Genomic DNA, 518266 nt, shown 5'->3' with positions numbered 1-518266 from the left:
AATCACTGCCTTCAGAACAACACCCAGGTGCATTCCAAGGGATAATTTTCTCCCAGGACCATGCAACATAGATATAAAGGTGACACACATTGGTTTTGCCACCTTCTGTTCAATGCAGCCTTCCATCACTACCCCAGGCAGGCTCTGCACCCTCAAGACCCTTGGCCACATCCCAGGGCAGATAAAACACACCCTTTGCTTCATGCTGTAAAAATACCACGGTGAAAAGCTGCGGTTCAGCCCTCACATTACTTCAGCTTCTTTGAACTGGAAAAAGCAGACCAAATAATTATTGCTTTTGAGGGTCACAGGACAATCACACTCAATCCACAGGACTCCCGCCCCCAGGTGCAGCACAGGGAGAAAGCAGCTGCCCACGCTAGGGGACGGCTGTCTGGGCGGCGGGACGGAGAGCTGGCAGTGCAGCACGGCATGGGAATGGTCCTCGCCCTGTCCCCTTCCACAGCATGGGCACAGCCGAGGAACGAGGGCAGAGGTCTGCCTCAGGACTTCCCATTTACCTCCTTTTCTGGAGAGACGGCTACCAAAGCAGAGGCCACCAGCAGCTCCACAGATTAGTGTTGTTCTTTGGGCTACCAGTCACTCAGTTACACTGGTAAATGTTAAAGGCAGTCAGGTGAAGTATGATTTGTGATCTAGTTAGTTTGATGTGCACCGGGATGATTGTGAAACGGAATTTGGTCCCACCTTTGACGAGGGTGCAAGGCATACCACAGTGAAAGGGCAAGCAGCACAAGCAGATGCAAAATCAAACTGATTCACCATTAACGTGCAATGGCAGGCAACAGCTGTCAGAGGTTTCAGGCCAGGAATCAGACCCAAATGCAGCTTTTAAATGTATAGAGATACCACTAAAACCTTGACGTGTTTAGAAGTATAATCCTGTTTAATGTAACTCCACAACAGTCTATGAACAGTGTAAAACTGTAAAGGAAGATTGAAAGTAACCTTTGACACTCCTGACATAAGTCAAGAATTATAGTGTGAATCTGATATGAGAAAATCAAAGGAAAGACAAGTCCTAACATAGCCAGTTTTTAAAGGAAAACATCTTTTGGTACGCATGTGTGTATGTTCTATTTACTCGTATTTTTTCACAAGGTTTTCTGTGTAAAAAGAATCCAAGAATCGTGTTGCTGGGAAACTAAAATAATGGTGTAATCTTCTGAGAAAGTGTGAAACGTAGAATTAACACCACTGAATTGAATTTAATAACACTTTACAATATCAGACCTAGCCTTAAATCAATACTTAATTTTCTCAGTCATCTTACAGATTAGTTGTAGCCATTATATCTCCAGGGAATGACAACCACCCTGTGGAGGGTCAGCCTACTCCAGCATTATTTTGCAGGATCTTCTAGCAGACAGATCTCAAAATACTCTTTAAGAGTGTATAACCTCAGCTTCCAAAAATACTTTTTTTGTATATTCTGGAGATATTCCTCACATTCTTTAGTAAACACTACAGCTGGTTTTACCCACTTATGACATATTACACCTATTATTTCTAAACCTAAGCTAAACATAACCCACTTTTGGAAGGCAACAAAAATAATAATCACCAATGTGACTGCATAAAAATAAGTTTCTACAACCACTGCTTTCCCAGAAAGATAATTTCAAATGGAAGTCAGAGCTGCATTTTAGATTACTCGGAGCAAAGTTCTGCTGCCTGTAGTTCTTCCGTATTGTATTTCAATGAAGTTGTTACTTGGAAGTATCTCACAACCACAATCAAAATGGAATCAAGAAATAGGGTGCACCATAAGACACACCCTTGCCTTGAAAAAAATTGTTTGTGAAAAGGCTTTGTAATGGCAGTATTGATGCCACTCCTTGGATTATATTCTCCTGCTGCAGCATGCAGGTGTGGCAGAGAGCAGCATCGCATACCAGGGGATCAGCAGATCACACCAGTATCATCACCAGAATCTCATGCCAGGTTGCTGCCAGACCTGGGACCCACCAACTAACCGTACCAAATATATAGGGTCCTTGAGCTAAGAAGTGTGGTAGCTTGATGCTACAGCTCAGCTCCCTGCTACTGCACAAGCATCCATCATGTCGCTTGGTACCAGAGTCTGTTCGGGCTGTGGCCCACTGCGCAAGTCTTCCCTGTCGGGTTCCCACACATTTAAGAAAATTGTGCCAGTACAAAATGTGCCGGTGCTAAATGCACTCAAATGGACATAAGCTTGGCCAAGCTGAGCCCTGCAGCATATGCAATTAAGCAACTTGATGCTGGGAGTGGAATTTGCACTGCCTACAGCCCTTTCTGAATCTGAGCATAGCTGTTTCTTTTTCAGAGATTCATAGATTTGCTAAATTATTCTTGCATTGGCAAACACAAGCAAACACTTGAGCAGAATAAATGCTTGGTGCTGTAAGGAGCAATGATTTCATTCAGTAAATAACATTGCAAACTGATGGAAGTAAGAATATAGAATTGGGTTACATGATGGCAGAAGATAAATTTTGTAGTTTTGCCTTTGCTGGTAGGGTGACTTTGTACATGGAGCTAACCCACAGTTTAGTGTATTCTGTAAAAGAAAAGGTGAGAAAGCCAGCTAGGAAGTTAACACCTGCCATACAGGTTTAGCCAACAGCAACCAGCCAGCAGCAAATTCTTACAAGATACTTAAGTGACCATGTCAGACAAGGATCTTTCCCTTTTTATATTACCCTTGATTTCTAGTTGTCAGTGATTTATTAACTGCCTGATAGAGATCTTTTAAGTCTAAACTTAATATCTACCGACAGATATATATGGTCCATGAACACAAAAGTCAGGGTTATAATAGAATGCTACAGGGATCATTGATGGGCTTTGCATACAGAGATTGCACTGTACCCACTGGTCTACCTGCAATTGCTGGACAGGGAGTTTAGTTCCTTATTTGCATGAGCTATAAAATTACCCTTAAAAAAATAATTCTAAATTGTTGACATAAAAAGATTTTGGTCCTCCATCAGTTTGGCAAGAAAAGGAAGAGACAAATAACAAAAGAGCAGATGGTAGAGGAGATAAACCAACATGTTATATGCAACAGTGAAGGAAGATGGGAATCTTGTAGGAACAAAACATGCTTTGTTTGCTTAAAAATGCTAGGCAAAGGAGTTCAGTACAGAGAATCTTTAGTTCAGTACATGAGACAATGTGAGCTTCCAGAACTCAGGAATAAGGGGACATTTTTCTGGGTTTCTTTCTATTACAGAAAATAGTAAAAAACGATCTGTAGAGCTTACTGCCTTTGACTGCAAGAAATGATTTAAATTACTCATGCTACATTTACTTTTTATATCCAATGTTTAGCAAGCAATCTTTGAGTAACCCTGAGAGTAGCTGGTGATATTGCCATAACAGAGTGCAAAATCTGGGAGAGTTCCTACAGCCTCAGGAGGCAGATACCGGTCCTGGAAAGAATTATGGATAATGTGTGTAAGTGTGCATGGGAGAGTTTTGAAGACTGAGACAAAGGATATTATGTGTAAGTGTTCACATTCAGGTAAGTCTGGGAGGAGGGTTGTGCCTCTTTCATATGCCTGGAAGGTTATATCTAAAGTCACTTTAATATTGGCAACAGTATAGCCTCAGTGGAACACAGTCTTCACTTACTGAATTTAAATATTGTAGCTGAGGGATTTTTCTTAAATATTTGTTGTTTGTTTAACCAAAGCACTATTTATTGGTGGAATTTAGTGGGGATTTAGTGCCTTTAAGAAATTGCTTTTTTCCCCAGCTATACTGTGCTGTATCATGTGTGAAGTAAAGGACTAAACTGCACAGCTTCAATCTCAAATGTTTAAACATTTAAAAGAAACTTAAAATCACTCAGCCTCACTATGGTCCTGTTCTTAAGAGTCAAGACACAAACTGTGCAAACGATACTTGAGTAAAAGGGGGATAACGATGGATGTAGATGCCAGTGAGGTTTGCAGAGTTCTCACACTGACATTTGGAAAGGAATCAACATACATTTTGCAGTGCCTGGGACTACTGGTTGACAGTAGTAACCTTAGGTCAAAAAGAACTGAGATTATATCCTGTTGTGCAATCAAAGAAAAAATTACTTTCTAGTGTGGTTTAATTATGTCTGAATTTTTAGATAATTCCTCTTTTATTTGTCTTCTTTACATTTTTAAGCCTAGAAACAAATAGCACTGCAGAGGAGAGGCAATTTCACAGCCCTCTACTTATGACATTAAATTGTTCTAAGCCAATATTCTTCCTAGGTAATAGGCGCTAAAAGTAGATTTATTATTTGAAAACATACTGCAAACTGCTTGAATAAAGGATAGCCAAAATCCATCTGTTCTACAGCAAGATATGACTGGAAGCATGCCAGCCTTCTCCAAGACTCTGAGGAAGGCTGATCATTGTAGTTAATACATGACCTCAGCACCATCAGAATACATAAGAAATACATTACTTTAACACAAGGAATTTTATCATGCTTTCATGCCCATATTAAATAATGAGATAGGCAAACTAAGCAGAGAAACTGGGAAAGAGCGTCTAAGTGCCCGTTTCTTTCAAACAGTACACCAAGCCCAAAATCATAAGGCTGTGCCAATCCAAACACAGAAAAGTACCAGAATGTTTCTCAGAGAAATAGGGCCAGCACAAACCACAGCTTCTCAGTTCAACATTTGGACTGGAATGGAAGTTCTCCGATATCTTTGAAAACCGATACTTGACTCTCTGCTTTGAACAGCCAAAGCAATGTACACAAACACAACATCCACCTGGACATTTTCATCTTGAAAGGTCCTAATCATATTACTCGTTCTGACTCTGCTGCTTTTGGTATTAGCTGAACACATTTGTGTTAGTCTTTCCATAGTGGAAATTAACAACTCAAGAGCCTGATTATAATAATAACTTGAGGGCACCTTTTGTTTATAAGGTAATATGTATAATCTGGACTAATAGATTCTGTGGCTGAAGGCCAAGGACTTTATTAGCCCAGGATATGGTTATTACAGGTTATTATACTCAATGTTTAATTAAATACTGAAATCTTGAAAAACAGAAGTAGGAGAAAAATTTCTTTCTTCCTTTACCCTCCTTCAGCCATGTCCTTTAGCCTCCTGATGTACTTCTTTTTATACCATGTCCATTTTACACTACCTTCTGATCTTTTGTGTGCAGTTTCCTTTTATTTCCACAGATTTTTGTGACAACTGAGTAAGGAGTTTAGATTGTATCTTTCAAAGTGAAAAACACTTTGAAAACTCAAAGCTCTGCAGTTTTTTAACAGAATGTGTAGATACTAAGAGGCAATTGAGGTACTTGCATATTCACAGTAAAATACTGTAGAAAAATCCTTATGTGATTAGAACTCGAGCATGGAGAGAGGTAGGTTTGTTGCTGACGCTAGGTGACATAAATCACCTAGTGCCAGTCCTTGCCAGTGAAGATATAGGACACTTCATAGAACTAGGTCTGACTGCATGCCAGATTTTAGGAGGCAGTCATTAGATTAGATGAATCCCGTCTCTGCTAAGAGTTCTTTCCTGGACTCCATTTTCTTGAGCTGTAACAAATATAGTCTCAAATTCTCCCACAATATACAGTAAATGAAGTGCAGGTGACTCAGCTGAGTGTGTTTAGCAGAACTGACAAGGGGGTGGATGCATTGGAAGCTGCTTAGGGAAGTGTTATCAAGTTTGAGAGAGCAACAGGGAATTTTAGGTGGGTATATATGAAGCAACATTGAGTGCACATGGATGATGAAGCTGATCAAAATGTTGACAGTCAGTTGGTAATTGTCCTCCTGATGAAGTTAGCAGAAGTGTCCTTTCATTTGCTATAAGGTCACAAGCAGCACCAAAGGATCAAGACAGAGGTTCCAGGAACATAGTGGGAGGCAATGTTAACCGATGGCACCAAGACGCCGTCAGAGATGGCTCTGTCACGATTATGCTTATCTGGGGTATTTGAGAAATAAAAATCTGGCACCAAAACCCATTTAGATCTGTAGTCCCTGTTCTTCCTCCACAGGCTGGAGCGCCAGTATTTCCACAGGAATAAGAAAGCGAGTTCCTGTCCTCCCCTGCCAGTGCTTCAGTAAGCTTTCCAAGCTGAACAATATTTTTGTATCCCTGTGACCCTTTGAGCGCATGCTGTTATCCAGCTCAAGTCTCTGGCAGCCACAGAGGTTTAATATCTGGCAAGATAATAATTTGTTGTCAACAAAATCAGTAATTTATGAAAGGAAGAGCTGCTTCATAAATGCCACGGGAAACTTTGTCTTAATAGCAGTTGTCTAAATACCAAATAATTTCCAAGTTTGAGATGATTTACTTTCTGAAATGGCACATGAAGAAGCAGTTGCAAAGTAAGGCAGGAAGTGAATTGTGGCTTACCTGCAGGGACCCACACTCTGAACTCACTCACCATGATCTGAGAGAAACCGTTCAAACACAACTCCAGTACTCGGGTAATACCTCACGGACTGGAATCTGAGCTACTATGAATAATGGCAACAGAACCTCAAAACCGATGTGAATGTCACCTTATGAAATTGTGAAGGCATGCACCGTGCACCACCACAACATTTGTGTAGCCATACTCCAGAAGATATAAGGAAAGTCTGAAGGAGCAAGTGGCAAACATGATGCAGGTTGTCAATAATGCCAAAACAAGGAAAGAATTGGAAATTAAGTTTTAGATCGATTCTAAAGAAGAGGTTAAGCAGAGAGACAAGAGAGATGGAGATGGACTTTGCAAATGAGGGTGCTGTCACAAAAACCTTGGATAAGCAACAGCTCTGAAAGCAGGGAAGATGAAGCTTGAAGTTTGGAAGTGAGTGTGAATTGAAGTAAAAGAAAATTCTCACATTCAAATTGATCATTAAAAGGAAAATTTCTACCAGCTAGAAACTTCTATAATCTATCTAAGGTGGAGACTCTTCAATGTTATTACAATTCCACTGAAGATCTGGCCCCTAGCCAAGCCAGTCTGTAGGTAGGGTCGATTTTCCTTTTCTCATTGCTTTCCCCGTTTCACTCGCAGTATAACTATAGCCAGATTTATTCTGCACGTCTTCCCCACTTTCAGATGACTGAAAGGCTCTCTGCAGCTAACGTTACTCACTCTACACATACACTTTGACAGGTGAGCTGTAAAGTAAAACTATCTTGGCAGAAATCTTCCCAGTTATCCACAGATGTCACACGTGTGAGCGAGCCTGTGCTTTTATATTGTTTCCTTTCTGTTTGAGCAAGGTGCTTTATTCTGAACACAGCAGTTTCCTTTCCATCTGACCCAGATTCACCCACACCGAGACCTGCAGCATGCACAATATCCTACTAAAATACAGGGGCGATATGAGTGCAGTCACTGTTTTTTTGTCCACCCATCACTCCAACCCTAATAGTTTCCTGCTTCTCATTTTCCCTCTGGGTTTTCTACTCCTCCAAAGCGCTGCTACTCGACCTGTGACACTAACAGTGAAGAGCTGGCTCTGCTCAGCAATCTGCACGCTCCCCAGGACACTTGAAGTGAGGCAGCCAAACCTCCATCAGGGAGCACGGGCTGTAAGGTAAAAGACAGTTGCCAAGACACTGGGATGACTTCTGGTTTTTTGTTTCAACATACGCATGTATTTCAAAGTCTACTCTCTGGGTATTTTACCCACATGGGCAAGTATTCATGCAAAAAGAGACTATCAATTCTATTGTTCATAAATTCTACTTGAGTGATTCTCAGAACTCAAGCTGAGGGCCAGCTCATGTGACTGGCAAACAAAGACATTTAACTTCTGGCAGCAGAGCAGTTATTTTTCTACAAAATCAATAATTTATAGGGGAAAGAGGCTGTGTAAAACTAAGAGTGAAAGAAAAACAGTAAAATCTCTAAAATACAAGTGCAGGAAATAAATCACTCTTTCTTTTCCTATACTGGAAATTTAATTCAAATATTCTTACATCCAATAGTCAGCTTAATGGAAATAAACCACCAAGATTATAATTCTCCGTAGCATGCAAGTACTGAGGTCTTATCCAATTGCCTCAGCAAACAGTTGTTCTGAAGGGGCAAAGAAGTAAGTGAATAAGGAAGTTTTAAGATTGAATTATACTTTAGGGCCAAGTGATATGATCTGTATTTTCCTTGCCCTTAGCTGACCCTGTCAGTACCTCCATAGGAGACCTGATTTATTCACCATGATCCTATTGGTTGGGTCAAACAACGTTCCCATTTGAAGATCACAGATAAGAGCAGAGTGGCTTGGTTTCAGGAAAAAAAGCAAGGTGTCAGGAAATGAGTACTGATGCCTGAGCTTCTGCTTGGAAAGCTCAAGCCCGTGGTGACCTCACGGACAGCTGGGAGCCCAGATCTCACAAGGGCACTGCAAACCTTTTCCCCATCCTACCTTTCACCGGAACAATGTAGCAGAAGCTCTGTGTGTGAAAACTCGCCCGGCTTCTTCCCTCTTTGAAAAGTCTTTTCTTCATATAAACAACAATCCAGCACAGAGCTATTAATGCTGGCAATTTGATTTTCAGTTTTGTGTTCTGTTTGAAATGGCATTGTCCAACATAATATGAAATAAAATAACATGAAACATGAGCAATTTAGCAAAACTGCTGGCACAGAAAATACTGGCACTTAGTAAACTAATGACCCAGATTTCAGAAGGCAAAGATCTGAACAATTGCCTCCAGGAGGATCCATGGAGGGAAGGGAAGGTAGATAGTCAATGGCAGATACTTGGCCTATGCCTCATGCCATCCCAGGTGTCAGCATAAAAGAAATAGGGAGGATACAAGTTACAGGAAAAGCTATGGTAACCCTACACTATGTTTGCCCGAGATGGAACTTCTTGACTCTTGTTTTCTCCTCAAGCTGCCTTAAAATGACAGGCAATGGCCAGAATATTGTATAAAGGTGAAGGTAGTGCATGTCATATCTTACTTGAGCTTAGCATCCTTTTTCACAAGATGCTGTGCTCTAACTTGTCAAGTACGGAACAGATACAGCCACATGAGCCAAAACCTATTCTCTTATATCACCGGCTATGCTGCCAGATGGCAGTGCTTCACAGAAACACAATGTTAGCTTTTACAGCATCCTGAGCAGGTAAAGCATTGCCTCCAAAGGGTGAGACTCACACCCAAATATTTGTATGCACTTAGACATGTTGATACAAGCTAGCTTCAAGCTGTGCGTTAAGACCAAAATGAAGAGATACCCATCAATTTCAGAGGAACCATTGTTGTGAATATAGTGAACAGGTTTCTTTTTGTCTGAGGTAAGTGTCTTCTGTTTGCAGTAAGATACCTACCATGCAACTGGTGGGCTAGGCACTAAACAGTATAAAAAGAAAGGCACGCAAAAGCTCCTGGTTCAAAGAGAAAAAGAAAAGGATGAAAGGTACACAGAGACTCATGGTCTTGATCGTGGCCTATGTTCTGGCTCCGATGATGTGGATGTAGAAGAGTGCTATCAAACATCTGCCTCTATTCCTGCAAGTGGAAATTATTGCTTGGTGATGCAGCTTTTGTCCACCAGTTCTGTCCAGGTCTCACTCATGCACTGCAATGAAGGGTAGTCTGGCAGTGAGGCATGCAATATAAGGAAAGGATTGTGGCCAAAGCAATCTGTGCTGTAGCCTGGGCTGCAAAAAAGACTGAGTGATTACTTGTAATGTTTAGCATGGTTTCAGCTTGTGCTAATGCTGCACAGACTCCTGACAGCGCCAAAACCTCACAGGTGCAAAAATAGTAGTACAAGGTTGTCCTCACCTTCTTTTAGCAAAACTTGGAATCAAAACTAAAACAGAAAAGAGAGGGACATGCTATGTACAGTGCCCAGGTGATGACTGGCCCCATTTTGATACAGCAGTGTTTAAATAGCCTTTTATTTGTAACGAAGTATGTAAAGCTCATCCCAATTATTCATTAGACAGGCCACTAATTCTGTTTCTCTGTTCCCCTTAAAGTCACCTGATGCCAGTGATTAAATTACATATAGCAGAAGGAGAGTTCCTAAGTTACCTAGCAAATGTCAGCATATGAGGTAGATTTTCAGCAGTGGACAAAGTATCATTACCTTACAGTTAATGCAGTTTTATAGGAGTATGCTTCATTTGTCATATCCAAAAATACAAAAACTGCAGCTGCATGAGTCAACATAAATATTCAAACTGTTAATGCATTAACACAAGTGACAGTACCAGATTGCAAAGCTTAGCATAAATGGTGTAGAGTGTTGCTTCTTCAAGCAATCAAAACCCTTGCATAATATTACAGTGCAGCTGGCTAGTAGCTCATGCCATGTAATTTAAGTCTCCTTAATCTTATCCATCTAAGAACTTGGAAGCAGTCTCTAATGAAATATCACTTTGGTCCCAACAGTATCCTGAATAAGTTCTTTCTTAGGTTTTCCCTGTTCCCAGACATATTCATGACAAAGTAATGGCTTCTGTACATTATTGTATGCATTTTCACTTTTACCATGTAATGTAAAAAGTGAATGTTATTCCATGCCCTTGTGCAGCTGTGCAGTGTATATTTTAGAAGGGCAAACAATGGATGGTGTGTGAATATTCACACCAGCAAATTAATAGCTTACATGTTCAGAGCAGTGCAAAAGAAAAGGACAATACAAGTTTCTCCGTTACAGCGATGAAACAATACTGGTACACATGGCTTGTTGTGAGAGGTGATACTGTCCCAGAAACAACCTTATTACCTGTCACATTGAGCTCCAGAACCATAAAACTCTCATCTCCCCTTGTAATTTCTGACATGCTCAATAGCCCTGGTAATTGAACTACACTCCTAGGACTTCTTTAGCATGCTGAGATACCTTACCAGCTAACTACTGGCAATTAAAATCTGTAATGTGAATAGAAAAAACATGAATTAATCAGCAGTATATTAGATAAGTTACAAATAACAAAACTAGTGCTTTGGAGCAGAAGCCAAAATTTCAATAGGAAATGTGCCATATAAGGTACCCTAAAAAACAGGGTGTAAGGAACATTCTTAAAACTGGACTCTGGTATGTGTTCCCATACATAAAATAAATCATGTGCATCTTCATAGCATTCAGATGTGAAAAAAACTGCCTAGAGCTATGAGAGCAGCTGAATGCTTCATTCTGTGAAGAATTAGTATTTTCAGCAGCAGTAACCAGCATTTTATGGAGATCAGATAAATCATTGCAATAAATATGAGCTACAGAAAAACAGACAGTATGTTTTCTCTAATTTATTCATTCATCTACTCATAATATATACTGATGCATTTATGTTAAGACATATAGAACACTGAAAGAACCAGACAGGTGTCTGGGGCTGTAGAGCTTTTGTTTTGTTTTGACTATTAAATTTTAACAATAGATACAAGATTAAATTATTCGGTTCCATTTACAAAAATATAATATGAAAACATTCTGTTCTGGAATGAAACATAAATGGTAAATTAATTGCTTCACCAAGCCATTGTGTAGCCTCTTTGAAAAAAATGTTGAAGACATACTATTCACAGAATACCCTGGAGATCAATATGTTATGCTTAAGCAGTAATGAATTTTATGCTGGCCACTGCATTACCAGTCAGTTAAGTATTTTCTTAGTTAGACCCTTGAGAATTCAGCAAGTAATTAATGAGCATGAAAGATGAGAAGATTCATTATGGATAATATGCATTTTTCCAAGATATGTCATTATCCAGATTTGTCATAAAGCAGCATCTATTATATTAAAAACTTAAGCACTAAGGACTATAGGCTTAGGAATTAAATCTACAGAGGGACTGGAACACTGAAATATTAAATGCTGCAATACCCACATTTCACAAGCCCATGACAGTCTTGAGGTAGTCTGCCTATGCCCAGGCACTTTTCAGAGGAGCTCTAATAGAAGAGCAAGCTGCCTAAAAACAAGAAACAAACAGGATTAGACATGGAAATCCAAATTAGTTACAAGAGGTGCTGAAGAGGATAATGGACCTTAGCATCCTCAGCAATACTCTAAATATAAATTAGAGCGAGGGCTTGGATTCAGTTCTGCACACATTTTATAAACTGGAGCAGCTACAACAGAAGAAAACAGATCCTGTCTTTACAGCCACACAGGGTATGACCTTGAGCAGAAACTCAGTCTATCCATATTTACTTAATGCTAGCCTCCACCCACCCCACCTACCCTTGTGAAAATGTTATTTGATCATGTCAGGCAGACAAGATAGCTGGCACTCTTCCTACAGGTGCCCCAATGTGACATCCCCCAGTTCAGGCTACTTACATGGGAAATGGGAACACCAGGTAGCAGGAAGACAAGGACACATCACAACCTTCTATTTCTCCCCCTCCCTCTTTCTTTCCCTCCTTTGAAATAAGCTACTCTGATTTTATAACTTGGGAACGTAAGAGGCATGCTTATTGGTTACATGATGCTGTCATTCTTACATTTTATACTGTCTTGGTACACTTACCACACACAAAAACACCACTTATATTGGTTTGAAAGGAAAAAGAACGCTTTCGTGCACTATAAGTGATTAAACAAAACAAAACAAAAAAAAAAAAAAACCCAAAAAAAAAAACCAAACAAAAAAAAACCCTGAAAAAACAAGAGAAGAAAGTAAAACTTTATAGGTAGCTGCTGCTTTCTTAAAATCAGCCTACCTTTTCAGGGGGTTGAAGTGATAATAACCCACAAAATACTATTCATTTGGAAGGTAATGCCTCCCATACATACAAAGCTACATAAAAGCATACTTGGTAGAGCAAGTAAAAGTCAGGGAAATGACCCTTGGAGAATTACATTCATTGCTTCCTCCACTGCTGTCATGCTGACTCTTGAAAATCTGGACCATCGTTCAACCTACGAGTTCTGCTGTGCTGTTTCATAGAGAACCCCTGGGTTCGGTGAGAGCTGAGCTGCTTTTAGCCAAGTACACAGAGCAGTTCACAAGGAAAGATTAATCTCTGAGCTGCTTGCCTCCTTTTTGATCCTTTTGATGAAAGCTATACAATAAAGGTGATGCTTTGTAAAAACAGTTCCTAAGAAATCAGCTCAGTCTAGAAAACTCATTCATGTTGCGCTTCAGTTACAACAAAGAAACACTGGCATGGAGCTAATAATAGTCAGCTTCACAGAAGCACCCTGATAGTCTGACTTGAAATGGTGAAGATCATGAGCCCCTTTCTCTAGAGACATGAAAAGATATTCCCATGAAAATCAAGGTACTGATTTGAAGAAATCTCTATAATCAATTCGGACATTGCACATCCAGTTGATGACCCAGGCACATACTTCCAAAGATCAGTAACAACCACCAAGTATTTAGGAAATGCATGGCAGGCACCTCACTTGGTTGCTCATGATTCTCTGGATATATTCACAAGCTGTTATATTGACGGGCAGTACACTGTCTTCCCAGAAGTGCTCTACTGAGACAATAGCTTTTGTTCCTACAGGCAGCACCACTGCTGGAAAATGGACCTGGACAAAGGCTTCCATAAATGAGGATGAGAGGATTAGTCCTAAAGCCACCCTTCTGAGAAGGGCAGTCAGGGAGCAGCAGTGCAGGTGGGGGCTGATTGGAGGTTGCAGCCAGGTGAGGGTTGGTTTCTTCTCACAGACAACAAGAAATAGGACAAGAGGAAACAGTTGTTCCAAGGAAGGTTTAGACTGGATAGTAGGAAAAATTTTTTCACCGAAAAGGTAGTGAAATATTGGAACAGGCTGCCCAGGGAGGTGGTGGAATCACCATGCCTGGAAGTGTTCAAAAAACATATAGATGTTGTGCTTAGAGGCATGGTTTGGGTGGTGGGCTTGGCAGTCCTGGGTTAACAGTTGGACTTGATGATCTTGAAGGTCTTTTCCAAACTAAATGATTCTATGATCCTACGACCTTGTCAAAACCACAATAGCTGATCTATGTTACAGCCTTAGGTTTGACCCACAAACCCCTGTTTGACCCATAAACCTCTGTCAGGGCACCTACATAGAAGAGAGGCCACACAGACTTGAGGCTTTTCACCACTATCTACTTTTTCAAATGTATTTCATTATTTCCATTCTGGCAAGTCACATTAATAAACCCATAGTTTGGATTTGCTTACAATCTTTTTGATCAATAACTGTATTCAATGTGGGCATTCATTGCCAGCCAGAGATGGGATAGATTAGAAGAGAATGTAAGTGCCTCTAATAAATTGCCTTGAAAACAGGAGTAATCTTGCGAACAGCATTAGGAAACCATTTTCTTCTGTTTCCAGAGAATGTCCCTGTGTTATATGTCAAAAAGGGAAAAAATGTGTAACAGTGCAAAGCCATACACTTAAACTATAATTTTATTAAAAGAAATTACAAGAGTGCATAAGATGTAGGCCACAAAAGGAGATTAGAAAAAGTGATTTGTGAAAAATTAATGCTTTTCATCATCCTGTAGCTACATGAAGTAATATATTTCAATTGACTGGATCTGAGAACATAGATTTCTCCTCTTTTCCTACTCCCCTTTTAACTGCAGGGTTAGCCTTCTTTTATGAGGCCAACGATGGCAGGGTACCACCACAGCTATGAAGGAAATACCTTACCATACATGTACTGTGAGTAGGCTTCAGCCACTGCTAGGGGGCTAAATCATACCAGAATGAAAGGGAGAGGACAGAAAACTACTCCTGTATTCCAGGTTATACAATGAGAATTCTCACCCACAAGATTTGTATAAGCACCACAGGGGCCATTGTGAGCACACAGGAAACCTAAAATAAACCAAAATTAAAGCATAGCAAGTCACAGGTTCCTTAAGGATAGAAGAATCCAAGAATACAAGATAAAAAACACTCTTGTATTTTTTTGTGAGGGATTATTCTACCAACCAAAACTAACAACTACCCTTCTTCAAAATCAATAAGTGGAGAGACAAGTAAATGAATATATTTTAAGCCAGTTGGGCATTAAGCATATGGGCAAGGGGGTCTGTATCATGAGCAAGCCTGAACCTCTGATCCATGGCAAGGATCATGATTTCTGTGTGGAAAGTGGAGACAGTGAATGTTCTAACTCCTGGCAAGTGCAATTTTATCGAGTAAAACATTGAAATAAATGTTGTTATATTCAGTTGTCCCTAAGCTTTTTCTTTTAGGAGTTACAGAAGAAGGATGTTTCCTGATTAATAGAATGTAAAAAGTCAGTAATTAAATATTTAAGTAGATTTACATTGAATTTGTCACTTTCAGGTTTCAGCATCAGCCAGCCACTGACATACAAGAAGCATTCACCTTTCTGAGCTACCATTTCAAACACTTTTGTGCACCAGATTACAGACGGCTCATAATTTTAAGACCTTCTTTATCATCATAAGTTGTCATTTTCTCATAATTCTCATAAACACTTCTTTTATTAGTGATAGTAAGGTACTGTAGAAAACATTAAAGGAGATGTCAAGGATATTTACAGTACTGTGAATGTGGAAACTGGAAGGGAGATGGGGGACATCTACAGTGGTAGGCACAGGAACTTGCAAAGATGCGTATGCTTCCTGTGGAAAGGATGAAGGGTGCAAATCTATACCAAAGACCCCATCTTTCCATTGTTCAGCTACTCATTGGACAACTTCATCTGTAACCAGCAAAGACAGATTTAAAAGTTTGCTCAGAGGTTGTCTGCTATCCATTAGCTGATGAAAATGTAACATTAGTGCTCTCTTTGTATCTATTTTACTTTAAATTAAGCTATCATCTGGTATCAATTTTTATATAGGAAGGATTAATTTGACATTAAGGAACTACACTAATTCCATGTTTACATTCCCAGCTGCACCACTGATGTTCTGTATCCTGTGAACAGATAGCCCAAGTTTCACTAGTTTGGAATTGTTTTGAATTTCACCTTTTCCTAGTGTAGACAGAGAAAAAAAAGTGTTAGCTTAAAATGATATATAACTGATGAGATCCAATAGGATTAAATCATCTAGCTTACCCTACATGCAAACAACAGCATAGTTAAGGTTGAAGTTACATTACGTTAGGCCCATATTAGCCAAGCCCAATCCAGGTCAAACTCACTCGAAATTATGCCTTGTGCAGATACTTTCAAAGCCCAAGAATAATGCTCGACCAATCTGTGTGTGTTTTGAAAAAGCAAAGCAAAGCATTTTGAGAAAATTCCAAGCATTATTTTTTAATTTCCCTCACTGGAGTCAGAAGAAGTGAAAAAAACACCTAAGGTAACAACAAAATTTTCATTGAACCCAAACAAGGCATTTTCCCTACCTGTGCTTTTTGGCACTTACACCAGGCTGGGTAGAGGGAGCTCTGCTAAGCTTCTGAGCTTTCAATGTGGTAGCAGGTGACATCACGGTCCCTGTGAGCTCTTCCCACCATGAAGAGGGGACAGCGGAGCAATTTAGTTCTAGACCAGGCCTGTGCTGGAGGATCAAGCTAGCATAACCTTCCCTTGGCCACATACTTCTACATACACATGTGTGTTTGTGTGTCTGAGCATGCGCATGCTTGCACATAGATCCACAGATATATATCATACACACACACATACTTGCACATACATGAGCACATACATGAGTGCTTTAGCCTTATTTGCAGCCACGAGCATGTCAGAACAACACAGTGCCAGGAAACAGTGATATCTGAGAACAAAGTCCTATCTACTACTGATAGACGCAGCAGTAGATTATCTCGCACGAGTTTCCATGGTAAACTACATTAATGAAAAATGCCTCATTCCTGAATTGCATCACAAGAGAGCAATTGTAATGGAAGTAACAATGAGATATGTAGGTGATAATATTCTTCCTCCTTAATGTAGCAGAATGGGAGGAACATATCCCTGTGGTGCAGTAAATGCCAATAGGTGTAGCCAAAGTGTTTATTGTTCTGAAGCCCTCAGGAAATTTGGGTGAAAACTAAAGCCAATTTTTCTATTGGATCATTCAGTGAAATGAATGTTCATTATAACACAGAGAAATGAAACAATGCAAGGCTATTTTAAATTTAAATATATTTTAGCAAGTAGAGCAAGGACTGCCACATTATTCTCTCGGTAGGGTGTGAGTTGCTGTATCAGTTAGCATCTGTTCTTTGCAATTCCTCGACTCAGAATGCAATGATTTAGTAAATACGCAAAAAGCTGTACTACTGCAAATTATCATTTTTCCTGAGGTGTTTGTTTCTGGTTCGCATACAGTAGATGGCACTGGTGGAATAAGAAGTTATGATACGTGGCAACTTGAAGAAGCTCTACAGCCTCCAGCATGTTCAGTCAGGTTTGGAATGTCCACAAGGATGGAGACCCCACAGCCTGCCTGGGCAACCTGTCCCTGTGTTTGACCAGCCTTACAGGAAATTAGTGTTTTCATACATTTAAATGGAATTTGCTCTATTTCAGTTTGCGTCCGTTGTCTCTTGTCTTGTCACTGGACCCCACAGAAAAGAGCTTGGGTCCCTCTTCTTTGCACCCTCCCCTCAAGTATTTATACATGTTGATAAGATCTCCCTTGAACCTCCTCCTCCTCTACAGGCTGAACAGTCCCAGCTCTCTCAGCTTCCTCTCACATGTCAGATTCTCCAACCCCATAACCAACTTTGAGGCCTTTTGCTGAACTAACTGCAGTCTGTCCGTATGTGTCCTCTACTGAGAAGCCCAGAACTGGACCCAGCACTCCAGGTGCTGCCTAGAGAGGAAGGAGTACCTCCTTTGATATCCTAGTAATGCTTTTCCTAACATAACCCAGGGGGCTTTTGGCTCTCTTTGCTGCAAGACCATGTCGTTTGTCAGGACCTGAGAGTCCTTTTCTGCAAAGAACTTGGCATTTGCCTTTGTTGAACTTCATGAAATTCCTGTTGGACCATTTCTCCAGCCTGTTGAGGTCCCTCTGAATGGCAGCACAACCATCAGACCTAATAACCAATGCTTCAAGTCTTTTATCATCTGCAAATCTGCTGAAGCTGCACTCTGTCCCACCACCCAGGCTATTAATGAAGATGTTAAACACTGTTGGCCCCAGTATTAATGGTGGTACACTGCTGGCCTCGAGGCAGACACAGTGTTGCTAATCACAACACTTGGAAATCGGTATTTAAGCCAGGTTTCAGGCCACTGAACTATTATTGTTCGTTTATCTAGCCTGTATTTCATCATTTTGTCTACAAGGGTGTTACAGAAGACAGGCTTGAAAGCCTTGCTAAAGTAAAAATTAACAACATCCACTACTCTCTCCTTGTCTAGCGAGCCATCAGCTCATCATAGAAGGCTATCAGGTTTATGATGTAAGATTTCCCCTTCATAAATCCATGCTATCTACTCCTAGTCACTTTCTTGTCCTTAACATGGTAGGAAATGTTTTCCAGGATTCATTGCTCCCAACACTTTCCCAGGGATTGAGGTGAGGCCATCCAGCCTGCAGTTCCCCAGATTCTCTTTCTGAATCCAGAAAATTCTTCCTTCCTGAAGGTAGAAGTGACATTTGCTTCCTTCCAGTCCTCAGGAACCTAGAGGAAACCCAGAGAAGGAACCTCAGGAACTCCACCATCCCACAAGCACTGCAGCTAAAGCAACCCCTAATCTTCATATCCCCAAGCAATTCCTCCTTGTTTGTGAATATCAGATCCAGCAGCACATCCCACTGATGTCTGCTCCATGATCACCTGTGTTAGGAAGCTGTCATCAATGCACTTCAGAAACCTGGATCGCTCAGGCCCTGCTGTGTCACCCTCCCAGAAGATATCAGGGTGTTTAAAGTCCCCAGTGAGAATCCAGGCTTGTGAACATGAGGCTTATTCCAGCTGTCTGAAGAAAGCCTCACCACTACTTCTTCCTGATCTATTACAGACATCATCAGCCATGTTGGTCTGCCTACTAATCCTGACCCATAACCTCCCATCTGGCTCACCATCCATTCCAAGGCAGAGCTCCACGCACTCCTGCTGCTCTCTCACATGAAGGGCATCTCCCCTTCCTTGCCATCCTGGCCTTTCCTTTCTGAAGAGCCTCCATCCATCTGTTGCATCCACTGCATCTGGTCACGTGAGCTATCCCACCACATCTCCACCATCCCAATGAGGTCATCACACTGCAACTGCACACAGTCCTCTAATACTTCTTCTTTGTTCCCCATATCACTTGCATTTAGTGTATGGGCACCTGGTCCTGCTGATTTCCCCAGGAAAAGTGTGAGAGGCTGCCCCTTCCCTCTGGTGATGTTTTGGAGAGGCTGTCAGACATCCCTGCAGGGAGGTCTCACCTGGGGCTGACCCCCTCCACCAGGCAGCTACTTATAAACTGGGGCTGGGCCCTGCCCGAGCTACAGCCCCTGCTGCATCACAGCCATGCCCCTGCCTGGCCCCAGGCACTACCAGTCCAGACCTGGACCCAGACCCGGACCCTGACCTGTGGGTTGCCTTCCTGGATTTACCTTGCACCTGCCCCATCTTGGCAGCCCCTCAGGCTGCTCCACAGCCTTGGGTGGTGGGACTAGTCCCAACCAGGGAGACCTTGACCTGCTGGCCCCATGGAAAGCCCCTCTCAGCTTCCAGGTCCTCAGCACCCATGGAACCACTGGTCCACAAGACACCCACACAGACCAAAGAACTGATTTTTATAAACATATGATGGGCAAAATAAATCACAACTTTCTTCTGAATTAATGCAGACACCCCCCCCTCCCCACTTAGGTGCAACATCTCAGAATGAAAACAAAGCATGTTTCTTTGGTTTTAACATTTTTTTCTCATTTCACAATGCATGAAGCACAAAATATTTAGTGAAGGAGCATTTGGATATTTTTAGACTACTGAGAGATTTCTGGGGCACTGATACAGTTCAAAGTGATCATAACTGGAAGAAACGTGATAGGTATTTTAGAAGAAACCTGCTATGGCAGCTTCAGAAAGGCTGTGGCTTGTCAGGTAAGCGTTGACATTTATTTTGCTGCCATTGTCCTGATAATGACTGCCCCTGGTGAAATGCTACAAAGACAAGGTTACAAAAATCAAGGAAAAACCCTTTGACTAAAGTTCAAACTGACTGCTAAGTAAAAAAGTATGTCCAATGCCCTCTCAAGGCTGTATTAAGGAGGGACATGAAGTCATTTAAGGTACTGAGACAGAAGAAAGAGCATGGATGGTGAATCTACTTTTGCATCACTCTGAAGCTAGAAGACCACCTTTGGTGTTAACGCCAAATCTCAAATTTTATTTAATTTTATTTATTCAACTTTTATTGAACAGTTGGGGTTTTTTTCATTTACGAGACAAGGTAAATCCCTAGAGCTGTTACATAAGGTTAGCTGCTGCCTGGAAACTTCTGCAGTACTCACCCTGGGTATTAAAACCTAAGTTTTCCAACTTTTATTAGCACTTTAAATATTACAGCCCAACCGATTTGTTTTTATTCCAGTTTTAGGTTTAATAGTGGTGTTAAAAAAGTGAAGCCAAATGGAACCTTTTACTTCCAAGTACACTTTAAAAGCATTTTGATAGAAGATCTTAAACAAATTACAACTTTCTATTCTGACACGGCACGCATGAATAAAAGAACAGAACCAGAGTGATTTCCTAGCTACATGGATAAAACACGGTTGTGATTCTTAAGTGTTCTTAAGAGTAAGAAGTTATCTAGGAGGGAGAGGGCACTCTTCTGCAGCAGAGAACAACAGGTAATTCTTATATGTACAATAAGACTTCAAGGGTTTTTTTCCATGCATTATACATGCACCACACTAGCTTGGAATAATTTCCATTCAGCTTTTGCGCAGTATGCACAACTGACAGGTCTGGGAAATCATTCCTAGGTCTTTATTCTCTGCCGGACTTTGGGACTGCACACGCTCATCTTTCACTTCACTGATGTCACCGTGTTGAATGAAGAAGCGGGCAACCTATTGGCTTTCCCAATACTCTGGTGCCAAGTAACACATGTATTGTTTCCCCAAACACTGTTTTGGCAGTTATTTAGTGAACATCTGCTGCCCACAGCCAGGAACAACCTATCTTCCCCTGCAACTGATGATAGCAGCAGGCAGCTTGTGTCTTCACCTTCTTCTGGAAGTTCAGCTCCCTCTGTCAGCTTGAGGTCCACAGCTTAATGCAGTGAAGAGCAACTACCACAGAAAAGGTGAGAGCAGAGCAGTTGTGGTCAGTGTAGCAGTATAAAATGAAAAATGATGTTTCACTGACCTTCTCCAATGCTTCAGTCCATTCTCCTGCAGAGAGTCCAAATTTTCAGAATTCATGTGAATAGCAGGTATTGCAAAAGGCCTGATCGGAGTAACAATGTTAAAATTTTTACCTACACCTTGCTGAAAAACTGATGAGTGGTGAGAGGGAAAGAAAATGGCAAACAACAGTGGAGAAGAAAAAGAAATTTAACTGGACTTCCATTGTAACATAACACAAAAGGCACCTTGCTTCTCTGAACTCTGGTGTAACAATGTCAGGAGTGGTGTGGAGTTAAAAAGAAGAAGAAAATGTCATTAAATATAATCTATTTCTGTTCTTGCAGGGATAGCTGGCCCCCATCCAAGGCATTCACACAGAGCTACAGAACCCCCTCCTCCTCCAAACCAAAACACACAGTAGGGTTGTTTGGTGTTACAGATGAGAAGTGAGCAAAAGAGCTTGAGGTATTCTAAATTCTTCTCCAAAATATATACCCAGCAGGGATGAGTATGAATCACCAGCCAGAAAGACACATAAATTATCATCCTCCCTGTGCTGGTTTTGTTACACTTGCCTTTAAATTTGTTGAAGGATTGGTTTGGTTTCTTTTGGTTTGGTTTGTTTGTTTTGTGTTTTGTTTGTTTTGTTTTGTTTTGTTTTGTTTTGTTTTGTTTTGTTTTGTTTTGTTTTGTTTTGTTTTGTTTTGTTTTGTTTTGTTTTGTTTTGTTTTGTTTTGTTTTGTTTTGTTTTGTTTTGTTTTGTTTTGTTTTGTTTTGTTTTGTTTTGTTTTGTTTTAAATACCAGAGCCCATGTTTTCTGTATGCTCACTTCCTGGGTTACATTCAGTTTTCAGAATTTTCTGAAATACAAGTCATACAAAAGAAATCATTCTTTGTTCGCTCTCGTAAAACATCATACAACAAAATCATTGCCCCTACTGCCTGCAGGTGACTGATTGAAAAAATGAGGTCTGACACTGAAAAGATTATGACAAAAAATAGGGCACTAAAATGTTCTGCTTAAGAAAACAGAGTCTGATGTGGAAAAGGGAAAGGTTAGCTTCCTCCCAATTAACTTTTGGGGCACAGAACTGTAGCTCATCAATTTGAAGCTGATGCTTCATGTTAACAATTTGTAAATTAAAGTAGGATTCATCTCTTCTGAGAAGCAGGAATGAGAGTTTTACAAAGGAGAGTTTTACATTCAGGTGTCTGCACTTCTTCCTCTGTACCGTGTACGCCAGGACGGGATGCCATGGTGGAGTAGTACGGAGTATTCACCATCTGCTGTTGGCCGAACTCTCACCAGGGCTAAGTTTCTAGTTACTAGATCCCTGCGTTTCAAAAGTGCTGGGGCTTCCTGACAGCTCATTTGTCTTAAGCAATGAGATATTCAGCACTCCATCACCTAGAAATTATCCACAGAATTTAAGAGTGAGCTCAAAAATGCTGAGTCAGGTGCCTGCAGTCTATACAAAAGGCATATGGGATATGTGAGCTTTGCAACAGCCGATCTACTGAGTGGACCAGCAGCAACATCTAAACTGTACTATGAGCAATGCCAAGTGAGAGGAATGGTGTATTTTGCAGAACTTAGGTTTTGAATGCAGGTATATGGTCAGCTGTGAAATGGATTCTGAGATGAAAAACACCGTTTGCACTAAAATACCTGTTACATCCATGCAGACTTGTAATGTCTTACCTATAAAATGTACATCTCAGTGAGATAGCTAGGCTCCATTTATACTTAAAGGAGAGAAATAAGCACTCCCAGAAAGATTAATTTGTCTCTTTTAGGTATCTATCTTGAGATGAAACAAGTCACAAATGACATTCTCGGCATAGAGATAGTTTCTAAACAGCTATTCAGATACAGAATTCTGTATACATAGACTCATAGAATAGTTTGGGTTGGAACGGAGCCTCAAAGGTCATCAAGTCCAACCCCCCTGCAATGGGCAGGGGCATCTTCAACTACATCAGTTGGCTCAGAGCCCCCTTCAACGTGACTTTGAATGTTTCCAGGGATGGGGCATCTACCACCTCTCTGGGCAACATTTCAACAGATTACTTTCATTGCCATTGGCTTGTCAGCTTGAAAAGATGGCCACGAAACAATTTGCCTGACTTCAGGAACAGGTTAATTATTAGAACATTTACCAGATCAATAGGACGCTTGAATTTTATTTTACCCACAGCAACAAGGGTTCAGGTTTCTAACTGCCTATTGGCAGAAGGGAACCTTAACCCCTCATCTCTTAGTACAGGTGGGACAGCAAGTAACAGGGAGTAACCCAAGCAGCAATACCACTGACCTGGAATCACAGTCACCTGAGTTCCTGTCAGCACTTCCCTGAGTGAAGCAGTCATGATTAAAAAAGAGCAAAATAAACTTAAAGCCAGATCTAGGTGTTCTGTTTCCTTGGCAAAAAACAGTGCTGGCAAGCAAGAGACTCCTAGGATAGTCTTTTGGCCTCACTGACTTGTGCGTTCTTTGCCACCCCTGCAGAATGAAGAGTGCCTTTCTCATAACCAGATGGTTAAGTTCTGCATTTTTTGGGCTGCATCTCTCTCAGGCATGCAAGCAACTCTGTCGTTGACCATAAAATAGGCTTGTCTGTTCTGCTTCTATCTGATGATTTTGAAATACAGCAATACTGACTGTTAATTTGTTAGGTATAACTAGAAAATGCTTAGAAAGACTGCAGTCTTCAGGGACCTTAGACTGTAACTCCCAGAGAAGCCCAGGCAGGCAATAAGTTCCCAAATGTTCAGTTCAGCCACAGTAGCAGTACTCTTAACTATGCAGAATAGAAAAACTTCAGGCATATAATTCATTTTCAGTAGAAAACTGGAAGATCTATTGCTTTTTTAGGCACAGGGAGGATTTAACACTTTTTTGTTTGTAATTTTTCTATTAAAATTAGACATCTATTTTCTTTCAAAATACACTTTAGGCACCTAGGTAATATTTTCAGATTTTTCACTTACTGCAATATTTGTACTTTGTTATATTAAATTTTATCTCATTACCATTGTTCTATTCTCAAGGTTATCTGATTTTTCCTGTATGACATCCTAGACCTGTATTGACAGTGAGACCCAGTTTCATATCAGATATTGTTAGTTCAATCCTACTTTTCATGCCAAAATCATTAAAGGAAATACTAAGATCCACTCCAAGTCTGATTCATGAATAATGCTTCTAGTAGCTCCCTTCAACCCATTACATCTCTTTTTTCAACATTGCCCATTGACAACTTTTTAAACAGCTCCCTAACTATCTTCAGGTTTGTACCTCCATCATATTAATGAACACCTTCCTACAGGCATAATTTCAGGATGCTTTACTCATAAATTAGTCTCATAATTGGGATCCCATAAATGGGATTACTCCCATTCAACTTCAGATGTCTTTAGGGTGGTCATCTACAGCTCAGCTAGTCACCCCTGGCTTACTTTACAGTCAATGGAGAGAAGTAAGCACTAGTAGGTGTGATTCAAGTGACTTATTTTAGACATTTCCTTTAGGATAGGATGAATCATAGCTAAAAGGGATTTTTAATTTTTTTTTGGCAATGCTAAAAAGGGAGCATGGGGTGACTGGTTTAGAAATAAAAGTCTCCAGAGCAGACACGTGCATTTAGTCAGATGAATCCCATCATTCGTTACCAAACAAATTAGATCTTCCATTTACCTCTGCTTCATGAAATCTGTTATCCAAAAAATGAATAAATTTATTTTGATATAAACTTCCCTTGGAAAAACTTACTGAATTTTATACCATTTTAATTTACCTTTATGTCACAAATTATTCTTTCCATCATAATTTTATCTTGCATACTGTTGATGTTACACTAGTAGGTCTATTGTTGCTCAATGCTTTCACCCTGAATAAATCAACCTCGTGTTTTGCTTCTATCTGAAAAGCAGTTATTTCCATTTTCTGTCTATTCATTATAGTCTATTTTATTAATTTTTATTTATTATTATGTGCTTATTTATACACAATTATATATTATATAACACTGATCTTCTTGTCTTTATACTTATGTTTTACATTTTCTAGTAAAGTGCTGGATATTCTAAAAGTTAAGCCCAACCAATGCCAGAAGTTTGGAACATGAGAGATTCATTACTGAATATCTTTTGAAAGTATGCACTGTTCATATGTAACTCCTCCATTGTGTGCCTTTAGAATCAAAATTCAAATAATTAGTAAAGGTAATAAATGCAGTAAATCATTTATTTTACGTTCAGTGAATCACAACAGTTATCAAAATCTGTGAACATGAAAGGGGGAGAACGTAAAATTACTCAGTAACCCATGACCCCAGAGCAGTAAGCAATCTCCACTACCTGACTCCTCTTTAATGTGAAACCCCTTTGCAAACAGATGCACTAGAAAATGATCTCTCTGATGCTTAGTAAATTAATTTCAAATTGACTTTGTTAATACCAAATAGGTATCTTTATTAACAACACATATTATGAATGTGTAAATATCCCTAGATTGCCAGATTTATCAAAAATAATAAAGTGCAAACATTTAGCATAAGATTAAAATCTTTAATAGACTATAGTAGGGTGGGTTTTTTCCTACTCTGAACAGTCAAGAATCATGCATAATGTAATAGCATATTTTGCAGCTGGTAACAGCAGGCCAGATTGCCAGAGATATTTTAAATGTGTTTTTATTAACAAGAGAAATAGGCCTTTCAACTGATCTGAAGCAATTTCTGAGAGAAAAGCTGAAGAGACTATCATTACAAAATGTAATGGTAAATGGCGAATCCTGGCAGACAATGTCCTAGGAAACTGTTTTCCACTGTACTTGATCCATATTTACTGAGGGCCTGATCCAAAGCTCATTTGAAAGTCAGTTGAATAGCTCCTGCTGAAGCCAATGGATTTTGGATCAGTGTTGGAGTGCAAAACTCGGGTAGTTGAAATTATCCACAGGGGTTTGGACTTGAGATGAAAAGTAAATGATGTTCAAGATGTAACTGGTGTTAAAATGAGAGATGAGACTGAACTGCAAATTTTGATATGATGTGGAGTTCTTTTGGATTTCTTTCCCCATTCAACCACCCTCAATGGCCCTCAAGGCTTTGGATTTGTGGTTTGATTCAGAAGCATTAAAGAAATAGGTGGCAGCTATGAAGTGCAGCGTCTGGAGGCTTCTGTAGACCCACCAATAAATCTTAATTGATATATCAGACCCTACTATATTAAATACTATGGGTTAATAATATAAGTAGCACTTTAATAATACATACATAAAAAATTTATACAGGAAATCAGATGACCAGAAAACATTGGTAGTGAGAACATTCACACTTAAGAAATGTGTCAGAGCTTCCTATGAGCAAAAACACAGAAGCCAGTCCATTCACAAGTGTGCTTTTTAACATTTGGCTGATGTAAGAGTGAGACAGTTTAGTATTATCAGTAGATTCAGTCATCTACATTATATAAAAGATCATAATTTAGTATTGATAATATCTTATTATATATATTACGTTGATTTTATATCAGGGTTAAAACAATAAAAGAAGAATTATGCTTTGCAGCAGCACTTCTTTGCTATTCCATCAGTGCTCATGCTGATGATGATGCTGTAGGTTTCTACCTACAGACTCTCCCAAGCCCTTCTTTAAAGCTTTTATCTGTAAACTTAGGCAAATTAGGTAAGATTTCTCCACAATAGTTTAACTACCTAATAATGATACGCTGGGTAAAATGTACACTTTTAATTCAAACTTTTATTCTCTCCTCATTTGTTTTTCTCACTTTTTATTGTTGTCATAATTACTGTTAATGCATTTCATAGTATTGAAGATATGCATTTTTAATGTTTTAATTGTATTGTTTTAATTTTAATATGCTTATTTTATCGTGTATTTAAGATTTTAAGTAAAAATAAAAAATCTGTTACACTGAGAGCCTTTTGTCAGGGGCTGGCTCCTGAAATCTCTGTGGAAGGATCTCATCCCTGAGAACTGATAAGTATTTTTTAAGACAGACTTTTTTATATTAGGATTCAGCTTCTATTAATGCAAATCTCTAAAATAAATCTGGGGATCTAGGGATGTCTGTTTTTCTTCCTGTTGACTATAAAGAAGCCCAGAACAAGTAGCTCAGATGTAGATAAAGAGCTATGTGTGTTCAGTCACATGAACCCCACTTCAAGTGACATAAATTTGCCAGTGTCTGTTGTCTGATGGTCTTCTCAGAAGGGTGTCATGGTTTAACCCTGGCCAGTAATTTAGTGCCACGCAGCCACTCGCACACTCCCCCCTCACCCAGAGGGATGGGGAGGAGAATCAGAAAGCAATGTAAAACTTGAGGGCTGAGATAACAATGTAATAGTTGAAATAAAAGTGAAAGAACACTAATAGTAATAACAATAACCATTATAATGAAAAGGAGGGAGAAGGGAAGGGAATGAAATCCAAAGGGAAGAGAGGAAAGAAAAAAATTGATGCACAATACAGATGCTCACCACCCGCTGACTGGTGCCCAGCCAGTCCCTGAGCAACGATCGGCAGCCCTGGCCAACCACCCCAGGTTTATGTACGGAGCATGCCGTCCCATGGTATGGCATACCTCTTTGGCTAGTTCAGGTCAGCTGTCCTGGCTGTGTCCCCTCCCAGTGTCCCGTGCCCCTCCAGCCCTCTCGCTGGCAGGGCTGAGAAACTGAACAGTCCTTGACTTGGTACAAACATCACCCAGCAACAGCTAAAACCATCAGTGTCCTGGCAGCATTGTTCTCACATCAAAGCCAAACCACATCATTTCACCAGCTACTAAGAAGAAAATTAACCCTATCCCAGCTGAAACCAGGACAGTCTTTCTACTTGAATTGTGGGCTAGGAAAAACATTACTAGGGCTTTGAACATAAGATGTTCCAGACAAGCAACCTTCAGAGCCTTTTATTTGCTTGCTCTGTTTATCACTGGTGATTTAAAAACTATACAAAGAAAAATATGATTTTTTTAAAAAAATCAGACTTCGTTTTTTCTGGGTAAGCTTGGTGCTATAAGGCTTGAAAAAAGATAGGGGCACTCTGTTAGCAACTACCTTGTGTAACAAAGGAAAGAAATCATTACACGGACAGACCATAGCAGACTGAATTTACATGGCAGCTATTGTGTAATGTTGGAAGGGTTTTCTACTAGAAAGAGCCATACGGCAAAGCTGGGGTAAATACAGAGATTCTACATTAGTGAGAAGATCAGGATGCGCAATGATATGGGGGATGAGGCATAATCCAGATTAAAGATGCAGCTCGCTACAAGCTGCATCTATTGAAGAAGATGGGACAGTGTGCGACCCAGCATCCTATAATGGGATAAGTGGTGAAATCACACTCAGCTCCACTTGTGCCAAAATATGTTGCGTGAATGGTAGGAGGGTAGTATCCAGCTTTCTATTAGTCACTCACTGGAGCGATGGGGACTGAGACTGCGTGGTCTAGTCAGGTATATTAAGCAGAGTCAGAAAAATCCTCCCCTCTTTGTTACATAGTCTCCCATTGCTCTTTCTGTCTCAAACATGCTCCCCTTCTTTCAAATTAAACTCACTTATTTAATTAATCATTTGATAGTGAGAACGTACCACTCTCAGACAGTATGCTTTTCCACATTTCTTGGACAGATGAGGAAATTTTACATGTCTACATACACCTAGAAGTTTACTGTGGTCATTTCTATTGAATAAAAACCTGGGAGCCCTCAACAAACATTTTCTTTAGAGTTAAGGCAAGGTACTTTCAGGTACAATATATTTCCTTGTGTTCATTCACTATACATTTTATCCTTCATATAGACTACAGCAAAAGAAGTCTTCTACCAATGCACATCCTTTTCCTGAAACAACGTGAGACTGACTTTGCTTATATTCAGCCTCTGTCAGTGGTTGCAGCAGCCAATACTTACCAAATGCAATAGCAGATACTCTGCCTCCTGGGCAGCTTTTGTAGGCTGTTTTGTTATTTATGATCCACATACCATGCTGGGGGTACTGCTGTTCTATTTACAACTGCAAGCAAAATTCTGCTGTTAAATTCTGCTGATCCCTCAGCACTTCTGTAGCTGCGTTCACAAACAGGCAATCAAATCCGTCAGCAATGTATACAAACTAGCCCTTTGCAGCAGATACATGTGTCGGGTATGTGGAACACCAGAATCCTTTTGTGTAGCTGTCTTTGTTTTTATAACAGGGCATGCAGATGGTAAAGGTGCCTTCAGTGTTCAGCATTACCTTTTCAGAAGTCAGCTACAGATCATCTCCTGCTTACCACTTCCCTTAATATCACCACCCCTTTGGCAACAAATAAGGAACATTGTGTTCTAGATATGCTGTACATAATGCCTTCTAGCAACGAGTTCATTTGGATCCACTGCTGACAGTTTTGACTGTATATCTGTGAGGGCCCTCACCTGCCACTCCTGAAGGCAACTAATGAGATGCAGCACAGGTCAGTGAGAGGGAAGACACAGGCAGGCAATTCAGCTGCTGCACAGCTTTCCTTTGGTATTCTAACTCACCAGGATAACACAGCTGCCACTGGGAAATTTTTTGTTGCAGGAGTATCTCAACTGTAGCACTTTGTACCGTTTAGCACCACCCTGCACCCCACAACTATTCCTTTTCTTGCTTCTCTATAGCACGGCTAACTGGGCAAGTCTATTATCCTTGACCACTTTCCCACTATTCAGCAGCTCTCACGATGACATATGGGGGAGAATCTGGTGGCAGGTTAATCAGATTCTGCTGCTAAAAAGGTAATGCATACACTGCTGTAAATACGATTTTACCTAACTATGCTCCTTGTCACCATCTAGTGGGTGGCTGGACGTTTTGTTTATCCCTATAAATTACTAGGTTATCTTTTGGGAGAAGCCCCAGAAATACCTTGCATACGTGCCATACTTAAAGGTACTTGTCAAAAATAGCTTCATGGCTAGCTGGTTCAATAATGTATATAGTTGTCACATGTTTCCATCATAAGTATACTGCTAAAAGTCAAATATGATAAGCCTTTGCTCTGTATTTAGTCTATCAAAGCTGTCTTTGAAAACCTCAGCCCATGGGAATGGATGCACTGTTTCAGATTGAACAGGATTTGCCTCAACTTTGCGTTTTGCTTTTATAACAAAAAAAAATTAAATATAGACCAAACATGTGTATATGTATATGTATATGTATATGTATATGTATATGTATATGTATATGTATATACAAAGAGAAACCAAGTCACGATGCTTTACTCAAATCTGACTTCAGTCAAAACTGTTCTCTGGCTTTTCATACATTTGTGCAAAAGTTCCCCCTACAGCCCTTCTGGACTTCTACTAAAGCTGAACAAGTCAGAATTAAAAATGGATGCAGTCTTATGAATACACTTGTGTAACAGACATTGCATTCTGACAGCCACAAAACAATGTAAAAATGCCGAAGTCACAAAACCTGCAGTGTACTATATGAATACAACAGAAAAGAACAGCAGTATGGCCAATGCTCAAAAATAACAATGAAATTATCAGGAGGTGGTTAAAAAGCTGCTCTTATTCCCCTCCAAGCAGGTTTCCACAGAAGATGTTTTAAGCAGTTCATTACAGTCACTCACTCATATATATTTATATATATATATAAAAAGTATATATGGGTATATGTGTGTGCATGTCTGTGTATAAATATGTCTATGCACATACATATATTTACATACACTTAATCTGCTATCACCTGCTTTACCTATTTGGTACCTTATTCTGCTGTAAATTACACTCCTGAAGTACTGTCCTCCTCTGATAAGCTATGCCTTCTCCCTTTCTTCTCAGCCTTATGAAAGCAGTACAGGAAGGGATTACTCGGTTCATGTCATACATTAATACAGGTCTATACCAATAAAATAACTTTTTTTTTTTTTTTAGCTTTATTTTTATGTATATAATCTTTGCTGATGGGATTTTGCTGAACTGGCACAGGGCTGAACTCAGAACAATAAACCCAATGCAGAAAACAGCAAGCTGAATTCAGAAACAGGAACATTGTTTTCACTATCAATTGCTTTTTCCTTCCTGTAGTCCTGAAAAAAAAAAAAAAAAACAAACCAAAACCCCAAGAGGTGCTTTCATACAACCCTTCCAGCAGGGAATTTATGAAAAAAAAAAGGTAATTGTCACCCTGCTATATGGCACACTCAAATCAGAGAGGTAATTAACTTTAGGGGATACAAGAATGATGGTAAATCTGTGTTTAAATGGTATTTTAAAATACTACTTAAATCTCCCAAATTTGAGTGTGGATTCCTTATCTATCCTTATCATATTGATAAGGACTTTCTCCAGTATTCCAATTGACTTTAATAGTCTTTCTCCAGTAAGTACATACCATCACCAGCCTAAGTGGCACTTGGGGACTTCCTATGAGAAACCTTTTCTTGCTAAAATATGACCTAATTATTATTAGTAACACACACTGTCAAACAATACTGAATGAATTTGCAGTGATTAGGCTTTCACATGTTTAAAAAACAATAATATATAATTCAATATAATTCACTACAGTTTTTAGTAGGCAAAACAAGGTCTCCTACTTCCAAAACCCAAGAATCATCAACAACAAAGATGAAGCTGGTGTACACATCTAAAGCAGGCAATTTTGACACTCTAAATCTCCCCTGAACCAAAACTTGTGTAAAGTGACAGTGATGCACCCTTGGGAAGACCCTAGAATGCCTAAACAAAACACATATGTGTTTACAAGATCTAGATTTACCTGCAGAAAGCAGCTCCTCAACTAACTGTTTTTGTAACAAACTGTTACTGTTGCTTCTGTGTTTAAAGATGTAGAAAATAGCTGGTAACAATTATATTCATATGGGTTTATGTGTTTCCTTTGCTGCTTGTAAGAAAAGTAGGTATAAGAACTATTCAAGGACAGTTTATATGGTAGTTTGTTTATTTGGGTAATTAAATTATCTAGGCCAAATGTTTTAAAATCTTAGTTTCAGGGAAGACAACAACTGGGTCTTGATAATTCCACTAATTCTATAAAATGCAAATACTTTTGCATAAATAAAACAATTAAATGGCTTGCACACTGAACTTACTCCAGGTTGGCCTGTTTTCACTGAAAATTTTAGCATAAAAATTAGTGATGTGTTGGTGGAAATGTTAAGCTTTGCCAAATGTCCACCCAAGCACTTAGTCCTGTTTTCTGTCAGGCTGAAGGTGAGAGCTGGCCCTTTCAAGGAATGGGTTTACACAGAAAGCAACTTATCTAGCATCAGCATATTTGGGATGAGGGCTGTTCTAAAATAAGCCATCCCACGATTTAAATACAGTAAGGAAACAAGAAAAAGGAGTGATGTTATTACTACCAGTGATATAATGCCACAGGCATGACAACATGCAGAAAAGTGCCTTTCTGTGAGAAACGTACCTTTTGAATTAGACAATTCAAATTGTCATTGGCTTAATTTGAGATCTCAACATACCTTCAAGAGCAAAACAAACCAAAACAAAGGTGATAATAGAAGTGGATGGCCTAGAGGTGTATTTGCATGGGATTCAGAAAATTAGTTCTGGTTTTGTGGTGGGAATTCATGGTAGCCTAATACGGTTAATCTCGTTAGTCTCTACTTGTAGCCAGTGGAGCCACATAGGGGAATTTAGAGCAAAAGCCATTGGGAAAACCTCCTCCCTTCCCCACATGTTCATTTTTCTTTCCTCATTAGACAATCAAGACTGTAAGTAGGAAAGGGTAATGCTGCACTGATAAAAATCAAGCTGAAACTAAGGAGTTTATTGCTCATCTCCCAGCTTTAAGAGAGATGCAATGATGTGTGAAGGTAGTGCACATGAATGTTGCCAGCAGCTTCACTGCTCAAGAAGCTGAAATCAGTTTTCCAAAACTATTGAGCATGCAACAGCATTGGAAACCACTGGTATAACTATATCAGTATGTTTTGATCCCATACAATCCTAACAAATACTTTTCTACTATTCAGAAGCCTGCAGCCTTTTCAAAAGGATTTTAGAAATTCTTTCTCAAAACTGTTAGATTTTTTTATTTCCAAGATGGATAAATACTTAAAAAAAATCTTATCATGTATGAACCAGCTTTAGGCTAGTACTTCAAGGATTTGATACAGATTATGATCAGAACAGTCTCCATAACATGATGTGGTAAACCTAACCATAAAATAATGGTTCCTGAAGGAATTGTAAAATCAATGGCAAGAGCACAAGTGAGTTGCACACCAAAAAAAATAATTTTGTTATTATTGCAGTCAACAGCTATTAATTTTTTGCCAGATATTTAAGGGACCACAACTGCACAGAAGTGTATGTTTAAAAATTCATGTTATAGAACTTTCTGGGGCAATATAATTGGAATTATTGCCTCCTATAATTATTGCCTTGGGTCTTAATTTTTTTCTCTTTATCTTCTACTTTTTCCCTTCTCTCTCATTCTGCTAAACAGAGAAGATATAACTCTTACTCATGTTTCAGTATACCATTTGTTGACTACTGCCCGGTATTTCAGCCAACGTGATTTGCTAATAAAACACACAAAGAAAGTAATGTATTTTAAAATACATTTTCAGAATATGGAGTTCCAGTATCAGTTCTTGTGAAATCCAGAATTTAAGAGTAGTAATAGAGCTAAACTTGTTTTATCATTTTGAATCAAATGGGTTTTATGGTCTTATATTAGGCTCCTCATCTGCATTTATTTCTGTTGTTAGTGACACCATGACAGTCTTGTAGAAAGAAAAAACTTCTCCTTTTGGACTAATTTGCTCCTTGATAAATGTTTGATCATTAAAGCTACACAAGGATATTTTCTGACATCTCTTTATAGTATTGCACCAAGACATAACTTAGCCAAGTGAGTATAGGACTGCATCCTTCCGACACACCAGACTGTTGACATTTGAGGTAGGGACATGGCATTACCAAGGCCTGATGCTATGAAACACGGCAAACTTGCTCAGAGACAGCTGATATCTCACAAAAATGTTTCCAAACTAATTGCATTTGGGAAAGGACGCTTTAGAAGATAATGTGAATGTCTGTAGATACTAGCTGGGGCTACAGCTCTGCCCAGTTCCAATCTTCCTCACAGAAATGTTGATCCGCTTTTGTAGAACTACACACACTAAAGTTAACACACACAGGAGCACTTGGCACTTTTCAGAACTGGGTCCTCAAGTGGATACTGGAAAAACATATAAATGCTCCAAATGCATGTGGGTTGTGAAGGGTTCTTTAAAAGCCGACAACGTCTTTATTAAAAATAACGAGTGCCTGGACTATGTTAGATCATTTCCTAGCGTGCAGGTCACTGCATCTGTGGAAGAATTTCTTGAAGTTGCTAACTCACTTGGAAGGGAATAAATACAAAAGTAAGAAACAAGAGTGGAAATGTCCTATGTCCTTCCACCAAGATACAGTCAAGAAATCTCTTATGTCTTTGCATTCTGCCTGAAGATTTCTACAGAAAGTTCAGAGACAAACTTGCTGAAAGCATCCCTCAGGGAGTGGGACTGAAGTGCATTGTTAATATTTTTACTTCCAGTTTGCAGACTGGACCCGTTTCTTCTTCTTTTTGTCTTTTTTTTTTTTTTTACATTAATTAACCTTTTTTTTTTTTTGTGATGTGTTGAGAAGATAAGTGAGGAAAAAAGGCAGTAAGATCTCCCTATCTTTCTTTTTCTTTCTCTGTTTCTCTGTTTCTCTGTTTCTCTGTTTCTCTGTTTCTCTGTTTCTCTGTTTCTCTGTTTTTCTCTCTGTTTCTCTGTTTCTTTCTTTCTCTTTCTCAGTAAATCAAACTGAAGAATTGCAAAAGATGCTTACTATTAGGCAGGCCTTGATTTGTGATGCACTGAGCCATCTATCTTGTGCTATGGTTACAAGAACAATCTGCTACCAGTAAGCCAACATATGATCCTGTGGGGCATCAAGTCTTTTGCAGTCACTGCCTGCATACACGTTGCTACTCTGAGATACCCTGGGGTAGATGCAAGCAAGTTTACCCTTCAGTGAAGTTATTCTTCCTTTATTATCCTGTTGCAGAATCTATCACAGTCCAACAATTCCACAATTGATTTGCTGGCAGCCAAGCCCTAGGGCTTGGAATGTAAATAAGACTCCAAATGAAAGTGATGTGCACTGCAGCAGCTGACACTGAGTGCAGGTACTTCATCAATTGACCTGATTTCTGGAAAATCCACTTGCAACCTTGAAACTAGCTTGCAATTACAATCTTTGCAATAATATATTAGTCTCCATGGTAATGAGAAGTGCCTTCCTAACTTATTTAGAAAAAAAAAAAAGTGAGGAGATGACAATATCTCTGAGAAAATGAAATTTTCAGTATCATTTCACAGTTGGACAGCTTCCTGCAGACTTGTCAACAGATTAGCAGCATTCTGCCCATTTTATACATGGAAAACTGAGTAATTAATAGCCCTCAGGCCTTTCTTGCAAGAAGGATATTTAATGAGCTCTGTAGCAGTATCAGAACAGAAGAGCACACAAATAGTTTGCCTGTGTCCATGCAAAATAACACCACCAATGGAAGGATGGCCCTGCCTTACTCCTTACAAGAGCTGTTAAATGTTATTAAATAAATGCTGCTCTACCTGTTTAAATGTTGCAAAATTGTGGGGCATGAATGATCTCTTTGGGGCAGGAATTCTGTCCTTCCTGGTTTTGTATAGTATCTATCACAATGCGAGTCTGACCCATATGGCCTAGCTTACCAGGGGGAAAAAATTAATTAGGGCTAGTAGACAACAGAAGAATAAGAAAATGTGACATGCTCTGTACAAAGCCAGGTGCTCAACAGATAAAATACTATGCAGACCAACTTATTAATAAGGGGCTAGTTTAAAAAAAACATGAATAGGGTTCTAAAGCTGGTTATGACATCTTTCTGAACAATTTCCTCACAGGAAACATTCAAAATAATGGACAAAAATCTTCAAGGCCAGGAATGACTGAACTGAAGTCAGGGTGGGGATACAGAAAAGAACCAACGTTTTTCTCCCTAGTTAGAGAGCCAGAGAGAGCCACAGAATTCAGACTACGGCAGCCTGTCCAGGGATGTCCTATCAACTCTGGTTTCCAGGGGACAAAAAGCCTTCCAGAAGATGCACAGTTAGCTAAAAACTCAGTCTTGATTCTCCTGAGATGGAGCTCTCTTGGATGGGCAGGAGAAAGAGAAGGCAGTTTGTGTCCTATGAAAATGTTGAGGCTTTACCTTTCATCTGTCAGCTCAGCAAAAGTTTTTCCAGACGCTCACAATTCCTCATAGGAAGGGAAATGTCAAATTACAACCAGTTCTGTTGGGTTCTGCTTCTTGTTCTTGCCATTGAATTGCTGTGCAATCATAGGTAAGTGACTTTATCTCATTAGTCCTCAGGTTTTCCACCTCTGAAGTGAGATGCTTTCCTTTGCCAAGCACTCTAGATTAAAAAAAAAGATAAACTACTCCTTCTTAAATTTCTTACACAGCCATAATTACCCCTGAGCAAGAAAAGAAAGAAAAGTACTATTTACAAATCACAGCTGGAAATTACCTAAGAGCAGCCACTCCAACAACACCCCACAGTAACTCATACGTCTTAAATTTCTCAGTGCTTTCTTAGGTAGACACTAAAATGGAAGCATCACTGTACGATCTCATGCTTACAGCCAAACCTGTCTATGAAACAAAATTATTTTAGTAAGGGTAACAGTTTAATTTCACAAATACCAGTAACAAGAATAGTTTACAATTATTTCTGCATTTTATGGCAGTGTTACTGTCTGATGTCCTGGTCTGCAGTTTGGTTTTGTCTAATGTCTGCCTGTTGGATCGTGCTGCTCACCAGCTTTGCCTCAAATGCTGATGCAGTTCCAAGATCTTTCAAAACAGATTTTGATTTGTGAGTTATAAACTGAGTTCATATGAATCATGCACTGTTATCTTCTCTCTTTTTTTCATGATGTTATAGTGTTTCATTGTATGTATTTCCCCAGAGTTCTCTTATTACTTTTAGGCTTAGCTTCAAAGACCCTTTTTTTCCCTCTGACTTTTTAAGTATAGGTCTTGGTCATGGAGTTCTTTACATGTAGATGAACTTTCAGGATTCCATGGAACCCATTGTTAGATAAGTAGGTCTGTGAAAATGGAATGAAAGACAAGGTTAGACACGCAGCTGAAGAGCTAAAAATAGCTGGAGAGGGAACCTTTACACAGAAAAAGGTACAGGCCCCAATCCATTGTTTCTTGTACCTCACAACATCATTGTATATTACTCACTACAAAATGACATCATCTGACTGACTTACCATATTCAGCACTTACATTTCACTTAGGCAAATGACAAAGTGAGTGCAGAACAAAGGACCAATACATAATACAAGGAAAGGAAATAATTGTTCTGGTTCTCTGACCACAGTTGCAAATGCTTTTCAAGAGAAGCTACTTTAGCTGTTGTTGTTTTTTCCAGTAGATTATAATTTCCCTAATCTTCTAATGTATTGCCCAATACAATTTTTTATAGCGTGCAATAAAGTTCCAATCAATTTAACCCTAAGACAGACACAGCAGTCTTTAAAAGTGCCTATTGATATTTATACGCATATGCATGTCATAGATAAAAGACTATTAACTGGAGGACAAAAGTAATGAATTACAAATTGATTCTGACAGCAGAGATGCTTGTACAGCCTTTTGATTAGGACAATACAATTTTTAAATGTAAAACTTGGAAATATTCTTAAATTGTATAATGTTAGCACATGCAATCATTCTGATTACATCTCCAGCCTTTTCCTCATAAATAATTGCAATAATTTTAGCAAGGAAATTTGAGTACCTTTGAAAATTATTTAAGGGTTCCACTTTTCATGTAAAATTTCTTTTTTATCTTCTGCTTCTTTGTGTCAAACACAGATAGTTATTTTCATTTCAGTATCTGGTAAAGAAAGGGCAGAAGGAAAAAACTTATCAGAGTTCAGTGAAAACTTTGTATTTTCTCTAAAATAACAAAAACTAGGCAGATGCACAGAATGAAGTACTTCAGGCTTCATGCTGAACTTTTAATGAGTTGGCATAACTATGTTGGTACTCTCCCTGAAAGGCTTAGTTTGATTATTGATAGACAGTGCTTTATTTTTCCTATGAAAGCTAAGGTATATCTTGCATTATGTTTAAAGCACCGTAGTGAAGAGCGGGGATGAGGATTCTTATGGTTCAGAGAACAACAGAATAGCAGATTCTTTGTTATTCACAAGTGTCTGGCCTGATACAATGTTTTCACTTTATATTGACAAGAACACGTTTCATAACCGCCTGTATAGCAGAGCATAGTTCTCACCTTCAGAATTAACCACTACTTTAAAAAGATACTTCTTGGCTACCTATTTGAGGGAAGTACATACTTTAACGTAATTTAAGACTGAGCCATAATCCTTGAAATCTACTCTAAATCTTGCATGGATTCTTCAACGGATCTGCTCATTCTCAATGAGTGAGTAAGGATATGTCTACAGCAGCATGTCTACAGTAGAATGGCTGAAAGATCTAACGCTTGACTGGAAGCCTTGATTTTAAAGAAAAATAAAGTTTTGGGGTCTGCCTGTCAATGCTTTTCTAATAACCTATGTCCCCCTTAATCCAGAGTTGTCAAAGTACAGGGGCCTCAAGGATGTTCAGTTCCTGCATGTTTCATAAAAATCATAATGGCTGCTGAAATCACAGCAACCCTGCAGACACTCCCATGGAGAGATCCAGCTGTCACTAATTCTGTGTGGTGGCTGGCTGGCGGAGAAGTCTGGGCAGGCTGCTCACCAGGGAACACACTTATAGCTCTGGTCTGTCATAGAATAAAGTGAATCTGGAACAGGTGGCAAGCCGAAAAGCTAAGTGAGGAATATAAAGGGATCTTAATGAAGATTAGTTATGTGGGTGATGAGGGGAACTGCAGTTATTCAAGCAAGAAGGTGCAGGAATATGAAACACAGAAAAAATGGAAAACAAGGCTTCATTCTTTCCAGTCCTCTTGCAACAATCTTGTTTAACTTCTGTTTCATTTTTATTTTGTGTTTATGACTTATGGTCAATCCAGGCTAAAATTGCAACAGGCGTATGAGTTTGCCTGTGTCTAGATACATATATGTGTACATATACACGCACACACTTGCCTAGAGAAAGAGACCATCAAAGTCCAATTAACAATAGGAGTGCAAATATGTGTACTATATATGCAAATATTTGTATATATAATGTGTATGCAAACCCCAACCATGCAACAGGTAGTGACCAGCTGATTACCTACAGTTATGAGCAGTTGTGCTCCATGGCCACACCCACATTTATGATGGCAAAATCCAGGCCATGGGGAAGATGCAGCTGTTTCAAAAACAACTATGGTGAAGACTGTCAGTCTTTTTAAGCTTCTGAAGCATTTTGGTTGAATCCCTCATTACCACAGTACCCAACATTTTATTCTCTTGTCTGCAAAGTCACTGCAATACTCACAAGTGCTGATCCCTTGAAATACGTCTTTTGCATACTCCTTTCTTACAAAAGAAAGATTGGCCTTTGTGCAGATCTGCAATGTCAGGCTGCTAAAAATAAGGATGCAATAGCCACTTAGGTAGATCAATTTAGCATGCTGAGAAAACTCAGAGCAAGGAGATACTCACTTCATACACATACCCTCCCAGAAATTGCAGATTTAAAAAAAAAAAATAGTGTATTTAGGAACTGTTTTAAATTGAATGGCTATAATAACCCTCTGAAGAAGCAGACTGGAGATAAATTATGCAACTGTAGCTGATTTGAATCAGATTTTGAGGGAACTAGGGAACTCTCCAGAACAGGTATTTGCTCTGCAGTTCTTCACATTAATTAAAACAGAACAGAAGGTCATCGTAAAAGCTGCTATATTACAAAAAGCAAGATAGTAAAACTTTAAGAAATAGGGTTATTTAAAAATGGAAAATAATGGTAAGGAGGAGCTTTTGTATACGTTGCCTAGTTCACAAGGAAATGTTAATCAGTATTGTTGTATTGACATAAGTGGTGATGAGGTGATTTATACCACCTGTGCATCTGGCTCTGTGGAGATATATATATATAAATTTGACCAGAACTGATGATATCAGCAGACTTACACTGAACAAATAAAATTCCAGTTATAAAGCATAGATCAAGGATGTGCAGCTATATAAGAGATGTGAGCAAAGGAACTGCTAAGACGAGGATCTGACGTGAATGGGCCATTAGTAGGAATAAATACCTCAGCAAATGTGGTAAAGTCAAACCCTCTACAGAACAAAACGCAGCACAGAAATGTGAAAGTGATTTAACTAGTGTAGGTCTGGCAGTTGTCATAGTCTGATGAGGCAAATCTCACCTTGATTCACAGAATCTTATGTATATTTACATATGCTTAAATTAAAATAAATTCTTACATATGTGGAAATTTAAGCATGAACAGAAATTTCATTTACTTCATTGCAATTTATAGAAGATTAAGTACATGACAGACTGCCTTTCCTAAGGATTTTCCTCTTCTAAACTGGGCCTCCTTCTTCTCAGTTGGAGCCCTTCCATTAGTAAACACAAATTATTTAAAATGTCTATAAATTATCATGATCTCAGGAAGACTGTTGGATTTGGAAAGACTGGAAGGATAGCTGACAAGAATTTGACTTGATAATAGTTATTGGAGGGGTGTAAGTTGAAACAGTCAGGAAATGGAGCAGTCATTGAGTACTTACTCATCATCAACTAATGTGGCAAACCAGCCATTTTTAGAAAGCGATATAAATCTCAGTGCTTTGGATTTTAGGAGTAGAAACCTAGAAAGCATGATGTTATAGATTATCTCACATTTTATTTTGCATTTATAAGGCAAAATGACCAAAAGGCCATAAAGACATCTCTCACCCCAACCATTTTATGATTGTAAACAATAACATACAAAGCTTACTGATTATACCCAGCTACATCACTAAGCTGGGGACAAGGCCAGAATGGGCGAGATCACTTTATTGGTTTGCAGGTCACGGTCTTTGTGTATTTATTTTAATTCCTTTAACAAAGGGGTCAGTGACCAGTGTTTGTGACCGATGAACAAAGCTTTGCATGCTCAGTGACAGCAGATAGCTGGCTTTCCACTGCTTCCCCATCCCAGAAGCATCTCAGACGCTTTGTGGTAGCTGTTAAAACAAGGGTGAGTTACAGACTACCACCTTAAAAGCAGGAGTTTCATATATACTTGAATAATATACTAGCCTGGAAATTGTGCTGTTTCAGCTGCCACCCCACAAGCAGCTTAGCTGGCCACGCTGTGGCGGCAGATGTTTCAAAGCAAGTGTCAAGTAGACAACAGTGGGTGTCCCCCACCAAAGCCTTCCCAAAGCAGCATTTCTACTTGAGAGTTAAAAGCCCCAAGGCAGCTATAAACCCACCTTGTTAACATGACACTTGATAATGCAAACATCTCAAACATCCCACTCCAAATGATATGTGTCCGCCTGGCTCACGGCCAGGATTTCTCATCCCATTTCAGTATATTAAGATGTTATTGTTTCTAGGGAAGCTTCTGCTGAACATTTGGTGGTGTAGTTCGGCATTTAATCACACTTTCTTACCATGACAAGAAATGCACAAATAAAGTGATAATAATAAATATATTCATATGTAAAAACATTAAAAATAAAAATAAATAAATAAAACCCCCAAGCCTTCTCATTGCTGCCTTGTCACGCCTGTCCTGCGGGGAGCATCCCGCGACAAGCCCGGCAGGACCGGGTCTCAGCCGGACCGGCAGGGCCCCGCCGGGAGCAGGGTCCGGCGGCGGCGGGCTCGAGGCGGCAGGCGGCGCCCCCCGCCCGGCGACGCCCCGCGCCCCCGGCTCTGTAGCCCGTTTTCGGGGGCGGGGGGGTTCGCTTCGCGTGAGACCGTCGCGGCGGGGACCTCGCCCCGGAGGAACGGGCGAGGGGCGCAGGGCACGGCCAGGCGCGCTGCCCACACCCGCCAGGCTGCGCGGGGCCAGGCTCACCGGCTGGTAACGGTCACGCTAACGGCCGCGGGGGCGCGCCCCGGCCGCCGCCCCACCACCACCCGGCCCCCGCCAGGTGCGCGGGACAACGACACGCACACGGGGGCAGCGGCGGCCGGCGGGCGGGCGGGCGCGCTCTGGGAACCCGGCGCAGGTGGCGAGCGGCGCGCGCAGCCCGCCCCCCGGGGGAGCCCGCCCGACCGCCGCCGCCGCCTTTGTGCCGGGCGCGCGGAGTTTCGGGCGGAGGGGAAACGGCCCGCACCGGCCGCGCCGCCAGCGCAAGTGACCGCCTCGCTCCGCTCCCTCGGCCCGGCCTGCCGCGCGTCAGCGCCGCCACCGCCCAATGGGCGCACGGAGCCGCTCCGGAGGGGCGGGGCGAAGGGGGGGCGGGGCGGCGAGGCAGCCAATGGGCTCTGAGGATGTTTCCCGGAGGCGAAGCCGCCGCGGCCCCTCCCCCGCCGGCCGCTCCGGCTGGTGCCGCGCCGGGCGGGAGAGTTTCGCACCCGGGTGGGAGATGCCGCGCGGGCTCCTTCTCCTCGCAGGTAAGGCCGGGGGTGCGGGGGGCCCGTCCTCGCCCCGCTTGCTGGCGGCAACGCTGGCGGAGTCGGCCAGGACGGCGCAGGGGGGGCGGGGGCGGCGGCGGGGCTGAGGGCCGGGGCGGGACAGCTCCGCGGCGGGGCCGCCGCTAGGACAAAAGGGGAGCGGCGAGTGGGGCAGGGCTGCCGCGGAGCTCCCGGCGCGGCTCGCCCGCCCGCCCTCCAGCCTTGCCCTGCCTGCCCGCCCGCCGCCTTCCCGGGCGGGCTCCTTCCCCGGGACTGCTCGCCGGGCGCCCGGGACGCCCTCAAGTTTGCGGGGCTCGGCGCACGGCCGCGGTGACCCTCGGTGCGAGCCTCCTCGCCGCGTCGGCTCTCTCCGGCGGGACAAGCGGCGCCGGAGCCGGGCCCCCGCCCCGCCGCGGTGGGTCGGTGCCGGGGAGCTGTCCGCCCGGCCGGCGGCTGGGGCTCGCCTTTTCCCGGGGAGGGCGGCGGGGCTGGCCGCCGTGGCGGAGGCGCCCGCCCTGTCTCCCCGCCCGCCCTCCTGCCGCCGCTGGGCAGCCGCGTGTGAGCCGGCCGGCAGCGGGGGAGCCCTTGGGCGGGGGGTTGCGGTCACCCGCTGGGGCTCAGACCGCCTCGGTGAAAGAGTCGTCCCGGTAAGGGAGCCCCCGGGCCGGCCGCCGCTTCGGCACCGCAGGGAGCGCGCTGGCAGCAGATGTGCAGCAGATAAATAGAGCAAGCGTAATGGGAGAAACTTTCAGGGCAAAATGAATTTTGAGTAGATTAAATGTTTTATTTCGGTAGTGGGCATTGGTGCTGTATCTGCGCTGCTACGAGCAATGCAATACGTTTCGCTCTGGTTAATAGCCTTGCTTTTAGTCTTTGTTTTCGACAAACTAAGAGCACAAGGGTGAATTACTCGGAGAAAAGGTTTTGCTCTTAAAGTGGCTGCTCTGCTTTGCTCTGCTGAGGAGCTCCGTTCTCTCTCGGTTTGCGTGGGTCCGTATTAGTGACTTTACCCGAATTTGGGGGCGCTGCTCTATAGTCCCCAAAGCGAGAAGGGGCACTGGTGTGGCAGGGGTACGGCCTGCCCGTGTGCATGTGTGTGCAGAGGCTGGGACTGCCCCGAGACTGGGGTTTAGCATTGCAGGCAAAAGCTACAAAGCAGTTGCCTTAGCAGCTCTAATGGTTGAGTCTGTTCGAGAAGCCAAATGACTGGAGATTTTTCTTAGATGGTATGAAGATGTTAAATGCAATGTTCTCAGGGGTGCAACAGTTGACTTTAAAAAAGCCAGTAAGTAAGAAGAACGTGTGAAGCAGGGCTACTGTATGTGCCTATAACATTCCTGGGGTTTACAGGTAAAAACTTTGTATTCAGCCCTGCTTTTTACGGTGACCTTTCCCCCCCCCCCAGCCACTTATAATAAGCACTTGATAATAAGACCAGTCACAATACTGTCGGAGCGCCGGAGAAGCAGGGGCAGGATAGCTGTCCAGGCGGAGGGCTGGCTTTGGAGCATCAGAAGAGACCCTTCCCAGCAGAGGTGGCTCACGGGTAAACCTCCAGCCTTCCTGCCTCCACACTGATGTATCGCTCAGTGCTGTTGAGTTGCGTGGTCTTTTTCATCTACCTCAACTACCTCATAAGCCCTTGAATGCAGCGGTGGAATTTAGCCTATACTGTACACACTGTGCAGTGTGATCTAGTGAATGCTACTTTGTTTTTAATAGCATGCGTCTCATTGTCGTCTCATTGTTTGAATTGCTGAGATTTAGGGCCTAGTCCATTAACTGCTATCTGTATGCATCTACCTGTGATATTTGTAAGAATTCCCTGTATGGGCTACGTGTAAGACTGGGTCCTTTAATTTGGTTAATAGAAGAGAGTTGAGCTCTTTTTGCAATTGATGATGTTTGGTTTTCACACTCGGAAGGAAATTATGGTGCTTATCATTCTCTTAAGAACTTCATAAAGTCCCCATTATGCCCTGTTTTTTATACTCTGAAAGAACAGTAAGAAACAGAAAAACAGTGATTCGCTCAAGGTTTTAGAATTTACTTGTGCCAAAGCTTTAAGTCAGAATCTAAGAATTTCTTGGCTTTATCGCTGTGTTCCAACTGTGAGAAACTGTGCCTTTCTGCCACATTTGAAATACAAAATTATGTTTAGATATCTTCCAGTAATTACAAAATGCACCGAGAGAAAAAACGTTAGGTTGCATGAAACTTCATTCTCCGCTCCCAACCCAACTCTCTGTTTTAAAATTCTTTTTTAGTGAAATGCAACTATAACTGTCCATTTGTATGTATTTCTTTCAGATTTGCAACCAACATAATGCTGAAGGTCTCAACTTGGAACAAGCATTTCACAGAATGGCACAAACAGAATCTAATCTGGACCATGACGTATCATGGTTCCTTCTTCCATCATACTGGGCTAAAATGGTTGTGGCATTAATTTCCTTCCTCTGTTTTGCTAACAGCTATGATGGAGATTTTGTCTTTGATGATTCTGAAGCCATCATCAACAATAAGGTTTGTCTCTCTTCTTTTCCCCCGTACCCTTTGACATAAATGGTCATAGGAAAAGAAGTAATGATAACAGTTGCTCTAAGTAGGCCCAAAATATTCATCCTAGTAAAGAGCTTCCTTTTCTAATATGCCTTTTTTTGAACTTCATTTTTCAGTTTTGTTTTGTTGGGTTTTTTAAAAGTAAGCTTTATTTAAGGTTGACAAACAAGCTGTGTGGCAGTGCTCTATTAAATAGCTAGAAGCATAAGTATGATTAACAAAATCTTATTCCTAAAGCTATTTCAATAACATCAGTTCTAATACACAAACTAAAGAGTGAACAAATTAAACAGCCTTTTTTGTTTTTCCCCACAGAATGTGTCCACTTTCATTCTTTTGCAAGTGAGATGCTTTGCTTAACAAGTGTTGATGTCCGGTCAAGGGGAAGGGAGCTCTTTTTGCCATACCAAATGGACTTTGTCTAAGAAAGCATTATCTAGGGTTGCTGCACATGTGGATATGATATTTAGTAATGCTTATTCACAGGGTACCTGTACATCAAGACTGGCTATAGATCTAATTTTATGCTCATTTCGAAGTCAGTGAGAGTATGCAGTAGACTTTTCTAATACCCATTGATGTTAATAGGAGATTTTTTCATTATCTTCTCCGGGTGACAGATGAATAAGCCCAATGAATAAACTTTGGTTGCAAGATACCTAATGCATCACTAAGTGATTGTAGGGCGCAGGCGGTCTCCAGTTGTGGTTTATAGAATAGAATTGTTAGAGGAGCAAGGAAAGCTTCTTTTTCCAATGCTCCTTCACCACTTAAAGTTCCTGTGACAACTGTTTTTTTTAAATAGAGGCAGTGTGTTTGTGTGCTCTATTATAAATCTGGGCACATGTGCAATGAAAAATCCTTGAAATGTTTAGATATTAACATGTGACTTAAACCTCTAGCTGAGATTCCTTTGACTTTGAAGAGTTGAGTGTCTTCAATTGCTGAGACACTTGATCGAATCACATGTAGCAGTTAGTGAGGTGGGTGGGTCTTGGTGTTACAGCTCTTACACTGTTCTGGAAGGTACTTCTAAATGTTCGGAAAGAGAAGCACGGGGTAAAAAGAATCACTATCATCTGTTGATTCTGTTTCCTGAAGCCATGGGGTTACAAGGAGGGTAATCTGGAGATTCACACCACTAGGACGCAATTCACACGTTTTTTTGCTTTGCACAAGACTCTAGAGGCAAGTTATTGCATTGTGCCTTTTAGAATCCTACAGAATTATTGTTTCCTTAGACAAATTTGTATTATGCTTGTGTCAGTTATCATACCTTAAGTTATAAATATATGGGGGGGAAATACATCTGCCAAACTGGAAATAAATCTCAACGCTTCTAAGAGGATACTGTAGGCAAATGAAGAACCTGCAGTGCCTTTTGTTTTAGTTTTAAGAAGCATTATATTTCAGATTACACAGCTTCTGGCAATGTTTCGTTCTGCAAAGTTTTATTTGCGGCACAGTTATAATATTTTCATTTCCTGAAAGAGTGAACAAAGACTGATGTTTAAACAAGGCATGTTGTTTTGTTCACGTGCAGTTTCCACACTTGTAATCTTTCTCCATTTCTTCCAGTCTTTACTTTCAAAATGTTTCAATTTATCTATGCAACACAACAACCTGCACCAGGATTATAGCTGTTGGCAATGCTGAGAAGTTCAACCAACTGCTTAAACTGATTAATTCATACCTAGTCTGTATGTTTGAAAAACTGATGCTTGTTCTATTTTTCACATCAAAATCCTCTTATTATTCCCTGTAAATTAATTTAGATTTTTGTGACAGTATCATTTTTACATGTGTTATGAATATTTGGAAATGCAAAATCCACAAGAAAAATGCAGAGACAGTGAGTTTACCAGTTTAATGGGGAGGGAGAGCATCTAGCAAAGGCACAGTTTGTTAAACAAAGTACAGCATATTTTATTCCTATTCCATAGGAGAGACAGCAGGTAAAGTAATTTTGTAGATTTACTGAGCATTACTATACCAGTTTTTTCTTGAGTACCACACAGTAACATTTTTGTTAATTTACTAGCTTCCACTACCACCCCAATCTTTATTTTATTTCAGTGAAAGTTATATTGTTAGTTGACCCCATGCCTACCGTATCATGGACCATTCTGCTGTTAGATTTTACTGGCTTCTAAGACTGTTTTCCAGATGCTTTCCTATCATTTTAACTGGTGCACAACAGTGACTTTTTATTTACTAGCTTGGCAAGACAAACAGTTGGATTAGAAGGAGCTTCAGACACAGTGTGTCCGTTCCATAAGCTTTTATATAGAAAAACTGACCTTTCTTCAAGTATTGAAGTCTGCTGTCTGTAAGCTGCTGCTAATCAAATATTTAGACATTCTTTGATATCTACTTTTAGTTCTTAAAGAGAAAATCATACATAACTTTTAAACAGCTGTGTCTATTAGAGAAAACCATTCCTATTTTAGGGTAAGTCCACTGAGTGGGAAAATTAATATAAGAAACTTTTTCTCACAGAACTTGGATACAGGAGCAAAATACGTGACTGGAGATTTTTAGGTCATGTGGAAGTGTAATCTAATCACTAAGTAATTCCATGTATTCAGCTTTTCCTGCATTCTTCCTGTGGAAGACAAAAGAAGACTGATTCTAGCGGAAAGGGAATCTAGCCTTGCACATCTCAAATATATTTCCCATCTCAAGTTATTGAAGACCATCTGTAACATAGAAGACATACTTTTAAGATTTTAATACTAAAAAAACTCTCTTTCATAGTCCCTTTCTTTGGCAAATGTACATAAGGAGCAGTGCTGTTGGTTGGAAAAACAGTCTGAGGGCCACAACGCCCACTAACAGCTGTCCCCTGCAGAGTACAAAGACTTCAGTAGATGTTGGTGTACAGCCCAGTCCCAACTTGCCCCTGGAAAAGCAGGCTATATTGATTTAGTGGGCAGCTGGTTGAGTGCGTTCCTGCTCTGAGAGTCAAATTATGACTTCTAGGGTTTGTGCATACCAGTGAGGAATGGAACAGGAATTTAGGTGCCTCAGGCCAAAATTGCAGTCCTGGCAGAGGAAAGAAATACCGCTTAGCAGTAGAAACATCTGTGAGCAAGTAAAGAAATTTTGCACCTTGATAATTCTTAAGCCCAAATAGGATCCCCTGTGAGTCTTGGTTTTTAAGATTTTCCCTGAGAAAGCCTTAATTGACAGCTGCAGTAGAGGACTTTTCAAAGACTACAGTGTTAGCTCTGTTGTCTTTTCTTCGTATTGATTAGTAACCTATTAGAGAATGATTCACTTCATCTGACAGTATGCTAGGGGTTGTAGCCTACTTCCCCTTTTGTTGGTGTTTGGGGTTTTTTTAACTGGTTGTTTAATACAGGAAAAATTTGATCAAGTGATAGAAATAAATCTCCTCCTGGATTTTCGGATGGATGAAAGTCAGAATGTGTGAAGAGAGAAGCAAGAAAAATTGAGTTACTTTAAATTCAGTTTAGCAGCAGTCAGTCAGTATGACCCAGACATTTGGCTGTACCTTGGGACTAGCGGTGGTATGTGTTTTCTCTTGTCTTGTTGGCAGGCCAAAAATGCTAGCTAAGGATGAGATGGAAGGCACTGGAGACCACAGGAGGTGGTAGAAGCAAGTGAGATGGTAGCAGCATTTGAGAGGAACTGGAGTTAGTGAACCAAGGGTATTGTAATGTGGGAATCTTGTAGGTAGATGGAGATGTAGGAGCAATAAGACTTAGGACAACAAGCTTTGTAAGCCCTTTCATGGGTTTAGCAACTTGGTTTGTCTGCTTACTTGTGTTTGTATTGGCTTGTTAATCTGCTTTGGTTTGCTGGTCTCTTGAACAATTTCAGGGGAGAGGGTGGGGGTAGAGTAACTTGTGGTTGTTTGCAAGTGTAATACCAGCACTTGCATGAAAGCTGTGCATTTGCTAGTACAATTTTGTTCTGAGGTTTTGTCTTAAGTGTATTTAACCTGCACATTTGTTATAGCATAAATTGGTATTTAATTGCCGCAGGGAAACAGGGAGAGGAGGCGCAGGTAGAAGATGAATATGTCAGTATGGGCTTCCCAGCTTGTCCTCACAGAAGACTAAAGTAGATGCTGCCAAGATCCTTTTTTCTTCTCCAAAGTGAATGTTTTCCATTCGATAGTCTAGGCTATTTGGATTTTTTCATTATCAGCATGGCTTTAAGATACAAGGAAAGAATAGACTCTTCCTTTGCAGTGTTTTGGTGGGTTTTTTTCAAATCCCCTACTCCACCCCAAATTAAAATAATTCATTCCTTTTCTGTTTTCTGCTGTTAATCTTTTAGAGCAGTATATGGAGATTTTGGTTCTTGGTTTCATGTATGAAGAATTTTTTTTAAAAATGTATTTGAATAGCATCCTGTGCAAAGTAAGGTTTCAAAATGAGCTGTCTGTTGTTTTCTATCTTCAGTCTCCTTGCTTTCATTAGTAATTGTGCTACTGACACTGGTAGAAAAATAGCTATTTATGGCACTTTGTAGTTGCCCTCCTTTGCGAGATAACCTAGACCTAAAATCAAAGGCTTTTAACAAAAGTATGAGGTGAAGGATTTTATTATGTGTTTCATACCTCAGCTATTGACCAGATTATCAACTGATATGAATACACATAGCTCTACTAAATTTCATGTAGTTATGCCTAGTTACAGAATCCAAGCATCTTGGCCTTTATGATGATAGGCAGCTAAGATGTGACCTTCATTGCAAACTTGTGTATCTTGTCAAATGTTGGTAATGAGCCAACAAAAACACCTGCTATGTCCATGTTAGCATGAGCCTGTATTAGTTGAACTTGTTTGTGTTTTAACTGCTTTGAACAAAACAGAAATGTTAAGAATCTGGTAATTTATGATGTTTCCTTTCAGGACCTCAGGGCAGAAACCCCACTTGGTGACCTGTGGCATCATGACTTTTGGGGTAGCAAACTCAGCAGCAATACCAGTCATAAGTCATATCGACCACTAACTGTCCTAACTTTCAGGTGAGACTTGTCTTTTTGTTTGAGGTCTGATGTTTTTTTAACATATATTGGCTCAATTGATTATAGGGAGGAGGCAACAGAAAAGGGGAGAGACAAAGCATCTGTAGGTAGTTGGATACCTTTCATTAATATCGTTTTCCTGTTCACTACCTTAATCTCAAATTGAGTTTTAATTTTCAAACTGTTTCTTTCCCAAAGTATACATTATTTTGATAATCTGTATATCAGTTCATCTTATGCTTTTATATATACCTTGGTACTAGGAGCAGTATGGTTCAGTATGTAGGTCACATCACCAAAGGACTAGGAGGTGTATGTTCCTTTCACTTAGCCATGCTGCTACTTATACTGGTACTGTAGTTTCTGTTCTCTGCTTTCCTGGTGACCTGTCAAATAATATTTTTTTTATAAATAGCATCAAGCTACTGTGGCCTTTTGCTGCTAGGTCACTGAATAGTCTTCCCACCTCTTTCCCCTGATATTCTAACTTCCAAGTAAGTGTTTGTGTCTGAGAATCCTAATGAGAGAGATGTCTGCCTGTATATATAAACTTGCTGGTTTCCTCATATAACTAAAAGTTTATGAGAATTCTGTAGTTGCTTAGCTTGTGTTTTTTGCACAAAGATTTGAGCAAGCAGTACGCCATGTAGAAATCTGGCACATTGATGCAGACAATCTTTGACTCAGTCTTAAGCTTATTTTCCTCATGCAACTCAGTGTTGTAGATGGGGGGCCCTGGCAGTGGTTCTACAGTTGTGTCCGGTCTAAGCTGGGGACTAAGTGATTGTGGAAGTACTCCCCTCTTAGTCCTCGTATTCAAGCAAAGCCACTGACTCTTGAGTGCAGTGTCAGTGTTTTAAGTACTTGGCACCGTGGGTTTCAGTCTGTTGGGTGTTCTTCACATTTTCATCAGGGAAAATATGCAACTTAACAGAAGGTATAAGAGTCTTAAACCTATTAAAACTTTCAGTGCATTACACAGCACATGCTTTTCTTTCTTTTCAAGGTCTCTGTTTTATATTCCATCTCTAGTAAGTTAACATCCTGGTTAGTGTAAAGAGCAAACCGGGATACAGTCTTACTATATGTGAAAATATAGATGAGCATGTGGAGATGGTCCATAAAATACTATTTTCACAAGTAAGAAACCGGTTTTCTTAATTTCCCTAATCTCCAACTTTTATGTCTACCATATTTATGAGAGGCTGGAGTTTTGTGATAGATTTCACTTAAGCCAAATGCAGACTGACCAAATGAACTATATAAAACCCCCTATCTAAATAAAGTTTCTGTCTGTCTCACCTACTGATAAAAGTATACATATAATAACAAGATGTTTCTCCCTTTTCTTATCCCTCTCCATTTTACTGTGGAGTTCCTGTCATGAATAGGGTTTAGACTGAGTTCTGACTCATACGTCCTCCTGGTTCTACAACTTGCATGCAGCCTCTCTCTAACCAGTCTCACAAATTAGTTACTAAGATGTGCTAACTGACTACTTGCTGGGTTGATACTGATTGTACTCAGATGGTTTCCACATCATCAGTCCAAATGCTAGGATGTGTTTGTCAGTGGAAATCATGCTCTCAGTGCATATTAATTTCCTTACTGTGTGGATTTAAATAAAACAATTTCATCAGGTTGTTTTTGGACATAGTTTCTCTTAAGCCCAAGGGTATCCCCCCAGCAGGCTGGGTTGTTTATTCACAAGACACTCCTGCATTGCAAACACTGAATTTATGTTGCTGCTGAAAAGCCAGTTTAAGTAACCATAGGTATGATTAACATAATAGTGTCAACATATGTCTTTGGAGAGGATAGATATTATGCCAAATATGGTACCCCATCTGAATTCCTTTGAGTAAAGATCAGGACATTGTTTCTAGCTGACTGTGGTGGCTAAGTGGTAATTACCACGTGTGCTGGGGTTGCTGGTATTTTTCAGCCCCTTTTTTGTCTGTGTGTTTCTAGTATGATCTTGCTGTGGGGTTATTTAGGTTTTCTGTTTGCGTGGCTCTAACACTAGGAATTACATCAATGGTTAATGTTTTTATTTCTATATAGAATTAATTACCTTTTTGCTGGAGGCTTCTACCCAGTTGGTTTCCATGTCATCAATATAATACTGCATTGTACTATCTCAGTGTTGATGGTTGATGTGTTTTCAATATTATTGGGTGGACTGCAATTCAGTAATAAAGGAAGAAGGCTAAACCTGGCTCCAAAGACATCTCTTCTAGCTGCTTTGCTGTTTGCTGTACATCCAGTGCACACCGAATGTGTAAGTACTAAATAATTAGCTCCAACAATTTATATCTTAGAGGTTCTTGACCATCTTGACTAATTAATTCTGACATAGTGTTATACTCTACACATTGCTTTTATATATTATTAACGCTTCTCTTGGCACATGAGAACAATCAAATATTATGGTTAGTACATCCAAAAGCTTGTAATTCCACAGGGCTGGACCTTATTAGGGAAGATAAATTAAATCATTTAAGTACAATAACTAAAGAAGGATAGCCCTAAACTACAGAGTTTTCCTAATTACTGGATTAAGAATTCATTACTAGAAACATTAGCTCATGTGCAGCCAAGGAGAATGGAAGATAAACTGAATACAAATGCATAACCACTGTTCATTTCCACTTGCTTTGATTAAAAAAAAAAAAGAGAGAAAGAGAGATAGAAAATTGGAGTTAAGGGCGTTATGTGAACTCTGTATGACTGTATTAGAATACTGCATGAAGTTTTGAATTCATGCTGCAAGGAGGATGCTGGGAAAAATGGAGGGAGCTCAGAAGAGCCATGAAAATGATTAAAGGACTGGAAATCATCCTGTGTCATGAGAGATCAAACTCCGTGGGTTTATATTTTTAATATGAAGGAGAAGATTAAAGGATTTTTTTATCACAGTCTGTAATTATGTACATGGGGAACACAAATTTGATAATAGTAGCCCCTTTAAGAGTGCAGACAAAAGCATAACACTGGCTGGAAGTTGAAGCTGTAAAGATGCAGAACAGAAACATGGCACATGCACAGCAACCAATTACAATACTTGACCAAAGATCAAAGTCTTTGTGTGGAAATTCTAGTGAAGAAGAGATGGTTTTCTCAAAAACCTCTTTTGTACTCATAGCTAAGAAAATCTTATGGCCTTATACCAGTGGGCTTGCTGGATATGGTCCCTGATTGCTTGATCTTGTAATAATGGATAAATTAAATAATCAGAATGCAGGATTTTTTTTTGTTTGGTTGGTTGGGGGTTTTTTTTTTCAGTTTGGAAGGACCAAGCTCCTGAAAAAGTACTAACTTGAACTTCAAACTTTGTGCTATTAGTCAACATTGAATCTTCAGTGCACCTCTTTCTATATGTGGCACTGATTTTTTCATTTATTCACAATATGCTATGGTTTTGGCTTTTTTCTTTTGCTTTGCACATCATTGATGGGGAAGAAGTTATGAAAATACTTGCCTCTCAGCTGGCTGGGGACCCTGTATGTATTGGAAACCTAGAAATGGTGCAAAGTTATGCATTGGTGATTTGGCACCTTTTTGGCAGTGTGGCTAAAACATCCTGCCGATCATTCTCTGGTATTTGCTCACCTGCAGAATAATTTCTTTGTGAGAATGTGTTGTGCTGATGTCAGGAGGGCCCCTTGTATTTTTTCTCCCAAAACCAATTCTAGACACCAGAGTGAAGTAAAACAAGTCTTCAGTGCTTTTGATGTTCTGCCATTTAAAGAGAAATCTACCTTGAGCCTTATCTTTGCAATAGACCTACTACTGATTCCTTTATCAATATCCATAATTTTATTCTTCATTGCATTTGACTCTAAAAATATATTTAAATCAGCAGGTAAATGTTAACAAGACCGTGGTCCCCTAAAATAAATTACAAGTGATGGGGTTTGCTTGCATATGCAAGGTTTGAAGACTTTGCTTTGGCGAAACATTGGAAGAAGAGAAAAAAAGTATCATGCCTATTTACCATGTCTCTTCTAAGATCTAGGAGGGAACAAAGGCCTCTAATCATTTACGCAGTGAATCAGAAATATTGCTGCATTGAAGCAGTCAGGATACTGCTATGGTTCTAGCATAAGTGTGTGTCATGCAGCATCTCCTCAAAAAGCATTCTTCATGATTTTAAATCTGTGAGTTTTAAGTATCATGATATCCTGGTTTTGAAATGAGATGACATGTTTTGACATAAAATTGTGAAGAGTCTGTCTGTTGCTGCTTTGGATTTTGGTATATACAGCGCAAAACAAACTGTCGTGTACAACAGCCCTTGAAAAGTTTAATGCTTTCAGTACCAATGTAAAAAAAAAAAAAAAGATCTGTCATTATAATTTTTTTTCCCTACAAGTAAACACTTTTGTGGTATAGTTCGTTCTGTCTAAAAAATGCTTATTCTTCGTAACATTTGAGTGATGAAATACTAAATGAAACATGGACATTAGAATATACGTTATACTAATTTAAAACATTTTTTTACTTCGTTACCAGAGACTATAGGCCTGATTTTGCATTTAAGATGGCATTGTATTGTTGGAGTCATCTGAGGCCGTATGTGTGTTGTTAGCCCCTTAATCTCTTTGTTGTAACAAGTTGGCATTTATTTTCAAAATTGTCATTTCACCTTTATTTTTATCTCATTAGCTGAGAGCAGTTCCTGAAACAGAATGATGCTTCATTATTTTCACCTTTCAAAGCACTCCAGAGCTATTGAGTTAATTCTCATAATTCCTCAATATGATAGAAGAAGAAGCAGGGAAGTTAATGCATGGCTTTGGATAAATCAAGAAGTCTTTTCTGAACTGAATTTAGGAGTCCAACAGTTTCTGCTTTTATGGTGCTCAAGTGAAGCTGAGGGCAAAGTGGGAGAGACATTTCCAGTGGATTCAGTCCTACTGTCATGCTTGTCTTTTTCTCTATGACATTATGTAGAAATAGTTGTTCTGTCATGTCAGACTGACAGAAAAAAAATGCCCTTTTCCTAAGAGAGCATTAGCAGGTGCCTTTAAACAAAATGAAGATACAATTTATCTTTTTACTTTCCTCTTTCCATTCTACTCACAAAATGGGACTACTGGCATACTCTACAAGAACCAAAGTTTCTGCTTTTGTTCCTGAAACATCACCTCAAAAAGTGGATTAACCCCCACCCCCACCCACACCACCCCCGGTAGCTGTTCTGTCCTTCTTTGGAAAGGCCTCTCTGTACACCTTCTCCTGGAAACATGGAACCCAATATTCCGGGAAGTAGAGCTGAACTGAAAAGTAAGGGGTCTTTCCATGATCCTTGCTCTCTGGGACCTCACTAGAACATATGCCCAGCATTAGGGCCTGTACAGTCCTCTGCCAACACCCTGTGTCATGATTCCCACAAAAAAATCATGGTGTGCCCTGATGCTTATGTAATTGGGGAATTAAGATCCAAAAATACATCATGCCGTGTCTCAGCAAGTTATTGTAAATACAGTTTAAGGGCTTGAACCAAAGCTTGTTGGTGGCTGTGAGAATGCTCTTGATTTAAATAGGTTGGCTTAGATTGGAATACAGAAGTCCCAGAACGTGTTTATCATTTTCTTTTGCGTTAGTGCAGCTTCTGTTACAAGATGAGTTTGGAGGTAGTTTGAATGCAGTCCATTAGTATAGCACAAAAAACTGCCAGAGGAGGGATTTTATTTTTTTCTTCCTGATTCTGCAGGCTGGAAGCTATTTTCCCTGAGCATTCAGACTGCAATTTAAAGGCTAGCTTGTCTTCTGAAAGTGAACAGTTTTGATTTTGCATTTCAGCAGATCTACTGGTTTTGTTGGTGTTCAGGATGTTTGCTAAAAGTTCTACTGAAAGGCAACCTGATCCAAAAACCAGATGGAATTGGGCCTAGTCTACATTTTATTCAGTGAGGTCCTTCTTCATTACTTACTCAGTTTTTAATAAATTAAAGCCATATAATTTACCTAGCTAATACTAAGCAGTACCCAACCAAAATTAGGATGTGGCTTAGAAAACTCAGTATACCTAATGCAGTAAACCAGGTGTAAAAAAAAGAAGAAAAAAAAAACCTGATACAGTGATATTCTTTTCTACATTTCACTTTGTATATGTGTGTGTACCTTTATCTCAGGTTTCCTATTAATAAAATCTAGTAATCTGAAACTTTTCTTTTTTTTTAAGGTTGCTGGGATTGTTGGCAGAGCAGACCTACTGTGTGCCCTGTTCTTTTTGTTGTCATTCCTTGGCTACTGTAAAGCATTTAGAGAAAGTAAGCATTCTGTTTGCACCTTTGATTTTATATTGTATTTTCTGCATTCATATATTTCAGTGAAGTACAGCAAAACTATAAATGTCAGCTTGATGTGGTTTGAATTTGTTAATGCTTATACCCTCGTAAAATATTTAAAATAAACCAACTCAACCACACCAGACCTGCTTTTATTTATTGTTAGAAGAGCTGGAAGGGTTGCTGTCCCTAATTCCCGTTAAACACTAAGAATTTATTTTAAGTAAAGTCTGTTTTGTAATAGGCTTAATTGTTAAATGTTTTATTGTTTAGAAGCATAAGGAGATATTTTAGTAAGTGTTTCAGAAAGGAATCAAACCTCTATGTTCCTAAATATTTTAGTACACTTTATGCCATTATGTTGGGGTGGCTTAAATGGGAAAAAACTTTAGGAACATTACTTGTATTTTTAACGAATATTTAAGAATTATTCATATAAGTAAGCCCTCTAAGTTCCTGCAATATGCAAGTGCTGGCATATACGTGCTAAATATAGTGTTACTCCTAGAGGTTTTTTTAAGACAGCTGTATTTAACAGGAACAATTCTCTTCTAGATATTTTTTCAAGTGAACTTTCAGATCTGTTGTATTATTTGATCAGAATGCAGGTTGGCAGTTCAAATACAGCTGTGGAGAAATTATCTAGGGGCTCTGTTCAGTAAACACTCAAGAATACATGAATTCATGACTATGAAGAATTATACAGGACATGCAATCTGGTACCTGAATGTGCCCCATCACAGGAAATACAGGAATCGTTTGGTGAGCCCATGAGGAGCTGTATTTTGAAAAGCTTGTATAATGTCAGTTCAATAGACATGGCCTGTAGTGTTTAAGCAGAATTGGCAGTGTATTACAGAGGTACCTGAGCTGGCTTTAGGTGCTCCAGTTTAACAACATAGTCCCATGACTATCATAGAATTTAGTGTAGTCTGATGGGGGTAAATTAGTCCACAGTGAGCTCTAAGATGGTGTGAATAGCTCCTGCTAATTGAGTTTAGATTGTTTACAACTATTTTCTACAGCTGTGTATTTCTACAGCTGATACCATAAGTTTATACCATAAGTGAACTTCACCACTTCAAATGGTATTTATTGTGATTCCTGTTCACTTCTGATATTTTTTTTTCTCCCCTTTGAGTAGGTTTCTTTTGTTTCAACTGGATTAATAATTTCTTGATGAAAATTTGCCTTGGGGTTTTGCTTGCTCTTTTATTCTTTTCTCACCTATTTTACTGGGTACAGTTGTGCTTTGATGTTTCTTCTGTTGGTGCTAGAGCAAATCAGACAATTCAAAATATTGGCTATGTACTTTCCAGTTTGTTGGTACAGGTAAACCTATATGGCAGGGGTAATAATCTTTGCTTGAAGAACTCAAGAGCCAAATTCTTGATAGGATGACCTTTGGATGACCATTGGAGACTTTTATGGAGGACTGTGTCGTTATTTTGTTATGGAGGACGTATCAGGGATGATTAACAAAAGTGACATCTGCCGTGGTTAGGGATATTCTGATTGCTCGTGTCAGTTTGATAGCTTTTAGAAGTCAGTGTCATTTTAATAGTATTCTTGTACTGAAATTCTTGTCATTGATACAGAAGAAAGTGTTGTGAAGACAAGATACTGAGCAGCACTTAGTATTTTTTATTGGACGTTACATCGTAATAGGATCAGAGCTATGTGTCTTAAGCAGATTTGCCCAGGAAAACTACAGTCTACATGCACAGCTGTAGACTTTGTCTTTCAGATCAGTTTTCAGTGTTTGGTGTCATCTTCACTGCCTGCTTTTCCCTCAGTGACTTCTTAAAGAAACTTAGACTTTATTTGTACTCAGGATTTTGTATCCAAGTTACATACCTGTATCTCTCCCAACAGTTTCCTCATTTTGGGTAGCTTGGTGACAATTTCAGGTTCTTGCACATCCTATCTGGCATGTCCTAAGCAAGAGAATGAAAAGTAACTTCCAGCACTGTGGGGAGCACTAAGTTCTTTAGCAGATCTTGCATGGAGCCTGAAGGGAGGAGCCCAAGCTTCAGAGTATTTCTTTCCTGTGAACCTTACATGATTTGCTGCAGACTGATGAGCAATGTGCCAAAAACCTAGACGTTTCAGATCGGAATGGTTCTAGTCTGAAAACTGATGTTGAAATGCCTGGGTGAGATTCACTGCTCATCTTGGATGTGCCTTGCTGTGAAAATCATTCATTTTTAAATAGAAAGAATAGAATAGACTTACAGTTGGAAGGGATGTACAACAATCAAGTCCAACTGCCTGACCAACCTGGGGCTGATCAGAAGTTAAAGCATGTTATTAAGGGCATTGTCCAAATGCCTCTTAAACACAGACAGGCTTGGGGCATCAGCTACCTCTCTAGGAAGCTTGTTCAAATGTTTGACCACCCTCACAGTAAAGAAACTCTTCCCCTGATGCTCAGCCTGAACCTCCTCTGATGCAGCTCTGAACTATTCCCACACTGTCCAATCAGTGGATATCATGGAGAAGAGATCAGCACCTCCCTCTCTACTTCCCCTCCTCAGGAAGTTCTCTCTATAGAGCAATGAGGTTCCCCTTGAGCCTGCTTTTCTTCAAACTAGATAAGCCTATGAGGTCCTTAGCTGCTTCTCACAAGACATTCCTTCTAGCCCTTTCACCAGCTTTGTTGCCCTCCTCTGGATGCATTGAGGGACCTTAAGATCTATCTTAAATTGCGGGGCCCAGAGCTGTGGTGCACAGTACTTCAGGTGAGGCTGTGCCAGTGCTGAATACAGCCAGATAATCGTGTCTTTTGACCGGCTGGTTATGCTGTGTTTGATGCACACCAGGTTGCAGTTTGCCCTCTTGGCTGCCAGGGCAGACTGCTGACCCATACTGAGCCTGCTGCCGACCAGCACCCCCAGGTCCCTTTCTGCAGGGCTGATCTCCAGCCACTCCTTTCCCAGTTTATATTTGTGCCCAGCATTACTCCATCCTAGGTGCAGAATCCAGCATTTTGACTTGTTAAATTCCATCCCACAAATCATAGTCCAATGCTCCAATCTATCTAGATCCCTCTGCAAGGCCTCCTGTCCCTCAAGAGAGTCAATAGCACCTCCCAGTTTGGTATCATCAGCACACTTGCTAATGGTGCATTCAACTTCGGCTTTCAGATTGCTGATAAATATATTGAACAGAACTGTCCCTAGAATTGAACCCTGAGCAACACTGCTGGTGGCTGGGTGCCAGCCAGATGTAGCCCCATTCAGTACAACCCTTTGAAGCTCTGCCCTTCAGAGCCAGACTTCATCCAGTGCACTGTGAACATGCTTATCCCACAGCTGGACAACTTGTCCAGAAGGATGCTATGAGGGGAAAATACCAAAAGCCTTACTAAAATCCAGAAAAACTACATCCATCACCTTCCCTTCATCCACTACGTGGGAGACGTTGTAGAAGGATATCAAATCAGTTAAATAGGACTTCCCCTTGTGAACCCATGTTGACTGTGGCTGATGACTGCGTTATTCTTTAAATGCCTTTCAACAGCACTCAGAATAATCTTCTCAATAATTTTTCCAGGAACTGAGGTTAGACTAACAGGTCTGTAGTTCCCTGGGTATTCTCTCATGCCCTTTTTGTAGACTGGAATAACATTCCTCCCCAGACTCCTAAGACCTGTGGTAGATGATTGAGAGGGTTCCTGCCGTGACATCTGCTAGCTCCTTCAGTACTCTGGGGTGAATCCCAGATTGTCTCCACCACCAGTATCCCTACAAATGTGATCCCCAGCCTCATAAGCCAGCTATTTCACATTGTGTCCATTATGTTGTGGTATTCTCAGGCTTTACTGGCTGAACCTTCAGGAATTTTCCCTACTTTGTCACCTTAAGCATCTGCCTTGGTCACGCAAGTTAAAAGCCTTTTATCTCTGCTCCTTCTGTGTAGTCACTCAAAAGAGAGACTCCTTTTGATGGCCAGTGAGAGGAATAGCTTATCTTAGGCACTTGCAGTCATCTTGTAGAGGTACCGAAAGCTCTCATTTGTGTAGAAGCTTAGGAAGACTAGGCTTATAACTTAAGGTTCATTTCCATTGTCACTTCAATTGGGCAGAAGTGCAGGTAACTGCTAAAGTGGAGCAATCTAGCTGCCTTTTATCATAGAGCTAATTAGGTTGGAAGGAAACCCTGGAGGTCATCTCTAGTCCAGCAGCTTAAAACAGAGCTAAATTCATAAATAAGATTGCTTCGGACCTTAGCCAGGTGAGCTGCAAAAATCAAGGGTGGTGGGGTAGTTACACGTGACCAGTTTGCCTCCGCCTCTTTTCCTATGTTGTGCTCTTCAGCCTCCTAACCATCTCAGTGGTTCTTTACTGGACTTCCGGGTTGTTGGTGTGTTTCTTGTGTTGGACACCACACTGAACACAGTACAGTTGATGTAGCCTCATAAGAACAACCACTTTCACTGACCTGCTGGTTATGCTGTAGCTATTACAGCCCAGCGTGCATTTCACCTTCTTCATTGCTGCACAGGCACGCTACGGACTCACCTTCAACTTATCAGCTGGGAACCCCAGATCCTTTCCTGCAGAGCTGCTACCTAGGCAATCCCCAGCCTGGACTGTTGCATGGTGCTTTGATTTTCAAGAGGCTTCTGTCAACCCATTTCTCCAGCCTGTCGTGGTTCCCGCAAATAGCTGTCCTGTTCTCCACATCTCTAGCTGAACCCCTCCAACCACCACAAACACTTTCTGCCTTGCTGTAATTTTTTCCTTTGGGAGGGAAGGTTGGCCCAAGCTGGAGCTGTTTGAACATTAGTGTCTGTATAGGAAAGGGTAGTGTCTATTGGAAAGGGCAGCTACAAAGAGAATGGAGGCTCTCTCTCACAAGGAGCCACATGGAGAAGACAAGGGGCAATGGGTACAAGTTGCACTGGGAGAGATTTCAGCTTGATATAATAATTTGTTTACATAGAGAACAATCAATCACTGGAACAACCTCTCCAGAGACATGGCAGAGTCCTCATCACTGGAGGTTTTCAAGATGCAATTGGACAGGGTGCTAGTTAATTTCATCTAGATGCCCTTTCCCACAAAATGTTGGACCAGATGATCTTTGGAGGCCCCTTCTAGAGTGGGCTGTTCTGTATTTGTGTGAAAGGCTTTAGGAAAAGGTAACCAATATGGGGAAGTGGTCATAGTAGAGCATGACTTTTCAGTGGTTTTGTTGTATTAAAGTAAATACGAAGTTTTACCCTTGGGTGCCTCCATTTCGATGGTATGAATTTCCTTCCCTTGTGAACAGTTCTTCTAGCCATTCACAAATAATAAGATAAATAAGGAATAAAGACCTTTTTATCCGAGTGTAGCTGAGTTTGATTCTGCACAGATTAAGGGAGTCAGACAGCAAAAATGTAGTCCCAAATCTAAGCTGATCTCACTCTCTATATAGGTAAAGAATAAGTGTTTAAAAAAAATGCATATATAGTTTAAAGAACAGACTTAAACTATGTCTCCTAAGCAGCAAAGAAAAAATACCCTTTCTGGGTCAGACCAAGATGTTGATTTGTCTTTGTGGAATAGTCTTTGTTAGAAAGAGAAGAAAACAAAAAAAAAACCCTCTGTGCATTCCATTGCATCAAGCTTATGTTTCTAATCAAATATAGCTGCTTTACGATAATCCTACAGAAAAGTGGGATCTACTAGTCTGCATTAACATCCCATTTCCTTTTGTCCTGCTACATTTTTTTTATGTCTAAGGCAAGCATGACCCTAAACCCTAGGTCAACAGCATGTATCCTTGTTTCTGGATTTGGCTGTCACGTGTATATAGCACTTAAGTCACTGACTTTTTACAAGCAGCAGGAGAGCTGTCATAGGTGGATTTTTTAAAAAATTGTTATTAATAGATGCATGGTAGCATGACTCTTTTGGAGTACTTAAAAGAGTACAACTGTAAGGCCTCGGGATTTGTGGGCTGCATTTGTATTGTCTTTTGAATATAATTACCAAAACGTGTTTGGTGCTTGTTTGCTTTTACTGATGAACTTTGAGTGAGCATCAGGGTACAATGAACATTGAAAAGACTGAGTTGATGCGACCGATATAGTTGTGTCCTCAGTAACATATACTGTTTTGTTACCAGCAGCATCCTAGTGCTACTATCGGGATAGATAGATTATCCAAGTCTTTCTTAAAGAACCTGACTATTCTTACAATGCAAAGTGAAATTTGTGCACAGCCGAGTTCCAGAAATCTGTTTGTGTTTCACTAGCATAGATATAGTTATTGAACTGTCATTTTTGGCCTTCTCTAAAGGAGTCAAAAGTCATAGAAGAGAGACTGCTTAGTGCTTGTCTTCAGCTGGTGTCTAAGTGAATGAATGTAAGAAATTTTTTTGCTTGGGAATAAGGACTCATAAAATGTCTGAGGAGTATTTGGAGGTACTGCCAGAAAAGTATATGTAATACTGAAAATAATCAGAACAGAAAATTATCAGTGTCAGAATGGAGGAAAAAAAACCCAACAAACCACAAAGGAAAATAATGGGGTTTTTTTAAAGCTCAAGATAATACTGCAGGTTGTTTGCCTGACGTGGTTTATTTGTGGTTTTGGGTAGACAGTTTCTTTTAGCCAGAATCTGTAGCATTAATTTTATTTTTTTTTTAAAGTATAAGCACTTAACACACTATGTGGGCTATAATTGTGTCTTACTGAAGTTCTGCAGTTCCAGTTCTTTTCCCCAATAGACAGGTTTTGATGTTACCATTTTTGATAGGATAACATTTATATTTGCAAGGAACTAATCTGTTGTTCTCATTCTGTCCTGCTGTTTTAAAACACAGCTGTGGGGACAAATCCACTGCATAGGCTTTGGAGACAGCAAGAGCTGACAACTCTTTAGGTATGTTCTGAAGGGAATCGTGGGTTATTAACTTTGTTGAATTTTAATGCAGCTTCTCTGGGAATTCATAAGGCAATTTAAAACTGCTGTAGTATTCATTTTGCCTTCCTTTGTCTTCAACTTTGACAGTGATCCAGTTGCATGTATTTGCCATCTGCATTGGTGATCTCACAGTGATACAAAACGAGGAGTTCAAGATTTGTTTTGTGTGAATAATATTGACCTGGCTATTAAATAGGGGATCAACTGTTTGCTCATATGCTATGACTTCTAAAAATTACTTTGTTCTGGTTGTGTGTTTCTGTTTTGTTCTGTTCTGTGTAGTTGCCTGTTAATCATCTACTAGTTCATCACTAATTTGATAAAGCATGTGAAGTAGACTGTAGTGATGTAGTTTTGGGAATACTGGAGGCTTGTATTGTGGAGGTTTTCGTACAAATTGAAAATGTCCCCTGTGTGAAAGAGATCGTTGTTAAGATACGGGGAATTTGTTAGCTATTTTGCAATTGGTCAAGAGGTATTTACTATTATTAATCATATGGGCCCTGTTTTTTCAGCTGTGTGCCCTACTGTTCATATTTGAACATACTGGGAGGGAATAGTTGTCTGTGGAGAAACTAACAATTTTTTATTATTTTTTTTTTAGAACTAGTGCTACCTTTTTGCTTGGGGATGGTGTAATTCTGGGATAGATGATACCTTCACTGTAGCCTATAGGTACTATATGTAATGAGTTTGAGATACTTGGATATGTTAAGGAACGGCACTTGCTTTTGTGGTTCCATTATTAAGTGAAACACTAGCTTGAGCTACAGTAGTATGTACATTTGGAGACACACAAGGAGATGTCAGGCTTAAGTTAATTCTGACAGTGGATTCTTATGTGATCTTTTAAGACTAGGTAATTCTTCCCACTTTGCATAGCAATTCACAAGCAGGGAAATCTTAGAGCTTGGTTAGATGAGTTTTGCAGTAGTTTAGTTGGAAGGTACCATCCCCACAGACAAGGCACATGAGTGGAATATATGAGCATTTCTGACCTGTTTCAGTTAAAAATTAAATCTTCCTGCAGAAGCTCAACATAACTTTGCTTCAACTTTCAAAGGAGTAGGTGCTTCCACAGAATCAATTACTGGTTTTCACCTGAAGATGGTGACTTCTGAAATTGCTCCAAGCTGTCACCTGGCTGAGCCCTAAGTTGCTCAATTAGTTTTGAAGAAAGAGAAGCCAAATATGTAATTGTCTGAATTGGTAACAATTGTTTGGGATATTGTTAGTTTGACTGTAAAGTAAGACTAAGCTTAGTACTCTAAACAGAGTATTTTCTTCATATCCTTAACTTCTAAGGAATTTGTTTTCATTGAATTGTGGGTTTAGGACATGGCAAAATAAGGTCTCTCGAAACAGGATTAGTGTTTAGGAAGACAGAGTTGACGTGTATCACCAATGTGCTGCTCATAAATTTAGGATCAGTCAATTGCATGCTTTGTGTATGCATCCTAGCTCTAGGGATGCTTATACTTGAGTCTAGCAGTCTAAATGGAGGAGCCCTCAAGGCTTGATCATGGTTTATATAGGTATTTCATTGAATCCTCTCAGCTTTCAGACTTAATGTAGTCCTAAAGAGGGACCATCTGAGCAATGCTTTTTGGTTTTGTATAGAAACACTACACATTTCTAGCTTAAAAAAAAACACACCAACCCCCCCCCAAAAAAAAACCCAACCCAAACACAAAAACACTCAAGTACTCCATTTCTTTGGCATGCTTACAATTTTGTCCATCTGTTAGTGGCACAATGCCCACTCACAATATGGTGTACCAGTTTCAACCAGGCACAGGTGCCAGCAGAAGATTGGTTTCATTTTCTGACACAAGATTTTTCTAGTGGAAGGTAGAGCCATATTAGGGGAATGTGCTTTGCTAGACTAATTACTTCTGTTGGCGTGTGTGTACTTCATGGTAATAGTTAGCACTTATGCAGTGCTTTACATTTTCAAATCACTGTTACTAAAAAAAGAAAAAAAAAAAAAGATTGAAGGTATTGCTGAATGATTATCTACTTTTCCAGCCTACTTTACTGAGATTTCTGCAGCTGGGAAGGGGGGGGGGGGGGGGGGTGGGCGGCATGTTGTGCATATTTACCCAGGAACAAGCACAAGATAAAATGTTTCTTAATTGCAATTCTTTCTCTTTGAAGTTTAATATCTGATGAATGTTTGTAACATTACAACTCTCTCTATATGATTGTATTGACCTTTGGAGGCTGCAAAAGAAAACAAAGGAGAGATCCAGGTTTTCAGGAGGAGATCTTGATCGCAGGATTACAGAATGGTTGAGGTTGGAAGGGGTCATGAGGTCACCTGAGCCGACCTGCTCAGGCAGGATCACCTTGAGCCAGTTGTCCTGATGATTTTTGAGTTTCTTCAAGAATGGGAGGCTTCACAACCCCTCTGGGCAACCTGTGCCAGTGCTTAGTCACCCTCTCAGTAAAAGTGTGTCCTCATGTTCAGACAGCACCTCCTGTGTTTCAGTTTGTGCCCATTTTCTGTGGTCCTGTCACTGGGCACCTCTGAGCAGAGCCTGGCTCTGTCTTCTTTGCAACCTCCCTGCAGGTATTTATGTACATTGATGAGATTCCCCTTGAGCCTTCTCTATTCCAGGCTACAGAGTCCCAGCTCTCTCAGCCTTTCCTCGCAGAGGGATGCTCCAGCCCCTTTATCATCTTACTAGCCCTTCATTGGACTCACTCCAGTATGTCCATGGCTCTCATGTACTGGGGAGCCCAGAACTGGACACAGTAGTCCGGGTGTGGCCTCATCAGTGCAGAAGAGAGGAGAAGAATCCTGTCTCTTGGCCTGCTGGCAATATTTTGTCTAATGCAGCCCAGGATACCATTAGTCCTCTTTCCTGCAGGGACACATTGCTGGCTGACATTCAACTTGGTGTCCACCAGGACCCTCAGGTGCTTTTCCACCAAGCTGCTTTACAGCTGGATAGCTTCCAGCATGGGCTGTGCCTGGGGCTGTTCCTCTCCAGGTGCAGGATTTTGCAGTTCTCCTTGTTGAACTCGATGAGGTTCCTACCAACCTGTATTTCCAGCCTGTTTAGGTCCCTCTGGATGGCATGATGACCCTCTGGCATATCAGCCACTCCTCCCAGTTTGGTGTCATCTGCATCTGTCACCGTTGCCGAGGGTACACTCTGCCTTATCATCCAGATCAATAATGATGTTGTTGAACAGGATTGGACCCAGTATTGACCCCTAGGGTACACTGGTAGTTACTGGCCTCCAATTAGGCTTTGTGCCACTGATGACCGTCCTCTGGGCCTTGCCATTCAGCCAGTTTTCAAACCACCTCACTGTCTGCATGTCCAGTCTGTACATCAAGACCTTCTTTATGAGGATCTTATGGGAGACTGTGTCAAAGGCCTTACAAAAGTCCAGGCCTTTGACACCATCTCCCATAAGATCTTTATTACTTCTCTTTTGCTGGGTGCTTTTCCTGTCTTTGAGAGTCCATACTTAAGCTTGGCTACACTTGACATGTTGAGACATTCCTGGTGTATGAGACTTGGGATGTTCAAAAGAAGATAAACCTATTTCTGCACAATTTTGAATGTGTACTTACTGAATGGCATTGAATTATCACGTGTTTTTCACTAGACCATTTATCCAGTTTGTCAACGGAAATCTGACTTCTCCTTAGTATGCTTCATCGCTGTTGCCTGGCAGCACCTTTAGACTTAATCAGCATACTCCTTATTGCATCATCCAAATTTTTTAAATGATCTATTAGAGCCAGGTGAAGGAAAGGCCCAATCCAGAATGCATCTAATTTTTCACAATGAGCTAGACTCTTAGTGTACTTTTTCTAGCTGTTATTTATACCCTTTCTAGAATAACTTCTTGCGGCCCATATTTTTTCTGGGGTATTTCACACTGTCCCCAATGGTATTCTCAAGCCCTTGTGACCTCAAGGTATAGGATGTTTACAGGTTTTCTTTCATTGGGAAGGCCCTTTTTTTTCTGTCCAAGTCAGAAATTATACTTAGTTTTATAAAAATGGCTAAAATATGTCTTTGGCAAACAATTAATCATATCTTTTTATGTTTTAGAGGACCACCTAGAAAATATTTTGGCTAAGTGTTTTTTTTCTGAGTAATTTTGACCAGTCACCTTAGCTTTGTTTCTTTAGCTTACCTTTTCATATCTTTTTTCCTCTTGAACAGTAGGCATGTAAGCATTGTTTTATTTCAAGCTTCTGGATTCTCAGGGTTTCTTCGTGATTCCTCAGAGGTGACAGTTGAGATTACTCTGGGTTGTATAGGACCTGTTGGAGTAAATTTAACCAATTGTTGCAACTTAAAACAAATTGCCTTCTCTATAAATACTGTGTCTTGTAGTTCACTATTTTTGCTTTTGTTCTTGCTCCCTTTCTGCTAGTCGTATCCTTCCTATCTGACTGCAGCTGACCCCTGTGAAAAAATGAAGCAAAAAGTCATAGAACGCTTTGGTTTTCTTGGCATTGTCCATTTTCTTTCCCATGGAGTATTGGAATAACTCCTTCCTTGCTGCTCTTCTTACTAATATATCTATGGAATTGTGGGGTTTGTTCTTTACATACATTACCTTTTCTTATTTTGTGGTGTGACCTTTCTGAGTTTTCCTCTATGAGCGCTGCTGTTATACTTGTCCTTGATAATTTGACCTAGTTCCTTTTTTCCTATTACTCTTACATTTTGCATCACTAAAGCATTTGTGAATCACCATCTGGTCTCTTACTACATATACTTCCCACTCATCCGTGTTAAGATAGTTTGTATTTGTGTAATGAATACTGCTTCTCTGAGAAGTGCTTAGTTATCCTGAATTCTTTCCACCAGAGTTTCGTTCTGGGAAGAAATTTCTCGGTAGAAGAATGTATACTTCAGTAAACTCAATGAAGTCCATTGGCTTTGTTTACTGTTCTTCCTTTTACTAAGAATGACCAGTTGTCATTTTGTGAGTGTGATCAATTGCCTTCCATCTTCGCATTCTCTCAGCTAGTTTATTTCTACATTAAAAAAAAAAAAAAACCAACAACAAAAGAAACACAACCCCCAAAAAAATAAAGTCCCAACACTGAATTTCAAGTACTGGTTGAACAGTCTTGTATTGTAGAGTCTGAAAAGTTAAAGACCTCCTTCAAGAAGATGTATTTAGGACAGATTCCCTTTATTCTTAGTAGTACTCTTAGAACAAATTTTGAAGCTACTTCCTCCATGAATTTCAGCCCCCAGTTGTTCTGTATAATTGGTGTGAGCCGGAGTTTCCCCATTGCATTTTATTTTTTATTTTCTTATAGTTGCAATGTTTCTTTAGTTTAGTCATCATGTATTCTGTATTTCCATGTTTTGTTTTGGTGGTGTTGAGATGTGTGACTTCTTTCCTTCATAAGGCTTTCTTTTAATTTTATAACATCTGCACCTCTGATGTTAAGTCTTACCTCACCTGTGGGGACATAATTTGGAGTGGAAGGAGAAGGAACAAATGCCTGCCAAGTATTGCAGTGATGAATCTCACATCTTACTGCTCATTCTGCTGAAGCTTTAAGTCTTAGGGAAGAAAAGAGTACTAGAAACAACCTCAAAACCTGTTCTTTCACATATTTTTATGAAAACTTCTCTCTGCCACAAAAGAAGTAGTCTGCTTCAAAATGAGAAAGGAGGCAATGTCAGCAGGTCCTTTTCACACTTCTGGTCATGGTTCGTATCTGGCCCAGCAACATCTAAGACTGTGTACTAGTTTCCCTTTATAATCAGTGGAGACAGTGAGCTACTTCTGAAAGGTGGACAACTGCATTTAATTAGGAACTTAATCCCTACAGGTGTCCCCATCTCTCAACCAGTTAGAAAGGAAGCCTAGTATACCAGCCTGGGTGTAGATGCCTACTTCTGGTGACATTTGCCTTAATTCTGTCATTTACCCTTTCCATAGGCTGTTATTGTAGTTCTGTTAAGTACTAAGGGTCAGACCTGTATTAGCAGTAGGGAAGAACTGCTCTAGAGATCAAGGCATGTAGGAAAGGGATTCAGTCAATGGATGTAGAGTTCAACTTTGTTTTTTCACATACCAAGTCAAAGATTGATTTTTGTGATGCCTGTAGAGCCCATGTTGCTTGAATCAAGAAACTGCCTCTGAATGAGCAGAGTGCTTTCCTCTATTTCCTGCACCTGTGGAGTAGAGGTTGTGACACATATGTTTTTATGTGAAGTACCCATGTACTGTGTGTGATAATACTTTGGCTGAAGTAGGGCTTATTGTTATATTAATCTCAGAAATGCCTGCTTGTAGTACCCAAAATCAGCTACATGGTGCAGGCTTTAAAGACTTTTTTTGAGTACAAGCTGCAGTTATTCTTGATCTCTTAACCCCAGAGTTCCTCACCCTGCTGTAAAACTGCTTCCTGAGTGCAAGAACTAACTGCTTCTCTGCTCAGATGCTAAAATTTTTGAGCTCCATGGCATTCCATTGCAGTGCTAATGAAATGACATGAGGTACTTGCTAAATGCAGCAGCCCTGGAGAAGCAGCTCATTGTGCCTTTGTAGATTTGACTACAGTTAAAACAGTTTGCGTGTGTGACACTTCATGTGCAACCGTTAGAAAGAATTTCTTGTTCGTACAGTAGCTTCGAAGAGTGGACAGTCATGGTAGAGCTTTAGCTAAGGATGATAAATGTGTCTAAATATTGGGAATTAACCTTTGCAGTTGATGAATTGTGGAAACGATGTGAAGCTTCTGCCGTTCTAATTAATCTGGCTAAAATGTCTAGCAAATAGGGAAATTTCTAATGTCTCTGAGAATAGACAATGTCTGCAATAAAGGGACAAATGCCAGCGTATTGCAGGAAGTGCCCTTTGCTTTTTAAGTCTTGTATCCAGATCTTGACTGATAGAAAAGATTGTGATATGAAATGCTGTATATTTTTTAAATTCTAAATTTAATTTATATTTCTAACTTTACCCTTAAATATATAAACCTAATGTAATGGCATGGTTTATTTTGACAGATAAGGAAGGACATCATTTTTCTATATTCTGGGTGCTGGTGAGTGTAATCCTAGGGGCAATAGCCATGCTGTGCAAAGAACAAGGAATTACAATACTGGTAAGAATCCTCCTATTGACTGAATTTTGACCTTAGCATCTGTCAGGAGCAGTTGTAAAGCTTACAAAGACAAATCTTCTTCACAGCTAATTGCATGCACACCTTTTTATTCTGTTCAGAAAAGCTGATAAAAAGCAGTGTTCTACTAGATCTCCCTTGATTGTATCCCTGCAGCTCTGTTGGAATTCTTCATTTTATCTTTTGTAAACAGGTTGCTTGTATCTGTTAATTTTTTTGCAAAATTTAGAAGATTTATAGTGTTAGTTTTGATGCATATCATGTTCATTGGCCTTGTTTTGAATGTTAGTGGTCAAGACAGCAGGCCTACAAACCTCTTTATGAACAAAGTTATAACTGGAGGAGAGCATTTTTAAAATCTCCACCCTCAGGTGTAATCAGAAGTAGGGCCATTGTTTATGTATTTCTAATACCGAGTCTTTTCCTTCTGTCCCTTATTTAAAGATTTGTTTATGCAAACAGATTTAGTTACTGTTCACGTTCATTGTGCTCTTGCTTTTTATTACTTCAGTGAAGACATTCTGTTATCGGTGACCAAATCAGCCACCTGAAATGCTGCATCTGTGATTTTTACCTGTTATATAGCGATATATCTTTATAAATAAATCTGATCCATAGTTTTAACTGACATAGATAAAGCAACAGAATCAGAAGAATTCTTTACAGCAGGGACCCTCTTGTTCTGGCTAGGAAAAAAAGGGAGGAGAAATTACCGAAAACTTCTTGCTTTAGGATGTTGGTTTTGGGTAGATGTTTGTGGAGTGATACAGTTTTCAAATATGTCTGTAAGGAAAACAAAAGGAATTCTCTTTTAAAATATGGTGTATTTCCTTTAGTGGTATGAAGTAATTATTGGAGATAGCAGACACAGAATTGTTATCGGATCTGTGTTTTTTATTTGTTTGCTCTTGCATTGCTAGGACAATATTTATTGTTGTGCTGAGGGACATGGGTCAGAGGGATGAAGGAATAAACCACACATTAAAAAAATTGCTTGTAGGCTGAATGTAATTTTCAGCAGGATTCTTGCCTTCCTATGTCCATGCGAGTGAGCCAAAAGACTTTTAACTGCTAGGATGCTTTTCTATGTGGAGCCACTCCACCCTTTAACGTATTTTCTGTCTCCTTCCTTTGACTGTTAGAAGGAGACTTGTGGCTTCCCAGTGTACTCTGCCTCACCTGGAAATATTTTTACTGTCTTTTTTCCATTTAGTCTTTAGAACACTGAGGTAATTTCCAAAGTTAGTAGGATATAGGCTAAATATTCAAGGATTGTCATGGTTGGTGATTGCTGAAACATTGAAGGGATTTTGCTGGTCACCTCGATGGAATTACCCTGGACACATTTTGGTTGCTTGCTTGTGGGTAGTACATGCAAGTGTAGTCCTGAAAAGCACTGAATATGCTCTAATTTTATGTGTAGTGGCTGATGTCACTTTGCTTCCCTCCCCACCCCGCCCCAGCAACTTCCACTGTGTATATTGACGTAATTACAAAAAAAGCAAGCTTGATACCTCTGTTAATTATCTCTGAGCTTTTGTTACAACAATTTATGTACTTTAAAAATACTGTTTCTGGAATCTGACTGTCAAAAGATACTATGCTGCACAGCAAAAAATAAGTAGAAGGCTTAAAAAAACTCCAGTTTACTGACAGAAGCCTTCCCTTTTGACCACAGTACTTAAGCTGCAGAACATGTGGAAAAGAAGACAGAGCAGAATAGTGTTGTGACCATGCATATGGGGTCTAGCTTGCTCGTACATGGTATTTCCCGAAGAGTTATTCCATGTAGCAGGAGAACCCCCATTACAGTAACATGACATTCTACTCATCTGAGCTTAGGTTTTCAATTTACCATTCTGCCATCATTACTACCAACATATCTCTCTAGGTGTACAATAACTCATGGTACAAGTAGAATTTAAGAGGTATGTAAAAAAAAAAATAATTGTGGTTAGCTGCTCCATCTCATGCTTTTATTTTTCTATTGGTTGTTTAGGGTTTAAATGCAGTGTTTGATGCACTGGTGATCAACAAACTAAATGTTTTGGAACTTATTCAGAAGTTACTACACAAGGACAAGTCATTGGAGGTGAGTCCTCAGAGGTTTTGTTCATTCTGGCCATTCAGACAGTCATGTACTAAAAGACAAAGATACAACTTCTGACAGTTTTGTTGTTGTTGAGAATTTAAAAAAATCAGTCAGTCTAGTTAAGGCAATGTGCTGTGACATTTTTACAGCAACATGAATAGTAATGGGATGGCATTAGAATTGCATTGGATAGTGAAATCCATTCCACGGTTCTCTCAACAGTATGTTAAAAATGTGGTGTGGAAGAGCTGACTGCTTGATGCAACAAGTTCTCCAGGATCAGTAGCTTTACAACTGAAATAGTTGTTTAACACAGTTTGGTCAGAGTTAAGCAGTGATAGTTGCTAAGGACTGAATTTCTAACTTTTGTGTGTATCATTTTATCTAGTACTGGCTCAAGTGGAATGTGGCAACTAGTATTTGCACTGGCAAGCAAGTCACAGAAACAGTCAGCCTCAGGTGAATGATTGATAGCAGCCAAATAAATTAACAGCGTGCTGGAACATCACTACTGTTCAGCAGCTAAATCATTTGCCTTTCCTATCCAAGGTTCAGCAAGGCAAAGAAATAGTCATTGTACTTTGCATCGATCAGTGGTTTCACTGCAGAGAAGTCTTGCTCATGTTTCTGAGTAGCACAAGTCCTATGGGGCTTTTAAATTCCTTTGCAGAGTGAAGTGAGGATCTTCAGGGTGAAACTGGTGAAAGTGGAATCTCTAGAACTGAGACAGTAGATTTGACCATGAACTGTTGAAGGGTGCAGGAGTATTTCAGGCAGCAGATAGAAATGCTGGAGAATTTTGTGGTATAATGAGGGTAATGTCAACTAGCGTTGAAGGAGTCTAGAGCTGTAGGGGACTGAAGCAGAGCCAGTTCAAAATTAAAGTGATGAAAATAAAAGGTAATAAGGAGGACCCTGGTGTCAGTGGTGAGTCAGCCTCACATCAGTGTATGGCAAGATCATGGAATGGATCCTCCTGGAAGTTATGTCAAAACATATGAAAGATAGGGAGGTGATTAGAGGCAGCCAATGTGGCTTCACCAAGGGCATATCATGCCTGACTAATTAGTGGCCTTCTATGATGGAGTAACTGCATCAGTGTACAAGAAAAAAGGTGCTGATACCATCTGCCTGGATTTCTGTAAGGTCTTTGATATGGTCCCCCATGACATTTCTGCTGCTAAAATGGAGAGATGTGGTTTTGACTGATGGACTGTTAGATGGATAAGGAAAATTGGCTGAATGTCCACATGCAAAGAACCCAAAGAATGTCCAAGTGGAAACTGTAATGAGTGGTGTCCTCAAGGGTCCATACTCGGACCACTACTTAATTTCTTCATCAATTACATAGGTAATAGAATTGAGTGCGCCCTCAGCAAGTTTGCACATTACACTGAGGAATGATGCAGTTCAGGGAAGGGATGCCATTCAGAGGGACCTTGGCAGGCTTGAGAAGTGGGCCCATGTGAACCTCATGAAGTTCAACAAGGCCAAGTGCAAGGTCCTGCACCTGGGTTGGGGCAGTCCCCAGTATCGATGCAGATTGTGGGATGAATGGATTGAGAGCAACGAGCAACCCTGCAGAGAAGAATTTGGGGATACTGGTAAATGAAAAATTGGCTATGAGCCTGCAACATGTGCTTGCAGTCCAGAAAGCCAACCATATCCTAGGCTGCATAAAAAGAAATGTGGCCAGCAGGTCAAGGGAGGTGATTCTGCTCCTCTGCTCTGCCCTTGTGAGACCCCACCCTGGAATACTGCATCCAGCTCTGATGGAAGTCATCGACCTGTTGGAGCAGGTCCAGAGGAGGGTGACAAAATGGTCAGAGGGCTGGAGCACCTCTCCTATGAAGAGAGGCTGAGAGAGTTGGGGTTTTCAACTTGGAGAAGAGAAGGCTCTGTGGAGACCTTATTGTGACCTTTCAATATATATAAAAGGGGCTTATAAGCAAGATGGAGAAAGAGTTTTTACCAGGGCCTATAGTGACAGGAAAGGAGCAGTGGTTTTAAACTGAAAGAGGGAAGATTTAGGTTGGATAGAATAGAACATTTTCAGTTGGAAGGGATGTATAACAATCACTTTGTTGAGCTGCCAGTTCAGGGCTGACCAGAAGCTAAAGCATATTATTAAAGGCATTTTCCGAATGTCTCTTAAATATTGACAGGCTTGGGGCATTGACCGCTTTTCTAGAAAGCCTGTTCTGGTGTTCGACCAGCAGTAAATTCTTTACAATGAGGGTGGTGACACACTGGAACAGGTTGCCCAGAAAAGTTGTGGATGCCCCATTACTGGAAATGTTCAAGGCCAGGTTGGACAGGGCTTTGAGCAACCTGATCTAGTGAAAGATGTCCTTGTCAATGGCAGGGGTGGTAGGACTAAGTGGTGTTTAAAAGTCCCTTCTAATCCAAAGTGTGCTATGATTCTGTGAAATGTGTCAGAGTCAAGTATTTATTGAGGATTACTCTTTAAGCATGAAGAACTCAGTGTTACGTTTCTGTTTTGTAACTTTTGAACAGCTCTGTCTGGGAGAAGAAAACATCAGATGTGCTGCCTTCTTTTATTAGAAGTAATTAATTTTAGCTCCTGCCATGTACAAAAATCTGTTCTGCTCTTTTCGTGGAAGTGTATCTAAGAATTTTTTGGTTTGTTTTGTTGAAAGACAGATCTTAAATTCTCTTACTTGCAGATTTTTTTCTTCTCGATTGAGACAGATTTCAGTCAGCTAAATCAAAGATGATATGATAAATAACACTTCTTACACTTCTAAAATTTTGCCTACTAAGAGATTTTGTGGTGATTTGTGAAATCTGGCCTTTAAGAAGCTGCATGTACTGTGAAATGAAATGAAGCCTGGGATATGAGAGGTTTTGTGTAGTTAATCTCTCATTAAGGCAGTTATAAATTGTCATTATATGGTTTTCCTTCACAGAACAATTCTATTCCAAAAACATTTTTTAGGAATGGTTTTCCTACAGTCCTCATTTGGTTACCGAGATGTGTAAGTTGGAAGTAACCATTGGAACACAACTTGTATAAAACCATTTGCAACTTACATAAAATCAACATTACAAACTTCTTTATCTTTAAGCATTCAGCTAAATATTTTATGATGACTTTGTCAACTACAATATTAAAACCCCATCTGAATATTGCTTTTAAACTTAACTTTTCATCATTTTAAAGAATAAATATCTTCAGCCAGGGCACTGTTGGATGTCTTTGTGCAAGCCTACTTTTTTTTTTTTTGTATTCAGAAATAACTAATATTGATCTCCTAAGTAATTATGGTGGTGCTTGCTAATCAGCATATTGCAATAATAGATAATAATAATCAGTGTGCCAGCTCCCATGGAGGACATAGAACTGATCATCTATAACTGTCAGGTGTTTTTTTAAAGGTAATAGAAGCCTATCACTCTAAGGGAGGAAGGTAGGAATAAAGGAAAGCTAATACTGGAGATCATATATGACTATTTTTACGATCCAGTTAACTTTGCCATGTAAAAATTTGTAGTGTACTGACACTTTAATCTTCGGATGTGTAGAATGGAAAAGTGGCCCAAATCATCTCTCATTTCAGGGAAACTCTCACCTTCCATCTTCTGCTTCTCTAATGACTTGTTGAGGCTGCATAGAATAATTTCAGCCATCAGGTTTCAGAGCTCTATGGCAGCCCTGCAGCACTGTAATACAGGGGGTCTGAGAGAAGTTGGATCCTTCGTTTCCTATCTGAGTCACCATTTGCGAGCTGGGTAGGGTGTTGGAAGCTTGGCTTTGCATCTCAAAACTGTGACAGAGATATCGTTACAGTTACTTGATGATTCTGTTTCCATTCTGTAGTGGTGAAGCTTGAAAGAATCCCTATAGTGTACCGTGGTTTACAATGTTTTTGTAGATCTTGGGTAATTTTAGCCTTACCGAAGTGATTTCAGTGCCTGTCTGTCATTAGCTTTTTAATCACGTTAACAATTGTGAAAATTTCAATTTGGTTTCTAATTCTTCCCATTTTCTAATTCTGCAGTTTTCTTGTTATATGCATGTAATTTTACTTCTGAAGAGACCCAAGTGGACAGAAACCTTCCATGATGAGCAGTCAACTGTATATAGCTATTTAAAACAAAGTTCACAAAGTAACCGTCCTCCATTTTAAGAAGAAAAGATAGATCAGTTTAATATGCCGTATACTAAAGGCTATATTCTGCTCAAATTCCCTAGCAGAAATTGGTGAAATTACATCAGCTATAGAGTTACTGAGGATTTATAGAAGAGAGGCTTCTTGAATAAAAAAAGTTTTCTTTTCTGATTGAGAAGCAAATGCAAATGTTTGCAAAAAAATATTTTGCAATTAGTCAATGAAAGCATAGTAAAGTTTGAGAACTTTCTAGTAACTGTAAAAATAATAAAAAACTGTAATAAAAAATGCACAGGAATAACCTCTTCTTTCTGAAGTGGTGGTGAAAAGAATGTGAATGCAGTGGGGAAGAGAACAAAATAATGGGGTTTATATAAGGGTTTTTTCTTCTTTTTCTGTAGAATGCTGGGCTGTTAAGAAAGGGACTGCTTTTCAGGATAACTCTTCTGATGTCTGGCGGGGCCAGTATACTTTATATACGCTGGAGGATTATGGGCACAGGACCACCGGCTTTCACTGAAGTAGACAACCCAGCTTCATTTGCAGACAGTCTGTTTGTGAGAGTAAGTTATGAAGTTGCTTTTTTCTGGCCAGCTCAGAACATTTGTCTTTGTCATCAAATTGAATTTTCTTTTCTGTGCTTCAAAGAAACAATAAAGTGGGCAGTCTTTATGTTTCAAGATGAGTCACCCTCACTTGTGCTGCTGTGATGGTTTTCTGCAACTTTTTAAAATAGTGTATCATGTATATTCTTTGCATTCAATTTAGCATACACTGCACACATTGAAGTACATTTCTGTTTACTCGCTATTTTTTCCATGCAAGCAAGGATTTAGCTTTTGCTAATTTTCATTCCTTTTCCATGTACTATGCTTGACTTTTCATCTATTCTTTTGCATTTGAGGAAAATAACAAAGTCCTGGTCTGGTGCATTTGGAGTATGTCTTGGCTTTATATCTCTGACTGCATTAAGGCTCTTTCTGGGGATGGAGAATGAAGGGGAAAGACAGTGGGTACTGTCTTTTGACATTTTCACCTATTGTAGGAGATTATTCTTTTTACGTGTATATTGGTTGGACAGCACAGAATTGCATTTCCCTGTTCTGAATAGAAGAGCCACCTAGCTATGTTTTAAAAAAATAATTTCACAGCTGTAAAATAAATGGATATGTAACTAGTTGTGGTCTAACAGTATTTAAGGCCTCTTTGTTGTATAAGATATATTTTGTGAGAGGGAAATGGTAGCAGAGAGAAGAACTGAAGTTGTTCGTGTGTCCCTGTCCCTCCCCCCTTAAGTTTAGTATCAAATAAATGTTTGTTTTCTTTTTGACTGACAGGCTGTAAACTATAATTACTACTATTCGTTGAATGCATGGTTGCTGTTGTGTCCCTGGTGGCTGTGTTTTGATTGGTCAATGGGCTGCATACCCCTCATTAAATCTGTCAGCGACTGGAGGATAATTGCACTAGCAGCACTTTGGTTCTGCCTAATTGGTCTGATATGCCAAGCTCTGTGCTCAGAAGACAGCCATAAGAGAAGGTAAGAGACAGTGATGAATTTTAAATGCCTGGCCAACTTGAGTACAGTATTATTTTGTTAAATCCACTACTGGTAATTTTAACAATTCAGTGGAAACCAGTGTCTAGCAAATGTGGTTCAAATAAATATTTATAGCTGTCATTACCATTTTATCCCAATTTGGGCCCATCACTGTACACTGACTAGTGGGAAACAGAGTTGGAGGAGGAGGTATGGATGGCTGCTTTATTTTTCTCCTGAAATGGCATTTTGAGATCCTTAACACTGTAGGTGGTAAAGAGTAATATGATCTCAGAACAGAGTAGAAAATTATGTATGTTGTTGTCCCTACTTCTTAGAAGTCATCATCTTCTTTAATCTTCTCCTGATAGTGAATGAGAGATGTGCCTGGAAAGGAGGTAGAAATGCTGGCCATGGCCATACAATTAAAAGTAAAATGCTGACCGATAGTATCTACTGAGGAAACAACTTATACTTTACCCAAAGGAACTAAAAAATGTATTGTAAACTATTCTGTCTCTCTAAGGGCTTTTGTTTAAGTTTTCAGGTTCTGTTCCCTTGGATTTTTTGTAGAATTAATTTCTCAGTTCTTTCAATTTTTTCAGCAGCTCAGTCACAGAATCATAGAATGCTTTGGGTTGGAAGGGACCTTAAAGACCATCTAGTTCCAACACCCCCTGCCATGGGCAGGGACACCTTCCACTAGATCAGATTGCTCAGAGCCCCATCCAACCTGGCCTTCACTTCACATCCAACACTTCCAGGGATGGGGCATCCACACCTCCTCTGGGCAACCTGTTCCAGTGTCTGATCACCCTCACAGTAAAGAATTTCTTCCTAATATCTAATCTAAATCAACCCTCTTTCAGTTTAAAGCCATTACCCCTTGTCCTGTCACTAGCTGCCCTTCTAAAAAGTCCCTCCCGAGCTTGTCTGTAGGTCCTCTGTAGGTACTGGAAGGTGCTATAAGGTCTCTCTGGAGCCTTCTCTTCTCCAGGCTGAACAACCCCAACTTTCTCAGTCTTCACAGAAGAGGTGCTCCAGCCCTCTGATCATTTTTGCAGGTCCTACTCTGGACTCACTCCAGCAGGTCCATGTCCTTCTTATGTTGGGGGCCCCAGAGCTGAAAGCAAGTGGGGTCTCACAGGAGCAGAGGGGGTGAAGCACCTCTCTGGACCTGCTGGCCACGCTGCTTTTGATGCAGCCGAGGATACGGTTGGCTTTCTGGGCTGCAAGCACACATTGCTGGCTCATGTTGAGCTTCTCATCCACCAGCAGCCCCAAGTCCTCCTCAGGGCTGCTTTCAATCCATTCTCTGCCCAGCCTGTATTTGTGCTTGGGATTGCCCTTGACCCACGTGCAGGACCTTGCACTTGGCCTTGTTGAACAACATGAGGTTTGCATGGGCCCACCTCTCAAACCTGTCAAGGTCCCTCTGATGGCATCCCTTCCCTCCAGCACGACGACTGTGCCACACAGCTTGGTGTTGTCACAACCTTGCCAAGGGTGCGCTCAATCCCAGTGTCCGTGTCACCAACAAAGATGTTAAACAGCACTGGTCCCAATACTGACCCCTGAGGAATGCCGCTCTCACTGGTCTCCACTTGGACATCAAGCTTCTGACCACAATTCTTGAGTGCAACCTCCTGCCAGTTCCTTATCCACTGAGTGGTCCATCCATTAAACCCATGTCTTTCCAGTTTAGAGACAAGGATGTCATGCAGAACTGTGTCAAATGCTTTGCACAAGTCCAGGTAGATGATGTCAGTTATTCTGCCCTTATCCACCAATGCTGTAACCCTGTCCTAGAAGGCCACCAAATTTGTCAGGTACAATTTGCCCTTAGTGAAGCCATGTTGGCTGTCACCAATCACCTCCTTATTTTCCATGTGCCCTAGCATAGTTTCCAGGAGGATCTGCTCCATGATCTTGCTGGGCACAGGGGTGAGTGACTGTCCTGTAGTTCCCTAAGTCTTCCTTTTTCCCCTTTTTAAAAATGGGCGTTATGTTTCCCCTTTTCCTTGGCCTTTGTAACAAAAACCTGACACAGACCTGGGGTTCTTAATGCCTTATGTCAGCTCTGTAAAAGTAAAGTACGTGGTCTCAGTTGTCTAAGCTCTGTATAGTCCATAAAGTTATCTGCTGAGGATTACTCATCCTAACATAGATACCTAAAAAAAGGAAGACAAACTGTCCTTGAGAAGTGCCTTTCTCTGCTGATTGTAGAAAGTGTGTAGATTACTAACTTTCAAGTGGTTAACCACAAAGGATCCTGCTATTGGTGTATTTGTTAGGAAAGAAAACACTCTCTTAGTAGGATATGTACCTAAGTTTCTTCTTTAACAGTGACCTACATTTTCCCCCTGTTACTGTCTTACTGGTTCCAAAAATAGACAGGTAGCTTTTTACCATTACTTTTTCTGCCAGTGTATTTTAAATAGGAATTATGTAATTAATGTGTAATGAGGCTGTTTTCTGGCCTGGAAGCATGAACATTGTTTTTCTGGAAATTATAGCTAGGATTTTGAAAGTCCCTGATGGAATGCAGTGTCAAAACCACTGAAATTTAAGCTGATTTTGTTACTAGCTCTCAAAGGCTGCTTTTGAATGCCCTGTTCCATACACACATCCTTATACAATGTTTAAATGAAGTTTATATGTTAAGTGGAAAAGATACTTTTGTTAAGATTTGTGGTTAATTTGAGAATCTGTTTCTTGTTTGCAGAATTCTTACACTGGGACTTGGATTTCTTATTATCCCTTTTCTTCCTGCAAGTAATCTGTTCTTCCGAGTAGGATTTGTTATTGCAGAGAGAGTCATCTACCTCCCCAGTATTGGATATTGTATTCTGTTTACATATGGATTTAGTCTCTTGAGTAAGCAAGCCAAGAAAAAGGTACCATCAAAACAATCAGTAACGTTGATGGTGAAGTGCTTCAATTGAATGGTTTGTTTCTTAACTTGGCTCTCTTTCCTTAAGAAAATTCTCACTGTGGCAGTACTTGGAATCTTGTTGATAAATGTTATGCGCTGTGCGCTCCGCAGCAGTCAGTGGAGGTCAGAAGAACAGCTTTTTAGGAGTGCACTGTCTGTGTGCCCTCTGAATGCAAAAGTAAGTCACTTGTGGACTTTTTTCTTTTCTTTTCTTTTTTTTTTTTTTTAAGTGTTTTGAAATGTGAGATGCAGAAGGTGTTATGCATAGTTAATACATTGTGGTACAATGTTATTCACAGTATTGCTTGGTGAAAGAATATGGCATTGACATGTCAGACACCTAAATTAGAGTGGTAGCATAGTTAAAATACCAGACAGTGCAAATTACAATATTGTAATTCAGAACTTGGAGGGTGGGAGTGGAGTGGGGAGGGAGGAGGAGGAATACACTTCAGTAAAGGCATCCAGTCAAATTGGAAGTACAGCTAATAAAATCTACTAAAACAATTGTGCATATAATTGCAAGTTATTACAATAAAATACAAAAAAATAAAGTAAGTTGTAGGAATGTGTTCACCTGAATAATGCCTGTGTGATATTTTCAGAATCCTTTTTGTGTACCTTCCAGTGATATATATAGCTAACACAGCTAAGGGGCAAAGCAGCATATCCATCAGGGTAAAATCTTTGCTCCCGCTTCCGCTCTTTTACAGCGGCTGAATGGGCTAGAGTATTCAGACATGGGCACTAAGGAAAACTGCAATATTCCCTCCAAAGTCTTAGTGAAGGAACAAGTGAGAGGGTGGGACTGGACAGGATGTTTCACCGAGCTGAACACCAGTGTTTGGCATAGTAGACTGAATCCAGCCTGCTAATAGAGGTGACCTCCGCAGCAGCCCTTTGATAGCTGAGACTGTGATCTATTGGAGCATACCACAGAGCTCTGATGTTGTCTGAATTTTACAAGAGATTCTCTTTGAAGAGCCTAGGAACAGGAAGGTGCAGCTTGTCAATGAAAATACATTGATGTTTTAAAAGAGTAGGTTTCTGTAATCTAAAGTGGTATCTAGATAATACAGATCAAGACAGATTTTAAAAAGCAACCTGTGAATGCTCAACTTTCTTTGCAAAGAGAATTATATGCTTTGTATTCCAGTAGATACTAATATGCAGCAGTGAGCTGTAAAAAACATTTATGGCCAGTATTTACAACATGATGGTGTCTTTCAATAATCTTGGATTTCAGTACATAGAAAAAGAGCTGTTGTATTTTGTGGCAGTGGTAAGCAACCATCTTCTTTTTAATGATGACCTCAGTATATCTTGTTTTCTGGATGACAAGTGCATACTATAAATGGAGCAAATGCAATCTGTTTCTTTGTGTGTAACTCCATCCATCTGCCATGGTAAGAGTGCTTTAGACAGATCCACACTCTTTGCCTGTGCTCTAAGCTCCTTGGACTCAAGCCATGTCTGCCTGGGAAGCTGTGTGGCTGTGTTCGCACAGTGCTGTGCTTGAGCCGATAAGCTGTGTGCAAGCTACTGAACTAATGCAGCTGGTTCAAAGCCAATGAGTGTACAGGGAAAATGAGCTTGTGTTTGTCAACATTGGGCCATGTAGACATGCCTGAGCTGTATTGCTGCTAGTGACAGCTTGTGCAAATGGAAAGTGCGGTGATGTGAACAGGGAGGGTTTTGTAGGCTCGCATTCCAATTTTGCTGAAGGAGTAACTTTGAAGTCACAATAGTAGGGATCTTTTCTAGGCAACAGCATTAGAGAGTCCATGTATAAGAGCCAGTCTTTTTTTTTTTTTTTTTTTTTTCTTTATGGACTCAGCTATATTTACTCAATTTGTCACAAGGTAAATGTAAGAATTGGAACTAGGTTCTGTTCTGATCTTCTGTTGTTGTCTTGAAATCGCAGGCTTCCTTTAAAAATTACTCCACAGGACTTTATTTCAGTGGCCCATTTATTTCAGTGGGAGGTTGATGCAGACCAAAAGATAAAATGCAGATAATAACTTTTTCCTGTTGTTTTTGGAACATCTTTAATATGTGTAATGTGATCATGCTTTACTTCCCTTATGTAGCAGCATTCCAGAATCTCCAGTTGTCTCCCAAATAGCAACAAAAGCTGCAGCTCCTCATTCAGGTTTTGTGGTACAGGTCTCTTCAATTCCAAATTGTCTGTATGTGAGCAGCGTACAGTAAACTTACCTTAATGCTAAGTAACAAGTAGTTACAGCACTGCCATCTCTAATTTCAGGACTCATTTTCTTTAAACATCTCTTTAGATGGAGGTGTGGAAACTGCATTAAATCAGATTGTCTGGTGGCATACTAGTGAATCTGCCCCCTTGAGTGACGGATGCATCTAGCTCAAGAGGATGAAATTTAGGATCAGCTTTGATAAACATTGCCTAGTGATTTTAAAACTTATAGGAAATGAGCAGGTACTATAATGAAGTTATAAAAATTTTTACTTTAGAAAAAAAGGTTTATAATACAGATTTTTAAATATTTTAAATATTTTTGAAATTATTTTAAAAGTTATTTATTGTAAATATTTTAAATATATATGTTATATGGTTTGGTTTTTTAGTTTTTTTAAGGAGCAAGAGAGAAGCATGTTACAGATCTTGGTTAAACATGTCCAGGAATATGTCACACATTTGAACTTGCATGGTCCTGCAGTTAGGTTGGTTTCAAAGGTTGTTAGGCTGAAACAGTATACATTTTGATTACATTTGGCAGTATTTTTCTTAGCTGAACAGAAGGTCCATGTGTATTGATTCTATTTCCTCTTACCACCTTTTTTCATACCGTATAGACTTAATTCCTGGAGCTCATTAGTGACATACACTAGTATGAGTTAGAACCAGGCCTGTGGTGTTTCTACTAAGGCAAATTTTGTGAACAATTATAGAGACTGTTTTCTGCTGATATGTTGATTATATGTTACAGGTAGTTTATGAATGTGGAATATTTCAGTGCTGCTGGCTTAAAAGGCTCACTGGATCCAATTTTGTGTCTTTACATTTGACGTTATGTTGCAAGTATATCCTGGAGTGCTTTGTTGAAGTGCTGAAATATCTAATTACAGGCTATGATAAAAGCATAACTACTCTTTCACCGTATCAGACTGCTGGCTTTGGTTTATTCCTTAGCTTCAGACATCTAAATCTGAGCAAGTCATCTGGGCTACTTTTATAACTGGGGAGGAGAAGCTGTCCCTTTTAGCACATGGTTCATCATCACCTTGGACTAAATGACTGACATAGGCCAGAAGGACTGCACCCTAGATCTGTATGTTTCCTTCCACTGATGATAAAAGGAAGTCCTGACAACTAGAGCAGATGTGGATACATAAGGTTGTGTGAGATTTTGCCTTTGCCCTACGGCTGTTCACAATTTCTTGACATTGCTGTATCGCTTTTCACCTTCTGAGGTCATTATGCATTGTTTCTTTTAATTTTAAAGATTATTCCCAAAAATGCTCATTTGACTGCCTTTTTTTGCTGTTTGAAGTGTTGGCACTGTTGGAAGTGCCAGGTTTTCTTGGCTTTTAGCAAAGCCGTGTCAGTTTTTAAGAATCCAGAGATGCCCTGTGTTTCTGGATGACTTCCTCTGATTATCTAAATAAAATTTGCAATTGCATTGTTAAATACATGGGAAATAGCCACCATTTTTCTTTTCCTAGATTTGAAATAAATTAAATGATTGTAAATCACTAACATTCTGTATGTAATCTCTGTGGTCTCCTTGCTACTGGCTTTTCTCTAAAGGATAGAAAAGAACCCGTTTCAGTAGCAACTTTTCTGCAATGATAAGTAAGGAAGTTGCAGTACGACAAAATGTGTTACTAATCAGTCTGCCTTGACATACATACTAAGGGTAGTAACTTTGTACTTGATCCTTTGACAAACTTGTAATAATTACAGTTTGCCTAAAGACAAGCTATGCTAATACTGAAAATGTACAACAGTTTGTGAGATTACCTTTCATACTTTCTTAAAAGGTCTTGTAAAACCTCTTTGTAACAGAACAAGATTTAGTGCTTTTTAAGGATTTATGAAGCTGATCTAGAGAGCATTTCCATTAGATATTAAGACATTTTTTTTCTGTGCTATATATTAAAAGGGGAATTTACCTTTTTACCTACCAAATTCTTCTGCAGAATTTACCTTAAGTACTGTGGCCTGTGTTTATAGAGGCTATCTGCAGTGTTTTCCCACACGGATACCATTTTAGATGTCAATTTTTTTGTATACAAGCATAGTCATGAAGAAGAACCTTTAGACAACATTAGCTGCACAAACAAAATGTGAAGATTATTTTAAAAACAGAATTTCAGTAGTAGAAAAAATTGTTTGAAATAAGCTGGCATTGAACAGAAGCATCTGCACATTTCTGTAGAAATTTTGACATCTGTGCTTTGCTTCCATCCTTCTCAGCAAATGTTAATATTTGCTGAAAGGGTGATTATAAGCAGCTAGAAGAGACAATAAAATAGTTTATAATAGTAGTGCTCCTGCTGAGGGCGTTTACCTCCTAAAAGATGATACTACATTTCAGTTTCTTCCTACGTTGATTTGAAGAAGATTAAAAAAACCAACCACCAAACTAAAAAATCAGTTTGACAGTAATTTTGCTTTTTTACAGGAAAATATTTTTTTTCCTCTCTTGCTCATTTAAATGTACCTATACATTTAAGCACTTAAGAGTTTAAGCACTATGTATGTCTAACATAGAATAATATACAGGGCTTTTGCTCTTTTACACTGGTTTCTTAGGCCAATTGAGGTGTTGCAAACAGACAAACGCATAGAGCCAATTCTTTGGCTAGGCTATGGTGCCATGCTTATGTTAACTTTAAACAGCACATGTCTGGTAAGATCAACTAGGTTCCACCCTAGGGTATTTTTACCTAATTGCCTTGATTTTGGAGAATACTGTGTTGCTATGCGTCCCTGAGAAATAGCTCCTTTTAGAGCTATTACTGTAAATTACCTGGTTAGGGTTGATAAAGGAGCATGTGGGCATAATGGAATACATAACTCTAGTTGATATATATCTTCAGTCATTTAATAATGAAATGCCGTGTCTGCTCTTAAATGTTTGATTAGGAAAGGAAAATCTTCCCTCCATACTATATTTGTGGTAGGCTGAGGAGTTCTTTTGGTACATTTGTTTTAGTTTTTCTTCTCTTCCCTTCTTCTCTGTCACCACCATATTCAGAGGAACTAAAGCTACAATTTCACTTGAAGGGAAGTTAGGAAACCTACATGTAACAAGGAGCTCTTCATTTTCCGGGGGTATTATAGAGAAACGTAGTTTCCTTTCATGAGAAGCTTTATCTGAGGACAGAAAAAATACACCATCAAAAATGCTAATAGTTTATTTAAATGATTTTGCTATTGGTTTTAATAGACTATAGTACATATTTTTAGTTCACAAGATGGACAGGTAAACTTAATATTTTATTTAATGTTTTGACTTAAGAGAATTGATAATCTATCAGATTTCTGCAGTCTGCACAATTCTGTTACATGAGAAAAATATTCTTGCTGCTGTTGCTTTTGAGATAGAAATGGATATGAAGAAGATACATGTTTTAAAAAACTGAGAAAAATAGAAAGTGAAATGCAGACTGTTTCCTAACATAAGACTGCTGATGTTAAACACTGAATGGTTGGTGTATACCAAGTCTTTTCTCATATGTTCTGTCCCTAGTCTTTTAATTTTTCAGTAATGCTTATGACTTTTGTAAAACATAAAAATAAAAAAGACTTTTGTAAAGCTTCTTGAAAGAAATTGAATCAGTTGAAATGTAATCTTGTTTGCTGATATTGAAGTGTGAAGTCAGGTATTTTGAGGGCTAATATGTGTTATTGAGTGAAATCTTTTCTTATTTCTTCTGTTTTGCCACAATTTATCTTTTGTCTGGAAAAACAGCAAAGTTTAGTAACCTCATTTCCTCAGAATAAATTTTGAGTCTGTAAAGTTCAGCATATATAATTAGAGCAATCCAGTTTGGTAAGAACTTTATTATAGTGTGCTGAAAATTTTCTGGAAGAGATATATAAATAAATTCAGTCCTAAGAAACATTTTACTGTAATGATTCCTGAGAAAACAATGCTATTCTGCCTTTTTCTTTCCTTATTTTTTTTCCCCACAGTCACTTAGGAATGGCTATGTCTTGATATAAATGTATCATTCCATTGCTTTGTTGGCATGGGCCTTGTCATATTTTTATGAATGTACAATGGAAGTGCCTGGATATTTTTTTTTCTTGGAAGCTGTGCTAGAAGTGCTTTTATGGGATGCTGAAATTGTGTGCTATTTTATGTCTTACAGTTTGAGGAGCTGCTTCTGTGTATGCTTAGTAAGCTTTGCTCTCTGTAAAACCAGTAACCAGTGAAACTACTTTTTCACTCATTCTAGAAAGCACGGAAAATGTTCTCAACTTTATTTGTGGATGGTATGTTACTGCATAGTCACAATCATATAGAGATAGAATCCAACGATTAAATACCCTAACAGTTGAGTTCGAACAAAATTATGTGTGCTGGATCAATAGGTCTTGGGTATTCTGCCAATTAATTTGATGGATATATAAGATAAAATCCTTTTTTGACTGTAGGAGGTGAATTAGAGTTATCTAAATGAATTACAAACCTATCTTTTTGTACTTTAATCAGAAGTAATTCCTGCATAGTGTTTTTTGAAATTATTTGAATTAGATTTTCAAAGTATGGAAGAAATTACAATGTGTGTTTGTTTTAGATGAAGTATATATAATTTGTTTTCAAATAGTGAGGTCATCTAAATAATGAGTTCTGATCTAGTTGCTGAGAAATCTATTTTCAGGAGTCTGTACTCACAGTACTTTTCTGTTTTTTCTGACATCGTCTTCTGAGATTTGTCTTAAAGTAGCATTTGAGATGTCTTCCAACTCAGATGTCATGAAGTGTATTTATTCCTATCTAGTCCTTGCCTAAGTTCAGATAATGCATTTTCTTCCCTGTAGCCATATGTGAAAACTCTAGACCCATCCTTCATTCTCCCATTTTTAACAGGCAAGGACTCCAACATTTTGCTATGCACATTATTTCTATTTTAGAAATGTTCTTTTATGTATTTTTATCCCAAGACAATAATAGTATGTGTGTGATACTTTTTTGTTTGTTTTCGAAATTTGGAGCTTAGTTTTCCTGTTTCTTCTAGTATATGCTATAGTGAAAGCAAAGTTTAATCAACACTTACATTGCTGTAGTGTTTCTTCTGCTATGGTGGATTTGATTTGAGTCAGACTTTCTCTTATATATCTAACACATAAATGAAATGAAGAACAGGAGGTCTCCATATTAAAAAGTCTTGTGGAAGGTGTGGTGGGCTCATTTGTAAAATCAAGAAGTGATTCTTGATTTTTAAGATATTTAAGAATCTTTCTTAAATAGCTGAAACAGGTAATCTGATTTATTAATTTATTCCTCATATTTTGTCTTGCTGTCTTCATTGTATATGTTGTCCAGTCTTAAGTACCCACCAACAACAAAAGCCAGCATTGAATGATGCAAGTGGGGACTGTTTCTATTTGGAGTAAGAATTTTTAGCAACTTGGCTCCACAAAATATCTGACTGTATAGCAGCTGGTAGAATGTTCATCTGTGTTTTCAGGTGCACTACAATGTTGGCAAAAACCTGGCTGACAAAGGAAATCAAAGTGCTGCAATCAAATACTACAGAGAAGCTGTAAGGTATTTGGAATTTTACTGCTTTAATGATCTATGCTAAAATTGCTTTCATGTTTAACATGAAGAAAATGCTTAGGTCTTCATTTTCATGATCTGCAGCATTGCAAGAGCTAGCGATTTGCATAGTAATACATGTCCTATACATAATAATAATCTCTTAAAATTTAAATTTTAGGTTGAATCCTAAATATGTACATGCCATGAACAACCTTGGAAATATTCTGAAAGAAAGAAATGAGCTTCAAGAAGCAGAGGAGTTGCTGTCTTTGGCTGTACAAATACAGTATGTTTAGAACAATGCTAATCAGTGTTTTGCAACAACTGAGCAGAAATTATGCAATAGGATCTTGTGTTCCAAATGGTCAGTTGTCCTCTCTCATGTTTTTTTTTTCCCAATTTGCCCAGGCCTGATTTTGCTGCTGCGTGGATGAATCTAGGAATAGTACAGAACAGTTTAAGAAGGTTTGAAGAAGCAGAGCAAAGCTACTGGACAGCAATTAAACACAGGAAAAAATATCCAGATTGTTACTACAATTTAGGGCGGTTGGTAAGTGCTTTTGAATAAATTATAGACATGACAGGAATCTGTGTGTGTATGTATATATATAAATTCTGCTATCCTGTTAAATGTTGATAGTTATTCCAGTTTGCTTGGTTTGTAGTTCAGGGTGATTTCATATTTTTGGTAGCTTTTCCTATTGCTTTCGCATTATACTTGTTTCCATACAACCTTTGGTAGTCCTACTTTTTCATTTGAAGAGGTATAAACAAAAATATATTGTGGTCTTTTTTGTTCAAGAGAGATTAATAATTTCGCAATATCAGACTGTTTTGCAATCATTGCTATGCTGTTAGGTAGTATAACTATGCCAAAAAACCTCCATTTAGATTTTGCAAATATTTATATAAAGTAATTATTTATTCTTTTGTGTAGATTTCTAAATTGTATGCTGATTTTCCTCCTTATCCTATTGGTACATGCATATTTGAAAACAAGTCTGGCTTTCAGAGAAAAGCAGGGTAAAAATAGTATATAGCACTCTATCCTCCATACTACCATAGTACTCTTTTTACATTTCTTATTTTTGTCTATAAAAACAAGTTATGCTAGAAAGATATGAGACATTAACAACTCTTTGGTGTCTTTAGTGCATGATAGGAAAGTAAAGCAAATCAGAGTGAAATTACTGGGGTTTTCTTCCTTTTTAGTATGCAGATTTGAATCGCCATATAGATGCATTGAATGCATGGAGGAATGCCACAGTTCTGAAACCAGAGCATAGTTTGGCTTGGAACAATATGATTATATTGCTTGATAACACAGGTATAAGCCTATTTGAATGTTTTAATGAATAATTCAGTGTCTAGCAAAACTGAAAGCTTTATCTTTATTTACCTAAAAGGACTTCTGCCTCTTCTTTGGCTACCCAGAATCTCTCTATAAATATACAAATCCCTTCTGATTCAGTGGTTTTAAAGCATCACTTGAAATCCAGCCCATAAATTGATTTTCTGATCCTTATTTGAAATGCTATCGTTGTGCAAGCATGTTTCTACTGAAGTTTGTATAGACCAAACTTCAGAAGTTTTGAATCTTTGCTTTGTTGCTCTTCTGAAGTTCTTACCTGTTGAAAACAAAATGGAGGTTTCCTGTTGTCTTATTCTGTGGGATTTGACATGTGTGTGTGAGAGAGATACCTGGTTTTCTTTAGAAATACATGTAGTCAGCTATTTATACAATATTCGTGCTTGCAGCATGAAAAGTATCTAATAAGACTGTGTTAAAAGATGTCTTCTCTTTTTCCACTGCATGGGCTCCCAGGCAATCTAGCTCAAGCAGAAGCAGTTGGAAGAGAGGCCCTGGAATTGATACCTAATGATCATTCACTTATGTTTTCATTGGCAAATGTACTGGGGAAATCGCAAAAATATAAGGTAGGTAACTAGAGCTTTCTGAGTGCTGGGTTTTGGGTTTGTTTGGTGGGTTTTTTTCCTTTTTAAGCTCTACGTAAATGTTTCATAGAAAGTGGTTGAGGAGGTCATCGTGGACTATGACTTGGATAATCAGGTTTCAATGCCCATTTCTGTCCCAGTATTGCTGTGTGATTCTGGCCTAAGTTCATCCCACCTTATTTTAGATGCCTGCATTATGAATGTTGCTGCCCTAAACGATGTCAGTGGTCAGTGGAGAGGAATAGGCTCTTAAGCACACTAGAGGGCAGTTAGGGTCTTGTATTGCTTCCCTGCCGGTAGAGAGAGCCTGCTCTGATTTAGACGCTTTGGTTCAGGAACTAAAATTAGATGTGAGATGCTAGTCCTTGTGCTTTCGGTATGTAAAGGCAGCAAGATTTACCATTACCCAATATGAATTGTAGCCTCTTTGCTTCTGACACTGTCTAGAATAGATATATATAGATTTTGCTAACCCCAGACTGAGGATGAGGTACTTGGGTAATCTCAGAATACTTTGAGTAAAAGTCCATGCGTCGAGCAATGTATTGAACTTCCTCTTGGATGCAGTGGACCAGCCTGCGAGTGGTACCTCAGCATTACCTACTTATATTTACAAGTAGTAGTGGTAAATCTAATGGAACTGATGAGAATGAGCTCTTTTCAAAAAGGAATTGTATGAGCTGTTAGAGAATAAATCATACACAGTTAATATATTTAGTTGTTTTAATTGACTCTATAGTCACTGATTTATGTATGTGATGGGGACAAATTAATGATCAAGGAAGTTTTTCATATTCCTCAGAAAAACATTTACTGAACTCTGGCTTTCGGGGGTTTTATGGCTTTCTGAGTAGTGATGTTAGCAGCACCGAAGGAACATCCTCAGTATACACCAAGTAAGAAGATTTCATGAGGTGAAACTTCTCAGAATAGACACATTTTTCCACAGGTTACTATGTCCACTTAAATTGCTACAGTCATATTCAGCTGCGCAGTCATGACCTTGTCCACATGTGAAGCCAGGGCCTGTGACAACCCAGCACTTGCTTTTATTTGTGTTAATGATGCTATTAGATGCTCCATTACTGTTTCTGTAGACTGGATGTAGACCTTTTTCTCTATATGCTCTATTTCTTTTCTCTCTCTGCCTAAGACTGTTATAAAATATATGTTTTAGATTAGTTTAATAAAGTTCCAGAAGGATACAAATTTATATCCAGAACATATAAGGGATGAGATTATAGAGGAGGTAATTGCTAGCATTATTTTGGTGAGTCATGACTGTGAAAGAGTAGAGAATTGTATAGTTATTCATCAAGAGCAGAATGCAGCATGACAGAATAAAGAGCATTTATAAGGAAATAAGTAGGAAAAATAAGTTGAAAACAAGCTATGAAACTTCTCCAGGTGTAGGAGAAACAAGTCTGTCTTGGTGGATTTAAAAAATAAAAAGGAGGTAGTGATTTTGATTGCTAGCTCTGAAAGGTCATTTTGCTGCAGGGGAATGTGTTGGAGACAAAGTAGAAATGATAGTAGAGGAAAGTGAAGCTTTCAAGTCAGCATCCTGAAAAAAGCAGAAGGAGCAGTGGAGCCCGCAGAAGAAAGCAGGGAGCCAGTGAGTGTTTTAATAGTTCAGTATGGAGTAGTAGGTTTGCACAGAGCAAAAGGACTGAACTAGTCACTTGAAACTGATGGGTTATAACAGGGAGAGCAAATTAAGGGAACTGGAAAGTGGACTTACTTAGAAAAGGTTATGATCTCAGCAACTGTATTTTGCATCACCTGGAAAGAGGAGATACAGAGTTTTTTAAATGGGAGAATGCTAAAAGACTTATAAAAAGCACGGGAAAGTCAGATTTCTTGTCTGCCCCCATGCCATGTAAAAACATAGAAATGGATGGCGCTCTAAGGATTTTTATTGAGTGTTTGGGATGGGGAGAAGGAGGGGGAGGGTAAAGACTGTCAAGGTGATGGAGGTAATATTCAGAGGGCTGCCTGGCTGTATCTGATGTGTTGTATAACCTCAGGCATTTCATTTATTAGGTTACGTGTTATGTGTCTGTATAAAAGTTGTTACTGTATTGGCTCAGTTGCCATAAAGTAAGATTTGTCCTGGGTTTTTTGTTATCTCTTGAAAGCATGTAGTAATCAGAGTCGAAAAGGTTTTACTATGTTAAGAGAGATTTCCTTCCAATAAGCACACAGTATTCTTCAGTTTCAAATGCACTTTGATTTTCAGCAGAAGATGGTTTTGCTAAGTGACTGAAAAAAACCCTAACCCTTTATTTCTGTTTGTATCTACTCATGAATTATTTATTGTTCCAGAAACAAAAGCACATAAAGGATGGGTTGTTTTGGTGGGGTTGTTTTGTTTTTTAATTAACATCTGTTATACCAAGTTAGAGTTTTCCTTTAAATTCTTGTTCTTGTCACAATGGATGAAGAACCAAGCTATCCTTAGTTCTTTGAAAATGTATGCTGTATTTTTGTTATGTATACATCCATGCTTTTTCTGTAAAAAGTACAATAAATTGAAACCATTCAGCATTTTTTATATTTGAAATAAAGCCAGACTACAGTTTTGTGCTGTTGGCCTTGGCAGCAGATGGAATGCAGTGTGCTTACCCAAAGCCTTCGCTATATGTAGTGTGCAAGTTTCTTGGCAAGACTTAAAGATTTGGCAAGATACAGCAATTTGAAATATCACTGCTGTACTGGAATGTATATTTACTCCATATATCTGTAGTAATATGAATATGATGCACCTCAAATAGCCTTTAATCAGCCAGTATGTTTCTACTAGCTGCTGAGCAAAGTAGTGGCAATAAAAGTGTTTTCAGCATGTAGTTGAAGATCCATGGTAATGGCAGCCAACTGTGAGAATCTATTTCATTAAATTTTCTGGGAATGCATTGCACATATTGTCCCATCATGCTTCAGTTAAAGGGTGAGTCTATACATTTAGGTATTTTTTTCCTTTATGTAGGTGGCAACTTTTAGGCATAAGACTGAATTAATTGGACAACACATCATTCACTTTGCTGTTAACCTGCCCAGTGAAGAAAGCAGATATTTACTTACTAGATCAAAATACTAAAATTTGCAGGGGGAAAAACACAACTTTGTAGGACTTCTGATAACTACATGCTTTCAAGTGCCAATCCACTGTTATTTTTAGGCTTGGATGGTGGCATGAAATGAGGAGGTTATCTTGCAACACCACTAGGCTTGCCAAATGTTTGAGTCTCAGTGTGTTTCTTAGGTGACTGAGTTATAATCATATTATAATTTTGACTGGAAAGGACATCTAGAGGTCATCTAGTCCAACCTTTGACCCAAACAGGGCAATCACCAGCTGAATCTTGAACATCTGTATGGATGGAGATTCTAAATCCTCTCTGGACAGTCTTCCAGTGCTTGACCCACCCTTATGGTAAAAAAAAAAAAAAAAAAGTTTCCTTTTATCTAATTGGAATTTCTCATATGCCAGCTTGCATCCATTGTGACTCATCCCATCTCACAGACTTGTGAGAAGGGTCTGTCTCCATCTTCTCTGTATCATCTGATCAAGTAGTTGTAGATAGCAATAAGGTCTACCCTTCATCATCTTTTGAAGACTGAAGAGATCCAGTTCTTTCAGCCGCTTTGTGTGCATCTTGTGCTCTAGCCCCTAACCATCTTGGTGGCTGTCAGCTGGACTCACTAAAGTATGTTCATGTCTGTCTTGTAATGGAGGGCCCCAACAAAAACACATACTCCAGACGTGGTCTCACAAGTGCTAACAGAGGAGAAAGATTACTTCCCTGGACCTGCTGGCTGTACTGCTACTTAATACAGCCCAAGATGTGGTTGGTTATCCTTGCTGTGAGGGTGTGCTGGTGGGTTTTATTCAGTTTGCTGTCTTACCAGGCCCACCAGATCCATTTCTATAGAGCTGTTCCCTAGACAGTTGCCTCCCAGCCTTTACTTTTGTGTGGGGTTATCCTATCCCAGATACAGGACTTTGCATTTACTCCTGTAGAATTTCGTGAGATTCCTGCAGTCCAGTCCTGTTCAACATCTTCATTACTGATCTGGGTGATGGGGAAGAGTGTACCCTCAGCCAGTTTGCAGATGACACAGAACTGAGAGGAGTGGCTGATATACCAGCGGGTCATGATGCCATCCAGAGGGACCTAAACAGGTTGAGGAAATGGGTTGGTAGGAAACTCATGCAGTTCAACAAGGGGAAGTGCAAAGCCTTGCAGCTGGAGGGGAACAACCCCAGGACAGTATATGCTGGGAGCCACCCAGCTGGAGAGGAGCTTGGCAGAAAAGTACTTGAGTATCATGGTGAATACCAGAATCATTGAACATGAACCAGCAATGTGTCCTTGCAGCAAAGAAGGCTAACGGTATCCTGGGTTGTGTTAGGAGTGTTACCAGCAGGTTGAAGGAGGTGATCCTCTCTGCTGGTGAGTCCTCACCTGGAGTCCTGTGTCCAGTTCCCAGAGAGCCATGGACATACTGGGAAGAACCCAGCAAAGGGCCACAAAGATGATGAAGGGACTAGAGCATATTTCCTATGGGGAAAGGTTGAGCCTGGAGCAGAGAAGTCTCAGGGAGAAGATCGTATATAAACACCTGAAGGGGGATGCAAAGAGGATGGAGCCAGGCACTTTTCAGTGGTGCTGAGTGACAGGACAAGAAGCAATGGACCAAAACCAAAACAAGGGATGTTCCCTCTGTTCATCATGAAACAGGTTTTTATTGTGACTGTGACCAAACACACTGGCACAGGTTGCCCAGAGATAATGCGGAGTCTCCATCCTTGGAGATGCTTCCTGGACATGGCCCTGGGCAGCTGTACCTGCTTGAGCGGGGAGGCTGGGCCAGATGACCTCCAGACGTCCATTCCATCCTCAACCATTCTGTGATTCCTGCTAGTCCGTTTCTCTGTCCAGTCCAGGTCCCTCTGAATAGCAACTCTCCCCTCTAGTATATTGACCACTCCCTTCTCTTAGGTGCTATCAGTAAAGTTTTTGAAAGTGCAGTTGGTCCCACCATCCAAAACATTAATGAAGACACTGAATATTATGGGTTTCAGAGAGACCACTGTATCCAGGAACTTAGTAGTCTGGGTATGAGAATACTGGACCTGCTGCCTATGCCAGTGAAAAGCAATGCTAAAATTTGCACTATGGACTCATATACTCCCTGAATTTCCAGACATCTTGTTCCCTTCTTCACTCCTATCCAAGTATCAGCAAAAGTATTTGTTGAGAACCCTAGGGTTTGTAATTTCCTTGACCTGAGAAGATGAAGCTAATGCTTTGAAAGGAGCATGTAGTTTGGGTTCGAATTTGGACATACCAGGAAGCTCTTAAGTAACTCAAAGTTGAGTGACTCAATCTTGACATCAGAAATTTCTTGTCTGCCTGAGGGACCTTTACAGAGACTTACTTCATGCTTCACATAAGAAGATGGTGGAACCAAAAATCTAGCTGACAGGTTTTCTTTTTCAGTAGAGCCCGTGTTGTGTTTTGTGGATGTAAGTAATAAAAGCTTAGTACAAAGGAAAGGCCTTTTCCCCAGGTTATTGTTCTCACGTACCTCAGACAGCAAGTATGTGCATTCAGACGGAAACCTTGCCACATGGAGGTAGTTTTATCTTCAGGTCATTTGCATTGAAACTGAATAGGCAACTTTCCCTAAAACATAGCACAGCATAGAAATCTATATAAAATTCACTCTCTAAAATACCTAAACTTGCATTCAAGTGAGGAAATATGCTTCCTTTGGATTGGAGGGGTGTATCTTCTTAAACTTCTGCAGGAAATATGCTCTGAAACAAAGGTATCTATATTAGTAGCTAGTTTGGGAAAATCAAAATGTTTGCATTAAGAGGATAAATTTAGCTGTGAATTGTTCTCTGAATATTTGGTGAGAGAGCTCAGGTTTTCTAAGTCCTCAGATATCAACAGTCCTAAGAATAAACACCACAAGTTTGAGTATGGAAAAGAAAATTTTTTAAGTAACAGGCACGCAGCTACTCTTCATTGACAACCATGTCAAAAGATCTGTTTGGAAGGGGTGTACTGGAATGCCCCTATTTTAAATGATTAAAGTTGTTTTAAAGGGAAGGGTGCCTAAAAGCAGTTTGCTCAGACACTGAATTATATTATCTTTACCTTGGTTGAATAAGTCAGGAAAACTTCAGTAGCTAATGTTTGAAAATATTGTAACTAAGAATATAAAACAAACCCAAAACCAAACCAAACTGCTTTGCAAACTTCACTAGCGCTTAATAGCGCTCTGCTAAAATATCAGCTTGTGAAAGCATGGCACGCACTTGTACCATTATTACTGTTTTCTGGAGGCTGTAGCCACCTGAGCTACGGGATCACGCAGGCCCAGAATATATGCATAGTGGTATCATATAGATATGGCATAGTTCAGGAGGGGGTTTAATTACAATCTTGGGTAAATTTTGCATTATTTTATATACTGCAAGAGTAGACTGTCCTGTTGACTTGTTCTTCTAAATTATTCAGGAATCTGAAGCTTTGTTCCTCAAGGCAATTAAAGCCAATCCAAATGCTGCCAGTTATCATGGTAATTTGGGTAAGAGCCTTCCTAACTCTTATCAGCTGTGTTGTTTGTTTGCTTCATATTCATTGTGTTTAAAAAGAAAAAGCAATCTTGAGCTTTCTTCCTGCTGGGCAGATTTCTATTTTACTTCCTAGAAAAACTGCCAGCCAGAAGAACAGGGCACTAAACCAGAAAAGCTGTCACACGATATGACAGATCAAGAGGGCTGCACAATCCAGCCCAGAGGTAGCCGCACTTCAGTGTCTGCAAATTGGTTCATTTATGCTATGCTTGTAACCCACAATGAGCTCACCAGATAAGAGCTGCCATTTATGGCTGCAATGTAATTCATTCCTTCATCATTCCCATGCCAGTTCTGCTCCCAGGCTTTGCTCCTGCATTTGGCAACAGAACAAGCAGCTACTGTGTCACTAGCCAGCCAGAGACCCTCACTGGAAACAAATGCTTTAATGTTGTTTTCCAAGTGATTGGCAAGATTGCACTTTATTCAATGATGTTGCTAATGTATTTCCTCACTGATGTTCCAGCTGTGCTTTATCATCGCTGGGGGAATCTTGACTTGGCAAAGAAGCACTATGAAGTCTCTCTGAAGCTTGATCCTATGGCACCTGGGACCAAGGAAAACTACAACCTGTTAAGAAGAAAACTGGAGCAATTGCAAAAGAAAAGCGGTGCCTGATGTTTCTTTTCAGGTTGTCCGTGCATGCTGTTTATGATTAATGTTACATGGGTACTTTTGACCATGTGAAGGATTCAGTCATTATTTCTCAAAAACAATAACACCACCAGCACCATACACTTGAATGCCCAATTATGCCCTCCTCCAGATCCTAACATTTCAGCGGAGGGATCATGTTATTTTATTCTTGAACTGCTTTTAAAGCCCCTTAGAACATTTTTATAGGTATATGAAAGCAATGCAGATGGAATTTCATAGATTTCACTTGTAATTTGATATCTTAATTTGACTTTTTAGTAGCAGGATGAATATCAGAAGGCAGTTTTATTTCTGAAAGTGATTCTTTAAAAAGTGTAATTTCCTGTTTAAATCCTGATCTTTTCAAGTATGAAGAATATCTGTCCATTTCAGTTTTATTACTGCCTTCTATTGCCGGTCCTGCAGAGCCAGTGGAAGGGTGGATTCTCTCCAGCTTTTGAGTTATGCCCTTGTTCTTGCTTCTGGCTCTACCCTGTGAAGTATCAGATTTGTACAGGAGTGAATGAGGACAAAGATTTGACCGTAAATATTTGTCAGCCCGTGTACTGCTGAGGTATGCTTGAGCAAAGAAAATACTCTCAGGTTAAGATGACAAGCAACAAAGGGAAAAGAAGTGTGACGCAGCAGTGGAGTCAGCTAGAGTTTCTGTTCTTGCAGGCAGCCTCATTTAGCGCAAACAGCTTGGGCACCAGTTCAGAATTGCTTTAGCTCCTGCAGGTCGGTGGTCTGAGTACAGTGTAGCAGCTACAGCAGCTAATTCCTGTGTTCTCAGGCATTTCAGTGCTTTCTGGTTTAAGGACATGATACCTTTCAGCCTCTATATTGCTGGTGAATAAGGAGAGAATTTCTGTGAAAAAGTTAACTGGGCAGAGGACCTGACCTTGGCTGTTGATGTATTAACTGGAAGGAACTCAGCTTCACCTTTGTCTCCCCTGGCTCATGTGTTTGCTGAAGCGGCAGTTAAATAAGCATAGCTGTTAATGCATAAACTGATTAGGTTGATATGGGATGATCAGAGTGGGTATACGTTGATACAATGTTACTTTTGAAAATGTGTTATGCTTTAATACATGTTTAAACTCTGGTTGTCCAGAGCTGTTTGTCTTGTGCTAGTATTTACATTCTTTCTTCAGGAGCTAGTCATATGTCTATTTATTTGTGGTGGGTTTTGTTTGGGTTTTTTTTAAGGTTGGAAGATTGCTGTTGGATGTTTACCTTTCTTTTCATATGCCTTTATTCTTTCCAGCCATGTCCTTCAGGAAGAAATTGATCAGTGCAGTATTTGTAGCTTTCCTAATTTGTCCAATGATTATTGTATAGGAGATTGTGTAATGTTCTGCATATACAACTCATATCAGTGTGGAACCATTTAAAGTGTTGGGGGAATGCCTGCCATAGGACAGGATGTTGCATGACCTTGCCATCTGACCATCATGTAACCATTCTACATATATCCTATGTTTTGAACCTACAATAGGATACTTTTACATTATAAATTTGCGTGGAAATGACAGTTGTTTCAAGAACCAAGTGTATCTACAGAGCACGCTGCAATACTGCAAAGCTACCAAAGCATCCTCTGACAAAGCTAGTTTAGGTACTACAAGTAGTGCGGCTACTTTAATGTAATATTCTTGTCAAACTAACTGTAAATATAGCTATTAAGAGTGTGGTAGTGTGGTGCTGTCCACAGGTTTGTCTTTGAATGAATTAATATGCCTACATTACATTGTATGTTGCCGTACTGATTTTAGTTGATGTACCAGAGACAGGTATTTGTGCTGTTGCAGTGCTCCTCTCCTGCAAGTATAGCCTGTTTTTCACCAGGACTCATTAATTCATATAGAGTACTAGGTTGATGCAGTTGTTTCCATTTCTTCTGTTTTTTCAGAACTTAGTTTCTGAATATATTTGCGGGATATAAACATGCTCTTTGATAAGTATCTGTACTGATCCAGCAGAACGCTGCACCAGTATGGCTAGTCATCTTCTAATAACCAGCATAGTTTAGTCTGTAGCAACTTTGCTACCTGAAACTTCCTGAAATAGATACACCCTTCAGTACAAAGAGCAGATTTTTGCAGCTTTCCATACATAGCCTAGTATTCATCAGATATAGAGAACACTTAGCTACTTCAGTTGTGAGGTGTTAAGAGTTGGAATCTGGCTGGATGAGCTAATTTATAGCAGAATATAAATGTGTCTAATATAATCAGGTCTTTTCTGTATATTTGGAATATGACATACTGAGTTTAAATTATTATTTTCATCATAAAGTTCACATGTATAGTTTTCCCTGTTGCTTGCCATATTAGCTTTACAAAAACCCAGTAGATCAATATTACATATGGGGTATGAATTCTCTCTAGGTCATTGTAAACCAAAGTTGTTGTAGGAATTTCTGTGTGGAAGTCAGTTTGTCTTTCTACTCAAGAGTCTTAGATGGAAGAGATATGCCAACAAATTGGATGTTTTGTTGGTATTTAAAAATGGTGTTTACTCTTCAAAACAGACAACATGATTTATTCTTGATTAGTTGTCTGGCTACCTGTATGTATTTTTCTGAGGGTTTGTTTTGTATCATTTTCAGTGCTATAGAAATTCAATGTGATTACTTATGTGATGGTTATAACAAGGATACACTTAGGTCTGAGTGTAATGTTGAGGCAGAATTAGGTTCAAAAGAAGCAAAAAACAAAACTGATATTTAATAAAAAAATCCTTGAGGCTTTCAAGAATGCTAAATATTTTTTTTTACTTTATTTTCAGAAACATTTTGAGAGTGCAAATAGTACAGTGTGTTTTATTAAAATTGTTATAATGTTAACATGCTGTTTGCTTTTTCATACCTCATAACTGACTCCTGGAATAGTACAGAACACACAACCTGGAAGAGACAAAGGTGAAAAAAAAGTGGGTTTGTATGTAGCTGTTGTTACATTGTCTGTTTTTCCACCATTTTTTCCCCACTTTACCTTTCCACCATTATTCCACCATAATTACAGAAGATTAAAGTTTCCTTCTTACCAGCTGGCCTGCTTGATTCTCTAGTGAAACTGAGGAAACCTGGATACCTTTTTTTTTTTTTTTTTCTTCAAAGATTGCTTGTTCAAATACAGTTCTGAGGAGAGAAATACAGAATGATGCAGTGCACAGAATGGAGTCTGAAAAATATTCACAATGACTTCTATGGATGGCAATCTTTCTTCACCAAAAAACTTCCAGCGGAGTTCCCTAATTGCGTGTTTCTCTTGTGTTTAGACCAATACCATGTACATTAAGTTTTCTGTTATTTAATTTCATACTTGGGATTTAAACTTTGAAGATATGGGTTGTGCGTTTGTTTATGGACACTCAGAAATAAAAATCTTTAGTACTTTTGAATAGTTTGTTAAAAATATTGGGCCTATTCACTGCGAACTTGTTTCCTTCATATTTGAGATACCTGCATCTGAGCTATGCATCCTAGTTTCTTTGTATAGTCACTAGGGAAGAAAACAGGTAATCTGAAACATGACTCATGTACTAAAGAAAGCATCTTTAGGATGTAAGGTATCATATACTTGAAGCAGGTACTCCTTTTAATTAACTTCAAAGGATAACTAAGATGATCAGCTCATATATATGAAGAAAATCTCACTACTGCTTTCAGCTTAAGTAATCTGGTCCCATACACCTCCAGCATTCTCGTACATTATTTGCTCCGAGAACATTAAAAGACTAGCATTGAAGCAAATTGGCAGGAACTTGCCTTGAGAGTCACAGAGTTATAGTAGCTGGATGAGGGAATGGGATGAGACAAATTAAGAGAGCTTTGGTTTCTGCAGACAGTTAAATTTATGTGACTGATAAAGTATCCAAATGTCAAATCTACCTATGGAAACAGAAAATTCAGGTCCAGTTCGATTCATTGTTAGCTTGTCTAGGATGGCAATAAATAGTAACAGCTTTTTATTGAATTGACTTCTCGTGTCCTCCACTTTATTTTAAAAGCAATCCAAAGCAACTGTAAATTTGCAAAGGTGAGATTTTTTTTTCTTAAAGTCGCTATTTAAAGCTGTAGCTGTTATAACGTTAAATGTGATAGCGTATCCCATTTTATACAGTGAGATTTTTTAGTTTAAATATCTTAATATTTATTTGCTGGTTCCTGCTTGTTCCACATTCCATGTGAGCATAGGTACATTTACAAACCTATCATTACATGTAGATTCCCACATGATTCTTGACTTGGCCCTTTCACTGAACAATGCTTACTTCCACAGCTCTTGATACGACTCTACCAAATGTGTTTATGAGGGTATGATTAACTCAAAAAGACTAAAATTTGCTAGAAATAAAAGGGAGATCACGTGGTTGAATTTCTGCAACATAAATGCCAAAACTTGTGTCATGCACCACCATAAGCAGCAGGTACCACTGGGCACTTTAGGCAGTGTCCTGGGCTCCATCATAATGTGAAGTGGTTGTACATAGGTGTAATAGAAACACAGAAACTTGGACCCTGTGCTATAAGGAAAAAGGACCGTATATTGCAGCTCCAAAGAAGAGCCATGTGCATTGTGGCATGGGTGTTCGGTGTATGTCAGGTACATGTCAAGTGGTTCAGGGCTTTTAAAATTAAGTATTTTTGTTAGAAAATCCCTGCAGATATTGAAATTGGTAGTTTGCGATTGCTGTTGAACTTTTTTAATGTAGTGTTAATCATTTAGATTGCCATGGGTACGTTCCAATTAATTTCAGCTGAGCAAGAAGTAAATACATTTGTAATGGAGCGATGTAATAAATCTGCATTTTGCTATTGTTTTGCATAGATTTTAATTGTGATAATGCTTATTTTTGTAGTATGTTTTTATTTTGGGGGTCTGCTGGAAGCTAGGAAGAAAATCCAATGGGTGTGGTAGCCTGGTACTGTGATATACAGGAGGACATTCTTACCCTTAGAGTAACAGTTCAAAATCTTGATTCTGCACGAGTGTATTGATGTGGAATCCGTATGTCTAAAAAAAACCCAAAGTGATGGAATACCTGATTAATTCAACCTCTAAAACAAAATACGGAAGAAAGAAGAAAAGCAGGAGATGCTGCCTCAAACTGAGCAATCTTAACCCTGCTTTACAGGAGAATTATTGAACGCTAATTGTGTAGGAAAGGGAATAGTCTGTAACATGAGCACAGCCCGGCTTTCAGCGGACCGACTCGTGACGGAGGGGCTGGCGTCGAGGCACGGAGCAGAGCACAAGGGTGTCTTGACTCCGGTTCCTCCTACCGGTGTATCCATTTCCTTACAGCGATCCCGCTGCGCGGAGTCCCAGCGCTTTGCTAAAAGCAGCACCTCAGCTGGGAAGTGGGAACCTGCCTGAGAAGGGGGAAAGAGGCGGCCGCTTGGCACGCTGCCGGCTGTAAACCCTCGGCACCCGCCTCGGCCTACAGCCGAAACCCCTCCGCAGAGCGGCCGGTGGCGTTTATACACGATGGTTTGTAACAGCACTCGAACCGCCAGGTTGTGCGGCCCGAGGCTGCGCTGCTTGCTGGGCGCCCGGCACGGCCCCGACCGCAGGCCCCGACCGCAGGCCCCGCGCTGCGGCTGTGCCTTTTGCTGCCGCTGCCGGTGTTCTGGGGGCGGCCCTTCCCGGGCAGCGCGGCCGCCGCACCGCCTGCAGCCGCTGCTGCCGCGGGCCGCCCAGCTCCGCGCCCAGTCGCCGCCCCGCCGCACGGCGCTGCCGCCCTCTCGCACCCGGGACAGCTCGGGCCAACAACCCCGGCTCACCCCCGCCGGCCCCGGCCCACGGGGGAGGGAGGGAGGGCGGGCAGGCCCCGCCCCGCCCCGCGCCGGCCCCGCGCCGGCCCCGCCCCGCCGCCTACTCCCCAGAGAGGCGCCCCAGGACGGGCAGAAGGAGGCGGCTGCCGGCGGGAGCGGGGGCGCGGAGGCACCGAGACACCCGGCAGCGCTGGCGAGTGAGTGTCGCGACCGGCCGCGGGGCACGCGGGCTAGGGCGGGGCGGGGCAGAGCGGAGCGGAGCGGGCCGGCCCCGCCCCTCCCCTCGCCGCCACGTGACGCGGTGGCCCCGCGCGGTTCGAGCGGCCGGTCCGCCTCCGTGCGCGTGTCCCGGCCCGTTCCCCCCCCCCCGCTTCCGGTAGCGCCGCCGCGGAGCCTCCTGGTGGCCGGGGAGCCGCGGGCGGCGGCGCGTCCCCGCGGCGGCCGCTGGGCCCAGGCGCTGCCCGGCCGCTGCCAGCGGCGGCGAATGAGCCCTGCCGGCTCTGCGGCGGGAGGAGGGGGCCTGCCGGCAGCGGCGGAGGGCGCCGCGCAGCGCTGGCCCTGTGAGAGCTGCGAGCGGCTCGGCGCCCTCCGCCGCCGGCTGGGGGCTGCCCCGCTGGGCCCTGCGCGGTCCTGCCCGCCGCGGGGGCCCGGGTTCCGGCGGCGTGTCCGGGGCTGCTCGGTTGCGGCCAGGCGCCGGCCTCGGTAACAGGACGTGTCCCGGGGCCGCCGTCCCTACCTCCGCGCCCGGGGCCGTACTGGCGGGCCGAGGCGGGGGACCCTGGCGCGGTGCTCAGGTGTGCTTGGCGTGTTGGGACACGAGTGTTCGCCGCTCTTTTTATCGTCAGGGCTTTACCTTGCAAGGGTTGGTGTGGGCTGGAGAAACAAGTGACCAGAGGACAGAAAGCAAACGCTCCGGGTATCACGGACGGAGAGAAGCGTGGGCAGTTAATGCTTCCAAGATAATGCCTCGGAGCATTTTTCTTTGCCTGCGTTGCTTGGACTGCATAGGGGTTTTTTTATCTTTTTTTTTTTTTTTATCCTCCTAAGGGTTTAGTTCCACTGTATTTTCATTTCTTGCTTTTTCAGGGTCCCCTTCCATTTTAGACTTATGTAAACCTTTTGCTTTTGACATAAGGTTCGTTTATCTGTTAACTCCAGACAATTAATTTCCTCATTTTTTGCTTCAGGGCTTTTTAATTTGCTACCTCTGTAATTTTTGCCATGCTTTAAAAATACCGAGGTGGGAACTTATGTAGAGCTTAATGTACAGAGGCACAAATATAAATATCACCACGACCACCTTGTTTCATGTAGAATAGCGGAGAATGGACTTGTTTTATATACTCTCTAGTTTAAGCAAGCAGTCAACCTGGAAAAGCAATTTCTTGGTAATTAAAATTGTTCATTGCGTGACATAGGCCATTAAGAGAAGCTTTAAATTTCGCATGTCAGAATGAAAAATGGGCATATTTCCATCTTGCTTCTCACTTCCCCCTGAGAAAAGCCTTATATACACATTCTCTGTTTTAAAAGTGTATATATCCTCAGGTAGCACTCATCTGCTGCCCTTGTTTCATCGTAGCTGTCAAAGTCATGTGGAAACTAACACGTCTTGTTACCAAAGTGTATTACAGCATTCTGCTGCCATCGGGAAATAAAAGCTAAACAGAAGAGATGTCTCTGTTACTGTCTCAAAACCTGAATTGTCAAGGCTGTTACACGTCTAAAAAAGTGGCCTTCCCATACATTGCTAATGTTTAAAATCCGCACCATATTGCTGACAAATACTACCTGCTTAATACATGTGTCGTACTTCTTTTTGCTTGGGTTCTTGCAGCCTGTTTGCTCCTACTTTCCAAATTACTGTGCTGTACTGCATCAGCTTTGCAAGTTTCTTTGAGCTTGTTTATGAGTTTGTTTTGAGACCATTGGAATATTGAGCAAAGCTTTGCTCAGTCGCTGAAGAGAGTGTCATGTTGCTGATAATCTGTCATGTCATCTGCTCCTTAAATTTTTTCTTCCGGCAACTTCTTTATATGTGTGATCAGAGGGGTTTTGCTGATCATTTTCTCATATCAATTCGGGGTCGAAACATTGCTTTGAATGCTTTATTTACTGCACTGTCTGCTTTTTATCCTTTAGAAAGGATCATCATGTCAGTTCATGCTTTCCTTTAGGTAATTTTGATGTGGAAAGCTAGGTGCCTCCAAAGAATACAGAGCAGAAACCAGGCACAGGCCATCCTACTGTCTCTCCCACCCACTGTTACAGTGAGCACAGCCTCTTCGCTTGAAAAAGTGTTGTCTAGTGTTGGCTTTAGCCCTGTTCTGAGGGGTAGGCAGGGCTAGGTGACCTTCAAAGGTCCCTTCCAACCAACGCTTCTCCAACTGTCTGTATGTTTTCGTAACTCCCAACGGTAACCCAACTACCTACTTCAAAAGAAATTTCCTTTAGAAAATTACTTTCATCTGACTGCTGGTGGAACCACGATTTTTGCCTGTTCTGTTCGTATGGTTGCATTTGTTTTTCTTGGGGAGCTTTGGGGAACTGAAGTTACATGACTGCCTGATATACGTTTTGAATTTGTGAATGTAGGTACAGCAGGCACAAAGGTGCAGTCATGAAGGTATTGTGAAGTGAAATAAGCAAATAATAAATTCCAGGGGTATGCTGTGGCATTTGCCTTCTGCTAGGAGCTCTGGTACACTCATACTCTGATGGATTAGCCAAATTATTTTTCTGTGTACTCATAAGCAGCATTAATAGTTACATTCATAGCAAAAAATACTCTATTCCTGTTAAGTCTTGCAGTATGCTTCTCATGCTTTAAAAGCATAGGCTCTTTGAACTTGAACCTGGCCAAATAATTTTCATAGCTCTGTTGATTAAAGTAGAACTGAATGTGAAACTTGCATGACATTTTAAGGGTCATGAACTGTTTAAGCAGAGAACACATGCCATGATAAGATGCATTTTTATATGAACTGATGTTATCTTTTTTTTCCCCGTCTTTAAAGATATTTTTTTGCTGCTTTCTGACAGAGGCTGAGTACTACATAGATAATTTAATACGAGACAGGGGAAAAGTGTGGATGTAGTCATGTCATTGAGTTTGCAAATTAATACCTTTTTCACTGTCTCTCTAAAGTGTATGCTTAACACCTCTTTTCTTCAAAATGGAACTGTTCAAGCAGTAGTAAATCACTGTTCTTAAATCAAAATCTGTAGCTGTTTAGAATTTTCTGCTCTTTTTCACTCCAAAAGTTTAATTACATTTTACAGACCATGTCAGATACAGTTCTTTTCCTCACTTCCAAAAACCAATTAATGCTAAAGAAGGACAGACTATACCAGGATAATATAACACTCTATTGATTTACCATTACAGTGTTTTTCAAGAATGCCCTTTACATTAAGATTTTCGGCCGTTGTGATTTCTTCAGGTGTGTCAGCTATTTGCTCTTAACATCTTGAGAAAACATAATGAATATCACTTTAACTCCTGATTTCTCTGTATTACAAGAGACCTTTTTTTTTCTTTGGAATTTCCCACATAACCACCTCTCTGCAGTGTTTTTGACTAAATGCTCATGTTCTTCACTAACAGCCAGAGTTAACATCATATTGCTGACATTCTGACAGAAGTTCTTGGCCATAGAATTGTTTTTTCTCATCCCTTCTCTGAAGCGTTGCCTTTTGCCAGTGCTGTGTGTTGCCGCTGTAACTGTGAGGGAGATCATGCCACCTGTGCTAGGCTTCAGTTGTGTGAGAGTGGCTGTATTAGCACATATTTAAATTGCAGTATTGTCCTATCAAATAATACCAGAGTATTTACAAGTCTGTTTTTCTTCTATCCCTCCACTCATTTTGTCTAGTCTGATACGGTCCCACAACTTTTATCACAGTAGAACTCAAGCTGGAAGGGACCTCGGGAGTCTCTAGTCCAACCTCCTTATTGAACAGAGGGTCACCTGTGTGGGCAGAGCAGGCTGCTGAGGGCTTTATCTGGTGTGTCTTGAAAACCTTCAGGGGCAACACCTACACAACCCCTCTGGGCAGCTTGCTTTAATATTTGCATCATGAACACCCTTTTCCTTGACTCAGGTCGAGGCCTCTCCTATTTTGGTTTATACCTCTCATTTCTCCAGCTCCCACGTGCACCGCTATGAAGAGCCTAGCTGCATTTTCTGGATAACTTCCTCATAGGTATGGGAAGGCTGCTATTAGGTCACCCCAAAGCCACCTCCTCTCAAGTCGAACCGGCCCAGTTTACTGAGCTGCTTTTGACAGAGCAGGTGCTCCTGCCCTGCGACCATCTGAACTCACTGCAGTTTATCAGGATCTTCCTTGTACTGTGGGGCCCAAAGCTGGATGCAGGATTGTAGGTGTGGTCCAATGAGCGTCAAATAAAAGGCAACCCTCGCTTCCCTCCATCTGCTGGTTGTGCTCCCGTTAGCACAGCGCAGGGTGCTCACCACCTTTGCTGCTTGCTTTTTTCAGCAAGGTGCATTCGTGAGCCTTAAGGAAAGGGTTAGTAGGGTAAGTCGTTGAGATGTCGGAGGAAACATGGATTGCACCAGTATAATCTTCACTGCCGTACTGCACTTTTTGCTGAGTCTTGGCTCTCCAACAGCAGCGAGGGTTGTAGCTTTCTGTTAGTGAGGAAGGAGACACAGATGTTAATTTCTCATCACAGGTCTAAAACTCTGTTACTTCTGTTTTCCACAAGTCTCAGGAATACTTGTTGGCTTTCTGTTGCTTTCTGGTAACAGTATCATGGACAGGTTGAAAAGCGTTTTGGAATGGTAACCTAAGAGACTTCTCCAAAATATTTTTTGTGGCTGATATGGACTTAATCTTCCATAGTTTTTCTCTTGTATCTCTCCATATCCTGGGTATCAACCTGTACCTCTGCTGCTGCCTTCTGCATCACGGGGACTAAAAGTTGCCTACATATCTAATGAAATATGTCATTTAATATGTTTTTGTCTTCTGGTAGGCAGACCAGTTTGTGTACAGGACTTTGAATAATTAAGGTTTTAGTGTTTCTACTGACACAGTACTGATCGGAGTTGAGGGCTTCTACCTCACCACGGCCCCCCTTTTTCATCTACTACTTCAGGTGACAGACTTGCATTTGAAATGTGAGTTTCACGTATAGCTGGTGGCGAGAGATTCAGCTCGCATTTCTTTACATCAACTGCTGAAGCCTGAACGACCATCCTAGATTCCAAACTTTAGGAAATTAAAGTTAAATGAGGTGAAAGCTACCCTCTGGCTCCTAAGAAGCTATTAATAGCATTCTTTCTGGATTCTTTTACATTAAACACAAGTCTGTGTTGTTTAATTGCGTATTAAACAGGCTACAGTATGGATACTGAATTTTAGCACTAAAACCAGTACATGATTTTAATTATGTCTATGTATTCTATCCACTGCTAGTTCTGTAAATAACAGTTTTCTTGTTGCTTGGATCTCAGAATGTGTGAATTTCTCTAGAAATCAAAGGTAACATGTTAGATTATTTCCCATTGGGGAATATCCCACAGTCCACATATACAGTAATACAGAAAGCTAGAAGGAAAATAGAAATAAACCAATTTTCTTCAAAACATTGCTGAGAAAAATGATATTGGAAGTGAGACTGTAAGGAGTGAGTGAGAAGTAAGGGTCTCATCTTGGTTTTGTGTTGGAAGAATGGTGATTGTGGTGGTTTTGGATGACGTTTAGACCTAGTGATGAACAAGGGATTCCTGTTAGTTATGAGAGTAAGACCATGACAGAATTACATTAGCTAATAACTTCATTAGAAGAAATTATTAGTTGTTTTGGTGTAGCAGGAGGTGGTAGGTTGATAGGCCAAAGTACATAAAGGACTCCACTTGGAGCTGTAATCCACTTAACTAGTGGAGGTGTTTTTTTATTTTTTAACTGTTCTAATTCTTTTTTTTAGCTTTGTCTTTTTAAAGTTATTTTAAGTAATTGCATGACCCACAATTCACTGTGGATGCTGGAATAAAACATTTCAGATGCTGATAGCACTTAGTGTGTGCTTCACAATTGAAGGGAAGCGTTCAAGGCTGTTTAATCATTGTTGTAACATCTGTAGTTGCAATTCCTAAACTAGAAGTTACAAAATAACTGGTATCGCAGGAAAGCAAACTTGCAGGCTCAAAAAAGAGGTTTGCAATTCCAGAAGTGCAATTGGAAGAAGTTGCCCAGTAAAGTAACTGGTTCTGTGTCGATATCTTTACAGGTGTCCAGTGAAGGGATATTGGCCCCTTATTTGTGATCTCCCTGACTTTAGCTTGGAAGATCCAGTGTAGTTGCTCTTCCCCATGCAGTCCATCTCCGAGCTGCTAGGATCCAGCCTTCTATTTGTCCTCCCGAGTAACTCCTGCCCCTCTTTTGTGATGACGTTTTTCTGGCTTCTGTTTTTTATTTATTTTCCTGTGCTCAAGGGCTTACAGGGCTGTACCCTGGCAATATGTGGAATGAATGCCAAACTGTGCTCTCTTGTACGGATTTACCCAACCCGGCTCACCTGGACTGAGAAGAAGTTGTTCTGCAGCGGGACAACAGGTTCTTGTCAGTGTTTCAGTCTGGGGAAAAATGGGTATCCTTCATAGGTTTTGTGAAAAGCTTGTGGAAAAGGAAGAGAAATATTAGTAGGCTAGAGAAGGAGATTAGTAACATAAGCATCCATAGTAACAAACTGAGGAGAAAATTACTGGATTCGATTTTTTTATTATTGAAATTGAATCTAATCTCACAATAGGACGTGATCAGATATGACCTTCTATCAGAATATGTGGGTGGAAAAATTGGGAGCAACTGAAGAAGAGCTTTAAGCAATAGCAGTTGGAAACAGGTGATCAGATAAAGGATGAAGAACAAAAATATTACTTGCCATGATTGTCGGCTGGGGTGTGATGGTCTTGGATTTATAGGGAGGAGGAGAAGGAGGATACAGGCATTAGGTTCCCTTATGCTCCTGACTGCATGCCTGCACAGGTGCTCAAGGAAGATTGTGATTTGAAGAACAACTTAAGCCTAAACTTATTGTGGGCAAAGGAATAACTCTAAGGAGGATGCAACAAGCCTACAGAGGTTAGAAAAGTGAAGGGAAAAGATTACTAGAGATTACTAGGTGGAAAATTAATCTTGGAGTTAACGTCAACGTTTAAGTATGTTCAAGAGTGTATATCAATTCCTATTGATTTTCTTTGGGGCTATATTTTAGTGAAACCATCAAAACTTAGATTTTTCTGTAGAATAAGTGAGAATCTGAGCTCAGTGTTGCGTAGTATTTTCACTGAAAGGGGACGGAGTACAGCACATGTATGGAGTGTGGCAACGTATACTTTGAAGCAGTGCTTTAAAACTACATCACTTAGCGCAGCGCTGAGTGCTGCTTTGTCTTGTGTTGCCTGTGAGATGTGGAGGTACTGTTTGGTAAGTATTACGTTGGGATGTGGGCACAGGAGAATAAATTAAATTTAGATGGGATTGTGCAGGACTGAGCCTGCGCTATATTAGGAAAACATATAAATAACTGAGAAACTATATGAATGAGAGAAATGTTTCGATGCAATTTATGGAGTGGGGGCCCAGGCTTAATTTTGCCTTGGCTGAAAATTGCATAGGGAATAAATCCCAGCAGGACACTTACCATACACATACACGTTTCACACATCAAACCACTAACCTGCTGCAAGGCTGCAGTGCTTGCTGTGATGTAGTTCAAATATACTGACTATGAAAACTTTGAGGATATGAATCCAGCCAAATCTTAGCAAAGCTTTCTGAAGCTCGTTTCAAACATGAAAAGCAATACAAAGTTATACACTTAGGAACTTTATCTGGTTGGGAAGAGTGTGTTTGGGGAAGGTGATACAAAGGGGTCAGAAGGAAGAATCTTTGCCTTCTGCCAGCTCTGCAGTAGAAACCTGCTCTCTTAACTGTTTTCTCTAACAGGAGTCAAATTTAAGAGAGAATGAGCATAAAAGAAAATCAACATTTAAGAAATTGACATTATATTTTAGGTTAATGATTTCTTTCCTTTGATTAAACTGCCCTAAGGCAGTGGGCCTTATTTCCTGATGGTGGTTCCAGACATAATAAATTTCTCAGTAATGTGGTTATTCATGTAGTTATGTGAATCTTCAGGAAACCTGCTTAACAGAAACAAAACATCCTAGAGAAGCAAACAGGTGAGCAGAGAGAGAAAAGTTGTGTTTTTTCATCTTTCTATATGAGGCTTCTTAATGAGATATACTGGCAGGCTATTTTTTCCTCTCCCTTCTATTCTTGTTTATATTTACCTTTGTGTACCTTGTCAAAATATCAAGGAATTTAGGTCAAATTATATCTGGATCCATCTGCTCATCTAATCTGTTCTTTTAGTGCTAGTAGTTACTATAGCTTTTAATTAAGTATACCTAATGACAGTTTACTACATTAATGGGTGGCATCAAGTATCTTTGATTTTGTACACAATGAATTTACTAACCCAGGGAAGGTTGTTTTTTTCCCTAATTTCTGTATATCAAAACAATTATTCAATCTCTTTAATTTGTCAAATTGTAGTCATATTCTTATCTGTAAGTCCCATTAAATTGTTGCTTTAGGTGGAAACTCAACTAAGATCTATAATTCAGCAGCCTTTAGCAGAGGTTTATTGTTATCACAATCATGTTATGAATATAGGAAATGTGTATTCATTGACATGATCAATTGCAGTTTTGAATCTTGTTAATTATAGTTATTCTTTTGATAGAAGAACATTGTGCTGTAAATTTTATGACAGGCAAAAAATGGTCCACAATTGACCTTTCAGTTTTAGGTTCATCAAATATGTTTTAATTTTTATTGGGTTTTGTGGTTGACCATCAATGTTGATGTAACCTGATTGTAAGTGTGGTCTGCAGAGTGGTGCAGCAGACATGTGACCTGATAGGTATGATACTAGAAGGAAGGAGGAGGTGATACTGCCTTTAGGCTAATTTGTCTTTCATGACCTTGCCAAATCAGGTAATTTGGTTTCACATCAGACAAGTAAAAAATGAACCTGTTGGACTAATTTTTGAGATTATATATGGGATAGATTATTTCTTTGACATTCCCCCCCACCCCTCTCCATTTCTCTGTGCTGGCCCATGAGGCCCGGTCAGCCCACCTACATTATCAGCTGGATTTTTACTTTAGGTAGTAGTGATGCTTTGGGAGTGTGTTTAGGGAAAAGTGTTAGGAAATATTTTCAGTGACAGTGGAGCAGACAGCCTTAAGATTAATTAATTATCCAATTAGTTATCAATTAATTAAAATACTGTTAGCCTTAATTATTGTCTCTTAGCAGGAATAAATTCCCTAAGTAATCTTATACTTTTATGATCTGTAAAAACTCCACAGTGTTAACCACATGCACAAATTTAGTGTTTACTTAGACCGCTCTTCTCGGATCCCAGCTCTGATTATTTCTGTGTTGTGGGCAGAGTTGCTGCAGATGTAACCTTTGTCTGAGGTACCATGACATAATCACTTAACTATCTTTCCAAGAAACATGTATTAGCTTACATTGTTCTTTTTGATAAACCTATGGCATTGCTCTGGATTATACCTGTATGCGTGTATGTGTAACGATTGACCTGTGAAGCTCTGGTGAGATCACATGCGCTGAAAACAGTCTGTGAGCAAATGCGTGTGCAAGATTGTTTCCTGTATGTCTAGAAAAATAGCAATATAACTTGCCTAAAGTTGCAACATTGACAGCTTGAAGGAAAACTGTGTGAGAGTATAGATTTTCAGTTATTCTGTATCAAAGTGATTTATCTTACCAGTTTGCTATCAATAGAACAAATAAAGCATATGTCTATAAATAAAATGTAATTTATATTCTAAAAATCTGTAATAAATAGCAATGATTTCAGAACTACTTGGGATTAAAATGTCTTATATCTGTGATCTGAAGACAGTGTTTGAGAAGAAAAATAGACAAAGCCAAGAGGCTTGTTTTATGGATTCAGATTTATAGCTGCCTTTACATACAGTACACAAACCAGGATGGCTATCTTAGAAACCCTGAAGGGCACAAGTGTGTGTAGCTTTCTACCTAAGAAGCAGAAGCTTCAGCAAGGGAATGGTAGCAGTGAGCTGTGCAGCTATTCTTGAGGCGGTGGCGGTACAGTCCTAGGTTGTTCCCGCACTTGCTTTCTTTCAGTGCTTTTATCGGCCGAAGATGTACAGCTGGCCTGGCACTGCTCTGCCTTTTAGACAGACATGCCTTGTGTGTGTCAGATACAGCCAAAGCCAGTGTCAGGGCTAACAGCTGTCTTGGACTGTGCCATCTCCTAGAAAGCAGAAAGATTCATGCCTTCTGTCCCAGGGGCTCTTACCCACTTCTCTTAGGAGCATTTGGTCTTGTTTGGCCTTTTGAAGCTGGATCACCATGCAGAAAGCAATGCAAGACTCATTGTGTCAGAGCGTGTTCAGTGTAGTGCCTCAGGATTATATCCCTGAGTGTATCTGGGGGCAGCTGTCTGGAGTGGGAGTGGGTTGGAATCCAACGTTTCATTCTGTCTTTTCAGGGTTATTGATCTTTGGGGAAATAGACCTCAAAAATCAATAACTGCATAACGTACCATCTATAAACATGCAGGGAGTGGGATCTAGAAATCTTCTTGAGTTAGTGGGAGTCTAATGACTGGACCACAGAATCAGTTCATCACAGTCTCCATGAGTCTAGCGCTCCTTTCCATGCATAGCGTATGAACCAATAAAGAGCCTTTTATTTTTACTTTTTAAAGAAGAGCTGCGATTGTTTCATGCAGTTCCTTGGCAAAAGGCGAGTTTGGCAGTAGTACTGATACTTCTGATAGAGGTTTGACTGACTTGCAGTTGAGGATAGTCAGTAATAAAGGACTCCCAGCCTTCCTGGATGGTCTAGGTTCTTCCTAGGCACTGTGCTTACCTTTCCTAGTGTCTGTCTTTGGAATTTAAGCTTGTTGGGCCTTCTGTCCTGGTAGATGTAGAAATGAGCTTACAGTCTCTATTTTTCTGTTACAATATGATTTCATGTACTTAAAGGCACGGCCCTGTTTTCTCTAAAATAAGTGAATACAGTACAGTCTCTCTGTTCTTCCCTCCCCTCCCTCCCTCTATAGGCTGTGGTTTCCTGACCGGTGATTGTCCCCTCTCTGCTCAGCTGACCAGATTTCTCTAGAAGTGTGGTGCTCAAAGCTGGATATACTACTCAGTTTGTGACCAGAACAGAGCAGGAGATGATGTTCACATGTCGTACCATGCAGTAGTTTGTACATAAACATTTGGATATTTTTTTCCAACAGTACCTCGTTGTTGACTCATGTTGAGTTCATGATTGCTGTGACTGCCAAATCTCATTCTGCAGAACTGCTGCTATGTTAATCTTTCCCCAGATTTTGTTTATATAGTTGATTATTCCTGGCTAATCTTAGAACTCTGCACTGGCTGTACTTGAACAGCTGCTGCAGAGCAGAGGTTGTGCAGGGGCTTGCAACTGTCTCGTTAGCCTTGTCCACAGCCTTTTGCATTGTGATACTACCTGCATCTTTTGCATCTTTTGAGTATTTTCATTACCAGCATTTCCCTGCTACTGGAATGAATATAACAAATTTTGTACATATATCCAGTTTGAGATGAGCCTCTGGTAAATATTAAATAGTCTTTCTAAACAGTCTTTTACCTACATACCAACAGTTCTTGTTAAATCATGGTTTTCTAGCTTGCTTGTGGGAATACGAGCAACAATGTCAAAAGTTCTACCAAGATCAAGGTAACTAGTATAGATCAAGATAAATGATTGCTTTTCAGCACCTGCACATCTTGTCAGAAACGACTTCTGTGTGTATTCTAAATACTAGGTTTTATTACTATAAGGTCTGCATCCCTTCTTTCTTCCACAGCAACTGACATTGGAAAAGGTGCTCAACCTCTTCCACAGAGCGCAGGTCGGGCAGGAGATGTCAGGCTGCTCTGCTGAGCAGCTCTAGACAAACCTTTTTGACCTCTGTTTTACTTTACTAGTTGTACTTCTGCTCCTGTTCATGTGCAGTTTAAGCACATTCTGATTCAGTGACCACTGAATGCTTCTATCTTTTGGGAGAAAATGGGAGAAAGACCATTTAATAACTGTTGTGTGGGGTTTTTTTTATTTTTACCTTTTAAAAAGGGATGAGGAGCTAGGGAGTCCTAAAATAATTGACACTTTGTTTTACAGAAAACTTCTGGCATTTGTTTTAATTTTTTTGTTGTTTGTTTTTGTTGTTGTTGTTCTGAAATGCTGAAGAAGGTGGAGAGAATAAGTGGTGGTGTTATACTACATAAATCATGCATGTAAAACCTGTCTAACTGTTAGCCCACCAGTCTTAGGCAGTTTCTTTTAAAAATTATTTGTTTATGTTAACATCTGTTTAAATCAAGCAATTAGGAGAAGAGCTACTTTTTATTAATGACTCAGCATCCCTCTTCTCAGGCTTCAGCTTTCTTTCTGTTTTCTATTACTTTTTTTTTTTTTCTTTATATGGGGTTATGTTACTTGATAGCAGTATTCAAGGTTGTGTTGCTTGCCTGTATTCCTTTTAGGTGATTTTATCTTCTGTCATCAAAAAGCTGCCCCCACAAATCAGTTGAGACATAGTAAGTGCCTTGCTGGAGCACACTCCTCCAAACATTAGCTACGGATCCTAGGCATGTGTTCACCTGAAAATAATTCCTGTATCAGTCTTAGCCTTTCTGTCCCAGCTTTAAAATCCACAATGGTTTCACTAAAACCTGAAAACTCATACCAATGGAAGTCCCTATATCTTACTGAAAAAATACTGAAAGACAATACGACTTTTGGAAAGTCTGCTGTGGAAAACTCAAGCATAATTAGTGGAAGGAAAGTGTCAGTCTGAATGTGTTTTTACGAAATGAATTACAGATATCTTGACCACATCTTCCTCTGTTTTCTGATACAGAATTTTCTTCCAAAATTGAGACTTCAGAATCTTTTGATTCTGAAGTATTGCATTCATTTGTTATAATACAGTATTCTCAATCTTTGTTGCATAACAAGCTCATGAGTCTTCTTTCAAAAGTTAGGATTCTTTCACTAATTTATTTGAAAAGCTGTATTAAAAAAAAAACAAACAACAACAACAAAAAACCAAAGCACAACTTAAATCTTATACCAGTTGATCTAACTGCCTGCTGTAATTCAGTTTGAGTTTTGAAGTAAACATCAAAAGCTGAGAAAGCTTTCATTCTCTTATGCCCATTATCTAAAGTTTAAAGCAAGTATATACAAGTACTTTCTCATTACTTTAATGAAATACAGGGTCACCAATTCTGACTGCATTTTCCATGAATTGATCAATTTTTTTATTGGCTTAGTCTTGCTGATAGAGTGGAAAGAAGGAGAGACAGACAATAATTAAATCTTCTTTGATATTCAACTTTTTATTTAGTGTCTTGGAGCTCCAAACAATAGTCAATCAAAATCACTGCCCTCTGTATATTCTTGGTGGAACCGTCATAATAACAAACTAATACAGCCCTAGACTGGACTGAAAAGCAGTGATTAGGCAGTACAAAAATTGATTGCAATTAGCTAAATTCTGATGTAGCGGAAGTCACCAGTGAAAGCCTTTTTGCAAAACAGGTATAGGATCTAGCTTGCTCAAAATACAGAGATACAGCAGAGTTTTCACTTTGATTCAGGCCTTTTTTGACCTTGACTGAGGGATGAAGGCTTTTAGACACCTTGAGTTTCATATTTAAAATGACCTGTCATGGTCAGTTAGCTGATAATGTATCAATTAACCACAAATTGTCTGTGTGCATTGCTTCCCATAATTGTCTATAGTTTCACTTCTTTTGAAGTATTACTGCCCTAAAATCAAAGCACCTGCATATACAATTGCTGAGCATTTTAGAAATATACGGCGTTATTCTGGTGACACCAGGTGTTGAAAGTAAAAAATGTAATGCATTATGTATTCAGAAGCATGCCTTTATTAATTGGTAGTTGTTGTGTTGTAAACAGTGAACTAGTGAAGGCTTGTAGTTTGATAATTTGAGTTACTTACTTTAAAAGAAATGTTCACTTGCTGAAAATCAGAAGTGATTTGTTCATTACCTGTCTTTTTAAGCCATATCAAAAAGCCAAATTAAATGCTTTTACAGTTTCTTTTCTTTCTGTGTCTTAAGTAATGCACTGTTTCTTGATTTACATCTAGTGTAACTCTGATTATATTATTTGATTTTTCTTTAGTTGTTTAGCATTACTGAAGAATGCAGAAGTAAAATTAACTGAGATTTCCAAATGTCCCTAGATACTTTTTGTCAAATCTGAGTGAAACAGGTTTCGGAATAATAACATATTCCTGTATTTGGGGACTGGCAGTTACCAGGGACCAGGGACTGTTGTACTGCATGATGGGGGGGGGGGGGGGAGGGAGGCGGCAGTGATGTTGGGAAGGCAGTGATAGATCTCAGTTTTCCATTGCAAAATGTATTTGATGCGATGGTGTACATCTGTTCACACAGTACTACTTTAAACTCACAGACCGTAGCTGCTGTGAGCCAAGACCTTTCAGTGGAAGCAGTCTGTCTTTAAAGCGTGGTACTGACTTCTCCGTGATATTTAGTGAGGGCTCTTCTCTTTAGTTGTGGCATAAAAATAAATTATAAGTGGTGGTTATAAATTTACTTTAAATTAGGAGGAAAGTTGCTAAACAAGAACAGCAGTTGGGGTTATATTATATATCAGTTTGTGCTGAGAGGAGGAATGTGTTGAAAATGTCTGTTGATCCCAGTGGAAGAAGAAACTTTTCACTTAGGATAGAGAAGTCTTAGAACTTGCTCTTCCTGTCCTACTCATCCTGTTCATTGACACTGAAATTGGAAAAAGTAAAGCATAAGGAAGTGAACTGGAGGATACTTTACATAGTACTGGGTATTTGGGACCTGTCTGGAAAGATGGGATCCCAATAAAGCAGAGAAATAAAATAAAGCCCGTTGCAGCAGGTATGTATTGTTTTCTCATTTCAGAGCAAACCCTGGAGAAGGGCGAATGTAGTGTTTCCATTGTCACTTCTCATGACCCACGGTACAGGCAGCAGATACTAGTTTGGCAGTAACCCTGTTCCCGCTGAGATCGGTGCGTCCCCTTTGGTCTGCTCTTACTACTAATGTAGCCACTCTAGCCATGCTCTTTTCTCATAATTCTGTCTCATGTTTGAGGTGTGGGAGGAGGTGGTTGTGGGGAGATACTGAAGCTAGTTGGCAGATATGCTGATTTATACTTTATTTCTGTTTGGTTTCTGCTCCAGTCCCAAACTGACTGCTTAAGCTCTAGCTTGAGGCATTCAGAACACTCTTTACTGCGATACCGCCTTGTCTTCCCTCTGTGCCTCTTCTCCCAGCACAAAGTCTAGATTGCTGGGTAGGTGTAGTTGAATACTCTCCTAGATATCTGAATGCCTTAAAGTATGTGAGTTTGCTCTGATGTGCACCCAAAGTAACTTGGAAGACTTATGTCCCTAGAATGCTGGTTTTATCAAAAAAGGACATGCTTGTTCAGCTACTCTATATGCTGTCATGATGCGGGAACATATTGCAGATGGAAACCACCTGGTTTGTAGAAGTAAAATCCTTCACAAGTTTACCTGGTGCTGGAATATAGGAAACTTTTAGGCACATAGGACCACCTTCAAATCATTAAATACAGACATCTGTAGCTGCAGAAAAAACGTAATAGGTGCTTGCCCCAAGATAATGCAATTAACACAATTGTAAAATACACAGCCTGTATTTGCCTGTATTTGTATTCCTTCTCTTTATTTTTAACCCTATAAAATAGTGATCAAGGAAATGAACAACTTTCCCATCTGTGCCCTTGTTGAACCTCTTCTTGATTCATTCTGAGTACAGATGAGGTCACATTCTTGTGATTTTTCTAAACAAGATTTGACTGATACCCTTTGTCATGTCTCCAGTGTTTCCTTGAAATACTTGTTCCAGTTGCGCTACCCTCTTACAACCATGTCATCTTGGTGGCTTTCACAGGTGTCTCTTGTAGCTGACAAGGACGATGTCCTGTGCTGGTATTTACTTCCAACATTCATGTGCTCATTCATGTGAGAAGAGGGAAATCTCTGAATGGGAATGGTTGGAAAACAAGCATGTGAATTTCTGAGGACTGCAAAATAAGCATGATTCTTCTTGAGTATTATTTTCTCCTGGCTTACAGCTTGGTTTCATTCACTCTTCATACTGTGATCACTCAAAATATACAAGAGTGTTTCCTTTTATGACAAGGTCAACCATCTAGTTGACCAAGGGAAGCCAGTAGATGTAGTGGGTTTAGATTTTTAGCAAAGCTTTTTATACTTTCTCTCACAACATCCTTCTGGATAAACTGTCCAGCACACAGCTAGACAAGCCCACAATACTTTGGGTGAGCAATTGGCTGATGGGTCAGGCTTAAAGACTTATAGTAAACAGGGTTACATGAGGCTGGTGGCCAGTCACCAGCGGGGTTCCCCAGGGCTCAGATTCAGGGACAGTGCTCTTTGATGTTTCTATAAATGAGCTGGACACAGGAATCAAATGTACGTTGTTTGCCAATAAGACTAAACCAGGAGGAGCTGTGGACTCCCACGAGGGTAGAGGCAGGCCTTACTGAGAGATCTGGATAGACTGGAGAGCTGGTCAGTCACCAACCCTATGTAATTCAACAAGAGCAAGTGCTGGATTCTCCACCTGGGACAGGGTAATCCTGGTTATACCTACAAACTGGGGGATGAGAGGCTGGAGAGCAGCCCTGCAGGAGATATGGGGGTCTGGGTTGGCGGCAAGTTGAACATGAGTCAACAGTGTGCCCCGGCAGCCAAAAGGGCCAACCCTGTCCTGGGGTGCATCAAGGACAGCATCGCTGGCTGGTCGCGGGAGGTGACTGTCCCACTCTGCACCGCACTGGTTCTGTGTGCACTTTTGGGTGCTTCAATATAAGAAGGACATCAAACTATTAGAGTGATTCCAGAGGAGGGCAGCCAAGATGGTGAGCAGCAGCAAGGGCAAAGCTTGCAAGGAGCAGCTGACGTCACTTGGCTTGTTCAGCTTCGAAAAGGCTGAGGGGTGACCTCATTGCAGTCTACAGCTTTCTCAAGGTGGGCAGCAGAGAGGGAGGTGCCGATCTCTCTCTGGTGACCAGCGACAGGACATGAGGAAACGGAATGAAGCTCTGTCAGGGGAAGTTCAGGTTGGAGATTAGGAAAAGGTTCTTCCCTGAGAGGGTGGTGGGTCAGTCACTGGAACAGGCTGCCCAGGGAAGTGGTCATGGCACCAAGCCTGTCAGAGTTCAAGGATCATCTGGACAACCTCTTAGTCATATGGTTTAGTGTTAGGCAGTCCTGTGAGGAGCAGGGAGCTGGACTCCATGATCCTTATGGGTCCCTTCCAGCTTGAGATATTCTGTGGCTCCTTCTTAGCCTTCAATGATGAGTCCCCGGAAGTTCTTGTGATGGTCCCTAAGCGTAAGTTTCTGCACTTTGTATCATTAAAAGCCATCTTATTTCAATTACATAATTCATAGGCCATCTAATATGTCTGTAGCATGAACCAGTCCTCCTCAGGATGCATCACGCACAGATGAGGTAGGCACTCAACTGCTTGCTGTAGCAGACCACTAATAAATAAAAGAACATTGATTCCTGAGGAATATGACCAATAGCTTCTGTCTGTGCTAATTTTTCCTTATTTTAATACAGTCTGTTATGATCTTCCCTTAACTAACTGCTGATTCATATACAGTTCTTCCCTATGGCTTGGTCTGGAGATATTAAATAAAGTATTTTATTTAATTTTATTAAATTGACTACAAGTCCATTGTGTTATACTTGGAGAAGGAAGTCATTTTAATTATACTGGTCTGGCTTCTTTGCGTTCAGAACCGCATTGCATGTTATTCCCCTTCTCATTTACTTCCAGTACTTGATAAAGAAAGAACAGAATCAAGTTAGTAACAGACATTCCTTCTCAAAGGTCACTGAAAAGAGGTGCACAGCATGTATAAAGCTATTTTCATTTATGTGAATATTTTATTTGTAAATAATTCTGTCTCATACAAATGTCTATATAATTCAGATGAGTATTATGTAACATTTTCCTATTACAGCCAGACCTCCGGTTTAAGATGCCTCTCAGTAAGGCTTCCTTCCAGGCATCATGGACACTGCCAAGGTGGCCTTCAGTTAGATTAAATTCTATGTGCTATCATAAAACTAAAGTACCTTCTTCTGCAATTGCCAATGTATATCTAATTAGAGATATGGAATTATTTCCGTCAGTATTTCTTGTGGCTCCAGGAGAAGATTTAAGGGCTTATGTAGCTGGTTTTCCTCATTCTTCAGTAAATACAGACCTGTGATAACTTTTGCATCAGACTACAGAACCTGTTTCTGCATCAGAGACCAAACTACTCCTTACCTGAAAGTAAGCGTTTCATTCAACACATCCTTATAGGACACGCACAAACAAATTGGGAATTTCTTGTCTTCTTGCTTATCTCTGACTCTACCAGCCAGGGAGGATATTTGAGATTCTGGTCAGTACGTTTTCTGGATCTGAAAGCAATTACTCTGGTGCCTTGCTGAGTGCCATTTCAGGCTTTTTTGGGTGCTCCCAGAATATGCATTTGTTTCTCCTGTGTAGAAAAATAGTAAATACATTTACTGATCTGCTTTGAGATAAGGATGCTTTCCCAGCTGACGAAGGAGGAGGTATGTTTCAGATTTCATTGCAGGACTTTGCAAGTCTTTCTTGGACAACAAAATTCAAGACCAGGACAGTTGAAATAACTCATTATTTTTCTTTTTATGATAATCTGTGGCTTTATCTTTTCTGTAGTAAACTTGGTACTAGTTTCTAAACAGAAGTGGTATGCCTTGGTGTGAGAGAAGTACTTATGTACATCTGTTCATGGTTCTTTGTAGTTTTGTTTTGGTGTTCTGTTTTGGTTTGTATTTTCTTACCTTTTATTATATTAGAAAATGGTGCCAAGATTTGTTCCTGAGATGTGGATTGGGGTTTTATTTTTTACTTATATTGAGCTGCAAGCTGAAATTTACTTTAAAAGAAGTCTTTTTATTAAATAAAACTACATGCATCGACTATCAAAGAAAGACTTGCATATACATTTAATTAATTAGGCAAATAAAATAACTGCAGTTAGTGAATTAGAATAGAATGAAATCAGACAATCATTTAAGTTGGAAAAGACCTTCAAGACTGGAGTCCAGCCATTAATCCAGGACTGCAAAGTTCACCACTAAACCGTGTCCCAAAGTGCCACATGTATATGTCTTTGAAATACCTCCAGGGCTGGTGACTCAACCACCTCCCTGGGCAGCCTGTTGAGCTGATTTTGTTACTGGTGTGTCACATGTTAAATATTATGCTTTTCCACAAATTTGATTCATAGACTGAAAAGACGGTACAAGCCTCCCTTCTTTCTTTTTTTTTTTTTTTTAAATAAAGGGGAGGGGGGAATCCCCCAAAACCCCATAGTATGTTTCTTAGCTTTAAAAAAACTTGACCTGAATAAATTAAATAAAGTGGAAGAAGAATATTTCTGTGTATCACAGAAAGATCTGCTGAAATTTTTTCATCTTTTCACATTTTCCACTGTTTGTGTAACGGCTGTCTCCAGACCAGAGCTTCAGAGCTGTAGCTGTAAACCAGTGATTCTGCAATTCTCCTTTATTGTTATATGAATACTGCACTTTTCCTTTTGTGCACCCTTAGTAACCTCAGCTGTGGTCCTCCAAGTGTCAGGGAGGGGCCTCTCCTTCTTCCAATGCTACCTAGTGGCATGCATGCACATAAAAAAGCATTAATGTTAGTATATAGTCTATGGGTATAGGTATACCTTATGCTCCACTACCCCTTACAAACCTCAGAAGAGCAAACATGCTTAGCCATTACCCTGCACCATCTTTACCCTTTCTGGGTGAATATTTAAAATACCATTTGTGTTTAAATCTGGTGGTTCTTCCAATACAGCTGGCTTTAACCTTTCTCTCTCTTTTTCTGTGGCCCCTAACACTTTACAAGCAAAGCATGACTCGGTGTAAAAAAATCCTTGTGTGTATATACCTGGATGCTGCAAATGCGTATGAATTACCTTTCCTTGGCCCTTAAAAGCAGCCTGTAGTTTCCCAGGGAATCACAGGCTGAAAAAAACCAGTCTGTTGAGGTTTCCTGGCACTTTATTTCTGCCACATTGGTCAGACGTTTGTGTTTCAGTAGCTGGTCCACACTGGAGTAGGTAGGTGGTTTCTGGAGGAAATATGCTGTTCCCAGATTTACACCTGGACTTTTGGTTTGGCTTGTTTAGCAAGCAGATTTTGTTCCCTGAACACCTGCACTTTTGTTTGGGTTTTAGCGAGGTTTGAGGAGCATCACGTTCCAGCGACCCCTCTGCACGGTGCTCCAAGGCTCTGGCTCCTCAGCTCATCCCAGTGAGCCATCCAGCTGTTGCTGGCAGAGCCACTGGCCGGAGCAGCCTCCCGCTATGTGTCCAGCTGCCGTCTCACCCAGCCGGCCACACTTCGAGGCCTGAGAGGCAGCACGGGGTGCAGGGGGCCTGCCGAGTCCCGCCTGGGCAGAGCGCGTCTCGCCAGCAGCCCTGTGCTGTGGCACCTCCGTGCCACTGGAGCAAAGGCACAAGAAAGATGGCCTCTGGAGCCACAGGCTCCTGCCGGCCCGAGGCTGCCATGGCTGAATGATGGGGTTTTATTTAACATCTCCTTTCCAGGCTCAGTCGCACTCCCGAGGGATGAGGGGACGGTGCTGTGCCATGACCTGGGCACGTCTCCTCTCCTCACAGAGCATCATTGTGCAGCCGCTCCCCCATTTCCCTTGTGGAAAGGCACCTCGCGATCTCGCCCAAGACCCCATCTTTTCTCTTTTCCCCTTCTCTCTCTCACCATCTTTTCTGTGTAGAAAAATACATTCCCATGCTTAGGTACTCAAAGTGTTTGCCGTGTTTCGCAGGCCCTGGGATGCTCTTCTTGGTCCAAAACAGTGAACTGACCGCTCCGGGTATTGGCATGTAAATCAGTGTGCTGACCTCGCGGGGAACCCATCCAAGCTGCAGGCTGTGTCCTGAGTTTCAGGATGTAGGCGGTTTGAAACCCTGGGCTATGCTCTGCATGTCAATGATGGAAACCACTTCAAATTCACGGTAGCATCCGAAACGGTACCAGGAACAGGGCTGGCATAGCAAGGATGCCCAATCAAAAGTTTTCTTCTACTTTTTTCTTGTAACAGCAATCTGGCATTTAAAGTTAATGCTCCGGTTTGGGGTTGTTTTGGTTTTTTTCCTTTTGTGTAGATGTAACAGTTTAAGCATCTATGCTGAAGATGCAAGGATAAGACATTTCTATATATGTCATTTAAATGAATTGTCAGGTACTTGAAATAGCAGCACAAGGACATACCATGCTGAGTGGGATTTTGAGAAGCCATCTAGTCTGCTACCTTTCCCGAAGGCAAGATTAACTGTAGCATCCATGATAGTTTGGACAAATATCTGTTTTCCAAGGGCTCCAGTTTTCAAGGCTTCAATACTGTTGGATTTTCAGTAAATACTTCTCACTCTGGTTGCCACTCAAGAATAAGATGGTTGAGTTATCACTGTATTCTTCTGAAACATTAGTCCATTCCTCAATAGCTCAAAAGGCATTGGGGAAAAGGAGTATGAACAAAACAGGAGACATGCCTCATATCCCTGTATAAATCTGTGGTTTATCCATTCTCAAATATTTCAGTTCTGGTTTCCCTATCTCAAAAAAGAACCTGAAAAGTTAGAGGAAGAGGTGGCAAAGATGATTGCAAGAAAGAAGCAGTGTCCATTCTGTTAAATACACATGGACTTGTCAGCTGAAAAAGTATCTGGTGGTGCTGAAGCAGTGCACAGAGAGCCCTGACTCAGAGAAGGAGCTGTCAGATGAAGCGAGCAGGTGGCAGGGAAAAAAACCCAAAGCAGTTTGTGTCTCCTGCACCCATGAGGAGGTGAGGCGAGGGGCTGCTGCTGCCCTTCCTCACTGTCCACGAAAGCAGCCATGCCAGCTCGCAGGAGGAAGGGGCCTTTATGCACCACAGCACTTGTCGCCTCTGGCTTAGGAAGGGTCTGGAGCCAAGTCTGGAAGTGCATCACTGTTGCCTTGTCCTGGCCTTGCACTCTTGCTAAGGTGTCCTCTGTTGATCACCCTTGGACAGGGGACACTGGGCTTTCAAGCCTTTTTATGGTGACTTACTGTGGCTGTTCTCATGCCCTGTCTGTTCTGATGATTAGAAAGCTGTTTCTACCCATGTTAATTATTCCATGCAGAAATTTTGGCCAGCTGTGTATTCACGTATGTGAAGAACCACTTGTCTCTTTTATAAAACCTCTACCTATATTTGTAGGTGATTATGCCCCATCTCATCAGCTCCTGTTTGAGCTCCTGCTTGGTCAGTCTGTGCCCCAAAAAAACAGTCTTGGACTCAGTGCTCTGCCCTGAGCGCTTTCTAACTAGTTTTGTAGTCCACAGGTTTCTGAAGTGTGGTAGCAAGACCTTGATAGAATATTCTGAGGCTCATACAATATTCCTTAATATTAGGACAAAACAGTCAATACTTAATAATTCTGATATAATATTCTCTTGGGGGGACAACTGGGGTTTTTTTTGCCCCCAATTCAATTTGTCCACATCCACTGACTTTCAGTTTTCTTCATCCTCCTTTTCTTATCCTCCTTTTCTTGTCCTCCTATTGTGCTGGCAATCCTCTCCTGTCTCTGCACTGTCCAGAAATTTAGTCTGTTAATCTAACGGTGATGTTATTCACAACTGTTTCTGCATTGCATCCTCAGCATCTTTTTGCATGTGATGGTTTTATCTGATTGTCACTTGGGAGGTCTTTGTAGCTCCTTCTAACAGTCACTTCTGGAATTAAATTCTTTCTGGTAGTAGGGAAAATCAATCTAATGAAGTTTCTCTATGCAATAGAATTGATAGTGATTTGAAATGGTTTCAGACAGACAAAAGGCAAATGTTTGCTGCGATGTCGAGTGGGTACGAGGCACGTGAGCAGCACTGTGATTGATGCTTGTCCAGAGGGGAGGGCATCCTCGTGCTGCCTCCTGGCAGATACTCCAAGATACCTCCAAGATACTCCAGCTTAAGTGCAAGCATATTTGTTTGTTTGGGGGTGTAGACTATCCGAGGTGAAATGAAAAGTGTCTGCAAAGTAGGTTAAATGGCATTTCAGGTAGTGCCCGGTAGCGTCCAGTGTGGCACTGGTTACTTCTAATACTTTTGTTTGTTTTCACAAACCAGCACCTCTCAGTTTCTGAGCAGCCGACCGCTGCGAGGAGACCGTAACCTCTTGATTTCAAAGGAGCCATCGTTTCACTGGTGCCTCTGTGGTTAATGTAAGAAAGGTGTCTTGCCATAAACTTTTTCCGAGGTATTCAGCAAGGTTGGAAAGGGGTCGGCCCAGGCAGGAAGCCCTTGTCTCTGGTATAAAGAAAATAGCAAGCAACAAAATGAAAGCATCAAAGGACCAACAGGATGCGGTCCCAGGAGTCCTCTCTGGCATGTTAGTCCTTCTTGAAAGTTAGCATTGAGTGAAGAGTGACCTTAAAACTCACTTCATTCAAACAGACTGGGCTCAAGTTTAAAGTTCAAGGCATTTTGTTTTTTCACCTGTTTCCTACAGTTTCTTGAAACTTCTGAAGAATTAATGTGTAACTATATCTGGTCACTGAGCCAACGCAGAGAATTTTTCTCAAGGGAAAACAATGTTACTGTATGGAGGGAGAGAAATGGATACTTTGAGCTGGGAAAATAAGTTTCAACAAAATAAAATCCAAAACCACTGCTACCATGACCGCAAACAGCCCTGGAGCCAGCATAACGCACACCCTATTTCTTGCTTTATTTTCAAAAGAAACTGGTAGGATCCTGTAATTGTCTGAATTGTGGTGAAAGGATTTTTTTTGTTGAGGCTGCTGCTACTTGGGAAGCGAGGTCGTGTTTTGGGCACAACCTGGAAGCAAAGATCCTGGCTGCAGCAGTTCAGCTTCGTCTGTTGGTGTGTTGAATGAGCCAGCGGCTGGCCCCGTGGCCACCCAGCCCTCTCTCACCACGCTGGAGCTGTTGGGTCTTGAGAGGGAAAACTAAAGCCCTGACCCGAAACTCTGTCGGTAGGCGAGGGCAGCCATGGATACGGTGATGCAGCCCTGGCCACCGGGGCTGCTGGCCCGTGCCAGTTAAAAGCCACTTTTATTTAGGGAAAATCAATCTAATGAAGTTTCTCTATGCAATAGAATTGCTAGCGATTTGAAATGGTTTCAGACAAGACAAAAGGCAAATCTTCTTTGCATCACCAACAGCACCTTCTGCCTGTGTGATCCTGAAATAGTTATTTTATTTCCCAATCGTTGCATCTCGCATAATGAAGCAACTAGTAATTGATCCCACGAGCAGTTCGGCAGGTCATCTTTCATAGCTAAAAGAAATAGTTTGAAAAGATGACATACCGATTTCACTCGCATTTCCCCATGCCATTAAATTTTAATGATTGTGGCATGAATATTTCATGAAAGTACCTTCTGAATGGCTTTATTTTGGCCTGGCAGCTAATACTCTCAGTATAGAGTCAGGGTGGGGGGAGGTTGGTTGGTTTGTGGTGAGTTTTCTTTTCCTCTTAGGTGGTTTAGTGTAAGTAAGAAGTGTCAAACTGGATTAATGAGAAAAAGCAACTTCTTGTTGGTGATTCAGCGAAGGGATGCCACTTACTACTTTTTTCAGCTGTGGTGGAAGTCTGTGAAATGACCCTCAAATAAAATTCTGCTCTTTACTCTCCTGCCACAAGGTGGCTAAAAATGTTTTGAAAGCCCAGGCTATGTGAGTGCTAGAAATTATGCTAATATATCTAACAGCCTTTCTGCAACGCAAAACACACTGCACAGGAGACCAGCGTTATTGCACAGGGGATTTTATGTCTTATTTATATGGAGCGATGTTCAGAAAATAGTATTGCCAAGTTTATTTCAGTCATGCCTCAGACAGGGTCCTCTGGGCTTGGCTTTGTGGTTTTGGGTTTTTTTTTTCAGTAGAAGAAGTCATTGCACCCAGCCCATCCCATGTGAGCGCCAGGGTGGCTGTGGTCCACAGCGGTGAGACGGGGACCACCTGCCCACCAAGCCACAGCTCTGCACAAACTGTGGCTGAAACTTTGGCTTCCCACTCCACCTCCATTTGTACTGCTTGCTGAATCCATCTACTCAAATGCTAAATCAGAAACTTCTCCAAACCTGGATTAGCAAGGTCTTGTGGCGGTGCTGAATTTTCTAAGCCCTGCACTGGGATGATGGGTGCGTTTCTTTACGGCAGAAACGTTTCCGAATAGCCGGCTGCTGCACCATCAGAAACACGTATTTCATTTTCACCGCTTTCAGGAGTGGTAACGCTCTTCCATGCAAACTTTTTGGAAGCTTATCTCCAGCTGTACAGTAGGGACAGAGCTTTTGTTTCATGGAAATGAAGCGTATCTTTTTCTTACAGATGCACCACTCGCTATTGAGCTTTTTATGTGCATTTTAGGTTTCTCTTTTTATTTTTTAACTTATTAACTCTGACAAGTAACCTCTTGGTTGTGAACAATTTAATTCACAATTCATTTTTCTGATTCAAAGTGAACATGAGTGGCCTAATCCCCTAATGGGAATTAATTGCATGTTTCAGTGCTTAACTCTGATCCTTTCTCAATCCCCACTGGGACAAGTTTCTTCCTGAAGGATCTGTGTTTGTTATTCAAAACACAGTCTGAAAGGTAATGATTTTTCTTATAAAAGGGAGTCAGACCGACTGAATATTAATGTTCTTTTTATTGTGAGGGAACGAGCTGCATCCAAAAAAACTCAGTTATGTCATTGAAGGATAAATTACACTGAAGTATATCTGGTAAAATACGGGGTGGGGGGGAAGCAGCACGGTCTTTTTTCCATAAGTGAAAGCAGTTTGCCAGTAAATGAAGGAAAACCGTTACAGAGAAAAACTGTTCACTTCACCAAGGGGGAAACTGCTTTGCTACTGAGTATTTTAAATTATGATGCTCTTGGCCAGCAATGTTACCCTTTTGGATAACTGACCTGATCTAACGGTTGACTAAAATAAGAGTAAATAGCAGAAAATAGATTGTTTCTACTTCCATTCTGTTTTTAAAGATTTTTTCAAACTTGAAATACACTGTTTAATGATCCTCTTTCCAAAAGGAGCTGCATGTGCCCCTCTGTGTTGGGTGCCTAGCCCAGCCAGAGGCTGTGGGTGAGGCAGGCTCTGCCCAGCCAGTGATGGAGGGCAAAACGTGGGAAACCATCAAACAGTGCAACAACTGCTTCTGCCCTGCAGAAACTATGGGGGATAAGTGGTACAGCGTGAAAAATAACCCAGGAACTATGAAGGTACCTTTTTTCCCCCCTACCTATCAGTAAAGGCAGCCTTTTATCCCATTTAAACTAACTTTGAGTGTTTTATGCTCACAGATAAAACAAACGGTCGTTCATGGGGTCTGTTTTTAAGAGGGAGCTAGCTAGCCCATGTTCAGAGGGGCTACTTCAGGTGGCTTAGCCCTTTGGGGTATGTATCTGTTGGGGGGAGGGGAGGCGCATGGTGTCACCTGCTATTTCTGCGTTTTGTTGGGGCTGAAACACCGCATCTCCCCTCCCACCCACCCCGAGGTAAATAAATGGAAATAACGTGTACAGCTCCCTCTGACAGGAGGGATGTCTGTGAAGACATTACCAGCTCTGCGAATGAGGTGTGTCACCTAAGGGTTATCAGTGAGGGGAGCCGTCCTCACTCCCCTCCCCTGAAGGAGCAGGGCAAATTTGTCCTTGCGCTGGCAATGGCACCTTTCAGAAAGCACCCGCTCACATGGGGTGTGGGTGCCGCAATTTGTTCTTCGGCTTTTGTCAGTCAGCAAGCGGGCCCTGGGCACTGGGGTTACCGAAAATGCTTCAGTGTGTCTGTGAGATGACTCGACGCCAGGTTAAACTTGCCCAGCAGCCGCTCTGGCATGCCTCGTTTTGCTTATAAGGTCTGGTGTGAAAGCCTTTTCATCCCTCTGTGTGACAGACGGGTCCTCTGTGCGTCTCGGTGATGTCCCAGTTTGGACGTTGCTAGCTTGCTGCAGCTCCCAGCATTGTGCCGCTTGCTTTCCTTTTCCCTTTTTTTATTAAGACTGTGACCATGCTGGGGTTACAATTTGAAAAAATACTATCAAATGCATGCAACTGCAATGCAACACGACCTGAAGTTGGAACATATTCATTTGCTTTTGGATAATTCCTGCCACTGTGCTTTATTTTACCATGAAACAAGAAGACACTTGATCTTCCAAATTGCAACTGGGCTCTTCTGTTACTGAACACAGTGTTGTTCTCAAATATTGAACGCTGCAGTGATGAAGGGAGATCCCGGACAGAAGAGGGAGGGAAGCAGGTGATTGCCCAGGGGTGCTGAACTGTACCCCAAGGCAACAGTGAGGGGTGTCCCAGGTAGTTTGTCACCAAGTCCATCAGTTCAGGCTTTAAAAAACAACCACACACACCAACGAGGGAGAACAACCAAGCTGTGGCTTCACTCCTGCGTTTTAATAACCAGGCTTGACCTGGGCTAGTCAAACCATAAATGTGATGCGGCAGCATAGCAAAGTTTGCATAGCTGAACTGAACCATAGTGCTTTTTTTGTTGTTGGGGTTTTTTTCCTCCCCCATAAAGGATGTGCTAAGTGGAGTTTGTTACCATCGCAGGGATGAGATCCCTGGGTGGCTTTTGGAGTGCTGCTGAGCACACCACCACAGCCTTGCAGCACGGCTCCCATAGCAGGGAGAGAGAAAATGAAGAAAAGATTGATTTAGAGCTTTTCCCAGAGGCTCAGGGACGCATTGGCTGAGGTTGGGGATTCCTTAGAGAAACCATGGGATGCAATCTGATTACAGCAAAGAACTGTAAGGCTGACTTTCTCCTGGTGTTTATTTTTCACCGTTACCGACTTTGACTGAAAAGTTTCAAGAGACCCTTGAATTTGGTGTGATACTTAAATGTGGTGTAGGACTACAAGACCACCTCTTCACGTGCCCGAACAGTCTGGAGTGTACGGCACATCTTGGCATGGTTGCATTGGCCAAAGCATCCACGTGTGTAACGTATGCCTTTGTCTTTCAGCTGCTTTTGCAGGTACGATGGCTCGTGTCTTTGTCTATGGCACGCTTAAGAAAGGCCAGCCCAACTACAAGTACATGATCAACACGGCCAAGGGACTAGCAAAATTCCAAGGAAGGGGCCGCACAGTGGAGAAGTACCCGCTGGTGATTGCAGGAAAGTACAACATTCCTTACATGCTGAACATCCCGGGGACAGGACACCGTGTTGCTGGGGAGATTTACTCGGTTGACGACCAGATGCTGCAGTTCCTGGATGAGTTTGAAGGCTGCCCAGACATGTACCAGCGCACCCTGATGCAAATCGAGGTGGTGGAGTGGGAAGGGAAGGGCGGCGTGGGTGAGGCGCAGGCGTCTGCCGAGGGCATCGTGGAATGCTTCGTGTACAGCACGACAACATACCCGCCTGAGTGGGTCAGCCTCCCCTACCATGACAGTTACGACTCCTCGGGGAAACACGGCCTCTCCTATGTCCTACGCGAAAGCCGGGATTAGAAATGGGAGGTAACGTAGCCCAGCTGAAGACATAGTACTAAGCATGTGTTGATCGGTAACCCTTCCAGGAAAGCTGTAATACCTTTTTATTAAAATGCAGGATCTCTTGTAACCTTCCCAACCCAGGAGCCTTGGCGCTAGTGTTGAAGTCTTGTAGGCTCAGAGATGGGGACTGCCCCCCGGCTAGTCAGCACCCTCCTCACCCCCGCTAACCTGCTGCGAGTAACTGGGTTTGCATGAGGCATAAAATAACTGTATCTGTGCACATCAGTTTTGGGGTCTAATTGTTTTCTCAATCCCCGCCTTCACCTCACTGTGTGACCGAGGTCAGTGACAGGCAGTGGAAGAGACTAATTTTTATTTTTTTTTTTTCATGAATTGACAAATTTTCTTGTGTAGTTCTCCAAGGTGGGTGGAATAATGATGACACTATTGCACTAATAGCTGAAAGTGATTAAAGAAAAATCATGTCTGCAAACAAAGTAAAGCACAACTCGTGTGTAATACTGACTTGTAATGGTGTTTAGTAGGTTACTGAATGTAAGCAGGGAGAGGTGACCATATAGATACTGTGCGCTTCGAGACAAATATGAAATTGCTGGAGAAACAGAGAAAATTTAAAGACTATTCTTACTCTGTATTGAAATGTTTTTCTGAACTGGAAAGGAGCATTTTTAAAACATGTTTAGTTTTATAAGGTACTGTGAAGAAATATTAAAAGAGTATAAGGGAATTTACATTCAAAACTGTATTTTTAATATAGCATTCTAAGCACTTTAGGTACCACTTCAGTTCACTGAGTGCCTGTAGGAGTTGGTGGGGTGTTGGGTTGGGGGTGGTGTTGGGGACCAGGAAAAGTAAATGTGATTTCAGCTGCCCACCACGCTACAGCGGATGCAGCTGTTGCGAACACTTACTATCAAGGCGACTTTTTGTCTTTTTGTCAAGCACTTTAATGCAGAACTTGCAACCATATGCAAACTGGATTTCGGGGGGGGGGGGGGGGTATGGAGATTTTATATACATTATAAAAAATATCCAAAGGATCTCTGTTGTGAGTATTGCAACATTTAAACTGGAGGGGGAAAAAAAGATGGAAAGAAGACTATTGTTCCCCTGACCCAACCAACTGTGCTGGTTTCTGTACAATCTGGGAAAATTGTGGCTTTCGTTGTTATGCTCCTGTGCCTTATCTTTTTTCTTCATCTGCAGTGTTTGGTATATATAGATGATTGTACAGTATACAAAATTGCCAAAGGGATGCAAGCAGGAAATGTATGCCAAGCAGTGAGCCACAAAGTACAATTAACTGTACTAGGGCTACCACTAAGAACAATACTGTACTTCTGCTCCACTGCCAGAAGCCCTGTGATGGCCAGAGGAGACCCAGGGTAGGGAATCAGCCCAAGCATCCAGGGTAAGGAATCAGCCTAAACTTTATCAGTAGTAAGCACTGCTGAATCTCATTTAGAAGAACAGACAAAAAGCTTGTGTTGCTGCAGTAAGCACATGAAGTAGTTTTTAAGTAGAATGCTTGTGGCTCTTTACAGTACTTGTTTTTTGTTTAGGGCAACCTGCAGAAGCTGAACTGTGCTCCTTTTGGAAGGGACAAAATGGGATTAAGGAAATTTATAGGAAGATCTGCAGGGTGCCTGCCTCAGTTTCTCCAGCTGCAAAAGCATTACTTTTCCTGGAGGGCAGGTACTACCCTAACATTCTCCTGACTCATCTTGATGGGTTTTGTAAACTAATTAACAAAGCAGATCCCTGTATTACATTATTCCCCCTTGGCCACACAATGCAGTTGGCAGCATCTCAGTAACATGAAAAATGCCTCTTTAACCATCAGTCTCAAGCAGAACGGTGAAGCTTTGTTCTGGTTGAACATGAGTCACCAGCCCTGTCACAGGCTGTTTTCAACCTTCACCTTCCAGTAAAGGGTCCAGGCGCCTCTGGCCAGAGGGTTTATTTTTCTGGGAAGTAGCATGACTGCACACCCTAGGCAAGAAAATGAGAGCAGGCCCCCTCCTGTCTGGGGCAGCAGTCAAGGCACAGCAGGAATGGTATGTAAAAAACCAGCTGTGGGAGGTGAGACCAAAGGCAGGAGTAGCCCCGTGTCCTGGCCCAGCAGTGGGCAGCAGCGGAGACCAAGGCAAGAGCACAGGGGCAGAGATGATGCTCACAGTGCGTAGGAGCTGCAGAGGCATCACTGCGTCCAGGCAGCCGACTTACCAAGCTAGATCAATTAATGGAAGAAAAAGCCTCTTTTAACCACACGCTAATATTCTAAACCCAGTAAACTTCTGCTATGTACACAATCCTGTGGCATGGAGTTCCTGAGTGAGAAGGAAAAAAAAAAAAAAAAAAAAAAAACAAAAACATCTTCTTACTGTTCTGACCAAGTCACCAGCCCTCTCACTTCTGTTCAAGTCTCTTAAATCTTCCTTCTCTCCAGGCCCTCTCTGGTTTCCCATACTGGAAATGCAGCTTTTCCAGCAGGATATAGTCTTGTACTATGAACAGTCGTAGTTCTTCAGAGTCTTTAGTAAGAGCTTCTGCACAACAGAAGATCAGCACTTGGTCTCCCTTTCCTCTAAGAGTTCAGGAGCAGATCTGGCCCGAGGGACAGCAAGTGCCTCTAGCAATACCTTGGGGCTGCTAAAGGGATTCGAGGACAGCGCCAGCTCCTTCCATAAAGACTTGTATCTAGTAATCAATAGAAAAGATAAAGGGGGGAAATTTGAGTATGGAATTTGAACAGAAGAAGAACATTCCCTTACAACTGTAAATGAAGATACGTGGGGGAAAATCTGCACTAGAAAAATACAACATCTAACCTGTAATGTAAATCTAGTCTGTACAAAGACTTCAAAATATTACAATAAATCTGATCAGAATTTAAGCCATTGGCAGTATTTGCTCAGTGCTTACACTGAGTGCAGAGAAGCTGCTCAGTTCACTCAGTGGTTAATTTTTCACCCTTACCAACCATTCTGTACGGTTTGGCTGGGGCCTCAAACCAGTGATACTACCGCGAAGACAAAGTGGATTTGGGCTTTTGTTGCGATTTCTTTTTTTAAAAAAGAGGCTTTTCCTGTTTAAAAGCAGAAATGGTATTTTATTGATTTTATTTGATCCTTAAAAATCAAAGAATTACAAAGGTTATGTACAAGTATTTCTGGAAGTAAAAATCTGGGATCTGTTGCCAAGGTTTAACATCTGTGTTTGCTGTCTTAACCAGATATAATAAATATGCCTGTATAAAATCTTATGCAGAGGACTGTCCATTTTCTGTGTTGAATTGCCTTAATCTTACTTTACAGATGAAAATAATAAAGGCTTAGCTAAATCAGTGGTGCAGAGGCAACCTTTCATTCCAGTTCCACCAGCAGATCTCCTTCTCCAACAGTATCACCAGCTTTGCAGTGCACAGCTTTCACCTACGGTCCAAAAGCAGAAATAATTTCAAACCTTCCTCAATAGCATAGTTAAGTAAATGGTTCGATTGACATTGCTTATGTAGAGTGTCACGTCTACACACACAGGGTAAATGGCCACTATGCAACATTATGTGGTGGTCCACAGGGATCACAGATGCATCTCTGTTGGAAGGGCCTCGAGAGGCTGACAGCCCGACCTCCAGCATTCAGACTCTAGCTAGCTGAGTTTTGAGTATCTCTGAGAATGGAGGCTCCAGCGCTGCTCCAGTGCTTGACCAAATCACGTCCAACTCCATCAACACGTTTAGGTACCTACCACTAGCTGGTTTTCTTATGACTTAGGTGCTTGAAGACCTGAACATCAGATGGAGATGGCACTTTTAAAAAGCACCTTTCTTCCACATGTTTGCACTGCTGTTCATTTACCACTGAAGTTTCAAATCTTCTAGAGGACAGCCTGACTCTTTGAACACTCACATTTGGATGTTTCAATGAAATATTTCAGTACTTCTCGCATTACAGATTTAAGTATAACTGAATTTTAGGACTGCAGCCATGAAGTGGGTTTCCCTCAATCCCCAGACAGCTGAGACACACTGATTCAAATCTGAGTTGGGATTCTTTAACATAACTGAATTTGGAAAAGGGCTACCACTGTCAAATAAATGCAGCTACATCTGTAGATGAATTATATACTCACGTGCAGATTCCTGAATTTTAAAACACAAACATTTTGTAGTAGCGCCCTCATTTCCTCTATAAAAGGCTGTAACATGTCTGAATACCCTTTCAGCACATGGAGCTGCAGAAAATACTTGAAGGTGTATAGTACAGTTTGCTTGCAATATTAATTCAGAGCTCATGCCGACATGCCCAAATCCTTGCTCAAAACCTGGTTCAGCAGTTAGCTCAGTTTAGTCATCAAACGTTACTTTGGGCTCCTAAAGGAAACCTGCAGCACACCTGAAATGCCGGGCTACTACAGCTACATGACTGCCCACATGCAAGTTTGACAGTCCAAAGCCACGTGAGCTATAAGCGGATCTGGTTCTGTAGCACAGGCATGTTCACGGCATTGCTCAAGAAACGAAGCTGAACGCTGTACCTGGGCAAAGACACCAACAGACGTACAAAAAAGGGCTTTATTTCTAAATCAATACCTAGGCAGCCTACCCGATTCCCAAGTGTCAATCTTTCAAGAGGTGAAAGCAGTGTGAAAAATACCTTTTTCTTTTTCTACAAAGGCAAGGTTCAGCAAACATTGTAGCTGACTAGTGTTTCAAACTCCCTAGTGATTCCTGACCCGCAGCGGGGCCAGCTCCCATTCTGACCCAGGCGCAGCTGCCCTGCCGCAGACGGGAGGCACACCAGTTCCTCCCCACCCTTCCCTCGGTTTTTAACCACCTGCAGCTGCGGTAAACTCAAAGTAGATAAAAAAAAGCCACTTTTTTCACAATTACAAAAACAGGAAGATGGGGTTTGATGCAAAAAAGGAATTCAGCCGGGATGGAAACGGGAACATCTTCCAGCTGAAGACAAACGATCTGAGTTTCAAAGCATCAAAACGTGGACGAACAGCCCGTGCCAAACATCCCATTCCTGTGGAGGGGCCAAGTTATTTTAGCACTCAGAGCCATGACTTTGCACTGCAGAACAGAGTGAATTCTCTTTAGCAGCCTCCTTTCTACACAGCCCAAAACTTCTTTGCTTTTTCAAGTCCTTAAAATCCTAAAGAACCAAATAATTTGCTTAATATTAAAACGAGACGCCAAAGGGACACTGCAAGGTGCACATCAGGCCCACTGAATGGCCCGTGCACCATTCACATCCCACTTTGAAGGATTAATCAAGCAAACGTGGGGTTTACATGGCATCTGTACAGAGCAAGTGGGAGATATTTATTATCAGGAGAAGTACAAGCAGGATTTTATGGAACAGGCCCATGGGTTGCAGCACACCTTGGTGGGAAAAGGAAGGTTAAAGTAAAAAAATAAAAGGGGGTGGGTGGGAGAAGGAACGGCACTTTGATTACAAATACTAGTTAAAAACAGCAGATGCAAAGAGCAGCAATAAGGGGTTAAACAAAAGACGCAAAGATGAAAAACTAAATGCTGGGAAAAATTAATCAAATGAGAAAATGAATTATAGAGGAATTAATGCATGAAACAAAATAATAAAGTGGCAATGTTAGAGCAACAGGAGAAGGTATGTTCTTCCTCTCTCTGCAATTTTTTTTCCCTCGAGACCCAGTTTTGCACTAGATGCACTGGAAGAGGCAAGCCCTGGGTCCCAGCCTCAGTGACGATTTTAGTGCAGTGCCAAATAAGCCTTTCTTGTAAACACACAAACAGTCCTTGGCATCAAGACCCATCTTGAGATCTCAGCAAATCTTGCCAGTGGCTGACATCGTCCCTGCTGGAGAGTCAGGCTCCTTGCTGCCTCCCTCTGGGCTAAGGGATCCTGCATTGGGGTTTGTTTTGTTATTTTTAATAGCAAAATGGCAGTGCATCAGGGCGAGCAGCGGGGCTTGTCCCCAGGCAGAGAAGGGCTAAGACAGGCTAGAAGACATGAGAACAGGAATACATCATCCAGATCCAGACTCTGCTCTCCCTTTGAAAAGAATGGATCAGGGGCCACGTCTAGGTGATGGTTTCAGGCTGTGAATTATAATCTGGCACAGAGATTCACTGAGGTCATGACTTGGGGGCTGACAGTCCCCAGCCCAGATGGAGTTAAGGCATACCCTTGCCATATAAGCTTAACCAGTTCCCCAGCCAGAGCATAGGTTCTGGTACATCCTGCACTGCAGCAGAGTCCCAGCTCGGGGACTGCAACAGTGATCCCTCAGAAGCAAGGGACCACAATGCACAGCCTTGCAAAGCTCAACACATTCGCAGATCTATGCAATACAAAACATATAATGTGTAATATAAAATGTGTATAAATATATGTATGTGTAACAGCCACAATAATTTAAAAATTGCTTTTTATCTTCCCACAAAGACACTTTCTATGCCTTGTTCTGAGCGGGTTTTTAATGTCAAATTATTTGCCCTTAATGAATTAATTGGCAAAGAGATCTTTCTTCTTCAGTTGCTCTCTGGAAAGATGGCATTTGGAGAAACAATGTGCAACACCTTTCAATTCAGCTTGGCATTGTAACATCTCAGAAAACAAATTATTTAGGAGAAAAAGAGTTATATGAATTTCTGAAGCCAGTAAAACTATTTCCTGCTGTGCTATCTAAGGCTCGGAACTACTTAACAGCATTCACAGCAGATGCAAATGTTAAAAATTAAAGACACCTCACTTTGAAAGACTTAAAACAATCAGAATTAATTCCTTAACAACCAGAATCCTCCCTTTTTCCTTTTTAAACTCTATCCTATTTGACAAGTTGCATATGGTTTTAAGTGACCCAAGGTAGCTTACCTTGCCTGTTTTAGCAGCAGTCATACTGTTCTGCATTTTCATTGCTTCAATTACACAAATCTCTTGACCTTCTGAAACCTGGTAAAATTCAAGCAGTACGAAATGAGGATAGAGGATTTGAAATGCTCTAAGTGTGTATGAGTCTTCTGGAAAATAAACGGATTATTTCATTAAATGCTATAAAGACTGTCAACGCACAAGTCGAATCAGCCAGCTACACAACCACAATACAAGCCACAACCGCAAATCACAGTTGCTTTCGACAAAACTGGCAGCAAAATAGGAGGAAAGGAACTGCCTGCTTAAAACAGTCACCCCAGACAAGCCTGAAAGGCTCTTCCCCCATCCCATCCATTCAGCTCCAACTTCCACAGTTCACATTTCACATCCACCACAGTTCAACATCAATTAAATCCAGAGCAAAATTTAATTTGTGCCGTTTTGGCCGGGGAGCCTTTGCTTTGCTTCCCTGGCACAGATCCCATGGATACTAATCCTAATCCAGAAGCCAAAAGTTTCTTGGCACGTATCCAGGGGAGGACAGGCTGGAAGCTCCAGCCATACCCATCAGGCTAACATGGAGCAGAAAGTCACACCGCTGCACATGGCAGCACCCGGATGGTGGCTGATGGCTTCCGTCTGAGGGAAGGGAGCACGCCCGCGAGGAACCACCACCTCCCATCCACAGGGGAGGCATCGCGGGGGCAAAACCATAATTTTCACTGCAGCTGACAGCTCTTAAAAAGGAAACGTTCAAGTTTCCTCTTTCTGCTTGTTTGCACTCTGCTAACAGGCATGCGCAAGCTCAAGGTCACCAGTAACTCACTGGGCTGCTCTGCCGGGCTCCCTCTGCCTCCCAGTCAGACTCTCCCTCCAACGCCTTGGACCACGCTGCGCAGTGGAAACGGCCACTCAAGGCTTTACAGCGGCTGGGGGGCTGCCTGTACAACACCCACAGGATTCAGAATTCATCCCTCGCGTAACCCAGCCATCAGCCAGCCATCCCTCCGAGACGATATGCGCTGGAGAGGGAAGGGTGCCGGGCCCTAGGTGCCAGTATTTAGGACTCGTGCAGGTCCACCCCCTTTGGGATACCTGGCTTTGAGTGCCTACTGCAAGTCTTTTCATCAGGTTATTTTGCAGATGTATTCTGCCGTTCACTCATTATCCCAGCAAATTTGGGATGCTTTCACTCCGATGTCAAAGCTTCATTAAAGAGAATAATTTGTGACCTGCAGAGATCTGGTTTATGTGTTTGTTACATGGGCCAGCCCCTTCAAAATGTGTTTGTTTCTATACATACAGATACACACATAGATGTATTTCTCTAAATATATGTAAAATGAATAATGCATATTTAAGAACAACTGCATAGCACTTTGGAGGAATATATTGTCTAACAGACAGATGTGAAGCCAGAGATCAAACGCACATTGCATGAGGTACACTCTGAAAATTTAAATAAAGCTTTTCTTCTAAAGCATGCACCAGCAATGACTGAAAAACGTTGATGTCTACCTATGGATTCTGAGCAAAACAGAAGAAAAGCCATTATGTTAAAAGGTGCTCAAACCCCCTCTCTCCAACAGACTGCCAACAGCAATACGACGGGCTTTTGGGGTATAATAAGGGAAGCATTGGCTATGGGAACACGGTGCACTAAGCGGATACAGAGAATAACCAACACCCAACACCTCACCTGCAGAAATTGCACCCTGAGCTTCAGGCAAGCATTTAAGTCATTAGCAGTGTCAAATTCAGTGAATAGTATCCAAAACTTGCTCTTTGTCCCCAGTTTTTTCCCCTCTATTCCCTTTCCCCATCTTTTGTCTCCTTCCTTCCACACCTGCTCTCTGCCTGTAGCCTTGTCCCAGCAGCTCTCTTTCCTTCCCTGCTTGTTTTCTTCTTCTCCCTGTCTCACCACTCACTTTTCCCTCCATCTGCTCTGAACTTCCCAGACGTTTCTGAGGTTAAGAGTAAGCTATGAATATCTGCTTCTATTTATAACAAAACAAACCACACAAAAAACCAAAAAAAAGGGCAAGAATGATTGCTGGAGAGGATTTTTTATAGTGTATTTCAGAAACAGATTTCCCAACCTTAGGTTAAACTCAGCTATCAGAACACTAAGAACATGGGCCACTAAAGATTGCTGAAGACTGACAGGCTAAGGAGTGCAGATCTGAACCAGGTGGCCTAATTTCAAGGGCACAAGAAACTCTTCTCTTGAGCCACAGCGCAATTCAACTGCAACATGGCTTCATCAGTTGGATGGAATGCAAATTAAGCAGTTAGGAATTATCTAAACAGAGTTCTGGAAATACATCCACTGGAAAAGTGCAGAATTGTCTCTGCAGACCTGAAGTACAGTGCTCAAATGCCAGCAACTATTAGTAGTTGTGGGATGGAAACGTCCATGAATCTGAATTTCTCCTCTGTTTCTCCCCTTTATCAAAAATAAAAGTCTTTGTGTTTTATGTAACACCTGCTGGATTAATGACAAAGGAAGAGGTGTCCGGGAAGGACATAACCCTCCCAACCCATGAAATACATAGACAAAGTGTCCAGCTAACATCTAGTCTTACTAATTTGTGAGGAAGGAGGCACTTTCAGCAGGTACCATGTGTGAAAATGCTGTGTCAGTACTTATGATGATGTGCAATTTGTTGAAAATTACCTTGGTGAAAGTGTCGCTTAAGCACAGAAGTTTAATTACTGTTCTTATGTTAAACCTTTACAGCTCCACTCATTGTGTTGCAAAGCGACAAATCCTAAAATTAGGCACTTGTATCTCTCTTTTCTCTTTTTCAGTCTTTTGGGCATTGTCCAATTTCTTTCATTCCATAATTACACATATCCTTTTGCCTGTTATTTAGCTGGCAAATGAAAACTGCAGTGATGTGTACAAGTCCTTGCTTTCTAACTTATTTAAGGATTTATCTGGACCATTCTTAACCTTGCATTTTCATCGTATAATTTCTTTCTTTCAGTGGATGGTTTACCACCATCTTTACATTTCAATTTAGAGAGGTCTCAGTGATGACCCCGATCTGTCAAAACAGGCAAATAAAATCAAACAAAAAATCTGATTGATTGGAACCAAGTAAAATAAAAGGGCTTCTTTTTGACTGGAACCAAGTAAAATAAAAGGACTCCTTTTAAATAAATAAAAAAAGAAATAAAACTAAGGTATCTTTCTCACAGAGTTATGCTACAGACATGTATGCTACCTTTACATTGCTTGGAATATCAAAATAAATGAGTGATTAACTGTTAGACCCGCAGTCTGTATTTTGGTAGTTTATTTCTGCATGGCACAGTTTGAAGCAGGTCTTCAGTTTTGTTCTCCGCAGACTGGAAAGGAGAAAGATTTAAAAAAAAAAAAAAGAAAGAAAGAAAGAAGAAAAAAAGAAGGGAGAAAATAATCACTGAAGAGGAGGGCACTGAACATCTCGATGTTGCTAAGAGTTCCGATGTGAATTTGGGAACGGTCAACAGCACTGTGTGACTAACCGGGGACTGCGCAGTGGTTGTTTTCTCCGCTGGCTGAAAGGTTACACACAGGACAGGGAACTGTCTCTAGTCATTTCCATTCCAAGCAGCTCACGACACGGGGTGGAAGTAGAGTTCGAGAAGCAGCAACCCCGCGCCGTTTTCATTGCAGCTACAGGAGGAACACAAAGCCTAACTGCGCTTCCAGATAGGTCTCTTTAAAACTCAGAAACACAAAAAGACAGCGCGCACCCGAGGGCATGGCTGCCATGGGATCTTTGTGAATATGGTACACTTTCCTCAGACTTTTGTGCATCATCTGATAAAGCCTTAACGATTGTGACAGGACGTCTTCAATGTTAGGCTTACAAAATGGTCACAAGCCCCACAAGTCTTTCTGATAAACCCAATCGGCACTGATGTATTTCCCCGCTCTCTGTCTAATTGGTGTAAAGTTTGCAGATCTGAATCCCCTATCTTTTATCCAGCTTGCTGCGTCCTCTCCTTTGACATGAGGTCAGGGTTCACATTCGCATCCGATTATCGAAGTGGCACTCATTAACCGGCAGCCTGCCTTGCACCAAAATGAGTTCGCTGGAAGGGGAACTCGGCCCATTTACTCAGCAGATTTCAGCATTTTAAGGAGGCCTGAATGTCACACAGTATTGCTACGTTTTGAGGAGTTTCAGACATCTCCAGCTGATGATTAATTGTGAGTGATGGGAAATAAAATCCAGTAAAGCCAGCTGCTTGCCATGGTCGGCAAAATTACTATAATGGATATAGGCTGCCAATTTTCCAGTTTTACTGGCAAGTCTTCCAAGTGTAATTAAGGGAAGTTATAAATGATATGGAAATCTATCAAGTCCCATTTATTTTCAGAGGACTCTTTCCCCTGAGACTTTTATCTTCAAGCTTATAGTTTGCTTTGTTGTGCTAATGATTTAAACCACTTCTTATTTCTGATTAAAGCCCCCAATATCCTTCATAAGAAGTTAGATCCACTTTATTCGGAAGGATTTAAAGAAACAGAAACCTCTTTAAAGTTGTGTTTGTTAACTGTGCTGAGCTCTCACTTCCTCTGTGGAGGCATAACAGACTGTCCTCCATCTTAGGCTCCTCGCTACCATCTGGATTTCTGCTTCCCAGAAATTCTGGGGATTGGGAAAGATCTGGTGAGGGGGGAAGAGAGGGGGGGAAAAAGGGAATTAAAAAAAGTAACATTAAAAAAATCCACAAACAACAAAACCTCCATTTCCCTCCAAATCCTAAATACTCCAAAAACAAAAGATCATAGGTGCTGCCTTAGACGCTAGGCACTTAGCACAGGGTGGTGTTGCTCACTAATGTTGTTTGATTTGGAATAAAAGCATGAAAATGATGTGCAAAGGCCTAAAATTGGAGATGTAAAGGATGACTGCACAGTATTCCATTTCTCAATTTCATCCTTCAGAGCCACAAAATGGGGGTGATACAGTTACTGGATGAGATTTACAGTAACAGCTGTGGTCTTCCCACACAAGGGAGGACCTTCTAATGGGCTAAGGTCTGTTTTGAACAGACGGGGAGTAGCAAAACAAGGTTCTCTATTAAGGGTGTGCAGTAATATTCCTGATAAAGAAAATGAGTAGTGGTAGTCAGATTGTTTTAAAAGACCTAAATCTCCTTTCACTGTTAAAAAAAAAAAAAAATTTTTAAAAAAAAGAGAGGAAAAAAAAAAGCTATTTTAGAAAGCGCTAACTGCTAAACAAAAGACATGTAAATGTAAGGGTTTGGATTTTTCTTTATCTCCTCCCTACAAACTGTAAAGAATGCATAGGAACCAGTGCCAGGGGCATATGGCTTTCTCCTGTGCTGAACATTCATACAAAAGACAGGTTCATCAGTCATTGGAGTATCTGGATAAAAAATTAGCTCCTGATGGATGGTATTTAGAGCTTACCTGCTGCTAGTACATTACCAGAGAAACACAGGTTTTGAAACCCACATGACATTAGAAACTGCAGACCATGAAATACCCCACGTGCAAGCGCACTCATAATGTACGCCAGGTTATACTAAATAAGAAATAAGCTATTTAAACCCTCTGCCTAAAATTGGGCCCGCTGCAAGGAACCCTGGGTCAGCCCTACACAGGCCAATTAATGCACAGCATCTGCTGTATAGAAGCCGTGCATGAAGCACTTCCGAATGATTTCAGCAATTAAAAGAAAACTGTTTCCTGCCTGTTCTGACAGCAACTGTTTCAATGCAAGAGTGAGCACCAAATCATTGTGTGCAGCTGAAAAAATTAAGTCTTTTTTTTTTTTTTTTTTTTTTTTTAATCTTGTGAAAAGGGGGTGGGAGGGATGAAGATTTCTTATGGAATCGGATCGTTCTTTTGTTGTCCGACATTCTGTGTTTTTCTGCCAAATTAGACAGAAGGCTCCGAGGGTTTACGGGGCCCTCTACAGTATCACCTTCTGGTGCACTGTGGCTCCCTAAAAAGATGGATCAATATCAACCCTGCTGATTTGCCTACAAAAGTGAAAATCCCTCAATTACATTTTTAAGACCATTATATTTAGAACACAGGTGCTCTGATGCATAACAGTTTTAAGGCTCTTGGAGCTGAAGGGAATAAAAAAACAATGACGGCCCCAAGCACAAACGATCTCAGATTTGGTTAAAAGTGAAGTGAGAATTGGATTTTATTGATGTCTCCTTTCTCAGCTTTGGGAAGACACCAGTAAATATCCTCGCAATTTCCACTATGCTGCGACTTGTGTCCCTGTTGAGCCTTGTAAGTAAGAAGGGACAGTGCAAGACGGTGCTATATGAAATCCAGTTATCCTCTCTTGTCACCTTCTGCAAAATAATTACAAACATTCATCTTCTGTAAAACCACTGAACAGTGAATTAAGTGTGCATTCACTATCTAAAACCCTTATGAAGATCCTGGGATTTTTGTTTGTTTATTTGTTGTTTAAACTTAGTCCATGCTGCTATCATTCCCTTCCCAGATTTTTTTCTTTCTGACTTGTTGGCAATCTGGCAGTGAGCATTCAACAGGAAAACAAATCAAGAGGAATTGGATCAGCAGCAATTGAAATTCCTTGACATTGTCCATTACCATGTAAAATAATTAGTGTAGGTTTTCCCTTCTTTCTAAATTAACTTTGAAACCGGAGCTACAGAGCTGCAAATATAATTAGCAGCAATTAATAGTACTTGACAAATCATTATTAAACTTCTTTTGCCACACTCCTTTAATGAATGAACCTGAAGATCACACATCCCAAATTTTGTGACCTCTGACTAACCAAAGGTCAGCGATGTCCCCCTGACAGCAATCACCACTGGTCATTGCACTCCCACTTATCCAAAACACACTTCCCCAACTGCTTCCCAGATCTCAGCGTGCTGGGGAAGTGATACACAGGCAGAGCACTTCTGGGGGCGACTCTTGTGCTACTCAGCCCCAGACAAGGCTTAGTTTCCATCACACCAATCTGTATCAGTCAACTTTTTCAGTAACAGCTAAAAAGTTGCTTATCATTTGAAAAGGCAAAGCGCGTGCACACACACACACAAAAAAAACCCAAACACAAACCCAAACTATTAATTCTTTTCAAAGGATGGTAGCATTTTTCCCCTAGGAGGAAACTCTGATAATATTGACTATTTGTACCTCATCATCGGAGTAAGATTTCATTCTTAATTACACCATACTAGAACACAAATCTTAAGACTGTGCAATTGTGTAAAAAAAAAAATAGAAGAAAAATCTATTCAAGTCAAATAAAAAAATTACAAAAATATGTTGTGAGTAGCTACTATAGTTAAGGGCTTTTTTAATGTAACCACAATTATTACTTGAAGCCTCGTGTTGTAAGAATGGTGAAATATTCAAATGCTTTTGCTCTTCAAATTTCACAACTGTGAAAACATTTTCATTTCCTGTTTACCAATAATTTCCCCCCCCAACAAAAATACACCCCAAAAAAATATTTTATACACAGAAACATAAAAACTGCATGAGGCTCGTGACCACATCTGGGCAAGTTTACAAACTCCCTTTAACTGAAAAATACAGTTTCTGTTTGCTCTGAGATTGCTATAGAACAGGAGGGAGGAAAGGAGGTAAAGGGAAAGAAAAAGGAAAAACAACAATAGAAGAAAAAAAATGTTCACACACAAGAAAAAAATATTTAAGAATATCTTACTAAATTATTGATACCATATTCGTCTAAATAAAAAGTGAAACTGTTCCTTAAGCAAATACATTTTTAATATTTTCTTGATTGTTATTTCTCTGTTACAAATTCCAACTAGTGTAAGGATGAGTGTAAGAAAAATTATTTAACTGCTTTTAGATTTTGCGGTCTGAATGGCAAATATGACTTAAAACAACACACAACTGGCTGACAGCAACAGGTATCTTTATAACTCCACCTTTTCTTTCACAAGAATGAACAATGCACTAAGAAACAGGATTTCGGAAGCTGTTTGGGTTTGGTTTTTTAGTAGTGAGCATTTCAGCAGTAGAGGTCAAGCAAGACATATGTTTTCCCATAGCAAGAACTTTCTAAGACTCGTGAAATGGAAAATTGTGGAGAATTTTTTTATTTTTTTTTTAACTACTCTTCTAAAGAATAACAAGAGAAATTGAAGTAACGTGGATGCAACTGACCTGGAAGAGGAATGCAGTTTCAAAGAACTGGAATGCAGCTTAAAACATCTTCCTCGGTTGTTTTTAAAACATGGAATCACTGACAGTAATGTGTTTTGTAAGTTATACAACTAAGAAAACAGCCTTTGAGTTACCAATTTTGAAATTCCTGCGAGATAATTAGCATATATATTAAACAGCTGACATCTTGGTAGAAAAAAAACATTCTATGCAGTATCAATACCCATAGCTACACTAGCATCAATTCGAAATCATAAAAAATTTTGATCTGAGAAAAGTCCATTTAAAGAGAGGCTAGAATAATGATAACTTCCAAACCCTGGGGTAATCGTTCAATTACTGGAAAGAAGAGAGGAAATTTAGAAACTTAGGTCAAATTAACTAACTGCCCTTTTCTTTTGGCCATAGTCCTACAAAGATTCTATAACACTGGGGTGTTTACCCAGAGGTGTTTTACATTTACATATTTATGGCTGGGGGAATCATTAAAGTGATTTAGCCCACCAGCACTGGTGTTAGCTTACTGACCGATTCTTGGATTAATAATGCCACCTGTTCTACCTAATTTAATTAAAAAAGAAAAACAACCAATAGAAATATACAGCTAAAAGAAAAACATATTTGCACTTCTGACAAACAGAAAACTGAAAAAGCAAAACCTTTATTCATAGGTGAAAATATAGCAAAGGCTCCGAGGCAATCAGGACAGTTAGTCTTTTTTTGTTGGAAGCGTTCAGACTACCGAAGTGGGAATCAGCTGTGGGAGCACTTTGGGTGGCTTGCTTTAAAGGGGGCATGACAACACTGCTTTACCCCTTCAACTATTAGGATCTTGGGCTTTCCTTGCTCTTGCAACTCAAATGCACGGAACCTTACATGCACAAAAACCAAGCCAAGCAACTCAAGGCAAAAAGAAATACTTGCAAGTGACTGCCTGTTTCCTGCCCTCTAAGTAAAGCAGTGAATTTGTGCAGCTTTAGCAGTTTTTATGGTGCTGTGGTAGTTGTGGTGAGATTAAAACCAAGTGCAGTGCCGCCTCCACACTCTGGCATAAAAATACTGCTGTGTGCTAGCAGGGCAGCTTGTGCTGCCATCGGTGTCAGCAGAAACAGAATGACTCCCTTGCCTGGACTCAAAGCCCAGTGGTTTCTCTGGTGCCCCATGGTGCCAAGGGCCAAAAAGTAACTCTCCCCAAACCAAATTTCATCCTAATGCACACACTCATCGTTAACAATTTACTTAGAAAATAAACGTGCAAACACCCTCACCTTTCCTATATAATGTGACTGCGTTATCGTGAGGAACATCAGCTAAATTTAAATCTTCTTTCCCTAAGTAATATTAGCCTTCTTTCCAGCCAGCCAGATTTCAAATTGTTTTGTTGTTTATGTTGCTTTCAGCTTCTGAGTGCCTCCATTGTGTTTCCAGGAATAACTGAGTGACAACTAATTACAGTCTTCTGATCACATGAAGGAAAATAAAGAAAGTAGCTAAAAAAATTTGCAGCATTGCAAGTCCTGCTTCTCTCTACATGACAAACAGCACTTCCCCACTGTTATTAAACCTATAGAACATCTTCGAGACAAAGTAAATTTCTTGTATATGCAGTATCTTGTGGTAAAAATTAATTGAAAACTGCTTATCAGACCAGCTGGATAGAGGATGCTCACGCAATCTTCTATGGGGCTTCATCAGACCGAAGTATTTTTCAGCAACAGCAGCCAAATGAGAACACCATGCTTTAAGGAAAAACAATGACACATCGAGTGGAGAAAACTAACGCAAAGATCAGCATTGCCTTCTCATTTGGCTAAGGACACAGAGAGGGACTAACAAACACCATATGCTTTACCTGACCGGGTGTGATGCCCTTTAGCTGAACCACAGGCAATAAACATGAGTTTGCAAGTGTGGCCATTCAGACAAAGATGAGATGTCTCTCTCTAGGAGTTTCTCCACCGTTTGTAAAGTTACACCTGAAGGAGGGGTATGGCAGCCCAGCTCCCCCTGCTACTGCCCGCTCCAAGAGCATCTCTCTGTGAGCTCAGCGCTCTTGCAGGGGCTGTGCTGCGTTAATGTTGTTTAGCATAGACCACAGGTTAGGAGAAAACAATCTCAGAGTAGCTAATAACCAGGCAGCTTTATTGCTGGCAGCAGCAGCAACACCTGAGTAGAAGGATGGACAACTACCTCACATTCACCCATTTTTCAGCTGTGCTGTTTCCACACACCGTGCAAATCTGAGGTGCCAAACCCAGTTGCGAACACAGAACAGGAGCTACATAAATTCCCATTTCTCCAGCATGCTAAAGAAATCGGAGTTTTCCCAAGCAGTGCAACAAAAAGAGCTGTATTTATCAGGGAGCTACAATTCCCTGCCCATCACGCCTTGAACAGCTGTAGCGAGTGAGCTGGTTACTGACGGACAGCCAAGACATGTAATCTGAATCACACCATCCCACTGCTTATTCAGTGCCGATAGCTGATGCTACCCTCATCTCCCATCCTGCCCTGCTTTTTTTTAACGTTTTGACACTAGTCCTGAAAAGGAAGGATTTAAGTTAAACCCTTTTCAATAACGCAAATGTGTTTTCGCAATTAAAGCCACACAATTAGCATTGACAAGCTCAGGTCAGCAGAACGTAGATTATGCCGTTCAAATGCTCTGCCACTCAGTGCCTCCAGCAAAAAGCTGCAGGAGAGAAGTGTGTGTGTGTGTGGGGGGAAATCTCCACACATTATTTAACAACTTATGCTCTGATGCACTGCACCACTTGTGGATTTGTGGAGGGAGGTTCATTTATTTATTTACTTAAAATCCCTTTGGCTCTGGCCTCCTTCTTCACTGGTTCTGTTCCTTCAAGACAAGAACTGTTCTTCAGGGCAAGAAAAGGCTGGTAATATTTTACAAAATTAACTTGTCAAAAAAATCTTAAATAAATTTTAAAAAGCTCAAGATTCTTGCCTTAAAAATGGTTCCCTTCATTCTTTGCAAAAAATAAAGTATTTGCTTAAGACCTCCCTCACATAGCTACTCGTACTGCCTAGACACAGAAATCACAGATTTCTCTGTCCAAACAATGACATAGTGATTAATTTTAATTGACTACTGCTGGTTTTAAAGGTATAAACAGTGTGTGTGTGCATGTATAGATCACAAAACCAGAAAACTAAGTGTAGAAGCTAAAAGAATTTCTCTCTTGCTCTTTTTTATTCAGCTGCACTTAGTTCTATTTTCTTAGAAATGTCTTTATTTCATTAATCCAAACATTTGCACCTACAGATCTTTAATACTAACATGATGACTCCCTCCTCTCTGTAAGCAGAAAAAAACATATATTCTAAAACCAAAAGTGGCATCATAGCAAGATATAAGCAAACAAATGACTTTACCAGCACGACTGATGACCATCACACTAGGTGCAGTGCTAATTTTGGACTTGAGATCTCGATCCCATTTCCACATCATCTCTTAAGAAAATCTAGGTTTCACTGCCATAGATTACAGAGACTGTGACTAAAGCTTGCTGTTTATATCTAAGTGCCACATACGTGTTTATGGCATCATTTAACTGACAACAGTACTTTTATCTGCACAATCTGATTCAAATATTCCTGTGTCCGCAATGTATGATACAATGTGGTAGAATTTCATACAAAGCTGAGTTCAAGTAGGTGTTTATATGTAACTCTAAACACTGTATTTACATTCGCTTCCAGCTCAATGTGAGGTAAGAAGCACTGGAAAACCCCGGGACAGCCACAGCATGTTTTGTTGCCCTTCTGTATGGCAAGTTTATTCCTTCTGCAGGACAAAAGGATTGCCGTAAGAAGCTGGGAATCCCCAGCATAGAATTCCCAATTCAGGAAATTCATGTGTCTTGCAAAATGCTAACACAAGGACTCTTAAAAAAAAAAAACAACAGCGGGTGGGGGGTGGGTGCGTGCAGGGGTGCAGAGAAAGTTAAATATCTTCTGTCCCTTGTGTTTAGTAATATTTTCATAGTTTCAGGGCAGAAAATCAACAATCCCCTCCCACTAGCACTAACAGCATATATATACTTACATATATTTACATGCACATATAAGCACATACAACACAATTTTTTTCCCCGGCCAAGGCATTTGTGAAACAAAACCAAGCTATTTGTAGAGTTTCAGCTGTGGACTTGTACCCAGTTGAAAATTTTCCCTTTAAAGCCAGTTTAATTTGAATTGTTGTTCTTATTAGCTTTTGTAACTCAAATGAAAAGCAGCACACATCCTTCAGCATACTTTATTCTACAGGTGACGTAAAAAACCCAAACTGTGACCTGTAGTTTCAGTTGCACCAAGGAGAAATCTGTGTGGAATATATAATGAAAATGCAGATATATAGATCACATTTCTTACCGTATCCCCAGGCTTGACAGAAACTGCCACCACTGCTCCAGGCATGGGAGATCTCAAAATGCTGGAGGTGTCCTCTGCTGCTTTCTCTGGCATGTACTTGCTCAGCTCTGCAGCAACCTTCGTCAGTATTTGTAATTTGTACTAAAGAATAGGAAGAGGAATGTTTTAGAAAACTGCACCTTGGTGAATTCCATTCCATAACCTGCAATATTTTATGGCATGTTTTTATATACTACTTCTGTTATCTGTTCTTCACAGGAGTGTCTAACAAATCACTGTTTGAAATCTTTTTTCAGAGTTTTATTTTCAGGATGTAGAAAGAAAAATATGCGACCCCAATCCGCAGCAATGATTGCGTGAAAGGAAAGAATCAAGTACAGTAAAGAAGTGCCACGTTCATTTAACAATTGGGGCTAAAGAGGGGAGATACAAATTTAAAAACCAGAAATACCTTTATGCTTATTGCACGTTATGCACATGGATAAGGAAAATTGAGGGCTTCATTTCCAGTGCTGTGCTGAATTGGAAATTGACCTTTTGGGAAAGTCTGCCAGATTTTCAATGACACGATTGGTTTTAAACATTATGTTTACTTTTTAAACATTTTTTATTATGTATTCAACATCTGAAGTCAATAACTTGCTTAGATTTTGCGATTAAAACATATTAACCCATTTCAATTCCAGTTTTTCATGCGCAGACGCAATGATGGAGCGTTGTGGTTGTATTGGACACACTTTATCTGTAATAAAAACGGTTCAGCAGCTGTTATCTACCTTGAGAAAAAAGAATGTTTTCTCTAGTTGTATAGCAATTAGAAATGGAAGAGAATATGATGACTCTCAAGCGTCTGCGAGCACCGCTTTGAACAAAACCTTTCGGAAAACATGTATGAGCATTCACTAATCGCAGCTGCGGGCTTTCGGTTTTCAAAAACTTGTGATCACTGACAAATAATTCATTGCACCGACACAGATGGCCTTCACCTTCGTCCCAGTGCACTTGACAATGAATGCAAAAAGCCAGTAGATGGCAGCCGGTCTCTGCGTGAAACTCCTGCCTCACCCAGGCCAACTGTGTGAAGACCAGCACCGCACTTCATCAATAATTTAAACAAAGGTTTTAATAATCAGCATTGGAGGAACGGCATTTACAATTCAAATGTGTATTTTGCTGATGTAAAGTTCAACACCTTGCTTCGAACAGTATGTTTTCCTCCAAAACAATTAGCTATTGTTTTATTAACAATTAAATGTCTTTACTTTTCATTTTTACACAGACAGAAAAAATCCGATATCCTTATGGTGAAGGTAAAGGGGGACTCTACCTTCTGCTTCTGTAGAGAGCAGAGCAAGGTACTTAGAAATACATGCAAAAGGCGATTAACTCTGCAATGACATCTTTAAAAAGCAGCTTTCAAAGCCAAATTAAAACAACGCAACAGAGGATTATCATCCTCCATAAATGGCGTTTGGACACGCCGGGTTACGTGCAACGAACAGTGCAGCCATTCAGTTAGAAATACCTGCTTCTAACCAGAAATACAAGCAAATGGTTACACGAACCAAACCCCTGCCACTGCCACCCCAGTAAATGTAATAAAATGCCACAACCAATGTTCCCTGAAGCTGTAAGGGGAACCCAAAGCTTTGAGAACCCATTCCCAGACACATGCCTTGGTTACAACCGATATGGCACAGGGAAACCTGCACCATTTTGTATGCAAAAAGCTGCTCTAACTCCAAGCCTCCTGCAGGCATCATCATGACAATTAAGGCTGTGGCACACACATCTCCAACCCAAAATACAGCGAGTTCTCTCCCTGCACAAGCAACTACATTCAATGCAGCGTGCCCCTTGCAGTTTCTTTTTCTAAAAGTAAAGTGTGTGTGTGTGCGCGCACGCATATGCGTGCACGTATGCACAATTGCATGTATGCTGTAAGGAGAGGGGAGGCGATGCCTATAGGAGATTTGATGACATAAGTTGCAAACAGAATTGCAGCAGTGTGACAAGTCAAATAATAACATCTTATGCATGTTTCTTTACTCTTGAGTGTCTGTTTTGCAATCAAGACATACAAGTGTCTGCCAGTTTCTGAAGGATATGATCCTTAAGTGAAATTACTGTGCAAATAAAAGCTTTTTACTCCTATTAAAATTCATCTGAGTCATAAGTGGCAAGGCAAAAAAGCTTGTAGAGTGTATTCTGCTGTCAATCTAATAAACATTCTGTGCAGAGGGACTATTTATCAAAGATAAATTGTACTTAAAAGTCCTTCATTAAATCTATGGGGGGGAATATAATTACACCAAATTGCACAGTTTCAGTATCCATGGTTAGTGTCTTCTTTGTACTCAGAGTTTGAAAATAAAAAAAAAAAAAACCAAAAAAAAGGAAGAACACAGAAATAAGTTAGATTTGTGGACTGTATTGTTGCCTCTTGCAAGAGACTATTTTGACATGATTTCAAAGGATTAGGTTTAGATGCCATTTCATTTTTTAAGCCACATGTAACACTTCTGAGCTGCCCAATTTCAAAATTGAAGTGAAAGCTAGACCTTCTGCATCCATCTAGGCTGCAATATTTCGCAGGGACTGAAACACAGAATTCCCTAAGCACTCCACAACATACAGCAGTGGGGGAAAAAAAGATGTTCCTCTGTATGCTGCACTTTAAAGCTCAGTTCTCCACACCAAGTTAAAATATCCCTAGCAAACATTGTTTTTACTATCTTTATAATTTTGGTATCTTTTAGATTCCTTTCTCTGCAGGACTCCTGCTTTGCTTGGAGTGAGATGTAAGAGTCAGTACTCTCAAAGCTTTAAAACGCTGGTCTTTGTTATTGATGAACTGTTCCTTTTCCTTTTGTATTTGTTTATTGTTCTTTAGTCTGTTTGGGGGATAAGCAAGTTACTGTAATCAAAAAGTAAAAAATATCAACAGTAAACTTCTGGGGAAAGGCCTTTTTTGGCACAGTTGGTTCACAAATGACCTTTTCAGAATATAAAAAGACAAAGTTGCAAAGAAAGGTTCCATCTTTAAGATTACCTTTGATGTATTTCTGCTGCTGGCTGGACCCCACTAAATACCCACAGAAATGTCCCTTTGTAAGGCTGTTTCTTGTCTCTTGGGGATGAGCTGGGTGTATGTGTGTGTGTGCGCGCGCACAGGGGGGCTGTTCACCTAACCCAGGTGCAGCCAAAGCCTCAACACCCTCTGGAAGACTACCTCAAACAACACCTGCCAGTGCTGCTGCTGCAATGAAGACAATTCAGAATACCCTGTATTTTTTCATTACATGATTAACACAGCTGCTACGCCTTTGATTTAGTGAGGACAATGCTGAACATACAAAGCAGAAGTTTCCATGTGCAGACAAGGTTCAGGTTTTCTTCCTTTATCCTCAGGAGGAGGAGATGGGAGAAAGAAGGGGTGTAAATTGGGGTAGGCTGTAAAGTTTGGGTTAGGAATAGGGACCAGAAGGTTTCCACCGGCCTAAACCAGAAGAAACATCTGTTGGAGTCATAAATAGATTGCGGGTGGACTCTCAGAGCAAGGAAACCTGCTAGCCATCAGATCTGCACTGATGAGTAGTTGTCACCAGCCACTGCTCCACGCTGCAGGGTTTCAAAGCCTAATTCTGCCAGCCAACGTCAAGTCAATAAAGAGGTACCCAAAAGGAGCTGTACAGCTTTTGATGGCACAGAAAACAGGTGTTTCTTTTCCACAAGACGGTTGGAGTCCACAATTAGTTGACAAAAACTATAGCAGGGAAAAGTGATGGTACTGAATATTTTTCTAAGGGTAACAATATCCAGTCCTGCCTCCCCACCAAATGAACTGGATGTTTATGTAATGCAAAACTACTTCTTACAACCAAATCTCCATGACAAAAAAGAAGAAAACAAAAAGGTGTAATAATAGCAGTGCAATGGAGTAATGGGGGGAAAAGAAAGCAAACACAGTGAAAATTATACCTTGGGTTTTGTAGATATATACTGTACTGATTCCCCAAGTCAGCAGACTGGCTGCTACAAAAAAGGCGGCCAGGGCACATCTGACCCCATCTTTGTTTAAAAACAAATTCTGTAGTTTGCACAGATGTGGTTCTCTTTCCGTGTACAACAGAATATTGTAAACTTTCAGTAAAACGCTCAAAACTGCACTCTGTTACATCTCACATTAGTTTATTAAATATGATCTTCCCTGTACACCTGAAACGTCTCCAGAAGCTGTAAATGTTCCAACTCCACTGGAGATTTTATAGACCAATCACTACCCATATGTTACTTATGGCAGTGTTTGGACTGCTGACCAGATGTGGATTTTCAGTATGCTTTACCTAAATGTTCAGCCATTTTTTTCAAACGTCTGTCATTCTTCTGGTCAGAAGGGTGAAAATCTCATGTTGCTCAGATTTCAGTAGAGAAACTGTCTACTGTGCATCTTCAGCATTTTCACTAACCTTGCAGTCTCATTTTTGGTATCAGTGAAATTTATTAACTGTGATCACATCATTTCCTTTCAACATTCCTAATCTGCACCCTGCCTCAAGTCACTTAGCTGTTGTCACCTGCGGTTTGACGTCATACATTCACAAGGAGTATGTTATTCGGTATTCATTCAAAGCAAGACTAAGCAACGTTCCAATGCTGAACACAACGAGCATGCTGCCTTTTTTGTTAACCGATGTACGTTTAACATCGGGACCATACCCTTGCTTAGATTACCACAGCATCGAAACAGGAAAGCGATATACTCATTCCATATTACTCGAAGGTGCCAGGCACCACCTTCTTTCAGAGTCAAGGATTTCTCATTCAACAAGATGATAAATGACAGTTTGCAAATCACAGAGGCTTTTTTCCAAGCTCCGAGTTCTAGAGCTAATTTACTTCCAAGGGTGGTAGTGAGGACTGGCATTAACACCTGCACAAAATAACAGCACTTTCGGTCTAATGGAGGAGCAAACACTCAACACGCTAACAGAGACGGTTAAAAAACCCCAACAAATAAACAGAACAGAACAGCCACAAAAATCATGAGCCTTCAGTAGCAGCCAAAGGGAAAGACAAAAGAGAGGCGCCTCACCACCACGGATACACGCTCCAGCAGCAGAAACTTAATTAGAATTGTAATTCAGCCACATTTCCCACTTCCCATTCCTTGTGTGATACATAATTAACACTCCAGAGAAACCTAACAAGGGTTAAAGCCATGCAAAAACATATTCCCTCCACTTCAGACTAAGGCTGAACAGGCAGAATCAAAAACGTACAGGCTGAAAGCTTGGAGATGTCCTTCTCTTGGAGCTAGCATGCAGCCGAGCAAGGTGAAATGAGCAGGGAGCAGGGAGGGAGCCGTGCGAGCAGAGGAGCCTGCCACAGCTGCAGTCGCTGGAGCAGCCTGTTAGCATAATGCTTTGACAACTCCATCAGCGCAGTCTCAAGGTAGCTGTCAATCAGGATGCATCATTTAATACAACAGCACACTAAGGATTTTCTCCTACAACCCACATGACAGCGTATCTACAGCTCTATTTATATCCGTGCCCAGTTGTGTTTACAACGCTGTTGTAATTAGAAAAGATGCAACAGGCAGCAATATTATTCAGATTTCCATTTTGCCATGCTGCCATGTAAAGTGCGATCTTGCTTCACAGAGTCATGCTAAATGACAAAAGCGCTATTTTCTTCAGTCTCAGTGCTCAGACAGCACTTCATTTGCAGCTATCTATAATTAGATTAATGGTGTAGTGCCGTACAAAGCAGGCCCACTTCACATCAGATAGCATATGAATTAGGACAAACACTTATTCCAATTCCAGGCAGAGAAAGCAGTGACTGGGGTATTTAGCATACCCTTTATGGTGGAATGAGATGTTAATTGTGTACCATTACCTCTAAACTGCTTGCTTGTTGTATAAATCACTGTGCTAATTGATGCAGAGATAGAAACGTAGCCACAGGCAAGAAAGCAACGGAATGAGAGCTGAAGATGGTGGATAAAGGATTATCAAGTAAAACCATATGGAGATGAGATTCCTTTGAAACCTGCCCACAAGCAGTACTACCATGAACTACAGGGGGAAAAGTGCAGCACTGCACTGACGCTTTAGAAAAAAGATGTATTTTACATCACAGTTTCAGAACAGAATCTTAGTAGCGAAACCAAGACCAGCAGAAAACTGAAGAATACACGTGGGTAATGATCCTCCACACACACTTCCAAAAGACAAGTAGTAGCAGGCTAAGCATGCCCTGGGAGTAGGCATCGTGCTGCCCGGATTTTGGGAGCCTGAGTTAATAAGTAACGCTCGTAAACTATCCAAAGCAGATGTTCCCCTGACCCATCTGCAGACTAGAAATGCAAGCTCTTTAAAACAGAAAACGTGTCTGTGCTAAAAAAACAAACAAACAAACAACAAGACATTCAAGTGGCTACTGATAAATTAAATATCCCCAAATAAGGAGGAAAAAGGGAAGCAGCTTTACACACCTGTAGTAACAACTACAGATGTTCTATAGCCCATGCATATACAGAGACAAGAAAACCCGTGAAAAACCTCCCTCCACAAACGGTGCAAGCAGGAGTGGAGAATCTCTCAGAAGTAACAAGTAGCTGTGCCAGCACCAGGACTAACCAAGCCTGCTTTCTCACTGATGGGGTTTCTAGTTGTTTGTCATCTCTAGAACAGCCTCACAGTCTCGGGGGCATTTGTAACTGCACCCCGCAGTGTAGATTCCCTCACCTTAAATAAACTGTGAGTTTGACCAAACACTCTGCCCACACTCCCTACCACACGGAGTTCCTCCTCCAACCAGACACCTTCTATTCACAAAATGGGTTGGACAAAAAGCTTTTAGGAGCATTCCCCCTCTGCTACATTTGGCTGAAGTCAATCGAGTCAAAGTTACTGAGAAGCCAGGGGACAAACACAGAAGGAACCTCCGGCGTGCCTGCCTCAGCCTTGGTGTCCTGTCCCAGCATTAGAAAAGGAAGAGGTGCTAGAAAACCACCTTGAGCACCACATTCAAGGACAAGCCAGCTGGGTGACATGCTCACCTTCCAGCCATGCCCCTCTCCCTACAGACACTACAAATCTGTTTGGCATAACTTACTCTGCAGAAGAGCGGCTCTAGTGATACATACTGGAGCCAATGTCACTGCAACTCTAATCATCTCCTCTCTGCCCCCAAATTAATATATAAACTTTTTTTAAAAACTTCTTGTTCAGAAAACTCGGCTAAATTTGTACACTGCTAAGACTTAGCTTCATACTTTGATCACTAACAAAATGCCAAAACGAAAGGCTAGCAACTAAAATACTACTCAACATCCTGTTCTAAGAAAATAGATGTCCCTCACTCACAACAGGATACTTAAGAGCAAATGCTGACTTTCAGTCAGGAGCCCTAAGATCTTTTAGCACAGTGAAATAAACTTCCAAAAAATACAAGGTATCTTCCCCTCGAGTGTCCAATTCCCCTTACTCTTCAGTGTTTGATACCGCCTTAGCTTAAAAGAGCAAAGAGAATGCATTATAGCTACTAGGTATCTCACTGTCCTAAGGTTCATTAGAAAGAGTGAGATGCTGAATTTTCCAACCTTTTTTAAATTTTCTCGTGGAACTAATCGTTTTTCCTACTAATGGCAGCTAATTATTACTGGGGTGGGTGGGTTAAAGTGCTGCAGTAGTGGTTATCAGCCTCAGTTCCCAAAGAAATATACATAAATACATATGTATATGTCTATCCATGTATACAAGGGGGGCTTAGGGGTGGACAGTTACCCATTCCAAACAAGCAGTACTAATGTACAAATTACTGCTTGCTACAAAATCAAGTGAATAGCAGAAGACAATCACATATTGGTTGACGAAGTGCTTCAATTACCTTGAGAGGAACCTTTAAATTATTTCCAACACAATACTCCAAACAGGAGCCAGCAGAGAGATGTTACAGACAGCATTCACTGTTTTGAAATGACAGTAGAGTTCAACAGCTAGATTTTGGTCACCAGGCATACAAAGCCTGTGAATTATCCTCCTTTATCACTGAAGCTTACAGAGTTATATCTGGCCAACCAAAGGGACCTATGAAATAGAAACAAATGGCAGTAGAAAAAAACCCCTGTGCTGACGACTTTGAAATAACACCTCCCAAGTGTGCAGCTAGTTGACATAAATGGAAACGCATTGAGGAAAAGAGCTGTGAAGCTGTGTAACAGTCCTGCTCCTAATCATTAATCACTTTTTTTAGACCATTTAAACTAGCCCATTAGAGCCTGCAGCAAAACGCCAACACTCCCATCACTTGCATGTCAGCAGTGCTGGTGTTAACAGGAGAAAATATATGGTTTCTATGACTGTGCCCCAGTTCTACAGCATTTGCTACCTTTAATTGAAAAAGGCAGTTAAACACAAGGTAAATCATTCAGTTAGCTAAGCTGTTTAATAACACATAATTGATAATGTCAATATGTTACAGTGACATAATGCATCACTTTCATCACTCTCATGCTTCAAATATGGTCAGCTTATGCTTCAAACATTTACTTTATATCTGCCATTTAATGAAAAAGTCAGGAGAACCGCCTTGCGTACCACATGTAGAATATACGTATGACGCACACTTACTGCCTCAACTCATCTGTGGGTTAGATAGAAACAGGTTCCTGCCACAACACTTGCAACTTTGTGAAAATGGCTTAGTTATGTCATTAGCAACTTGCTTTTTTGTTTCAAAACACCAGAATCTCCTACTGAAATAACATATATTTCTCTGATAAATACTGTTGAAGAAATACATGAAAAAATCTGCAGAAGAAAAAGCAACTACTTGTTTTCTGAAATGTGCCCCACCCCTGCAGGCTTTTGCTTATTTTTTCACATGTAACCAGGCCAAACGTAGCCATCAGGACTCGTCGTTAGTATAGGGTAAATCACATGCCTAAGTGTTTACAAAATCAAACCCCCTAAATATGGAATATGATCTGGAATAGGAAAAAACGTATCTAATCAGCTACGTACAAACAGCATGGTCAAACATAACTAACCCCATTATACAATACAGTGGGTTTTAACACATAGTAATAATAAAAAACCTCAAAATACTTTACTTCTACAAGAATTTTAAATGGGCAAGAACACCCGAACTGCTTATTATATAACAATGAAAACGTAACCACTGACAAGATCCATGTAATTCTCTCTTCATCATGTAGCAGAGAACAAGCAGATGGCTGCAAAATGGGACAGGTTTTTGGTTTTGTTTTTTTAAAAAAATACATTCCCCCTCAAAAAAAATCCCACAAACAAACAAAACAAAAACCCACAAAAAACAACCCCCCCCCAAAAAAAAAAAGGTGCAATCAACTTTCAGTGACCACTGTTATAAGATGCATGCAGGAAAAGAAAGTGATGGAGCAGACCCAGTGGCAGCAGGCAAGACAAAGTGTGTTGCCACTTGGAACCTCCATTACCTACATCTAACGAATATTTGTTTGCCCTGAGATTTCAATTGTATCACAGACAAAACGGCTAGGAAGGCTCAGTATTCTGAAAACTAAAATATGCTGCCTCATTAGTAGCCGCTTGCCCTCCTGTTCTTATAACTGGAAAGCAGCTGTAGGTAGTGGTAATGATATCACTACGACCAAGACTTTGAACATCTTTCAGGGAGAAGTTTGGTTCAACTGTCCTGGAGTTCCCTGTCTGAGAAAAGTTACGCAGATGTCCAACTAATAAAGTTTGCAATGAACTGCACTAGCCACAGGTGACTACCAGGTTGTTTGTATGTCTTGCTAAGTAAGGTAACTTGTGAGAGTAATGGATTCTCACAACCATAGAAAAGCAAGTATATTGATAATGAACTGCACAGGGCTCGCAAAAGCAACCTGTAGAGTTTGGTTTGACTAGAGACCAAGGAAACTACTTGTAAAAGGGAAAAGCCAAAAATGACATGTAGAACTATAGTACCAATTATATAGCACCCCAACACCTGCAGGACACTTACTGCTTTTTCAGCCTGGTTCATTTTGGTTAACTACAAATTCCAAGTTATTCAGTAAGTTCAGTAAGAAAGTACTTCTTGAAAAGCACTGTCTCATTTGGGGCAAAACACATCCGCCTCCGGAAAAAAAAAACAACAACCCACAACTACTGAGTACAATTGATTTACAGAAATGTCAAGCAAATGCCACTTAATTTCTAGACATCAATGTTTTTCCCGCTCTGGGTGGCCAGGGAATAACAAATGTTTGACTCCTCTTCCCTTCAAGCTCAGCACTACTTTTGGCACTCAAACGGATGAAAAAGCAGAACACAGAAGCCTTCCATTCACTGAGAGGCTACCTGCAACCACACAGAACGTTTAGCTAGGTCTTATTTTCCACTGACTGTGAAAATGGTTTTAGTCTGCATGTTTCATAGGGAGAAAATTGCAGAGCAAACTGCATTCTTTCACAGCTTACAAAGTTTTCTAATGGTTGGGCAAGCACTGGTTAGAGCTTGATCTGTTAATTTGCCTTGGAGTGCTTCCAAATACTACTTGGTAAGCCACAGCATCTTTCTGTTTTGTTTTGTACAGCAGGTAGCACAATGACATCTACCACCAGAGAAAAATGTGCATAGGAATCCAAGGCCTTTTTACAGAGATTTGATTTAGTTTATAAAGCTCTCTGGATTGAAATATGGATTTAGGGAAGTTAACATATGAAGCCCCTTGAACCTGGGCAAGTCCAGATGCGTTTGTAAGGCCATTGCAAACTCAAAATTCAAAGCAGGAGCCTAGCTGGTCATGAGGAGAAGCTGTGAGAAAGGAGTGACTACGTGTCTGAGAACTCAAGCCACCTAAGATGGTGCACCTCTGCATAAACTGTGTGATAATATCTTCCCTATGTCTTTCTGCTAGCCACTCTGCTCTCACACCACAGCAATTACACAGACTGGCAACTGATTCAGGGGGTTTAGTAGCACTACTGTTCAGGTTAGAGATAGAGAGGCTTTAAATCCTGTCTCTGATTTTGTCCTAGGCTTGTCTCTGCCAGCGGTCCCACTGATTTCATTAAGTTCATGTTCTCACCCAAGATAATTTAGTGAGAACTTTCAATTCAATAAGAACTAAGCGAAGTACCGCACTGCACGTTAGTATGGACATACCTGCCTGGAAAAAAAATTGTTTGTTAGAAAAATGAATCCCTCATCCTTACTGTCTTCTTCAGGTGAAAAACTACTAAATAATACTAGGGAAGTTGTGTTCTACTTCTTCATTCTTCAGTTTAAGGAAACTTAATTTTTATTTCAGGTGCAATAAAATTAACAAAAAAGACTGATGGAAAGATTATGAAAATCCACAAAAACTCAGTAACTTCTATGATATGTAATAAAACAGTTTTTAATTATGTTTCTTAATTATTCTGGATACTAAATCATCATGAAAGCCTCAGCAATAGTGCAGCTACAGCACCAGCATTATATCTGCTTCCTACCATTAACTTCCCAGGGATCATTTCATGGCATTAGGATGGATATCTACATTAGCAATACATACACATTCTGTAACCTTTGTAATTCAGAAATACATGCTGTTGCATCTATGACTACTAACAGCATTATTCACATACAACTTAAGGTGCTCTTTTACGTTACAGATGACTGCTTTTATAATCTGAACCTTACACGGCAATCTTTCCTAATATCTAAGGTCTAGATCCAACAGAAGACTTACATACCCAAAGCAGGACATTTAAGCAGAAATGCAGTACCTAAATCCAACATGGCAATACAACCCCCTGATCATCTGTCACTTAACACTGAAGGTACTTATATTCTATCCTCCTCCCTGGTTCAAAATACATGTTTAGAGTTCTGCTACTGCAGCTCTTCAGAGCCAAGTAATACAGCTACTTCCTTCGACAAGTCCAGATGTGACCCAGAAGTCAGTAAAGCAGGTCCAGCTCTGCTCCAGGGAAGACCGTTTCTATATTTTTTTTCAACTGACATTGCATATCACACAAAATATTGCTGAGCAGACAGAAAAAAACCAACAGAAAATCTGAGATCAAATGGATAGTAAAAAATGAAAAAAAAAACCTCTGAGAGACTAGCCTCTTATTTTCAGCTTTAAGCATTCATGTAGACAAACACATCACTTACGCGTGCTGATGAATTGGAGCAGCTATCTCAAAAACAGGCTTATATTTATAAATATTTCACTCACACAGATACAAAGTTAATAATTGCCAAATACATGTCAGACAATTCATAACTGAGCTGTCTTAGCCCAAAGCCGTTAACACTCACCTAAGAGGCTCAGGTAAGAAGTGAGTCATTTACCAGTGAACAGCAACATCATTCAGTGGATTTGGGACTGGAAATGAAGTGATGAACATTACCGTATGCAATTACACTTGACAGGGCAGCAGAATGCAATCACCCAAAGAAACATTGGACTAGAGCACCTAGGTTAACAACTCATAACCACCACCCCCAAAGTTATTAGTGTGTAAGCTTTGGCCACTACTTCTTAATTGATTTAATCTCTGTCCTCAGGGCAATATTTTGAAGTTGCTAGTTAAAGTGATTTAGTATTTTTTTCTTTTATTAGACTAAGATTTTGTGAGGCATTCAGAGCACGGAGTATATTGATCTCTGCATTTTCATCTCTGCTCCTGACTCAATTTTTGACATAACAATTAAAGAATCACATGAAACTGTGATCAAGTTTCAGACAATCCTAATGAAAACAGGGGAGAAAGAAAGCTAGGAATATTTCTTTAAATGCAAATGAAACTCAAAGACTTTGAGTAAAAAAGGACTTTGAATAAATATTTTATCAGTCCTACTCTTCACTTCACTGAATAATCATTTTTTTATGCCCTGGGAAATATACTTGCAATTGCCATTATATGAATTCTTTTAGAGATGCATTTTATACATCTGTTCTATCTTATTATGTATCTAAATTATGTTTATTTCTTACACCAGCATTCTTCTGAGTGTAACACAACAGAATGACTGCTTAGACAACCTACAGTAGGTCTGGGCTATTACACTTGCAGCTACTACTCGTTTAGGCCCAAGAGCTATTTTCCAGGGCCACCAGTTTAATTTCTCTGCTGGTTTAAAAAGAAAGTGAAATGCAACTTGCAGTGCACTCATTTCAGTCACTAGTGAACTTGGTTGTATTTCTTTAACCGTGGGTTCCTTGCTTCAGAAAAACAAACTCACTATTCACAAGAAAGCTGAACTCATCTGTTGTTAATCACACAGTGAATTTCTCTACCCCAGGAGATGACCAGGAGTGATCCACTGGCCGCAAGGTGAAAACCAGTCAACTGGAAAGAATATTAGCAGTAACAGTGTAAGACAGCCATAGTTGCATATCTATCTGCAACATACCAGTTAGTCACACTTGGCATAAATAGCAACCTGAGGGAGTCCGTGTGTCGATAATCATGTAAGCCTGGTGCAGGAACAGGAGAAGAAACTAGGAACAACAAAGAATGCTGCTGAGAAATACAAACTCCTGAACATAGCTGTGTAAAGTAAAATAAGGACGAAGAGAAGGAAAGGGTTGTAAGACTGGAAATACCTAGTACTGATTTTACCCATCACAATACTCTCACTACTCCGTATAATGTTAGGAAGAAACATGCAAGTTTATCCTGATGCTTTAAAGACTCCCAGTTTGTATGTCAAATTTGCAAAGAAATAGAACCAAGATCGTTTCACAGTGGGGCAAGATCAAAGTTGAACAGATCAGTCTTATTATTTACAAATAAAATTTTTAAGTGCATTGCAAAAAAAAATTATTTTTTTTCTTTTTCTTTTTTTAAATTAAACATATTCAGCGTAGCTGGAATTTGGCTGACAAGGCAATTCTGCTCTGGGTGCTGAATTCAAGAGGACGTTCATCAGTAGATAACTAAAACTGCATCACACATGACCATGCAGGACAGATACACTGAAAGGACAACCAAGACGCAGCTCCACACTCCATACTTCAAAATGGACGCAGTGTTTTAAATATTTACAAATTTGAGTACAGGGTGCTCAAAGAAGACCGCTCCTGCTGTGTAAGGCAGGTTGCTATGCAGTCAGGAGTGGAAAAAGGGGACAAGGAAGGAACAAAACTGGTTCTGTGGCTTAAAGGCTAAGGAACTCAACCCCGGGGGAGGAGAAAACTGCCTTCTGGTCCCTGCTCCTGGAGGTACCTGGCTGCCTAGTCTGACACAGGGAAACAGTTCCGAAAATAGGGACCTGAATCTGTTTCCCCAGAAGAACGGCTCGAGCACTAGGTTTCTCCCTCTACCACCGCAAGACTTGGCAATTTCAATATACTGTAATTTAATTTAATTCTGTCATTTGGAAGTCAGCACAGAACCTCTATCTCCAGCCTTCTAGGCAAGTGCTCTCAGCAGCAAGGGGCGCTGCAGAAAGCGAGCATCTCTACCTTCTACCACTATGAACTTTGATGAATGTGGCCACAGCTGCCAGGCTTTGGGTTGAACTCAACACTGCCCACCCATGCTAGATGTTTTTTGGAGACTATTCTCTCAGGAGACCTGAGATGAGTTTAAGTACTTTGTTTCAGCAGCGCAGTTAGGATAAGTGAACATTCGATATTTAGTTGCCCACAGCAGGTTGCTGAGAAGATGCAGGTACCTTTGGTTAGACAGCTGTGAAACCTGTTTTAGGTGCCCTGAGGACACTTAGCAGGTTACTGGATCTTAAGCTTCCTGGATCACTTTCTTTGACTCAGACACCTAAATTGCACTTGAATCTTGTTGTAGGTGCCAAAATAGCCACTTGAAACCCTCTGGACCTTTAAGCTTGATGCCTAAAGACATCTGAATATATGATATTGAAGCACTGCTGTCAAAAAGAAGTATATATAGTCATACCGATGTTTATGTCAATTTCTGTAACATTGATTAGTGATACTTACTCATCTACCTTTGTTTCATTATGGATTACTTTCTACAGGCAAATTTTACTCAAGATAAAACTATATCCACCAATTGCAGTCATATTACTCACATCCTCTGCCTCCTTTTCAAATACAGACTCCTGGTTTTATTCCCTCAGCTCTTTTGACCTCACTTCACTTTCCAAAAGTGTTGAATTCTAGATAGCTGTTCAACCAGCTACAATTTGGTTGCAAGTTATTTGATCTTAAACATTTAAATTGACACAAAGGTCACAGGGCACTGGCAGAATTCTCAGTGTCTCCTGCTCTATTCATAACGTACATGATAATCAATAACTTATTTTCTCATATACTAAGACTTCAAGACTAATTCTACAGTGTTTGGGGCATATGATCAATGACTAAATCTCAGTTGCACGGTTGCCTGTAACCCAAAAAGGGTTCTGTGTTTCACAGTTTCATTGCTTTACCGGCTGCTGTTTAACAACCTTACTGTAATACAGTTCATTAGCATTATAATGGGGAACAGATGCAAGAGCAATTGCAAGGCTATCTCCCTGGCTTACTCCTGTTTGTGGTAGTTGTGTTTACTGCACTTGTCCTTCCTTGCTACTTTTTCACAGAGCAAATAGCTTGAAAGATCATCAAGCAAAAAGGTATAACGCAACTCCCTTCTCCCATTCCTGATTATTTGCTTATTTTGGAAGGTAAGAAGTTTTGACAGCAGAGTACATCCATCAGAATAATATTTGAAGCTTCAGATTCTGCTGACCTATAACATCACCAAGGACCTGGTTTGCTGCGGTCAGTGAAGACTATAGTTCTGCTTACAGAGTGTCAGAGGATTTGGTACCAATCGGGATCCTACTTTAAGATCGATTACAGGCATTGGATTTTTCTTCCTTCCTTAATACAAAACAAAACCAAAATGTGTTTACTGCTATTATGAAGGAGTAACCTTGCTAAAGCTTGCAGCTGTAACTTGCCTCATGATATCATATTATTACATGACCTTCACTGTTTATATAGTCAATAGAACATAATTAAATGACTTCATAGAATCAAATTAATTTCTCCTATGCTGTATTCATTTTGAAATAGAATCAATATTATTTACCCTACCTGACAATAATGCCCCGTGCTTCACATAAGATTGATTCAATACCAGCAGGTAGTTATCAATGAATGCACTTTGCTTTGGTAAATGAACACAATCAATACTCAGAAATGTGAGTTTTCTGGCATGACTGAATTGTAACTGAAGTGAAAGCTGAGTTTTGTTTAGGTCTTTTTACTACTTCTGTTAGGTTTCATATAAGGAGAACCTGAAATTCATAGTCAGCACCAGTACAGTAACCATCTGAAAAATTACCAGGCAGCACCACTGCACATTGAACATCATTATGCCCTGACAAGGTTATACCGCACGAGACAGCATACAGAGAAAGAGAAAACTCAAGAAGAAGTATCAGAGGTTCTCAGCATCTCTTGACAAACATGATTGCCTGAGCTCTTAATCATCATGAGTATCATGTGAAAGATAACCGTATTGTGAAGGGCACATTGCACGAATTTCAATTTGTTCTTTTTGAAAGAGAACAAGAAAAGTTATAGTTCTTGGAAGGATATCCCAAGACCTCATTTTCCATTTAAAAAATAAAAGGTATTAATGTAGTATCAATTAATATAAGCTAAGAATCATTTTAAACTTATATTACATACACTGAAAGCTAATGTCAATGAGATTAACATAAGTCCTCTGTTAACTGCAAAATTAACTAAAATTAGGGACTTCAGCAAAGTAATTTCATTTATGGCAATTTTAAAGTAAAATGTGTGAAAAGAAGATTTTAGAAGTTATTAAAGATATGGCTGTCTGTGACCACTCCCTTTAAGCAGAAGCTGGTATTCTGGTTGTTCTTTTTCCCTCATAAAATGTGCCCTTGAATCCTCACAACTCTTCAACTTTTTAATCTTTTTAAGGCTGTCCTCATTCTTCCTAGAGTAACTTAACCTAGCTTGCACTATTTCTGAAGTCACACTGCAGCAGTCACTTTTCACGCTACCAAGGTACCGCTCCTTCTTCCTAGCAAGTTCCTCAACCTTTACACATACCAAGCAATCCTGCTTTTACTTTATAGAAAATTCTAGGAAGTACACTGAAGAAAAGCACTTCCATAGCACACTTGATCTCATGTTTTAATACCGATTTAGTATTCAGATATTCTTTGTGTTAAGAGCCAAGATAACAAAAGCAGAATACTTTAGAATAACATTGGCACATTTTTATATATTTACAGAGAAAGGGGTGAATGGAGATTTTAAACATAAACAGTCTTTATAAAACTGAAGGTTTGCCAGTGGGGCAGCGAGGCAATTTAACACGTAGCGGTCAACAACCACCACCAAGGAATACTTTTTCTTTTCTCTGCTGCTTTTTCTTTTTGTTTCTATTCCTCCCAGCCTCATTTACCCAATGTTTGACTATTTAATTTGAAATACCAGTTATTAACTGGCTTTATACTTCCACTAACTCATTTAACATTCACATCAACAGAGTTACATACAGAGAAAAACAAATGAAGCTTCTCTATCACATGCAGAACCTTACTACCTGAACACATCAAAGTACAATCATCATCTGATTCATTTATGTTTTCACTGAACTGTCCTTTTTATCATGCAAGTTTGATTTTCATAAACAGTATTCATATATATGAATATAAATCTACACTGTGTATATACAAATTATACATATTTACATGTGTGCATATACGTATTTACCTAAGTAGATACACATGTAAGAATTTAGTTTTGTTTTGAGGTTTATAAAACCTTTTCTCTTACAGTTGTAACAGCTCTTCCCTGTGCAAGAAAGTATTTAGGGGGAGTTAAGCAGAGGGGGGTTTATTGTGATCAGCAACATGAAACATGGAACAAAACAAGGTTTTCTCTTTTCTCATACATTTTGAAAGGCATCCTAATGGAAGTTTTGTTCTTCAGATACGGTATTAGTATGTCACACATTAAAGAGAAAAGCTCTGTTGGTAATGCTCCTGGTAAATTCTAGCCTCTAACAGAAACTTCCTGTACCATCTCACCCAGCCCTCAGGGTAAGGTTCAGGTACCATTGCCATTTTGGATGTTTTAAGGTGTCCTACCTGGCTTCTGCGTACTGCTCTAGAAGACTAATGGGCATCCGTATGTCCTGCATTATAGCTGTCAGCTATCTTGGGTACAGGACACACATGAAAGTCAGAACGAGGAAATTCAACCCCTTTACAGACCAAGCAGAAAAGCACATGGAAGAGCATCACCCCTGGAAGTATCTGATTATCTCTACTGACCAAGTAATCTCAGATCGCAATGTCTCATTTTTGGCCACTTCCATCAGGGCAGGTGAAAGTCAGCCTGCTGTTCTTTCAATTCTGAAAAATGTCATCCCTTATTCAGGGAAAATTAGCAAAAGAGACACAGGACAGAAAAACATAACTACACTCTCCTTTAAAAGGAAACACAGCTTTGTAGTTTTTTTTACACTGTGATAATGGGAACAACCTCTTCATAAAGACCCTTATGTTACAAAAGCAAAAATGAGGCAAGTCACTGTTTCATAAATTTGCTGGTGGATGGTCAGGAGGGAGTTTCATGGCTTTTCTCCATGGAAGCTGAGTTTGCTTAAGACAAAAAACTTCTGCATTTTCTACAGGCAGTTTATCTAAAGGAAGACATTATCAGACCTGGAGATGTGGAAAGGACTGTGGGGCTGGCAGATAAGGACTCATCAACAAGGTATATCCACCAGCGACCTTGAGTAAGTAAAAGCATGTAGGAGTGGGGCTGGAGTTTGGCAGAATGTAAGCACATGCACAGTCAAGGAGAACAGGGCTGAAAGGGCCCATGGTGATAACAAGGCATAATTTTCCTCAAGCTCCTTGGCAGTCCTGGTCACCACCACAGCATATGTCTTTTTCTGTCAAACAACTGCTTGGAAATGCAGAGGATTTGTCTGAGTGGCATGGTAGCATAAATACACAAGTGGCCATATACTATTTCTGATTCGAGCCATACATCATTTACGGACTGCTCAACATGGAATTCCAAACAGGCACGTTTAATCATTTTAATTTCCAGTTATTTTACCCACTTTACTAATTACCATTACAGCACTGATTAGTTTGTAATAGTTATTCATTAGCTGTAAGTTGAACAAGAGCTGATTTGAGATAATTGCTTCCTTGACACGTTGTGGGGACTAAGTATTTCATAGTCATCAGATAATGAATGACAAAATGCACAGTCAAGCAGGCTCAAAGAATCAGTGGTGAAGCTTTAAAATATTCTCAGAATCACCTCTACTTTTCTGCATCTGGATTACCTGGTAAAACCAGCTTTCCTCCACCCAGAGTAAACAATCTTACTGTAGATCACACACTATGGAATAGAAAACCAGACTTTGAGACAGCTCAGTATTATGTCTTACGTACTCTGTCTTGGAGGAAGACTGCATTTTGCCTACCTGAGGCCCTCATGATAGGTGACTGCAGTATCTGGTTTCTGGAAAACTTGTTTGTCATTGCACTTGGCCTTCTCCTCTTTATCCCATCGATCCTCAGTGACAAAAACATCTTCCTCACAGAGAAAATAACTTCTGAGGAGAATGCTGCTTGTTTCATTGACTTGGAGTTGTCATGGCTGGAAATACGGGATATTTCACAGGGAAGACATTGAAATCAGGGCCAGAGGATGCGTCTAAAACATCCCTTAGGCATCTTCCTCATCCCCCTCAGCCCATTTACATGTTTGGTTTTCTCTTGCCATTTTGTTGGAGGCTGCATTTTGGATCTCATCTTGAGGAAGCATTGATCATTGATATCCTTACTACCTACTATTTAACTGGAAAGCAAGTGCAGGACGCAACAAGAGATATGGCCTTAAGAGAGGGGATATTGATTCTTTTTTCCACTGAGGAGAAATTTGTTATCTGTGGGATATTCTTTTATCCACCTGTGGAAACCCATGGAAATTTCTGACTTTGATGTGGCCACGTAAACAGGCTATGTAGTCCTCTGACTCATCCCAATATTTCTCCAGTCAGAGAAAGTTGCTCTAATGCTTATGTCCCAGACCTTAAGCACCAGATGTGATGTCAGGAAAATGGATTACTGGAGAGGAATGAGTTAAACTCTGTTAAAACTGTCCTGTGTTCAATCACCTCAGAGCATGGGCAAAGTGAAGGTAGCTCCAGCAGAATTTCCTTGCTTTCACCGCTCAGCTCTCTTCAAAGCCCTGTCACTCACTGTTTTAGCTGCAATGGACTACAAATTGAAAACCGGAGCTTTGCAATTCTGTTCCACGTTCTGATCCTTACCTTAGGGATTGAATGGTTTTGTTTTCAGATCCAGACTGTGCCCCCAACAATGGGAACTCACAGTGAGGCTTAAAAGGGTAACAGCAACACAACACTACTCCCTCAAATGATTCGAAACGACCCAGAATTAAAATCAATGGAAGAAAACAACACAGTAGCCTAGTTGACATGCCCAAAACTAGAAAACCTAAGTTGTAAGTATTTGGGAAACACCCAAGCCTTTTCCTTTAAGCCTTGAGTCATTTCTTTACTCAATGGAACACAAATACAAAGCATAACATTCAGCAGAAACAATACAGAAATACCAACATGGATACAGAACAGGTCAGAAAAACTTCAAACAGGAATGGGTTTGGTTATAGCTAATCATGACACTGAGGACAGATCAAATGACCTCCCAATATAACTTGTGCTCTATGAAACTCTAACAATGCTTGAAGAAAAAAAAAAGTAAGCGGTGGGGGAAGATTGAAGCGAAGAATTTACTTCAGATGCCTTTCTTAGCAACTTCTATTTTTACATGATCTGATCTGTTGCCTTTGCTCATCACCCAAAATAATACAGACACCCCTCCTCCCCTCCCAAAGTCACCCCCTCAAGTTCCACAATGAGTTCCATTGATTTTCGAGACATATTGTCAACTACCTAATAATTTAACTGGTGGCACAGCTCTTCTGGTTGAAGCTTCAGCTTCCCAAACAAAAGCTAACCACCTGAGACCACAGAGGACAGGATATGAGCTACTTATAGCAACACTGGACCAGTGAACAAGAATAGCAGGAAAGCTGCTTATTTTATTTTTTTTTTCTCCAGCAAAGGCCTTTGAAGTAAACTATTTATTAAACATTATAATACTCGAAACAAAAATCTTTGAAGGCAGGTTATCCTCCTCTGCACCATGTCCCGTTGTGAATGAATTGCTTCCTTTTCCTTTTCGGATTTTTTTCACTTGTGAAACTGACACTCAGATTGTTCTCTTAAGCTACTTGGGTGAGCCTTCGGCGAGAGGAATAATCCATCCATCAACAAAGGGATCATTAAACATATTTATAACTCAAACTACTTCAATATCATTGCACTGTAAGCAGCCACCCTGTTCATCAGCCAGTGTTATATAAATACAATAAATAAGTTCCTTGTGCACAGAAAAATAGTATCAATTAATAAGTAATGATGCAGCCACATAATTTGAAACAGAAACAAGCTAACAGCGAGACTTAATTTTTCACTTTTTTAATTAAAAAAAAAGGTAAATTCTCCCCACTAATCCTGCTACCAATGAGTACACATCAGTTTTCTTTGTTCTTCTGATTAAAACATTTGTCTCTCTCCCTCTCTGTCACTAAAAGAACTAGTTTTTCTCTATAGTATCACCAAGATCATTGTGAGTTTCAAATCCAGACTTACAGAATTGCCTTTTCAAATACAGATATTTCAGCTGCAGAGACAGACCTGCCACACATTATACTGCATTTGCATCTTTGAAAATCTGGCAGTGATGTGCAGTCAAGAAGGGGATTGCTCTGAAACAATCGCTCAGAACCATCTGAGCCTGAGAAATTCTCTGGCCAAAGCCTGGGAAATAATCAGAAGTGAACTGAAACTCCCACTGGGCCACCATGCATGCCTGCATAGTAAAGATGTCACTGGCAAGCTACAGACAAATTCATGTAAAAAAAAGTCTTAATAATCCTCCATTGAGAGAAGTAACTCATTCCAAGTGAGACAGTGGAGAAACCTTAACTAGCAATATCCTGTTTTCTGAAAGATGGAAGAATTTGCAGCTTCCATCAATTTGCATGAAAGTAATAGCGATCTACCATCTCTGAAAATCTAATCACAAAAATACAACTCAGAGTTCAAGGCACTCGCCACCGAGTAAGCACATTTTCTCCATTTCTTCTGCCTTCTGCTTTCAGGTGCAACCTGGCAAGCGTACGAGTGATGATCAAAGAATTTTGAATCGTTTTCTTCCCCATCTCTGAAACATTGTCCATCTGACAACGTATTTCCATTATGCATCATATTTTTGCATTTCACCTTCCACAAACACCTACAAGCAACTTTTAAAACATGTATAAGGAATCTGGGTGTATTTTTTAACCAAAGCAAAGCTCTCTTTGCACAAAAAAGCCTTCAATAAAATGCTTTCTTTGGTATGGAAGTATTCTAGATGCCTCCCACTTGAAGTCTGTCACTGCTAACTAGCCTTTATTTATCTGTGCTAATAGACCTATTAGATTTATACTAGTGAGCAAGTGACTCATTCTGTATTCCCACCACACTAAGCTGAAATTCAGTAGACTTGAACTCAACTCTATGGTACTGACTCATGTTGATGCCCTCCATCAACATGCCTGTAGCTGTGTTACTGCCTCTACTGTAAGGACACAGTGCCAAGAATATCTGTAAAATCGGTACCAGTGGCAATCACTGAAGTTCTGGAGATTCTTCTCTGGTGGAAAAAAACAAAGTGTAAGCTCATAATTTGCAGGAGATTTTACAGGCTTTCTATGGAATTGAAGTGCAGAAACGGCTCTGCAAATAAAATTATCAATGAAGAAAGTTTCCTTGGGCATTCATAATTCTGTTACTTGTGAAACCTATTCACATGCAAATTTACTGGGAGAAGCAGTACATAAACTAGAGGCTATGTCTTATTCTCCTCTAATTGAGCTCACTCAAATAGGTTTTGAGTAGGGAACAAAAACTCTAATGAATATAGCTAAATGAGGGATCAAGATAAAAATGTCTATACAGACCTCAGCTTAGAAAAGCATGTCAGTATTTTAAGTGCTCCTTAAGTCACATTTTAAATGTTTTCAAGGATAAGGACACCCGGAATCATATACTTCTTTCCTAAGGGCCTTAAATGTGTCAAGCAGCCTAAAGGTCTACCAGCTCTCAGGTGTAGTTGATAATGTGGAGCCATATCTCTGAATGGACAACTTCAGTGGTTCCATTCCCAAATCTTTTAATAAGCCTACTAAGTTATTTGGAAAAATTGCTCATTTATTTTGAGCAACCTCAGGAACAGCTGTAAGATTAAAACTCTTCAGCACTTCAGCACCTCTGTCCAACTGTTTGCTTCAAAATTCAGTAAGACTACAAGTCAAATGGAGGAGGAGGTGGTTGTAGGCTCTGGCTTCCCCAAGACTTTTCCTGTCTGAAGATTCTTCAGCAGTTTGCCTTCACACCTCCAAGCAGAACTGTATCCGATTCATGAGTTGCCCTGTAACATGCCCCATTTCTTCCAACTGTTTAAATCTGAGCCTAAATTTCAGAGTCAACTCACCTTCTGGCAATACAGGCACAAAATTAACAAGGAACTTGCGGTGAGAAATTAAGGAATTAATGAAAGTTTTCCATGATTTCTCTAAGATCAATTAAGTTTCACAACAAATTACCTAAATTTTGTATTTGCATAGCAGATTTCAATATGTTTTTGATTTATAATGCTGCATTAATTTTTACAACCTTTTTTGTGTTTCCATTTTTGTTATAGAGTAAATAAACATTTTTCGGCTATTACTTTAAAAAACGCTTTTCCAGCCATGCATTGAGCTGCCAAAGAGCTGCAGTTTACTTAGCTCACATACCGCATTCCTCAGCACTGCACATTCTGCACTTCAACACCACAAACAGTGGTATGTGTCCTCACGTGTCAAAACTTTAAATCAAGCTATGCCCAACTTTCCAACTTGTTTGCAATCCTCACTGCATCAGCTGCAAAGCCACTGCATGTTCAATAACAGTGACCTGGAATTGCACTGGGGAGGAGGCAGGCATTCAGGGAAAATCAGAGGGCAAACTGGGGACAAGGCATCATTAATTTGCAATTAATAAAGTAGCTGCTGAGACGAAGATTCATTCATACTTTTAGCATTATTGGTTAGGTCAATTAAAGAACCTCTCCTAGTAATACAACCAGAATCTGGGCCTTAATATAGATGCACCTTTGCAAAACCCTTTCATGTGTATGAAAAAGAGCTTTGAAATAAAGGCAAAACCAGCTCATTACATCATTTTCAGACACCATTTATATCAGCTAGTACCATCTCCAAGATTCATAACTGCATGATTTTATTAATTCTCATAAAGCTTGATTTTGCATTCAGGCAGTCAACATGATTTTAAGTGCCAATTTCTCAACCTAAAAGTCAGCAAAATATAAAATAACACCAGCAGAATATTAAAATCTCCCACAGAGATAAATAGAAATATGAAGGTTCAGACAGAGCCAAATAGATTAGTGCTCACTTTCTACTCATTATATGCTTTCAGCTAGCACAGTACAGTTTTATAATTTGATGGAAAAAAATATATACTTTTTAGCTATTTTCCAGCCTGACTCTCTAAGGCTGCTCCTCCCTTTAAAAATGGCATAGTATTATTACCTCTAAAATAAAACTATGATTACACGACAAGCTCAGTTCAATGATGTCCACATTGCTGGGATATTTACTTTCTTGGGAGGGAACACCAAAACCCTGGGGGTGGGGGGTGGGGGGGGGTGGGAAGGGAAAATTGTTCTTTGACATCCTCCTTACTTCAGAATTTATTTGTAAGTTCAGAATGGAGTCAAATGTCAAATGTCGTATCAGCAATTAAACTTTGACTTCTACTAGAGCAATACTAACGCAGAGCGAGCCCCAGAGCAGCACTGCCCAGCCCCGCGCTTTGGGGTTAGCTCCGGTGCTAAACAGCACGTTGCGGACCGACACAGGAAATCCCTCTCCTGTTCCTTGGGTTGAACTGAAGGGCTGGCATAAAGAAAATGTCCAGAGTATTAACAGCAACAAAAACTACAGGCTCAGAGCCAGATTTCAAAAGCATTTAGGTGCCTAACTTGCATTAGTTTTAGTGGGACTAAGTTGCCTCTGAAAATCTGGCCTTCGGTCTTCACTTTTCTTAAGCCACTCCAGATCCTGCGGCTCTGTCAGGATGTAGAAGCAATTACATTTCACAACTTTGAATTCAACAATATATTTTGGAAATCATTCAAAGCAAAATGCTTTTTTAACATGAAGTTTCCTTGTCCAATAAAATACACTGGAATTTTATATACTTGAGGCCAGAAGCCGGCAGTATGAGGAAGCCACTGTCATCCAAATAAACTCTGCTTTCTTCCTTTAGGTGAGAGAAGTGTTTAATGGATACCAATGCTTTGACATATACTTTATGAAGAGTAAAACATACAATTTTAGCTTTACTGAACACCAATGTAATTGCTCCTGAACAAAACCATCGCCTAAAGAATGCTAATCCCAAAAGAAATAATGTAGCTGTTACAGTGCATATAAAAATCAGAAATTAACATTTGAGGTGTCCATTCCCATACTACTCCAGAATGAACTCAGCCAAACAAATACCAGCTTGGCTTGTAAAGGAATCCCGTGTAATGAAACACATTCGAAAATGAGAAAAACAAATCCTCATTTTGATATAGAAGGCAGATGTGCACACACTTGAGCTAACAAAATCCATCTGAGAATATTTTAATAAAAATAAACACAGGTAGCTGTAATATCTAAACACAGGTAGCTGTAACATCTGTTAATGCCAGGCCATTTCATGAGATGACGCTCACACTCCACCAACAGATCACGCCATGCCAGCTCTTCAGAGCAGAAACTGCAAGCCCCCTTCTCACCCATGCCCACGTCTAGTCTGTCCCTTGAACTGGTTCCAGCTCCCCAGCAAAGTACACGGACGGAGCCTGTAGAAAGGTCTCAGACAAGACTTATCCCCCTTCCCCACTGAAGCTGCAGCAGGTAACAGGCAAAGAATGTAGGTGCTGCCTTCCAGCGCCCCCCCCCCCCAACACCATCAGCTGGTCTAACAAGAGATGCTGGTTTTCCTTGTGGAAGTTGCCTCTCTAGTTTATAACCATCAGTTGTTTTCCTTTCAGCACGTCTAGCTTTTAATATCTAGTAATATTATACCAAGAAAACACATTAATACGTACATTAGCTCTTTAAACACTCCTTTTTGCCCCAGTGGAAAAGGGCCTGTGGACTAGCACGTTAACCTCCTCCATGGTACAACACACACTGCCCTCTCACAGGGAAGAGCAGGAACCTTGTTTCAAGAGCACACTGCTCCCTCCTTGACTACATGAGGCAGTATCCCTTCTCTTCCCCAGTGGAGTTTCTTCCTCACTGGCCTCTCAGACCTCCTTGTAGCTGGCTCACACACTTCTGAAAACCACTCCTTAAGAGACTGACCCACCTCCCTCTAAGCACCTGCTTGAGTAATTTCAGGAAATTTGTTCCTGACTCAAGCTAATCCTTCCTGGCTAGTCATCTTCCCTTTCCTTCACAACTCACTATTATCCTTTAATTGTTGATTTGATCCTTCATGTCCCAAGTCCTCAGGGCTCCTTCCCCACTCCTCTGTGGGACTGGTTCAGCAGGAATCCCTGAGATGGTTAACACCTGGCCAGCCCCATGTCAGTTTATGAGGAAACCTCATTTCAAGTAGAAATTGAAGGCAGCAGTTTTGGCTTTACCCACACAACCAATACATGTTTCATCATTAATTTCAATGCTCTTATCACACACAGTTGGGTTAACTGAAGGCAACAATGATTACATTCCCCCAACCTGTACAAAAATACAAACCGTCTTTAAAGCAAATACTAGCAATGTACAAAGGAAACACTCGAGATGTTTTCACAGATCGTTTTACAACCTGTACTTGCAAGGTAAAGTACCTGCTACTGGCCAAATGTACAAAGAGGCCATCCAGCATATTAAAAAGAATAGTTTAAGCCATCATTTGGCTCAATTCACAACACATTCCAAGAACCCCATAAACAAAGACATGTGCAATGTTAACTTTCTCTTTTATGCTGACAGCTTTTTTCTCCTGCATAATGACCTTCCTGCACAGTGTGTGTTACCATAAAAAGAAACAGAGCCCAGTAAAATTAGAGGAACTGCTTAATATCAAAACGTTTTATCTGAGGAAGACACCACTGCCAGTGTAAATATAAAAAGCACAAGAATTAAAAACTATTTGTTTTGCTGTCTCTTCTTTAAGTTTAGGTTGTTCAAACAAACCTAGCTTGAGTTTTCAGTTACTCTGCACTAGACGGTCCTCCCAAAGGCTGAAACGGTACTCCAGAGAATGTGAACTTGGCTCCAATTTCAGACAATTTTCATCTTCTTTTTTTGACAAAGAGAAAATTATTTGAATGCTTTGTCTGTAGCCAAGAATTTGGATATGAAAGACACACCAGTAAACAAAGTCACCAAAATGGGCCACCACTACACAGACTCTAGTGCATGCTTGTTTTTTAAAAAAAATTCTCCAGCCCAAAGTACACACTTTTATTTCACAAGCAGAATGTTAATGTGAAATTTTAGTTAGAGATTATCTCTCTCATCTAAGTACAAAAGAAAAGCTACATGCCTTTTTGATAGATGGAGCCTAAGTTTGCTATTTCGTTCATACAAAGAAAAGTAAAGAGGAGGATAATACAGGAACCTCACTTAGTCGGCTTGGTCAAATCCTACACCAAACAGAATTACTTTTTTACAGTTTTATTTGAACTACTACGGGGAGCAAATAACCCCAATTCATAGCATTCATCTTTCTATCATCATTCCCAGAATGAGAACTGAAACTTTTAAAAAGTCATTGCTTTGTACCAAACTCACACTAGCTTCCACCATGGCAACTATCCCACAACACTCAGGCAAAGCTAATCATAGTTCCCTAGGTTTATTATCTTTTATATCAGGGAGGCGTTCAAAAGCATTATGGCTGCCTGGCAGCAGATACTGTCCTCACCCAAAAGGGTTTTTATTTTCTGCAAATAAAAATTCATTTCTAAATGAGGTTAAAATTCATTTCTGAAAATCAGAGAACACACCAGTCAAAAGCTCACACCAGCTCCGGCATGGAGCTTCTTGCTCCACAAAGTGGCATATACAAGAACTGAGCGATAGCTCGGCGATGCCAGGGAGACCTCACTGAACATGCCAGTAAAGTCTCCCTAAGCCAGGCAGAAACCCAAGGGAAGGAAATGAGAGTGATTATATACAGCTGAGCAAGCACAGTACAGAGACTCCTAAATCAGTGATACGGTGTTCGCTGCTGGTGTTCTGTGGCAAAAATGTTTACCATCTGTGTTACTCTCTCTTTGTTATGGACACTAATGGAGCATTCAAACATAAAAGCATGGGGGTGGGGAACAAAAACACGATTAAGCCAAAGTACTTTAAAATCACTTTTAGATGTATGTGTACATATATATATAAGGAAATCCCAAAACTAAATGAAAAAATGGTTCGAAACCAAAACAGAGCAGTTTCAGGCTTAGCTCAGGAGAGCTGCACAGAGCTGGGTTACTCTGCCCTGAAGGTCTAGTTCTGAGCTATCAGGCACAGACAAATCTTTTAGGAACTGAGAAGCAGCTCTAGTCTGGACACAAGAGAGGAATGTACACTGCAATAGCTGCTAGGCCTTTCAGCCCCATCCTTACACTGAACATGCCTGTGACAGCGAGGTTCCTAGGAAGCAGCTGTGTTGGTACAAAGCTCTCTGGCAGGGGAACTTCTCTGCTGCTCATCTGCTACTGAGAAACCACAATGGCCTGAAGAGTATGACAGTCTGTAGTGAAGCTGAAAACTAACATACAACATCCAATTTGCCGTCTGTGCATAAAACCAAGCATCTCACTTGTGTTAGACATCTCACACTCTATACATTAATATAGGTGGAAATCACAGCCTCCAGCCTGACTTCCATTTCAGACTCTTTTTACTCTGCTTATCCAAATTTATGCAAGGGAAAGGAGTTCCAAGGACCTGGTATCTCCATGAGTTGTTGCTTCACTACATCTTCTCACAGGCCCTTCCTCCCTCACTACCCAGAATGACACTGCAGGGCACTGATGGTGACAGGAGTCCACCCTGCTTCCTTCAAGCCCAAGGAAGACAGCTTGGCTCAGACTCTCCTACTTCCACTCAACACAACTAGCTATCAGGGCACCTATTCTCCAACCCCAGCACATCCAAATTCTTTGGCAGCCAGTGCCCAGTTTCAGCAGACTTGTCAGTAATTTGAGGCTAAGTACTCAATTCAGCACATGCACACAGCGCAGCCTCACAGCAATGCAAGATCACCTGTCAGTGAGAATAATGCTTTTTCAGATTAGATGTTTCAGTTAAGTTGTTACATCTCTCATGCTGTTGATGCCAGTTCAAACATAATTCCAGCAGAGCAGGAGTGGACTTTATGAACCACAAACCACAAGCCAGGAAGAAGAAAATAAAAGGTGGAATAGCAGTTTGTTTTCTCTACAGCTGGAGGGGCCTCCCAGCAGTCTCACAATTGCTAAAAGTGGTTTTGGAACCAATTGATGCCACCTGCAACGTACCAAAACTGAAACACCACACTGGTTTGAAAAAATGCTTTGAGAGCTGGCACAAAGTTGGAGGAGCTTCCCCAGAGGAGACAGACACCTGAAAAGAATACAAACTGCATCATTCTCAGGCTCAGAATTCACCACTGCTAACGCACAGTCCCAGCAGACGAACCACTGCGGGTGGATCATTCAGTGATGTGCTTGTAAAAACTCCCTCCTGAATTCCAAGGAACTCATTACTTTTGGTTCCTATGCCTCTCAACAAGTGCTCTAGGATTAGAGGTAAAAGTAAAGGCAGAAGAGTAAAAGACACTGTTTGCCACAAGTAGAGCTTCTGGAGCACAGCAAATAACAATGTAGGGAAACCTGCATGGAAATGAGCCAGCTATCATAACCTTAGTAATAAAGGAAAGCTCCATAACTAAAATAGCCAGGAACAAACCACGGACCCTTCAGATCATGGAGGGAAATAATCAAGACAGCTTTGATACCATTGTTCTACTACTTACCTGCTCAGTGAACCCTCATATTACTGAGGCATGCATCTAAGATTCTCCAAGTCTCATACTTTTTCTCCCTCTAATAATCTATTTACCATCTCAAAGAAAAGTGGTGAACTTACTCACATCTACAAAACCCATGCATTTACTTTTTAACATTTAACAGTAACACAGTTATGAAGTGTTTACTGGGCTGGTATGGGGGGTGGGGAAGTCCGCTGTTTCATATACAGATTCTGTTTGCTTGAAACTTTGTCTCTAATATTCTGTTCCCTGCACACCCTACAAATGTTTCTATTAAAAACTTTATTCCTTCAGGACAACAATGGCAGACTGCTTGAAAGTTCAATTCACCTCTGGCGATAATCTCTTCTTACCCTTCTCTACAGCTGGCATCATTGCCTTCTAGATGGGTTTTGACAGGTTAAGAGAGGCATCAACCCGCCAGAACTCTCTTGGTCTTCAAACCTCTAAACCACCACCAGTGCATTCTGCTACACACCTGTGTCTCCACCGCAAGCATCCAGCCTTTTTCGGATTAGAAATGGAGCTTCTGACCTCTCCTCAACTGGATACTTCTCAGTGCAGTCATACAAGCTCTGATAAAGAAGGATTATTCCCTTTTACACTCAGTATCACCACACACCTGGAATTGCTTGTACTGATCTTCTACATCTATATTACTTCTGTGTCGGTGCCCTGTAAAGCCTTCAGGGACACCCAAGACTTTGCAAAATCACTGAACACACTGTTGAGATGTGGAGTTTGTAGAGATATTAAAAAACCAACTGGACGCAGACCTGACCAGCCTGCTCTAATTCAACCTGCTTTGAAGGGGGTGGGGGGGGTGGGGGTTGGGGGCATTGCTTCCAACCTCAAATACTCTGAGTGTCTTCTCTGGCCTCTCCCAGAGTGCAAGCATGTTTGTACAGTTCTTCACATGCAAGATTGCATTTTTATTTGGCTATTTAAAATAAATTAGGAAACAGTAATGTTCTAGGGTTTCATCTTGTCTGTAGCGTGGTAAGAAATATTTTTAGGGTGGAAAAACTCACTGCCTCTCTTGCCTTTTGGGATGGTTCCTAACATCTCGAAAGTATCTTCTGCTTTTCAGGAAATTAGTACAGTTTGTGCCTCATAAAAGCCACCATTTGACGCCATAAGCAGGGATATTCCCCTTACATGTACATACTCTTTTTTTTCCTAAGTTAGCGTGTCAAAAACAGGCTGTGGGAGAGATGCCTTTCAGAATGTAGCTGTGATCTTCTTGATGCAGTGTCCAGATCTGGCTTAGGTACAGCAACCACATTGGGTTGTTCCGATTGCTGACTATTTGTTAAACGTTAACAGTGGGCTTGGAACTTACAAGGCTAAGGGAGGCTTCCCTGCAGCTCTTTTATAACTAAAAGATAAACCTAGGGATTAAAAACCAAAATAACACAAAACCCTCACAAAAAAACAAGGAACGCCCAAAGACTTGTAACAGAATACTAATGTAAGTATTTTAAAACTCAAACATCTTTGTTTTTCCTCATACGAAGACTGACATCAAAGAAAGCAGCGAGAGTTGGTTCTGAGGGCATGTAAGGAGAAATTGCCCTGGAGCAGGGAGGAGGAGGACATAGCAGTGGAAACACAGGACATCACCACAGCTTTCCCACCCACAGGGCTTTTCAGCCTCAATGGAATATTCCCATGCCACGCTCAGCGCTGCTGTGTCATATACGCTGAAGCACTCTGGCACAGGGGCAGTTTGTTTTCACTGTCCTTACAATAGTGCGGGCCTTTCCTTTTCATCTGCATTTCCCTGACCTCCCTTTTCTCCCTCCCTCCCCCCCAATCAAACAATTATCATCAGATGCAGGAAGAACCTTGTTGTGGTTCTGCTGCTCGTAACACAATTTGCTATGCAAATACTTCCTGTGCACCCTGCCAACATGGCACCTCTCCAGAACATAAGACTGGTGTTTGGGAGATGGTCACACAAGCATGATACTTCCTACTACAACTGCTCTGCCCTTCACCTTCCTTCGCCTTATGATGGGCAAGGGCTATAAATACCCAATGGCATGAATGAAATGAAGATGGAGGCTGCCTGTTTGTACCAGTACGAGTGTTTGTGGCAGCGTGCACTGCTGTCCTTCATATAAACAGGGATATACGAGACATTTGTTAAAATATCGTTAACATAATTTTCAGCGTACTTTACATACAAGAGAATTTATGTGAAACTTAAGTTTCATAAAAAATGAAACAAACTGTTTCTGCACGGTAAATTTTCCTGTTATTTGCATAGAACCTCCAATGAACACTGGAAAACATTTGCAGAGCTTCAAAATATCAACTGAAGGCTAATACTAGCTTTTACAAGCAATGACTGAAGTGGGCCCAGATACTGTTAAGATACACAATAGGGACAAAGGAAAACCTTTTGTCTTACAAGAGTCGCTGGTGTTCCCTGTCTGTAATACTTATATGGTAACTCCAGTAGGTGTATGACTTGCTGATGCATAGCCATTTTTCTGTAGTTTATTCTTATCCTCATGCTTCTCCTAAATGCTACTTACAGAAAAACATGAAAGTTAGTGTCAGATTAATAGTAATACCTCTCTTCTCAACCCATGTATCTTTCTAGCAAAAAAACAAGTATACCTAAAAAAAACATACAGAGGAAATGCACAAGAGAAGCAATTTGAGAGAAGACAGAGAAGATGAATATACCAGAAAAGTCAAAGAAAGGATGACTAGGAAGAAGAAATGAAAAATCAGGAAAAAAGCTTTAATGTTGCACACAACACAGTAATATAAGGCTTTGGTGATGAAGACAGGGGGACTGAACTTCAAGTATAACGCAATAAATTCTGTCAAGAGACAACACAGAAGCAGACCATTTTAAAGACAGCATGGTTGAACACTTATTCTGGAGTCCATGAAAGGCATCCAGGAAGACGAACTGAAACGAGTTTTGGTTGAGACACAAATGCACAGGCCAGGTTTTCTGTTGTGGGAACAAAAAAGTATGGAATGCAGGTAAAAGCCAACTGAGCGTGTGATGACAGCACTTGGAGCCCCACGCTGGCTTCCTACCTGCTTCAAAGCACTGCGCAGTGTGTGAAGTTTGACCTCTGACATGGTCCGAGAGTTAGCCTTTCCCTCAATGATGGTCCTAGCAGCAGAAATACTTTAGCTCATAGACACCCAAAATGCAATAAAATAGAAAAGTCAAAAATTTAGAACTATTTCATCGGTTTGTGAATTTAATTATATATCCTACTGTTTACTCATCTTTTGTCACATATTCCAGTGCTTTAACAACAGGAAAACCAAATTCACTAAGGTAATTTACAGGAATCTCTTTATTTGAACTTAGGATATAACCCACAGTAATTATGAGCAGTGTGTGGCAATATTTTCACTATTTAGGACAGGAAGTGAAAAATACCAAACACATCTAAAATTGCATTAGGGATTTGTGCAGACAGAAGGTAATTACACAAAGTGGACTTTGGCCAAGACTCTCAGTACGTGAAGCAATCTCAGAACCTTGTGGAAATTACCATGGGATCTTTAATGACAAGTGGGCTAAATGTTTGTTTAAATCACCCTAAAGAAGATGCCTTCTCTAACAGCACATTGCCCCTTTGCTACACGGACTGACAGCACCATCATACTCCAAAATTAGATGGCATGTCCAACACTACAGCACACAAGTGGAAAACCAAGCAAACAAACAAACAAACAAATACCCCAAAGCACAGTCATTTGAAAAACAGACCAGGAACAGACATCTCAAGTGTTTCGCATACACGGAATTACTTGCTTCCCCCTCCAATTTATTTCAGATTAGTAAGAGATCCCTTATTTTAGGTCAGTGCTATGACAATGGAAGTATGCCAACATAACCTTCATTTTCTTAATTAGCATTTAACAAGAAGTTTGTCCTCTTCTAGAAATATTTCCTTCCATAAGGAAGAATAACCTTCAACAGAAGACAAAACTAAGCCAAGGAGAGGAGAAAAATGAAATTGAAGCTCCCAATATATTTACATGCCTTTAAAATTTATTTATTTACATACCCTTAGAATGTAAATATAATAGATCTGAGTAAAAAAATTACTTCATCTCCCAGAAGCAAGCACAGCACTGTATCTGTATTCATAACCACTCCGGGGAAAAGCAACCACAAAGAAAGTCCCTCTTTTACACACGCTTCTTACCATGGACCATGTGCTCATGTAACTCATTGTTTATCTAGTCTGGAAACAAAAATGCCATGAAAAAGCAATCACAAGGCAGATGGCTGGTTTCATTAATCTGACCCTATTTCTTCCAAGTAAATCTAGTCTACAATAGTGATGCCCCAAATAATCCACCATTCCTATAATACTTAGATTTGCATATTTAGGTTAGAAATGCCCAGCATCACTGGATTAAGATTTTCCCCAGTAAAACAATGCTTTGTCATAAACTCTTACTCCAGAGACCATGCTGATCCTTAAACCAGACGTGTCCACATACTGAAACCCTGAGTGGAAGCACGCTCACAAAACATTCTTACCAGAGCTCACCTCTATAGTTGAAATGCTTTTGGAAGTTTCCTTTTGCTCTACTTAAACCCGACTGTAAAGACTGACAAACGCAAAGATAGCCGCCCCCATGATAACAGATGACAAGATGCAGCACAAGCTTCATCTCTTGCTAATTAAACGAATCAATTAAGACACTATTGTTGCAACTGTGTAACTGCTGTTCTATAGTGGCAATAACAACCCCACGGGGAGGTCTTTTACTACATTAAAATGCTGTCCTCCACAACTCCATTTGATATTATTAGAAACAGTTATTTGCGTCTTGCTGTCATATTAGTAGCAAAGGCAAATTATGGAAATATGCAGACCAGAATGGTCCCAGTATGAGATCAGGTTTGGTTTTCAGCCTCCAAGGGAACAATTGCTGAAATTCCAAAGTTCCCTAAAGTTCTTTAATGGAACTGATAAATCTATCAGCACAGCATCCATTTAGATTCTAGGTAAGGGTCACATATTTGCATACTTTCCTGCTAAGCTGATACAATTCAACTAGATAAATTATCATATTAAGTTTACCCTCCTGAGTTAAACTGATGGAGTTCAAAATTGTTTTCGATGGTTGTCATTAATCGCTGTTACATCCTAAATGCTCACTTTGAAATCTAATTGTGCTGGTGTACCAAGGGTCATATTAATAGTATTTTTAATGTTAAATCTTTGTAAAACATGTTTATTTTACTGATATTACCACTGAAGCCTATAAGACTAATGAGAAACGAAGTATATTTATTATCAATAAAAACTTCATTTAAAATTTACATTCAGAGACTTAAATTAGCTTTACTAACTTCATCATGATTTTGTTTCATTAAGATTCCTCGTTAAGCTTCAAAGCCATATAAATTAATACCTTCTAAACAGTTCTTGGGTATATGCCAAAGTTGCAGCCATCAAAAAGTTGTTTAAAAACATGGGCTACACATATGTTTATTACTTGGCAGTAGACATCATCCTCAGAAGAAAACACTAGATCTTCACTATGAGGTAACAGTCTTGATACAGTTAAAAAAAACCAAACAATACTTCTCTGGCCAAACAAAGCAACTAATAATTATTTCAGCATTGGTAAATCTCAGTCTACCAAAGGACATCACTTGAGTTACATCTGGGTAACCTGTCCACCTGTGTTCCAAGAAGCAACAGGCTAACCAACCAAGTTCAGTCCTTGTCCTCAAAGCATTACTGAGCTCAGTAAGAAACTTATCAAATGAAGTATGGAAACTCAGAAATCCTTCTTTTTCCATTTGCTTATTTCCAAGGGATAATAGGCATAATTTATTATAAGCAAAGACATTACAGATAACACATGCACTACAGAATCCACCAACATTAAGGACATTCACGGGAATTCTGACCTACTTAAAATGTTAGCACACATTTTTTCTCTAGAAATTAAAACTTTCGTTGAAAACAGAAGACAAGGCCAAGATTAAAGTTAACATAAAAAGCAAAACATTAGAATCTAAATGTAATAGCCCATTTCCAGTCTGATTTTGTAAGGAAAACAAGGCTTGCAATCCAAATTTCTGCTTCTCAATCCTCATCCCCAACTCATTCCATCTAATTATCCCATTTGCACCCACATACACTATTTTAACATGCTGATCAACTTCAACCAAATTTGAAGAAAAGGTATTAAGTCCAACTACCTATAAGTATTGTAAGAAACCATAACTATGTTTCAACAAATCTTCTGAAGAGCACTGGCTGTGTTAAGGAAGCAGGAGACCTAAGTCTGTACTCCAGCTGAGGGAAATTTGGCAGCAGCCAGTTGGCCAGCCAGCATGTTCACAGTGGCCATCCAACAAGCACATACACACCTTCAGCTTCACCCTGACACCGCCATCTCTCACTCAAGCAGGTCTCAGGTGAAGACTACAAGAAGTTCTGTGGGAACTTGTGGCACTTCTGGTTTCTTTTAAGTCACAGAAGGAAAATGCAGAAGAAACTCCAAGGAGTTTCTTATTTCTCTCCCCAAAGGAATCCTGAGCAAGATTTCCAAAATAATATAAGTGATTTTAGGACATGACTTTTGGTAACACCGGTATTTCTGAATCTCTCAGGTGCTTTTGAGTTTGCCCCCAATGGGCAGCTTTGATATATTCACTATACTTTCTGCTTTAAAACATACAAATATATAACAGAATTGAAATGAGAATGGCATGTGTAGCTGTGTGACTACACCTGATCATTCACATCATGTCAAATGGAACAGTTTTCCCTGACAAGTCCTAATAATGGGCGTATCAATACTTTCACATGAAATCCTTGTGGCATGAATCTGCCACTTTCTGTGGAATACCACAGCAGTTGTAGCCAGTCTCAGGATTCTCACTGCCCATGTTCAAAATGAATTTGCAGAAATTAGTGCTTCTAGAACCAAATGCACGTTTTTCCTAGAGACATCTTCAGCATTACTGAAATGCCACTGACAACAGCTCTACTACTAGAAGCACTGCGGTTCACAGCCCTTCTGAAAGTCCGTGAAAAGAAAAAAAATCTATACAACAGTAGAATTCCCTTTAGATCAGCAGGGACCCTAATCTTAAGGCTTGTGAAAAGGAAGAGTAAAAAAAAAAACATTTTAAAAAAGACATTAGCTTGCAAAATAAACACCTACTGGACTGTATTTATTTTCTTGTGGTTAATACTCTACATATTCCAATAAACACAACCTTTGTAACCTCTGCAGGTTTCAACCCATGTTTGAAACTTCTGCATAAATCTTCAGTATCTAGTTTCAGAAGTGTCACATAGAGAAAGAAAAGCAGAAAGGAAGAAAACTTGTTACGAAGTGCAATGATTTTAAGGGTGAAAGAAGCAGGTCATTAAACATTTGTCATTGTGAGCTAAATCAGACTCATACAGTCAAAGCTTCCATCTTTACTGCTGTTTAATCGGTCTCTGCAAGAATGCAGGGAGAAAGAAAAAGGAGGAGGAAGCTGTCTGGAAGCTGACGAGGTTATATACAGACTGTAAAGTTCCAGGACTATTTGTAAGCCTCAGTAATGGGACAACAAGTTGAAAGTTTGCTGCTGAAGCAAAAGCAGACAAGTCATGGCAGGAGGGAACGGAAAGGGGAATCAGCAGTGAGAAGTAAAGTTAGTACACTGACCTGTAGCTCTTAGGATTACCTTAGGTACATAAATGATGAATATGCAGTAAGCCAGGAAGCAAAGATTTAGAGGAATGCTTCTACGTAAAGCTCTCAATTTCTGACCAGCTTGTCAGAAAAACATACGTAACTAATAACCTTGATGGCATATGAAACATCCTTTTGCCAACCTATCTGGAAGTAGCTAAAGAATAATTAAGAAGTCATTAATATTGAGTGATGACCACTGTACTAGAACATATGCCAACTATGCTAACAGGCATGGCCAGGGCTTGATTAGAGATTAGTTTTCCTAAACCCACCATTCTCAACCTGCAGACCTGGTTGAGGCAGTAGGTCTCCAAGCTATTTTAAATGGGTCTGCAAGAAGGCTGAAGAACAGTAAGAGTAGCATTAACAGGCTAATAGTAATTGTGAGAGAACAGCAGCCTCCTCAGCAAAACTTCAAAAGTTTTTTTGTAAATCACGGGTGACAAAATGCACTCCATCAGGGATGAATGAGACTGAAGCAACGGAAAAACCTCCAGTGAGAAGGCTGAACCAAGCAAATGGTGCTAGGAAACTCAGAAGCACCTAAAGATAGCTTGATTCTTAGGCCAGAGCAATTCCGCTCTCTTCCACATGGGTTCCTATATTGTGTTCACCACTGAGAAACACTGTCAAGTGATACACTGAGCAACATGACCAACATCTGTCACATATATATTCTTTCATCCTCCCCCAGAGGAAAGAAGCAACTGTTATTATCTCTGCTCTGATGTTAGAGAACAGAAGCTCAAAGAAATGGCACAAATGATGAGCAGAGGATAGTCCCCACTGCAGCTGGAGACTCTTCGCAGTCTGGGACTGTCTCTTTTGAGGGAAGTGTTCCACTGGGCCAGCAGAACATCGCTGTCAAGCATGGCCTGCAGCCCAAAGCTGACAATGACACTATGGACATGATGAAGCCAGGCCACTCACTATCCGAGCATACAGACATTTCTTTGTTTGAAATTTTACAGAGGCCATTAAACACAGCCTAGAATAAGTTTAATGCTTCCATAACAATCTGTAGTCCTCTATAGACTTGCAGCTTTCTTAGCATTAAAGGCTGCCTGCCCAGACATCTTTAATTGCTGAAGTCCAGCTGACAGAGGCATGAGTAACCAGCAAATGACTGGGGCCAGCAGTGGGTCAGCGAAAAACATTCCTCTCACATAAAAGAGCAGAAGGTGGAACAAAGAGACAAGAGACACGAGAGAAACTGGAGGTGAACTAGAAAGAGAGGAGTAAAGGGTGGACTTTGGTCCTCTGAAAAGACTACTCAAACATACAGGCTCCTGAACTGCAGAGGCTGAAGCAGCAGCTCCAAGTCTAGATCTTACTATTTGTATGTAAATCTAAATCTGTACGTTTTTATTTCATACAGATCTTTAGGTTGAGAGAACAAGTCCTGTGAGGAGCATCTGAGGGAAGTGGGGTTGTTGAGCCTGGAGAAAGGGAGGCTCAGAGCAGACCTTATCGCTCTCTACAACTACCTGTTGTAAGATGGGGGTCTGTCTCTTCTCCCAGGTAGCAAGTGACAGGACAGACAAGAGGAAACAGCCTCAAGTTGCACCAGGGGAGGTTTAGACTGGGTATGAGGAAACATTTCTTTCCCTGAAAGACTTATCAAGTCCTGGAACAGGCTGCCCAGGGAGCTGAGTCCCCATCCCTGGAGGTATTTAAGAGACATGCAGACATGGCACTTAGGGACACAGTTTAGTGGTGGACTTGGCAATGCTGGGTTAAGGGTTGGACTCAATGATCTTAAATGTCTTTTCCAACACAGAATTGTTTATGTTTGTTGCAAATCTACTTCTGTGAGCTACCTACACACATGAGACAACCCATAAAGGACTGCCTGTCTCCTTGCCTCCTGGCACTCTTGGTTTTGGAGATTAATTTGAAGGATGTGCTATCTTGTTTCCTTTTTCTTTGTACAATATACAGCCCAGTAAGATTGTGCCTTGGTGTTACAGTAATGCTGTTAATAAATACACTTTGAATAATTCTAGTGTAAAGTGGCAAAATAGCAGGACTCCATCAGCACATTATATCTAGTCATGTTCATCAAAGAGGAAAAATTAGTAAAAACTCATGTAAAATCTCAATTAATGCCATGATCTATAATCTGTTCTGAAATAATCAGGACCCAAAATGTTATTCCAAGAAAATTAAACTAAATCAGTGTAGCTTCCTATTCAACAACTATTTCTTACTGCTAGAAGTTGGTTGCTCCTCAAGCAGAAACATCCTTGTACATCCTCCAATAGCATGAGTCCTGTATCAGATCTAAGACTCATAACTCTCTAAAAAAAAAAATAATGCAGAAAACAAGCTATCCAATGCCACTAGAATTCAAAGAAAAATGCTCAAGTAGCAAATAATTTCTACTCATGATCACAAACAAACAAAAATATGATTACAGATCCACACAGACCCCCCAAATGATGCTAACAGTGTTCACCCAAAGCTATGATTTCACTGGGGAAAGCAACACGAATTTTCCTGTTCTCCTCTAAAATAACAGAAATATGCTGCTACACAGAAGCATTTGTCCTACTGTCTACACGTTTACCATCTGTTATGCAGCAGAATTCATATCAAACTGTTGTCTTTCTGCTGTAATGTAGTTTTCTCTGTCCTTCACCTAGCTAACTGGGACAGCAAGGATGTTTCTGATAGAGAAGCATACCTTTCAGTTCTCCTCGGTGTCATCTGGCTTCCTGAAACAGGGGCTTGTGATCTATCAAAAACCAGCAGCAGAATTGTTTCTACCATCCAATGTCAAAAAATCCAGTATCTTTTATTGAAGCTGATGCCTTCCTGACAAGCCAGGGAGCTGTGCGCTCCCGATCGGCTGGTTCTAAAAATATGTGCTGGTGGAGAGGTCAGCAGTGCCTACATGCAGTAGCACTGCCCTGCCTGCCACCACTGAAGTGACAGCAACATTTGCCCCTGTCCAAAGTAACAGAGAATGCTCAAAGCTATCCCTAACATTTTCTACTATGAAAAAAAGAGCAAAGCAATAACTTCACAAGCTGATTATTACACTCATAACAATACATTATAATAATAATGAGCAATCAAGAGCTTCTTGCTGCTAAATATTCCTTTTGAACACTTACTATTTTGACCACACTTCTGTGTTAGCAAAGGTTTAGTAAGAGATACGCAACGGTGAACCCAACATACGTTTCTAAGAATTCCATTAAGATTATGTTCTTTTCTTTGAACATTTACATTTGTGAACATGTACACATACGCACACAGGTACACACATACAGACTCTGTATCTACACGTGTAGGCAATTTGTAGGGGGCATTATTGTAAAGAAAACCCATCCTTCCCCCCCCCCCGCCCCCCATTATCCAGGCTGAGTGTATTAAACTGAAATCAGAAGAGTACAAGGATGTTAAAGGAGCGAACACCAAATTAAGTAAAGGGACTTAGGGGAAAGGAGGGGACAGTAGGCTAGAGGGACTGATAGGAGCACAGGTACAGGCTCTGGCTTGGATTCTGCGAACAAACTGGTATCAGAGCAAACCCTGGGAAGCAGACTTCATTACTGCTTCTCTACCCTGCTCACTGAAATGCTCTCTCTGGGTTTCGTCAGCAAGACATGTGCATAATTTATATTAAATAAAAAATCATGGGCAGAGTACTACAGTCTTTTCTGTTTAGCCCTCTTGAGAATTTCAGTTGCAATCACATACCTGATTTCCCAAAGTAACTAAGATCCAATAAATACACATAAGGTACTTAGTAAAAGTTTCTTCATCAATTTTTTAAAGCTAAAAGCACATCAATACTGTACACTCTGTTGCGTTGCACAAGGCCCAGCACAAGAGTTCTAGTATGAGTGAGACTCCAGAGCACTTCTAACATATGAACATGAAATGTTTTCTCATCTAACCTAAAAACAAATTAAATTTTTAATGTCACCAAATACACAATCACAATTTTCTCTGCTACAGCACCCACTTACAGATCAATTAAAATCTTCTCAGTATTATCAAGTTGTATTTCTGTTAGCATCTTATCTACTTGGAGTAATTATTTTCTTCTCACACAGTCTATAAGATCAGTCAGCTAGCAGTAATCTCGCATATGCAGGATGCAACTCCAGAGCTGAAGCATTGTTACAATTCCAATAGTGTAGAACACAACTTTTATGTTATGTCTTATTTGTAACTGCCACTCTGCTTGACACTGATTAAGACAAATAAAGGTATATGCGCATATAGATATGTATTTATAGAAACAAAAAATCTTAGGGGCACTTTTCATCTCTGAAAAACAACATGCAAGTCTACAGGTATTCTTGTTCACTGTTACCATGTTATAACCTTGCAAAAATGGCTTCCTAGCACTTGTAGACGAACTAATCACAAGTAGAATAAAAGCATTATCATATGCAATCTTAATCTAGCTTTGTTCAACACATACAGTGCACAGAGATGTTATGACTAAATTCTGAAGGGAATGTTTCATTCCTAGGCTTTTCACTGTTAATGTCACTACAGGGAAGCCTGTTGGCAGCAACCAGAACAACTTACTTTAAAGGATACTGCAATTTTATTTCATTTTCACAACTATTTTTAGGTGCATAAGGAACACGGAAAAATTCAATGATTGCATTTTAATCATGCAAATCATGGAACTGGAAGCTGTGTCCATCACATATGTTTATAAGCATCCATCACCTAACACAAAACTTTGGGTTCTATATTATACGTGACTGCTCCAGATAATAGCAGGTGAAAAAAAAAATCTGTTTTATTGAGTAAATTCTGTCTAATGGTATAAAATCTGATTAGGATTTTAGGCATACTTCAGCAAAAAAAATCTGGGAGAAAAACAGAGTTACCACATTTCGTTAGAATGAGAAAAGGACAGAAGACTTTCCATTACTAAATAGTTTTTTCCTAAGACCAACCCATCTGTGGGATGTGAGGACACATGGTATGGTGAAGCAACAGAGATGAGAAGGTTGAGGGGGTGGGGAAGAGTGGGTTTGATTCTGATGTGGATCAAACCTGAGTATGTTGCAATAAGCTTACAAGGCTACACTCAGTTACTCTTAAATCCCTTGTAAATGAAACAAAAGCAAACTTGACTCAATTGAAATGTGGAATGCAGGTACTGTGCACCATGCCTTGGAAGTCAGCTTCAGAAATTTGCCCAAATCCACCTGTTAAGCTCAGAATATTTACACAGAATGTGAACCTTCACATATACAAGCATAAATGTACTGCCGGCGTAATTTACCTATTTTCTGTTTACATTATATTCTTCTACCAACATAACTCTTGACAATAGTTATACATACTTACCACTGTGCCTAGAAACTGAATGCTTGTATCTCCAGAGGCATTCCGAGAAAGCCGCTGAAAAAAAAAACAGATGTAAAACAGATTAGAAGCTTCTCCAGAATTTGAAACCATTCCATTTTCTGTGTCACAACACTGTAAAATAATCAAAACTAATTGAGTACACAAATCTATACATGAAACAGAATAAAACCATTTCCTTCAACAGTTTCCGTACTAGAAAGCTAATTCATGCTTCAGCACATATTTTGGTTCTGTTTCAGTGAATAAAATTTATTTTTGAAGAACAATGAAAACAAGTATGTCCAAGTACAACACGGAACAACCTTGGGCTTGCAGAAAGATGAATGTCATGAATAATGAGACTTCTGCCATCTCTAAATGTCTATGATTCTGCATTCCTGTTACTCTCATTTAGTATTATCTTCATTCTCTCCTAATGAGACACATTTTAATCTCTTTTTAAAATGCAAACCTCCAGTGATGCTACTTTGAAAACAGAGGGAAAAAATGACCTTATGAAATGTCTGGTCACCTACTGTGGTTCAGGAGTTGATTGAAGTTATTAAACAGTCTTCAAATATTACCTTGTCAGTAAGCCACAATACAATGCAAAAGAAAATATATTATTGATGTAACACAGTATTATCCATAACCTAAATATGCAAAATGCATAAAGTATTCTTTTTTCACACTGAAGGAGGCAGCGATACACAAGAAGAGGTTTTTCTTCCTTTTTTTTTTTTTCCTGCTGTTAAATTGTAGTACATACAGACCCAAAATCAGGGCTCTACTCACAGGACGCAGCATACTTACACAATGCCAGGTGTACATATGAGCACAGAAGCACAGACTTGAGGTGTTTATCAATTGCAAAGAGCTGTGAAGAGATCTTCAGCATTTTTAAAGACAACGAATCCTAGGAACAGGGCTGCAAATCATCTTGAGAGATCTTCTAGTCTAGTACCCTTGGCAGAATCAACACACACCTGTGTCACTCCCAAACAACGTGTATCTAACCCAATTTTTAAAATCTTTCAAATGCAGAGATTTCACAGTCTCCCTAAGCAATTCACCCCAGTGTTCAGCATCCTTATCATTTGGAAGTTTTTTTCCTAATATCTGACTAAAACAACCCTTACTGCAACTGCGGCACATTAATTCTCCTCTTTTTCCATCACAGACAGGAAACACCGATTACTCCCTTTCTTTTTAAAGCTACCTGCAGGTATGTGAAAAGCCATTATCACAGTTCCCTTTAGTCATCTTCTCTAGACTAAGTGAAAAAGTGCTACACAACAATAGCTAGCTATCCCCCAAAACAATTTTAATAGCAATAAATTAAATCCTGGTCTTTTTTCAATAACGGTGCATGTTCCTCTGCTACACTTTATGAAGTAATAATTACTACAGCCCAAACATGCTTATTTTTTGACTTAACAGGTCACACACTGACACTGCAATCTGTACAATCATATGAAAACAAAGGATGATGTGCCAAAGCCTGACATATTTCAACAATAATGATTAATGAAATGGAAAATAAGGGAAAAAAAATTCATACAAAACCTGACGTTTACTTTTATAAAGGAAACAGGAATATACACTTTTCCCACAGTCTAGGATAAACACAATCAGGTTTTGGAAAACCACAAAGAAGAACAAAGTACCGGCTGCCTACAATGAATGAACCACATGCCAAAACAAACAAGTCCCAACCACTTGATAAGCTGTCAGAAAATGGCAAGCCGAAAAAAATTAAAGGATTTAATTTCTTTTTTTCCTGGAATGCCCTCCACCCTCGTTAGAGTTCTGTCACTTATTGTGCTACCCTTTTGTCCGCTTTCAAGGGTCACTAGAGACCTTTTCATGTCCTAATAAAAATTCCATTTTTTTGGCTAATCTTCCCGTCACACAGAAAAACACAACTTAAAAAACAAAACAACAACAACAAAAAAAAAGAAGACGAAGAAGAAGAAGAAAATAGAGCCCTTTTGTCATTTTCTTTAAAGGCTTTCAAAGTAAAGCCAGGTATCTTGACAACTTGACTTATTTTTCACAACTGAAAACAAAATCATTAAAGTATTTCCTCACACACAGTCTCTTTACTCACAACTAAATAAGACGGCATAGCAATAACCAAGCCCTTTCAAAAATAATTTAATAACCAATTTAATAAAGCCCAATATATCTATATGTGTGTATATCAAGAAGACAGCTTCTAAAGCCATAGTCTCAAGCCAAGACAAAGATAGAAGCAGCCTTTTTCCTGTTCTGACGCTGTTGAAGTACACTGGTACCACAGTATAGTAAATCCTCACTGCTACTGTTTGCTGTGTCCAAAATACAAAGCATTACATTCAGTTGTTCATAGCATTAAGAATCAGTATAAGCACTAAAATCAATCTCTTGAATTAACAGTCAGTAAGGGTCGGGGGTGTGGGAATAATAACGGGGAAGGTGAGGAAAACAGTTAACAAATAGAAAATAAATTTCCCTTCTGGGTATATTTAAAAAAAAAAAAAAAAAACAAAAAAAAAACCAACCAAGAAAGAAAGGTAGAGAAATTCTCCAAGTCACAAAACATATGTTACATCAAGACCAAAAAGAGAACTGCCAGGCTTTTGAGAACCATGTTACAAAAGAATCAGCACATTATCATAATTAATGTTTCAAATTACAGTTGTAAATAAATTTCAGCTGTTAGATGTGATTAGATTTTTTGAAGCATATTGAAAGGAGTTATTTCTGTTCCACTGGTGGGCTTGTGTTTCTGGGATTTGTAAATGTAATTGATGTTTTCAAGAAAATGAAAGGACATGGTTAACAATTATTCTTTTATTTTCCACCTCTTTAGAAAAAGGACCAGTCTCCAGTTTCTCTTGTAAAGTTAGATATTTACATATTCTATACCTCATAATAGATGGTTTCATATTGCATGTGATAGCAGGAAAATAATCAAATATAGAGGTAACAAAAGAGAATAGCTAATTATATGCAGTCATTGTTGTCCTAATAAATTGCAAATTATTTACTAGGAGGTTTACACCAAAAAGCAAGGGAAGTCTACCATTTAAACAAAGACAAAACATCACTGTATGTTTACCTGCCAGAACAGTAAAATTACATTGTTGGCATCAATTATGTCATCTTAGATATAACCGATGCTCTTCTGGTTGATTCAACTGACACAGCTTCAGAGTAACTTAATTAGTGTAATATTAGTTAAAAGTATAATTTTTTTCCTTATGAGAAAGTAACAAGCTAAATCAATTTGGGGGGAAAAATATCACAACTTAAAAAATCCATCTGCAGTCTCAAAGCTGTCAAATGGGTGTGAGTGTTACATAAATATTATATGTATTTTTACACACACAGGTTACAGTATGCTATACTGCATATGCTATGTATATACAAACAAAATGCTTATGCACACATATAAAAATAGACGTGTATACAATCATACAAAATGCGTTCGGTTTTCCTCCTCTATCTTAAGCACATGCTATACCACAGTCATTTCACAAATAACTGTTTTAATCTGCAAATCCCAGTAAATTACCAGAGGTTAGTGTGATATGACTTTAAATTCTTCTGCTTTGCCATAGAAAATTATTTCCACTTAGTTGAGTATCAAAGATCTATTCATCGTAAGATGCAGTAGGGTTACAATCAGCTTTGCATTAAGCTTGCAGTGGATGAGCACTTGCAGATAAAAACGATAACAACCCTTACATGAACAAGGATAAAGCAGCTCAGCCAAACATAAAATATATATTACTGAAAGAGATTCTAAACCAACATTATTAGACAACAACAAGATCTCAGAGTATTTTCCACAAATCTTCTGGTATCTTGGGCTCCCCAAGCTACTGGAGGGGAGCAGCTGCAGGGAGGGAGTGACACCAAAACAAAGAGACTCCAACAGACCAAAAGCAATTTTTTTGCTTTGCTTACAAATAAAAAAGGTAATGTGTCAAGTCAAAATGAATACAAACTGGCAAAGGAAATCATATTTATCTTCAACTACTACATAACGCCTTTATTTGTTGAAAGTAAAGCTGGAGACCATTTGTTACAGAAAATGTACAGGTTGTCATTTGGCAAATGTTTTTTGCAACTTTTTCAAGCCATGGCATGACTGCATTAACAGTCAGACAACAAGTATCAGACTATACAGAACAACAAAACAAACAAAAAAAAAGGTCAGAAAACCTATACAGACAAAATTTTGAGTGAAACACTGCAGTTTCCCAGCATGGTGCTGTTTTTCAGAATGCAGTTCTTGCAACTCCTATAACTTCATTTCAACTGGTCGCTACCAGAAATTCTAAACATCTTATGCCACAAACTTCAAACAGAACACTATCCACTTTGGGGCCAATATTTATAAATTCCTGAAAATCCAACCTAGCAAAATACAGGCCAGAATCATCCCCAGACAGATCTAATTAAAAAACAAATTACTCTTACGATAGGGCAAGTCAGGGGAAAAGACCACAGTGACTTAACTTGTAAAGGTATAGCAGATTCATCTGCTAGTACCTCATCTGTAAGATTTTGTGTACATGAAGTAGGTTGGACATCTGGAAAGTTCCATCACCCACCCATGTCACTTCCATCTTTGGAGTCCCATGGTTGGGTCAGAGAGGAGAAGAAAACTGCAGAAGTAGCTGTGAAACCATGAAGTCATCTTCTTGTCAAAATATGAGGATTGGTTTGGCTTTATCAGTCTCCTTTTCCTTCTCCTCCTAGAACCTTTGCAGAAAGCAGAACTTCATTTCAGCCCTCCCTCTCCACTATGCAAAAACCCAGACTAGGGACGTAATCCCAGACTCGCAATGTGATCGAGCTTTCTCACATATCAGAGACTGTCTGCACCACACTATATTGTCAGACTGCTGCTGCCTCACAAGCCTTTCCACTTAGGGGTTCACTCTGCTTTTGTCACAGTTTAGCATTCTCCACTGGTGGTGCCATCGTTTCCTCTCCTTAGCGCAATAAACTACAGATGGAAACTCAGTCCGATTTTGTATGGTGCTCTACCCTTAGCCATTGTAAGTTTTAGATCGCGCTTTATAGTAAATGAAGCCTCAGTTCGCTGTTCTTCCTCATGTCTACATTTTCCAGGTTCTTAGGTTTCCAGGTCCAAGGACAGCAATCCACCCAGCGGCAAAGGAGATGATCAAGCCCTGCTGTGTATGAAGCATTTTGACATGTGAAAGATGTCCAAGCCTGATGTAAATGGGACTGCATGAAGCAGTCTTTCCCTTTAAAAGGAATGCTGCCAGGATGCTGAGGAACCGGCCTCCCGAGCACCTGTTGCAAGCTGCATCAGTCCCTTTCCAGGGACTAAATGGTATCCATTCCCAAACAGTACAAATACAGATGTTAAACACAGTGTGAATGGCTTACAGGGCATCAATCCACACAGATAATGGTGCAGGTGCAGTTTCTAAGGGGCTGAGGCACCACATTATTACTTTTAAAAGAACCATTCTCTTAATGCCCGGGATTCAATTTCAGTAGATGGCTTAGGAATTTCTGCTCTCCCAATAACAGAATAATGGAAACACAGATCCTTCCCAATATTTCTTTAGGTGATACCCAAAGTTAATGTCACTTGTTGCTTCTTTTTGCCAAGCTTTAGACATGCAAACATTTAATATTAATACTACTGCAGTATTGCTATTACATATACATAGAGCACCTTCCAAGCATGTCCATGTGCTCCTTTAACCCTCTGAGGCAGGTAGCTGTTACAAAGCCGTGTATGAGAAGCTTTAAAACAAACAAACAAAACAAAAACACCACCCAAAAAACCAACCCACAGGAAAGACTGTTTATTTGGTGTTGGTAAAGAATGAATCTAAAGGACGTTTACTTCAGCCCAACATTTCCAGCTATTTACAATTACTTACAATAATAAAGAATTTAGATCTCCCTGTGAACTTCTAAATTTTGGCTGTTCTTATATTAAAATCACAAAATTACTAAAACTTTTAGAAAATTCACCCTTGTTTTGACATACCGTAATACATTTTGCTCTTACAGGGGGACAGTGTGCAGGCAATACACTGCCATGTGATTCCAGATCTGGTAACGTTTGTGACTGCCCTGAGACAGAGCCTTTGCAGGATCCACAGCCCTTTCTCGCTCTTTGATGCCCCTCCTCTTCCTTCCTCTTTGCTCTCTGAATGTGTTACCGCGTTCAAGAGAACTATTCCTTGTCTTTCAAGGCTTAGATATCATAAAACTACCATGTCTGTCAACAACTGAATACAATGCTTTGGTCTTTGGACACATACAGAACCCTTATAGTTATTCATCCTGAATATTGTCTGTCATTAAAATTTATAGCCCCTTTGGAAAAAAATATGGCATGAGATACTGTGACAACTAACATTATTTGATTAACCCCTTGAACAACGCAGGATATAACTAATCCCATAAGGTTAAAGAAAGGGAGAAGTTTGTCATTTGTAGATAGAGCTTTATTGTGGAAGACCTCTCTGAAAAGTAGACAATAAATTCCAGAGGGGCTGATTTGGCATAGCAGCTGATCACTCATTTCCTTCCTGGATGAAAAAAAAAATATTTCATTTTCATGAAAGAATTGACAGGGGTGGTAGTATGTGCTTTCTGCTTCTGCTGCTTAATTAAGGAAGAAAAAAAAAAAAAAGCAGTGCTCTGTAATTTTATGATCTTTTATTTCCTTTAATTTTCCCCTTCCCTTCACACATTCTCCATTTGAACCATGGACAACGGTGTGGAGTCAGCCTTCAATTAAAACGATTTCGCACACATCTGCAGACTGCCCATGAGATTCAGGTACTTCCTATTTAAAGTAGACATTAATAGAAATACTCTGGTATGACAGTAAAGGATAGCCAATAATTTTGAAGGTTTCATGACTCAGGGACTGGCCATACTGCTGTTGTATAGGCTACAAGTATATTCAGGGTTCATTTTAAAAAGCAGTAAGTTTAACAATTTTGGCAAACACCCATGATGGTGAATCCATGAAAGTAGTATTTGTTTTAATATGCATCATTGGCAATTACAGCAAGCAGCACCAAAAGGGCCAGTTTTTACACAGCTTCCCTCTCCCTACAACTTTGGGAAATAAAGGAAGTCGCAGTCCTACCTTAAGTCACCCATGATCAAACGATGAAACCTAAGTGGTACAATTACTAGTTTTCTTGTACAGGAACTTTCACAAACTCAACAAGTTGAATTATCTAATAATTAGCTAAAGCAGATCACCCAGGTCTTTCCAAGTACACCTAGGAGATACGCACTGAATCATGCATGCTGGCTGATGCATGATGCCCACCCCAGCCGTTACCAGCCAGAAGTAATAATTCAATATGAACATCAGCTCTGTGCTTGGTTTTGGTTAAAACAGAGGAAATAAGTATTAGAAATTAGTAATGAGAACAGATAAACAGCGAACACTATGAAGTTATGGTAGAAATCTAGGTTTTGTCTGTACTCTTAACACTGAGCACAGTTCTGGTCCCCACAGCTCAGAAAGGAGATAACAGAAATGGGAGATGTTCAGAGAGGAAGACGTAAAGACACCCTGCAAGGAACAACTCTGCAGCACTGAAAAGCGGTAACTGAGTGAGGATGAGGATACAAGCAGCATGGACACAGTGTGTAGACATGAACTGCTTGTCTCTTCCAACACAGGGACTAAGAGGAATTCAAATGAAGCTGAAGGACACTGCCATAGCAATTATTGGGCAATACTAAGGCTGCAATAACCAACTTGCCAAAATCCATCATTCGCTTTGTGCAACTGCAGGGAAAGAAGTAACAGCAATAACAGTGCCCTGACCGAAACATATTAATACTTTCCAAATAATTTTAAAAGCTGTAAACACAGCAAGGCATACTACATGTGCCACAGGCTTTTGTATTTGTCTTGTACATGGATATTTGAGAGCTTGTTTGCACTTGTCTCAAATGCTGAGTGTCAACTGAGGTGATAAAGAGCAATTTCTCTGTATCATATCCACTGATCATTTTTGGAGTTTCAAGGCCAAAGTCCATTTTCTCAGATGACTGTGGCTGGATGAGCAAAAAAGAAAACATGAGCAGCCTGTGTTTCTGTACTGCTAAGTAAAGACGGGCCACGGACTGATGCCAAAGCCAAATGGCAATAACTACCTCAGTCCCACTGCTTAGGTCTATACAGCATGGCATAAACCTGTACCAGATTTTTCTAGGTCAGCCATAACTGGAACAGGCTGAAACAAAGCCAGGGAGTAAGCTACCAATTAATCAATATGGACACCAGGAATCTTACACTCCGGCTTTTCTTTACCCAACAGTATAGCTAGCTATTCAGATGTAGTATACCCAAATGCCTGCCCTATTTGCAAATCATTGTGTGCCCCTCTTCTAGAAACAACCTAGCAAAAATAATCCTGAAATCACGGGTAAATGACAACAGCAGAGTGTGTGCAGTAATTGCACAGTGCTAAAGAATGGACTGTCAAGCAGTCTTCACGTATATTTGCTCACTAAAGCTCCCCAAAATAATTTTCAGGGTTTAAGAAAATGAGTGTGATGAAGTAATGGTACTTTAGACCTGAAACCTATACAATGTATCATTATCACAGATTACACCCGAGTTCTCAAAACAGCAAAAATAAATAAATAAATAAATATAGCTAATTTTTCTTAAAAAATTACATGTGTGTGTGAAAAAAAGTCTCCACAGAGTTGAAGGAAATGAATACTTGGCCATAGGCTTTGTTCTGTCAGACATTTCCCAGGAACAAAGGCTTCATAACCTACAACATTTTCATTTTATGAAACAACCAAAATAATAATCAAAAGAAATATTGTATCAGAGAAGCACTTAAATTTGTCATATTGCAGGATGTAGAATATATTCCTCCTGCTGCAATTGTTGATGCAATAAATAAATGGAAAAAAAAAAGTGATGCCATCACTGAAATCCCTGTAACACTGTAAGCAGAAAAAATTCCACTGATGAATTTTCATCTATTTTGTTCACAAAAAACCTTGAAGCTTGACACAGTAGATGTCAGCTTTACAGGAGCATGATTTTGTTTAGTAATTCCATTACTCTCTTAAATTACATATTGTTGTGACCGATAAAGACTTTTTTTACTGCAGAGTTTGGGATGTCCAGCAGTCACAGAACAGTTGGGCTGGAAGGGACCTCTGGAAATCAAGTAGCCATAATCACTGTTCAAAGCAAAGCTAATGTCAAAGTAATATTGAGCTGCTCAGGACCTTGTCCAATTGAGTTCTATGTCCTACAGAGCTTCAGTTCACCACAGATCAATCCTCTGAAAGTCAGGAAATACAAAGAGAAGGCATCACCAATGCCACCGTAAAATTGCTTTGCTGAAGCTGCCAAAACCCACAAAGAGTTTTCCAGGCTCCAGGCAGAATGTCTATGCTATCTTCAGAGCGTGGAAGGTTTCCTTACAGCAAGCTAGCAGCACTGTGAGACCAGCGTGGGCTGACAATATGTCAGTGGAAAGGCTGGGTATATATGATATGAGAAAGAGGTACAAAAGCGTTGGCAAAAGATGGTAACAAATAATTCCACCTAAATCATTCTATGATTCTGGCTTTGGATCCTTTTGCTATAGGGAACTGTCTGCAAGTAAATGGTATGTAAGGATGGATTGAGTGTTTGATGATGGGATCAATGAAAGCGGAGCATTTAAGAGCACTATGGAGTTGTAAAATTTGTCTGTGTGGTGTTGCTGTGGAGCAGCCTCAGAATTTGAATGGTCGGTGGTGTGGTTGTAGAGAACTTGCCCAAACACAAGTAGTGCCAAAGCAAAGAGAGTTTGAGGATCTCCTACATGCTTTTTTTTTTTTTTTTTTTCCCTTGGGCAACCTTATGTCTCTGCAGATATCTGATCTTCCTGCACAGCGTCCCAGTAGCGGGTACCTACTCAGAACCTGACTGTAGTAAGGACAGACTTGCAGTTAGGTTCAAGTCCTTCTGCTGGACTTCGTGGATTCATCAATCTATCCTGAGGTCCCCTTAGATTCTGATTTACATAAGGGAATAGAAGATGATGTTCAGCCCTACGGAAAAGGCAGCTTATTCCTCTCTTCTCTCCTTCCACCTGTTCCCCAGTTTATATGCACAGGGCGAGAGAAGAGGTCATAGATGATGAGTTCTGCAGGCACAGGCTCACTGAAATCCAGCTTACTTGTATATGGGAGCAGAGACAGAGGGATAAAAATGCCCTCATTGGCCTAAAATATGCCTGCTGCCTTTCCCCCAGCTGTTGTTACTTTCCAGGATACCATTCTGAACTACCATTCCCCCTCCCAGTTTCCACTGGAGTTCTTATGGCTCTTTTCTGCAACTCAATCAGCCTCCTCTTTTCCAGTCACTCTTCACAAGAATCATTAAGCACCTCATTTATTTGTTTATTTTTACTATAAATATGGCCAGAAAGGCTGTACCATACTCAAATAATGTTTTATATATAAACGTATTTTAAATGTGTTTTCAATTATTAACAGCTAATCCCTTCAAATCTGAATCCTCAGGAAGACATATTGTAACCAAATACCTATAGTTACTTCTCTGATTTTCAGCCAAGGCAGAGCCCAAATTCACAGTAGTTAGGTATAAGTCAGATTCTGAGCCACTAACGTCTTTGGAAGCAGGTAGGGAAAACCATTTTGGCAACATATTTCTGCACACAAAAATCAATGTGCTTGGTGAACAAAATCCTACGCTTCACTGCATTGAATTCAGCTTCCCCAAATGATAGGCAGCATCTAGTTACAAGTGGAGAAAATGCTGAGAAACTGGGATTAGCCAAAACTACTACAAACAACAACCCGTGACGAAATCTGTGTACTTCAAGAAATGCTATGGGGTCTGCCCACACCCTCATCCCTGGAGACTGTATCTCAGAAGTCTCTTGCTCATATGATCCCAAGTTTTCATCACTTCATCACCTTGCACAGCACAGAGATTTCAGAGCCCCCGTGCTGCGGCGGTGCGGACCTGCAGTATACCCCAGGGTTCTGGTCTCTCTATCATCTGGGGACCTGGCCAGGCACTCCGCAGCGCCCATCTGCTGCACACAGATGGGCTTCCTTGCCAAGGAAACAAAAGCGGGAGGGAGGGGGCTGCCACACATCCTAGCTGTGCCCTGATATGCCCTAGACAGACTGTGACCAGGGCACATACCTCTCCTCAGGTGGTCAGATGTATTCCCAGGTCCCGTACTCTAGAAATAGTCCTAGAAAACCTGTTTTTTAAACTCATAGGCCCTTCTTAACTCTGTGGCAGGGCTGGTGCTCTGCTTTGCTCTAATACACGTTGAGCCTTTAGCAGAGGAGTGGAAATATAGGAGAATGCTTAATTACTTATTTTTAAATGTGCGACAGATATGCAACAATTTGAATGTCTAGACTATAATTTACATAAATGTATTTTAAGCCAAAACATTTTAAAATTATTTATTTCCTGCTTCTATGCTTAAGTGCTTTGCTGGATTGGGGCCAGACTGCAAGATCGAGCTGAAGGTGCATAAATCAAACCTTCAAAGAAATATAATGTTCACAAAGACTGTATTTGGTTGAGCAAATTTAGAAGAATGAAACCAACTATGAAGAGAAACTAGATTGGCTGAAAATTAATAAAGCACAGCTGGAATTATTCAATTCATCCATATTTGTTGCTTAAATGGCTCTAGGGCTGAGTCTTGCTGAAAGAAGATACTTCAAGACTCAGGGGTCAATTGCTTTTGGAGACAAATTGACCTACAGGAATACACTTGTCTAATTTGGTTCTTGCAGTGGGGCAAGTCTACAGAAATATATAACCAAAAAACCAATTTAGATTCCAGTGAGCGGATATCAGAGATCAAGTTTAAGGTTCCCATAAATTTACATCTATACACTAAAAGATTAATAACTTTTAAGCTGAGTTTCTTTGCTAAAAGTAAAGACTTATGGATAAAATCTGAGAAAGAAACAACATACGTGCTTATTCCACATTCTGTTAGATAGATGCCACGCAGGCAGCTCATTGCTGTGGCTAGCCCTGCAGTATTTCATACAGTCTGGTCATACTCAGGGAGTGCAAGTAACTATTGCTGGCTCAGCTCCTAGAAGAAAGCATGCTCAGATCACAATCATTAATTTTGAAACTAATTTTATGTGCCAGCTCAAATATTGCACTTTTAGTTAAATGATCTTACTACTGTTAAGTTATACTCTGAGATCTGTATCCATCCATACAGTTACTAGTTTGCAACGAGGCCTTCTGAATAGTTATCCATTCTAAATAGAATGCTTTTCTCCTAAATGGATTTTATATATTCATACATCAGTATTGTTTCCTATTCAAAATTAGGAATGTACTTTATAAAACAGTACCAAAATGGACCAGTATTAAAATATAAAAACAAACTTTAAAATAGAAAATTATTTTAAGATATACACAAGTCCTGAAGCTGGCATTAGCCTTCCAAGAAATCTAGAAAACTTAAGCCCAGAATTTACTAGGGCACGTAATGAAAATTTCACTCTTAGTCAACACTAACCTTGAAAGAGACAGTATTTTTTATCTTAAAGTTGCAATCTTTTAACTTCAAAGCAAAAATAGTATTTCCAGTTAGGTAATTTACTGGGAGTGAAAATGAAAAAATAGATTCACATATTTCACTGTAAATTGTCAGAAATTTTATCACTGTATCACTGATAAATGTATAGGAGATAGATAATGTTTTATGTAGGAAAACACTTTCAGTAACTCCAGAAGTTTTGATTATTTTTTGTTTCTTTTCACCCTGCCTTTCACTATTACTAGGATCAATGGATGTTTAAAAATAAATGATTTTTCAGCAAATATATAGATCCTGACTGGCATTACCTTCAGAAAATTTACAAGGTAGTTAAAGGCACACCTGATTGATTGGAGCTGGTTTCAAACACCTTAGCAGTCAGAAGGAAAGAACATACAACTACATTAATCTTTTTAGTCTTCTTTTCTTAGAGCCACACAAGTTTAGGACATTTTCTACATTTTTCTTCTCAAATCATGGAACTAATAATTTTTCATAAAAGTATATTTAAAAAGTGTTACATGGGAGGTTCACTGTCCTGTGACTTTCAAGCTGCAAAGGCCCAAAAGCGGAAAAAACACAGGATCCAAACACAAGGAAGAGAATAATTTTACTGCAGGACCCCATGTGGGTTTTGGTTGGTTTTTGTTTGTTTGGGTTTTGTTGTAGACTGTTTGGGGTCTTTTACAGTAAGCCATTTTTTATTTCTTAAGTGATTAAGAAACTCTATCTCCTCACAGCCATTAAAAAAAGAGATCCCAGAAAGCGGGGTAAGTTTCTGTCTAAAATAAGCAACTTCTCTTTAAAAGAAAGATATTCAAAACCCTAGATAAGTAACTTTGAGACAAGTTCACTCTACTGAAGCAAGTGCTGGATGCATTCAAAGAAGAAAGATTATACTATTCGCACATCGTCACATAGGTTTTATGATGCAGCAAGTTCAGACGCCATGTATCTGTATTATTTATATACCCAAAGGCTTCTGGTAATCTCAGCTCCACAAACGAAGCACCAGTGAGTTTACCTGTATAGTCCTCTGAGTGCCATCAATGGTGACAGACAACAAGGGTGAAGCCAGGTTCCACTCGCTGGTCACATTTAGTTTCATCCCATCAACTTCCACCTGTTGTGACACCAAACAAGGCTGTTACTATGAAGACAGACAGAAAACTGATCTCAAGTTCATTACTGCATACAAAGCAGCAACCATTTTAAAACAGATGGCTCCCAAACAACCTGTCATGTTTACTGCTTCTGCCATAAAAGACAGGGTCCAACAACAGAGTCTTCCAGCTATCTCTGGGGAGAGGTGAAGGACCTGTGAACAGCTGCCTCTGAGTAGCAAGGTTTCAAGTGATTTCCAGCAAGTAACAAACAGCCATCCAACTTTTAAACCTATCTGGACATGCTACATTTACTGCAATTAGACAAGTAATGCATATAAATTCCAGTGACACCTTGCAACCCACACAACAGGGCTTGCATATAATATTCTCTCCAAGGACCAAGGAAGAACTTTTCCTATGCTTCTAATGAAGGGGTTTTGCATTGTTATCTTAATTAATATGAGGCAGTAATAAATTCTTCAGTGTTTTGCCTCAAAGTCCAGAAAAACTTCACAAATTCTGTCATGTTTTCTTCCAATATACGGCTGATCAGAGGAATACAATTTCTGACTTGAATGCCAATGTTTATCCAAGAAAGATTTTTTTCAAAAAAAATCATCCCATGATGTTTATACAAAAATGTTTCTAGGTGAAGAGCAAAAATTCTGAGTTCTTAAGAAAGTATAGATCAGAGTAGCTGTAATGACACTTCTGTCATTCTTCTATTGTATGATACTGTTTAAAAGCACACATCATGCATTCAACACTAAGAGCCTCAGATAAAGAGCTGGATTATGAAAAAAAATTACTATACATGGACTAATATAATTAATGACTGATATTTGTGGCATGTTTTGAACGCTCATGATGCTATCCAGGGTTGGTGAATATGGTGTCAGTTATATATTTTACTATAAACAGAAGAAAAATAATGGTTGGCTGATTTCCTTCCTCTCTCAAAATCTCCAAAATATTTTTGATCAGTAAATTACAGGTAATATTGATAATGACACAAATATTGCATACATTCTCAGTAAAGGAAAATTACTGCATTTAAAATAAAAGCTGAACCCAGATTTCACAAAATAAAACTTATAAAGCCTATTCTTTTAGATCTCAGACCCAATCATTATTCCACCTTATCATGAGAACAGGCAACTGTAACTTAAAAGAAACCCGTAACAGAGAAGTGCAGACAAGCAACTGTATAATTTGATAATTTTATTTCAGAATTTTCTTAAGAAAAAAAATCTCTGGCTTAAAAAAACTCTGATTTTATAGACTTCAGTTTCAAACACAAAATCTGTCTTAGTGATGCAATCTACTCAATTTCAACAGGCTTTAACTAGAAATAAAGTTACACATAAAGAACATGAAGAAAAACAAGTCATTTATAATATTTCACCAACAGGCCAGATTAGCCGGCATGCTTTAGGTACTTTACACTGCTCCAGTGATGCAAACCAGCCACAAACCTGGCTTGAGTTAGACCAGACCTGCAGGTGGTTTGCATTGCCAGAGCACTGCAAAGCAGCTGGAACATGCTGGTGAACCTAGCTCGCTCTCAGCAAACCTGATTCAGCAAATACAGTCTTTATTGAGAACAGCAGAAACATCTGGAAAAGACTTTCCAAATGGAGAAAAAGCAAATCTGGTGCCATGTCTCAACCCTCTTTGATTACCAACTGAACTTTGATAAGGCAATTATTTAAAATGTTGTCTGTCATTATCACTATAACCAAAGAAAGACTGTCTGCGCTGGAACCTGCATCTGAAAACATTTACCATGTTTCTCCAGGGAACGAGAGCAGACAGTGTGAAAGCATACCAGACTACTGGCCACCAAAAAAACTTCAACCGTACATGTTTGTTGCACTGCAGGATTTACACACAGCCTTGCAGAAAACCTTAGCTGAGACCTATAGTCCTAGGTGAAGGGTGTTCCAGTGGCAACATGCAAGTCAATACCTCCACAACAAACTCAATTTAATCATTAGCTCTTTTGTCACTGTACAGATGAACAAAAGAAAACCAAGTGTGTCACAGCAGTAAATGACCTGTTCAGGTCCCTCACAAGGGTCTACACAAGTCTAGCCATCATTGAGTCCAGATTACGTTGGTATCAAAAAATTTCTGGTGGAAACCACCCTGAAAGAAGAGATGCAAGCAGTCATATGGTAGGTCTAAACAAACCGTGGCACTCTAGGAACACTATGGCTACTTATGTGCAGTAGAAAAACCTGCAGACAATATATTGCCTCTATTATGTTCTCCCCGTTCAAGAAAGAATAAAGGGCCAGGGAAGGGGGGAAGTGTTATTGGAACTAATGTGTACCCCCATAAACTGCAGCAGTCTTCTCACAGAATGGCGCTACAGGCTCTTAACTGCTTTCACCTGGGGCTCACCATAGTGTGTGCAACTGGGGAAGATGATGTGAAGCCAAGAGGATCACAAGGGAGTTGTCCGTCTTTGCTCCAACAAGTAGGATGACAAAGCCAGGAGGTCAAGCCATCAGAGAAAATGAACAGGGACGGAGGGTAACATTTATCATGTAATGAGCATGTTACTTTCACTACAAACGAGAGGAAAGTCGGGGGTAGTGGGGTGGAAAACACCAACAGAAGAACCCAACAACAGATAGGAGTTGAAATTAAACTGATGCTTTACCTAATGGCGCAAATTTTCCTTCTGCAGCTTGGCAGCCAACAGCTGTGCAAGGTTAGATGATGGAGGTAGGGGAATAGATAAGATATTCTAAGAACTTGTCAGAAGTCTGCATTTGCCCTCATTCTTCCTCTAGTAATTGATATGATAACAGAACCTAACAAATGCTGCAACAAAACCAGGGTCTTTTTGCTTTAGTCTTGGGGGGGAAAGGGGGTGCAGAGACAGACACAGGGATGACTAATGAAGAGTTGCATTGATAATTTCCTGTTTTATTTCGTTTCTGTGCTCATAAGACACCATAAACAAATCATCACTCAACAGATACCAAAACTTGAACTGTAGGGGGGATATTCCCATCAAATCATTCATGCAGCGGGTCACACTGTGCTTTACACCACAGCTATCTAGTCTAGCTTTAGCCACAACTACTCAGTTCCAAGCGTATGCACGTGTGTGTATGTGTGCATATGCATGTTGTGTGGGGGGGATTACTCTATAGCAGCTATGGTGGTTTGAACCATTGCTACACTACATGAATGTGGATGGTGAATTTTATTTTATTTTAAACAGGATTGTCTGTCCCTGTGTAAGGGCATAAAAGATAAAAGCAGCCACGGTCCTCTTTACCGTTATTTCCAATTCAAAAGCTATTGTAAATGAGGTCTCAGAAAGAAGAATGACAAGTCCAAGACACGATGCTAGAAAAAGGTCAACAGCTTACTCTACTGTCACAACTTTGCAGACTTTAGCTGGCATGCACCTGAACTACACAAGTAGCAGCCCCTTCACCTCTTGTGGACTGAGTTCCTGATGTTCAGCATGATAGGTACCAGCTAACCAATAGTGCACAGAGCTGCAAAGCATAATCTGCATTCAGTTCCTTTAGAGAACATCATTTGGCATTCTATATGCATGTCAGGCAATTAAAGAAGGCAGCACAAGCCTGAGTGTTATAGCCCTGTTAATTTACTAATGCAGAGTCTCGCATACATCTGGCACATGTCACTTTTTTTCTCTTGGAAATGAAGGTGGTTTTCCAGGAGACTGGAGGGCAGCCCAAGCATTTGTTTTCTGCCTGATGCTTCAAAACATTATGCCTGAGGTTCCTCATGCCAGCCTCGAGTCTGACTAACTTAAGTCTGCTGACTTAAGCCCACGTTTCTAATTTTGCCTCCCAGCACAGTGTTTAACTGGACTTCAACTTGATGCTTTGGGTTTAACTCCTGGCCTGGGGTCCTGACCCTAACTACTGGGTTAGGCCACCCCTACCCTGATTCCTTACACCCCTTAACTCCACCTCTTGCTACAGCAGAAGTAATGGCATTCTCTACTCAATCACATCAACCAAATGAAAAATCTTTCTCTGCAGATCTGCCTTGCTGAAATCCTTCTCTGATCAAGACAGTTGTACATGAAGATGTTACCTTTCAGGAAAACAGACATTACTGTTCACAGAAGATTTACAAATATTCAGTGTCATAGACTCAATCCCTTCAACTGGCTGTAAATCTAAGGCACATCCACCAGGCAGCAAGGACTCTACAAACCGACACCTTAAAATCATCCTGCAAGGAAGGAACAATGGTAGTAAGCATCACTGTTGTAAACATGAGGTAGTATACATGTTTGAGGACTTTTCTCAAGCCTACACAGAGTAAAGATGTCCTCTTCTCTAGGAAAAGTAACTGTCTCTGGCAGAAGCCTCTTCATCTCCATCACTGCTAAACAACACCACCCATGCCAAAATAGCAAGGAGATTCTTTTCATTTTTATGACTCAGATAAAGGATAGGTACTCCTTCTTGTGCAGAAGAGGGGGCAGGCAGAGGACTCATAGCATGGTGTGGCAATAGAAGGTTCAGCTGCAGGCAGGAGTATTCGGTAACGGTTAAGGCTGCAATTATCTCAGACTAAGCCAAATCGAGCCAAAGTGGCTTTTGGTTTCCAATTTGCACAAAATTCCTGAAATTCTCATTTAATCTACTGTCCAGCTAATAGAAAAGCATGCAGAATGGAAAAGGCAAGTGAAAGCTATCTTTTGCCAAAGCTATCATCCCTTACCTTTTGCAAACCCACATATCCCTAGGAATGTGAGCAAAGTCTTATGGGGCTAATGAGTCTAAGGCTTCCTTTAGAAGCATGATGCACAAAACCCCAGGCATTTTGTAAAACGTTTTGCCAGTCCTCAACATAAAAAACTCTCTCCCAGTCAGCAGGAGAGCTCAAACACTACCTTGCATCTCTCTGCATATTCCCAAAGTTAATAACCACAACACACTTCCTTATCATGGAAACTACCAGCCACCTGGAGGCTGTAAGGACTTCTGGTCCTTTTGCAGAGTTGTCCTGACAATTATTTGATCTTCCTATACAATCTTCTCTAACTCCCTCAACATTGTCTTCAAGTACCTTGAATAAAAAGGAAGTCATTTCTGCCACATTAGGAAATACTATCAAACAGTACTTCGCATGTGGTCATTCATAAATGCAAAGAAACCCATAAAGATTTCCCATGTGGGCAGTTCTTATTAATTAAGCTCCTTCTTGTATGTGCTTTTTCTCCTCTTCTTTGGACTATATTTGCCGGTGACCCAGGGTCCGATTACCCATAAAGTGTTCGACGTTTTTCAGGGTCGTTTCCTGGAAGAGGTGACAAAGCGTACTCTTGTCAAGTTTACAGATGGCACACAAGTGGGCCAAACAGTTCACATGCACTAAGTCAGGTCTGACCTAGACAGGCAGGAGGAAGGTGCTCATGGAAACTTTGTGACATTCAAGACTAATCATTAAGTCCAGCATGTGGGAAGGAAAAGCCCATTGAAATGATACAGGCTGGGACCTGACCAGCTGGGGAGCAGCTCTGGGGAGAAGGACTTGGTGATGTGGGCAGACGTCAGCTGGACATGAATGAGTCATCAGCACACCCTGGCAGCAAAGGCAGCTAACAGTGCCCTGCGCTCTGTTAACTCTGCCAACAGAGGGAAGTGATTTGACCCCTTTACCCAAAACTCAGACCACATCCAAATAACTGTGTCCACAAGAAAGATACTGAATTTGGTTACACCAAATTCCCATTAGCCCATTCCTCTTGCCTGTCTAGGTCCCACTGGGTGGCAGCATTGCCCTTGACTGTACTGAGCAGTTTCCCCAGTTCTACATCTTCCATAAATTTTATGACTGTGCGCTCCCATTGCCTCCTCCAGGTCACTGATAAGGTTGTTGAACAGGACTGGTCACAATACAGACCCTTGGTGATCTCCAAGTAAAGTACAACCCATTAACCATGACCCACTGAGCCTAACCACTCAGCTGGCTTTTTATCCATCTGGTTGTACAAGATGGTGCCAAAAGACTTGCTAAAGTCAAGGTAAATGACATTCACTGCTCTCTCCTAGTCCACAAATCCTGTCAATTTATCACGGAAGGCTCTCAGCTGATCAGCCCTCAGTAAATTAATGCTGACTGTTCCCTATTCACCTTCTTTATGTGCCCAGAAACGTGATCCAAGAGAACGCACTTTATGAACTTCCCAGGGATTGGAGCGAGGCTGACACAGGCTGTAGTTCCATGTGGTTTGCTTTTGGTCTTTTCTGAAGACTGGCGCAACATTTGCTTTTCTCCAGTAATGAGGGACCTCCCTCAACCTTCATGACCTTTCAAAGGTATAGAGTGCAGACTTACTACCGCATCAGTCAGCTCTCTCAGTACTCTTGGATGGAGTCTGTCTGGTCCCACAGCTTCCCATGCATTAAACTCTCCCAATTGCTGACTTGATCTGCATCGGCCTCCTCCCTGAACTCTTTCACTAATAACAGAGGCCTAGGAGACCTTGCTGCTGAAGACTGAAGCAAAGATGTCATTAGGTGTCTCAGGTTTATCTGTGCCTGCTGTTATCAAATCACTCGTAATACCTTTGTTGATGCAGCATTTCCCTTTTTCAGCTTTTTATTACTAGGACAGTGGTAGAAGTTGATCTTGTTGCTCCTAACATTCCTTACTACTATAAGCTTTGGCTTTCCTAACACTACCCCTCCATGCCCAGACAATTTTTCTTAATTCCTCTTTTGTATCCTGTCCCTGTTCCCGCCTCTCATATGCTGCCTTTTTGCACTGGAGCTCTGCCATTACACCTGTTCTTAACAAGGCTGTTTTCCTGATAAAGGTGCTTAATTTCCTGAGTATTCCTGCACTTAGAGGATGCTGTCCTTAAAGACCTGCCAGAATTTCTGAGCAGTTTTGCTCTTTAGAGCTGTCTCCCATGGAGCTCTCCCTACTTGCTAAATAAACAAAGAATAAGCTCAAGTCCACGAGCCTGAAGTCCAGGGTCTGTACCATGCTAATCATGTTCCTCACTCCCTTCAGGATCCTCAACGCCAATCATTTATTTCATGGTTGCCACAGCCAAAGCTGTTATTATCATGTCTTCAACCAGTTCTTCCTTGACAGTGAATAGCAGATCCAGCTGTGTCAATACCAATTCACTATCCAGTACCAGTATCAACCAGTTATTCCAAACACTCTTCAGAATTCTTCTTCCTTGCATCCCACCATGTTGCACTTCCAGAAGATGTCAGGGCCCCTTATGAGGACCACATTCTGTGACACAGATTCCCTCCAGTTGTTGAAAGAAGTCTTAGTCTGCTGCCTCACCTAGATCAGGTGGTCTGTAACGTGCTGTCACCATGCTATTTTTTTTTTTTTTTTAATTAAGTCAGTAGCCTTCACCTGCCAAGTGATTTCACAGTCTGGACACTTGACTTTCAGCTTCTCTGTATGCACAGAACGACTTGCTTTCCCAAAACTCATGGCAAATCTAGAAACATAGATGGTCTTTTCCTCACTCTAGTGAAGGATACTTCTGGCCCCCAAGCACAGACATATCTCTGCTCCTTAAGCTCTGCCCAGTCATATTTACACACTACATACATACTTGCTGGTGCTGGTCCTTGTGCTAGCTGTGGTGCATACACACACTAGCATGTATCTGAAAGCACTGATAGGATTCACACCTACATCAGTGACATGCACTAGTCACTTTGCCGCCACCGCCACCCTGGCCTGCATGCAACACTGCCACTAAAACCCTCATTATACACGCACAGGTCATACAGGCTTTTCCAGGGAAATCCACACTGACACCACTTTCAAGATGACTGGGCTCTTCTCTATGAAATTGTGCTTTCTTCTGAGAATGCCACATGACCAAAGTTGGTAGATGTTGGTAAGTCCTTTAGCACACTAAAATGTCTTAAAAGTTTTGCTTATGACTATTAGCAATGGTCTAAAAACTTGCAGAATTAGCTGTCAAAAAAGTGCATGAAAAAGCAAATAAGACAGAGAGACCCTGTGGCCAACAGTGCAGCGTACTGACAAACTCATAAAAATGTCACAAAGAGAAGTTCCTCTAAGCCTGAAATGGTGGCTTTCAAATAAAAACTGAATTCACCAATGCTTATATGACAGCAATTTCTTTGACTCAGATTAACCAGTTGGCTTAGCTTGCATTTTCACCTTGTAGTTATTGACAATATAGTCACATCAGATTAACAGATTGACCTTTTTTCTTCTTTTCTTCAAGTGACCGTAAGGTTAGCTTTTTGGACTTTTGAAGTGGTTGGCCAGATGCTTTCAAAAGGAAGTTAAAGTATGTGAGTCTCAATCTCATTAAAAAGGCCTCTTTTTTTTTTTTTTTAAACAAACTTTCCTTTTGTTCATATCAGCACTTTTTTAAAAGACCCCAAGAGAGAGTTCCAGTCTATAGATCACTTGTCCTGAAGAAAGCTCTGTTAACTATTTATAGATCATGTCCTTTTGTACCACACTAGATCAAGCAATTTATTCAGTGCATGACTGCAGGAGAGAAATTCATTTGCTCTAAGTATCATCAAGGCAGCCTTTTACGTGCTACGAACAAGACCAGAAGATCTGAATTGCTGGGCTCTTACTTCAAATGGACATTTTGACATTGTGTGGGGTGCCATCATTCCTTTCAAGTTTTCAAAGTATTAAGCACATTCATAGAATGGGCAGTCCTTAATCACAAGAAAAGCAAATAGCCCATAACCACTAGAATAAAGCAAACACGTGCACACATTCAAATTATCTCTCTTTCCTTTAAAGCAGCTCTTATAGATGCAAATTACCATTAGCTGCTTTGGTATATCTCACTTTAGAAATGGGAGCATGCCAGCCTATCGACCAAGGAAAGGAGCATACAAGCTGAGGAGCCAACACCTGTTAACAAGAGAATCAAAACAAAACAAGAGAAGTGATGGCCTCTATCACCTCTAATCAGCAAGGGCTGTCTCTGAGCATCCGTCAGGGAAGTGATCATCTCTGGAAAACCATAGACAGGCTGTACCCAACAAAAACACTCCACTGTGGCAAATGCTTTAGTTTACTACTACAGTTTTCTTTGTGTCCTTGTTACTAAGATGACATTTCCTATTTGTAACCTGAGCCCACTAAAGTTAAAAATTAAAAATACAGCAAAAAAAATAAATCAGCTATTAAAAATCATCAACATTTCCTGGCAACAGCTTCAGACACAAAAAGCACAGCTAGTCTGAGGAATACAGGTTTCTACTGTTATAGGATCAGTGTGGAAAAGAAGAAAGAACATGCCTTGCTTCCCTTTTCCAGTTGCTCTACTGAGACAAACACCCTAGCTCTGCCTAGCTAAATACATTCCAGCCTGGCTGGTATTGCTTCTAGATGGCTGGAAAACAGTGCAGGTGGTTCAAACAGGATTGCTAATACCACATGCAGACAAGGCACTTGCAAAATTGCATTACACTCCAACTTTCCTTGGCCAGTAGGATAATGTGTTGGGGATAGTCTTATTTTCTGTCTTGAAAAGGGGTCTAGCATACTGACCCATGACAGATTCTGGGTCATTGAGAGCATTATGCTGGGAGTTAAAAATACATTAGGAAAATAAAGAGTGATAAGGTAGACACTGCTGGTTTAGCAGCTTTTCAGTCATGATTCATACCTGAATACTGAAATCACTAAGCAAGCCTGATTCCTAAATGACTTTCAGCTGCAGTTTCCATTCTTTCACTTCAGAGGCACACAGGGATCCCAAGCCCTATCCCAACTTGGCAGTATAAATTCTCAAAGAGTAGAATGACATTATAATACCAAAGTGCCACTGCAAAACATGACAAACTCGTATTACCATTTTAGATACAGAACATTTGGAATATATTTATTTATTTATGAAAGCATTCATCTAATGCATATATTCATTTAGTGAAAGTTATGGGATAAGGATACACAAGCTAAGAACAGGTTACTTTTTAAAATAGAGACCCCGTTATCACCAGAAGCTGGATCTCAAGCTTAGAGTCAAGAATTAATGAATTCCTGCCTTGGCTGCCAATGTGCTGCTGACAAGTCAATCAAAACACTCAAGTCTCTAATTTTTGTTTTATTAATTGGGAGAGAGGGGTGGGAATTTATGTTGGCTATCAAGGAACTCCCAGTACCACTACCTAGATATCTATTTGGAAAAATATCATCAAAAATATAAGTTAGGAAGATTATCTTTAAAAAAAACAAACAAACAGGAAGAACAACATATGCACACATATCCCTAACATGAACACAAAAATAATTAGTTCCTACTGGTCTCCTTTCTATCTCCTTTCTAAACTGAGAATTATGCCTTAGGTAGACATCCATGTCCAGTCTAAACAAAGCATACCACAGCAATCTGAAATCATGAGGACCATATCCATAAACTGAAAAGTATTTTATTTCATACACCATTTACAACTTGATACAGAGATCCAACAGAATCAGCAGGCTCCAAAATAACTAATGAGAAAGAAAAGCATCACTTTGTTACATTTGGAAGTTGTACTCTACCTCTGCCTAGCTAATGGTGGGTAGATGTTTGCACCGGACAGAGTTTGCAATTGATTTCAATTACTTTTTCCATTGCACTACTACGGCAGCAAGGCTATCTTCTCTTCAAATTAGTAAACAGCTAGAATAAGCAACAGCTAAAAGAAAAAAAAGAAAAAAGTGTCTTTGATTTGACATTGTGTAGTGACAAGAAGAAAGTACAGTGGGCAACTGGGTATGGATTTCATCCAGCAGTTCCAACCTGCTGCTCTCAGCTGTCACAACAGGATATAGGTCAGCACAAGTCCTTCAGAGATCTCCAGCCCAAGGTTATTCACCACTTACACTAAAAGCTTTACATGCAAAATATGTGATGTTGTGATCTTCCCCAAACTGCCCCGGATGCTTCAGGACAGTAAGTGTATCACGGAATCAAACCTGATTCTTTTTAAAGCCAAATCTATTTTGATATAATCTGCGATCCAATATAAGTCTTTCAATCAAATAGCTAAAGGGAACACTTCTGCATGCTTTATCAATCCACTGGATTAAGGAAAATACTAAAAGGGCAGCTAGATCAGCTATATCCCAAGTACAAGAAAAATTGTGGTTGTAGGAGATCTTTTCTTTCTTACAACCAGAAGATAAAAAAGCTACTTTCATTTCTGAAATAAAAATAAGCATTAAGGAAGAGGAGACTAGATGCAATAAAAAATACCTGAAAACCCATTCCCATTGTTTGATTAGTTTCCAATTTAAATGACTTCAAAATCAAAGCAAGTGTTTTCACTGATGACTTTCCAGAAGCTGCTCAGAAATAACAGCATCATCAGATGCTTACCCAATCCCTTCTGTCATTCCCTGCTCCCCCAACCACACACTTGAATCGTCTCCCTTGGGCATGTTTGACCAGCACCAAAACAACAATACTCATTTTTTTACCAAAACACACCAGCCACCTTACACGGGAAAAGAAAGAACTGTAAGGAATTACCAGGAGTAATAGTAGGCATATTCCCTCTTTAGAAACCCCTCCAATAGCTTTTAAAATAAGCCCAGGAAAGGGAGTAAGAATGTCACCACTCCAGAGATGTCAATGGCAAACGGAAAAGGGAAGAACACTGGCCAGTGCACAAGGGATAAGGATGCAAAGCCGACACAGCAGGGAAAAGATATTGCGAACTTATACAAAGGAGGAAATGCTGAAAAGTTTTGAAGTGTTTCCATAAGCAGAACAAATCAAGTCATGTAGCAATGTCAGAAAGATGTTTACATCCAACGCTATTTACCTTAGCAGTTAATGGGACTGCATTGTTTATGTTAATAAACTGATTACCGTGAATTCACTCAAAAAGCATAAAAGTACTGCTTGTGAATAGACACTTCTTTGAATTCAGTATTTCCTCATGGTTCCAGCTACTTACATTTAAATAGGTGACAGTGGCTTGCTACTGACTTTTACCAGGATAAACACAAATTCACCGTGCTAATAGAACCAGTTAAATAAGAAACAATATTCCCTTCAAAAACACCATATAAATTAAATTTGAGTTCTTTTTTATGTTTTGGGTTGAACAATCTTAATTACATTTTTAACACATAAAAGTTGATATGGAAACTGTTCCACAAGTCGTTTGGAACATTCAGTTTTCCTATCTACGTAAGTGTAGGGGAAAAAGTGAAGTGCACACCCTGAAATAATTTGGCATTACAGACAGATTACCTACATCCTTTAGCATTAAACAAAGAGAATTTCCTCAACAGAGAAACCTCATGATATGATAACAATAGTGTAACTACAAAATTGTAGTCAGCACCTGCTAAACAATCTCTTTATTTTAATCACTTATAAATATTCAGACTTCCGGAAAATCGAAAATATGCATGTTTGTAACAGTTGTCAGCAAGAACAGATTAAGTTTTACACTGTCCTAAGTAAAACATGCAACGACCACATATGGAGCTGCATATTTACAACACTGAAATTCTGGATATATGGATTAGATATCAGATACTAGATTAGAAGAGAACACACAGAGAATACTACGCTGTCATGAGATCTGCCTCTCAGGCAGCAATGGATGGGGCATCCAGACACTGCAGTTTCTATTGCCTTTGCCAGTTTACATACTGCTGGGAATGCATAGACTTCTTTTTGAAGTTTTTTCACAAAAGGCTTACCTTTTATAGAATTGTACTGTGATGCTATCTCTAAACACATTTGGGGATCTTTCAGAAATTCCATTAATACTTCTTAACCTAATTTTTCTATCACTTTTTTCTAAAAACTTAGAAGACAAGACAGAATCTTTCAGTCTAACAGTCATCATTTCATATTCTCCAATGTAGTCACAAAACATCAGTGAAACTACAAAGATGAGAAAATGCAGGAAGATTACCTGTGGATCATAATGCTTCTATATTCAAAGCCCTAGCAGTTCCCAAGATAGTAACATTTTCCTACCTTTCCCTAACACTTTTAAAAAAGGGCCCAATTCCTGAGCCCAGTAAATGCAGAAAACATCTGTCCTGGTTTTGGCTGGGATAGAGTTAATTTTCTTCCTAGTAGCTGGTACAGTGCTGTGTTTTGGATTTAATGTAAGAATAAGGCTGACAACACACTGCTGTTTTAGTTGCTGCTAAGTCGTGCTTACCCTAAGTCAAGGACTTCTACATTTTCCCATGCCCTGCCAGTGAGGAGGTGCACAAGGAGCCGGGAAGGAGCAGAGCCAGGACAGCTGGCCCAAGCTAGCCAAAGGGATATTCTGTACTGCAGAACATCATGCTCAGTGTATAAACCGGGGGGAGTTGGCCAGGAGGGGCCATCAGTCAGCAGGTGGTGAGCAATTGTACTGTGCATCACTTGTTTTTCTCGGGTTTTATTCCTCTCTCTGTTATCTCCCTTTTCATTACTATTATTATTGTTGTTGCTGTTGTTATTATTATTTTACTTTATTTCAGTTGTTAAACTGTTCTTATCTCAACTCATGGGTTTTACCTTTTCCCAATTCTTCTCTCCATCCCACTGGGGGGGGGCGGTAAACAAGTGAGCAGCTCTGTGATACTTATTTGCTGGCTGGGATTAAACTACAACATCCTACATAGCACACAGGGACCCTCATACACTCATATCAGGATTCCACTATCCCAGTCATTTAAAATGGTCACCACATCAGAACACAGAGATGCTCCAGGCAGGGATCAAAGAAGAGGAAAATCTCCATAAGAGAATTTCCTTGTTCTCTTAAGAGACAGGAGAAGAGCTCAATGCAAGGAATGCAATGCCTCTGAACTAATTCTGCTCCCATTTTCATGAGGCCATCCCTGCCCTTAAAGCAATAAGCCAGTTCAAATCTTTCCACTAATTACTACCGTTACATGCATACAGTGTAGAAACAGTTAGAATTTATCTCCGGTGACATGATATGGAGGAGCAATCAGCTGATCTTCCTAATTTCTTTTAAGAAGTGTGAAATTCACTCTCACCAAGAAGCAAGATTTAATTTTGACATTGTAACAGCAAGTCGTAGTTGGAAGCATCAGAGACACTGGAAGGTACAAGACAAAAGATCACATTTTGCTCTGTACAAGCTTTAATTCAAAAAATAAGAGAAAATATAACCGCACAAGGCATTCTTTGGAGAACAAGGACTTTCAGCAGGCTGCACCTAAAATTCAAAGAATCAGTGTCACTCGTGGGAAATTTAGGAGAATGACAATGAAACAAAGCAAAGCCAAAACAAAAATGTTAAGACTTTCCTGATATTTTAAAAACGCTTAAAAGAGAGGTTCTATGCAAGTATATAAACTGGAAATGTAATACAGTACTAGCGCCAAAGCAGGCAAAGTGAAAAATGAAGAAGTACACAGAAACCGCTTAAAAGGTGAACATTTTCCAAAAAATTCCAAAAGCAAGTCAGACACATTGGGGGGGGGGGGGGGGGGGGAACCAGTACAGTTAAAAGAAGACTAAAAATGAATTTGGGATACAATAACAAGCCCAAACAGCTAATGTAACCCCAGGTCAAATAGGCAAGGGACATGGTATCAGGGCAGGGAAATCAGTCCCTGTCTGTATAGGGTCCCTACCTAGAAAACAGCATTAATAAAGCTAACTTTGCACATTAGAAGTCAAACATAATACAAGTGGTAGGGAGAGGACTACAAAGAGCCTGGTTACAATCACGTATCCATCATTCAAGGCTTCATTATTCAAAAGGTGGTGACAAATCGAGCAACGAGGACTGAAGGAGGGCTTGAAGATGCTCTTTTGAAGGACAGCAAGAAGTTGAACGGGTCAGTGTTCCAACTGTTGGTGACAGACCTACATAACACCACACCACACCACTTGCTTCCCTCTTGACACCACCATGTCCAATGCTTTGACTTACAGATAGACTTTGGCAAACCGAGGACAGGCAGGAATAACAATAACAATAAAATCTTCTACAGGTCTAATCATCATAGCTCTTGACTGGTGTGAGTAATAGGATAGAATTAAGGAGGAAAAATTAGGATGAGTCAGGAAGAATCTTTTAAGCCAATGAACAAGAAACTTCCCTTGGGAACTAATGCCACCTCCATCCCACTGGTCAGGGCTTCCCCTACTAGCTGTGGGATAAAGACAAGGAAAAGGTAGGACTGTCCCTTCAGATTTTCTTCTGCTGTCTTTCCCAAGCACAAGGATACAGATATTTTGCAGTACTACTGCACTGTGAGGGACTGAGACAATCCCAAGATCTGAGAGCCAGGGTTTGGGGCTCCTTTACCCTCTGCATGAGGTGGGATACAGCAAAGGACAGCCAAGAAACACTGCAATGCCCCAGGGTCCCGATTTTTCCCAAAATACTCCTTGTAACAGAGCTGTGCATCAGCCTTATGCATGATTTTGGAAGACAGGCTTTCCTTAATCCTAAGACATTAACAACAGCATTTAGCATGCTGAAAAACAGATATAATTTTGCCCTATCAAGAATTTCAGTTTATCCTGTATTTTCGGCACTCTCAGAGTAAGCTGCAGAACTTCCCATTGCATGTTATCAGCTGTACCAAGTAATGAGCTCTGTCTGTAAACACGCCTTTAAGCAAGCTAGTTAACCTAGTGTTGTATGTACAAAGGGTCAGCAGATGTGAATGGAAGATTTGGCTGGCTTCAAATATTTAAATAGAATTGTTATTGGGAGCTAAACAATGTGAAATGATGCTAGCATGGTATTCTAACCTCCAAAAGAATCCAATAAGCTTTTGTGAATGCAATTGATGGAACAGCACATGATACTACAAGAGCTATTAGGAAGCTACTTCTTGGAAATGAATAATAGTACAAATCACAGACAAGCCCTAGTTTCATACGGCCATTAAATATACGTCATTTTCAACTTGCCACTACTTACACCTCCCGTAACAATTATTCTCAATTTCTTTTCATCTGTCCCATAAAAAATGATTGCTTCTGCTTTACTTAATCCTCCACTTACATCAACCCTATTGTTCGTTTCCTTCCCTTTCATCTTCTCCACATTAATTCCCCACATCGCTTTTGATCTAGCTTTCTGTTTCCTTTTTCCCCCTACAGATTCTTCCTGATGAAGAATTTACAGCCATAATGTTCATCTGACGTGCATGGTGATATTTTATTGATTTGCTACTCTATTAGTTCTGTATAAAGTATATCATTATACAAAAGACAATATGGGTTGCCTATGCCTATATCTTGGATCTTAAAAATCAGTGTAACCTAACTCAAAAAATGCTCCGTTTTATTGGTAAATATTCATATTTAATTATAATTGGAGAGCATATGCAAGGAGCAGCCAGAGAAAACAAACATTTCCTCCTCACAGTCCAAAGAATCACTCTTTGCCATAGTGGCAAGCCAAGTAAACAGAATAATTGCAATTTTCACTGCTGCTAAATAAGAAATAGAAAACCTCTTCAGGAACTGTTCTGTGTGGCTGTAATAAATGCCCACAGAAACAGGCTAACCTACATTATTCATCCCCCTGCAGGAAGGGTAGTCCTTTTAGAACTGGAAAGACTGCAAGAACTGGAGCAGCTGATTTTAGCTGATATAAACCAGAAGTTATATTTTACATAGATGCTATATTTAATTTTTAAGGGGGGGAAAAAAAGGTATTTAGTTCGGGCAATTCTTAAAATTTTATGCTGAGCAAGTACAAGTTTTACACTCATAAATCAACAGCAATTACCCAAGTACATGAACTCTGCAAAAGGGATTCTAATTACCATACTACACTATACTTAATGAAGATAATATAACCTAAGCTAAATCTTGTGTTTACTCAGTTGTGTCAAAACCGGCCACTGGATAAAATCTCTAAGCAGTCCCAGAAGTAGCAGCCAGGGCTGAGGCTCCCCCTCTTCCAGCCTCACAGCTAGCCTGCAACTATGTTCCTCCGCAGGCATTCAGTCTCTGGCCTCGTGAATCTTGTATTCCTCACTGCACCAGTAAAGCATCAACAAAAGAAGGGCTTTAATTGCTCCCCACTACATGAGACCGGCAGAAGGGAGAGTGGCTGCCAGCTCTCACGCTGAACTCAATGCTGGTAGTGTTTGTTTGTCCACAGGTGGCAGTGCCAGTGTATGACCTTCAAAGGAGGCAGGTGCAGAAACATCCAGTCCATCCTGTGTCAGCAGCAATAGGTAGGAAAGGGATGCCAACGCTTCAGCCCAGGCACGACACTGGAAACTCCAGGCACATGGAAGCAGCAACCCTCTACACAATTTTACTGCCAAAAAAAAAAAAAAAAAAAAAAAAAAGGCACCTCTGAAGTCTTTCAGATACGTTAAAGGTTAATCCTGGATTTTTGATGAAGGCACCCCAGGAATTAAAGATCAACGTACCATCTGCATACAACACTGAGTTCTTTTACAGACCTAGCCTGGTTCTTCGGTACGCACAGCGAATCATTTGTCACACATCATCACACACTCACCCAAGATTAAGGCAATACTGGACAAGTTTAGAGGATTAAGCTTAACCGTCCTCCCTCTGCCCTGACTACTGGCTGGGGACAGTCAAACACTCTTTAAGGAAAACTGAAAAATACATCACTAAGGGAAAACGATCAAAAATACAGGGTTTAGGTCTCCTCACCTTTTCTTTTACCTGCTAGGGTTATTTTCATGAAAACTGAGTGTTTGTGCTTGGCCATACCCATCACCTCTCCTAATCCACAAATTAAGCTCTCCCCATAACATGAACGCTTCGTGTCTGCCTGTACAAGACAGTGACTTGGCAAGGGCACCACTTGGTATGATAAACACTGGCCACAGGACAGCTGTTGCCTAACCTCTGGCTCAGTGTTTTGCAGGCATCCTAACAGAAAAGCTTTGGCGAAGGGCTGGAGAAGCAGAAAAGGGTAACTTTGTAATAGGTAAGCTGAAATGATGTCTGTTGTCTTTCTAGTCAATAGATGGTAGAATGGAAAACTTAAGGATCTCTGAGCTTGCTGATTTATATTAAGAAACAATAACTAACAGTAAAAATCCTTCAGCACAGACAACTAAAGTTGCCTATTTTTTTCTACTCTTCAGGAAACAAAACTTTTCTGCCTACCTATCGACACCAAGTTCCAAAGCCACCACACTCATTACAGCCAGCTATGAAGGCTGACACACATACACACCTTGACAGCTCACAGGCGAAGTATCTGGGAAAGGTCAAAATACCTAGCACAATCAACAAGACCAGCTGCCACAGCCCAAAACGTGTAATGAAACACTAGAATTCTAACACTGAATTTTTAGAACTACAAAATGATGATACAATAAAGCAAAACAGATATATTTTATGTATTGATTTTCTCATCAGTCTTGAAAAAAATTTTGGCACGTTCCTGAATAATAATTCTATGAAAACTGAATTCAGACAGGCTCATTCTGTGACGACACAGCCCATGAGATACAGCACCCATCATTTGGGTTTACTGTTAACTCCCGTTCTCTACAATGAATGATCTCCACTTTTTCCACAGAGACAGTTTAAAACCTGAGAGTTTTTAAGTTGAGAAAGCCCTCTATTTTGCATTACAGCACCTATTGACTACAAAAATAATCCAAGACTTGTTAATATATATACAAAATGTAATTACCTGGCTATGCATTGATCTTCACTGTGGGGAGTTTCCTTGTTATAACCACAACAAAGGTGGCGTCTAATGAGAGTAATGCCAAGTAGGACTGGGGAAAATTAATATGCAGAATTCTATGATTAAGGGAAAAAAACCTCTCAAAATCCCTGGAGCTTGATGAACTTTCTACCCACAAAGCTGCCAGTTACTGTATTATGTTTACAGGTCTTCTGTTTGTTAATAATTGCAACATTTCATCATTCTACAGCTTTGCACATCTCTTTATAGAAATCTAGTATTTTCCTGCCCATGAAGTGGGGACTGCTCAGGTTGAATGAGCCTTGATGCCATTAAGCGTGAGGCCCTAGGCACTGATATTTTCTGATAAAATAATTTCAGCCACCTCACAATGGAAACTTTTCATACATTTTTGCTCTGCACAGCCAGATAACGTAAAACAAAGAGGGATCTCCCTCTTCAAATTCTCTAATTCTTTCAGGGTATCAAGCCATTGCACTACTTGCTACTTCAAAAAAAACCCACTCCACATTACAGATACACTAGTATTACATTTCATATCAAACATGTGCCAAGTTTTTCTCCTTCACACATTTTCTTTCCAGACAAAACACAGCAGAACTGCCTTATAAATGATAAAAACTGAACATACAGCACATTTCAGTACAGATATACATTCTGTTATCTGTACTCTTGCTGAAGGTATTAGCTCAGTTAATAAAGCTCAAACTTGCAAAATCCTCCTTATCATTGTGTTGTATAGAAAGGAACCTTATGTCTTCAGAAGCAGAGTAATACTGAATAAAGCAAGTCAACTAGACAGAAAATAGAGGTCTGAAGTACTTTACTCACCTAGTTAACCTAGTTGTGAATATGAGAATGCCAAGATGCAGCTTTATCAATTGGAATCCTGGTTTAAATACTTTATCTGTTGCTATGACTTTGACATGTGAGGAAATAGGGACTATTTGGAATTATTCCATCTTTTTATGTAATTCCAAACTCTGTACATCAAATGACACACCTATTTATTGATGCTTTTTTTCTTGAGGTGCATCTTGCTTTGTTATAGCCATAAAAATGAAATTGTTTTATTAATTTTGTTCATTGTAGGACCCGCACAGTCAAACACAGCTGAACTGAGACTTGCATTAACAAGCATCTGCTGGGACATAAGCTATAGTAGGTTAGTTCCACTTCAAGTTTAGGCAGTCACAAAACCATAGTAGTAGTTATAGGAGAAAGTACTTGCGGCTCTTACGAGTTGTTGCCAGAATTACAGGGATAGCAAAAGACAGTGCCCCTACCATCAAAGAGTAAATTTTTATTCCATTTCCCAGATTCCTATTAGAAATAAAATAGATTTATTTTGACAGCAAATGCTTTAACAGTAACTTTCACAGTTACAATACCACTTGCAGCAGAGGAGTCTGCCAGCCTTCTATACCCCTGGAAAAAAAAAAGAACTCGCATCATGCTTCCAAAGGCTTAAGATTTTCCTGAATGTGGTCACAACACTGTTCCAGTCCCCTTAATCCAGCCTCTCAGTGCCGGGTCCATTTGCATGGGAGATCTGCCTGCTTCTGGTGCAAACAGTTCATAGACAAAGCTTTCTCTCTACAAGCAGGTACCATCTGTCCTATCTTGAAATGACATAGGTGATGCTGCTGTGTTGTCTATCACACTAGGAACATACTATTCCTCGAAAAAAGGTTTCTGACACTCGATAGTGACAGTGTGGTTGGTCTCCTTCAACCCAAACCAGGTAAAGCTCCCTTTCTAACGTGGAATGAACCAAGCTCTCTGCATATGGTTGCCTGCTGACAGGCTCCCTAACATAAAGGCCTGGCAGCTCTTGTTAGACGTTCACTATGGTTTCAGCCCTAGATGACAAAAAGAATTACCAATAAACTCACTGCTAAGAAAGCTAGAAGAGGAAAAGGAGGAGTCTTCAACTCTAAGTATTCTGACAGAACCCATTTCTTCCTGTTCCCAGGACTCAATCCAGACCAGAGAAGGGGGTGCTGAGTGCACTGTGCTCTTTGCATTTATACATGCAGAGTGACGTATGGATGCTGACGTTAGGTAGACAGATGCCAGCAGACAGCCACCAGCCACCAAAAAGAGCTCCTTCAGTGATCAGGACAGATCTCACCTTTGGCACAGAGCCAGCAAAGTACACTACCTACAAGAAATTTAAAATATTATAATGGACTTTCTTTTCATTGTCGCTCAGGAATGTGGCAAGAACTGGAAAAAGATAGTAACTCAGGCATGCTTTAACTAAGGTAGGCATTGTATATACTTTTTTATATGCATTTGTACAGTTCCTACAAGACCTTACATGTTGAAGTACATTGAGAAAAAAACAGTTTCTTCCTGTGGAGCATGCATACAACATAATGCAGACAATTTAACAGAACCATAATATTACCCTTAAATTTACAGAAACAAAAACCTCAAGACCAGAATGATTAAAAAAAAAGTGTGTCTTATCTCTAGTGTCGCAAAAACACTTCTTTTAAAGACAGACATACTCCAACCACCACTATTAGTCCAAGAAATATTTCTTAGCTTTGGACGCACGCAATCGAAATGGAGATTATCCCTACTATTTTAAACACAGATGTCTTACACTGGAACAAGGAGAAAAAGTCCTAGTTTTCCACAACAAAGTGTGCTAATGGGTAAGGTTTCCACATAAGTTAAAGGACAGCATGCAACTCAGGGCAGAATTCCTACAGCACTGAAGCTCAAGGTTATCCAAACCCAAGAGATTGTTTATACAAAACATATTTCCTTAGAAAGGCCAAGAGGTGAAACCAGGGAAAGAAGAAAGAAAAGAATGCAAAAAATTACAGTTGTCCCTGACTGAGGGATTTAAGATACCATGAAACAGTAGTAATGCCATGCTTTTTCAATAACACACTAAAATATGATTAAATAGGATGCATACATTTATAGAAGTGTGCATGTAAACACATATACCAAAAAATTAATGATAAAAATACAAGTGTGAATATCCATGTAGAAATCATACAAGAAGCATCAGTGTACAACAGAGGCACAAACAAAATGATCCTTGCCATTCCTTTCTTGAAAATCACATATCTTTATCATCAGCAAAAAATTTAATGAGTTAACATTCAAAAGAAGACAGTTCCATCATGTCCTAATGATCACCACATAAGGAAACCATTTGTTAAGAGAGTCCTTGTACACACAACACATTACACTCCTTCAAATCAAACAGGGCAAACCAAGATGGCTACTTGCATAGGTAAAGACCCCCACGAGTGTGCACCATAAAGCCAAATTCAAAGCTATATGTAGAACTCCCCTTGTGTGTGTTTACTTTAGCAGAAAAAAACGAATACCCTCTTTGTAAATAAGTTATATGAAACGCATCATAATAGATAGGGCTTAACTCTGTATTTACAATGTCCTTAAACTTGGGAATAAGGGTGCATTAATGAAGATAAAATTTCTAAATTAATAGTTTCTAAAAGGAAGCACACACCAGTTAAATGAGTGTGTCTGGTTTTTTGCTCAAGCCAAACAAATATTTAAAGCCTTTTGTGGAAGAGGATAACAGACTAATACATGGTATTGGCATTACGGGAATTATTCAAAGTATAAAGGGCAGTGTGGAAAAAAATACCAAGATACCTGTTGGGGAAGATGACAAACAGCATTAAAGGCTGGCAAACTCAGCTGGAGATAAAGGGTAACTTACAGGTGAAAGGCTCAGACATCTCTTTTTCTTCCCCATGTTAATTAATCTTCTACGTGCTTTGCACAGATTAGGTTTTAATGCCATTACTTCACAAGAAAAAAGATTTAGCATAGTAAGATACACTCAGAGATTAACCCAAGTCATGAAGCTGTATCTAAATCTTATTGTTTCCAAAGTTACCCGTGCTTTTTATTTACTCTTCAGACATTTCCCTAGGGATAAGACCAAATTGCAAAATCTGCATTAAGCTTTCTTCAGTACTGGCACCAATGACAGGCACCATTGATACAGGTTCAGAGCTGGACCACTACATTCCACTTCAAATGCAACACAGATTAGTGCTGTTCTAACACCAAAAAAAAAGAAAAAAAAAAAGAAAAAAAACAGCAACAAAACAATAGTTTAATTGAAAAATCTAACAAACTACATCATGGGGATTAAAACAATTTTTATTTAATATTTTAAAGAGATAATTAGGCCTAAAAGAGAGAAAATACAACATTATCAGATTTTGAAGAAATAATACAACATGTCAGACTATGTTGTTGTTAATTCTGATCCAGAGAAGATGAATAATACATGCTTTAAAATTCTAATTTTAAGTCCTGAAATATGCTGGTAATTAGGAAGGCATACAACAGAGATGAAATATAACCTAGAAGGCCAAATGAGAATTTATACTCTGAAGTCATTTCATCTGTTAATCACTCCAGCTAACTGTATCAGAAGTAAACTTGCTAAAATGATAAAGTAATGCAGACCATTAAAAAATTCTAGCTGAAGAGTAAAAAAAAAAATTAAAAAAACCCCACAGCACATATCCACAGAAAGATCTAGGCAGACCTAGTAAAGCAGATTAATAGTTCCAAATGACTGAAAAATGCCAGAGATGTGTATAACATTGAACATACTCCCTACTGCCATTTTCAAAACAATTTCCCACCTATTCTGGACCACTATATTACTAACAGTGAACTTTCTGGGACACACCCTTCCCTATTGAAACAGCCTCTGTAGGGAACGTGAATTGTTCAAAAGATTCCAAAGATCCCACTCCGTAGCACTCCTACGAGCACCATCTTAAGGCCATCTAGCACTTCACTTGTTTCAAGCACATTTTTACAAAGAAAAGCCACACGTTGTGAATTGTGATTTATGACATAAATTACAGTAAAACAAGTAATGAGTATCTCTACTCCGCAGGGTCAACCTGAGCAACTTTAAATCACCTTTGGTTCAATTTGAATTGCAGATGTAGCCCACAACTGGCCAATATGTTTTATTTGATCTCACCATAGACTTTGGCAGGGTAGACTGGCAGATTGATTGCGGCTGACAATGACCATCCCTTGGCCCTTTTCCTCTCCATTCCTACTAACTCACCTATTTCAGAAAGTTTTCTTGTGCCAAGGCCAGGAAACATCCATTAGCTGTGTAAGGCAGAGGGTCTATTTCTCTTTTATCTTAAGAGTTGCTGCTTGTCTTGTTCAAGGGCATCCCAGTCTGGCTAGTTTTGTTCTCTGTATGTTTAACTGTTAAACAAAAGGAGGCCCAGGCTCTCAGTTTCCTCAGATTTGGATATACTATCTATCTCTGTCCTTCTCGTCATTCATCGCTGTTATCTTTAAACAACAAAACTGATCTTCATTCTTGCTTATTGCCTGTTACGTGTTGAAGGCCAGGTTGGATGGGGCTTTGAGCACCCTGGTCTAGTGGAAGGTGTCCCTGCCCATGGCAGGGGGTTGGACTAGATGATCTTTAAAGGTCCTTTCGGACCCAAACCATTCTGTGCTCCTATTATGCTGATTGGCCATCAGCTCAGCTTTTCTTTGAGAGTTTAGATGATAAAATGAATATAAAAGATCCTAAATTACTCAAAAATATGTTCAGTATAAATTAACAATATTCAAAGTTCACCATCATCAAAATAAAGATGCCAGTTTAACCATATGTACTCTTCATTAAACTACTTCCCTCCTCCCCTATCAGCTAGGAGAAAATAAATTAAAACAGGATAAACTGTGCATGCAGACTAGTCTGTTAGCGTCAAACAGCTGGGCTGCTCCAGCAGTGACAAAGAGGTCACTGTGTGAAAATACACAGCGATTACAGCAATAAAGGAAACAGCTGATAGAGGTTAGATGGTGGAAACAAGAGGGCAGCCACAACAGAAAGACAAGTTTGGAATGAAGACAGAAGGAGCACAGGCGGAGCAGACGAAGAGCCTGCCAAACGGCACAGGTCTGGGACACAGACCTACAGGATGAGGGGGAAGGGAAGAGCCTTAGCTGTCCGATGACTCCTGTCATCGCTTTGTATTTTCAGTTTCTTAGAACTCAGATGAACTCTATTTAGGCTGAACAGTCCTTTAGAAGTGATTTTAGAAAGGTGAAATTTCAGAGAGAAATATGCAGCCATTTCTGACACAGAACAAGAATACATTTTTGGTCACATTACTAAATTCTATTGACTTTTCTATGAAAGGCTGCAACATCTCCTTTATGATTTGGAACAGAGGCCTGAAAATCTGCCTGGGAAGTACAACTGTTGGAATGCACCTCTACCATCCTCCTGCAAACTGCATAACTTTGGACGAGTTCTATGCATTTCAAAAAACAAATCCTATCTATATCTGCAGATCACCACACTTCACAGCCACATTTCTAGAAGACACTTCTTGTATTTAACATGTACCAGCCTAGGGCTGGACACTGCTTCCCCTGAAATTGTGGGTTTGGATTTCAGAATACCTGGTCAACTACAAACCTAGTAAGACTGCCATCTCTGTGGTTTCAATGCTTACTCCTGCTAGAGCTGAGTACCAAAGGAACAAGCAGCAGTATAAACAACCCACAAGCAAGAAAAAATGGATGCTGAGGGCCCCATGACTGGACAAAGCAGGCTGGAACAAAAATTGGAAGTATCAGTGAAGGAGGTGCAGAAAAAATAGACAGGAAAATATGGAGCAAGAAATGTGGGGCACTCAATGAGCAAGAATACTAAAAATGAAGAAATCTGAAGTAACAAACACATGAAACCTAATTCAATGGTTGGATGGAAGCGACAGAAGCATGCACTGATTGTGCAAGGAAGAAGGGGCTAGAAGCACAGGGTGAAGGCAAAGAGTACCAGACAAATAGTAAGGTAGAAGAAACAGGACAAGCAAAAACAATGCTGAGGCTCTGGGAGATAAAAATGGAAATGAGTACCAATGCATGGATGAAAGCCTGGAGGCCTGTGGAGAAGGGCACAGCTACATGGGAGAAAGCCCTGCAGAAGAGAACAAGATTGATTGCCAAATGATGTGGAAGTCCAAAGGGGAGAGTCAGACTGGCCGGACAATGAGCATGGACCAGGCAAGAAGACTGAGGGGTGGAAACTAGGACTAGCCACAAGAATGAAACCAGAACAAAAAGACAAGCTGAGAAGAGGGAGGACTTGGAAAATGACACGTTAGTAGCAGTGAGCAGAAAGAAGCAAACACACAGAAGGTACAACCTTTGAATGCTTGACCACCCTTTAGAAGTGGAGTCTGGAATAAAACTCAAATTTCTGACCTTTACTGTTCATTGCTATTACAGTGCTGCACAGAAAATGGCAATCTTACCAGCAATTACACTCTCAGCTCACTGCAGAGGTCCATGCAATGACCTTAACGTATACAACCCAGCTAACAAATCATCAGAGTATCAGCATTACATTACAAAGCAAATGGCGGGGGTGGAGGGGGGGAACAGAACTATTACATAAAAATACAGGGAGTTCTCTCTCTCTCTCTCTTTCACATACACACGGAGTTCCTAAATTCAGACACAACTTTATGTGACTGTGAACATCAAACTGATGAAATTTGAGATATGAAGCACTACCTGGCTTCATCTCCTTTGTATATGGATTTTCAACAGATTCAAATACTGTTGACACATTACTGAACAATATTCAGCAAAAAAACTAGTCTCCAAATTGTTCGGGTAGGCTTACTGCATGCCACTCAAGTATTAGCCCACAGAGAAGAGTATTGTCATCTTCATCACACTTTTCATGTCTCCCTTAGCACATAGTATCCCACTCTTCTCACGTTAAACATCCCTTTATTTTCACCACATTCTCTTCATCTCACACCATTTACTAGAGGTGAGAGACACCAACAGATTACAGTTTTTAAAGACCATACTAAATAGATAATGCACATGACACCTGATACTGCAGAGTGCTTTGTAACTTTAAATATTCTGACAGCAGTGATCTCCCCAGCAGCTATAAGTATTCAGCATTTCCACGACTGATTCTAGTGCAAAGTTTGAGGCCCAGAAAATGAAGACCTTGCAGAACTGGCTGCATATGGGAAATATAGTTCCAAAGATTTGGCAAAGCACCTCTGAAAGGCTTGGGCAGAGGCAGGGATAGAAGTCAGAACACAGCCCCATTTAACCACAAGACTGACCCTTCTCTTCCTGCCCTCCCCTAGTGCACTGCCTCTCTTTACATTCCCATAACAAATGAAGCAAATGTTTGTAGACAACAGTCCCCATCGGTGCATAAACTAGGGGAAACACCCAGAGCTGGCATATATAGCACACTGAACAGCAAAGGGATTCTGCATTCAGTCACAGATACGCTAATGCATACCTGACCTCTGGCATTCCTTAAATCTAGGTGATTTTGGAACTGCAACAACCACCTTTGAAATAAAGACTGGTGCATATAATATTACTTGAAATAATTCTAGAATTATGGAGCTATAGGTCTATTTTGGATTCCAGTTGATTTCAATTTATTGTATGTCCTTGAGATCCGTAGATTTTCTCTGGAAAATGAAATAAAGTATTGGCAGCAGCTTATGACTATTTAAATGAGGTTCCTTTTTTATTCTTTATATGAGCCACAGAAAGTGATGCAGTTCATTGTTAATAATTTAAAATCATTTCCCTCCTGCATTCAGAGTAACCTTGTTCTCTTTCTTAACCCTTTCAATAAGAGCACCTTTAGCCTGAACTCAAAAGGAAAAAGAGGTTAACAAAAATGCACTATTTGCGAGTCCCTCCTCTAAATCCCTACCAGACACTCACCTTCTGAACCCACTGACTGGTCAGTGTTTTAATTTTAATATTAAATTAAATCAATATTAAAATACATTTTAATTTAATATTAACCAAACACATTAAAATCCCTTTAAGTTTTGGGAAGCTGCACGGAGAACAAAAGAATTGCCCCCATTCAGCTCTTGGATGGACACGGACAATTTGGTTGTCACCCGGCAGCTGGGCTGGCCAACCTGAATGTGAGCGACCGCACAGCAGACCCAGACCTACTTTCTGGCAGGACAAACTGGGAACATGAAGCTGCCTGTGGACAAGCAGAGGATTTAAGAAAGGAGGACGACATAGTGAGAAGCAAATGGAGGAAATGACTGGGTGGGGCTAAGGGCAGAAGTATGGCAGTTAAGATTTCCCTAGCAGTTTACTGGACTTACTGATGTGGACAAGTAACAGGGACTGAAGAGACAACCCTGCAGAAAAGCCAGTTCTGCTAACGCCAGGCTGCTCCCAAGCCCACCACATCACTCTCTGTGTCTCAGGTGCCATCTGAGGCAGCCGGACTGGACTGCCCGCCCTTTGACAGGGAAGAGGAGAGGTGAATGGCAGCACCAGAGGCAAAACCAGCTCAGCTGCATTGCTGAGAAGCAGAGAAGCAAAGCCAGTACCATCAGCCTCTTTCTGCAAACTAACCCCCCTCAGTCCAAAGGACACCACGGCCTCAAAGCAGCCAGTGGGGAACAGACAAGAGGCGCAGCAGCTGTCCCCTTCCTTCCACTCATTTTCCTTAAGCATCAACCATAGCACTATCGGAATATCATTCGCTGAATATTTTACACTGATCAGTCAGACATTATCATTACAGCTTTTGTGACACTCTTCGTAGAGGTGTTACAACATGGCACAATGCAGTGTCACATGGAGTTGCCCGTGCCAGCTCTAAACAAGTTAGTTCAACTGGGAGCAGTACAGCTGCATGAACGAGCACTGCCCAAACGAGGCTGGTCAGCGCAGGTTCCTTTGTGCTGTACTGAACTGTGCCACATAAACATAGCCTAAATGGGGAACAGTACAGAGCACAATGTCTCCTCAGTGACTACTGTATATAAATAATAAATAGGACTGCTACCCACTGATGACACTGATGATTGTACCTCTAATCTTAATTTTCATCCTCCCACACCCGAGGTTCCCTGGTTTTATTAGAACATGCTGCTTGAATTGAAATCTTCGTTACAATGAGCTTAATAGCCAGACGTACAGCTGTCCCGCTAGTCTCCTATAGCAAGATCTATTCCACAGATCTCCGACTTCTACCAATAGCCAACATTGATACTGAATGAACTCTCACGAACAAAGCTATGTTTTCTTAATAATAACAGTTGTATAAACATAAGGTCTTCTCAGTTAAAGGGAAACCAACATCAAAAAGCAGTAAAACATGGAACCCTAAACCCTTCTTTCTTTGAAGAAACACGTTTGAAGCGAGGTGTTTCTAGTTATGGGTGAATGAAATGAGAATTCAGCTGCAACAAACGGACATCCAGTCCGTATGAAAGACTAATTAGATCCATCTGAGAAGCTGTGTCTAAAACTGCTTCACATATTTCAAAGGAAAGCTCTTCTAGTCTATCTTTTGAGAAGACTACATCAAAACATTTAGTCACAGCTGACGCACATCTATCCACTACAGCAGTATTATTTTTCATAAGCCATAAAAGCTACATTAAAGTAATGTTAATAGTCTGGCTTACTTAAAAATTAAATTAAAGGGGAGAAAAAAGCAGCATAGACATTTAGAGCTAAGAAAGCAACTCAAAGCAGCAACGACCTTATAGTTCCCCCCTCTATGCCAAAGCATCATGAGATCCCAAAGTAGAATGTCATACTGAATATTAAATGTGCTGAGAGTTGCTCAAGAGAACAGAATTAATGATGAAACACCATCCAGGAGCTGCAGAGTTAACTATGGCTTTTTGTAGTAATAAGGTAGGCTCTTAACATTACATTAGTATGTTTTAAAATGTAACTATTGCTACTGCTAAACCAGCAGGAGGAGCTCACAACATTTTTTAATCTATTCATTCCACAAAATTTGGGGAGGGGGCTTGGGAAGTTGGCGGGGGGTTTTGAGGGCAGGGAGGAGTTGGTTGGGCTTTTTATTTCCAGTTTTGTTGGATGCAAAAATCAATGGTAAAGAAAGGCATCCAAGTGATGCTCATGTAAGCATTGTTTTTAAAAACTAGAAAATAATTATAGGAACACTGTGGTGCAGGATCTGAAGTGTTGAACACCCATACCCCAAGGAGTTTGCAGTCTTACACTGAAAGACCACAGGAGGACTGGAAGGGTGGCAGGATGCATTAAATGCTGTTATGCCAGAAACAAGACTTTTTGAAGAAAGAAGATGGTATATTATTGCTCTGTATCATTACAGGTATTTAATTTATATTTCAGTTTTTTGTTCACTGGAATTCCTGGAATCATTGAATCATGACCCATGGCAGAACATAGCGTCCCTTTTCATACCACAGGAATTCATCCTATGAAGCCACATGTGTGGGGAATTCTTCATTAGGTAATTTAGAATTAACCATTGTAAAAATCTAGCTCCTTCTCTGCCTTCTAAGGAACTATGCTTTAAAACAATGAAGAGAAGTAGATTCTAAAATAAAATAAAAACTGACCATGCTTGCTTTTAAAATACTTCACATTTTAGCATTTCAGACCTTTTACTGTATTTTCTTTTTAAACATTCCTTGTAGGCCACATACCAGTGCCAGACCATATGTTACCGTGGGTTTTGTAGCAGAACTACAAATCTCCAAAAACAACTATAACCAAGCTATTACACTGGCCCGACACAGAGGGGAGAGCATACTTAAAACTACACAATTAATTCATTACTTTTCACGTTATTTTTACCTCTCAACCTTGTAGGTATTTTCTTTACATGCTCATAGAATACTGTGTGAATAAACTAATCCAAGATACCCACACCAACCATCTCTCTTTACAAAGCAAATACACACCTATTGTACCAGTCCCTTGCACATAATTACTGCTAAACCTGTATGGCATTTAAAAAAATAAAACAACACAGAATTCAGACACACTCTGCTTCTCTTTTTTTGCTTAGTACACAAGCACACCTAAGGTAAGTACATACAAATTTTGTATGAGTATACTTAATATTTACCTAAGTATGTCTACCTCTGTCTCATCTAACATCCTAGCATCTAAATTCTCTGACAGACTCAATGCAGCAGAGTGGAAATGCATACCAGGAACACTGAGTTCATGACAAGATACCGAGGCCAAGGCCACTTTCATTTAAAAAACACGATGTCAGCAGCCACAGAAACGTAGCAATTAAAGCACTTGCCCAGAGTCAGAACACAAGGATCAATGCTCTCCTCAGACTGAAGGATTCAAGCGCAGAGTGCTTGCCTCCCAGGAGAAACTGTTCCCATCCCATCAGCATATGATGGGGCATCCTCTACCCTTCCAGTAAATCTGCCACTGCACAGAAAGGAGCGCAGGATCAATAAAGCCACAGAGTCAGTCAACAAGTAGGAGCACTACTATAGCCTACCGATAACAGCCTTGCTTTGCAAGGGTGGAAATCGTGGCTCTGCTCTCAGCACAGGGCTAGCTTATGCATACCACGTTAAAATGCCATTATACGAATACATCTAAGTCTTACAAACAGAAGATATTCTGGATTTGAACCTGAATTTAAAAAGTAGGTACACAACCTCTAAAATGATAGATTCCATAGTATGTGACCTATAGAACTTGCTAATGAAGAGTTTTATTTGCACAACTGCACATGTACTGCAATGAAGAATTTATGTACTACTCTGCAAGCAAAACATAAACCGCCTGGAAAAAGGCAGGAAAAGTTTTGTGCTTACAGCTGTCAGGATTATCTAATTGAGCTGCCCCCTCCACTTGTGCCTTTACACTGGCACTGGCACTTCATTCAAACTAATACAGGGCATTGTAATAACAGAGTATTTTATTCCATACATATAACAATATAACATATCTAACTTTCTGATCTATAACATCATATATTTAGAACTCGACTAATCAGAAAAATCTTAATTTACTGCTTCTAGGGATATACATTCATTTGTATCTTTACTGGCTACTGCTCTTATTAATTCCTACAGGTACGTGCTTTTCATCCCTATTAATACAGCCCTCATATTTCTTTTATATGACCAGTTAGTTATATATTGTTATGTGCCTGAAGCATACTAGAAATGTAAAATACTAGTAATAATAATTCTGGTATTTTACTGGTTCTCTTAACACATTTAGTAATTTTATACTGATACGGCTGGGCAATGTTACCTTTCTACTACATGGACTACTGGAAAGACAAAACTTAATATGCATTGAATTATGGTCCCACTCCATTCACATTTGTGTTCAAGGAATTAAATGTGGACTAAGTTTGCTTACAGAAGCTTTCTGTGTCATTGCTCTGATTTTATATTATACTATACCTTTTTACAGTTGATGCTTTTTATACTTCAGCTGCATCTAGTTTGATTTTTCAGTGATATTTCTTCTTAGGCATTCTATTCTTCCCCCAGAGAATTAAAAAAACAAAGACAATATTTCCTAAAGTAATTTTAAATCAACTTAGCCCTCAGTCATAAAATTTACAGCAAATGAATACAGAAGAATTCTCCTAATTAAATGTTTATTACATTTTAATTTGAAGTCAAAGCTTAATCATAACTAGATATACATGATTCACTAACTAAATTAAAGCATACAGATATCTTACCTACTCCATGCTGATGATACAGGATGTATTCAAATAACGGTGACAGTAATGCCTTAGATTTGTATTTTTTTACTCTTTTATGTACTATACAATAGGTTTTCTCTTGCAAATATTAAGAGGGTACATAGGCCAATTTTCCACCTACATAGATAGCTAACAAATTCTTCACATCTCATGAAAAAGACAGGTGGGGAAAAAAACCATTGTTTTTTTCCTAAAAATTATTAAAAACATTCATTAATCAATTTCTCATTGGGCTGAACAAGCTTCACTATTTTTTCACACAGATTTCATGCCTGTAATGTATTTACCTGCTCTTAAATTTGAATTTAGGAAGTGGTCCAACATTTTGTGATAAATGGTAGCCCATTCTAGTAGCAATCTGAAAAACGTAATTAAGCTTTCTCTACTCTTCTTATTCAGCATTTGACCTATACAGGTCCCACTGGAAATATATCAAATTTCCAGTTGCTCAAAGTAACTTCTGAACTATTTCACCTTATGCTTTTTTAAAAAAATAAACAACTTTCATTCACCACAACTTCAATGGTAAGAAGCTACTTTATAACTGAAAACATCTGGAAATTCTTTGTCAACTGAACAGATGAGAAGATGAGGCTAAGTGGTCTGGGAAAGTATGCATCTACTACATAGATGAACCACCCTAACAGAAAGTGCAGAGAAATCATGCAAATCTGCTGTAAAGAATACTCAAGACAGAGGATTCCTACACTATAGCAAAGAATCAGAAAATGGATTATGCCAAAAGGTTTTGAAGAATGCAGTTTATTACATAAAATACAGCTACAAATTCTTGCTCAACTAAAATTAGGTCCTCAGTCTCCACATAGAGCAACAAATTTCAAACAAAGAGAAACATGACTGTACCTCCTAAAATGTAATTACTTACTGTTGGTATTCATCAGTTGAGCCTTTGCATTCTATCACTCCTTTTGGCAAAGCCAAGGTGTAAAAAAAAAATCAAGATGGCCCATCCCTTTTCTACCACCTCCTCCACCACAAAGATATTAATACAAACTGTTCTTTAGTTTGCTATTTCAAGTGACATTCATAGCAGAAAAATAAAACTGAAGAGTATTGAAGGAAGTGAGGAGGGTAGGTTATAGCACTGAAAAGATTGCACTACAGTCACATAATCACTTACCTTTATTTCCTTTGTTGATTGAAAATTATACAGTGGTGGACCCAATAAACTGAACTTTATTATTGGATACGTGGTCCAATGTATTTATGTTCTCCCTTGCTTAGGCCACTTAAATTCTTTGCTATTATTTTTATTATACATTTTAAGTGTATTACCTACATGAAATCCATCACCATTGGAGAAGTCAGTTCATGGCTGTCCATGACACGAAACTTCTACACACACCAGTGGCTAAGGGGCTGCTCACATGCTCGCAGTGCGGCTGGATAGGGCAGCTCCCACCCAGTATACTGTTCCATTAGCAAAGTAACTCCACACTGGCTGTGAGCTGCCAGGCAAGGAAGTCTGCAAACAGGCAACAAAGCCACCATCACATGGATCCAGAGCATCCTTGGTGGCTGACATTTGGCTATGAAGGTTCAATTTCACACAGTGCAGGGAAACCACACAGCTACCAGGTTTTCTCAATATATGTAGGTTCCCGTTTGCTTTTGTCTCTCCCACCCTTTGGTACTCTACAGAACATTCAAGCTTTGTAAACAAAGATCAGGCTGTAACCTTCATCAGCAAAACTGGATCAAGTCTCTGTATCAACGAAATCATAAAAACAAACAAATTTTATGGACTAGCAATAGAAAATGGCATGATGAAAAAGATTCCTGTCTGATATTGAACTAAACAAAAGATTCCAGAGTTTGGTGGTGGGATGCTTCTGGGATGTTTGCTGCTGTTTTACATTAGTCTCATGTAACAGAGGGTATTCTTCCTTCAAATTCTATTTTAGCAGCCATATTGATTGTAAGATCTTTAACTCCACTGATGAGAAGAAAAATTTTAAGCGCAAGAAAAACACTAATCAAAGCCCAGAACCTGACTATCTGTCCTCCAAAGAACTAAATGGATATATATGACAAGCAGTTAGCTTAAATATTCTTCTAATAATTAATATATAGGTCAAAGAACAAAAAGAAGAATAAATGACACTTACATGAATTTAGTTGGCAAATTCTTGGTACACGAGCAAGCAGATCTCACCAAAATTGCTACATTTTAATTCTCAAGTCAGATCATTAGATCCTTTTAATTGTGAAAGTGTCTGCTTTTATGTTGATAGGGTATCACCAGAAACTACTGTCTGATACTGAAAATTCTATAGTACACTAATTTTATAGAAACTTCAGTATTAACATATATGTTGCTGGCTTCAGAATAACAGCAGAGCTACTCTATTTTAAAAGAAGTAGTATCAAATTATGATTTAACAGAAGTTTTTAACCTCCACTGGACACAAGAAAACTAGTATTTTTGTTTGCACTGCTTCAGGCAAACAGTCTTGCTCGCACTTGACCACATCTTTTAAGTCCTTCAGTTTGGGGAAACAAGGCCTCTTGCATCAAGGACCTCTGTTACAAATGAAGTGGTTAAAACCAGATGGTTACAGAACTAAAAATCCTGAAAAACAGAGAACAGCAAAGAGCAGTTAACACTGCACAATTCATTAAGATTCTCATGATAAACGAAGAAAACCACAGATGACCCCTAGACCAAGATGCTGACGAATGATCTGCTCACAAACAGCGGGAACCATGGAGAAGCCTGCTGCTCTCACTCCCTGCACAGAGAGCAAAAGCACTGCACACTGTGAGGTGGTGAGGTTTCGGCTGGCGAGAGTATAAGAGTTAAGGAAAAAAGAAAGGAGTCACTGTTGGAAGAGTCCCAGTGGTAAACAAAGTAAATCAGGATGCAAACACTGCTGCTGCAATGCACAGTTTGCAGCAGGAGTAAACTTCTGAAGGGGAATGTGAAGGTGGCCCTCCCACTGGGCTATCTAACTGCACCACAGATTCAGCTATCTTTGTCACAAGCCACAAGGGGACACAACCCACAAAGTCAGAAGCCCATGTCACACCCACTTAATAACAAAAAGTAAATGCAGAGGTTCAAAAAGTGAGGCTTGTGTTTCTGGCAGCAAAGTTAATAAAGAAAGCTTTGAAATTCCCCATTTTTTTTCTGTTATACCTCCTGATCAGAAACAAAGATTTCTCATTCTTGGTCTTTGGCTTTTCTTCTTTGAAGTTTCAAGGCTATTGTTTTTCCATTGTACATCTTTCAATAATAATCCAGAAGAATTTTAACTGTGCTGTATTTACTATATTCTCTTGTCTGCAATATAATCACAGGAGAACCCCAGCAAAAATAAAATTATTAATAAAGAATAACATGTCCTAGGCTACTTATCCAGTAACAATGAAAAATAGGTTCAACTCTGAACAACCCTGGTATTCAAAAAGAGTTACCTACTTTTTTACAAATCCAAGCTCAGGAGTTAATCCTAATACACTATGCCTCAATGTTTAAGTGAGATAGACCTCTGGGCACAGTGAAATCCACGTACTGGGATTTATTTCACCAGCTAAGGAATTTCCAGATGCCAATAAATAAGGTATTATCTCTCCCCGTGTATACAGGCTTGGTTAGGGTAGAATCAGAACGCAACAGTTGCTGTCACCAATCCCTCTGACCCAACCTTTAGGGCACACAGCCTGTCCTACCCAGCACCACTACTTCCTCCCTATTGCCTACACACCTCTTCACCCATGACGCTGGGGGTGCTCCTGCCTCCTTACCTAGCAGCAGAAGGTAACAGCAGTAGCATACTGCAGGGACACAAGGACATGAGCAGGAACCTCCTCATTTGTTATTTTTTGAATAACAAACCGAAGGACTGGAAATCAGTCCATATATACCTCGTTAAACTGGGCTTACAGCCCTGTAACGTTCATACTGCTGCAAGACATCAGAACTGTTTAGCAGTTCCATTTAAACTGAGAGATGGGTTTGGACTGTGCTATAGGTGAGAATGATTTTCTGTGTGTTAAAATGGTAAATCAGCACCAACGGCATTACATGTTCAGCATCCTTTCTCAGAGTCCGTACCACCTGGAGAAACACAGTGCAGTTTACAACTCAGCTGTTCAGCTGTAAATGGAATCTAGGACTGACTCTCATATGGGCTTGTATGTTTAGTTACCTTCACAATCAACAGAGACAACAGCATAAAAGGAGGCTTAGGCCTCTTCTGTCTGTAAACTTTCCTCAGTTTGATTTAAAGATGTATCTTCACTGAATTATGTAAGTAAATATAAGCAAGAGTTTAGGTAACTAAACCAAACTGAAGTAATTCTCTCAAAAAATACACGTCCACAGATGCATGCCTGTGTAATTAGTTGTGCTAAACAGAACTCCTAGTTCAAGGAGGTTCAGCTATGGGAATTAGATTTCAGAGCTCACAGCAGAAAGGGCCTACGCAACGCTCAGAGACACCAGCAGCCACCCTTTACCTTTCTCACAGCAGCAGGCAGCTCCATGCTGACCGCTGTTACACAGCAAGGTTGCAATAAAAAGGTGGAAAGGCTGGGGGCAATGACTACTCTGGGGAAGGTCTATCTCTGTCACACAAACCAGTGCCAATCCAATGCTAAATTGGGCTGAAATCTGGCAGAGATGTTTTTTGTTTGAGCAGTAGGTTGTATCCAAGTTCACAGGATGCCTGTTAGGGCCTGAAATAAATTTAATTCAGTAAAAAGCTGCATGCAGACATGGCCTTCGCTCCTGAAGTGCCATTCCACAAGCAGGGTGAGTGTCACTGCCATGGAGCAACACTATGTATTAGGCACTGAGTAAATAGTTGCTCAAGACCTCCTGGAATTCTTTCTAAAAGAAACGCTACAACTAAAATGACCACCTTCTTTCAGAGTTAAAGTAGTACGCTAGCAGGAGAAAATTTTTAAAGGTGCTGACCACAACAATTCATCTCCATATCCTTTTTACAGTGCACCTATGATCCACATAGAACAGAAAGTATCCCTGCTCTCTATTCATATTCTCACATTCATCATGAGTATATGTAAAATAAAGAGTGACAGAGGTAAAGGTTAGGCATCTTGCCCCACCTAGGCCAACAAAAAGATTTTTTACAAAAGGCTAGGTTTTCATTACCTCAGTTCACAGAAGTGAAAACAATCACCAAAAAAGACATGAAAATCATGTCCTTACACTGAAATTTCAGCAGAGCAAAGCAAAAGTGAATCAGTGAGACAACACTGTCTTCACTGTGTGAAATATTAATTTAGATGTCCTTTTTCAAAGAAATCTCTTTAAATGCAACATAAGTGGGAACATTATGACTATAAAAAATGTCATGGAGAAGATGTTGCAGAAGTTTCTTCAATAAAGACACATAAGAAGAGTAAACAGCTGTCCAAAGTAAACCAGAGGACTTCTGAGATTCCTCATAGTCCTGGCTTTTCAAATGATTCTAAGAAAAACTGGCCTTTTGGAAAATATTTGCCTATGAGTCAACAGGTTCTATGCAAGTCAACTGTCTATTTAAAAGAAAAAAAAAAAAAAAATCTCAGTTTGGTTGTGGAACTACCATTAACAGACTTTAAAAGTAGCTCTTTCTATAAATCAATTCAACCAGCTTGCATCTTGGCATTATTCTGCTGAACAGCTGAACTACTGAACACAGCATTACTATTCTTCTACTGTCATGGTCTGTCTGCCTTTCAAGTTGACAACATTAAGTGCTTAAGTAATTATCTTAGTATATTTGTAAAAACAATAGTTTACACACACTCATCTGAAGTGACCTAGGCACATCTTGAAACATTAGTGTTTTACTATGACTACGCACAGTTTTACTGCTGAGGTGCTGAATAATTCCACTGCAATACAATTACACAATCCACTTGCTTGATTCTTTGATCTGTTTGGGTTTTTTGTAATCACTAACTACACATAACATCAAGGTAATGTAATTTTTGTTGACATTGCGCTTATTTTCTTGCTCTCATATCTACAAGGCAGCATAAGACCTTACTTCTAAACAAGACACTAAACAGGGTTGTTAATTAGAAAATGATTTCATAAACAAGTAGATACAAAAACGTTCCACAGGCACAAACAGAGAAAAATCTTTGCAAGCTAGCACTACTTAATTAACACAGAGAGTCCTGTTTTGTAATTTACAGCAATGCCTGCTAAAGACAAAACAAGCATCTATGTTGGATCACTGAACACATAGAAAATTTTAGTAGGTGTCAAGGGGAATATACATTGACTCAATACATCAAATTTCTAAGAAAAAAACAACAGAACTTACAGAAAATGATGAGCCATCCTTAGAAACTGCAACCAGGTAAATTCCATCTCCTAGACGCACAGAAAGCTCCCAGGTACTTCTCTTTGATTTAGCAACAGGAATTCTAAAAAAGAAACAGACAGAAGAAGAATTTTTAACAGAGATTTCATGCTTCTCCTATTTTAACCAGAAGCACTTCCCTCACCGGATGGTCAAGAGGTACACAAAATACCATTAAACTATACACACAGTTGGGAAGCATAATTGAAAAAAATACTAAATACATTTTTCTGTCAAATCTCATATAAGGAGAAAATACACTCTCTTTCTAGATTTGCCTTGACACACCAGGTACACTGATAAAGTTATAGGAGGCTCCTGAATACAGCCAGAGCTTGCTGCAGAATTAGCTCAAACAGGATGAAAAGCAGATGAGAAAGCAGGTTGGCACGAGAATAGCAACAGTGATAGCTGGGGCAGTCTTTTTCAGGGCAAAATATAATCACTATTTCTTTCATCTCATTCTCTGTAAACCTTAATTAAAGACCAATTACAGACAAAAGATTCAGCCAAATAAGGAAGAGAAGTAATGTTATAATTAATACACATTTTAAAGAGTATCTCATCCACAGAGCCCTTAAACTGAAAAAATAATGATACATCATCACAACCCACATGTAGGTTTATACCTATTCCTGCAGCATTTTCTAGCTCCACTAGTTACCAGGTAATACAAGAAACCTGAATCTTTTCAACTTTAGCTTAAAGAAGCACACCTGGCAGCAAAGGAGTAAGAGCTGAGTCTCCATTCTTGGAAGTTCAGAGTGAAACAAGTAAACAAACAATTTTTGGCTATTTAAATGTATACTCTGTTTCAGTTCCCGCATCCTGACTTCTCAAGTCTCTTCCACTTTGTTCTAACAACTAGTGTCCAAAGGTATGCTACAACTGTTTTGATGAGTGGTGGCCACATATTAGCATCAGCAAGCACCAAGTAGCCTAAAGAGAAAGTACGAAGGTGAAGTTTAAGCTCCATTAAAACAAAGACACTTTATTTTGGTAGAGCTTTTCTCCCACACCAACTCCTACAGGTGTTTAGATTCTCTGTCAGAAATCCACAGAGATAAGTTCATCATCTTTAGGTATCTTCTTAAGGATAATTTCTGCTACACTGTTCATCTGTTGTACGTTATAGAGCTTACTACACCATTTTACTGCAGCCTTCAGAGCCTTAAAACTTGGAAACACGTCTTTCTGTGTTATGCCATGAGTATCCTCCTGAGGGTTCAGGTGCCCAGTGAAGAACATCTCCCCAAAGGAAGTGCTCAGGTTCCCTGTGGAATCAACAGGCAGAACAGAGGCCACAGGAGAAATTAGCTGCCTAAGCCAAGGTTAACACACTAACTTGCTAACAATTTTGACAATTATTTTAAGAAGGTTGGGGTTTTAGACAGCTGAAATCTAAGCAAGTAAAAGTTCAGGTACCTAATCAGCAAGGCGTTTCCAAAAATTGTGCCTTGCAACAAGCCTGAAAAAGGGAAATGGAAACACTAAATTTATTAGCTAGAGAAGTAGATGCATACTTATCATTAGTTACTTCTGGATCCAAGCCAAGTAAGGCCTACACCAGATTTCACCAAACATCTTGGCTCACCTCATAACTATTGTTATGCACAAAGTTCATGAAAACATATTGAAAATAACCTGTTCCCATACTAACGATGCCAAGTGTCACCTTTCACATTTAATACACAGTGACAATTGTCAAAACAACAAATCTGAGGAAATATCTATGGCTTATTGGGCTCAATGACATTTCTCAGCACCTCGCCTTGAAATTTCTGTATGTCACCAAAACATTTAGACTGGCTGATAGGAAATGCGACAGACAGGGGAGTTCCTGAAGAGGAGGAACAGGAAATTCCTGCACAGGTAGCAGGCAGCAAGCAGAGAGATGTTTTCATTGCACTTCCTGGTACCGGCGCACCAGTCAGGAGGAACGTGGCAGGGTCTGGCTAAACACTCCTTGGCACTCCACTGCAATAACCAACAGGATTTAGCAGTTTATAGCAACTTCGTATTTCTCGTGTAAGAGGTAAGATCTCATCTCAAACACAGCTTAGTAGATCCACTTCACTGGTGGCATGAGATTCCCTCTAACCTTGCTGGCACAGCTCTGCTTCATATTGCATTTGACTGGAAGTGACCTCATGAATCCGGCTGCTGGCCATCAAAGGAAAGACAGTCTTGTTCTCCAGCAGGGATTATTTTTGTTCAGTCCTGTCTTGCTGAGCTTTGTCAAGTGTATCTCCAAACAGGATGCATGCCTCTTGAAAGGCATGACTATGATCACTGCTTTGCCTGGGTTTCAAACAGCCACACAGGCATATAATTCCTCTTTCTGCAACACTGGTGGTCAGAAGGGCAAGATCCAGAGCTGCATCTAATACCAAGTACATAGCAACTTGTACTTCCCCCCTGGAATTGCTAAATGCATTTGTACAGTGACATTTTTCAGCCTTGCTAATCAAATGCCTGTGGCTTTGTAACTGTAACCTACTGTTACACGAAGACAGATATGGACATTAGCTCATGAAAATCAAATTTCTTTCAAATAATTTATCTTGCAGTAGACTCCATTTTCATGGGACTCAGAGGGTTGGTTGTAGGGTTTTTACGTACTAGTAAAGATCACAAAGTCCAAAAGTAAGGATCAAAGTCCAAGCTTCTTGGCTATGGAAAGGAAGTTGCTCAAGTCTGTGAACTACTTTAGAAATGCAAACGTTTCTATCAGGCTAAGAAAGGGGCTTTTTGGAGGTGGTGGGGTTTTTTTTGTTTGGGTTTGGTTGTTGTTTTTTTTTTTGTGGGTGTTTTGGATTTTTTTTAAATGCCTGAGAAGTCTCAGTGCATGGGAAATAATCTCTCTGCTCTTGGCCAAGGTTGCTTCCTTAGCTGAGAATACTTCTAAGTCCTCCAAAGGGAAAACATCTGGACTTCTGAATATATTTTCCACTAGAGTTCACGGAAAACCTCCCAAACTTCTGGCTATTTTAAAAAACGTGTAACTTTTAAAAATTCTACATACTGGGCTGAAATCTGACATACTCTATTTACAGAGAAAAAAAAATAATGAAAGAAAAAATAATGTCATTTTTACCATCAGAAAAGACACAAAAAACTTCAGGCACTTCCCCTCCAACCCTAGATTAGAATCCACACAATATGTCTTTCACAGGGTTCAACATGCCCTCGCTTTCTTCTCCCAGTTTTGGCAAATGAAATGTCAAAAAAATTACTTTATTTACATATAAAGATCACTGGCTGCAGGAAGAGACACAAGTTTAGCAGCGAGACAAGCACCATGTGAATGGGATGCAGGGCCACAGGGAGCTGTATGCTGTTGTCCCTTGCCAGGAGTACCACACACAAAGAGGAGAGAGCAAAGGCAGCAACACTGTGGCCACAGTGACAGGAGGCAGGTGAAGAAGCATGTTATGAAACCCCCTGTACAGAAACGGGCAGTTCTGAACCTCTGTACCCTATACTGCCTTCTAAAGGGTACTATCACGAGCAATAGGGGCACAAACAGTATGGTCATAGCCTGGCTCTAAGTCATAACGGCATTACTCAAAAAGCACTGAACTTACAAAACAGTGTAAACTGCGTGAGAGAGAAACAGCGGTGTCTGCCTGCTTGGTTATTTATTTTTAACCTCTGTCACTGTTTAAGTACAGATGATGCCACCGTCCCATAATTTATTTCATACATTGCACAGTGTATTATGTCCCGTTTATCCCCAACTGCCATGAGAGAGAGAGGGGGAGATACTCTATAATAATGCAGCAATTATAGCCCCTGCTTTCTTTGCAAGTTTTCAGTGAGGAAACCAGACCGCTGCTAAGAATTTTAGATTGACACACACTTACTGGGCTCACGGAAAACAGACACTAATTAAACTATTATCTATTCTAGTCAAAAACAAATAATGAAAGAAAACAGACGTTCACAAAAGCAAGTCAAGTAATAACTCTGCCCCAGCCCATCCATTTTGACTGTCATCAACCAATGAGATAGAAGGAACTCAATAAAACTACAATTTTCTGCAGTTTCTGGCAAATAAACTCCCCTCTCCTGATTACTGTTGATGATGTAATGAGCTATGATAAATGTCACCAGCTCCTAAAGGGTCAGGAAATTGAGTATAGATTTTTTTTAGTTCCAATTCAAAATGTGAGTTCTAATCTGGGGGGAAAAAAAACTTTAAAACTCTCTTCACTTCTCATATTTTTGCTGCATAATACTTTACGTAAACACAGAGAAATCCCAAACTATCGTAACAAATTCTCCCATTAAGAAAGATTATAAGTGTTTGAAAACCACATTATATGACACTCCATGAAGCTGTTTTTCAATTGTGCAATTACCTATTCAGCAGTTAAATAAAAGTGAAATATTGACTTAAAACAATGTTAATGGTCAAAGAATCATTAAGAAATCCTTCATCATAACTTTCACCGCAGGTGGCCTGTAAAATGATCAAGAATAATGTGCTGGATTCTGTAGCCACCAAGGTCAGTTTCTGCATACAAATCTTTGCAGGGGGAGAAAAAAAGACCTTCAGAAAGTGGGCCATTCATCTGAACCAAGTTCAGAGAATTTCCAGCACTGTGAAAAGATATGTTATGCAAGCACATAGATGTATTCAGTGGGGGTAGACTGAACCAGCTACATGGAGACTACAAAGGAGCCCTCCCATGGCTCATGAATAAGTCGAGGAAATGATCAGAAAAAAATGGAGAGATGTTTAGACAGATGGCCCACTTAAAATGCCTGGGACAGGGCATAAGCAATTTTAATGAAACTTTAGATCTACCATATAAATTGTTTCTTATTTTCTCTGCCCTCCCCCCAAAAAAACTCAAGAAAGGCAAATAGAAATTTAACAACTCAAACAAGAGCCTATCTTATGATGTAAAAAAAGGAAAAGGGGAAGTAAATCTCACGCTTTTGAGCATTATTGGTTTAATAAGTTCATATACAAAGAAATATCCTTCACAGAACCTTCAACTATCAGATGAATATAAAAGCAGGGGATGGATAGATTAAAAGAATTCTAAACAGAAGTGTACTGCCAAACAAAACAAAAATCTAAGCTTTACTATCTGAGTACTTTCAGCACTTTCCAACATAAAAGTTCATCGTTGCACAGAAAAGATAAAAGCAGCACTTTCACAGGATTATTTTAAGAACTAAAAATTATGTGAAAGGAACCTAAGAATCTGGGAATATTTTATTCAGCAATTTGAAGTATTTTCTACATCTATTCACACACATTTTCTACATATATTCAGATTAATCCATCTACCTATATTACATACACTTTAACATAAAAATGGGGTTTCCTTTTTTCTGCTTTATCTGTGCATACGTATACATATACCCTTTTCACCTAGAGTATGAAAATATACCATCATTAGAGTAAATTATAGTTCTGCATATGTCATACAAAATTATAACCACTACTAGCCTGTGTGCCAGCTGATCAGACAAAGGGTGAAATAATTACTCACGGGTTATGTCAAAATGGGTTTACATTACATTTTCTTACATATTAAATTTAGATCAATAAAAAATATGCATATTTATAGCCATGCACTCTATCTGAATAGTGACCACAGGAAAAAAAATCAGTTACATAGAAAGTAAACTACAAAATAAAAAGCACCGTTTTAAAAGGATGCTACAGAGTGCACTGTGCTTTGATTCAAAACAGTGTACATCTGGGTGCTTCCTTTTCCTCTAACAGAAGCCTTTTGGGCGATTTGCATTGACCTAAGGGCCTGCAATCAAGTGCCCAATAAAAACCTCCAGTGCCTTAATAAGGGAACCCCAGATCAAGGCAAAATACTGAAACAGTTAAAACTAGATCTTATAAATCTAGGGTGAATTTAGCTACACAGATCTAAGTGTGTATGGCTCAACCCCTTTGATCTTCATTTAACCAGTAAGTAACCCTGCAGACAACCTGAGCTCACCCTGGCTCATCCTTTTCTACTCCTAAGTGTGCAGCAGTTGGGTCCTGCAAGAGGTCACTGTAACCGGACTGCTTCCCAGCTAGCTCCCTCGGCAGCCTGGCAGGGGGCGGGAACTAGGGGCTCCTCTGCCAAAGCTGTCTCCATCACCTGAAAAAGAAAATGTGTGCTCAGAGCACGCAGGCAAACATCAACAATTCTATGCTGCTCAAAAAAATCTTTTATGGCTTTTTTAGCTTTAAGCGTACCAGGCAAAGGAAGCAAGATTACTGCTATTGCCTATATTGCTGTAACAAGTTCATGCTTGCAGCATGTACATATCCAAAGAATGAAAGTTCTGGGTTATCAGGTCTCCCTCAGCCAGTGAGGGTTCACATTATCTCCCACCTCTCAAGAGAAAGAGCCAGGGCCCAGGCATTAGGGGAGTCATCATCCTACCCTGTTGATGGCAGGAAGGAATGAGAGATTCATGGAGACTCAGAAAATGCAGCTTTGCAGCCTGATGATGCATCCTCTGAGACAAAGAATTTTGGCAGTTGGTCCCATGCCAGGAAATTTCTACGCACTTTGCATTTAACAAACTGGACGAAACACAAGGCAATCCTGGGAGCATGTTAAGTCCAGCCCAAGACCTCTCAATTTCAGGGGAGGGTCAGACTGCCCAGCCCTTCAGCAGGTGCCAGCATACCTTGAAAATTACAAATAAATAAATCTAAAACATGATATCTGAAACTCATTTCCCCTCCTATGACATGCCAGGGTCTACTTCAGCATTTGGTTTCTCTTGGAAAAAGGAAACAGCACAAGCAGTAATGCTGGATAAAAAGAGATGCTGCTCCTTGTCTCATTGCAAGCACTTGTGAGATGCAAAGCAAGGAAGATTCAAATCATGTGTTCAAAAGCACAGAGAAAAGACATTTATTTTCCATGTAATGTACAAGCCTGTGCTTCCAATCTGTTGTTTCAAACCATCTTTCCTATATCAGCAAAACTATTTACCAAAGAAAGAACTACTTGCAAGAAGGCATTTTAAATCAGATCAGTCAACAGTATTAACTTGCATGTGCTGAAATTGTTATAGAAAGAAAAATCTGAAAATCTGTTTGTCATAAAAAAAATTCTGGCCTATTTCTCTTCTATTAAAGTTTTTAATTTTACTACTTTGTGTCTCTCTAACACCCTCTATTTTCAATAAGAGTTTACTTTGGGCAGTTGGAAAAGCTCGCAATAATAACACGCTCCACAAAAGGAAAATGACAAACTCCATTTCCTGTACAAACTTTCCTGCATTTTCTCGAACATTTTCTCTTCTTGTGCCGATATTTAGGAATAGTCTCACAATAATTATCTCACTGTCTTTTAATGATTAAAGAGCTTCAGAACAATTCACTGGGATGCAGTAGAGAGGACTACAGCTCTTCTATCAGCATCATCCAGCAGCAGTTATATCCTTCCATATAACATGACTGTATTGGGATGTAGCTGCTTGTTGGGCAGCCTGCTTCCTGTACCTCCATTCAAACAATGGCTGTGCCCAGTACTAATGTGCTATTTTTCACTGTGCATTAAGTTTAGAATATTACACATTTCCTGTGCATGGTAAAAATAGGCAGCAAGGAATCTCTAAACTGCTAATATGAAAATGGAGGTGAAATTATTGAAAGATTACCTACTGATAAGTTTGATACATTAATAGTCATCCAGTTTTACAACTACACATCAGACGCTTTTCCACACTCTATTTTTTGAAATATAGAGGAAAACTCCATGTTAGGCTTGCTGTAGTCATCCCAGGAGTGAAACACCCCTGACTTGTAGCCTACTAATCTCGAACTAAATTGCCACTGACCACTGCAAACCTGAGTTGAAAATACATTTGCTGCTTTAATCCATCACCCCTTTTGTCAGAATTTAGAATTTCAGTTATTCACCCACTTTTTCAGCAGTTCTGGAGAGTATCTCAGAAGTGATCAGGACAATGTACAGTGGGTGTGAGAACATCAGTGTTCTAGTTCAGATTGGGAGTAGTTCTCAAAGCAAATTATCCCAATTGTCTGCGCTTACACACTGCTTTGGATCACAGTGCAGAACAGTCTCGGGACACAGGAACCAGGTTCTTGTCTGATGCAAGGAAGACAGAAGCCAGGTTCCAGAACTGCACCCAACATACTTCAGCTACAAATGCACATTCAGTTCACAGGACTGGACTAGAACTAATCATAAGTCAAATACATACAGCCAGAGTAACAGCTCCTCATCATCAACTAGAAATTCACTTGTACTGGTACACACACTAATGACAGCTAGATTAAATATTGAAGAATCCTTTATTCACATAAAGGTATTTCAATGTTAATGACAATTTCTGCAATTGCACTCCCTCAATACCATAAGCTCAGTATTTAGTTTAGATATTGTGCCATAGTTTAAAAGGTAAACAAAAACTTGATACTTAAATTCAGGCTCAAGCCCCCTTATTTATTTGCCCCAGTGAAAAAGAGTTATGTTAAAAAGTGCTTAGCAACTGCCAGCTCCTCACAGCTGAAAGCAATAAGAACACAGCACAGTGCAGCACATGTGAAAAATCATTCTGCCAATTTTGACGAGAAAATACATACTTTAGAACCAGAGTTAAAACTTCCATGTTGAAAAAAAATCTTGGCCTGACATTCCAGTGCTGCCTCTGTCCTGTTATATAGTATCATCTGTTTGAACACATCCCCAATTCTCCAACTATCAGTAATTTACAAGGTTAATCCCCAAAAAACAAATTAACCCATCTCTTATTCAGAGATAAATATCTGCACCCATAGACTGTCATACCCACCATTAAAGGCAATAGTAACATCTTACTGAAACACAACACCTCTTTAAAGAATAAAGTTTGTAAGACCAAATACAGTGAAACCTGTCAGCACCTGCCCAACTTACTAAATGCAGCACCAGCTCAGGAGTGAGAGACAACTACTACAGTCAAGGAAAAAGAAAGACATCAGAATAAAGCCGCCTCTGAGGAAATATGGCAACAGCACTGCAAGTAAGAACAGCAGCCTTCAAGGCACACAGTGCAAAACACACAGTGTGCAAACTAGGGAAACATTATACACTATATTAAGCTTAGAACAACAACAAAAAAAACCACCGATCAACAAAATGTATTAGAGTCAAACTGAAAATCCCTTCTTATAGAACATCACCTCCAAATATCTTTTTGATGTTACTGTTAAAAACTATGTATTGAATGCTATCTTTCCTGTGTTTAAGGTTTAGGTGAGAGACCTAAATGAAACTATTATCACAGTTCCGTTTTGATCTGTCAGCCTCCTCAGAACCAACCAGATTATATTGCCAGAAGTATGGAATTTCCACCAGTCGGTAGTACCAATGATTTGACTTGGTCTCTCTGAAGCCTGTTAACATATGCAATATCCCAAAGGTTGTTAACTTCAAACTGAAGTCTACTCATTTTTTTGTGCATGTTGGAAAACACAATGCTTGTACCAGATTTCAGCAGCATTCCAGAGTATTTTAAGAGCTCACCCATTACACAGAACTTGCCACCTCCTGCAAACTTGTTGCAACAGAACCAAAAGAGTATATCCAAGAGCTTAACCATCTCATGCCAATGAGATTACTTTTGTAATACAGCTGTACTGATCATATCTGTTCTGATTTCTCCTCTATGAGACTTAATTCAGGTAACACATAGAATGCACAGTGCACAGTCCCAGAAAAGGTTGGTCAGATTTTCCCTTACTAGCCATCCTATGTGCCATAGTGTAAGAAACAGAAACTGACCAAGAGCAGTGATTGATTTGCAACAATATGTTTTTCTAGACAGTGACTAGCTTTTCAAAGAGATGCTTCTTTACCGCATACACAAGAACTAGTGCTGAGTGACAGCACTAATATCAATGATGTATCCACCAAACCACAGACAAATGTGATTAGAGCATTAGGCTAGAGGTGCTCAAGCCAGTTTCCAACAGGCAATGTGACAGCTACTTCCTCTCCCTAACATATAAAAAATGTGGCATGTTTCACAGACTCTAAAGCTTTGCTCTCAATTTCTTCTGCACTAGCTTCCTACAGAAAAAAATCAATGCCACTAATTCTGTTAAGTTAAAGAGAGAAAAAAATATCAGATGAGAAAAACCCCAAGAGTTCATTAAAAACATAAAACATGCATATCTTCAAAAAGTACTAGTTTTCCATGTCTGGACAATTATAGCAAATAGCAGAGCTCCAGTGACTCACTGCCTTCAACAGTTCTTCTACTGCACTTTCAACTTAGATCCAGAGTTTGCACCACTGAGCTTTCACCACCTGGTATTAACCATCTTCTCCCTTTATAATAATGGAAAGAGAAAGGTGCCTCTCCACAACGAGTTAGACCTCAGATAGGCTGAATCACCTTTAGGTGACGCTTACCTGTATTTTTTACATTACTTAGGCACTATGAATCTGGGCCACGGAAACCCAGGCTCAAATTGTTATTTAACAAAGTCACGAGTATTCAAAAGATAAATCTCTACTGCCCTCCATATATTTTCATCCTTTTAATAGGACCCTGTCATTGTTCATATTACGGTCTCAAAAGTAAAAGAGAAGAAAGCCAGTAAGAAAAAAAATTGTGTGCCGTTTTCCTACTTAGCTGAAGTTATATGCATCAGATGTGAATGAATTTCAGAATAAATTATCAGTTAAACTAGGGTTGATTGTGAAGGACAAAAAAATTGGTAACAACTAGGGCCTCATCTCGGTATTAATAGAAGAGACTTTAGCCCACTAAGCTTTCTGCTGACTAAAGCTGAAGTAGAGAAGCCAGGCTGTGTAGGTGGGATGGACCCAAGGAGTGGCAGTAACACAACTGCACATGAAGTTTCACACAAAGTGGATTCTACTTAGATTTCCTTCTGCTTATTTTGGAAGAACCATGATCAATATACCATGGGGACATAAAAATGGCCATACTAGGTGGCCCAAATACCCATCTACTCCAATATTTAATGATCAACAGTACATAGTTAAATAAGGTATGAAAATAGTACAAGAATGCAGTCACACTTCTACAACGTACTTAACTAGAAAATCTTTCTCCTTCCTTGCCTTTCACCAAGACAATTAGCACTAATCAAGGTAGTTCAATAATTCACAAGGCAAAGAAATAAATTTCCTAAATTCAAAACATTTTTCACACATAATATATATAAATAACATGACCCATTTAGAATATATATAATACACACCTTTGTATAATATAGGAACATTGTTATATGCTATAGAAAACACATTTTCTTAAACGTGAGATCTTACACATCCAATTATTAATGAATATGATGGCACATTGTTTAAAAATACAGTACTGTTTCTTAGCAAGCTAATATGTAAAACTGTATTTTTCTGTGAATGTTCATATTCTATAAACAACTATGAGTAAACAATTTGTCTGTGGTCAAAAGGATGTTCAAAAAGACTATTTTTTCTGATACAGAAAAAACAGACACATTTTGAACAGAAAATGTAAAAGTAAAGCTGTTGCACAAACATGACATGGCATACATTACTGGTTTTGATCCAGTGTCTGCAACTATACCCACCGGTATCTCCTGAAAATTTACATAGAAAACTATCAATAAACAGTAAAGAAACAAACCAAATAGCAAGGGAAGAGCCAAAGTATTTTCAAAATACACCTTCAGAAGTAGTGTACGGCAGCTGAGAGAGGATACCTTCAGAAGATGTTCAGAAACGGTTCTCACAACTTCGCCTTCAACCCCAACCCTTCCTTTGTGCTCTCCTGCTGAGAGAACTCACACACAACAGCCATGTTTTCTCTAAGCCAAACGTCTCCTCCATATCCAACATAATTTCCCTAAAATGCAAATGACTGCAGGCCCTTCTGGGCCTTCCTGTGTGAGACGAGCTGGCCTTGTTTCTGAAGAGTTGTGCTCCCTTTACAGGCTGTGCACACAAGCATCTCTCACGGCAATCCAACTTTTCTGAAGTGTGAAACAGCAAAATGCTATGAGCTCTCACTAACCCTTACTTCAGGGAAGACACATACAGATGACTGAAAGCTGAGGAAGTTTAAGAGAGTTGTGGAATGGTGATGTAATACCCAGTGTAAGGTGCCTGAAGCTTTAGTAGCCATACGACTAGCACAACTTTGGAAATCACTGGAATGGAGATTCACTCAAGTCACTCAGAACAGTTCACTTAATAGGTGTTACAACTTGTGAAAACGAAGCCTGTAGTAGAGACAGACACGCAATGTCCAAGATCAAAGAGTGGAAAAATCACAACTAATAGAGGAATAAAGTGGACTTAATATTAATAAACATCTTAAAATGACTGTGATTTGCCTGAGGATAAGAGTAACGAGAAAAAAGGATTTGCTGCAGCAGGGTGTGGGGAAAACGTAGGAATTAGATGAGAAGTGCTCTCACTAGTTCAAGGAAGTGAACATAGAAAAGCTGTTGGTTTATGGCATCTCCCTTATCTAAGCACATTAAGGGCTGGGTGCAGCCAGATGAGGACCTGCTTTAAATTTCAGTGCTTTGCAGAAGAATGGGCAGCAGGGCCTGGAGAAAATCACTACTATGTGACCAAGGCATCACCACCCATGGCAGAGAGAGGAGCCTCAGAAATATGTACCACAACACTGGGGTAAAGACAAAAGCATAAAGCCTGAGAAGGATAAAATTTAACAAATACGCCAGATTTTTCTGAAGTGCTTTTTAAATCTAGAACGCAATAGGCAAATAAATTCTTTTTATCATCACACTACTACCTACAGCAAGACCAATTTTACAAAGCACCACCGAGAGACAGGATAAGGACCTGTCATCATCTCCTTTCTAAGTCAACAGGTAAACATCCCTGCTTTCAAAAGAACGGGTCCTGCGCTGTTCTTTCCTGCCCAGTCTTTCTCACACTACAGGCTTTGAAGATACATGTTAAAGGGAAGCCACAGCCAAAACAAACTCCAAGCACCACATCTAATTACACAGAGAAGTAAACCACTAAAGAATGGTCTGTGGAAGATATTAAAGATTCGTCCATAATCACAAAAGGAACAGTCATATGAGTGTTCTCAACACAGATTCAGGGGAAAATATCCAGGCCTTTAAATACTTACTATGAGCCAACACAAAACAGGATATTTTTTATTTAAGGCGCTATCTATCCCAAGTATGCTCTCTGAAATACGATGACATACCCATGCAGTTTTAAGATTCAGAACACCAGGTTACAAAGACAAAAACATAGAGCATCTAAGGTGGAAGAAAGAGCGATACCTCAAATGTAAATCACTGATTTTGAGTTGTGCAAATCTCAGCCATGAGATTCAACTCCCAGATAGTGAAGCAGCACAATTACCAGTGTAACCTCTCAAATACTTCTCCCATTAGAATCACACAAATCTGCATTGTCACAAAGCAACAAAAAGGCTTGTGTTCTTACATATAAAGAAATGGAAAATACTGCGCTTTTTATTATCACTTGTTAATGCACATACCAGGAATATCTGAACAAGAAAGTGAATAAAGAGCTCTCCAAGACTTCTGAGACAAAGACTCATTTTTCTTGTGAAAATGTTTCTTCAATATTTTCAATTAAACACACACACACTCTCTAAAACTAAGCAGAAGTGACCTGCCTCTCTAAAAGTTGAAAAGAAAGAAGTCTTAGCTCAATCTTGTATGTTTACACTTTCAATCTTATCCTTAAACAAGACTGAATTGAGCATAACCGCACTGAATGTTAGCTTCTATACTGGCATATCAAATGTCAAGCCACAGCTCTTTTATTTAAAATGTGTTAGATAAAAAGGTAATATGCTCTCTGTAAGAGTTCCCTTGAGGTTAGAAGAACCAATAAATTAACTGTTACCATATGTTTGGCTCCTTTTGCAAAATTCAGTAACAAAACACTGCCAAACCTCTTTTGGCAGGTAATAATATTTGGTAGCTTATAGTACAACTAGGGGAAAAAAGGAAAGTGGACAGAAAGCTTGGAAATTAATAGAAGAAACTGCACGTCTATCCTTGTATAGTTAGTTATATGCTGTTGAAAGAACATTCTAACAAAGTCAACTGTATGGGTCTGATCTATAATAAGCAGCCATCTCCCCAAAAAGAGCTATATCAAATGCAAACTCAAACACTTCAGCTAGTACAGTAATGCAATGCAAACACTCTGTATTTGTTTTTTTTAAAACAATGCTACAAATATATGACGTATTTTGCAAATAAGAAACTGTAAAATTAGTATTCCTATGTGTTAAAATGTGTATTATTAGTGCTTTTATTACAGTGGGTTTATTTCAGTGTAAGTAAGTAAAGTCTGGGCTTATTTGCAATGCCATCTTCTTGAGTTTCACTCATGTTAAAATAAATTTTGCACTCCCCCCCCCCCCTCCTTTTATAGCTACATAATAGACTAGAAAATGACAGATAAAACCCCGTAATTATAATCATAGACGTAGGATATGAAAATCTGGGTGTTTTAAGGACATCTCCTACAGACTTTTTAAATTCCACCTAAACAAATGGGGACAAACCTAGCTGGTCCTATTCCTTTACCAAACCAAGCAGGACTTGCTCTGTAAGGTCACAGTTGAAAGACATCAACACTTTTTCATATATGGAGATGTCCATTTCATTTAATTTTTGTAATCACTTATGATAACATACTCTAAATTCATTATTATTCTTATTTCCAATAAAATGAGTATAGCCTGCTTTTCATGCCATGACGATTTGCATGTACAGAAAACACAGACACTTCAAAATTCTGTATTTCTTTAATCAACTGCATCATCCCAATAAATTCTAATTCTGGTGTATATAAATCACTTGCTATTCAGCTTACAGTTCCACACACATATCTGGCAAGCAGTTTGAAGCAGGTTGACATCTAAAGGCAAGACATTTCCGTTCTTAAAGTCATGTTATTGGATGGTTAATCCTATATTTGCATTTATTTGATTACAAGCACTTACAGGTAAAAGTAGTCCTGAAGTGTAGGTCTAAAAATTGTAATATAAGCTTCTGGAAGGTTTTGCCAGAAGAAAAATATTTTTGCCATTCTATGCATGCTTGCCTCTTTCAGCCATTTGGGATTTTTATTAATAATCTTCTCATTACTGTATTCATCTTCTGATTTCTTAGTTTTTTATTTTAAGTAAGGCAATTTCTGTGAAGTCTTGACACTGAAATCAGACTTCATTACTCTGCAAAATATATTCACAGTTCAAAGTATTTAAGAGGGTTAAACAAAATGCAAACATTTAATGCAACATTAAGCATGTGAAATAAAATCTTGATTGCCTAAAGAAAGCATGCTATGCTGTTACCCTGGTGACAGGTTAAAAAAGGATTGTGAGCTGAATGGCTGTATGATATGAAATTAAAATGTTTCACATTGAACAATCCAAAATGAATTGGGAAAGGTTAGAGCAGAGGAGAGAGAAATCAATTCTCCAATGGCAATGGTGAATGGAAGTGAAGTCTGAATAGGATTTGCCAGTGGGGTGCAACAGCTGCCAAATATCCTGCAGCCAAAGAATTACAATAATACTGATGAAGTGTGCAAGAGCTTTTGGAATCATTGCAGGGAACAGAGAAATACTCCTACAATAATGAGGCCATTCTGTGTCCCATCCCACTTTTGCAGTTGAATCAAAGGAAAAAAGAAACGGTTGAAAATTGTAATACTCGATAACAAAGGTATAAATGAATTATCTATCCCTTCAATCAATATCTTATATTTAACTACAGCCTTTGTGAACCATGAATGAAGCGAGCATGCTAAAGAATGGACAAATCAAGACACATACATGTAAAAGTATGCAGACAATATCGAATGAAAGACTTTTTCTTCCCATATATTTTGTTGACAACATTTCTACTGCAACAGCATCCAGAATAAGCTATACACTACATAAACAAACAGTAGGACACAATCAGTGCCTCAAGGAACTTCACAAGGCAAGGTGCTGACATTCATGCTTATCATTTTTATGTTAGTAATCCTAGGAAAGAAACATCAATAAAACTTCTCACATGAATGCAGTTACACCTGCATTTACTGAGCTTAGCGTCCCACAAAGTAAAGAAAAAACTTTGCCCTTCCATAAAAATCTCCAACACAACTTCATTTCTGCCCTTCAAAACTCCAAATAAATATACAGATGGAGAGGAAAACCTATGCTAAAAATAGCTGTAAAATGATGAGGGAGCATGTGGCGATTAGCACACACCTTGTTAGTTCTATGGTTTCATGCGCACACTTTTTACACACAAGGCAAATATTAAAGAACAGGTTTAGGAGGTGTAAACCTGCATGAGAGGAAAGAATTGTTGGGCTCAAAGGGATCAAAGTAAAGGAAAGAAAAAGAGGTCATGTGGTAAAGAGGGGATCTTGCAGAAGAAGAGGTTGGAAGCAAAGCATGGATGAGAAAAGGGCCAGGAATATGGCAACACAACAGAAAATACATATGTATACTACATAAATACAAGTTTCAATATTTAGTGAAAAGTAGCCACAGAAGCTATAAAGCTCCTACAGCAGCTGCTGTTTTCCCAGCAGACATGGTGAAAATAAAAAATAAACAGAGACTTAGCCAGACCCATTTACTTTGGCGAATGGCTTTCCCACCAGCAATCACCTCAGCAAGATGCATACTGGTGCTTTGGGGACCTTCCCAAGAGATGTGCAGCATGGTTCAAACTTTTTATTATCTTTTTTTAATCATATTTTTATCATATTTATGATTTCAAAATTGTTATCAATTCTAAAGACTGAGGAAGCATGGATTCCTGAGTGCTCAGGACCCCTTTATCCCTACAATTGACATAGGGATAACAGGCTATGAAAATTTCCCATATAAACTGTTCTGTTTCTGTAATTATGTTCATGAATCATATGGAACAATGGCTCTGCTTTCAAACAACTATATAAATACTTTATATTACTTAAGTTATTAATTCTGATTCTATTAATTTAACCCAATCAAAGAACAAATAGGACACATACATTCTGTAGAAACAGTCATAAATTCTACTTTGAAGTGTCTCATTTCAACTTTTGTACTTTATATAAAAGTTCATTTCTGCTGTCCAAATCTACCCGTTTCATATATTTGCATCTACTTGTTTGTGTCTAGCACATACAATCCTCTTTCCATGATAAGTAACTGAGCAATCTCAGTTATCTGGTATTATTTACCCTTCTAAAGGCAGCTAAAATATTATATAGGGCAGCTGGTTTAGCAGTGATTAAAACAAGGTTACAAAAAAAATTTAAATAATTATATATGACAGGTCAAAAGAACAACATTAAGTAACACCTAAAGACATGAGACTGTTGTTACAATCAGGAGAGCCCATTATAAACAAGGGTATCACACAAAAAAAGGGAGAACAAAGTCTTAGTACCTGGCTAGACTATGGGGCGGGGGAGGGGAGGGGAAGAAAAAGCCCCCCACACACAGTGGAATAATGGTCTGAAGCTGCAGTAGTTACATAAACATATGGAGGCCTTTCAAAGGCATAACAGTAAATCATGAAAAGAATGCTTGACTTGTTGACCAGGGGACCAGAACAGTAAGGATAAGACAGTGTTATTTTCATGAGCTAAGGATGACTGCATAACTCCAAAGCGAGGGAATGAAGAAAGCTGCAAGTGGGCTGGACTAAGTCATCCTTACCAAATGAAAACAAAGTATTTTATCTTTATATCACACTAGAGGGTATTTGTAGGGTAAGGCAAAGTATAAATATTTAGCTGTACCGGCAATAACTGTTCATGTTATTACTGCAGTTCGGGGGCAGGGGAGGAATCACATCATGCAATTGATGTAATTCCGCAGTGCCGGTGACTGTGCTGCCAGTAAGAACTTTCCCCCTTTCCAAGAGGCCAGTTCAGATGACTCCAGTGATTTTTCCTGACATCATCTTCCTTCTTTTTGAAATTAATGTAACATAACCTTATTTTGTGCTGCTCCAGCAGTGCAGGAGAGCCAGAAAGCTCTCCTATAGGGCAGCTGACCGTTTCGTCCATATGGGGAAGCCCTAGGCTGACAAATAGCTGGCTCTGTCCCAGGCTCCAGCAGGGTAATAGGTGTAGTTTATGTGAAAGCAAGCATGCCTGAGAGGTGTGGGACTCCACTGCTCTCCGAGCAGCTCCCTTACTGCCCTAATAATGCCAAGGCAAGGCAAAGCAGGCATCTGAACCATCATTACCAAGTGTACCGCAGGATCTACATCAATAGATCAGTACTAAATCAATCTAGACATGTACCTACAATACTTCAATAAATAAAAAGCTAAATATACCCATTTCTGTTCTTGTGGTTCACCGGTCGTGTTATGTTCACTGCACTGGACCCCAGGATTTTCAGAATTTTAAAACACAGAAAGCCTAGCTATTCCAGAACTTGACAAAAACTCACTTGTATTTTATCTGTAATTTCTCACTATACACTTACCCTTCCTGTGAAACCATTATTTTATTCTTATAAAGCATCATCCATTTTAGGTCTCAAAATACTTCATAATATTGATAAATAAACATTTACAAAACCTCAATAACGCATTGAAGTGTTAAGGCCATTTTGTCTCTTTGTAAACTGAAGCCCAATCTAACAGACTTCTCTGAAGTCCCACAAGAATAGTCAGGAGTTTAACTCAAGACTCCCTAATCCCGGTCGACTTTATTAAATACACAAGCAAGAAAAACCTTCAGGTTTTTTGTTAGCAATATAAAACATCTTCCAATGTGTTACCATCTTTATGCATGTAGTATCAGGTAATATGGGCATACAGCCTCACCGGTTTTTTCCAAGTCATAAACGATGAAAGGGTAAAACCCATAGAAAAATTAGGAAAATACCCTTTGCAGCCAACACAAGCAATGCATAGGAAGTGCTGTAGGCAATTGGGTTTAGAAGTATAAACATCACATTAGTAGACCCATGAGATAGCATGATGTAGCCACACCTGGAGAGTCACTCTCCTATTCCCCTCCCAACCCACTAATGAAAACAAGTCTGAAGCCAAAATGTGAAGATTCAACTGTACAACATCATTTTTGGTCTCAAAGGCTAACTACATCAAACAGATGTAAAGTAAGCTGGATTCACTTCAGCCAAAATATGTTTCCACTTGAAACAAGATCGAGTTCTGTCTAGGAGACCTTGGGATTTTACTAGGTGCTGTAAATCTGTTCAGCAGCTGTGGGTGGCACCAGTTTCACAATAAACTGGACTATGGAATAAGTAGGAAAAGTCCTAGGTAAAATAACTGAAAGCTGAACAATGAAACAATCATCAATCATTCATGGCTCTTTCCTGTAGGAAACGTGCCCCTATTATCTGGATATCACAGTGAAATATTCACATTAGTAACTGGCTCACAAAATACCAGGCATTTTCATTAGCTAATCATCTTTCCAAAAAAACAAGCAAAAATAACCCCCCACAAAAAACAAACCACCCCACTCCCCAAGAAAACTGGTTAAACAGCAAACCATAAAATAAAATTTAAAAATGACAGAAAATGCTCTAAATATTCAATTGCATCACAAAAGTAAATGTCTATATTCCTGTAACTCTGAGCATGTACACGTCTCCAGCAGCTGTTCTAGCTAATGGTTAGCAAATTAATCCTAGGAGACTGTTGGTGAGGGCAGGGGCACACAGCAACATAGACAGTGGAAACTCACCTGTGGGTGCTCCACCCAAATCATAATACAATTTATTCTAACACAGGAAAGGCAAACTGGCCTTCGGCTTGTGGCCTGTATTAACCTCAACGCCACAGAAACTACTACAACAAAGAACTCCACTACAGGGGTCGTGTCTAATTGAATCTAGCTGAAGAAAGTTGGGTGTTTGATCCTAATGAGGCAATAGCTCACTGATCATCAGCGCGTGTTCCAGCAAGAACCTTACAGTTGATAATTCGGTCACCCAGAGGGTTGGAAAGTATGTGTTTTCCAGTCACACCCCTGCAAATACCATGAACCGTAGAGGAGAACCCCCATCGTGAAGGTGCTACTAGTCTGATCTGTGGCACAGAGCTAATGCCCACTCTTTGCATCCCTTTTACGAGCCATCCTCTGCTCAACTCTTCCTCTTTGCTACACGTTCCCACTCTTGTACCTCTTTCAGAATAATTTCACTTGTCATGAGTACTTCACCTGCCTCTGTCAGAATAATCTAAAATAAAGTATTATTAAACTGTTTCAACACCAATATGGGTCATTTTAGAAGAACCAGAGTAGAAACCACAAAATCACCCCCTGGCATACCTGGGGGAGGAAGAGGAAAGGCAGAGACCAAGGGAGGAGCAGGCTGGGACCGATTCCTTAATCTCACTCAGCTGCATTTCCTCTAATTACAGTCTCAGTAGCCCTGATAGTGAAAGGTGGAGCTTCTGTGAAGACTTCCAAGCATGGTTCTTTCTTTCTATCTATCTGACTAGAAGAATAACAATCCGGACCTTGGGCTGAATAAATCACGGGGAAAAAAGGGAACCCAAAATACCCCTGCTGTTGTGAAAAGAATGCATATTATAAATATGGCTCCCAAATGGGAAAAGAAAACAAACCAAAACCAAAGTATATAAGTCAAGTTCAGCAGAAAACTATCTATTTCACAGCTGTGACAAGTTTAGAAGAAATAATGCATGATTTCAAAATACTATTCAGTGCAATTCCTTACACAAAAACTGTTTTCAGTGCATGCAAAAGAAAAAAATGCTGTCAACATAAATCGTGCCAGAGAGCTGAAATTTTGAAAATTATGATCAACATGTCAACATACTTTTCCAAACCATTAGGAGAATGTTATGGATCAACTTTGGAGCATACAGTCTGTCTAACCTGCTTACATCCTCCAACATGGATTTAAAATTCACACAGACTCCAAACGCCCAATTCTGCCACAGTGAACTGCATCCAAGATCACAACTGGCCTTTTTGATTTGCTGCCAGTAGCACAGGTTCCTACTCTGCACTTTTTGTTTACTAATATTTTTCAAACAGACTGCAGCCATACCAATAAAGATATGCTTTCTATGGCCACAGTCCTGCTCCCTAAAACGTACCCATGACATGGAACACCTTCAAAAACAAGTCAGAGGCTGTCTGGATAAATCAAGGACATGCTGTGAAGGATCCTTGATGGGACTGCAGTAACTTCCATGCTCCACGGTCCTCAGTCTCCTCTAGAGGGAGTCCACTAACTGCTCTCAGGAATGGAGAACACTGTCCAGGAGACTGCACAACCCTTTGACCTCATTCTGCCTTTCTTTGACTTTTCCTCTGAAGAAGCTGCATGATTTTGCAGAAAGGGTATCATTATCGGGTTTGGTTTTCTTCAGAAGTTACTCACCAGTAAGACTTTCTGCATTATCTTGTCCTTACTTGGCCTCAAACACACAGCTTTACTATCACAAAAACAAGTAGATTTAACAATGTATGTGGATTGAAACCACGACCTATTCAACATGAACCACACTCAGCCACCACTTGGAGAAAATTTTAAGGCTCAACTTCTGAAGGATTCATTCCAGAGCTGCATATGCCTCAGCAGACAGAAAAGACCATCCTTTGAAAGCTGAGCTCAACATAAGTACACCCCATCATGGCAAGAGAAAGTGATCTTCCCTGTACTGAGAAGATTTGTTAGCTTCACTGAAATCTGGTCTGAATCAGAAAAATCAGACCTTACTCTAGTCTTACAAACTTCATGTGGTCAGACTCTGCTGCCTTCTCTGCTCAGAGTGGAGGGATGTATGTGAGGGAATTGGGCTAGGACTCCAAAAATAAGCTAGCTTTTTTCAAAGCAGGGGTGTATTTGTTTCCCTAAAGCAGCACAAAGAGACATGAATGCCCATGTTTGATTGCTCAATGCAACGCTTCGTTTACATATCTGGTATCTCAGTTAAAGTAGTTATATGTATCTTTTCTATTAAGATACACAGACACCTAGTATTGAAAGAAAATAGTTGCAATAGAAAGAAAACATTAAAACATCCTTCAAAAATTGGATTCCTTTTCTCTCTAGCAAGTAAGAACGTTTCACAGGTCAGAGGAAAAAAAAATAAATCAAATTAGAGCAGGGAAAGGAACAGCACTTTCAAGAATCACTACTTAAATCAACAATTCCTATCCTTACTCTAAGTACAAAGTAATCCATTACTTCTCAATAGCAGTACCAGACTACTTAACTTCCTACACTAGCCAGTAAAAACTACAATCAAGGCTCCTCCTCACTTCCCCTCATTCATCTTTTATTTAGAGAACAGTGGCCTTCAAGTGTCTGTTCTTCTCCTTATGCCATTTGCTATAGAGGATATAACTCATGGAAGGAAATAAAAAGGTGCTTTACTTTCCCCTATAGGTGCATAAGGCAAGAAATGACCTAGCCCTACATATGCTATGGATCACAAAGCCGTTATGCTTGCCCTAAGTGTCTCTTTTTTTCTTTTTTACTTTTTTTTTAACACCATATGGTACTATTTATCTTCACGGGTACAAATAAAAATAAAGATTTCTTGAAACCACATTTGATTTATTCCTAACCACTGTAAAATCAGTAATAGAATACACTGTCAAACCACTGGCATGGAATGTGAATAATGTCTATCCTGCATTCTGAATTCCCTCTCACACACACACACACGCACGCAACAACATTAAAGAATGTGAGGCAAGAAGAAAGAGACATGTTGAAGTTATGATTCACTGTATGCAACTACTGCAAACACCAACTACCCAAGCAAGTTTCACAAATTCAGTTGTTCTAATACAAGGTCTCAAGGCATTGACAGTGATGGGCCAGAGGACAACAAAAGCTAGAAATATCCTAGAGGAAAAAACCACATTGTTCCAAAAAATAGTGATTTAATATTTCAACACAAGCTACTGCAATGGCTGGCCAATTAACAGTACTACCGAGGTTACTAGCAGCTATGATCCCAAAAGAATGAGGGAGTAGGGAACAAAAGCACCAAAAACCCCACACTTAAACCAAGGTGTTGGCTCTTCCAGCATTTACCATCAGAAAGTCTTTTCAGAATTAGACCCTAAACTACTAAGGTTCTTCATCAAGGTAGCAAATTATTCATGAATCCACAATATTTTAAAGCTTTGTAGCTGAATATTCATATTATCCCAAAGTGCTTAGATCACTTCAAATGGGCACATGGGAAATTTGTGATGCTCAATTTGTGGTTAGTTACTAATGCAGCAACATTTTGCATTAATGAAACTCCTGATGCGCATTAATTACTGTACTGGCTCGTAACACATTTTTGTGCCTGTTAGTTTGCTAATATGTAGAATAAAAGTAATCACATATGACTTGTGTGAGTAGGGAAATGTAAGCCACAGCTCATTTGCATTTAGAAAAAAGACTATATTAAGAAGCCATGCAGTTTCTCACCAGTGTCTCTTGTGCATGAGAAGATGCCATTAACAAAATGCATCAGCACATCTAAGTTCCTAGAAATGAACTTACCTTTGAGTTCCTAGAAATTGCTGTGATCTCAGTTGTTCAGCCACGTACAAAGATGCTGCTGTTGCCAGTAGTTCTCTTCTTTCAAGATCTGTCAAGTTGTGTCCTAGTTTTCAGAAATTAGTTTAAAAAAAAAAAGTTAAGATAACACAGACCACACAGACAAAAAGTAACAACTACCCACACTGCTCAGTCTTTATACATGAAGCCCACATTTTTTTCGCTCTAAACTAAGAGGAGGCTTAGCATAGCAGACGCTCTGTGTTTCAGAGTTTAAATCACATGTTTTCATACAGATTAGCCCTACTGCTAACACTGGTACCTCTGTTAAAAACAATTAGACAACTAAAAAAACCCCAAACTGAACGATGCTGCAGCATCTTGTTTTTGTTACAGAAATGTCATTGGTTGACATACTGTGTCTCATGCTGGTAAGGAATCCATCTGTACATTAGAACTTACTCAAAATATACAGCATTCTTCCTCAGTACTTTACCTTGCAAAGGCTACAGATCTTCCAAACAAAAGAGATAACGCAACAGTATAAACACCAGAAATAAACAGGGATAAAACTACGCGTCAACCCTGGGTCATTTAGTGCCATTTGTATAAGCATTAGTTTGCAACTAACGGAGTCAAAGTCATTTTTGGCGCTTCATAAGCAGAAAATGGCTCGAAGTGGCCTACAGTCTGAATGCAGGCAAGTTAATAAAGGTTTGGACAAAAAGGTACGCAAACCAAGGTGGTTGGAAATAGTTTTTCTCCCGTCTGGCCTTGCTCCTGAAAGTGAAGGTTAACGAGGAATTAAATTGTCCACTCAGCAGGCTAAAAGACAGAGCACAGTGACAGAACTTTGCCCTCCTCATCTTTAGGTTAGAAACTGCACAACACAGATTTGGTATGAAAAGCTGGCAAATAGGTGGCCAAGACTGGTGTCACCAGAGAAGCAGAACAGTCAAAACTGATGTGAGAGGGAGCACTAAAGGACAAGTAAAGTACTCTGTCCATAAGGCAGGGGCAGGAAGTTAAAGTTGATGTAGAAGAGGACAAGACATGCAAAGCTGAATTGTCATGGAGAAGAAGAGGCAAACTTTACCCTCAGGAGCGAGATTTTGCACCAATGAAATCAAGAGTGTTTCAAAAGTACAGAGAGGAGTGTAGCAGAACACATAATATTAAAAAAAAGATAAAGGTTAAGATTGAAAGACTTAGCTAAACTCAGTTACAACACAGCTCTCAAGAAGTGCTTTATGTGTATGTATCACAGCAAATACCACCATCTATGGCAAGTACAGATTTCACATGAAGGGATGGGGAAAGAGAGGGGGAAGGGGTTCAGAAAGCTGTATCTCCCTGAGCAACTCTGCCCAGGGGGGCACTCCAGTCCTGCAGCAGAGAAACAGTCAACGCAGCTCCCTTCCACATCTCCACTCTCCCATCAATGCCACCATACTGCATGTAATGCCAATTCACATTCCCCGGTACTGGTCACTAGCAAGCAACAATTTCTATCAGTAGCATAAAATAAGACTAATACAATCCTCAAGAAAACCCAGAATGGAGGCCTCTGAAAAGGACTGCAGCACACTTTACAGTAACAAGTGCACAATTTCAAAACAGGACATGTTCTGCACAGGACACACCATTCCACTGGGAATATTAAATATGGATAGGTAAAGAGGCTGCTTAGAGTCCACCTCAGCAATGCAATCAAGCCACAGTGATGGAAACACAAGCATTAGCTGGAAAGCTAACAGTACAAAGGAGCTGTCACAGGCCACAAAATGTAAATTTAAAAATAACAAAAGCCAGAAAATCTGCATCAATCCATTTTTAATTTAGTCCACATCAATGTATTCTGGCTAAAGATTACTGCAACTTCCTTTGCTCGGTGTTTATTCATCTGCCTTGAAATGGAAACTGTCTTCACTCTTAACAAATTAATGTAGAAATACAAATGTTGAGAGGTTGAGGAACTGACCTGAGAAAGAAACTCAATCTTTCCTTTGCCAGTTAGTAGAAAAACTGATTGACAAGCCAAAGTCAAAAAATGCTGAACTTTTGTACTATTTGTGTATACAGGCACACATATGTGTACATATAAGCCTTACATAATTATACAATGTAATAACATCAACTATCTGGCTCTGAAATGTGCCAATTTTCCAATTGTTTACACACAGTGAAGAAGCTCTGAGATCATTTTTCCAAAGTGCTGTATCTAAAACTTATGATTTGTTTACATATCTCAACTAAAGATACATCAGGAATCTATCCTAAAACCTTTGCTTTTCAGTCACCCTGCCTAACACCCATGACAAGTCCATGTGACCAAAACTGCATGTTTCCACCTGCTCCAACGCACACTGGTAATATCAACTCATATAAAGGAACAAAGTAAACCCAGGAAGATCCCAATATGAAGGTTTTATTGCACGACCTTCATCTTGGATGAAATCAATAACTGCTTTTGCGCTTGCTGTGCTGCGAAAACTATTTTCTCCCTGTATCTTCAATAAAAATCAAACTCCAAATAGTGAACAAAGGTCAATAATTTGAAACAGGTTAACAACTGATCAACAGTTACATTCACCACTTTACTATCACAAACATGAAAAAAAAATTATCTGCTTCCCCTATTCATCACTATTTGTATTAGTTGTAGCACAGATGTGGCAAGCAGAAAACGAGTCATGACTGCAGTATCCAGTGTGAGATTTCTGGGAGATAATATAAACTGTTAACAAGAACATACCAAAATTAGGTTTTGGTCATTGGCAATAAAGATACAATAGTACCAACAGAACGTCCTTAGCATAACTTTGGAGGCATACATGGGAAACTTGATTAAAGGCTGCTTCCTAAGGATGGCAGTTTACCTTTATTACCCAAGACAGGCTGCTGTCCGTACTGCCTCAGTTCCCTGAACTCCAGTCCAGTCTCCCTTGCCTTTTGGTCTTGCTCTGCTGCTGTGCTCAGCAGAATTTTAAACAATTTTGCAGTTAAACTTTCAATTACATTACTTTATTTGGAAATACACAAATGTTCCAGATAGTGATACCTTTGTTTCACTCCAAGTATTACTTTACTTTAGAAGCTACCCTTCGGGATTTCAATTGGGTGTCTTGAGGTATAAGTTAATATTCACAATCAATAAAGATTTAACAATGCAGCCTTTCACATTCACCATGCAGAAGATCAATCTTAAAAGTAACAAAGCTACCTCTGGTGCATTTATCCAAGCGCTGCCATGACAGGGTGTAAAATAAGTGTAGCAAAGGTTCCCCAGCTTCCAACATGGGAAGTTCTGCCATTGCTCTTTCCTACACTCATCACTGCAGACTCCTGGGCTACACAGAGATTTTGTCTCCACCATAAAATGTGGAGCTGGTGGCTTCCAAATCTCTCTGCATAACCAGGGATACACTTCTGCATTACCACTATCATCACTGAGCTGAATTATATAAGGTGAACATAAAACAGGATTAAATGCTATAAAATTAAGTCACAAGTAAAGGAGTGGAAGCACTGTTGTTCATATTATTTAAAACTAGATCGCACGCATCTATTACTACTAAATGACAGAACCCTGGTTGGAAGGAAGGCAAGGAAAAAGCGTTTTCTCTCATTTCCCTATGTTATGATTGCTTAAATCAATATTATCCCTGTATCCCCCAAGCTGAGTCAAAAAGGTTCATGCAATTACTTTACATAACCACCTTCAAATTAAATTACATAAAAGGTCATTTTTCCCATAACAGTCTCATTTGCATTTTGTCCTAGAAATGTGTTTCCTACTATCAATTACAGGAGGGAAAAAAAAAAAATCAAAATCAAACAAGCCCTGGTTATGTACCCTGGTCTGTTACTTAATAGTTGAAAAGTGACTGTTTTCTGATTGGGAAGAATAAATATTAAAGGAAAAATGGGTAAGAGACAGTGCAATGCGTAATTCAGATCCATATCAACACAGGCATTGTTTATATCATTCCTAGGTTCTGTTCCGGCTCAAATTTTTCCCCAATGGATTTTTAAGTTGACCATTAGAAATGGCATGTACACCAAGTAGACAGAAAACAAAGCTGGATGCTATTAAAGAGTTTAATTTCTTCTGAAGTCCAGCTGGGCTTTGTTCCATCCATGGTAAAAAAACCAGACAATATTGTCTGCACCTGCAATCTCAAACCATTCAGAATAGTGAAGAAGTATGTCTCTCAGAGAGCTTGCAATCACTTACAGGATGGATGCTACCTCTACTATTTTGAATTATAAAGAGATTAGTGACAGACAAGAAATGTTTCTTAGCTTCACCTGTCAGAAAGAAGAAAATCAAACAAGCTGTTAATTCAATTTTTATAATCCAGTAGCTTCATAAAATTAAAACAAAAATTAGATTCCAGTGTGCAGAAGATGAACGGAATCAACACCAATCATCCCCTCCTTTCTAACAGTAACACAGTCAGGAAAAGCTGCATTGCCCCCTCCAGCAAATAACAGAAGTCTCCAGACATATATTTAAGTCATCTCTACAGTCCCAATGTGTTTTCATTCATAACAGAACCATGGAATGACTGAGGTTGAAGGGACCCTGGGAGGTCTTCAGTTTATTCACTGTGCCCCCACTCCCCACCAGGCAACCCCAACATCAAATTCAGACTGGGTTGCTCAAGGGCTTGTGCAGTCAGATCTTGAAAATCTCCATTTTATGACCACCGCCTCTTGGCTCTGCTGCTGTGCAACTCACTGAAGAGCCTAGCCTCATCTTCTTGGGAACCCTCCCGAGAGGTACGAGAAGGCTGCCATTAGGGCCACCCTAAAGCCTTCTTGTTTCCAGGCTAAACAAGCCTGGTTGTCCCAGCCTCTCCTCACAGGTCCTCTGTTCAAATCCCACCGCCATCCTGGTGGCTCTTCGCTAGACTTACTCAAGTTTATTGACATCCTTCTTACATGCGTAAGGGGGTTAAAACAGAGCACAGTATTCCAGAGGTGGTTTATTAAGTGTTAAGCAGAGTAATCATTTCCTCCAGCCCATATAATTATGACAAACACAACGTATCCAAGAGCCTTCACTTCACACACAGCCTTTGGAACCAATACACAATTGCATGAGAGGTGCTTCCTCTTTCTTTCTTTCTGTATTAGAAATCAGTTAACATAAAGGTTTGTCCATCAGAACTGCTGCTCTTCCTCTCCCCCCAAATGAGGTAAACATCCTAGAAGAGAAGTGAATTATTTTTCCCCCTGTGTTTTGGTACGACTTTCGCAATAATCTCTTGGAAAACGCCCCATTTCTCTTTGCGCAGGATGCCTCTCCCAAAGAGGCTGCCCAAGCATTTGAGACATCATTTAATAAACAGGAAGAGTGGACCATTTAAAAAAGGTCTCGATACTGAAACAGTTATCCAGGAAAAGACTGGCTGTGAAACCGACTGAACCACAAAGAATGCTCCAACGAACAGGATACTAACCCAAGGATCCTCAAGTTTAATTTGTTCTTTGTTCAAACACTCCTCTTGGATCTTTGCGAAAAAAGAGATACTTTCTGTGCCTATAAAATAGGGATAATAGATAATATATTGCTTTCTCACCAGTCAGGTTAGGAAGTACAGAAGCATATGGAAGCTGTAGGAGAACAGCTCATCTGGCAATACTCTATCTAGTAGTACGGACTACTCCTGCAAGTTTGGTAAACATTTTTATTCCGTGAGCAAAGTGCTTGGAGCCCACTCTAAGACAGAAGTATCTGTGCCACCTGACCTAATCAGTGTTGCTGCACTTACCCTCAGATCCACACACCTCCCAAAACATGCATGTGTGCTCAGAGCAATAACCCACTCCAGCTGACCCACTGCCAACAGTCATTCTAGTCATCCATCCCTCATATAGACAACAGAGGGGTACGACAGCAGCTGTCTTCCCACACCAATCATATGCAGAGCAAGGTTAATCTCAACACAGCAATATTTTAAAATAACTTGCAATACACAAACTGGTTTTGTTAATGAATGCTTATTTAAAGAAGTGAAGAAAAAGACTTAAAGCCCAATCATGGAAATTACTAAACATTCCCATTCCAGATGTAATTTGAAGTGGGCATCACAGGTTAATGGAAAAGCTGCCAAGGTATTTCTAATAATTAATTTTTTCTTAGCTTATAGTAAAAGCCTTCTAATAAAGGACTTATGAAACCCTTGAATATGAGACTGGAAAACAAAGCATTGCTTATTTTATTCTTCTTAAGAAGGCTAAACTTAACATTTATATTTGAAGAAAAATGCACATAAGAAATGGGTCAGTACTTCATGCAGTCACCAGAAAGAACACAGCCAACATTCATTACTTAATCATCAGTGTAGACCAACAGTGCCAATTGTGTAGTTTACAAAAGAAACATACCAGATTGTGCTCAAGCACTAACATAGCACCTATCTTCATTGAATTTTTTTTTTATTTCTTAAGTTTTCCAAATTTAAAACATTGTTGGTATGGATTCCTACTGTTAAGGGCACATACTTCTAGGTGTTTCCAAAGACACTTTGGCTACACGTTCCTCTTAAATTTTCAGATTATCCCAGACCTTTTTTTACAGCTACATGTCTTTTATAAATAACATTAAGATATATGAAGCTGCTTAATGTTCAAATTCTCCTAGCAAAGTATACCCCAGGTTATTTAGTTGAAAAAGTAGAGGACTTAAATTGCGTAAGTTAATTTGCCTTTGTTTCTCCTGCTGAGCTTCTACCCATCATTTGCCTACCACCCTTGTTCGCCTTCAGTAGTTCCCATTTGAGTCTGTATTTGCAGAAATATTTTTCAGTTTAAAAAACTACCCTCTGATTCAACTCACTGACTTTTTTTTAAGCCAGAAGGTTCTGATCCAGTGCAAACTACATCATTAAAAGGGCTCTCAATTACTTCAGTGAGCTTTGAATCAGTATTCATGAATAAGTATTCTTGACCTGAAATACAAACGCTTTGCAATAATGATATCTGCATGTTTTTATCATTAAGAAGGCTACTGTATGCTTGTATTTGATACATGGAAGAAGACTACTACTTTTCATCCAGCAGGAACAAAGTCTAGTCATTTCACATGCCATTCATTAGTTTCTATGATGAACTGTGACAATGTCTCTTCTTCTGTCTTCTGGTGTCTAGAGTAAAAGCTCATCTTTAAGAATGTGTTAATACAATATTACTCTTTACCTCAGACTGGGACACTAATCAGCCATTTATATGTGTGTATGTGCACACAAATATGTGCATATACTGTTCAAGTCAGATAGCCCAAAACAAATTTCCTGTTATCCTGCAATTTGCTGACCAGCAATTAGTTAACTGATTACATACAGGTTAACATTGCCATACAAAATATTAAAACAAGAATAAAAGAACAAAAGATGAGGGTGCCTTTCCATAGTCAAAAATACAAAGCAAAAAGCAAGGGGTCTCCTGAGTCAGTAAAACTGATCCCAGCTTCTTACAAGTGACCAAGGGACCCAACAGACACATTATCACCAATAAGGGCAGAATGGTTTATGTTTTTGTTGTTCCCAATTGTGTCAGGTGTGGCTGCCTTTTCACCACATGGTATAAACCTATCTAATATCTTACATCCTCACCTTTCTCCCCCATTCCCAGCCACTCACTTTTCACATCTGCTGAAGTTCACCAGATTCCTTCACGAACTATGTCGACCTAAGGACTCTCAAAAAAACTACCCCAACAAAAGCAGTAACAATAAAAAATGCAGGTTTATAGTGGCTTATGGAATTGAATCCACTCAGGAAAGGGCCTAAAAAGTCCCAGAATCATCAAAGAGACAGGACATGGGATTCTGTATTAAAGTGCCAAAAAAGGGAGACAGACCAGCTAATCAGCAGCACTGATCTTTCATGGCAGATCAGAGTACCCTCAAGTCTATGCTGGATGAAAGCCAGCTGAGTTACCTGAAGATTAGTTAAGTACACCTTAGCAAAGACAACAAAGGAACATCTGAGCTTCAACCATCACAAGCTTACTGCCACCCAAGGTGACTAATTCCTGTTGCTGTGGTCTCAGTCAGGAGCCAATAACAAGATGGATGCAGTAATACCACATGTAAGACTGTATCACATAGAGTTGCCAATTACATCATGACAAAGTAGTTCTGGTGCAAAGAATATTCATCCACAAGCTCACACGCTGAGTCCTGAGGTAATAAAAATCTGTTCTGCTCCTTAATGGGACTAGAATTTGGCATGGTGCCAAGCATGTCCAGTGACTGCCAGTCTGTCAGTGTTGTCTTCAAAGTGGGATGATTGTGCCACATTGGACTAATGATGAATGGGGGAGAAAGGAATCTCCATAAAGGACACACGAATGATGAGCTATAAGCATTGTTTGGGTTTTGGTTGGTTGTTTTTTGGGGTTCTTTTTAAATAAGAAAGAAGTTCTGCCTGATGAATGCCAGCTGAGGTGTGAGGCCCGTATGGAAGGACAGAGTCAAGAAAGCATCTGCAGCAGTTCAGCTGAGAGAGGAGACAACCTTTTAAAATTTGATCCTTGTGAAAGGAAATCAATCTACTTGTTTACTTACATTTCTCTACCTACTGTTATGCATTTTAAAAACTGAGTTGTTCAGGACGTTGTAAAGAAACATTTACACTTGTGTTTATGTTAACCTAGTGTACGAGTTAATAATTTCAAGGTGATGCCCATTACTGTGTGTAATGAGCATTAAAGACCAGGTTCCTGAAATCATGTGATAAAATGCCAGATCCTCCAGATAATGCTACAGAATACAAAGGGTCCCAAAAGATGCTGCACAAACTCACTGGAGAAACAACAGTGTTGAGTAAAGAGAAACCCTATCCTCAGTTAACAGTAGAAGTACTGTCTGTAATAAAAGACAAGAGCGTGGTAGAGCTGAATTGATGTTTATTTTATGTATCACCTACAAATTTTTTTTCTTGTCTTTGGATGTACTGCCTTTACTATTTTGTCACTAGGAGTAAGCATTTCACCTTCTTGAAAGTAAAGACAGTAACTGTTTCAATTATATTATACATTATTTTAAAATTTTAATTGCACGCATGTACAGATACATTTGAGGGGGGGGGAAAGTAAAGACTGATTGGGGAACATGTCAGCCTATAAATATAAAGGAATAATCATCAGAAAAACCACCACTCAAGAAAAAAAAGAAATATTCCCAAATGGAACAAACCTTTAAAACCATCAGGATAGATTTCGGGAAGGAATTTAGTGCTGATGTCTCCTTGAACAAAACGTGGATGGATGATCACTTCTCGCAGTAAAGAAATATTGTGAGCCACACCTGAAAACAAAAATATCAATACAAAATCAGGTAAACATATTAATCACACATTACAGTAGGAAACAACTTACAAAAATATAAGCTCTTATGTTTGTGAAATAAATACCTGTTTACAACTTAGAGACCACAATACTGATGCAATCAATGCAGATTTACCAGTTTTGTTCCACTCCTGCCTCAAGGTACCCTCCTTAAACACTTGGTTAAGAAGTAAACATTCCAAATTTTCTCCTCATCAAGACTAATTCAAACACCTAGTTAAGTCAATGACAGCAACCACTACCAAAAGACTTTTGGTTTAGTCCCAGCAGACAGGCAAGACCAGAGGCATCTCCTTGAAATGACAGATTAGTCATGACTGCATGTATCGGCTCAATTCCAATGAACCCTGCTCTACCTTGTCAACCTGCCACCTCATATACACACACTCATGGGGAAGATATGCGCCATGTTAATCCCCAATCACAACAATCAATGAGAGTAAAAAGTTTTATCACTTACATAAAAGTTTATAACTTTTAATCATTTTTAAGTCATAACAGACTCCTGTAAAACTTACAAAACAAAGAAATCTATTCCTTGCTCTGTAAGTACCTTTATCCAACTATGCCTGGCCAATTCTTTTACCAAATGCCCTGTTCACCCTTTAGCACCACTCCATGACTCTGCTAGGCATATAGCCACCCCACCCTAATTTATTTCTTTAATTAAAAATTAATTATCATAGACCCCTTATAGCCACCTTCGTCATCTAATTTCTTTGAATATTATACTTTTTTAAAAAAATTTCTTCATCTCCTTTCATTCCACTTCTCAGCCTGTCTCCTCTCTTTCTTTCTTTCTTTTGTATTTTTCCTTCCCTTCTTTTCACCTTTTTGTACCAAAGAAAGACACTTCTAACAAACATAATCTAAAGCTACACAGCAAAAAAGATGCTGCCACTGTCAGTCCAGTAATTGCACACAAAACAGTAAGTCATCGACCCCTTCCTCATAGATGAGTAAAAGATTAATTTGTTTTCTCAGAGAGGAAAGGAATAAACCATATCCCATTTCCAGCACAGGCTGGAAAAAACATAATCAGGAGTTGGTGTCAGCACAAGATATGTAGTCAGGATAGTTAACACTGGAAAAAAGATTGCCTAGGAAGATATTCTGGAGTCAGTGAAAAGAAGTTTAAAAACCAGTGGAAGAAACATCTATCAGAACGCAGATATAGTTGGTATACCTTAGTACAGACAGTGGGACTAGATGACTTTTTTTATATCCTTCAAGCTTTATTTTTTCTTTGAATTTAACTGGGCTGTGTAACTAAGTCAGTAACTTCATGCCAAACCGAACTTTGCCAGAAGTAGTTGCAGTTTAGCACTGAATACGATGGTCATTAAAACTTATTGCACTGAAACAGTAAATACAAAGAAGTCTTTATAGGAGGTAGGAGAGGAAAGGACAGGTTAAAAAATCCCTGAGGAAAAAAAAGCCCAGACAATTTAAATTATCTTCTGGTTACTGCACTCCAAACAATTTCCAAAGAGAATGTACTTTCTCTTTTGAGAATACCACACAGGTCATTTCTGAAAAGGAAAGCTTAAAATTATGCAGGTAAGAGAAAAACGTCATCTTTATCTCAACTCCATTCTCAATTTTGGAAAGAGATTGTAAAAGAAAATTTGAAGAGCCACAACAGTTCAAACCCAACATGACTACAAACAATATAACTCATAAATATTAGTATTTCTTAGAAGAAGCTAAAATAGACATGCAATTTAGAAGCATAAACTGTAAAGTGCTGGCTGCAGCTGTCGCATCCATTCCAGGTATGGATAAATGAGGACGCTACTACAGGAAAGAGGTTATCCAACCTCAGCTGTGCAGTGTGCACATTCTCACCCTTCAGGAAATACAAAGTAATTCACATTCTTTCCTCCCAGTGTCAGAGGAACAGGCAATTCCAGATCACATTGCATTTGCCAGGTCACATGAACTCTGGTGTTGGATATGCACCATGAAGTATAAAATGCAGAACACATCACAAACCAGTTTATCTTGTAAAAGTTTGATTGTGTACCCATATCTCTTGTAAAGCACAAGATTCTGAAATTCAACTTTAGATATGTTTACTTACAAATTATTATGATTAATACAGTGATGACATGACTCAAAGTTATTTGCACATTTTTTTCTAATACCTCTAGTTTAACATGAATAAGAGTTCATTGGAAACTCAGGTCTCTCAACTGTAAATTAAGCTATTCAGATTTTTTTCCTCTATCAAGATCTCAAAGACACTAGCAGTACAGCAACTGCAAATTGCTTTAGCTACAGAACAAGATTCTTTTGCGCTCCTACTTTCTGTTTTTCCAGTTCAGAAGCATGAATAACATTCTTGTTATTTTATATGCAGACCAGTTCAAACAGTTTCAAAGCTTTTTTCCCCCTACAGTCTGCTGCTGGTGTGAATTTTCAAGCTCTCTGTGTGGCCGTCACTGAAACCACTTTCAACACATGGAGTGAGAGTCAGGCTCAGCCTCACTGAATCATGAAGTCATAGCTTTAAAGAGTAGTTCATGAGCCATTAAGTAGCACATTACACAACCAGTTCAGTGATGACAAGATAAAAATTTGACCGTTTGATTAAAAGAGGACTGTCCTACTTGCTGTCTGTGACCTAGATAGTCATTCATGGACTCTGATTTCATAAACGTTGAATGAAACTCACATTTCATCTCCACTAAACAAAAAATTTTTCAAAAGATCTTACGCTAAATTACTGTAACTTGGAGACAAAGTCTTTCTTTGGCTGCTACAAAATCCCCCCCAAATTTTCCCATTTGAACAGTAAGTTGAAACATCACAGAGATTTTTTTAATCTATTAAGTACAGCTTCAGGAATATAATCAGAAGACAAAGAGGAGCTCTTCAATGCTCCCCGACTTTGAAACCGGGATTTAAACACACTACAATGTGTAACCAGATCATCTCATGTTTTTCTTTCCTAAACTGCCATAAGAACCCTGGTGAGATGATGGCTGATGACAGATGACAGAGCTTGGTGTCTCAACTGACTGCTCCAAAAGACGTGAAATCAAAAAAATACCATGAGTATCTTGATTATTTCCAACTCATGTGCATCAAAAAAATCAGAGGTTTCTGCAATGTTTTAAGCTACACAATTCCTTTAACAAGTTCAATAGAACAGACAAGCCTAGGCGTTTGGGAAGCAATATAACATACATACTTCACATATGCTACTTAACAATTTAATACACAAGTTTCCCTTTAAAGTATCATAAAAGGCTATCTTTATCAGGCCCCATAGACATTATGTGAGCAATGACTGCATGGCTGATCTACTTCTCAAAACTGATTTGATACCTTTAGTGATGTTCCAAATCATGTGGCTTTAAAAAAAAAGTACCAGTGTCTAGAAGTTTTAGATTTGCAATTTAGCATGACCTCTGTCAAAGTTCATAAGGTCTCCATCTGTGTGCGAGTAACTGCCAGGCTGCAGAAATATGGACCCCTAGAGCAGCTTGCTCCTGACTACCTGCTGCTTCCAAAACACTGGCCAGACATTAGCCCCACACTCTCACAGGATCAAACAGAGGCTAACAGGCAGTGCTTATTTCATGCGAAGTTAGACACTAAACTGAAGTATATTGTATTTATGTTGCAGTGGTTTTCAGGGAATTTTTCTTTTTCTTGACCAGGTCTGCAGTCTGCCAGGAACAATATCACATTTGTTAACCTGACAAGCCATGACATTTCCAACAAACAAACAAAATCCTACACTATATCAATTTGTTTCCCCTCCAGAAAACAAAATTTCACTTCAGCATCATTTTTTTACACTGGTAAGACTGATGCAGAACTACAGTTACAGCTATAGGCTTCTTTTCTCTAAGTCAAAATATAATAAAAAATAATCAATGTTCCTTGTATCTCTGTTTATTTCACTTGGCTGTATCCTTCACACAATATTACATCAGTAGAAGCTCAATTTGAGATGTACTACTTGTATTTAAATTTTGACACGCTATTTTCCAGAATATATTTGTAAGAGAGAGGAGCGGCACTTAACTTCTGGAGATCTAATGAAATTCAAAGAATTATATATTTGTATGTTTTATATATAACACACACATATTCCTGAGGTTCAATTAATTTTCCAGTTAAATTGTAGTTATTGCCTAATGAGTACACGAGAACACTAATCACAATGTTCATCATAGCTGATTAGTAACCACTATTTGAAGAAGCCCTCATTAAAAAAAATAAATACAATTATAATCAGAAGAAATTATTCCCCATACTGCCTGTCTCTTTATCTTGCCTCCTTACTCTTAAACTGTTTCCCAAGAAACCACAAAGAAGAAAAAGACAACAAAATTAATTTTATAGAAAACAAAATTTTTATAGCAGGTTTCTGAACAGGATATTACACCACATTTCTACTCACTGAAAATCAGAAATTGGAACGCCGAGGCAAAAAACCATAGGCAATGTTTTCACTATAAATATTTATTGACACTAAACATATTCAGTGTTGATTGGCCTTTTTACAGTATTAAGCTTCTGTCATCTTGACGTCTGCAAACACAAATCTGCATTTATCCATGTAAAGTTAATTGGAGTCCTACATGCCTCTCTGTAGATAAGCAGCTGAATAGACTTAACTTGCTGACAATTTCAAATTGTGCTGAGTGGAAGAGAAAGAACTTTATCTGCATACTTACTGATTGCAAAAACAACGTGTGGAGTACAGTACTAGAGGTTGCTCTTTTTTTAAAAGACAGCAAAGCTAAATTATCACCAATCAATTTAAATGCTGAATAAGAATAAATGCTATGAGGTTTAGGAGGCATCCCAGTTGACTTCTCTAACCAAAAATTAAAAAACATTATTAACCAAGCTCTGCACTGAGCATTATGAAGCACTGATTATGTTACTCTCCACTTAAAACAAGAACATTATCACAGGTTTGCACAGAAAATTCAAAGCCCGTGATTACTGCCCAGCTAGCCTCCATGTCTGCAATTCCAAAAGTTGTCATAATATCCCCTAAAATCCTCCACATTCAACTGTCAAAACTGTCTTTCAAAACTTGTGTTTTGCTTTAATTCACTTCAGAGCAGGCTATCTGCACACAAAGTCCCATCCCAAAAGCGAGAAAGGCTTTTTTAGCTTTGTAATTTCAATACACAAACATTCACATAAAGTTCTCACACAGGATCAGCACATCACTGACCCTCAGAGCTGAACATGTATTTCAATTAAAACATTAATTCTTTCAGATATTGAAGTCTGTAGCTCACAGAAGTCATAGACCAGGATAAAGTGGGAAAAGAAGGGGGAGAGGAAAGCAGATAATACATGCTGATATGCTACTGTAAAAAACATTAGCTCAAACTGAAACTAAGTTTTGTACTGCATGCACTCCTGAACCTTTTAATAAGATTTAAGCAGTCCATTATTTATGGTGCTAGCAAACACGTATGACTGAATGAGTAGAATAATTGGAAGCAGAAGTTAAGCAACCATTGTCAGGAAGATGTGGAAAAAATGGAGGGCCATCCCGCCATCACCCTCTCCTCAGCCACCCCTTTACACTGAAGAAGGGCAACAGAACACCAGGACAACATCATAGATAAGGGCTAGGAGTAACAGCATTTCTCTTTCAATGCCTCCTCAGCCTGGCACACTGCATTTCTTGTAGTTTTTCACTGCCACAACTCTCTTTTTCTTAATAAAAAAATAAAAAATAAAAAAACAAACAAAACTCCTCTGACAAACAAAGGACTTTATTTTGTTTCCCTTCTCCTGCACCAATAATATCGCCTCCCTCTTTTACCTGATCAGCCAGTACTCCAGTTGCCCTTCCCTCTTTCTCCTTCATAGCGCAGTAGCCTATAGCCCTTCCTAAACTACACCCCACATAACTTCCCACTGACAAGCTGCCATTCCCACTGCCTCCCCTGGGACTAACTTAAGGAAAAAAGGAGAGGAGAAACAGGAGTAGAATCATCCTTCACACCAGCATCTATGGTCTAAGCTGATGTTACCAAGCATCCTGCAATGGTCCCTTCTAGTGGTTTTGAATTAAGTCTGTTGCTTTGCCTCCTCCAATTTCCATTTCCACACTGACACACTTGGGAACCTGCTGGTCGCTGTTGCAAAGGTTCCAAGAACACAAAGACTCTTGCAGAACTCCCAGCCCGTTACCCATGCTAGGCAAAGGGGAGAATCCGCAGTTCAGTTGTCCAACCTGTTGCAGCACTTTTTTAAAGCACAACCAGGAAAAAAAAAACCCTGTTTCCTTCTTTTTTAAGAACAGACACTATATGCTTTTTTTTTTCCAGGAAAACTGGTTTACACACTAATACTGGTTTGTTTGCAATACCAATGAATGCACGTGCATATCTGTATGGGATCACAATACAGGAGAGTATAAAACCTACAAGTATCACTGCCATTGAGCAGTATCTTTTAAGTTAAAAGACAAAATAATTCAGCAATTGTTTGGATTTAATTCAAGTTTATTGTAACAACCTTTGTACCTGAAAATTAATGTCTTTGAAACATGATAAAATACTAAAATTAAAGAGGGTTTTTTGTTGGGTGCTTTTTAGTGTGTTTATAGTCACAAAAACTCAAGACTACAGTTTCTGCTGCCACTGTTCTGGCAGGTCTCCATTCATATCAGAGCGTTAACTTCCATATTCCCATTCCCCTCAAATATTCACCACAGCTATTTACCACTTTTCCATTTTCTATTCTATACTTGCTCTTTCACCCCATGCTGGAAGATTCCTTCCGACAGCTGGTGGCCCTCTTATTTCCCCCTTGTTTCTAGTCCTCCTTGCTCTATCTGCTGCTTACTCTTTCCTCATATGCTCCTTTTTCCATTTTTCTTTCTCCCAAATGGTCTAATGTTCCTCTACCCCTGCGACAAGCAGAATCTCAACAGAGAACAGCTGACTTTACACAAAGACTATTAACTTCATGTTACTGGTTTATATTTAAATCAGCTGGGAATATAAAAAGCTAACAGATATCAAAGGAAAGATTACAGATGCACTCAAGGATATGAGCTACCTGCCCAATCAGACCTCTGCTGAACTGATAATCGGTTCTACTTGCCGCATAAATAATGTCCATTTATTTTACTTAAATTGGTAAAGAGAATTTTCATACATAAACTTTCGAGAACTTCACACTGAGTTTTATATAGGCCTTTAAATGAACAGATTATCCAGCCTCATAAATTACATGACAAACATGTGCTAAAATCTTAGAAAAACTGAGAAGAGGGAAATCACACCACACTATGTTTACACATACAGTAGACTCATTGGAAGGTATTCTTTCAATACACTATTTCTGTTGTTCAAATTAAACAGAAAAAATAAACCCTTAAATTTCTGAAAAGTGGCATAAAACAAATGAAAGATGAACCACTAATGACAATACATGTTCACAGAAAACAATTCATGCCTCATCCCAATAAGCAACAGTGCCTCTACACGACTGACATCTTCAACTTTCCAGTATTCACAAATTCTCCAGTAACTACTGGATAGTACTGAAAGTATATCTGCTTGAGACAAATCTGGGTTAGATCCTGACCTTTAATCACCCCCAAACCTGTAATGAAAGACCCAGAGATAAAAATGTTACTGAATTAGATCCTTCCTTATTCAGAAGCCTCAGCTGAGATTTTGAGTTCAGACCAGTTCTCAATGGAGAAGTCTGCTCCTATCAGAGTAATTTAGACTGTGAAGGACCACAAGAGATCATTTAATCCAATGCACCACTCAAAGAAGTGCTATCCTAGACTTTCACCTTCTCCCACTAACAATGGACATATTACACAGGAAATAAGATGCAGATTACATTCCCACAACTACAATGAATGTATCTTAAGTTAGTCATGTTGTTAGCATCTACCAAGCAGATTGCAGAATTTTTTATTTCAGTGTGTGCAAGAGGTCAGCCTGTAAAAAAACAGTAAGGTAACAGGCCTTTTCAGAACACAGCATTGTTGCAAATATCACAATTTGATTTATTCAGCATTTATAATCAAGATACTGCTATTACAGTCACTATATGATGCAGTCTTGGTTGCTTAAAATATGATTTACTCAAGTTTTGCCTAAGTCTGCTTTATTTGATTTTTTTTTTAAATTTAATTCATTTAATTTCCTTCGTGATGTTGTCAGGCAGATTCAACTGGGAAGGACAGCTGAATCATGGATTCAAGGCCAGGTATTATTTAGTCCTAGAAAACAAGTCAGTAAAGACTGTAGTCTGGGGACTTGTTCCCTGTAAGCGGAATGGAGCTAAAAGGGAATGGGGTAATTCCTGGATATCCTAAAGCCACTGCAGTAGAAACGGAACGTCTGCTCATACAGCAAGTAGACAAGGAGCAGCAGAAAAAGTATTTGCACTTCTGACTGTCAGCATGCCTCAGCCCAGACTGGACGAGTCACCTCCTGGAGGGTGAGTGTGCCCCTTCAGCCCCTGGATTCTCTGCTGGGACTGCCATGAATGACATTATATGGTGGCATTTGTTTCCAAGAGGACATCTGTCTTCTACGAACTAGATATAGACCACTGATTTCATGCAGGTCAGCAAGCAACCATCAAAATATTAGTGACTGAAAGTCCTTACCAACTTCTACTTGCTTTGAACTGGTGACACAGAAGTGATGGGAAAGACTCCATCTTCCATTAGCAGTCCCAAAGCTACCCATTAGATGGTCCTCGACCTGTTACCCAGTCACCCCATCCCATTCCCTCCCTATGTGACTGAATGAGCATTTTTATTTACAGAAATGTTGCAATTCTTGGGAGTTTAAATTTAATTTCTCACAGTGTATATTACCAGTACAATTCACACTGACTTCAGCCAGTATTGCTTAGCCAAAATGCTTTGTAGCTTAGAAAAGACTTGCTACTTACAGGAAAAAACCCACCATCTCAAACACAAAGCAAACATAAAAGCTGCTTCCATTGGGGGTGGGGGAGGCTGTGTTCAGGAAGAGGAATACGGAGTGCACTATTCGGGGAGACTGTGATCTCTAAAGAGTTATGTAGAGGCTCTCTGTTCAAATATAAAACCAAGTAACTTCAAAACTACGTAAAAAAATATTCTGTGTCTTCTACTACTAACAACTATGGAGAAGACTTCACATGAGGCACTTCTGCATATGATCAAGGTGGTTTACTGTTGTTTTACATAGCAGCCAACATTTTAAAGGGAAAGTATACACAATCATTTTAGAAATAAATGCATGCAATTGCTTTTACTGTTCTGATGTTTTATTATTTTTGTCCATTTAAATACAAATATATTACTACTCCATCACCTGTTAAGCCTACTTGAACTTAGAGACAACTGCTCTGAACAAGGAGATAATGCACGTCAGTGCAGTCCAGATCATTACAGACAGGGCAGTTTGTAGAAACTGTTTCTACAGTTTCTACAAACTGCCCTATCAAGAATCATTCACACTAGGCAAGAGAAGAGATATTTTAATGTCCATGAGTTCTATTTTAAATAAACCCTGAGAAGAAAATACCATTTTTTTTAAAACCACACAGAAATCCTGTTGGTTTTCAAATGGAACCACTGGCTATCACAACTGAATATGTGTTCTGGAAATTCATCTACTTTTGAAACTTGTGGTAAATTAAAATTTGTCCTTTGTAATACTTCAAAAAACAAACAAAAAAAATGCACTGCCTCCTGTAGTTCATATATTACCTCTCTCATTGTTTTTAATAAAGAGATTTTTCACAGGTAGAAATACTACAGAGATTTCAGGTATGAACACTTAAAGGTATACATGCATACTAATAAAAGACTGTAAAAACCACGAAGAATGCAAATTAGTGTTTTTCAGATATAAGGTGTCATATCCTTTGCAGGTCTTTATGTGTCTGTGGAACTGTTATTAGGTACATATGCATCTGTGTACAACACCTAAGAACAATCAGGTTCCACTCCACATTGTAGCACAGAGCAAAAGACGATGTCCAACACAATTCCAATATTCTCATTAAATATAATTCTTCTAACATAATTTGCTGTTAATTCAACTGACTGAATCCAGAGCCTGCCTCCATTCAAAACAACAACAAAACCCATCAACAAATTCCATCTCACATCAGTCTAGCTACAGCGGTATACATTTTTCTCTCATAAATTTACTCAGCTGTTATACAGCAGGGGTTTACATCAGCACATTGTACTGAAATTGTCTAATGGCTCAAGTTGCACCAGCATAAATCCACTTTAAAGTTAGTGGTTCATTTACAATGGCAAATCCTACCACCTATCTAGCTACACTCTGGTAGAGGGATGCTTGTTCTCCCTTAGACAGATAAATCTCTGAGTCTGACACAGCATCTGTAGTATTCAGCAGACAGCATTAAAGCTAAACCAAGTTTTACAGAAACACTCTTGATTGTCTACTGTATGAGTTCTCTCCTGCTCCTCCTCCCAGCCATTCAGGGGAGGAATTAAATAAGCGTTCCAAGTCTTCCTCCCATCTGAAACCATGGGACAACCTGTCCAGCAACCAAAACAAGGAACAAAGACAGCAAATCTTTCAACAGTTGCTTTCCCACCTATTCTGGTTCTTCAAGTGTATTACCTCGTAATGAAAAAAAAAAACCTCTACCAAAGACTCACACAGTTAAGGGGTAAAACAAAGATTTTTGCCACATTACAGTTCCCTTCTCTAATCGCCTCCATGAAAACAATGGATAAGAAATCCAATTTTCCCCCCTTCTATCCTGAGTTGTCCTTCCTATTTTTCATAAGACACAGAGGAAATATAAACATTTCTCCCACACAAACCATGACTTCCCTCTCTAAAACTTAAAAGGAGTTAAAGTGGTCATGACTGATTCACCCCTGCTGTTTGGAAAGGCTGAAAAGACTGCTTCTCCTAGGCAGTCGGTTAGCAAAAGCTGAAACACATTCTGATCATTAGCCTACATCTGTATTTGCCTCACACCTAAACAATTACCTTGAAAGAAAGAAAAAAAATACGTATACAATCAAATACTGCATCGTGATGTTATCTAACCACAATCAATGTACTAAACTGCTATAAAATGGCAAGTACTTTAAATTTTTTACAGTGCAGTGGCTTTTTTTTCCCCTCTACAACATAATAAACAAATTAAATGCTACCATTCTGTGAAAACTCTTTATGAGTTTAAGGAAATTATTTAAATATTTATTCTCATAACATTCAAGCAAAAACAACCGAGAAAAAAATGAAGCCTCTTTAGATTTGATGTATCTTCTCAGCTTAATTAACACAAGTTTTTCCTGTTTTAATTTGCACTTAAGAAGCAGGAACTTTACTCAATTTGCTAATTACTACATTTTCAAGCTGTTTTCTTGAAATAGATGGCAGTCTATCACACTGGGAACCCAAATTTCTGTAGTTACCTCGAATTACGTAATTGTCCAAAGCCTCTTCCATTCTTTTCAGTGCTTCAGCTCTATTAGAGCCATAGGTAATAAGCTGAAAAAGAAAAAAAAAAAGGTATTTAAGTCACATACAAATGAGATAATATTTGTCTTTAGGATTTAAATTAGCATTTTAAATTAAAATGGTTTGTAGAACTTCTGCAGTCACAAAAGTATTTCCCACACATTTCTGTATCTGTGCTTGAGGCTGTCTGAAAACTAAGATCTCTTAACCCATTCAATGAAAGAATGGCCAATCACTTTTCCTTCATAAAATTTAAAGCATCTAAACAAGCTTTCTCTTCTTCTTTAGGTACGCAGAAAATTACAGGAGAGGGTAGGTATCTCCCGACTCCTAATGCCCAACCAACTTTTAAGATCTGTGTGAATTTTTTTCGACAACTGAACTCTGACTGTAATGTCATATTTTAATTTTACCGTATGTTACTGATGAATAAGAACTAATACTAAGAGACATTATCAACAGTTTCTTCCATTGCTTCTTTTTAGAAGATAGAATTATTGAAATTTTTGTTCTGGCTAGGTTACATTAAAAAGAGATAAACTGACAGCACCTAAGTCTGAAAGTAACGGCTACTGTTTAAATCAGAATCCTTTTAATAATCAGAAATGGCAGGACAACTAATTACCAATTAATTTTTGTTTAGAAGTGACACTGAATTTCCTCTATTCCACATCTTCCTTCACTTTTTTCATATTCCTTTGAGGCATGTTATGCCTAGCACCTTTAAAACACTGATTTGCCAATCCTTTAATGTACTTTCCCTCCTTTAGGAGATCATGTATAGAATTAGTGTTTCATACCTTTAGAATACTGGAGGTGGGGGCGGGGGGGGGGGGGGGGGGGTAAGAATAAATCATTAACTCACTTTTGAGATCATAGGATCATAATAAATGCTAATATCACTTCCTTGTTGTATGCCACTGTCAACACGTACCTTTAAAAAATAAGAAGTAAAAATAATTATACATTGGAAAGAAAAAAAAACAACTTTCAACATGAGGATCAAATCTACCCCACAGGCTTAAAACTAACACCCATGAAGCTTATTGCGTATACTTTTTCCCCTTGAAGATTTGTTTTCAGAGAAGCTGGGAGGCGTGAAGGGGAGCTTGCTTTTTCCCCCACCAGGAAAAACACTTGCAAGTTATCCTCTCCTTTAAAAGAAGCACGACTGCAATCTTCATTTGATAGTCAAAATTCTTTTGTTCTCCTAGAATGCACAGCAAACACATGAGATTTGATCTAACAATTCAGGTTGTTACACACTCTAAACTTCAACTCCGAACATACTCTATTCATATTTAGTCCCTGTAATAAAATACAGTTGTAATTATTTTTCTGACTGATCCCTGCCATGAAGGATGCCCCTTATAATCACATCCTTTCTGAATCTATATGTAATCACATCCCCCATGTTCTCCTACAGCCCTTCCGAGGGTTCCAGTAGGAATACAAGTAGGGAGCATTCAGCATGAACTTTGGAGCTCTGCTTATCAGCTCCATAGGAATACTGATCCTGTGGTTTTCATGTCTGTAACATTTTCCTTCTCTGCCTCACCCTCTCAACTGTAAAACATTTCTTTTTTCTGTTGCTGCTGTTCCCCTGAGGCTTTAATGTTTACACAGCTTTTTCCATGGCTTTGCTTTGTAAGGACACAGCCCCAATTAAAGCTCTGATTCTGCAATATTCAAGGAAAAAAATAACACAAGTTCAAAAATTTCTTTTGAAGAGGCTGATTGCTGTTAACCAGCCAACAAGTTAGTTAGTATATTGCTGATTCTTGTTTTCATCTCTCAGTTTGATTTCATCACTGTAGCAATGAGGTTAGCCATATAAAACTTTTCAAATGAGCAATTTCTGGGGAATAAATATTTATTAAATTGCTGCTTTTGAACACTGGAATCTGAAATATTTTTTAAAAACTAATCAAAATAACTCAAGAGTGATAAACGCATTCTGGGGATCATAAGGATGGAGGGCTCTAATCAAAGCTCTTGAAGCAGCAGGGCTCTGATATACTGCATTGAAAAGGGGGTGAGAAAGAGGGTCCTGGAATCTCACTTAAATCTTCACCTGTGGGAAGGAACCTTTGTAATAAACAGCAGCTCATCTGTCTGCAGCAAGGCAGGAAAAGGTCAACGCAACGGCTGTTAGGCCTTTAATATTTTAATTTAGGCAATTATCAAGGGACCACATGTAGAACCTCTTGTCTACAGAATCCACATGAGGGCATGATGATGACTTTATTATCCAAATGACATAAAAAGATACCCTAGCAGCTGTACTCACTTTCTTCAGTAAGAAACACTGACTAGTTTTTATGACATTGTATTATTTTTATTTTTAAAAAAAGTACTTATTCACGTATTTGTATTTATGTATTTACACTTACATATTTATGCATCATCATTTCTTCTATATTTTTCTTTGTATAGCATATTTATTCATATATGAAGGCAGTAGCACCCTCTGTAGCATTTTTATCACATCTTATCCCAATGTGCTTTACCCATGCTTAACTAGGCCCCCCACTACCCATAGCAGGCACATGTAACATTAGCTACTGATGAAAAGGTAGCTCAGACATGTCATGATTACAGAAAAAACACACAGCGTATTTCCCAGCTCCACTTTCTTGTAACTGCTAAACCATCTTTTCTCCCAGGATGTCTATGCTTAAAGTCCCATTCAAATGAAGAAGAATTAATCTAGCTGCTCAGTCCCAGATAAATCCCTTGCCCATGATACTTTTTGTAATGCTCAAAAAAAATGCATATATGAAGACGTGAAGTATGACATACATACACGACATGCAGCTGAGTTGTACTGTGACTTTTGTCTCCGAAGTAGCACTTATAAAGGGATTACTTACAGGTGTTCAAGGGTACTACGCGTACATGCGCATGTAAGTATTTATACATGTACATCATATTTTGACAAAGAAAAAAAATATGCTAAGTGCATAATTCATACCCCAGTAATTAGGTTATAGTTGGACCTTAAAGTTAATGTAAGGCTTCTGAGGCTACAGCTACATGCTCTGCCTGCTCTATGTTTCTGTTCGTATACAACACATATACATACCACTATATAATTTACATTTTTTTCCTTAGTACAACATCCTAAAAAATGAAAAAGCTACAGTAAGAATTTGAAATTCTTCAATAACTGCATAATTTCCTTTTTAAAAACAAAATCTGAAGCCGCTGTAGAAGTTTAATTTTCATAAAATAAACTCAAGATGACTAAAAAACTGACAGCAGAGAAGAAATACATTTACCATCTTCAATTCTCCCTGTGGTGCTTATATTTTCAGAGCCTAGTAACGGTAGGTGATTTTATAAACTATATGGTGTGACAGAACTTAATAAATATTGGATGAAAAAGAAACCCTAATTCAACAGACACTCACTATAATGTGCTCAACTTGATAAACAATAGCAATACTTACTAGACCTCCAGCATTTACTTCTGCTTAACATATTTCCTTTCTTTTATTTGTTATTTAGAATACCAAAGACAAGCTAGGTTCAAGATCCCACCATACCCTACAGCTCGTTGGTATTACAGCCACACCACTTCCATTGCTGGCGGCTGTACTATCATTATGTGTTATTACACTAGGACAACAGTAAACTGAAAGATAAAAAATTGCTTAAGTGGGGGCAGGACGAAAGCACAATCTATTTCCCAGTCCTGCAATGAACTATCAACGCATCAAATTCCACTCACCAACACATACAGGTCCTAGTATTTCTCCGTTCTTTGCTATATCAGAGTCCAAGAGTCTTCTGTTTCTGGTATGATCAGCAGTCTGGTCTTTTAATGACTCTGACTGGCAAAGAACAATGCTGGAGCTCTTCAGATATGGCAGCACATTTACTATCTTGTGTAAGAGCATCGAACATGAACGCTCTATCACAATATGGGGTTTTGTGGGTACCTATCTTAAGCTCCATTATCAAAGTTGAAAAAAAATTGGTATTTACAAGTAGCATGTACCAAGGAAATTACAGGCTACATGACACAAAAATAGCCAGTATATTCCAATCTATGGGTCAGCGAAAACCCTCACATGGCCATGCATACCAGCTCCACCAGCTTGAATGGCTGGCACATGGGCATGGGTATACAATCGTAGCTAACCTGAAACACAGAAGAAATGGATCAAAAATGCATTTGGCATTTGCCCATAAGATTAACTCACTGTGGCACACTACAAGCCTCCACTAACTCTTTAAGCCAACTTGTTGACAATTCTAAAATCTAAAATGCAGAAAACAAGCACTGTGGCACAACGGGCCTGTAATGCTGAACTTTTTTAGTCATTATTAATTTTGTTCTTAGCTGCGTGACATTCTCAGGAGGGAAATTAGTTTCACAGTGGCAGAAAATATGTATTAAGACACCAAACCATGAGTGTCTACATAAAAATAGAACAGCTATTTTTAATACAACAATAGAAGTAAACAGAAAGAGAAAAGCCTAGACAGTCCGTATGAGCTCCTCAAGCCGTTGCTCTGAAGCCTCCAGCGTAATTAAAATTTCTTTCTTTGGTACCACGATGGACCATGTGAAGCAATCAGGCATCTCCCACCCTTCATTTTCAATTCACCTCTCCCCCTAAGCACAACTCCCAGCCCTCCCTGTCTACCTGACAAGTGACAGCCCAATCTGATTAAATGCTTGCAAGGGAGGGGACTCATGGGCCTCCATGACAGGCCAAAAGTGATCACCATGGAGATACATAATTACAGCTGTCAACGCGTCTACTGTCCTGCTGGCATCAATTTGATTGCTCCCAGCAATAATGATAGACAAAGCTTAGTGTGCACTCTCCTGCACCCAATCACTTTATCTATTCCGTGGTCCATTTAGCTGACATGCAACATTCACACAAGCAAATAACAGCAGTAAGCAGAACATTTAAGGCATTTTAATTGTTTTTTCTTTGTATGGATGGCTCACAAGCGCAAATGTTATTACATAAAACTCCTGCTGCAGCATTAATTGAAGAAAGATTTGGTGGGACAAAGACTGTAGGGGGTATAGTTTGTCCATTATCACTTGTACTTTCAACAGGTCTCACGTTTGGAAAATTGCAAATTGCAAAAACTTGCAAGGGCAAAATGTTTGACATCCTGTTAGCTATTACAACATGGTGAAAACTTCTAACAACCACTGGAGTATTCATTATAAATTCTTATTAAATATACTCTTTGTTGCATTTAAAAAAAAAAGTTTAGATACATCCAATGATACCTTTCTCCCTCATCTCTTTAAGATCACATAATGCCTTTTAGATCTTCACAGTTTTTTTCTGCTTTCAGGCTTTGAACACAGCATGAAGCCTTGAAGACCAGAAAGGGTCAGGTCCCTTTAGAAAATACACGGGCAAAAACAATTTAAGAAGCAAAATAAATCATATATCCAATAACATCTCCACATTTAAGATTCCTCCTGTAATCTTTCACGATTTTCCGTGCAAGCAATCAGACTGAATAATCATATTCACAGATAGTACAAGTCTCATCATTCCACTGACACAGTGTCATGTATATGTGCACTTATAACTTAGACTACCTTGATTTTACAGAAAGGCAGTGTCGTTGTTCTTTACACATCGCAGAAAACACTGATAAACAGCCGTTTCATATAGCTCAACTGTATCCTGAAACGTTGTAACAAATTTCCTCTTTAAAATCTACAAAGCTAAACCGAAAGCACCGGCAGGTTCTCACTGGTGTCCCCAGTTCTCCATGCTTAAAGCACTGACTTAAAATTTCACTGTCCTTTCTAATCACCATGGTATTTTTACTAAAGCTGTGTTTGAAAAACTTAAGCTGAAAGTTACTTAATGTAATAAAGTGTTTCAACATATAATGGTTTTCCTGTTATACCAAACCTGAACATTTTTAAACAGTTTGGAACTGTACATTTTTAAGCAGGTTTTCAGGTTGCATAAATAAGTAGTGCCATGTCCTGTGCCTCCCACCCCCAGCAAAAAGTTGGAAAAAAGGTCTAATTTACAAAGCTGCTGAGTACTTACAGACTCTGTCTATAAAAGAGACACTCAGCAGCTATGAAAACCAGAACGAAGTCACTTACACTTGGCACATGCAATGGTTCCTGATACTGAGACAGTTTACCAATGGATGGCAAGCCAAAAGATTTGTAGGGATCCTGAAAAAAATTTGAGAAAACATGAGAAAGCATTAAGCTTTTACAGACATGAAGAAGATACTATTTAAAATCTTGAAGTTTAACAGAAACCACTGCTGGAATGACTTTGTTTTTTTCCCCACAATTACTGGTGTTGAAGTACATTTCTTCATCCACATAACCCTGACAAATCCAAATAAAAAAACTGGAAGCACGTAAATTCTCTTGCATTGCAGTCAAAAAGCAATAAAGAAGTGCTCTGCACACAGCTACAGTATACCACCAAAACATATAAAGATGAGATTTTTATTTGCTACATTGTGCCTTGGAAGAAGGATGGGAAAGTATTCAGAAGAGTGGAGCTCAGAAGAAAGCATAAGGAAAAAAAAATCAGAGATAAAAAGGTCAGCTAGAAATTAAATTATCTTAAGAAATCAAACTGACTTGTACCTTTGGAAATCTCCCCCATAATGCAATACCAACACAAACTTAATAGGACAGCAAATAATATATGGCCTACAGAATAATCAAATTCATGGCATAGTAGTTGGATCCATTACTTACTTACAAATGTGAGGGAATCCAAGTTGAACAACATCAAAATAAAACAAAAACAAACCAAAAGCCCAATCATCTGTTACCACAGGGTAAAGCATACTCATATTCAGAATAGCTTCCATGCCAATCACAGGGCAAATATTCTTTATCGAAATAGTTCATATAACTTGTGATCAGTAGAGCAAGAGCACAAGATTATGTGCTGTCACGAGAAAGAAAAAAACAGTATAAAGATGCCATGGGTCACAAAAGCCACAATAGTTAAGTGAGGAAAAAAACATCAAGGTTCTGAATTATTTTGGAAGAGCACAGTTACCTGAAACGTTCCCAAACCAAAATTAAGAAAGCTAGGTGTCGTTTTCTTCATTAATAAATCTTGGTTATTCACGTATCAAAAATGACAGCAATAAGACATTACCTTGAAATGTCTTAAACACGCTTGAAAATGGGTTTTATATTTTAGGAAGCTTTTTTAAGGTGAGCTAGGGAGTCATACCATAATTATAAAGTTCTTGTCCTGGAACGCACTTTTGAAATTTTGTCCTATAAACTGTAGTTTCAGAAGACCTATAACTTGCTTTCTCAACAACCTTTTAAAATATTTTAGTACAACAATTCTGTAAGCTATTGCCTTTCAATTGTCTTTAAGTCGAGTACACAAGTTAAGAAACCTGGAAACTCTAGTTAACTGTAGCAAGTTAACTCTAGCACTGCATCATTAAACGTGAACAGAACATACAGCAAATCTCCTCAAAAAAAAACCCTTAGTTATCTCTTTTACCATTTTTAATTTTGATTTTTGGAGAAAAGCTAAGTTGAAATACATGCTTTATTTTCAATTAAAAAATAAAAATTCTACAAGAGCTCTACATTAACCGTTTGTGTTATATACTCCAAATTTTGACTTTCATATGATATTCCTTGACTTCCCCTTGGCATCTATCCACACCTGGGTATTACTACTCCACAACTCAACCACCTGCCCTCCTCCCCGTTACCACTCATTTACCTCAGCATAAACTCGACATTCAACTGCCCAGCCGTTGATGGGAATATCAGCCTGTTTGTGCCTGAGAGGGTAACCCTTAGCAACACGGATCATTTCTTGGACTAAGTCCAGGCCAGTAATGCATTCTGTGACGGGATGTTCAACCTGCAAGGTCAAGAACTGTCAGTCAGTAGGTAACAAAAACAACCCAAAAAAAAAATCCCTCTCCATAAACAAACACAGATAAACAAGAACTTAGACCAGCCAAAGAGCACACAAAGAATACATTCCCATCTTGGTCTTTTTCCCAAAAAAAATTTGCTACTTGACAAACTCCAGCAACCACCTTATTTGCAGGGAAACCCCAAAACAAACAAAAAAATTAGCAGATTGCAATAACTAGGAGCAGCGTAGAAAAGGAAAACTATAGAGAACAGCTAAGAGGGTTTATGATTTTGCAGGGTGGTGGGGTTTTTTAATTTATTTTACAAATTCAAATACATCTGGTGACGACGAGTTCATTCTTCTTTGTTCAGAAGCTTTTCCCGTTCAATTTTGTTTTGAAAAGACTCACACTGTAGCCATAAATATATTTTAACTGAAAATCTCCAAGTAGCTGATAATCAACCCATTCTGCTACACTTAACATGGCACGTACAGGAGCTGCTTACAATTTTCCATAGAACTACCCTACCCTAAATCTCACCCATTCGCCTGCTTTCACTAACCTGTCCTGACAAGCAACCAGATTAGCGTAATCTTGCATCAGCGCAGTGTAGCAGAAATGAGCAGATGGATCCTTCAATTTTTCACCCCCCCTCCAGACTTATCTGTTTAGTGCTTAGCATGCACAATAGCTGGGCTGGACCAGCAGAGTCACTCTGCGCTCTCAGCAAATTGCTGCTAACGGCTTTGGATGATGCTGCCATGGGAATACCCGTCGTTCACACTAAGCCGGCATGTGCGTACAAGCATGCACACATGTGCGCGCATATGCACATACACACGCACTTTTTCCTTGAAATGGGGATATAAATGGACACCTTTATTAACTTTAAAAAGCCTTTAACTAGACATAGTACAGTAAGAAAACACCCAAAGATAGGAGGGCGCACCATACAGATCGAGTAAAAGAGAGGAACCCTAAAAGCATGTTCTTCACACAGAGACAGCTGTAAGACTTTCCCAACAGAAGTTATGACAGAACTGCCATTTTTATTATAAAATGTTTGGCTTCCAAGGGCCAAAATACTTTAAGAAAATGCACTTCACACTGATTTCTTCTACCATGAAATGTCATATTATGTACTTCCGTGACACAGGAACTGGTCAATGACCAAATCACTTGCCTTTCTTCCTTCAAGTACACTAGTATTACACAAAACATTTAGTCATTATAATTATCTTGTGGCTTATCAGAACAAGAAGATGCTTTGGGCTTTAAGAAAAAAAGCTTTGCAAAAATAAACAGATGGTGTCCATAATTAGCCCTGTGTGTGCTGTGAGTTTGTTTAGAGTTTCAACAACATTTTAAGACGTTTTGACATAATTTTAATGACAAATCATCACTGAAACAAGCACCTATTCTTTGAAGGATAAAAGTGACACTGAAATGGGAATCTGATTATACAGTTTAAGGATGTACCTTTGGGATTCAATCTTGATTCTACCCAACACATGATATTCTCCAGCATGTCAAGCTTAATAACAGTATTTTGAGATTCTATGAAACATCTCAGCATCTATCCTGCAGTGTTAAATAGAAGCAATTCAATTTCTATTAAGACTTGGAAGTTTCTCTATTAAAATTTAGGGAGTTTTAATAAAGTTACTTATCAAACATTCATTATTTGGACAGCATAACTTATTCTCTTATTTCAGAATTTAAGTTTTAAAAAATTAACTCTTTAGAACACATTTGGAATTCTAACATTCCAGATAATTAAAATAAAGTATTTGGGGGGTTTTTGTTGTTTTTTGTTTTGTTTTTTTTTTTTTTTACAAAGATATTTGCATTATTTAGTTATACAGTCATTTTTCTTGGATAGCAATTGGCATTCCAGATTCAATAGCTTCATTGTTGTTTTCAGCTTTATTGTTGATGATCAAAATAAGACAGAATGTTTCTGGAAAGAAAAATATTTTTGTTGTTTGGTTCTTATGACTCACAAACATTTATTTAATCCATTCTTCAATACAGATCTTTGACTTGGTCAATATTTTCTTCTGTTTCTTCAAAATACTCCCTTTGTGTCTGGCACACAAAACAGCATTCAGAAAATATGACAAGGAAATTTTTTTGAGGGTTTTTTTTGGGGTGGGGAGAAGTTATTCTGCTTTCTGTTAGGACTGTGCTTCAACTAGTGCTGTTCAGGCATAATGTAGACAGTCCCAATCATATTGCTAATTTTGGGGTACCAAATACATTTAAAATGCATTTTAGTATACACTAAGACCATCGGATGACCAAAATGGGGTAGAAAAGAAAAGAATTTTAACCTTGAAATCCTAGTTCGCTTACCTGTAACTTAAACCTTTCAGTGAAGTGCACAGCTCAAACTGCACTTGTTTTAGCATTTGCAGTTTTCTTTAGGCAAGATGAGAGCTGGAGTGGTTCAGTATTTTTAGCGTTATACAGAATGTGCTTCAAGCATACAGTACAAAAGGACACTAACAAAGCAGTAATGCTATATCCTGGTTCAACAAGCACCCTGCAAGGAGGTTTTGGATGTGCAAGAATCCACCCACTGAGAGATACATGCAGGTTCTGAAATTAAAGCTCTAATCTTTTACAAAGCAAAGGATGAGGGTAAGAGAAGTGAAGAAATTAGACCCCTCTTCTCCCTCACATCCCAGAAAAAGAAAACACAGACATCATCATTCCCTACTTACGAAAGCTCTACAATAACTGCCTTGGCTATTTGACTAAGGTAATTGTTGTACCTATTTTTAAATCACTATTAAAACCTAGGCTTTAAATACTTTTCCCCTTTTACTTTTCAGCCTTCTACTTCAGGCATCGGTCTTATTTTGCCTGCCTGTTGTATTTTCTTCTATTAATTTTAGGCTTTACTTGCCATTTTATGGACAATAAGTCAAGGACTGAATTTTTCAAGAGATGAATGTGAGCATGCTCACAAACGGAGCTGAATCACATCCAATTTATCAACTCTTAGCTTTGGGCCATGCTCCGTTTTGTAGTTACTTGATCGAAGATCTTGTCAGTGAGGCCCCAGTCAACACTGTAAGAGCCAATGGTGGTATGGTTATACGATAGTTGGTAAATTCACACATTATCACTATTCTTAACACAATGGACAAAACCAGACATGTCTGCAGCAAGCGATCTACAGATCATAGCTACATCAAGGCAACTCTACCTTATTCTCAACAGGACAAGCAGAAAAATTGATCAGTGATAACACTCAACTACTTAGCTGCCCAAAGTATCATGTTTACTACCAGTTTCTTTACTTACACCAAGTCTGGTGATCAACAATTTATAACAAGTCATCATTTCAATACACTTAAATATGGTACATACCTCCTTCAAAAGTCTTACTCCTTGCTTTCTGTGGTACACACGCGCCTTTCTCTAAAAAATGCCACTTGTATTTGTGCTTTCAAGCCCACAAAGTCATACCTATTATGGCCAGCAATATCCATATAGGGTGAAAGGAAAGTGTTTCCCCTTCATACTGGATCTGCTCTTCAGACATCTCTCACAGCAATCACATTCCCCGTGAGCATTGTAAGTGTTTTTGCTTCCCTAACCTCTTCCAGTTTATACAGCAAGAGACACTAGTGGCAAAGCCTATAAGAAGATAACAATGTCCCAGTTTATAGATGGTGAATCAGTACAAGAGAGCTAGGGGAACCTGCAAGAATCACAGTCCAGTTAGCATCTATCCCCAGAACAGTACAGAGAGGCTGCTAATTCTCCTCCTGTTTTCTGACTGTTGGTAGTCTTAAAGCTTTATCATACTGGGGTTCATCCACAGCTACGAAAAGAGCCATGCAGTTTTTATGAACAGTTGGAGCTAAGAGTTAAATTAGCAATGACTGCTCCCCTTATATTCAGGGGAATAATTTCATGGCACATTTTTCTCAAGACCATCAAGGTACCCACATCTAATAGCAAACACTTCTAGATACTCTCACGGATTGCTCTCTTGCCTCTGTGTGCACAAGGCATCAAGTTACTCACACACCAGTTGGAGCATTCAAGCAGACCACAGCAGCCAAAAAAATCTAAATTTCAGTAGACCTAAAACTACAGCCTATGTCACTGCTACTACTGTAAGTCCCTAGTTGGTGCCATATGCTCCTTTACATTCAGATAAATAATCTCAAAACTAACTTTCAACATACACCTCAGTTTCCAGGAAACATGATTCACCTGGAATCCCACAGGCTCTTCTGCCACAGCCAAATCCAGTATCAACTGACCCAAACCCACCAGCTTATGGACGCTTCTCAACCACCTGTATTTCAGTAAGCCTGGTTTCTATTTCAGAGAACTGAACAGCAACAGAGGTGCACACATGTTCTGCTCCTCGGGCATGCCAGCTTCCTGACTACTATGAGCAGGAGCACTTCCTCTGGGGTCACATCTTCTTTCTACAAAATAGTTCACATATGTATGGGCTTTGGGAGCACATACTAAAAAACAGCTTTTCAGAAAGGCTGCTAGAGAACAGACCACGGTTGGATTAGTGTACAGCATGACCGGAAAGCACACAGGAATACGTAACAGGCAATCTCCCATGCTGTCTTTTTGTATAGACATAGTATATTTTCTGATTTATTGGTTTGTGATCAAAGAACTACGTGCAACCAGAACTACAAAAACTTCCATCAACTAAGTTGCTCGGGTAAACTTCTTTTATTGTTTCCTAAGTAAGATGTTGCACAAGTAAAAACTAATGCACAGACACTTGGTACCAACTAGTTTTTAACCATAGTATATAATAACTTAGAAAAAATAATCTACTTCCTCATATGAAGTTATCTTCCAACAATCATTGATTCAGTTCTCAATTTTTCTTTGCAAGGACTTGTTTCTGTATTGTACTGGACAGACACAGGTAAGAAATCACTTACACAGCCTAGGAATACTGAATCTGGTGTGTTTTAAACAAACAGCACACACTTGATATAAACAAATTAGCTTACAATCTCAGCATAACTTTTTCAAATAACATCCTGCACTTTAAAAAATCTCACAAATAAGTAATTCTACAATATTTCCTTTCTGCTATGTACTTCATGTAAGAAAATAAAGAAACCTGCACCAACAAAACCTACACTTTCTTTCCTAAAGATGCAATTCCTGCTTTCACTATATACAGCAGCTCTATTTGAGCTCTCTCAGAGTACTTTGTTCAAGGTGGCTCTGGTCACACCACAGCCATTCTTGGGTTTGCTTTTACATCAAATTCACCAAAGGAAAGGAACTAATGTACCCTTCAAGGAATGATCTTTTGTTTCTCTGTTTATTAAAAACGGAGGGGAGCCTCCTTTTTCTCTACTTTTTGCATAGTATCTTATGCTAGCTATGTGGCAATGTTGCCTCTCAGATATCACTCCATGTCCTAGCAGCACTGTTAATAGCATCTTTCAGATTCAATGACTTACACAAACAATGTCTTCTCTTCTGTCAACAACAATTAGCAATGCTTTTCTGTAGTTCTTTTGGGAAGCCCGAAAAGCAGACAACCAGTAGCTACATAATGGAAGTTGCATTAGGAGGCAAGAATGTGGCAAAAATCTGGTTAACTGTTGTCGGCTGACCCTCTTGTGTGAAGAAGTGTTGTTTGGCAGCAAAATCACCTTTTCTTTCGGTTCTAAAAATGGCCATGAACAGCTGGTATAAACTGTGTGCAGAATGGATTCTGGTGGGCTTAGGGGATTGGTAATGGGATAAGAGACCTTTCACCTTTAGGTCAGTAGTTCAGATTCAGTCCAGGTTAGCAGCAATTGAAAGTCTTTACCATCTGACACTGTTCGTTAGCCTGTTTAAAATGACTGAAGCAAAGTGTCACAGTAAAACAAGATTCCAGTATTAAGAAATATGAAGAGTCTCGGCAAACAGCAGAAAACAGTCACTTGAGACTTCACTTTGAAACCTCACCATTCAGACTTTGTAGAAATCTACTCCTCTGACTCCTGACAGCCCCTTTCACTGCTCCCATATTCCTGCCCATCTATTACAATTCATCCTCCAGGCAGCTACACAACACAGAGACAGCAAAACTACTGCTTGCCATCCCATGGGTCTGCTATGGATACCAAAGTCACCGCCTCTGTGTGATTTTAGCTGGCAGTACAGACTCAGCTCATCACTTCGCTATTTGTATTTTGCTGCTACTGTTTATATAGTGCAGCTGCAATATTTTCCAACACTTCCCTCCTTCACTGAGCAAACACGTAGCAGGTGCTGCCTAATCATGTGCAACAGAATACAGATACCATTAAGTGACTGTTAGAACCAGCACTTTATAAGCAGTGGAGCTCTAAACAATCACCAACAGGATTTCTACATCTAGACATTTCCCAGTCATGCTTTTTATACCTTCATGAGTGGACAAACTGATGAAAAGGGAGGTATAAAGAAACATGTAACGATACTTCCTCTGGCTTTTACACTAGGCACAGCCGGTTTTGTACAAATTCAACGTTCTGGAATATATCACTTTCCAGAGGTCAGTAAAATCTCATGAAAAGAATGAAAGCAATGAACAAAAATCTTAACACTGGCTGATATTTTATGGTGTATGGAAGCCTATTTACATTCACCTTATGCCTTAGAATCAAGTTACTTTAAAAGAACTAAAATACTCTCACTCCAATTAACTGTAAAATAAAATCATACAGAAACACCATTTGTTTTCAATAAATCTCTTACAAATGCATCAACAGAGTATTCTACAAAATCAACCTTTACCCTCAAAAAGTTCTGACAACAATATTCAAACTGTCACATGAGGAGAAAAACACACTGCTACTCAAACTACTGTATTTCTCAACTCCACTGTGCTGAATACAGTCTGTACAAACAATTTTTTAAATTGGATTACTCTAAGCAAATTTGGTCACATTTTAAGGAAGGCAGCGCTTATTTGTTATTTAAATTGCAGAACTCATGAGGGAGGCAGAAGGTTGGGAATAGACCTGAGACAAACACACAAACTGTATTCAGGGTAAGTGCTCTCTCCACACCGCTCATTCTACTTCTCTCAGTTCTTCTCAAGCCAACAAGGGATGCTTCTCATTTCAAGGGACTCAAAACTTCTAGAATGTGATATTTTCCCTTTGCTGTCACTAATTGATTCACATGTAAAGAGCTTAGCCACACCATACCCATATATTAACAGACAGTCTTTATTTACAGACCATACACACTCTTCCTATAAAGTCAAAGAGGAATGTTTCTGATCTGCCAATGCAAAGCTGAAGAGACACTTCTGGTGAAAGTCAGAATTTCTGATGGCAGTGCAATAATGAGATTCTGACACAATTTGGAAGTTAGAAAAGGCCATTAATCTAAGGGGTCAAAAACTTCTTATTTATTTCAAAGCTCTTGTTTGGATATTTTGGACTACGGCTGCCCTTGATTAGGCTGGTGACAACTAGGTAACACAAAGCACACTGCAGCATGAGCAGCTATAAAGAATCAGATATTCAACATCTGGTCTGTCTCAACAATCTTAACAGTGCTGTCTGCCTGAAAACCACTCCAAAAAGTGCCCCAAACAACAATGTACAGAAGTTCTCCTGTAGCTGCTAGGGCAGACATCTCTACATTTTCTTGCGGAAAGTAAGAGTAAATAGTTTTGCTATGCAATTACCCAGTCTCATGTCTCATACTTACCACCTAGCCCCTGAAAGATGTCAGAAAAGGAGATACAACAAAGAGGATATTAACAACAGCAAAGATCAAATCATTCTAGCTGAATTACTTGCAAGGAGTGAAAACATCTGCAACAGATTTGTGTGGCATACAAGAGACACAATGGAGCTGATTCACCAACATTTTTTTGCTTTCCAATCTCATACTGTATTGCAGCAACACTTAACACAAACATCAAATAAAATACAAACTTCCTGTAAGGTGCTATTTATACTTTTTAACAGAAAAGGTATATTCCCAAAGAGTTGCCCAAAAAGACAGCCTTCCTCAAAATGTGACCAAATAATACAACTCTCGATTACTGCAAAATAATTTACAAAACACACAGGAAGATACCCGATAGATACACCAAAGGGAAGGAGGGGAGAAATCAGCAGGCAGTGCAAATTATTTGACATGCTTTAGTTTGGTTTACACAAGTATATTCTGAAGTCTGTATCTAAAATGTAAATGTATGTATGCAGAAAAGGTACAGTGATCTATTAGAGATGGCTGAAACGTTAAAACTGACACAGGAAATTGTGCAATTTAGTAGACAAATTCTGATGATGCTGACAGGTAGCTGTGTCTATAACGCACACTGACAAAGACCTTAGGAGCGCCACTTACAGATCAGATGCCCATTATCTGGGAAAGTTCTTCCAACTGTGGAGCATTCAGCAGAAACAGGGCGAGTAAACCTATTAGTCACTGTTCACAGTTAGGAGATGTAAAAGGAAAAAAGGCTGAAACAATACAGGGACATCTGGAGACTCTCCTGGTTGTGAAGTTAAATGTGGACAAGCTTCATTTGAGTTTCTATGTTTGGCTCTTAATAAAAGGGAGCAAGCACGAGATGTTAGTTGCATAACTGTTAGCTGAACAGAAAGTAAAGCTTGAGACCTGGGAGAAGTGACAGATCAGATGGGTAAGTCTGGGGAAGAATCAGAGAAAATTACTACTCTCCAGCCTCAAGCTGAAATACTAATTAGAGACAATACACAGTCAGGCTAGAAGAATCAAAGAATATCTAAACAAGTATTCTTAATTTAAGATTAGTAAATTTAAGAGTTGGAAAGAATGAGTCTGCTATTATAGGGGATTGTCAAACTGCTTAAGTTACATTTCAAAAGGAGTCTTGAAAGTCCTTAAAGATGGAATTGTGAAAGTTTTCTTACCGAGTATGTGGAAACCTGTACAATTAAGCAAGTTTGAGGTTTGGGACTTTAAACACCACTAGGAATCGCAGGGAGAAGGCACCACAAAACAGCAAAGATCCCATCTTAAAAACAAATTACAAAAAGGACTCCAAGGATACTCTATCACGAATTTCATTTAGAAATTGATGGGCAATAATATACTACAGCAAGGAAATGTTTTTGAACTTCTGGTGGGTTATGCAGAAAACTATAAATTAATTTTCTTCTGTGTACACAAGAACATGGAGAGTCATTAAAAAAATGTTCTCTCAAAACCAACAAAACTGGGAAAAATGTAAAGAACATGACCAAAGAGACATAAATTCTTCGTATGTTTTAATGAACTATACATTGCCATTAACCACCACCCTCTCTAACAGAATCCAAGGTAGACCAGATTGTGCCTAACAAACTCCTGGCAAAAGGATGTGAACTGTAACTGTCGCAACTAATTCCAAAAACACTGCCGCCCTGGCAAGGCAAGGAAAATTTTACCAGCAGTCTTCCCCTGATGCAGAGAAAGACTGCAACATCCCCAAATCCTCTCTCTCTTCTTTATCTAAAGCATAAATTTACCCAGCTCTTTATATGAAGTCATGCAAAGATGTCAGAATTATGAGGATCTCTTTATACTTTTATCATTCCTATATGTAAGAGCAGCAGGCAGGACACATCCCTAACAAAATGTAGCTAGAATAGAATGAGAAGCTCATCACTCTGATGCTTGATTACACACTTCAGCCTTTCTGGCATTATTTAACAAAGTGAGAAAAGGAGGATAAAGACAGTGGAATTTACTTGCTTACAAGTTGAACTTTTTTCCCTGCCTTCAAAGATTAAATACAGACTTCAGGTTATGTGCCTGCTTTCTTAGATTATGACCAGAAATGCACTATAACAGTCAAATAAGAAGAAGAGGGAGTTTTCCATAAAACACTGTTTGGTCATTCATTTGCGGGGTACATTATAACATCTACTACTGACTACAATGGTTGCTACAAAGATCCTACATGGTGTCAGCACACTTTTTACACAGTTGCATTCTAGTCACAATTTCAATCATAAGCAGGTTGCTAGTGTTTTTATTTGTGATATACACACAAAGTTTTAATCACCCTCCTAGAGAAACTCAGTAAGCAATCATCAAAGTATAAAAAAAACCAAAAAAGAAACTTCAGGGACCAGTGAGGAAAAGCATCAGAGCACAGTGGCTACCCACTTACTGTGAACTCACAGTGGCACTTAACAGTGACCTCTATTGCAAGGTCTTTAGGTCAAGTGTAACAAAGAGCAAAAGCTCCGAACGCTTACTTGAGTGCTGTGCAAGGGCTCACTGCTGCAAAGCCTTGTATACGCAGGCTTATTTAAGTGAGTAGATCTTTTCAGTTCAGTGGGAAGTGCTCACATGCATCAAGTTAGTTATGTTTAAGTCTTCGCAGGAGCAGACCCCCAAGTATGGAAGGAGGTTATGTTTTGTTTTTTTAAATAACACTTTTCTGAATCTGAAGGGCTGTTTTTCTTACCTGAAGTCTAGTATTCATTTCCAAGAAGTAGAAATTCTTACTGGAGTCCACAAGGAATTCTACTGTTCCAGCAGAGGAGTATTTTACTGCTTTGGCAAGAGCTACTGCTTGCTCTCCCATCGCTCTTCGAGTTTCAGGGTCTAAAAAAGTGCTACAATACAGAAACAATGCCTTTCTTTAATTAAATAATAATAACAATTCCATCATCTCATCTTCTGCTTAAACTACAACCAAAAGCAGACAGAATCATTACTCAAGTTATGAAAATATGTCAAGACTGTCAGATGTATGCCTTTACATTTATACTACCTCTGAACAGATATGCTTCAGGATTTGCAATTACTGCTAAAGTACAGGAAATTCAGGATAAATAACAGTATTCTCTAAAATATAACATAATAGAACACAACCTTTTTAGAACACTGACATCTATAACAATGCAAGTTAAATGAAAATACATAAAAATCCATGATATTTTAGAAGTCTTATCTATTTGCAAAAAAACAGTAACTAAAAAAATCCATCCAATGAAAATATGAAAGCCAAAATACAAGACAGGAGATCCAAGAGAAATTTGTTTTCTCACTCTGAAATAGAACAGTGTGGCCATTTCATTGATATTCTATGCAATAAAGAAGCTTTGGAAATTAATGAAGTATTTACTCAGGCTTCTTACATGAATAAGAGTACAATGAGGAAAATCTGAGCATTCATAATATTCAACTAACACAGCATTGACACTATCAATACTTAAACCTTCATATCCTATATTTCCTCTCTCAGCTTTACTTGTAAAGCTGGACAGTAGTTATCCGTGTTTGTTAATTGCAATTCATTCCTTTCCACAAATCCTGAACACACTCAAGGGCACGCAAAGAGCAGCTCAGCTACCACCTTGGGAGCCACTGTGAACACTACCCAAATGCAAAGCCGCCTCATTCTAGGAGAGCAACATGACACTTCTGCTGGTCTAGGAAGACTCAGGAAGGTACATATTCTGCTTGTTACTCTATTCTGTACCACAAATTCAGATTTAGATTAACCTATACAAATTGTTAATTCAGAGCTAGAGAAATTTCTGTGGCTTTCCACCAAAGCTGTGAAACTCTTTGCCCCTCACCCTGATACACTGACCTTCAGTGAAAGACAACATGAAGCTGCTGTTCTTATATAAGCTTACAAATACACTTATTATATTTCTGTGGTGACTTACATTAGGCACATAACTCAGCCAGCGTTTTAAAAATACTTTTGTAAGGGAATGAGAAGTCACTCCCACCTTACCTCTAAGCTACTAACATACCAAGTGTTACGTATTTCTTGAGGTTTCTTCCAACAGCGGGCCCTAAATCTGCAAAGGAGCAGTCAGGAGCCTCCACGTATCTGAAGTATCCCCCTCAAAGTCAGTTAAAGCTCCATCTGGAGCCTAGGACTGCGCTTGGTACAGAAGCCAGTGATGGGTCAGGACCCACCTCTCAGTAGTCTACTGTGGTGTTTTTCACTGAGACTTGAACTCACAGAACAGCTAGAGGCTTTTGCCACAACAAGCCATATTTGAAATGACACAAAAAGTGAGGAAATATCAAGGCAAACCAGGAGACAACGGAATCCTTTTCTTCATGGGAAAAGTGCTACTTAGCACCTCTGTCCTTCCCCTACATCAGGCCGAATCCGATAGATCGTAGCCCAGGCATTTTCAGAATTCAGAAAAAAATTTCTTTCTTTCTTGGCAAGCAATGGGATCAACAGGAAAAGGAAGTCAAGTGTGATCCCAAGAAAGCTATCAGATCCTACACCAAGTCAAAGGAAAAAACAAGAGTCACACAAAACTGTACTGTACCCATTAAAAATAGGCACTGGTAATTGTAAAAGAGTTTAATAATATTTCTTATTTTGATTCAATAAGAGGATAATACATTACACAAAATCAACAGTTTATAATTCAATTCAGGTTTTCTGCAGGGCTTTGATCATGAAAGGTTAATGAGTGGCTTATGAGGAACAGAATCTTTTCAATATCAGCTTCATACTGTATTTCTAGAATAACCATTATTACTTCTCATACAGATGAAAGACAGTTACTCCCCTTTATTACAGTGGTGTCTTCCCTATGTTTGTTAAATGTAGGTCTGAGATCTCTCTGTTCCCCGCCTGCTGTAGCCAAATTATGGAACACAGGTGCCACATTGCTAAATTTGATCTCTGCCACGCGGTTAAGCTTTATGCTCTAAAATGACTGCATCATCCCTGCAATCAGCTAGGTTAATTAACCAAAGTTTTCCTGCTCCCTTCTGCTGCTTTACCTTTCATATACATTGTTTCTCCCTTTTTTAACAATGTACCTTTTACAACTGAAATAACTTTTCACCAATCTAATTAGGCATCACTTGAAAACACAGCATTTCAAACCTCAATTGTAGTATTTTTCTCACACATACACCTATTTTTCTTTCAACCTAATCACTCCTATGGCAGCATGAAGGATACAAAGTAAAAAGGATTCACAAGATAAAAGCGCCAAAAAGAAGAAATAAGATCAGACCTGACATTTCACTCATAACACCTTTGTCATGCTATCATAAAGTTGATCAAAGACAATACAATGGGTTTGTGCCATTGTTTCTACAGCCAAAGAGATGAACCACATGGGCAAGATGTTGTCTGTCTACTTCTAGTTCATCCAGTAATGTCTCCCAAAATATCTCCATCACTTTCACTCGTCAATAAGGTTGATATTTTGAAAAGTATAAACAGTTGCACCATCAGTAGAAATTTACTGCTCAGCTTAGACAAAAAAGAAAAAAGTCAGTAACATTTACCCTTCCTCTGAAGGTACCACTATACTGGGAGAGAATAGCATCTTCATTTTCTAAATGTCAGAGTCTGCTTACCTGCTCTTAGGAAATAGTTAGGCATACTGTTTGTTTAAAAAAAGTTACTTAGCTACAAAAAATATTCTCCTTTGAGGTCATGTACTACCACACCACAGGCGTAAATATGTTAAAGTATTTGTGAACACAGTTTTGCCCCCACATTGAAAGTGCACCCAACTATGAATCATGTAAAGAGTCACAAACAGAACAGGTTCGCTGTTTCTCCTAATCCCAAATCCTTCAAGGATTCCTAGACAAACTGATGAGAGACGTGGAGTCTGATATACAGACTTGCAGCACAACTCTAAGGAGAATTTGTACAGAGTCTAGTTCAATAACATACCTTTCTGCTAAGTTCTTGTCTACATACATTCACTCAAATTGTTGGTGGCTTCACATAGCAACTTAGCAGTTAATCTAGAATATGATCTTGAAGTTCTTGGCATCATATTGAGATCTTTCAGAGAGAATTTAATGCTTGGTGAAAGTGAAAGAATTTGCTCTGTGTGCACCTTCCAGGTACAGAAACATTCCTGAGAGAAGCTAACAACGGAGTATGCAAAAAAGGTCACAAAAAGAGTTTGTTTCACTTGCATTCTGATGCAGTCACGATAACATAGCCTCCCTCTAAAATCTCCTGCTTCTTAAGATCTTTCTGTCACAGGCAGAAACATAAACATTTTTGTCTTTTGAACTGAAACTGAAAGAACGTCTTTCTTAAAAAGACACCGCAAACTAACATCTAGGATAGATAAGGCAATCTCAACTCCGAATGTATGCAGCTAGAAAGAAAAAAAAAACAACCGAACAAAAAAAATTATTTCCTGCCTGAGGTTAAACTCAAGGAAGTTTTGGGAAATTGTTATGAGACTGTCCTCAGAATCATCTTATTCTGAAAATATTGGATACTAAGGTTTAACACAAAGGACATGGAATCACTGGAGAAATGTAGAGACAGAAAAGCAGAATAAGCAGACAGCTAGTAAGTTCTAAAGACTTGGTCATTGTGGATGCCAATAGGGATCTTGCATGTTAGTACACAGTAGAATACAATGGTAGGGCACTGTTCCATCATTACATGTCCAGGAAAGGCCTGAAGATGTAGAGAGAAGGTTTAACACCCAGTATGCTGAAGGCCAGCATTTTGAGATATGATAGCTAGAGACCGCACCTCAAATACTGTGTTCAGTTTGGGGCCACTCACTTCAAGAGGGATGTAGAGGTGCTGGAGTGTGTCCAGAGAAGGGCAACGGAGCTGGTGAAGAGTCTAGAGAACAAGTCTTATGAAGAGAAGCTGAAGCAACTGGGGTTGTTTAACCTGGAGAGGAGGTGGCTCAGGGGAGACCTTTTTTCTACAGCTACTTGAAAGAAGGCTGTAGTGAGGTGGGTGTCAGCCTCTTCTCCCAAGTAACAAGTGACAGGACAAGAGGAAACGGCCTCAAGTTGTGCCAGGGCAAGGTTTAGACTGGATATTAGGAAAAGTGTCTTCACTGAAAGGGTGGTAAAGCATTGGAACAGGCTGCCCAGGGAGCTGGTGGTATCACCATCCCTGGAGGCGTTTAAAAAACTCGCAGATGTGGTGCTTAGGGACATGGTTTAGTGGTGGACTTGGCAGTCATTGGTTAACAGCTGGACTTAATGATTTTATAAGGGTCTTTTCCAACCTAAATGGTTCAGTGATTCTAAATAGTATGCCATGGAGTATCAAATGCATAATCTCTGACTGCTACAGCAAAGGATAGTCCTGGATGATCACAGTGAGTGGAAAGGCCTCTGCATGGTACTTCTCCTAACAACATTCCAAAACCTTAACTCTGGGCATCAAATAGTACAGATAACCATGTGCCTCTGAACAGCTGGACATTCCTTCAACCAAGTGGTGAGGCAAAAGTTAAGGTGCTTTAAAAAGCTTCTAACAGGTTCTGAAATGGTTTGATAGGACACCTGCTCTCACCAAAGTGAAGTTTAAGCACTCCTTTGAGCTCTGGTTATTGAATAAGAAGTCAGCTAAGACTCTTGTATATTTACTTTCCATCGATCCATTTACTTGAGATTGATCCTAAAGGATCAATGGATTTGCTGATAAGCCTATGGGCCTTGTTTCCCCACATGGGGAAGAATCCCTTATTAATCACTCCAGCAGACAAGAAAATACCAACACACCCTCATGCATTTTTTCTTGCCAAAGTACCCTGTCTGGAAACAACGGTCTCTGAAATCAAATAGACGAGAGTTTGGGCAGAGGAGAAACAGTAACTACACTAAGGAACAACAACAAACTATTAAATGTTACTCATCTGTTTAAATTTCAGCCTCTGTGATGAAATAAGAAGCCAACAGCATCTTCCAAGAAGGTATGAAGCTAGAAGCAAAGAAAATCACTGTAAATCAAGTTGTGTGTAACACTAACTTTGCCCAGCACTAACTAAAAAACTGGTGATGATCAGATGTGTCTTATTGTCTGTGCTTCCTAGAACAGAGTAGGACAAATGACTATGTGAAAATGGTATAAGCAAAGTTTGTTGGTCTCCTGTTTGAAACTGGGGGATTGACCACTGCAAACACCAGGGCTCCGTTGAATACTGTAACCTCATCAGGGTGTGAACTCAAGAGCTTTCCTCAAAAGACAGGTGGGGTTTTTTTTTTTTACTCGTCTGAACTTTCCTAGGAAAACTGGAGATTCAAATATGAAATGATCCCATAATGATAAGCTCAACAGCTGCAGACTTAGCTTTAAGAAAATCATAGAGATTATTCTCAAAGCCAGAAGGCCCTCAAAAACATCATACTCTTAAACTAGATACTTAGGAAAACACCATCATTGGAAAAGAGTAAATCGGAAGAGGCCAGAGTCAAAAGCCCTAAATTGTACAGAAGACAAATAAACATTTTAGCCCATAGCATCCCTATCTCCTAGACTTCATGAAAGACAAAAAAAAAAAAAAAAAGCGCTTTAACCTGTCTCAGAGCTCTTAATGGCCGCAATGGCAGCTACCATTTAAAATAGGAGGGGGGAAAAAAAGGACAGTATATTCCCTCCTCCCAGCTGTACAAGAAAAGATGTTTCCATGAGTCATTAATCAATGAGACTAACTGAAAAGGCATTCCCAGCAAGGGCTAACTTCAGGCTTTAGGGTCTCTACAGCGTCCCACAGAAGTTAGTGCCCTGCTTATCTGCAAGTCTTGTAAGCCTTTGTAAACAAATATTCTGCAGCCAACCACAAGTGGCTGTACAGCAGATAAGGCTTCCAAAGCTGTCAATAAAAGTCTGGCAGAGACCAAAACATTCAACAACAAGAAGGAAGAAGAGCTTCCACGTCAGATTTTGGAAAGCATTGACCTGCCCACACTTTTGTAGAGTTACAGGTGAGGATGATAAAACTTAACGGCAACTCCAACAGAGAATCCCAAGAAAGTTAAAACAGTGGCAGGCAGCGCCTTATAAGTACTCCTACGGGCAAAAGACTCTCCTCTCTTTAGTGCTTGGGTATATGTATATGCACATGTACGTTATATTGGGACCTGAAGTATTCACATTTCACAAACAAAAATATAGTAAGATCTTCAGGCATAAGGCTTCCAAGAAGTCCACAACCACTACCAGGGAAGGAACAAGAGCTATTTAAGCATTCATTAGTGGGTTTGTATCCTTATTTTTAAACTTTGGGGTTTAGTTTAAAATCTAGGTCACTAACAGTGCCAGTCCCACAATTACCATCCAACATTAACTTGTATGTTGCCTCTACATAACCATCATTTGAATGATGTGCTTTTTCCTTACATTCTAAATTGTTGCATCACATACTGTGCTATAAAATAATGGCAAACCTATCCCAGCTGGTGAACACATTACACTGGGAATTCCCATGGGTAGTGATATACCTCTGTCTGGTCTTCCGAAATTAGAACTTCCTTCTGCCCTTTTTTTCTACACAGTCTCTGATGAATGCCACAACAGAAAATACAGCAAGACCATTCTTTGCACAGCAGTAATGTATTTCATCTGTGTTTGGAATCAGTGGGATTAAGATCTTTTAGTACTTTTGAGTTACTGGACACCTACATCTATAGTTCACTACCATGAATGGTACTAAAAGTAGCACAAAGTATTTAGTACTTCATGTTCCATTTCAAAAAGAAATAAACAGTATTACGTGGCCCTCTCGCAATTACTATACCACAGTCAAATACCTGCCTCTGTGGTAAAATGAATACTTATTCCATGTTTTACTCTTAAATCTAAAAGTTGAACAGCAAAGAAAAGGAAAAATATCTGAAGATATATTAAGAAAGCCATCTCATATACCACATATTAGATTGGTAAGATCTATATCCATTTTATAGAAGATGATGACAAAAGTTTAAACAAAACACCTGTTCCCTTCTTACAGCAAGACATCATGAAGCAAGATTAAAACACCCTCAAATACAACATCAAAGCTGCATTACAGTCAAATGACTATAACTTAAACATTTATTTTCTTTGTGGCTCTTAATAGAATAAAATTTGCTCGCATTTGTACAATAAAATCTGCAGCCTTCCAAACATGCTTTCAATAACTATGAAGCTGCATCAAGAGTCTAGTGTACATACCTCGGTGCCTCCTCCACAACCTTCTGGTTTCTTCTTTGAATGGAGCACTCTCTCTCATTCAACCACAAGGCGTTACCATGTTTATCTGCCAAAACCTGAAACAGTAATGTGCTGCTGTTAACAAACCAGATGCATGCATATGGCCTTTTGGCATTAAACTATTAGATAGCATTCAGTTAGTTTAATTTAAAAATATTTTTTTCCAATCTAGAAATAAAGGTTGGGGGGAAATGATAGTGTAGAAAATTAATTGTGTATGAAATACTAATTACATGTTCCTTCAAATTCTGAAGATTATTTTAAAGCCTCTATACAGAATCCATATATGGAAAAAAACCCACTCATTTCAAAGTCCATGAGAAGCTCCCAAAAGTTCAAAAATCAGAAATCAAGACAGAAATAAGATTAAAATACATTTTTAGCATTTGTAAATGGTATTGCATAATGAAATTACTCAGAAGCATATTGTTAAGCAATATCTTGTGTCAACAGAGGAGAGAAAAATCTCAAAAGCATGACAAATTTTGCTCCTGAATTATACACAAGGGCTTTCAGAAACAATAGCTAATAAAGCTTTCTTAGTAGGCAAACCACAGCTGCAAAAAATCTTCAGAAACTCTGAGATCTTTTATTAAGGAGAACATAATCTGCTACTTCCTCAGTACCTTCAATGGAAATTAAAGCAGTAGTTTCAAGGAATTTCTTTAAAATTTGGTGTTATCTATCTACAGTCCTTGGCCGCATCTTCTGTTCATGGGAGAGTTAAGCATACAGTCAAGTATCCAGATCCAACTACCTAAATTACACACTGGAGAAAACACAAGTTCAACATAACAGAACTCTTACTTGATTCTACAACTTCAAACCGGAAGGAAAAGAAAGAAAAGGAACTCTATCTCAAAACTGACTGTACAGTGCAGCCACTTCCAATATCGGGATACTGGATTTGAGGATTCAAGTAGATTTCTTCCAATTTTACGATGATATACCCTACACTTACCCTTGGAGCATTTTCTTTCATTGCAGACCACACCTGCTCTCTTTCTTACTTATAAAATTTTCCCTCTAATCCATTTTTTTCCATCTATCTTCCTACTCTGACCTGTGGGAGCCTGTGCCAATATTCATGCTTCATTCTTTAATAGTGCAGTTCTATACTGAAAACCAACAAGATAAAAGAGGAGATAATCTTCCTCAAACTGCGTGAACTCAACCATATCTACTTACATTTCTGACAACAAACTGTATTATTTATCATTACTTTTAGCACCACAGAGCAAGTATGGCACTAAGTGAGATGAATTCCTGCATCTATGTTGCTGATGTGTGAATAATCCGGGCAGATGTGACTGAAAACCAGGCACTGAACTCACGAAGACAACTCATGCACTGTGCAGCATCAGATCCTGAGTGCTCCATACTCTGTAGGATCGGACATACCTTTTCTCCAGAAATTCTGTTGTGGTCCCATAAGTTTATGGAGCTTTCTAGGGAAAAAAATCCTATTTGGAGAGTTCTACAAGATCAATGATTTTGTCATTTCCTAAACCAGAACCCTATTCCTTGCCTATGGGGAAGTTTAGCAGCAGCAGCACCACCAGGGTACTTCAGGGCACTCCAGTCAACTGCTGCATTCTGTAACAGGTGACTCAATACAAAGCAAAAACACAGCAGCATCTAAAGCAACTTCCTACCAGAGCCCTAATTCATCCACTCTAGAACTGAACATCACAAAGCTCTACAAAAACACATTTAGAAGAGACAAAGATTTTTGGATTGGATTTTTTTTGTCCTTTTTTTATTATTAAAAGAACACCTCTAGGGCATACCATGGTACTCAGCGGAAAAAAATCACTGTCCCATAAGCAGAACAATTCCTTATGAGCACTTCTGTTTCACTGTTAGAATGCCTACAGCTTATCACAAAATTCAGCCTCACCAAAATAAACAAACCAAAAAGTCCTAGAATGTTTCAATAAAAATGAGTTCCTGTGCTTTTCTTCTTTCCCTCTGTATTTTCCTGAAGTGGATAGTAAAATATTTTGCAAACCAACTAGTAAATATTTTCTTTAATTTCAGAACATTTCTTGTATCCTACTTAATTTCTTCAACATGGATCTTAAATGTTCTTCTGTTATCAGTTAATATAGCTCAAAAAGAGACATGCATGAATATTTACTACAAAAATGTAATTACGAATAGAATACGCCAAACCACATCTAGTGTTAGGCTTTTACTTTCATTTTGGGTCCACTGTTTTCATTATGAAGTACCTTCTTTAGTTTCTGATAAAACAATTATATTTCAAAAGACATTTTTAAAATGTTGAAATCATCACCTTTGAGGTAACCTGAGATGTCAGTACACATCTCACCAAAAGCACGTCACAGCTACAGCTCATTTTCTAAATATTCCTAAAAGAAAATGTCCTGTTTTGTGGGATTAGATGATTATGACATTAGTATACGCTATGTATATCTATATGTCAAAATAATTAAATAGAATGTATCACAACCTCCCCTACATGATTCACCTAAACTCTATTTCCAGTTGTAGGATAGCTATTTAACAAGTAGTAGTTAGACATTCCATGTACTCTTACTTTAAATTCAGATCCTTTATATCAGATATTTCAGGAGAACAAGACTTCAAATCAGTTCAAGTATGAAGTCTATTTGGACTCTATTTTCCTGTCAATTGTTTTAGTCTTTTCTCATGTTTTACAAAGTGATTGTTTTATAGCTAGACACAGGAAACCCCTTACTTAACAATTTTAAGTACCAACACTTTGGAGCTATATGAGAATGTTAAAAAAAAGTTCTATTTAAAAATTACTGCTAAATTAATAAATATTTGGCATCTGGTCTCAAATTGTTTGTATATTTAGCAGTTTGAAAATGAACCAAGGTCAACATTCTAAAGCTGATTAGAACATGAAGTTAAAATGCTATGCTATGATATTGTTAAAACGTACCATCAAAGTGTTTGTGTAAGGAAAACAACATTCATTGTACACTTATTATAAATAAAACTATAAATTATTAATAGCAAAGCTATTTTGTTTAATCTAGGTAAGATTATTTGACTGCTCTTAAATACAGTGATGCGTAATTTTTTTGAGGTAACCTTTGTGAAACCTAAAAGGAATCAAGGTAATGCAAAATCTGTCCCCTACTCATGAAAGCATAGAGGAATCAATCTCATCTAACTTTAGCCATCAAAGAGTAAGTAGGAACCTGCTGAAGCTCCCAAATCTATAAGCACTGAAAGAAACAGATCTTTAAATTGTACCAAATTGCATATTTTTTTTAAAAAAAAGGGGAAAAAAGACATAGGTAAGCAAAAATTGTTAGCTATTGAAAGGGAATATAGGAAGATGGTCCAGCAACCTGAGCTCTTTCGTAACCTAAGATCAATGCTGAAACTAAACGTTCACTATATGTCTTTCCATGACCCTTTAGAAGAGAACAGGTTGGGGGTTAAATTTCATTTTTACAGACTGTTCCTTCATTTCACTATTTCTTCTTCATTTCTGCCCCTCTACTCCACTCTTGTAGAGACCCCACCTGGAGTACCTGTGTCCAGCTCTGGAGTCCTCAGTACAAGACAGACATGGACATGCTGGAGCTGGTCCAGAGGAGGCCACAAAGATGATCAGAGGGCTTGAAAACCTCTCCTATGAGGACAGGCTGAGAGAGTTGAGGTTGTTCAGCCTGGGGAAGGCTCTGGGGAGACCTTATTGCAGCCTTCCACTACTTAAAGGGGGCTTACAAGAAAGATGGGGATAGACTTTCTATCAGGGCCTGTCGTGGTAAGACAAGGGGTAATAGTTTTAAAATACTAGAGGGTAGATTTAGACTAGATATAAGGAAGACATTTTTTATGATGAGTGTGGTGAAACACTGGAACAGGTTGCTCAGGGAGGTCATAGATGCCCCATCCCTGGAAACATTCAAGGTCAGGTTGGATGGGCCTCTGAGCAACCTGATCTAGTTACTGCCACAACTTAGAGTTTATCTTTTGGACAAAAATACATGAAATTTCTGTTGAGGAAACAGATAAACTCCATACAGATTTCTTATCAGGACAGATTATTTCAAGGCTATTGAGAAACCCAATTTAGTTACCCACATAAGATCAAAGACAACACAAATTTTAAAATCATAGTTTTGTTAAAGAGTCTGTCTCAAACAAGTGTTGTTTTACATTAGCACATACGGCTTAACACTAGATCCAATAAAAGATATAAATGGTCGCAATCCAGAAGTTAAGAAAAATATACCTGATTTTGAACTACAAACTGCCCAAAATGGGACACAAATCCTCCTGACTTTCCAGGGAACATCAGATACTTGAGCACAGAATCCCAAGTACTAACAAACCCACCCAGACCTTGCAAGAAGAGTCTTAAGCACAGCAGTGCTTTAACTCCTACATCCTCTGCTGCACCCCAGCACCGCAATCAGGATCCAGAGTTCAAGCTCCAGTCCTCAGGACAGATGCCTACAACTTTTTTTTTTCCTCCCCAACGAATTGAGCACAGTTCATTGTCTTCCTGCTAAAGAAAGGCTAGAGACTAAAAACAGGAAGGCTGTATTGTGCATGATAGCCATGTACTTTCAGCAATGGCCCAAGACACAGGAAAACACAAGACTTTAGGCCTTTTTTAGCAAAGTGTTTAAAACATTTTGAGCTTTGATTAATTTACGAGTTCAAACCTTACTAAAAAATAAATGACCAATAATTAATAGTAGTAGTAATAAAAACACCACCACAAACCTGGATTTCTATGTGACGAGGGTTATCAATGAACTTTTCTATCAGTAAGCGATCATCACCAAAACTTGAAGCAGCTTCTTGAGATGAAAATCTAAAACCTTCCCTTAAATAATGAAAACAAAAAGAATAATTTGTATTTTACAAGTTAAGTTCTAAAGTATCCAAGCAGAAAAAACACTTATTCCAGTCCTCTAGCAGACTTCAATCAACACAATCCAAAACCCAAATTTTACCGCTTGCATTTGATTCTTTAATGAGTACCCCTTCTTTCATTTTTTCTTACAAAGACCAAAAAAACCCAAACAAACCCATTCTCAAAGCACAGAGAATTTCAGTGTGTTTAAAAAGTCTGGGCATTTACAACAATTATTCATACGGATTTTCTTTGTTAACGTTTTCTTCTGCCAAAGTAATGAAGTAATAGAGTTTTAAAAACCAGTAATTACAAAGTAGTTGTTACACAGAAGTAAAGGTGAACCTATTATTTAAGGTACACAGCTCTCTTAATACTTAAGAATAGCAGAGATTAGTTGCACGTTATTTAGGTGAAAGAACTGCAGATATAATATTGCAGAACTTGTAAATTCAATCACTAAACACACAACCTGAAGATTCAACACTTCACTTTACAGAGTGTGCCAGTTGTATTACTAGTTTTTTCCTGCACTGGAGCGTTACATTCGAATATTCTGTATACTTCCCTCTTTTTTTCTCTTTTATGTATGTAATTACTCAAACAAATAAGGGCTGTAAGATACTATATTATTAACTTTCTCATTGCAGGAAGATTACTCCTATAGGGCATAACTGCTGACAACCAACTTCATGTACAGCTTTCTCAAGGTGAAATGCACCGTGATGCAAGTATACCCAAAGGCCCCACAGAAGTTTTCTACAAGGTCTTTAACTGGAATATGAGTCTCATTTATGTTGTTACATATGAAAAGTCTGGGGTAAATTTCTGTGGGATTGACTACTGTAATGCAGAGGCCCTGATAATTGTGCCCAGAAAAACAACTACATCATAGGTGAGTTGAAGTTTCTGTGCTTTCCATCTCTTTAATCTAGTTTAATTCCACAAACAAAACCCAGACAATAGAACCATGAGGTAAATAAATTTACAATATAGAAACATGTATATTTAAAGGTATTTCTTCACCTTCTTTCAAGGTTGTTAAATAATATACATTACAATTTTGATATATTATACTCAATACACAATCTTTCCTAAATTCATATTTAACCTCAATATATTGAATTATTAATAAAAAGAGATTTGTGATTCTGTATGCTACCTGATCTATCCAAAAAAACCGAAGTGAGGTAACAAATAGCCAGACACAGTATTTCTTACTGAAGCAGATTTAGAGTGACTTTAACTCCTATATCAAAGGCTTTGTTTCCTTTTGTAACCATTCTGTCAAGACAGTTTTATGCACAACTGACTTTTTCCTTCACTGAAGTATGTGCTAATTAGAAATCTAAACTGCAATATTTGTTAAAAAAAAGTCAGGTGCCTAATTATCTAATCCATACACCTGTAAATCTTTTTAAATTATATTTAACAGGAATGACTCAGTCAAGTATTCTGACCTTGTCTGCATCTTACAAACCTGTGCAGTTGCATCTGTTCAGAGATTAGAAATTACCGTAAGTATATGCTTCACCTTCGTTGAAGAGATCATACTAAGTAAATGGAGATGGATCTGAGTCTCTATGAATATTTACAAAAAAAAAAAAAAGTTGCTTAGGCTAGAAGATAATTTGTATTTGGAGTATTATCCTTTCACCAAGCAAGAGCCATACAGACCCTCACGGCAAGGGAGACGTTTCCCACACAACTGTACTGATGTGTGACCAAGTTCAAAACTTTCCTGCCCACGCTAACCCCAGAAGGGACGCGCAGGGATACTTGGGTCAGGGAAACATGAGCTTACTGCCCCTGTCTAGGCCCGGGTACGGTCTACCATACAAGCAACATGCTGCCTGCAGCCTAATCAAGCCGTGACGTTTGACAAGACTCAATCATTCAGGCTGATGTACCTCACCTATAAGACCATCACTAATACCCTCTACATTACGACTCAAAGCAAATAGGCACTCTGGTCAAAAGATTCCTGAGCAGAGGCTCTGCAACAGACCCAAACTCCAAACACTAACCACCTACTAACGCTGCCACCTCCACAGCCTTCCAGTGCCAGCCACCTGCAGTGGACCAAGGGGCAAGGAGCAAGCAAACAGCAACAGCTAAGAGGGGCTTTGACAGGAGATACTTTTGTTAGTTTCTCATAAGGAGGAGTTGGTGGTAGAGGTAGTTTTAACAGCAGGGTAGGGGTGAGGTGGGGGTGTTGGCATTTTGGTTGCAAGCTATTTATTTGTTCAGGCAAGATTTTCTGTTGAAGTTTTTTCTTAGGTTCTCAGTAACTTTTAGTGGCAGTTTTCAGGTTTTTTCCTATATGCGCATTTGCTGCTTTTAGTTGCTTCCTTTAGCTTCTGCTAGCTGTTTCCCAACTCATAGATCGGTAAGACTGGTTCATGATGAAAAGGGGCCCATAGCTGCCTGCTGCAAGGATGACTCATGCCACCAAGGTCAGTCACCTGGAGTCATACACCACCACAGAGCCAGTAGGCTGATAACAGTATGGCACCATGAAGTACTTATGGTGTCTCCACAGCCCCAGCTGCAGGAGTACGCATCACACGTCAGATGTCTCTACCCAGGCTGGGCTCGGAGCTGGGGGCTGAAAGGCTTAGTTCCGTGCCCATGCCTAAGGCAGGCAGAGAACACCACTGCCTCTCCTCAAGGACAGGGTGAGTGGGTCATGCTGGTAAAAGCTGCACACTAGTCAAAGCCTAGAGGCATTGGGGGAGGGAGATAAAAAAAAACCAAGAGGTCCACCTGAAGCAGTTTTTCATGATGGCATGTGGCTAAGGAAACAAACGGGCTGGAGCCTGCATGCAGACACAGAACTGCAACATCCTTAGAATAGCTGCAGGGTGGGACAGGTCACACAACTGCAATGCTGCAAAGAATGGCTTTAAACCAAGCAGCAGGATAAGTTTGCCCTTTTTATGAAAGGGCACCTCGAATATATAGATGTCGTCTTGGGAAAGGGCAAGAGGGTAAGAACTGGAAGGTCTGCAACAAGGAAGAGGCCAGCCAGTATAGGTAATACTACAGCACAATTTTGTTAACAGTTCATCTGCTCAAGCTGACAAAGTGGACAAATTCTTCTTCAAGCAACACAAAGTTTTCAAGACCTCGAGTGTTACATGGTTTGGGGTTTGGGGGGCTGTGGGTTGCTTGGGAGGGGAAAGGGTGGGTTTTTTGGTTTGTTAGTGGTTGGTGAGGGAGGTGTTTGGGAGGGGTGGTCTTTTGCTTGGTGGTTTGGGTTTATTTGTTCCTTTTTTTTTTTTTTTTAACAGAAACTGACCTCCCTGATATCTCTTGGAAAAAAAAAATACAAAAAAACCACAAGCAAGCTGGGAGGTTTCTGATGGATGCTGGGGAGAACTTCTCAACACAGACATTAGATGGGCTGAAGAGGAGGAATTACCAGTAGCAGAAGAGGATGGAATCAAGGATCTCTTGAGAAATTGACCCATATAAGTCACTGAGACCAGATGGGATGCTATGAGAGGTAGCTTGTGTCATTGTGAGACTGCTCTGTCATCTTCAAAAGGCTTTGGAGGTCAGGAGAGATTCCTGATGACTAGAGGAAGACAAATACTGCATCCAAGTTCGAGAAAAGCATGAAAGAATCAGAAGAACTACAAGCTGGTCAGCCTCTCTTTGACTCTGGGGAAGAGTCATAGAGCAAGATCTCCTGAAAGCTATTCCTAGACACATGAGAAAGTGACTGAGATCAGACTGAATTTAACAACAGTACCACGCTTGACCAGTCTGCTTGTCTTCTATTACTACACCTATGAAATACAGGACAACAGTAGATATCATCTCACTCAACTTCAGCAAGAACTTAATGGCCTCCTACAGCGTCATTGCTTCCAAGGTAGAACATTACAGTCTACATAAGTGCACAACCAGATGAGTCAAAAACTGGCTAGATCATGGGGCTCAAAGTTAGCAGCACATCCTCTACCTGGAATCCAAAACAAAGGAATCCCTCCAGGAAACAACTATTCTGGAACCAGTTTAACCTCTTTATCATTGACCTGAAACATACTGCCAGCAGCCTGTGGACCACGCTAAACAGGGTCATCAATATACTCGAGAGACAAGGGTGCATTTAGAGAGACCTAGACAGTTTGGAGGAATGGAGTCACAAGCATCTTATAAATTTCCACAAGAACAGAAGCAGAGTCCTGTACCTAGCACTGACTAACTCTCTGCCCCGCATCAGTACAGGCTGTGGAACTTATTTTTAAGATTAATTGGAGGTCCTGGTGGATAACAGGCTGCAATGCAACTGTGATGACAGTAATGAAGGCTAATTGGATAGTGGGCTGTATCAACTGCAGCACAGCCAGCAGACCAAGAGCAGCAATTATTCTTTACTCAGCACCTCTTATACCATATTTGAAATATTACACCCAGTTTTGGACTCCTAGTACTAAACATGTTGACAAGCTCAAGTAAGATGGTCAGAGCGAACCTGAAAGACAACAAGGGCTCTAGTGGACATTTAATAGCAGCCTTCCAGTACTTAAAAAGGAGTTTACTAACCAAATGAAGCCAAGCCCTTCGCTGCAGTGCACAGCAGAAAAACAGAGACAGTGGCCATAAATTGAAGTGGGGAGTTTCTAACTGGATGTAAGCAATAGAAAATGACTGGAAAGAACTGAGAACCAGGGCAGGCTGTTCAGAAAGGCAGTAGAATCTCACTGCAAGACACACCTGGGCAAAGCTCTAAGCAACCACCTTCAAACTGAGTGCTGATCCTATTCAGAGAACGAAGGTGGATGAGCTGATGTCCTTAGGTGCCTTCAAACATGCATGATTCTATAAGTGGAAGAACAGGATGTCTTGAAAGGCTCCCCTCTCTCCCTACACTATGTTTAGTCACACTGAAGTGTAAGTCATATAAAAGCATTTACTGATCTTGTCACAAGCTTTCTTGTGGTTGTCTGAAGTAAGATAGCCCATGCCAACTTTCTGCCTCCAGCTCTGAGATCACCATTGCTGCTTGAATTCAAACCACCACCTTCTTCAAAGGCAGCCAGATACTATCAAAAGACTGCAGTCATTTGTAATATTTCAGTTTTCCAGTATCAGAAAACAGTAAAAGGAAATAGTCTTTTCTTGTTAAGGCCAGAATTAGAAAGGCTATCTAATTAAAAACAGATGTCTGATAACCATTAGTACAGTAGAATCCCTCTAAAACCATGCCTGATAAGTTACGTAAGCAATACATACTTAAATGTTGTTTGATTTTACACACAAAACCAGTATCGTTTGCTTCAGCTTGACTCCAAATTTACAAAAACTAGAATTGCCTAGTCACAGCATTTTACATATTTTTACACATGTAGCTGGCATGGAAATCAGTGTTTAAAAAAACAACAACAAAAAATAGACCATTTTTAGGAAACACTGCTCTTCACTCATCCAATTCACTCCTTCCCCTTACCTGAACACTTCTACAGCACATACCTGTGCACAACAGACCAAGGATGCCAGACCCATACACACCCATTTTTGCAGAGTAGTCTGACAGACCAAATGCATTGCTTTGGGAAAGTAACAAAATTTAATGTACAGGCTTGTAATAGGGAATGCTGTTTAGTTTTTTAAAATATTGTCCTCTCATATTGCACACTTCATATTTTCTTTGCCTTGGGAGGTTGGGGATTCAGAAATGGTTTGCTACTAATTATTCCACTGCTCATTCCTGCAGAGCCATTAGAAGATTACAACATCAGGGAAAAAAAATACTTCAACAGATGTTTATGAAAGAAGGTGGCAAACTGCACAAAATAATTGCAGACTACAAAAGCAAATTTTCTAGTAGTTCTCCCACATATCCTGTTGTACCATTCCAATGAACAGCAACAGCTGTGGAACAGTGGAAATAGACAGTGTTGTACCATAGGACCACCGAAGAAAAATTATAAGAGGTTCTTGGAATTTGAGAGCAGATGTTTGACTTGAGTTTGTAAAATTGGCATAAGCATCAAGAAAGAATTGAAGTAACTAGACAATTTATGTTTTCCTGTGATTACAAGTTAAAAGGCAAAAACTTTCATCTTTCTAAATATCTGTTGCTGGAAGCTGCCTTGTTGAAAGTTTTGCAAATAGATACTTACCAAGATGCAAAACTTCCATCTCTAGGAAAAGTTACAGAAGTTGAGACAACTGGGTGTGTGCAGAGCTAGCACAAAGCTCCAAATTTCTCAAAAGGGAATTGTTAGAAGATAATTCAGTACAAATTTCCAACTTACAGGTTATCACATTTGAGCTGAAGCTATTAACTAGATAAACCAATTTCTATCTGCATATCCATAGTATTTAAAACAAGGGCCAGTAATTCTAGTATGATGACCTCTGATGCAGAATCTATATGCCAGCATCTGTGTGCAAAGATTCATCACAATTTCTGCAGAATTTTTTTAATCCATTCTTTGGAGAAGATAGGGTCCTCAAGTGAATTCCTTCTCAGAGCTGCCAGCAGACCATTTGAAGCCAGGAAGCCTAAAGACTTAGTAACAAGTACAATTGGTATAAGCATACTGAAACCAAGAGAGCCTTCAGTTTCTTCGCAATCGAAGAAGGAATGATACAGAATGTTTGCAGATACTCGGATACCTACCCTAGTCATGTTTTGTCCTACTTCATCGTGAACTTCATGTTGCCTATATTTGGAAAGCACTTTCAGACCAGGCTCTCTGGGATGCAGGCACAGAGGCTCTTCATATACAGACCAGAGCCGGGATGATCAACTACAGACAGAAGTACCTCCACACACATAATAGCAGCAGAACTTTCCCAGACTGTGAAGAATCTACAAACCCGAATTCAATGTAAACCACTCTCCAGAAACCTGCACTTTGTTTTTAACATAATTTCAAGTGGATATCTATTACATGAAGAAAGTGCATCCTAAATTCTACTTATCCAAACCAAGACAACTGACATGGGATTACATTAGAGCAAAGCTAGTGTTATTTTAATTTCAGATATGGGGTAGTGGCTTGAACTGTACACAGAATTCCACACTACAACTTGACCGTTGTCTCCAGCTGGCAGCTGATCACAAGTGGTGTTCCCCAGTATTGAGGCCAGTTCTGGTTTAATACCTTTATCGATGATCTGGACGAGAAGATTGAGTGCACCCTCACAAAGTTTGCAGATGACACCAAGTTGGGGGGGAGTGTTGATCTGCTTGAGGGCAGGAAGGCTCTGCAGAGGGACCTGGACAGGCTGGACCCAACGGGCTGAGGCTGACTGTATGAGGTTCAATCAGGAGAAGTGCTGGGTCTTGCATTTGGGTCACAACAACCCCACGCAGCACTGCAGGCCTGGGGAAGAGCAGCTGGAAAGCTGCCTGGTGGGAAAGGACCTCAGGGTGCTGGCTGGCTGAACATGAGCCAGCAGCATGCCCAGATGGCTAAGATGGCCAACAGCATCCTGGCTTGCATTGCCAGCAGGACAAGGGAAGCAACTGTCCCCCAATATTCGGCACTGGTGAGTCTGCACCTCAAACACTGGTTCAGTTTTGGGCCACTCACTCCAAGAGGGACGTAGAGGTGCTGGAGCGTGTCCAGAGAAGGGCAATGAAGCTGGTGAAGGCTCTGGAGAACACGTCTTATGAACAGAAGCTGAGGCAACTGGGGTGGTTTAGTCTGGTGAGGAGGCTCAGGGGATCTTATTGCTCTCTACAACTACCTGAAGGAGTCTGTGGACAGATCTCCTCTCACAGGTGACAAGACAAGAAAAAACAGCCTCAAGTTGCACCAGGGAAGGTTTAGATTGGGTATTAGAAAAAAAACCTTTACTGAAAGGATGGTCATATATTGGAACAGGCTGCCCAGGGAGTTGGTGGTATCACCATCCCTGGAGGTATTTAAAAAATGTATAAATGTGGTGCTTAGGGACATGGTTTAGTGGTGGACTTGGCAGACCTGGGTTAATGGTTGGACTTGATGATCTTAAACATCTTTTCCAACCTAAATGATTCTATGATTCTATGAAGTTTGGAAAAAAGCAACAGAAGTGAGAGTTAGGAGGGATTCGTACCTGAAGAAATGCAACAGCAGCCCTACCCAGATAAAGAGGTAGGGGACAACACAGCAACCTTCCAGAGTTAAATGCACATGAAGAGCTATTTCAAGGAAGAAAACAATTCTAACAATGGTAAAACTATTCTAGTATTTCCAGTTCAAAATACTAGCTGAAAGTCACAGAAAACTTAGCTATAGATAGAATAATATCATAAATATTTAGAGAATCTAAGAAAATCTTCATCATTGGGGATATTTAAGAGATGTGAAAGGTGAAGCACCAGTAAGTTACCATAGTGATTAATTCTGTAATTGTAGCAATTAAGTAACTCAGATAGGTCTTTTCCATTTCCAGTGGCTACCTCCATGTCACACCACACAATAATGTAAGCCTGCTTTTAATATTATACATAGTCAGTTGAGACAAGAAAGATTTTCAACTACCCTGAAAATTGAAAAGTATGTTTCAAACAATATTAGTTTATAGACAGGGTTGGTTTTTTTCATATGGCATTTGGAATTAATCCCACATGACAAAGCCAAAGCAAGTTTACAAAGCAAAATATTATCAGCAATTCTTCACACTCACCTTGCATCTGTGAACCCTGAAATGGAAAAGGCCATTCACATATCAGCTTTTCAGAGCTGCCAATAGCTGAAAATTAGTTTATCTTTAAGATTACATGGATTTGATGCAGCCAGACAACAGATGAGGTCAACAACTTTTCATGTTAACTACATGTGAACTATCAGATAAGTTTTGTCAGCAACAAATTGAATCACCTTCAAAACACTCAGTTGGATGTTCTTCTTCAGACCCATTAAAAAGAATACTTAGCTCCATAATGCAATTAATGGACATGTACAACAAATACTTCACAACCTCACAGAATTTCTTCAAGACAGACTATGAGAGAAACCCAAATGCAATACTTCACGTGCAAACACAAAATAAATCAGTTTCTATCTCCTGTTCTCTTAATCTCACCTTCACCTTCCTGCAAGTTATTTTGCCTTAGTTGTTGCTTACCTGTAAATGTTAAAATAAGCTTTCCTCCTTGATATAAGATCAGTAACTAGTGTTGATCTGTGACTCAGTCTAGGTGTTCTTTCTCTTAGCACCTTTTAGATACTGCTCTACAAAATTACACCGTAAAGACAAGGCTTGCATAACTAACCAAAAGGATTATTATAAGGCCACCACTGGCAAATAAGGAGCTGAACAGCACTTCAAGGGCTTTCCACAAACAAGGCAAGCATCTCTAATATTATTAAATATCACTGGGTCTAAGTAATATCACTAAATTAATTCTGTATGCAAATATACAAAAAAAAGAGAACATCCCTAGCTAGTTTCTGTTGATATCAATCAGCTCTATCAGGTGACTCTCTAAACAGCAACCACAATTTTTCTCCAAAACGAATTTGCAATCATGATTTTTAGATCCGGTTTTCAATTTTTAAACAGTTACTTTAATTGAGCTCCTTTGCTCTTTCCCGAGCAAAGCATTAAATTAATGCCTTCCTTTCAAGTCCAACAGATGCAACTGCTGCCTGAACAAGATCAAGGCAGTAATTTTGGATTCTAAAGCAGTAGGAACAAAGCATCCTTGTAAGAAAGCAGGTTATTCTAGATCTTCATTCTAATGTACAAAACCTTATTTTCCTATTGAGATTTGAATATAAATGGGCTACAGTTAGCAAGGTACAAAAAAAACCCACCATGTTTTCTTTAAATCTAAAATTTAACTGCTAGCTATTCATTGTTCTTTTTTCGAGTTTTTAGTTTCTGAGAAACAAAAATTTAACAAGGAACACAAAAATATGACAAGGGAATCTTGCAGGTGACTAAAACTAATGAAAATCTGAGTTGTACTTTGAGTTGATTCCAGCATATGTGCTGCTCTCTCCATGTGGAAAAGAAAACATTTAGAAGGTTATCTGATTTTGGATCAAATAGGCTTTTGTTACAAGTCTTTGAAAAATCCCAAAACACATTTTTCTGTAACATCAGCGGCATGAGGGGTTGAAACGAGACTCCTCACTGCCAGGATATTAGCAGAGAATGGACTGTAAAACTTCAAGTCAGTAAGAAAGCATTGTGGAGTGTTAGGGATTCAGAGAACCATTAAAAGACATGAAAATGCCTGCATCCTTAAACAAACACTGTTTCAAACCCACAAAAGCACAATAGTTTGCTGAGACAAGTATTTTAAACACAGAAGTATGAAATTTATTAGAGTACATTCTGGAAGCACCGTATGTGTTTCCACACATGAATAATCAGTCTCATCAACTCTAACAGAACTAATGGCATGCATGAATGTTTGAGAATCCGGGCCAATAAATATTCTACCACAGACAATTAATAAATCAACATTCTGAAAGGCATACAGCAACATTTTATTTACAGTCTATCATTGGACTAAAGGCAGTTGCAAGTGTTATTTTTTTTTTACTCAAATTAATGGACCATGTTCTGTAAGGTTTATGCAAAAATTATTTTTACAGAGAGACATGCAAACTCCCAAAGTATACTGCTCACTATACGAGAGGAAGAAAACCAAATAATATCCAGTTTCTCTGTCTAACATTTCGTATCTGCTCAACTGTCAGTTCACAGCGGCTTAATGGGACTTTGGTAACTGCAGCATTCATCAAGGCAAGCTTTTGGACAGCATCTCACCTGGTCTCTTCATCATCCCAAGCGATTCTCATGCCTTTCCCACCACCACCTGCTGAGGCCTTGATCATGACAGGGTAGCCTAACAGCGGGGAACAATTAGACAGAAGTTCAAACTTTGTTCAGTTGGTCAGAGGAACATGACAACTGACCACATGTCCAATAATGCCAGTAGACAATAACTTCGTTTATTAAAACACTTTGTTTGGAGGGAGAGGAGAGGATTTGTCTTTTCAGGACTTAGCTGTCAGTGCAGTGATTTCTGAAGCCAAGAAAGGTTGTCTTCTTCATTTCATTTATAACAAAAAAAAGCACTGAATTAATTATTCCCAAGTAGCGAAGTGATTTATGAATAAAGGCATTTGACCTTTTTAAGCTCACAATTCTTTAGGAACAAAATTTTATTTCTTTGTTACTGCTGAAATAAGCTATGTTGTGATAATTTTTTGAAACCAATTACTACCAAAAATAAGCATGAGATCTTCAAAAACTATTAGTCAAGAGATTTAGTAAGAAAACCTGTATCTTACCAACATTTCCGGTGTAGTACACTTTAAATAACAGAGCACTTCAAGAGCTGTGCTACTTAAGTTATTGTATAATATTAAGTATCACAGAAAACAATTATTACACTTTTTTTTTAAACAATAAAAAAGGTTTTTCCCCAAACTGACAAGTAGTAAGAAAAAATGAGCAGCGTAAATCTGGCAGCATTGTGCATAAGCGGTAATATTTTACTTTCAGAACAAGATACCTTAATGTGACTATAAGTCAGGACCTTAGTTTTCTGAAAGCTAAAGGACAGTAAAGCAGTATGCAGTTAAAAGCAGGTTTAGTAATGATTGTTTACCTTGCAGTACAATATTTTAATTCAAAGCACCTTCCTAAATAATTTCTTAATCATATCATTGAACTTTGCTTTTCTCCAGCATATATATACAGAAGATTGAAAATTAAAGATCTGATTAGAAAGTTTTTGATGTTTCTGGGATAGAAAAAAAATTCAAGCCTTTTGCCTCCAGTATGCTTAATGAAAATCATAATATTAAGCCAAATATCACACCAGCTGGTAGTTGGGGGGGGGGGGGGCGGGGAGCGGGAGCGGGCCGGGGAAGAGTCCATCAGTCCTTGCAGACTGACGATACATTCTACAGACTGCTTTTATCTGGGGACAGAAAGTGACATTTGAATATGGTTCCCAGCAGAAATGGTCAAGCCTGCTATTATATGTGTAACTAACATTTACAGTTTCTTTCTGGAATGTAAATCTGCTCTTGCTCTGTTAAGCGATAGCGATACAGTACACCCACCTCCCCCTCCAAAGCCATTTAACTGAAAGGAGGTTCAGAAGAAGATAATTAAAACCAGCAAGATCTGGAAAATCTTTTACTTAAAAAGACTGAAGCAGACACACACACATCAGAGAAAAAAGAAAGAAAAAAAAAGAAAAAGAAAAGAAAAAAAGGGAAGGTGACATGACACAAGCATAAAAAACAAGAGTAGTGTTGATTGGAAGACAGGAAAACAGCAAAAATCAATAAAATAGTTTCCAACATCACATGTTATTAGACTATGAAACCTCATGCTACAGAGCACTCACGTGACGGAAAGCTAATAGATAAGCACATGTAGAGCACAAATCAAGATCCTCCAGGCAAGGATGACCAAAAGGCTATAAATCCTCATGCTTTAGAGTCGAAAGTAATCTCTAGTTACTAGGTATAAGAATAAGACCAACAGAGCCATGCAAATAAGCTTGCTAGACTGTCTCTTATGTTTTCCTACGAAATATCTGATGCTGCCCACAGAGAGCTATGCGATGAGCCACAGTGTAACAATGGGTTCAATCCAGAACTATAGTAAGTATTTGCAAGGCCTCGACAATCCCAGAAATAAAGACATGTGCAGAATAACTCTAGATCGCATGCAGCAAACAGTCAAGTTCAACTCATTTTCATGAAATGCAGTATATGCAGTTAGCTATACAAGTAGAATGTATCTATGCTGTAGCTGTTTTTCCAGATCCCTGGCAACTGCCAGGCTCCTACACAAGTCACTGCCTATCTTGAAATAAAGCAAAAAGCATATTCTGTATGATTTTTATACAAGAAATGAGATTTATCCAGGTAACACTAGCAAACTTACACCTCTGGCAGCACTATCATCAGCTGGAGACTCTCTCCAACTCAAGAGGATGCAAGTCTGAAATTCTGAAATAAACATTGTTTTAAGCCTTATTATGGCAAGCTCACTATGGCAATTTCCATCACCTAATCTATCTTATTCAGTGCTACATGTACTTCAACAAAAATCATCATCAATTTTGCTAACAATTTCAGTCTAATATCAGTCTGTTGAATGGCTTGCTGATTTTAAATCTGTAAACAGTCTAGTCCTAATTTACTGTTCTTTCAACAGCAAAATAGGCATGTTGGCAGTGAGGCTTGGTGAGTCTTTACATGCTACAGATACATGGTTTACTGATGTCACTCACCAAGTGTAGGACCACTTTGCTTTCCTCCCCAGCCCACCTTTAATATATACTGATTACATGTCGACCACACTTGTATGCAAGGCAGTTAGAGATTCCAGAGAGCCATTTATAGTTAAAAATAAAAATTAAAAATAATAGTTTTAAAAAAATCCAAAGTAAAGCCTGTTTTTAAAAGATACATACAGCTTTCTAGGTTGACAAAGAAAAATTCTTTGCAACGGACCTCTACAAGTTAGGACAATGATCAGCCTGAAAATAAGGGCACTTGAACTTTTGTTCAAATATGCCTTTACATTCTACTTGCTCTCTGGGGCACTGAGCTAAGCTAAACAGCAGTTCTTTGGCCAGTACCAAAGAATGATGTGTGCTAGCACAAGAAAGGCTTTGTAGAATCTAAGTTTTGCATACATATTGGGTACAGGATGCTGGGATCAGTAAGTGTTACTTACCATTCTCCTAACCACTTTTGCACTATTCAGCAGCAATCAAAATTGCTGCAGTATGCACACATGGATTGGTTAGATTAGTTGTGGGAAGGGAGAGGTATGCGAACAATTTCTAGTAGCATTTATAAGGACCCATGACAACAGCAATTAAGAGTATCACAAAGCATGTGTATTTTTGAGTAGGTGTTAGGTTTTTGATCCTTCCCTCAAATTTTACACCAACTTACATGAAATTAAAATTGCATGTAAGAATAAAAACTACTCTTGTTCTATAGTTTTGAATTCTTGTAACGCCTCTGAAGGAGAGATTGGAAAAGATTTTCAAAGACAAAAACGTAAAAAGCTGTCAAATTTGAAGATCATCAGGCATACTTTTGCTGTTAAATAGGTACTATAAGGTCAGGACTACTTTGTTTCCAGAGCAGTTACTATGCTGAGAAACTGAATGGTAAAAGGAATAAACAAATTCTGGTGTCCCACAGCTGTTAGTCCCAACCCTTTGCCACCATGGTTTTAGATGTCACTTAACCATTTTTACGAAGTTGCAGGTAGTAGACCACCAAATGCATTGTGCAGGAACAGTTTAAGCAATATCATATGTGGCAATACCAGACTCTTTTCAATATCCATTATTGAAAATCTAGTACTAACTACACCCATGTCAAACGAAACATGACAAAAACATGTTTTGCGCCTCTTCAGTTTTGTATAGACTTTCGTTTAGTTTAACTGCCTGCACTTCACAGTTGTTCAATCCTTTCAAACTGAAAAGTACAACCTTCTGGAGTTTCATCCGCTTCAGAAATCAAGCAGCCAGCATGTACAACATACAAATAGACTTAGAAGTAGCAGGGAGAAAGAGCCAATGTGATTAAGCACTACAGAAAGTATCACAAGAGAAGAACTGCCCACACAGATCAATAGAGAAGAGAAACTATATAGGAAGGAGCCTATACAGCAACTTGTGCTTGAACTTCGTCCAGTTCCTGATTTAGCCTAATACCTCTGTCATATTCTGTCTTGACAACTTGGGAGACCATATCTTCAAATGAGAGGCAAAAGGTAGGGTTTACTCCCATACTTAAATTTGTATTCACAAGTAATAGTCACTGGAACAGTTTAAGGCGGTGTCTCAACCCTGAAGTGCCACACTTCACTACTACTGGATCTTTGGCCAGAACGTAGCAGGGAGAAGGCAGGAGAAAATGCACACAGCAAGAGAATATTACACAACATTTTAGAGTTTTACTGGCTGATCCACAATGAAATTCAGTTTTAATAATTACTTAAGCATCCTTGGAAGACTGAGGCTCTGCATAAGTGAAATTAAAAATAATCTGAAAGTATTTGATTGCATATCAAGTGCCTTATATATAAAGACAAAAGCATTATATACATAAGAGACTTCAATTTCATCTTATTTTAGATCCTTTGAAATTACAGATCATTGGATTTTATTCTGATCAGTAGTCAGGATCAGACAGAAGTTTAACCAAACTAATCAACTGGTCAAAATGTGTGGGGAAAAAAGCTAAAAAGGACATTTTTCTTTCACTACATGGCATTATAGTACAAACCTTTGTTGTATCAAAATGGTTTAAGAATTTACTATGTAGATAAAGCACCAACCAGCTGTCTGTAATTGACTTTAATATCTACACATTTAAGACTGCCTGGATATAATGACCTCCAAAGTGCTACTGATATCAAAGATGGCAACCAGTCAACAGAACACCAGAAGACCTCAGAAGAAACTTAAGCCTTTAAAATTTATCTTTGCTATCTAGGAAGCCACTGAATGCCTTCTGACTTACCTTAATCAAAAATTAATCAAAAATATTTTAAAATACTTGCAGGAACTCTTCAAAAAACAAGAGCAAGAAAGATTATTGAAATGAAACTGAACAGAAATAAAGTCATAATGCTATGTCTTTTTTTAAGGACAAAACCCGATTTTATTTATAGTTCTCCTCTGAACGTCCCAGTTTGGTTGATAACCTCTTCCTTTTGTTTCTGCTCCCAAGACAGTAATCACTTAGTTTCCCAACAGGAACATAAAGGCAGACCCACAGAAATACTGACTTCAATTGTGTCAGCCTAAAAAGCCAGCCAAGCTTACACTGAGGGTTTTCAGGGCAGTTAACCAGTGCAGGGTAAAAACTCCAACTTAAACCTGAAGTGGAAAGATATTACAGTGATGAAAAGTCATCTGCAGTAGTGCAAGTCCCAATTTCTATTTGGCACATAAGGCACAGCTGTAGCTTTTGACACAGGTAAAATGTATTTGTAGCTCAATCAGTAACAGAAGCTTCAAATGCAGATATAGCCTTTGAATTATGTAACCATGATGAACCTGAATAGCATCTCATAGTTACTGTCTCTTAAAAGGAAGAAAAAAAAACCACACAAAACCCACCACTAAGAAAAATCTATTACTGTCTTAATGAAATTCTTCTAGAAAGCAGTTAAGAAATGTGGAATTTCAAGCATATGGTTTAATATTTTCCTTAATATTAAGCTTTAGTAAATAAAAGCCAAAACTCATTAAACACATACTAAACTTAACCTTCACTAAGATGTGTCCCAGCCAGTTTGCTGATTGTTCTTTTCACCATTCTGTAAGATACTCAGAAGCTGAATAGTGACTTTATTCCAGAAAGCACAGGCTGGTGCTCTGGATGATATTCAAACTAACTGCAGTCCACATCACCCTAGTATCACTGCTGTCAGCCTCTATATAAAAAGAAATGTACCATGCCTAACTTCTGACTATCATGTTCAATTGCAGATATACTTTGAAATAACTCCTTTAGTGAGCTACTTATTATTGCATATTACATGCGTTCCACAAATTGTGGCTGCACTTGTTCTGTAAAGTCCAGTTTGCAAAGCTAAAATGTGATGATTTAAGACACAGGGCATTAACGCCTAGATTCTTCCAGCCCTATAAGCAACAGGGAACTTAAAAACTATTAAAACGTTATTTGTTCTATAGGGATTACTTATTACACATTCAATTTAGTCAACCATGTCTGCTGAGAGGCACACAAATCCCACCATAGCTAATTTAAGAACTTACCAATTTCCCTTGCAATTCTGACAGCTTCATCTGCATCCTGTAAAAGCAGGAAATGAGACCCAACGTTAATCCCATCAGCCATTGCACTATGTCCTGAGGGCAGTCATATATTGCACTACTGTCTCCTCTGATTCATTTAATGTTTGATTTTACAACCTTCTGACCCTTTTCAGCCAGAGGAATGTAAAATTAATACCATAAGTGGAATGTAAATTCTACCTCATCATTAGTATACTGAGAAACTCAAAGCAATGAGGAATCAGCTGACAGGAAACACAACCAGGATCGCAAGATGATTTTCTGCAGTTGTAGGAATTTAATGCTAGAATTTAGAAGTTTACAATCAATAATGGACCATAAATCAGATCGTTAAAGTTTGTCCACTGCCAGCTTGTTTCTGTCCTCACAGGTATTTCTTGTGTTTTCTGGTTGTTGTCAGTAGGGGGAGTTGATTCTCTATTGTTTGGAAGTGATTCAGGTTCAGAAAAAAATCTTGCAGAACTTCTTTAAAGACAAATGGGGTTTGTCTACTGAAAAAAAGAACACAAGTATTTCACTTCTGTAAGTTTTTACATCTAAAGACAGAATAAACCCTAAACGCATCATTGTAAGCTGTATCTGAAATTAGAAGATTCACGTAATTGTTTCCATTTAAGAGTCCGCGCAGTATGACAATTAGAAAAATCCTTTTATTGATGCCACATATTGCTTCAGCTGACACACTACTATAGCCTGGTACAGAAAAAAGTACCAAGAAACCCAGAGAATAAAAACCAAAATACTGGAATTCCACACTTTTTAATAACCAAATTGCTTCTCCTGCAGTAGTTAATTCTGATTATCTTCTACTGATAGCCATTAGAAAGCAAAAGGGCTAAATTGCAGTGGAGCAGGTTAAGTTTGAAAATTCCATCCAAATTTGCTAATATTTATACTATTCCATGACATGCGTTAAAGAATTTGTATGGAAGGCAGTAATGTCTGGAAATCACCAGCTGCTAAGTGTGTCTGAAACTATGGGGGCTGACTTATGAACATTAAAATGAAACCTGATCTTTTTAAAGCTTTCAAGACAATCCATTTTAAAAGCACCCAGGTCAGAACCTAAAAAAAAAAAAAAAAAAAACACAAAAAAAAAAAACACCACACATAAGAAATGTTCATACCTGGTTCATTTATGTCCGATAATAAAACAAAATCCTCTTTAAAAGTCTTCAGTACCTAGTAACAGCCCCATGAAGAATAAGGGGGCTGGCAGGGGAAGTTGTCAGAAAATTTAATTTCCTTTCATTAGCTAGTCTGCTCCACAAATCGGTGCTTGTTAAGTTCAAAGCAGTCCTGAAAGCAACATCAGTTTTAAGTCTTTTTACTCCAGTCACATCTGTTAATGAGATTTTTCCAAATAACAATTGTTTTTAAGTCAAGAGATAAATCTAGAAACCCCTCCTCCAAAAAAAAAAAAAAAAAAAAGAAAAATCAGGGTTTACTGTTTTATTACACCTTGCTGCTTTCCATGACCCTGCACCCTCCAAATTTTAGCTTAAAGGGATAAAATGCATGAAAAGGGTCATTTAAGAATGTTAGTGGTTTCCACACATTGAGTTTGAAGGTTCTTTGTTCCTGCCTGTGACAGTTATGCGAGAATACTTCCCCTTAATAGCCTCTCTGTCAGGAAGTGTTAAACCTGCCAAATGCAGACAATTAGAGCCTCTTGAACAAAATGCAGGAAGAGTGATGACTGATGAAGAGCCACGATTATAGTCGAGAAGGAAACTTTTACATTTCTTTTCTCTTGCAAATTTACTCATATATTTGCAAAACAGAATTAAGAGGGGGGAAGAAAACAGGGAAAATTTTTTTTTTACTTAGTTACCTGCAAACAAGTGGCTAACTGATACGCTGCAGTCCACAGGAAGACAAGCTGCAAATCATTAGAGGGGAACTTTTCACTGCCACTGTATTTTTATACCTACATACTACAACAACTTTAAGTAATAAGCGGCATCATATCAGCAGCACTAATTGTCTCAATTCTGGCTTGAGCAGACTGAAGTCATCTGCCCAGCACAGTTATCAATTTACACTGTTTCAACATCTGCTTCTTTTACAGTTCTGATACATAAGAACCCAAAGTTACGATTAAAAAAAAAAAAAAAAAAACCTACGCGTAGGTTCTTATCCTACAGTGAAGAATAATATATCCTACAATAAAGAACTTATCCTACAGTTCTTTATCCCTCAGTGAGCATTTCTGAAATAGAAAACAAAAATGTGCTGTGCTTTTTAAAAAACTAATAAACAAAAATTAATAAGCAACAGACACACTGAAATCTCTTCTAAGTCTTTTGATCTTTTCCCCTTAAGAAAGTATGTTTTAGTATTATGCATTTCACCTGCAAATTACAGAAATATAGCTGCAGTTTGAGTACTCAAAAAGTTAGGACAGTTATTTTAGATTTGTGGTGCAAACAGCTTATGGTAGATACACAACATTTGCCATGGGGAGGACAAAAAAACTGAATGCTATGACACTGCATAACACACAAGTCCAATGTGTGCACAACCACACCGGTACTAAAAGCATTTTGAATCATTTAAAAGCAAAAGTCCTCACTGATTTACTGCTGTTTCCTCCAAAAAACACATTAGCTACACTACCGTTTTCCCAAATTAAACTGGAGACTGTAAAGAAATATATGATTTTAGCACCACCTTTTATTGTACAAATAAAAGCGTTCAAGTAATGGTACAAGTTTATAAAAATCGTAAGAGTTATAGCATTATGTCATAGCGTTTTCATAAAAATACTCATTTAGCATAAGCATGTCTAACCTCCTAATTTCATGGTCATGCCTCTTCGCCAGGTACCAGCAGGTGGAGACAAAAAAGTAAAACTAATCTAATGTAGAGGAATGCCAGGACAAAGTGTTTAAAAGAATCCTAGAGCTTTAAAACATTGTCTTAATTATGAAGAACTTCATAATAGTTTTCATGGCCGAGGGTGTTGGGGTTAGAGAACCTCCTGTTCACGTCTAGTCTCCAACAACTTCTCCAGCAATACAGTGGTCATTTAATACTGATGTCAATACCCCAAACGCAAGAGTACAGCCAAAACAGATACCTGAAACTTAACCGTAAATTCACAGCCTAGCTGAAAACCTTCAACACGTCTACTGACATCAGTGAAACTTAGTAGACACCCAGAGATGTTTATCTTCTGGGTCTACATCCAGCTGTGTTCTACTACCCATAAAACCAAACTGGCTGCAGGTGGTGAAATTATGTAAAAAAAAAAAATATTTTTTCCCTTGCCATTTTTTTGCCACTTTTTCACCATGGCACCTCCTTATACTCATCCTCCACTTTCTTCTTGTCACTAATTCCTCTTTACTCATTTGCAGACATCTCAGCTCTAACTTTAGCCATTACTTACACAGATCAACACTAATTCTTTTTATTAAGACTACTCGTCACTCACTCTCTCTCCCAATCAGATTTTAGGAAACTAATTGTAGTTACAGATTTTGAAATTAACTACCTTTGAATGCTTTTGTTGGCTCTCTAGCTGACAGCACCAGACTCAGGTTCCTTAGATGTGTAGGCTGGATAACCCTTGCCCCAGCCAACTGAGAAACTGAACCAGGGATGAGAATTACTATTCGTCCAACTACCCTCTCCACATCTTTCCATTCTCAGTTTCATATTTGATACAGCGTTTGCCTATATGAGAACAGTTAGTTGTGTCTACCGTGCCAAGTATCCTCCCATTCAATCCTTCCAGGTCCTTAAGTATACTGTTGAAGGGCTTGCTTCTCTTAGATTTCTAATTTAATTTCTACTCACTGGGAATTCTTCCGCATGCAACTTCTCCAAAATGTTGTTACAAAAGCTTAGCAACTCCAGCGCCTACTATATGTTAAGTGCTAAGCAACATAAGTAAGAGGGGGAAAACACCCTTTATTCATGAAGGGCCTACATATCTGCAGCACTATTTAGCAAGTGCTGGACAAAGACAACCCTTCAAGAACAAAGATTTTCATTGCAGTCCCCAGTTGAATAACAAAGCACTAGAAGTTGTTACTCTATGTTCACTTTAACTATTCATCCACAAAGAATACATGTAACTGATCTTTCTTAACTTCTGGCATTGTCAGTGGCATGAATGCAGCTTCCTTCCAGTTTTATTAGACTCCACTATAAAGATGAAGCCACCTCTATAATCAACTCAAGTATCAAGCATACCCTTAACTGCTTCCTAAGACCTTTAAAAATTTTGTTTCTCAAGAAAAAGAGCCCTCAAAAGACTTTGAAAGCTTCATAACTCTTGTGACCAAAGCAGGTCTCTCAAAGAATGGCAGAAATCCTATACAGTCTCCAACTCCTTGTGTGTTCTCTTCTGATTGCACCTGGTATCACACATCTTTGCCCTTCTCATCTTGGTATGAATTGTCAAAATACTACATCAAGCTCTAACAAAAGATCAGGCATACTGTATGACCTAATTACTCGAGTATTCATCCAAGCAAAAGACATTATCACAGAAAGATCAAAGGACAAATACAAGCACACATTTAGATCCATAGCAAGGACGAGAACATCAATTATCAGAAGTTTTATTTCCTAGAACTTGTAACTACAGCACTGGTTAACCCAAAATTTTCATCTTCCCTTTCTGATCGAAACTGCAACACTGGCAATGTCTGTAGACTCTCCTTTTTCTTATTTGGTGGGTACACTGCTGGGTTTTTTTTAATCTCTTGCTCTTTTTCATCAACACACTTCAAATAATCAGAACTAGTGCAAGGCTGAGGTATTTGAAATTGATACAATATGGACACTTCAGGATTAAGCAACTACTGCATAGCTCCTTTCAACAGCTGAGGATTGGAGTTGTCAACTCAATCCTACATTCCAGTTCACTTGATGTTAAAACTATCGTCGCATATAGCCAACCGGCAACCAGAACACTCATGTTCTTTCACTTTGTGTCAGGAACTTCAGATAGTTGTCAAACACTAGTGCAACTAAAGGTCTCAGAAGCAAGTGCATGCAGGTAAGTAGCTCAGTTTCACTGGTTATATGGCTATCTGTTCATTAACCACTATCCTACTTCGCCAGGTTTGTTTCTTTATATTAGCAGAGTAACAGATCCTTACATAAATTTTAACTTGAAACTCTGATAAACCCAGCATCTGGAGTATTTGATTCTGCATTAGAAAAAGTTTTATGGGTTTTAGATGATTAATTCAAAGTTATCTCCTAATTAGATGTTCTTCTAGAACTTATTTTCAGGATTTCTAGAATAATATACAGAATATCAGACAGAACAGAGGATCTTATGCACAACAGCTTGGCTGCTGTGAAATCTTATGAGCACTAAAGGACCACATACACAAGGACTGCTAAAACATGCAACATAAACCTGAAAGAATGCTGCGCTCAACTTATCACTGCCAGACTTCACTATTGCCACAAATGCCAGCCTAACACTCTTACAGAGCCCTCCAGAAAAGAAACAAGTCTTTGCACTTTACCTGTTGCAGCATATCCCACTGCCAGATATTACACACAACAGGCATTTCCATCACAAGTACTGAAGAATTATCTCGTGTGTTTGGACCTCAGCTAGTTCATTATTTAATCGTTCTCTCTCACTAGCCAAGTTCTCAAGGCATCCTCATCAGAACAGGTAATTTTGTGGAGACTTAGCCCCTCTGCACTCTATTCATCTTTCTCATTTAGTTAAGTTTGGGTTTTTTCCTTCTAACAGAGCTTAAAATCCAACTTGGCTGACACAATGCTGAACACCATTGCCCTGGTATATGTTGCTCCTTAGAACACTGTCTGCATTCCACCAATATATTCAGTTGTTCCCAACTATCTTGATGTTTCCTATTTCATCATGTAAATAAGATATATGATGATCAAGCCAGTATCAACTGTCATAAATAAAACCTGAAAAGCTTTCCCTTTATGTTTAAATGTTTAAAGCTACATTACACTGCTGTTGAAACAAACTTTTTTTCATGCATCTTGAAGTTTTACTCAAATTTCACTTGAAAAAATCTAACTTGACATGTCAAACAAAAAATTTGAACACAGGAGGTCAACATTTTGTAATACACCAAATTTTTAGGTGTATACAATGAAGGTTTTAAAGGAAAAAAGCTTATTTACCTACGTTAACACAGACTATATATGAAGACACACAGGAAAGCTTGTAAAAGCCCAATACTTAATCACTACCACAGAAAATAAATCAAAACCAAAACATACTTTATTTTACCTTACAAAATATAAAGGAACAACCAAAATATTTTTAGAAAACTCTTGGAAATTGGTCCTTCTAAAACCCCATGAAGAACAGTAGCTGTAGATTCAGATAAAGAGTCGCCAGCTTCCCCACATCCTCACCCCAAGTTCTGCAACACATGGAAACCTACACCAACATCCATAAAATGGAAATTTCATCACTATTAACTTAGGGTTGTTGAGATCTTGGCAAACAAGAAGTAATCACCTGAGAAATGTAAAGACGTGTAGTGGAGTCACACCTGATTTTTAACACATTTACCTGCCTTCACATTAAATTTAAAGCAACGCTTTTAGGAACTCCATAGAATTAGTCCTTAATACACCATTTATTATGAAGGACTTTAGCTTCTCCAAAGGTCTCTTGCTAGTAAAAATCTGTACCCCATTTTTAATTACATCTTATTGAAAAACATGTTGAAATTATAATTACATTCTGCATCAGACCTTCAATAGGTGTACTTTGATTCAGACACTGTTCTTACAGTGGGCAGACAATAATTAAATGATTTCTCACCTTGACTACTCCATCAAAGCCAGGGATTGTGTTGACCTTCGCATTCTTGGCTAACAATTTGCTTTCAATCTTGTCTCCCATAGCCTGAATAGCATGTGTGTCAGGTCCAATGAAGGTGACACCTTCTGATGCCTGCAAAGAAAATTAAGTTATAACTTTAAGAGACTAAATTAAAAATCAGCTTTACACAGGTATTGCTATTAATTTTTTTTCTCTTTTTGAGCCAATTAATGAAATGCTTAGAAGACACTGATCTGTTTATGTAACAACCTAGCAATATATAAGCAGCATTTCAGCCAGTTCATTAAAAATGTGTATGACCTTGTGAAACTATGTATACACACAGATTCAAAGCCCCTATAATTAGCATTTGTATAAATCAAAGCCAGGCCAAAGAAAAATAGCTGAAAGTGGAAGTACTCCAGCTTGAAAGTTAGAAATATCCCTTGAGAAAACAGAGGCTAGTTAACTCACCATTGAAATAGCTGCAAGTGATTTACAAAGATATGCTTGCTAAACTGTAATGCAGTTGAAAATTCTATTATGCATTCCTAAAACCAAACCCTGATGAAACATCAAAATTAAAAAGTGCAGTCTCTTACTCAATGAACTTAAAGATCTTGAAAATAAGGCAATAAGTAAAATAATGTTTCCCCAATTCTTTCAGGCAACTCTCTTTTCCAATACTAATGTGGAAATAGGTTAACATAAAATACTTTAATACTTCAACTTTAATACTTTAATATGTAGGTAGAACACTGATTTGCATTTTTCCTCCTCCTGTTTCTCTATGCCAGCAATAGACTTCAGTGATCAACTACACAGACATTTTTTCCAAACCTCTCCAGGGTCAGCACTACACTGAGCTGCTAAAGGCAGTTCTATCAGAACTGTTTCACTGGAAGTTACTGATGTATCAATGAGTACATGCATGTTTCAGGCAACTTAACATCTTTTGTACCATAGGAAAAACACGTCATAAGAATAAGCACACTAGCCTTGCACAATTTTTCCAACTGTTTCATTGGTGGAAGATTTTTTGGCCCAATTCTAAGACTCTTGTAAAATGCTTAAAAAAAACTTGTTTCCAGCCAATGGGCAGTTAATATCAACAGTAACACAATGGCAAACATTCTATTTCTTGTATCAGAAGTTGTGTCTTAATATCTTGTCTTTCTGACATACACTTGTGCTACATATGTTAAGGTTACAGATCTAGTCACTTAACAATAAAAAGTAATTTGCTGAAGCTTTGTGTGTTTCTGAGATGGTAGTGCATGACCACAGAACAGACATAGGAAAAATATGTTGAAGTTGAGGAACAATGTACTCCTATTCACAGTCTTGTAAGGGCTGAGAGCTTCCAGCATGCTTGGGAGTCACCGTTCTTACTGTCTGCAGCTTCCTAGCAGGAAGAGTGTCATAGCAGAAGCTCTGCATAGACAACTTCCTATCATGCCAGCTAACAGGAATCAGGTAAGTATTACAGACACACTAGAAAGCTCAGTGCAAAGACACCCAAACAAAACACAGAGCCATCAGTTCAGCTAGATCAAAGGCTTGTTAGCTTCAACTCACAACAAACCATCTGGGTTTTTATCTCAGCCCACTTCTCTACTACAGTAGGCTTATTAGCTCAGCAACTCAGTAATACTGATTTGATGAACAGCTGTCTACAAACACAAAGTTGGGAAGACTGCAATAGGAGGGAGGAGGGGATAGGAAGACCAACACAGGGGTGCAGATCTATTAATATTATAGTGTCAAATAATCTGGATGCTAAAGGAATTCATTATTTTTTAGAAGGAAAACCACAGTAACAATGTTTTGAGCTGACACTTTCAGAAACAACAGCAGATTACAACCTGAAACCTGGTATTTCATTTCCTCCTAACACGAGAGATTTAAATAGGTGCCTGCATACAACTGGAGGTAGGGCAGAGTTTCCTGCTGTCTTCAGACTGTATTCCAATCTCAAAAAGCTTCGTGGAAATGGTTCACTTACATACTTGACAATTGGAGATTACACTGTCCCTGTGGACCCTGTGGTGTGGAAACACCATGTTTCTACAGTTTCAGCCATAACATTGCCATCTGCACCCTGATCAATACTACTTCAAAACCTCACCACATGCTGCTTCCTCTCCCCACTCTCTTCTCAAAGTCTACCATCAAAACAATGCAATCCCCAGAGGTCAAGAGAGCAGGTCCAAAACTTTTGCTGCCCTGACAGACCATCCAATACTTCCAGCTTGCAATTTATCTCCAACGCTCTGCTCTCACATTATTTCTTTTCCTCCTCTGACTTTCTTCTGTCAGAAAATAAGAAAACTTTCATTTGAACTGGAGGTTACAGGTGAGGATGGGAATTACATTCATGGCATCAGCAAGCATCTGCCTTTCCAGTGAAAGGCATGTAGGGGACATCTTGCTTGACCTACTGTCTCCTCTCACTGACTTGTGGTATGGACTTTCAAAGTGCCCGGTTCACTCCCTGCTCCTGTCCAAACAGGTAGTTAGGTAAGAAGGGAACAGCACCATTCAGGAGAGATTCATGAACCACCTGAGAAGGAACACTCCAGGTCATTTCAAGAAACTAATCTGCTGCATCCAGTATACTTGATACATGAATCTTACAGAGCTGCAATATTCCATGTGGGTACAAGCAATACTACTTCTTAAAAATTAACTACTAGATGTGCAGCAGATTCAAATTAATGCAAATATCACATGGTGCAACCTACATCTTTGTCTTTTTTCCATGTATATTTTTAATGTCCAGAATTTGCAAACTGCACTTGTCTACCCATGTACCTCTTGGCTTTAACTGCTCTGAATCTTTGTATCTCACACAGAACTGCTCTTTAATTGTGAACAAACAGCAGCTTATTACCACCAGCTATTCCCCTATACAGTTAGTCAGCTAGGGTAGTCGCCACATTTAGTAATTTCCCAGCAACAAAATGTGAAACAAAATAGTTTAACTCCATCCATGTGATATCACACAATTCCTGAAACCATATAACTCGGCATGTTGCAACATCCATAAATCAAAAATAAGGTAGCAAACCAAGGGAGATCTATTGGTTTCCAGTTTCCAGTATGTCAAATCATCTCTTGCACAAAAAAGGCGTGTATTCTCTGACATGACTTGCAACTAACTTTGTCTAAGCTTACAAAAAAGACTGTCAGCTTAAGGCACTACCAAACAAACTCTTGCAAGTTTTGCCACAATAATTTAAGAACCCATCACTCAAAGATGTTTGCTCAAGACCTCTGCCAAAGTTTCTCAACTCATCACCAGAAAAGTGCCCCAGCTTCTCCATTGACAATACTCACATGTAATGTACTAAATGACCTGTTCAAACTCTACTGCCTGACACTAAAAACAGACCACAAGAAAGAAAGTAGCAATAACATCTTCGGCTCCCACAAAGACTTATCAGCACTCACCCATTAGCATCCTTACTTTATATAACACACAGAAGTGGTGAAACTGTGACAGAGTAACTTCCCGTGCCTGATGACAGTCCACACAGATTTGCCAGCATAGCAGCAAGCACTAGAACCTCTACTATACAGACACAAGCTTACACACTCCATTTCAAACAAGTTCTTCCAAAAGTTCTCTTACTGCTCCACACATTCAGCAGCTGCTCCAGCCTTGAAGACTAATTATCTGGCTGAAGGAAACATATCATGCTTCACCATAAACATGCACCAGCATTTTCTTTAGAAACATACCTGTGTATTCACTGCTCTACTTTGCATATGCAAAGGCACAAACAATACTGAATATTTTATAAAAAAACAATGTCAGAATATATTCTATGCCAAGAAAGTTAGTTCTTTCTTTGTCTAAGTAGTAGATATTGAAGAGTTTTTCTCAACAGCCCTGTTTTTGAAAGCAGCAATAAATTGGTTTAATTTTAGTACTGTAAGAATCACAAGCAGGTAATTCCCCTTGGTTTTGTTTTGGTTTTTGGTGGTTTTTTTTTTAAGCCAGACTAAAACCTTATTCTACCCTCAGGGAATAGAGGACCCCAAATATAGCAAAAACTAAACAACACTGAAGTAGGACAAGCAAAGATAAGATTTGGAAAATTCGTCTGGGAAGTCTGTGGTTGAGCTTTACATGTCTTGTCAACCATGTCTGACTGCTCTGGGAACAGAGTGGGCCCAAACAGACCTATGCTAGTGTTGAATTGCCATACTCCCAAAGTTTGGAAAGGACCCGTCTATCTGACAAACTCTTATGGACCTGAGGTAGCTGAAGAGACTGATCCTAGAAGAGGAGATTCTTTTGCATCTCTTCCTGGAAATTATGAATGCAGAGATTCACAATTACCGTGTTACACAGTCAGTAGTAGATTCAGCCTCAGTGACAGCATAAGCAGGACTGAAGACAGAAAGCATGACAGAGGGAAAACTGCATAATGAAGTTTTATACACGCTAGCTCCTTTGGCAACATATACTCTTCTGTGGGCTTATGAATATGTGGCAAACAAGCCAACTCACTGCCAGGCTTCCCAGAGCATGCAGGAAATGACTGAGCAGTTCCAACCCAGCTTTAGACAAAACAAGTGATACTAAAACTTTTCCTCTGTCTTTTACACATTAGTACTGTACAATTTAACACACTTTTTTGTGTCCTCGCTTAAGCCAAGGTATTTGAATCTGCACGTAACACCAGCTTAACAGAAGCAGCTCCAACCAACAAGGAGATACACCATGTACAAAAACACAGCTATCAAGAATCTTGTATTTTCTCTTTCCAGATCATTCCGTCAGGGCATTCTTCCACTCACAGCATGCTGATGTGGCAAAACACACTCCAAGTGCCCAGCTGCTTCCAGGTGCAAAAGCCCCTATAATTACCTTACCACACAGAAGCAACAGCAATAATGCAGGCTTTGTGCTCCTTCAGTCCCTGGTACCCAAAATGGCTAGTTGCAGGAAAACGTTTCCCATCTCCGAAGAAGAAATGGCTGAGAAGGATGGAGAGATTTCAGGAGCAATTGTGGCTGCTCTACCTTATTGAAAATAAACTTCCCTATGTAAACAAAGAGCTGGTTTTAAACAAGCTGATGAAGTTTACAGAAGAACCCAAATGATCTGTTGCATACAGACATTGAATCATATGTTCTCAAACTCAAGACTTAAATATGACGTCTTCAAGATTACCCAAACTCAGGGTGCTACTTATTGGAAGACAGTAACAGTAATTTACTCAGGACAAAAGAGCTTAACTCCAGCACCACTGACTGGGTAGGCTTAGAGCCTGCAGTGTTATTAAGTGACCAGAGAAGTACCTGAGCCAACCTAGTTGCTTTTCCCCCGTTCTCTCTTCTTCCTCTCCTGCACATCCCTTTCCACAGTTTTATTTCCCTCCTTTCTCTAAGGCAGGCTCTGGCACTCCTCAGTTGACCTAGCTGACCAACATGGCAGATGATAGCCTACGGGGTATTTGTGAGTGTTTTCCATTGCTTTCATGAATTAAAACTAGCTAGACAGAGAATCTTAATGGGCACTGAAGGAAGGACCACATAAGTTGCTGAATCACACAACTGGGAACAAGAACCTTCTTTTGGGTGAAGGAATATCCTCAAACTCTCAGGTGTGCAGCGGGCAGGGGGTCTGCAAGCTGCCATATCAGCCTGCTTTCGTGTTCGAGTCTGCATTTCTGTTTTAAGGTTTGTTTTAAAAGAAAGCATGTTGTTGCTTTTCTGAGGAGCTCTGTTTGAACCACAGAATAGTTGAAGTTTGAAGGATCAAAGCCATTGCTTGAACCAGCTCTCCGACATGTGCTGTCAAGTAGTGGAACAACTCAGAGGCAGAAGAGAAGCAGAAGCAAGATTCTGTTTGCAGTGAGATAACAGCAAAATCAGCATGTGTGGCTAACAACTTGCCACACTTAAGAACTTATTGGTGAATGAGGTTATGAAGGAAGGTCCACAGATAAGAACTCCAGTAGAAACTGTTACAGGTCTGGTTTTCCAAGGGTTTTTGTCCCAACCCTCAAGTTTTCTTTACAGGAAAATCTGGAAAAGGTTTCCAGGAAATACTTACATGCAGTTGACGAATTCATTCACCACTGTACTGGGGAATGTCTGCCTTAATTTTTCTGCCCTCTTGACACAGAGGCAGTCAAAGAGGCAGATCCAATGGGGAAGGGAAGGGGCAGAAGTAGACTGGTAATCACAAACAGTATCAGAGTTCCAGAAAAATTGGAATCTTCCACAAATAAGGTCTCTCATCTACAGCCCACAAGAAAGAAATAGACCTGTACATGCAGCTGTCTGCAGACACACACAAAGCAGAGCAGATAATCAGTACAGCTCAAGGATGACTGGAATAGCTAGCTGAGCTAAAAAGTCTCCAAGTCACATGATCTAAATGCAGGACTGACAAGCAGAGCTGGCAGCAAAAGCAAGGTCTAACTGGGGTTTGAACAACCTAGAAAATAACCAAGCAGAACCGAAAAAAATCCAGCTGAAGTGGCCAGATGAAATATCCAAAAGCAAACGAGATTCAGGAGTCCTACCAGAAAAAATACCAGGCACACTGACATCTGTTGAAAGAGGTGGGGACGTAACATCACCTCACAATACAGGAACTGTCCATTCAACACTGGGAAGAAATCCCCCCAGGAAATACACTCTAAGAATGTATTATAAGAAGCATCCACTCAACCTAGGACATACCGAACTGGTAAAACATTCTACAACAGAATGTGGTAGATATTCTGCTAGATGCACAGAAACAACTTACCACTTCAAACAATTGGGCCCTGTTGCTGCTATTCTGAAAAGTCAGAATAAAGAACATACAGAGGAGCAGCCAATGATCTGCCCAGGCATCAACCAGTAAATTTGGTACTAACAAATAGAGAAGTTCATTCTGTGCAGACTTATTTTAAAGCTGGAAAAGGCTTAAAACAGCAACATGCCTAGGCATTGTCATGTTACACCAAAGGTAGTAACTCTCCAGCAGTTCAGCAAATAAGAGTTCTTCCAGTCTTGTTTAGAATGAAATAAGCAGAACTTTTGAAGCCAAAAGAATACACACACATTTATATACACACACAAGAGAAAAAAGACAACACTTAGAAGTACAGTAGCATCCTTCATTAGAACAAGTATTTTAAAAAAATGACCCATGCTGAAGAAAAGCAAACTACAGCCTTCTGTACAGGCTTACAACAGAACAGCACAGCATCTCTTAAGTGAATACCATATGCGGTATAAGCAGATGGATAAATATGCTAGAGGGAGAAGGGTTGTAGCATCTACTTTAACTACACCTGTCTTTGGCTACTGTAGTTGTTTCTGGAAATCTGGCTTTTGTTTTGTGTGAGGGTTTGGGAAAGATTGGGTTACAATCACCTTGAGTTGCATAAGCAGCAGGCAGGTAGACTGTGATAACAACTAGCCTCGGATGTAAAAGGTTAATTGGCAACTGGAAAAGTGACAGAGCCAGATGCAACTTGCTAGAGGAAAGAGGCAGTGGTGCAGAACTGTGCTGCCCAGCCTGCCAAACCTCATCGCTTGTTCCAAGTTCAACTTTGAAATAAAAACTTACTGTTACTTGGCTCCAAAACACACTGTGCTTCAGAGGCCAGACCCACCAAATGAGCTATGTCACCACCTGTGACACTATACTGTGCCATTTTAAATATCTGTACCCTGTGTCTCAAATATACTATAAGAGAAACTGATACATTGGAAGTGCTTCTTTAGAAAAAAGAAAAGCTAGCAGAATAAAAAAAGCCTTACCTGAAACTGAACACAGCTGCAAGAAGTTTGTCTCACTTCTTAAAACAATTTAAAGAACACTAAAGCATTTTCACAACCATTACCTTAAGTAAGAAAAAAGATGACTGCTGGGCAGCAATACCACAAAAAAGAGAAAACTAGAATACACTTAATTTACCCGGAAATAAACCAACACAGATGCCTGTTTCTATGTTAAACCTTTGGCATGGGGAGGGAGATGTGTTAACAAACTCCTTTTAAGCCATTATTCTAAGAAATATTACCCAATTATTTAATCCTGGTGTGAACCTGTTCACGCTGATCTCCAAAGTATAGTTTAAACTATGCAGAGCCATGAAAATACATTAACCAGATACCAGTGTGACTGGACACTTCTGAAGGACCAAATAAAAGCAGGCCTTATACAGGCCCCAAATATGCCTTCCTTAATAGGAAGGAATACTAAAAGAATGCAGGAACAGCATATATCTATGTATCAGAGAGAGAGAGAGGCATATTGATGTATATTCAAATATTGGAGGTGGGAAGAGAGAAATCGATCTGTAAGAGGACTCTGCAGTTCAGCTTAAACAAAAGGCACAGTTGCTGACCCAGTATAAACACAATCTAAGGCTATTTAACTCCACTGTCCCAAAAACGCATGCACCTCAGAAAAGGTGTGTGACCTCCTGCATAACCAGAGAGTAGTCAGAATAAATTAGATGGTCAGCATCACCTTAAGCACAAATGCTGCACAGCAAATAACTTTTAAATAAACTTTTGTTTTATTGAATGAAGTCATCTCCCCCTTAATTCCACAGAAGTGATAAGTTTACAAAGTCAAAACTTTAAGAATCAGGCTAATCTGTAGGCATCCTCCTGAACAAGACAGAAGCTGTGAACTCATACTATAATAGATTATATGTACAAAGGGTAAGTGTGCTTTCATTGATTTAGTTCTGCATTTTAAAATAAAAAAGCCTCATTAACCAAACATTTCATAGTGTATATTACACTTCTAAGTGGGGGGAGGAATGCTATTCAGCCTCCAGGTCATATCTTTGCAAGTGAAAAGAAGCACAGAAACAGCTTTTTCCAAGGACTTAAAGCTACAAGACACTGTGAGAAGAACAAGTACCACCTCTGGGGAACTATTCTTACAAGTTTTCACTTTAGATCTGATCACCAAGCTGAAGTTCTACTTGATAATTTCACTTTGAAACAGTTTAAAGCCTTATATGGTCTATATATTATTTTACATCTTTGTCCAAAAGCCAAATGCAATATTGAGTTATGCAAGTTTTCAGCATTTCTCAAATACAAACTAAACTTGAACATACAGTTTGTATGACATGCCACTGTCGACGATGAATTGCTTCATCACCTGTAAAACATTCACACGCACACACCACCCAACACACAGGAACTTAGCCCTGATGTGTTGCAAAAAGTTGAGTATTATAAGTAGTAACAAATAGCCAGAAAATTTAGGGAGAAATAAACCAAACTCAAGAATTTTCCCTGGATGGTTTCCATATTGTTTTTCTTCACTTCATGGCATTGAAACCACCCTTGATTTTTACATGATAAAAGAAATCTGTGGAACTAATCCTAGAAACCTCTTTCTGTTTCCTTGCTTAACACCTCCAGGCGACAGAAAAGACAAAATGCTTCATTTGCATCCTTAAACATTAGAAACTGCGAATGAGCCTTTTCAGCTGCAAATGTTATTGCATCTACATTTCCAGAAGAGAAAGAAGGTTAAACAGCCTACTCAGGTTTATGTTAACTCATCTCTTTTTAGCACCAAGAGCAGCACAAAGAGCAGAGAATGTGGAAGCTTAACAGCCCAACCTCTTTCTTCATTACGTTCAATTAGATCCTGGAAATGGATATAGCTGCTGATTACACGAAGATAAAGAGACAAAATCAGGTATGCACAAAGGAAATGGCAAACACTAACAAGTATAATCTTAGACTTCTCAATCATCTAGCCTCACAAAGACCATTTCATTTTTCATGCAACACAAAAAAGTTCTATTGGTTGCATGACCACACAAGATTTTGCCTGGTGTACAAAGCAGCATTTGTTTAATCATTAATACAAACTCTTAAGTCTAAAATGTAATGTGCCAGTGTTGCACAAAGTCATCTTGAACATTAGGAAGGTAAGAAAGATTTCTTGCTTGATGTGCTACGTAGTACTCCATCTTACCAACTGAAGAATAAATTTGAACCACAGTCAAAGAGCCAAACAACACTATTAAGCTACTTTATTTCAGAATACAATTAAGTACAACTTATTCTTCAAGAGTATTCCATCTCCTAACTGACAACATTTTTTTTGAAATTAGGATTCAACCTACATAGCATTTTTAATTTGTTTGGAGTAGAAAAAAGCACTCACTTGCAATTACTGTGCTGAATTCAGTAGAGAAAGTTAGCAGCACTTTATTTTCTAAGCCATTTGGCTTTCAGTCTGGAAAAAGTCTTCAGCTTGGTGGAGAACACTCAATGAGACATTTAACACAAAATATACATCACTCTAAATGAAAACCAGACGCTCATCGAGAAAAAGCAGGACAGATCGATGAGAGGGAGCAACACGGGAAGCATCCTTCTAGCCAAACCAATACCCCACATACCAAGGACCCGAATTCATGACATACAAAATTTTCCATATCAAACAAAGTTTGGTAGGGAAGACAAAGGGAATAACATAAACAGTTCAAAAACCTGAATGTTAGAGCAGATTAAGAAAAGGCATGGGCACAAGACTTTTTTTTTTTTTTTTAATACAGCCATACTATTTCTCCTGTCCTGAAGATTCTACAAAGCTCAGCAAAGGAATATAGAACACAAAGCATTTAGCCTGATTTGTAAGTGCACCTGCAATGCCTCAGCTTGTGGTTGTTGTTTGGGGTTTTTTTTTGGGGGGGGGGGGTGGGGGTGGCGGAGATGAGACATAAGAATACATTTAGAAGTGAACAAGTAATGAAAAATTAGCACTGCGTTATTAAGACACATTGAGCTTGCAGCCAAAGGATATTACTTGTATGACTGCAAAAAAAACTTAATAATAAATCAGAACTTGGAGAGAAAAAATTCACACTCTGGGGGAAAGAAAAAAAAAAAAAGTCTGGTATTTTTCCAGACATTCTATAATGCTTTCAGAGTTAGGTGACCATCATTATATTAATGCTGCACATTCAGAGACCAAATTAAAACTTAAGGTGACTGCCCAAGCTCATGCCACCCTGAATTTACTGACATTTTAAACATCAGTACCCCTGGTTTGGATAGCCAGGGAAGCTAAGTGACCCTAGAATCATCTTCCTAATAGCCACTCTGCATACTGAGAAACAGAGTTGAGCAAAGCACACAACTACATTGAAAAGGGTCATTTCTCAAACACTGTAACAAAGAAAAAAGGCATTGAAGAAGCAATGCCCTTCATAAAAACAAGACTGTTAAGCCCACTGCCCTGACCAAATTCTAACATGGGTAGCTCCATTCTACCCACCCACAGCTAGCTCCCTTTTCTTAGCTGGCTGATGTAGTTTTAGGATCCTCCCTGTCCTCACATAAAGGCTACTAATTTACTTCCTGCCAAATAGCTGCCATCGATAATATCAGGACAAGGTGGTGTTTCTTCAGTAGATTTAGCCATCCTCAAACATCCGATAAGCAAGACCTTCAGAGTTTATAAAGATGCCAAAAACTATACTACAACATGCAGAGCAGACCAGCAAGTTCACTTCTGAAAACTGGAAGCATCTGCATCTTGTTAGTAAACGAGAGTTACTTTCCCGACAAGAAGAGAGCCATTAAACAGCACTAGATTTAATTTCTGACATTCAAAAAACAACATCATATGAGAAATAGGCATATTTATTCATAAATAAATATAAACCTGTTGATCACATTAATAAACATTAGTGAAGAGCTAAACAAGCAGTAAATCAATCATATTAGCAACAAAAAAGTGCATGTGCACACACCTGTTTGTTGGGTCTGGTTTGCCGTTTAGTTCGTTGCCCCCGCTCCGCCAACCAGGTTTCATTCACTGAACCAACACGCTGTCCTCTACCAAAGCCAGCGTATACTAACCCTGCAGCTACTAAAAACAACCATACAAGTAAATGAAGGACAGGACTAGGGCAAAAATTCCTCAAGATTAAAGCCATTATAAAACGCCAAGCACAGGATGCTATTCCATAGGTCATAGTAACCTGTCACAGACTAGTGACCCCAAAGTACAGTACCTCCACCCCAGGTCTCAATTACTCCTGCCTCTCACACTGCAAACAGCATCCATGTAGCTGTGCAGCCATCAGTTCGGGAACCATATCAGCTAAAAGCAGCTGAAGGGGCAAGGGGTGCTTAGAGGATTTTGAGGGACAGTCCCTAAAAGAGACAGTAACAGCAGTAAAAACTGTCAACAAATACACTGTCACCAGACATAAAATGGGGTACACAGATGAAAAGCATTCAGAAAAAGGTACAGGCGGGACTGAACAAGGCAAGATGACTGAAAATTACATTTGTGGTTGGAGATACCCGTGGCAGAGAGTCCCTAACAGGCAAGAAGCCAGGGTTACAGAGGTACTGCCATGGCAATGGTGATGACTGACACATGAGGTGGCTGCAACCTATAACTGCAAGGGATACTGGGAAAAAGTGGTCCAGCACAGGAATGTGTAGCCCAGAGAGGCTGTGGAGTCTCCATCCTTGGAGATATTCCAGAACCAACTAGATATGGCCCTAAGCAACCAGTTGCAGTTGATCCTGGTTTGAGAGAGGGACTAGGTCTCTGGAGATCACTTTCAAACTCATATACTCTATAACCCTAAGTGAAGAACATCCTGAAGATTACTATCTCTCGCAAAGTGAGAAGTGTTACAGCAACCAACAGTATAGAGAACTTGGCACAACCCTTGTTAAAAAACAAGACCAGACCCTCTTAGACTGTCTGAGATAAAGGGATATGGATCTTCCTACCGAATCTCACAACATTTGTTTCTTTAAGAGAAAGCAACGCCTTTGCCATACTGATATTTCTTCTTTACTGGTGGTGCTGCTGTCTCTAGCCATGTATTTCTACATCTGTACTAAAGTATGCTGCTCCTTTAGTTTTGCAGACAAAAGCAATATCTGTTAGATCAATGGAATTATTGTTTTAAAACAAAAGAAATCCCATCCAAAGGTTCCCATCTCCAAAACACAAGCTCATCCGATTGTATTAGGAAGCCACCACAGGATACAGCACACTGCTGGGAAGACACAGCTGGGGGCAAGCAGGGACAAGAGGGAATTCCCTACACCAGCACTGGTATGGAAGCACTTGGGAGAAGCAACTACAGTCTGAGGGAGGGAGGATGGTAAAGTAGAATCCCTGTGATGCCCTCCCATCAGTTCAGCGAGTACTAGTACATATGGGATAACATCATCAGACAACACAGCCAGCCATAGTAAGAGATACCTATTCACAGAATTCTGTTAAGCACTACTGTCATCACCTGCACCATTTATTTGTAAAAGGATACATGTAGTATTACTAATAGAAGATGTTCTTATTTAAACCTTACACACAGTTCCTTGGAGAAAACTGTGGACTAATTACCCTGTAATAAAAGATAACTAGCTCTCACAGCTGCCCACTGAGAGAAGTCCAATATGCTGCATTTAAGTAAATGAAAAATGGATTTGATTTTTTTTCCCCTTTGGAAAGTGTTCTAAGAAAATTCGAGGGTTTTCTGTATGTTCCAACAGTCAACATACACAGGCTCTCCCTCCACTTACCTGAAGTTTACATTAGGTATTACGGGCAGAGATGTGTGTGATTGTGTTGTCCTCTTAAATGTGGATGTTCGCATACAATTTAGAAAAAAAGGCTCAGGTACTTTTGTAGGCAAACTTAACAGAAAAAATTACTCCAAATTTTAATAACTTTTAAGTAACGAGACTTGTATATACAAATTAGCCCTGTTCTTAATCTCACATATTCTCGCACAGATCAAGCAAGCAGATTTGGTCCTTTGCCTTCAGTTTAATAATAAAAACAAAGAACTACATATGATCATAAACACCACTACATATTATGAAAGTTTCAAACTATTTTAAAAGTATGCGTAAACTATACTTCTTGGCTAGAATGAGTGAAATTGGGCATATTTAAAACTATTGAACAAAATGTGACGTACTAGTGGTATAACAACACTCAATGCTACAGTTTTGGACTAACAACTTCTTACTATTTCAGTGTCATAAATAAAACAAGTCAATAATATGTATCAATATGTAGTACTAGAGAATTTACAGACACTTACAATGAAGCAATCCATAAAATCCCCTTGTGGCCCAGCACCCTGTGAACCACAACCATTCTGAGCTCAAGATAAGGTACCGTGACAAAAGTATCTATCAGGTATCCCTTAATACCACCACCCCTGGATCTGAAAGGTAAGTTTTGTCTAGTGGTTATGGGTGGAACAGCTTTTTGGAACATACACAACCAAGTTCCTCTCTTCCAACAGATGGGCCCAAGAGTTGGACAGTCTTCACTCCTGCTGTAAAGTAATTAAACAAACAAATCTGGATCCTGTAAATAAGCATGTGTTTGAAATTAAGCATGCTTAAACAGTTGCAGGATAAGGACCTAAAATCTTTCTGAAAAGTTGACATCTTTCTTTTAAAAGGTCCCCACAGAAACGAGGATGGCAAGGGGGGACAGAAACTTGCATAAGCAGACACTAGTCAACTATCCAATTTTATTTCCCACCCCCCCAACCCTCCCCCCCCTTGCAAACTCAATGAGTCAGGAGTACTTAAGATGGTAGATAAAACCACAGTACTAAAATAGCAAAAGTTTTGCTGGGTATTTCAGTGAAGTTATGTGAAAATGGTGACATGCAAAAAATTCCAGAAGTCCAACCTCTAATTTATCTGCTGGGATAGAATTACTTTGAAATTTTTAGCAAACAGGATTTTCACTTGTGAATTGAATGTTGAAAAATATGCACGACTAGATGATATTCCTCAAAGCTACAGAAAAAAAAATCCTTAAAACTAAAGCCAGAACATACTCTGAGAGAACAGCAGTGAAAAAGCAACCACAGGTATATACAAAAGGCTACATTTACAGAAAGTGGCTTTGTAACTTTATCCGGAGCAACAAATACATAAACAAAGTTTCTTATCCTGCTTTTTTCACACCCATCAACATTGTATAGGACTTCTGTAATGGACACATCCCAGACTGAAACAAATTGCTTTAAACATACCTTTTCAGAATCTGCCACCCTGCTCACCACCTACCTCCTGCACCCAAGAAGGGAGGCAACGAGGCAAGGAGAAACTACATCAGTAACTGAGAACTGCATCCCAGTGCACACGCACAGAGGATGCCAGAGCAACAACTCTAACCCCAACATGCTGTAACTCCTGAAAGCCCAATTTTACAGCCTCAAAGTCCCTTCAACATCCTTGTGGTCACCTGCTAACAACCACTTGCAGCAAGAGGTTTGTTCTGATGGGCTCAGCCAAAGAGGGAATGAATAGGGAATTTAATTGCCAATGGCTAGAAGTGTTGTACCACAATGACTAAGTTGATCTAGTGCATATTTTGCCACAAAAGAGTGGGGTCCTGATCTCCAGGCTTTTAATTTTTCACACCTAGTCCATTGAATTTTTCTGGTGCTAGCATTAACTTCTCTTTCTGGATTACTTTTAAGCTTGCTCTAGATGACTACATAAATAGTTGTTCCAGCACAAGGGAGACAGCAGGAATACATGGCCAGGGCCAACATCTCCTTGCAACAGCATAATAACTAGCTTATAAAGATTAAGCAACTGCACCTTTGCACAAATATCCACAAGACGGAAGACAGTATTATGGCTCCCATTCCTTGCTTTGCAGGAGCAACGCAGGTATCACTGCCAGCATGAGCTATAGTAGGACTTGAAACATTCACAGCCAGGAGGAAGAAAGGCTAGAACAGAAAGGAATTTACCATGCAAGCTCTGTATCATCCTCCTAAAAAGTAACTGGTTCCATCACTGAAGCATCTAGAACTATTAACGTTTCCTGTTAATCACTTTGTAAAAGAAAGATCTTTTCTCAGTTCCCAAACATGGATGCCTTTCATCTTGTGAAAGGTGGGAGGGACCGGCTCCAAATTAAAGATTCTGACAAGCTTCAGAGCTGTTGCTGAAAAACACTTCTGCATCCGCAGAACTCTTACCCCAAGCCTCTTCCTCAGGCTGTACCTGAACCTTCACTGAAACATGACATACAAAAAAGGCTCAAACAGGTGCAAAGCAAGCACGATATTGTAAGTGTAAAGGATTAGCTTTGCGAAGTTTTAAAACAAGTAAGAATTACCACTTCTATGTGAAATACTTTGTTATTTTAAATATGGTGCCACAATGCGCTCTCTACGTTATCCTAATACAGTATTTCATTAACTGCTCAGAGGCAAGTTAAATTCACTCCTTTCCCCATGCCAAAATTTCAGTCTGTGTATATTTTTAAACAAAAAACACATTCTGAAGAGCATATTTATTAGCTTCTTTGTATAAAACTGATGTTTGTCTAGCCAACAAATTATAAATTGAAAAATAAAAAATCAAAATTAAATGAGTACAAGACAATGGGAGATACTAGCTATGCAAAGAAATGAGCTAATTGACAGAAGACACTCACATACAAAAAACAGCTTATGAATTAGAGCTGGTGTGTAAAATGGGCTTTTTGGGGAACAATGAACAAAGATCCTGGCTCCTAAGATTTTCAGTACAGGGAAGAAATACAAAAATAAGGAACTCATTAACTCATGTCTGGAATAAATCATGTTTTTCACTCTGAATATAAATACATTTCAAAAGAATTCAAAAATATTATGTATAGGATGGGGAAGTTCCAAAAACACAGAAACCAAGACCAATACTGTCACTCTTTCCCAGGCAACTAATTTTAAGAACTACAGTCCAGACACCCAGTCCCTAATCCTGTAGGTTTTTATAAATTAATATCAGGAGCTTATCATTTAAGAAAACAAGTAAAAGCTACATGAAGTAGTCCCTTAAGGTTATAATGCACCGTAAATATTTAAAGGTAGAAAATTTTTAGCCTTTGCTGCTCACACTTCAAACAAGGTTTCTGCTGAAAAATCACTATAAATGAAGTGCACAAGACTCTTCCCATTGGAGAAGCTTTACAGGTAACTCAGGAAAGAGGGACAAATGCCCGTACTTTTGAATACTGCTTTACCCAGCCACAAGGACTGCTTGCATTTCTCCATTTTCAAGAGAGTGGTGGGGGCTGAGATTTTTTTGTGGGTACAGGGATCAAGGTTTCCCCATTTACAGCCCCAGGCTTTTCTTCCCTGTTTATTTTTAGCTCACTCCTTTTTGTTTTCCTTCAGATGCTAACAGAATTGGACGAAGCCAAAAAAGGCACACTACACATGTGTATATGACATCTAGCACAATGGGGATCTGGTGAGCATAATTAGGTTCTTTGGTTTCCACTCTAACACAGATGAAGTCAACAACAGACATTAGTGATACTGTAATATAACTACATTTACTGTACTTTGCAATCTCCACTACTACACACTTAAATAAAAAATGTAGTGTCATTTAAGTGTTAAATGCGATTGATGTTACAATCTAGTTGCTTTCAAGCAAATTTTTGTTCAGCTTCAGGACTACATTTTCAAGGCTATTTATTCTTCAACATTACATCAGAAAACATAGCAGTATTTGTGCAAAAAGCAAATCTCTTAATTGCTGGTGTATGAATGGTTCATGTAAGGGTTCTTGCTGGTCACAAAATCAGAACTAAATTCACTCTACAGATCTCAAGATCCTCTTCCAATATATTGTATTTCAACCAGTTTATTAAAGCATACATATTTAAGGTGTTTTACACTTTTACTGGCTTATGATGATGCTCACATTGGTCCATTTATCACACCTTTCCATGAACAGGCTGGATAGATTGCTGAAAGGCCAGCTTCTGTTTTACTCACTCATATGGAGCTCCAATTTCACAATAAATCTGGAACTCATTATTTTAATCTCTGAATAAAGATTAATTTCACAATGCTTAATATATTAAACAGTCTTCTCTTAGTCTGAATACATATACCATTTGTACATATTATGACACACCTTTGTAATCCATATAGGAGTATACAGAACCCCTCACATACTTTACATTTTACTTTACTTTCACATAATAGCCAGTGTAATTTTTCAAAAAGGCATGGATAATTAAGACCCTTAACTATTTTACAGAAACAACACTATTATCCAGCAAATGCCAGCTGCCTTAGTAATGGGAAGTTACAGTATATAAACAGCTCAGAGTTGTTGGTTTTTTAAGTCACCATGACACATTTGAGCAGTTTTGAAAACCCCTGGAAGATCAGACTGGATCCTTGTTTTAAGATAGTGTCTCCATTATTGGCTATTACAATGCAGACAATGCAGCTAAACGCTAAATTCCTTTAATGCAATTCAAAAAAGCAATAAGACATACAAACTGCTTGATGCCTAACAACATTTCCTTTCCTGCCTAAAGAAAATAATCTCAGTTATTTTCCATGTTGTTTTTTTTTTTTTTTAAAAAAAAAAAAAACAACACCACACTCAAAAGTTGACCTTTAAGTCATCATCCAGAGCTTTGTGACAATTTTAAGACTCAAGTTCAGGTTTTGGTAGTTTGCAATTGTACAGCATACCTGATTAATCTCAGTTTTGGCACAATTACCTTAAAGTTACTATATTAAAATGACACCTGTAGTTTTGACCGTAATCTTCAATGTGGTCCAATGTGCACATAAAACTTCAGGCTGTAAGACAGTAACAAAGGACAAACTCCAGCTATCTTCTCATTTATGGAAATACAAGATCAAAACACTTATAATCAAATAGGAGAGTACAGGCAATCAAAAGTTAAATTTAAACTCTTAATAGTAACCATTTTACTTCACTAATTTTAATAATGGGATCCAACTATCACAGGAACACAGGCTACAAAGTTTTATCTGTCTGTGCTGAAATCTAATCATTATCCAGCTTTTTCGTTTGCCAAGTTCCATCTCCATTTCAACTCCTCTAACTTATCCCTGTAGTAGCCTTTCTGTCCAAATATTTTAGGAAGGTTTGCGATTCCTAGAACTGAATCCCATCATCGAATTTTATTGTACTCTGAGCAAGACAAAACATGTAACACTAGAAATTCCTTAAAAGGGAATAGTATTTTATCATTCAAAAAGACAGTTTTCTTTCACTGCTTTTTAGAGGCAGTTGCAATGACTGCATTTTTATAGTATTGTGTATCAAGACTGATGTGCCATTACATGACACTGAGAATACCTGGCACTACAAACATTTCATTCATGGAGTCACACATTCAGTAGGAAACCATTCCTGCACTGAATGATAATGCAGACTTCACAGAAATTATCTGCACTGGAATCTTAAAATACAGACAATAAGGGGGGGGGGGGGGGGGGGCAGGGCTGGATGTTTTGGGTTTGGGGGATTTTTTCCTATTCTGTTCTTCTGCTGCTCTTTACCTGGTTTTAAATCTTGGCCTCACATTTCCTAGACTCCAGTTCTGTGGAACATCAACTGTGAAAACTGATTTGTGCATTTTCCCTAAATCACAGAGCAGTCAAAAACCATGGCGGGGGGGGGCACGGGACGGACTGGAACACAACACAAAAAACCCACAGCCAGACTCACGGGGGAAGAGGGAAAGATAACAATTGGGTTTAACTGCAAAAGGAATCATGCCTGGTGTTGAAGTCATCATGAACAATACTTTCACCACAGAAATGTGGCAGAACACTGAATGGTTCAAAGTGGCATAGACTTCAGTTCACCTATAAACACACTGCAGATACTTTATCCTTGCTACTTCAATTTTAGGCTGTAATGGAAAATGCAAATTGTAAATTCGAAGAAAAATAGTTCTGTAGTTTTCTGGCACTTGAAGCTAAAACAATAGCATGAATTATATGCTTAATATAATCAAAACTTAATAAGTAAATATGTAGTTAACGTCACTTCCATGGATACAATGTACGTACTCAATTCTTTAAGTTGCCCCTTATGGATTTTTTTATGCTGTGAGGCATGCAGCATGTCAGATGTTTATCTTTTTTTTTTTCCCCCCCAAACAAAAGCAAATGTTTTAGTATTATTTTTACATTTCAAGAACACATACCCCACTTAATACATTTAAGTTACATTTGAGAGGAAAAGCACTCACAAAAGCAACATGCAAATCATCAGAAGTAAGCAAAGCAAAAACACTCTAGGAAACCAAATACAAATTTATTTTCAAGAGAATCTTTAGCTTCTTGCCGTAGGAGCTGTTTGAACCTCCCATCCCTTTAATTGTGGAGGCTACTTAAGAAATTCTGTGTCAGTCAGGACCAACACTGAAATACAACTATAGTAGTCCACTTTCAAAATTCTTGAAAACCCATTTAAGGATATCGGTAGGGGGTAAATTAAAGCTGTAAGCATTAGGAAGCTAATAATTTGAAAAATGTACAGGGGCAATGAACCCTGAAGTTATCAAGCCCTGAAATGACTAGAAAAGTGTTTTGTATAGTTGGAAGTATCTAAACACAAAAAGGCTCTTGTAAAAAAAAAAAAAGTACAACTATAATCTACCGCACAACCTAACATAATATTAACATCTGAAGTATAACAGAATCTTGTAGATAAATTTGTTATCATACACACTTTCTGGCATAGGCATAGCACAGAGGCAAAGCTAGCCTACAGTGGAGAGGCAGAGCTAGCCTATATGACAGCAGAATTTAAGAGTGCCCCTTACTCATTCTTTGTAAATGCTGTTACTTGAATACACTTCTGTCAAATTCTAAATCTCATTAGACTCAGTCTTCCACTCCAAGTATTCCTCACACAAGAATCTCTAAGCATCTGCAAAAAGCTAGAACTTTCAGTAAAGAATTAAGAGAAAGAATAGCCACAACACTGTTTAAATTGTTATTTAAAATGAGGTGACAGGAGTTTCACATAGAAGCTGGAGGACTTGAATCAACAACTATGAAATCAGAATGGAAGCCATGTTGTATCACACTAAATATGTTCTATCATAAATAATTTCTTAATTCTCACGAAAAAGTCACCCATATTTCAGTTCATAAGCCACTGAAAGCCTCAATTTGCACAATCTTCTAGGAAATTTTGGAGAGTCTAGCTGTCAGGTGATATGAAAACTCATTAGAACCAGAGCATGCCCCACCCACTGGACACAGGATCCAAACAGGACTATCTGAAATTACTCCTTGCAGTTGGAAATAACTGAAAATAAGGCCACTTATCTTCTGACCTCCCTATGCTTTCTAGATGAAAAAGCCAAGACGTTTTTGAACACGGAAAGAAAAGAAAGGAGGACAGCATGCAAGGAAATAGCAGGAGCTGAGCTGAGCAGGAGGGAAGCGAGAGCAGCAAGGTGTTTTGAGAACTGCATTATAATACATAAAATTGACAAATATGCTACAGATGAACAAAGTCTGACAGCTAAATTAAATATACATGTGCCCAATGCAAGGTCTGAATATTGTCTGAAGCCAAATGCTGAAGAGTGAACACAAAGAAATACTGAGCCTTTAAGCAAGGCAAGAGTCCCACTGAATCAAGCAACTACCTAATGCAAAACTGTGTCAATGCACGCGCGCATGTGCACACGAGAAACCCAAATGAAAGGAGTCTTCATTTGGGCATTTTGATCTTTTGGGTAACCTGCTTTTAAAAAGCCCAATGTTATTTTAGCACGGTGGCTTTGAATTTAACACCCTAAGATTAAGCACAGCTTGCCAGCAAGACACCTTGCCAAAAAATCTAATCAGGGAACTTACTCTTTATACGTTCCAGCCAGAGCAAATTAAACTGATCTTCTCTGGGTGGGACAGGTGGAAGCACCACTCTGCAGCACACCTGCTGCCTGCCTTTGAAAAGCACATCTACACACTGGATTCATGAGAGCCCTTCTGTGCTAAGAAGCATGTTCTACATACACAACATACATGCATTTTCAGCTTTTGTAGATGTAAAAGGTCACACAGTATTCAGGTAGCCCACTACAAGTCTTTAAAAAAAAAAAAAAAAAACAACAGCCATTTACCAAAAAAGGTTACAGTTGTATAATATGGCTGCTACAGGAATTATTTATCTGGATTATTACAATAGAATTAATGAATAAAAGTAAAAGTCTTACAAAATTCAGGTGTTTTAGTTGGGTACCATCTTAAAGTGTTCTTTCTGCAAAGAACAGTAAAAATATACACAGAAAATAAGAGACTGCAGTATCCCTTACTGATGTTACTCTCTGGCTTCCTAAAAGATGCAGAAACTGATGGATGCGTACTTATTGTCCTCTCAGACTAAAAATTTTTTAATCAAGTTTGGGGACACAGAAGTTATGTCTGAAGTACCACATATGTCACAACACCTATTACTTAAATTGAGCAACTTGAGAAGTATCCTTTGAACATTGCAGTATGGGCTGCATGTGTGTTGAATTTTCTAGACGCCTGCTACCAAAAATCTCCTTGAAGACAGATATGGTTATGGACTACACCAATTTGGCTGACACAAGTCTGCCTCTCGCTCCATAAAAAGCCAATTCAAAGTTTAGACTAAAACAAACAAAACCCTCCCCAGAAAACCCAAAACAACCAACCTGTAGGAATATCCTTCACATTTTGAGGACAGATCCTGTACCAAAGATCAAAGAATCATTATCCTACTCAAAGTTAGCTTTGGTACAGTAACAGCTTTGCCCTAGCATTCACAGTTATAAACCATTTGTACCAGATCACACACAGGTAGCTACAAGCCACAACTCTTGCTCAATCAAGAAAAGGATCAAAGCACCAAAAAGCCACAAGATCCAGAAACCAAACAGTTCACCTGCCTTTTAAGAACTGCACAGCCCTGCACAGAAGTACATACAGTAGACAGTGCCTTAGAGTACAACTTAATCTTTCTTAAATGACAAGGGCAGCAGCATGCACAATAGCCACCATTTGTTTAGTCAGCCATCACGAAGCACATTCAGCCAGGCAGCAGGAGGTCAGAGCTAGAGGACCTATTCAGTAGAGGCTAAGCCCCCATCCCAGAAGCCTGCCCCTCCATAAATCTGCAAGAGGAAATCTTAACTGAAAGCACTCTTCACCCCTTCCCTTTTTGATCAATTCAGAACCACAGTCCAACACTAAGACATGAAGCTACAAATACTTTATGCAGCTGCAACTGAAAAAAAGAAACCAAAACCATTCTAAGTTTAAAGTGTAAAATGTTCTCCCCGCTCCTGTGGAAGCTCCACTCAGACACCTTCTTGACTGTTGGGGGGGGGGTTTTACTAGCTCAATGTCTTTTCCATGCTTAGCTGTGATTAACTCCAGCTTTTTGAAAGAGTAAAGAACATTAAAGTGTCCTAACCACAAGGCAAAGTATCTGACAGATGTTTATTAAAAAAAAAAAAAGCATAATTTTCCCCAGTTATTTTATTATGAGCCATCAAAAATGTCTTGGCTCATAATCAAAAAAAGCCTTTCCAGCAACATCTATAGATACGTTGGTACCTGTTAGCTCATAAACTACTATTTGTTGTCTAGTCACAGTCTCAGTCAACTGAGGTTCTGAATTACTACTTCAGATTCCTTCAACGTGTTAGCACAGCGCTAAAGGCAACGCTCTTCCCAGACAACCCAAGTAGCTATTTTGCAGATTAACAATAGGAATTCCAAATTTGACCAAGGCAGCTATGAAAATATTTCCAGCGTGTGAAAAATATTCAAATGACTACTTTCTGCAAACATTCTCATTTAAATATATGCACCTAATGTTCAGATAGGCTAATAAAAGGGTTCACAAGTTCCTACACAATGAACTGGCAGGTTTTATTCACAAGAACGTTCTGGAATATCTTTTGCTGGTTTTCCCCCATTCTAAATGTTTAATGCATTCCCCATCCCCAAACTGTATAATAAGTAGCTTGAATATAAACAGTGTTCACAATACCTTACAGAGAGAGTGGGAAAGAGTAAGCACCAGTGCTCTTTTGCTAGAGTTCTGAAGAACACGTCAGTATGATCCTAACGGGCATCGGGAATAAAAATGCTTAGTTGTCCGTGTACATATGTAAATTTAGCAATACCTATCCTTTCGGACAGAAAATATATGCAGGACTCTCTACAAAGGGAAGTATAATTTCACAGTATACGTTTCCACATAGTGCTCTGAAAATAGTTAGAGCAGCTTGAAAAAAATAGCAAGAATATCACTCCACCACAAATACATTTAGTTAATTGTTTGGGTTTATTACCAAACTATGGTGTTGCCACATGAAAGCATCAGTTTCCCCAAAAAAGTTAGTAACCTTTGTCTTGCATCTTAATTGCCAACCACAATGCTACTTCATCCCAACACACATCTATTTGCCATTACAGCGGTGAACAATACACATCTTCGAGCTAAGACAAGTCAGTATCAGATGAAGCAGAAGAAAGAAAAAAGGGCAAGAGCAAATATTTACAGAGATCCCCATCATCATCATAATCTGATACCAGGAAACTGTACAGCCCATTAAGATCATTTGCTTCTAGGACTCCTTGCACGAGTATTACTCTCCTGTGCCATCTCTCAAAAAGTAAGCTGGTTGGGATGTCTATCTAAGGTACCACATTCTCATATTAGGAGAAGGCCTGCCATGAGAAGAATTTTGAGGAGAGTGACTGTAAAGGCAGTTACAGATAGAGAGGAGTTTGATGGTAAAACCTACCTGAAGTAACCTTTCTAGACATCATCTTTGCATTTCCCTGCTACTCCATGCATTACTAATCAGTGACCCACTAGAAACTTCGGCACCCATTGAAAAGCCTGGCAGGGTATTTGGCTTTCAATTCTTCTACTCAGTTTATTCCCAACACAAGTATATTCATCAGCTTAGAAACAACTCTTGAACAAGGGCAGCCACTCAGCAATGAAATGTAAATTACTGACGTGTGCTAAAACCTGGACTTGCCACTGCTAATGAGCACATTAAAGGAAAAAAGCTCACTAGATATTACTGCAAACTTTTCACTTAACCCTGTGTGTACCGAAAGCCATAATTTAGTATCAATTAAAGAACTGACCTCTGAACAGTGAGTTCAGCAGGTATATGCTTTCTACACAATTCTGATGTAAAAATTATGAAGCTGGACAAATGTGTGAAATGTCCAATCAGGAATGCATGCACATTGATAGTAACCCCATTTTTAATTTAAGTTTCATGAAACTGGCCAAGAGGTGACATTAAACAGTTATCAAGTGAAATTAAACAGTTTAAATACTGCAAAACTTTACTTAATTCTGACATGCCTGAATATAGCTTGTCTTGCATCCCTTACAGCTTCCGCTGCTTCTGTAACTGGTGGATCTATGCAACAGTAAAAAATAAAACTGAACTTCTCCCATGTTTCAATGCACTTTCAATAACCAATCGTATCTGGCATATGACAGTGGCTTCAACACGCAGAAGCAGCTGGAACAGTTCAGAGACCACAGAAAAGCTAGACTACAACCTCCTGCCCAAGAAGTGATTTTCAAACAAGTGAATCCTGTGGTATGCTGAACAAACAAGTATATTAAGTCTTGTTGCTGTAGCAACTATTCAGAATATCTGACCACTTTACAGCAGCAATAAAACATACTGCAGACATATTAAATACCTACAGAACAGTTTTGAACAAGACAGATACAACAATATAAAAGGAACTGAACAGCAGCATAAGATAAAATCTAAGTTTATAGAACTGTAAGATCAAGTTCTGATAATTCAACATGATCTTAAGTACTAACTTCAAGAAAATACTTCCTGAAGATTACAGTCACATACCATGAAAAACAAAGCCGCCCCAAAAAATTCTGACCAATCCAGGATAATAGGTCATCTTTAGAAACATGTTCATCAAAAGCCTTTCAGCTAACGTGGAAATCACTCACAGGCCTTTGAAAGAGCTGCCAGTCATGATCCTCCCTTCATGAAGCTCTTTCACAGTCTCAGTAGATCCATTAGAGGTCAAGTATCAGAATCTGATCTAAAAGTGTCAGAAAGTAGGAGACATTACCCTCCTAAAACTCAAACACAAAAAGCCAACTAAAGAAGGGTGTGAATTAGGAATGAAGACTCAACAGACCATCTTCATTCTTAGAGAGTCACTAAAACAGAGGAACACAAAAACACAGAGCATCACTTATTGCAACAGATAAGTGTCTTCAAGCTAAACAAAATTCTACAAATAAATTGAGAAAGTTTTCCTCTTACCTCAAAAGTAATTACCTCCTAGCCTTAGGATGAAAGGCTTGCATGTTCATATCCCTCCTCGTGTAACACACCACTATCAGTAACAAAAGCCCTTATGTATGAAAATACAGTATGCTGTAAGAAGCCATCTTTGCTGGCTAGTAGTGTAACTTCAGTAAACAGATTTTGGTTCATAACTTCCTGCATTTAGTTTTCAACTACAGAAGGGAACAGAAGATTAAACAGTAAGAACTGTGGGAGAGAAAATGGTTCTATCACAAACATCCTTGTTTCAATAGATTTCAGCTCTGTAGTGGTACACACACAAAAAAAAATAATCCACTCAATCACTAAACTGCATCCATCTTTAAAGCCAGAATTAATTTCCTTGATGTGCATATTTTAGGAAGAATATATAGAAACCCTTAAGTGTCCAATCTGCAATGTGAAACTGCTGAACACAAATCATCTATCACTATAAAATGTATTATTTCTTAAAATGTAGGCAGAAAAAAAAAGTGATTATTGAGGAAGCATTGTTGTTGTTGAATTCTGAGCTGAATCTTCACACCTGCCTTGCCACAAAAGTATATTAAAATCCACAGGACAACAGAAGTTCTTATTTCAAAGACTTCGCACCTCTTAACTGTTCAAGTCTAATCCAACTCCACTGGTATCAATGGGCCATTTAAAACTGATTTGGAAACAGAGAAGGACATCACATTTTCAAGGTTACCACGCTAGCTTACAAACAGGACAAACTAACAAATCACCTTTGCTCAGAATGGACAGAGTTCACCATAACCAGACAAGCTTGTCTGCATCACTGCAAATCAATAGTAGAATAAAACCACAGAAAGTTAAAGGAAACAGTGTTACCTATATAAAAATTATAGAGCATTACACTCACAAGCTTTCTGCTATTGCAATGAGGAAAAACACAGTTATATACAATTAATATAATTGCAATTGTGGAAACAAAGCAAGAAGATTTATTCTTGCAACCAGACACAGCAACAGCGGAAGAAAGAGGACAGAACAAAGCATTTCAGAAGCAATGTGAAGGATTCCAGCAAACCTGGAAGTAAGTGCTATTGCAGTGACACTGCATGTCAAGAAATAACTAATTTCTACAAATCGGGATTCCAAAAAACCATTCATTTGCAGAACCACACACCCTAATAAGTGTGCCAAAGCGCTGCTGTTGAAAGGCATCTCATGAGAAATATTAAATGACTTATGATAGTCCAGATAGGCAAAAATCATTCTTAATGTATTCTTTAATCACATGCACAGCATTAAATCGTTCCAGAACTCACACAAACCCACATTTCATCCACTGAGAGTCTCAAGTTGCTTGACATTACTATTTAAATCAAGAGGTTTTGTGTTTGTGCTTTTTCCAAGAACACTTGCATGTGTTACAAGTTTTCAACATAAGCGACTTTAAAAAAAATACACAGCTATAAAAAAACACAAGTTAAAAATAAAGGCTTATTCTAAGTGAAAAACAAATACAAATAGGTCAAGACTGCCATGTCAGCGGAAGTTGCCCGATCAGCAGATCAAGAAAAAGAAACAAAACCACACACTAAGATTATGGCATTTAGGCAAAAGACTCAAAAGGAAGGAGAACATTTCTGTCACAAGCCACCCAAAAGACCACCCCACGTCTTTAAATACATGCATATTCACAAGACCTGTGGATATGCACCCTGAGACTTCAAGTTTAGACAGAAGCCTATACTTCAAGAAAAGCACTCTAGCTGTACACAGCAGCTCCTCAAGATAAAAGATTTGGAAGTTGCAACAGAGCAGAAGTGGTATCAATTTTTGTAGCATAGGCAATCAAACCGGACACTGATGATAACGTAACCCATCGTATGCTTTTAGCAAAGTTCTGTGACATTTTCTACAGTAACAAAGTAATACAGCCTTCCTACTTTCACACCAGGAAGTGTCTAAGCAGATAGTTCAAATGACTCCATGTCATTTTTCTAGCTCACATGCACTAGCAGAGGACAAGTAACGTCTGACAAATACTGCCCATGACTTAATACATGCAGTATTTATCACTTCCATGGATTTCACACAACCTGATATTGCAGATGATTCAGATTTTTTCCAAGAAAAAAGCCTACTTGTGATTAATACAAGAATACAAATAACATTCAGAAGCATTATGCCTCAGACGGTAAGCCGTCACCCATCAACATTACAGTCCCACAGGCACAGCTTTCCAGGCGGGAAAATTGGTGACTTGTTCACCTAGACAAGTACATTGCCTAATCTTTATTACCCAGCAAAGGCACAGTCTCCATCAGACATCAGACAAAGCACCTTAAGGCACCACAGACAGCGCTGTAAGCGCTTTGCCACTTAGGCAGAAAAAGACATGCTACGCATTGCAGAACAGACTAAGAAACCCACATTAACAGCTCTGTCTGCCCCACTCCTTGAAGGATACACTCTCTGCCATAAGTAGCTTCTTAACACCGCATTTCCAAAGCTGCCTTTTTCAACCACCACTTTGCAATTTGGAAAGCAGAAATACTAACCAGTCACGTGAATTGGCAGGTAGGGCACTAATGCATGCGGAAACAGCATGAAAATCATACCAAATGCTTCTCAAAAATGTTATGTCCACTGAATCACGATAAAGGAGCATCAGAATTTGCTAACGAATAACAAAGCCAGTGAGGAAACACTGCTGCCATTAAGAGTTAACAGGTGACTAATCCCATAATTAGCTCTGCATAGGGTTATGGATCCACCAGCACAAAATTCTTCACGTCAGATGTGTGCCCTTACAGGGGATGACATATGTTAGTTTTTGGTTTACCTTTTCCATCTCAAACTTAACAGCTATTTACAAACATGCAATCATTTCCATATACATTGTTTGCTCATTTATTTCAGACAATACATTGTTGGTTTTTTTTAATTCCACCAAGAATGTTAATCTAGCTTCAAAGGTAAAGAGAAATAGTGCCTGCTGCTTTGTTCTCCCCTTAGTCATGCCAAACAGTAGCTGCTAAAAGGGCACAAAAGATGGATAAAAAACAGGTTCCACTAGGAACTCCAAGAAGGTCCATATTTTATTCCAAAAGTGAATACTTTTGTCCCACCATGTTTATGGCTTCTATCACAAGGAGGAGATTTCAGGCTTTTTTTGGTGGCTGGCTTTGTCTGCATCAAGAAACAGAGCATCAGGATAGTATTGTCAAGGCTGCATTCAAGAAAAATATTCCAGATAAAGGTTGCATTTCTAAACTTAATTCTTACCATCTGAAGATTACGTTATGCACAAATTCCACAGGTTTCTTGAAGAAAATACACAACAATGCACACCAATGAAAGCAGGAGCTCTATCATATACATATGTGCAAGAGAGCAAAATACACTGAAAGTATAAATCCTGCAAACTGGTATTGTTCATACTACACTTTAAAAAGGAACAGTGTTCATTTAGCCAATTTACCCAGTAGCTTCTTAAGATACTTTTGTGACAGAAGGGGAAGTTCATTTGTGTTTTCCTTTCAATTAAAAAGAGGAAAACTGATCCCATTATAAGGAACTGCAACACCAAGCCACCACGCACCAAGGGTCAAGCTTCCAACCATTATCAGGAAGCAAGAACACACATAACCTCAGCTACAGAAGTAAGGCTCCTACTTGCTGCTAACATCAGATAGACTACAAGAAGCAGCACTGACTCTGGAATAATGACTGTATAACCCAGCCACACAGTTGCTTTCTCTCTCTTTTCTCCCCCATTCCCTTCAGTCAGGTAAGAAAAGAAGGAAATAAAGAGGCACCGGGACCATGGGCCAATCCCAAAGTATTTGACATGTGAAGAGACCTGACTCAGCACCCTCACCCCCCGCCACAACACCTGCCTTAGAGGTTTGCAAGCAAGGAAAGGAAAATTGCAATTTCAGAAAAGTGTATCTTTCAAAAACAGGCCAACCAAAAGGCTCAATCTTAGTCTCAGAGCTTTCTCCTTACTGAATTTCAAAGACCTGCTGCAGACAATAGAGGTTATAGAGCTTCTCAGAAAGGGTCTGCATTAATTTTATATAATGGGAAACACTAAACAAGCTAACATAAATACAGAGGTCACTAGCAAATTCTTCTAAAGCATGGAGGAACAAATTGTTCTTGCAGCTCAGCATAGTATCTGGCAAAGACACTACTTTTTCTTTTCCAGTGTGGCAATAGATTTTAACTGCACCTTTAGATTTGTGTCAATACTGAATATTATGGAATTATTTCTTGAAGGAAGCAAACAGCTTACATGCAAATATCTCTGCATACATAAACTGTAAGTAACAACTTACACACTATATTTTACAACTCCAATGTACAGATCATTTTTATAAAGCACGGCAAGAGTTCCAAGTTGGATAGCTCAAATTTCTGAATTAAAAATCAAAATGCAAAGTAAGATTCACTTGCACAAACCCATGTTTTATTATTCTACATAATAACTAGTTTTATCAGCATTAGCTTAAAAGGTTTACAAAAGATTTCACATTAAAATACCCATCTTTAAGAAACTGACCTTAAGGTTTAGGTAACCTTTGACAGACTCACTTGATATAAATTCCATGGATCCCTTTTCTGTCAGCCACCAACAGCTACCAGAATAGATACACATGAAGAGAGGGCTGAAAGCACCAACTTTTTTATGGGATCATAATAAACAACATGCCAGATATTCACCCACTGATTGCTTTTTTCAAATTTTGTTTTGGAAACAACAGATCATTTATTTGTGCTCTCCCCCATTCTAAGAGAGAACAAAATTAAGTTTCTAAAGGGAGGGGGGGAAGACTACTAATTTTCAATACTCTAAATGTATCCATCAAGTTCTTCACAAGGACTGTCTATAGCAGTGTGCTATTCCATGAGTCATTTAGGCAATAATGAATAAAAAGCCATGCTTTTGTTCAAAACACACACAGTGGGATTACATGTGAACTGACCCTCCACATGTTAATTGAAGACAAAGCTTTGCTTTGAGCTCATTACAGCTCTTACAGACAGATTGGCAAGTTTAGTAAGTTTAGTGTAGCTCTCTATTTCTGAATCTAGATATTTTGTTTTAAAAGTACAGATGCACACCAGGAAATAAGCCCAGGTTTCACAAGTTTCATCAATACTTTCAGTACAAAAGAACAAAACAGTGTATGCGAAAAGGAAGAGAAAGGGAGAAAGGAAACAGAATAAAAACACATCTTTGACAACTTCACAACAGTTTTCTAACATTTGTTATAGGTTTTAATAAAGAAAAGAAACAGCAGGCAAGTACTCCTCCTAAATATATTAATCGGGGTGTCTTGAAAAAAACATAACCAGCCCTCAGCGATAAAAAAACAGGTTGTTTCACCAATTCTCACGAGGGGTTTGGTATTCTAGAGCCACTGACATGAAGGGAAGCATGATTCTGCCTTAATTGAGACTTTAAATAGTGCATTTGAGAAAGCAAAGTAGAACTACCTTGTTTTATTATATTTTTTGAGAAGGGAATACACCAGGTTTCTCAAACATAATTAAAAGCTATTTTGAGACTGTAGCACCAACCCAAACTTGAACATGTTTCTAGTCACCACATTATTTCAGGAATTCACTATTCTAAGGATTTGAGTGAAAAGATGAGAAATGGGAAGGGGGGGGGGAATCACAGGAATGTTTGCACTTCCTCCATTTCGGTTTAATCCCACCAAAAAAAAGCCTTCCAGGTTGTCATGTCACCAATATTGTAATTTACATCAAATTGGAGATTACTAGGAAATGCACCCAGTTTGGAGTAATAACTATCAAATTTCAATGTTTGGCAGCAAAATATAAAGCAAAAGAGCATGAGCAAGCACTTCTGTTCAATTAATTTTTTTGTTATTAAAAAAACAGGAACTGTCAACTAAAGCCAGTTATCCTGCTGGTCTAATCCAGTGGGAACACAGTTTGTTATAAATTAAGCCAGGAATCTTCCCTCTAAAAAAAGAGGCTCTGGTACATGAAGCAGAACAGTGATAAAAGGAAGCTGCCCAACTGCATGAAAATAACATGTAAGAGATTACCCTAGATTTGGTAAATCCCGGCAAACGCCAAGTGTTTAGAATTCCTTTCAACTTTATGACCACCACCACCCAGCAACCAGCAGGATGCACTCATCATCACACAGAATATACATTTGTTTTTATCTGGGGGCTTTTAAAAAAGCACAGCAACTATGAAGTATAAAAACTTGAGATTTCATTCCCAAATAGTCTCCTTAGTGAACAGGTGGTATTCTCTAACACCAACTAAACAGTAAAGGTCTGTATTACAATTAGAACTCAAACCAAAAGGGACATAATCAAGGAAGAGATGTGGAAACAAGAGCTATTCTACAAATGCTAAGAACTAAAGAGCTATCATTTTATAGAAGCATATTCCTCATCTGTCTTTTTTACCCCGAATCAAAAAGGTGCAAATTACTCTCAAAACAAGCAACAAATTTATCTTACTGCCTGTAAAATGATTGAGGTTTTTTTCAGCTGTATGGTTCATTTACCTCTGTAACAAAGTTGGTAGCTGCAACAGCTTTTTACTGGAAATTTCAGTGTACTATGTGCTTGTACTTATTCTCAGTGAAACCAACAGACAATAAAAACACATGATATGCAGTGACTACACACACAGCATCCACTCAGGACTTTGCTTAAAACACTTTGCATATAACTTTCTCCTAGCACTGCTCAAATTTATAAGCAGCTGCACGAAAGTTTTCCCAAAAAAATAAAATCAGTAAAAAGGCCATATATCTATTTTTGTGATAAATAAAAACTCCACTGAGGTAAAGAGGTTGTGAATAATAATTTTTATGAATTCACACACTAAGTGAAAACAGCACCCTCTTGACTCTCTTGGTCCTTTCAGAGAACACAGCTCCACAATGCATGACCACCAGCAGAGAAGCCAGTTTTTAAACAGCTTTCTACTCCCATCCTGAAAATGCAGTTCAGCACCTTCTCAGGGCCGCTGATACAGCTGTTCACCAGCTGTGCTATGAATCACCAAAATGATCACTTAAAACCAGATACTTTTAACCTAGATTATTTCAGTGACCCAGTTTTACAGCGCAGCCTCATAAACAGTACAGGCACGAGTGAAAATGCCAAAAGGTTCTTACATCCTTGGTAAAGTTCTTACAAATAGGCACCTCCCCTTTTCCCAAAGGAAAAGGGTCTGCAATTACACCCTCAAATGCAATAAAACCACATGCACAGAAAGCATACTGAAGTCTCCTATCTTAAGGTATCTTTTAGATCTGCCTTGAATAAGTATCTTGACTCCTCAGATACCTTGGAATGACTATATGCCACCTAGGACATCACTGACAGCCAAATAATTAAAAATAACTTACCAAACGTCTAGCAAATTCTTTGTTTTCTGAAAGAAACCCATATCCTGGGTGTACCTTGGGGGGAGAAAAAAATAAAAATTGATTGAGTTCTGAAGCCTGACACCAAATTTGCTAGGACCTTTTCAAATATTGAGGAAGGTGAAGTAGATCACTAAGCATTTAAACTAGTTAATACATTCTGAAACTATCTTAACACACTCATTTCTCTGTCCTACATCAAGCTGTAAAGACTCGCTGGTTGAACTGCCATTTCTGAAACAAACATTCCTTACTTAACTAGAGAGAAAGGTGCTGTGTGCAGAGCAATGGACACACTCCCTTTGGTGTTTGCCTTCTGCTCTTTTTAATTCCATTTTGCCACGTTTATCTCACTGCAGATTTAACCATATACGCTCATCTACGCACTTCTTAGTAGCCATTATAAAATGCTCCTCATCCCCAAATATTTCTAACACTGATTACAACAGCAGCCTTAAGGCTCCTAACTCCGGTGAACCTTGCTGGAGAACACTGTTTACTGTTTCATTAGTTTAGGTCATACAACCTTGCGTGCCTAGTTTGCTGTTCACACCCCAATATACACCTAGCATAACTGAGACGAATGTGAGAAAGTTTTCATTTTTCTTTTCACCATTCACGTAAGATTCTTGATCCAGTATACGCTGATAGACAAAGTATAAGCCATTTTATTCCCCTCTTTTAAAGACCCTAAAAAACTAAGTTCCATATTCAGAAACTCAGAAGGAAGGAGACAGTTTTTTTTCTTTATGGGAAAGTTTTTGGCCCCTGAAAGCACTATACCAAAACATCTTCTCTGAAATAAATTACAATGTTGATCCAAACTGTTCCAGGGTAATTAGTGTTGCTCATATACACCCATCAAATTTTATTTTAATAAATGCTCTGTGTACAGCACCCCTGAATATTAAGTTTATTTCATTGACAGAACAAAGAAGATTAGGCATACGAACATGACTACACATTAGTTTTTCCAGCCAATTTCTGTTGAGCTTTAGAATCTCCGGCCAATTTGGAGAGAGAAAGGCAGAAGAGCCCACATTTACACATATAAGCTAACAAGCATTTTGTGAACGTTCTAAAACAAAAATAATCATGGGATGCTCCATTTACCTTACCTTCCTGCAAATAACATTTCTATGACTTAGAAAGTGATTCAAACTATGTCTAAGCAAAAGCTTTTTTGGACACACTTTGTAAAACATTCAAAAAAAGCCATTATGGCATATAAAGGGTTAGTGCTCAAAACTAATTGGTATTTTTTTTCTCCCCCAGCAAATTTGGAAATGAACTGAAGCTGCTCCCTGGTGTGAAAGCTGAATCCAGCAGCCACCTGCAGGATCAGCGACCAGTGCTGCCAGATGCTACAAAGCCTTTGATTTCCAGTAGCGATTTCAGACACATTTAACTCATGTGACATGAACTAACTGGAATAGCATATTCAATCACTTCCCCCCCACACCTTAAAAAAAAAAAAATACAAACTCTGGCTTTTCTGCTTTCTATATATGAAACAGCTGCAGCAGATAGACTCATTCAGACTCACAGCTTGGGCTCTGGTTTTCTTAATGACTTCCATGATGGCATCCATGTTGAGGTAGCTTTTGCTGGTGGGAGCTGGGCCAACACAGACAGCTTCGTCCGCCATTTTCACATGAACCTGAAGAGGCAATATTCTGCATTAACAGATGCTCCCAGCAAAAATAATTACCGTCACCCTGAAATATGCACACAAATCTGATTGTTTCAAAGATAATTTACATACCATAACCACTCTAAAATACACACTGAAATTACCGACATTGACATACAAGAACTCACACAATAAATCTCATTTCATTTAACTCCAAGCTTAAGTCACTGTCAAAATGTTTTATTATTCCAATATATTATTTTGAATTTGATTAAATAACATCATGACAAATGCAATTTCAGCTTCCTATACTGATCATCTATATGTAAATTCAGACTAAAAACTACTTTGTTACATGTAACCAGGGTAGTCTAATATCTTAATACTTAATAACAAACATTCATGACCAGTTCTAAGCAGGCTCCCCAGGAAGTTGGGGATAATTAGAGTGAATTGAATGAAGGGATGCAGTGAGTGTCCCTGCACAGCATCAGGTCAGCACCATGCACAAATTAAAGCCTATGACTAAAGAGTTCAATATCACTACACGTGAACCAGAAAATCTTGAGAATTATTTAAGCAGGCTCATGTTGGATTCCTAATCCATTGTATCCTCATTTATATGCATTTGCCAAACATTTTTTAGTCAAATCTGAACTATACAAAAGGGACAAACGTTTCCAATATTTTACCAGGAATAATAAAATAGCTAGGTCTGAAGTTTGAAGTTAGGTTTGAAGTCTCAAGTCTACTTACAATTCATATGCACACTTAAATTGAAGAAAAAGTTACAAAAGTTTAATTAGATTGGTCTTCAACATGTTTTCAGAGTTCAGAATTCTTTTCCTTTAAAGATACACACAGATCCAAGAAACAGAACAACCAGTTTTTCCTCATTCTGCTCTCCTTTTGTAAGCTCCCTTTCAGTTTGTATTTAAGAAAGCATGCCATTGCTCAAACTGTGTAAGATTGTATTAGTTATGTGTCAGTAAGACTCATTTATACTGACAGTTTGACATTTCCAATGCTTACCAATTTTAAGTTACCTTTATGAAATATTTTATATCATCTTCAGCATGCGAAACAATAAATTGTTTAAAGGGGGCATTCTTTTAGAAAACAAGTTTTCACACGTGAAATTCAAAGTATTTGCAGTTTATGAACAGGGAATTTTATTTTTTGTGAAAATAAACTTTATTTACAGGTAGCATGAAGGCTGTCAGTTATGACACACTAAGGTTAGCAGTAATGTAACCCACATATTCTGTTGGCTCATTCAGAACAAACGGGGGGGGGGGGGGGGCAGGGGGAAATCATCTAGAAGCAGTGACAAGCATTAGTCAAACTACTTTGAAGAATGCAATGAGCAATAAGTGTTCATGTGAGTACAGCAAGACACACAGAAGAAGCACAAGAGTCACTTACGAAATGCTTTACTTCTTTCTTCATTTTTATTGAATTTGCAAAAGTTAATCCTACTACCAGGAAGGAACATTAACTTGCCACCTAATTCCAAGTTTCTTTCTGGGGGCATCTCTTAAATAGCTTCTGAATTTGCTGTATACTTGAGTATGTGAGAATTCACATAACCTCCTAGAACTGAGATGCATTTCACATTTGGATTATTGCTTCACAATGGTTTTACTTTACCACTACAGCATTAGCCTCACATTTCAAAACAAAACAAAAAAAAAAACAAAACAAAAAAAAAAAAAAAAAAAACAACACACCCTAAAGCACTAGCACAGACAATCATGCAGCAGGATTTTAATGCTTTTTAGCAAGTATACCACAGCAACAGAAGTCAGTAATCTATTTTGATCAAATGCTATCAAGATTAGCCTGTCTGTCATCCCTCCTGGCACACTAAGTACAAAAAACAGCATGGACCTTGAATACTTTTATTTGCATGATCACTCTACATGCTTAAAGTTGTTGTTTTGAATTCCAATGTGGTTTACATGTCTAAACAAAGTTATTCAAACTTAAACATAGTTAAGCATGTATGTTTTACAAAACCAAAAGCTTCCTTACAGAAAAGGACTAACTTAATATAGTTAGGTATTGTTAGGCATCAAGAGAAAAACTCCATACCCACACACTTCTCACCCTGAGACACCAACAGTCCTACTAGTACCAGAAGCAGCCATAGAAGATACTGCAAAACCGTGTATGTATAAACAGTCTTGTGAAATTTCCCCCCACCATTTTCTCCCTTCTTCTGAAATGTTTCATTGCCACTTCAACCCTTTGGAGTTTTGACTCTTCCTTTCCCCCACTCCCCTGTAATCCAGCAAATCCATTTCTCCTTGCTTACCTTACTGAAGGTTGGTGCCAGTTCAGCCTTGCACATACCCTAACACACCATACATGGATATAACAAAACAGCAGCCATATCACATTCATGTTACCTGATGCACTGCCATAGAGCACCAAGCAAATACCTTAAGAATGAGGTCTCCATTCCTCCCTACTAGTTCACAATCTCCAGATTTTCAGGTTCCAGTGACAGCTCTTCAACCTATGGGTCCATCTCCCATCTACTTTTTTCTACGTATGATTAAACCACATATAATCTGGAAACAGAAATCTGTTTCTTCTTAGTAATTCATGATGACTCCCTTCTCTAAGTATTTCTTTCACATTGCACTGCAGTTCATTAAGAATACCCCAAATGCCATAATGCAAATACACTACAGAATTTACAGTACAGTATATAGAAACATAATTACTAGCAAACTTTCACAAGCAATCATTTGGATCTACGCAACAGCTGAAACTTTCAGCTTACTACCAAGTAGCACATAATTCACACAATTCACTAAACCTCTTCTTCTGCAGAAGCCGATATATAATGCAATATTTCTAGACAGTCCAAAGAATCCAGCAAATCCCCTTCCTCAAGCACTTTAAGTTTCAAATGTAATTTTCAAATTCAAGAGTTACTTAAGTGCTTGACTTAAACCACACAATCCTAGGTATTCAAAATTTATCCCAAATTTACTACAGCTAAAACTTCAGAAGTTAACTTCTCCCTTTTCTGTTTTAGTTCACAAAAACAATGTCAACAAAACAAAGCAGCAAGTCCCAGGAGGTTCCTGAAGAAATGCAATTCCTTCATAAATATTAGAATTGACCTGCAATCTCAAGCATGAATGGATAACAACAAAGGCTGGAAAAGCAGACAAACTTTAAAGTGCTTAATGGTTTATACTGCAAGTTTTAATCATATTGGGCTACCTTTGCCTCAAAAGATACATTTCAAGCAGCTACAAGGACCTGTTATGTTAGAGAATACAAAAAACTAGAAATGTGACAAGACACATCAATGTAAAAGTTTAATTTCTGTAAAAGTTGTATAATTGAAGTAGTCTATTTCATAAGGGCTAATTATATTGAAGCAACAACAGAAATAAGGGAGATTCACCAAAACTTACTGAATCATCATTTTACAGAACCTCCACCTAATTCAAAAAATACAGACTAAATTTAGTCCTCCAAATCCCTGCACAGGTTTGTTATACCTTTGGAAATCCAAACCCCAATTAGCCACAAACATGCGATCAGCCCATCACAGCCTCCTCAGCTCTGCATCTAGGACAAATAAGGAGCCCTAGCAAAAGAACATTAGAATGAATACTCTTAAGTAGCGTAACTACTTTTGGATTAAGGTACAAAGACAACTGGACACAATGTGAAATACAACAATTATTTTATTGTACAATTCTTCATGACCACATACAGATACAAGAACTAGCTCAAGTCCAATGAGCTTATTAATTCAGAAGCAAACTGCACAAGAATGGCCACCTGCTTCCATGGCTAGTTTAGGTCCAGAAGCCACCTTCACAGCAAGGCATGTAAACCAGTAAAACCTGCCAGATCTTCACACAGGAACAGCTTTGTGTTTCTTCACCACGTTTCCAGTAAATAGGCACATAAAGCAAGGAGTCCATCAGGGCTGATTAACCAGCCATTTTTGGCCTGGACTGGTTCCAAGCACCACTCCAGGCTGTGGCAGCTCTCAGAGTACAGAGTGCAATAAGGGGTAATAACAGTAGCAGCAACTGGAGATCTTCCTTGTACATTACGCTTCGGTATTTCAAGAGGATTTATAAACCAGGTTTAGTGCCAGGGCTTGGCATCGTAACCCAGAAGAGAAAAATGCCCATAACCCAAAATTCTGGATACAAGCACCACCAAAATACTCAGTAGCCACTTTGCGGGAGAATCAGATTTAGAAGGACTACACTGAATCAGAGCTAGGAAGTACCCAAATTACCTAGATTGTTAGCTCTCCTTTACACTGGAGGGTGGCACATGTACTCGTTTGACAGCAGCATGCTCTCTTGCCCAGTCATACTCTGAATTTACTGAATCACCCCCTTAATCAAAAATGTAACTCAAACAATAATCATTTAGAGATAACAAAATTAACAGCTTACTACCTAAAATATACGTAGCACTCCTAGGGATGTTCTGTTTAACACAGCAGAATCAAGGTAACCTCCTCCAGGAGTCATTCAGCTGCTGCAGATTGCTAGTTGAAATCTGTATTATAAACAAGTCACAATTACATATATATGCCCCTCGACTTTTAAACACAGAAAAGATTTCTTGGTAAGGAAACAGAACATAGGAAAAACTATTTCAGGGCAAAGAACTAAAACACTTACTTTCAGTGCATATGAAATCTATAAACCAATCAAAGACACGCGGATAATTTACAGATCCCTAACATTATAATTATTTAGTGACTCCAGAGTTTGTTACCTTCTTATGGATCTGATTCATGACAGAAGTGTTTTTCTCCTCAATTTGTTTTAGAGTGATTCTCATCGACTGATTTCAAAAACTAAAGGCTGACTTTGTCATGAGAGCCAACAGAAGAACAAAAAACACAAACCTGCATGTGTTTCCTAACAGAGTGCTTAATATTACCTGCAGAGTTTACACAGATTATTTTATACATTTCAGTAATTTCTAATGTTTATCATGTGACAGATGCCATTTACTTCAGTGTAAATGCTTAATTAACACATACACACACACACTCACTCCTCCCACACTCCTCCATCTCCGAGGAGATAAATGTCTGGGATTCCCCAGTGTCCCAGTTTTTCAGAGTAGGTCACCCTACACATCCCCAGGTCTCAACACAAGCTGATACCCATGCAGCAGAGACAGTTACACTGTTTTGCAAGATGCATTTTTTCCCAATTATTCTGTACTATTCCAGAGTTTATATATAGGGAAACTGTTATATCTGTTAATCAAACCCAAGAAGCAATTAAAAAAAACTCACTGAAGAGAACACTTTTGTTTGGTACACTATAAAACATCTCCAGCATTGTTTAGACAAAGCAATCTAATCAAACAAGTCATTCTCCTTTTATAGCTCAAATCAATATTACACACTGGAACAACATCCGTTGGTGTAAGTGGATTCACTTAATTGGCCCAAACTGCATAATACCGCTCAGCAAGACAAATCACAATTAGCTCAACCCATAAAATAGGGCTAATGAGTAAATCCTTTGTAAGGTAGCTAAAAAAACCCACCACCTCAAATCTCGCCAGCACCACTGCCAAGAGAGACAGACAAAACAGAACAAAAAGCTTGTGGCATTGAACCTGTCTTGAATTCCAAAAAAAAAAAAAAAAAAATCAAATGGATGCAAAAAAGGTTGACATTTACTGCTTTGCCAAAAACACATCTTTCATCTGACCTAAGTGTCTTTAGCAGCCTCATGCTAAAATACCACACCAATAATGCAATAAATCTGTGCTCTTAGTGAGTGTGTGATACTCATACAGCCTTTAAAGTGTTATCTGCAAAGAAATATTACCATATGATTACATCATTTAACCCTAAAATAAAATAATGGAAATATTTCAGAACCACATGAAAAGCAAAACTATGAAAGCCATAAATGACATAACTATCCTGCATTTTCCACATTTATTTTTACTCAGCATTTCAAAAACCTAAATAAAAACTTATGCAGATAAACAAGTCAACCTACAGAGTCAGCATAAGTAGATTTCTCTACAAGCCTATTTTAAAACTTCTGGGTTTTTAATTTGATGGCCCACAAATACTTATGTGAGGACTGAGGTAAAACAATCCTTCAGTGACCTTCAAACATTTGGTTTGGTGAAAGGTATTTACTTACAGGCCCCTTCAAGTCTACAGTGACTCTCAAAACAGCCCATCCATTAGTATCCGTAGGAATAGATCCTGGGTTAGCAGATACCAACCATGAAAAAAAATTTTAAAAATTTGCACCCTTTCCTCTACTCCCCTATCTTGTACTTCAGTTTGCCAACCAGTCAAAACTTGAAGACAGCAATAGCCTCACTAACTAGTGGCCTCAAAATTCCAGATTTTAACTAAAATTAAAATGGAAGGATCCGGGTTTAAGTGAACACTCTTTAAAAGGAGAGAAACACCCAACAGGCAAGGAAGACCACATTTCTAACCAAGACTAAGAGAATGCAATTTTCAACACATATAAAGATTTTTATCTGTTTGCATTCTCACTTGTAAACATGAATTTATTTTTGTAACCTTAAAAAATAAAAAGTAATCTCAAAATTCTCTCTCCCATGAACAAAGCTCTGCAACTTTGTTGACTGCTAAAAAGACACACAATATTACTTGACAAAAACCTCATCAACAGAAGACTCCCCATTGTATCTAGAGGCCTGATGACTCATACTGTGAAAAATAGACCAGGTTAAGGCTGTCATGCAGTGATACCCTGGAACTGAGTTTTGTTTGCTGGGACAAGGAAGGAAATGCCTCCAGAGTCCTGAAGACATTACAAACAAGAATCCTGAGGAGAGTCTTCCAGAATGGCTTTAGCTCCTAATGCCTATATGCTTATTCTTCACTTCCCAGTGAAGCACCTTCTGGAATACTGATGGGAAAGAAGGCCTCTCCATCAGAACCGTATTTTAAGTGCTTACTGTGTTTTAGCCTCCAAAACCAGCAACTAGTTTAGTGCCTCATACAAACTTAAGGCCACAGATCTGGCTAAACTTCAGTTCTGAGTAGCTGAACATTGGGAAGACCACATAGTTAAGGCTGACTAAAACAAGGTGGTGGGGTTTTTGGCCAGACATTGAAAACTGCACGTATGACACTTGTCTCTATAGTATGTTTTTCTGGACCTTTTCTAGGAGAGCTTATTTCTACAGGCCTCTATTCAGAACAATTAAATTGTTCTTAAAACAATACACCTTTAGCCTATCGATCTATCTGCAGATAACCAAGTGCAAATAAGAGGTTGCTTAACTTCTTTTCAAGTTCAAGCAGCTCTTCTTTTGGAAAGGAAAACCTGCTTACAGCTCTAGAAAACAAAAAATGTCTGTCATAGTTAATAACCAATAAGAGTAATCCCTTTGCTATTGGAAATTTAGCAGAATGAAAGGGTTGGTTTGCATCACAGCCTTCCATATGGTTTAGTCAACACCAACCAGGAATTGCTAGAATAACTGAACAAGAAGTGAGCAAAGGTAGATCAATTGTCCACTTGTTTACTAATCTACCTTTGGATGAACTGCAGGATTAACAGTAGGTAGAGGAATCTGAAGGGAAAAAACACAATGTCCCATTGTTCAACTCCAACTTATTACATCAATAGCAAAACACTTCTCAGAGTTTTGAGAGAAAAGCATTCTTCTTGTCTCCTTCCACCTGTGGCTCCCTTTGCTAGCATGGGGCAGCTACCCAAGTGAAGATCAGAGGCAGCACAGCCACCACTCCAATCTCTGCTGATTTAGGGGGTGCTGTGAAGAAACCATCTGCAAGCTAGCAACTGCACTCACATCTCTGCAGACTATTTTTACTTTGGAGTACATTAACCAGAGCAAGTTTCCAGAAGAAATAGGAGACACTTACTTCAGACCATACACTAACAACTTGGGAAGATACTTAATAAATGTGTTTGCCAAAGCAAGAGCCTCCATCTGTTGCAAGGGTTGAGCAATTCATCATATTTAAAGCAGACCACTATGTTCTGTGTGGATACTAGAGTTTCATGTTTGCAGTATATGTGATTCTGAGCTTTAAGTGTTTAAGAAAAAGGATTAACTTTTTGTGACGTTAACAAAAACAGTAGGGCCCTACAGTGTTTTTAGTAGCCTTTCTGCATTTCAAACACATCTGTACCCAGATGTCAGCCTTTCCCTAATGGAATCTCAGCTTCTAAGCACATTAGCAAAGCAATAAGACAGTTCTTTCTCATGCTGTTTCTTTTTCCTGCCTCTCCCAAAAACAAGCTCATCATGGAATGCATTTGATGCATGTTTCTTTGTTTTGTTTCCTAAACGGGTAAGACAGATGGGAGATGGGAAAACTAGTAGCTAGGCAGGGCTAGAAAAACAGTATCATGTGTTAGCAAGGGTAGCCAACTACAAAACTTCATATAGTGGAGGTTTAGCTCTTAACTGAGCTAGATATCCCAGAAGACATATGGGATTCATAAAAAAATAGCTTAAACTCAGCCACATTACAAAGCAACATATAGTATGCATTGGTAGCATGGTCCTATCTAGCATTTTCATCTTATTTCAGAGTTCCTCTTTCAGATGGATGAACACAGTACACAACCTTTCAGACTAGGTTCCCATCTAATCTCCAAACCTGCCTGCCTACAGATGGATGGGACTGCAGAAATTGCTTCCAGTATCCAAAGATGTAAAGTAAAGGATCCCTGAAATCAGTTCCAGGGTTGAGAAAACAGCCCACAGCAACAGCAAGCTGAATTCACAGTTACCTAGCATTTCAACCATGCAACAGTATTTAAAAGAAAGGTGACAGGAGATGTATGGACATCAGCTCAAGGCAACATATTCTGGAGCAATAGGTGGAGGATTAACCTTTTAAAAAAAAAAAAGATTCAGAAACAGAAGATACACAGAAGATACAGACCCTACAGTTCTTCCCAATGCAGACTAACTTCTGGCCCAAAACGAACCACATATTGAAATACGAAGGAAGTTTCACAGTAAGCCTCACTTCAGGCAAATACAAGTTCCCACTCAAAGGATGATCCCACCCCTAATTCTCCTCCACATTCAGCTCTAGCAATTACAATACTGGGGAGACAGACCCCAATGAAGTGAACAGACCCCAATGAAAAAGTAATCTAAGGGGAGGGGAAATTAACCTTCTGTCAGATCAGCTGTTAAACCATCTCCTATCCAGACAATCACTGGATCCAATACAGTGAATGAATGAGAAGGGGCAGGAGAGCACAAACAGTCCTTTCAGAAATAGACAAATTTAGACATACTATGAAACCAAATCTAAAAGGTCAAATAAATTATAAAAGAAAATTCCCCAAAAAACAGGTTGTGGGTGAATGCAGAATACCTTAACAATGAGAAATTTTCAGTGCAATTTTTTTTAAAACATAGAAAGTTCTCCTTGTCTTCACAATACATTGTATGTATCATAGAAAAACACACATGCATATATGTGTGTGTGTATATATACGTGTACATACACACACCCCTTAACCACTGTGGAGTACCCAGTGAGTAAGGGTTTTTCACTTGGGTTAAGTACTAAAGCAGTAGCTATAATAAGCCACAAAAATTCAGTGATGAAACCTCAAAATTATCATCATGTCCAGCATAAGATCATGTTTTAAGAGGAACAGAATCTTTAGTACTTACAAATGCTTTATTAAGTATTCGCTTTATTACACGACATTGACAAAAGTAGAGCATTTCTCCTTCAAAACTCCACTCACGTAAATATTAAATTTCTTTTAAATTATGCTTCGTTAGTTCTACAAGAAAATTACTTTTCTGACTGTGTATTAAAATTTTTTTTACATTATAGGAAAACTTTGAAGATAGTCCTCTTTATGAAACCCATCCTAAGTTTTCTACCCTCAAAAGTCTTCTTTTGAAAGACAAGTCAGCTTTGAGATCCCAAGAGGCAGATGTCAAGATGGACTACAAAAACTGTAACGGAGAAAAAGCACAAAGCATGCTTACTCTGGGAACTCACAGAACACAGTAAGCCAGAGATCCCATGAAATCTACTTGCTAAATAACTTTTCAGAACAGACTTACCTTTTTTAAAAATATGATTTTTAGCAATAAATCATCCCTGCTCATGCCAGAAGTGTATCACTATGCCATCTGTTTGACAGCTACTTGGTCCTGTTACAACAAATATAGTAAGAGAGTACAGAGCAGGATTTGTTATAAAACACAGTCAACCCACCACAAAGTGCTAGCCCTAACTCACATTTTTTTAAAAGGGTCTATAACAGAGCCTGTCAGTATTTGCAACCCTGTATTCAAAGCAAGTTTAAGCAGATTTTGCTTAGCACTAGATAGAAGTAATCACAGAAGTCCCTAAAGTATGTAAAGAATTACATGGGGGAAAATTTATTCCATAAAAGAGGATCAAACTAGATAACAACCAAGGCCAAGGGCCTCCAATGAAAAAATAAAACTAAGATCAGCAGAACAAAGTTACAGGATGAAAAGTTCCAGAGCTGACTGCTAAACATGGCACAAGACTTTTTGCTGCACAGGAAATCTTAAACTAGGCAGAAAAACTATTTTGCAGTTTCATCTTATGGTGTATGCCATTTAAATACCTTTTAAGAAGGTATTTACTGCTCATTAGACCACTATACTAACCTCCATTCCCTCCTTAAGGATAATTTCTATGTTTATATTCTACAAGACCAAACATATTACCCATACATTAAGTGAAGAAGTCCGTATCTGGTGTTACCCAGTACACCCACACACCTGAAAAACGGTTGTCTAGACAAGCAGCTAGCTCACCAAACGTGTAAGGAGGACACTGCATGGTCTAACAAATGGGCAGGAATGGACAAGAAAACCAGACTGTCTAAACAGGATTTTCACAGTCAATACCAGCACTGGACAATCCAACCATGGCTGCTGACACCAGACTTCATGAAGCCCCATCCTTTTCCAGATGATCTGACAAAAATATTTTCAACAAGTCTTTTTCTTACAGCCCTCAGAGTTCTGCCATAGCTGCATCTCAAATTGTAAAGATTTTGTTTTAACATGACCCCAGGAAAATCCTTAATTTTCTTTTTTTAGGTTAATGAGTATTTTCCCTGACAACATTTCCATAGTCCTTCGCTGATTTCTCATTACACACTTTTCCATCTGAAGGTAACTCAAGGATAGCAAGAAGAATCTTAGTCTCTACTGTATCCCAATAAATCTTCTGACAATATTATTTCAAAAACATCGAGCAGATTTAGTCTAAAAACATTGCATGTACTGAGAAAATGGGTCCTGATATATAAAAAAGCATTCTTCACAGGCCACTACAAAGTTCCTCTCCACCAAGTTTATAGCAAAGTGTCAGGTCTTCTCCCACACCTATTTCACACCCTTCTGTAACAAGCTATCACTTCTGGGATTCTCTTTTTTGAGGCAACAATTGAACAAGTACGAAATCAAACGCTCTTGATCTTCACCTTTGAAGACTAAGTAAAAACTAGAAAATACAGAAAGTACCATTATCAAACTAGCTCAATTACAGTATCGTAAATATTTATGGCCTATACAAACAAATTCTAATAAAGACATATTTACATCTTACGTATTGGACTTGGTCAATGTCAAATATATTTAGTGTAATGAAAAGATAATTACATTCTATACAGGCAACACCTGCACAACACTGAAGGGAAGAAACAACTGTTTCTGTAAGATGACTACTGTTCGCATTTCTAAGAACAGTACAAAGCTTTGCATTCCTCAAAAAATACAGGTAATATTCACAGGTTTAATAATTAGCTCAACCTTATGTATACTTTTATAAGACACTGGAGTAAACTTCTATATAAGTAAATTCCTGTTTTAAAAAAGCCTAGAAATTTAAAAAGATCTTTCCAAGTTGCATGGAATCTGCATAGCCAGCAACATACATGCTCATACAACAGTTCCTTCTAAATCCTCTTTCCTGTTAGCATTTAGGTTTGGGTTCTTTCCCCCCTCCAACCTGCTAAATAAAGTCATATTTCCTGCTGACAGCAAATGACTGGTTTACCTATAACTCCAGGGGGTTTAACTATCCATCCTTTAAGAAGCTTTGACAGTTTAACCTGCTGAGCTCACAGCACCCAAGGGAGGGTCTTACTTGCAGTTTTACTTCTGCGGCTGCTGACCACTAATACTGACTCCACAGATAATGGATTTCAATAACAACCTCCTACAGGTTAACACTTTGGGTACTAGCCATGATACTGCTTTAATTAAGTTAGTACATGAAGGTTACAGTTTGGTAGAAAGTTGCATTAAATTTGGCAGTGCTTGCAATAGCAGGAAAAGTGCACATGTTCACCTGTCCAGTAGCTCTGGGTAAGTTTGTCTAGAGATACAATTCAGATGGTTTATGGGTTTTATGCAATTTTAAGTGAACTCAGTTTATTAGTTCCATTTCCTCTAAATATGACTTTTTCCAGCACAACTGATCATTTCATGATGGATATGAAATAGATGCCTCTAACCATGCTGGGCACAGAACCTGTCTACCGGGCATATAAACAGTCCAAGCACTACAGTTTAGGAGTGTTGGGTTTGATTTTTTTCTTTGCAAGGTTTGGAGTACCTTGATGGTAGAAAAAATTAACATTTTTATTTCTTTGAAGCTAAGCTGCTAACATTAAAAATAAATTGGTATTTTAGCAAGCTATTAATTATGTAAAGGTTTAAAGATGCTAAAAACATCTACTTGAAAATGTGAAACAATTTATATTAATTGAAAGCAAACATTTGACAAAATACAAGAAAGTGCTGATTGGAGAGGTACATTTTTAAATGCACTTAAAAGCACATATTCACTTACTCTTTTTCAACACAGCACTTAAAAGCACATATTCACTTGAAAAATAGAGGAGTAAAAGCTCTTTGTTAAAAACGTGGTATTAACTTGACCTGTAAAAATATCTATTTGTTGGATTTCATTTTATTTTTTCTTAAGGTACACAATCTGACAGACACTCTGTAGAGTAATAATGAAGCAGCATGGGAGCCATTTAATATATTTCTTGATTAACTCATTGCCTGTCCAGTTCTCATACAGACATGTGCTCACATGTCATAATCGTCATAACTCCCATCATCCCTACAGTTAACACACAAGCTCCTTGATTAGTGCACAACTCCCAGACGAGCCATTGCTAATGCTAAATAATTCCCTTCAGCCTCCTGCGACTGTACCGCAGGCTCTCCAATTAAATATAATGTCTCCAATGAGCCATATTAATACGGACAAATTCCTGCCAGGGATTCTAGCCCACTCGCTTTCACCAAAGAAGCAACTGAAATAAAAAGAGAAAAGGTGTATACATAAAAATTAATCAAACAAATAGTTTTGCCATGAGGCTTTAATTATAAAACTTGCTGTCATAGGTACGTTATTCTTCAAGGTATATTAATACAAGTTTACTGATAAATGACAATGAGTAAATTACCATTTTAATAATTGAAAAACAAGCATGTAAAACAGGTAACTTATCAATCAGTTAATTACAATTAGCAATATCTAATCACATGTGAGAAAATTAACCACAGAAACCCTCAGATCACTTGCTGTTGGTATGGCAATTATATTTATCTGGTCTTGTGCATTAAGCATAATTTGAAACACCAGCATAGCTGTACATACCTACATAAAACAGATTTCTAGATTATCAACAAAAATTTCAGTAATGACCCATGCATAAAATTTTCAAAACTTGCACCAAGAAACTACCATGCTTGTTAAAAGCCTGCTGCAGGATCACAAAATATGCAGACTTTGCAATAGAACCCAAGATATTTACAGATGTACCAAGCAACAATAAATATTTTAAGAATATAAAGGAGCCAGTCAGTCACGGGTCAAATATGCAGAAGCCAAATTAATGGTAATTTCCCCCCTGTAAAACAGGAAGAATCACTGGAAAACCCAACAACTTTAGTGTATATTAAGATTCCTTAACATCATCTAACTCAAAATTGCTGCCATTAACTGGAAAATCACTACTCAGATTTTATGAAAACCATAAGGAGTTCCCAGTTCTTACAACAGAATCTGATGTCCTTAACCCTAGTGCTGACCCTCTCACTAGAAGAGATATCAACAAAGGACATGTAAATAGACTGTTGCAGAAGTATCCTTTAGTAGTTTTAAATATTGCTTGCAACTGCACAAATTGTAAGATATTCAAATAACCCCCATGAAATTTTGATAAGCTCTTCCCCAAGGTCCTTGCACCTTCATCCTTACACTAATGCACTTCATCTTCATTTACCTGATCATTAGTTTCCAGTTTGTTCAGCTGGAAACCAACACACACTAATTACTTTGACATCACAAAGTCCTATCTGTCTTCACCACCTCCCCAGACAGCAGGGAGAAATTATCAAGGGTAGGCATGATAATATCCTGATAAATGATGATTCACATCACCTCACTGTCAATCATCCAGAAGTGCTCACGCAAGATACCACTCAATCTCATTACTGAATCCTAGGGCTAAGAGTACAATACACACCAGGAGTCATATTTCAAACAGCAGGCCACCTGGGTAAGATGCAGCTCTCTGAGATTTTCATGAATTTTGTTGGCTTTTTGTTTTAACACAGTAAATGTCAAATATTCATATATTTTACCACATGTATACAGGCTGGCAGAAAAGGACATGCTGAAAGCAAGGCAATTCATCTTGAAGGTTCACATGAGGAAAAAAAAAACCCTAGGTTCTTTGGAGGGGAGGAGATGGCCAGGTAGGTTTCATTAAGAAGAAAATTAATAAAGCCATCTAAAGTTTCAAAGCTCCGTTTCATGATTTAAGCATCCTTCCTGCTGAAACAATATAAATACATGCAGAGTTCTGAAAGAAGCAATGCTAGCTTTGAAACTCATTGACACAGGCAAAGCTTGCTTTTTCCATGACAGAAAGCAGATAGTCATAAAACAATGTCCCTGCTTCAATAAACAGCAAAACAGGGTGGGGTGATCACCAGTTCAGCAGCAAAATAAAGACTTAGAGCTGCTTTCTCAGAAAAGATCACCTCTTTTCCTGCTTCCAAATTAGTATCATAATCCTTCCAGCTCTCTCAGTCCAATTAGACACATAAATAAAGCAATCTCCAATAGATAAATGCCCAGCATTTGCTACTTAGTGCAAGTCTAGGAGTTCTTTATGCTAAGGAATGAGAACAACACGCACCACCACCTCCTAAGTTTAAAACACACTTGGTTTTCTTGCCCAAGGTAGATCATTCATTATCAGTAAACCTGCATAATGACACACCATATATTGAACAATATGATCAATCACTGATGGAACAGATGGGAGGGAGCAGAGAAAAACAAGACTGAAAGAACACGGGGGGGAAAGCATGAAGGAATTCCACAACCATGTGTGGTTCCACCAGGGAAAAGAAACACAGTCCAAACTAAAAAGCAAAAATTGAGTAGAGTACCATAGAAACAAGCAAACAGAAAAAGTACAACCAACAAAAGAATAAAGAAAGTAGAAAGATGCACATTCTACCATTCAGCTGTATTTTTCTGGCCAAAGACACTTAAAATACTCAATGCAAGTCAGAGCAGCAAAGTGCTTTCTAGCAAGTACAGATAATACTGCTACAGGCACGCTGGTGCAGCATCCTTTGACTGCCTGGCCACACGACTGAGTCCGAACCTGGTAGGAACCCTCACATACACTTTCTTGCATCCTCCGCTGCCCCAGACTGTTTGATATATGATCACAGGCTCACCATGAAACCCTTGTCCCATTTCGGTGTCCTCTCCTGTGGAGCTACACAAGACAGGCAGCAACTTACAGGCTCCTGTTCAGGTAACGTTAGCATAACGTTTTTTAAGAAGAAACTCTGAGGACATGTTCTAATATATAAGTAAAAGTAAATACAACAGAAATTCAAAGCTCCATAAAATCCCTCAATGAAGTAATTTCGGTGTGGCTACACTACATACCTGACACACACTATTGGAAGTCTACCTTTCAGAGCAGCTGTGGATCACTAATAAAGTTCAAAAGCCAAGAGTTCTTCCCAAGTTTCCTGTCAAAATACCCAACCTAACAAAAGCTAGCTTCTAGTCTACACATGCACACTGATTTCTCACTCCCAAGTCTGTCACTGACACCTCTAGCGTCTTTGGCACAATTTACATTAAGGTTGGCTTAATCAAGTTTACCTTACCAACCCTATGATAGATAACTGATTCTACAATATTTTGGCCCAGGAATGAACACCACATGCATGGACAACAGAACTCAAAGAATTTTTCCCCTCAAAAATCAAAAAGTCTGAAAGTCAAATACAATCTTTTCACTCTAGCACATCAAGCAGTGTAAAGTTATGAGCAAAGCCAGAGAACAGGTTTTTCCCCCCCACTGAATGCAACCTAAGTGCTCTCCTTCCTAGATTTAGAGAAGGGCTGCTAGGAGGGAACAAGTAACTAAAACTGCTGGTTTAGGTTACAGAAATGGAGCACTTAGAAAGAAAGCAAGCAACTCAGACCAAAAAATACCACTCCAAACCAGCTTCCAAGTAATAACATTTTAGAAATATCATTCAATTATGAACTTCACATAGAAGTGTGTTAAGTTTTCATTTTAACTTAAAAACAGACACCTTCCTCCGAGACTTGCCACACCTTTAATTTCTTTAAGAGCATATGATCTGACTGTTTGCACCTTGAGGCAGCCACTGTTGGTTTAACTGCTTGAAGTCATACAATTCAAATTTCTTCTGCAAAAACATTGGTACAGAGAATGCACAGGCATGCATACCTGTCTGCAAAATTAATTTACAATGATAGTTAATGTTAGCTTTACTCCCAGAAATCTGAGGGCAGAAAGTTTTAATAGTGATTGTATGCTTTATTTCAGCTGATAGAAATATACGACATTCTAGCAGTTGAAGACTTTCTTTAACAAAGTGTATCTTCAAACCAAAAACTTTGTTTAAATTTCTTTGTTAGGTCTACAACAACTGCTTCACAAAAAAAAAAATCTTTTAACACAGCAGTCTTACTTCTTCAATCTTATTAATTTAAAAGATTAGCTGTCAAAACTAATTCACACAGAAAAAAACCACATGCTTATTTTTTGTTAGCTAAGCTGCAAAAGAAAATTCTCTGTAGAAAGAGCAATGATCTGGCACAGAAACAAACTTTAGTACTGGGCAAATACTGAGCTGGACATGTTAAGACACATAAAAACTACATCTTTGAAGTTACTGAAGTTAACCTGCAGAAGAATTACAGTATTTCCTCTAAAGCAAAACCAGAAAAAAGTAAATGGGAAACTGCTGTCAACAAGTGTCACTACTGCAGAGCTCACAGTCTACAAGTTTATCTGTCAATCTCGAGCTCCACAGATAATAAACAAGCAGCACATGAGAAAACTTCAGGCTCAATTTAACCCATACTCAAGGCTGATTCTCAAAACTCTTTAAAACACTCAGCAAGTAGAAGTGAGATACAAATTACACTATGACAAGGAAAATAAAGACAGACTTACCATTAAAATTCAGGTTACTACCAAAAAATAAATCATTCATACAACTAAAATCTCCTTCACGTTATACTCATAACTTCATATTTAGAGAGAAGACTGACATATTTAAGGTAGGTACAGACCCTTTACATACTCCTGTTTTATCAAATAAAAGTTAACATTGATCTAAAAGATCGGAAAGAACATTATCATTAAAATGTCAAAATACAATATCAAAACCCTTATTAGTACTACAGTCTTGTAAAAATCAAAGCTTTGAATTCAGCATTTAGTTACTGAATAAAGGATCACCAACTGCTGAATTTATCAAGTATTACAGACAGCATAAAAAGTGTCTTCTCAAACCAAAAGTACATGAGATGCTACAGTGGCTTCCACAGTTCTCAAAAATTTTTTCTATGCCTAACAAGGTTAACAGCACAAGCAAATACATAAATAGTTCAAAGTTTCAATCAATCTTAAAATTAGGAGAAAGAAAAGCAGTACCTTGCTGAAAGCCAAAGGGAAGAAACAAATGTGCAGCTATGGTTTCTCAAGTGCCAAGCAGCAGGTGACTATGGCAGACAGTGGGGCTGCCCAAGCCCAACCATACTGTATTTCATACTCCTGTACAAAAAGGAAGGTTCCAGACACTGGCATCTGGCCTTATCAAGCAACAGTGCTTCAAAGGCAACCCCCCAACCACTGTTCCTTCCCTCCTACATACATAAGGTTTTTAGCCTCTGAAGACTTAAATGAGCAGCCTAGGAGGGCGCTAACAGCTGGGGCAAGCTGGGCAGACTTCCAGCACCAAGCAACAAATCTTCCAGGGCTCTAAAGCTACAGGAATCTCACAGTACTTAAAGAGGTTCCCCCTTTTTCTAAGCGGAAGACTGGATTGCTTTTAGTCTCCAAGACATTCGAAGTACCAGCTTCTCATCTCCACAAAGTGCAAACATTGGCCAGGTGATTCAGCCACCTCTGTTATGTTCAGGAACAGCCTTGGAGCAGAGGGGGCGGATCTGAAATAGCAGGGAGATGCGGCCCCCAGCAACCACCCCACACAGTACGCTTGCTGTTCAAGTCAAGACAAACTCCTTCGCTGATTAAGCAAAAACAAGCCAAACGAAATTCAGGCTCGGCAAATTAACTTCTTCCTGGGTTCAGAAGCATTTCCAGGAGACTGACAGTTCCAATACTGAACCAGTAGTAGCACCCAGAACAGCTAGTTAAGAGCAACAGCTGTGCATGTTGGAACAAAACCATCACTCAAAAGCTCAACTGAAGATCTTTTAAACAGCAAATACAACATACACAAAATTGAGAAATGTTGAGCACAATATCAGCAAAATTATGTAGGAAAGTGTGTCATAAACGAGCTATTATTTAAGTTTCTGGACATTATTCTTCAAATTTTACACTCAACTTTTATTAAAACTGAGACAAAACTGGAGACTTTCAAGGACTCTCGTAACTTTTTTTACCTTCTCAGAATAACATCAGTGTTTTGGTAATTGTATCTGCCAAGGAAAATCCTCACTTAGAAAAAAAAAGCTTCCCCAAATCTGAACCTGATAGTTCAGCCATGTGTGAAAAGCAAATAAAAAAAAAATCCCACAGGTAAAGAAACAGGTCATACTTCCACAATAAGCATTCAACTTACCTGTGAAGAGGCATTCCTTTTCTCATCAAATATGACACTATAAATGGTGAAAGAGATAGCTTCCTTCTTTCACTTTGCATAGCCAAAGACTATTGACTAATCATGTATTTGCCCTTTTGACAGCGTAATGGAAATTAACTTTTCCTGCTTTATTTGCATAAAATGAGCTCTCCCTTTGCCCTGTGGGTTTTCAAAAAAAAAAAAAATACACAGAAGCGATCGATAATTGAGGTTGGATGTGAAATCTAAAGAGCTGATCCAATTTTTCACTCACTTTGTAGTTTAGCTAGATTGACCACCTCACAAATTCAGCTACTAAGATGCTACAGGACACCAGTAAGAGCCCTGGTAAAAACAAGGTAATTAACAAACAATGCTCTCTTTCACCCTTGAAGCTGGTCATATCAAAGATGCCTACCAGATTAGCCAGGCATGATTTGCCACCATAAATTCACTTTGTGACTGACAGCAGTCACATTCTCATACTTCATGTAGCAAGACATGGCTTCTAAAAAAATTCATACCATATTTTTTCCAATTCCTTCCCTGTAGTTCTCTGGAACAAAGAAACAGTTACCTCCTTCCAGTCATCAGGAACTTCCCACATTACTGACATTACAAAGATGAGAGAGAGCAGTCTCACAGTGAAACCAGCTTATTCCCTCAACTCAGATGCACCTGAGTTGCCCATCCACGGCCTTCTCTATGTCAAATTCACTTACATAATACCCACTTGATCTTTCTCTGCTGTGAATACGGCTACACTTCATCTGGCACTGCAACTAGGCAACTAGGACCTAGGAGGCCTGAGTGGACTTTCCCAGGAAAGGCCAAGGCCAAGGCTAATTAGGCACAGAGTATCTCAAACTTGTTCACACCCTTTGCCATTATCAGGTACCTTGAAGAATGAGCCCGAATTTTCCTCTTCCTTTCTTTTGTTCCTAATACACAGAAACTTCCCGATGCCCTTTCACATCTTTCAGTATATAGTCAAAAGGTATAGCCAACACCAGCAAAACTTTGGCTTCCTTAGTTATGCCCCTGCACACTCCAGCAAGTCTCTCTCCTGGTAACCCATCACCTGCTGTATACTCACTTCCTGCATTTGAAGTTTGCCAGAGTTCCCCATACAGCCAAGGGAGGTTTCTGCCATACTCTCTCAGCCTTTTTCACATCAGAACAGACAGCTCCTATGCTTGGCAAAGACTATCCTGGAGTATCAACCAGCTTTCCTGGGCCACTTCAAGTTGCAAAGCTGTCTCCCATGGGATCCTGACAACCAAATCCCTGCTCAGGCCAAAAAGACTGCTCTCCTGAAGTCCATGGTTGTAATTCTGCTGTTTTTCTTACTGCTTTTGGGAACCTAAACCTCACCACTTCAGTGGTCATAGGCTTCTTATGCCTGATTGCTTCTTCCCTCTTTGTAAAAGGTCCAGCCACAGCATCTTCTCTAGTTAACTCAATCATTTCTGTCAAGAAATTATCCTCCACACATTCCAGACAATTGCTTTCACTCGGTCTTTCCAGCAAATATCAGGATGATTAAAACCCCACATGAGTACTAGGATCTGCTCCATGAGGCTCCCTCCAGTTTTCTAGAACCATTTTCACCTGCTTCTTGATCAGGTCTGTGGCAGACGTTACTACAACATAGCCTAGTGGCAGAAGTCACAGCCTTCCTTATATTAAGGGTCTCTATCCTCTGCTTACTCAAGCACAGTCTCTTACAAAGCTCTTGGTTCCGCAGGTTCTCTGCAAGGAACCTCTCAGTCTGTTTGTCCTTCCTGATCCTGCAGTCTGGCTCATCTCTTCCCTGCATATCCTTCACCTGCAACTTAGTGCCTGGACAAGAGCACACCTCACACTTCTGAGTGGCCCCAGCCGCAAGGAGAAGCACCAGGCATTTGCTACAGCCCGAGACATGGAAGACCACAACCTTGCTCCTTCCATGCATTTCAAATATTAATTCATGACTGCTGGCAAGATTGATAATTAACACACATTCATTTACTTGAAGCCACTTTTCTTTCATGCTTACAATATGGCATAATAAGGAAACAATGAGGCCATGGGACAACTTTTGCAGGTAGTATCATAAGAAACCAGTCCCCGATATTTAATTAACACTACTTCTAAAGCATCCTTTGGGAATGTAGTATTGATACTGTCTAAGAACAAATACCTACTAAAAGTTTCCTTCAAAGAAAGAAACTGTACTACACAAGCTTTAAGCTCCTCTGACTTCTTGCTAAACGCACAGAATCCCAGTTTGATACAGGGTCCCTACCCAAGGTCTGGTTACAACTCAGAAGAGCTCCCTTGTATTCACTAAGCTGGCATGTTCACCATGCACGTGGGCCCACTCCCTTATAAGCACACATACTGAGAAACAGGGTCAGTTCAAATGTTTATATATCCATATAGTGAAACACAAAACAAAACCAAAAGCATTTCCAAGGGGATAGACTCTGTATTCTCTAGAAGACTAGAAAGGAAAGCTTCATTCAAGTTGCCTTTGATACTCTACTACTGTCTTAAATCAGCGGAGGAAATTAATTCCTGATAGAAATATGTCAGATGCACCTGCACTGTTCAAAACAATTTAATACCAAGGCATACAGATTTTTATTAACCAGCCATTACATATTCATGTGAACAGAACTTAAAACAAGCCTTTTAACAACATCCTTGAGGATCTCCACTATTCAGCATCACAACAGAGCATTAGAAAGGATTAGCCCAAATACCAATTACTCAGTTTCACACACCTGGAAGAGTAATATAATGTGTGGGACCACATGACAAACAAAGCCACACAACAGCAGAAACTTAAAAGCACCTCTGGTTTTGTTGTTGTTCTCAGGAGACAACCACTGCCAAGGTAAGTAAAGAAATAGCATTGTACCTGTACTAAGACAGGTCACCTGATCCTTGAGAAAGTGCCTGTAACATACTTAGATAAGAACATGCCAAAAAGTGCCTACCAACAAGAGCTGGAAAATCACCTGGTCACACCTGTTCTTATGCAACACAAACCAACTGCAATCACCAGCTGTGCACCAGCATCCCACATTGCTAACTGGGATCTTATCTATACACAATTCACAGTTGCCTCAGCTTCCATTCACATTGCTCACTCCTTGACAGTTAGACTCCATGACCTTAACCATCTTTCCCAACCTAAATGATTCTACAATTCTCTCCCACAGGGCTCTCCAACAGTTGTGTTATTGTGGGACCCAAGCTCAATGCGTGTTCATTGCACTGATGGCTGCATGCACCTAAAGAGAGCTACAGTACCCAATTACAGTCTAGGATGACAAAGAAAATGCAAAGGCATACAAAACACATTTATGATTTCTTAACAGGCTTTCTAGGAGAGGCATTAGCGTAGACTAAGATTTTTGTATTATGGGAAAAAAAAAAGGGTCTTTGAAGATGAAAAAGGAAGAGTACGTAACAGCTTTAGCAAGGCTCGGTAAGCTCAGACTGCTTACATGGAAGAAGGTATGTGAAGAACTGTGCCCCCTTTCTCCCACTCCCTGCTTCCAAAGCACTATCAGTCAGTGCCCCCAGCAGGTACTGCCAGTGCCACACTAAATCTCTGGTTGCTTCTCAGGATTCATTCATAATGCTTCAGGAAACTACATACAGAGTAAAAAGGATGAGAACAAAACTATAAAAGGTCAATCTGGGAGACATGCTTCCTGGACAGCGATGTTCCATTACTACAGAAAGCAAAGGAGATGACATGCCTTCACAAGCAATCAGTGCATCGCAAGTCTATCAACAACTAAGCCCACGTTAAAAATCATTTCATTTTAAGAACTGCCAACATCCTACATTACAAGGTCTGTAATATTACAGGTCAACAGGTAAACAAATACTAAATACTAGCTGCAACAGGACTACAAGAATTCATGCAACACCATACATCAAATTAACATTAAGGAACAAAACTCACAGCATTGTACAATTAGCACATCAAGACAGAGACAGAAACCAAAAAAGATACTGTATCTAAACAGAATACACACATCTTCATCAATCCAAGTCACCAGGAAGCACAGCTATTACCTTGCACCAACTATCCAAACACAGACTACTATTCTTCCTTTACATTAAACAAGATACATAAAGGGGTGGGGGGTGCAGGGGGTAGTTGGGTTGATTTGTTTTTTGTTGGATTAGGGCAGGTGGGATGTATTTGGTTTGCATGGCAAAGTTTGGGGGGGACGGATGGATGAACTACTGGGGTGGTTTTTGTGAGAGGCTGCTAGAAGCTTCCCCCGTGTCTGACAGAGCCAGTGACAACCAGCTCCAAGACAGACCTGCCACTGGGCAAAGCTGAGCCTGCCTCTGGGATAACATACTTAAGAAGAGGGGGTGGGAATAAACTGTGCAATGGCAACTGCAGCTGGAGAGAGGAGTGAGAAGATGTGAGAGCAACAGCCCTGCAGACACCCAGGTCAGTGCAGGAGGGGCTCCAGGCACTGGAGCAGCGGTTCCCCTGCCCCTGGTGAAGACCCTGGCAAGGCAGGCTGTGCCCTGCAGCCCATGGAGGTCCACAGCAGAGTAGATCCCCACCTGCTCTGGTGTGGGGTCCTCCATGGGCTGTGGGTGGGTATGTGCCTGAAGGAGACTGTGATCCTGCAGGAAGACTGCACTGGAGTGGGTTTGCTGGCAGGATTTGTAACCCCACCTAGGACCTATGCTGGAGCAGTGTGTGAAGAGCTGCGGCCCATGGGAAGGACTTGCATTGAAGAAGTTCATGGAGGACTGTCTCCTGTGAGAGGAACCCCACACTGGAGCAGGGGAAGAGCGTGAGGATGAAGGAATGGCAGAGACCACATGTAATGAACTGCAACCCCCATTCCCCTGCACCGCTGGTGGGGAGGCAGAGAAATCGGGACTGAAGCTGAGCCCAGGAAGAAGGGGGGGAGGTGGGTCAGGGGGAGAAGGTGTTTTAAAAGATTTGGGTTTATTTATCATTACCCCATTCTGATTTGATTGGTAATAAAATAATTTCCCCACATAAAGTCTGTTTTGCCCATAACAGTAATGGGTGAGTGATCTCCCTGTCCTTATCTTGACCCACAAGCCTTTCATTACACTTCCTCTCCCCCATCCAGCTGAGGAGGGGGAAGCAATAAAACAGCTTTGGTGGGCACGTGGATGCCAGGTGCCCAACATGGGGCACAAGGAATTCAAGATAAGGATATTAATTGGGAGAGGTAATAGGCAAAACATGGATTGAATGTAGCTAGAGAGCCAAGAGCAGAACAACTGTGGAGAATGTGTTGGTTTAATTGTGATAAAGGGACAAGGGGTAGACTGTGTATAAATTGTGCACTTTCCTTCGTGTTGCAAGAATGTTATTTTGATTTTGCTGTGGGGGATTCTTTTCGTTGATTTAAGTAAAGTTTGTGAAGATTGTGAGATCCATGTGATGAATGTATACTTTAGTGATAATTCTTAAAATACGTCATTCAGAGGCAAGAGGTGTCTTTTCACAGAGACTTTTGGGGGTTTTGGTTTGGGGGGTGTGTGGTTTTTTGTTATGTTATTTGCTTTTTTTAATCAAAACCAGTCAAACTACCCAGTACTATTTTTTAAGTATTTCAGGATATAAATCAATCATGAAAAATAATGAAGAAAGTACCAGGGCTGTAAGATATTTCTGAAAACTCCTTTTTGGAAGCAAATTTCAAACATTTATAATTGACACTATCATTTAGAAGAATTGCAATATTAATTTCCAATGAAGACCTGAAATCAGGCTTCAAGGCTGACTATACCAACCTAAAAGATGAAGCTTTAGCCAGACACTAAAAGACAAGTACCAAACTAAAAATCAAGTATGTGACAATATTCACCACTCATGTTGGCAGAGACATGAAAAGTTTCATGATAGGATAAGAGTTTAATCCTATCATTTGGTATTTTAAGGCCTATTACAAACAAGAAATATAAATTCAGATCAACTCCTACATAATCTAATTTTTCAGTCCTTGTTTATTTATCCATACACAAACGTGCTTCCTGTCAACCTATGACAGAAACCTGAGTTTCAATCAAGGCCATCACAGTAAAACTCCATTTTAGGGAAACTTATTTGTGAGACATGACCAGTCTGGTTAGTAGGACAACATCTGTATGTATGCAGACATACTAATCAAAGGAAAACAAATATGGAAGTTTCCTACTGGAGGACAAATGGCAGTTACTGTCTAGTTATCTAGAGCATCTTGTCCCCAGAAGAAAAGTGAAAAATAATTTTTATATGAAGCAAGTGCTTAAAAATTAAGAGGAATTTTTTCATAATATTTGAATATATTTTTAAATGTCTCTGTCTACTATTTTAACGCAGGCCTATGACCTCCAAATTCAACTCTGAAGAGTCCATTCATTCCAGGAAATTGAAGGTGACAAATTTTTCATGCTAATCTCACAGTAAGAACCTGTTACCCAGAGATGGCCTTTAAATGAAGATTCTACTCCAGACTCACCCCTCAGGCCCAAACTAGACACGTTTGGAGGACAGAGCAAAGGTTTGGGGTTTGTTTGGGTTTTTTAATTAAACAACCATCACCATGTGTTTGCAAACTATCAAAAGGATGTTAGTTGCTTCCTACAGACAATTCAGCAGTAATAAGTAGAAGTGCATCTCAAACACATGCTTTTTAAATTTATAGTGCTACCTTGTTGAAAGTAAACAAGTGAAAGACAGATGCTTTTTAAGAACAAGGAAAAGAGCACAACTTAAAACCACAACACCCACAGAAGTGGCATATGCATCTACTACCTTATACCCAGCAAAATGCATTTCCTTCCTTCTTCCTACTACACCTTCACTTTAAAGTCTCCAAACTTGAGTTTTTCCATCTTTCAGACACTTCATATGTAATTTGGTTCCTTGTTTAACACCTCTCCCTACAAAAAGGGCACCAGGATCCCATCCATGGAACCACAGCCGGTCAGACACAGACCCCACAGTACTCTGGTAGCTGTTTGTCCAGCTATACAGCCAATAATCAAGGAAAATACCTGGCTTTAAATACAGTCCCCCTTACAAGGATCTTTTCAGATGGCTCCACTTCCTGATCCAGCTCTTCACACAGTCCCATCGCATATTCCACCAGTGGGGGATATAGGGCAAAGGGAGCAGGGAAGGGAACAGGTATCAGGGACACTGGCTCACACTAACTCAAGACACTATATCTACACTGCCTCTCAAAAGGTTAATCAGGTACTCTCTCCTGGTCCCCAACCATGTGCCCTGATGGCAATAGCTGTAACATTCATTAACCTATGCAGGGAGTCACATCAGCTTACTGATCTACATTTCTTTCATTTTCGTCAGTGTTCTCAGACAGACAAGCAGCCTGGATCCCTTTAACAAAAGGCCACACATACAGTAGCGCCAACAGAAGTGTCAGGTACACAAAAGATAGGAAGGTAAGAAGGAAAGAGAACTACTCTTAGTAGGCTGTGCAGTCTTAGATCAGTTGAAAAAGCCACTTCCCAAGCACTTGTGAACATTCTTCACAAAAAATCTGCCTCTGGTCCACCTCGGTCTAGAAGTTGTTCTAACACTAAAGGGAAATTCCGCCCAGGGCCTGCTGGCTTGTGTTTACACCCACACAAACAAGAAATGTTATTACCAAACAACATTGCTCATGAATACGGACTGAAAACAGATCATCCTTGATTATCCACAACCACAGCTGATAACAAATAGCACAGCTGGGACAACGTAAAGCAAAGGAACAACAGATGTGAATCTGCACAATGAAACAGTTGGTGCTGAGGACCTAGGTGAAGGATGAAGCCAAGAAAAGACAAGAGCACTCAGCAAACCTCAAAGGAGAAGAGGTCCAAGGACCTTCTGTTGTTGTCTCCAAGGGGACAAGGCAGCAGGAAACCTCAGCCACTGTATCACCTCTCTTTCAGAGGAACATGGTATAACTATCTTTTTTGATCATGCTGACGATGTTTAATTGCCTAAAGACTACTACATACAGCACTTTCTACGACCACCTCTGGAAAGGTCTAGAAGTCAGCACAAGCAAAGTAGACTCCAGCAGGTGTACACCCACTTAGATTCTTGGGGCAATTCACTGTAATAAGCACAATAAGTCTGAGCCAGCATTATGGCAGCAGGAGCCATTGATCCAGAGCTGCCAGTGACAGTAGTTCAAGCAGTGCCCTCAGCAAGCACCCGTGGCTTCAAAGGAAGGAGCTGCTGCTCTTTCCCTGCCACCCAAGAACAAGAAGCAAGTCTTCAGAACAAGTGAAGCCTAGGGACTTCAGCCCTGCTCAGTCTGTTGCTTCGGCTAAGACTGATCACCAAGACGCCTGTACATCTCTCCAAACCTCAAAGCCCTGGGTAGAGTGTCAGAGCCCTGCAGCCAGCAAAGCAACAGAAGTCAGTTTAACTGATGGCTGACCTACTCCCAGCTAACTCATCTTGCTTCCATACATAGCTCCAGCATCTGTCAGACATTCCACTGAAACATTTCAGCATACTAAATCAGTAGAAAAAAGTTAACTAACCTGACCAGTAAGGTGTCTGGTATGCTCAGAGCACTGAAACAGCCCAGCACAATGTCAGAAGAGTACTAGAGCAAGAAAGGGCTCAAAAAGTCAGTACCATGCACGCAATTAGAGTGGCTTCAGTGTACATTAGCATTTCAGTTCAAATCAGGACTGCAATTTTTAATTTAATTTCTCACTCATCCCCACTCATAACACATCTGCCTGCAACACACAGCTGTCTCAAAGCACAAGAACTGGATAACCTCCAGTCAAAACACAACCAAAAGATGTAGTCCAGCAAGCACATCAAGCCACCACTAGCAGGCACCAAGCCCACAGCACCAGACTAGAACCAGTAAGAGATGCTAAAAGGCAGGCAAGCAAGGACACCATGCCTTCAGCATGAACCATTTTACTCTACAGATATACTCCTGTTACCCTACCTACTGATATCAGCACCCACAGAACCACTGCTTCATTCTCCACAGCACTGAGCACCTGCACAGTTAAGTCACAACCAACTTCTCTGACTGGGCTTCCACATTTTCCTGCCCCAAGGACAATTCAGTACAACTTCTGATAACAACCCCTCCCCCAGATAAGCTTTATGCCAATAAATTAATTTTAATCCATGCATTGATCCTCCAAATAAATCAGCTTAGTAATTAAATAACTCACCCCACAAAGGTCAAAAGACTGGATTCAACTCCCTCTTTCCAATGTGTACTTCCCACCTCCAAGGAAGTGTCCCCAAAAGGGTTGCAGCATGATACTTAAAACATTCCACTCTACACCCTTCCTCTCCTACTCAATGTTAAGTTTCAACCAGAATCCAACACAAGTGACATTTCAGCTTAGCCTTCAAACTACACAAAAGGAGTCTGACCCATTCTAAAGGTCATATATGCATTTTGCATCACCCTGCCACTGAATAAAAGATGCAGCCAGTCTTTGGAGAACAGGCTGAAATTTTAGGACTCTAGAGCCCTGACGAGCCCCCTCAACTTTTAGAAGTTGCAGATCATGCTTGCATTGCTCCTCATAGCCAATGAAAAATTATCTCCTCATCAATAGCACCTTCCACCAATCCACTCTTCTTAGAAGCAACGATACAGTTTTAAAAAGAAAAGGCAGACTACACTTATCAGGCAAGTTACAGTTTTGAACAAAGGCATGCTCCTTTCACAGAGGTGTTTCAGTCTTCACAGGATGACCACCACTTACATCTCTTATGCTTTACACAACTATTCAGTACACACAAGAAAGCAAGGGGACAGGACAGTAACATCACCTCCACCACCTCTTGTGAAGAAATAAGCAACATGCTGCCTTGTTTTTGGAACAAAAAGGTAAACACATTGAAAGAAGAGCAAAACACCAAGTGCAGACCTGGCCCTAATGTTTCCTTGGTATGATCTGGTACATTCCTATTCTGCACACCTTGCAAACACCACCATTTATGAAGAGCGAATTTCTCCAGACAGTACATAGAGGCAGAGTCCAATATACTCCAGACAACAGTATTTAAACAAGGCATTAAAATATTAGAGTTTCCCTTTTATATAGGTACTTGAACAGATCTCTCCTCAAATCATCTGTGCACAAACTCCTGAAGTGCCACTGGGAGGCAATGAGCTGTCAAAATGACTGAATTTCTAGTTTTGTAGTAGATAGAATAGTTTTGCATGTTTTAGAGAAGTAAACAGCAAAACAATGAGTAAATTAAGAGTCTGGACAAACTTTAAGGCCCTGTATTTGTAAGTTAGTTACAAGTAAAAAAACAACACACACACTCCTCAGTTTTGGATAAACTTCTGTTTTTCTAATGATTTTTTTTTACATTAAAACTTAAAGGCCAAATTCTCCAACAATATTTTTGCCAACTAGATTTCTCCAGAACAGAAGAACCTGACAGCATCACATTAAGCTATAGGGAAGTCTTCAGCAAAATTTTAAGTTTTGTTTCAGCCAAAAGTTCAACTTGTTCACTCAAATTCATCCATCTCAATACAGACTTGACATAGAAGCTTACAAGCTTAACCTGCTTTGCAGTTTCCCTAAACCACATTTTCCAAGTTCCTTCTGAAATACTGACTCAGACTCCAAGCTTAAAAAAACCAAACAAAGTTAGGAAAGGAACGTGGATCTTCCATTTCTAGGTAATTTGATTTTCCATTTTCCTTCATTCGGAAGACTACAGTTTCTAGAGAACAGCTGAACTGTTCAAAAAGCATTTGTATCATTTTTGGGTTTATATTATCTAGCAGAACAAGATGATGATCTGCAAAAGCTAAAAACATTTGTTAAAGCAACTTAATACAATAATACCTGAAGTCTTAAGTGACTGAGAGAAAAAAGACTCCTGTATTAAAGAAGTACAACTAACCGTCCACTACTCCGTAAAGCTTTAATAGTTTACATTACTTTCCCATGGGATTTTTTTCAGTCATTTATAGTTCATTGCTTCGTATGGCCATAGAATCCCTGCTGTGTTAAAAAATGCCAAGTAAAATTATATCTCATTCACTGCTTTATGCTATACCTTCTTTTGTTCAGATCCAATTAGTGAAAGCTTGTTCTTCATTTATCATACTTTTAGCTGATTACATTAGGCATTACAATAGTTCTCTAGCTTTCCTTGACAATGTTTGCACCATCAGTGTTACATTTATGGTTGAGGAGGCTCTTTCATCTTAACCCTCTATTCCAATCAGTTCAGGGGGAAAAAGTACATACGATTACTCTTGTTCAGCCAAAACTTCTTTGCTTGTTTTCTCACCCCAAAAATAATTCCACCAGATGTTTTAATTAAAAAATTTCCAAATTCTATTGGTCCTTCCCCACTTTACCTATCCAAGTGTAAAGAATTAGTGTTTTGCAAGTTGAACTCTTGAAGTTAGAAAAAAAAAAATCAGCATTTTGAACAGTATACTATTTCTTTCCCGTGCTTTCCCCAAAATAATAAATGTAATAAAAAGTATTATCAAGCATTTTCAAGACTCTACAAGCATCCATTATAGCCAATTTTTCTCAACACATTCAGTACCACATGAGCAACTGTATGCTTTATGGGGGGGTCTCATCTATTTTGTCAAGCTGTTTTCCCCAACCACCACAATGATTTTATTTCAGGACAGTTGTTAAAGCAGCAACTTCTCTTCCATAGCACAATTAACTTTGGAGATAATATTTTTCCCCAGTTCATACCCCCTTCCTCCTCCACAAAAGTAAATGTAATCCAATACCATTTCCAGATACCTGTAACTTTGCAATAATACACAAGCACCCAAAAGTCTCTGAAGTCACCCACATCCTTTTAAGTTTTGTTAAAATTCCCTTCCCTACAGAAATCCTTCAGATATTTGGCTATTTTTAAAATTTAAGAGCACAAAACAGTATTTCGTTCTATTTTTCTTCTTCAGGTAAGCTTTACTTGGTGCTCAGCAGGTCGTTCTATTTTTGCCACATTCCCAATTTCTACAGTCCTTTCTGCTGCTTCCTGTTCAAAACAGAAAAGTTTTAATTCCTTGAAATGAAAATTCCTTTGTACTATTATGGTCTAGTTACTAGTTTCATGTATTAATGAAAGGTATGTCCAAATTAATATTGCTTTAGCAGTATAGTCAAGACATTTCCCATGGTGCTCCACAGAAAGCAAGTCTGAAGAACAAGAAAAAAGTAGTTTCATTGAAGGTCTACACATATTTCAGCTATTCCAATCACCTCTATTCAGCCCTGTAAAGTCCACAAGGATTTCAGAGAATTTTAAAATTAAAAGTGAAAAGTTGAATATTCAACCAGAAAAAAATTCCCAAAATAAAGTTCTAGGATAAGATTATTCACTAGTGAGTCTTACAGTGTCTTGATTCAAAGACCAATGATTTTAAGACTATGTGTACCATTCCTATTAAAGCACCAGTGAAAATGTTTGCCTGGGTCATTCACGCATATGATACTGAATGGATAATAAAGTAGAAGCTATCACTGAAGAGCCTGAATTGCTAGTTATCTCATTATTTCCCCCCCTTAAGTATTTACTGAGCACACTCAATGAACCCTGCTCCAGTTCAATTTCAGTTCTCTTTTCAACCAGCATGACAGAAATGAAAGCCAGAGAGATGTAACAGACTGTCTGGTTTGCCCTCCTTTTACAGTTATATTTGTAGAAACAAATTAGTATTAAGACTGTCACTCTACCCACATTTCAGCAAGTAGCTACGCAGATGACAGGTAATATAATAAGGGGCTATCACTGCATCTCAAAGGTTATCCAAGTTCTAAACAGAAAATTTATTACTCTAATTAGTGCTATTTCTAAACACTTTAATAAAAAGTATTTTTATAAACCATCCCTACCTAGTCACTTTAAAACCAGGTCCCACTATTTTTAGTGAAGACAAACAGCTTTGGGATGGGCAACCATTTCAACTGCATAACTTCACATTTATTTCTGCCTTTGGTTCAATAGTCAGCAGCATCAGGGTAGTGGCCTACGATATTCATTGCCTTTGCGATACAAGTCTTGAGGGACCAAGGGATGTCTTGCTTAATCCTGTCAAACACAAAATCAAAAGGATATTCACAACTCTTTTGCAGCATCCCACTGCTAAGCAAACAGGTTTCTCCCAGCTACATAAGGACAGAGGTTCCTTTGGCAGGTTGCGTCAGCTCCCAAGTTTGATTTCAGCGTGTTTGAGATTTTGCTATCACTGCTATAACCAAGAAGGCTGGTGGAACCTGAAGACAAATTAACAACACAGGGCAAAGATTATTTGTTACTTCATGGCCAAAACCAGGACACAGTCAAAAAATTTGGCCCCTGGACTCAACTATCAAGATCATCCAAACTGGCAGTCATACCCATCACTGCAATGGCCAGGTCATTCCCACAAACAATGAATAACTGGAGGCATCCAAGTCTTTAAGACAGACGACATTAGTTAACTATTTCCCAGTGCAAGCACTCAAGGTAAAGTAATTATAGGATGTATGGTAGACAAGCAATACACGTCTAAGTAGACCAAAAAAACTAGCTTAGACCTAACACCACTACCCTATTTTAACCAGGCAGAACAGCGTTTCAGGTAGCCTTTCTCTCATTTTCCTTTAAATACTTGGAGCTTCTTCAATGCCCAGCTAATGCTTAAGCTTGTACAGATATGTTTGATCAATTTTTTTATACAAGGATCCAAAGAGCTAAGCAGACACTATTTCACCCTTACAGCATTTGTTAGAGCCTCACCTCTGGTCTGTGAGCTCAAAACATCAGCGTCTCATTTAACACACTTAACATTATCTTTATGAACCATTATGAGTATATTAATGCATTTCTGAGATACCAGCTTGGATTTCCTTTCTCTTATGAACTACGATAAAATAAAGACCCTATTTGTATTTTAAAGCCAAAACAGTAGACTGAAGCAGAGTAGACATTTTCAATTTCCTCTTTGTAACACACTATTTTGTACTCCTTTCCCCTAAGGTCATGAGTTGTACTTTTTCGTATCATTCTTATTCCCTCACGTTCTTCAATCTCTGTTTTTACTTACTACTTTCAGATTTTTTTCTTAGTCTCCCGCTCATAGCGGCGTCCACACAATAAACAAAGCCATCCACACACTGGAGAGAAGACCAATCCATTTTCTCAAGTCTATTACAGACTGGTGAAAGAACATGTGGGTTTTTTTAAAGAGCTTTTTTAGTCTATTTTCAGAATTAATTCGTGTCAGTGAACAAGGCTGTGCAGTGCTGCAAAACAACAATTCCATTTATCCTAACAGCAGATACTATATACATAAGATGGAATACAAGTACCTATCAGCACGCTGCAGTTTTACTACAGGGATCACAGATCATACAGAGTAGTTTGTATTCATATCCACATAACCCTTAGCTTCCAAAAGAATTAGAATTTATCATTGTTTGACACCCATCCATTAAGAATTCATTTCATAGTCCATTGAGTACCCACAAGCTACTACAGCCTCCCAATTATGGCTACCAGTTCAGATCCAGACCAAGTATACTCTTCAGTCACCTCAGAAAGAATTACCTGGCATAGAAATCCAGTGGTAGGGCACCTGTCCTGCCTCAGAAAATCCAGTTTCAGCCCCTCATTCTACCTACAGCCTATTTATATGAACTGAGCTGGTCATGTAGGAATAAACCATTAAAGGACTCAGACAAAAGCACTGTCAAAAGTCCAAAACTCAAAACAGTTCTTGCCTTTCACTTAATTCTGAAAACATCTAAGTTCTAACTACTTTCACAGATTCCCTCAGCCATGCTTCAGTTTTAAAACGTTGAGCAACCCACCCCCTATACCCACAAGTTCTGCCCTGCATATAATACAAGTATTTTTCCCGATAGCTGGTCAGAGGAACCCCTTCAATCAAATCATAACACAGTTTTACCTCCCTTACAGATTTCAACACACCATCCTGAGACATGGGGGCACCCCCAGTCCTTTTCCATGTAGTTCTTGCAGGCATGGAATAACACTATGCTCTTTCTAGTCAACAAGGATATGCAAATATGACTACACTTGCTGTTATATCACAAAGAAATTACCTTCCCATTCTTGCTACCAGTGACTTAAAGTATTTCTAAAATAAAGTATGGAAGAGACTACAAGACCTGGAAACAAGCAAGTAGCTAGACAAATACCTCACTTGTCTAGACAGCCATTTTACCACCTTCCTGCCATGCTGCTGAATGTTCAAGACACCTCAATATCCTCAAACAGAGCACCTCCAGCAGGCCTGTTCAGCACACCTGGTAGGAGAGGTCATTCCTCCGGGAAGTGAGAAACAGTGAGTTGGGTGTACCAGGCACAAGAACAACTTAGACCAAGTTTATACCTTCTCTTAAGATGCGCTTTTCATTGCCTTTTTTGTGTACATTAGCAAACCACAATTTAGGTTTTGCTGCCACTTTCACACTTGGTGTATGTATCTACCAGATGTACTATCTAGTTTAATCCAGGGAAAGAGCAAGGGAACCTTTACATGAGCAAAACACAATAAAGCTCACAAAAAATACCTGCTAAATAGCTGTCCAATCGTGTGTGTGTCCCCCATCCATCCCCCCACTGGTATCTCCCCTCTTTCAAGCACGTGGAGGAAAAGGACATATACAAAGATACTTCAGAATTGCCAACATGCCCACCACAGTAATCAAAAAGCCTGCATAAAAGCTTCAAGTCTTGTTGAATTATTAAGAATCCCATCTACCATTTGAATTCAAGTAGTACTTACAGCATTGGCATCAACATCACTGTGTATGGCAACTGTTTTAATCCCCATCTTCTTACATGTTTTGATGACCTAACACACAAGTGACAATTATCAGTATTTAGAATACCAATAGTTCAAGAATTAACTACAAAAAGAAAAAACTTAAAAGATTACATACTTACTCGGCATGCAATCTCTCCTCTGTTGGCAATAAGGAGTTTTTCAAAAGTCTGAAGGGAAACAAATGATGAAAGATAAAAAAACCACAAGGTTTCCTCCCTTCAGAAACATGCTTTTCTCCTCCACTTCCACTAAAACCCCAACTTATCCATAAGCTTGTAACTCTTCAAATCACCTACTTTCAAAAGGGTTCTGCTGATTTACAATGATGATATAGCAGATCTAGTATACCATACTGTTCGTATCACACACACAGGTTCACAAGAAAAAGGTGTTGACTATTCACACCAGCATTCCTTGGATCTCGTCACCATGCACTGTGCAGAAACAAGAACTCTACAGAGGCTCTAGGAGCCAGTCAAGTCCAGGGAAGAGACATGCTGGCAGGTACAGTGGTCAGTGCCTCTGATCAGCACAGATGACTGGAATACAGTACTCCTCTGTCATGGAAGATCTCTAAAAGACATTCCAATCATAAGAAGCAGAGATTCCTCTCTGCCTAGGGTACGGAGAGTAAAAGACCAATACCCTGCAGAGGCATACTTGCCAAGTTGCACCAGCCCTGCCCCTCCTTGTAGCTGCACCCCATGCCAGGAACCTGACAAAATGCTGCGTTGCCATGACACTGTTACACACCCATACTAAGTAGCAATGAAAGTGCAACAGAACCACAAATCAAACTCAGTACGCCCCTGAAATTCACTGTCACATTTCACACTGGAGTACACTTAACACTGTAATATCGTGTCTGTAAGAAAGGGATAACAAGCTGTCAGAAGTCAGTAAGATTTACACCCTGGACAAAAACTTCCCATTAAGAAAAAGTAGTGGAGGAGCACGGTTGCTCAGCATAAAAATCTCATTGCTGTGAGTAAAGGTTATTGCTGTCACTGGCCTTATTACTAAACACACGTGCATTTTGATACTGCACCCACTTGGATGTAAATACAGACTGCCACTGAAAGGGACAATCCTGCTTTACATACTCCCACTGCTTTCCATGCATCAGACCTAGCAGGGACTCAGCTTCAGCACACATCAGTGGAAAACAGTAATCCAACAGTCCTACTCTGCCTCCCACACTCCAAATCAAAAAACAGGACAGGGAACCAGCAGGACTATCCCCTTCAGGGGCAGCCTGCAGTCATACCAGATTAGGTTTATCAAACTATACCCCAAGACATTTGATAGCTATTCTCCCTGCCCTACACCAAACCGCAATTTTCCCTGTTGTCCTGGTTTCAGCTGGGATAGAGTTGGTTTTCTTCTTAACACCTAGTACAGTGCTGTGTTTTGGATTTCATGTGAGAACAATGCTGACAGGACACTGATGATTTTAGTTGTTGCTGGGTGATGTTTATACTAAATCAAGGACTGTTCAGTTTCCTGGGCCCTGCCAGCCAGAGGGCTGGAGGGGCACGGGACATTGGGAGGGGACGCAGCCAGGACAGCTGACCCAAACTAGCCAAAGAGGTATTCCGTATGATGTCGAGTATATAAACTGGGCGAAGAAGGAAGAGGGGGGACATCTGACATGGCATTTGTCTTCCCAAGTAACAGTTACACATGATGGCACCCAGCTTTCCTGGGGATAGCTGAACACCTGCCTGCCAGTGGGAAGTAGTGAATAAATTCCTTGTTTTGCTTTGCTTCTGTGCACAGTTTTTACTTCACCTATTAAATCGTTCTTATCTCAACCCTCAAGTTCTACATTCCTCTCCGATTTTCCTCCCTATTCCTCTGGGTGAGAGGGAGTGAGTGAGTAGCCGCAAGGTACTTAATTACTAGCTAGGGTTAAACCAGGACACATAGGGACTGGGGGAGAGGAAGTATTGCCACTACAACAATGAAACTGTTTGTTATCCCCACAGTCATTAGTTAATTTGGGGAGGGGGAAACAGGTGTAAGAGGAGAGGAAGAAACACTGCAAAACTCCAATAGGAACTGCTATCAACAGACTAGGGTATATGTTGTTTGCTCCCCTACTCTAGACAGCCATACGCAAGGTGCCCTTGACCAAATTTACTTCTTCCAAGTCAGATCTGAGCTGGCATCACATGACTAGTTTAAAAATACTACCACATGATAACAACAAACAGAAATTAAGTGATAAAACCCTCCAGGTAAGAGCTGCAGCAAGCTTATACAGTAAATTCAGCCAGATCTTTTGAGGAATGCGTACCACTGCCTAGTACCCAGGCACACACATCCTCCACTCAAAAGACAGATCTTCAGACACCCTTAAGCAAGCTCAATTATCAGAAGCACAAATATTGTAAGAACACCACAGGAGTTAGCAATTTGTTTGAAGAGCTTTAGCTGGGGACTTAGTCTAAAACTCAGTGAAAAAACTGAAAGGTTTCAACATGCTCACACAAATTGTTCCCGAATCTAAATTCCAGCGTTCTAGGCACCTGAAGCTTTTCAGGCATACAGACATGCAGGGAAATAAAAAAAATATCTCCCAAATACTTAACACTGAAAGATTTAATGACCCAAATACATAATCAACTTATTTCTTGGTATGTATGGGTTGTTTAATTAATCAAATAATGTGATCCGTTGAAGAGCAAGACAACCCTCAGTATCAAGAAGTTAAGAATATTTGACATTCATTTTAATTTTCTAATTCTGCAATAAAGACACTAATAGGGAGAGACTGGACTCTTGCTCCGTCTATTAAAGACAAGCCTCAAGTCCAGCATATTAAAAAAAAAATCACATGTTGCTTTGAAGTAACATGCAGCATTTCTTTTTTATGGAATTTCCACTTATTAGCTTAAATAAGTTTCATATGAAAGTCTTGTCATTACAGAGACAATGGAAGGAGCAGTGAATGGAAAAAGCAGAACAGAGTTTAAACTATCTGTAGTAGCCACTGGTTGTAATAACATAGCTCCTACTTAAGAGAAACTAAATAGCCAATTACATTGTCTAAACGTAACTATGCCTTTAGAAAAGGAAGGGGACCTTGATTAAGCAAGAACCTTAAGGATATAGATTTCTTCAGAAGACTTCTTTTTAAGCCACATTTCTAGGTACATACAGGTTTTCCCTGTTTTCTAATACTGTTTCACTCCTGGTTAATTGCTTCTACACTGGTACATAAGGGCAAGACTATCAGTGCTGAACTGCTGGCATTCTTGCCCTTCAGTACCAGTGTACCTTCATCCACATTATTTTTCCAAGTGTGTTACTTTAGAGTCTGTGCCAAGACAATCTCCCACGAGAAAAGTTTTTCTTGGCTCATACTGTAAATTGAGATTGCTACTGTACAAGTCCCAAGATGAGGATTTACTATTCTCTGTCTCTGCAGGCCTTAAAGGCCCATCTTTATCCGACCTCTTAAGTTCCCACCCCCATGTCAGATCTCCTAACAATCATGCTGCCACTACTAGATACTTTTGTTTCCATGAAAAGCTTTGGGTTAGTTTAGCTCCCAGATGCTTTAACAGGCGTGTACCTTCCCACCATGCAAAATATTAGTAACTGTTTCACAATTAGAACATGCTCAGGCCAAGCTCAATCATTTATCCAACCCTTTAAGGTATGCACTTGAAAACCAACTTCCTTTAAAAGCCAAACATCTGTACTACAGTAAAATGTTAAAGAGAAAACATGCACCATACTACTTACCTTTTCATTTGGATCATACACAGAAGAATACAGTTTATGTGAAGTTATAATGCACCATCTTGAACAGAGTGTTTCACACTAAAGAAGAAAGAGGGAGTTAAAACGTTTTTCGCCTGCTACAGTATTCCAGTAAGATAAAAACAGTTCATATACTGACATCTTGAGGAAACTCTTCCATATCCTTTCATTCCCCCACCAAGCGGATGAAAGTTTATAAAGATCTGTCCTCCCCCAAGCACATCCCCAACAAACAGTAACCAAAACAAATTCAAAATCTCTAGATATGAAGTCATTAGCTTAAGTATAAATTATTTTTATTAAACTCTCCACTAAAGATGGTATAGTGGTATAGTTTCCTTCTTGTTCCAAGAAATACCTACCAAAAAGTTGTCAAAGTGTATGCATGCTTGTGTCTGCACACCCCAGAGGTGGGGAAGAGGCCTTCACCACTAGGGAGCTGTTGGGAATAGAGGAGGTAGTGGACTGGGCCAGTACAGAGAGCAAAAGAACAGGCTTCAGATGCTAGTTCAGCTCCCAGTCTTCCCCACCACAACCCACCCCTGACAGTGGTCTGAGGAAAAGAAGCCTTTTTCTCCTTTTCTCCAACACTTCTGCTTTGAACCAATGTCTACAAAGTCAGCTGCTATAGTTTAACAATTTTGCATGACGTGAGGAAAAAGCAGCATATGTGCTATTTCAGATAACATGATAGATGATACAACAGATTTGCAAATGTATCGAGGAGACTTGTCAAGCAAGTCAATTGACAACATAATGGCAGTTACAGTTAACCATAAACAAAAATAATCAGACCAATAAATGATCCCACACAAAGTTGCATCAATGCAGACAGCTCTAGGAGAACTACAATTGCTCACCCAATCAGAATCAAAAAGTCTGAAAAGCCTTAATACTGAATATCATCTAGTAGGAAGTACAAAACAGCAGTGACTGACAACTGAATTCTGCCTGAAAAAATTGTTTTCAGAAGTTGCAGAAATCTAAGTAGTAGAAAGTAAAGGCTCTCCTATGAGAAGATTTAAAAAAAAAAAAAAAAAAAAAAGCCAAACCAAGTTGACAGACTACATTAGAAAGCAGACCAAAAAACATTTAAGTATATGCTCATATAAAGAGGTTAATTAGACAATCCAGCTGCCCCTTCCACAACAGTAATGAATACAGCATTACATCAATTTTTCAATTATCTTTACATTTACTGTAAGCTCATACTGGCCCTGAAGTACCAGTGGCTGGCAGTAACTGGAATGACAATACAGCCCTCCACCCAAATCCAGTCTGAAGATCCTTTGCATGTTGCATCACAGTAAGCAGAAACTAACCCAGGATTGAGAAAGGCATCACATTTGTAGTGCAGCTGATATTATAGTGTTATAAAGGAAAAACAACATACTTCAATAAGCCCTGTAATACAGAATTAAAGGAAGTCTTAGAGTGCACTACCTCATACCAGCTCAGACTGAGGCTCCCACACAGAAAGCTGCTACAGCTTCACGAACGATTTAAATGCCAATCACTAGTGGCAGACATCGCATACACTGTCCCAGGTAATACAGATTAACTTAATTATGCTGGAACTAAAAAGTCAGTGGAAAGCAACAGTTTTCTCTCCCATTCAGTTCCTTGTTTCGGGGGAGGGGGGGGTTGCTTCTTTCATTTTCTTCTCTTCACTCTCCAAAAACCAAATCCAGAATAACAACCTGAAATGCAAATTACTTGATGTGCTAGAATCAAAACCACCAGAGGTTTCTTTATTTGCAGAGGTATATTATTATTCATCCAAGGGTGTGACTTGGGCATTAAAGAGGGAAAATACAGTTAAGGACAGAATTCTGCCAGCTGCAACCATATCTACCAGCTGGTCATTATCCCAAGTTTACAGCAGGTCCGTTACACACACCTTTGGTGACTGTATGGGGGTCTAGACCCTGTCAGAAGGAAGAGCAAGGACAACTATATGAGAAGCAGCAGAGTATACTCTCCTGATCCAGAGTACATGCAGTTAAGCATATTGAGTCCCTCCCTCAAACACTATTGACAGAAGAGCTTGTGGGGGACAACAAATAGTCAGAAGGTCACACAGGACAAAAAAACCCCACCATACAACTCTGCCGAGTTTAATATTATTCATTGAAGAAAGTGCTCGTTAAGGGTCAGTGGGGCTAATCTAAATACTTGCAGTCAGCTGTGGGGGAGGGGGGGAAGGGAGGAAAAGCTTCTGAACTTTCTTGTAAACACCTTTTATACAAAGCTAGTTTTGAATGCATATGAGAAGCCAGAAAAGCTATGCCACAGATTGAGACTGGAAGGAAAGGCTACAATGGGAAAATTAATTCCAAAGTTTCAGAATTTTAGCCATGTACAGTCTTGGAAAAAAAGCCTTGTTCAAACATTTTATACAGAAAAACTGAAGTTACCAAGCAATTAAAAAGCTGGAAAAGCATTAAACCACACTCACCATTTTTACACTACAGAATTGGTCAGATTTCACATTAAAAAAATCTTGTAATAGCCTAACCTAATTATGCATCTGTGTTTAAAAACTTAACTACCTCTTCTCACACATATACACTAGAATCAGAGAACCAGGTTCAGCCCTGAATTGAACACATGTGGAGTAATTTCCTAAAACAAATCAAGCATATTGCTCAACTCAGAACTGAAATTCCAACTCTAATTCACAGTTCTGGAAAGAAAGGGTTATGGGTGTTTTTATGTATCTCTACCAATATACACTAAAGTTTAAGAGCTTCCTTAATCTAGAATCCACTCCACGAAAAGTCTCTTTAGAGGTCTGCTCCTAGCCATTATGAGCAATTGAGTAAATACTTAAAAATAAACAGACACTTTGCAAATAATCCACAGCTAGGGCCACAAAGGAACACCACTAAATTACCATCTCCAAACCAACAGCTACTCATGTCACCTATCCCTGGGCTCCCAAGCTCCTGCTATAGTTAGGTTCATTAAAAGCTACACCCAAACCTCCAAAGAACCATCAAACCATCCACCCAGCCAAGCCAAATTCTTAATTGGCGCCTCCCCAAAACCCCACATGCTCTAGGTATTACACCTTGCATCAGTATTTCTTCAGAACAGAGCCTAGAGAGTTCAGCTTGACCTAGCAACTTCTTTGTATCTTGCAGAACTAGGGGAGAGCTGTAGAGTCATCAGGTCTAATCTATTTTTGCCATGACTTGCTACTCCAATTTGATAAAGCTTTTGATTCTTGAAAGCCCAAGAACTCAAGACTGTTCATTTATGAGAGCTCACCTCTGAACTTCCGAGTTGAACTTCTAAGCCTGGCTTGGAGTTTCCCCACCTCTACTGAATCCTCAAAAAACAGAAAGCATTAGTAATGTATTTTGGAAAAGTATCCTGCTTTATCTGTTACTTGCACAATAGCCACACTGTGCTCAAAACCGAATAGCTGTAACAGTTATTTCATAACTTCATATATATCAAACTATGCAGTAATTTGTAGAAGGGTACGCTCATCATACATTATTGCTTTGAGGCCTAGCAGAGAACTTGACTCCCAGGGACCCAGTACAGCCCTAGGAAACCTCTTCAGGGGGTTTCAGGGCATAGCACACAACAGCAAAACAGAAAGTTAACTTGTTATTTAGAGATAACTTACATGTGTGTTTTTAAAGGTTAATACGCCCCTCATCAAGGAAAGACATTTCCCTGCCATGATGGTCATCTTGTAAATAATTCATTGATACTAAGTTTTACAGGTAGAAAAAGGTCTCAGTATTGAATTAGAGACAGAGTTCCAGATTCCAGGCAGGAAAAGCACCATATACCAACATCTGCTTTAAGAAGTCTAATATGGAAAGGAATGTATATTTTAGCACTACTAGGAAATACAGTAAGCAATGCCCAATAGCAACAGCTAAAGTAGTATACTTATTTTCACTAGCCATAAATTCTACCTCTTCCTTCTCTCTTCCACTAGCAATCCTACTCAGATTTTTGACCCTACATTTCAGAGACACAAGCTTAAGACACACTGCAAACATAAAGGGGTTACTCTTGTGGTATTTCCCATTAGCCATTAAGTATTCCCAAGTGACTTTAAACATGAAGTGTCTTTTTTTTTCCCCCCTCTATATTCTGATTATACAACTGTTTCCAAATAAGTTTTTATTTCAACTCACCTGACATATCAGATTATCTTCTGTTTATGGACCTCTAGTGATAGACTATGTATAAAGCATATGAGGCAGACACCTTCAGGTGACTGCAAGGCTTTTAACCTACAAAGCTGAAAATGTTGCTTATTAATACAAGATTGTACAAATCTTGTAAATAGGAAAGCAAACATAACACTTCTGTATTTACATACACACCCCCGATAAAGCACTTTCCCTTCCTTTGTACTTTCTCAGAGTGCTGAACAGCCAAGCACTTGTAAATATAAGCAGATCCTCCTGAAGCCAACTGCAAACAAAGATGTAGTACAAGGTTCTTTCTGCAAGGTACACTGTGCTATACATAACAGTTCTTTCAGCCATACCAAATTTGAGAACCACTGGTAATTTTAAGAGGAAGAAGAAAAAAAATCCATGTTTCATATTTGCCAGCACAACGGAGAAACTACAAACAGGGAAACACTCATGCATGTAAAGCTTCCCCCCCCTCCAGTTAAATCATTCCTACACCCAAGTACCTTCTCCTTTGTGTCAGTAGTCCCAGAACTTTGTATAGTCACACACTGAACCAGACCTGGGAATACATCCAGCTGAAAAGATACAAGGAGTGGGAAAAATGTGTTCTCAGCCAGATTTCAGTCTGGCTTATCCACCCAGATACTCAAGCAGCAGTGCTGGCACAAGCTGGAGGGAGACAGGAGCTCAAAAGGAACAGTTTGTGATCAAGACCTAGCAGCTGCAGAAAGTTGGAACAGTTTCTCATGGCAGCAGCTTGAACAGCTCCAGTAAGGCTAGTGCCTGTGAACTAGATCACAGCACTGCAATGATCATGCAGCAACCACCAATCCAAGTTCGGGACAGACAGGACAAGAAAATTAACACAAACAGAGTATTTCAGAACAAGACTGACATTTTTTACTCAACATGAACTTTAATGAACTCTTAACTTTTTCTTCCAGAACTAAGATATTGCCCATAGTAGATGGCATAGCACACTGTCTACAGAATCCAAAAAGCCCCTCCTGGGAGGAAGGAGAAAACCAGAAATCTATACCTGTGGAATGCTTTAAGAGTGCTTGTCAGTACTAAAACCTGTAGTTTACATACTAGGAAAAAAAAAAAAAAAAATCACTGAGCTCCAGAGGTTTAGGGCTACATTCACCTTTCCAGATTGGTGACCATTTTAACTCCCTTCCCTAATGGCAGATGATACCAATCTTACTATCTCATCAGCCTAATGGTTCTGTGCTCATGAACAGGAGGAAAAAGCACACTAGAAATAATGTCAGAGAAGAGAGCAAGGAACTCCCACTGTACAGATAACTTCCATGACTTAAAAAATGGCAGGTGCACAGATAACTTATGAGGTCGCAGATGGCAGAAAAAATTTCCATCCATTTAGTTCAATGATTAGAAAACTGATCAACACTGATAAAATCCATATCAGCAGTTTACTCTTCATTTCATGATATATAGTATTTATCACTTTCTTCTACATTATTTAAAAAAGTCTGACAGCTCTCAGAAGTTTCAAGACCGAAATATCAAAAGCCATCTCATCCTCATTCTGTAACTACAGCCTTCTTTCAACATGAGATTGTCCCAGCTCCAAAAGTGCAAAACACTCAAAATGAATTTTTTGTTATATTCTAAACAGAACAAATTCTGCATAAAAACTGAATAGAAGTGCTAAGCGTCAGATTAGAAACACAGGAAATCGTTGAATCCCCAGCTCAGTGTTTTTACACTGTCCTTTCTCAGGTCCTTTATCAATTCCCACATGAGAGGGACAAAAGAAATTAGACAACTCACTAGCTACTAGCCCTTGGGGGTAGGAGGTGGGCGTGTAAGAGCTCCAAGCACATTACAGTTTGAAGACATCAATTATATTTGCCTCTATTAGCAAACCACAAAAGAACCTCTGAATGTAATTCCTATGCAAATTTGTTTTATTAAGTGTTTTCCAATATACTGATGACTTGAAGTTAACTTTCATACACAGAAATTAAGGGCTAGAAATCACTGCAGTTAAGCAAGCCACAAGTGCTATTAGCTAGCTATAAAAATACTTTGCTTTACACAGGTCTCATTAACATAACATTTCTATACTGTTTACACTGATGCAGTCAGATCACACCCTTGAGATGTTAGAAAGAGCTGAAGTCTTCCACATCCATGAACACATACATGTGTATATGCCTACCAAAAATAAAGTCTTCAAACAGCATGGAGCTCTCTGCTAATTCCAAATCATTGTCTCCAATCAAATTTCTTTTTCTTTGTTTTTCAAGGAGGTTCTGTCACGTACACCTTCACAGGAAAACAGGTTTGTTATGCATAATACCTAAGGAAAAATACTTAGGTAAAGAACATCCTTTTTTCCCCTCTTTAACCCCTCCTCAAAATGCCCTGCCCACCTAAACCACCTCTTTCACATGATTCCTAAAGACATACGAGGAGTCCTTTACATTATTGGTATGGAGTTACACTTCTAGAGAAACCTATCCCACACCCTCAGGGGTATACAGAGCAAACATTTTCTGCAAGTTGCTCTACTCTTCTCCACTGGAGCTTGCAGAACTACACACATATTTTCCTTTTCAGAAAAAAAAAATATCTAAATTCTTCCTACTGTGAGCAATTAAGAGATATTTTGCACTTTTCCCACAACAAGCTAACTGTAGTGTCATTCAACTGTTACACAACACCATGTGCTAACGCTGCTTGCTCTTATCCTGAATAATCTCCTCTTTCTTTTAACACGATCTGTAAAAGTAATAGAGAATAAAACATAGTAACTACCTCAGTGAAGTTACTCCATAGTCTAAGGAATAAGGCCTTCTGTAACTTTAAAGCCTTCACCAAAAACATTAGTATAGTTCTGCAATGAGTCTACTGCATTTTCATGAAAAACAGAACTTAAAAAACCACAGTAAATCTTTAAGTGACAGCTGAAAGATCCACAAGTATCTAGGATAAAAGATAAGGGGGGGGAAGAGACCACGGTTTCACAAAGCAGTAGCCTTTTTTTTACATGCCAAGACTTTATTACTACAAAGCTACACTCTACCCCGAGTTTTGGTAAGCTCCCTTTTAACAGAGGGGGAGGCCTGAAGTAAACAGGAGGCAACACATAACCCTCTCCAGCACCAGAAAATTAAGTTTAAATAAAAACATTTAAAAAAACAAAAAAAAAAACACCAAAAAAACCCACCGCGCTCCTCGCAACACACGGATGGGGTACACCAAGGAACAAACTCTTGGGAGACTGCGAGCCCTGAGCAACCGCAGGCCCAGCCTTTACAGCTTGACCACAACCACCGCCTCCAGCCAGCACCCGGTGCCCACCGCCCGGCTGCGCGGCCCGCCGGCTCCCCGCCGGGGCCAGCACCCCTCCCCTCCCCGCCCACCCGGCAGCCTGTCACCGCCACAGCAACACGTCGCGCTCCCCGGCGGCCCCTCACCCAGCCGGGGGTGCCCGCCGGCAGCCCCAGCCCTTCAAACGGAGACTACCCCGGCCGCAGCCCTCCCGAGGAGGGGCGGCAGCCTCCCCCCGACCCCGCACAAGGGGGACAGCGCCCGCCCGGCGGCCCCACCCGCGGCCCCTCACGGGGGAAGGGGCCCCGCACACAGGGGCACCCTCGACCGCCCCCGACAGCGGCCTCGCCGCGCAGGGAACGGGGGCGAGTTCCGCACTCCCAGCGCTCCTCGGTCAGCCCGCCTCCCCCAGCGCGGCTCTCACCCTCAGCAGCGCCCGCAGCCCCCGGCAGCCGCCCACGGCCCCCCAGCGCAGCGCCGCCGCCATGTCCGCCGCCGCGGCCCGGCCGCCCTTTCACCCGCGGCGGCGGAAGGCCGGGCCGCCCGCAACCAATCCGAGCAACCGCCGCGGGCGCGAGGGAGCAAGCGCGGCCGCCCTGCCGGGGGCGGAGACGCACGCGAGCTGCCCCCGCCCGCGGGTCCCCACGGCTGCCCGCCGCTGCGCGCGCTGCCGCCCGGCCACGTTCGCGCGTGCCTCTGGGCGCCCGGGCCTGGCTGCGCTCTCAGGCGCGCCGCTGGAAACGCGACTCGGGGCGCGCAGCGGAGTTTGCGCCGGTGCGCTGCCGCCGGGAGTGTGCGGCGGCGGGCGCGGTGCGTGCGCCTCGCGGGGCCGCGTGCTTCCGTAGGTGCCGGTCTCGCACTGGCACGCGTCTCCCCCGTGCGCCGAGCGGCACCCGCGCGAGTGCGCGCAGGCGAGCGCCGGGGGCTGGGGTCCGTCCGCGGGTGACCCCTGCGCCTGCACACGTACGGGGCTGCCCCCGCCCACCCGTCAGCCAGCGGTTGCAGCAGCACGTGCGCGCCGGTGGGTGCGGAGGGCGGGTCCACGCGCCCCTCCCCGGGCTTCCCTGAGGGGCGGGCGAGCAGCGCGCGGCCCTGCGAGCGGCCAGCGAGGGGTGCTACGGGTCGGGACGGACTGCGGGCCCTCGGCTTCCCGCCACCTGCGGAGCTTCCGGCTGCTCGGCCCCATGGCACACGGTACCGGGATCAGCCTCCCGAAACGACCTGCGCGGCTGGGCTCCGGCTCTGCTGGCGGAGGTGACAGAGTGGTGCCCATCCCAATCCCCCGGTAAACTGCCATCCTTGAAACGCTAGGGAAGTGTTACTGTGAGGAGAGCGCGAGAAGCATCACTGCTACCACCTCAGACTTCTGTTGAAATAAACCAGGCATCAAGCTACCGGCAACACCGAAGCGCGGAAAGATGTGATCCAAGATGGTCAGATCTGTGTTCACAAGGCAAAGGAACAACAGCATTTCCTTTAAACAGTGTTCTTGAAACAAAGAAGGTAAACCTGAGCCGCCTCTTCATCCTCGGCACGGTAGCAGAGTGAGGCAACAGTTTCTGAAGCTGGAAGACAATTATTCTTAGCTAAGGAAAGGGAGTGTGTCATGGGCAGTTTGCAATTAATCCAAGACGTGCTTTACCACAAGGTCCCAATAGGGCTAGAGGACTGGAAAAAAAAAAAAAAAAAAAGAAAAAAAAAGAAAAGACTCATCAATAGGGAAAATTTGTACAGGCAATATACATAGTATATTAGGAATTAATCCCTCAGACTTTAGACACAACCTAGGTGGGTCCTTGAGCAGGGTAAGAGGATATTTCCTGTACAGTCAGATGAATGTATATCAGCACTAACCACTCTCAGAGAGGTTTGACCAGGGTACATTACTCCCTCAACTCACACATTACATCAACCCTTACATTTTTATCTCACCTTTATAGTGCAGTAAATTCTCTCAGGCTCCGTGTACATTCATATCCCACAGCAAGAGCCAGGATGCCCCAGAACAACTGGCACATCCCCACGTGCCACGAAAAACTGCTGGGCAACTGGGTTCACCCAAAGCAGGTGTTTTCATAGGACTCTAGCTGCATGGTCCCCTCAGTGGGACACAAGTTCCTACTTACATTTACACATAATATCAAAAAGTGTGGCCTGATTTTATTGGTTTTGACACCACTAACTTCTTATAGCAGTACTTACATTCAAAGTGAAAAGAGGTGGAAGGTGTGACAGAAAGGGGAACGCTGGGCTCATCTCTGCTGCATGCCAAAGGTATGCAAAAAAATGACTTCTCTCCTTATCCTCCCAAGTGAGTTGCAAAAATGAAATCAGCAAGGGATCACCTCTGCTGTGTGTTTATGCATTAGTTCTGCTGTATTAACAGTGCCTACAACTGCACAAGTGGGAACCATGCAAGAAAACTGTTCTCAGTATGTTTAAACAAGGTGACCAGATCTGCAATTGATAGCCACAAGCAGAGACTGCAGGTTTCCTTCAGTACACGTGGCAAGTCTTGAAAATAGGAAAGACCAAGAGCAGAGGTACAGACCCCATCGTCCTTCACTGCAGGCTCTACATCAGATCTACTAGATGCACAGAGTTATACACCACAACACTGTGTTACTGCATTAGAACAATACCCTGAGGCACTGACGTCAGTTCCTCCAGCGTGCATGAAGCAGTCACATGGCATCACCAGGGTGTTTTCTTTTCCTCTACAGAGGAGATTCTGTTTGCAGGCCCCAGTAGAGGGATAGGCAGCCACCTCAGAGGCACATCAAAGCAGCCCCCCTGCAGCTGCAAAGGGAAACTGGCTGGGATTACACAGAGACACCGCAGCAAGGAGCAACTTCGCAGCCAGCTGGGTGCATAAAGAACTTGATACAGTGAGAAACGGCCTCATACAAGCCCGTTTCCAAGTGAAGCTAAGGCTCCTCGCATATGGAAGGGACTGGGGAAAAAACCTCAAGAATACTTACCTTTTTCCATTTTCTTCATGAAGCTTTCTGCTTTTAGTATGATTCGATTTTGACTGACAAATGTTACTAATGGTCTTTTTGCCTGTTCTATACTGAAGTGGGTACTGGACGCAAAATACAAAATTTAATTTCTGTAAGAAAAGGAAGCTAAGGGATCAAGATTATACACAGTTAGCACTGAACATTTCAAAAAAAAGAGGTTAACATACATCACCATTGCTTAAAGAAGTTTTAAAAATGAATTTGCAAAAATAAAATATCTAGAATAATTACAGGATATAGAAGTCTGGATAAAAACAAAGATCTAGTTCTGCATGTCTAAGCACATAACTCAATATACAGTCCTGCCTCAGTTACAAAAGCTATTCACATGCACAAAGTTAAGCAGGTTTAGAAGAGACTGGAATACTGGGCAACTTGCTCTCATAATTTCGAAGGGATCCTGAGGAACTGTAGCTTTCAATGCTGAGAATTTCCTCAATTCCATCTTTACAACAGAAAGTTACCTTTGTCTTCTAACATAACTCCAAATTTAGACAGGAATCATAAGTTGTTGTATCATCACCTAGATTTTAAGCTGTAACCCAGGGAGAAAACTGAAGTAATTGTAATCCTTCTGTCTTTGCCCAGTAAGGAATATATTGTATCAGATTTATGGAACATGAAATGCGTTATGCACAAAAGCCTGTGACTGAAGAACTCAAAGCCAGAAAAACTCTTTGAAGTACCTGTTATATATTCTGTAAACAGCCTTTGCCTCTATCAGCATTCTGCTCAATGCGCTGTGAGAAACAGAAATTCAGCCTTAAGAGTCAGACAAGTCAATATCTCCGTACATCTCTGTCGAGTACCTACAGAAAAATCTTGATTGTGAGGAAAGATCCTTCATGCCAGATTCACCTAAAATAGTCAAAAGTTAGAGGCCAGGGGGTTGTCAGGCACCCCAGAGAAACCCCAAAGCCCTGCCACAGACACTGGGAAGCCGAGATGGGGTCCAAGTTACCAGCTCCCTACTGCTCTGGGGCACCTCAGCTTCAACCCCGTGCCCAGCTGCCCAGGCTTTGGGGCTTGTTGGGGCTCCTCAGAGGTGGCAGGAACATCCTTCCCCTTCTAAGGCTCCTCAGGGGTCACCCTACCACAGACACACATGCTTTAGGGGTGGCTTGATCCTTATCTTGGCTTTCTGACCTCAGGGGTGGTTTGAAATCCATGCATGCCATGTGGCCTGCATTTCTCCAGGAGCATGAACCTCCTGGTCAGCATCATTCACCTCCCCCAGCCATCAGGTCTCCTCAGGGAAGCCCTGAATCTCCCTGGCCTCAGGAGCATCTCAGGCACAACCCAAGCACCCCTGGCCCATTCTTAGAGGGGTTTGACCTCATTCTCTGCCTCGCTTCAGGGGTGGCTTAATCCCCAAGTCAGTTTGGCTTGCTCTGAGACATTGTGATCCCCTTGATCCCCAGGGACAACCTGACCCTCCACAACCACACAGCCTTCAAAGTTGCTTTGGGACAGCCTGGATCACCCCAGCTGCTGGGGCTGCTCAGGGAAGGCTTTAAATCCCCAAGTCCCTGTGGTTTATCATAGGTTCCACCTCAACCCCTCTGACCACAAGCCTCCAGTGCTCCCCAGCATGGAGCAGCTTCTCTCCCCAGCTTCCTAGGCTGCTCAGGGATAACCTGAGCCCCTGGCCTCACAGATGCCTTGTTCCCCACCCTAGGGATGCCTGCTCTGAGATACCTTGATTTCACCCCTGCCCAGCCACACAGGCTCCACCAGGGTGGCCGGATTCCTCTCTCCAGCTGGCCTCCAAGGTGACTTAACAGCCCTCCAGCCTTTGGGGTCTCCTTAGGGAAGGCCTGAGGCTTCACCTACCACAGCGTGGTCTCAGGGATGATTTGATTCCTCCCCCACCCTCAAAGCCTGCTCTAGAAGCCCCCATTTTCATCCCCCAAACCCTGCTCCCAGCCAAGGAAGTGTTCAGGGATGGCTTGTATGTCCTACCTTTGCTAAGACTCACCAACAGCTTCAGCTTCATCCCAGCTTCCTGCTGTTAGTCAGCCCAAACCTCACCTCTCACTAGCCATCCAGTCCCTAGGGCTCTTTGACCACCCCAGAGGAGCCTCAGAGCCCAGGCAGGGGTGATTCAGGGAGCCCTTACCATGAGGGCACAGTCCTGCAGGATCTGGACAGGATGGGCAGCTCTGAGTGCTGGTGTGGATGTCCATCAACAGCCCCAGACCACTGAAGGCAAGGTGATGACTCGGGTGTAGGTCTGTTCTGGGACTCCTGTCACAGGAAGCAGCAAGAGAAAGGGCTGGAAACAAAGCTGCTGCAGCAGACCAAGGTCCAGCCAGGAAACAGGAATAGAGATAGGACTGGAGACAAAAACACCTCCACCAGCATAGCTCAAAGCAAGGCTGAAGGCTCAGGCCTGAGCTTAAATGGACATCCCGGGCCAGGGGCGGAGGTTGTCGGTGGAGGCCCCAGGTGCGGCTGTTCAGGGCTGTTAAGGCCCACTGATGCACTCAGTGCCCCAACACCCTGACGAAGCTGCTCACTGCAACACAGGTCTGATGGGGAAACATGCAGAGCTCCCACATTAGCAGAGCGAGAGTCCGTTTGTCTTGGGGACCATGTCTGGCTTCCTCTAGTCTGATGAGCTGGATCAGACCCACCTCTTAACTTTTTCACATCCTCAGGATGTTAAAAGCTTGTTGACAGAAGCATGATGTAAAAACTAGGAGTTCAGCACCGCTTGCCTCAGAGCTAGCTGGAGTCTGCACAGAGTCTGCAGCAAGGAGGGCAGGCTAAGGCTGGGAAGCAGAATGACTTGCAGAGCATTTCAGGCAGTTTGTGAGACACAGCCCTAAATGGCAGTAGTTATCAAAGGAGGGCACGTGCACATTTTGGGAAGGCGTCACACTTGGATGTGATGAAGTGATAGCGCTTAATGAAATTTCTTATGAGATTAGAACAGGAATCACAACTGCTTTGACACCATGGAGTGATGTCTCTGTGGGAATTGTGTTTTTCCTGTGATTTCGTGGACTGGAGGTTCTGCAGGGCTACATCAAAGTGGCAGAGATCCAGACAGCTGGAGAGAGTTGTTCAAGAAGGAAAGGGATGAGAATGTGAAATTCACAGAAAGTGCTAAAAGAACCCAAAAGTGTATTCCAGTGTAGCACGGAGGTAAATACAACCTTAAATAAATACTCAAAAAGACTCATGGGCTGGGGAGGACTCTGACTGCGCAGATGTAAAGTCTTACTTCCTCCTCAAGAGACTTGGTGACAAGGGTGTTACAAAACCAGGTAAGTGTGACGGCTCCAAAGGTCTGAGCAAACACAAACTCACACTGTTGTTCACTCCATTGCATAGAAATTAGCTCTGGCTTGGAGCCTTCCTGATGAACTCCTGGAGTTGTCACACTTGTAGGACCAAGGAGGAGTTAGCACAAATGCGTAATCACTGGGACTGCTGCTCAGCACCTGTATGATGTCTCCAGAGGTTCTGCATGGCTGGAGGGTCATCTGTCCAGGGACCAGGGAAGTGACTTCTAAAATCAGGGAGGTCCAGAGCACTTGCTTTGTCTGAAACGCATTAAAGAACTCCAGTACACTGACAAAAATTTTGCTGAGCCTCTTCTCTGTAGCGTTGTTCACATGGAGTGACAATGGGCTTGACGAGTAGTTTGAAATTTACTCCCTGCTTGTAATGTGAATACAGTTTTAAACAGCTTTGGGTCCTTTCTAAGGCATTAAGAATAACCCCAAAGATTAAAAACAAATTTGTAATTCCTTTGATTTAAAAAAAAACATGTTGTCAGGACTAACAAAGATTTGCGCAATGGCTGTCTGGGCTGTCAAGCCGTAACAGAGTCCTGGTGAATTCCTGCTGTAGTATTTATTGCCTGAAGGTTCACTGCTCAGTAAACAGAATGGTACATTTAAATTTAAGATTGCTTTTAGAATTTGCTACTCCTGGGCATGGACAAGCTAAAGGAGATGATGAAGTTCCTTGTAAGAGGCAATAAATTCAGCAGGGCTAAATCATTTGTTTGGATTCCAGCCATGGCATGAAAGCTTGGAGCAGAGAGAGGCAAGCTGGTTTGATGGAGAGGAAAAGAAGCTTTCTTCTTGGGTACATAGAGCAACCACCCCCCTGAGTACAGAGACAGAAATGAAACACCAAGGGAAGAAAAGGGAACAGGCCTGAGAGAATGTATTCACTCAGATCCTTTCCTGATGGCGGCACCCAGATCTGGCAACAGAAACAATCTCCAGTGGGTCACATCTTGTCTTGCTGTAACAGCAAAGATGTATGTTCATACCCATCTCCTTCTGGTTTCTGCTGGAAGCACTGGGATTTTTAAACTTGTGAAAAGGAGTTCAAGAAGGCTGAATCTCAAGACCGAGCAGCACGCTCATTTAGTCACAGCTCTCTCTGACACAAAGAGGTCTCAGTTGTGTGCATTATTCCATCCCATTTCCCTCAGCATGATCAGTATCTTCTGTATGTGGCATGACATATGACACATAGGTGATAATCCTCATATCAGCCAGGAGGATACTCCTGTCTGGTCCCCACTTGCCTGTGAAGGCTATTTAAGCCCCCTAAGTCTTTACAGCTTTCCTCTGGTATCAATTTCTCAATGCCCATGGTTTCATATTCCTCCTTGGATCCAGTGATGACAACACATTCACCATATGGCGCTAAAAGTGCTGGATTTTGGTAGTTCAAAGGGTAGTGGAGTTAACAAAGACCAGCTTTTGAGGCATTGATTTCAGGAGCCCCTGAGCACAAATAAGATGTTAAACACTGAGGGAGGAGCACCACCACCACTGATTCCTCTCTCTCTCCCTCTCTCTCTCTCTCTCATTCTGCTGTCTCAAAGAGAAGGAGAGTTGTTATCCATTCAACCCATAACCCAGAGAAGTGACTAAGGAAGGCTCTGCTGGGGTCCAAGGCTCTAATTGTCCTGGTCAGCCTCACTACACCCTACCATCAGCCCATGGACCCCATGTCAGCTCAGGTCTGGACCAGCAAGTCTGATCTGAGCTGCCTGTTCCTGAATTATTTTTCAGATTTTCTGGATTGACCTCGGACCCAGCTCGTGACCTCGTCTCTGCCTGATGATGGCTGGACTGTCAATGGCACCTGTTGCCAGTCAGAGCTGCACCAGTGTGCTCATGCCCAGCCCTATTCCTCACCGCTCCTGATTCTTTTGGATTTCCTGTATTGACCTCAAGCCTGATTTGTTACGTTGCTTTTGTCTGAAGATTGCAGGAGTGTTGATGGGACCTGTTGCTATCACAACCCTTGCTCTGTTTGCCCTACCCAGTCATAGTGGGACTGTGCCCTAACAGTGAGGGCACTGCCCTGTCCGTGCTGCGGTCACCCTCAGCTCACCTTCCCTTGTGGGGCAGCCTTGTGATTGCTCCTCTCTGACATGCTGTGGGGATTGCGGGAGAAAGGAAAGTCCTGTAAGGGATGGCTGGGAAAGAGAGAGATGGGAGACATCCAAGGAATTTGGTATTCCCCAGCCACCGCTGCTAGTTCCTGTGTTTCTGATAGCTGATCTCAGCTGTGCCAGAGGATGTCACAACAAATGTGCTGATAAAATGCTATTCAACAAACATGACTGCCTGGTGAATTTTGTTTCTCCAGCATTTCAGGAGCAATGATGGTTCCCACTCTTTTTGGAGATAGATATGGTCTCTTCCCATTCACCTCATTCCTGCTGGGAGCTACCTACTTGGGAAAGATTTCCATGTGGTGGATCAGCCTCTGTTAAGGCTGGAGGAGGATCTGAAGGCAGCATCTTTTTTATTGCCTGGGGAAACATCCAAATTCTGGCCACTACTCCCTCGTAAGCAGACAGGTTACCTCCTTTTCTCCTCCTGCCACAGCTCTGGGATGGCCTCGTTGCCTCTCCCCATTTCTCCTCCTTTTTTTTTCTTTTTTTTTCTTTTTTTTTTTTTTCCTGTAAGGATCTTGGCAAGCCCACGTGGAGCCAGACACTGTTGCTGCAGCTGCAATTTGGACAGTGGACAACAGTGAGACTTCATCTCATCCAGACCCAGCAGGGAGGAAAAACAAGACCCTGGTTTTGCTGTGACACTGCTGGTACTTCAAAATCTTTCAGAGCAGCATCTCCCACTGCTCCTGCCCTTCTCTGGCCAGCAGCATCGCTACAGTGGAGTCAGGACTCATCCCCTCGCCGGTGGGACAGAGTAGGTTGATGTCCTGACCTTGGCTCCTGTCCAGCATTTTGGAGTGCCCATTATACTCCCCATAGGCTCATACCTGGAGGGACCAAGGAGAAGGTGATGAAGGCAAAGCCTCACTTGGTAGTGATCCACCAGGTCAGAGTTTGATTAGTAATGAGAAGAATGTGTACAAAGAGCAGGCACAACCATAGTTACGTAGCTAAAGGAAAACAATGTAAATACAGATTGGGTTAGAGCTTGTCCTGGCATCCATGAGGACACGTAGTATCAACCAAAGCCAGAGGAAAAGAGCAGCAGAAAAGCAGGGAGCACAGGCAGCTGTTTAAAAGACCTTCTGAGTGTGGCTGGATGGTTCACGTGTTCAGTTAAGTGTGTACTTAGGTTCTCTATTAAATGGAGGCCCAAAGGCAGTCAGGATCTGACCCAGCTCACATAATGATTTAGCAAGGCTGTAGGAAATAATCTCTGGATACTCTGTCCCTCGCTCCAGCCAGTGAACCACAGTGCCTCTCTAGGTGATTTGACTGGCATAATCCTGGGGGGAAAAGTAGGAAAATAAAACAGGATTTCCATTTTATCAAGATAAAGCTGTAGCCAGAACTGATAACGGGTTACTTGAAAGAATGCTGGTCATGTATGCTTAGTGATTGTTGCTTAATTTGTTTAAGCTGAAAAAGCCTATTTCTACAGTGGAATACAAATTAGGGTAATTATGTTGTGATGGAGTACTGCATGTATAAGATGAAAGCCTTTCTTTACAAAAGCCTCTTCATCACTTGAGTAGAAGAAAATAAAATCCTGCTTAAACAACATGTTGTTTTCTGTATTTCCATTTGAACAAAAGACTTTTAAATCTTTTTTTCCCCTGTAATATTACATGGGTTGGTTTTCTAAAAGGACTTTCACTTTTAACAACCTCACAATTAAACCCTCCAACATGCATTCTGATATGTAAATATAAAAGGCTGAGGTAAACATAGTCACATATAATTGTTTCACAGCCTCCAGAGACTATTACTAGCTGGGCATTCAGGTTATATATTTTTCGCGTTCTCCCGATGGTCACAGTTGCTCACAAGCTTTCTTCTGTCTTAGTATTCTACATGTGTCATAAAAACACCACGTACAGGGATGGTTATAGTACGTTAAAATGAAGTACTGATCTTTTTTAGTTATGTTTTATGAGATACAAGCATTTTCTAGTCCCTTTGTATTTGCCAGCACTACTGGGTTCTCTCAAGAGTTGAAATAGGTACAGCCAGATCATCTGATCATAAATTACTTAGATACAGATCAAAAGCAATTCATTGTAGATATATATGTATCCGTGACAATCTTTTTCACTTCAACCTACAAAAATCTTCATTTCCACTTTCTGTGTGAACTGCAGTTACCGTTTCACAGGGGACATCTCCTAAAGCGTCAATATGAAATGCTTATTGCACAGGCTTGCACTTACTCAATACACGTACACACTCACATACTTATCCAAATGATCCTATCCAGGCTATCCTTATTCACATAATCAAATCATCCTGTAATTAGTTCCAGTGAATTGCTGTGTGACTAAGACCTACTTGCAGAAGTAAGAATTTGCTGGATTGTGCCCTTAGTTAACATGACAGGTGAGAAAATCAATTTCCTTCTAAGGGAAAAGTAGACAGTGTTAAAGTGAATACACAGAGGATCATTACTTATTCTTTTCACATTAGAATTCAAAATGTGTATTTGAAGTTTGGGGAAATTGTCTTAATTAGGATTATTTTAAGTGATGGCAATTTAAAGGCAGGCAATTTAATTACCAGGAAGACAGATCAAAGCAAATGCTTGAAATGGACATTTTAAAATTACTTATCAAGTAAGATGGAATTTAATAAAATAAAGGAGGAAAGAAAGTAAGTATGTAGATTGCCCAAGTGTTCCGTTCCCAGGGAGCTAAGGAAACTGCCTCCCTGGTTTCATGTGCTTGAGTGGAAAACCAGTCATACTTGCAAGAAATAGACACATCAGACCTGGTATATGCACATGTATGAAGACAGACAGAGAATTGCTTCTATCTCCAAAAGTAAATGTTTTCCAGCTTACTTTTTCAAAAGCAAGATTGGTATTTACACATTGAATTTACGTTGCCGTATTTGCAAGTAAGTTGTCTGAACTCTTAACGTTTACAGCTTGAGGAGGCGGACAGTCCTCACACCTCTGCTTATGGTGCAGGGGGAGCTGAAATCACTCAGTACTTTCTGTGGGGACCTATCACCTTTTGCTCATTCATTTTTCATTCTCATTGGTTCACATTGTCTACTAACCTGATTTAAAACATATTCCTAGAGTCTCTAAAATTACACAGTGCAGTGTGAGAAGCAAAAGTCCCTTACTGGGTGTCTATCCTTTTTGTAAGAAAATTTCTTTAGTCTATTGCAACTGATTACTTTTGATACATTCAATAAATTGAAGGCCAAAACAAAAGGCATAATATGATTAAAAGGCAATTAAAACAATTAATGAAGGTCTTTGTTACTCTATGCAGTAAGCGACTTTTCAGGCACAGCACTTTTATTGCCTTTTTTTTTTCCCCTAAATGAAGAGGTTGGTAGTATACGCTATGGAAGACAATATTTTTATTATATTGTTTAGTAAGTATTTGCACTGCGCTTCTCTTGTCTCCTGACATCACTTGCAGTATTTTTTCTGTATTCTCAAATAAAGAGCAGGTTGTCTCCATTTTAGCTCTTCAAAGTGATGATTGCAGTCACACAGCTCATCAGGAAGCACTGTCGCTTCCTTGGGATAGAGGTATCACACTTTACAGAAGGGCACGTTTTGAGGAACGATATTCAAATCTTTGTAATGATGATGCCCTCATGTTCAGTTCTGACAGAAGAGTGAATGCAGGGTTTTATCTCTGTGGTCCAAAACAGGCCAGCTCACAGTACTGACCTAGCAGAACTCTGGGTGACTATTAACCATAACACACAGTTATATTTTTACAAAATTATTCTGCCCTCTGAACCTTCCACTGACATCCCGTGGGAGTTGTCCCTGTGTATCTGACAGCTGAATTGGTCCTCGGTGAATTTTTAGCACATGGAGCTGTGCACACAACTTTGGTTAACAATAACATGTTGCTATGGGAGCTCTGTGCGTGCAACTCCCTGCTTACTGTGCCGAAAATTGCGCTGGAAGGCAAATGTAAGTGTGTCTGGTATTAGCCTAATTATTAAGCAGAACTAGAATCTGGTGCTCTATGAATATCAACAAGAGGAGGAGCGTAGCGTGAATAAGGATGCTCACCAGCAGTGGCTGAGGTGCTTCTTCTGCATTCCTTTAAACGGAAATCACATCCATAGCCGGGAGACTAATTATTTTGGAACCTAAGGGAAATGCAGCCTATATAAGAGAGAGAGTGATCTGCAGTTAAGGATCAGTGAGCCAGCTAATGGCTGGTTAGTCAGGAGGGTACAACTCCAGAATGTTAATAAAACATGTCTGAAGTCCAACACCTCAGGGAAGAGGCTGAGTGCTGCGGAAGATATATGGAGACAGAGGCTCTGTTGATTTCTGCCACTGAACTACTCCTTTAAAGCAGGCTTTAAATCTGTTTTGAGACTTGTTTATGAATTTCAAAATACTAGCAGGACAACAAAACAAAATCATTGTGGCCAAAGCAAATGCAGCTTCTAAACCCAAAATATTACCACTTTGTGAAGTGCATAAATCTTGCTTGGTGCTTGGTGTGCAGGTGCACAGTACAGTACTTTTGTATAGTAGAGGCTTGGCTGGTTTTCATCCTGCTCTTGCTAGTACAGTTCATGACTTATTAACCAAATCAGCATGTAACATTTTAAAATATCGTATAAACGCTAGCTGTTTATTCCTCACAAGAAACAATTCGGGTCAATACCATACTTTATTCTGTGGACAGAGAGAACAAAGTAGAAATCAGCTAAAGGTTTTGACAAGAAAGCCTGTAGGAAATACCAAATTGCTACTTAGGGTGTATTACATAAAAAGGTTGTTATATTATTTTGCTTGATATAGTGCATGCAGCTATGGAGTAAGTGCTGCAGACTAATATATTGATAAACACAAGAGAACACCTTGCTCCTTAAAATGTCCCCCCTCAGAGGACCAACTACTGTGATCCTACGAGCCCCACGTGCAGGCTTGGATGGGGCTGAGGGCCACAGGGTGGACACCACACATTTCAGAGACCTGAGTGGCAGGGAAACTGCAGGAATGGCTCAGAGACAAGTGACAGCACAGCTCCTTGGGGTGCGTCTGGAAGTGGGTGCAGCCCCATGTTGCGGCGGCCCAGCCACACAGCTTCCACCACTCCATCCCTTCAGGCTGCAACAGGAGACCCTGGCTCAAATCCTTCTGTCCATTGACCTCTGAGAGACTTGTGCCCAGCATGGAGCCCTTTTATAATTGTGACAAGAGGCAGATACGTGTTTTGCAGGACTTTTACATCTCAAACCTCAGCACCCATCACTTTGCTTAAATATATCTGCTGTTGGCAGAATCATCATAGTTTTCTGAACAACAGGGACAGGCGTTCTTCGTCTGAGAAAGGTGCTGATGAGACTGTGATATTGTCCCCAAGGCATTCTGTAGTGTCACCCTTATAGAAGCAGTTCTCAACAAAAATGAAACTTTCTATATTAGACCTTGGAGATGACTACACCCATGCTTAATGTTATGTTGTCGACAGCACCCTTCTGCAAATAATGCTATCACACAAGTAGTCCTTCATAGTCTAATCTCTTCTACAAGCGTTTGTAAAGCATAGTCTAAACTAAAGTAAAAATAAAAACTTATTTGGAAGGGGGCAAAAAGTTTTTATACCAATTACATTGATGCAAGGACTCAATTGTTATCAATAGAATTATTCCAGTTTACAACACTCTAAATTCGCTCTTGAGCTGCCTAAGGTACCCACAGGGAAGATGTGTCAACAGGTATCTTTGTAGTTTTCAGCTTCTGAAAACTGAGATATTTTAGTATGTTAGTCTTTTTACTGACAACATATAATATTTAGATAAAGTATTTTTTAGGAGTTAGGAACACTTCAGAATAGATGTGTGTGTATATATAAAAAGGTGGTAGGAGAACTCACAACCGAAGGACTTCTGCTCCATTGAGAAATATTAAGTGTCCGGTTTGGAAGATTTAATAGCGGTAAGTTTTAATCTAGGAAGGAAAGTGAAGTGGTCAGACCATGGTCTCCACACTCACATGGTGCAACGCCAGATCAGATGATGAATTTCCATCTGCAAGGAACGGGACAGTACCAGCCTCTAATGAGGGCTCTTGCTAATGGCTGTGCCATTAAATGGTATCTTTGTTACCTGTTGGATATGCATTACTTGGATTGTTGGCATTTTTTAATACCAGATATTTTATCACACCCCTATAGGGATTTCAATTAAGAATGTCCAGAATATCTCATACAACCAGTAACAGACACAGACACCAAATACATTATAGGAACTTTAAGCAAAAGTTTGTCCTTGTTTCCGCATTCTTTTGCTTTCAATAAGCTCTGGCATCTTTTTCATATTTGTAATCCCACGTTGGTAAAAATGGACATAAATTCAAAACAATACTTTGGCATGCTTCCCAAAAAATGAGTTCATACGATGAGAAATGGATTCCTAACAGAAATTGCATGTTTGTAATTGGTTTTGACCTGTTTTCATTTCCACGTCATTTGTAATTTTGTAACAATGAAGTCTGCAAGAAAAACTCATAGAGTGTTTACAGTGAGACCCTTCCAAAATGCAGTCAGTGTGTTTGGTATTCAAAAACACAGCCACAGCTCATGAAGCCCCAGAGTTAAAGGAAATCTGGACTGAGTTTTCAAAAGTGGAAAGCAGAGATCCACACACAGAATTGGGTGTTGGGTTGCACAGCTGCGGTGGACTGTCCCCTGACTGGGAACCAGAGCAACCAGCCAAAAACCTGAGCTTGCTTGCATTGGTGTGCTGGTGAGGAAATAATGGCCTCCATAATTTCAGCGATGCCATGGTATATTTGTTATTTTGAGATGATGTAAGAGATCCTGCTTCCTTAATCATGGGGAAAATGAAAGGCCTGTGGGCAGTTTCCTTGCTCTCAGCTGCCTATAACTTCCCTTTCTGAACCTCTTCTGGGCTGTGCTAGCAAGTCCTCAGGTGGTGATGACAGCACAGCACATTTCTACTCCACTAACTGCCCCAAAGAGTGTCTTTACCCAAAATGCTTCCAATTCTTGAGTAGACTAATGTTTCCAGTTTGACTTGTGACTTTCTGTGTCCGGTCCCTGAGGGCATTTTCAAGCCCTACAGGCTTGCCAGGGACCTCCATGCACACCACCTCCACCCAGGGCACTGGAGCCTGTTTTGGCTCAGCCGTGCCCCATCCCAGCCACGTCTCTGTGCTGACTCCAGCCATGGCTGGGCCCAGCACCACAGGGAGCTGGTCTCCTGGGCCCACTGCTTCCCAAAAGTGTCACAGGCTTTTGGCGCCTGTGGGACGGCACCCCATCAGGGGTCAAAGCCAGCCCTAGGGTCCCTGCAGCACCCCACTCCCCGGCCCCCTCATGGGGCAGCCCCGCTCCTGCTGCACCCCACAAAACACCTGTTTTTCTCAACAGCCCTGGCTGATGAGTGGGGATAGCAACCATCGGTCTCACCTGAATATAACCAGCCCAAAACAAGTGCGGCTTCCCACACAGACTGGGCGCTGTAACTTCTGGTTGGGAGTCTGGAGGAAAATATTCAAATTTGTCTTTTTCACCACTGTGATTATGTTCACAGAGGTGACTACACAGATGGTTTCTGTGTGTCCAAGCAGTTTTCTACCATATGGAACTGCAGTTTCTTTTGATGTTTGTTTTCTTTTCCACTTTTTTTTGCCCTGTTCTTCAAACTTCATCTGCTGGTGCAATATACACGTTCCATTATCTCTGAAACCACAGTGCTCATAACCTAGGAACCAAATCCTCACAGAGGCCAAAGATTGCATCCCTCATAGTTTCAGTTCCTAAATCCTAAATTTTACATGGATGCTGATGGCTTGAGGGCTTCTGTCTGAGAAGATGACCAAGATGAATTTGATGGTTTTTTAATCACATTAAGTTCACTATATTCTTCTCTAAACATGGATGTTTTATTTCCTCAGCTGTTCTTAATTGCATTACTTAAGGAGTAGTATTGTGTCTCCAGTCTTCACTAAACATTGTTTGTAGTCCGCACTTCTAGCCTGCAGTGGACAAGAAAATACGTTTTCAAAGACCAAACGTCAATGATGAGTTATTACAGCTGATGCAGCAGAGCTATAGCTCATGTTACCGCCGCCTTTTAGTCCATACAACTTTCTGGCCTATTCCACTCAAAAATCTGTTTTCTCACAGACTGCTCAAAGGCAATCTTCACTGGATTTTTGATCAAGACAATCCTTGAGACTCAAGACAGAGAAAAATTTTTTTTACAAAAATACTATATTTTTTACTTTACAAAAATTGGAAGCTGTTGTTCTCCTGTCCTATGGACAAAAGGGCTGGGAAGTAAAAGGGTAAAGTTAGACAGAATAGTTCTTTATTGAAAAATATCTGTGAGTGATCCGAGGGAGGCTGGTTGAGATTTGGCTGACCTACCAATCCTTGAAAATTATACCTTGTGCAGAAGAGGGAATTGTTGTTCTTCCCCCGTGCTGAGAATGGATCTAAGCTGTGTGGGGAACAGCCATGCATCCTGAGGACCACGTGGGGTTCAGGGCAGTGGGGCAGCAGAGCATGTGCTTAGGGCGCAGCTGTGCAGGGTGCCAAGTGCTTCTCCTAAACACTAAGCACTCTGACCACCAACTCATGTGGAAAATCAGTGAAGGAGCACATCTATTTGTAACATCTTACAGGACCAGATTGTGCCTTTTATGCCCTAACACTTTACTGTTCGGATTACATCAATTTAAAAACTTACTATGCAGCATTTTCCGTACTTGTCTGTGTCATTCTCTGCTAAGATCTTACTCTTGTCAGCAAATTTGCCCATTTCTGCTCCTTATGGACTTGAATGGTGTTACATGAGCTAACTTCATATTACTTATATAGAGAATTAAATGTGTCTCAGCTCTAATTCTTTCACAAATGGCCTTTTCCTCTAGATCTAATATGGGCCCCATCCTTCCGTTAATTCACCATAATTCCCATTGACAAAGGCCAATATAATATTATTGCAGAAAATTCTGGCTTTTTCCCCCAGTACATATACTGCTATTGTTATACAGAGGTTTTGTAGCCTACATAACCCTCTGAATTTATTAAAAAATTTGTTGAAGGTTTAAGATAATGCATCTAAAACACTTCTTGTTTTCAGGGTATTACAATTTTTAAGGACATTATGGCAATAAGATCTTTGTCTATAAAATATGCTTACATTGTGTTTTCCTTAGTACTTTCCACATTTGATCTCTTAATAGCTTTTGCAAACTTTCTCATAGTTAGTGAAAAAGCAGTTTCCTGTTGTATTGCCATTTCTATGTTTTTGCCTCCACCATTTTTTGCCTCCATTCTGCGACAAATATTCACAGATATGTCACCCTCTTGCGTCAGATAAACCTACTCATTGCCATTTATTTCAGTCATTTTTACTTTCCTCAGGTGGATAGTCTTTGTTTTTTGTGAAACAATGTAATTACAGGAAGAGATGCTAAATGGCATATTTTGAAATAGGTCTTAAAGGTAAACATATGGTTGCCTTTCAGTATACACCCAGCTAAGGTCTGAAGACCACTGCCACTGACTCCTTGGAGTTAAAAGCAGTAGAGGTTTCAACCTTTCTGGGAATTAATTTTGTTTATTTTTATTTATATTTATATTTAATTTAATTTATATTTATATTTTATATATGTATATTACTTTACAGAAAAGAAAGAATAACCCTCCCCCCAAGTCCAAAATGAGTATTCCGAGTGTGTTGTATTTCCCCCCTACCATAAATTACAGTAGGACTATCACAAGGGGTTTTTGAGCACCTACAGTCTACTGCTTACAGCTACTCAGAAGTTAATGCACCAGATTCTTAGCTGAGCAGGTTCTATATTTAACACCATGTTAAAATAAAGAAGGTAAGTTTGCTGTATCCGGGAAATTCTCAGTATGAAAGCTAAATACACTTTCTTGGTTTTGCTTCCTCAAGTATACGTTGGCCTCTGCTTGTATGGTATGTAGTAAGACAAAACTGGAATTATTTACTCCACCGTTGCACTGGGGATAAAAATGGCACAGGTACGTGATTTCAATAAAGAATTGTTCTTCATCTAGATCCCTATGCAAGGCAGTCAGCGTGGCTGGAGGCCATCTTCTGCAGAGGATGGTCAGAGCACCTCACTGATCTAGGGTGATGATTTCAGCCTATAGCTTAGTTATAGTCCCTGTCCAGTTGGAGAAGCTACCATAAGCTGATTCCTGTTTCCCTGCATAGGGAACCGTGTCCTGGAGTAGCACACAAACTGCAACATCATCCTTAATGGGTGAGAACGGGACATAGATGTCACACCAGGATTTGCATCCTCTTGCCCAAGAGAGGCTCCTGATTTACTATATCTCCAGGCATGTACTCCAAATATACATGTGTACACTGCAACTGTGCATGTACCCAGGTGAGGTTCAGAAAAGCACTACAGCATAGGACTTGGATGTGATTAATGTGCCTTATTCTAAGAAGTCATGTGAAAAACCCCTACCTGCAAAACTTATTGTATGCTCCTGACGTCACCAGCATGCTAGACAGCCCTTGAACATGCTTGTTGCACACAAGAGCATGTAGTGCCATACACACAGCATAGTCAGAGTGATGGGACACCAGGCTATAGGCTGTCCTTTGCCTCAAAATATCTAGTCTCAGTTCCTTAACCACAGGCTTGCAGGCACTGGGGAGTTACCGAGTTCTGCTCCGGCTTCCCAGGATTATTTATGTATTTGGCTAGGTGTCTTCCCTTTTCTGGCTGACTGCCCTACCCCCTAGGCTTTTATTTGATGTTTCTTCTTGCCTGCCTTCCTTCTGGCCCCATAACTCTTGCATTCCTGCCTCTGCCGAAACCAGGGGTAGAGGATGTGGCCCCCACTCAGCCACTCTCCACTTACAAGGCTCCCCGGGAGAGTTGTGCTGTACCCCCCCACCCTACAGCAGCTCCCAGCCCACCTCACTTCAGATTTCTCCCTTATCACTCAGACTGTTTCTGAAAACAAATTCAGACTCTCAAATCAGAGCAGATCGGGCTGCTGAAGCCCTAATGAGGGGTGAGGGCTAAAGCACAGCATTTCCAACGCAGCTGTGAGGAGGTCCCTGATCAATATTGGGGGTCTGGAAGGTTGCCTTTTGCATTTAATCATTTAATTTTAAGCATTTCACTCCATATTTTTTTGGAACACCCCTATGTGTCCAGACACCTAATCTGCTGGTGAGACCCACTCAGGAAGCAATAAGGCGCCTTTCTGGATCACACCACGCTTGTCAGATCCGTGCTGCGCTCAGTAACACAGCAGCCAGCTCACCCCGCGCCCATTGCCAGCGCTGCGGTCCAAAACCCATTGCCAGGTGGGGTGTGGCGACCATAAAACATCCAGCGTTGAGTGCTACATGATCCCTGAGGACACTGGCTCTTGGAAGGAGAGGAGCTCCTGCCTCCTTAGAAGATTTCCCAAGGGATGGATTTTCTCTAATAGTTTGTGCGGGGTTTTTTCCCCTTACAACACCTTGCAGTAGACTTTCTAGCTGCAATGTTAGGGTTTTGACATTTTTCAGTACCATGAAGATGTGATAAAAATAGTGAAGGAGAAGAGCTGACCTCTCTATCAGTAATACCGTCCAAGCTGCATTGTGGTTCATTTATTATTTTGTACATTGTTTAATTAAATTAACTTTTCTTTAAAACCTGCTATGAATAGAGATGTGTCTTTTTCCTACATAGGCAACACTGCTCTTGCTTCATATAAGTAATTTAAGTAATTTTGCCTATTTCTTTATCCTTTTACAGTTGTTGTGGGGGGATGGGGGAAATTATTAAAAAATACAACATGCAGTCAAGTAGGAAACATAATTCCATTCTGATATAAACAGAATTAAGGAAGATACCAATGCCCTTTTCTTAGTCCTTACATGTAGTGCAAATGCAAATGATATCTGGGAAAATACAACTGAATGCTGTGATGTTCCCAGCCTGCAGTTTCTTTTCCAGTAGATACGGAAAAAATGTTAGATGGTTCTTGGAAGATCTGAATGATATTAGGAATAATGAAAAAATGCATTTCAATAATATCCTAGTACTGCAGCTGTGGAGTGGGCAAGTATAAAAATCCATGTCGAAAAGCCACACTGGCTTCTTTTTGTTTAAGACAACAAGCCTTAGCAAAAGGCAGTACAGAAAACAAAAAAATATTTTTAATCTAAGAGTTGGTTGAAGCAAGCTTCTGATGTGCCTACAGATGATCTGAGACAGTAACATCAACTTTTGTGCGGTGTTTCAAAAAATTAGTCCTAACCATAGTTTTTTCCTTAGTTGTAAATTAGCAGTTCAGGCTATTTCTTCAGAGAAGGAGGATTTTTACCACCACATCCCAGGACCTGTCTCTCATGTTACTACTCATGATAACAGCCAGGTGATGTCTGTCATAGAAATAAATACTCTTCACCCTTCCCGATTTTAGCAGCTGGTCTGCTTCTTGCTCCCGCTGCTGTTGCTGTGCTCCAACAGAGCTTTCTCAGGCATGTGGGGAGTCAGGATCTAGTCCTGTTTAAGGGTGAGATAACATGGAGCAATTTTAATTCCAAGATTCACCCCAAAACAAAGTTGAGGTTAGATTAGGTTGGGTTAGGTTTTACCCACAGCCATACCAAGCATTTATCTGTCCTGACAATTGCTTTCTTAGAAAATAAAGGTTAGAGGAAAATTGAGCTTAATCACCCTTTCCAACAGCGACATTGCAGCCCAAGTCCTCAGTTGCAGTGCAATAAGGAGAGCTAATTCCTCACAGCTGTCCTAGCTTTGCTGTCCTGGAAATCCTTAAAATGAGAAGAGGGAAGAGTAGCCATCCTAATTTGAGAGATGGAGAAGTCCCTCCCAGCCTGCTCCAGTCTGTATAACTGGTTCAGAGTTTCAGCTTAACAGAACTGATCTATAGAGACAAACTTAACTAAATATATATACCTAGTAGCCATTGTTATAACAACTTTGTTGTTGGCTTGGGCTTTTTTTTCCACCCTGAAGCATAATTCATCTAGTTTGCTATGTACGAAGAAGTCTATTTATTTTCCTGAAATTGTTTATGCCACTGCAACAAGTAATAGATTTTTTTTGTCTAAGCCCAGTCTCTAAATGGCTGAGAACATACCTGAAAATGCCAGTGTTACAGTGACAGGGCACCGTTAACGCAATTTTATGCATGCCTTGCCTACCAAGGTCAGGGGAGTGTTATGCTAATTTTGATAACATGACAGAATCTTTTCTCTCTAGTTTATGTCTGCTCAAAGGATTAAATGTGATATGAACTCTTTAGGCAGCTCAGAAACCAGATTGAAATGCCAGAGTAAGTTTGTAGCTGTCCTTGATGCTATGTCTTTTGAGATGGATGTAGATCATGCAAATCTCACTGTAATAATTCTTGAAGTTGGCTGACTTTTGAATGCTTAATCTTATGACCTTTATGATGCATTAATGTTTTCAACATATTTATCTAAACTTTTAAGGAAAAGGCATCTCAAATTATGTGCAGAGGGAAAAAAAAGAAAGGAAAGAAATCTGGAACCAATAAACTCGTGGAGCTTGTAAATTCCTTCTTTCCAAGTTATTCATCCTAAAGAGGGTACAAGCTCTGCTTCTTAGAAACAAAAATGCAGACAGAGGAATGGGACACTTAATGAGCATAATATATCTGGAGGCTTCAGGCTGAGGACAACCTATGCTAACTATCTGCCTTTCCAGTCAAATCTCTTAATTTTTTTTCCCAAAATGAAAAGTTCCTACTACAAAACAAGTGAAAATTAGTGAAAAATTAATCAAAATCTGACTGGAGGACACTGGCCTTTGGTGCAGGTTATGCCCATGTTAACTTTGCTGTGACTCTCGGTTTGGGAGGTTTAGTCTATGTGGAAAAGTTCTTTTTTTTTTTTTTCCTTTTTTTAACCATCACCACTTCAAAAGTGGATGAAAGAACATTGTAAAAAAAGACTTAGGAAAATCATTTAGGGGCAAAAACCACAGAGAGGAAATTTGAAGCCACAGAGTATTTTTTTAAGAAAATTGATCACATGAAAACAGGAAAGAAGATGATTAAACTGAAAATATTTGGCAACCTTAAGTATAATAGACACCAGTAATCATTTGCTGCTGTGCTTACTGTATAAACTGTATATGAACAAGCTAAGTATACACAATACACAGTCAGATTTCAGGCGTGAGCCAGGTTATGTGTGCATTGCCATATGATTCACAGCAATGTGTGTTTTCTCATCAGTGTTTCTAAAATCCTGTGAAATACGGAGACTATGGGATTGAGGCTACAGACCTTAAAGCTGAAATACTACATCAATAAAGCAGGGTAAACTGTTCTACCGTTCATGCATCCCATCGCCTACAGGAAATGTACAGACACGAGGCCCCAGGCTTCATATTGGGGTCTCTCATTCAATCTCAAAGCAGCAGAGTGAAAAGACCTCACTGCAAAGGATCAGGGGGATGATGTTATTTGTCAGTTCTATCAATGGCTGATAATTTCATGTTCTGTATGAACTGGGCATCTGGATTATCTGTAGCCTACCCCTTGAAGTGCAGAAGGAAAGGCAATGTGTGCCTGACTCCGCTGCTTCTGCTCTCTGTCTGTATCCCTGAGTGCAACTATAGCTGGTTCTGCAGGATGGTAGCATTTCATAGTTTTTAAAATAAATTTCTGTAAGTTAAAGTGGATTTTATTTAGCTTAGAAACAGTCAAATATAAGATACCAGAAAGGGAATACTGGCAATCCTTGTAAATGTTGGAAGACAGAAATGCTCTGGCAGATTCCCAAATAATTGGTACCTTCAAAATTAACTGTATCTTTGAGAGGGGGAGATTCAACCCAACTCCATGGGTCCAGTGGCCTCACAGGGATTATCTGCTGCCGTCAGAGAAGAAGGGCTGTATTATTTTACTACAGGCAGTCTCCAGCCTTTAAGTGACTCATCACCCATGTTCCTGAGAGGTGACTGAGTACCTCTCCAGTATAGGTGGGTTTGGATTTCCAGGGGGAAACCCCACGCAACAAAACAGGCTCCCAGGGGCACAGCATGCTTGGGGACCCCAACTCTGCCATGGTTTTTCCACCAGCAGTCACAGCACAGCGATTCCTGTAGGATCAGTGCAGTGAGATGCTGCCAGGCAAGTACTGCTCATTGTATCCTGCTAGTTAGGGGACACTCAGACTACAGCACCCAAGAGGTCCCTGAGGAGCAGACAAGGAAGGTACTGAGCTCTGGCCAGTGGTGGGACAACAGCCACACACTGCCCCTGCCTCCTCAGCAAGAAAAAGTTAAATGTTTCTCCTTTACTGTTTCAAGTACAATTTGGCCAGGGACAAAAGCATCTAGGTGGAATTTGGTTGGTCTCCTCAGTGTTGTAGGCAATGCCATGATTTCCAGTGCCACTGGGAACACAGACGCTCAGGTCTCTTTTAAATCCCATGACCAGATGATGCCATCCCTGATGGTGATGGGCAGGTTTCTCTTGCACCAAGATTTCTTTAGAGTCCCCTACAACTTCAGTCATAGGCCTGAGCCTCTGTATCTGGGAAGGGAAGGGAAGGGAAGGGAAGGGAAGGGAAGGGAAGGGAAGGGAAGGGAAGGGAAGGGAAGGGAAGGGAAGGGAAGGGAAGGGAAGGGAAGGGAAGGGAAGGGAAGGGAAGGGAAGGGAAGGGAAGGGAAGGGAAGGGAAGGGAAGGGAAGGGAAGGGAAGGGAAGGGAAGGGAAAACCAGATCATATGGATGCAGAGCTGCAAAGAGTTTCAAGCCGTTTGGTGCGGGAGGGTCAAGCTGCTGTCCAGCACTGGGACAGGGCTGTACTTTGGATCTCGCCACCCTGTGCTTGGTACAGCACCAAAGGGCCCCAGGCAAGGAGGGCTGGGAGTTAGTTATCCCCCGTGTTCCTCCTCCCCAGGGCAACAATTTGTTTCAGCCCACAGGGAAGGCAAGAGCACTTTTGGATCATGCAGGCCAATTTAGTAATCAGAAAATTCTGTCCCTAAGGAGGAATGAGCAGTCACACTAATGCAGGAGGATATACTGAATGTCATCACGTGTTACCAAATCTATTGTCACAACCTTTAAATTCTAGTTATCTGTTCCTGTCAGACCAACCCAGCCTAAACTCAGAGACCAGACCAGTTCCCTGGTGCCACTGACTGCAGACCACAGTGCTGTGTCTGTGGATGTTTGCTTTTCTCTGAAACCAGCTTGCGTCTCCCCTTGTAACTCCTCGAAAACCAGCTTCATTCTAACCATCAGTTGTAAGGTGAAGTATGAGCACAAACTGTTTTCAATATCCATTGCCAGTTTTCCACATTGGACTTTAATTCTCAAATTGTGTGTTGGCAGTTGCAGTCAATAATGACTACAGAAATTTCTATTACATTTAACTGTAGCAAACTGAAATCTAATACCTCGGAAAATATAGAAAATATCCTGAGTGTTATAAAAATAAAACAAATATTTCTGAATGGAGCCCAGCAGCTGTCCTCTAATTACTTTAAATTTCAGTATATAGAAACTACGTTGAGTGACAAGTCAATTTATCTGCATGCTGGAAAAGTTCATGTTCTAGGCATGTGTTTATACGATAACAGCTTCAAGCATATGCTTTTTATTTTTCCCAAATAGACAATTTTTTTTTTCTAGAGGCACATAGTGGGTTTTTCGCTCATATGCTGCATTTATCACACGTTTTTCCTTATGTATAGTTTTGTGGGTGTGAATTTGCTGTTCTTGGAAGGTGTTGGACTGACAGTCCTGCAAGATACTCCAACCTGCTCAGCTACCTTCCTTAATCCTGACCTGATGAAGCCACCTCCTGGGGACAGAAACCTGGTTACTCTTTATCCCCATTTGGTACCTGGCTTCTTCACTGGGGGCTGCCCACAAACCTAGCAAGGAGGACCACTTCTCACAGTACTTGGTGTGGCTTGGGCATCTGCTTGGAGGAACTGGTTGAAATTTATGTTTGTTTACTGATCTGTTAATTCGATAAATATAGAAGCCTAAAATCCAGTTTTCTTTTGCATACTAGGAATGAGGCTATGCCTCAAAGGACAATCTTGCATGGAGCTGAAATAGTCCTATAAAATTCAGGATTTTATTTAGATTTCTACAAGAGCTCAAATGTCCTTGTTTTATAGAAACATTTCCACTTTACTAAGACATATCCTGAAAAGAAACAAAAGTTGATTGTCTACTTTGCTGCTAAACTCCAGGTCCCTTTCACAATGATCACAACCAAGCATTCAATCATACTAGATTTAAAACCATTGGGCATTTTTTTTGTAGAAGGAAAACTGCCTCACAGGTATGTGTAAAACCAAACTGGCTTGGGGCTAGGATTTGATGGGGTGAGTCTTCATAAAATTCAGCCTTAAGAAGATGCAGAAATACCTTCTGAAAATAAATGGCAATTGAGTGTTCTGTTCTTTACTAGATCTATGCCCATGAGATCCAGTGTGGCCCTTGCCTTGGCAGCAGTTCAAATCAGCTGAAATAAACCTGGAGGTTTCATTTTGTCAGCTTGCCCAAGAGACGGCTCTAATGCATATGGAGGCTGGGTATAAAGCATGTAGGCATGCAGTGACAAAAGGTGCCTAGGGTCAGAAAAGGGCAAGAAATCAGGATGGATCAGCTGAGCATACATCAAAGACTCAAATAACCAAGAGAAAAGTGAATATTCTGAAGCAAACGGGGTATGCCCATAACACTATTGAGATTTCATAGAAACCAGTCATTGAAAACAGTTCTGCTGGGGCACCTCTATTTGTCTTTGCCATTCTGGAATATTGGATTTAAACGGTCTGTTTGTTCTTAAAGTTCATCTGTTCTTGCTATATGTTCCCCACCATGGCCTCTTGACTCCTCAATTATCTGTTCAGCAACTCCCGATAGTACCACAGATGCTGGTGTTGCCCATCTGGATATTTCTAATGCAGCCCACCATGAGACTTAGCAAAATACATGCAGGTACAGAGGATAAAAGGTATTTATCCATAAAGGGACTGCGCAAGGTCTAGGAATTATTTAAAATCCACTTAAACCCTGTGAAGGCAAGAAGTAATGCATTTAAGGATTATTATTTGAGGGTATTAAAGGAACATATTTTAAAGACAAAAATCCCTACATTATCTCCATTGCTTCATCTCCTGCAGAAATTAGGATGAAAGATTAAGAAGATACCCATTACTTCAATACTCAAGCCTGTAACTTGGGCTAAACCCAGAATTTTTGCTGTTTCATTCTCTCACACAGCTTCTGCTGTTCTTCGGTAATAGCAAAACTGGTATGAGCTGTACATGATGTAATCGTTGCTTAATGCAATTGGCTCATTTTCTGGTACGTCAGTGTCGTTCTGGCTTAGGTGGTGATATCTCTAGTGGACTGCACATGAGAGATGATCATTTTGGCTGCACAAGGAACCACCCCAACAGCTGATTTAGTCACTTAATATCTGGCATAAGTGATGGGATGAATGAATTCTACTGGAGGCTAAATCTCCTTTAATAGCTGTAGCAGAAGGGAGGTTGCCAAAATCTGACGCTGCAGCCTGTGGTTTCAGGCTAAGGTATAGCAACTTTCTGGAAGCGCGGTGGGACAATAAAAGATGTGCTAAATATACAAGTCTGTGGAAGGCAAATAAAATATATGAGATTTCTTTTGGCTGGTAGTGGCGGTCAGTTAGTTTTGCTTGGGAAGCAAGAACCTGACGCTGAGATTTTTTCTTTGCACCTCCACGTCATTTTCTGCCCCTTTTGCTTGTCACTCTCTTCGCTGGAAAGAAAATGTTGCCACTGTATAGACAAAGAAAATTTATTTTTCTGCATAACTGTTCCAATACCGGTTGCCATTACATTTTACAGTACCTTTTGTGCAGTGGAACATCATTTTTTTTTTAATCTTAATGGTGTCTTCAGCAGGTGTGTGTCTCCGTGGGTGTTTTAGGGCGGGTAGGGCCAGCAAGCCAGAGCCGGAGCTGGCACACAGGCTGGGCTGCGCAGAGCCGCTGCTCAGGGGCAGCAGAGGGGCTGGGGCGCTACGTGGGTTGCTCCCGCGTGGGTACCCCTGGAAAGCCTCGAATATGCAAGCCATAGAAACCAAATTAAAGGGCTTTAACGTGGAAGGGCTTGTGAATGTAATCTATCCCACCAAAAAAAGGTATTGTGGAACAGAGGCAGCTCCTTCCTTTCTCTCTCTGCTTCGTAGATATGCTGTGAATGATGCGGTGCCCGCGGGCCCGGACTCCAGCCGCCGGGCCGGCCTCTCAGCCTGACCGTGCCTGGGGAGAAGGGCTGAGCCCCCGGCACCCCCCGCACGGCACCCCCCGCACGGCACCCCCTGCCCGGCAGCCCCTGCCCGGCAGCCCCTGCCCGGCAGCCCCCGCCGCCGCCCGACCCGCGCTGCTGCTTGGCGCGGTGTTCGCAAACACCACCACCACCAGCCCGAGGCGGAGGGGCACCGCGCCGGCCTCCGCAGAGCCCCGCCGGCACCTCCCTGAGGTTCCTTGTTCTCTGCTTCTTCCTATGGACGGCGTGTACGGGACCCCGCCGGGGCGTGCGGCGGCAGCCAGGCGCTCCGAGGAGCCCCCAGCACCGGGGGCACTGCGGAGGGGGCTCAGGGGGACGCCAGGGCCGGGGAGGGAGCAGCGGCCCTGCTTGCTCACGTCCCTACGGCTGCAAGAGCTGGAGGGAGCGAGTGGCCGGGATTAACCAGGGCACGTTACCCGGAGGCTCCGGAGCCCGGCAGGCGCCTTTCACAAAGCGGTGGCACAGTGTGGCGTGTCCCGCGTGTCCCTCCCGAGAGCTGGTGCTGGGGCAGCCGCCGGGGATGTCGCCCTCGTTGCCGGAGTCGCCCCGGCGGCAGGGACAGCCTGCCCAAAAGCCCGACGGTACAGTGAGTCCCCAGCGCTGCGGACGTTCAAAAGCCGCCACCGGTGGGTGCCTGCCGAAATGCCGGGATGCCCGGCGCCGGGAAGAGCCGTCCGCAACGCCCCGGTGCCCCGGAGCGGGAACGGGCTCAGGCACCCATCACCCGGTGGCACCGCGGGTGAGAGTCCTGCTTCTCGCCCAGCAGCGAAATTGTTGCCCGGCCGAGGTGCGGAGGGGGGGACCCCGCTGTCCCCGCCGCGGGAGAACCGGGGCCCGGGACGGGCGACCGCGCCGGGGGAGGCTCCGCGCCCTTCGCCGCGGGCTGGCTCTGGGCGCTCTGCGGGGGCTGTTCCCCTGCCTGCGGGGCTGCGTGTCGCCGGACTCGGTGACCAAAACCTGGAAGTGCCAGGATGCCCATCCCCTTCGTAACCTGCCACGGGGAGCCGCTTCCAGTTCTTCCCCGGACGGGGACAAACCAGCAAAAAAAATAAAAGAAATTAAGCTCCTCGTCGCGTTGCAAAATTGCGTTCATCGGGTTTCGGGGCAAGAGCCGTCTCTGGGTTTTACCATTCATTCACCCCAATACCGGGCAAGCAGGCAGCCGTCAGGGCGAGCGGGAGCAGCCCGAAGGACTTGCCAGTCAAATCCCCTTCAGCCGCGAGAGCACCGCTTGAACCCGGGTTCCCCTTGCCTCAGCGATTCGTCGATGCTTTTAATTAAACGCAGCCACCTCTCGGTTGCTTTCTTTGAAACCCTAAGAAGGCTTAGGTTCCTTAGGTTCTCGGGAGGCAGCCGGCGTGTGTTGGCCGCTAAGCATGGATACTCTCCGCCCGGAGCTGGCAGCCGCTCAGCGCATCCCTACCCGATCTGTACGCACGAAGCACCTTGTCAAAGAGAGACGTGGCGGTGTCGCGCCACTTTGTTACAAGCCCGTTAAAGCAAAGGCACGGGCCGGGTGAAACAGAAGGGGCAGGATCCGGCCACCTCCCCGGGACAGACTGCCCATCGGCTGCAGACACCCCAAATCCCTCGGGGGACCTGCGCCGCTGCTGTGCAGAAAGCGCGGAGTGAGGTGCAGGGTTCGACCCTCGACGGGAGCGCAGGGAAGAGTCTCCCGAGGGGGCCGGGGACCGTAGGGCCAGGCGGGCCGCTGTGCTCAGGGGGCCGAGGGGGTCCCAAGGCACCTACGGCGCACATCCCGTCGGGGATTGCCGCGGCGTTGCCCTTTGGGCTTGGGGACGCAGCCATCCGCGGGACACCCCGCGGGGGAAACGGCGTTAGCAAGCGCGCCCGAGCGGCGCCGGCAGCCTCCACGCGCGGAGCGGGCCCTCCGCGGGTTTCTTCGCCGTCTCTGCCGAGTCCCAGGCTTTGATTTAAGAGCTGAAAACGAGAACCTCGGCCTCCCCCCCCCCCCGTTTTTTTTGGGCGGGGGGGGACCCACAGTCCCCCTTCTTAGCGAGTGTAGTTTGTCCAGACCGGGGCAGCGCCGCGCCCCGATGCCGCGCGTCCCGGCGGGGCTGTCCCCGCGGGGCGACGGGGCGACGGGCAGGCAGCGGGCGCGCACGTCGGGCAGCGCGGGGGCAGGTGCGGGCAAGCAGCGGGAGGCGCGGGGCTCGGGCGGCGGTGCCTGCCGGCACGGGAGGCTGTCCCGCGGGGAAACCCCCGCTCCCGCCCGCACTTTTGGGCCCATGTCGGGCCGCGACGGCAGGCGGTCGGAGAGCCCTTGGCCCGGGGGCTGAGCCCAGGGGACGTGAGGGGGGACGTCTTTCCCCCCGCGCTGCGCAAGCACAGCCCCGGGGCGCGGTGTGGGCTCGCCGCCTGCTTTGCTCAGCGTTTCGGAGCCGTTTGGATCGGGGGTAATTTGGAGGGGCGAGAGAGGGAGTTATTTGATCTGTTCCCTAAAGCGAATGATCCTTCGCTTTGCTTTTTCTTTCCTATTTTTTTCTTCTTTAAAAAAATCTTTTTTCCTCTGTATGCGTGCCAAAGGTAAATGAATGCGGGCAGCAGGTACGTCCCGCTCCCCTGCCTCACCCATCACTCCCATGACGCGGGGGAAGCCTGGCGGAGGAGCTGGGGGAGATGATGGGCAACGCGAGCTCGACCGGGTACACTCCTCCGGGGCAAAAAAACCCCAGGGAATGGAAACAGAAGAACTTGCAGCGAAGTCCCCCTCTCAGACCCAAGAGGAGTGGGCAGTAGGTTACCGGGAGGAGCAGAGATTAAATTTACCTTCACCCTGCTCAGAATTAAAAAGCATCCCAGTGCCTGCGCCGCTGAGGCTTTTAAAACCCCGCTTTGCTGGGTAGAAATGACCCCGGGCACCTCTCCCTCCCGCCTTCCCCACCCCCCACTCCCCGCCTCCGCTCCCTCCCCGCACCCCGAAACCTGCCGAGGAGCACGAAGGTGCCTGGTCCTGCCGGGCACCTCCACGGAGCAGGCCTGCAGGTTTTCCTGTAATTCCGGGATTCCCTGTTGTAAGCTCTTAAACAGAATATTGAAACCATTTTCCTTATGGTGCCTGTTCTAGCCTTGTAGCGCTGGCATTAAACAAATCGGAAAAGTGTGTTAAAGGGAGGCTACGGTTACAGCATCTTGGCCTGACATTCCCACATATAATTAAAACCATAGCCACAATACATAAATAAATAACAGCAAACAGAAGGATCCGTTCCTGTTCCAGTCGGAATCAACTGTTCTGGCTCTGTCACTGTATTCTTTTATTGGAGTGGTCTACACCGTTCCGTCCTAATTTTATTTTATTTTTATTTTATTTTAGTAGGAGGGACAGCAGGAAAATAAATGATGCATTTGTTTTTTTCTTTTAAGTCCATGTTTAGTTTTAATTTTCCTGTATTTTAAAATAAACACGTTGGCCGGAGCGTGTTTGATCTTTGCAAGAAGGAAGTCTATATTGTAAAGGAATGTGCAGCAGTTTGGTATGAAAATGGGGTTGTGACTCACAGCTGCAGGCAGAAAAAAAAGGTGTTGTGGTGTCAGCCAGAGGTGTTCGGTCTAATAACTCAAGCCGTAAACTGCATCCTCTAAAATTACTTACGTAGTAAATCACTCAGGGGTTAAAAAATAGACTGGAAAATGTAAGGGAGAAAAAAAAATCTTTTAGAAGTTCCCTTCATGAAAATTATTTGTAATGACGGGAATTAGGAGTTTAATATCTCCCTCATTTTCTTAAATGTCAGCCTGATACAGTTAATTGCCCCTATATAGTCGCTGGTGCTTACTCTAGCTCTTCCACGAAGCGACGGAAACTTGAAGCGCGTGTTTGGGGATAGCTGCTTCGCTGGCTGCTTTACCCGATTTACAGCTAATTTTGACCATCTCCAAGGGCAAAAAAAAAAAAAATAATTGCCAAGAGGCAGCCGGGGCAGCGAGTCATCCTGAACCATTTACCGTCGCAGCGAAAACCCTCCGAAAAGAGCCTCCCCCGCTTGCCTGGCCAGGCTGCTCTGCACGGGCAGGGGGAGAGCGCCTCTGCAATGCCTCTCTCCCCGAGACAACGGCTTTTTCCCGTCTCTCCTTGCCTGCCGTAGGTGTATCTAGTCTGGGAACAGCTGGAAAACCGGGGAGGCTTTGAAGGGAGAGCTCTCTTCCAGCTTCCACTGCTGGTTCTGCCGCACGGTCCGGAGGGGGTGGGGGGGTAAAAAAAAACCCCAAAAAACAACAACCTACAACAAACCCTAACAGCTCCGGTGTCATCTGCAGCGTTATGCTGCGAAGGAATGGAGCGAGAACTGAAGCAGAAATGCGAGAGGTGGATCCCAGGTCGAGATACTGCCTTTCCGAAGAGCTTTCCCCGTTTTCAGCAGCGGTTGCCTTCGCTGCGCCGTCTCATGGAAACGAGATGCGGGCGGTGGCTTTCTGGGGGCTGCGCCTTGGCTGCTGGCGAAAGTAACTTGCCGGAAAGATTTCCAACAGGAGGGGCATTCAGTGATTGGAAAAAATTAAACAAAATAGGATAAAATAAGACAAAATAAAATAAAACAAAACAAAAATAAAATAAAACTGGGGGGAATTGCCCTACAGAGGTCAGCAAATGTTTACGGTGGAAATAAGAAGTCAACAACAATTAAAATCTGGAAGCCACGTTCATTAGTATTCAGGACATAGGATCTAGCTTTTATGTTTATCTTTCTCCGCGGATCAATATTGCAGCAGCATGTGCCGGGAACGAGCAGAAATCTGGCCACTGCATGTGGCTGACCTTTCCCTCTCTCCCTACAGGTCAGATCGTCTTCATCAAAACAGGTCACATCGTCTTCATAACTATCATCACCTAATGCGGCCGCAGCCACGGCTCTCATTAAAACCGGTATTTAATCTAGGGGCTGTGACTAAGAATCAAAGGAGAAGGGCTGCTTGCCCATACAGAGGAATTAGTGCTCTAGGAAAAAGAAAAAAAGGTTAAAAAAAAAAAGGAGTTCGACGGAAAATTGCTCTTTTTTGTTGTTGTTGGGGGTTTTCGCTGTTTTTGTTTGCCCCCGCCGCAGACCACTGTATGTCGAGCCCCGGACCACGGCGGCGCGCGCACGCACCGAGCCCGTCTCCCGCGGGCGCCACTCGGGCCGGGGTCCGCCGCGCTCCGGGCCGGGCCGCTGCCCCCGCTCCCGCCGGCCGCCCCGGCCGCGGCCACCCACGGACCTGCGGCGTCCCCGCGGCACCCGCGGCCGGCGGAGCCCCGCGGGGCGGTGTCGGGGCGGCCCCGTCCTGAGGCGGCCAACCCCGCCTGCCGCGGGCTGGGCACCCCGGGTCCCCCCGCGGCCGCCCCCAGCCCTCTGCGAGGCGCGGTGCCACGCGTGTAAAACCCCCTCTCGGTCACCGACTGGCGCTCGATCACTTCCCACCCCCCTCCCCCCCTCCAGTTGCCGATTATTTTCTTTTTAACACCAAAAGAGGGTCCTTGCCCCTCCGGGACGCAACAGCTGGCTCCCGCGCGTGGGCCGCGGCGCGGCGTGGGGGCGGCCGAGCAGAGCCCGCTCCGCGCCCAGTGCCGCCGCCCGGCCCCGCCGCCGCCCCCCGCGGGCGCCCCTGGAGCGCCTGGGGCCGCGGGCGAGGGGCGCGGGGAACCTGCTCGTGTTTCCTGCCCTGCGAGGAAGTGGGACCGGCGGTCCGGCCGGTGCCGCGCTTCCTCTCCTCGGGACAACAGTCGGGCAGCCACTTTGAAGTAGTATTAAAGACATGAAACCTCTGGCGAAGGTCCTCCCTCCACCGGTTTTCTTCTTCTTCTTCTCTTCTCTGTTCTTCTTTTCTTTCTCCCCAAATATTAAAGGCAGAGAAATCCTCCAGCCCGATCGGGACACACACGCACACAAAAAAAAAAAGGGGGGGGGGGGAGAAACCCCAAAGCACTGGGGAGGGATTGCACTTTGGGAGGGAGGGGGGCACAGTGCCCTGCAGGGTGGGACAACAGTTTTTGCTTGCTCTGCTGGTAAAATGCGGCTCCTTCCCCGGCTGTTTGGCTTGGGGAAACTGAAAAGAAAAAAAGAAGAGAAAGAAAAAGGAAAGAAAGGAAGAAAAAAGCGGGGGGGGGAGGGGGGGGGGGAAGAGGGTGTGTGTGAAGAGACCCACGAGATTTAAAAACACCAACCAAAAATACCAACCATGCATGGAGATGGAAAATATACGTACCTCGCTGTGCCCGCGAGCACGTCTAGCGTGCACGTGTGGCTGGGGAGAGGTTTGGGGGAGCCTGTTATGTCTTCATAGCGGGCAGGAAACGTGTACGAGTTTCTGAAAACAAAGGGGAAACTTAAAAGGCTGTTAGGGGTTTGGGGAAGTCTGGCCAGAGCCAAGCGGAGCGGCTGCAGCCCGGGCTGCTGCCCCTCGGCTGCCCGCGGCGGGGGCTTGGCCGGGCAGGGGCAACCCCTTGCCCGCTGCGGAGCCCCGCCGGTACCGGTACCGGCAGCGGCATCTCCGAGCTCGGCAGCCGCTCGGCGCTCGGGTTGGGGCGAGAGCTGCCCGAGTTGGTTTTATTTCGGTCTTGGCTGTTGTCATCTCTGTTTGTTTGGTGGGAAGTTGGTTTGCTTTTGGGTTTGGGGTTTGGTTTTTTGCCGCCGGCGGCTGCAGCACAAAGCCACGAGAGCGGCCAGACCAGGTGACGAGGAGGGTCTCGTTCGGTGCGGGCGGCTGGGGCAGGTAGCGGCGGGGCAGAGCCCCGAGCGGCGAGCTGCCCTCCTGGTGCGGGGGCGTGGGGCGCAGCACCGCTAGTTTTACAGACAGAGCCTCAATTTTTGTGGCTGGGGAGAAGCGCATGAGGAGCAAACAATTCCCAGGGAGATCACTCCTCTTTTCAGGGGGTCTCCAGGCAGAGTTACGAGTGAATTTTATGATTAATAGTAATCCTGATAAAAACTAACACCGCCGCTCCACGCTGTTTTTCACGGTATAAACGAAGAGCCACGCCGCCGGAGGAGAGCCGGCCAAGTGGGGCTTGCGGCAGCTGGGCACGGGGGTGCCGGCGGGAGGGCAGTGCCGTGCCCCTCACTGCCCACCGGAGGCGGGGGGCTGGGGGCCGGGGCGACCCGGGAGCCGTCGAGGAAGCGCCGTCGGGGCGGCCGGGGCACGCCGCCCCGGCTGCGGCAGGGCATGGGGGTGGAGAGGTGGCGGGGGTCGGGGGATCGGTGGGGGCTGCCGGGGCAAGCCCCGGCCTCCCTCCAGGTTGGTCCCCAGGTTGCCCGCAGGGTCGGGGCAGGGAGGTTTGGAAAGCTCAGGCTCAGTGTGGGAGACGAAGGGAGAGAGATGAAGGGGGGAACTGGGGTGACGGGGACGGAGGTGGTGGAAGGCGAGGGGGCAGGAGGGGTGCAGAGCAGGACTCCGGGGCCAGCGGTCCCTGAGCCCGGGCCACCCGCGCACAAGGCTGCGAGACGGGTCTTGGCTGCCCTCTCCCCCCCAGAAAAAAACAACCCCTGAACCCGATGAATTAGCGCTCTCCCTTAAGCGTGGCAGGGCCGGGCCGGGGTCAGGGCCCGGGGGAGGCGGGTGGAGAGGGGCAGCGGGCTGGATGCGCCAAAGCCAGGGTCAAGTTCAGGGCCAGCCCGCTGAGCACAGGGAAGGGGGGCTTGCTCACGGCCATGGACGCCGCGTCCCCTTCCCCAGGCCTGCCGCAGGAGAGGCATCCCTGCCCGGCGGGAGCGGGACAGCCCCTTTAGGGTGGGGGGGCTGCCCACCCCGCGCATCCCCGCTACCGGGGGTGGAGGCTGGGATCGCCCCTGGGGCTCCCCCGAAGCCAGGACGGCTCCGAGGGGAGGGCGAAGGGGGAGCCCAGCTCCGGGGCGCTTCTCGCCGGCTGGGGCAGAGCCCACCGGGGCGGGAGCCGGGGCGGGGACCCCGGAGCGGGGTTCGCCGCCCTTGGCCAGCGCTGCCCGTGCGGCCTCGGGCCCAGGAGGGGATTTGAGCTGCCCGGGGCTGGCAGGGGCTGGCAGCACTCGCCAGGCTCTGAAGCGGGACCCCCGTTTGGTTTTTCGGCTGCGGGGAGACCGGCAGGACAAAGGGATCCTCGCAGCTGCGTTTCCCACGGATCTCTCCAAGGGGCAGGCGGCATATGCCAATGATTTTAATCAATATTTTTTTGGCGTAATATTATTACCGAACATAAATTAGGTTTTAATAGCCGTTTGATTACCCGAGGAGCCTGCCGTGTGCGCGGGGATGGCCGTGCTGGGAGGGGCGCGGCCGCAGAGGTAGACCTCCGTCTCTGCTCCACATCTAAACTTCGTTGGCAGCGGCGGGACAGGGGGGGTCTTTCCCTCCTCCCTCCCCTCCCCCTGGGTGTAGGTAACCCCCACCTCATCCGAGAAGAGAGAAGGGCCCCGTGTACCCTAACCTCCCCACCTACCGGCTCGGGACACCTCTACTGCTGTTTGAACACGGGGGACGAAGCCCTTAAAACCCAACCCGACGGCTGGTCCGGGGGGGTGGCGATGGGGCCGGCCGGGTGCGAGCAGCAAAGGGCTCTCCCCGCTTGCACAAGCTGCCGCTGAAGGCAGCGTAGCCACCGCAGGGCGCTCGGAGTCCTGCTCACAGCGCTGCCTCTTCTCAGGGCGTATTTCGGTGGCTTGGCAAGGCCAAACTTTTTCCACGCGTTACCGGCTGCTGTCACACTAGCCTTGGGTGTCCCGGTGCGGCGGGGAGTGCCCTGAGAGCCGCTGCCTGCCAGCCCCAAACAGGCGGCTCCGCCGGACGGGCCCCGACGGCGCCCGCGGAGCGCAGCGCTGGGCCAGCACCCCGGGAAAGCATCGCCCGGCGGCTCTCGATCCCTCGCTGTGCACAGCTGACAACCCAAACCGTTCCTTGGGCTAGAAAGAGTGAGAAAGAAAGAGAAAGAAAGCTCGAAGGGAAATGTGAGCTCTCGGGCATGGCCACTTTCTCTTCTTCGGGAGATGGAGGATACCAAAAACACGGGAGGCGCAGAAGGACACGGTTTACGGCTCAAAGCAGCGCTGCGCTGAGTTCAGCGCCTGGCTAGTGCCCCTCCGCCTTCGTCCCGGAGCGTCCTGCTTTGTCACCCTCTAGGGCAACGGGGTACCCAGCCACGCTCGCACCGGGGGTAGAAGGGTGAGCCCGAGTCCGGCAGAAGGTGAAGGAGGCTGCGCTCTTGCCGTGTAAAGCTCTTCCTAAAGGAGATCCTGCCTTGCAAGTCATTTGGGGAATATGCAAACGCTCACCCTTTTCTTTTAGCCCAGAGGCTTCCCCAAAAGATTTTTTTCTGGACAGCGAGCCCAGCTGGAAGAAATCCTCCTGTTCCAGTAACCGGCGGATTTTTTAAAAGCATTAGTTGTGCAGCCGCCACTCAGCCCCTCGCATGCCTTACAGCAGGTTTCGAGAGCCCTTGGCGTAAAAAGGAAACAGCTCGTGCAGTTTCAAGACGTTTTATTATATTTCTGTATGCATTACTCTCAAAACATATCACAAGAAATGATGAAACCACTTAAACCTTCAAATAAAAAATCTGAAACAGTTTATGCTCACAATTGTACATATTTATAGTTAAGAAACATTCTTTATAAATACTGTTTCCTCTGTAGCAAGTTAATACCATAATTTAATTACAAATGGATAAATATGGTAACAGGTATTTACAGGAGGAAGGGTGTTATTACGGAAAAGCTAACGGCACGACGTTTATTTTTCCTCACAATCTTTCGAACAGGAACTAACAAATTGAACTCGCAAAAGCACTAAAACATCACATGTAAACCCAGCTAACAGAAAAAATACATTCACAAGCGTTGTTCGTGTGTGTCTGTAACAGAATGGAGACTTTGGCACGGTATTTCTTCCCCAGTCTATAGCTGAAATGCAGTTTACAATCAAGTTGCCTCTTAAAAAGGAACACAATATTCAAGATATCACAATTACAAAAGAAACCATTTTTTCTTCCACGTTACTTTTTTTAAAGGGGTGAACTAAAAAAGCAGGAGAGAGGGAGGTGGGGAGGGGGAGCGAGGGAAAACAAGTCCATCACTTTCGCGGAGAGGGAGGAAGAGGGGGAAAAAAAGAGAAAGAAAAAAAAAAAAGAAAAAAAGAGAAGAAGAAGAAGAAAGAAGAAGAAGGGGACCAATCCGCGGTTTACAAACGGGACGAACTTCTATACACCAAGAATCCAGGAAAACTTCGTTCCCCACCTCGCCGGAGGAAGGAGAGGGCCGCTATATACACAGTTCGTGGGGCAGGAGGGCGCTGACGGCTCCGGGCGGGGAGGCGCAGGGGCCGGGGGAGTTGGAGTCTCTGATCTTTTGTCTGGAGGCTCCGGAGGGAGAGTTTCTTTCCGCCGGCTTGAGAAGCTTTTTGCTGGGTGGTGTGTCGGTGGCGTTTGGGGTGGGTTTCCCCCCCCTCTCTCTCCCCTTTCTGTTCCTCTATTGATTTACTCGTTCTCTTACGTTTTTCGGCACGTACTTTTATAGAAAAAATTTTTTAAAATTTTTATTTTTTGCTGGTTCAAAATGTCCTCGAAAAGAAAAAAATCCAACAGAAAAAAGACCCGAAGGTGGGAGGGGTGTGGAGAGGTAAAGGCCCCCCGTCCCCATCCAGCTCGGCCGTCATTTCGCTGCCAGCGGGTGCGGCGGCATCTCCCGGCGCGTCTCTGGCGGGCTCGCTCCCTCCTGCCCGCCGCCGCCGCCGGGGAGGGGAGGGCGCGGCGGGGCCGTGCAGAGCAGTCCGGCGGGGCCCTACACGTACCACTCGTTGAAGTTGGAGGAGAGGCCGCTGTGGCCGCCGCCGCCGCCGCCGCCACTGCCGCCGCCGCCGCCGCCGCCCCGATGCACGGCGGACACGGCCGCTGCCGCTGCGGCCGCCGCCGCCGCCGCCGCCGGGGAGAGGTTGCTGGTGCTCTGGGACTCGGCGCTAGGGGACACCAGCCCCGGGGGGGTGGAGGACTCGTAGCCGGAGCTGGCGGCCGGGGAGGACTCGGAGCCTTGCGGGGACGACTCGTGCACCTGGGGGGCAAAGGCAACACGGCCGGGTGGAGGGGGGACGGGGAGGCCGCCGCCGCCGCCCCCCGGGCGCACCCCCCGCCGCCGGCCCGGCCCGCCGCCGCCCCCGGGCCCCGTGCCCGCCGCCCGCCGCCCCGACGGGGCGCCCGGCGCAGGGCGGCCGCCCTCCCGCCTCCCGCCGCCGGCTGCGGGGTCAGGTACCTTCATGTGCTTCCGCAGGGAGCTGGGGTGGGTGTAGGACTTGTCGCACATCTTGCACAGGTAGGGCTTGTCCGAGGTGTGGACGTGCATGTGCTTCTTGCGGTCGCTGCTGTTGGCGAAGCGCCGGTCGCAGCCTTCAAACTCGCACTGGAAGGGCTTCTCCCCTGCAAGACAGCAGCGGACCGGTGGGGGTGAGCGCGGCCGCCCGCGCAGCCCCACGCCCGCCTCCCCCGGGCTTCCCCCGCGCCGCCCTCGGGCCCCCGCTCCCAGCCGCTTTGCCTGGCGGCTGCCCGCAGCGGGAGAGACTGCCCGGGCCCGCGCCGCTCCCGCGCTGCCCTGCAGTGAGGCAGTGCCCGGCCCCCGCCCGCTTTTCCTATCGAACCTCCCCCGGGCACTTCAGGCCCGGCACCTTCCCTGCTTTTATTTCGACCGGTGCCGACACACAGCCGGCCCCGAAAGAGACTGAAGAAGAAAGGCGATAAAAAAGGGAGTGGGGGGGGAGGGGGGAAGGGGGAAGAGAAAAAAAAAAGCGAGCAAGCACCGAGCCGTTTCGCCTCGGTACCAAATCCGCTATCCTGTTAAACTGGAAACCATTACCGACAGATTTAAGGCCGGGCAGATTGTTTCGTGTATGGATATTCGAGATAAACGCACATCCGCTGGGAAAACTAAACGTCTGTAAAATACTTCATTTAATTTTCATAGGGATCTCTCTCCCGGCTGCCAGGACTCCAAATGCCGGAGAGTAATTTGGAGGTGAGAACTCCACATCCCCCCGCCTTCGGAGGGGGAAGCATTTAACATTAAATTCCATTAGCACCTAAATTGTTTCTTAAAGACATCCGCTCAGACACAATGACTTCAGTGCGGGCATCTCATGCAAATACATTTCTCAAATTTTAAACCTTGTTAAAGCTCGTCTCGCACCTCGCATCGGGCTTAGCACTTGAGAAAACAATAGGCCTCGAGATTTTTAGCCTTTCTCCGGGTAAATATTTAGAGTGGAAGTCGCTAAAATATTTGGCCGTCTTTTATGAAATAGTCTGGCACGGTTGGAGCCGGCAGGAGCAGTAAATGAATAATAGATGAGGCGGGAGGATGCGTTTATTTTCGTTACCCTTCGGCTGAGGCGGTTTTCCATCGGGAAAGTCTGGGCTCCTTCGCCCTCTTCCACCTGATCTGGGTGGAAGTTTCCGAGCCTCAAATCCTCTGGTCCCTATTACATAATTTAATAAACTGTTGCAAAAGCACCTTAAATCACCTCGAGTGAGACTTTAAAAACACTTCTTTTTTTTAAATTAGAAAATTTTATTGCCTTGCTCACACCATTTAAATTTAATGGAAAGCATTCCCAGAAAGGGACGTTTTGCCACTTCCAACGGGATTTTGGACTAATGACGGATTTTGCACGTATTTATATAGTTTCCCTCTCTCGGTATCCACACACGAAAGCCACGCTCACAAGCGCTGAAGTTATATGCAAATACGTTGCGCACTGCAAATCTATAAGGCGTTTCATGTATATATATATATATATATATATATGTATATACACACGTCTTGCTGTCTTTTAGCAGGACGGCAGAATTTAGTTCGCGCTGTATTTTTGCGTTTCTGTGGAAAGACACGGCCGAGCCTCGGCACGCATCAACATTGTAAATTAAAACAAATCAGTAAAATATCCTTTCGAAATCGGGGGGTGGGGGTGGGATGCTTGGTGAGGAAGAAACCAAAACAAACGCAGCCGGATGACGGAGCGGGAAAAAAAAATTAAACGTGATCCTGATTTTATCACTCCCATCATTTTTACATCTTTCTCTGAGTCTCTTATCTGTTTATATATATATACATCTATAGGCACGGGCAGAGAGGAGAAATCTGCCGAAAGAAACCCGAATTACCTGTGTGCGTCCTTTTGTGAATTTTGAGGTTTTCTGATCTGGCGAAAACTTTTCCGCAGCCGGGGAAGGGGCAGGGGAAGGGTTTCTCTCCCGTGTGCACTCGGATATGATTGACCAGTTTGTATTTCGCTTTGAAGGGCTTGCCTTCCCGGGGACACTCCTCCCAGTAGCAGACGTGGTTGCTCTGCTCGGGTCCCCCAACGTGCTCCACCGAGACGTGGGTGACCAACTCGTGCATGGTGCTGAAAGTTTTATTGCAACTTTTTTTGGGGTTGTTCAGCTGCTCGGGGTCGATCCACTTGCAGATGAGCTCTTGCTTGATGCACTGCTGCCGCATGTAGCGGAAAAAGGCACCTGGGTGGTGGTGGTGGTGGGCTGCCATGTTCATGCCCATATTCATATTCATGGGGCCGTACTGGTTGTGCAGCTGAGCCGCCGAGTAAGGGTCAGTCCTGGGGCTGGAGACCTGGCGGTACTGATCCGACCGGGCGAACACCTCTCCCGGCAAGCCCAGGCGCATCTGCCCGTTGAGGACGTTCTGGGAGGCGTGGGGGCCGTGCTGGTCGTGGATGCCCGGGAAGAGGAGGTGGCTCTGAGCGTCCGTGTGCGGGTGGTGCAGGCTGCCGGCCGCAGGGCCGAAGATGCCGTGCTGCCCGCCGGCCGGCGACGATTCCCCGAAGCCGCGGCTGCGAAACAAGAAGTCCCGGGTGGAGTTGAAGGGCGCCCCGGAGTAGGAGCCGACGTGGGCGGCGTGGGGCCCCAGGGCGGCGGCGGGGTAGCCGGGCGCCTGCGAGGTGAACGCCGAGCTCTGCCCGGGGGACAGGTCGTGGGCGCCGGCGTTGAGCTTGAAGGCGCCCATGTGCGCCGCCGCCGAGTCCACGAAGCTGTTCTGCGCCGCCAGGCTCAGCTCCCGGTCCTGCATCTCCGCCGCGGCCGGGTGGTGGTGCCGGGCGAAGGTGCCCACGCCGAGGGCTGGGAACTGCGGGCCGGCGTCCAGCAGCATGGTCCGCGCCGCTCCGGGGCCGCCGCCGCCGCTGCCGCCGCCCCGCTACCGCCGCCGCCGGGCTACCGCCGCCCGCCCGGCCCGGCGCGGGGCCGCCGCCGCCGCCGCTCCGCGCCGCTTCCCCCCGGCAGCCGCCGCGTCCCCCCGCCTCCGCCTCCGCCGCCCGCGCCCGCACCGGCCCGCTGCCGCTGCCGCCGCCGCCGCCGGAGCCGTATCCGGAGCCAGGCAGAGCAGAGTCCAAAGGCGAGCGGAGAACCAAAGTGTATTAAAGGAGCTGAGGCGGGGGCGGGCAGGGGAGGGGAGGGGGAGCAGGGGAGGGACGGGGCTGGGGACGGGGACGGGGGGGGGGCAAGGCTCGCCTCGCCGTTCCCTGCGGCACACACGCACACACACACACACACACTCGCGCGCGCACACACAACCGCGCACACGCCGCCCCCCCCCCCCCCCCCGCCGCCCCCGGGATGCCACCGCCGCCGACCCCCGCCCGGCCGGCCCCGCGCCGCTCCCCGCGTGGGCCGCGGCCCCCCCCGCCGCCTCGGGCCCCCCGCCGCCCCCGGGCCCCTGCTCTCGTTTTATCCTCCGCCGGGCATTAGCGGTGTCTCTCACGGAGAAAAACTTGCAGCCGCGGGTTCCCACGGAGCGAAGGGACCCGGGGGGGGTGCCCCGCGCCGCGCCGCCCCCGCCCGCCGCCGCGGAGGGGCGTGGGGAGGGGAGCGGGGGGTGTCGGAGGCGGATTAAAAACAATAAGGGCGGCGGTGGGGGTGGGGAGGGGAGGCGGGGGCGGGAAGGGGCCGCGGAGCGCCGGGGCCGGAGCGGCGCGGCGGAGTTGCAGCCCCGCTCCGCCCGCGCCCTCGCTCCCTCTCGCTCCTCTGTTTATTTCGGTGGGCGCTGCTGAGGCGGCGGCTTTTTATTTTTCTCCCCCTCCCCTTCCTCCCCCTCTTTTTCTTCCCTCCCTCCCTCCCTCCCTCCCTCCCTCCCCCGGCCTCGCTCCCTCTCCCCGCCCGCACTGGCGGCTCCTCTCCCAACGCCGCCTTTACCCGCCGCCCGGCCGCTCTCCCGGCGCCCGCTCATTGGCCCGAGCCGCCCTGTCCATCCGGGCGTCCCCGGCCACCGGCTAATGGCGGCGCGGCCGCCCCGCGCCCTGCCCGCCCCGCCGCCCGCCCCGCGCCCCGCCGCGCCGCCGCCGCTCGCCCCGAGGCCGCCCGGCCCCCGCCCGGCTCGGCACGGCCCGGCACGGCCCCGCTCGGCGCCGGTGGCCGCCCTCAGCCCGGCACCGCCTGCTGCTTTTTTTTGGGGGGGGGGGAGGTGGTGGTGTCCGTGCCCCCCCCGCCTCCCCCGCGGCGAAGGGAAGGGGTGCCGTGGCGGGGAGAGAGGTGCGGCGAGCCACACGCACGGAAAATATCGATGAACGCTTGGCCATGCGATCCTGCCTCGGGAGGCAAACAAACAAAGCGAGGGGCTTAAAACATAAACAGGGGGCTGGGGGGGGGAGGGGGGGCTGCCTCTTTTTTTGTGTGTGTGTGTGTGTGTAGTGGCAGAGGGAGGGAGGAACTCGCCCATCCTGCAGCCCCTTCCCCCTTTTCGGCTAAAGCAAATGAAGCCCGTGATCGATAAAGAGAGCGAGGGGGGGATCAAATAAAAGTCACGTTGGCGGAGCGACAGCGGCTGGGAGGGCAAAAGAAAAAAAAAATAGAAGAGGGAACGGTCGCCCTGGTTGTTTGGGCTTTTAAACCACTTGTGCGGGAGCAGAGGAGTCGGTCTGCATATGTTGTGAATGTTCATACGACAGCAGATGCTTTAGGAGTTTTCCTGGTCTCTTCCCTTTTTTGAAAAATAAACAAAAACAAAACCTAAAAAAAAATCATAACCCCCAACCCCAAAACCTGCCCTGCCATTGTTATTTGGAAACCGAATTCTTACATGGCAGGAATAAAAAAGCATACAGCCAGCACACACACACGCACGGCGCGCACACACAGAGCAAACAAGTCCCCTTCCCCTCCCCCTCCAGTAAATACATGTCTGGCCCCTGCTTTGGTTTGTTTTGTAGTGGCTGAAAAATAATCATCTCGGGGCCAGCAGCTCACCAATAAATAAGGCTTTGTAAAAATTAAAACCCGACAGAACATTTGTCGTATTAAGCGTCCTGCACTTAACCTTGCGTCTCGATCTGCGTCGGCTCTGTGCGTGGCGGAGAGGCAAGCCAAAATACAGGGGGATGTGTGCTTGTGGGGGGCTTTTCGAAATTCTCCCTGCGACATTCCTCCTGTGATTTATCACGGCATTAAATCCCGCATCAGGCGCAGACATGCTCAAACCTGGACCCAGCGCCCGAGCACGGCTTTTACAGCAAGAGATAGATGGACAAATAGACAGACAGATAGATAGGCGGAAGGAAGGAAGGAAGGAAGGGAGGGAGGGAGGGAGGGAGGGAGGAAAGGTAACACTGCCCACCAGCTAGGGTTGTCGAAATAAGGTTTTTCCCATCGCTGCCACTAAATAGTTAAAATATTTCCAAGCCTGTCCGATCCGAAAGTGGCTGAAATGTGTCAGTACCGGACATTACTTTTTGAACAAGGCGAGGATTTGATTTGGGAAGAAGGGATTCCTTCTAATCCGAAGTGGGCATTAGAAGAATAACTGAATATTAATGCAGAGCTACACCTCTGATGCCACCAGCCTTCTCTCCTCACCACGCCGTCACTCGGTCCTGTCTTTGCAGGCAGGAGTGTCTGCTCCCCAGATACTGCCTTCCCAGGCTGCAGCTTGGGAGCATATGCTGTCCTTGTCCTGACCCCCCAGGCTTCCAGGGACAGACCGCGAACAAATTCTGTTTTCCTTCTCTGAAAGGTTTCCGAGGCGGAGGTCTGAGAAGTGTCCTCCACCGCTGCTGGGGATTTCGAGAGCCCAAGTTGGAGAGGAAAGCTTGGTCTCCTGCATCGTCTGCTTCCCGAGTAGTGAAAAAATCGTGCGGACAACCAGACCCTTGAATACACTTATTTTTATTATTATTTAACACCGCCCCCCCCCCCTCAAAAATTATAAGAAGTTTCTACATCTGAGATTTGAAAAAGAACCAAAATGTCTAGGAAAATTCCCAGCTATAAATACTGTTTAAAAAAAAAAAAAAAAAAAAAAGAAAGGAAAAAAAGGTGACCGTTCATACAAATACCTACCTTCTGGAGTTCTCCCTCATTCTTCTTTTTCTTTCTCTCTTTCTCAATCTCTCTCTCTCTTTTTCTTTTTCTTTCTTCCCCTTCCTTACCTTTTCATCCTTTTCTCTTTTATCTTATTTTCTCTTTTTTCTCCTTTCTCCTTTCTGTCTCCTTCCTTCCTTCTTTCCTTCTTTCCTCCCTCCCTCCTGTTTTCCCTCCTCCCCTCCTTCCCTTTTTTTCTTTTCCTTTCTTTCTTACTCCTTCCTTCTCTTTCTTTCTTCCTTTCTCCCTTTTTCCATTCCTTTCCTTCTTTCCCTGCCCCCTCGCCTCCCGCCCGCTCTCTGCCCGCTCAGCGGCGCCGGCACCGGGGCGCTTTGGGGGGGACGCGGTGAATTCCAGCCGGAGCCCCCGCGGGCTGGCCGCGCTCTGCTATTCTTTCAGGGCTGCAGCCCTGCTCTCTCTGCAGGAAACAGAGGAGCTGATCCAAGTTCAAAGTCATGTCGCCGTCCCTCCTAAGAAGTGCTTTATTTCCCTCCGAACCGCAAAACCCCTTTCCCCCATGTCACAGGGTAACGGGGGGGGGGGGGGGGGGGGCGGGGGGGAGGGCAGAGGCGCCAGTAGCCAGCCCCGCACTCACTCGCCGGGCCACCGCCAGACACGCAGCCTCCGGCTTGCGGGGGCTTTCGAGAGACGGAGGCAAGCGGTCACCCCAGAGTCAGTGCTAAACTGGTTTATTGAAAGAAGTTTTTCAACAGGTTTCTGGAGGTGCCAGACCTGCAGAGCAAAGTCAGCCTTCCCGGGAAAGCGTTCCCCTCCTCGTAAGTGTTCCGAAATTTTCTTTAAAACTGCTCTGCTCTTATTCTTGCCGGCTGCTGATGCGGAGGGAGCGGGGCTGGGGAGGGGGTTGGGGGGTGTAGGGGCTAGGGAGAGCAATTTCTCACTTCCCCTGGGCTGCGTATACCGCCCTCGCCTTCGAGCCCCTTTCCCCGGGAGGTGCCACCGGCCCCGGACCGGGGGCGATGGGGAGGGTGCTCCGCGCCTTCCCCCCCCCCTTCCCCGCTCGGGGCAGCCGGGGGTTCGGTGGCGGGGGCGCAGGCTGCGGCGGGGCCGGGGGCTCTGCCCGCGGGGGGATGCGGCTGGAGGCAGCCTCGCCGGGGAAAGAGAGGCGAGAGGGCCGGCCAGGCAGAAAGAGGGGGTCTTTCCCCCAAAAGTCAACCTTTGCTTCTCCCCGGAGCAACGGGACGAGGTGCGGGGTGGGGAGGGGGCGTGTGGCCGGCCCGTACCCTGGGAAGAAGAGGCCAATTGAGCGGAATCACTTGCACCGTTGTCTGTATCACAGACACTCATAAATTCAACAAGCTCATCAACAGGATATTAAGTTGCAGGTTACCTTTGATGGTGCCGATCCGAGCCACTTCTAGGCCGTTCGACCTATGACCCGTGAAGACCACATGTGTTGTGCTGTAGCCTCCCTCTGTAAAACACACTTCGGGACAAAAGTTCTTTGTCAGACTCTACCGGCAGAGTAATGTAAAAGAAAAAGGGGAAATAATGAAAATCTCAGCCAAAGCTGTAACTTTTAAATGCCTTTAAAAAAAAAAAAAAAAACACAACACAAAAAAAACCCCACCATACTGCTAGGCAGGGCGGGGGCAGCAGGAAGGAGCACCTCGCTTTCATACCATTAATATTTATTGTTCTCTCAGTTGCACTTATATATATATATGTAAATATAAAAAAGATGCCGTATAAAACCCAGCTCTCGGTGGCGATGCCGTGAGGCGGGGAGCAGCGTGGCGGCGGTTTCCAGGATGGGGACCTCGGCCGAGCGGCAGCCGGTGGCTTTGCCCTGCCCAGCTGCGGCCGAGGGACGCGCAACGCCGCGTACTTTGCGCGCCCCGCGCCCAGCCCCGCTGCGCGCTTCGCTCCGCAGCCGGCACAGCCCCGGCGCAACGCCCCCAAAACGGGGTCTGCCGCAGCACCGCCGAGTTTTATTAGATGCACCTTTTTCCGTCTGGAGATGCCCGTATAAACGTTAGAGGCAGGGGAGAAGCCTCCCAATAAAGCGCGATGGACTTTGTAATACAATTTATGCTGTCATTCATAAATAACAATGCCATATGGTAACCATATTGCTTATACAAGTAAAGCCGTCAAAGTGTCACTATTTGATTTATCTCAACAGCTTCTTCCAACGGTGACGTTTAGCTACAGGGAGAGGGGAAGGGGGGAGAGAGAGAGCGCAGAGCAAAATTTGGCCTGGTTTTGCTGAGGCCAACTGTATCTCTTTCTCTCTCTGTATGCATAAACATCTACATATATATTTATACACAGAGAGAGGGATTGAAGGATGTAAATTTTTTTGTTCTTATTTTGTCCCTATTTGAGCAAATAGCCGAAGGGGATGTGCGGGGATGGTCTGTCCACTTTTTTCCCTGGCGAAGGGCGCACTGGAAACGGCAGCTCCGAAACTTTTGCCCGTAAGTCCCCCAGCCCGCAAACGTGCGACGGGGCCCAGCCCCGGCAGCCCCGACGGCCGCGGCAGCCCCGATGGCAGGCACGATGCCGGCACCGTCTCGGGGCCGTGTCCCAGCCCTCAGGCTCCCGCTTGGGTGCATGGGGCGACGAGAACCAGGCTTTTTATGGGCGCAGGAGTAGTTTATTTTAATAAGGGCGTAAAATATCCGTCCCAGATCCCCTCCAGAAAGGAGGAGCCAGGAGTCTCGCTGCCAAATCACCCCTTCCGTGCCCGTGGGCAGCCATGACACACCCCTTCCCCACCCGGGGTCCTGGCGCCTCCGTGCTATCCCCCCGACGGGACGCTTAGGGGGGTACCGGGGTTACTCCCCGCCAGTGTTGGCTGTGACTCGGGGTGCTCCCCCCTGCTCCTGGCCGAATCCATCGCTGGTCACGCATGCTCGCGGTAGGAACCGCGGCACAGGCTCCCCCTCCTCCACAAGGCAGCTCCACGAGCGAAGAAAGCCACCCGCGCCGGGTCGGTCGGGTGGTAAGCTATTTTGGCAGATTCGGGGAGATTTGGAGGTCTTGCCGAGGAAAGCGGCAGTCGCGCTCACTTGCTAATGGATCCCCAGAAGAATGTTTTAGACGTTGTAAAATATTGCTCCCCGCTCCCTAACTATCAATAAGACGTGCATTAAAGACGATTGTTTGTAAATGGTGTTCATGATCATTAGCATACATTTACATAATGCAGCTTACAGCGCATTTTACAGCTGAACACCTAAAGCCGATAGCCCGAACTCGTTTTACGGAGGAACCTTGAAGAAATATATTTGAGGGCTTCCAGGCTTCCACCCCGCCTCCGCAGCCTCCCCCTGTGTCCCTTGGCGGGTTTGCCGGCGAGCGGGACACCGCGGGAGGTCCCTGCAGCCGGCTCCGCCGCGGGAGCGGGGCATAAGGGCCGACCCCCGACGGGCGCTGCCGGCGGTTGGGGGGGGCACCGCCCGCCTCCCTCCAGTGCAGCCAGCCCCCCAGCACTGTGGCAGCCTGGGCCTGGGCTGGGGTCGGTGAGTTAATGGGCTTTAAATTCTTCACGGCCCCATTGGAGCTGGCACTGTCCAAAATTGTCCCGGCCCGGGCGGGCACCTTTGCTTCCCGGCATTTGCAGCGAGTCCTAAAAATGGGCGAATTTCCACGTGAGTCTCGGCCAACCCCTCCCTCCCCACAGTCGCAGGTCAGCTGCCTATTACCCAGCTATAAAATATTTTCTTTGTTTTATAGCCCCTCATAAAAAGAAATTGATCGGGGGGATATATTTGAATTAAGACATATTAAATCGATGACAGATACGTATCACGCTGCGTTTAACAAGAGCGGGATGAAGAGGCGTGCGCAAGGTACTGCCGAGCCGCGATACTGTTCATCACCTCCACAGCATCTCCCATCAGACCGTTACATCTCGGGACCTCGGTCCAGCAACGTGCCCAGAATTTGGGGAGCGGAGGAGGGGCACTGTTTGGATGCACGTATACAAAATATACGTATATAAATACCCGTATAGACGTACGGCTAGTTTGCGAGGAGAAGTTTTTACTGTGCCATAAAACCATCGAGCAGCCCCTTTTAAAACCCCGGGATTATTTATTCTCGTTCCTTGCCTTGCAGCATCACCGAAAACCCCACCACGGCCCGGCGAGCGGGGAGCATCGGTTCGGCTCCAGGAGGTGGTAGTGGGGTTGGGGGGGGACGGACACCGGCGGGTCTCGCTCCCCCTTGGCGGGGGAGGAAGCCGGGGGTCCCCGCGGGGCCGGCTCCTGCGCTACAGCCCCTGCCCCGCTTTTGGCAGCTGTGGGCCAAATCCTGCGAGTTTTCCCCACGTGAGTAGCGGCGGGGGGCAGGGGGGAGGGCTGGAGCCTGGCCCAGGAAATGCCGGGCCGGCACGGGGCTTCCTTTGGACATGGCTCGGTGAAGGGCGGCGGCGGGGACGAGCATATGTGGCTTGGCCAAGGGGATTAGGTGGCCGGGGAGGGCCGGGAGGTGTGTGCGGGGGGTCCGCTGGCATCCCCCGCCCCATTTCCTCTCCTGGCGTGGCGGAGAGCGTCCCTCGCTGCCCGGCAGGCAGGGAAGGGCAGGCAGCCTGCCTGCGCTTTCCAAGGAGCACGGGAGCGCCGGGCGTTCCCAGGAGTACCAGCAGCCTAAGGAAAGCAGATGACATATCAATAAAAGCCGCCTCTGCTCCCGCAGTCCCAGAGAAAAGTCATGGCAGTGCTCTTCCCCCCCACGCCTTTTTGCTTGGCAGGGAAACCCCCGGCCCTGCCTTTTCGGCACCCCCAAACGGCAACATCCTCCTTTGTGCGGAAGGGGCAGTTTTGGCGCTCCACGAAGCGCTTCACTTTCGAGGATCAGCACAGCTCGCACCCCGGGGGCGGTCCCATCGCTGCCCCCGCCCGTCCCCCACCTCTGTCCTCTTTTTAGAAGAGCCCCCACTTTTCCTGCTTTTTCGTCGAGGGCAGCAGCTCCTGGCAGACACCTCCCAGCCGGAGACCTCCCCGTTTCCCAGCCCACCGCCCCCCTCCCTCCCCGGCATCCCAAAGCGTCGGGGGGCGTTGATGCTCCGGGGCGGTGTAACCGCGGCGATTCCATCCCTCGTTTACCGTTCCTGAATTAGGGCTGAGTTAGAGGATGCTGGCGGCCCCCCCGAAGGGGTGGGGGCGTGTGGCTTTCTGGACGGGGCGCCCCGGGAAGGGTCTGGGGGCACCTCGGGAGGAGGAAGCCCCCAGGGGTGCGGCGAGCGCAGGCTCTCAAAACTTCTTAACATGTGCTGCTCTTCCCCACCCCGGCTGCTTACACATTTATTTTCTAAAGGAAAGGAATCCCAACCCTCCCTACGCCGCCGCCTTCTTTTCAGGAAAACGTTGGCTGCCTTCCCCTAGTGTCGCCTTCAGCCGCCGGCCTCGGGCGTGAGTACACACAGCCTGGGCCTCGCGTGGGTGTGGGGCAGGGCGCGTTGCATCAGGGCGCGCTTTCCCGCCTCACCGACGAATGAATGACGGACCTCGGAAGGAAAAGAAAGAAAAAAAAAAACAAAAGAAGATAAGAGAGAAAGGAAGGAAACCGAGCGCACAGCCCGGCAGCGGCGCCGCGCGTGGGCTGCTCGGAGGCGAGGAGAGAAATCCCGCGGCCCCGCAAACGTAAACACTGTGGCGTAGCGCCTCCGAGCCGGGCGCCCCGTCTAGCGCTGGGGGGGCGGCAGCTGCCGGCCGCTGCCGGCCCGGGGGGGGCCCGTGCGCCCCGTCGGGCCCCGCGCGAAGTTTTGCAAGTGCAACTTCGGGGGGCGGTGCGGGGGAAAGTGGGGGGGGGGGGGCGGCGGGGGGCGGATCCCCGCTGCGCCGGCGGCCTGAAAGGGAGCCAATCGCGCGGCCCCAGCCGCTGCCAATCATCGGGATCTGTCCAATCCCTCCGGTGCCGTGTCCGAGCCGTATTTCCCACCGCGCCGCTGAAGTGTGGTGAGGGCTCTGCCAATCGCGGGCGGCCAGAGCGGGGCCGGGGATGCGCGGAGTTAGGAGCGCAGACAAAAGAAGTTAAAGAGCCGCTTAATATATACATGTTTTTGAAGGCGGGTAGAGGGAAAAAAATAACAACAGCGAGCGTAGATGGGCTTGGCTGTGTCGTTATGGAGCCCCCTTTGAGCAAGAGGAACCCGACACTGAGATTAGCGGATTTGGCAGCGGCTCAGCCCCATCCTCACCAGAACATGACAGGCTTCCCGGGGCTGGGGAACCACCACGTCCACCCCCACCACGGGGCCCACCTCCACCCCGGGGACGCGGGCGGCGACCCCGGCGGCGCCCTCACGCCGCTCGGACCCGAGCACATGGCGCAGCCCGCCGCCCTCAAGCTCACGCCCGAGGCGCTCACCGCCGCCGCCGCCGCCTTCGCCGCGCCCGCCGCCACCACCGCCGCCGCCGCCGCCACCGCCGCCGCCGCCACCACCGTCGCCGCCTACGCGCCGCCCGCCGCCGCCCTCCCGGGCTACCCGTCGGGGGGGGCGGCGGGCCGGGACTTCCTCCTGCGGCGGGAGCTGCCCGCCGCCGCCGCCGTACACGGGGCGCTGGGCGAGCAGCACCCGCCCGCCGGCTCCCCCCACCTCCCGCACCCGCCGCCCCACGGCGTCTTCATCTCGTCCGCCGGCAACTACGGCACGGCCGACGGGGCGCACGCCGCCTTCCCGCCGCCGCCGCCCGGCGAGCAGGGCGCGCCCGCCGGCCGCCACCCGCCGCTCAACGGGCAGATGCGCCTGGGGCTGGCGGCCGGCGCCGGGGAGCTCTACGGGCGCGCCGAGGCGCACTACGGGGCCGCCGCCGCCTCCTCCTCGGCGCTGCAAGGCTACGGCTCCGTCAACCTCAACCTGGCGGCGGCGGCGGCCGGCCACGGGCACCCGCACCACCCCCATCCACACCACCACCATCACCACCATCACCACCATGCCCACGTCGGGGCGGCGGCGGCGGCGGCGGCCGGGGCCTTCCTGCGGTACATGCGGCAGCCCATCAAGCAAGAGCTGATCTGCAAGTGGATCGACCGGGAGCCGCCTCCTCCGCCTCCGCCTCCGCCACCGGGCGGTAGGAAGCCTTGCTCCAAAACTTTCAGCACGATGCAGGAGCTGGTGAGCCATGTCACCGTGGAGCACGTCGGCGGGCCCGAGCAGAGCAGCCACGTGTGCTACTGGGAGGAGTGTCCCCGGGAAGGCAAGCCCTTCAAAGCGAAATACAAACTCATCAACCACATCCGAGTGCACACGGGAGAGAAACCCTTCCCCTGCCCCTTCCCCGGCTGCGGGAAGGTCTTCGCCCGCTCCGAAAACCTCAAGATCCACAAACGGACTCATACAGGTGGGTGCCCCCCCCCTCCCTCCCCTCCCCCGCCGCCGTGAGGATTTTCTTCTTTCTTTTTCTTTTCTTTCTTTTTTTTTTTTTCCTCCCTCTTTCCCCCTCTTTTCCTCCTCTCCTACGCACCGCCGGACATGTGACTTTTTCATGAATAAGTAATTCGGCAGCACACGGGCCACGCACACACAGCCACGCACACGCACCCGGCCCCTCTGCCCTGCACACACGTGTCCTGTCCCCCACCCCGTACCTTGGGCAACTCCCTCCCCACCCCCTCCCCACATCCCGGCACCACCGGATAAATACACCGGGTAACGAATAGCGCAGAGCCGGGGGAGCGATCAGCAGCAGCCCCGGCGGAGGAGCGAGGAGAGAACGAGCGCCCGCCCGCCCGCCCGCCCGCCCGCCCCAGCTGCCGCCGCCCCCCCCAGCTGCCGCCGCCCCCTGGCCGGGGCACCCCGGGGGGCTCACCCCGCAGCCAGGGAGAACTGCGCGGCGCCCCCCCCCCCCCCGAAGGACGGCGGTTCTGCTTCTCTTGCCGGTTCTGCCGCCGGGGCCGGAGACTGGCGGGGGACACTCGGCCCGGCGGAGATGGGGCCGCGGGGGCTCGTGGGGGCGCAGTTCCCCTGCGCTGCGGGCGGCGGCGGCGCTCGGGCTGCCGGTACTGCCGGAGCTACCGGGGCTGCCCCCGCTACCGGGGCTGCCCCTGCGACCGGCGCTGCTGGGGCTTCCCCCGCTACGGGGTTGCACCTACTACCGGGACTACCGATGCTACCGGGTGTGCCCCCCTGCCGGGGCTACCGATGCTGCCGGCGCCGCCGCTGCTATCGGGACAGCCAGGACTGCCAGTGCTACCGGGGCTGCCCTTGGCGCCGCTGGCTACCGGTACTGACCCCGCTCCCGAGGCTGCCGGTACTGCCCGGGCTGCTTCCGCCTGCGGCGGAGACGCGGAGCCGGGGCGGAGGGCGGGGGGGAAGGCGCTTGCCGCAGGACGCATCCCTCTCTCCGGGGGTCTGAGGAGGAAACTTCAAAGCAGCCCCCGCTGCCCAACGGAGCGAGAGCTGCGGGAGGAGGGAGCCGCACCCCCGGGGGATGCCCCGAGGGACAGGCGGGGCTCCCGGAGGGGGTCGGGGTGTGTTTGAGCCTTTGAGGCTTTTTTTTTTCCTCTATTTTTTTTCTTTTTTCCTTTTCCCTTTCTCCTCCTTCCTCGCCACCCCCGAAACACGCATTTCGAGCTGGGTAAAAACTCTGCCGAAAAGGAACGAAGCCGGGATTTATAGTGATAGACAAATACTATTCCTCGGAGGACGCTTAAGGAAGCGGAGTTGCCGTAATTGCTTTCTTGATTTATTGTGTGCTGCTCGGGAAGAGAAAAGCGGCGACCGTGCAACGTGTTGTTCCGATGTAAAACCAAATGGCCCATGGCGGAAAGGATTATAGATTTTTATCTCCAGAATATGTCAGGCATGAACCCATATGTAGCTACGGAGACCTGAGGATGCCCAGCTCTCTGCGCCCAGAGTCGGGGGCGGGGGGATGATTTCTCCTGCCGGGTGGTGGTGGGGGGTGTTTGACACATTTTTGGGGGTGGTTGTTGTTGTGTTAATGGCACCGCGGAATGAGTTAAATGCTGGAGGCCCGTGTTTTTGTTATCTAGCCTTCCCCATCTGTCTTGATTTGGAAAACAAAACTTCACCGCGGACCTTTCTGGGCTCCTCAGCGCCTCCATTCCAGCTTCCAGGGGAGGAAAAAGCGAGTCCGGGGGAGGCTTCGGGGGGGGGAAGGGGGATGGGGGGCGGGGACGACGACACGAGCAGAGGGATTCAGCGGGAAAAGGAGCCCCCCAGAATAACCTAATTATGTATCGGGCACAGTTTGCAGCTCAGAGCTGCGGCCGAGGATTGCCCCCAGGCCCTGTGTGGGACGTGGCCCTTTGCAAAGGAGACTTGGAGGAGCTTGCAGCCAAGGGCTACCTGCATCCCCTGGGAGGGTGCCCACGGGTGACCCCACGCATGAAGGCTATCTCCACCTAGAAGGAGACGTTGCAACAAAGCAGCCCTCGGGGGTGGGGGGCAACAGCCCACCTCGACTGACAGCTCGGGAGGGCAAAGGGACGTGACTCTTTCCCCACGCACAGCCCTCGGGTGGATGAGGGACTCCAAACCTTCTGCCCATCCCTATCAGATTAATTACTGTAATTTTGCCGCCTCAGCTTTAATTTACTCACGTTCAGCCTGGGAGCAGGAGAGATTTACAAACTATTCGTTTATTATGGGCATTTTTGGGGGGAGGGGGAAAATAATAACACTGTGATCGTATCATTAGGGGATTTTGCGTGTTCCTGGTAATCCTGCAGGCAGAAGAGTATGTCGGTAATTCAGGAGGCGTTTGCTTGCTTGGTTGTTGTATTATTTTTTCCCCCCTTTTTGCTCGAAAGCGTCACCCCGGGAGCTGCACACTATGCCCTGCAGCTCCAAGACCCATTTTGGGGACAAATCGCTGTCCCCACCCCTGGTGCATCCGAACGGGAGTGCCACCCCAACACCCCCCCCCCCCCCCCCCAAACACTGCCCCCTCGCCGGAGACGGTGCTCAGGATCGCCAGACTTCCCCCCGAGGATTCCCACCCCCCCAAAAAAAAGTGACCCCAAAGCCCCTCCGTGCCGCCGCCGGCACTGCTGCTGCCGAGAGGAGTCAAGGGACGGCGCCCGGCAACTCGCCACCTTCCTTGGGTTGAAACCACCTACAAATGGTTAAACTCTGACGTGACGCCCTCGTCAGCGTGCCAGGGACAGTCCGGGACCTTCCCCGCTCCTGGATTTGGGTGGAATTGGATCGTCGCGATCCGGAGGCTGGCGAGGAGGAGCTACCCGGGGGTGTGCACTCCTTGGAGGGGCTAGGGAAGAGGGGTTCCCCCTCTCCTCCACTCCCCCCCGAGGGGTGCACAGCCCCCGGCAGGGTGCCCATGCGTGAGCTCACAAGGAAAGGTACTTCCCTAAAGCCACTACGGGGGGGGGGACACATTTTGGGCCGGCGGGTCGGAGCATCTCTCGGGAGTGCTGCGCTTGGGGCTCTGCGGACCACTGCCGGCAGCAGGACCTGTGAGCCTGCATCCTTGGAGTAATACAGATATAACCCGGCCAACTCCCCACCCCTCCCCACCCTCCAACCCCCCGGTAGATTTGCTTTGTTTCTCCAGGAAAAAAAAAATAAAATTGAACAAACGAAGTGACTTGAGATTTAGCTTGGTGGAAGTGGGAGCGTGCGGGGGTTTCCGTGCACGTGAAAATTCCCCTTAAAACCCACGGGATAAATTTTCTTGCTTTTTTTTTTTTAACTTTAAGAATAAACCTTCTCTTTCTAGTGCTACCACTTCGCTGGTAGGTAAGCTGGTTGAAATTGGAAAAGTTGACGTGTAAACAGGATGCAGAGGCACATATTTCTATAGTAACAGCCGAGAAATAGCTAGTTTGAAAAAATAAAAAATAGTTTTCTTTTCCATTATTATTTTGCTAAACGTGATACGATTTTACAAACGGAAGGAGCAGTAAAAATCGCCTGGTGAAAATTAGAAAATGTTCATCGAGAGAGCTGCTGGGTTGTTATTTCTGAGCGCTCAGAGCAGAACAGATCTGAAAATATATATCAGCCATGCATAAACCAACAGCATTTTTAACTCGAGTCGCAATAGTCGTGATATTATCAGTGTAGGTCTGTCTGCGCCGGGCTCACGTGTAGCATGGCAGGGAAAGAAAAAGTTGCTGTAAGAAGCTCCAGTACGTGCAGCACAGGGATCTGGCACTTCTTTTTCCACCACCACCCCCCGCGCCCCGGTCTCTCAGCAGTAGGCATTTGCTCAGCCTTATTCGGGAACTACGGGAAAGGGTCGGTCCGGGGCACGGCGATATGTACCAGAACATATATGTCCCAGGGTATGGTATGTCAGGAGTCGGGAGGGTGATGGTGGTGGTGTGGGTGGGTGTGAAAGCTACGCCAGGCAAACGCGCCCCGGGCTAATTTTCACAAACCCCGTAACTGTTAAGCAACGTGTAAAGCTCTTAAAATAGATCGGCCGGAGATTTTTAGTCCCAAATTAGCCCGAAGTAACCCGCTGCAGTAACAGCAGCTCGCTGCTGTCACCGCCAGTGCCTGGGCTGGTCCCCCCAGCCTGCAGGTTCCCAGTACGGGGCTGCTGGGTGCTCCCTCTTTCTATCGGGATACTTAAACAGGTGTTAACTTTTATTTCCCCCAAGCTAATTATTCCCCCAGCATAGTGCCCCATTGGGAAAGGATTACGCAGGAGATGTGCCAGGCGAGCCTGGCTGCCGGCAAACGCCAGCCCTGGCAGGCACAGGCATTGAGAGGTTTTGTTTGGGCTTGGTCATTAGGGCGGTAATGAAGGTTTCTCGTGTGCGAGGGGAGCGCGGCAGAGGGCAAACAGAGCCCTGCCGCCGCCAGCCCGGGGCTGCGGGCTCGGGGCTGCCAGCCGCATCGCGCTGTTTGCGAAACGGGGGAAACGTCGGAAGCCTCGGGCGTGTCACGACTGTCGTGAGGGGGGAGGAAGAATGGGAGCGGGGAGGAGAGGAAGGGAAGGGGGGACTTTGCCCTGCTGCTCGCCCCCGCAGGCCGCACCGCGGAGGGGCTGCGGCGGGCAGGGCCGTGCCCCCGCCCGCCGGTAACGGTGCCGTTGCTGTATCCCGGCAGGGGAGAAGCCCTTCAAGTGCGAGTTCGACGGTTGCGAGAGGAAGTTCGCCAACAGCAGCGACCGCAAGAAGCACTCCCACGTCCACACCTCCGACAAGCCCTACTACTGCAAGATCCGCGGCTGCGACAAGTCCTACACCCACCCCAGCTCCCTGCGGAAGCACATGAAGATCCACTGCAAGTCCCCGCCGCCCTCCCCGCCGCTGGGCTCCCAGGGCTACGCGGCGGCCGGCCCCCCCGACGGCCCGCTGCCCCCCGAGGCCGACCTGGCCGCCGAGCCGCCCCGCGGCCGCGCCGCCGCCCTCTCCCCGCCGGTCACCAACCTCAGCGAGTGGTACGTCTGCCAGGCCGGGGGGGCCCCCCGCCGGCCCCGCACCCCCTCCAGCCGCGACACCTCCCCGGCCTCCGAGGGGGACGAGCCCCACAGGACGTCGAGGGGCAGAACGGCTCCCTAGAGACGTGCCGTGTCGAGCTGTGCCGTGCCGTGCTGAGCCGAGCCGAGCCGAGCCGAGCCGTGCTGCCGGCGGCCCAGGCCCCGCCGCGCTCGCCCAGGCTGCAGCGGCAGACACCTGGCACGGGGGGCTGGCCTGGAAGTGCCGTCAGGTTTGACTCGCGCTATTTATTCCGTGTATGAAACCCTATGGTGTTTGTACGGTAACTAATTTAATTAAAGGGACTCGGACCTTTTTTTTTTTTTTTTCTTTTTTTCTTTTGGTAAGGAAAAGCATTAATAACGCCACGCTGGGCCATCTCAGCGACCCAAGCCGCACACTTTGCAGGGAGGGACAGTGCCAAGGGGGATGCCCAGCTCCCACCCCGTCCATGCCGTACTGCTCTTGGCAAGCGAGTGAGCTGGGGGAAGGCTGCGAGCTGGCAGAGACCTGCCATTCCCTGGAGTGGCTCTTAAATACTTTAGCTGCCACCCCAGTGCCTCCTCTTCAGCCTGGGTAAAGCCCCAGGTTTTCAGCCGCCTCCTGACTGTAAAGCAGCACCTGCTGAAGCTCCAGCCAGTCGAGGACAGGTTACACATTCCTTAAAATAAAATGAAATAAATGCATTTTCCCGCCCCTTTGACCATCCAGCTCCTTTGTAATTGTTGGTGTCTCTCCCAAGAGAGTGGTGTCTCGTTGGGTTGCACCCAGCATTTTCTCTCCAGCCTTCTTTCTTTCTCCCTTAGCTGTAACCATGAGAAAACGATTTAGGGAAGGAAAGACAAAAGATGCAGCACTCCCTTGCCGCTCCTCCATGGTTTGTATGCGTATGGCTCCTAAAACATAGCCAGAGAATAAAAGAAACCCGCTGCTATTTGACAACTGCAATACTGTGATACCTTTTGGTTTTTTCCTAAAACAAACCAAACAAAAAACCAAACAAAAACCCACACAAAAACTGACAGCGAATTTCTCTTTTCTTGGGGTTGGTATTATTATTACTCTGGTTGTTTTGTTGGGGTTTTTTTTGAAGTTCGTCTCGCAGAGGAAGACTTTGCCTCTTGCTCCCTCCAGCCCCGTGTGCAGCCAGTTCGTGGCTGGAGGGGAGGGGGAGCAGGCCCCCAGGCCCGGCAAGCGCCAGAGGGGAAGGGGGCAAGGAGGTACGTGGGGGAGATTTTATGTATCTAAAAGGTTTATTTCCTCTCCCCAGGCCAGTCAGTGCCTGCGTGCACTCCTGCTTTTCACCATCCCTCTGTGGTGGCCGGGCAGAGTCACCTGGGAGGAGGGGACCAGAGCTGCTGGGAAAGAAACGGGGCGGGGTGGGGAAGCGGGCTGGGGTCGGGGTGCCCACTCGCCCACCCCCCCTTTCAGCGGCACAGAGGCTGTGGGGCCGGGACACACACACACACACACACACACGACACCCCGGCCCATCGTCCGTCCATCAGTAGCAGGGCGCAAATAAACTAAAGAGCACTAATTCCTCCTCAGAGACCCCGAGAGGAGAAGCGGCAGCCTCCCTCCCCTCCCCTCCCCCAGGGCTTGTGGAAATGTGTTTTGTGTGCCGTGAATGGTGGATGTCGTCTTGTCATTGTTAATAACGTGTATGTGAACGCGATTATTCTGTACAGTCGAATTAATTTATTTTCTGACATCATCTTTTTTTTCTTTCTCCCCCCACCCCCGGAAGAGTACAGAGCACACCAAAGAATTCTCTTATTAATTTTTGGTGATAGGTTGTTGTTTATGATGCTGTGGTTTGTAAAAAAAAAACAAACCACATTCTATTTTTCAGCTTACTTGAATGAACGATGTAATGTGAAACAGACTCTTCCTGCATGTCCTCCGTGCGGTGTGTTGGTGCTGATATATATATATATATAGTTCATAGAGATATTATATTATTAGTACAGTGCATGGTGCTGTCACTCTGGAAGCCTTTAAACGTTGTCTTCATATTGTTGTGTTGGATCTAAAGAAGCAGGTGTTACTTAAAAAACAAACAGAAAACTTGAATAGAAAATAATTTTTTAAAGTTCACTCGATTTGCTTTTTATTCGTTTTTCAAAGACCATTTGAATAAATAGAAAATAATAAAGTAAGGTATGGACTTTTTAAAGAATAATTTATGTAATGTAATCTTATTAGAGATATTTTGGTGCTGATTTATAAACGAACTTTTTAATTTATGCATTTTTTTCAACAACAGATTGCACTATACATTACTACATGGCAGGGTTTATAAACTATGGCTCGGGGGGATATATCACTATTTTTATGTACTTGCTACACGCAGGGCCACACACTTGCCCATCAGTTTTATGACACATGATACCTCCTAAATAAAATAATACTAATTTAAATTTTTTCATCTCTGTAAACCCCATAAAAAGCAAAAGAAAATTATCATGCAAATGAATAAAAATATTATTTCTATGTATTGCATGTGCCTTACTGACAGACGAGGGGCAGAGACAGACCAAAGCACCCCCACCCCCGCAGGGTCAGTAGGTAGGCTCAGACACAGCCATAGCCTCACAGCGCGGCAGGAGGAGCGCCGGGAGATTTGGGGGCGGCTCTGAGATACCCCGGCTTTTCCCGGCGAAACACGTGAGTAAACCCGGTTCTCCTTCGGGCGTACGTTTGGGTTTGCAGCTACTCGGAGGGAGGATGCTGCGGGCCGAGCCGTCCCTGCCCCCCCCCGGCTGCGGGCTTTGCTCCCGTGGGTGTTTGCCTCTGGGACTCATCCGGGCTAACGGCGTGGGGAGGGGGGGGGGGCAGAATTGGGGCCTTGCTTTCTCATCATGGAGCAATTAGGTGCTCTGCTGTTGGCTTGCCATGCACAGGGGAAAGAGAGGGACAGATACATAGGTGGAGAAACTGATGGCTAGATAAAACACAGAAAGAAGTCAGGCATTTACAGGCACATTCTTCATCTCTCTGAAGGACAGCTAATCAAAGTATCAAATCAATTAAAATGTTAATATTTCTGCCGGGGGGGGGGCGCATCTTCCTGGTTGTCTCCTCTTGCAGATACCAATGACTCAAATAGCACTACTCTTCAGTAGAAGACATAGTGGCAAAACTGTATGCCAGAAGATTATTCTGAAATAGAGTCAGGTCAGGCGAGAAGTAACGCCAGGAGATCACTGGAATGAAGGGAGGGAAAAAAAGTTTTCAGGAGCTGAGCGAGGACACACGTTTCTCGTTTCAAGAGAGGAAAAGTGAGTGAAACCCGCTGATGGGAAAAATTCCTGGCAGAGTCGTGTGTCAGCATCCTTCAGGAGTATTTTCTTTTTTCTTTCTCTTTTTCATTTTTAGTAAAATAAAATTTTAAAAAGTAGCCCAGGATGATTCCCGCCCCCGCGCCCCCCCCCCCCCCCAATTTACCAGTACTCGAAAATGACTGGTCAAAATGTCAAGAACAGTTTCACCAAAAGGTTAGAGTGTTTTTTAAGTCAGTTTTGTTAAATGTGGTAAAGGTGAAACAGGTTGCAAAGAGTTGTTTCAAGCAGAATGACAATAACCAACATACGAAGCAGAAAAACACTCATAAATGAGGGCTCCAATCAATGGGAAAACTTATAGCTCTCTAATGAAGTTTCTTGTGAAAAGGAGGGCAACACAAAGCCACCGAGACATGAATCATTCATGGGAAATATAAAAGATAAAAGATATCTGACAATGAGCAGAACCTTGTATAGAGTGTCTAAAACAAGTTTCCCCTTCTTATTTTCTGCTTTCCCCCCCCAGCCTCCCTCTCCTAGTGTTCCCTGCCCGCCCTATAGAGTTAACATTGACCAGTGCACGTCCTGCCCCACTTCAAAGTAATTTAGCCCAGAACGGAAGGCTTGGCGCTTGGACAATCTTCATGGTGTGTTAGGATTTCTATGGCAATTGGCAAGCAAGACGTTCCCATCTGAATATGGCTCAAAGAAAGCCACTTATTGACACCGAGTTGGCCATCATCAAAGACTTCATCTTTTCCTAGGCGAAACGTGGTCCTAGCAAACACTGTTTAAATCATCTACCTTTGTAGTCGGGGCTGGGAGACATCTCGCCACACACTATTGCTGGCGCTCGGCCCTTTAAAGGCTGGAGCGGCGGTAGCGAAGTTTGAAGGGGCTAAGAAATTTCGGGAGTGTGGGAAATGGCATTGCGGGGGGGTGGGGGTGGCGTTGGATAAGCGAGGGAGCTCCCGGCGGAGAGCCGCGGGGCTGCGGCCAGGAGGTGGGGGGTGCGGGGCGCGGGGGGGCTCCCGCCCGGGGCAGACTGCTGCTTTACTTTTCGGAGGGTGGTGGGGGAGAGGCAAGGATTTTCAGGGTTTTCCCCTGCGTGTTTCCTGCTGCTAGAGATGTCGCCAGGGAGTTGTGAAGCGCCGGGGAGGGTAGACTGTCAGCAATCCCCCCCCCCGTCTCCCCCCCAATATTTTCAGGTAGAGCAGAGCAGGAGGGGACAGAGAGTGTGCTAGCACACACAGTCACACTCACACACGGACACACACGCTCCCCCCTGGCCCGGACACCCAAACCCCGGCGGGGCGCTGCCCGGCTCCCCCCGCGTCCCGCGTCCCGCCGGCACACACAACCACGCTCCCGCATTCACACACACACCACGCAAGTGCCTAATCAGGCAGGGAGAAGTTCAAAGGCAGGTTCTTTGAAATTCAAACTACTGCTTTTATGGTACATCAACATGGAGCGTTAGGATTGCTATGGCAATGAGCGCAGCAAAAGCAAGCTGCATTTAAAATAGTCCACCTCGATTCGAGACACTCTATTAAGATACAGTTGCATTGACCTTTAGTTTCATGCCGTGTTAGCGCAGTCAATTTTCACTTCATCAGAACGTCTCATATTTTTTGGCCTCGCTCCCAATCCCCCCTCCCCTCCTCTTTTTTAGGACCCCCCCTCCCCAACTTCAGCAGATAAACAAACAAACAAGCGGGGAAGAAGCTCCATCTCCGGCTCTTCTCCTCCTCTGCCCCCTTCTTTTTTTTTTTTTTTCCCTCCCCACCTAGGCACTTTTATTTGCAGAGTGATTGTTCTTTGTTTATTTAATACAAGTACTGTGTGAATGGTGAAAAATAAACACGATGAAAAATAACCAAACAGATGATTCCGCCAAGTGAAAAAGCCCGGACTTAATAAAAGTGCGAAGCAGTCACCGTTGAATGAGAAATCCTTTGAAGTGGAACTTATTATAGGAAGAATACTTTTTGGTTTCCCTAACGACGCTGCTGAATTGAAAGGGCTCGCCTTTGTCAACGATTTGTTCTCCTTTGCCGGGATGCCCGCAGAAATTACTTACATGGGCTGCCTTAACATGCAGCCTGCAAATCAGTAACTTCCCAGCTCAGACTCGCAGACGCCGCTCTCCTAAGGACAAAAAGAAGTCAGGAGGAAAACACCCCAACCTTTCACTCAGCCTCTTATTTTTTTTTTTTGGGGGGGGGGGGCCGGAGGGAGAAAAGGGGGTTTGGGACGAGGGGGGGAGGGAGGCGGGTGTATCCCCCCGCCTCCGGCCCCCCCGCCCCGCCCGGCAGCAGGCACCCACAGCGGGACCGCTCCTCCGCTCCGGCCCGGCCCCGGCGGGAGCAGGGGGCGGCAGGGCTCCTTCGGTTGAGCCGTGTCTCCCCTTCCCCCACCCCCGCTCCCCCTTTTTTCTCCTCTGCCAAGTGATTTTCCCAGGCAGAGACATATTTAATAAGGGTCGTTTATTACGAAGGCGCTTTGAAGGGTCGCCCCTGAAGCCCTGTGTCCATTAAAAACATGGAGGTGACATTTAAACCTCGTTTTAAAGGAGCTCTGGGGTAGTTCAGTGAAAGGCAACTCGTTTGTCTTATGAGCTTGGAAACAACCTCCCTTCTTCTCCTTTTGACCACATGGCATAACTCAAAAACAATAGTTCAAAAGTAAAATGGCATCGTGGTGTTCAGCCTCAGACAGGCACCCATCTAGCAGGAGAGAAAAGGGATAGTCCATAACACAATGTGCTTTTTGTGTCCGACTCTGTCACAAGGATTTCGTTGTTTGCTTTAGAGGCTGCGCCTGTTATACTTTCTTGAAAGTGATTGTGTTAAACAAGAGTTATAAGTCATCCAAAACAACAAACATTTTGATTTTCTTTGCCTAAAGGGTTTTCCCTGGCCATGGGCACCGTGAAAAAATAATGTACTTGCTGAGAAAGGAGCACCAGTAGTAGCATTACAAGCACAGTGCATTAAATATTGAATGACACGAGGAAAAAAAAAGAGCTTGTCGAGGGGCACTCAGCCTTAAAGTCTTTCTTCAACTTTGTCTTCAGTGCCTGTTGGACTATTTAAGATGGTGTTAATTAAGGGCTGCATCTGATTCCACTAGCCCCCAGCTTTGTCTCTTTGCAGCGCTCCCGTCAATAGCCCCTCTCAACCGCGAGCTTTCCCCACACGTTGGTTTAGTGGTGCATGTGTCACTTCTTATTTCGAGGCTGAAGAGAAACCCGGATCGTGCATTAAGGGCAACGGGGAGATAGTAATCAAGCGGTATTGTAGGGCTCGGAGGGGACGGCGGCGGGGCAGGGGCAGGGGCAGGGGCAGGGGCAGGGGCAGGGGGAGGCTGCGGCGGCCAGGGCTGGAGCCGGGCGGCAGGGAGCGGGCTGGGGGCACCGCGCCGGGGTGAAAGCTTGTTTGCACATTGCCAACAGCCTGTTTGCCAAACAAGAGGCGGGCGAGCTTAATTTGTTTCAAATTAATCGTTTTCCACAAAAAAAAAGGAAAAAAAAAAAGCGCAGCCCTCCCCAAAATCCTGCAACGTAACAGGAGCAGCCGCCTCAGGTCCCGTGGCCGCCCCGTGTGCGAGCCCACGCGTGGCTGCGTGGGGAGCCGTGGCGAGTGGCCGTGCACCTTCCCGGCTGTACCCCGGCCGCACGCAGGCACCTGCTGCCCCCCCAAACGCGCCCGGCCCCGTGCGAGACACCCCGACTGTGCGGGCGGGGGGGCGGCCAGGGCAGAGCCCCCGGCAGCCGCGCCCCGGAGACGACACGCAGCCGTGGGAAAAACCGGCGGGCACCTCACCCCGCATACATCTTGTCGTATTTAGGGTCTCGCTGCTCCCCCCGCCGCGGGGAGGACGGGGACGCCCCGGCCCCGGCCGCCGAAGCACCCCCCCCCCCCCCCCCCGAAAGCGCTGGAGGCCGAGAGGGGCTGTGCCCGTGGTGGGGCATCGCCTGCGCGCTCAGCAAATGCCAACAGCGGGGGCGCAAACTGGGGGGCGGCTCCACTTTCCCCCCCCGACTCGTTTGCAACCCGCCGAAGGCACCAGGTGCTAAAAGCAAGGCGGCGCAGGGGGGTCCCCGGGCAGGTGCCCTCGGTTCCTTCCGGGGGTCAGCGGGGACCTACTGCCCCCAAAGTGCGCCCAGAACTCGGATCGCGTTAGGGGCCGTCCTAAATGGGGTGGGGGTGGGGCGGGGGGCCACCTCCGCTCTGCCCAGCCCGAAGGGCGAGGAGGGGAGAGCCGAGTGTGGGGTTGGGAAACCCAATAGCCGGATTTTCTTCTTTTTTTTTTTTTTTTTTTTTTTTTTTTATGTCTGTGTTGCCCCTTTCCTCCTCCTTTCACACGGCGAGCCTGTCTAAAGCGCTCCAAATGGCCTTTCAAACAAGAAAACCCTTCAAGGAAAAAATGGGCACACATCCCCTTCCAGGCACCTTGCCAAAATCTCCCAAGCACCCTACCTGGCATCCTAGCTTAAGTTTCTTCAAGAAGTGTGTGTGTGTGAGTGTGAGGGGGGGTGGGGGGGTGTGGGGGCCGGGGGGGGTGGTGGTGGAATTACAGCCGCCCTGTAGTGGTAGACACAAGTTCAGAGCTCCACTTCCCCCCTCTTTAATTAGGCTGGGGAGAGCCGCGGAGGCGCCTGGTTGAGGTGCAAGCGAGGCGGCCGGGCCGAGCGAGTGAGTACCCAGCGCAGCCCCGACGGGATGGAGATGGGCGCCCGGGGACGGGGGGTGGGGCGCGCCACGCCGGGGGGCTCCGGGCTGGGGGGGCGGGGGCGAGCAGCCCCCCCCTCCCCCAGAGAGGGGATGCTGGGAGGGGGGGTTGAGGGTGGGAGCAGTGGGCCGGGGGAGTGCCAGGGGACTCGCCTCCCCGAACTTTGGTGCGGGCCGCTGGGCGAGTTTGGGGAGGCCAGCGCCGGTGCTGCAAAAGTCAGCCCGAACCAGCTGTGACTTCACCTATTAGCCCCGATGTCTTTCCGAGGAGATTGGCGGAGTTAAACATCCCACAATGGGCGCTCTGGGGCGTCTCCAGCCTGACCTCTACCCGGTTTTAATAGTTTCATAGGAACTTCATTAAATCAATTACTTAGTGAGCACATCATCATTTATTTGTAATTAGCACTGAAGAGCTTGATTTTTGCAGCAGCCCGCAGCCCGGTTCCCAGCGGGGTTGGCCATGTACTACAAGCACTTTTGTTTGCTGTGTGTGTTGACTCGTGGTATTATTCGGCCGCCACAATAAAAGTGTAATCTTCACGTCTTAATCTAGCGTTCAGGGGGGAAAGGAAAACAAACACGGCGCTGACGAGGCGCCGGTTCCCCGTCCGCCCCCCACCCCCTCCGCCCCGGGCCGCCGGCCCCGCTGCGAGCAGCCGGGCGCGGGGAGGCGGCGGCGGAACGCGGCCCGCGGCGGCTCCCGGGGCGTGCGGCCGGGCGGAGGGCGGAGGGACGGGAGGGAGGGACGGAGGTCGGGGCCGAGGGGGGGACAGGGAGGAAATGGGTCATCCGCAGCCAGGACAAAAGGGAGCAGCTCGGTGGCTTGAAGGGCATGAAACAAGGGCTGCAGCTGCGAATCGGCTGCCCGCAGCTGGGCGTGCGTGGGCGTGCGTCGGTGTGCTGGGGGGGAAGCGGCGGGGCCGGGCTCCGCGGGCGCGGAGGCGGCCGGGGGCTTTCGGGCAGGGACGGAGTGGGCAGGGAAAGCCGCCTCGGACGTGAGGTGAACGCGCCGCCGGGGTGGGTAGGAGAGGAATAAGCCCCCCGCAACCAAGCAGGCCCCTTCGCTTCTTCCCGCAGCCGGCGCCTCGTCATCGCGGCCCCCCGCGGGGAGGCGACTCCACGCGTGGGGCGCCCCACGGCTGCCCCCAGGTGACAGCCCCAGCCCCTTTCTGCCGCCGCGCACCCAGACCGGGCCCGCCGGCGCGGTGAGGGGCAGGGACCCCGGGCAGCCCCGGAGGGAGAGGGGTTTTGCAGCCCCCCTCCTCCCCCAGCTGGGCTGGCTCCCTGCGGAGCGCCCGCCAGGCGGGCTTCGTTTTGGGGAACGGGAACAGTTTTTGGGGTAGCTGTCCGCCGCCCGCCGCCCGCTCCCCTCCCAGCCTAGGGCGGGGGTGGCTGAAGTCCCCCCCGTTGGAGGCGGCAGCGCACCTGCAAGCGGCCGGGGTCATCCGCCCCACGCGTGGCCATCGCGGATGGGCACCAGGACAGGGATCCACGGAAAAACCCAAGGCCGAGTGGGGGGGTAGGGCTGTATAGAGCCCTATATGGGGAGGGTACCGATTCTCGGCCCTGGCGACAGCCCTACTCCTGGTCCTTAGGAACTCTCACCTTTCGGCTATTCACCTGCCGAGGGGCTCCCCCTCCCCTCCGGCCCTTCCCCACGGAAACCCGCCGGTACTTCCTGGGCCGTGTCCTCCCGGCGGGAGGGGGGGGGGGGGGAGCGATCCTTCATTTCCCTCCTCGTCGCACCGAGAGCCCGGGACCGGGCCAAGGCAGGTGTAGGGGAGGGCACAGATGTCACCCGCGGCGGAGCCGCCCCTCACCGCGCCGTCGGGACCCTCGTCGGGGCCGTGGGGGAGCGAGGCACGGAGCCCCCACAGCTGCAAGGGCTGAAGCGGGGGTGCGGGTGGCTTTGGCAGGGCGGGGACCGCCGTGCACCCACCGCCAGCCCAGAGCTGGGGCGCGGCGGCTGCGGGGCCGTTCGGACACGGGTGATAAAACACGCGGGGGGGGGCCCGGAAAAACTGGGAAACACCGCTCGGGAATCGTGCAAGTGCCGGGGGTTTCAGGAGGTTCCCGAAGTCGCATAAATAGAGAGGAAAAAAATAAATCAGCTGAGACTCGGAGGAGGGAGAGGTGCTGTACTTGCGCGGAGCAGCTGGGACGCGGCGCGCTCTTAATTTCTACTTATTTTTAATATTAAAGCGCTTAAGCGAGTAAATCGAACATAGCCAATTTCGCCTGGTCGAGAACAGCCGCCCGAAAAGCCGAGCAGGGCGTGTTTGGCGACGGAGTCGCGATTAATGGGAATTTAGGGGTGTGTGTGGGGTGTGTGTGTGTCGGCGGACGAGGCTGCGCGGCCGCGGAGGTTGCGCGGAGGCGAGGAGCAGCTCTGTTCTTGCCGGCGGGAGGAGCTGAGGAGAGCCCAGACCCCTACGGTTAAAAAGGCATTTTTAGGGGTAGGAACTCTGCTAGCCCCCCCTTCCCCCCGCATAGGCTGGGGGAGCTGTGTCCGGCTCTGCCTCGGGACGGGCGGCCAAATCGGGGCTGCTCCTGCCCTGTCCCGCCCCGGGGCAGCTTCGTCCGTGGGGCCGCGGAGCCGGCACGTTTTGCGGGATGCTATTTTTAGTGCGTGGCGATGGAAATGGTGGGGCAGCCCTGGGCTTTGCACAGCCCGGGGGGAAGGCTGCGCTGGGTGCACGTCGGATCCCGTGGGGGATCCACATCGCTCGTGGGGGGCGGGAGAAAGAAGGATCCCGCAGCGCCCAGCCCCGCTGCAGCCCAGCGGCTGACTTTGCCGGAGAGCCGCCCGGGCGCGCTCCCGGTGTGCGCGGCGCCGCGGGGCGGAGGTGGGCAGCGGCACCGGCACCTGCCCGTGGCCAGGAGCGAGTCCTGCCCGTGCCCGCGGCGCTTCACGGTGCCGGGGGCAGGTTCCCAGCCCCGAAGTGGGTGAGCGGGGGCGCGGCCGCAGCGGCGTCCCCAGGCCCCACGGAGGGGTGTCCTGGGGGGTGCCCCGGGCAGTGTCCGGGGGGGGGCTCAGCCCGCGCTGCCCCAAGACCCGTGCTGCCCGGCCACGGCCGTGCCTGCCCGGTCCTACTTGTGCCTGCCCATCCTGCTTGTCCGTGCCTGTCCTGCCTGTCCCTGCCCACCCTGCTTGGACCCCCCCGGCATGCCCGCTCGGACCAGCAACCCGTCAGCTTCTGAAGCTGGCGCTGTTACTCGTGGCAGGGAGTTAATATACATTTATTGGGGGCTGCACCCTCTCGCAGCTGACCCTTTATCTTTAATAAGGAGAAGGAATGCTGCCTCCCGTGGGAAATGGGTGAGGAAAGGAGGTTCAATGGGACAAATGCAGTCAGCTCTTCCCTCTCCCAAAGCTGGAAGGGGCTGCCTGGACACCCACCTGGGTGGCAGATAGTGTTTGAAAGTTGGGGCCATGCTACCAAATATTTTACAGCAGCTGTTTAATGTTCCCCTACCCAGTTATTAAACACGAATGGGAGTAAATTAAAATGGCAAAGTGAAATGAAATAAAAGCCCTCTTTTCATTCTGCTAAGAGACAACACCTAATTAAGGAATATTTGAATACCACAAAAATGCAGACTCTCCACGGTGATATAAAACTTCCCTTTTAAAACCATAACCAAACACAAACCAACCCAATCCAGCCCAGGTGTAGGCGCAGGCTTGGTCCCAGCCCCGGCTCACTGAGGGCCAGGGCAGACCAAAGGTACGGGCTTGCTGCCTTGGTTCTGCCCCAGCCCAGATCCCCTCACAGGGGGCTTCCTTTCGGTTTTTATGGTCTCATTTCTTGCCGGGCAGAGAGGCAGGCTCGGCCCAGAGCAGCTTTTCAGATTGCATGTTTGCTGGTGGTGAGCCAGGGCAGCACCAGCCGCTGGCTGCAACAGCCGTGCCCAGGAGTGCCTAACCACCAGGGACAGCCCTTGGATCTTTTTTCCCCCTCTCCTCTAGCACAGGGAAAAAAATAGTCTCCCTTGAAACTGTTCATCATGCAGTCCCTGGGAACCTTGGATTATTTCATGCTCTGCCATCACCCGACCAAGGGCTCAGGGCAATCTGCCCAGGTTTTTACCAGTGTCTTCCCCCCCCCCATTTACTTCATTAGGACTTAGGTTTCTATTCTCTAGTTGGCAATGTTTGTGTGCCAGATGCGTTTGCCATTTAGTGCATCCTGCAGAGTTTAGAGAAATATAACCCAGGACTGAGCTTAACCTGCCCTGGTCACTGGGAGTGTACTGGTGGGGTCTGACACTTGCAGGTGGCACCTGGGACCTTCCCAGGGGTATGAGCCTGCCAGGCAGGGCTCGCAGGTGAAGCTTTGGGCTGGGTGCATGCAATCCTGCATCGCACTGCTCTTAAACAGAAGGCAGGGGGAATGGGAAGATCTTAAGCCCAAATACAAAAAGGAACTGTGGGCATGGACCTCTTCCAGTGGGGTAGCGAAGCAGGGAGGTGAATAGCCCCAGTTCCCCAAGATGTTCATGAGCTGGCAAGCCAAGGATTTAGCAGCATTTTATAGCCATGTAAATAGAACTACATTCATTGTTTTGTAAGCCACCATAAAGCGTGAATTTATCCGCCTCGTGGCTGCTCCAGTTCTGCTTTGTGTTCTCCCCAAAGACAGACCATTTCTGCAATTGCAACTAAACCCCCGCTAGACTCAGAAAACGTGCACACACACACACCTGGTTCCCAATGCTCCCCTCCACACACACACGGATCTCATCCAAATACCCTCAGATCATGCTCATTAGGAGGGTAAAATCCACAGGGTTTTTTTCCAGGATATAGGGAAAGAAAAACCAACCTTGAAAGGAAGGCAATGCTGCTGGCATTCAGCTGCCTCCTCCCTTGAGCTGTCCAAGGGCACAACCAACCCCTTATCACTGCGCAGAGCCCAGGGCCCAGGGTAACTGCAAGGTCCCCTTTAACAGCAGATGTGGCTTTATGTGAATGTCCTGTTTTGTAGTGTTTACTTTATTTTTATTACTTTGCCACTTCAGAAGCTGAATCCCAAGTCTCCTAGGAGTCAAGGCACTGCTCCATCCCTTTTTCAGCTGCCTATCTGCTGAGGAACTAAGAATCTTACAATTATTTGATCTAAATAAAATTAAAAGTGGGGCTGTGAAAGATTTTATTTTTAAAAATTGCTCTGAGCTTCAGAAGAGATGGGGCCAAATCATGCTGTCTTGCCCAGGTCAAGCCTATGTTACCTGCTGCCCTGCCAAAAGCATTGCTTGCAGCTTCTCTTCTCCCCAGAGGACCCATGGGTCTGGCCAGCTGGGGAGGAACATGTGTCCCATCCTCTGGCTGGGCAGGGCAGAGCCAGGCCAGATACAGGGCTGGAAAGGGTAATGCTGAAAGGCCACAAATGTGCAGAAAGCCTGCGCTAGTCCCCAGGCAGCCCCTGTCACCTCCCCAGGGGAGGGGGATGTGCACCTCTTGTATACTGCCTTCTGTCTTCTCTTTTGAGGGCCACCTTCACCTCCTGAGAAAAGGACCCCATCTCTATCCTTGCACCACTGGGGCAGTGCCCGTGCTCTGACGTGGCGTGACACCTTCCAGCTGGGGATCCCCCATGCTGACGCCGAACTCCCAACTCGCAGAGGGCAGCAGTGTCTTTTGCTGGGCTGGCACGGGCCCTGGTGCTCCCCAGTGACAAAAGGGATGGATGCGTGGACTGTTGGTGACATGGATGTGCAGGCTTGTCCGTGGCTGCCAGCTCTGGGAGCGAGCACAGGTCAGTGCTAGCGGAGGGTGCTTGATTGATGGCTAGGTATTGCGGGGGGATATAGTAGATGTGTCGTGCCAGATTCAGTGTACTCGGTCCAGAAAACCAGGGGTTATATCAAAATGGCAGCTTACAACCATGCCTAAATAAAAGTGCTTGCTTACAAGCATGGTGAACCCAGCTGTTCCCCAATGCCAACACTAGATTTGCTTTCTACATTTGCATCTGTGGCTTGTCTGAGCTCTGCACGTCGGGGAATTTAAAAACAATCCTTCTTATTTTTTCCTTGTTTCTGAATGAACCAGGCTCCTGCAGAAAAATAGCAGGGGGGAATATATTTCTGTTCAGGGATATAGCATTCTAGTCAAGGCATTTGGAGGGTACAGCATAAATGTATAAAGCTGCAAAGAGATAATACATGGGGAAATGATTTTTAAAATACAGAGGTAAAACCAGGATTACACTTTTCCAGAAGCAATTTGTAAACTACGTGACAGTAGGAATTGGCATGGCAAGCACAAAACTTGGATATACACATATAGATGTTATAGGTATCCTTCATCTGCCATTTGAAACAAATGATTAAGGCCACAACATTGTGGTGTGCAAACATTAAGGTGTGCATACATGCACACGCACGTACACAGACATGTATGTGCACGCACACATCTTTAGCACCAGCACTGCGTGATTGTTCTTTTATTTTCAGAAGGTTTCAGCATTTCGAAGCACTCTGATAATTTACATTTACCTATAGGGTCTCAACGGCTGGGGTGGCACCTGGTTCATTTCTTGGCGATGCTGGTGTCAATAATTTATTTAAATGACCAGAGGGGACGTGCTATGCATTAATGATTACTTCCGTGCTCTATACATATTCAGATTTTGACTCCTGAGACTGTGCAGGTTTTGTTTGCCAAGAGATGCTGCTGTCTCTCCAGCAGGTGTTAACTAACTGAGGCGGTGTTAAAGTAGCAAGCAGGGCGATGGGAGAATATCTCCCATAGCGAGAAGGGTCAGGAACAGATCGTACCTTAAATTTCAGTAAGGCTGAAACACACTCAGGACATTATCTTGCAATCAAAGATTATTTAAACCTCAAGTCTGCCTTTGAGTGCAGAGATTATAATGGGTTCTATTACCTTTCTGAGCCAAAGCTGTGTTACCAGGTTCTAAACTCGCATTTCTGCCATGGTCCAGTCGCTGCTGGCTAACCATCTCTTCAGCCACCAGCACCACATTTTTAAAAGATGGTTTGGGAAATGCAGAGCTTGGAAGGAGCCAGGGATGCCAGGGAGTCGGTCTGGTTCAGGACTGACTCTCTTTGTAGCATGGGAGGGAGCGCTGGGCCCACGGCATTGTCAGCCCAGAGGTGAGGGAAGCACAGACAGAATTACTAACTGCATCTGCCTCCACAACAAACTTGTTTCGCTTGTTAGAGGTGAGATGCCTCTTCAAAGCACAAAGGAGAGAGGCTAACTGGCAGGTGGGGCTCTGCTTGTGTGTGCAGAGGTTTTCTCCCCTCCTGCCCCCTTCCCTGAGGTCTGGTTTCTGTGGTTGTGGCTGCCTTTGAAAGGCAGTAATGAGGTAGGAAATGTTCCCGCTCCTCCTGACGTCGAAGGGATTCAGATCAGGATTGATGCTGGATGGCAGCAAAGAGAAGGTCTGAAATGAGAGCTATATTTGGGGGTAGTGGAGACCAAAGCGGGTTTTATTGGTTGGACGTGTGCAAATCGCTTGATATATGTGCCTACATGGACACAGACCTAAAGCATTAGCTTTAGAGCAGAGCAGGACACAGACCTAAAGCATTTAAAGCACTCCTTCCTAAATGATGCTTCTTGTTGCTGATCACCATTGTGCAAACTTGGTTATTCTTGCTTGCAAAAGCCTATCTTCTTTTGGGTCTCTTTGGGACAGTATTAAATTTTAATTGACAATATGGATTTCTAACTCAGCTAAACCTAACAGTGCCCTTAAGACAAATCAACATGGCATTGGTAGGAAGAAATAATTCCCTTAATGGAAGCCGGAAGGTGTTTTTTTCCTCTCGTGTGTCAGAAAAATAAAAATCTTCTCCCCCAGTCTGTTCCAAGAGGCATGGTCTATGCACGGGGCTGGGAGCCGGGACCCATAAGCACTAATCCCAGCTCTGACAGACCCCCTTGGTGGCAGATCTCCCCAACCTCCCTTTCAACACCTGTAAAACGGAGATAATCAGAATGATGTCCTGCCTTCCTTGGGGTTCAATGTGCTAGCTAATGCACGCCGAGCCGTTGGAGGCTGGTCCCGCAGGCACGCCTGTGTACAACCAGCTTGCCCCGATCTACGCTCTGGTATTTTGTTGCCATTTGGTTGGCATAAATATCTGAAAACAGCACAGTGCTCTGGACTATCATGGGCAGGCACGTAGCAGTCATCCTTTGTTTTCTTTAGATAATTTCAAGCACCAAATAACATCTCTTTTCCCAGAGCTGCAGGCAAAACATTTGGCCTCCTGGCAAACAGCTTTCCTAGTCCTCGTGAGCCCACTGCTGTTTGCTGGGTAGGCTCACATTTTCTGCCCCTTCCTCTCAAAATGTTTCTTTCTGGTGGGTGTATGTGTGCTCTAATTTTATTTTATTTCATTTTTTGGGCCCCAGAGCTGGGAGAAAATAGCTGTGAACAAGCATGGCTGGTATAAAGCAATGGCCATGGTGGGGGTGCTTCCTGGCTGCATGGGCTGTGTGCCTGTCTTGTTTAAGATCAGCATCAGAAGGAAAGCAGCACTTCTAGAGGCTTCTTATAAAGCACCCAGCAGACCCCAGCATGAAATTACAAGAGATCTGGGAAACACATAAATGGCACTCAAAAGTGCATTTTTTGTCCTTGGAGAGATTTTTTAAAAACTCTTCTACATGGTTGAACTGTCAAGGAGTGAACAGGAGAGCCGTACTCCTGATTTTCAGGCTGAAAGAGAGCACGGCAACTCATGCTATGGCTGTAATGAAGGCAGGCAGGTGAAAAAAGAAAGGGGAAAAAGAGATGCTTGCTCGGGTCCCACCTCCACACATTCAGCAGCGTGTCTGTGACCTGAACAAGCTGCTACCTCTGTCACATGGTTGCCGCCACAGTGGCCCACAGTGTCACAGGGAGACTGTCCAGCAGCAGCCACCACGGTGACAGCCACTGGCCACCAGCCCTGACCACTCAGGACAACCTGCACCGATGGTTCCCTCCATCTCTTCTTCAAAATGCTGAGCAGAGCCACCCTAATCATAACAAAAGTCACTCTCCCCATTGCATCAGTGAAGTACTTTTTTCCCCCCTCATCTTCCCTGAGAAAGCCGTGTATGAAACCGTGGCAGAGAAGGCCCAGGCCACTTCAGGGGCTTGAAATGAAAAGAGGTGATTCCTACTCCACCTCCTGTCCTGTTACTCCAGTTTGGAGAAATCACATTGTCTTCTCTCCCTCTTTCATCTCTCCTGGTTTTTAGGTCATAGTTTTTGCTGTTTGTACCATAGGTAGAACCAAGGGGGCTCCCAATTCACTATGGTAGTAGTAGTAGCAGTAGTAGTAAAAATAGTAATTATAATTATATTAAGAGACTGGGCTGTAGCCAAAACAAAATCCCTTTTCACACATTTCTATTTAGATGTAATCCATAAAACTGCATTTTTATGTCAACACATTGGCAATGCAATAACCCTGTAGTGGAGGCTGGAATAGGCATAGGCATAGCTATATGCATATTTATTTTATATCAGTTCATTTTTACATGAATGTGTGTGTAATTACATGGCACATAAGAATTTATTCTCCTGTGTTCACCGGGATATACATACATAGCAGTGTGCCATTTACACAGCAAATGTTAAATGACTTCAGTTTGTTATTCTGGGTGGTGCAGGGGTAGCCTATCTTTTTTGATCAGCTGCAAGCTGGTCTAACTCTTTTATGGAACCAGAGGGGATCACCGGGCTTATAACTTCACAGAGGCAAGGAATTGGCCCTTGCCACTTGTAGCTTGGAAGAAAAAAAATTACTTGCATGAGGTGCTACCACTTCCCTCCCCTGATCTGGCATCTCCTGTAGCAGCAGATTGTCTCTCTGGCTTGTCCAACCCTGGAGTCAGGCGATTGTCAAGAACTGACTTTTTTCCCCTCCGGTATTTTGGCTCTAGGTCTCTGGGTTGGAGGCCACAGTTTTCAGCACCTGCTAATAATTTTTTAACAGATGCTAGAAAGGAAGGTTTCCAAATACATCTGATACAATCTGCTGTAGCCTGGGTCAAGCATGGACCACAGGGTTCATTTGCCCTAGAGATGGGGGGTGGGGTGGGTGGGCTAGTGATGTCCATTGTTTTAGCAAAAATGTTGTCTTCCTTGAAGATGGTGGTCAAAGTAGCATCTTTGCTGCAGAGGGGAAGCATGCTGTGTGCAAGCTTGCCTCTTGCTGCTGTAACAGAGACTGGCTCCTCCACCAGTATGGGTAGGAGAACCCACACTGCCAAGAACTATCATTTGCATTTTTTCAAACAAACTTTTGTTTGACATCCAAAGGAAACACTGAACTGGTTCAATATATGCAGGTTCAAGTTGCAGTACCACCACGGGAAGAATTCAGAAGCTCTGTTCCTCGCAGAGATCAAGTCTAAAACAAGTCTTGACATAAAACACCACTTCAACATTTCTGGCAGCTCTCTGTCCCACGACTTCCACCACCCTTTGCTAAGCAAGTCCCCTGCTCCCTTCCCTCTGTTTTTCTTGTGATAGGGTGTGTATTTTAATCCACTATAACTATTTGTTCTCATAGCCTTCCCTGGTCAGCAGGAAGTAATGGGACCTCTGAACAGCCCTGGAGAGGCAAGGGAAATAAATAGAAGACAAGGAAATTAAAACAATAACAACAAACGTACTGTCTAGGGCAGGTTTCCATTAGGCTTAGGAGGCAAATGACAACAGGCATGGAAGGCTGTAGATGAGACAAAATGTCTCGTAAGGTTTCATCACTCTCTCATGGCGCTGGCTAGATGTAAATATGCCTTTTTGTCTTTCTCCTGGGTCCTAAGCTGACACAAGGCTCAAACCAGGAGAAATGTATAAGGATGAGCATTTGTAGGGTGCCTGTTACAGCTGAGGTTTCTTCCACTGCCTTTTCCCAGTATGTATGTATATAACTACGTATGCACGCCATATAAATCTATAATGTCAGCCAGGTCTCTGTGCTAGTAACTGGTATGGGAGAGCTGCTTTGCCTTCCTCCAAGGAGTCCTCGCTCCTTCCAGCACCCACAGGTAATAGGGACACATGCTTTTTCCCTGTCTTCCATTCAGAAGTTGCCTTTAAGCTTTCTTTTGCAAATCAATCACTTTCAAACATAGGGTCAAAGCCTGAAAGTGAAATCAGAGAGTCCAGGTGAATGTTATTCCCTCCTCCCCTTTTTTCCTCCTGCTTGCAATACTTCTTTTCAAATTTGGAAATTAAAGTTATTTTCCTGCCAATGTTTTCTGCTTCCATGTGGCACACGTTTCTCTTTGCAGTGGAGCAGGAGCCAGCATGGCTGCCTCAAGTGTGCATCCGTTTTGTGTATCCTGTCAGTGCTTTCCCAGACAAAGTGAACAGTCCTGAGATCTGTTCTGCCTCCCCCTAATTCACTTTGTGTCACCCCTCGGTTTTTAGTACAACATGCATGAACCTGAGGCAAAGCGGTGGATTATTTTTTTCTCATAAATACAATTTTGAGGACATTGCTCATTTTGTCTTAACTATGAAACCTTTTCCAACTTTTTTGGATATACTAAAAAATGTGACTTAGCATCCAAAAACTTCACAGATTTCCACGTGATTGTGTCTGAGTGGCTACTCATCTTATTTGCTCAGGTCACAGATAAACAGTTTGTCCTAATGGTTAATTTTGCGCACTTTTTGGAAGGACTCTGTTCCTTACAAAATATGGATGACTGTTGGTGCAGGGTCTGAGACAGTGCAATGAGCTGCGGTATCTTGCTGTCCTTTACAGATGGAGGAGGTGAGTGGGCTGTAGAAGTGCATGGGAAGTGTCAGTGCACGCCCTTATCCTTTTCACTAGTCATCCTTGCACTCTTGGAGACAGGATTCCTGGCTGGGTGGCCATTATCCATCCCAAACTGCAGTGGTTGTTTTTAAATAAGAAAAGCATGTAACGTAAGGGAAAAGAGATTCAAGACAGGCAACAGTTTTTTGTCAGTGCATCTTAAATATTCTTGTCAGTTGTTCTTGCTACATTCATATTCTTTCCTATATGTACATATATAAAATCAAAAAGTATAGTAGTTGTGTCTGGTTTTTAATATATAGGGCTATGCTCCACTTCTGGATAAAATCTATGGTTGTGAATGAATCTTATCCTGAAGCACATGTATTCTGCCCCTTTGCCATGGAGAAGTCCCATTTCATGGGAACTTGGGTAGGGAACTGGAGATTAATTAATGTTTTCTGTTATATTTCTGCATGCATCTATTAAGGGGCCTGCTTATGGAGTCAGTAGCTCTATGTTTGTTTTCTATTTTGCACGCTGGAGAAGAACAAGGCTAATATTGTCCATGTACTGTTCCTTTTTCACATAGTATGAGCACTGCAGCCTCTGCTGAATAGTCTTTAGCTATTTCTAAGGATGTAGAAAAAAACCCCTCTTTGCTCCACATGAACACATCTTGGAAAACTAAACCTTAAATATGGTTTGGGCTTTTCAAGCATTGAATCAGGTGGTCATGGGTGGATTTATGTATGCTAAGTCAAAATAGAAGCAAAATGAAACAAGACTTCAGCTCATAGCATAGGCTGAGTGCCAGCTTCCAAAACCTGTATTTCAGGGTATGTTTTAAGTTTTTCTTCAGCCTTCATGACATCGTTGTTTACTGTGTTGTCAACAGACTTTTGCTTCTGCTATACTTCTGCCCTTATGATGCATGTATTGATGACTGCTTAATTCTTGCCAGAGCACGTCTCCCATATTGTGAATAAATTGCATCTTGAAGTTGCCACTTTTTGCTCCCATTGAGTAATCACTGTTTTATTTATTATGGTGTTGCTATGGTTCTGCCATGATGGACTTTGAGCATGATTCTGTTACTCTTAGCAAGTACATGAAAAAATGATGGTGTCTTGTCCTCTGATCTGCCACCTATAAATCAAAGAATATGATTTGACATATAGCTAGTCAGATAATTGCCAAAGACATATGCCAGTTGGGACAAGCCCAGAATGACGTTGAAAAATAGCTGACAACCCTATCATCAGGCGTATCACTCAAGGCAGAATGTGCCTCTGCAACTCTATTCAAATAAATCCAATAATGCCTCCAAAAGTGGCTGCTGCTTCGCATCTGCCCTCTTCTTTCGAGGCTACTTTTTTTTCCCCCATCACTGTATTAGGCACAGTAACCTAGCACTAGTCCTGAGAACTGCAGAGGTTCACGCTATGGCCAACTGGAGTCTTGGACCAGTGGCACCGCAGCTCTTCATCAGCCATATGCTGGTGGGGTAGGGACGGAGGTCAGTGTGGAGACCAGCAGCCAGCAGGTGTAGCATGAGTGAAAAGGCTGGGTCTGGTGGTAATGATCTGTGAGCTTTGGTTTTCCCAGCAGCTTGCAGGAAAGGATGAGGCAGTGTGGTGAATGAAAGGAAGGGCAAAGACCAGGCAGCCTGGGTGTCTCTTCTGGACCTCTCAGCAAACAATGGGGGATGCACACCTTGGCAGCTAGCTGGAGCCAAGTAGCTCAGAAAAGTCCACCAAGAGGCAAGGGACAGGACTGAATGCAAGCCATCCTATGCTGACCTTGAGCTCTGACTGAAGCCAGGTGGTCATTTCTGTAGTCCTTACCGAAGCCAGACTCTTGGACCAGCGAGGCTTTGGTCTCTGTAAGGACTGCAGATTTTGGGCTCTGACATATCCTGCGGTGGCAGGTTTCTGCAGCAAACTGCTGCTGCAAGGCCATTGCTCAGGGCACCAGGAGAGAGTGAGCATGGGGGGAAGGGATGTTTCCAAATGAGAAATAGTTTTGTTTGTTTTTTTTTTTAAAAAAAACAAGTGATTTGTTGGCTTCAGGCAAATGGCAGAAGGTTTTACTGAAAAGGCTTCTTTATGGGATTGTGGTTTTGCTTGGGGTAGCTGAAAGAAGTCTGTAAACCCCAGGAGCTCAAGGAGTTTGACAGGTTTGACAGCCCTTCCTGCTACTTATGAACAGGAGGCTGGAGTGAGTGTTCCCGAGATCACCTCCCTGTTTTCCATCAAAGCATGCTGGCAAGCCAGAGGAAGCGAGAAGCTGTTTTCTTCCCCCATTTTATTTTCTTATTTAAGACCATCTGAGAAATCTGCATTTCTGAATCTTTTAAACTTTGTATTTTCTGGGGCCCCCTCAATGTGAAATTCCTGTCGACCTTTCTAGGCTTTGGAGGCTCCCACAGACCCTTGAGCACCTTGAAATGGTTACAGCAATAATCATTAGCAACAATAGGAGAGTCACACTGAAGACATGTCCACTTACCCTACCCACACTTCACATGCTGCCCTGGCGAAAAGTGACAGATAAGAAAATAATGAAAATTAAAATTACTCTAGAGCTGTGTGTGTGTCATATGAAATGACGGTAAGGGCTGCAGGTCCTGGTGCTGACAGGGAGGAGAGCCCTCTTTACCCTCCCTGGGTCAGTCTATGCCTACACACCACCCCTGATCTTAGTGAAGGGAGTGAGTGCTTCTGATTAACATCACATACTTCTCGAGTTTGTGAAGCGAAGGGCTTGGATTTCTGTGGTAAGAGCAGTGGCTGCTGCAATACTTAAACCATGGCTGGTCAGAGAGCTGTCACAGTACCTGAGCCAGGGGTCACTGCCCTGGGCATGTGGCAAAGGGAAAGCCTGGAAAGAATCAGTAATTCATGAAAAATGTACCCACAAGGAGGAACTTCCTATTTCTTTGAATGATGGTAATTTAATTTAAAAGGAAATCCAATGACAACTTCCTAGGAAATAAATGCCTTTTTGTAAATCTCTGTTTGTGGTGAAAAGGTGCTTAGCTTAAAATCAGCTGAATTCTTCTTACTCTGGTTTCTAATTGTGCCTTAGTTCCTAACTCAGCCTAAAGCCTGGGAAACTGAAATGAGCTCTGACAACATGAACAGGCTGCTTAGGGCAGAACAAACCCAAGCGATTAAGCTAACCTTGCCAGCTGAAGCAAGCTTCTGAGCTTCATCAAACGTGCAAGCCGGAGAAAACTCCGGAGCTGACATGTGATCCTGCTAATGTCTGAGCCTGCTAAATCTTCCAGCCGCAAGGAGCTCCTCAGTCCTGGGGAAGTTCCCTACCTCCTGAAGAGAAGGAGCAGCTTAGATCCAGAAATCGGCCTTGTAATTCCTTAGCCTTATCCCTGGCAACACCTGACCAGCCCACCTTATCCAGCTGGCCCAGCCTGGAGGCCCGTGGGCAAGCCACTTCTATTCAGCACCAGCTTAAAACCAGAAATGACAATCCCATAGGCAAAGCACCACAGTAGGCTGGTGGGACTGAAGAAAGAAAAGCCAGCCCTTCACTGTAAACCCTCTGCCTCTCTTCTACCTTCCTCTTTTTATTTTTTTTTTTAAATCTTATTGAGGTCCTTTAATACAAATTATCTATTTCAGCCATTTCTTTCTCATATAAAGCCAGTTCCTGGTTCTTTGTGCTCACCATGGTGGACTATGTCCTACCATTCTCAAGTATTTTCATGGAACAAGTATTTCTTCCCCCCTTCTGGACAGAGAATCGTGAAACTTTGGGGCTTCTTCCATGCCACCTACCCACTAAGCTGTTTTCTCTGTGCAAGTTGATAATGTACCTTCATCCTTCATGTATTACTATTCAGTTAAGGTAATGACTGCAAGCCCTAGATGACTGTGCTAGGACTGTGCAAACATGGTAAGAGGTGACCTGTGTCCCACAATGCATCATCTAAATAGACAAGACAGAGGAATTACTGATGTTCCAGCTGCGTAAAATCATCTAAATAGACAAGACAGAGATGTTCCAGCTGCGTAAAAAGGAACGGAGGTACACCAAAATTTAAGAGACATTTCCAGATAGGAAGCGTGTGCTAGAAGCAAAAATTCAGTTTGATCCTTCCCAGTGCTTTGCCACCTTGTGGTTCTCTCTCTGACTAGCTTTTCTCTCTGTGGGATTAAGTGTTACCTCCCAAGTCTCCTCCTTGTAGGTGCAGATCAAGCAGGGGGGCTAGAGGAGTTATCACCACAATTCACAGGTTTCTCATGGTGAGTGCAGACCCTATGATGCACGTGCTCCGAGTTGCAGCTAGCTGCCAAGCTCTCCCTGTTTGCATAATCAACTGCATCACATCCTACAAATGAAAACCAGAGCGTCCTTCGGCTACCTCAGTCATTAAACAGTTGGCTACAACCATATGAAACCCTTCAGGAGCTGCAGGAATTTCACTGTAGCTCCCGGTCTGGGATTTGGGGTCCACCTCCTCCTGTAGTCCTCATTCCTGAAGCATCTCTGCGCCGGTGAGTGCCCTTTGCTTGGGCAAGGGATGTCCAGCAGAGCCTTTCAATTTGAACTCAGCTCCCACTCCACAAGTCATTTTTATTTTACTGGGATACCAGTGAAGCTGTAGCTCAGTAACTGATGTTAAGAGGAACTTTTAACACCTCAACAGCAAATGGAGGAGAGTGTTTCCCATTAGTGGCTGAGGAAGTAGTGCTCCTGTAACTTCAGCCTTGAAAGCTAATGAAGCTCAGATTGTGGCCGTGGCCTTTGATGTGGAGATGCCTGAGGTCAGTGTAGCTTTCAGAGGTGCCAGTGCTATGCTATGTCACCGCGCTCGTCTGGGCGAGGGCCCAATAACTCTAATCCTGTAATCATGTTTCTGTAAGCAACAGCATTTATTGTGCAGATAGTGGGGGATAGCTGCAGTGGTAATTGAATCAGGGATACACTATAGAGGAGAAGCTAATCCAACCCTGTAATATCATTTCCAGTAGAGGAAGTTACAGCCAACTATGCCAGTAAATAAGCAGCAAAATATTGGAATCAGTTTAGGGAGAGAGCACAGGGATAAAAATGCCTTGTTTGGCCATCTAATCCATCTCCCTGCCAGTATCCTCGTTCTGTTAAGGGAGTGATGTTAACACACTGGCAAAACTCAGGAAATTCAAAGCTGTGCCTCGACACTCTGTCTTTGGCTCCCACTAATACATGGAGGTGGGGGTAAAAGCACCCACTGATGAGTTTGGCACCGTTAGCTTTGAATTTAATTCCTTCTCTTGGGCTCTTTCACAATCTTGGGCCACATACTATGTAATTTATGTCTTACTAAGGTAAGCTGTTGTCACCCAGGTATACGTGCATTTTCAGAAGAACATGATGGTGTATTCCACTCAAGTGGGAGGAAAGACGCATATATGTGTAAATATGGTTCATCTAAGTGATGAGGAGATGCTCCAACAAGCTGTTCTGCTGTACTAATGAGTACATGTATAGACATTCCTGTTATTATTTTTCGCACAATCCACTGAACTCTATTATAGATAAATCTCTTATTAAATCAGAGCTCTTTCATATTACATAAGCACTAGGTATTAAAAAAAACTCACTATTTTAAGAAGGAAAATGAATGGGAGTATTTTGTACCCCTTTTCTATGTGGGTATCTCTAACTTTGGTGGGGGTTCTGTGTGCAGAATTGTCATGAAGACTCAGTTCTGCATATCAAGGAACTGCAAGACTTCAGCTGTGCTACACAGAAATGCAAGCATGCCCACATACATACAGATGAATCTGTAGTATCTAGGTATGTGTGTGTGTATGTATATCTATATCTATAAATATGTACACAAAACCATATTTCCTTTAGCTCAGTGCCTGAAAGTTCATTTGTGGGCATCCTGATTCTTGATATATTATTTGTAAACAGAGGGCCAGGGGACGGGAGTATTTCCTTGACTTCAATGGATGATGAGGCCTCAAGCTGTGAACTCAGATTGGGACCTCTAAGTATCCTGCTGCTACCTAACAGCTTGCTGAAAAATGACATAATTTGTGACATCAGCAATATGCTGCTTTAATAGAGGTTTGTAAAACGGTTTCCACCCTTGTGTGTCAGGACAAAACTGTCTATACTTACTAAACCTGAGACGTCTCCCTTCTGTATTCCTGACACACCTTGCAGCCTTTGTAGTTTTTAGGTATATGTTGCTATAAAGTCCTGATATCGAAGAGCAATAGGAAACCATTCAGTAATAGCCACATGAGAACTCCTACCTCATCAGTGCCAGGGAAGATGTCCCTTTTCAGAAGAATGGTGGCTGCCAGCGGGAGGTTCAGCAATGCAGATTTTAATGCGGAGATTTAATTTCAAATACAATTCACAGTTTGTACGTGGTTGAAAAATGCTTATTACCACCTGGATGTTCAGGACACTGTTTTGGATGAAATAAATTTCAATGTGGACAATGCTTGTCATTTCAGTTGCTGCCTTTAAAGCATTTCGCTTGATCCCTTTAAAGCATTTCACAGATCTGCAAACAATGTACAATTCTAATAGTAACAGCAGAGAACACACCAATTTAAAAACCACCCAAAATAATACCAACAAAATAACCAAGAGCCTTGCATAACAGGACATTAGTCTGAAATTTATTTGAAAGTGAGAGTTTTAAGGATTTTTGCAAATGCTCCATTCTATAATACAGTGAGAAAAGAATGATTTGCCTCTTGGAAATGATATTGCATCTGGGGTACATTTATTTTAAAATAGGATACCAAATTAAAAAAAATAAATTTAAAGGATATAAACATTGTTGGAAGCTGAATGGCAGCAGGAGGAGTGTGCCTTGTCATGAAAGAGTTAGTGCTCTGGATTCGTTGCTGTATCACTGATACAGGAGATTAAATTGGTACCTGTTAGGAAACACACCTTGGGAGTTACAACCACCCAGTCACACCTTCAGCATCTGCTGGGATTTCTGGTTGGAGGGAGGTTTGACACACTCATGGGAGAGGGCCTGTCACACATGGCTCCTTATAAATGTAAGGGAAAGTACCTCAGGAGACAGACCATCTCCTCAAGGGAATGTGTGGTGGGTGAAGTGGGGTACCTGCCTGTTCAGAAGACCGTACCCTGGGTTTTCCAGCCTACCACAACCTGGTCCATGAGGCAATGGTGCACTGAGTTAAGAAGAACATTGAAGAACTCAGGAAGGCTCCATGTGAAAATACAGAATTCTTCATCTCTCTAAATAGCAGTATTGTAGGCCTTCCTTACTGAAAGAAAGAGGGCGGGAAAGAAGGAAGGAAGGAAGGAAAGAGAGAGAGAGAAAGAGAAAGAGAGAGAGGAAGAGAGAGAGGAAGAGGAAGAAAGGAAGAAGGAAATGAAGAAAGAAGGCGAGAAGGGAAGAGAGAAGAAGGGAGGGAGGGAGAAAGCAAAGCAAAGCAAGCAAAAGAAAAGAAAAAGGGAAAAGAAAAAAAAGAAGAGAGAAAAGAAAAAAAAAAGAAAAGGAAGAAGGAAAAAGAAAAGTATTTTTCAAAGGGGGAAACTGTCCATTGGTGTAGATGTTTAGGCAGGAGACTAAGGTGCAAGCACAGCTTGACAAAGTATAAGAGCAGGAAAGTAAGTTTTCTGTTCTTCCCTTGTTAATTTTCTAAGATTCCTCTTTCTCCCCTTTTTTGTTACATCTCTGTACATTTTATAGCGTTAAAAAAATATGACTACAGCATAAAAAAAATGCTAGAAAAGACCTCAGGGTTCATCTAGTGCACCTCCCTCACAAAGGCCCTGTGACAGATGCTTACCTAGCCTGCCCTAAAGAAACGTCATCCCTTTCCTTTAGTGACTTACCTCATTGTGCAACTAATTGTCAATTAGGTATCTTGTTTGTTTTACTAGTGAAGATGTTCACACTTTGCTGCAAATTAAACTGATTTCTGCCTATGCTTCTGCCTATGGATGCTGAGAAAAGGGGTGACTCCACTGTGGAGTATGAGAGGACAGGCATGCATCTGTCCTCTCCACCCCCATCCCTCAGCCATTTCTCAGCCACTCTCCAACCAGTATTTCCCCACCTCTTAGGCTATATCTTTGTTAACATCTGCTCTGCAGCTTGTGGTCCATGCACATGTACTTCTTATTGTAGTCAGCTTTTTGTTCAGGTTGGTAACTGGATGCACCAGAGAAGTAGCGTAAGGGCTCCCACAGATAGCTCCAGAGAAAAATCGCCGTATATGAGCTTTTACCATGGGAAGAGATGGTTTTACCAGCTATTCTAGGGCCAGATGGGAGGCATGCATGGAGGGGGAGCTGCAAAGGCAGAACTCAGTGGCTTCTGCCAGCTCTTCCTCAAATGCCATCAGGAGCCTCAGGGATGTAAAGATGATCTTGCTGAACTCGCAATGCAGTTGGTGGACTTCAGCCCTGCCTTTATGTCTGTGATAACAGAAATGAAATACAATGTAGAAGCACAAAACAAGTTCTGCTTTTGCCTGTAACACTGACATATAACTAACCTTAGATCTCTGGTGATTTCTGGTCTGGTTTTATGCACATCAGCTTTGGCAGGAGGGAAAGCCATGGCTTCTATTTTCATACTTGGTTCTCACATAAAATAATGGAGGGGAGAGGAGGAGGGGGGAAGATGCAGCTGCAAAAACAGTCAGTGAAACATAAAAATCCCTATTGTTTTGTTGTAGTTCTCAGTGCCCTTCAACTTCTGGGCACAGACAAGGCCTCCCCCTGCTCAGGTTCAATACGCAGGGGAGCCTTGGGGCTCAGAGCTCCCTCCCTACTTTCCCTAAGCCTTGCCGTCAATTGTGCTTTTGTTCATGGAAAAAAAATTTAGCCCGATGCATGCTAATTTATAGCCAGGGAAGCAATTAAAAAAAAGTTTATTATCCTTTCCCCCCCGCCTCTCAAATCGAGTGTTACAGCAGCAGGGTTTTTTGGTAAACTTGACATAAACTGATGTCAGTAAGGGGGGAGCAAGGCCAGGAACTGAGCACAGATCTTTACATCTCCCCTCCACATGAAATGGGACAGCCTTCCAATTTTCTCTGTCTGCCTACACTCAGGAACGTGCGTGCTTCAGGAAGACTAAGACACAAAGACACTTATTTCCCTAGGCTTTGACAGCAAACGTGCAATGTACATGTTGCCCTGACACACCTATTTTAACAAATGCTAGTTAAAGATTGAAGAAAGAATTGCCTAATATAGCTACAATGTAAAGACATATTTACATTTATTAATGAACTTACTGTGTGCCTTTTTCTTGCAAATTTGGCATGTCCTTAATATTCAACAAAATATTAGACACCAATTAATCCATATGGTGAAGTCGGTTAATCCAGTTCACCTCTGGATTTTGTAATTCCTTGCAAATCTTAGAACTGCACCAACCGAGATTTTGCTGTTAGTACAGGGCTGGCCTTTTCTTTCAGGAGGAACTGTTTTTTCAAAACAGATTGTAAAGAAAGCAATAGATGTCTCTGCCTACTATTTATTTTAAGTGGTCTCTGAGTAGAGCATCATGATGTGGAGCTGAACATGCCTGAATGCTTTCAAACAAACAGGTGGGCTTTGGTGAACAGCCCAGCAGTCACATGAGTGCAGAGGTGGGGGCACGGCACTGCCGCGGGGACTGGCAGCCTCTGCAGGGTGAGGTCCTCCCAAGGCTTCTTGTGGGCAGAGCCCACAGCTCTTCCCTGCACTCTGACCATGTACCATGGACCTGGGGGACCTTCTTTCAGTACCTTAAAAGTGAAATACAAACCCTTCACTGATGGCCCATGTGCTGATGATTGAAGGAGGGTGGAAATGGTTTTGTGCTCCCACCTGTGCTGTTGCACAGCAACACCAGCTATGTAACTGGAAAGTCCTTGCACATTCTGCACTGCTGGTTTCTCCCTCACTTGCAAGTATTTAATTCTGTATTATCCAGCCACAGGCCTCTAGGAGACAAAACTGGAGGCAGGGCTGTCAGCGATGGTCAGATTTTGCAGCGCTACATGCACCACTGATTGTATCTGAGCTGCCTTTTTACACAGGACAGGACATGAAGAGTTAACATGAAGCATTTCCAGTGGCATCCCATAGTGTACCAGACCTGCACAAACACTGCCATATATTAGAGACTACTGCAAAAGCAAGCCAGGAATGAAGTCAGGTATCAGGAAGCCTAGACCAGGTCTTCCCAGCAGCGTGAATGTGTCTCCCATAAATTCTAGGCTATTGCAGGCATGTCTCACACAGGGACAAGGTTTTTACCTTCAGCAAGCTTCACTTTGGAAAACTCTGAACCAATGCGTGTGTTTGATAAAATAGTTAACTTTAATAACATTAGCAGTGCTAGCAGAAACAGGAATAAAATTATAAGCATAAGACCCAAAGCCACGAGGAGCCACACTACATTACAGAAGCCAAGAAGGTAGCATAGGCATTCAGCACCCCTGTTCTCACCAGGATGATCAGCTTCAGCAGGCTGGCACCTACAACAGCTTCAGGAGTTGGGTCCCTTGCATTTCTGAAGATGTTATTCTGAGCAGCACCTTATGGTACTGGCTTCACTAGCAGGGATTTGGAAGCTTCAGACTTAATTTGGGAATCAATAATCCCAAACATAGTGAGGGTATCGGATCTCTCCCCTGCTTGTTGTGTGGCACATGCAGGACAGTTTGGCTCTGCACCCCATTCCCTGCATCCCTGGCAGTGGGGAGGAAAGGCCCCTCCTGTTCCCCACCCACTGCTGGGGGGCGAAGGGAGGCCTGGGTGCATGGAGTGGAGGAGGAGACCCCGCGGGGACTGGGAGGGGGAGGAAGGTGTGATGGAAACGTAGGGCACGAATTTCTTCACTGGCTCTTGCAGGCACCACTGGTGCTCACGGGGTGTGTGTGTGTGGGGGGTGGTGGTGGTGGGGGTGTGTGTGTGTGTGGGTGTCTGTGTGTCTGTGTGTGTCTGTGTCTGTGTGTCTGTGTCTGTCTCTTTGTCTGTGTCTGTGTGTGTCTGTGTGTCTGTGTCTGTGCGCACCCCTCGGCAGGTGGCCTTTCCACAGGCACCCTGGTCCTGGCCGAAGGGGTGCTGTGGGCGTAAGGGCAGCTGGAGGAGACCGTTCTGGTGGCGTGCGATGTAACGGGTGTGGTTAAGGATTAAGGCACCCCCTCCTCCTTCCCCTTCCCCTTTCCCTTTCTCCTCGGTGCCCGGCGCTCCCGGGCAGCAGCCCAGCAAGGCGCGGGGCCGCCCTACACCCCCACCCCCACCCCGCCTCCCCGGGGGCCGCTGGCAGCTTCTGCTCCCCGGGCGAGGTGTCCCCCGCATTCTGCTCCCCGGGCTGGGGGGTCCCCCCTGCGGCCGGCGCGCGGCTGGGGAGCGCCCCGGCACGGCCCGCAGCGCCCCCCGCCCCGCCGGGCTGCCCCCGCTCCCCAGCCCCGGCGAGAAACAGGCACCGATGCGCTGCCCTCGCCGGCAATTCGTGCCCTTCTCCCCACGTTTTTAAAATTTTTAAATAGTGGTTAAAAAGTAGCCCTGCCTCGGGCTTTGCCGCACGCTCAGCCCGAGGGAGGTGAAGGTGGGAGAGGGCTGGAGCGGTGGGATAGACGGAATGCGCTCCAAGTTGGGTTGTCTTTTTTTTTTTTTTTTTGCCCCCCCCCCCCCCATCAGAAATTACTGCCTGAGGAGCAGATACTCCGTTTTATTGGCTCGTAAAAAGAAAGTTTTCAAAGCCTAATTTCCACCAGATACATTTATTTTCCGTTGAAAGCACAATTAAAACAATACGCGCGAGTAGGTGCCATTAAAGCTAACCCGTCCTTTGCTGTTAATCACAGGAGGAAAGGATTAGGAAAGTCAGGAAAGGAGCACTGTGTTTGAAACGCAAAAATCCGTGTTTTTAACGCAAAAATCCCGATTTTCGGAAGAGTGAAGCTGAGAGGCGAAGTGAAGCAGCCCAAGAAACAAGGAGGGACCCTTAACCAGAGTTAAAATTCAGTGTCGGGTTACTTCTCGATACGGCAGGGAACATGCCGTTCCTGGAAGGGATTTGTGGTTGTGAAATGCATCCCTTGCTAAAATATCGTTTGATGCTTGTGTCGAAGAGGAAACCAAAACAATCTTTTCCTTTCAAGCCCCGATTTCAAAACAAAACCCAAAAGAAACGAAAAAAAATTTAATAAAAATCTCAACAACAACAACAAAAATCCCTCTAAATTTCAAACTGCAGCTTTGAACAGCTTTCCTGGCGATATTTGCTTCAAACCTCACAGGCGGAGTGCCCCTGTGTTCCCGAGGGCTCCCTGCCCTCCCTTTCCCCGGTTCTGCTGCTTGGATGGTAGGCTCAGAAGCAAATGACCTGCTAAATAATTGCTAGAATTTGGGGAGGGGAAAAAAAAAAAAAAAAGGAAAAAAAAAAAAAAGACGGGAAAATGCGCACCAGCATTCAGGTGCTAACCTACTTATTTGAAAGTAATTTATTTTCCATTTTGCCCGTTTTCCCCCTTTAAAACAGAACGCTGAAAGAAAGAATAAGTGCTTTAACATTTCAGTGTTGTGCTCTGGTAATTACTTTTTCACTTTTCCCCTAAGTTCCAATGTGAAAACCTCACAGGGGGGTCTTTGCTGTAGCAGGGCTACAGTTCCCAATCCCAAACGCAAGATCTGCAATTACAAACCCATTCGTCGCCCTTCCCTATCATTAATATGCACAAAATCCTGCTGCTAATCTTATAATCTGTTTTGTTTCATCAATTGCTTGCCTAGCACCAGGCGGGAAGGGAAAAGGGAGAAAGAAAAAAAAAAAAGAAAAGAAAGAGGAAAAGAATAAAGCCGGAAAAAACACAGAAAGCTTCCTAAAGTAATCGAAAAGAACAAATAAATGGGATTTTATTTCTTATAAAGCGAAAATCGTTAAGACTGTTAAGTGGAAGCAGGATTTTCCGGCGGGGGGGCGGAATATCGGGGAAATTCGAGGAAAAATCTGAATGTATTCCACATTTTATTTGCATATTCGATTTCTCCGCGTACGGGTCACGAAGTTACTTAAGCAGTCAGCTGAGGTTGCGCGTAAA

At 41.6% G+C, this 518266-nt stretch overlaps 6 protein-coding genes across 10 annotated transcripts; 3 read left to right on the top strand and 3 right to left on the bottom strand.

Moving 5' to 3' along the window:
• Window positions 1-42684: 42684 nt before the first annotated feature.
• Window positions 42685-101792, top strand: TMTC4 (transmembrane O-mannosyltransferase targeting cadherins 4). Of its 5 annotated transcripts, none has more exons than XM_055702701.1 (18): window positions 42685-42786; window positions 45097-45312; window positions 50235-50350; window positions 52415-52631; window positions 56541-56628; window positions 70574-70671; window positions 72689-72781; window positions 77316-77477; window positions 78252-78454; window positions 81180-81351; window positions 81436-81567; window positions 89070-89149; window positions 89322-89429; window positions 89552-89693; window positions 90356-90470; window positions 90969-91081; window positions 97633-97702; window positions 98218-101792. In XM_055702701.1, the coding sequence occupies exons 2-18, from the start codon at window positions 45151-45153 to the stop codon at window positions 98367-98369; spliced, it is 2223 nt and encodes a 740-aa protein (XP_055558676.1). In that variant the 5' UTR covers window positions 42685-42786; window positions 45097-45150; the 3' UTR covers window positions 98370-101792. The 5 variants fall into 5 exon arrangements, 4 of the variants coding, with proteins under 4 accessions (XP_055558676.1, XP_055558677.1, XP_055558679.1 ...); XM_055702702.1 differs by lacking the exon at window positions 42685-42786 and adding an exon at window positions 43413-43433; XM_055702704.1 differs by lacking the exons at window positions 42685-42786; window positions 77316-77477 and adding an exon at window positions 43413-43433.
• Window positions 101793-102188: 396 nt separating this feature from the next.
• LOC129735348 (uncharacterized) lies at window positions 102189-109391 on the bottom strand. Its single transcript, XM_055701816.1, has 2 exons — window positions 109261-109391; window positions 102189-104173 (listed from the first exon to the last, which is right to left on the bottom strand). Exons 1-2 carry the CDS (start codon window positions 109389-109391, stop codon window positions 103513-103515), a joined length of 792 nt encoding a protein of 263 aa, XP_055557791.1. The 3' UTR covers window positions 102189-103512.
• Window positions 104265-136232, top strand: GGACT (gamma-glutamylamine cyclotransferase). Its single transcript, XM_055702706.1, has 3 exons — window positions 104265-104366; window positions 132471-132970; window positions 133062-136232. The coding sequence occupies exon 2, from the start codon at window positions 132488-132490 to the stop codon at window positions 132959-132961; it is 474 nt and encodes a 157-aa protein (XP_055558681.1). The 5' UTR covers window positions 104265-104366; window positions 132471-132487; the 3' UTR covers window positions 132962-132970; window positions 133062-136232.
• PCCA (propionyl-CoA carboxylase subunit alpha) lies at window positions 136059-428530 on the bottom strand. The gene is made up of 24 exons (XM_055702705.1): window positions 428384-428530; window positions 420467-420544; window positions 416833-416880; window positions 416672-416740; window positions 381591-381704; window positions 380027-380080; window positions 346518-346649; window positions 339689-339725; window positions 333673-333751; window positions 322806-322908; window positions 318027-318121; window positions 310560-310710; window positions 299968-300111; window positions 298347-298421; window positions 293103-293171; window positions 292192-292267; window positions 280615-280725; window positions 271410-271512; window positions 247866-247968; window positions 209250-209348; window positions 195636-195689; window positions 152390-152530; window positions 139834-139911; window positions 136059-136401 (listed from the first exon to the last, which is right to left on the bottom strand). Exons 1-24 carry the CDS (start codon window positions 428444-428446, stop codon window positions 136333-136335), a joined length of 2145 nt encoding a protein of 714 aa, XP_055558680.1. The 5' UTR covers window positions 428447-428530; the 3' UTR covers window positions 136059-136332.
• A 36639-nt stretch (window positions 428531-465169) lies between these two features.
• On the bottom strand, window positions 465170-469937 carry ZIC2 (Zic family member 2). The gene is made up of 3 exons (XM_055702384.1): window positions 468848-469937; window positions 466947-467110; window positions 465170-466748 (listed from the first exon to the last, which is right to left on the bottom strand). Exons 1-3 carry the CDS (start codon window positions 469848-469850, stop codon window positions 466482-466484), a joined length of 1434 nt encoding a protein of 477 aa, XP_055558359.1. The 5' UTR covers window positions 469851-469937; the 3' UTR covers window positions 465170-466481.
• Window positions 469938-479005: 9068 nt separating this feature from the next.
• ZIC5 (Zic family member 5) lies at window positions 479006-485741 on the top strand. The gene is given in 4 exon segments (XM_055702444.1): window positions 479006-479407; window positions 479409-479475; window positions 479478-480360; window positions 485061-485741. Coding segments are annotated over 4 exon segments (1740 nt in total). The 5' UTR covers window positions 479006-479072; the 3' UTR covers window positions 485516-485741.
• The last annotated feature ends 32525 nt before the right edge of the window (window positions 485742-518266 follow it).

Source organism: Falco cherrug, chromosome 2 (genome assembly GCF_023634085.1).
Source record: "Falco cherrug isolate bFalChe1 chromosome 2, bFalChe1.pri, whole genome shotgun sequence".
NCBI classification, from domain to species: domain Eukaryota; kingdom Metazoa; phylum Chordata; class Aves; order Falconiformes; family Falconidae; genus Falco; species Falco cherrug.
This window is presented reverse-complemented; position numbering and strand designations above follow the sequence as displayed.

Coding starts and splice junctions, on each gene's coding strand:
- TMTC4 (XM_055702701.1), top strand. CDS start 45,151: ATGGCACAAACAGAATCTAATCTGGACCATGACGTATCATGGTTCCTT. Junction 45,313..50,234: donor AAGCCATCATCAACAATAAG/GTTTGTCTCTCT, acceptor GTTTCCTTTCAG/GACCTCAGGGCAGAAACCCC. Junction 90,471..90,968: donor TATATTGCTTGATAACACAG/GTATAAGCCTAT, acceptor ATGGGCTCCCAG/GCAATCTAGCTCAAGCAGAA.
- LOC129735348 (XM_055701816.1), bottom strand. CDS start 109,391: ATGGTCGTTCAGGCTTCAGCAGTTGATGTAAAGAAATGCGAGCTGAAT. Junction 104,174..109,260: donor GATGAAAAAGGGGGGCCGTG/GTGAGGTAGAAG, acceptor GGCGGGGGTGAG/CCGGGGTTGTTGGCCCGAGC.
- GGACT (XM_055702706.1), top strand. CDS start 132,488: ATGGCTCGTGTCTTTGTCTATGGCACGCTTAAGAAAGGCCAGCCCAAC.
- PCCA (XM_055702705.1), bottom strand. CDS start 428,446: ATGGCGGCGGCGCTGCGCTGGGGGGCCGTGGGCGGCTGCCGGGGGCTG. Junction 381,705..416,671: donor GTGATGTTGATGCCAATGCT/GTAAGTACTACT, acceptor TTGCCTCTTCAG/GTTCATGTGAAAATGGCGGA. Junction 247,969..271,409: donor CAATTTCTAGGAACTCAAAG/GTAAGTTCATTT, acceptor TTTCTTTTTTAG/AATTCCTGTTGCTAAATCAA.
- ZIC2 (XM_055702384.1), bottom strand. CDS start 469,850: ATGCTGCTGGACGCCGGCCCGCAGTTCCCAGCCCTCGGCGTGGGCACC. Junction 467,111..468,847: donor TCACAAAAGGACGCACACAG/GTAATTCGGGTT, acceptor GCTGTCTTGCAG/GGGAGAAGCCCTTCCAGTGC. Junction 466,749..466,946: donor CCCTGCGGAAGCACATGAAG/GTACCTGACCCC, acceptor TTTGCCCCCCAG/GTGCACGAGTCGTCCCCGCA.